The following is a 429,672-nucleotide window of genomic DNA, read 5'->3' as shown; positions in this document are numbered from 1 at the left end:
TAGCCACAAATCATCACACCATTTTCTTTCTGTCTCTGTTTAGGTATCAAGCCCTAGAGGGTTTTAGCGATTATGCTTGGCAGGGTACCTCAGTAGTTTGCCACTGCCTTCTGCATATAGCTGAGCAGAGGATGCCTACTCTACTGGCTGTCATGAGGTGTAGTGAAAGGATTTGCAGGTCAATAATCAACTTGTTTAATCATGTTATGAATGTACCGAGAGTAGGACTTAAACCTGGAGCAGGAACGCTTTCACGCAGTGCCATGACCTCCCATTATCATCTATGCACATCTATTTTAAAAATAGTGTTTAAAATATTTTGTAGAGGTAGCAGGTGAAGACGTTCTTCACCTTAACTTTAGCAAGAAATGAAAAAAATCAACGTTAGGTCAATGAAAAAGTTATGCACAGTTGTATAATTACAAGGTTAATTGTACATCATAGCTGATCTTATTTACATCAGGATAATAATAGATTCTAGTTGATGTAGCACTTAACCCACATAATTACTTATCTCCTTTTGACTAGTTTTTATGTCAAAGCAAGTCTGATTTGTCAATATTTCCTAGCAACTTCCTCGCTGTAAACCACATTGCAGAGTCTCAGATGGTCTCAAGAGGAAATACTGAAACTACCTGACGGCATATGATAGATAACAACTTTGGCTGATGTAATGTTTAAAACTAAAATAAACTTTGGCAATTTATTTATTCAGACACAATCACCCACAGATTTTTATGTCAAGTGGCAATTACTTCAGTGCAGAATCCTGCAAGGTAGTAGTACAAAGAGTTGCAGATATTGATAAAATGATTATATCTGTGTTTGGAGCTTCCTATTATTTTAGTTATGACATTGGTATACATACACCATTTAGCCGCTTCCACAGTTACTGATTCCTCAACTTGGCAGCAGTAATTGGGTTTGAAACAGGAGTGATAAAATTGAACATAGAATTAGAGACTCAACTAAGCAGAAGCACATGACTAAAAAACATGGCTATCTATTGATAAGGGAATTGTTTTCCAATGAACTCGGGGACAGTTTAAAATAAGAGATCTTACTTTTAAATTGGAGGAAGGAGAATTTTTCACAAGTTTATTAGGTTTATGGAATTCTCACTAAGAAAACAGTGGAGATTAAGTCTGAATTTATTCAGGTGAAATTAGATTTTTGATACAGGAAAACTGGAGGTTTTTGTCAGGGGGAGCAGATGGGCATTGGATTTGAGATCCATAACCAGATTCTCCACAATCTTATTGAATGGCGGAGCAGGCTTAAAGGGCCAAATTGATAAGTCCATTACAGAATAACCAAATTTTTATCAGTTTTAAAACTTTCAAATGTCTGAACTACCATTTCTTTCATCTTTAGCTGAGCAGCATCTCTTCCTCGTAAAAAGAAATACAAGGTATTCATTAAATTTCCTGATCCACGCCACTTGCCTCCATGTGTAAATCCTCATTTTGGTCTCTCATTTCCTCACTCACTCCTGTCACTAACCTTTATATGTGCCTATCAAAGATTGTTTAAATTCCTTTTTGTTAGCTGGCATTTTAATCTCATACTCGCTTTGTTTCCCTTATTTATTTTTTCAAATCCACTCTAAACCTTGCACGCAATAAAAGAACCATGGGTAAATGGTGTATGCATATCAAAGTTACACATAAAATAAATGGATGTTCTCAAATCACCTGATATCTGTCATAAGCACACTTTTTTTGTCTGAAATTTAGGATTGTTTTCTTCACCTTTTGCTTTCAAACATACCTTGATTTTACTTAAACATAGGCCCAAATGGCTGAGTCCCTTAAGCCAGCTCCACCATTCATTAAGATCATGGTGGATCTGGCTATGGTCCTAAATCCAATTCCCTGCCTGCCTTCCCTCCACCTCTCATAAACCTTGATTTCCTAGCTATTAAAAAAAATCCAACTAACTCAGCCTCGAATAAATTCGATGACCTAACCTCCACTGTTTTCTTAGCAAAAATTCCCTAAGCTTAAAATTCTGTGAAGGATTCTCATTCCTCGATTGTAAAATTAAATATCTCAAATTTGTAAACTGCTTCCCCTAGTTCATTTGGAAAGGGTTGTTGCCAAACATTTAAATAGAGGTCACATTCAAGGAAAAGTAAGATGCATTGCAGCTACAATCATGATTCCATAAAGTCCTGTTGGCAAAAAATAACACGTGTTTCAGTTTGTCACTAGCTACATGTTAGTAAAGTCCTTTTTATTTCCACCAGCAGATATTAAAAATATTGGATTTTCAGACCCAAGGTCATGTACCATAACATGGTGAATGGTGAATCAATTTTATTTCTCAGAACATGGCCAAAATCATTGGTATTGAGCCTGACCTATGCAGGCTGATAGATAGAATAGTGTCACTGGCTAGTCTTGTAGAAGAGAGACCAAAGGGTTCCAGTACATAATTCTATGAAATTTGTGTCATAGGTAGACAGGGTTGTTAAGATGTTTAGCATGCTTGTTTTCAAGGAGTTGGGACATCATGCTGAGTTTGTACAGCACAATGTTAAGGCCTGTTCTGGGGTACTGTGTGCAGTTATGGGTCCCCTACTGTCTGAACGATATTATTGAAATGGAGAGGGTTCAGAAAATATTTACCAGGATGTTGCTGGGAGCAGAGGGTTTGAGATGTGCAAATAGAATGTAGGAGGTTGAGAAGTGACCTTACTGAGGTTTATAAAATCATAAGGGGCAAAAATAAGGTGAATGTCACGGGTGTTTTCCATAGGGTGGGGGAATTCAAAACAAAGGGCACATTTTTAAGGTGAGAGGAGAAAGGTGTAAAATGGACCTGAGGGGTAACATTTTTTACAGAGTAGAATGTGTGTGGAATGAACTGCCAGAGAAAGTGGTGGACGCAGGAACATTTTACATTTAAAAGACATTTGAATAAGTTCATGAATAGAAAAGGTTTTGAGGGATATGGGCCAAGCGCAGGCAGGCGGGACTAGTTTAGCATGGGAACATGCTCAGCGTGAACTGGTTGGACTGAAAAGTCTATTTCCATGCTATATGATTCTATGATTTTGATACAAATGGCTGAGCTTGGGGCGGGGATAGAAACAACACCAAAAGCAAGCAGCACCAGGGACAGTAGAGTATCATTAGGGTCTGAGAGGAAATGGCATATTCAAAGCCTGAATTTGCAGCAGAATTCATTCTGCAACAGTTGATAGAAGACTTGGATACAGATCTTCTATCAATTTAGCCTTAATCCTTTTTCTCGTACAAGAGTAGGTGCTTTTACTAAGAGAGTGTCATTCCTTATTGTCAGCCATTCCATCTCCCTGCATAATGGGACAACTCCTTCTGGTTGTATCATCTGTGGTTTCCTGCAAAACCAATGTTAAAGAGTTGTAAGGTTCTGCAAAAAGGATGACAACTACCGATGTGGTCACTTTCAGTTCAATCAATGAAGATCTCCAGGATGGGTCCCATAAGGCAGTGTACAATTGCATCTTGTACCACCCCTGCCTCCCTACATCATTCAGGACACCTCTCCAGGTTATCTATTAGAGGTAATTTTAAAAGATTGCTTGTCACATTGGCAGATTAGTGTATATTTTATGTGTTTTATTCATTAATAACACTGTCTTCAAACAGACTTGATCCACTCATGTTGAAAAGCATGTCACTTCCACGTTCCTGTCTTGAATCCATCACCTTATCAATGTGTAGCCATGCATTTTAGTCATGTGCTTCTGCTTATTTGAGTCTCTGATTCTACATTCAATTTTAGGAATTTCTTCAATCCTGTTTCAAATCCAAACACTGCTGTTGGGTTGAGGAATCAAAGCGTAGATGCAGTAAAAGAACCATGGGTAAATGGTGTATGCATATCAAAGTTACACATAAAATAAATGAATGTGTTACAGGCCTCCTCCTTTTTGTACTACTACCTTGCAAGATTCTGCACTGAAGTAATTGCCACTTGACAAAAATCTGTGGGTGACTGTGTCTGAATAAATAAATTGCCAAAGTTTATTTTAGTTTTAAACATTACATCAGCCAAAGTTGTTATCTATCATATGCCGTCAGATGGTTGAGTCAAATATCTCAATAGAGGTTACATTCATGCAGAAGATGTAGCTGCAGTGTAATCATGATTCCACAAAGTCCAGTTATGGTAATGTTTGATTAGGCATTAGCACTGGAAGAAATGCATTCAAAGATATAGAAGAAAATGAGAATGGAAACTGTAGAAGTAATGGCTATAAAGTTCCAGAGGACTGGAAATTGCAAATGTTACATGGTTTTTAAGGAAAAATTTGTAAAGCTGAGCCCAACAACTACAGAGCACTTTGGTGATGGAGCTTTTGTGCTCCTGAGATGCTGCTTGGCCTGCTGTGTTCATCCAGCCTCACATTTTCTTACTTTGGTGATGGGGAAGCTTTTAGAATTGATAACTTGGGACAAAACAAATAGTCACTCGGGAAAATGCAGGTTAAATAAGGAAAACTAGCATTGACTTGTAAAGGCAAAGGAGTTTTTAACTAAAACAGAAATTACTAGAGAAACTCAACAGGTCTTGCAGTTTATGTGAAAAGAAGATAGAGTTAACATTTGAATCCTTTCTTCAGGAGTTCTGCCAGAATCACCAAGCATCTTCAGCAATTCTGTTCTTGTTTATTTCAGATTTACAACATCCACAGTTCTTTGTTTCATTTTCATTTTTTTTAACTGACTCTCTTGGATTTTTTGGTGTTGAAGCAAATTTAGAGCTCATGGAATAAAAGGGACAGTGGCAAAATAGATATGAAATTGGCTGAGTACCAGGAGGCAAAGAATAGTAAATAAAAAAATGAAAAGAACTGCGGAGCTGGAAATCTGAAACAGAAACAAAAATTGCTGGAAAGTCTTAGCAGGTCTGGCAGCATTTGTGGAGAGAAATTAGTTAACTTTTCAGGCCCAGTGACCCTTCAGAACTGCTGGTAGCTGGGAAAGGGTTGTTTTTTAGGGTGATAGGGTGGGGGGAGTCCAGAGAGAGGAACAGTTGGACAGACAAGAGTGGATAACGGTCAACATAGAAGAATGAATGGCTGCTAATGGTGACTAATAGTGGCTAACAATGTGTAGCGTAAAATAATGACAGAGCCTGGTTGGTGGGGTCTGGGGTGGGAGAAGGCGCCTCAACACCTAAAATTGTTAACGTCGAAATTGAGTCCAGAAAGCTGGAGAGTTCCCAAGCGATCTTAGGTCAGTTTCTAAGTTCTTGCAAACATTTGTACCTCGAGTTGTGGATGAAATTGTTGGCTTGCTTGCCAAGTTGGCTGGTTATTGTGCAGACATTTTGTTGCCATTGCAGGCCAGGCAGCATCAGTGGAGCAGGTTGGGACATTTTGAGTTGGAACTCTTCTTCAGAAATGGAGGCCAAAGAGATTACCAGAGGGTTGCAGTGGGAGAGAGGTCCACTGAGATTTTTCCGAAGGGAGGAGGATAACTTCTTCAAGGTTGGCAACCTTAGAGGAAGCTTCACAGTGGGGTTATAACTCACTCAGAGATAGTAAGAACTGCCGATGCTGGAGCCAGAGATAACACAGTATGGAGCTGGGGGTGCACAGCACGCTAGGCAGCATCAGAAGAGCAAGAACGCTGACATTTCGTGTCAGAACTCTTTTTCGTAAATGGCTGAGTACCAGGAGGCAAAGAATAGTAAATAAAAGAATCAAAAGAACTGTGGAGCTGTAAATCTGAATTTCCTCCATTTCTGACGAAGGAAAAAAAAGTCAAAATATCTTACAATGACTGCCACAAATATTACATTGGCCACACTGGAAGAAACTAGCCATCAGGATACACAAACCCCAGCTCGCAGCAAAACCACATGAACTTTCCCTCATCTCGGTGCGCTTGGACAATGAAGGCCATCAATTTAACTGGGACAACGTGACCATCCAAGCTCAAGCCAACCACAGACACATATAGGAATTCCTAAAGGCCCAGTTTTCAACCCAGAAAGCAATCAACAAACATGTGGAATTAGACCCCATATACAAACCCCTTGCAGAACAGAACCAGAAATGACACAATCCAACTTTACAGACTGGATCATATAAATATCAAGCGGAGTAGAACAACATTGCTTCATCAGAGGCCACACAGATTATGTTACCTAGCATGATGACGAAATGTCTGTATGATAACCAGCCAGCTCAGCGAGCAAGCCAATGACATCAGTTTCAAAATTTGTTGATGACACAATATTTTTGAAGTATCATAAGACATGGGCAAGCAATGCAGCACTTCAAAAGGATGTATATGTATGCATACATTGGAATTAAAGAGCCAAGAAAAAGAAAATGAATCTAAATTAAAAATGACACAACATAGGCAAATTAAACCAGATGTTTGAAAGAGACCATAAGACAAAGGTTCTAGTCATAAGCCACAGTTCAGCCAGAAGATATTCAAAGTAGTGCAGGCTTTGCTAAAATTTGCAGAGAAGGATGTGTAGCATTTTCATGTGATTTGAGAAAATAGCAACCCAGATGAGGTGGCCAAAGATAGATTCGACTTTGCCCAAGCAGAATAAATTAACTGGTAAAGCACAAGAGATTTATGCATCCCCATCGGAGGAACATTCTCGGGATTATGTTAAGTTGAAAAGAGCTATTCTAAATGCATATGAATTGGTCCTGGAACCATACATGCAGAGCTTTTGGAACATACAGAAACAGCCTGGACAAATTTATACTGAGTTTGAAAGAAAAAAAAATAATTTTGATGGGGATAGAGCATTAAAAGCTGAGATGATCTTACAACATTCTCAGAGAAATTATGCTTTTTACAGAATTTAAAACTTTCATACCTTCTGCAATTGGAAATCATATAGAAGAAGAAGGGGTAGCAATGGCAAATTGAGCAGCTATAATGGCGTTTGATTGTGAACTGATCCATAAAGCATTTTTCCATCACTGCGAGATATTTGAAAATAATTAAAAATGGGAGAGTGAAAGAAAAGCAGGTAGCCAGACTACAGAGCAGACAGTAGGAAATGCCCCAAGAATTCCTACTTAAGATCAAATAATTAAGATCAATTGCAGATGGTGGTGGTGAATTTTGAAAGTTTAAATATATCTATCATAATAAGTTGGGTCACGTGCATTTGGAGCATTGGAAATTGCAAGATAAACCGATGGGAGTTATAGAATTTTGTAAAAATGAGTCAAAGAAGGAAATGTAAAAAGATTATACCACAGGCCAGATTGTAGCTCTAACTATTACAAAAAATCCAGAGGTGAATTTTGTCATTCATAAAGACATATGATAGGTGAAAGGTATGCAGGATTTTTGTCAAAAGGAGACTCCTCTTTCTTAGGTGAGGTACCTAAACCTGTAACCATATTGAGACACACAGGCGCAAACAATCACTTTTACTGTAAAAATAACTGGTTTTCCCTCCAGAGACTTTGTTGAGTGCTAAGATATTAACAAATGGGATTGGTGGTGAATATATTCTGGTTCCATTATATGAAAATACATTTGGAATGTGTTTTGTTATCAGGAGGAGTAATTGTCTGAGTAGTCAAGTCATTACAAATTGAGGGAGTAGACTTGCTTTTAGCCCTTCCAGGTTGTTACCATGAAGTAATAGCATCACAGAATACCCAAAGGAAATTCAAGAAACAGAACAATTACAGGGAAAGGTCCTGTTTTTTTTCCCTACATGTAACCAGAACGATGATTACACAAAGTCCAAGGTTGAAATGACACCACAAACAAATGATAGCTGAAACCTTCCTGAGGGATGGAAATAATCCAGGTAGAATTTTGGTATGATTCCTCTAATTACAGCACAGAAAGCAGATCCTGAATCAAATAAATTAACAGTCAATTCATACTGAAGTAGTTGTTCAGGCATGCTGTTGGTCTAAAAAACAAGTACAGCTGAGGAAGCAGAGCATTCCTCTACTTTGTTGTTTTAGTTTGCTCTGCTGAAGTTACTATAGTGTTAATAAATTACTCAGTCATTTGGCATTGGGAATTTCCTGCTCCTAAGATGCTGCTTGGCCTGCTGTGTTCATCCAGCTCTACACCTTGTAATCTCACATTCTCCAGCATCTGCAGTTCCTATTATCTCTGGCGTTAAGAATTGATTATTTGTCAAATCTGGAATAGTTTCTTCAAAAAAAACGTCTGGTTAGGAACCCTTAGGATAAATTTTGAGGGTTTTTGAAGATTTTAATTTTACTGCATTGCAAAAACACAAGAACATAAGAACTAGGAACAGGAGTAGGCCATCTGGTCCCTCGAGCCTGCCTCGCCATTCAATAAGATCACGGCTGATCTTTTTGAGACTCAGCTCCACTTACCTGCCCGCACACCATAACCCTTAATTCCTTTACTGTTCAAAAATTTATCAGGCCTTGCCTTAAACACATTCAGCAAGGTAGCTTCAACCACTTCACTGGGCAGGGAATTCTACAGATTCACAACCCTTTGGGTGAAGAAGTTCCTCCTGACCTCAGTCCTAAATCTGCTTCCCTTTATTTTGAGGCTATGCCCTCTAGTCCTAGTTTCACCTGCTAGTGGAAACAACCTCCCTGCCTCCAGCTTATCTATTCCTTTCATAATCTTAAAGGTTTCTATAAGATCTTCCCCCATTCTTCTGAATTTCAATGAGTATAATCCCATCCTACTCAGTCGCTCCTCATAATCCAACACTCTCCAATCTGGAATCAACCAAGTGAAACTCCTTTGCATCCCCTCCAGTGCTAGTATACCTCTTCTCAAGTTAGGAAACCGAAACTGCACACAGTACTCCAGGTGTGGCCTCACCAGGACCCTATACAGCTGCAGCATAGCCTCTCTGTTTTTAAACTCCATCCGTCTAGCAATGACAGACAAAATTCCATTTGCCTTTTTAATTACCTGCTGCACCTGCAATCCTACTTTTAGCGAATCATGCACAAGAACACCCAAGTCCCACTGCACAGCAGAGTGCTGCAATTTTTTTACCATTTAAAACATAGTCCATTTTGCTGTTATTCCTACCAAAATGGATGACCTCACACTTGTCAACATTGTACTCCATCTACAGTGAAAAAGGTAGAAAGGCTGATTTGGTTCACATGTCCAATTTTGTATCACACAAGGGCTGGAGAGGAATTTGGAATGGAGTGGGATCTAGTAGTTGTTGTCTATTTTGGTACTAATGACATTGATGGCACTAGCAAGGAGGTTCTGTTGAGACTAAACATTTAGGGGCTAAGCTAAAAAGCAGAATTTACTGCTTCCAGAAGAGGTGGTAATCTCAGGATTACCACATTATTTAATCTGTGCTAGTTTGCCTATAGCTAAAGTCAAGGGGTCAAATGCATGGTTTAAAGATTAGTCTGGTAGGAACAGCTTTCAGTTTTCAGCACACTCGTCACCAATATTAGGAAAGAAAGAAACTGTTCCGGTGGGATAGACTTCATTTGAACTATGCTCGGACCATTTTTGGTGAATCAAATAAGCCACCATTTTGAAGGATAACTATTTTGATAAAGATACCCAGAGTAGGACAAGAAGGACACAGTGTACAAGCATAAAGTAGCAAATAGGGTCAAAAGAGGGAAAAGAAAATGGTAATAGTTCTGTAGGACAGAGGATAAATGAGGAGATAATGAGGGCGCATAAAGAAGGTATCACATTATTCATGGGTGGCTTTAATTTTTTATGTAGATTGCAAAATTCAAATTGACAAAGGTAGCTACAAAGAAGAATTCATTGTGGAATCTAGTATAAAACTTAGGAACCCCTTGCTGAAGGGGTAACAAGCACTAGTCAAGACTACACCAAGAATACTGTGAACAAGTTTTCTCTCCTTCTCTAAGGAAAGATATACTGGCATTGGAAGCAGTCCAAAGAAGGTTGACTAGATTAATTCGAGTTACACAGAAATTTTCTTATGAAAGATTGAGTAGGTTGGGTCTGTATTCAATGGAGTTCAGAAGAATAAAACACATAATATTCTTAGAGGGCTTGACAGGGTAGATGTGAAGAGTTGTTTCCCTTTGTGGGAAGGTCTTGGACTGGAGGGTATAATCTGAGTAAGGGATTGCCCATTGAAGGCAAAGATGAAGAGGATTTTTTTCTGTATAGTTAGTCTGCGGAATTCTTTCCTGCACAGGGCTGTCAGGTTAGGTCATTAAATAGATTCAAGGCTGAGATAGATTTTTAGTTAGTAAATGAATTAAAGGTTAAAGGAATAAAGCAGGAAAGCGGAATTGAGGATTATGAAATCAGTCATAATTGTACTGAATGGCAGAACAGACTAGATGTGCCAAATGGCCTATTTCTGCAGCTACGTCTTATGATGTAAGGATCTGGGTGTCTATACGTAAATCATTGAACACGGCAGCACAGTTGCGAGTGTGGTTAGTCAAGCACACAACATCCTGGGCTATATTTATAAGGAGCATAAGTACAAAAGCAAGGTATTAGATTAAACCTGTATAACCTGTAAATCTGGTTCTGCCTCAACTGGTGTATTGCACCAGTTCTGGGCACTACAGATGAAGATATCCAAGAGGATGCAAAAAAGATTCACAAGAATTATTCTAAGAATGAGGAACTTCAGTTACATAGATTATAAAATTGGGACTGTTCTCCTTGAAGAGGGTTGACAGAAAATTTGAGATCTGAACAGAGTGGATAGCGAGAAACCATTCACATTGTTGCATAGATTGAGAACCAGAGGGCCCAATGTTGAAGTTAAGTAACAAAATAAGCACAAAAATTATTTTTCATCGAGTGAATGTTTAGATGTATAACATGCTGCTTGAGCTTGGAGAAGTCAGGTTTGATTGAAGCTTTCAAAAGTAAGTCATGTCATTTTCTAAAAAGGCAGGGGAGTGACACAAGGTGAACTGCCCCTTCAGGGGACCAATCCAGACATGACCAACTATAGGCATTTCTCCTGTGCTGTGTATGTGTGTGTTTCTGTGTGTGTGTGTGTGTGTGTGTGTCTGCACGCTCCCAGGAGGAGCACAGACGCATAACCTAGCTGACATGGAGATGACTGAAACGGAGTTAACATCTCAAGTCCAACAACACTACTTCAGAAGATCTCTGCTTACTTTAACTATTTACCAAGTTATAACTGTCTCTTCTGAAGGGTCAGTATACAGACACTTGAAACATTAACTGTGCTTTCTCTTCACAGATGCGGCCAGACCTGCAAGATTTCTGTTTCAGATTTCCAGCATCCTCAGCTCTTCGTTACATATTCAGAAATCACACTACACCAGAATACAGTCCAAGAGGTTTTTTGAAAATACAAGCTTTCAGAGCATCACTCCTTCAGGTCACCTAGTGTGATTTCTCACCTTGTCTACACCAGCACCTCCACATCTTTGTCACATTATGTAACTGTTTTTCACCACAGTGCAATAAAGTCTTATAGTTATGGATAATAACAGGCCAGGCAGCAGAGGAGCAGGCAAGTTGATGTTTTGGGTCAGGACCCTGCTTCAGAAATGGGGGCTGAAGAAATTACCAGAGAGTTGCAGTGGGCGAGGGATCCAGTGAGGTCCTTCCAGAGGAAGGAGGATAACTTCTCCAAGGTGGACATCTGTAGAAGAGGCTTTGCAGTGGGGTTATAACTCACTCAGAGATATTGCCAATGTTGGAGTCAGAGTTAACAGCGTGGAGCTGGAGAACACAACTGGCCAGGCAGGTACCATCAGAGGAGGAAGAAAGATGGTGAGTCTGGTCACGACCTTTCTTCAGAAATGGCTGAGTACCAGCAGAAAAAGAACAGTGAATTTAAAAAAAACCCAAAAGAACTGCGGAGCTGGAAATCTGAATTTCCCCCATTTCTGAAGAATGGTCCCGACCCGAAACGTCAACTTTCCTGCTCTTCTGATGCTGCCTGGCCTGTTGTGTTGCTCCAGCTCCACACTGTGTTATCTGACTCTTGCATCGGCAATTCTTACTATCTCTTCGGTTACGGAGGCTTTAAGACTCCGGATTCTCCCTCCCTAGCTGATAGTGAAAACGGTTTTGAAATAAGATATTAAACATCCTGAAAGCCCAGATTGAACAGCTGGATTGACTGTAAACCACAAAACCCATTACGCACATCCTCCAGACGTCATCTTAGACACTCCGGGCGTTGATGCAAGTAACGGTTAGTTAAGCGCGAACCTTCCCCACACAACCGCCTTAGGGCCGCACCCCCTCGCCCTGCCGCGCGCGCACGGGCCGTTACTGAGGGTTGTCCAGTAGCTTCAAGAGCTTGGCGCACGCTGGAGTGTGGGCGCTGCGTCGGGAGTATCAGGCCGGGTTAGTGTTAGTGCCGAAACAAGAATCATGACCCGCACCCCCACACTCGTACTCGCAAGCACACATGTAGAGGAGATGAGTCAGTCGCAGTTTTGGCGTGTAAGGAAACGGTGACTTTACCGATTTGCGGTTCTCTAGGTCGGTTGAAGCTCGATTATGCAATGACGGCGGAGTTTCCACTTTGTCAATGGGATAAGAGGGGAGAAAGAGATAAGGGAGAGATGGTTTAAATATTAACTTCTGTAAACAACCTCGTTAAAGAGTAGTGGCCACTACCTGGATTGCTAAAGCCTGTTTGTTTGTCAAGTAGACCATCAGAAAATAAGAATGGTTGTAGATGAAAAAAGCGTTTCTTTACTGTTTTCATCGCTCTCGTGTTTCGTGTATGTGCACGTTTATTAAGACTTTAATCTTAACTCTGAAAGAAATATAAAAGTTGGGTATCGTCACTTCTATGATGTGATATTTTCTGCTTCGCCTGAATAAAAACATGTAACCTTAAGTACAGCATAGTAGCGCGGAACACAAACAAAATATTGGAACTAAAACAGAAGTTAGTGGAAGCTCAGCAGGTCTGGCAGCATATGTGACGAAAAAAATCAGATGTTAATATTTCGGTGTAGACCTGGATAAACCCAGCAGGCCACGCAGTATCAGAGGAGCAGGCAAGCTGACGTTTCGGGTCTCGACCCTTCTTCAGATATGGGGAAGGAAAGGGGATTCTGAAATAAAAATAGGGACCGAGGGGGAGGCGGATGGAAGATGGATTTGCAGTGGGAGAGAGATCCACTGAGGTCTTTCCGGAGGGAGGAGGGTAACTTCTTCAAGGTAGGCATCCTTTTGAAGAGGCTGATTCTCCAGCATAGGCAGTTCCTACTATCTCTTTGACATTTGGGGTTGTGATCCTGGAAGGATTCAAAGCGTGAGGGATGAAACTTCAGTTGGAATCCACAGAGGTGAATCTGAGCTCATGGCAGTCACTGAAGGATGTGCTATGACTGTGAAATGAGTTTGAGCAAATATTTGGTCAAACACCAGGAATGACAGTGAAATTAATGTCAGTGGACAAGAAGTAAGATTGGAACAGAAAACCCATCGGAAAGAGGAGTAGGACTTCTTCAAGGTGGGCACGCCTAGAAGAGATGTGCAGCCAGACCTGCTGAGCTTCCAGCAATTTCTGTTTTTGTTCCTGATTTACAGCATCTATAGTTCCTTTGGTGTTTAAAATATTGGAGCTATTCTGATCAGGCAGCATCTGTGGAGAAAAGAAGCGAGCTAACAATCTGCAGTAATATTGTTTAGTGTTGTAAGCATTATTCTGCATCTTTTCAAAATTTTAACATTTGCATTACTTTGTTTTATTATTAATATTTTAGTTTATTGCCCTAAACAATTAGTATTTATTGGAAGACTTGTTAAGTATAGATATGGTGATAGCTACAGCATCAATATTTTCTAAAGAGTTGATATTTTAACTTTGCATTTTTTTGAGGTTGTTGACTTGCTTGCTGAGCTGGCTTTTTGTTCAGACATTTCATCATCACATTAGGTGACATTATCAATGGAGCCCCCAATGAAGCGATGTTATTGGAATTGGAATTAATGTTGTCTAGTCCGTTATGGTGAACACACTCATTTCTGGTTTTCTGTAAGGGGTCCAATTCTATATGTTTGTTGATTGAAGTATGGGTGGAGAGCCATACCTCCAGGAATTCCTGTGCGTGTCTATGTATCATCGCAGAAGCAGCCATGCAAAGACTAGAACACACCACCCTCCCCCATATTTAACCTAAAGTGTGGACCCAGTATGTAGATGACACACTTGTCTTTTATTAAACACAACAAATTAGTAGAGACCCACCATCTCATCAACTGTGTATACACGGATGAATTTCACAAGGGAGGAGGCAAACAACAATCAGCTTCCCGTTCTGGAAGTTAAAGTAGAATGATTGACAAACAGGGAATTCCAAACCTCAGTATACGGAAAAGCAATCTATACAGATCAAATCCTCAACTTCCACAGCAACCATCCCAACGTCCACAAACAAAGCTACATTAGGGCACTGTTTAAACAGGCCAGGATGCACTGCAACACTCCAGAAATATGCTGGGTAGGAGAAGAACACTTATACAAGATCCTTGCTATAAACGGATTCCCTGCAACTTCATCCTCAGATGTCTACAAAACAGGCAACAGAAGGACACGATACGACCTAACACACTGACCACGCTGTCCTACGTCAAGAGCAAACTGGCACTGATAACAAGACTTCTAAGACCTTTAGGAACCATGGTGGCCCACAAGCCCACAGCCACTCTATGACAAACACTGAAGGATTAAAGACCACGTTCCCATAGCATGCAGAACTAACGTGGCTTACAAAATACCATGCAACGACTGCCACAAATGTTACCTCGGACAGACAAGAAGGAAACTCGCTATCAGATTATCCGACTATCACTAGCAGCAAAACAGCATGACAAACTCTCCTTAATATCTGTACGTTCATACAACGAAGGCCATCACTTTACCTGGGACAACATAACTCTAGTAGCCCAAGCCAAACATGGACATGCATGGGAATTCCTAGAGGCACAGTTCTCCACCTATACTTCAATCAACAAACAAATAGAATTGGTCCACAAATACCTATATAGAACAAAACTGGAAATTGACAGTATTTGCCATAAAGACCGAAGAGTATAAATTCCAAGCGGAGTAGAATAACATCGCTTCATCGGAGGCTGCACTGATGAGGCCACCTAGCACGGTGATGAAATGTCTGAACAAAAACAAGCCAGCTTGGCTAGCAATTCAACAGTCTCATCCACAACCCGAGTTATAGATTTTTGCCAAAATTTTGCATTTTTTGACAGCATGGATGTTCTCAAAATTAGGTTTAAATTGTGGAATGTACTGGAAGTCTGAAACGAAAACAGATACATGAAGTAGGTTAATCAGCTTCGAAAGAAATAACATCAATTTATTTTTGGGAAACACCCTGCACATGCAATATTGGCTTCTACAGATACTAAAATGTTGGTTGTTTTCAGTCAAGCCCACTTCCACAGTTCCAATCATTTCCGCAGTGTTGGAAAAAAAAGCTTGTTTCTTTCCTAAAATACTCTCAGTAATTTTGTTTTATTCATTCATGGGTTGAGAGTGTTGGTAGTTAGGCCAGCATTTATTGCTCATCGTTGGTTGCCCAGAGGGCAGTTATGAGTCAACCACATTGCTGTGTTCTGGAGTCACATGTAACCCAGCCCAAATAACAACAGCAGGTATCCTTCTCCAAAGGACATTATTGGTTATTTCCGACGATCGGCAATGGACTTGTGGTCATTAGACTCTTAATTCCAGATATTTACTGAATTCAAATTCCACCACTGCCATAGCAGGATTCAAACCCAGGTCCCCAGAACATTACCTGGGTCTCTGGATTAACAATCCAGTTATAATACCACTAGGCCATTGTCTCCCCCAAGCAAACTTGAGCAAACTCTTGATGGAGGACCTGAAAGTAATATAGTTAGAATCTAAGTTGGCTCTGAATTTTCCTGCTGCTGTGCAGACCTCTTGAGTCTCACAGGTGGTAGCAACTTCTGGAATCAGAAATCTATGTCCACCCAGTGATTAGTCAATATGTATGGACCTTCAAGTGTGGCTTTGCACCTTGGTTAGAATTCATAGTATATTTGGAACACTTTTGCTAAACAATATGTTGTGGATCTTACCAGGGATTAGGCTAGTTTGGACGTAGTATTGTGCATTAAGTCACATGTAATAAATATCAAGAAATATCCGTTAGGAAGCAGTGACCATAGCATGGTAGAATTTGGTAATTAGTTTGATAGTGAGAAATTTGACCTGGAAGCTAAACTTAGATTGGGTAATCACAAGGAATTGTAGGCAGATTTGTTTAGAGTATACTGGGAAAGGAGTTGGCAAAAAATGTTGTTGATTAGCAATAACAGTTGTTGGGGGTGGCGGGGTGGGGTGAAATAATGACTAGCAACAATGATACTTCCCAGTAAAGAAGGAGGAATCCAGGAAGAAATAAACTGACCATGGTTAAAATTGAAAGGTAGAAACATACAATGTGAAAAGATTAGTGATAAACTAAAGGATTAGAAAAGTTCTAAAAGCCAACAAGGTGTGGCCGCGAAAAAGGGAGAAAACAAACTTTGAATATACGAGCAATTAATATCAAAAAGGACAGTAAAAGCTTCTTTAAATATATAAAAAGGAATAGATGCCAAAATGAACGTAGCCCTATTTAGAGAATGGGGGTGGGAAAATAATAGGAATCAGGAAAAGGCAGATAAATTGAATAAATTGTTTTTGTTAGTCTTCGTGACAGACATAAATAGTATTACAAAACATAATAAATAGTAAGGGGCCAAAAGGGGGAAGGAAATAAATAACTATCCCTAGAATAAAAAGTACTAGGGAAGCTAATAGGCCCAAAGGCTGTTAAGTCCATTGGACATGATAGGTCGCATCCGAGGGTATTAAAGGAAATAGCTAGAGATAGTAGGTGCACTGATAGTAATCTAAGAATCCTTAGATTCTGGAATTGTCCTGGAAGATTGGCAAACTACCAGCATAACACCTTTATTCAAAATGAGAGGTGCCAAAAATCAAGTAACATAGGCTTAATGGCTTAAGACCCGTCTTTAGGGATGTGTTAGAGTCAAATATAAAGGATGCAATAGCAAAGCATATAGAAATATAGATACCACAATTAAGCAGAGTCAGCATAGCTTCATAAAGAAAACCATGCTTGATAAATATATTCAAACCCTTTAGCAAGGCAAATCATTAGATGTGATATATTTGGATTTCCAAAAGGCCTTTCATAAGGTCTGCACATGAAGCTATTCGACAAGATAAGCCTGTGGTAGTATATTAGCATAGATAGAGGATTGGCTAACTAATAAAAGATAGAAACAGGTTAAAGGGCCATTTTTAGCATCGCAGCCTGTAACTAATGGAGTTCCATAGGGATCAGTGCTGGGGCCCCAATTAATTATAATAAATATTAATGACTTGGGTGATAGAAGTGAATGTATTCTTGGCAATTTTGCAGATGAACCCAAAAATATCTGGAAAGTTAAGTAGTGAGGTTTACTGAGTATACAAAGGGATATAGACAAGTTAAATGAGTGGGAAAAAGCTTGGTAGACGGAATATAGTGTCTGAAAATGTGAGGTTTTGCAGTTTGACAGGAAGAATAGTGGAACTGAAAATCATTTAAATGGAGAAAGACAGAAGACAGCTACCAAACAGAGGGCTTTGGTGGTCCTCATGCATGAATCACAAAAAGCTGGTATTCAAATTCAGGCAAATGGAACAAAGAACAGTATAACATAGGCACAAGCCCTTTGGCCCACCAAGACTGCATCATTTGTCAGCACATTTCTAAACTAAAAGCCTTTAGCCTCAATGTGGTAGTTATCCTCCTTTTCCATGCGTATTCGTATATCTGTCAAAATGCCTCTTAAATGTTGATATTGCAGCTGCCTCCACCACCGCCTCTTGCTGCACATTCCAGCACTTAACACATTCTGTGTAAGTTGAAAAATCTTAACTGTCTCATCTACTTTAGATTTACCCCTTTTTGCCTCAAACTTCTGTCCCCTAGTAATTGGCATTTCTCCTGGGGAAAAGACTTGACTATCCATTACATGACTCTCATAAATTTGTAAACTCCTATCAGGTTGACCCCTCATTCTTTGTCATTCAAGTGAAAACAAACCAAGTTTGTCTAATCTCTTCACTTAGCTAATATCTTCCAAACCAGGCACATGCTGGTGAAGTGTTTCTATCCCCTTTCCGAAGCATCCACATACTTCTGGTGGTGTGCTGACTGGAACTGTACATAATGTTCCACATGTGGCCTAACTAAGGTTCTGAATAGCTGCACCATGACTTTCTAATTTTAAAACTCAGTGGCCCAATCAATGAAAGCAAGCATGCCATATGCTCCTGAGATGCTGCTTGGCCTGCTGTGTTCATCCAGCCTCACATTTTATTATCTTGGAATTCTCCAGCATCTGCAGTTCCTATTATCTCTGATGCCATATGCTTTCTTGGCCACATTACCCACATGTTAAAGGATGGAATGTTTATATTACTGACCTTACAACATAGCAGAAAGCCCTTGGGTTAGTTTATATTCAGAACAGAAGTTTCAAGACCTTAATTCAAAAGGATCAGGAGCTCAGTTCAGAAGGGAGAAAAGTTTCTCCAAGCAGGAGAATCAGATTTTTGGGTCAGGGAGCACAGACACCATAGCCAAAATGTTTTAGTTTTGTGGAACTTCAGAGTAGGAGGATTTGGATAGAATTTTCAAGTTGTTGGAACCGAGAAAATTCTGGCCATCAGAATTGTGAAAAGTTCATGCCAGTGGGCTCAAGAAGATGTCTCAAATAGTCAGTAGAATCCAAGACAGAGAAACCAGTCTTAGAGTCGAGTTTGGAGTGAAATCTCCATGGAATTGAGTATCTTTAAAAATAGTGTTGGGTAGTACATTGAAGCTTTGGTTTGATGTTTGTGTTAAGATCTTTCTCACTCTCTTCATGGCTGTATGTGTTTTGTTTCTCATGTTCTTCAACAATACAAAGTGGGTTTATTACATCTGCAGCCTCATGAGAGAACTTCACTGACTAAAGTAAGGTAAGGTTGCCATAGTCCCAAAGGACCATAGAGGTGTAATGAGAGGCAGATGACTAGTGGTGATGGTTGAACCTTCAGATGAGTACACCTAAGGTGAGGGGAGAGATTGAAAAGGAGAATTCTTAATGATAACCTCATCCAGTGTGGAAATTGAACACACGCTGTTGTCATCTCTCTGCAACACAAACCAGCTCTCCAGCCAACTGAGCTAACCAACTAATTGCTATGATAACCAACTGTGGGGGGAGAAAAAAGCAATAAATAGTCAAACTAGCTTTCATACTGGGATCTAACTTCACTAGTATTACAAACAGCCGGGATTTTTGCAGTGTATAGTTCCTTTCAATATAATAAAATATCCCAAGAGAGTTCTACATTGGAATGTTATAAAACAGACTTTGAAATTAACCCCATAAAGCAATATTAAGATGGGTGGGGAAAGTGGTAGTTTTTTTTAAAGGAACATCATAAGGAAAGAAAGAAAGGAACGTGGAAAGAATGTTAGATGTAGACAGGTGGCGGCACTACCATAAATGATGGATCAAATAAAATTAAGGGTTATCAAGAGGCTAGAAATAGAATACAAATTTCTGAGTAATTACAGTGCTGAAGGAGATGACTGAGGTAGGGAGGAGTGAGGTCGAGGCAAAACTGAAATCGAGGATGAGAATTTTAAAATCAGCATATTACTTGACCAAGTCCCAATGTAGATAAATAAGCAGCTATTAATGGATGAAGAAAACTTGATACCAGTCAGGACAGGGTTAACAGATAACAAGGTGTCGAGCTGGATGAACACAGCTGGCCGAGCAGGAGAGCTGACGTTTAGGGCCTGCACCCTCCTTCAGAAATGGGGAAGGGGAAGGGGGTTCTGAAATAAATAGGGAGCAAGGGGGAGGCAGATAGAAGATGGATAGAGGAGAAGATAGGTGGAGAGGAGACAGACCGGTCAAAGAGTTGGGGATGCAGCCAGTAAAGGTGAGTGTAGGTGGGAGGTAGGGAGGACGGACAGGTCAGGGGGGCAGGATGAGGTTAATAGGTAGGAGATGGGGGATGGGACTTGAGGTGGGAGGAGGGGATAGGTGGGAGGAAAGACAGGTTAGGGAGGCGAGGACGAGCTGGGCTGGTTTTGAGATGTGATGGGGGAGGGAAGATTTTGACGCTTGTGAAGTCCACATTGATACCATTGGCCTGCAGGGTTCCCAAGCGGAATATGAGTTGCCTATCCTGCCACCTTCGGTTAGCATCGTTGTGACACTGCAGGAGGCCCAGGATGGACATATCATCTACGGAATAGGAGGGGGAGTTGAAATAGTTCGTGTCTGGGAGGTGCACTTGCTTTGTGCGAACTGAACATAGGTGTTCTGCAAAGTGGTCCCCAAGCCTCCGCTTGGTTTCCCTGATGTAGAGGAGACCACAACGGGAACAGCGGATGCAGTATACCACATTAGCAGATGTTCAGGTGAACATTTGCTTGATGTGGAAAGTCTTCTTGGGGCCTGGGATGGGGCTAACGGGGAAGTGTAGAGGCGGGTGTAGCACTTCCTGTGGTTGCAGGGAAAAGTGCCGGGTGTGGTGGGGCTGGAAGGGAGTGTGGAGCAGACAAGGGAGTCACAGAGAGAGTGGTCTCTCTGGAAGGTAGATAAGGGTGGGGAGGGAAAAATGTCTTTGGTGGTTGGGTCGGATTGCAGATGGCAGAAGTGTCGGAGGATGATGCGTTGCATCCGGAGGTTGGGATGGCACATGAGGACTGGGGGGTTCTGTTTTGGTTTTTACTGCGGGGAGGGAGTGTGAGGGATGAGTTGCGGGAAATGCAGGAGACACGGTCGAGGGCGTTCTTGACCACTGCGTCGGGAGGAAGTTGCAGTCCTTGAAAAATGAGGACATCTGAGATGTACTGGATTGGAATGCCTCATCCTGGGAGCAGATGTGGCGGAGGCGAAGGAATTGGGAATAGGGGATGGCATTTTTGCGGGAAGGTGGGTGGGAGGAGGTGTATTCTAGATAGTTGTGGGAGTCTGTGGACTTGAAATGGAGAGCGATAATGGAAACTGCAGATGCTGGAGAATCCATTGGTTTCTAGGTGGTTGCTGGAGTTGGAGACAGAGAGGTCCAGGAAGGACAGAACTTAAGTTTGGGCTGGAAAGTGTTGGTGAAGTGGAGGAGGTCTTCAAGTTCTTTGTGGGAGCACAAGGCGGCGCTGATACAGTCATCAGTGTAATTGAGAGAGAGGTGGATTTAGGGCCAGTGTAGGTACGGAAGATGAATTGTTCCATGTAACCTGCAAAGAGACAGGCATAGCTTGGGCCCATGCGGGTACCCATGGCCACCCCCTTTGCCTGTAAGAAATGGGAGGAATTAAAAGAGAAGTTGTTGAGGGTGAGGTCGAGTTTGGCTAAGTGGATGAGGTTGTCAGTGGGGAGGGGTCTGGTCGGGCCTGCGGGACAGGAAGAAGCAAAAGGCCTTTAGGCCATCTGTATGGGGAATGATGGTGTATAGGGACTGGATGTCCATGGTAAAGATGAACTGTTGGGGACCAGGGAATTGGAAGTTCTGGAGGAGGTGGAGGGCATGGGTGGTGTCACAAGACAGGACCTTCATAGACCTAATGCGGTGCAGGAACTGAACCCATGCTGCTGGCATCATCATGTTCATATGGGAGTTTTTGTGTTGTAAATTATTAGCAGTTCTGGATTTCCATTTTTCCTTGTGTGACATGTAAAACCCTCACCTGCTCCCTTCCTATCTATCCAACATTCCTGTTTCAGCCCTCTGTTTGCTCACATTATCAGCCTCTGTTTACTTACTATTTATCCTAATTTCCCATCTTGAAAATCTTGACATGTTTTAAATTGCACTTCTGATGCACCTTGTTCAAGGTTATGTAGATAGGGAGTTCCTGGACCAAGAGGGGGAAAATGGAGTCGAGATAGGTGGAGATAAGTTCGGTGGGGCAGGAGCAGGTGGAGACAGTGGGTCGACCAGGGCAGTCAGGTTTATGTTAACAGAGTTTTGGCTGAGCTAAAATTTATGTAGTGCTGAGCAATGGAATAGATCAAGAGCTGTAGATTCAATCTGGAGCTAACAAAGGTATGGATGAGAATTTCAGCAACAATGGAGATAAGCCAAGGATAAAGTTGAGCTGTGTTGCACAGACAGAATTAGGTGGTCTTGGTGATGCCACACATAAATGGTTGGAGGCTTATATGAGACAGTCTCTATCAAACTCAGATAGTTACTAGGAGATGAATGAAGTTAGTGGCTGTGATATAATTTTATAACAAGATCTTCAAACACAGTGATTCGGCTTTGAGATTATTAGTTGGAAAAATTTCTGCTTGCTTGTAATGGATATTAGACAAGCAGTCTGACAATTAATCAAAAGTGGAACAGTCAATGAGGTAGTGTGAGGTCCAGCTAGGAATCCAAAATTATGGTAAATCATAAAAGCACAGTACTACAAATTCTGGATCTTAAGATAAAATCAGAAAATGCTTGAAATACTAGACATGTCAGATGGTATCTGTGGAATGAGAACTAAAAACCTTTTCAGTCTCTGGCCTTTTGTCAGAATGACAATGATCAAAGCAAACTTGTTTAAATATCTCCAGCTGTATCATTATGTGGCTCAGAAGCAAGAGATAGTCAGTGAATTTTTATTCTTTTATGGTATGTGAGCATCGTTTACAAGGCCAATATTGTTGCCATCCTTTATTTCTCTTCAGAAAAGTAGTTTTCTCTGCCATTTTAATGGGCATTTAATCAACTATATTCTTCTGGATCTGGAGTTACATGTAGACCAAGCTGGGATGGTAGATCTAATCCCTTAAAAGGCATCATATCAATGATATTTGTCACAGTCACTGTTATTGAGATTAGCTTTATATTTCTGATTTCTTAACTGTACAGGGGCAGGTAACAATTGATGTTCCCAGAAACACTTTTTTTACAATATTTATAAATTATTTAGATCAAGGATTAGATACCAGTGTTTCTGGGGTCTGGATAATACAAAATTAAATGTGGATAAGAGCAGAAAAATTGTAAAGGGACTTTGAAAGATCAAGTGAAAGGACAAAAATTTGTTTTGATTTTGGAAGCAGTGAAGAAGTTCATTATGGTATTATGTGTTTTTGAAAGTTTGGATGAAAACAAAAGAAACTGAACCAACTAACTAAATTTAATACTGAGTTTTCATTTATTTTCTTTCTAGTGACTTGATTTGTTTCTCTCGATGGAGACAATACAGCACAGTGAAGAGATGCTGAGGACTGCTCTAATATCTAACCATAAAGATGTGATTGACCTGTATCAGAAATTCAGCCCAAGGGTGAAAAGCCTACTGGAAGAAGCTTTTCGGCCAGTTAGCGCCCTTTTTAAACCCATTGTGTTACATTCAAAGTCTGACTGGATCCTTAGCCACCCGGAGCCAAAGCAAGATTTCTATGCATTTTACAGTAGTCCGCACAGGAAATCACCAGTTCCTGGGAGAAACATTATTTACATTCAGACCATTGGTATGATCCTGTAGTGGTCACTTAGCTCAGTTGGCTGGATGTGTGATTTCTGATGCACAATTATGCCAGCAGTGTGGGTTCAGTTCCTGCACTGCATTAGGTCTATGAAGGTCCTGTCTTGTCATCCTTGCCCCTCCCCTGACGCATAGTGAAACTCACAAATAGACATCTTGCTAATGAGAGAGCAGCCCTATGGTCCTCTGGGACTTTGGCAACTTTATGTATGGTTCTATAAAGTTGTTTCTTTCAGAATTTTGACTGAGGAATCTTCTCATTTTCTGACAACAAAAGCATTTTTTAATATATTCATAGTTGTTGCATGTTGCACCGTTTTTGTCACATCTCCATCCACCATGTAAAACCCTCACCTGCTCCCATCCTGTTTATCAAACATTCCTGTTCTCAGTTCTCTGTTTGCTCACATTATCAGCCTCTGTTTACTTACTATTTATCCTAATTTCCCATCTTGAAAATCTTGACATGTTTTAAATTGCACTTCTGATGCACCTTGTTCAAGGTTAGTATAATTTTTGTTGTACCCTCAGTGCTGAGATGTAGCAGCCCAAGACACTTAAAGAGAAACAAAAATTGAATTTTGTGGTCAAATTTATTTCTTCTTAGAAGTAACATGTCACATTGAAAATGTTAGACAGGGTTAAGCTAAGTACATGATTAGCTACCTTTTGCAAGATGACGGAAGTTTACAGACCAGAATGAAAAATTTTTTGGATGCTTTCTACCTAAAGAACTCTTCATGAAACTTGACTTGATGCTTCAAATCTGTGTTGTGCTATTATTAAATTTGTTCAGTTTGATATTTTAGACACAGCAGTTTAGACTCCAATTTGTTTCTGTGCTCCACTGTAAATGGCAATTCCAATTTGATTGATTAATATCCTGTAAACAATTGATTTAATGTCATCATTCGAGATCCAGTCTGTATTGCCTTTTGTTTCACTACCTTCAGTGTTGAATGATGCAATTTGGCTGTGTTTCTACCACAAAATGTTCAGCTTCTAGCCAGCAGAGAATCCAGTATAATTTGAAACTACAGCATATTTCACAGCTCAAAAGGACTACTACTTTAATAACTATAATTCGGGAGTGTGAGTGACCACTTTGTTTTATTAACGAAGAAAGTTGTGTGGTCTGTAATTCTTGACTAATACTGTTCATTGACTTGCTTTAAGCTATTTGACTTGAAACTTATTCCATCTGACAAAGTATATAATTCAATTCATCTTTCAAATAGAGTAAGTCACAACAACGTCATAGAAAATATGGATTCTTTTATTCTTATCCTTAGAGTTCCCTGTTATTTAGTTGGATTTGGACAAAAAAAGGCTAGATTATAGCCTGGGAGTGAGCATAAAGAATCTAAGGTAGGTAAAAGGATATGTTATAAACACAGGAGCACTACACTGTGTAGGTATTTTAAATGTGAATCTGTGGTTGGGGTAGCATGAACCTAAGATTACAGAGGGTAATTCCTATGTTGTCTATGTGCACCGAGATAATTGCTCCTTTGCAGTGTTTCAGATTAATCAAAGATCAGATTATCTTTCTTGAATTTTTCTACTTAAACATGTTTCATGTTGATATGGGAGTTTTTGTGTTGTAAATTATTAGCAGTTCTGGATTTCCATTTTTCCTTGTGTGACACATATGTATGTGTATGCATTGAAAAAATAAAACATCACCTCAGAAAATTTTCATAAATATCTACATTGATTAACTCATTTGCTTATATGCTGCAAATTTATGTCCATACCAGTATAATATTCAGATCACATGTTCATACGAACATGAGGAAAAAAAGAACAGGAGTAGGGCTTTAGCCCACTGAGTTTGCTATGCCAAACAATGCTATCAAGGCTGAACTTATTGTGGCCTTCACTACATTTTGCCTGATTATAACATTTGACTCCTTTGTGGATCATAAATCTATCTACCTCAGACTGAAATATATGCAGTGACCCAGGCTCCACTGCTACATTCGAATTCTAAAGACTTGTGACTGAGAGGGAAAAAAGCTCATCAGCGTCTTCATCGGAAATACTTTAATCTTAAAGTCTCTCCAGTTCTAGTCTCCCACCTGAGAAGAAGCAAATCTCTCAGACTCTATCATACCAGGCCGTCGAATAAGATTATTTCCTATTGTAAAGAATTCTTCGAATGAATAAAGGCTTAATATGCTCAACCTTTCCAAAGAGGACAATCTTTTCATTCCAGGAAGCAGCCTGATGAACCATGAACTGCTTCCAGTGCAGGTATGTCCCTCATTAAGGAGACTAAACCGATACACAGTGCTCCTTTTTTATTCGTTTATGGGATGTGGTGTTGCTGGCTGGCCAGCATTTTTTACCCATCCCTAGCTGCCCTTGAGAACGTGGTGGTAAGCTGCTTTCTTGAACAGCAGCAGTCCACTTGCTGTGGGTTGACCGACAATGCCATTAGGAAGGGAATTCCAGGATTTTGACGGAACAACAGTGAAGGAATGGAGATGTATTTCCACCTCACGATGGTGAGTGGCTAGGAGGGGAACTTGCAGCCGGTGGTATTCCAATGTATTTGCTGCCCGTGCCTGGATATGAGTTACTGTAAATTTAGAAAGTGCTGTCTCGGGATTTTTGAATGCAGCCCCACCAATGATATTTGTCGTTATAGCCAACCTTCTGTGTTTTTTTATATTCCATTTTCCTTGCAATAAAGGTAATATTAAACTTGTCTAATTACTTGCTGATTGGTATGGACTTGGGCTGAAGGGCATCTTTTTGTGTTGTAGTAATGTAACTCTATGAATTGTCAATTATTTGTACCCTTAGTTTTTTCCTGGTAACTTTAGTAATTATTTTAAGTTCTTTCCCTTGCCCCTGGATTTTTTGTCATTCCTGGAATATCTTTACCTTCTACTGTGAAAACAGATTAAAAAATACTTGATCAAATTTTTGTCGTATCCTTGTTTCTCATTGATTCCAGATTCTGGCTTTCCTAAGGTACCCAGGCTCATTTCTGCTGCTCTCTTTTCATACTTGGAAATTGTTACAATCTTTATATATTCTTGATTGTTTGCTCTCCAACTGTAATTTCTCCCCTCCCCATGTGTTTTACTTTACAGTAATACTTTGTTAATTTCAAAAATGTTCACAATCTTTTGGAATGCCTCTGTGTAGCTTTGTACCTTTCAAAATATCAGTTGATATCATTCTTAACCTCCTTAGCCATTCTTAGCCTCTTTCTCAAAATGTTTCTTCCTCATCTTTGCTGAGGGTTTTTGAATGCCTCTGCTTCCTTCCTATCTTACCCTTTTAAGCCTGTTTTCCCATTCAATTTTAGCCAACTTTGTCTTCAAGAAGCTTTAATAGCCCTTACTTAGAGGATTCCTTACTGTAAGGTCTATTTGCCTCTAACTACTACTTTGGTTTTACTCTTTCAGTTTTGTAACAAACACTTAAAAGTATCAGTACCTAAGTACCCTGCACCTAAGATGGTGCCAAAGCGGTAATATTACAAATTTTGCACTTTTTCGAGTGCTCATGACAATAAAGACTTTTCTATTCAGTTCAAAAGTGGCCTCTTCTTCCCTGATGCTCTCAGAATGTTATTCTCAGAAACTATCCTGACCATAGTCTCTTAACCCCAAGGCTACCTTTTTCAATTTGATTTGACAAATCTATGTGAAGATTAGAATCTCATGGTTGTGGAATACCTTTCTTAGAGATCCCATTATTTCTTGATATGATACTTTTTTGACAGTATAACTATTGTCAGCAGGACAATGAACCAGCTGTGATTTGTTTCCTATTTCTCTTCTGAAACAGATAGCACATTTTGATCCTCTGACCCAAGATCATTTCTCACTAATACTCATCCTTGATTAGCAGAGTTACTACCACCACTACCTTTTAATTCTTTTCTTACTTTTGTTCTGATGTGTAGAATATGTGCAACCGTGTCACTATAATGGCTATTAAATTGTATTTAATTTTATTTGTGTAAATAATTCATGCACCTTGTATATGGCATTTGTAACAATCAGATAAAAAGCTTTTAATTCTTTTCATCACATTTTTCTAATCTTGCCTTTAATTGCTGGTGCACTCTCAGTTTAGAATGTTCTGTCCTTCTAGTCACGCTCTGGCTGACAATGTGTGTATCATGACTTTGCACTGTCATTCTATCCTTTCTCTTTAATTTCCATATGTTCTCTCATCTAAATCCTTTACCTCCACACCCCCCCCCTCCCAAAACAACCCCACACTATTTAGTGTAAAGCCCTTTCCACAGCTGGCTAGATCTCTGGCCACAGTGCAGTTCAGGTGAATGCCATCCCAGTGGTAGGGCTCCCTCCTTCCCAGCACTGGGTACTGTATCCCATGACCTGAAAACCATTTCCCAATCTTTGAGCCATGCATTCAGTTTGCTGACTTTATTTAAACTACACTGACTTTTGTGGTTTACATTGTGATCCAGATATTATTACCTTTTGTGGTTCTGCTTGGTGAGTTAGTTTAGCTAGTGTACTTCCTTTCAGAACCTTTTTGGTTTTACCTATGGTGTTTGAAACTTGCCTGGATCATAATATTTGGGTTCTTCCCCCATACTCTTTTAGTCTTGAGGATAACCCCGCCGCAGAGAACATGGCACTGTAGCACCCCAATTTTGATTTTCCAGCTCCTCACCTTCTATTGCAGAGAGTCTACGATTTTGTGCATTGAGACTGAAATGTAACCAACAAAACATCTTTGTGTATTAAGAGAGGGATAGATAAATTGAATGACCGTAGATGACTGCTAATATATTGAACAACAATGTATGATGGATACTGAATCCAGATGTAGCTAATTGCACACTGCTGGTAATGAACAGATAATGTCAATACTCAAACTTGGATATGTAGTTTTACCTTTTTGTACATTTGTTGAAGTTATTGGGTGAAAGCCAACAGTGTGTTTTTGATGGCATGTGCTTTATTGGCACTGAAATGTGGTAAATATTTGTTAAATATAGGCGTGCAAAGTATATTTGCTTATATTGTGTGCATGTAAGATATTTTGAAATAAAATTAGTGTTTGTGCTTAAAGCAGTCAGCATAAATAATCTTTTCCAAAGATCAATTTGTCTCCCAGTTGTGGAAAAACTTTTGTTATGTTTTGTGATAAAAGTAGTAAAGATTTAAGAATCTGTTATAAATGAAGGAATGCCAGCAGAATGAAAGTAAGGCTAGTTGTGTTTGGCGAATGAGAGATTATTTTTAACGTTGGCTGCGTGGATGAAAGTAATGCAGTCAGTGATGTTCAAAGTGCAAATAATAAAGTACCTCACAAGAGACTTGTGTGATAATAAAATATTGCTGCATGAACAGAAATGATGGACAGGAAGCAAAAAATGGAGTAATGCTGTTTGGATTTGAGAGTGGTCCACAACCATGTACTGCATAGTCAATGTTAGACTCGTTTTGTTCCTGACATCTCTAGTTGATTGAATTTGGGTAGAGGGAACATAATCTTTAAATTTATTAATGAAACAGAACTCGCAGATTTTACATATAACAAGGAAAACTGAATGACGTTGGTGGAATGTCCAGACAGGTGACAAATGCAATTATTGTGGGGGGAAAAAAGTGATGGATTATGCATCTTAGCAGACCAATCAAATAATTAGATGATATATGTTGACAAAAGATAAAGGTTTCAGCTACACAGAAACCCCTATTGATTTGGAGACAAAATTCACCATAAAGTGATTTTTTTTTGTTTATCTCTCTCTCATTTCCTTTGCTTTTGCTGACAACCATTTGGGTTTCTGTCATTCATACCTTCTCTGGACACGTGACTTGTTTCTTGTCCCACTACCACTTCCTTTGGCCTTGTACCATGAAGGTTTAACTATTGAATCTTTTTCGTCATCCATCCCCCGCTTTCTTTGGCCTTGTACCATGAAGGTTAAGCTATTGAATCTGTTCCATCGCCTACCCTCACTGTAAACTTTTTTTTCAACAAAAACAGAAACTACTGGAACAGTTCAGGTCTGGCAGGATCTGCGGAGAGAAGTCAGAGTTAACGTTTTGGGTCCAGTGATCATTCTTCAGTACTGAAATTCTTTTGGTACACTTTTTTTGTTTTTACTCTGCCATTCCTGCACCCTTTCAGCGTTTAAAACGTATTACATTTCTATCTACTAATTCTGATGAGTTCTTCACAAATGGAGCTAGAACTGTCAAGGATTTCCAGAGTTCACAATATTTTTCTTTTGCTTTACAACGTCTTGCCAGTCAACAAAATAAAACTATAATTTTTGGTTTTTTGTACTGGTTGACTGGTGACTTGTTTTTTGAAATGTGTGAATGATTTCTGATGCCTTCTTAATATCTGAACCAGCCTTTTCATTAATATTGATAGCCGGTAACTTAAAATTTCCAAAATTTTTTAAACTTTTTGCTTACTATGTGCGGTATTTTCTTGTTTTCAGGTTCATTTGGTGATTCACAGACAACTACTGAGACATACATACACTGGTTAAAGGAATACTGTGAGACATTTTTCTATGGTCTGAAGATCAAATTTTTGTATCCGGTTTCAGTATCCCAAATTGGTTGTGTATTCCGTGTCAATACATATTCACACAATCTGCAGATACTTGCAGGTAATACTGCATATTAAACTATTCTCCTAAATGTTGATAAAAGTGGTGTGTGTATTAGAAATTGATCGTTAGTTATCGATTTGTTATAGTATATCCACTGTTGACAGTATATCAAGTTAAAGTACAAGATGAAGTGAATGGAGCCACTGTGTCATTGTGTCTTCTCAAGAATTCAACATTCAGACAGATGGAAGTTGTTAGACTGAAGGTTTTCAAAGTGTTTCAAACATACTACAAAAATTACTTTTATAAATTTTACTTAAAAGGTGTTAGTAATGTAGTGCAACATTTATTTCCTCTATGTTCTGAGCCTGTTTGAGATAGGTCAGCTGAAGAGTTGTGCTATCTGTAATCCCCAAGCTAGTTGCACTTGATCCGCAGAACTGAATGTGGTCCATTCCTAGGTCTGTGGACTCTGTTTGGACTGAACACCTAACTGACTATGGCTAAGCCTCTTGATTGAGCTTGGCTGTACTCCTTGACCCCACCAAAGACTGTTCCCTTTTTGTATTCCATACATGGTCACTTGGTTGAATCATGTGTAGAAACAAGTCCAGCCCCTTTTGGCTATTCAGCACCCTCAAGCAGTATGCCTCTTACCCCGTGCCAAAAAGTAATGCAAGTCATGAGGCTGGAAGCCTAAGTTAGTGGAAGGTGAGCGAGTGTTAAGATGTTAATGTATTAATGTATATGTATGTGTCCCTGCCAACAAAATGACCTGGCAAAAACATGCAAATTGTAGATATTCAAACTCCAAAGTATGACACTGAAGGGTTGCAACAGTATAAGATTTGGACCAAAAGCAGACATGATGATGTGGTGAGGCTGGTGATTTACTAATGTTGACTTCCAGAAACAAAAGGTGGAGGAGGGCTATGTACATGTAGCATTCAGGAAAGTTATGAAAACAGAGTGGATGAAAGCCTGAGATTTGGCAAGTGATGAGCTATTGAATACCAGCATCTTTCAAAGTGAGATTTATAGGTAGCATTTTTTTAAAACTGGTCTGACCATTAGTGTAAAGGGCAGGGTAAGCAAGGAAAATGGAGGTTGCTGATTAATCAGGTAGACTGGTTTGATCTAGTCCTTGCACTGTAGCAAAGTATAAATGCTTAGGTCTCCATCTAGTTTGCAAACGGAGTGCACATTTCAAGCAGAGTCAGTTTCGTTAATGGTGAGTTACGTGAAATAGGGGAGAGATTTTTTAAAAATGTCTTACTTACTACTTTTGTATCCACTGCTCAGCTCGTACTTTAGTGCAATGGAAGGATGGATCAGTGAATATCTGGTAAGATATGTCATAGGGAATGGTTAATACACTTAAAAGTTGGCTTGACAGATTAATTTTCATAGCTAGGCCAAGTGGAATATACAGCCAGTGGAATGTAGGAAGTCATGGATATATTGTGTCCAAGATGGACATATCTGTAGGTAATGTCACATACCTGAACTCCTAGTTTAGCAACCAGAGCAGCAGTTGGCGTCACTATTGTGTATTTGTGAGGTAAAGACTACGTGGATAGCACATTTACGGAGGTGGTTGCACCACAGCTTAGTAGTGTGCAGACAGATGAGAAATGGGTGAACATCAGGCAGCGTAAGAGAGCCAAGCAGGTACTGTAGAAACAAATCTGTGGCACTGTGGGTAGCAACTTGTACAAAAGAGGAGGCAGAGGAGCAGAAGAGCAGTACTGCTAGGGGAATCCTTTTGTTAGCAGGGCAGGGAGGAGGCCAGAGGTTGTAGTCCATGTTTGTTCCAATGTCTGAGCTAGGAAGGAGGGTGACGTTTGAAAACAGATTTCAGGGAGCTGGGAAGGATTTTGAAAAGCATGACATCCAAAGTAATAACGTCAAGATTACTCACAATCTCATGTGCTGGTGAGCATAGAACAGGAGAATTGAATACATTGCTAGAAAACTACTAAGAAGGAGGGCATCATATTTTTGAGACATTGGCACTAATTCTGAGGCAGTTGGGATCTGAACAAATGGATAAGTTAGTCCTAAAACTAACATCCTTATGGGGAAATTTGTTAGTGCTATGGAGAAGGTTTAAGTTAGATTGGAAGGCGGATGAGAATCTATCATGGAGATCAGATTCAAGAGAAGCAAAACTAGTAAAAAGGAACTAGAAAAGTAGCAAGCAAAAATAGAACACAGCTGAAACAATGGGAAGTATCAATTAGGATCAAGATGCAGAATATTTTTTAAAAAGTCTGAGTTATAGGCATACTCATATGAAAGTATATAGTATTCATAAAATATTAATGATTTGATGTACAAATTGAAGTAAATGAATATGATTTAATTCTGATTATAGAGATGTAGTTCCCTGGTGAATGAGCTGAATGTCCAAGACTATTCTACATTTAGAAGGGATAGAGAACAGGGAAAATGAGGTGAGGTAGAACTCCTAATGTACTGATGTAACTCATTATTAAGATGAGATAACCTTCAGTCGGAAGATCAAGGTCTAGAATTAATTTGGGTGGAGCTAAGGAGAAGCAAGGAGAAGAGTATATCTGGGGGAGTTGTTTATAGGAAACCAAACTGTAGAATTAACATTGGGCTAGACATGCATTAATGTGAGTAATGCAGTAATGATGGGAGACTTCATTTTGCACATAGACTGGTTAACAAAGTTGGTGCTAATGGTGTGATGGATGAATTCCTGAAGTGTGTACAGCAGGCTTCTTGGAACAGTTTGTTAAGGAGCTAAAAAGGGATTTGGGCTATTTTATGCTTGGCATTCTGTTTTGGGAAAGAACTCGTTGATAGGCTTGCTGTAAAGGAGCCTTTAGGAAATGGTGACCAGAACAGGATAGAATTTTAAACGAAGTTTGAAAATTGAGACTTGCATCTGAGCAAAGGAAACTAAGGCTATGAAGGGCAAGGTGGATTGGGAAAATAAGCTAAAAGATTTGATGGTAAGTGGATGCTAGCTAAAATTTAATCTTAGAGTTTACAACAGATGTACCTTCCTCTAAAGCACAAATGACCAAACAGAAAGGTAAATAAACCTTGGTTAACAAAATAAATTAAAGATTGCATTTGATCATATATAAGGATCCTAGAAAGTGGTAAGTGTTGAGAGCGTCAAAAGAGTGTCAAAAAATTTGAGGAAAGGGAAAATGAATATGAATTGAAGCTAGTGAGGAATAAAATGTTAACTGTAAATTCCTTTCATCACATGAAGGGAAAATGAGTTATAGGGATAAACTGGGCCACCTTCAGGTTGAATAGCAGAATTCCCAGAACAGGGAAAAGGAAGAGAAACTAAACAGTTTTGTGTCTTCAGAGGAAGATACAGAAAATCTGCTAGAAATAGATGTGACTAAAGGGCTTGTGTAACTGAAAAAAAAACAAACGTTAGTAATATGAGGTAGCACTTGAAAATTAGCTGGATTCAGGGTTACGAATTTCCTAGATCAGGTTGAGGTTGCAGATTTGCTCGCTGAGCCGGTGTATTTGATTGCAGACATTTCGTCACCCTGCTAGGTAACATCGTCAGTGCACCTCCAGTGAAGTGTTGGTGTTCTGTCCCACTTGTTGTTTATATCCCTCAGTTTTCTGGGGTGGTTGGCATTTCTTCAGTTCTATTTTTAGTGGTTTGTATATCAGGTCTAGTGTAGTGTGTTTGTTGAGGGAGTTCTATTTGGAATGTCAGGCTTCCAGGAATTTCCTTGCATGTCTCTGTTTGGCTTGCGCTATTATGGATGTGTTGCCCCAGTCGAATTTGTGTCTTTCTTTGTCTGTGTCAATTGAGACCAGTGAGAATTGGTCGTGTCTCTTGATGGCTAGTTGGTGTTCGTGTATCCTTTATTGTCAGTTTTCTTCCAGTTTGACCTACGTAATGTGATTGTAAGTAACATTAGGGTACAGAATTCCATCAACAAAAACATTGAACTTGATCCAATATACAACCATTGATAAATGATACTGGAAGTAATGCCAACCACCCCAGTAAACCCATAAATACACATAAATAACGAGTGGGACAGAACACCAACGCTACACCGGAGGCGCACTGATTATGCCACCTAGCAGGGTGACGAAACGTTTGCAGTTAAGCACACTGACTTGGCAAATAAGTCTACAACCTTACCCACAACATGAGCTACAAATCCTTTCAAAAACTTTCCTGGATTATTTGAGCTCCATCTCAGTATTGAAATAAGTAGCAGTAAAAATAGCGGACGCATTGATTATTTTTAAAAATTCTGTAGATTCTGGAAATGATCCTACTGATTGGAAGATAGTAGATGTAATCATACTATTAAAGAACCAAGAAAGGGAGAGTCAGGAATTCATAGACCTGCTAGTTCGAAATCTGTAGTAGGGGGGAAAATGTTAAAATCTGTTACAAAGAACGGGTAATACCTTAGGAACGAATGGCAAAATTGAGCAGAATGAACGTGGATTACTGAAAGAGAAATCATGTTTGACCAACTTGTTCTTTCAGATGGAAACTAGTGGATGTGATATATTTGGATTTTCTGAAGGCTTTTGATGAAGCCTCAGAATCTAGTAAATAAAAATAGTGTATTTGAGAATGTGGGGAAGAGGTAGGAAGGATATACTTTATACTGCATTAAAATTGATTATTAGACAGAGAAAAGATTAGGAATTAACTGATTGTTCTTGTAACTTTTCCTATTGGGATACTAGATGGTCAGTACTATGTCCACAGCTGTTCATAATCTATTCAAATTATTGGTGATCAATTATAATATTTCCAAATTTGCTGATGACAAGAAACTAGGCAGGAACGTAAGTTGTGAGGAGTGTGCTTGGTAAATTCAAGAGGACGTGGGACAGTCTAAGTGAATGGACTACAATATGGCAGATGGAACACTTTGTAAGTAAGTTTGAAGTTATTCACTTTGGTAGAAGAAACATAAAGGCAGAATATTTGTCAAGTGATGAGAGTTTGGGAAATGTGGGTGTCCAAAGGAATCTGGGTGTCCTTGTCCATGAGTCACTTTAAAGTGGACGAGCAGAGGCAGCAAGCTATTAGGCAATCTGTATGTTGTCATTTATTTCAAAGGGATTTGAATACAAAAGTAAAGATGTCTTATGCAGTTGTACACAGCCTTGGAGAGATCTCAGCTAGACTATTATGTATAGTTTGATTCTCCTTATCTAAAGAAGTGTATACTTGCCAGAGAGAGTTCAGTGGGGGCTCACCAGATTAATCCCTGGGTTAATGAGATTGTGTCAAGAGGAGAGATAAGTGGATCTGTAGTTTCCAGAGTTTGATGAATGAGAAGTGATTTAATTGAAACTACAAAATGTTTATGAAGCATGTTAGGGGAAGCACAGCTGGAACGTTTCTTTTGGCTGGTTTCAGTAGGATCAGGATACTTAAGGTCAAATGATAGACTGTTTAAGACTGAGATGAGGAATTTCTTCACTGAGAGTGGTGAGTCTTTAGAATTTTGTACTCCAGAAGCCTGTGGAAGCTCAATCACTGAGCAGGTTCAAGGCAGTCTAATTACATTAAGGAATATGGCAATAGTGCAAAACATGGTGTTGAACATTCATGACCTGGAATAGCAGGATAGGCTTGATGATTTGAATGGTCTGGATCCTGAAGTAATGAAAGTTAACTTATCAATGATCAAAATGTAATCAAAAAACAAAAGCTGTGCCATGTCGAATTTCATCAGAATGGAAGAGCAAAAACTTGCCACTAATTGCTACATTGAAGCTGTTAACCACCTACATTAGGTGGTTGTATTCCTTTTCAGCAGCTCTCAGGTTGGGAAGTATATGTTTATATTGGGAAATTTTTCCAGAAAAGGCTAAGAAAATATTTCTTTCCACACTTCTACACTGCCCCTTTGTGGCTGAATTTGTAGCATTGAAACTATTTTGTATTGTTTTGTTTTATTGAAGAGACAACTGAAGATTTGTTAATGTAAACTGAACATTCATTTTCAATGGATAAGCTTGAGCACAAGTTTCTTGTTGTAGAGTATCTAGTTCTGAGTAGTATTGGTAGTGTGTTATTTCCAAGTTTGTCATTTGAATTGCTTCTATTTAGGTAGTATTCTTAAGTACCTGAAGAAGAAGAAACCTGAAGATGCTTTCTGTATTGTTGGAATTACAATGATTGACCTTTATCCTGAAGATTCCTGGAATTTTGTGTTTGGACAGGCATCTCTTACAGAAGGTAAAGAAACGTACATACATTTAATTCCCTTGCTTCTTTTGTTTTCTTTGCATCTTTAGAAACCTTTGTACCTACTTGTATGGGAGGCTCATTTGTAAAGTGATCAATTTTGTGCACTTAACCTAGCCAAACCCCTCAACATTTACACTAATTGTATATGTTTTAGTTTCTTATCTTGGCCCTCATTCTGCCATCCTCTGGACAAGTCATGACAGAAGCACAATGAAGTAACTGAAGTTCTATTAATGAAGAGTTTACCCAATGAAAAATTGCGTAATTACACAGGGTATTAGTCACCTCCACCCTGCAGTGTGTGTGTGGTGTACCCACACCACATGGGTTGCATCGGTTCAAGAATGCACTTCCTCACCAACTTCTAAAAAGCAACTGGGATAGTCAATTAATGCTGGCCTAACCAATGATGCTCACAAACTGAATGAATTTTTTAAAAGTGTTTTCGTGGCTGGGGAATTGCAAACAATCATTAATAGCGGAATCTGGGACTGAAAGATGAAGACAAATTTCTTCACTTAGGGTTGTGAATCTTTGGAATTCTCTATGAGAACAGTGGCTGCTCAATCACTGAGTCAAGTCTGAGGTAAAAGATTTTTCATAAAGGAGAATCAAAGGACATGAAGTGTAATGTGAAAACGTGGAGTTAATGTAGTTGATAAGCCATGATCCTGTTGAAGTTGGAAGTCATTGAGCTAACTGATTTATTATAGCTTGTTTTACTTACACAAAGTCTTGATAGAAACAGCTGATTTTATCAGTAGGAAATGAAGCAGTTAGAGGTGTATTTTATTTATTGAAGCATTTAAAGTTGACTTGAGGGTTGCATCAGAAATCAAGCTATTGCAGGCTTAATCTGGAGGGAGGAGAGCTCTGTCGAAAAGTCAGATTTGTGTAAATCTATCCATGCGCTTGTAAAGGATGACAGTGCTATTCTCCTTATTACCATGAATAATGCTAACAAATCCATAGTTTCTGACATAACAAATCCATAGTTCCTGACATAAGCAGGCCAGGCAGCATCTTAGGAGCACAAAAGCTGACGTTTCGGGCCTAGAAAAGGGGGAGGGGGAGAGGGTTCTGAAATAAATAGGGAGAAGGGGGAGGCAGATTGAAGATGGATAGAGGAGAAGATAGGTGCAGAGGAAACAGACAAGTTAAAGAAGCGGGGATGGAGCCAGTAGAGGTGAGTGTAGGTGGGGAGGTAGGGAGGGGATAGGTCAGTCCGGGGAGGACGGACAGGTCAAGGGGGCGGGATGAGGTTAGTAGGTAGGAGATGGGGGTGCAGCTTGAGGTGAGAAGAGGGGATAGGTGAGAGGAAGAACAGGTTAGGGAGGCAGGGATGAGCTGGGCTGGTTTTGGGATGCAGTGGGGTGGAGGGGAGATTTTGAAGCTTGTGAAATCCACATTGATACCATTGGGCTGCAGGGCTCCCAAGCAGAATATACTGGCTCCATCCCTGCCTCTTTACCTTGTCTGTCTCCTCGCCACCTATCTTCTCCTCTGTCTGTCTTCAATCCGCCTCCCCCTCTCTCCCTATTTATTTCAGAACCCTCTCCCTTTCCCCCTTTTCTGACGAAGGGACTAGGCCCGAAACATGTGCTCCTAAGATGCTGCTTGGCCTGCTGTGTTCATCCAGCTCCACACTTTGTCATCTCAGATTCTCCAGCATCTGCAGTCCCCATTATCTCTCATAGTTTCTGACAGCCTACTTTCAAATATAACTAGTTGTCATGAATATTGTTTATCTGTGGCTCTGTGCTGATTGGTTGGAGAATTTGTGATCTCTTGCATTACTTAAGATGAATTTGGAAAGTGAACCAGATCCTGGCCAGTAATTGAATATGGTTCTAATCAACTACAGTATCCAGTTTTTGTTCACCAGAGATGGGAATTGTGATATTTTTCATACAATGTGAAAAATGTGTGAATTTTATATAATGCTCAATGTCTTAGGTATTTTTCAATATTTATACGAGTATTTTATGATTTAGCGATAAAATCCAACCTATTGATTGGTATAGTGGAATATTAACAGATTTTTGCTAGAACAAGTTTTGAGTGGTTAATTGAAGATGTTATTTCAATTTGCTCCTATAGGCCAGGAGAGAGAAAAGCACTGAAGTTATGCATCTTTTATAGGAATGGGTGTTTTTAGCTTTGCTCGATATGATGATGACTTTTACACCTCGAATTATAAGGGAAAGTTGAAGAAAAAGAAACATCTGGCTCCTGATGATTATTTTGTCTTTGATGGATACTACACACCACCTATTACAAGCAAGTTGCTGCTGCGATCATGCAAGGTGGGAATATTTGCAGAAATGAAAATGTTGTGGTTGGAAACAGTTGATTTAAAGGGGAGTAGAGTTGTGCTTTCTCATGTCCATGGCACTTTGGCCTACTTGCAACACCCTATTTCTGAATCAGATAGTTGTAGATTGAAACCATAATGTAGACCAATAAAGTCCAATATGTCAGCAGCATAAGGCTAATTGGTAATCCTTGAACATTTTTGCTTTAAGTAAAAACTGAGTAATAAATATCATGTGTGACCATGTAATAGCAATAATCCTATTTGCATATCATACGTACTTAAACATAACTTGATTATTTTATGTTGTTTCTGAGCTACTGTGTAGGGTGGACGTTCTGGATGGAGAGCTTGGTGTATCTTGTAATTGCAGTGTATATTTACCTACTTGAGTGACAATGATTTAGGAAACCATCAATGTAAGAGAAGAAATCCTATGGCATGGATGGAAGATGTTCAAAAACTATGTCCTGGTGGTTCTCCTCTGGATGGAAGGAGGCCAAGAGGTCTGACACAAGTAGATCTCAACAAATTCACAAAACTTTAGAAAACATCCTCCACATTAACTACTTAACACAACAGGAAACACTATGCCAGTTTTGTACGTTACGTTGCACTGAGCAGAAATTTAGTTACGACAATAAAGTCCCAAATATCTTGTGGATTCATCCCTGACGCACCCAGGGTGAATCTTCCAAAGTTGTTTTAAGAAGTTCTTTCACTCAATTTTCATGGTATAATCAACAGATCTATAGTAGCAAGGCACCGTTTGGTGACAACTCCTTAATTTTTAAGTTGTATTTAAGAGGACATCGAGCGCTGAATACATATTAAATATATTTTTCCTACAACCTCATGCCCTTGTTGCTGTGACTGCTTAGCTAGAGCGCACAACACCTGTTCCTTGGGTACAACCAACTGCAGAATATTTACACCTCACGTTACAGGGAAGACTTGCAAATAGTAAGCTAATACTAGATCAGTAACATCCATGGCACTTGATATATGTTTCACCAGATTGATGTATCCATGAAATTAGTAATTTGGACAAAGATTTCCACACTTCCGTAAAGGATTTCACTGTTTAGTCTTTCTGATTTTGATCTTTATCAGGTCACTTTTGCGCTGGGATAATTTTCTGCTGCGCAATTGTCATTTTCAGCCTGGTGATTGACAGCTCATTGTGTAATCTGTATTTTATTATGCATTTAGAAAAATGTATTCCATGATTAAAGAAGCTTTTAATTGCTTTTATGCATACCTCAGTAGTTTTCCCGCCAGACCCAAGCAAATTTGCTTCTGAACTTGCAACCCACCGCTGGGGAAAATCAGAAGCAGGAGTGATGGCATTAAGATCTCAGCCCGAAAACATTTTCCGCATGTTATGACCCAGCATGCTTGAGGACCTGCCCCTAGCAGCTGTTTAAAAATAATCCTGTCCAGAACGAGTATTTCCATTTGTGGGAAATAGCAAAGCTAGAGATTTGTCAACATATGATAGTCATCAAGAAGTCAAATGCTGCAGCCGTATACATTTGGGGGAGGTCATTGTCCATCTTTCTGATGCTCCCTGTCTTTGATGAATGTTATTGGCACGTAGAGGATTTTTAGCTTTGATACTCTGTAGCAATATTAACAATGCAGCTTTTTTCCCCTTTCTTCCTGTTCTGCTTTCAGTGATGGCAGAGGTTTTATCTGTTTGGCTTGCTTTTACGTGAGACCCACGTATAGCTTGATGCAGCTGCCTTTTGACTGTCTGCTTACATGATTCACTATGTGAAGGTGCTGTTGTTGGACTGGAGTGGACAAGGTCAGAAATCTCACAACACCAGGTCATAGTCCAACAGGTTTATTTGAAAACACAGGCTTTCAGAGCATATCCCAGGTGAAGATTCTGATTGTATAACCACTGTTTAGCCAGTTCCGTTTGCGTATTAATTTTGTGTCCTGTGCTTTTGAAGCACATAGGACTTCTGTACTGTTTAGAATCCTGTCTGAGACTTTTCCCATAAATTGCCTTGGAAAATCCTCTGCTGAACACGGTTGTAATTTTGTATTTACTAACATAAACTTACCAGTCTCACGTCAGAACTAGTAAATGGATGTAGATTCTATTTCTCGCTGCAGGATTGCTCAGCGGTCAAAATTGTTAAGTTCAACAACTGTTACTGGACAACTCAGTGACACTCCCTAATACTACATGCTGCAAGCTGATGATAGCAGCTGATCATATTTTCTCCATTCTGGTTACTTGCTAATTAACATGTTCCTCTTAGTGATATCATAGCAGCTGCCACAGGGAATAGCTGTTATAAATAAAACGATTTTTGTTTTAAGGAAAAGTTAAATAAGCATGTGAGGGTGGAAGGAATAAACAACAATGCTGATGCATCCAGAGGTGGAAGGATAAGAGATAGCATAGATGGTGTCTTTGTTGCTGTATGTTCTGTGCAATTAAATGTAAGACTTTTTCTGCTGTAATGTGGTTAAACTAGTGTTACCATAGTATGTTGGACAACTGTGATCAAAGCTAATTCTGTCATGCAGTACAGAGAATTGTCAGTCATGGCATCTTTCACTTTAGATATTATTGCAGACACCATTTTCCTTTGAATGCAAAAGAGTCGCAGAATAGAGTAAATCAGAAGTCTTCTCGTGCTCGAGCCATATTTTATCTTTCAGCTAACAGTACAAGGAATAGGTTATTTTATTATTTATTTTGTAGATAAAAGGCTTGAAAGACCTTGCTATAGGATGATAGGCTAAATGTTTGCCTAATAACAACAGTGGCACCACTTCTAGAATAAGTTAATTGGTTCTGTGTACGTCTGGAACATACATAGAAATATGAAGGATGAAAATAAATTGTTCTTTTTTGCAACATTTCTGACAATCACGTCTTTGTGGTGAACCTTACTTAGCTGTGATGTAACTGGGTCAAGAACCAGTAATTATATAGAAACCTTCAGTTTATCATGCTACGATGATATCTGCTCTCTTTTGATATGCTTCAAGAACTGCCTTCTGATAACTCAGCTGAGTAGCTGTTACGCACGTGAGTCTTGACATTAAGAGTCTGCAGCCTATTTGATCATAAGGGGTTTAAAAACCATCCCAAATACTGCCAAGCATGTGTGTCCACCTTTGCATAGAAATGCTGTAGCAAATTGTAATGTTCCTAACATGAACTTAGCTAAGGTAATTTGTATTGCTCAGCTGTTACTAGATAAAGTCTCAATGATGCATCATTTGAAGTTTTTTGTTATCTTAGTCAAATTGAAATCTTGATTTTAGTTACGTGAAACTGCCTGAAAATGTTTGTGTTGAGCAAAGTTTGATCATTATTTCTAGTTATCTTGGCTATTATAGTTACCTTGTTTTATGTATGTTTGGGATAGCATTATATCAAGGCCTAGGTGGACTTGAAAGGTTTTGTGGCTGGTATTCAAAGAATATGGTAATTCTTGCCCTGACCTACATTTACCTTTCACGTGATGTTGTGAAGAATAGACAAATTGGTCATTTATTTCTTGTGAACCGTCAAAACCTCTCTAACAGATTAGATTAAAAATCAATCAAAAGGTATCACACAGATAATATTCAATCAGAAATATCGTATTGTGCATTATATTTTTAGGAATTAGAAAATGGATTGAGGGCTTTCTGAATTTGGTTCTGTAAAAGTGGAAAGATATAGCTTTCAAAAAAGACTGAAAATGTTCATTATTTTTCATATTTAATGGTTGAACATAACCTTATTCAATTTTTAAAAATCTGTTTACAAATTGTCTTTGATAAAATACCTTTCAGGTTTTTATATTGAATTTTTATTTTTCAATTAATGAAATTTGCTGCGTTTTCAGACTCTAACTCATGAAATTGGACACATTTTTGGCATGCATCACTGCCAATGGTTGCAATGTGTAATGCAAGGTTCCAACCATTTAGAAGAATCTGACCGACGGCCAATTGATCTTTGCCCTATTTGCCTAAGAAAGCTGCAGTATACCATTAACTTTGACATTAAAGAGAGATATAAGGTAAGGTAAAATTTACTGATCATTTTATATTTCTCTGAATTATGGTAAGTTTGAAATAAAGCATTATTTAATTATAATAATTACATTTTCACAATGAAAGTAGTGTTTGCAGTAATTTTCTCCAAAATATTTCCTGATGGCAGAGACTGAAAGTAAAGTTCTTTTAAACTGAACAGTATCAAAAAATGAAGTGATATTCATCGATGGCGCAAGTTGCAAAATGTTTCTAAACATAAATGATGTCACCTTGTTTGAATTGTATATACAGCAGATTATGTAACAAAATTAATTCTTGCATAAGAATGAAATTGGTAGATTCACTTTCAAATTGTTTATGCAAAACAAAGGTGATAATACTGTAATAAAAATAGAAGATGCTGTGGAGAGAGAAAAGGTTCATATTTCAAATCAGATGTTTCATCAGAGCTGTGAAAGATTAAAAATGCAACAGGGGTATTGAGCAAGGGGTGGATGGAACAAAGACAAAAAGGAAGTTTAATAATTATGTGGAAGACAGAAGAAATTTGATGATAGATGAGTTAGTCTTACAGAGTCAAGGAGAGTGTTGATTGGCCTGGGAGATAAATGAAGAAACAAAGATGTGCCTACAGCAGCAGTTCTGAAAACAAAAGTAAGAGAAAAACTGAAACATGCAAAGAAAAGAAAATAAAATGGCCTAAGAGGTTACAGCCTGAAATTGTTGAATTCAGTGCATTTAGAGGCCTATAAAGTGCCTAATTGAAAGATGTGATATGGTTTTTGAAGTTTACATTGAGCTTTCTTGAATGGTGCAGCAAGCCAAAGATGCATGAGAGCAGGGTAGAGAATTAAAATTTACGCCATCAGAAGCTCAGGCTCGAGCTATAGTTTGATGAGATATTACATGAAACAGCCATTCAGTCTACATTTGACATTCTCTGTGTCGAGGAGACCCACATTTTGACCAGTGAAAAAAGTATGCGTCAGTTGCTGCTTCACCTGGAAGGATTGTTTGGGGCCTTGGTCGTTGAGGAAGAAGGAGATAATAGGACAAGTGTTGCATCTTTGTTAGCATGGACAGATGCTGTGGGGAGGGGGCATGTTTAGGGTTAACTGAGGCGAGAATCAGGTTATTGTGAAGGAAATGATCCCATTGGAATGCTGTAAGGACTGGGAAAGAAGGATATTTATGGATGTGGGAGAAATGGTGGGAAATAATCTGTTGAACACAGAGCTCGTTGGGTTGGAAGGTAAAGGCAAGGGAAGCCCTGGGAGTTTCAGCAGGGAGGGGAAAGAGATGAGTGTGGAAATGCAGGAAATGTTGAAGATATGTTTGAGTGTTATCTCTGTCCCAGTGGGTGAATCCTCATTTGATGGGAAAAAATCAACACCTCAGAACTGCTGGTGTAAAAGGTAGTAGGCATCGTCAGAATAAATGCACTGGAGACTGGAATTGAGAACTACAGGGTATAGGGTGTGAAGAGCTGCAATCGAGATAGAGCTGGGAGTCAGTGGGCTTATAGAAATTGTTAGTAGATGGCCTGTTGCCAAAAGTGGAAATAGAAGTCAAAGAAGATAAGGGAAGAATTGGAGATGGAACATGTGAAACTGGGCACAAAGTGAAACTGAAAGCAAAATAAATTATTTTTTCCAATTCAGGCTGAGAGCAGGACACTTTATCGGTATAGTAACCAATATACCAAAAAAGTTGAGGGTGTGTGCCAAGTGAGATTGGAATGAGGAATGTTCCACATATCCCATAAAAAAGCAGGCTTAGTTTGGACCCATGGAGTGTGAATAATAATATTACAAATATTATAGCACTTTGTACTGGAAAATTAGATTATGAACAGTATGGGCAACTTTCTAAAGTTTAAGCTGGTCAAAATGAATTACTGGAATGACTGGACTGCATTACTGCACCTGAAAGAAAAGAGAGACTGGATTCAAAGCTGTCATAGTTTAACATACATCAATTTTGTCAACAAACCATTTGTGTGGAATTAAAGAGGATGTGGCATCAGGTGGTTAAATAAAGAGCAAAGACAGATACATTTTGTACTGAAGGGATATAAACTGCAGTGTCCCTTGGGTCAGCAGTGAAATTGTTTCATTTCTCATTACATATAGCTCCAAAACGGAATTTCAGTTCAATTGTGCAGATGGGTGTATGTGAATTTGGAAAGCCATGTGTTGTTAAATTGGAAGCATATAGATTGAATTTCCACAGATCATGCAGGGGTGGAAAGAGGAGCAATCATTTGAGTTACAATGACTAGCTAAGACTGGGATTTTGTCACAATTAAACAGCTAAGGGGAGATCTGATAAAAGTTTTCAAAGTTATGACAAATTCTGCTAATATAAACAGAGAAAACTATTCCAATTAGTTGATAAACTGCACTCGGAAACTGGAGGAATAGTGCCTCATATTCTGCATTGGAAGCCTACAACCCAATGGTCTTAAATGTGGACTTTACTAAGCTTTAAAATATCCCCACCCCTGACCTCATCCCAAGACCAGAACCCCTCTTTCATTCCCGCCTCCTTGACCTGTCCCCCTTCTCTCCCACCTATCTACTACTCCCACCTCACTGACCAAGCCCCACACCCATTTCCTACGTACACCCACCTTTACTAGTTTCATCCACGCCTCCTTGAACTGTCTGTCTTCTCTTCCACCTATCCGCTCCACTACCTACTTGCTATCACCATACCTCCCTCACAATTTATTGCAGAGCCCACTTCCCCTCCCCCATTTCTGAAGAAGAGTCCCGACCCAAAACGTCAGCTTTCCTGCTTCTCTGATGCTGCCTAGCCTGCTGTATTCCTCCAGCTTCATGCCTTAGTAATTTAACTACCGGGATGCTCTTAGGGCATGGACAGCCTTAGCATAAACAATGTGGAAATAGAACTAGAATTGAAATAGAAATGAATGAAGATTTAAAGGATATAAGAAGATAGCCGGTGAATAGGGCGAGATTTTTTTCAGAGCCATGCAGAAATGCTGGTCAAATTTACTTTCTTTCTGTGCCATAAAGTTACAAATGTATGAAACAGGAGCAGAAGTAGTCTATTCAGATCCTTGAACTTGCTCCGTAATTCAATAATAATACTCAGTTTGTGTTTCAAATTCCACAACAACCTTTAATTCCCAAGCCTAACAAAAACCAGCGTACCTCTGCTTTGAAAATATTCAATTACCCCGCTTCCACTGCCTTCTGAAGCAGTAAATTCCAGAGTTGCACAACCCACTGAGAGAAGAATTTTCTCCTAATCTTTACCTTAAAAGAGGTGGTCCCTAGTTTAGAAATTCTTCAACTCCAGGAAATGCTGGTGTATTTTGTTTTTTGCATTTAAGTTGTGTCTGCATTTGCAGTGAATTTTATTTAATCAGGAAGTTTTTAATGTATTGTAGATAATGTAGAAAATCAACTAGAACAGAAATTACTGAAATGTAACTTGAAAAATTTGTAACAAAAGTAAAGTACAAAATGGACATATTGATAACACCATTATCTCTTTTTTAGTGGTCACAAAAATAGTCTGTCTTAATATTTTCTAATTTACCTTTATAACATGTTTTGTTTAGAGTATTCTCTTGAATAAAAGGTACAGTAATATATGAAAGACTGGAAAAAGGCTAAAACCTGGTCAGGCAGCACCTGTGCAGAGAAGGACATTTCTAGGCTATGATGATGTTAGGACATCTCTACTTTCTACTCCACAGATACTGCCTGACCTGCTGTATGTTATTTTGTTTTATTTCAGACTTACGGCACCAGCAGTGTTTTGGTTTTGACTAAAAACAGTATATTTTATCAGGAAATATGGTGCATTTTGCAAATAGTCACTATTATTAGCACAATAATCTATCTGAAGGATGAGCATTATAGACTAAGTTGGGACAGGGTAACTGGGTTGTAGAATTATTTCTTCTGTCTTCCTCCCATCATTCACCCACTGGCAGAGAAAACTCAGCTAAAGTGAATGCCCCAAATGCTTTTGAACTTTGTGAAAAGTATCCTGGATTGCTTAACAAATATGCCAAGTGAATAGAGAGAATTTTCATGATGAAGTCTAGTTGAGGAAGTGAAGCAGTTTTGCTTTGCCAGTTGATTTATTGCTGTGATCAGAAGGGTGTTCTGAGGACTAAAATTTACTGAGCTCTGTTTATGCTAAATTATGTCAACTTAGACTAGTAAATGCTGACTACTGAAAAATAGACCTGAATAATACATTTTTATTTACATTGAATATGCAGTTGGACAAAGGCCCATCATTTCCAATATATGGAATTAGCTTCCTGAAGAATAGCGGAGGAGAGGGGCATAGAATTATTTTTAAAAATAATATTAAAAGGGAAAGAGAGAGAATCATATTCTTATAGATGGTGCGAATGACATTCTTCATCTATAATTATCTTGCATAGAGCAAATTGCAGAGGTGATGCAATATTCAATCATAAGGATTTGCAAGGATGTTGTTGGGCTTGGAGGGTTTGAGCTATGGGGAGAGACTGAATAGGCTGAACCGTTTTGTCCTGCAGCGTCAGAGGTTGAGGGGTGACCTTAAAATCATGAGGGACATGGCGGGGTGAATAGCCAAGGTCTTTCCCCCAGGACTAGGAGTCCAAAACTAAAGGACATAGGTTTAAGGTGAGAGGGGAACGATTTAAAAGGGATCTAAGAGACAACATTTTCCCTCAGAGGGTGATGCATGCGTTTAATGAGCTGCCAGAGGAAGTGATGGATTTGGGTACAACTACAACATTTAAAAGCCTAGATGGTACATGAATAAGAAGGGGGTTAGAGAAATATGGGCCAAATGCTGACAAATGGACTAGATTAATTTAGGATATTTGGTCAGCTTGGTTGAGTTGGATCAAAGGGTCTGATTCCATGCTTTACAATTCTGATTCTCTTGCTGAGGGTTAAAAAAAAGTCGACATAACAATGTTTTAATATGACCAACAGATTTGTACTGTTATTTGAAGCACCTTGGCTGTGTGGGAAAGTGTTATTTAATGTTATGCTGTTCAGCTATGCCTTTGATAATTCTCCAGTTTTTCTTTTGAAATAAGAGCTGCAGGAAAAGAAAAGAGTCTAATGTTGGACACAATCAGAGTTAACAATTTGTGGCTAGACAACAATACCCTGGAGTCACTATGCTGAACTAGGTATTGCAAAAGAGGGCAATAGCACTCCATAAAAGTGAGAAGTGGGTGCCTCCAAGTATATGTTGAGACTGTATGGCACATTTTCCAGTTCTTTATAAAGTGGCATTGTTGACTGATCAAACTTCCTTATATACAGACTCTCAGATCCGAGTCCTCAGTTTATCAGAAGGAGCACTGGAATTGGTTCTCCACTCACCTTTCGGTTGTGTCTGTATATACAAGCAGCACTTGGTACAGTGTCCCCTGATCCACGGATTCTGGACCACATTAATTGTTCCTTTATCTTTTCAAAAATGCATTCCTTGATTTTTGAACCAAGCTAAAGCCAGACCTATGTCTTTAGCCATTTGCTGATCATTTTTTAAAAAAAAATGCATTGTTAGAGCAGACGAATGGAAGGATTTTTATACTTGTTTATTCATTCATAGAATGGCAAAGTTGTCATTTATTGCTCATCATTAATCATTGATCATCATCGAGTAGGTAGCTGTGAGGCATCATGGTGAAACACAATGATTTTGGTACACCCACAATGTTGTGAAGAAGGGAATTCAAAGCTTATTAAGAAATGGTAGGTACTGATCATACATTGAACTAGAAATCCGGATCCAAGCTAATACTCTGGGCCATAGGTTCAAATCCTACAATGACAACTGATGGAACTTCGAAATCAATGAATAAACAATGGTCACAAAATTCAATGTATAAAGTTAATTAGTTTAATTGCAAGTTGAAGTCAGCAGACATAGCTGAGATGGCCACTGAGAACACAGGACTTACAAGAACTCCTTATCTTCAGTATTATAGCAACATTTTTAGGTGCATACTAGGCTCTTGATTTCCTTAGAACTCAATACATGACTGACAAATGTCACATTGATGATCTTGAGGAATAATTCCATGATTCAGAGCTTCCAGCAACCTTGATAGGAGCCATGTCTTGGGAAAATTAGTGAATAGAGAAGTACTGATGGTGCTTGTGGTTTCAAAATTTTACTTTCTGATGAGAATTCCTGGTATTAGAATGAATCACGTTATTTTGCTATCAATTGATGAACAGTGATTTATTTTCTTTCGTTCTTTTATGGAATGTGAGCATTACTTAATGCCAGTATTTGTTGAGTGGCTTGCAAGACCACATCAAAGTTACATGCCATGGCTGTGAATTTGAAATAGTTTGCAGGCCAAGACCAGGTAAAGATGTCATATTTCCTTTTCTGAAGCACTTGAGTGAACCAGCAGAAATTTTATGGAAACTGACAATTATCTCAGTTTCATTTCCAGATGTAATAATCAAATGTGAATTTCACCAGTTGTCGTATTGCAATTTGAACCCACGTCCCAAGAGCATTAGTGTTGGCCTCCACCTTACTGGTCCTGTGATACTACCATTGCACCAATGTCTTTTCCTGTGTGGTGTTTAGTGATTAATTTTGATCAAACTATTCAAAAATGCATGTCTTAATTTCTGTTTTTTTATATTTCAGGCCATGTTGACGTGGATTGAGGACAATTCTGATCCTGAGATTTTGGTTAGAACGGTGCAGGCATCTCATAAACCCATGGAAGCATTCAAAGAATGGAAAGAATGGTTGCTGCGGTGTCTGCAATTTTTGGAGAAGTGAATTTTAATAAATGCAAGTTGCTGAAGGCAGTGGTGAGGTGTGGGATTCTTTTTGAGCTCTTAAAAAAAAATTGTTTTTCATGATGTGCAGGCTGCACCAAATTGTTGATGATGTGAGTAGATACTGAATAAACAATCTTGAATAGGTTGTGCATGATCTGATAAGTCTGTTGTATCCATGTTTTGTTACAGGAAGTCTCAGAATATTTAGTATCCTTTTTAATAAGAAAGTGAAGACATTTTTCACACAATTCTTGAAAATGTGCTGTGGATTATCAAAGTTTCTACTTGGGAAAATGAGTGAAGCTTATCATTTGAGTAACACTTGCTTCAGTAAGGAAGTTTTGCGGTTGTGTACACAGATTATGTATGTGTACGGGTAATGCTGAGTGATTGAAAAAACCAAGAAGTGGGTGTCGCATTTACTTATTACATTGATCTTTCAGACTGAATTATTACGAGTGTTATGTATTTACCAGTCACAAATGTCAAAAGTAGCAGCACATGGCATCAATTTAAGGCTAAGATTATGTTGATATTTAGAACTTTGTTTTCTAGGTTTTCACAGTGGGCGAGAAATTATTTTAGCTTTATGGATTGCTTTAGTTCACTTATTGGTAATTAGCTGCATTTAGTTTTAACTGTCTTTACATGTGAACAAGCAGTTCACAGTAGGATTTAAAGTGGCCCTATTACTTTGAAAGTCCGCAATGCAACTTTTTGTAAATGCTATATGGCCTCCTAAGTTTCCAAAATTGTCACAAGGAATTAATGTCCAAAGAAAAAGTATGTTACCCTCCCTGCAAGCGAACTTTAAGCCTTTTACTTTTGCAAATAAAGATCCTAATGTCAGCTCTAGGACCCTACTGCAAGATTGATTTTCTTTCCCCCAAGACAGTTGGTGTCTTTGTGGAGAACTAACCGAACAGAATTCCTGTGGGGGGTGATTTAAAAAATGAAGTTACTTATCTCTGAATGACTAAATTTGTTTCATGCCTGCTTTACCATGGCTGCAAATGAGGTGTTCCTTTTTCTGAGTGTTTTATGAGCATGTAATTGAGTGTGAAATATATCTTAGCATTTTCACTGTCAATCTTTGCCAGGCAATTCTTTTCAAGGATTTTTCATGAATTTGGGCTGCAAAATTTTTTGCTGTTTGCAATTATTATTTTAGTAATGGTGAATGTGATGTGATTACTTCTCTTTGTTTTGGAAGATAAAAAAGAAAAATAACGTTGCAAGTAAAGGTCAGAATACTAATGCCATCCTTGCTCATGGAATTACATCTAGATTATTTTCAAAAGTATACTTTCTTACCAAAAGCTTGTAAAATTAAATTTAGTAACAGTTCAAATTAAATATTATCATGTGCAAAAAAATGTCAATTTCTTTGCATGCACCATAGCACCAAGTGCTTCTGTATAATTACAGAAACTTGCTACATTTGCATGATCCATTACATGACAAGAATGCTGCCTTTGTGGAACTAATTTTAGATGGAAATATACTTCAATATTTTAAAGGAAAATCATCTTTGCTTGCTGTGCTTTACGGGATGGCACTGCCAGCCACTGCCAAGGTCATTGTAGCCCTGAATATTTAGATGCCTGGCTAATTTCAAGCTGCCACAAGGACTTCTCAGTATTAAGAAGGAGCAAGACTCCGAAAGTTTGTGTTTACAAATAAACTTGTTGGACTACAACCTGGTGTCATGTGATTTTTGATCATGTTATTGTTCATGTGTATCAAGTAGGTACAAAGACCAGTTTTAACTTTTTTGGTCTTTGAAAATTGGAAAAGATGGTGCTTTAAACTGAGGAAATTAAGATGTTTTGCAGTTTTAAAAAATAAGTGATTGGAACATATTGTGAATTGTATCTACAAGTTGTCTAATTCAAGCAGCACAGGAAAATGGCCCCATCTGCATTCATGGCAATCCTGTCCAAAGCCTGGCGTTTCATTTTTCAATTTCGACCAGTTCTTCTGGGCTTTGTGTGGTAACAGTCACTCGGTGGGAAAGTGGCTACACCCCTTAGGTGTGGACAATACAGGAGCAGGATCTCGCCTTTGAAGAAAAAGCATTCCTCTATTCCTCTCCTGTCTTGCTCTTGCTCGCATCCCCCCCCCCCCCCCGCAAAAAGAAGAACGCTATTCTGAGAAAGGCTCACGAGACCCAAAACTCTGATTTTTCTTCACAGATGCTGTCAGATCTACTGAGCTTTTCCAGCAACTTCCATTTTTCTTCCTGGTTTACAGCATTCACACTTCTTTTGGCTTTTAGTTATCAATTTCCTGTTGAGTTTCACTTTGATTTGTCTCAGAATCTGGTTGCTCTACTCTGGGGGGGATCAGTCAGGACTGGAAAGCTCTTCTAACTGGTGCTGGATGTCTTAATGTCCTCCTTTCGCATGTTCCTGGCCAGATGGAAAAATCCAGGTAGAGGGGAAGATCGTGGAAGAAAGAATGAGTGTGTGAGACAGCTGAGTAAGAGGTGACTACATTAGTGAATGAATGGCGATGCAGGGTTAGGCATGGAAAGAAAAGGACATGAGTGAGTGAGGGGTAGGCTGATTGAGAAGAAGGTAGTAGAGAGGAGCTTCACTGAATTTCCTTTCATCAGGGAATGCAGAGAACTAGGATGAACCTACATGAAACTTTTATTTTTGTCATCTCATTTAATACTTTCATTTCTTTCACCATTGGCAGCTGAATTATTAGCTCCCCAGATCCAGATCCCACTCTAAGTTTCACATCTAAACCTATCCAAATATTTCTGTCGAGTACTTCCATTCACTGTTATCTTTGATTCAGTTTTATCTGTGTTGGTTGATACCTTCCTCATTAGCTCAGTATATTTTTTTCTCCTTCTATCTCTGGATAGATCTTGACATGCTTGTGATTGTGCAAATCAAGAGAAAATGAGTCAGCAACATGTTTTGCATGTCTCTTAGTATTTCAAATTAAGCTGGTAAATCAGGTTGCCGACTCATCATCAAGTCTCTTTACTCTGATGGACAAATGTGAGATCTAACTCTGAGGGCTCTTGAGTGTTTAACTAAATTAAAGTTGCTTGAGAGGTATGTTACTCTTGTAGTATTTGCTGGCATCATTAACCGCTTTCTTTTCTTTGTCCTTCTCCCTCGCAACAACTGGCTATTCTTCTGGGTGAATGTGAATAGCCAGAGCTTGTGGTCTGAATTGGTACAAATGGCCATATGTAGGAAGGAGGTGTTCCTGTAGTCAGAATAAAGGGAATACGAGTAGGACTTTTAAAATTGTCTAGATCTTGGACCATATCTAATAACTAGATGATTAGCTGGATTAAGAAACAGGAGCAGGAGTGGGTCATTTGGCCCTTGAAGCCTGCTTCATTCAATAAGATCATGGCTGATTGGACATTCTTTGTGTCCTCTTTCCTGCCCTTTCCCTCTAACCTTTAATTGTCCTACTAATCAAGAATCTATCAATTTCAGCCTTAAGTATAATCAAGGACTCTGTCCCCTGCCACGGCTTTCTGTGGCGAGGACTCTTAACCTCCTTGTCTCAGTCTTAAATTTGCATCGTTTGCTCTGTGACAATGCCCTCTGATCCTGGACTCTCCCATGAGGGGATACATTCTCTCAGCATTTACCCTGCCATGCCCCATAAGAATCCTCTATGTTTCAATGAGGTCACCTCTCATTCTTCTAAATTTCAGTGAGTAGAATCTCAACCCGTTTCATCTTTGGTCATTAAACAAACCCACCATCAGGGGATCATCTGAGTGAATCTTTTCTGAACTGCCTCCAATTAAGTAGTTTGGAAAAGTTGGGGCTGTTCATCTTGGAGAGGAGAAGACTGAAATTTATTCTAAGTTCTCAACAGCATGAGGGGTCTGAACAGTAGATACAGATTAATTATTGCCACTCTAAAAGAATCAAGAAGCAAATGCAAGGTGAGAAACAGCGTTTTCGCAGAACTAGTAGTTAGGGTCTGGAGTGAAATTTCTGGTAGGGTAATTGAGCTGTTCTAAAGGGCATAAGATGATAATAGAAACAATGTGTAGGATTATGTGGAAAAGTCAGGAGATTGGCAATATATTAAAATAGTGGCCAATGAAGCCAAATGGCAGCCTCCTATACTATAATAATTTTGATTATGTCATCACCCCTTTTATTGCAGGGATTTTAAATTTGTGTTTCTCATTGGGTCCCTACAGTATGGAAGCAGGCCATTCAGCCCATTGAGTTCACATTGATCTTCCAAACAGCATCCCATCCAGACCCTATCCCTGTAACCCTGCAATTCCTACCTGGCCTACATATCCCAGTATACTGCGGAAAATTTAGCATGGCCAGTTCATCTAACCTGCACATATTGGGAATGTAGGAAGAAACTGCAGTACCTGGAGAAAACCCATGCAGACAAGGGGATAACAGTGGCAGGGTGGCACAGTGGCTCAGTGGTTAGCACTGCTGCCTCACAGCGCCAGGGACCCGGGTTCAGTTCCACCCGTGGGCAACTGTCTACATGGAGTTTGCACATTTTGCCCGTGTCTGCGTGAGTTTCTTCCAGGCGCTCTGGTTTCCTCACACAGCCCAAAGATGTGCAGGCTTGGTGGATTGGTAGTATTCTGGGATGTGTAGATTAGGTAGGGTATAAGGTGATGAGTCTGGGTGCGATGCTCCTGAGGGTTGGTGTGGACTTGTTAGTCCAAAGGGACTGTTACCATACTGTAGGGATTCTATGAATGTGCAAACTCCACACAGAAAAACATTTCTGAAGCAATAAAGGGATAACTTTAATTGAGTGTTTAAACAAAATGATCATTACAAAATGCCAAGCAGCAGAGCTAAGTAATAAAACATTTCAGAAATGGAATGAGAGAAGTAAAAAAAAAACTAGGCCACATGTCCTGATCACTAAAGAAAGGGTTGACAACAGAGCTGAGCTCAGCTAAGCTGAACTAACATTCCCGTATGGGCCCAAGCTATGCCTGCCTCTTTGTAGGTTACATGGAACAGTCCCTCTTCCGCACCGACACAGGCCCCAAACCCCACCTCTTCCTCCGTTACATTGATGACTGTATCGGCGCCGCCTCTTGCTCCCCAGAGAAGCTCGAACAGTTCATCCACTTTACCAACACCTTCCACCCCAACCTTCAGCTCACCTGGGCCATCTCCAACACATCCCTCACCTTCCTGGACCTCTCAGTCTCCATCTCAGGTAACCAGCTAGAAACTGATGTCCATTTCAAGCCCATTGACTCCCACAGCTACCTAGAATACACCTCCTCCCACCCACCCTCCTACAAAAATTCCATCCCCATTCCCAATTCCTCCGCCTCCGCCGCATCTGCTCCCAGGATGAGGCATTCCACTCCCGCACATCCCAGATGTCCACATTCTTCCAGGAACGCAACTTTTCCCCCCACAGTGGTCGAGAACGCCCTTGACCACGTCTCCTGCATTTCCCACAACACATCCCTCACACCCCACCCCCACCACAACCGCCCCAGAGGATCCCCCTCATCCTCACATACCACCCCACCAACCTCCGGATACAACGTATCATCCTCCGACGCTTCCGCCATCTATAATCCGACCCCACCACCCAAGCCATTTTTCCATCCCCACCCTTGTCTGCCTTCCGGAGAGACCACTCTCTCCATGACTCCCTTGTCCGCTCCATACCCAGCACCTTGCCCTGCAACCGCAGGAAGTGCTACACTTGCCCCCACATCTCCTCCCTTACCCCCATCCCAGGCCCCAAGATGACCTTCCGTATCAAACAGATGTTCACCTGCACATCTGCCAATGTGGTATACTGTATCCATTGCACCCGGTGTGGCTTCCTCTACATTGGGGAAACCAAGCGGAGGCTTGGGGACCACTTTGCAGAACCCCTCCGCTCGGTTCGCAACAAACAACTGCACCTCCCAGTCGCAGACCATTTCAACTCCCCCTCCCATTCTTTAGATGACATGTCCATCATGGGCCTCCTACAGTGCCACAATGATGCCACCCGAAGGTGGCAGGAACAGCAACTCATATTCCGTTTGGGAACCCTGCAGCCCAATGGTATCAACATGGACCTCACAAGCTTCAAAATCTCCCCTTCCCCTACTGCATCCCAAAACCAGCCCAATTCTTCCCCTCCCCCCACTGCATCACACAACCAGCCCAGCCTGTCTCTGCTTCCCTAACCTGTTCTTCCTCTCACCCATCCCTTCCTCCCACCTCAATTTCCTATCTACCACCTCATCCCGCCTCCTTGACCTGTCCATCTTCCCTGGACTGACCTATCCCGTTCCTACCTCCCCACCTATACTCTCCTCTCTACCTATCTTCTTTTCTCTCCATCTTTGGTCCATCTCTCCATCTTTGGTCCGCCTCCCCCTCTCTCCCTATTTATTCCAGTTCCCTCTCCCCATCCCCCTCTCTGATGAAGGGCCTAGGCCCGAAACATCAGCTTTTGTGCTCCTGAGATGCTGCTTGGCCTGCTGTGTTCATCCAGCTTCACACTTTGTTATCTTGGATTCTCAAGCATCTGCAGTTCCCATTATCACTGAACTAACATTGATGTGGGTTCTCTTCTGATGGAGCACATTCTGAACTGATCTTCGTAAAATCCGGAGAAAGCGGGGCGGGGACGGGGTTAGGGTCAGAAACAGGTTGTGTTTCAACCTGTTTTCTGCTCATGCTTTTTGCGTAAGAGTTTTTGTTGGGAGGAGACGGAAAACAAGTGGGTGTGGGTCAGACTTGACTCTCACTTACCCACTCACTCGCTAACTCACAAAGGTCTTGGAGGTTTGGTCATTAAAAACAATGAGGAATTGCTGAAATTACTGTCACTTACTTCTGTCTGATCTCACATTCCATTTGTCCCACGTTGTGTTCTGCTATTATAATTGCCTCTGACTCATCTCCCTAGCTCCCACCGTCCCCCCCCCCCCAATGGGGGTGAGGGGAGGCTCAACTCACCTCTCCACAATCATTCTCTGCCCAAAAGATCAACACTCATCATCCTCCTTACTCCAGCAAAACTAGTTACTTGCCTCTAATTGCACCCTCCCCACCCCGCATTCTGATTCTCATTTCCCTCCTCTTCCCCAATACTCCCACTCTCATTCATCTTTCACCTTTTGGACAAGATTGTCCAAGAGGGTCATTCTAATCTGAAAGCTGTCTCAGGTCAGCTGTTTAGTATTGCACCCTTAACTGTGCCACTGTCACTATCACTTTTGCCCCGAGTCAGAACATTGTAAATTCACGCAAATTAAGCTGACACTCAAGTGCAGTACTGAGTGCTGTGCTATCAGAGGTACCATCTTGTCAATGAGAAGTCAGATTGAGGCCCCATCTGCCCTTTCAGGTGGCACTCCTTCAAAGAAGAGCATAAACCCTGGAGTAGTTGTTAAAATGTATCCTCTAATGTCAAAAACATTACCTGGTGATTATCAGAGATAGCAAAGTGTGGAGCTGGCAGCAGGCCAAGCAGCATCTTAGGAGCACGAAAGCTGACGTTTTGGGTCTAGGCCCGAAACGTCAGCTTTTGTGCTCCTAAGATGCTGCTTGGCCTGCTGTGTTCATCCAGCTCCACACTTTGTTATCTCAGATTCTCCAGCATCTGCGGTTCCCATTATACCTGGTGATTATCACATTGTCATCTGTGGGAGATGGCTGTATGCAAATTGACTGCTGTGTACTACATCACAACAGTAGCAATCTTTCAAAAAGTGCTTGATTTGCTCATTAACTATAAAATGTTTTGGGACATTCACGATTTAAAAAGTCAGGACTGTACATAAATATATCAGAGGAGCAGCATAGTTGACGTTTTGGGTTGGGACCCCTCTTCAGAAATGTCAGCTTTCTTGCTCCTCTGATGCCTCCTCTGCTGTGTTCATCCAGCTCCACATTGTGTTATCTCTGACTCCAGCATCGGCGGTTCTTACTATCTCTGTATATAAATGTGAGCATTTAAACATTCTATTTAAATTCTTATCAAGAATGATCTGATGAAGGGTCTAGGCCCGAAACGTCAGCTTTTGTGCTCCTGAAATGCTGCTTGGCCTGCTGTGTTCATCCAGCTTCACACTTTGTTATCTATTTAAATTCTTGTTTCCTTGCCTTCAGCACCATCTCAAAATGAATCTATTTTACCTTTTACTGTTATACCTCCTAACTTGTCCATATATGCTCATTGCTTACCTTCTCTTGAATGAAATGCTTTGCAATATTTTTCTTCATTCCATGCACATTGGTTCTTTAGCAAATTCACTAAACCATTGAATTCTTGAAATTTGAGAAATAATAAATCTTAAGTATTTTAAAAATAAGTTTTATTGAAAATTACAGAAATGCAGCAATCTTAAAATGTTTTAAACAATTTTTAAATTATTGGGACTGAACAAAATGAATGTTAGAAAGCATAAGTTACAGTGACCAAAGTTTTGACACTTTGCTTGAACGTACTTTGCTGGTATTTCAAAAATTAGATTGCTGCAATTTATCATGATTTTTAAAAAAAGTTGGTGTAGTTTTGTTTAAATGTTCCTTTAGATAACCTAGTTACATTCTTCTGATTGCTGATTACCAGTATTTGTTTCATCCTAATAACTTGCATCACAAATCGTCCAAGCTTAACATTGTATCACCTGAATACTTTCAATACAATATGAAATATCTTATACAGTAAATATACAGTTTGGATTATAAACACGCTGTATCAAAACTGGAGTGCAACAAGTGTCAGAACATTTAAGACTACTACCATACATTCTGGTTTTTCTTTCTCAAGTGATAAACCTTTTAATGTTTAAGTAGAGACCTGCAATCACTACTTTGACAATGATTGCCAGTTTTTGGGAATTTAAATAGGTCTTTGATTTTGACGTTACTTCTTATCTGCCAATAAAACAGAAAAGCCTATGCCATAAATTTCTCAATAACCAGTGCAGATTTCATTGCTAGAATAAACCAATTAGGATTTAATTAATCAAACAAGTTTAATTGAATCTGAGAAAAAGGAGATCTGGAGTCATTATTTTACTCAGAATATAGCTACATCTTAAAAAAATGTTGTGTCTTCACTTATTGGGAATATTTTGATACATCCTGGAACAGATTTTAGTCCGGTTCTCTTGAGTTTCATGTATAGAATATCTCGTGAAAGTTCAAAATCAAGCCCCATTATTTTCATGGAACAACCTCTGGGTACATGGGGCAAGCCCTCTAAAGACATCATGTTATGACCAGGCAAAAGGGGAGTCCCCAGGATGAGGTCTTCATGCCTAAATAAAAGTCTGTGATTATGTTTTTGTTTTCAAAAAGTCAAATCCTATTTTTGTAATCTTATACATTTCCTGCATGATACTTACTTTGCAGTCTAGTTATTTGGAAAGTGTTCACATCACTGAGTTTAACTGCATTTTTTATTAAAGCTGAGGAAGACAGTTGTCCACTGTAGTTATTGATGCTTACTTTTGAACATGTAACATCCTATCTGTGTCTGCTTCACTTTTGTAGATCCCATAAAATGGCCTATTGCTGACAGTATATCATCCTGTACTGGCTGGATAGCCAAGATCCCCCTGCAGCTGTGTAAATGGGATTTGCTTAACGTTATTTGAGTGTAGACTTACGTGCAGCTGCACTGAGTTAGTCATTCTAGAGGACTTTTGAAAGAGGATCTTTATCTTTTAGTTCACTAGTATTCAAACTAAATCTATAGAGTTTTGGCTGATTCCTTATCCACATTATCTTACAATGCTACAACCTCAATATTGACAGCACACAGAATTCTTCTAACTAGTGCCAAATATTTACAGCATCATGCACCAATCTTACATGAGGGAGAACATGATTTAGTGGTTGATGTGAACCACTCATTTATGATTTAACTAACTGAATAACCTACATCAGAAATGACTTAAGGAAAAAGTTATAGTAATTCAAATTTATGTCATTGGCTTTTTCATTTACAGACACACACAGCGTAACATGTGTGATGAATGGCAAGAAAAGTCAGAATTTACATTACTTTGCTTTTTGGTTGCAGTGCTTTCATAATACCACAAAGGTATCAAATCCACTGCCTTTTGAAACCTAATACTATAAAAGTGATGATTAAGTGAATGTGAAGGAGCCTCTTATTCTCTGCATAAGTATTTCCAGTGTAGGTACAATTTTGTTCACCATGTACTCATTTTCTGAAATATCAAATATGTGCAATCATTAGCACTGTAAACAGTAGCTTCCAAATACAACTGACAACAGCACAGGCCCTATCCCTAATGCAGCAAAGGTCAACTTGACTTCTTTTGAGTGGAGATGAAAGGAAGGAGAAGTGCTTGTAGGATCCAATAATTAAGGCTTTAAATGCATTTTGAGTCCTAACAGAAGCACATGGAATTGATAAAGAAAGTAAAGTTGGATTGGTCGGAGAAAGTTTGTGCACCCCAAGTTTTTACAGGTCAAGGACTTTTCTTGCATCTAATCCAGGAGTTAACAAGGAGTGATAAAAAGAGTATCCTAGATATGTTACAGTGGTCAAGTTTTTGATGTAATACTGGCTTTAGAAAAAATAAGGAGCCAAGAGTTGTTTAGGGTATAAAGGGAACTATTTGAAGAATGAAAAGTCTACAACTAACATTTTACTTTTGTGTAGTAAGTTTAAATCTCTCTAAAACCCAGGAATATGGTATATGTTTTGGGTTGTAAGATTGAACTTTACCCCACCTGTATGTTAGTTCCATAATGGCTTTCAAGTTTTCATACCAATGCATCCTGCAGATAATAAATTAATTGTCCACAATTCACAATTTCTTTCCATTAATGATTACCTCTAGTAAACTGAGTTGCGCATTTCCTTTCCTCTTTCCAATACATCACCCCACCCCCAAAGGTTAAATGAAATGCTCCATTTTAAAATGTTTCACTTTGATCCATCTTGTGGTCTGAGTATGGAAAGAAGTAGTCAATAGACTCAAAAAATAAATTTTTTTTGGAACACAGTATTTGGTCAGTGGCTTGGACAATTAGGTCATCATGTCAAATGTTTGTGATCATTCTATATAAAGCAAGAGCATCAAGGCATATAATTAATTTACCTTGAGAAGAAAACACAAATGTACTCCTGCTTTCAGATTTTTTAGTTTTCTAGGCACCTTCAGTACAACTTTACTATTTAATGAAAAATACAGCTAAATATGAAACATTTGCTTCTTTACAAAATGAATAAGCAATTTTGTCGTTGAGAATAGGGCAATTTGGAGATTAAACATGTTGGCAAGTTGAGGAAATTGTGACAGGATAAATCAGGATACCTTTGAAACGGAAGGTACACTCAGTGGTGGTGTGTGATTGTTTATTCAAGCAGTGCTTTGAAACTGATCCTGTAAGCTTTCTGGTTTCTTCAGGTCTGTGTCTAGGAAGTCCTCTGGCACATCATCCGCACTTTTGACATTTTCCTGTATTGTCTGCTGTTGATCAACCACTGGAGGCTGTTTTGTCCGACAGAACCCTTTTTTAGATGGCCGAACTAATGCTAGAAAAAACGCACCCAAACTCAGACCAATTCCACAAAAGAAGAACACAGAGCCGTAATTCTGACCCGTAATATCCACAAGCCAACCTGAAAGCAAAAAAAAGTCAACATAATCTTTTACACTTACGATTTTTTCAGTAGTCTCGAGATAATTTAAAAAGTGGTAACCTAAACATTGTCACATTAAATTCAATTTATATAAAATAGAGCAGAAAAAAAGTATAAATGAAATGAAACCATGATCAGCTGAAGCATTCATGGATTTACTTCAAAATCAGTGCATTGGAGATAGAAGCACATTAAATTTTTAAAAACAACTTTTCACTTTGCTAATACTATCGGTACTCCATTTTGTGGAATTCATAAACTCCTCAAAATGTCACTTAAAAGAAGCCTTTGGTTCTAATGGTTGGTTACTTGGACATAAGATGGAAACTAAAAGCTCAGTTTTCACTAAATTTTACTTGTGCTGTTGAGCTTTCTTCCCAGAAAACCTGCCTAATTGGCATTCAAATACTTTCTTTAAAGGACCAGTAGGATAGTTACAAGTCAACAGCATGACTGAACATTTCTCAGGTCTGAGGAAGGGTTGCTTGACCAAAAACATCTCTCCACAGATGCTGCCAAATTTGCTGAGCTTTTCCAGCAATTTTTGTTTCTGAACATTTCTTACCAGGATCATTGGATTGCCTGGAAAGCTTTCAGGCTTTGACTTGTAATAACTACATATATTGGTAACTGGAGTAAAGGTTTTACATAGCTTGTAAGAATTTGATTCTGGTAGATTAATGACAACTATGCTATACAGTTTGCAGAATGTTTACTTCTAACATTGAAATGTAAAAATATTCAATTTGCAATCATTTAGATGGTTTTCACTAATTATCCAACTGAGGAAGTGAAACAAGGGAGTGTCATGATCAAAGATGTTTGCAACTAACACTAAGTTGTGTGATGGGGATGAAGAACATTAGAATATCTCAAGAATAGGGGCAGGCAGGACGTGTAAATTAGTAGACAACTAAACCAATAGCAATAGTCTACAGGATTCACTGTGGTGGGTGGGAAGAAAGAAGACAAAAAAAGTGTGGTGAGGCCATTGGTGGAGATGCCAAGGGGAAGAAGCGGTATGCCTAAGATCAGTTGTAAGATATGATGAGGAGAAACAACAGGGCTGGAAGAGGAAAAGGTATCTGACAGGATCAATGAGCACTGGTGGTATTACACACAGTGGGAGAAACCAGAAAAAAAAGTTTTCTAGTGATAATTCAAATATTTTTAAAATAAGACGTACAACATAAATTTCATGATAAACTGTAAACTTAGCCACCTGCCAAAGTAGCCTTATTTTGGGATTTAATGGCAGCATATGTTTACATAATATATATTCTAAGTTTAAGTATTCTGTCTTTTTGGAGCACTTATTTAAGGGGAAGTGCGTAGCTTCTTCCTGAAAATAAACTGTGATGGAGAAATACCTGCTTGAGATTCTAGTTAGTTACTTTTGAATTAGATTAAATATATATTCCAATCTATCTTATTTCACTCTCACTGTAGTTTAAACACTGGTGTATGGAAATTTGGGCATGATGCAATAGTGATGAAATCAAAAGCATTACCTCCAATAGGTGGCCCAGCTAGTCCCGAAAAGCTCTGAATAAAGATGTAGATTCCAACAGCAGATGGCATTTTCTCAACTCCCACGACATCATCTTCTGCTAACATTGGAATGTGAGTACTAGCCACAGTGCCAAACATGAATCCATAGAGCATGCTGCATGTAACAAGGCTCCAGAAGCATCTCGCAAAAGGAAAGCATAGCAACACAATACTTAGTAGGCTTACACAGATCAGTTCAATGTATATCTTCCGTATGGGCTGCTTATTTAGTACATAGCCAGCTGAGAACCTACCAAATACCTCTGTAATTGCCATAGCAGACAACATATAAGCTGCCCAGTCATCAATACCCAGGCTAATGCTAAGGGGAATCACATAGAGGTGAGGTGCAAAGAATCCCAAACTGGCAAATAGACCAAAAAGTGCGTAAAATATGAAGCTTTTGTTTTTTAGAATTAAAAAGTCAAACAACTTTGGTTGATTCTCTGATTTTAGCTTCCTATCTGGAAGCATTTGAAGATTTTCTTTGAGAGCATCATTTGTTGTACACTTGTTACTATGTTCCAAGTTATCACATGAGGTAGATAAAGATTCCACTCCCGAATCCACAGATTCTATAGAGATGCATGTTTCCTCATTCTCCAACATGTACTTGGTCTCCATGGCCACATCTACTGTTTTTTTCGCAGTTTTCCTGATAACAATTGGCCGAAGTAGTGCTCCACACACAACAATGTTTAGTTGCACTGCACCAATGATGAGGAGACAATTTTTCCACCCAAGATGGTTCTTCAGTAATGTAAAAGCTAGACAGAGGAAAAGACAACTTCATTATTCAACTCAGAGATAGTAGAACTGCTGATGCTGGAATCAGAGATAACACAGTGTGGAGCAGGAGGAACGTCAATGTTAACGTCAGCTTTCCTGCTCCTCTGATGCTGCCTGCCTTGCTGTGTTTCACGAGCTCCATACTATGTTAGCTTCATTATTCAACTACCTTCTTATTCAAAGCAGAGAACCATTCAGTAATATCATGACTGATCTTTACCTTAACATTACTTACACAAATTGTTTTCATATCCCCAAATATCCTCACGTTAAAAGTCCATCATTCTTTCAATTGTATTACAGTCAAATGATTATGGAGAGTATTCCAGATGTCTGGTTGAAAAATGTATTTAAATACAGCCGTTAACACTTCTACACCATGATATTTTACTGTGTTGGAAGACAATACTTGACAGCACGCCACTTATGGATATTTCAGGATGTGTGACCAAAGAGGTAGTTTTGAAGAAGCATTTTAGAAGAGAAGGTAGAAGTTTCTGCAGGGAATTATATCCTAGACCAGCAACCACCAAGGGAACAATTTGTGTAGCATTACAGGGTTGCTGAAAATCCCAGAGTTATGGTGGCTCAAAGTCCTGAAAGGTTCCAAACACAAAGGTTCGGGTTTTGAAACAATACTGGCTAGGAAAGTGACGTGAGATATGTATGAATGAGACTTGGAGACTTGGGAAATTGACAGGGAACTTTGGCTAAGCTGACATTTACAGATTATGGCCACAAGCCATTATATTTTACAAGATCAAATCTAAAGCATCTGCTTTAACTCAGGCTTTAATGATGTTTCAAGGGGAAATTTGCTAGCTTTATTGCTTAGTATTTAGTATTGACCCCTGTTTAGCGTCACAGGAGACCAATAGGTATCAGTAGATAATTCAGGTACAGGCGACTATAAATCGAATCCAATTGTGGATCCACACAAAAAAGTTTGAAATGTTGATTGGTAAGTTACTTGTCAGTGTGTACAAGTATTGGTGGTAGTACCAATAACAGAGTATATTTGATCTTTAAGTCATCCAAATGCGGTAAAGAACAATCTTTGCAGCAAACTTGCATTTTGCTCATTAGCCAACTATTCTATGAATAATCAGCCTCAATTTAACAATTATAACGTTAGTTCAGATACTTACCGTGCGCAAAAGTGAAGACTGCAAAACATTCTCCTGTGGATGCTACAGCCATAACAAGAGAACGATATTTATCAAAGTACTGGGAGAGGATTGTGACTGTCGGAAGGAAACTGAGGCAGAAACCTACGCCTGTTTTAGAAAAGAAATAAACTAATCAATGTACTAACAATGTCAGAACTTAACTAAGTGTGCAGTTAAACTTCCTTTTGTAAAGTACGCATTTAGTACTTTTGAGAAATAGAGCAAACTTTTTTTTAAATCCAGCACCCATACGACCAAGAGTGTGCCAAGTGATAAAATAGCTGGAGAATCAGGACGTCTGCAAAGTGTGCGTTTTTACATTGATTACGTAATAGAAATGAAATTCAGGGGTATACACATTGGTGTTTTACTTAATTACAGCCATTTGATTGAACAAGTATATTTACACTGAGGTAAATTTTAAAAACTACAATAGTGGCCTCCTCTACATCAGTGAGATGAAGTGGAGGCTCCGAGACCATTTTGTAGAGCATCTGCGCTCTGTTCGTGGCAACAACACCTTCCAGTCACAAACCATTTTAACTCCCCCTCCCAGGGTGACTTGTCCATCCTGGGCCGCCTCCAGTGTCACAATGACGCCACCCACAAACTGCAGCAGCAGCACCTCATATTCCACCTTGGGAGCCTACAGCCCAATGGCTTAAATGTGGATTTTACCAGTTTCAAAATCTTCCCACCCACATCCACGACCAACCCTCCCTTTCATCCCCGCCTCCTTGACCTGTCACAACCTGTCCATCTGCTCTCCCACCTATCTGTTCCTCCACTCCCTACACACTACCTGTCACCATCCCTCCTACCTTTCCAGCACCACCCCTCCTCTTTCTATTTATTTGAGCTCCCTACCCCTCCTCATTTCTGAAGAAGAGTCCCGACCTGAAATGTCAACTTTTCTGCTCCTCTGATGCCACCTGGCCTGCTGTGTTCCTCCAGCTCCACACTATTATCTATATAATGGTGAACGTTGTGGTATTTGAGGTGCATAATTTTTGTTGGTTTATCAAAAGTGACGGTTCATAAGGTGCTGGTTTAAAAAGTTTGCTGTATTCTATTCGAGTTTTTAAACTATTATTATGCTGCTAACCTTTAAAGAGAAATCTGAACACAGTCTTTAGCCAACAGAAATATGCCACAATACTTCACGTTAAAAAGAATTAATTGTTTTTGAGAATTAAACAGGAACCATTAACTTTACAATGTAGTTCATGTTATACGCTCTTACTCCTTATTTTCCTGTCGAATGTTATGATCTTACTTCTGTTGGGACTGCCTGAAAGTATGCCACAGTCTACCAGAACTCATTAATTCTTTGAGTGTTCCATCTTTTAAAAGGAAGATCTAACACACTGTACTTTGGATGACTCCCTCTTTTGTTCTGGTTACTTTCTCAATTCAAATTTAAATTAAGCCCTACTGACATTTCACTAAGTTTTTCAGCTAAGACAGTAAGTTAACTCTTTGCATGGACCTCTTTGGGGCATTGAGTACAAGAATCAGGAAGTGATGTTGCAGCTTTAAAGAAGTTTGGTTAGGCAGCACTTAACAGTATTACATTCAATTCTGGTCACCACACTATAGGAAAGTTGTGGAGCCTTTGGAAAAGGTGCTGAAGTAGTATACCAGGATGCTTCCTGGATTAGAAGGTATGGGCTATAAAGTGAGGCTGGACAAATTAGGATTGTTTTCTCTGGCGCAGCGGAGGCCTGATAATTTTATAAACTTCTAGGAGATGCAGAGAGGGTTGACAGTTATAATCTTTTTCCACTAGAGTTGAAATATCTAATACCAGAGGGCATACATTTAAGATAAGGGGGACGAAGTTCATAAGAGATGTAAAAGGCAATTTTATTTACATATAGTGTTAGGTGCCTAGAATGTGCTGCCAGGGATGGTGGTGGAGGCAGATATGATAGGGGCGTTTAAGGTACTTTTAGATAAGCACATGAATAAGCAAAGAATGGAGGAATATGGACTATGGGCAGGCAGGGATTACTTTAACTTGGCATCATGTTTGGCACAACATCTTGGTTGGTTCCTGTGCTGTACTGTTCTATGTCCTATGATCCAGTGGTCACAAAGAAAGAAATCTTTGTGCTGTAACTGGAGATAAATACACTGACAGCTATCGATCAAGTAGAGACTAAAAATTGATGGAAAATCTGAGAACAAACAGCAACTTTCATAGAAAGTATTGAGAGTAGGGCAGTAGATGGTGGTAATGAACAATGGTGGATATAAATGCTAGTGTGTTGACTCGGCTGCAGTTGCTCTTAGAGAAAACCCGAGTGCCGAAATCATCTTTCCAGTAATTCATTGTAATACTAGAAAAATGAAAGTTTTTTATTTTATTGTTATAAATAGTGAGAAGTAGTCATTTGTCAACCAGTCACACTGACTTATTTCTTGGCACGTTCTAAAATTCAGAATTTGCTAGTCTAAAAATGCTAATGGTGGATTAATGATGACCAATATTTATCAAACCAGAGTAGGAATACAGTACTATGGTATTCTAGTGCCCTTTGCTACAATGTGTTTCTAACCTTGTGTTATCCCCACCCCCACCCACCACATAGCCAAAATCAGGAATTTTGGGAAAGGGGCAGGGATGAGATAATAGGTGAGAGAAACATGAAGATTAGCAACTCCACTCTTGGTAGAGTAGAAGTTGTTCAGCTCTTACCAGCTGGTTTCAGGTTGGGATTGGCATTTGTAAATTAGCTACCAATGTTCTTGATCAGTAAAGTATTTATGTAGGAAACAAAGTAGTATATAAATAAGTAAAATTAAAGAAACCAGAGTTAAATGCATATACATGATAGGATTGATTTAGGTAGCATTTTCAATGCCTTTCTAGAAGAAAAAAGATTGGGCAACATTACTGTCAATTTAAATATGGTAATAACAGAAAATTTATCAATTTGAATATAAAGCGCTGCAAGGCTTTGTCTGCTGCAGCCTTCTGTCTAATCCATACAGTCATTTCAATTACCTGAGACTACTCCAATGGCAATGTACATTTCTACAATTGAATGTGCAAACGATGCTGCCATCATTCCCATACTAACGAGCAGTCCACCCAGCATTACTACTGGGCGGCAACCAAAGTGGTTACTTAGTATAGTGGAAAGTGGTGCTGTAAAGAAAAATAAAACAATGTAAGCACAAATATATTTAGAACTGCTTAACTGCAGTTTGGATAATTAATAGATAGTCCAAACTCCCAATGTTTCCATTATTATATGAAATGTAAATGTGGCTTTCGATTATATATGTCTGTTTGCATAAACTGATCAATGCTGATGTTTACATTGAATGTTCCTGTCAAGTTATTTGTTTGGACCCTTCCTATACTTTGGTTTTCTGTGTAACAGCAGGTTTGTTTGCTATTGTAATACAAGCACCTTTCCTGCTCAATTCCTTTGCAAGTGCTCTGCTGCAAGTAAGAAAGACTTAACCAAAAATGAAAAGTACAAGCCATTAGAAAGGGAAAAAGCCACAGGAATAAAATGCAAGAGAATTCAACAGCTCAAAGTCACAAATTTCAAAGTTTCAAAAGGAACAGAACAAGAAAGAAATGAAAATGGGTGTTTGAGAAACTCTAGATGTCATACAGGAAGAAAAAAGGAGACGTAATGGAGAAATGCTCTCCATGGAAAGTGTTGTCACTAGGATTTCAATAAAGTACCATTGTAGTTTGGTGCACAGACTGGAAGAAAAAAGAAACTGTCAGATAAAGAGCTGACATCTTTTGTATTACCAATTTGGGTTATATTTGGAATAAGCACAGTAATTTGAGCTAAATTAAGTATTACATGAAAGTGTACTAGTATAATAAAAGCAAGTTGCTTTAAGTACAATTAGTATAATCATTTATGGTCATAAATAGGCCTAGTGATAACACCAGTACCGTTTGGCAAGGTTCAATAAATGGTCCAATTGGTAGAAAATCTTCAGGCAACAATTATGTAAAAGCAATAGCACATGACAAAAGATGATGTCTGCAGTGGAAAAGGATGGAGACAAAGTCGCAGATACATAGATAAAAACAATATTTCAAGAAGAGTAGAAAAATTATTGTTCCATATAGCTGGATTATTTTACTTAGCAATCCCTGTTGCAGTTCATACAAACTGCACGTCTAGCAGTTTTCGTTTTAAATATGAAGGCAAGAGAACACTACTAATTTTACCAGAAGAGTTACAATTTTAAATTTTTGAAAGAAACATGCCCATGTCAATTCGCAGCTATAGTGCAAGAATGGGTGCTTTTCTTGGGTAAAAAGATCAGAAGAGACAATGCCACAATCTTGTGACAGAAACAGACTGACTGACACTGACCTGCATCTCCATCCTAATATCAACTGTGACTTCACAGCATCTTGATGTATTACTATAAAATTTTATAACTATGTATAAAAAAGGACCTTGCTATAAAAAAAATCAGATGAAATGGTTGGGACATATTTAGCACAGACATAAAACTGTTTAATTGCTGAATTGCCTGTATTCAATAAAAAGTTTTTGGTTAATATTCCCTAAACCACCATTCAGACTCATTTCAAGAAAGTTGTGTTCATAGTCAGCCTTGGTGACTGACTTGTAGGCATATTTGTGGAACAGAACTTGTTGCATTCACTGAACTCAGGTCACTTCCAGTTAGACTGCCACAACTGTAACACTGATAGCATTTAAAGATTGATCATTTTGATTACTAAAAGGTTTTCCAATGAGATTAAAGCTAGGACTGAGGAGACCTTGAATTTTTTTTTACATGACAATGTTATAAGAATATCGTGCAATATTGAAGTGGTGAAATGCAGGTTCTGTTCACCCACATGGCTGGTGTTGATTTCATGCCATTTTGAGAAGTGTCCAAGAGCTTCCCCACATGGTTAGAATACACAATGAAATACCATGCTGTTACTGGTAAAGATTAAAGGCTCGTAATTTTGCATAGTACAGTTGTTTGAGATTGTACGACAAAGCAATTTTCTTTTTATTAGTACACTGTACTATCAAATTTGTTCTACTTCTGCTTCATGTGTTTAAGTGACATTTATCAAAATGTACACCAAACAGTACAGCTGTAAGGATCCAACATGTAATCAGTTAGGCAAGTCTCAAATTATTTGAGAGTTCCTGTAATATAAAACGCTTGATGATAGATTTGGCAATCTCAAAATTAAATTTGTACTTTTACAGTGGAAGTGCTCCTTCAAGCCTGGAGTGAAAGTAAATTATGAGCCAAAGAAGATTTCCAGGCTATCTCTTGGCCTGCAAGTCACAATTCTTGGACAATTAGGCATGTCTGTTTTTGAGAGCAAGAGACTCACAGAGTAACCCCTGTGACTAAATGCCAGCCCCATTATGCGGTGAGACCAACTCAAAATTAAAGATTAGGCCATTTCCAGCAGTGTCTCCAAGGTAGACATGGCAGCAACAACTGACTGTGGTCAGAACCTCCTTCAACCTTGTTGATTGTGGCTCTGATGTGTGATCTCTTAAGGACACTGACTATACAACAAACCAGTTGTGCAGTTGTGTTTTCAAGCATGCAAGCCCTTTTGCTTATGGGGCTAAATCCTAGTTTCCAAGTGAAAGTGGTCCTTCTCAATCACTGGCATTGCTTGCCTTACTGCTTCCCCAACTAAGTTTTTTTTAAGAAAGTAACACTTTAGAAAATGCCCCACAGTTTGTTCTGCAGTCTTGTGTAAGATCTAGATATATAAACTTGCACTGTATGATGAATGTACACATTGTTGCATTGCATTGAACTACACAGATGTTTAATAATCAACCTGTAAGCTGTAAGTTTAACTACTTACTGTTTCTGATTAACCTAAAAATATTAAATTTGCACATACTGCACATCAATTTTTTTCCATTATAAGTTCCTAATAAGGAATTTCCTCCCTGGCCCAAATATGAAAATGCACCCTCTCTACCAATGTCAAATTTCACCCAAATGTTCTAAGAATTGCCCACTGTTGTAAATAAGACCAAAGAAAACACTATACACTTCTTATTCGAGTATTATTCAAAGATTTCCAGCTGACATGCACTTTAGATCCAACAAGTTCAATAAGCTACAACTTTTAAATGTGACTTGTATTGATGGTTATAAAAGAATGCATTTAAAGAAACAAAACAAAAATGACTTAGGTACTTCTAAAATGCTCAAAATGCCAATAATTCCCCAGAAAATGGCTATATTCCACTATGCCTGGAAATACAGCTATAATTTAAGGAGGATTGCTGAGTGACTACAATTGCAGGAAGATCACATAACAAAGGGACTTATTTAAGTAGCATACTTCATTTGTGACTTGAGCGTGTGCATGTGTGTTTCTGGGCACAAATACAGAACAAAGTCCACACAATTAAATCCACTTTTATCCATTAAATCCCTCTTTCTAAATTAGATCCTATCCAGCCAAGCTTTTGCAGTTTCTTCAAAATAAACCAAGAGCTATGGATGCTGGAAATCTTAAACAAAAACAATATGCTGGAGAGCACCATCTGTGGAGAGTAAAGCGGAGTTAACGCTTCAGTCCAGTGATCCTTCATCAGAACTAGCTCTGTCAGTTTTTTTTTGTTTGGTGTCTCGCATTCTTCAGTTAATACCAAGAGCAAAATCTTTTGCTCTGATTATCTCCTTACCTCTCCCTCCTAGATTTCTGCTTGTTTTGCTATCTAAATGCTGGCAAATCATATCAAATTAAGTGTTAAAAAAACAAGACAACAGATTCCTAAAATTAGGTTTTCTATGCTCTTGTCCAGGTATCTCTAACCCTTTAACTCTGCTTCACCTTAATTGGCCCTTAATTCCCTCACAAACAATCAACATAACATTAGTTCAATGTTAATAAATACATTTTGAACCCCACTAATAATCTCATTTTATTAGAAAGGATGACAAATTTGTTATTTACTTATAATTCAAGACAGTAAAGTATATAAGTAGATTGGGTTAACATCAAAATCCTTAAAGTGGATTTGCAACAGCCTGGGCATCTATCATTTAATATTCAAATTACAAAATCATAGAATGCCTACAGTGTGGAAACAGGCCATTCAGCCAACAAGTCCATGCTGACCCTCAGACCTATCCTCCTATAACCCATCTAATCTACATATCCTGAACACAATGGGCAATTTAGCATGGCCAATCCACCTAGCCTGCACATCTTTGGACTGTCGGAGGAAACCAGAGCATCCAGAGGGGACCCATGCAGACATGGGGAGAACATGCAAACTCCAAACAGACAGGCAGTCACCCAAGGGTGGAATTGAACCCGGGTTCCTGATGCTGTGAGGGAGCAGTGCTGACCACTGAGCCACCCTAGAATAGTAATTCCTCTACACTGCCTCTAGTACCAGGTTTATATTAAAACTGTACCCATACCTCTGTTTTTGGACAACTCCCTATTTGTATTGAACTATTTTGACTATGTGGTGTTGTTGGCTTTGTTTGTTGCTGGTGTGCACTAGTTAGGCATGATGAACATTTAGATTAAGAAAACTCCCAGGTTTTTTCTAGATTCATCCTTTCTTCTACTGTACTACTCCAGTAAGGAGTAAATCTCAGTTCAGTAATTAATGCACGCAGTCAGTGAGATCTTTTGTTCCTGTAAATGCTGATTTTCAGACTCAGCTATTCAAACTTCTGGAAAGGTTTATTCCATAACATATGGATTTAGATCAAACAGTACCAAGGTTCTGAAATAATTCCAAATGTTGTTAGGTCTTTAAACTTTCATTGCCTGAAGGAGAGTCTGTGAGCATGTAAACTTCAAAGCAGCCCCTCACTGCAACCCTCCCTCCTCCACCAAATAGTTGAGAAGAGGAGATAGTAAGAGTGGAAATAATAAATATAAAAAGGCAACAGAAGCTAGTAATTATTCAGAATAGTGCTGGGCAGTGGACCATATCTGGCTGGTTAGTAGTGGCAGATTAAGAGAGAAGACAGGGTGAGAGAATGAAGGGTAAAGTATAGATTCCTTTGTTGGAGAGGAAAGGCTTGTATTTTTTATTACTTATTTTTAAGCAGCAGAAGGTAAGTATCCAGTGCTGCTAATGCTGTCAATTGCTGTGACATCTGGATGTATTTTAGTTTGTGAGCCATAACGGCAATTTAAGTTTCCTTTGTTTAATTTTTGAGAATTATGAATGCTCATAAACAAAATCCAAGAATGTATGTGAATCACAACTGCTACTAATTCTAAATCATGGTTTGAAAAAAAAACTTAGTTACTAAATTCCTAAATTTCAGTATTGAAAAGATTACATTACAGCATCTTAATATACTGCTTCCTTTATTATAATTCTCTCCAAATAGTACTGGCAGTCAAGGACTCTCAGTAAGATAGAACTGAATCACTGAGGACCGGCCGACAAATTGATAATGTTAAGGAAAAAAAGTAGGAAAGTTGACTGTGTGGTGAATTGTGCTAGAAATTCAATGATCTCTAGATGGTCAAATATGAAGTGGAATTTAGTGGATTGAAAATTGAGATATGTGCAGTAAGGCTAATGCATTCAAACTCAGTCTGTAGAACACTGTCTTCCAGTGTGCGCAGTGTTTCATGGAAAATATGATCCTCACTCAAATTTATTTTGATGGCAGATTGAACCAAAAATGCATGGAGGCCATGTCTATTCAAGAAAATTGTGTATCTTCCACAGTATTAATTTCTCACCAAATTTAATTAGCACTACAGACTTCTGCTAAAGAATGGAGAGGACTGGAAAGAAATTAAGCTAATGTTACAGGAGCCGTTGGTGATTGTCCCACATGTCTAGGTGGGGAATGGAAGAAGGGTGAAACAAGTCAGGATCTATTTGGGTCAAGGTAAGATGGTGGGGAAAGTGATGAACACAAACCGTAGCAAGACAAACTTCTTACTTTGGAGTTCAGTGGTGAGCATGTACTTTTGCAACTTCCACATTCAGTAAATAACAATATTGTAAGAGGTGGGTTCTGGGTTCAGACCATAATGGCCGGACTGCCTCAAAAGAAGTGTTGGAGTGGATCTCAACGAGGCATTAGTCCCCTTACTTGCATGTTACAAAACACCCAAATGCTGCTTTTAAGCGGGTGAAAATATCTTCGACTACCCAATAGAGTGGATTTCATTCTCTCCTCTTGGGAGGCTTTGGGTACCAGGGCAGCACCTGAAAAACAGATATTGGTTTAAGTTCTGCTATTCCCAGTTAGGATTGGGAGGGGAATCAATATAAGGTAGCTGCAGAAATCCAGCTTCCAAACAAAAGTTTAAACTTTTTGAAAAAAATTTATTTGGAAGGCTAATATTCTTCATGAAATGATGGAAAAAAATGTAATCTTGGATTCAGCCTCAGAATAAAGTAGAAGCTACAGTAAGCAAAAATATTTTTTAACTTAAGTTTTTTGCAGTTAGATTATCACTACTGTTTCAGATGGTCATCAAACATGCCAATTTGTATGTTGACTGTGTAAATATTGTTTGAGGAGTATTAACGGTGTGCCAAATTATGCTTGGGGCTAAAGAATAAAACTGATTGTTTGCTTCTGTAGCAACATAAAATTTCTCACTGGTACTAATTATCCAGGTGACTGTGTCAGATTTATGGTGTCTAATATCAATTTTGAAGCAATACTGTATATTTGAATATTGCTGTTATCCATTGTTGTCTTTTGGAGACTGTGATTGATTGTAGTTGGTGGAACCTTAGTTCTGGAAATGGTAAAATGCAGGATTGTGTTCATAATACACACAGAACAAATTCACAAGCAGAAGCAAGGGCAAGGACAGACTGGGCGAGGAGAGAGCGGGCTAAACAACAGGGCAGGAAGAAGGAACATAAACACATTCACTCTCTCACACACACAGGGACACCACTCCCCCGGTCCACTCACGCACAACTCCTAGCAGCCAGTTACAGAGCGGCATTGTTAGAGGTCTGGGAGCAGATTGCCTGTCCACCTTCTCTTCTATAGTAGAGTGAATGGCACAGTGGACCTAAAGAAGGGAAGGAATGAAAATAACTGAGGTGGAAAAAAAATATGAGAAAAAAAACATTAGTTGATTTATCATCAAGTTTGCGTACAGAATGTTATATACATTTGTTTTAAACCAATCTGCATAGGAGTGGACAGATTACAGCATATCAAATGTGTAGCAATGGCTATGGACATTGGCACATAAGTGGAGTTAAGATACACAGCCATGACAAAATATAATGTTGAAACAGGAAGGAGAGGATAAATGGCCTGCTCCTAGTCCAATGTTCTTACAATTGGGTGAGTAAGCACTTGGTTCTGTTAAAACAAAGTACATTAATGGGGAGAAGCCTTGCGGCTTCATGCTCACCACCACACACCACAACCAAACTCACTGTGGAGTCAGAATTTAAAATTAAAATTGTGATGAAACAAAGTTAACATTCATTCACATATTGCTTATCCAAAAACACAAAGAATTTTCCACTTGCAAAGTAATAGGCACGTTCTTCACTATATATCATTTTGTTTTTTAACTCCCTATCCCCACAATCCTATCCCAGGTCAAAGACTACAGCCCAAAAAAAAAGACATTTAAAAATGTTCGATCCTAAAGCAATGAAAATTAAAAAGAAAAGGTATTTAATCAGGTAGAGAGATTACAATTGCCCTAAACTCTACAATGAATCTCAGGTGGAACAATACACAGACATAGCATTTCTAGAGCAAAGAAGCAGTAAATTAAAAATCAAAATGCTAATAGGTCTCGATACTTGTTGATTGATTTTGATTTTGTGATATTGCACAGCACAAGTCCAAGTTTCCTGCCTACTTGTCCCTTCTAATGTGAAAATTATACATCAATTACAATACTAGCACATCTTGTAATAGTAAGCAAAGAAAGACAATTAAAAGCAATTGTCTTTTATTTCTTTGCTTCTAAAATCAATGTATCTTTCTTAACCTATCTCTACAGACTTTGGAGAAGAGCACAAACTGCAGTATTTTACCATTTTAAAATAGGCAATATCCAAAACTCTGAACGCCCGTAATTTGATAGCTGCAGTGCTCCTTTCCAAGTAAGCCAAACACGAATAGCAATGTCAACTGATATTTTCCAGTTTTGGCTAATGCATTGTTAAGGTGGTGGTGAATTGGTGGGGCGTGGGAGAGGAAGCAGAGGTGGTGTGTGGGAGTGGGGTTGGGGAGAACAGGGTGTGGAAGAGAGACGGAAGGGAAACGTGCAGGGGGTGGTCTTTCCAGCATCACCAGAGTTAGTTGGTCTCCTGACATGCCACCCAGATTCATCATAGCAAAAGTCGAGATTCTTCAGTCTAAACTTCCTCCTAAACTCTCCAAGGATCTAAACAAAATACACAAAACTAAATCTACAAACATCCTTCAATTCTGTTCAACATGATCCATTTTTAAAACAAAGACATTGTTTCTTTCTTCCTGTCTCTCGCATTCCCAATAATTTGAAACAACTTTTTATAGAGGTACATGGATTGTGAAAATCCTCTATAATCAAGTTGTTCCAAACATTTGCAAACTCTACCCCATCAATCACTGCACAATAAAAAAAACTGCATCATCTCCATGCAATACGTTTGTGTCCTGATTGCTGCACTGTCCATCGATTAATAAAATTAAGGATTAGAACTTACAATAAACTCAACCCTGACTTCCATTTTATGATTTCAGCTGTCAGAATTACTGCAATGAATTTTATACTGTTCTTGATTTTTCCTAGTTTGCATGTGGTTCATTAGGTACTGTACTGGTACACAGAAGTGCTGTTCAGTCTTCTCTTTGTCTGGTAGTGTTGACGTTTGTTAACGTTTCACTTTAAACTGGATTCAGCAGATTCTTTCGTGACCTAAATTCTTGAGCCGAAGTGGAGTAAGAGAATGTTTAGCAGGCACTAGCTGAAACCTGTTTTGCTGTGGGAAAAAGATTTAAAAAGAAAAGAAAAACACAAAAATCTTATGTTTATAAATAATCTTGGCAAAGTAATGTTTAATATTTTTAATATCATTGGACAGAATTTTGATATTTTCAAATAACATTCAAATATGACACATTTTAGCCAAGTTAACCACTGCAGCCAACTATTCCGGGAGATAACAAGCATCCCTAACCATGTAACAGCTTTGATAATATTTTCCTGTACCAGATAAATTCAAGCTGCATTTCCCCACAATCTTTTCCACTGGAATCAACAATGTATATCAAAATCTGGTATATCTTATCTGGCTTTGACTCAGAACTCAGCAATCAACTTTTTTTTCTCTGTAATCCTTGGCTGTGCATTGCATAATATTTTGGGCAGTATAAAGGTAACGATTAAAAAGCACAGAGCCATACGTTATGGATAAAGTAAATTATGCATATGGTTTTCAGCATCATATCTGCTTGGTGTTACTATCTCAAATTTAACCTGGGATGACATGATGACAGTCAAAGGTTTTGTTTTGAGGACGTTGAAAAATGTTCAATGTTGAAAATGAAAAACATCAAGTAGCTCAAATTAGGTAATAGTATTGTATGTATGAATGTTAAAGTCTTTTCTTTCTTCTTTAGTTTTTTCTAAAATCAGTTACTTTGAATATTTCATTCCCTACTTGAGTGCTGTGAAAAAATACGTGCAGGAAAATATCGAGATGCATCATTGTGGTATATATTTTTACTTCTATTTTGTACCAAATGTAAGGAATCAAAATATAATTTATGCAGCATTCAACTTAAATCTACAGTACCATTTTCTTGGTTTGGTGGCCAGTGGGACTTTAACTTGCTAACTTGTACTTTAAACAAATATCTTTTAAGAAAAATAAACTTAAACATAATTTTGCAAATAACGAGATGGTGGAGTAATGAGAAACTGCAAAGGGTCACAAGAAATCAAAAAAGTGGAGGAGAAACGAAAGGAAACAGTTATGGATGCAGAAACTGAAGAGTTGTTTATTGTTTTGTTTTCCTATTTGGTAATGTTTTAAGACCAAAAGTAACTGGCCTTGGCTAGCACTAATTTTTCCAACAGGATTTTGAATTTCTTTTTTGTAGTTTATCTCCAGTGCTGTAAACTCACCAATTTAATGCAATAAGGACTAGCCGGCAAACAAACACATTGCTCCAAAGCAACCCAAGATGGACCAGTCTGCAGGAGACTATTACTGCCCAAGTTTTTTTTCTCCATCCCATTGAGAAAGCATATGGCTTCAGACTTTCAAATTAAAACTTATAACTTTGTTAGTGGATCTTCAGGCCTTGCTCTTTGTTCCACATATTTTCATGGTATATGAGTACAAAATGTCAAATAGATTGTGTTCAATAAATCTACAAAATAATTAACACCTTCAAATGTAAAAAGGTGAACCTGGTGGTTCTAGCAAACATTAGCTAGTATTAGAGACAAATGGAACAGACCAAAAATGTTCCTGTTACATTCAAAACAAAAGACAACTTGGTTTGAATGTTTGCATATAAATTGCAGTCCTTCAGGACAATACTGTGTGCGAGCACTTAACAAGCATATCAGATGGCACTCTGCATCAGTGCTCAAGTTTTTAATTCTATTACAAAATTGAGATGTGGCTGCAAATTTCTAACATTTTATAGGATATACTGTAAAGGAACAGATGACTTGGGTCAGCCAGTCAATTAGCTCTACTTGAGCTTCCTCTTATCCTTCCCCCATCTAACTCTCAGCATAATCGTTTGTTGTCCTCTTCCTCACATTGATCTAGCTTCCCCTTAAATACAACTAAACTAATTGTCCCAGTGACTGTCATTGAGATTCCAAATTCTCACTACTCTCCAGGTTAAGAGGTTTCTCTGAAATACAAATCTGATTTTCAACAACTATCATATTTTGATCTCGGGTCTACGTCACCATCATGTGGAAGCACTCTACCAAAACTTTCACAATTTGAGTTGGCGAAGATCTCCATTAGGTCCCGTCAGCTTCTCAGTTGAAAAGGAAAAGGAGACCCAGCCCATTCATCTTTTGTTGATGGTTATAGGTCTTTTAGTTGTGTTTTCTTCTTGTTTATAAAGAGTTCAAGCCAAGGATATATTGAAGATGAACCATTAGAGTGCTATTATTGGAGACAGTGTACAACAACAAAAGGTACCCTAATAACGTTCACCATTTTATGGGGAAAGTGGTGGTATGGGGAAGGGCACTTTTATTTCTTTGTTGTAATGAGATCAACACTGTACAGTACATGGTGATTCTGTTGAATTGGTATCTACTTTAGATGTAACCCAACACTTGATTTACAACAACACCAGAATAGTGTAAACTATTGAGTGCTCTGGAAATGAACACATCCAAAATTTAGGTTCAGCAATGAAAATTTTTTTTTTGGCCCATGAAAATCAATATTATGTTGCTGTACATGCTCTGCAGCCAAATGGCAAGCAAGTAACAAATTGTTGCAATTAAGTGTTGCAGCAGCTTCTCTTATTTAAGTTTACTCTATTGTTAAGCATAGCCATCATTGAATTGTTTGACTTTGACTCGGATTCCTTTCTTTATGATGGTACAAGACGTCACTTTCTATTAGGATAGAACAACTGGAATTTGTAGAGAAAGAGGAACAGACGGGCAAGGTAAGCAAACTCATTTCTCTAGAAATATTTGTGCTGATGCTACCATTGCAGTAGTTTGAGGAAATAAAAGGGACTTTTAAAAAAGGTAACAATTAACATTTACTGCCCCACTATTTCTCCCTTTTCCACACCAACCCAAAATTTCTCCAGAATTTCTCATTCTACTTCTAATCTTACACCATATATTTCCTTATGTCCTCTGAGCTGATGTGGTTCTTAAGACTGTACACCTGCACTCAGAGCCAGCAATTTGCCACTCCACCCAACTTCCTCTTTAGGTCCTCAGATACTATTTCACACTTCAAAACATCCCCCCCGCCCCCACCTGCCACTTCAAAAAAAATGCTCTCATTATTTTGTATTTGCAAACTCTCAGTTCCTACTTAAAGATGACACTTTCAAAATTGTCTTCAGTGCACTGATTGAATCTATCCAAATCAATTTTCCTGCCATGCTGTAACATTGAAGCAGCCTTACAAAAGTCACAAATGTACCTATAATGGGACTGATCACAGGGTATAACATACTCTTTACATTCCTCAACCTCTCCCTAGTTTTATGGGATTGACTGTCTCTGCTTGGTTCCCCTCTTGCCATGTGACCACAGCCACAGCATACTCAGTAAAGGCTTTCTCTTCCATCCTCACACTGTTGTTAACTTCCAAAGTTAAGGTCTCTCAAAATCCCATCAGTGATCCCCTTCTGTTTCTCACCTACAAGCTGCCTTCAGTACTTCTTTTGCAGATGTGTTTCAGTTTCTAAATTAAACTCGATCAAATCCAGATTTGCCTCAGACAGTCTGCTGAGCCAGAGTTGTCAACCCACATTACCAAAATTCAGTCTTTGAATCCCAAATTTCCTTTAGTTTAAAAAAGACTACCAAAGTCAGCAAATTAGGCCTCTGCTACATTGTCATAACTGTCCCGCCTTCCTTGCCCAACTACCACTCTCATGGTGAACCAGATTATTTGTGGTCATGGAAGCCTGGTCAATCCCTAGTGGACCTTCCACTTACTTTCACCCAATCATTTATCACAATCTGTGTCAAATCACCTGTGTATAGATGGTCATCTATTGTTGCATCACTTGCAGACTCCACTATCCCAATGCTCTTCTGTTTGGCCTGCCATTTTCTACCATGTAATCTTCAGTTCATCCAAAGCCAGCTGTCCATATCCTGTCCCACAAAGTTCCACTCACCCATATCTCAAAGCTCCTGCAGCTATGCATTTGACCACCCCCTTAATTAAAATTTCTATTTCTCTAACTCTGAACACCCCTTAAATTTGCTACACAACTTATGGACAAATCTTCAGCTACGGAGGCCCAATTGTGTAGGCTTTAGAATTTCTTTTAAAAGGCCCTTTCCAAAACCTTTGCTGTCCAATTATGAGAAAGATGCTCAAACATTTTGTTTAACAGGCCTGTTGCAGTAATGGCTGATCTCAATTTGATGGAGTTGTCAAACTTGGATTGGGTTTTGGATTTCACCTTATCTACTTAAAATGAAAAGTTATTTAATATCTCCATTGGTTCAATGAGAGAAAGTTATGGGGAGAAAGAGAGAGAAGGGGGAATTTATGCTAACACACTAATTAAAATGAAATGAGGAAATGAAAATGAATATTTTCAAAAGAAATAAAGATAGGAAGGTAACTATAGAAAACAGGAGGAATTAAATTCCTAAGTATTTTAAACTAGATACTGTTAATTTTAGAGGCAAGTGTGTCTCAAAGTAGAAATAAATATGTACATTAAAAAAGGTAAAACATAAATTGAATTCACATGCAGTGTAATTTGAAAACTGGGCAAATGGAAATTATATTAATAAGATTTTTAAGGGATAATTTTCTTCAACTGCCCAAGCTACTGCAAATTTCACATATCCTTCCTTAAAAAAACCCTTTCTATTCATTCCTGAACTTCAACAGTAGGAAAATTTACCTCCACATCTTGGAGTATACAATATATCTATCCCTCTACCACTTCATTAAAGATTATTCTATCAGCATTATAATTAGATGCTTAGCACTTGTTAAAAAAAATAGTAATTGTCTACTCAAGCTGTTGACTAAGTTACGTAATTTAAACTTGATCTATAAGCTGAAAAGGTCAGGGGTAAGTTAGGCAGCTGTAACACTCAAAGCCATGTTCAGAACTAAAGTCATAATAAATACAGAACCTTGTGCTGTTCAAAGAGAGGTAACTTCTACGTTAATTTGATGTTAGTTAATTTGTACTATTGGATAATTTGTTGCACTTGTGTGAAATTATAGCCAACTTGAAATGTTAGATTAATCCAAATTTTTCAGTCTCCATGCCAAAAATTACTTTGAATTACTTGGAATGTTCGAATAAGTTAATAACTCAAACCCTTTTCCAATCATTCAAAGTTTACATGTTTATTCTTACTGCGTTCGCTTTTGATTCTGTTCAGTGCATATTTCTTCATTTTCCTCAAGCCTCAAACAGTGGCTATAAAACAACTTTCCATAAAAGGCATTTAACAGTGGTGAAATAGACATTTAAATTTAGACTAATCTTCAGCAGATAACGATATTGAAAAGAAAGAAAATTATTTTGCATTACTGGAACTTGCGCCAAAACAGCACTTTAGAAAATTATAAACAAACCATAACAATTGTGTGGGATTGCAGCTGTAATTTCCAGTATCTTTTATTACTTTTCTTGGGTGTGCCAATTCCAATTGTATAAATATTGTCAGTGCTGTAAATGAAGTCTGCAGGATACTTGTCAAGGCTAATATTTAATAAATTCTAGCCAAAACCAGAAAAAATTCCAAATATGAAGATTGTCAAAGTACTCCTTACCTGTAAACATCATTACAAATGCAGAGATAGATAATATCCAGGACACTCTGCTGTTGGACACATTGAAATATGCCATTAGGTCATAAAAAAAAACACCTAATGACTTCATTATGCCGTACGTGAGTACTTCTACGAAGAAAAATGCGATGGCTATGATCCAGCCCCAACCTCCATCTGGAGTTTTAGTGTAAACATTGACTGTGCATCCTCTTGACCTTTCCTTGAACATGTTAATTTCTACAGTGTTTGCTGCAATAAAAAAAGGCTGTTTCAGTTCTTAGACACCAACCAGTGGTTCCACTCAAATGCTTATTGTCTTCAGAATATTAATTTTGGATTTTTCAATAATTATAATTAAGTGCACATATCATAATGCAGACCTTATAACAGCAAACCCACTTTGCTCAAAATACGGAGAACAGATTTGTTATGAAACTCTTAAATCAAATGAAGCCTAAAACTACCTTATGAATGGAAACAAAAACTCTGAAATAAAAGCAAAATACTGTGGATATTGGAAGCCTGAATTAAAAGCAAAGTGCTGGAGAAACTCAGCAGACCTGGCAACATTTGTTAAGAGGAAAACACAGGTAACACTGAGTCCCAATACAATTCCTCCTTGTGTTTTATTTTAAATAAAAACACTAAGTCACAATATTTATCTCTGTAGTTCTTCGAGAACAAAGGAAGAGATTTATTACATAGCCCCTTTTATTGTCTCGATATTAAGCCTGTACATTTAGTAATATTTATAACAGTTGCAGTCCTGAACTTTTGTGTCTAATGATGAATACAACACACGTTCAAACACTTGAAGGCCTGAATAGTTTATGAACAGAAGGGAATTGTGTTTGGAATACTGAGAAATTAAAAAGAAATGGAGTCTCTAATTATGATAAAATGAAACTAGAATTGTGCGTGTGCAGGCAGTCATCTTCAGGAATTCTACGGTAACTTGTATAGCATTCTTTTCACAGTCTTTTGATTCTTGTCTTTGTTTGAGTGGTGGAAAACAATGAGGCATTTCCATTTTACATTTTAGGCTTTCCATAGGAATTACAGCTTTCTTTGCACAAGATTTCTGAAGCAAAGCAAATATGATAAACTTTATTCTTCATATCAATGTGAAATGCAATTATTACTGCATTTATATCATTACTGTACAAAATGCAGGTGTTTTGGAAACCATTGAAATACTCCAGGTCTATAGATTATCAGTATAATAACAACACATCACCATACCCGCTGCAGATAATCCAAACTCCTGGACCATGATCAGATGACAAGAGATCACATTATATCTTGGAAGTGGGAGAATTTAAATTCAGTTAAATAGAAAAAAAAGCAGTTGGATTAAAAACCGATGACCATGAAATTATCAGATGGTCATGAAAGCAAATCTGGTTCACTAGTACCCTTCAAGGAAGGAAATCAGCCACCCCTGCTTTTTATCAGTTCTGAAACCAACATTCCAAACTTACGGCTCAAGATTGACTATTCATGAGTTGCTGTACCCGAATGAAATTATACCAATCTGCAAACTCATCTGTGGTATACCCTTTACTTTGTAATCATAAAGCTACAAAACTAATTCTGGTTCAATGAAAAGTGTAGAAGAGCGTATAAGCAGCCATTTTAGGAATGGCTGTGAGATCACAGATTGAAGGAATTAGGTGAAAACTTTACATTCCTGCAAAATGTTGGGCAATTATACAATTAACAAGTGTAAAAAGTTCTGTAAACATCCTATTACACCCACGTGAAATGCCTGCAAACTTGAGAAGATGATGGACTTATTCGACCATAAAATGCAGAAACACAAGTAGATGATTCAGCCTATTGAGTCTGCTCTGCCATTCATTTAGATCATGGTTGATCTGATAATCCTTAACTCCATTTTCTTGCCTATTCCCCATAACTCTCAATTCCCTTGCTGATTAAACATTAATCAATTTCAGTCTCGAATATACTTAATGACCTGGTCTTTAAAGTTTTAGCAAAGATTTGGTTGTGGATGAGGTTGTTGACTTGCTCATTCGGATGTTTCATCACCATGCTAGGTGACATCAATGAGGCCTCAGATGAAGTGATGTTGTTCTACTCTGCTTGGAATTTATATTGTCCAGTCTGTTATGGTGAGTACCGTCATTTCCGGTTTTGTTCTGTATAGGTTTGTATATGGGGTCCAATTCTCTCTGTTTGTTGATTGCATTACGGGTTGAGAACCATGCCTCTAGGAATTCCTGTGCCTGTCTATCTTTGGCTTGGGCTCCTACAGTTACATTTTCCTAGTTAAACTGATGGGCTTCATTGTCCGAATGTGCTGATATTAAGGAAAGTTTGTCACATCGTTTTGCTGCTAGTTGATGTTCAGATATTCTGATGGCTAGTTTCCTTCCTGTCTGTCCAATGTAATGTTTGTGGTAGTCGATGCATGGTATTTTGTAAACCATGTTTGTTCTGCATGTTGTGGGCATGGGGTCTTTAATCCTTGTGATGTTTGTCATAGAGTGGCTGTGAGCTCAAGGGCAACCATGATTCCTAGTGGTCTTAGAAGTGTTGTTGTCAGTTTTGATATGTTCTTGATGTAGGGCAGTGTGGCCATTGTGTTAGAGTGTACTATGTTGTCTGTTTAGTAGGCACCTGAGGATGAAGTTGAGGGGATGTCTGTTCATAGCGAAGATTTTGTGTAGGTGCTCTTTCTCTTTCCTGCATACTTCTGGAGTGTTGCAGTGAATTGTGGCCCATTTAAATTGTGTCCAAGTGCAGCTTTGTTTGTGGATGTTGGGTTGGTTGCTGTGGAAGTTGAGGATTTGGTCAGTATCGGTTGCTTTCCTGTATACGAAGATTTGGAATTCCCCGATCATATGCTCAACTCTGATGGCCAGAAATGGAAGCTGATTGTTGTTGTTTTCTTGATAATAAAGTTTGAAGCTGGATGAACACAGCAGGCCAAGCAGCATCTCAGGAGCACAAAAGCTGACGTTTTGGGCCTACACCCTTCATCAGAGAGGGGGATGGGGAGAGGGTTCTGGAATAAATAGGGAGAGACGGGGAAGCGGACCGAAGATGGAGAGAAAAGAAGATAGGTAGAGAGGACAGTATAGGTGGGGAGGTAGGGAGGGGATAGGTCAGTCCAGGGAAGACGGATAGGTCAAGGAGGTGGGATGAGGTTAGTAGGTAGGAAATGGAGGTGCGGCTTGGGGTGGGTGGAAGGGATGGGTGAGACGAAGAACAGGTTAGGGAGGCAGAGACAGGCTGGGCTGGTTTTGGGAAGCAGTGGGGGGAGGGTAAGAGCTGGGCTGGTTGTGTGGTGCAGTGGTGGGAGGGGACGTACTGGGCTGATTTTGGGATGCGGTGGGGGAAGGGGAAGAGCTGGGCTGCCCAGCTCTTCCCCTCCCCCCACTGCTTCCCAAAATCAGCCCAGCCTGTCTCTGCCTCCCTAACCTGTTCTTCCTCTCACCCATCCCTTCCTCCCACCCCAAGCCGCACCTCCATTTCCTACCTACTAACCTCATCCCACCTCCTTGACCTGTCTGTCTTCCCTGGACTGACCTATCCCCTCCCCACCTATACTCTCCTCTCCACCTATCTTCTTTTCTCTCCATCTTCGGTCCGCCTCCCCCTCTCTCCCTATTTATTCCAGAACCCTCTCCCCATCCCCCTCTCTGATGAAGGGTCTAGGCCCGAAACGTCAGCTTTTGTGCTCCTGAGATGCTGCTTGGCCTGCTGTGTTCATCCAGCCTCACATTTTATTATCTTGGATTCTCCAGCATCTGCAGTTCCCATTATCTCTGTTGTTGTTTTCTTCTTCTCTTGTGAATTTAAACCCTGTGAATATGTTGTTGATGTGATGGCGGTCTCTTCTAGTTTGCATTTAATAATGACAAATGTGTCATCTACGTACCAGGTTCACAGTTTAGGTCAAATATGGGGAGGGTAGTGTATTCCAGTCTTTGCATGACTGCCTCCGCTGAGTCCTGAGATGAGTGACCCCATGGGTATGCTGTTGATCTGTTTGTATACTTGACATTAAAAACGAAGTGTGTGGTGAGGCACAGGACTAGTAGTTTATGTTGTCATTGCTGATGGAGCTGCTGGACTGCATTCATACTTGCTCTAGTAATGTGGCCAGTATTTCTTTGGCTAGTGGGATGTCAATTGACATGATAAAGCTGTGACATCAAAGGATACTATAATCTCATTGTCACTGATTTTTATGTTCTTGAGGGTATTGAGGAATTCTTGGGTTGAGTGAATGGAATGGGGTGATCTGTCAACTCGGTGTATCAGTCTGTGGTGTAGGTCCTTGGCCAGTTTGTATGAAAGTGTGCCCGGTAGGGAAACAATGGGTCTGAGGGATTGTCTGGTTTGTGTACTTTAGGACGTCCATAGAAGCAAGCGGCGTACCAGCTTTCATTCTCATGTAGTTTGTCTTGGTTATTTGCCCTGCATTCTTCAGGATCACCCAGATACTAAAGAGACTATTACCTAGCTGTGGTGTTGGGTCTATCACCACCTGTTGTTAAGTGTTTGTATCTGCATTGCCTGTGCTTTCTAACATAGTTTGGTTTGTTCATAATGACAGTTGTGCGCCCTTTGTCTGCTGGTAAGATTATAATGTTCTTGTCTTTCTTGAGTTTATCTAGTGCTTTGCTCCCTGATGTGTTCAGCGTGTCCCATTTGTTCCTTTGGTAGAGACCTGGTCATTACAGCACTCCATATTAAAGAATTTCAGAGATTCACTGCATTTGTGAAGAAATTCCTCCTCATTGATCTTAAATAGGTGACCCATTATTGAAAGATTATGCCTAATGTTGGAGGGTCTACCACAAGGTAAAAATAACTTTTTGCGTTTACCTTGTCAAGTCCCCTAACAATGCTGGATATTGCAATAAAAGGTTTCTTATTCTTCTGGACTCCAGCAAATACAGGTCCAATCCATAACCTCTCATCCTAAAACAGTCCCTCCATATGTGGTACCAATCTAGTGCCCCATCTCTAGACTGCCTGTAATATACATTCCCCAACGCCCCCCCATAGAGAAGCGAACCAAACTGTTCAGTTTTCCAGCTGAGTTCTGAATTATGTAGTGTCTAGTTTGAGCAAGACTTCTTTATTTTTATACTCCATTCCCTTTGAAAAAGTCCAACATTCCATTTGTCTTCCCTCTTACCTACTGAACTTGTATGCTAGCTTTGTGAATCATGCACAAGGACACCCAAACTCTGTGCTGTAGTTTTCTGCTTCCTACCAAAGTACACAACACCTCTATTGTATTCTATCTACCAAGTTTTGCCTGCTTACTTAATCTGACTTTAAACAAGGCATGTGGATTACGGACAATTTACAATGTTAAAACAGACTATAGGTGGGAAGAGCAATAGGGTAGCTGACCATCTTTTATGTATTGTACATAGACAGGGAATATCCTTGGGAAGTAATAACAAAGTAAAATTTCCATTTCCAGATGCTGATGACTACCCTTCTTCAGTTCCATTAAAGTGGTCAAGACTTAATTGGCCTCATGGAGATAGAAAGACAATAGGGTATTGTAACAGAGGCAGTGTCCCTGCCTCTAGACCAGAACAAAGCCAAAGGTCTGTGTTCATATTCCACCAGAGGTATCATAACATATCTGAACAGGGTGGGTGTTGTGAACCTGTGGTGATCATGAGGCAGTGAGAGATAGCACACGTCAAGACTAGGAGCGAGTGCAGGTATGTGTCAGTACGCTGTAAGGGAAAGAAATCCTATTAGGAGGGAGGCACACAGAAGACCATGTTCAGGTAACAAATCTTAATGCTTCCTCTTATCATTTTGAGTAAACAACACTTTATGCAACACTTCTTACAATATCACTTTTGAGAATGTGCATGTCATTGCAATTACTTAGTTTTGAAAAAGTAAATGTTTCTTTTAACTTATACCAATGAGAAAGCATGTCTAGTGTCAGAGTCAGCATTTTTAACACCTCAGAGACCATTCAGTCCAATATGTCTGCACCAATCACAAGCATCAATCTATTCCAATCTCATTTTCTAGCACTCTGCCTGTAGCCATGTATACTAATCTGTTTCAACTGCTCATCTAATCAGGTCTTAAAATATCTTGTGTTCTTCCTTCTACCACTTTTAGGCAGTGACTTCCAGATGCCACCAACCTCCGGATGAAAAGAAACATTTCCGCTCCCCTACACCACCCCCCCCCACCCTCAAATCCCCTGTAAACTTCTCTTAGTAGCAGCATCAATAACCAGGGACAAGGTTTCTCTCTATCCAGGTCCCACAAATCTCTACAACTCAGTTAGGTTCCCCCACTAGCTTTCTCTGCTCAAAGGAGAACAACCTAGCCCATCTTATCTTTGTTGCTGAATTGCTTCAATCCAGGCAACATCCTGGTGATCTCCTGTGCATAGTCTACTGCAACCACGTTCTTCTTACATTATGGTGATTAAAATTGGACATTGTACCTCGGCTGTGACCTAACAAATGTCCTATTCAGCTCTGTGAAAATTAAATTCTGGCATCTGCAGCATCTTAAAATTGGTTAGTTTCCTCTAGGGTGGGGTAAAGCATCGGACCTCTGTAACATTGTACAAGCACCACTGAGGGACCCTATAACTGCACAGAGTACATTTTTCATTAAATGCTGCAACTTAGCAGTGTCCTTTACAAAGGAAGATCTGCTGTATGCATAATATGTCCCACTCTACTGCTGCCGTCATAACAGAAAATGTGATGCATAACACTATCACCATATCTGGCAACAACTCAAAAATTGCCATGTGGCCACCAACAGATGAATATCTAACAGGATTAGTCATCGCCTAATTTCCATTCCCTGTCCAGTGAAATTAAGTAATTTGAGCAAAATCTCTGAAAGTACTTTTAATTAGTTAAGGCACAATAGCAAATAAGATCCAGTTTGGGCAGGGATGAATTATGAATCATGGAATGTTAACATGCAAACAAGCAATTAAGAGAGGCAGATGAAATACTGACCTTTACCACAAGGGTGCTAAACTATAATATTTGGAAAATATATCTACAACTGCAGAAGGATTGAGACTGCACCTAGAGTACTATTTCAAATTTTGATGACCATACTTGAAATATATGCAGGCATTCAAAACAGTTTATGGACAGTTTACTGGGCCAACTCCTGGGGTAGAATGATTGAGCAGCTTGAAGTTTAGAAGAATGAAACATGACCTTGAAATGTAATATTCTGATGGCAGTAACTGTGAGGATGGTCATCTCCGGGAGAAACCCAGAACTGGAGATTTTCATGAAGAGGAATTTCTTAGTGTCATAAAAGATTAGTAATCTTCTAAATACTCCTCTCTAGAGTGGAGGAGACTGGGCATTGAATATATTTCAAAACCGATTTAAACAGGTTTATGATCAATAAAGGGATTGAGGAATTATTTTCAGGGGGTGCTGTCCTCAGGGAATTGGATTCAAGGTCACAACCTGGTCTCAGCCATTATCTTATTGGATAGCAGAGCATGAGGGTCTGATGTGTTACAGATAGTTATTGTGTCCGAGATATTACTTGTCACAAACCCTAGTCCCTACTCATCGGAAGCCAAGTAAAGCAAAGGTCTTTCTGATCAAGGTAAGCTTGCAGTTTACAGACAATTTTGAAACTAACAAAAACAAAAGATATGTAAACCTTAGGCGATTATATACGTCCGGTAACGGCAGTCGACACAATGTCACCATTTTACACTCTAGCGAGTCTCAAAAGTCTCACACTGCCAAAGTGCTTCGCTCGATTAACCACAGCAGTTTGGGGAATTAAGGGCAGATTCGTTTCTGACACCACCTAGCGGCCAGTCCGTTTGTCAAAGAGTACTGCACGCAGTACGTCTGAACAACTGCAGGAGCACCTTCACCAAAGCGCTTACTTCTCTGCACCCAGATGCTGGCTCCAGACCGCTGCGACAACTAAATTAGCATTTTATTTTTTTTTAAAAAAAGCATGCGGCATAAATTTTCGTTTCTTCATGGCAGAAGTGAACATAATCACGAAGATTGGATTGGAAAGTTAGTAACAGTTGCGATTGTAAACGACAGAATGTAAGACAGCTTTTAAAACACATCTCAAAAACGGATTCGGTGCCAGAGAGAGCGCCCCACTGCGATTCCCCTGATGCGAGAAATGCAGTAAATTGCTCAGACACTTCCTCTCATGGAAATCCAACTGTATATTAGCCCTGAAATTAACTGAAGCCAGTTTTAAGTGCCCTGAACCCATTTATGCTTTTTTGGGTCAATTGTTCATGTAAAAATTATACATGTAAAGTATATGATAGGATTTCGGAGAGATACAAATATCGAGTTCAATAATTTTCGGGCCCGAATGTTCCCATTCCCCTGCCCCCTTACCCCACACACTAGCCTTGTCACAGTCTGCCATTACACACGACCTATTATTAGTCACCAACACCCTCCCATTAGCAGCTATTTACTCTCCTAGCCAGATCGTTATCAACTCCTTTGTTCAACTGTTCTTCTCTCCTCTTTGGGCTCCATCCCCACCCATCGTTTACTCCTCACCCCCACCCGCTCTTCTGCATATTGTCCGTCATTGTCCCAGCTACCACCAGTTCCGAGGAAGGGTTAACGGACCCGAAACGTTAACTGATTTTTTTCCTTCACGGATGCTGCCAGACCTTTTCCAGCAACTTCTGTTTTTGTTCCTGATTTACAGCATTCGCAGTTCTTTTGGATTTTTAATTAGATATAAATGTCAGACAGATTTCTCGGGTGACATTTGCCCTGTAACTTAAGCCTTTTGACGTATTCGCACGGTTATATCACCCGTTAAGATCGCTACTGTGCTCACCAGCTGAATACTGCAGTTCTTCCCTAAATCTGGAGATGTGTGATGCCACTCAAAATTAACTTCAAGTTGTCGACCCGACTTTTGGGGCTGAAGAACAAAAATTAAAAAAAAGAGAGAAATCAACCCTCCAAACAAACCATATTATTCACAAAATGAAAACCGTTTTGAACGTGTGGGGAGGGGGGGGGGGAAGAGAGAGGTGAGAAATTAGAAATTAAACGGTAAACTCCAGGGGATCATACTTTAAGGACCAACCTGAATGATCCCAAAACAGTAGAAAGCACAAATTTAAAAACATGTCCACGGATCAGTACAGATCTGGTGTTTTAACATTTATTTCACCAAAGAAAGGGACTGTAATACCGCACGTCATTCCCTGACACAGTGCTTTTTATCGATCGGATGGGAAACACACGACGCCTTTCCTGAAGGTTTAATACCAGGTCAATATTAACAATTGGAACTGGAGAGAAAATAAAAGAAATAAAAGTGCAGCTCCTCAGTGGACAGAAGGACTTACCTTTATTGCAGCCCCAGCCAGGTAAAGCGTACCGAGTTTGCTGGTGTTTGGTCGGATACATTTGGTTACGACCCTAACTAGGTGAATTATTTCATATGTTGCTCCTCTCGGCTGAATTTTGGAAGGGCTGGTGAATGTTGCAGAGGGTCGATCCCTGTTCAGCCTGTTTCTCTCGGCTCGCTCTGACCCTGCACTCCTACTCCTGCTCCTACTCCTGCTCCTGCTCCTTTCCTTTCCTTTCCTCCCTGTCCCGGGTCTCTCCCCAGATTTTGATCGTCTCCCGTCCCCTTCTAAAATTACTTGTTATTCATCTTCCTGCTGTTTTATACCGGCTCCAGCCGGTCTTTTGCGCACACACCGGCGTGCGCGCGCCCGACCACCACCACGTGCACGCGCCCCCGCGTCCACCCGACTCTTTAGTAAGCGATGCGGCCGCGGGCACTTCCCCGCGACCACGCCGCCGGCCTCGGGAGCGCGCCTCCGTCCTCTCTCCCACCTGCGGAGGCCGGCGGCCGCGCATCTTGCCGCTTCTTGCACCCAAAATTTCCCGCAGCCTTTCTGCCCACACCACCCCCGCCGAGAGCGCGCGTGCACGAAGGCGGTTGTTGCCGGGTTCAGCAGGTTTATACCGGTCCAAAGCGAACTGAAAAAAACCGGATCGCGTTGTGGTTCCATCATCAGAGGGAGTTGTTGAAGAGGTAACTTCCACAGGAGGAGCATTTTTGCCATTTTCAGAATGCTTTGTCTCTTTCTTTCCCCTCTCCATCTCCCAAGGTAAATGTTCTCCAGGCCAGGTTGTATATATATATATATATATAAAAGTTGCAAATTTCTTTTGCAATGTCATCTGCTCACATCTGGGGTTTCTTCCCCTCCCTGTGGTTGAGGCTATCATCAGAGCTTTAATTCAAATCAAAACCTTAGCTGAAAGCTGTCCAAGTCTGAAATGTTTTGTTTCAGTGAAAACCTGCCTTAATACCCTCAGCGTAGTTGACGTTTTGTATCACCTCATTCTAGTCGAAGAAAGGTCGGTGTGAGGTTTGTAGAAAGATCGGACTGGCACAACATCCCATGTTTTGTGCTGCTCTGGCGATTCTTACTCATCCAGAAAGAATTAATGAGTTTGAAAGCATGGTATAAAGTCCACGTTTTTTTTACTGCTTAGGAGGGACATTTCAACTCTTCACCCAATTATCAAAAGAAATGAAAAAAAAAAGCACAGGATTCAGAGACAAAAATCAGAAAGTGCTGGAGAAAATCAGCAGGTCGTGGAGCCAAATAAACAGAGTTAATGTTTCGCGTCCAGTGACTCTTTGGCTGAACTGAGAGAGTTGGAGCACATTCCAAAGAGTGACAGTGGAACTTGGAAATGCAGTCACAGAATTGGCCTCATACAACACAAGGCCATTCAGCCCATCATGCCTGCAGGGCTTTGTCAAATGAGCATCATTACTTTTTGGCAGTCTCCTGCTTTTTTCCCCCCATACCCTGGCACAAATATCCATCAATGCTATCTTAAATACCTCAGTTGAACCTACCTCTTCCACATTTCCAGGCAGTGCATTCCATAACCAAGTTCTCAGTGTGAAAACATTTAAAAAAACACTCTTTTATAGCATCTCACTTTAAATCTATACCCTCTCATTCTTGTTCCTTCTATGAACAAGGCATTTACAACAACAACTGCATTTATATATCACTTTTAACATGGTTAAATGTCCCAAAGTATTTTAGAGAAATGTCCTCAAACAGGCTATTACACCAAACCAATGAGATGCCACAAATGCTCAAAACCTGAAACAAAGAGATTAGCTTCAAGGAGGAAAGAGAAGGGAGAAAGCTTTGAAAGAAACCTCTGGAATTTGGAGCGCAAACACTGAAAACATGACTGCCAGTGTTGAAACTTATAAAATCTGAATGTGTAAATGGTTGAAATTACAAAAGCACGGAGATCCTGGAGGAATAGAAGAGATTACGGAGATTACAGGGAAAAGCCAAACCATTGCCAAACATTTTCCTATTTGGCTTTGAAAATGAGTATGAAAATCTTTATAAATCAAGCCATTGCACAGTCAGCAGCCATCATGAGCTCATGGTTAATAGGTGAATGTGAGATTTGAATGGCTTGAGGTTTATGGAGGTTAGATCATTGGTTGGGAAATAATATGTTGGGAAATCCAAATCTGGAGATAATGAAGGCGCAGATGAGAGTTTTGGCAGCTGAGGCTGAGGCAGAGGCACAGTCAGGTAATGTTATAGCAGTAAAAGTAGGCAGACCTAGTGATGTGGCTGGTATATGGTTGGAGAAGTCAAATTCCAGGTTAAATAGGACACGATCAAAGCAGTCAGATTCAGCTTTAGACAGCTGTAAGGGAGAGGAATGGAGCCAGTGGTTACACAATAGAATTTCTGTCTGTCCTATATAACTCAGTGTTGTTTCAGAGACCCTCTGTGAGCTGCTAAGCATGAATTTCCTATCTCTTTCCTGTTAAGCTCTAAAGTTAATGATTAGCTTTGTGGCTGTGCTGTACACTGTACTGCCTCCAACTGTTTGAACTCCCTAGAATTTTGGTGACCAGAACTGTGTTTGTATGCTGTATTCATGATGTGGTTTCATTAAAGCACAGTACAGATGAGCAAATCTTTACTCTGGCTTCTATAAACTATTTTGAATGTGTTTTTCAACAACAACTTAGATTTGTGTCTTGCATTTAACACAGTCTGATATCCCAAGGAACTTGACAAGAAGGATATCAGTGAAACCATTAAGCACAGGAACAGGTTTGAGCACAGATGACAAGAAACTGTATCAAGTAGAGAAATTTTAAGGAAAATCTTTGAAGAAGTAGAAATGCCTAAACAGGAAACTCTGGATGAGCAGTTGAAAGCACAGCTGTCATTGGTGGAGCAACAAAAATCAAGAATGTAAAATGTGAGGCTGGATGAACACAGCAGGCCAAGCAGCATCTCAGGAGCACAAAAGCTGACGTTTCGGGCCTAGACCCTTCATCAGAGAGGGGGATGGGGGGAGGGAACTGGAATAAATAGGGAGAGAGGGGGAGGCGGACCGAAGATGGAGAGTAAAGAAGATAGGTGGAGAGAGTGTAGGTGGGGAGGTAGGGAGGGGATAGGTCAGTCCAGGGAAGACGGACAGGTCAAGGAGGTGGGATGAGGTTAGTAGGTAGCTGGGGGTGCGGCTTGGGGTGGGAGGAAGGGATGGGTGAGAGGAAGAACCGGTTAGGGAGGCAGAGACAGGTTGGACTGGTTTTGGGATGCAGTGGGTGGGGGGTAAGAGCTGGGCTGGTTGTGTGGTGCAGTGGGGGGAGGGGACGAACTGGGCTGGTTTAGGGATGCAGTAGGGGAAGGGGAGATTTTGAAACTGGTGAAGTCCACATTGATACCATATGGCTGCAGGGTTCCCAGGCGGAATATGAGTTGCTGTTCCTGCAACCTTCGGGTGGCATCATTGTGGCAGTGCAGGAGGCCCATGATGGACATGTCATCTAGAGAATGGGAGGGGGAGTGGAAATGGTTTGCGACTGGGAGGTGCAGTTGTTTGTTGCGGACTGAGCAGAGGTGTCCGCAACAAACAACTGCACCTCCCAGTCGCAAACCATTTCCACTCCCCCTCCCATTCTCTAGATGACATGTCCATCATGGGCCTCCTGCAGTGCCACAATGATGCCACCCGAAGGTTGCAGGAACAGCAACTCATATTCCGCCTGGGAACCCTGCAGCCATATGGTATCAATGTGGACTTCACCAGTTTCAAAATCTCCCCTTCCCCTACTGCATCCCTAAACCAGCCCAGTTCGTCCCCTCCCCCCACTGCACCACACAACCAGCACAGCTCTTACCCCCCACCCACTGCATCCCAAAACCAGTCCAACCTGTCTCTGCCTCCCTAACCGGTTCTTCCTCTCACCCATCCCTTCCTCCCACCCCAAGCCGCACCCCCAGCTACCTACTAACCTCATCCCACCTCCTTGACCTGTCCGTCTTCCCTGGACTGACCTATCCCCTCCCTACCTCCCCACCTACACTCTCTCCACCTATCTTCTTTACTCTCCATCTTCGGTCCGCCTCCCCCTCTCTCCCTATTTATTCCAGTTCCCTCCCCCCATCCCCCTCTCTGATGAAGGGTCTAGGCCCGAAATGTCAGCTTTTGTGCTCCTGAGATGCTGCTTGGCCTGCTGTGTTCATCCAGCCTCACATTTTATTATCTTGGCATTCTCCAGCATCTGCAGTTCCCATTATCCCCAAAAATCAAGAATGTGCAAGAGGCTAGAATTGAAAGAACAATGCGATTGTATCAGCATGTAGGTCTGGAGCTGGATAGAGAGAGGAGAAAATGCAAGACCATAGAAGGATTTGACAACAAAAGGATTTTAAAATCATTGCATTGTTGGACTAAGATCCACTAAAGGACAGCACATATAAATATGATGAATGAAACAAGATATGCCATCAGTTTTGAATAAGCACAAATATATGTCGCATTGAAGTTGAGAGGCTACCAAGAGAATAGTGGAATCGTCAAATCCAGAGACAATAAAGGTTGCCTCAGAGTTTCAATTGCCTCCATGCTGTGACAGGGTCAAAGTTGAGTGATGCTATGGTGTTAGAAATAGGGAGTTTTGTTGCTCATGTGGATCTGTGTTTGGAAATTATCTGGGGCCGAATACAGTACCAAGATTGCGAACAGCCTTACTTTGCTTCGTAAAATTGCCAGAGCTGGATGATGAGGGAAGAGAGTTTATAGCATGGACCAAGAGCCATGTCTTCAGTCTTCCCAATACCTAGTTGGAGGATAGTTTTGCTCATTTACTATTTATGTCAGACATGCAGAAGGACAAATCAGAGATAGTGAGGATGAGTCCATGAGTTGGGGGTGATATAGAGCTGAGTACCATCAGTATATGGGAAATTTGTTATATTTTTGGCTGACATTACTGAGAATTAACACATTCGTATGAAGTAAATGGGAGACAAGGTTAGACCTTTGGAGAACCTCAGATGGATCAGTGCAGGTGGGAGAGGAAACCATTTCTGCAATTTGAAAGGTGAGAATGGAACCGAATCAGGACAGTCCGCCAACGTGGATGATAGAGGAGAAGCTTTGGAGGAGAATGATATGGAGAACTCAGTCGAAGATTGCAGATTAGCTGGAAGAGGGTAAGGAGGTATATTTTATCACAATCCCAGTTGCAAGAGTATTAGTTGTGAGAATAAGGGCCTTTTCAGGTCTACAGTGGGGCTGGAAACTTGATTGGAGGGATCCAAACAGGGAATTGGAGGAAAAGATAAAGGTGGGCACGCATTTCAAAAATGACAGAGTGGTCAAGGACTTTGAAGAGGAAAAACAGTTTGAGATGGAGTGATAGTTTATGGTGACGGAGAGTGCGGATGTCTAGGGGAGGTTTTTTGATAGCTTTTTGGCCATCAATATTTTCAACCACTTCCTTACTTCCACCTTCAATGCCCAAATGCCCAACTCTTTTGCACCTTGGCCATTCTTCTTGATGTTGCCTCCATCTCTGTTCTTTTAATTATGACGTTACAAACTTGAATTGACATGGTGAGTAAATGACTTAGCATTCACCATTAGATCTGGTGGGACCGCATAGTTGAGTCCTGCTCTGGTTTGCGAAAACTAACTATTCCAGTATCATTGCTTTTAAACACAAACTTCCTTAAATGCCTCCACCCTTAGCCCCAAAATAAATAGGAGGTGTTTATAGACACCTTTGTCATAAAGATTGGCACCATTTCTAACGCTTCCTTTCTCCAGAAATCTGAGCCAGATTGTCTGTTAAAAAACTTTTCTTTTTTGTCCTAAACTTGTTTCTCTCCTGCTTCTTTTGATGCTCTCACTAAGCTCACTGTCCCTGAGACCTGACTCCTCTCTCAAACCTATTCCCACCAAACCTGTTCTGTCCTCCCACACAAAATGACTGTCATCAAAGCCACAAATGGTGGCCCTGTGTAACCATAACAATACTAAACGGTCCCTCCTGTCCTTTCCAATCCAACAGCAATATTTGTTGGTTGATCGCACCATCCTTGTCTAATCCCTTGATAATGGGATTGTATTTGTTTGGCTCTGTTCTTATCTATTTAATTGTAACCAAAGAATCATCTGCAATGGTTTTTCTTCCTACTCCTATAGAGTTATTTTGTATCTCCCTCAAGGTCCTACCCTTAATCCCGCTTATTTCTCATCTACTTGCTACCCTTCGGCAACAACAATTGAAAACACGAAATTTGTTTCCACCTGAATAGCGTCTCACTCTACCCCTCACTGCCTCTAAATTACATAGTCTGTACTATTTAAACAACATTCAGTAGTGAGATTCCTGTAAACATAGGGAAGACCAACATCGTTGTCTTTGGTCACCAATGCAGATTTTACTCCCATTGACCAACTCCATCCTTCTTCCTGATAACCATCTGATGCTGAACCACACTGTTTGCAACTTTGTTTGTTCTTGATAAATGACACAAAACCAAACATGGATATTCAGTCCAGGTACATGACTTTAAACTGAGTCAACCAAGAAACCTGCCATTTACCTGCTGCTGTAACCTTCAACCAGGAGGGCTTTTTGAAAACTGTTTCTTGCTCTTCAAACACCACAGCACATTACTGGTTTGTTACACTAATGTAGCTGTCCCAGCGGATATGGAAATCAGATGAGTATACAGACCCAATAGGTGCAACTCATGATCAGTTAGTGCAAATGTGGCACTGCTTGCTGCACTAAATTATAGTGGCATTATTTTCACATTTCCTTTAATTTACGGTTGGAAATGTGGGTGTCTAGGCTGTGAATTTTTCGTCAGCCATGAAAAGAAGGAACACGAAGATACATTCAGCATGCCTTTTACAGCCTTTTGCTTAAGTCCTCAGGTAGGTTTGCTTCATATGCCTTATCATGCTTCTGTATTAGCTTAAAGCTTGCAGCATTTTGTACTGAAATAGACATTTGTGCATTTCAGTTTCAAGTTCGAAATCTAGACTTATCTCGACTTAGCTGTTGGTTCTTTCATTTGGAATGTAAAGACAGGATTGACATGGGGAGGCACCCACATACTGGTTTTGACACTTGTGTGCTGGTAGCATTTGCCTATTTGCAGTGTTTTAATAACATTTGAAAAACTGTAAACCCAACTGAATGTTTGTGATAACAAACCAAGAAGTTTGGATCAACTTACCAGTCTGGCAGTAACTGTGGAGAGAGAAACAGAGTTTAGATTTCACAAACAGTATGACTTCTTCTGAGCTGGAAGACTTTGAAAAATGTTTCTCTTATAATTTTGCCAGAGGTGGAAGAGGACATGGGGAGGCACCCACATACTGGTTTTGACACTTGTGTGCTGGTAGCATTTGCCTATTTGGAGTGTTTTAATAGCATTTGAAAAACTGTAAACCCAACTGAATGTTTGTGATACAAACCAAGAAATTTGGAACAACTTACCAGGTCTGGCAGTAACTTTGGAGAGAGAAACAGAGTTTACATTTCACATACAGTATGACTTCTTCTAAGCTGAAAGACTATGAAAAATGTTTTTCTTATAATTTTGCCAGAGGTGGAAGAGGACCAAAGGGAACAGATGGCATAGAAGCTTAGTTCAAAAGACAAAGGCTTTGTTAATGACGGTGAAAGAGAAAAAGATGTAAAATGGGTGTAAATTAAGGCGTTTGTCTCAGATTTCAAGCATATACTGTATTTTACTTTGCTTTTAATGTGTGCAATAATACTTTTCCACTTGAGGAACAGGAAGGGAAAAGCATTCATTTTTGAAAGAAGTTTAAAAGAATCTCCATCTCTAATCCATACAGATAGAAAAGGTCTCAGTTTTGATCCATAGTTTGTGCTGAGTAAGGAGCATTTGTATACAATGGGTACATGGGTGCCGGAAATAGCTGTGGCATCCATAGGTTTAAAAAGGGACAGCAGGCCAAGATAATGCTTTCTGATTGGTATTCACTCCTTTCGGAAATATGCAGTCCACGATGAGAATAAGTTCAGGTTTGGGCAGGAAACTGTTTTATGACTGTTATACTTGAATCATGTCCCAGCAAAGACGGAATGCCTTTCAGGAAGGAGCAAAGAACATCAAAGGAAAATAAAGAAAAAAGTATGGATGGGTAGAACCACAAGGCATGCAAGTGGAACGATGAGGCACGGAGAAGGGAGAAGAATTAGAGACATGGAAGAGTGAATGTTTTTAATCCAACATTTAAAAAAAATTCCACTGAGTAAACGTTGTTTTTCCAGACTTGGGTGCCCAGAGCATTTTAACACTAATAAAAATATTTTCATAACAGTATTGCTATGGTTACTAATGTAATTTCCTAATACGAAGGAGAGAAGAGATAAGATAATTCATGCCAAGGCTACTAATTTGTGATTTCCATGGAAAATGAATGAAATTGTGGAATGCATTTTTCCTATCAAAAACATTTCCCAGATCTGTAGCTTATAATCAAAGGAGAATTTTGGTTATTCAGCCACCTAAATAATAGGCTGAAATCATATGCTGGCAGCATCATGCAGTATAATCTTCAAAATATCACTGAAGATCTTTGAATACAGTATTATTAAACCAGAATTTGGTTGATTTCATCTCAGTAACACTCAATAATGTCCCATAGCATTTGTAGTGATGGAGTTCAGAAAGAGCAGCAGTCATCTACATATTTTGTTAAAGTCCTCAGGTACGTCTGTTTCAGATCATTTATCATGTTTTTCCATTGGCATAAAGTTTACAGTACTCCATGTTGAAATAGAAGTCTGTGCACTTCAGTTTCAAGTGCTAAATTTAGACCTTCTGAAGGAAGCACAAGGAGGAGAAGGCTGCAGTGACTTTTGCATTGGAGCAGATAGAATCAGCTGTAGTAAATAAAAGTTTGGAGAGATAGGGAGTATGTTAATAAGTTTGATGCAGGTGTCACAGTAAATATTTGTGTCATTAGTAAAAAGTATGAAGGATAAAAACAAAGGCCACAAAATTTGATACATAATATGTTGTTTTTAGATTCAAAATGGTACACATATTACATACACTTTTCAGGTGTCCATTTTGGATAGATCGTTAGCATGGGAGCAGGGGATTCGAGCAGTAAGTATGTAGAAAAAGGCAGTTTGTTACAGCAGTCACTGACTTGACTCCAGCAGTGCTATTTTCATATTTAACAGTCCAGCTAATTCCCATGGGTGATTCTGTAGGAAGGACTCGCCAACCAGTGCTATTTAAAGGGCTCATCTCCTTCATTCAGGTTAGTTTGTGATTGACTTCTACCAGCTGTTGCTGAGTTAGTGGAACTGTTTGGTAATTTACTGCTAGTTGAAGTTGTGAAATGTAACACAAAGTTGTGCAGTACAGTATGCACTTCAAGCGTCTTGCTCAGACCACTAGCTCCTAATGATCTGCTTCTAGCCCTACACATACAGCCTATCAGGTAGAACGAGAAAGGAGGGCACAAAAGATGTCAGGCTGTTAAATGAGGGAAGGAGGCAAGAAGGGCTTTCAGGAAGAGGCAGTGTCCACCCAGAGGCTTTAGGAATCAATGTCTCCACTTCAGCAGCAGTGAGAAACAAAGTGTGCGATGTTTCCATGTCAAGAAGGAGGTGCTGGCTGAAAGCTGCCACTTGTCGTAGTAATAACTATTGTTTCAGAACAGGACAAAGGTGGCATTGCGCATGGCTATGAAAGGGATATTGGCCATCAGTATTTTTTAATTGTTGCATTGGACTTCTGCCAGGGGAACAGGTGATATTTCCAAAATCTTGCTATCTGCTATCTGTTAGATAAGGGAAATCACTGAGGTTGTGTAAGCAAAGAAAGCTTATACATTACATCCTGACTTGCCATAGAGAAGCAAATAGGTTGAGCTTGCAGCTTTATAGGAAAAACAGGCTTTTCTGTGGTGCAGACTGCTAATGACTTTGTGAGATAGCATGGTGTGAAGCTGGATGACTACAGCAGGCCAAACAGCATCAGAGGAGCAGGAAAGTTTGACGTTTCGGGCCAGGACCCAACTATGTGCTGTGCAAACCTTGTATACAAATCTACTGATACAGAGTGACTTGAATGGGTCCATTTCTCCAATGTCCAGCTGATGAGGGATCACACTAAACATATCATACTGCCCTAGTTTTGTAACAGTTCAGTGTACTATTTACATTTGGTCTGCCATGAGCAACTGGGGTGGGCTGGGTGAGGGGACCTGCTAGGTAACAGGTTAACTCATGATCCCACAGCGTAACCTTTGTATGTGTGGAGGAAGGTGATGTAGCAGGAATGTCATTGCACTAATAATCGAAACACCCAGGTTGAGATATTTTCTAATCAACCTGTTCAAAGAGGTTATTACACACCTCTGGAGAAAGTGAGACTTGAACCCAGAACTCCTGGCTCAGGGGTAGGGATGCTACCACCACACCACAAGTGTCTCCAAGGTGCAAACTAATGCTCTGGAGATATGGATTGAAATCCCACCGTGGCGTCTGGCAGAATTTAAATTCCATTAATAAGTCTTAAATAAAATACTAGTCTCAGTAATGATGACCATGAAACTGTCTTCAATTTTCATAAAAACCCATTTGCTTCATTGATGTCCTTTACAGAAGAAAATCTGCCATCCTTATTCTGTGTGGCTGACATGTGACTTCAGACCGGTAGCAAGATCTTGACTCATAACTGCTGTCTAAAATGGCTTACCAGCTATTCAGTTCAAGGGCAGTTAGTGATGGGAAACAGACACTGCCACATACAAAGTATGTGTTTAAGGAAGCTCCTGTAGCTAAAGGAGGTGTCATTAAGCACAACATTAAGGTGTGTAAAAAATGCTACAACCATCTCACTCTACAGTATTACCCAGTGAGTGACTCATAATTCATTGTATTTAACTGCATTTTTTAAATAATCATTTGTGGGATGTGGATGACGCTGCCTGGGCCAGCATTTATTGCCCGTCCCTAGCTGCCCTTGAGAAGGTGGTGGTGAGCTGCCTTCCTGACCTGCTGCAGTCCACCTGCTGTGAGTTGTCCCACGATGCCATCATGGAGGGAATTCCAGGATTTTGACCTGGCGACAGTGAAAGAGTGGTGATATATATCAGAGTCAGGATAGTAAGTGGTTTGGAGGGGAACTTGAAAGTGGTGGCGTTTCCATTCAGCTGCTGCCTTGTCCTTCTAGATGGAAATAGTTGTGGGTTTGGAAGGTGGTGTCTGAGGATCTTTGGTGAATTTCTGCTATGCATCTTGTAGATAGTATACACTATGCTGCTACGGAGCGTCGGTGATGGGGGCAGTGGATGCATGTGGATGTGGTGCCAATCAAGTGGGCTGCTTTGTCCTGAATGAGTGTAGTTGGAACTGCACTCATTCAGGCAATCCATAACAATGCTGACTGGTGCCTTGTAGATGGTGAACAGGCTTTGGGGAGTCAGGAGGTGAGTTACTCACTGCAGTATTCCCGGCCTCTGACCTGGTCTTGTAGCCACTGTGTTTATGTTATGAGTCCAGCTGAGTTTCTGGTCGGCGATAACCACCACGATCTTGATAGTGGGCGATTCAGTGATGGTAATAGCATTGAATATCAAGGGGCAGTGGCTAGGTTGTCTCTTATTGGTGGTGGTGATACCCTGGCATTTGTGTGGCAGGAAATCTACTTGCTGCTTTTCAGCCCAAGCCTGGATATTGTCCACACCTTGAAACAATTGAGCATGACTACATCAGTACTTGAGGAGTCGCGAATGGTGCTAAGCACTGTGCACCCATTGGCAAACATTCCCACTTCTGACTTTATGATGGAGAGAAAGTCATTGAAGAAGTAGCTGATGATGGTTTGGTCTGGGACCCTCTCCTGAGGAACTCCTGCAGAGATGTCCTGGAGCCGGGAAGACTGACCACCTACAACCACACCCGTCTTCCTATGTGCCAGGTATGACTCCAGCCACTGGAGAGTATGCCCCTTGATAACCATTGATTCCAGATTTGTTCGGGGTCTTTGATGCCACTCTTATTGATTGCAGCCTTGGTGTCAAGGGCTATCATTCTCACTACTGGAATTCAGCACTTTTGGCCATGTTTGAACCAAGGCTGTATGGTCAGGAGGTCAGGAGCTGAATGGCTCTGGCGAAACCCAAACTAGGTGTCACTCAGCAGGTTATTTCTGAGCAGGTGCTGCTTGACAGTACTGTTGATGACACTTTCCAACACTTTATTGATGATCGAGAGTAGACCGATGGAGCAGTAATTGGCAGGGTAGGATTTGTCCTGCTTTTTTAATATACAGGACATACGTGGCCAGTTTTCCACATTGTGGGGGAGACGCCAGTGTTAGAACTATACTGGAACAGCTTGTCTAGGGAAGCGACAAGTTCTGGAGTACAGGTCTTCAGTACTACTGCCAGAATATTGTCAGAGCCCATAGCCTTAGTGGTATCTAGTGTCTCCAGCCATTTCTTTATATCGTGGAGTGAATCAAATTTTCTGAAGACTGGAATCTGTAATACAGGGGACTACTGGAGGAGGCTGAGATGGATCATCCACATGGCACTTATGGCTGAAGATTGCTGTGAAAGCTTCAGCCTTATCTTGCATTCTGTAAAGTTTAATCATGGTCAGAACTCAGCCCCTGCCACTGTGTATCCGACAAATAGCTGTGGAGGAAGATAAGGGGAGAGGCAATCAACCCTTTTCCGACTGGACTGTCGTTAATTGAATTATATCACTGCAGTACCAAAAACAAAATACAAAATCCTATTCAGCAACAGGCCTGCACTTTATCATCCCACATTCATTGATTATTGCATCATCCCAATGGCCATAATGCTGAAATAAAAGCCACCACAAAACAAACATTCTAAACTAAGTTTATGAAGAAAATCATTCAACATTCCACCCAATAAATTAACCGACCATCCTTGTGAATTCTGTCCATGCCTGTCTTTCACGTTGCTTTGTTTTTCCGCATTCTCCTGTGTAGTCCTACCCCAGTCGCTGCAGCATGACTTGCAGAAAACTGCTGACTTCCAATGAAGGGAACTGCTGAAGGTTTTGCGCAAAGCCCTCAACCGTCTCTGGAGCCCACAAGGCCTGACTTTAGACTGTATCTCCTTGAGCATGTGTGGTGACAGCTTGGAGCGAGTGGCTGGCTGGCAGAGAGGCATGAGCATTGGTGGAGTGGCAGTGATGATTGGATCAACCCTCCTGAGAGGACAACAAGGTTTTGTTCCACGGAACCACTTCCACTTCCTGTGGCAGAATCTCAGTAATTATAGCAATGTCTTTCAGGATAGATTGTTGGACTGTTTCAAAATCCTGCGAACCCCTTTTAACTGCAATGATGGCAGCGGTCTGAGCCTGCCAGCCAAATGCACATGACTTTGGTGTGCAGTTCCACAGCAGCAGTCTGACACAGGGTGTCTTCTACTTGTGCCGCAATAGAAGTTGAAACATTAATGATGCATCAGAGTTGCGTGCCTCAGTGTTGTGATAGAGTTTGCTATTAGTTACACAATGGACAGGATGAGCTTCCAGGTCTTCACAAAGCAACGTGAAAGTTATTGTGGGTGCAGTGGGTCCGTGCAGCCTAGAAGGGTGAAATGGCCTTCATCTGTAATGTATGGATTCAGTGATTCGTGCCAATGCACCAAGATTTCTGTATGCAAACCACTTAACTTTTTTTAACATGTCACTCCATCAAAGTCCTCACTTTGAGTCCTCTGCAGCAAAACTTAGGAACCTCATCTTCCAGAGAGTTGGCACCTGTGCTGCCCTTTCCCCTACCAAGCCTGCTGGCTGCTCATGCCCATTGTCTTACCACATGCAGAACCCATTTCTAAGTCTCCCTCTAAAACTTAAATGCAATGTCATTATGAGATTGACTAATGGGTTTTCTTCATCATCACTCTCTCCTTCATATTCTGCTTCTTTTTTCTGTACCACTGTTTCTGTAGGTTGCAGTTACAGAGTCATAGAGTTATACAGCGTGGAAACAGACAATTCAGTCCAACTGATCTATGCTGACTAGATATCTCAAACTGACCTAGGCCCATTTGCCAGTATTTGGCCCATGTTCCTCTAAGCTCTTCCTGTTGTTGTACCTATCCAGACGCCTTCTAAATGTTGTAATTTGCACCAGCTTCCACCACCTCCTCTGGCAGCTCATTCCATACATGCACCACCCTCTGTGTGAAAACATTACCCCTCAGGTCCCTTCTAAATATTTCCCTTCTCACCATAAACCAGTGCCTTCTAATCGTGGACTCCTGTACCCTTGGAAAAAGACCTTGGCTATTCTCTCCATGTCTACATTGGTTTCCTCTCACAGTCCAAAGATATCCAGGTTAAATGGTTTGGCTATGGTAAATTGTCCATAATGTTAGAGGATGTACAGGCTAGATGGATTAGCCATAGGAAATGCAATGTTTCAGGGATAGGGTAATGGGGTTAGTCTGTGTGGATGCTGTTCGGTGTGGGCTAGATGAGCTGAATGGCCTGCTTCAGCACTGTAGGGATTCTATGCCCTTCATGATTTTATAAACCTCAATAAAGTTGCAAACCTCACCCTTCAGCCTCCAAAAAAGCCAGAGCCTATTCAGCCTGTCCTTATAACTCAAAACCTCCCATATCCTTGTAAATCTTTTCAGAGCACTTTCAAATTTAACAAAATCTTTCCTATAGGAGGGAGAACAGAATTGAGGACAGTATTCTAAAAGTGGCCTCATCAATGTCCTGTACAGCTGCAGGGTGCTGTCTTAACATGTATACTCAGTGCACTGACCATGAAGGCAAGCATGCCAGATGCCTTCTTCATCACCCTGTCTACCTGTGACTTCACTTTCAAGTCTGGGATAATCAAAAAGAGAAAGGCAGTGGTTAGAATGGTTACAGTGCTAAGGAGATTGTTCAGCCACTGTGCCTTTACTGGTACTTTTTGCAAGAGTAGAGTAACTTGGCCACCACCCTAACCCGGCTGCTCCTCGTTTTTAGACAGATGGGGTGACAGGGAAAGGAAGAAGCATAGCAAGATGTGCACATTTTGGTTGGCTATAGCTTTAAAGAAGTCAGATTTTGCATTAGATGGATGTGAGAAGGTTTCCACATTGGCATTGGCTGAGGACTCAATCATGGGCATTCTAATGAAAGTAAGCGCAGTGCATTAGTCTGAACACATGTGGCACCCCTGTGTCCTCTTTATCCTGTAAAAGACAGTGGAGTATATTGACAGGTATCATCCACTCTGTTTGGATGAAGTGCACGTCATGGTTGAGTAGCTGGCAACCTGTGGCCTGTGAGACTTGGTTGTTAGGCTCGCCACAATGTAAGGTGTGTGAGGGTAAAGTCATGGTTTATAAAGATTCATTATAAGTCAGTGAATGTGGCTGGTGGGTTTATGGAAAGTAACCTGAGGATTGTGTGAAGCTAGTGCTATTGTTGAGAGGACATGGTGCTTGAAGTTGGCCGCACTGACTGGTGTTACTCACATGGCATCATTGAGCATTTTGCAAATTGCATCCAACTCTTTTGGGACTCCAAGGCTTGCATCACCTGTGATGGTAATTTGTTGCAACTGCTTTTACAGTATCTGTCTGAGGGTGGGGCTTCCTGGTGACTTCTGAGTAGAGCAATATCTCTCCTCCTGCACCAAGGCTGCATTAGAGAAAATGAGAGCAAGTTCTTTGCTATCTTGTTGCCTTTTTGCTTTCTTATTGCCTTCTTGCATTTTTTTTAAAGATATCCAAATCACTCTTAAACTGACTTTCATTCACTTATGCATATTTAAAATCACCCCTAGGATGACCAGAGATGTCCGAGTTGCTGTAGGCAATGTGGCTGAAGAAACCAACCAGTAGGAGGGGTAGGAGAGCAGTGGGTTTACAGCAACAGAGAAAATTGTGGCACCACATGTCTGACTAAGACCACACATGAGATACGAGTAGCATGAGAAACTTTTTCTGACTTCCAGTAAACAAAGCCACATGACAGCTACTTGTTTATGTGAAGCATTGAGTACAGTAACACCTGAAAATATCTCACAATAGGAACTGAACAGCTCAAATAGTAAAATAAAGCAGCAGCAAATCTTAACCGAACAATCTTAGTTACCTCCAGATAAAGCAATCACTGTCTTTTATCCAGGATATGGTTATTTGGAGCTGTCCCCCAAAGGAAAAGTAATTGAACATTCCCGCTGACATAAAACAGCACATCTTCTGATACATTGTATGAAATATTACAGGAAAACAGCTTGCATTGTTAGAAATTTAATACACTTGTACTGACAGAACAAATAAGGATAGAAAAATTTAGCTTCACTGTACTTGTTAGGAGATGCTACATGTGCGCTATGTTCACAGGTATTGAAATAAAAACACATAGAATGGAGAAAGTCAACAGATGTGACAGCATTCGTGCAGAGAAACTTAATATTTCGAGTGTCTTCTTTAGAACTGAAAGTAAGTAGAAATGAGTTGAATTTTATAATGCTGACAAAGGAGAGGGAGGATAAGATAGATCAAGATAGGTTAAAAGACAGGAGAGATTAAAGGTCAAAGGTGACATGATAAAAGGCAATGCGAGTGGTAATGGTACGGTGTCAGTGCTAATAGAAGACAGATCTGTCTGGATTCCACAAAGATATTAAAGCAAAGTCAACGGACACTGGCATAACAAGTACTGTATCAGGGCAGAGATAATAAAATGTGAGGCTGCATGAACACAGCAGGCCCAGCAGCATCTCAGGAGCACAAAAGCTGACGTTTCGGGCCTAGACCCTTCATCAGAGAGGGGGACGGGGTGAGGGTTCTGGAATAAATAGGGAGAGAGGGGGCGGCGGACCGAAGGTGGAGAGAAAAGAAGATAGGTGGAGAGGAGAGTATAGGTGGGGAGGGGATAGGTCAGTCCAGGGAAGACGGACAGGTCAAGGAGGTGGGATGAGGTTAGTAGGCAGGAGATATCTCCTGCCTACTAACCTCATCCCACCTCCTTGACCTGTCCGTCTTCCCTGGACTGACCTATCCCCTCCCCACCTATACTCTCCTCTCCACCTATCTTCTTTTCTCTCCATCTTCGGTCCGCCTCCCCCCTCTCCCTATTTATTCCAGAACCCTCACCCCGTCCCCCTCTGATGAAAGGTCTAGGCCCGAAACGTCAGCTTCTGTGCTCCTGAGATGCTGCTGGGCCTGCTGTGTTCATCCAGCCTCACATTTTATTATCTTGGATTCTCCAGCATCTGCAGTTCCCATTATCACTGTATCTGGGCAGACTTTGGTTTAGACTCTGTTGAGTTCAGAATTCTAATATAGAATGCCTAATCAGAAGGTGAAGTACAGCTCTTCAAGCTTGCATTGGGCCAAGACAGGAAGTGTGAGAGCAAGGTAATGCATTAAAATGGCAACTTTCCAAAAAGTCGGGATCTGCCTTGACAACTGAGCAGAGGTGTTCTGTTTGCTAATGTGACCTGGGTTCAAGTTCCACCTGCGCAACAAGTGTGTAATAACGTCTCTGAACAGATCGATTAGAAAATATCCAGAGAGAGGAAACAGTTTCTGGAGAGTAGCGTTTTGAGCCCAGAGCGGTAGTATTTCAGTTTTGAATTGTGTGGTACCTAGATTCTCACTCGAAATGTCATTACTAAACTGAAAGGATATGCAACAAGACAAATAACACTGGCATCATATTCTTAATCATTCTAATCATATCATGAGGCACAATACAATGTTTTTCAGAAAGAGGAACTGTTTATGTAACAATTACTGGAAGTTGCATCAGAAGCTCAAGCTTATACATGATTTTACATGCTGACTGCATGAGAAATGCATGATGTCCTAATACAGTATTTCAGGAACCAATGAGTGGCTGTGCAATTTGCATTTTTGGAATCCATCATGCCAAATTTTGCTTAATTTTCAAGTTTAAGTTTCATGTTACAGTAAATTCCCTTGGATTCTTTAATCGTCTTCATTAACAGTGTAAACTCTCCCACCACTTCACCTCTTCCTTTTTTTGTAACACTTAAAACCTATCTCCTTGACCAATCATTCAGAATCTCATTCATTTTTTGATTACATCTTCATGAAAGACAGGATGTTTTTAAAGGTAAAATATTATATATAGTATATTCATGTATGATATATATGCATGTGATTGTTATCTTGCACTAAGCACAGGGAAAATCTCCAGATTTTCCAAATGGACAGTCTGTCCAAGTTGTTACTGATGTTATACAGTAACTGGAGGGTGCAGACTGGATCATTATGCATTACAGAAATGTAGATTGCATACAAGTTGAACCATAGGTTGTATTGATGCACAATCCTTGATCTGAGGGTAGGGGAGTCCAAAACTAGGTAGGTGTAAGGTGAACGAGGAAACATTTAAAAGGGACCTGAGGGGCAACCTTGTCATGCAGATATGGTGCCGAAGGGCCAGCTTCCATGCTATTTGATTCAATGACTATGATTGCTGGCAACATATCCATAATACAGCTGGAACAGCTGCATGGAAAGTATATCACAAATCTCATACTTTGAAATAACACTTGAGTAAATTAAGACTAAAACAGTGATCACTGATATTCAAAGTTTCTCTTGCATTGCTCATTATTCCAATTTCTTGATGCATTTGTGGTCTTTAAAGTCCAAAGTTTGGAACGTGCCACTGTCAAATGTAAGTCAAAACAACTTTAGATCAGTAAACATGCAGTGAAAATTATGCTAGAGAAGGCTTGCACTTACAAACTAATTGTGGTTTTTAGGCATTTTGTAGCTTAATAGACGGTCTCAAAGGAGATGGTTTTGAAGTATTTTTCAGACTGGTGCAAGGTCTTGCTTCGTTATAATTAGCACATTCTGCTCAATCTCAGACTCAATGATGTATATCAGTACGTCCATATTTAAAAGCCAAGACCATTTCTAGAAATAGCTGTGTTAAGCTTGAAAGTGAATCTTGATATAATTTACTTTGTAGTTACGCTCGTTCCCACTGTGGTAATTTGTCTACAATAGCCGTGTACAAATTTCATTGCAGTTTCGTGAGATCACGCAATGAGCTGTGAATTTTGCTGAGATTTTAATGTAATTAAATATATGTAATTTTGTACAGATCTTCTTCGAACTTGTAAGTGGCAGGCAGGCATCATTTTTCTGAGTTGCTCCACTCTGGCTTGTTCTGTGTTGAAGAAGTAGAGAAAACAAGAAAGAAACACTTGGTTTCCATTATCTGAACATGCCCCAAAGTACTTTGCAGCCAGTGAAGTACTTCTGAAGTGCACTCACTTTTGTAATGTAGGAAGTGCAACAACTAATTTGCACCCAGTTTCCACAAAGCAAGATGATTGTGACTTAAGTTTTTTTTAACATTGACTGAGGGATGAATATTGATCAGGCCACTGGGGATATCTGCCCTGCTGTTCTTTAAAATAGTTCACTGGGATCTTTTATATGTCTTCAAGTGTATCAAGGCATTGATTTAACATTTCAGCCAAAGCATGACACTTTTGACATTGCGGCATTTCCTCAGAACCAAACTGTAACAGGATTTTGTGGTCAAGTGGATACAATGTAGTTATTTAGACTCAGTTTCTCTGGTCCCATGCAGAACAACGCAAGCAAAACTCCAGTATCAACCCCAATCCCCCGTTGTAGCTAGGGAGCAAAGGAAGTTGGGCAGCACAGTGGCTTGGTGGTTAGCACTGCTGCACTCACAGCACCAGGGACTCAGGTTCGATTCCAGTCTTGGGTGACTGTCTGTCTGTGGGGAATTTGCACATTCTGCATGGCTTTCCTCCCACAGACCAAAGACATACAGGGTCTTTGGATTGGCCATGCCCATAATGTCCAGGAATGATTAGCCATGATAAATGCAGGGCTACAGGGATTGGGTGGGATGCTGTTTGGAGAGGCAGTGAAGACTTGAAGGGCTGAATTGCCTGCTTCCATGCTGTTGGAAACCTATGATTCCAGTGACTTCCAGCAAAAGTGATATCCTGCTCTTGAAGGACCTCCTTCATTCAATATGCCAATATCTTCTATGTCCAGCCTGTCTTTTTTTATTTGGCGGTGTCTATTCGACTGTCACTTTGGCAGTTTGCTTATCTTGGAAATGAAGTATGGGAATTGCAAGTCTCCAGTCATCTTTTCATCCTGTACCCTAAATCACTTAAGTCTTCAAGTGTGTGTGAAATTGTCTTGAGTTCTGTAAGCAGTAAAACCTGTCCCCTTGGGCACCAGTGAGATACATTGAACAGGACAAGGATGAATCAGCAATGAGATTGCCATACTTCTGTACTCTGTACAAGAGGAAGACCACATTCATGAATTTTGCCTCATATTCAGTAGATGCTGATCACAGTGTAATACTTAAGAATAAGAGGGACTGGTGAGTATGGTTAATTAGATGGTGATTTTTCACTTTCACATCTGATGGCGGTGTTGCAAATCTCTTACCTGTTCACTATAACAGAGTTTCAGTTTCAACTCTGTCTCTCAAACATTTTGTGGACCCCGATGCATGCTACTGGATTGCTTCCTGTTTGTTTCTATTTTGTTCGTCACACTCAAATAAGTGATCAACTGGTTAGAATAAAACTGAAAATGCTGGAAATATGCAGCAAATCAGTCAGAGAAAGTTCGCAAAAAGCTACAGTATAAAGAGGTTTGCATGTGTCCCATAGTTGCTTGACCTTGTAGAGCCTACTATCCTAAAGACAGAAAAGAGTATTTTCTCAGCTTTTCTAATTTTCCTGTCCCTCATTCTGTTTCATTTTTATACCAGCTGACACTTCAGAAAAGGTTTTCTCCCAGACAGTTACAGAGCAAACAACTTTTGAATACAAACAAATCACTCTTCCCTTCATTTTCTTCGAATTTTGTTTTTCCTTCTAACTGTTGTCATTTTCTCCTTTCTTTTTTGCCTTTCTGCCCTATTAAAATGGTACTGTGTGTTCCCTAGAAGAGGTACACATTCAAACGGTAACTTGCCTTTTCTAGTATATAAGGCTGCCCTGGATATTTTCAACAACAATCTTTATTAATATTATTTTTAAGAGGGAATGAGAAGAACTTTATAGGTACTTCAGTGGCTTGTAGACAGATGTTGATAAGAAAATACCAAGCTAAAAAAGAATGGTTAGAAGGATGACTAAAATCTTCATTAAGAGTGAGTTTTAGAGATGATCTTAAAGTGGGAGCATGTCGTGGAGAGATTTAGGGAGACCTCACTGAAGTTTTGTGCTGAAACAGATGGAAGCACAGTTATTCAAAATGAGGCTGAAAGAAGGGGATAATTTACAAGAACCCTTAGTTGTTTTTGATGTTTATAGAGGATACATAATATCACAAATGAAAAAGTGCATATTGGGAAAGATTGAATAGGCGTTTTTCTCTTGGGATTGGAACAAGGTTGAATAGAAGTTTTTCTCTTAGGTTTGGAACAAAGTGCATTGTTGAGGCAATGTAGAATTCACTTTGATGTACTTTTACATTATACTTGCTATGTTTCATTTACTGCACTTTGGTTATACTTCAATCAGAAGTATACCTCTCGCCTTAGTACTGTAATATTAAAAGAAAGATATTAGTGCCATTATGAAATCATCATTTGGATGTGAGATTATTTTCATTTGGTCTCCTGAATTCCAATTGCAAGGAGACATTGGAAAATTATTTTTTCCTATCTTGCCCCAGTTTTCAATAGAGTGTATTCCATGGTCATGCAATAAAAATGCTGAATTGTTAAATTGCTTATTTTGCATTCAAATGCAAGCACCCATGACACATCTAGTGACTGAGGAGTGAAAGTTCAGGAACATTGTGGAGATTTTTATAGATCCATAAAAGCTTGGAATACTGTCGAAATGATGTTTATGCTGCCCCGAATGCATGAAATAGCACTAAAATCCCTCGCTTCATTAAACAGAAGATTTACAAACATAAAGTTTAAAAATTAGAAAAAGAAAAAATGCTAATTGAGTGGATTAACATAGTTAATAGGAAACTGCAGTCAAAGCAAATAATCCATTTGTAAAATGTCGACAAATGCCATTAAATAAAAAGTGATGATCCTTTAAAACAATTTTTTAATGAAGTAATGGAGAGGGTTGATAAGGGTGCTAAGGTTAATGTGTATACTGTATATGGACTTTTAAAATGGATTTGACAAAGTGCCCAAAATTGACTTGTTGGCTCTATTAATGCCCATGAATTAAAGCAGAGTTGAGCAATCAGTTGAGCTGGCAAACCACTTAAGTTTTGACCTGTTGAAGGCTGCACACCTCAATTAACTTTCATTAACAGATACCATTAAAATCTGTTATGGCTTTTATTGTATAAAGAACCTTTAATGCCTTTTATAAACTGTTCAGAGATGTTATGAAACGCCTGTGGAACAGGTGGATTTGAATCCAGGCCCCTGGCCTTTAGATATGAACACTACTGCTGTGCCGTAAGAGCCATCTTCTAAACTTAATGAAAATAACAAACTCACTAAAATGCTAACAAACATAATCCATGTTTACCTAAATGCCACAATTAAAATTGTTTTCATAATAACTTCTGTAAAATTTTCTGAAAGAAAGTTTCAAGCAGTTAGAAACTTTCTGTAGGTATAAATTGACCAGTTGGAGAAGTGGGGGACGTGCTAGCTTAGTGGTATTATTGATCGACTGTTAATCTAGCATCCCATGTAGTGCATTGGGTCCCAGTTTCACATCCTGCCATCGCAATTTGAATTCAATAAAAATCAGTAATTAAGAGTCTAATGATGACCAGGAAACTATTGTCCATTGTCAGAAAAAAGACCTATCTGGTTCACTAATGTCTTTCAGAGAAGTAAACTGCTGTCCTTATGTGATCTGTTCTATGTGACTCCAGACCATAGGAGTGTAGTTGACTCTTAATTGTCCTCAGGGCAGTTAGGGTTGGGTAATAAATGCTGGTTTTAATAAATGCTGGCCTAACTGGTAATGCCTACATTCTGTAATGACTGTTATGCTAGGTGTTGCACTTTGGGAAATCAGATGTTAAGGAAAAGTATATTTCCAATTGCCTACATGTGTGATTGCTGATGGTGGTTAATAGTTTAAAACAAAAAAGCGGTCATGGTGATTTGGTGGAAAAGTTGTTCTCTGTGTTAACACTTCTGCATATATAAAACAAAAGCAGACCCTTGGGTAGAGTGGCACAGTGGTATTTCTCCTGCGACTAAGCCAGGAGATCTGGGTTCAAGTTCCACCTATTGCAGAGATGTGTACTAATGGCTGTAATCAGAATGATTAGAAAATCTCACTATAAAGCAAACACAATGAGCTTTTGTGGTGATTTCCTGGTGGTGGTTAGTAGTTTAAAAACAACAAAAAAATTCACAGCGATTTGTGATTGAAAAAAACGTTCTCTTTTACGTAAGAGCACTTCTGCATAGGAACAAAAGAAATATAAAAAAACCAGAGGGTTCTTGGGGGATGGTGGATGTGTCCCTGCCTTTTTTTAATTCGTTCATGGGATGAGGGAGTCACTAGCTAGGCAGTATATATTGCCCATCCCTAATTGCCCAGAGGGTGGTTAAAAGTCAACCATAATGCTGTGGGTCTGGAGTCACATGTAGGCCAGACCAGTTAAGGATGGCAGTTTCCCTCTCTAAAGGACATTAGTGAACTAGATGCATTTTTCCAACAATTGACAGTGGATTCACAGTCATCGTTAGACTGTTAATTCCAGATATTTATTGCATTCAAATTCCATTATCTGCTGTGGTGGGATTTGGAACTGGGTCCCCAGAACATTATCTGGGGTGTCTGGATTAACAGTATAGCAATAATGCCACTAGGTCATCACCTCCCCATCCACCTATGAACCAGTAGGCCTGGGTTCAAGCCCTACCTGTACCAGAGGTGTGCAAAAAAGACCCTGAACGGGTTGATTAGAAAATATCACCATAAAGCGAACAGTAGTACTGTTTCTACCTATGGGCCAGGTGACCTGTGTTTAAATCCTACCTACTCCTAATGTGCCTTATAATCCATCAGGATAGGTTGATTATAAATATGTATAAAGCAGACCCAGGTGGGGTCTACAGGACTGTCTCATTTTAGTTCCAAAGCAGAACAATCCTTCGTGAAAGATGTATTGAATTTCATTACGAAAAATACCTGTTTGCATATAAATGTTGATCGAAACAGCACAAGAACCTTCTGGACATGAGTTTGAACTTTGGAATGTTCTTTTCCTTGGAAGAGACAAAGAATCTAGGGGCAGTACTGATATTTCTTTGGCAGACAAGTGTTTATTATTTGGATGTATGTTTACATACAAACTGCAAACACAAATTGTTTCATTAAATGTTTCTACACTTCCTTTACAAAGTAAACACAACTTTTCTATCCATGTCAGTAAAAAAAAGTCAGAAGTCCATTCTTTGTTGAATATTCAGTTTTCAGTGTCTGCCTTTCTTTTTGGTGAGCTCGTTCCAAATTTGGTTTAGGTTTTGAAGATGATGTAAATGACACAATTCAAGTGGAACTATAAACAGCAATCTTAATGCCTCAGTCTTTTCCAACAGGCTTAAATTCAGCCTGTTTGGTGATGTAGCCACGTTTCCAAGACTATGCACTATTGGATTTCAGTTTTTTTCCAGGGTGGTTTATAGTGTCTTTTAAATATCAGATTTATTTTTGTTAGGAATGGCTGTTCCATGCCTTTTCAGAAATCAGTATTAAATTCCATGGAACTCAGATTAAATACTTTTCTTGTTTTTATTCAGAATAAAGTGCATCAAATTATATATTGTCATTGGATCCTGCTTGTCACTAATAAGTAATCAGTCATTGTATTTGATCTAATTTCCACATTCCCGCTCTATTGCTTCCTTGCTCAGCACTGAGTTGAACTCTGTTAACATATTCTGTGGTTCCTAGAATTGAAGTGGAAAATATCTGCAATTCACAGGCTTGAATGGCTAAGATTTGTTATATATCTCCAATAATCTTGGCCAAGCATGGCAGAAGCTAACATAAAGAGTGGAACTGTGGGAAATTTTGCTCTTTATAGATAGCAAATTCATTCTTATTGGTATTTCTAGTTAAAAAATTTATATAGCTGACAACTCAGCACCAATTCACTTTGAATATTTATTTGTAATTTTGTGTTATGCTGCCCAATTTTCCAGTAGTTTAACAAGACAATCTTTGTTGAGTATTTATTTGTAAGTCTTTGAACCACAGAGGCTGTAAACTTCAGCTGATAGTATTTCTGGTTTTTGTGCCAGGGATGTCTGACGTTGATGTAAATAACTGGGGGGGGTGGTGTTTTTTAGGGGGTGGGAGATGTATATGCTTCCAGGGTGACCCACTGTCAGAAACTGTGATAGAACAGGTTTGTGATGTACATTTCAGAATTATGCAGAGTAGACAGATGGTGACAGATGGATAATCCTGAATTGAAGCACAATTTATCATCTTTTACCTCATAGTATCTGTTAACATGTTATTCGAAAGCCAGACTGCAGAACCTGATTGCTTCAGCAGCTTTCAGGCAACTACTTAACTCAGCCCTGGCATTTGCATCACTTTTCCAGGTTTCCCGATGAGTGACAGAGTATTCCTTGCATGCAAGAGATAGTAATTTTGGTTTGCAGAAGCAACTGAACTCCTGATGTGCAAGATCTGGACACTGACTATCCATAAGAATCAGTCTAACCATTTGCTTGTGATGTTCAACCATATTAGCATGATTGAAACCCCCAGCCTTAGCATCCCGGATCACAACTGACGAGAAATTGGACTAGCTACAAGATATCATGACTTTCAGAGCTGGTTGGCACCCTAAAAAGTCCATGGGTAGAATAAAAATAACAGATTAAATTAGTTTAGGTAATTGTATACAAAAAACTCTGTTTGGATCTTTTTGTTTTCCAGATACTTAAACAATTTGGACATGCCCATTTATTTGGGATCAGGGAAATCCAGGGTTTAACGACATAAATCTTTAAAACAGGATTATATTGGTGGAAAAAAATCAAATGTGATTTTATGAAATTGAGGAAGGAACAAGAACCAAGTGCATGATGATTTATCTGCGCATTGGTGAAGCTTCATTGAAGCGTTGTGTGCATTTTTGGGCACTACATTTTGAAAGGATTTTGGAGCCTTTGAAATGATTCAAACATGGATTCACCAGAATGTTACCAGACATAAGAGAATTTGGATAACGTCAGAGGTTTGGAAAACAAGAGGTTATATTTCCTGGATCAGAAGACACTGGAACGAAATGCTGAAAAGGTTCAAGAGAATAATAGTGAAAGATTAGACCACTGTTTATGGAATTGTTATCAAAGCAGTCATAAATTTAGGATTGATACGTTGAGGACAAAGGGATGGGTTTAGAAGTAATGCTTATTTCATCGCTGCTTCTATCAATTAACCTTTGTGGTTATTGAAACCAAGTCAGTCATAGTATTTAAGGGAGAATCAGTTTAAAGAAGAAGGGTAGTTGGTAATGATAAAGATAGCTATGATGTTGATAATGCTAAAAAGCATTCTGTGCTGAAATTTTGCTTGTACTTAACTTTGCAAATTTTGCCATTGTTACAGGAAAGACTACAGTGAATGGAAAAGAAGTTTGGACTATACCAAAAAGCATGTTAATCCCAATTTATAAGAACATGGGAGTTTTCTGTATGAAGGCACCCTTCATTGCTGTATTCGTGAGTGGATTTCTTTATTTCAACATTGACTTCAATACAGCTCATGCTGGTGCATCTTCAGGAGAGCCAAACTTCATCATAATCCTGGCTGATGACATTGGATGGGGTGATCTTGGTGCAAACTGGCCATTGACTAAGGAGACTCCGAATTTGGATAAGATGGCTAAAGAGGGCATGAGGTATAGAAGTGTTTCTACCATTCACAAAACATCTTCAACCATTTAGCCTCCATTTTTGTATGTTCCTCTTTAATTTTTAATCTGATTTTCAACTCTACCTTTTTAAATCTCTAATTTCTATCTTAATTCAGTAAGGAGAGCTATTCAGTCTTCCATAACTCAAAAGTTTGAGTCTATAAGTGTGAGGCTGGAAAAAGCATCCGAGGATTAGGTAAGTCAGTGTTTCAGTCCAAAACCCTTCATCGGTCCTTACCAGTTGACTTCACTGCTTCTTGGATGCTGTCTGACCTGCTGTGCTTTTCCAGCCTCACACCTACAGACTCTGGCTTCCAGAATCTGCAGTCCTTATTGTCTCCAAGTCACTCAAGTGTTTGATATGTTTTATATTTCTGTTAGAATAATCGTAGCAATAGTGTAAGAAAGTCCTGTTTGCAGATATTTGGTATAGATAATGTCCTAGCTGGAGTGTGGGTCTGGGTATTGGAGAATCATGGATCCCTTAAGTCTATTTTATGTTGGAAATTAATGTTCATTTAGCTCTGTTAATGTGAATTTCAGTGCATGGTTTTGTACACGTTGTTGAAATGTTCATGTTAATAAACTCCCATTAACAGCTTCAAGTATTCTCTGAGACCATGCTTAGGTAGAATGTAAATATCTCCTAATCTGTTTCATAAACTTAACTCCAAAAAAGAAATAGCCTTTGTGTAATAATGTGTTGATAATGATTTTCAACAAGATTGTGTTAAAGTGTTTGAGAGATTTCCCTTTGCATTGCAATGATTTCCCTTTGCAAAAAAAATACAGTTACCTAAATGTTGACAAAAACCTCTGTACATTGAGCAAAGAGGAAAGTGAAGACAAGGTATCAGCAGCAGCGGATTTGAATTAACAACTGAGCCTTAACTCATCTCGTCTGGCCTTCAGAGATCATTCAACATGTTACTATATTATGTGACTGTTTTCATGGCAGTACCACTTCCTTTCAAACATCCCGCATCATCATCTTATGGGGGCGGCAACTCTCAGTTGAACACTTTTGGCCTTGACCGCTCCTTTGTGGATGTGCTTGAGTTTCGTGAACTGTGATTAGCTGCTTCTATTCCCTGCTGATACACCTGACCTTTGAAATATACTACTCTTTGTGCAGTTTTCCTTTTTAACTTTAGTGTCCCCCTTTAATGCCTTCGATATTCTAAATGCTGAGTTAGCACTTCTTCTCTTTCAATGATGTTATTCCTCCTAGAGGCAGGAGCCTATGAGTTGTGTTCCAAGCATATCCTGTTCAGAGAACCCCAGGACAAAGAAGTTATGTTGTAGTACTGGATTCTTGTGAGTCTCCGGCAATTCTGCCACATCACCAACATATCAGTTGAAGAAAATTGAAACAAACTCTGTTACTGTCAGATCTTGTCTTTGTGTGAATCATGTTGTCTGCATGTCTTTCCCTGCAACCATAAATATACTATTGCATTCATAAACTCTGTACTAATAATGACTGTTTTGACATCTGGTACTGATATCCTCAATGAAGTAGGGAAGGAAGATAGATGAAGCATCCATTCTGTCACAGCAAGGAGAGCATGGATAACCATGGCTTACCAGAACTGCTAGTTTTGAGGTTGAAAAATTGCAGGAATGGAAAGATTACAAAGGAAAATCCCTATACCCGCATACCTTTGCATTTTTACTGTTGCCTGAAGTGCCACTAAGAATTTGAAAGGCTGCAGTAAAGTACTGTACCAAGGATGAGTGCACAAAACCAACTGCTTCAGCCATTAGAGCTGGAGAGTCAAGTGGCCAATGGAAATATGGACCTCTCCAAATTGGAGAAACATAGTTCCAACTGAATACATGCTTAGTATTGTTTTTACCTTGATGCCAGTATGATGAATGTATTTTTAAATCCATTCTTGTGCTTCCCAGAGATGCGGTTGCAGGTGCCTAATCTCTTCACATCTACGTCCTAACGTTTGGTTGCAGGCAGCATTTGTCCATTTTGAATGATGTGCCATTTGTGGAGGGACATGGCAAAATGGGCACATATTTGCCCATAATAAAAATAACATTTCACATGCTCCTTGCAGAAGAATTTCAAGATTTGAAGAAATTGTGCTAGTATTTTAGTACAGTTAGACCACGTGGGATTCAGGGAGAGCTTGCCAATTGGATACAAAATTGGCTTTATGGTAGGTGACGGGGAGTACTGGTGGAGGATTGTTTTCAGACTGGAGGCTTGTGACCAGTTCTGTTCCACAGGGCTCGGTACTGGGTTCACTTTTGTTTGTCATTTGTATAATGATTGGATGAGATTATCGGAGGCATGGCCAAGTAAGTTTGCAGATGGCACCAAAATTGATGGTACAGTGGACAGTAAAGAAGGTTGCCTAAGATTACAAAGAGATCGTGATCAATTGGGCCAGTGAACTGAGGAGTGGCAGATGGACTTTAGTTTGGATAAATATGCATTTGGATTGCATTTTGGTAATACACACAAAGGTAGAACTTACACAGTTAATGGTAGGGCCATAGATAGTGTTGTAGAACAAAGAGACCTAGGGGTCCAAGTACATAATTCTTTGAGATTTGCGTCACAGGTAGACAAGGTGGTTAAAAAGGCATTTAGCATGCTTGCTTTCATTGTTCAGACCTTTGAATATAAGAAGTGGGATATCAGATTGAGGTTCAACAGGATGTTGATGAGGCCTCTTCTGGAGTACTGTGTGCAATTTTGGTCACCCTGTTATAGGAAGGATATTATTAAGCTGGAGTGCCTTGAGATAAGATTTACCAGGATGTTGTTGGGAATGGAGGGTTTGATGCATAAAAATAGACTGGAAAAGGTGGGACATTTTTCAGTGGAGTATATGAGGTTGAGGGGTAACTTTATTGAGGTTTATAATATTGTGAGGGGCATAGATAAGGTGAATGACAAGGGTCTTCTCCTTAGGGTTGGTGAGTTCAAAACTAGGGGTCATATTTTTAAGAGGAAAGAGATTTAAAATGGATATGGGGGCAACTTCTTCACACTGAGAGTGTTCATGTATGGAATGAACTGCCAGAGGAAGTGGTAAATGCACTAACAGTTGCAGCGTTTAAAAGACATTTAGATAAGTTCATGAATTGGAAAGGTTAGAGGGATATGGGTTCAAGCATAGGCAAGTGGGACTAGTTTAGCTTGGGCATATGGTTGGCATGGCCTGGTTGGACTGAAGCGTCTGTTGCCATGCTGTATGACTCTTTGATTCTACTATGACTATAACTGACATCGTCAGCTATGAAATTTAGCAGGTCAGTTTTGCAGCTTGCTACATGACAATATATTTGCAAAAATCCTCAGATTTTGCTCCTTTTTTTGTTTCAGATTTGAGGACTTTCATGCAGCTGCCTCTACATGTTCCCCATCTCGGGCTTCTCTGCTGACAGGGCGCCTGGGGCTACGGAATGGCGTTACTCATAATTTTGCTGTAAGCTCAGTAGCTGGCCTACCGCTGAATGAAACAACATTGGCAGAAGTTCTAAAGCAAGCCAATTATTCAACAGCAATAATTGGTATTTACAGTTTTAGTTTATATTTTTCTTTGATGTGTAATGGCTGTTCTGTTCTACTGTGCAACTGTAAATGACATCACAAAAGGAAATACCATCTTGCTGATGATCACAGAATAGACAAAGACAAATGATTGGAAGAGAGAGACAAATGTCACTTATTTTTCCCTTAGATTTAGAATGCCACCTTGATTTTTGTGATATCACTAATGTAAAATGCAGTGAACGTTTAAAGAAGAATAATGCAAGAATTCACTTCATTTACATTGCAGACAAAAACACCTACTGTCCAGTAGTTTAGCATGTGAGATCTTTAGAATCAACCAGCAATTACTGACTTTGTTAGCTAACAATCAACAATCTTCCTGGTAAGCCACCCAGCACCTTCCTTCATCAGGAAGTGCAAATAAATAATCACAATTCCTCCCAACCTTTAACACCTGTGCTTTCTTTACTTATAGTCACATAAAGAATAGTTGCTGTTTTGAGTATGCCTGTGTTAAGTATACTCTTCACATTCTTGTCTGTGATGCTGGCACATGCAAATATAACTGCCATCATCTCAGAAATCCTACTGATATATTTTACAGTAATTTTGTTTCAATGTTGAATGCTTCCTTCACTTTACCTGTAATGTGTTTTAGAAGCACGTTAATGGGAGTATCCAGCCGTTTAAAGTGTGCTAATAAATAGTCTGCACTTCACTGACATGATGTCAGTGTACAGAAACTGACTCAGCATTTTATTGGACTTTGTTGAATTCCAAAGGCTGGCACCACCAGCATCCAGCAAATAATGAGGGATGAATTTTCCAAGACCCTGAACAATGTGGGCAATGGCAAGTCAGTAAAGAAAATATAGCAAGTAATGAGATTCCCAAAGTTGAAAGAAAAATGTCAGATTCTGTAGGTAAGTGTTGACTGACAAGGTGAGAATCTCACTGGTGCTATTTGCCACTAGTAATTAATTTTGTCTCATTTATATGCAGTTCCTTTTCTTCCATGACCAGGGAGAAATTAGTGATAATTCCCAGCATGGAAGTCAGAGTGAGTACTTTGCATCTCCAACTCACCACTTGCCCTCTGGCCTCTACCTTGGACAGCAGTAACCAAGATCTGGACAACATACCAGTCTGACCACATCATCGTGGCACATCTCTAACCTACTTAGAATACAGTTCCCCACGTCAATGCAGCACTTTGGGGTTTACAGCAAAGTGCCTACCTCATGGATTGGGGAAGATGCATTTCAAAGCTCCTTGCTTAAGCTCACTCACTTTGCAGTTACTTGGATACCCACAGCATCTCAGCCCTGTCTTGCCTTGCCATCTCATGCAGGCACAAAGCTAGCTTGTCATGATTTTCAGCAGAGGAGGCAATGGCCTTCTGGTATTATTGCTGGACTGTTAAACCAGAGACCCAGCTAATGGTCTGGTGTATTGATTGTAATGAGGTCAGCGAGGTGGACCTCATGACCATGACCTTTGTTGATTTCTGGAAAAATCCATCTAGTTCACTAATGCTGCTTAGGGAAGGAAACTGCCGTCCTTACCTGGTCTGGATTACATATGACTCCAGACCCAGCAATGTGTTTGACTCTTAACTGTCCTCTGAGATGGGCAATAAATAAATAGCCAGTGACGGCCTCATCCCATGAGTGATTAAAAAAAGGCAATAGTGATTCAAAGGGGTGCACATGTAGTTACACGATTCCAACTTACAGCATTTTCCAGCAGCTTATGTGACAAACAACTGCATGCGCTTCAGCCAAATCATGATGTCTCAAAGTCTAAGGGTAGTAACCTCACATCAGTCAGGAGGTCCCATAACAGGCAGTCAAGGGCAGTTTCCCATCTAAGTCAAGAAAGCTGGACACAGTTAGTCTGCCACTTGGGGTGGTTAGGATCCAGGGGTTCTGTACCAGCAAGAGGCATTAGGAAACCTGCGGTCCAGTGCAACCAATCAGGGGATTCACTGTACATCAGTTGGTGAGCTGCAAAGAGATCGTTTAGGGGTCCATTCACTCATCAAGAAGGGTTGTCCATCCAAATCGGTCAGGAAAATGGAACACAGTCAGTCCAATGGAAGCTGAGGGGGATTATCGCGGACCATTGATGCACTAGGGAAGATGGGAAGGCCAGTTGTAGGGATTAGAGGTGGCATGCTGGGATGCAGAGTGGCCAGTAATTATGAAAGGGAGGCACAATATAGGGTGCAAGATTGTAGTGCATCCTTGACATGGTTACTGTGGAAGGGAGGGCTTTATTCACAATCACAACCACCTCAGCTTTGACAGAAGAACAGTGCAGCACAATGGCTGACATGGTTAATGTAGGACTGGGGCGTGGGGAGTAGTAATATGAGTAAATGAAGACTTAAGAGTTGTATGGGAACATGCGGAAACTTAGTACTGATGGAATTGACAGGAAGTGCAACGAAGAAAGGAGACTGGAGGTTTGGGGAATCTCTCTCTCTCTACTGATTACCATGCTGAGTCTGTGACTCACAGTGCCAGGCATTGCCTTCCAACCTCATATATATAGTAAATAGAAAAGAAAAGTGACTTCGAGCACGCCCAGAGTGGGCAGGGTAAGTTTATTTTTTTCTGTCTGTGCATATGGGCTGTACTTGTAAGTGAAGTGATGCCTTTCAAAGGGGAAATTGCATTAATAATTTCAAACATAGTTATTTCTGTGAAGCAAAAATAATCACAGATAACCTTAAAAGTCCTATTGGTGGCCCAACTGTACAGAGATGATCCAAGCTTTCCTAGACTGCTCACTTTGGACTGTAGGTATTTGTCAACATACTGCTATATGCATTGCTACTTTTCTTGAGTAATTTGGGGTTTGGAGGACAGGGTTTCAGTAATCTTGCTGCAGTTATGTTCTCCTGTTGTATTTGTGTCTCAGGGCTTGTGCAGCATTCATTAGAATAAGGTCCCCCAATCAAAGGCCCATGTCAATGCATTCAGTGCCCCTTGTTGTTGGGGTTGTCTGTATTCCACTATTTGGAAGATTGTATTAAACCATTACTCATATGATGCTGATGCTGATAGCTCACATTACTAAGAACCAGTTCTGTTTCAAATATTCCCTGCACAGATTCATTGGAACAGTGGACGTCATTGTTGCTATGGCTATTGTGCTACGAAGATGTAGAGAGATAGAGGAGGAACAAACATACCAGCAAGCCCAAGACCAATATCAGCCTCCAGCAGCTGCTGAACAGCCTCCACATGAAGTGTCTGCAGCTGATGATCCCCTCACATTGTGAAATACATGCAGGAGGCCCAGAGGCAAATGCCCTTGCGGCCATTTCCTCCGGAATTAGCAAGGCACATTACTTTCACAGACTGAGAATACTCTGGGACACTATCACAGAACTACACAAACTGCTGCAGTGGGGCCTGCAACCTGAAGGGGAGGGTAGCCATCCTCACCTAGGTGCTATCAAGCTGATAACTCCACAAACTGTTTACACTGGCTGCTTCGAAACACCCCCTGAGGATTTACAAAGGATCTCTCAATCTTCAACCCACAAATGTATCAAGACTGTAACTGACCAATTTGTGCCACACCACAAAACTGTGTGTCATGTCCCGATGACAAAGTCAGTGCTTCTTCAGCCTGGGCAGTGGGCTTTGCCACCTGAGCTGGCTTCCCCTAGATGCTGTGCATTATAGACTGTATACATATTGCGATGCGAGCACTTGTATCATAGCAGCAAATTTCACCAATGGAAATTGATTCCATTTCATCAATGTACAAGTGATCTGTGATCACCAGTACCATATTTGGAAGTCTACATTGTGTACCCTAGGAGCTGACATGATTCCTAAATCCTTTCAAGAGTCAGATGCCTTTAAAAGGATGGTTACTGGGAGAACGGCAACTCTCTGCAACCATAGCATGGATACATTGCATTCCTTGACCAGATCTATCGAATAGCAGATGATAGACCTGATGAAAATGCGGTTCCAATTTTGGATCAGTCTGGTGAGTGACAGACAGAGTGTGCCACATAATCCTAAAATGATGTGCTCTGGAGCAGGCAACGAGGGGATATGATGGATTCTGAAGAGCTGTGAGAATGACAGCAGTCTGCCGAGGAGAAAGATGGGGACATTGAGCAGGAGAAACATCATCTTCGACAAGATAGAGTGCTGCAGGGTACAAGTAGTTAGCCATGACATAATTGACACCCAGTTCCAATAGACAGGAGCTGGCACCACTGATCTTTCATTGACTATACATTTGTTGTTGTTCAAAAGATAAATGGTTTGGTTTATTCTCAGAAACAATTGCAGTTTTATCATTTGTTCTTTCTTCATTTTTTTTGTTGTTGAATAAAAGTTAACATTTTCAACTGTTTGTGGGCTGTCAATCATGCGATGCTCCCACACTGAATAGTGAGAAGATGTTACATCATGTTGTGTATTTGGGAAAGAATAGCACCCCATTAGACAGTGTTCTAAGATAGGATGGTAGTAAGGACAGGTAACCTGTATGTAAAATAGCAATACACTTCTGCACATGAACTTGCATTTGTCATGCATTTCTACCTGTACTATCTATGAGCCCTCAGAAGCTTTTCTGTACCCCTTCCACTAATACATGCACTGCACACAGCTGGGTTTTAGCTATATACTTGAGCCAGGAATCCCAGGAGGCACCAGCAGCGTAGAGCACTTCTGTCATTGCTGAGCACCCGATTATGCAAGGTGGTGCATACATAATAAGGCAAGCTGCAGAAAATTTTTTGAGAATTTGCTAGAACTCATGAAGAGAAACCTTCCAAAAACTCCTCAAGCTGAACACTCGCCAATATTTCAAAAACTCCGCCCCCATGTCGTATCCACTTACTGGGCATAGCAAATCTGACAAGTTTTCTTTGACAGTTCTGCTGACTGACCATGATTAACAAATTGCTTGTTGTGGCATACAAATAAGGCATATCAACTATTCCCAAATATGAGTTGTTCCCAGCCACTCAAAAGGAATACACATTGCAATAGTAACAGCAATATATAATTTAAGTACCTTGCAAGGAACCACAATGTTCAAATTAATCCATCTTCAAACATTCGCAATTGCAGAATGCCTGTAGTAGAAAAAACGTTTACCTTCTCTAACCCAAAAGCCTAGATATAACATATATTTGAGTACTCAGGTTAGATGAGGATACAACACAGATCAGGTCTGTATGCCTGACAGATTACATTTTTAAACTCTCATCTATTGGGCTTACCAAGCTATTTATCGTCCTTGTTTCGAAATTTGAATTTTAGGATTCGGGTCACAGGAATTTCAGAATGCAAAGAGATAAACTTTTTATCAAATGTCCCTGAATCCACTTTGTTTACAATAAGATAGTAGAGTACTTCATGTATTCCAGAGCACTAACTATTTTAATTCTTAAGGACAGCACAGTACTTATATTGATGTATTGAGTGTATGTTCATATCTTTATGATTATAAGATAGAACTTGCATGGTGTTGGTGTTACAGAAATAATTTAAAATCTACATGATTGTCCTTGGTGTAATGTTTTGCTTAATGTAAAAAAAAATAATCAGGCTTATGTTCTTTCCCCTAGTTTTGCAGCAAAGAGTTGCAGAGCATAAATGTTTCATCTGTGGAGGGATTGAGTTTACCACTGTAATCTGTAAAGTAAAATCTCAGAGGTTAGAGTGCTGCTTGTGAACCAGGGGAGTGAAGAATCCTCACCCCTGACCTTCAAACAAAGCTCATGTTGCAATTGATCACTGGCCTTGAGCTTCGAAACTGTCTTGCTGAGTCTGACCCAATTTACTCTTCTTCACCTGCCAAACCTCACATATCTTCACAATCTTTCCCAGTTCAGTACAGAGAACATGTTTCGTATGATCTCCTGGACTAGTTTCAGTCATCTATGTGATTTGGATTTCTTCCCCCTTTATTGGGCCTTGCACTAAAATACTTTGAGCAGATGATATCACTGAAGAGTTGGACATTCCGAGTCAAGATGCTGCAGCTAGGATGAATGTGAAGCAGATCTCGTGGATATGCTTGCCTGTTCCTGTCAATTTGTATCAATTGGGGATGCTAGCATGGTGATAATGATGAAATAATAATACAGGACTCAAAATCTAAGGACCTTGAGTTAGTGCTTTAGCAACAAAATTTCAAATCCCACATTTGGTGCTGGGGAAATTTAAATTTAATAAAACTAGGAAAATGATTGTCACAGTGATGGGAGCACTGTATTGTACAGGTAGAAAGGAGCGGCTGTCAGAGGTCTCACTACTGACTATATTGACTCAGGTTAACATAGGTAAGGAAATCTCCTGCTGATTACTAGTTACTGAGTCCCCTCAGCAATAGCACCACAACTGAGCATGCTGGTGAAGTCCTGAATGTTTTCCATAATGGGACTGCTGAGGGTGATAGAAGTTGTTACATGGGTGAAAACCTATTTGGCCTTGCCCTCAACAGTCTACCTACCAGAGAGATGTCTAACCAGAGAGTATTGCTAGAAATGACCATTTCGGAGCCCATAAGGCCAGGAGGCCTACGAACAGAAGTGGCCCATTCGACCCATTGCATCTGCATGCTATTCAATGAGATCATTGCGATCTGATAATCATCAACCCAACTTTATTGCTTTTTCTCCCATAACTCTTGATTCCCTCACTGATTGAAAATCTGTCCATCTCAGCCTTGAATAAACTTAATGACCCAGTTGCTACATTTTTTGTAGAAGTCCACAGATGCATCATCCTCTGAGAGAAGAATTTCATACTCAACTCTGACCTAACTGGGCAGCTGCTTGCTATGAGCTGACTCCCTCTGATCCTAGACTCTCCCACAAATGGGAAACACCCTCTCCACATCTATCAGGTCAAGCTTCCAGTGAATCTTGTAAGTTTCATTAAGATTGCCTCTCATTCTTTTAAACTCCAATGAGTACAAGCCCAACCTTCTGAGCTACTCTTCATAAAACAATCCCTCCATATCCAGGTTCAACCTATTAATCCTTTTCTGGATTACTGACAATACGAGTATATCTTTCCTTACATAAGAAAGGGAAGCAAAACTGTTCAGTCTATTCTAGGTGTAATCTGATTAGTGTCTTATATAGTTTAAGCAAAATTTCCCTATTTTTCTAATCCATTCCCTTGAGATCCTTGTGCAGTCGAAATACCCTCCATCAAGTTATCTGGTGTTACCACAATTCTAAATAGTATAGTTTCAGAATTGATCCAGCAACTCAAAACTGAACATTATGAGGCAGCAGGAGAATGTTATTCAACCACCATCTATAACGTCATGACCTGGCACATCTTTCACTGTACATTATTGTCAAGGTATGGATGAGCCCTGGTTCAACGATCTATATGGGAGAGCTTACCAGGAACAGCATCAGGCATTCCAGCCATAACACAGAACTGTATGCATTTCTTTTAAGTTCCTGGGATTGTAATCAAGGCCAACATTTGTTGGCCATCCTTAACCGGTCTTGAGAAAGTGATAATGAGTCACCATCTTGAACTGCTGCGGTCTATATGATGTCAGTACATCCATAATGATGTTGCAAAGTGAAGTGGTCCCAGGATTTTGACTCACCAGCAGTGAAAGAACAGAAATGTAGTTCACATATCAGGATAATGTGTAGCTTAGAGGAGAACTTGCAGGATTTGATATTCCCATGCATCTGCTACCCTTATTCTTCTATGTAGTAGATGGGGTGCAGATCAAGTGGATTGATCAACTGGATGTTGTGCTTCTTAAATGTTATTTGATCTGCACTCATCCAGGCACACAGAGTAAATTCCATTATACACCTCATTTGTGCCATGTAGATGATGGACAATCTTTTGGGATGTCTCGAGTTGTGTAAACTGTTGCAGAATTGTCAGCCCCTGATCTGCTGCTTTTGCTGCAGTGACAAATGTACAATATAGCTGGTCAAATCAAGTTTCAATAACTGGATGTTTTAGGTATGTAGCATTTGAAGGATATGAAGTTAGCAAATTAAAATGTAGTTAAATTTAAACTGCTGAATTTGTGCCTTGTAAATAAAACTTTCATGTACTCTTTCTTCTTTTGCTCAGGTAAATGGCATCTTGGACATCATGGCTATTACCATCCAAATTTTCGTGGTAAGGAAGCCTTCTGTCAGAAATTGAGTACAAAGCTGAGTTTTATTTAATTTTATAAACTATATGTGATTTTGATGCCATATGATTAAGTACTGTGTCCAGTTCTGGTTGCCCTATCACAGGAAGGATGTTATTAAACTGGGGATGTTTCAGAAAAGATGCACCAGGGTTTGAGTCATAAGGATAGGCTGGAACTTCTTTCATTGGAGCATATGAGTTTGAGCGGTGACCTTATTGAGGTTTATAAAATCATGCGGGGCGTGGATAGGTGAATAGCAAAGGTTTTTTCCCTCGGGTGGGGGAGTTGAAAACCAGGAGGCACATTTTTTAAGGTGAGAGGAGAAAGATTTAAAAAGGACATGAGGGACAACTTTTTTTTTGTACACAGAGTGTGGTTAGCGTATGGAATGAACTGCCAGAGAAAGTGGTGGATGCAGGTACATTTGCAATGTTTAAAAGACATTTGAATAAATTCATGATTATGAAAGGTTTGAAGAGATATAGGCCAAGTGCAGGCAGGTGAAGCTAGTTTAGATCGGGAACATGGTTGGTGTTGACTGATTGGACCCTGTTGTATGACTGACTCCATAACTGATAAGTGAACTAATGTATTATATTAAAGATCTGTGATACATAGTTTTGATGTTTTGCAGAAAATCCCCTTTTTGTAACAGGTTGCATTTCAAGTACAAGCAACTGCCTTCCATCGCAAAATAGTGAACTCAGCTTTCCGCAAATGCGGAGTAAGCAATACAAAACTCTACAACATGTAAAGGTCATTGTGTCTGTCGCCATCAGCCATTAGGGAAATGTTCTGAGATACCAAATTGCATGCAGCACAAAAAGAGTAAACCTGAGTGACATTATATTCAGAACAAGGAAGTTATTAATGACTGTTCCAGCTTACAAATATCTAGCTTTTAAAATTCTTCAGATGTGGTGCTGACGAAGAGAGCACCTCCACTAAGTATGGAAAAGTTGAATCAAGTTTACAGTTAAATTATTTTAAATTCAACCTTCCTGTCTTATGGGAAGTCATGGTGATTAATGAGAGCACTACACAGAGGACAGGAAATGCGAATCTGATGCTTATTTAACTGATGTTTCATGTGTAAAAGTAGGCAACCGGCCACTAACTTCCGGCAAAGCAATTGGAACTTCTATAAAATTTGTGACGAAACTATGACTCATCAAGTTGTTGAATAAAGCCCGGTATTATTTTTAAACAAACAATGACATTTTCATCCTTAATATTAGCAATCGCTTCCCTATGCTTAGATTAGATTAGATTCCCTACAGTGTGGAAACAGGCCCTTCAGCCCAACAAGTCCACACTGCCCTTTTGAAGCATCTCACCCAGACCCATCCCCCTATAACCCACACACTCCTGAACACTACGGGCAATTTCTCATGGCCAATCCACCTAGCCTGCACATCTTTGGACTGTGGGAGGAAACCGGAGCACCCAGAGGAAACCCACGCAGACACGGGGAGAATAAAGAACAAAGAACAAAGAAAGTTACAGCACAGGAACAGGCCCTTCGGCCCTCCAAGCCTGCGCCGATCAAGATCCTCTGTCTAACCTGTCATCTATTTTCTAATGGTCTGTGTCCATTTGCTCCCTGCCTATCCATGTACCTGTCCAAATATATCTTAAAAGACGCTAACGTGTTTGCGTCTACCACCTCCGCTGGCAACGCATTCCAGGCACCCACCAGCCTCTGTGTAAAGAACTTTCCATGCATATCTCCCTTAAACCTTCCTTCTCTCACCTTGAACTCATGACCCCTATATGTGCAAACTCCACACAGACAGTTGCCCAAGGCTGGAATCGAACCCAGGTTCCTGGTGCTGTGAGGCTGCAGTGCTAACCACTGAGCCACCGTGTTGCCCCAGTAGTGCCGTTTAGTAGTAAAAATAGTTAGATTTTCCTTGAGAAAGCTTCCTTTTTTGAGTGGAGTGGAGGTGATGTGACAAAAAGGAAATTGGGCAGTGAGATGTAGCCAAATCTGCTGTGATAGTTAGACATCACAGTTTGTTATTATGATCCGATTATGATCCTGATTTGCTTGCTTGAAGCTTTAAAATCACACTTAAATGAAGTGGGAAGATGCATATGTTCCAGGACTCACCTGTGTCCCTGCCTGTTGATTACTCTGGAAAATAACTGTCATGGTAATGCTAATGATGCTGAACCTTGATGATCCATAAATGGCAAGAGATTGGAAAGGTGATAAGTCACATTGGAAGAAGATGCTGCTCAAAAGCCCTTCATATCCCTCTTCTCCTTTCAAGGCTTCTTTAAAATCTACCTTATGGATCAGTTTGTTTTTCAGGGTGAGTTAACCTAACCCACTGACTTTTGAGGGAAGTAAAATTGGTTTGGCATCCAGTCTTTTCAGTATCTTGCAGGTTCAATTAGGTTGACATTTCCCTTTAGAAGATACAAGGCATGATAACCAATTTTCCCAGATAGTATTCATTTCATCATTTACCACCTATTATGTTTGATGTAGCATTCAGCCATGTCTGACCCATCTCCCACATTTCTGCCGTCACCCATCTCCTCCTTCCCAGAAAAATAATAGGTGTTTCCCTTGTCCTTACTTTCCATACCATCAGTCTCTGCCTTCAAAGGATCATCTGCTGCCATTTCTGCCAATTTCAGCAAGACGCCTCCAGGAAACTCGTTCTTACTTTCCCCGCCATGGTCAGCATTCTGCAGGGACCGTTTTCTCTGTGATACCCTGGTCCTCCCCTCCATCACTCCTATCACTTCCTTGCTCCTCCATGGCACCTTCCTATACAACCACACTTAACCTTCACCTTCTTTTTCATGGAGTCCAAGGCTTCACATACACCTTGCAGGTGAAGCAGTGTTTTTCTGTACTTCTTTCAGTGTAATTTACAGTATTTGTTGTTCATAGTCTTTACATTGGTGAGACCAAACACAGATTAGGTGACCACTGTCGTATGTCTCCACTCTGTCTGTAGGAATGACCCTCATCTCCCAGTTGCATATTATTTCAACAAACCATGTTGCTATCATGCTAATACTTCTGCCTTGGGCTTTTTGCGATATTCTAGTGAAATACAGTGCAAACTTGAGAAATAACACGTCATTTTTTGTAGAGGCACTTTACAGCTTTGAGCTCCCAATATTGAATTCCATAATTTCAGAAGTTGATCATGTAATGACTGTTCTCAATTTGTCTTACATTCGCTTCCCTCCTCCCTCACACAATCTTGCCTTGTTTACTTTTGCTCCTAGTATAGATATTACATTCCCTGCTTTTCACATCTTAACTTACCCATTTCATGTCTCAGTTTCTTTTTTTCCACCATTAACAACCCCTTTGTCTTTTGCACTGGGCTTCTACTTCTGTCAAAAGTGCATAGGAAAACATTTTGCAACACCTTTCAGTTCTGAAGAAGTCATGAAGGATTTGAATCATTAATTCTGTTCCTCTATCCACAGATGCTGCCAGACCTGCTGAGTTTCTCTAGCATTCTGTGTTTGTTTGAAAGATATTTCATCTGGAACATGGAGCTTATCTATAGTTCATTGTTGACAGCCTTGGTAAGTCAAATCAACCTAGTGCTTATTCAGTTTATGACTGATAATCTTCCCGTCGATGGTTTGTGTCTGCTAATTTCTGACAAAATAGAGTTAATCATACCCAGAAGTTGCTTCTAGCAACTTGATCTCTGAGCCAATTAGAACAATTCAAGGATATCAAAGCAAAATATGATGGGTGCTGGAAATCTGAAATAAAAAAAACAAAAAGTGCTGGAACACTTTCAGGTCTGGCAGTATCAATGTGGGGGTTGGGAATCCAGTAAAAGAGAAATGTTTTACCCAAGGCCATTGACTTGAAATATGAAGACAGTTTCTCCGAAGACATATTTGGTAAATATGATGTTCGTGAAAAACAAACAAAACAAATGGAACAAGTTCTAGACACCATCACTGCTGAAGCACTATAAGACATGGTTAGTTTTTAGATAACTCTGTTGTGCTTTGTTACAGGCTTTGACTACTATTTTGGAATACCATACAGTAATGATATGGGTTGCACGGATGATCCTGGGTACAATGTTCCTCCATGCCTACCTTGTCCTCGGGATTCTGATATACAAAGGTAATGTAGTTAAAAGATGGTTGTCATAACTATAGATTATTCTTTCATGCCTGTTTTTTCAATTATGCCTGGTTTGCAATTCAAGAAAATTGTGAATCACTGCTTGTTAGTTCAGTATTATTAAAACTTAGATATTTGCTGTGGAAAATACACATCTTTTTTAAGGTCTTAGCAAAAATTTGTAGCTCAGGTTGTGGATGTGGTTGTTCGTTTGCTTGCCAAGCCAATTGTTCCATAGTGTGCGGACGTTTCATTACCATTCTAAGCAACATCATCAGTGCAACTCAGGGACACTAGCACAGCATTAAAAAACCTTTTCATTAACTTATTTTGTATTAATAGTTGTTATTATTTGCATATATGACAGTGACAGGAATAAAACAATCCATAGGAATATTTTCTCCCATCTGAAGCTACTAACTGAATTTGGAATTTGGTTTAATCTGTATTCATCTTAGTTCTACTTTTCCTTTTGTGGACCTTGGTGAAAATCTTTAACAGGTAATTCAACTTTTGTGCATTGGCTACAATTCTGTTGATGAAAGTCTTGTTTCTGAGTCAGATGTTGTGGGTTTGAGTTCCAGAACTGTAGCTCAACAACCTAGGTGGGTACTTCAGTGCAGTACGAAGGAGTGCTGCACTGTCATCAGTGCTGGCTTTCAGATGAGATGTTAAGGCGAAGCTCCACCTACCCTCTCAGGTAAATCCAGAAGATCCCAGAGTACAATTCTGAAGAGAGGCAGGGAAGTTAACCCTCGTACTTTGACTTGTATTTATCTGTCAGAATCAACAGCACAAAGCCATAAACTGGTCATTGTAGTTTCTGGGAGGTTATTGTGCACAGATAAACTAACACATTTTCTACATTACAGTAGGAACTATGATTCAAAAATTGCTAAGTGGATACAAAAAGCAATGCATGATGGTCATGAAGGTGCTGTAAAAGGCAAATATTTCTCTGAGTAACTTCACAACTCTCTGACCCTTTTATTACTTAATATCTGTGCATCATATTGGATAAGTGGCAGGAACTCCATCTAATTCTTCTCCACTGAAGGGACTCTGGCCGTTTGCGTCTCTGTTGATGCCCTGACTGAGTTCTGCCTCCTGAGCAAGCAATAAGCCATAAGCTGCAAAATTCTAAAGAGGCCTTTTCAATTGGATGGAGATTTTATATCCATTGTTTATCTTCCAAAGAATCTGGATAAACAGGAGTGAGTTAAATGCTGAATAAAACCTGAAAGAACTGCAGATACTTGAAATCAGAAGCAAAAACAGAAACTTCTGGAAAACCGGCTAAATTCAGGTCCAGCGACAGCGTTCTGAGGAAGGGTCGCTGGACCTGAAATGTTAACTCTGATGCTGTACACAAATGCTGAGCTTTTCCAGAAATTTCTGTTTTTGTAATCAGTAGTGAGGTTTGAGACAAATTACAGGGCTATAATTCAGTTGAGTAATCTCCTGACATCAGAAGCTATTAAACGGAGGTTAAAATTGTTGATAAGTGACCATTTACTAAGCTCTTTGGTAGGAGCAACATTTGTTGTAAGGAATTTTCTTATAAGTAAATTTTGTTCTTCAGTAACAAGGATTGCCCATGTAAAATATTACAGCAGCGGTGAAGGAGAAGTTCTGAGGAAATTAACTTCCAGTATGATACAATAGCATGTATGGACTTATATTTGATAGTTCTGGAATCTTAATTGCAGGGATCATGATGCTCAGCTCACCTATGTCCATTGGCTGCTATGCAAACAGCATGTCAATTTCATGCTGCCTATGTTCTGAATGCTTTCAGTGTCTAGCGAAGGTAAACCACACTGTTGATTGGTTGGGAGCCAAACAGGTAGCCAGTATCAGCTGTGACTAGCACCAATTTAAGCTAATCTGCAGTGTTTAAAGCTAGCTTGCATCTAACAGGCAGATCAGAGACTGGGAATTTTGCAATGAGTAACTCACCTCCTGACTCCTCTAAGTCTCTCCACTGTCTACAAGGTACAAGTCCAGAGAGTGATGGAATGCTCTCCACTAACCCAATTGAGTGCAGCTGCAACAACACTCAAGAAACTTATTGCAACCTGAGACAAAACAACCTGCTTGATTAACAGCCCATCCGCCGACTTAAACATTCACTGTCTCCCTGCAAAGTGGCAGCAATGTGTACTGTCTCCAAGCTGCATTCGGCTACTCACCAAGGTTCCTTCAGCAGCATCTTCCAAACCTGTAACCTTTCCAACCTGGAAGGACAAAGACAGTGGAACATCACCACTTGCAGATTCACCTCCACATCAATTTGAACTTGGGTTCCCTGGTGCTTGGTCAAAACCTGGATCTCCCTGTCAGCACTTTATACAGTCCATCTGATGTAGACGCCTATATAGATACACTAAAAAGGCCCACAAGGAATGAGCAGTAAATGCTGCCTTTGCCAGCAACACTGACCTTTATTTTGATTCATTGAATGTAAGAGGAGGACAGTATTAGGTTGAAAAGGGGAGGGACCATGGTAATAGGGCAGCACGGTGGCTCAGTGTTTAGCACTGCAGCCTCACAGCGCCAGGGACCCGGGTTCGATTCCAGCCTCGGGTAACTGTCTGTGTGGAGTTTGCGCATTCTCCCCATGTCTGCGTGGGTTTCCTCCGGGTGCTTCGGTTTCCTCCCACAGTCCAAAGATGTGCAGGCTAGGTGGATTGGCCATGCTAAATTGCCCGTATTGTTCAGGGATGTGTGGGTTATAGGGGAATGGGTCTGGGTGGGATGTTCCAAGGGGCGGTGTGGACTTGTTGGGCTGCAGGGCCTGTTTCCACACTGTAGGGAATCTAGTCTAATCTAATCTAATTGAAATTAAGGTATAGTTACAAATTTAAAATCAGATATTGTCAAGAACCTGGATTAGAGGAACACAGTATCTCAGAGAGTTGTGGAGCCGGAGGAGATTACAAGGATAGGAAGGAACAAGATTAGAGGGATTAAAAACAAGATGAGGATTTTAAAATTGACGCATTTCTTTCTCAGTGTAGATCAATGGGCACAGTGGTGATGGTTGAATATATCTTGATGTAAGTTAAGACATGAGCAGTAGAGATTACGATGTCCTTAAATTTACCAAGATTAAATGACGGAGGCTGACTGAGAGTGCATTAAAGAAAACAATTCTAGAGGAAAAATTGTTTGAATAATGGTTTCAGTGGCAAATGAGTTAAGGTGGAGTTGGCAAACATTACACAGCCAAAAGTAAGTATACTTTGTGATGGCATGGGTATGTGGTTGCTAGCTCACTGGGTTGTGAATTGTCTGGATCAGCAAAATACACCTTGTCTGGGAGGGAGTTGGGGCCTGATTTTAAATCTGTATGGGATGGATTTTTAATGAGTTAAAATCTCACCTTGGAGTCAGTGGCTATGCAATAGATTATGGAAGTAGCTTCAGGCAATAGCTTAAATCTTCCAAATATTTTGTTGGAGGACATCTTGCTCATCCTGGATGTCTGGCAAGCAAACTGATAATCTCTTTTGGCAATCACTTGCTAATGAGTACGATTGTCCACCTAGGAAATTCCATGGTACTGCTCATGGGTTCTGTAGGTTCTTGTGTGGCAGGTGAATCCTCAGATGACACCAGAGATAACTGTGAGATGGGGAAGAGAAACCATTGCAGTAAATTCTCTGACTTTGATTCAAAAAAAAAGTATAACAGCAACCACAGCAGCCCCTATTCAACAGAGCAGCAGTAGAGAGGCATTGGAGGAAGAGAGCACGATCTATTCTGTTAAAGACTGTAGGCAAGTGAAGAAAGAGGAGGAGGGATAGTTTACCTTCCTCACAGTCATACAGATTAGCATTTGTGATTTTAAAACTTGTTTTAGTTCTGTGGTGGCGCAGAAACCTGTTTGAGGGGTTCATATATAGAGTTCTGGAAAATATTGACTGGGATTTTGGATGTAACATTGGATTCAAGGACTTTAGAGACAGAATGAAGGTTCAGGTTTGTGATATTTGTGTAGCTTGTGCTTGTCAGCTAAGGGTGTAATCCTAAATTCAGCATTTTGAAAATATTGCTTATAACTGTGTCAGAGTTTATATGGTAAATGTCTTTTGAATTGCAAATCTTTCTGAATGTCTTATCTGATATCAAGACTAAACCAGCATGTTTTGCTTTCTGTCTAGCTGTAGACGCAACACATGTACCACAGGTATAGCAGTGCCACTCCTTGAAAACCAAAAGATAATAGAACAACCAGTCAATCTCAGCAGCCTGGCAGAGAGATATGCAGAAAAAGCTATACAATTCATCCAGAAGGCAAGGTGAGTGGAAGTCCGTTATTTATTGAGGTGAGGGAATGATGACATCCAATGCTGTAATTCACTGAAAATAATCTGCACCCAAGTAAATCATCACCTATAGTCACTGTGAATTGATACGATGAAAACAGAAGTCACAAAACTACCCAGCACAATCTCAGGTCATGATGTTAATAATATGCTACAGGTATGTGTCGTTGAGTACACAGCATGCTGCTTTCATTTTCTTGCGGCAGGCATTGCACCTCCTTTAGCAGTGGTTGAATGTCAGGTTCAAGTCAGATATCTACCCATTAGGACTGAGGTGATAAGTGGCACAAGAAACTAGGGAATGCATTAGTACACGTTAGATCAGTTTTACTTTGATCACAAAGTTATCTTTCCTTGCAAAGCCGATTTTTAAAATATATTTTGCTCAACAGCTTATTAACCTCTTCCCCCAGAAATAGACCGCCACAGGTGAGTTGCTCCCTTATAACCCAACCAAATAATTGCTTCTGCCGACCGTGATTTAGCACAGGGACGTTGCAGAATGGGGAGCAGAGATAGCAAAGCTGAAATTAAATTTCCTTTGCCTGATGTCCAAGTTTGTCAGGCGCTGATGCTTTTAGTGTATGCTGCCTCTGAACATGTTTTTGGTTTAGAGCCTAGCAATCCTGAACACTGTGAAATTAACTATTCTGTGCAGAATTTAAGGGAGGATTGAATGATTGCAAGGGCTTGATTATTATTAATTATCAAGATATTATTAATGTGCGTAATTAAGATTGTATATAGCTTTGCAATGTAAGTAATTGTCCACATATACTTCATTAATAATTTAATCCACTTTAAAGCTATGGCCCTGGGGAAGATGAGAATTTGGAAAAGAATGGATCATGGACACTGCTGGGTGAAAAATCAGTTTTTTTGAGTCATTTGTTTCTCATTCCCCATATTCAATGGGGAGATAAGAGAGGGAACCTTTCCTAATTCAAAGATTGCTGAGGAGAATCATGGTGTTTGAAATTTGGTATCTTTTCTGCGTTGCTCAGTAATTTACACGTAGCATATATATATAAAATATAAATAAATAAATATATACACACATGTATCTTCCAGATTTAGAATGATTTGTTGATTTCTATTTTATGCCGATGAAGCAGCTTGAGGCTCCCCCAGATTCACTTATTTTACATACACTGGAGCTCATGTCCATTAAATGGTATCAGAGGCTCTTGTACCATCAGTTAGATCTTAATTTGACCTGATATTTGAAAAGTAAGAAAGCTGATCTGAACATTAGGCAAACTTTCCGTGTTATCAGATTGCTTACGTCATCAAGGCCTTAGTTGCCACATTGTCAGATTGCACTTTTTAAAAAAAAGTCTTCATTATCTCCTGATCCTGTTGACTTTCCTGCTCTGTTTTTCTCAGGGAGAGTTTACATCCATTCTTCTTGTACTTTGCCCCGGCCCACATGCATGTTCCTTTACAGTATAATTCTCGATATGCTAACACTTCCAAACGTGGTCCATATGGAGACAGTCTACGAGAGCTGGACCACGTCATTGGGCAATTACTGGAAGCAGTTAATACAGATGTTCACAAAAACACACTTGTGTGGTTTGCTGGTATGTAGCTACAGTTCTGTTACTTTGAAATCTTATAAGTAGTCGTCAGTGAAGTTGATGTCGATCTTGTTTCCGCTGAAGATACAGCGTAGCATTTCTCTGTTCTTTCTCATAGGCCCTGGGCCATTCCCCAGTAGAGTGCGAATGTTGGTGGCCTGCTTCCCCTGTCTACATCATACTCTTAACTATTCACTCAATGTTACACAAACTGCTCTCCTTTTTTTTTCTGAGGTACTTCGCAGTAAAATGCATGCACTCAGTATTTCCAGTAGTTTTACTGGAGAATGCATGGCAGTTCATTTCTAAATTGCATTCTTGGCATGTTCACTCTGTTCTTTCATTCTGTACCAGAAACACAGAAATTGGATTAAAGTAAACCTGACTTTTGTCCATTGCCAATTTATCCTTCATGACATACACATGAAAGTTTTAAAAATCACCTTGGGTTGAACAAGTCTGCATCATTCACTCACCCTTACCCAACTTTGTAAAGACAAAATACTGTAAGTGTTGAAAATCTGAGATAAGGACAGAAACTACTAGAAATACTCAGCAGAGATAATGGGAACTGCAGATGCTGGAGAATCCAAGACAACAAAATGTGAGGCTGGATAAACACAGCAGGCCAAGCAGCATCCCAGCCTAGGCCCGAAACGTCAGCTTTTGTGCTCCTGGGATGCTGCTTGGCCTGCTGTGTTCATCCAGCCTCACATTTTGTTGTCTCAGAAATACTTAGCAGGTCTGATAGCATCTGTGGAGAGAGAATAAGAGTTAATGGTTCAGGATAATGAGCTTGCACCAGGGTCATTTTTTAAATTTAATCTTGACATGAATCCTGGAGCTGAATAACTACAGCCATTTTTGTAATTAGGCAATGATGATTTTTTTTAAAAGTAGAAACACTCTTGGTGCTTTTCAGCTGTTGGATACTTTAATATTGCAATTAAATTGAACATGTTTCCAATACCAGGCTCAGTTTCTACTACAAAATAAAATGACTTCTCATGGAAATATTATCTGAAATTCAGAAAGGAATTCCAAAAGTCCAGTGAATTGCAGAACCAGCTTATGGATTGAGATAAGACCACAAAAAATAAATTTCATCCAATAGCTGAATAATAAACTAGGTCATGGCCCATCGCTTGGATACTAATTTCTCAAAAGTCTATACTGGTAGGCTATCCATGAATGCTCCTACAACGAATGGTGTCCTATTTAAGTGGAAAAAAAAACAGAATTTATGCTTACCTAAAGGAGATTAAAGTCAGATCTTGATAACTACAGATCAACAGCCCTACTGTCAGTTGTGTCAAAGCTCATGGACCTTGTCGTGGACAAGAATCTGTTGCAACATCCCATTCACAATAACCACTGTTTGTTCATTAATTTACCTTCCAAGTCAACTACTTTACTACTTGTGTTCTATTTCTTCAGTCCAAATACAAATAATGTTTATCATTATCCAACACCAAATCGGAACAGTGCCTCTCAATAATCTCACAGCCTTGATGGTCTTCACTTTTCGGCCTTGTTTATGTCCTGTGTTTGGTCCATGGCTGTTTAGTTAATTTGCTGACCAAAATGAAGGGGATAGCCCAACTTCATCAAGTTGGCTAATTAGAGTTATTGAGTCACTGTGGCACAGAATGAGACCATTCAGCCAATTAAGTATGTGATGGCTCTCTATAGAATAGCCCAATGGGCCTTATTCCCCTCACACTATTCATTTATCCCTGAAAGTTCATTATTCTCAGATACCCATCAGTTTTCTTTTAGAAATCATTGAAAGGCAGATTATTATCTGAATGGTGATAGATTGGGAATGGAGGAGATGCAGCAAGACCTGGGTGTCATTGTACACCAGCCACTGAAAGTAAGTATACAGGCACAGCAAGCAGTGAAGAGGGTAATTGGTATGATGACCTTCAAAGCTGGATGATTTGAAAACAGGAGCAGGGATGTCATGCTGCAGTTGTACAGGGCCTTGGTGAGACCATACCTAGAGTATTGTGTGTACTTTTGGTCTCCTTAACTTTGATGAAGGATGTTCCGGCTATGCAGCAGGTGCAAACTGATTCTGGGGATGACAGGACTGGTACATGAGGAGATACTGAATTGTTTCAGACAGCACAGGGGCAGCACAGTGGCTCAGTGGTTAGCACTGCTGCCTCACAGCACCAGGGCCTGGGTTTGATCCTACTCTCGGGCGACTGTCTGTGTGGAGTTTGCACATTTTCCCTGTGTCTGCGTGGGTTTCCCTGGAGTGCTCCGGTTGCTTCCCGCTGCCTAAAAATATCCTGGCTAGGTGGATTAAACGTGCTAAATTGCCTGTAGTGTTCAGAGATGTGTAGATTAAGTGAGCTAAAGGGGGACGGGTCTGGATGGGATGTTGTGAGAGTCATTATGAACTTGTTGAGCTGAAGGGCCTGTTTCCACACAGTAGGAAGTCTAAGTCAGGCCAGAGTCTAAGTCAAATATACACTGGAGTTGAGAAGAATTAGGGAGGTCATTATAGAAACGTATAAAATTCTAACAGGACTAGACAGGGTAAAGGCAGGAAGGATGTTCCCAGTGACTGGGCGGTCAGAATCAAGTGACATTGTCTAAGGATATGGAATAGGCCTGAGATGAGAATTTCTTTCACCTAGAGTGGTGAGCTTGTAGAATTCTCTGCCACAGAAAGCAGTTGAAGCCAAAATATTGAGTGTTTTCAAGAGGAGTTAGATAAAATTCTTGGAAATAAAGGAATCAAAGGGTCAGGGGAAAAGGTGGGAATAAGATACAGAGTTAGATGATCAGCCATGATAATATAGAATAGTGGAGCAGGCTTGTAGGGCTGAATGGCCTAATGCTGGTCCTGTTTTCTGTGTTTCTATTCATCATCTGGGTTTCCACCACCATCATAGACAATAAGTTCCAAGTCATTCCACTTGCTGTGTAAAAAAAAGTTCTTCATCAAATCCTGTTGCCCCTCTTCCTCAAAACCTTAAAGCTCCAGCCCCTTTACTGTCAAATGATGGGAACAGCTTTTGTTTTTCTATCTTGTCTAAACTTATCATGATCATTTACATTCCTGCCAAATCTCCCACAGTCTCCTCTGCTCCGAAGAAAACAACCCCTTCCTTTCCAAACTAACCTAAAAACTCTTGGGGCTATTTACTAAATTTCCTCTGCACTCTTACAACCAATAGGCTTCCGTCTTTCAATCTTCTCCATTTGACAATTATTTTATGTTCTTCTTACACAAGGCTGCACTTCTCTATAATATTAATGCACTTACCAAATGATTGTTGTATCAGTAAGGAACCAATTATATCATTTTTTGAGTGAAAGTAGATGCAATTTTACCATTGAAAAATAATAAAGATGCAACATCAAGCATACATTGATACAATACAAATTTAAAAGATCATAATGTCTAGTATGACAAACAGATGAAAGGAAGAGACATTTTACAGTCCTTAGGGTGTCCTTGAGGCATGTATTCTTAGCCAGAGACCACGGTTGTTTAATTTGATGTCTTGTATAATCAACAGAAGGAAATGCTTCAGTTGTATGTCAGGTTCTCTTTGTTCTGATGTTCCTTTTAACCAGCTTTATCACCAGGCAGATTTCCTTCTTGGGAGGCTGAGCAAGAACACTTTCTACACCTTGATCTGGCCCTGCCAAAAGCAGCTACCTGAAATGTAGCTGGTTTGTGATATCTAACATCCGAGTTAATTAGTTCCAAGCTTGTTAATTCCAGCCAATGCCTTTCATCCCCAAAATGTGAAACTTCTCATACAAGTGTGAATCGAACCACAAAATGAGGAGCTATTCATGGTTGACAAAATGGACTAGTTGCAGCATCTTTTGACACAAAGATTGATTTCGGTTCAGGAGATTTAATTTACTCTATGTTAGTTTCACAAAGCTTGGCTAATCTCTGTGGTCAGCAGATTTCTGTGGCCGCAGTGTTTTTCCTTTATAAATCTATTTCAGGTCCTGAAGGTACAGGGTTTAGAATCAGATGATGAAATTGGAAAAATCAATGATCTAATTTTTTTCATTATTGTGCCAATGCACTCAGGGAGCCTCACTTCATTTCTAAAGTGTAGGTTTCAATACCATGGCTATGGCCTGTCAAATCAGACACATATAAGTCATAACTAATTAAACAACAAGCATGGGAAAAGGTCAGGTCACTATTTTTGTCAATTCTAAAACTTTCTATTTATTGATAAAAAAGATACATTTTGTCAAAACTCACATTTATCAAGATATGCATGAGAAAACCAATGTAAATGGGGGAATTGTGCTTCATTCCGTGTGAACAGAACATGCTGATTGGTTGGAAAGTGGAATCCATTTGGCAGGAGCATTGCCATGAAGAATTCACTAGTCAGATAATTTCTGACAGTTAACTGCCAAGTTTTGTTTAAATTTAAACCAGGCATGTGGCTCTAACTAGTCAATGCATTGTCCTTTGGAATGAACCAGAGAGTGTCCATTTCCCCTTTAATAAGTTGAATCTATCTGCAAAGAGCAGCACCTTGGTATTAATATCTTTAGCTTCCAGTGTGCGCAAATGTATTTATGCGAGCATGGTTGATGACATTAAATTGGTTGTCAGCATAATTCTTAGTGCGGTTAGCAAATATTGTTGTGTTCTGAGTTTTGCAAAATGGTTGGTTAAGGTCTGATATAAAAGTCTTTGGGACAAACGACTTACATGCCTAGCATCATACCAACACTGAAGTTCCTAAAACACGTTGCTCATTTGTGCAATAGTATGAACATTTTCTTGGTTTGCCAGCCTCACCTTATTTGTGGAAAATATCACTTGTGTCGTTATGGCACAGTAGCAGCGTGAAATTGCCATTGCCTGTAGCTCAGATTTTTGGCTTTCCTTGATGGACTTGTTGTATAATCAGCCAGCGTGTTCCCTATCACAAACCTGTCTTTACTGATTAATCAGAGATAATGGGAACTGCAGATGCTGGAGAATCCAAGACAACAAAATGTGAGGCTGGATGAACTCAGCAGGCCAAGCAGCATCTCAGGAGCACAAAAGCTGACGTTTCGGGCCAAGACCCTTCATCAGAGAGGGGGATGGGGTGAGGGTTCTAGAATAAATAGGGAGAGAGGGGGAGGCGGACCGAAGATGGAGAGAAAAGAAGATAGGTGGAGAGAGTATAGGTGGGGAGGTAGGGAGGGGATAGATCAGTCCAGGGAAGACAGACAGGTCAAGGAGGTGGGATGAGGTTAGTAGGTAGATGGGGGTGCGGCTTGGGGTGGGAGGAAGGGATGGGTGAGAGGAAGAACAGGTTAGGGAGGCGGAGACAGGTTGGACTGGTTTTGGGATGCAGTGGGTGGAGTGGAGGAGCTGGGCTGGTTGTGTGGTGCAGTGGGGGGAGGGGATGAACTGGGCTGGTTGAGGGATGCAGTTGGGGAAGGGGAGATTTTGAAACTGGTGAAGTCCACATTGATACCATTAGGCTGCAGGGTTTCCCAGGCGGAATATGAGTTGCTGTTCCTGCAACCTTCGGGTGGCATCATTGTGGCAATGCAGGAGGCCCATGATGTACATGTCATCTAAAGAATGGGAGGGGGCGTGGAAATAGTTTGCGACTGGGAGGTGCAGTAGTTTGTTGCGAACTGAGCGGAGGTGTTCTGCAAAGCAGTCTCCAAGCCTCCGCTTGGTTTCCCCAATGTAGAGGAAGCCACACCGGGTACAGTGGTTGCAGTATACCACATTGGCAGATGTGCAGGTGAACCTCTGCTTAATGTGGAATGTCATCTTGGGGCCTGGGATGGGGGTGAGGGAGGAGGTGTGGGGGCACGTGTAGCATTTCCTGCGGTTGCAGGGGAAGGTGCCGGGTGTTTTGGGGTTGGAGGGCAGTGTGGAGCGAATAAGGGAGTCACGGAGAGAGTGGTCTCTCCGGAAAGCAGACAGGGGTGGGGATGGAAAAATGTCTTGGGTGGTGGGGTCGGATTGTAGATGGCGGAAGTGTCGGAGGATGATGCGTTGTATCCGGAGGTTGGTGGGGTGGTGTGTGAGAACGAGGGGGATCCTCTCTGGGCGGTTGTGGCGGGGGCGGGGTGTGAGAGACGTGTTGCAGGAAATACGGGAGACGCGGTCGAGGGCGTTCTCGATCACTGTGGGGGGAAAGTTGCGGTCCTTGAAGAATTTGGACATCTGGGATGTGCGGGAGTGGAATGTCTTGTCGCGGGAGCAGATGCGGCGGAGGCGGAGGAATTGGGAATAGGGGATGGAATTTTTGCAGGAGGGTGGTTGGGAGGAGGTGTATTCTAGGTAGCTGTGGGAGTTGGTGGGCTTGAAATGGACATCGGTTACAAGCTGGTTACCTGAGATGGAGACTGAGAGGTCCAGGAAGTTAAGGGATGTGCTGGAGATGGCCCAGGTGAACTGAAGGTTGGGGTGGAAGGTGTTGGTGAAGTGGATGAACTACTCGAGCTCCTCTGGGGAGCAAGAGGCGGCGCCGATACAGTCATCAATGTAACGGAGGAAGAGGTGGGGTTTGGGGCCTGTGTGGGTGCGGAAGAGGGACTGTTCCACGTAACCTACAAAGAGGCAGGCATTGCTGGAGCCCATGCGGGTGCCCATGGCCACCCCCTTAGTCCAAACCCCACCTCTTCCTCCGTTACATTGATGACTGTATCGGCGCCGCCTCTTGCTCCCCAGAGGAGCTCGAGCAGTTCATCCACTTCACCAACACCTTCCACCCCAACCTTCAGTTCACCTGGGCCATCTCCAGCACATCCCTCACCTTCCTGGACCTCTCAATCTCCATCTCAGGCAACCAGCTTGTAACCGATGTCCATTTCAAGCCCACCGACTCCCACAGCTACCTAGAATACACCTCCTCCCACCCACCCTCCTGCAAAAATTCCATCCCCTATTCCCAATTCCTCCGCATCTGCTCCCGCGACAAGACATTCCACTCCCGCACATCCCAGATGTCCAAATTCTTCAAGGACCGCAACTTTCCCCCCACAGTGATCGAGAACGCCCTCGACCGCGTCTCCCGTATTTCCCACAACACGTCTCTCACACCCCGCCCCCGCCACAACCGCCCCAAGAGGACCCCCCTCGTTCTCACACACCACCCCACCAACCTCCGGATACAACGCATCATCCTCCGACACTTCCGCCATCTACAATCCGACCCCACCACCCAAGACATTTTTCCATCCCCACCCGTGTCTGCTTTCTGGAGAGACCACTCTCTCCGTGACTCCCTTATTCGCTCCACACTGCCCTCCAACCCCACCACACCCGGCGCCTTCCCCTGCAACCGCAGGAAATGCTACACGTGCCCCCACACCTCCCCCCTCACCCCTATCCCAGGCCCCAAGATGACATTCCACATTAAGCAGAGGTTCACCTGCACATCTGCCAATGTGGTATACTGCATCCACTGTACCCGGTGTGGCTTCCTCTACATTGGGGAAACCAAGCGGAGGCTTGGAGACCGCTTTGCAGAACACCTCAGCTCAGTTCGCAACAAACTACTGCACATCCCAGTCGCAAACCATTTCCACTCCCCCTCCCATTCTTTAGATGACATGTACATCATGGGCCTCCTGCAGTGCCACAATGATGCCACCCGAAGGTTGCAGGAACAGCAACTCATATTCCGCCTGGGAACCCTGCAGCCTAATGGTATCAATGTGGACTTCACCAGTTTCAAAATCTCCCCTTCCCCAACTGCATCCCTCAACCAGCCCAGTTCGTCCCCTCCCCCCACTGCACCACACAACCAGCCCAGCTCCTCCACTCCACCCACTGCATCCCAAAACCAGTCCAACCTGTCTCCGCCTCCCTAACCTGTTCTTCCTCTCACCCATCCCTTCCTCCCACCCCAAGCCGCACCCCCATCTACCTACTCACCTCATCCCACCTCCTTGACCTGTCTGTCTTCCCTGGACTGACCTATCCCCTCCCTACCTCTCCACCTATACTCTCTCCACCTATCTTCTTTTCTCTCCATCTTCGGTCCGCCTCCCCCTCTCTCCCGATTTATTCTAGAACCCTCAACCCATCCCCCTCTCTGATGAAGGGTCTTGGCCCGAAACGTCAGCTTTTGTGCTCCTGAGATGCTGCTTGGTTTACTTATTAATGCTCATTTTTGCATACCTACAGTCCTGTGTACTATAGGATTGGCCTTTTTAGGTAACCCCAAACAAAGGCCCCAAGCTATTTGCTCACCATGCAAAATGATGCTGGAATAAGCTGTATTGAAGCTTTTCTGCAGAACAGTGACAGCACAGTATATTAAACTCAGGACTGAACTCAAAGCCATCAACTTTCAGTCCTGAGAAACACCCAAATCCAACTCAGATTACCCTTTTCTCATGAATATAAAACACATTTTCACCCTTACATTGATATTCTTGTGAATATCCTAATGAGTGCATGATATAAAGCTTCCAAAGAATTTTTACAGCAATGAGGCAGTGTGCCTTAATGATTACCACCAGGAGGCTCTGACATTATCATTATGAGGTGCTTCAAGAAGTTAGCCATGGCACACATCAACTCCAGTCTCTTAGACTGTCTTGATCCACTGCAATTCACCTACCAAGACAACAGATCCACAGTAGACACCATCTCCCTGTCCCTACACTCATCACTGGAACATCTGGGTCACAAGGACACCTATGTCAGACTCCTATTTATTGATTTTTAACTCTGCCTTCAACACCATAATTTCCAACCAAGCTCATCTCCAAACACCGAGGCCTAGGACTCTGCTCTCTCCTCTTCAAATGGATCCTCAAATTCCTGACCCCACAGACCCCAATCAGTAAGAGTAGATGACAAAACCTCCTCCATGATAATCCTCAACACTGGTTTCCTGCAAGGCTGCATACTCAGCCCCTTCCGATACTCCCTATACACTTCTGACTGTGTGGCCAAATTCTGCTCCAACTCCGTTTACAAGTTTTCTGGTGACACCAACATTCTGGGCCAGATCTTAAACAGTGGCAAAACAGAGTACAGGAAAGAGACAGAGAGCTTATCGACATGGTGTAAAGATGCCAATCTCTCCATCAATGCCAGCAAAATGAAGGAGTTGATCGTCACCTTCAGGAAGCAGAGTGGAGGACACCACCTGTCTGTATCAGTGAACTGAGATTCAAGTTCCTAGGACCAAATATCATCAACAATCTGTCCTGGTCCATCCATGTTGACACTATGGTCAAGAAAACACACCAAGCCCCTATTTCCTCAGAAGGCCAAGGAAATTTGGCGTGTCCGCAATGACTCTTATCAATTTTTATAGATGTGTGAAAGAAAACATCCTGTCTGGATGCATCACAGCTTGGTATGGCAACTGCCTGGCCCAAAACCACAAAAAATTACAAAGAGTTGTGAACGCAGCCCAGTCCATCATGCAAACCAACCTTCCATCCATTGACTCCATCTATATTTCCTGCTGCCCTAAGAAAGCAGCCAATATAATCAAAGACCCCTCTCACCCCAGGTGTACTCTCTTCCACCTTCTTCCGTAGAGTAAAATATACAAAAGTTTGAAAACACACAAGGTCAAAAATCATATGACACCAGATTATAGTCAAGGGTCATAGAACTGATGTGGACGTGTTGAACAAACCTAAGATGGCTGTTGGTTCAATACATTAGCATCAGTTCTATGACCCTTTGAACTTTTGCTTATAAATTCTGTGTCTGATGCCACCTTTCCCACTGACACCTGAAGAAGAAGTAAGACTGAAAGCTTGCATCTTCAAATAAACCTGTTGGACTATAACCTGGTCGTGTGATTTCTGACCTTTTCCACCCCAGACCAACACCAGCACTTCCAGATCATGCAAACACGTAAACACATACTGAAAGATTCAAGAACAGCCTTTTCCCTGCTGTTATCAGACTTCTAAACTGAGCTCTCATACATTAAAGTTGATCCTTCTCTGCACCTTCTCTGTAGCTACAACACTATTCTGCATTCTGTACTTCTACCCTAATGCACTTAGGTAAGGTATAATTTCCTTGGATAGCATGCAAACCAATGCTGTTCACTGTATCTTGGTACACATGACAATAATAAATCAAATCAAGTCAAATCAATCAAAACATTTTGAATTTACAAATTTTTCTTTCTTGATTCTACTTTATTTTTCTTTGTACCTCCTTGTCTAATGTACTTCGCTTTACACAGTGGAGATGGGAGCAGGTGGACCTGTGGTTGACATGCCACTGATGAGACAACCCTCTCATCTTTCGGTTCACCTGCTTGTTTCCTGCTTAAGGGTATTCTGTAAAATTCAGCCAATGAACTGGAAGCTTTACTTGTCAACAAACTATCTAATTGTCCATGGTGCAGTTCTTTAGAACAGAATGCCATGCCAATCAATGTACTGCACCATACATTTCAAACATATAATGTTGAGCTGAACTTTGAAATTTGTGAAGTTGTGAAAATGTTGGCTTTACCTAATCTGTGAATTCACATAATAACTGTTACAGCCTTTCTGAATGACAATCTAGTTATGGTGAAGCAGATGCTGCCTTTAACTTTAATGAACAGTGTTTATGTTACTTCTGTTGCATACACTTCTGGCAGTCATTTAGCCTGTTCATCACTAAAACTTCATTATCTACACAGAATTTAAACCAGAATATGAGAACAGATTTACGAGCGAATTCAAATGGAATTTTTTTAAGATGCAGAAAACATTCAGATTCTGTATCACAGTTACTACACTATGATCCAACGCTCCTATTCCATTTCAAGATTTGAAAAACTGATCAGGTATTCCTATCCTGTTTATACCAACAGGCAGCTCCATCTAAGGTCTTACTTCTTATTTTTAAATTCTGAGTCAGATTATCATTAAAACTGCATTGTGGATGAACAGTGGCAGTGGCTGGTGAAGGAAAAAAATCACATAAAATCCCAGCAAATGTCCACACTAGTGTGTACCTAAATCCACACCAGAATGTGATTCTAAAAAGGCTATTTCTCCAGCCTCCCTCTGTGTTTTCTATTGAAGGCCTGATTACAATTGGAAACTGACTATATGAAAAGCCACAGACAGTAGTTTGTGTCCGACCACTGCGTAACAATATCCAGTGTTTGTACCTGAGTCAACTTTAATATAAATACCATTTGAGGCTGAACATTTTGAATTTTACAGTCGTCTACTTCAAGGCCACTTCTTAAATCTGTTTCCCATACAGGTGATAATGGTCCGTGGACTGAGAAGTGTGAATTTGCTGGAAGTGCAGGCCCATTTGTGGGAGCATGGCAAACCAACAAAGGTAATAACTAGATAAACAGTTAACACAAGGGGAAACTGTAATTCATAAAGGTGGGGTACAGTTTTGTGAAATGTCATATTATTTTAATGTTAGTTCGGAAATATACCCACATTTGAACATGTTAGGATGTGAGTTTTGAGAAGATTTGTAGCTCAGGTTGAGGTTCTGGATGTGAGTTTGCTCGCTGAGCTGGACGGTTAGTTTTCAGACGTTTCATCGCCATTCTAGGTAACATCATCAGTGAGCCTCTGACGAAACACTGATGTTATGTCCCGCTTTCTATTTATCTGGTTAGGTTTTCTTGGGTTGGTGATGTCATTTCCTGCACTGGTGATGTCATTTCCAGTTCTTTTTCTCAGGGGATGGTAGATTGATTTGGAGCCAATGTCTTTGTTGATGGACTTCCGGTTGGAATGCCATGCTTCTAGGAATTCTCATGCGTGTCTTTGTTTGGCTTGTCCTAGGACGGATGTGTTGTCCCAATCAAAGTGGTGTCCTTCCTCATCTGTATGTAAGGATACGAGTTAGGATGTGTTTTTGTTGTTTCTTGGGGCAGGATTTTGCAGTGGGTTTTTGGGATCACCTTAAATGGAGGTTAAAAGGTTTCAACATGTAAAGGAACTTTCAGTCTTGCCTGATGTTCCCAAATTGTCCAAGTAGTATCAAGAAGGTAGATTTGTTGTCAGATTAAAGATGGCAAACGAGCCATCAAAACTGAAGGCCCAGCAGGAAGCCCAGCTATATCACAATGCCTTTCTAAACAAGTGAGAGAAAGGACTTCTGTGATGGAGGAGTTGTGCTTCAAACTTTTTAATATTTAAAATCCACATCCCTTCAGCAGCTGGAGCACCAATGTGTAAGTGGGCAGGGAAGGCCTTAACTCCTGCATGTTAAGCACTTGCCTACAGTCTGCTGCTAGCAGGCTCCCTAAAGGTTCCCTGTTCTGTACCAGTTATGGGAGACAAAGGCTGACTGGCAAGGATTCCATTCTTGTTGGTTTTTACATGTTATCCAACACAACAACAACAAAAGTCGCAGGACATACTTGAATTTTGCAATGTCTTCAAACTTTTATACCTTAAAATTAAAGCTGTGTATGCTGATGTCTAATGTTTATCAACTCAATCTTTCCGTTGAATGATATTATTTTGGAAAAATATACTTTATTCAGAAATTATCCATAAGTACTTCACAAAACAGTTTAAGTCAGATATTACAGAAAGTACAGTTAGAATGTCATATTTTGATCTGAGCATTACCCTCACAGGTGCCTCCATCCAGATGCAAAATTGGAACATTTTCGAAATATGACAATAAACTTTTACATTGCAGTACAAGCTGCGAGTGGTTCTACAAGTTAACACACACTCAGGATATTATGGTCAAAAGGCCTTAAATGATGCACATGCACTAAGATCCACTGCTCATTGGTCGTGGCTGCCCTGAATTTTAGTGTGTCCCTCAGTCCTGAACCTTCAAATGTGCCAGTTTGCAACAGTTAGTTACAGTTAAATCTATGCTCTGGATGATCAACATGTTTCAAGCAGCCTAAAGGGCATCTTTCACTGAGTTGAAAGTTTTCCAGGTGCACTTGATGCTTGTCTTTGAGCATGTGCCAAGTAACAGCCTGTATCACAAAGCTGCTCAGGATGAACCTCAACAAAAACCACTGCATCTTCGTCCTGACCTTCTTTGCAAAAGCACATTCAAGATCAAGATTTGCAACCACCTCTTCACCACCACAGCCGTCTTGAGGGCAGCTTGTGGTGGCATAGGGAGACTAGATCTCCCTGAAAGATTTGATGGTTAGTGCACTAGCGACTTTGACAGTTTGTTGGGGGAACCATCCAACAGGATTGACCCTCTCCATTCCTCACAGGGCCTCTAGAATGTTATGTGTTGACCACTGCCTGATGAACTTGTGGTCAAAGGTGTCAGACCTGTGCCTTGCACAGCAACACTGACAGCACCTCACACCTGATGTCTTGGCATTACACTTCTCTGAAGTTTAAGGGCGATAAGATTACAGATAATTTACAACTTGCTGTTACCTCTCAATGTTTACAGTGCCAGGAGAAGTTTAGGTACAACAGTGTCAATTTCATAACTTTGGTAACTGTAAGGACCACTCACAGTCAAGCTGGTGGGTATACCTGGTGGGTAACTAAGCCATACTCATCAGTAAGGTTGTAGCCCAGATTGTACAGTTGCCTGGAAAGTAGCCATTTTCAGGAAAAGAATATCAATTCTGGTAAATCTAATTTGTAGAAACATATTATTGGTGCACTGACCATAATAATGTTTAATGCAATTTTATAAATTTTGTTTAGATGGAAGTTCAGCAAAAAAGACAACATGGGAAGGTGGCCATCGAGTGCCAGCAATAGCATATTGGCCAGGAAAGATCCCAGCTAATAGTACCAGTGGCTCACTGCTTAGGTAAAGACAAGGAAACATTTTCATTTCTACAGTAGAACTTAAGAACAAGATATTTTATAACAGCAACTTGTATTAACATGTATCAAGTTTAGATTAACAAATTGTCCCAGCATGTTTCACAGGATCATTGCAAAACAATCTTTGAGTCACTTAAAGCAATATAAGGGCAGATGTACAAAGCCTTGTTTGAAATGTTGGGATCAAAGTGGGAAAGCAAGGCTTAAGGAAGTAATTTCACAGTTTAGGAACCATATTAATATAAGATATGGTCAGCATGATGGAGCTATTGAAATCAGCAGGCTCATAAAGCCAGAATTAGGTGTATCAACTGCTCTGAAAGTTGTGGGACTGAAGGACATTTCAGAAGCAGGGAGAGGCCAGGCTTCTGAGGATTCGAAACAGAGGACATATTTAAAATTAAGGCACTGCATAAACAACAGTCAGTGCAGGTCAACAAGTATACGGCTAATGGGTGAACAGGATTTGGGTGCAAGTTAGGGAATCGTTGCCAAGTTTAGAATGAGCTCAGGTTTTCAGATGATAGAAAGTGGGCTGCCAGGCAGGAGTGCATTGTAAAAGTCAGGTCTATGTGTAAAAAAGAAGTGAATGAAAGTTTTAAAGGCAGATGGGTTGAGCTCAAGGTGGATTTGGATGATGTTATTGAGATGGAAATAGACATTGTGATTGCGTACAGATCTGGTGTGGAGCTTATTTTAGTGTCACACGTTAACAGTTTGGTTAAACATCAGACAGTTGCGAAGGAAAGAGTTGAAGTCAGTAGCAAAAGAATGGAATTTGTAGTTGGAACAAAAAATATGGGCTTCATTTCCTCTGATGTTTAATTGAAAGAAATTTCTACTGATCTTGTACTGGACGCTGGACAAACAGTCTGATAATTTTGTGACAGCAGAGGAGTCAAGAGGGATGTTGTAAGGTAGTGTTAGATGTTACCTTCTTACATTTGAAAACTTAAGGTTATGTTTACAAAATTGTAAAAACTGATCTGACCAAAATTGAAGGTTGCCCGTAAGGCATGTAGTTTGGTGCACTTGCACTTACTGGTGGAAGCCACATGCATCAGTATACAGAGATAACAAGGTGTATAGCTGGATGAACACAGCAGGCCAAGCAGCATCAGAGGAGCAGGAAGGCTGATGTTTCGGGCCTAGACCCTTGGTCTTGGACCCTAGGCCCGAAACGTCAGCCTTCCTGCACCTCTGATGCTGCTTGGCCTGCTGTGTTCATCCAGCTGTACACCTTGTTACCTCAGATTCTCCAGCATCTGCAGTTCCTACTATCTCTGTATCAGTGTACAGCCCTGTTCTTTGCACTTGGTTCAATTGGTGAAAAGGCTACACCCATCTTCTAGTACCTTGACAAACAGTCAATCTGCCTGGTTTAAATTTAAATAAAGCTTGGCAGTCATCCAAAGTGCTTTCAACATGGTGATCTCATAATCGTCTTCTTTGGCCTGGTAAATGATCTCTGAACCTAGATACAGAAAGGAATTCATTTAACTTAATATTGTATTTGAATGATCCACAAATTTACTCCATAGTTTGTATGTAATGTGGTTTGATTAGTCAGTCTGCACCTCATTGCCTAACCTTGCCTACAGACAATAACTACTGAAACAAGATAATGAAAGGTGCTAGCCTCATTGAACCTTATTGCAGCAAGATCCACTGGTCTCAGGAGAAAGCTTTCAAAGCAAACCAGAGTAAATATTTGCTTGTAATTGCCACTGAATTTCTGTTTAGTTTTTGTAGCCCTTGACGTCAGAATTCTCTGAAATTTTAACTTTTTTTTAAACAGTTATATTTACACGTTCAATCCAGATTCATTCATTCAGTAAGATATGGAAGCATGGCCCTTTTATCTCTTGGACATGTTCAAATATAGTCATGATTACAGATGTAGTTAAATATACAAGCTTACCAAACAAAATAGAAAAGAAATCTGAGCATGCTGACTGCTTATCAATAGAAGGTTCCTGAACATTAGGGTCTTACAACTAGCAAAGATATGTTTTCCAAAGTCAGGATTATAAAGCCCTTTGTGGTATGCAAATTTAAAATGTCTCAACCTAAATATGTATATATTTGATTGCAGTGCTTTGGATATATTTTCTACTCTGATTTCACTGGCAAATACAAGCCTGCCTCCAAACAGACGCTATGATAGTTTGGATATAACAGAAGTGCTATTTGGCCAGTCAGACTATGGTCATAAGGTAATGTTCATTCTTTTAATATAATTCAAATAAAGAGCTTTTTAAAATATATGAGCACATCGTTGACAACTTTAAAAGAAATTGATTACTTTTATTATCATTTTGCAGTAGAGGCATTGCCATGGAGAATGAAGCATTTAGTGATAATTGACAGTTAACTGCCAGGCTTTGTTTAGATATTAAACCAGCATGTTGGCTCTAGTCAGGGCATTGCACTGTGAAATGAACCAGCTGTCACCTGTATTGTTGAGTTGAAACAAATGCAGTGCATGCACATGCTTCTGTCTGCAAATGTCAGAACCTTGTGTATTAATATACTCAGCTTTCAGTACATGCAAATGCACTATTCTTTGATCTCAGCTGACAGTACAATTCATTTCACATGCAGCATTATCCAGCACTCATTGTGCAATTCAGTATCACATTTAATACTAGACACTGTGTGTTGCGTTTTCCAAGTGTGGGCAGGTTCGGTACAGTCTGTGTATTGCTTGTTGTGAACAGCCAAAGAGGTATGCTGTTTGATACAATCTGCCAGTCTTTGGATGCGTGGCCACTGTACTTGGCACCATACTGTTACTGAAATTGATGCACCACATTATTCATTTGTGTGGTAGAATGTCTTTTTGGCTTGACAACACCATCCTGTTAGTGGCAAGCACCGCTTGTGCTGCGACTGTACAGTAAAAGTGTGAAACAGCTAGCTTTACTTCTTGCACAAACTTTGGAGATACTGTACCCTTTCACAGTGATATGACATAGATTGGGCACTTTTTCAGGACTAAGAGTGACCACCTTAGGCACTGTCATGAGTTTGTGTGATATGCATCAACAAATAGACTGATCAGGATAGACATTATGTTGCAGTATGACTGGGATGCAACCTATTTGTAACCCCAGATCTAGACTACCCAACTAGGGGAAACATCTTAACCTGCATCTTCTCCTCTATCCTGTAAGTATTTTGTAAGTTTCAGTGAGACCACCTATCATTCTTCAAAACTGCACAGAATGCAGGCCTAATTTCCCTCATGTCTCTTTATAAGACTGTCCCACCAGGCCAGGAACAAGTCTTGTGAACCACAGTAGCAACAATATCTTACCTGTGATGAGAAGATCAAACCTGTAAACCATACTCCAGGGGCAGTTTAAGCAAGCTTGAATACATTTGAAGCAAGATTTCACTATTCCTGTACTTAAATATTCATGTAATAAATACTGACATTCCATTAGTGTTTCTAATAGCTTGCTGCACTTGTGTAATAACCTTTAGTGACCTAATGTCAAGATCACCCAGGTCCTTTGCATTCTAATATTTCAAACCTCTCTCTATTTAAGAAACAGTGTGCACTTCAGTTTTTCCCACCAAAGTGGATTTCCTCATACATTTCCACATCTGCCATGTATTGCCCACTCTCTAAACCTGTCCAAATCCTCCAGAAACTGCTTTACGTTTTCTCCACAACACACATTACTGCTTAGCTTTATATTATCTGCGCATGTAGAATTATTACATTTGGTCACCGTTGACATATACTGTGAACAGCTGTAGTTGAAGTGTACATTCTGCTAGTCACAGTCAGCCAATGTGACAATGGATTATTTCTGTTATTATTTATTTCTGTTCTCTACTGGCCAATCCTTCATCTATGACAACGCATCACCCTGTATCTCAAGTATTTTATTTTTCCTTCACGACTGCCTGCTGACTTTGCCCAGTTATTTTTATCCATGTTTATCACGACTTTTATGGTAGATTCAATCATTTTCCTGGCTATTAATGTAGTCTGTAGTTGCTTGTTTTCTCTGTGGACCATTTCTTACAGGATGGGGAGACATTTAAAGTCTTCCAATCTGCAGGAATCATTCCAGAATCTATGGAATTTGGAAGATGATCAATGATGTGTTGACTATCTCTGTGGTGATCTCCTTCAACATTCTGGGATATAGAATATTAGGCCCCATGGATTTATCAGCACTCATTAATTTCTCCAGTACAACCTTCTTACTAATTTCCTCCAACTCCTCCTAAGAATAAAGAAAAACAGCCTTATCGTCTTTCCTCTGACACCTCTGATAATCCCTCACTGTGACTCCCACCCTGCGAGAAGGAAATAACAATACTTGCCTCTTGTCACTGGGTGTCCCAAGATGTAGGCCTCTACCTGTGACATTTAAGCCCCAGAAAATGTCTGCTTTTCATTGATTGGCTGCTTTTGTCCACCCAGGTCACCAGTGTCAAGACCTGCGATGGAACAATTTGCTCTCCCTCACTTACCTGTCAGCTCTTAATAAGCTGATTAGCAGGCAGCTGGGTGAGTTATTGCGCCAGTGAATTGACATTTTAGTCGTCATCTCACATGCTTACCAGCACACTTCAGTAAATTATGGCAAAATTCAGCCAAAGAGCTCTACTGTTATATTCAGGGATAAGAGATTTTCACTGTTTGATAGAATTCTGTACTTTTAACTTTATTTCTACCCTCCAACAGGCCTCACTGTGCTGTTGTTCACTTCTCTTTTGAACGTGCCATCAACCAGACTGACAGTGATTGGGAACAGCAGATGCTTTGGGGTTGGAGGCAATCGGTGGGGGACACTGGGACTGGGAAGAATGGAAACCAGGGCACAGTGTTGAACATGGTCTGGTGCGGAGGTCAATCAAGATAGTCTTAGGGCTGTTTGCTTCTTCTGGGAAAGAATGCCTGAACCAGCTCCACCCGTCACCACCATTTTACATCTGATACAGCTTGTCCTCACTTTGAACAACTTCCCGTTTAATTCCTCCACTTTCTTCAAATCAAAGCTGTGGCGTGGGTACATGCATGGGGCCTGGTTATGCCTGTCTCTTTGTGACATTCATGGAATGTTGCTCATTCCAATCCTACTCAGAACCCTCCCTACAACTCTTTCTCTGGTACTTTGATGATACTGTTGGCAGCTTTCCTTTCTCAGGAATTGGAAAAATTTGTCAACTTTGCTTCTAATTTCCACCCTGCTGTCACCTTCACCTGGTCCATCTCTGACGCTTCAGCTCCAAAACTCATTACAGCTTTGGTACAAAGACAGGCAAAAGAGCTGAACTGAAAAGAGCTGAAATAACTTGAGAGTGACTGCATCCAGGCAGTTTGAGTGACTGTATCAGTGATAATGGGAACTGCAGATGCTGGAGAATCCAAGATAATAAAATGTGAGGCTGGTTGAACACAACAGGCCCAGCAGCATCTCAGGAGCACAAAAGCTGACGTTTCGGGCCTAGACCCTTTATCAGAGAGAGGGATGGGGTGAGGGTTCTGGAATAAATAGGGAGAGAGGGGGAGGCGGACCGAAGATGGAGAGAAGAGAAGATAGGTGGAGAGGAGAGTATAGGTGGGGAGGTAGGGAGGGGATAGGTCAGTCCAGGGAAGACGGACAGGTCAAGGAGGTGGGATGAGGTTGGTAGGTAGGCGATGGGGGGGTGCGGCTTGGGGTGGGAGGAAGGGATGGGTGAGAGGAAGAACAGGTTAGGGAGGCAGAGACAGGTTGGACTGGTTTTGGGATGCAGCGGGTGGAGGGGAAGAGCTGGGCTGGTTGTGTGGTGCAGTGGGGGGAGGGGACGAACTGGGCTGGTTTTGGTTCGCAATAAACAACTGCACCTCCCAGTCGCAAACCATTTCACTCCCCCTCCCATTCTTTAGATGACATGTCCATCATGGGCCTCCTGCAGTGCCACAATGATGCCACCTGAAGGCTGCAGGAACAGCAACTCATATTCCGCTTGGGAACCCTGCAGCCCAATGGTATCAATGTGGACTTCACCAGCTTCAAAATCTCCCCTTCCCCCACCGCATCCCAAGACCAGCCCAGTTCGTCCCCTCCCCCCACTGCACCACACAACCAGCCCAGCTCTTCCCTTCCACCCACTGCGTCCCAAAACCAGTCCAACCTGTCTCTGCCTCCCTAACCTGTTCTTCCTCTCACCCATCCCTTCCTCCCACCCCAAGCCGCACTTCCATCTCCTACCTACCAACCTCATCCCACCTCCTTGACCTGTCTGTCTTCCCTGGACTGACCTATCCCCTCCCTACCTCCCCACCTATACTCTACTCTCCACCTATCTTCTTTTCTCTCCATCTTCGGTCTGCCTCCCCCTCTCTCCCTATTTATCGCAGAACCCTCACCCCATCCCCCTCTCTGATGAAGGGTCTAGGCCTGAAACGTCAGCTTTAGTGCTCCTGAGATGCTGCTGGGCCTGCTGTGTTCATCCAGCCCCACATTTTATTAGTTTGAGTGACTGATGTGTCAAGGAGCCAAGGCAAAATTAGAATCAATGGCGAGCTGGTCAAGAATAATTATCTCCTTAAAAATAAGTGCATATGCCACTGACAGAAGACACTCACACCTTGTGCCCAGAATAATTTGTTTGCCCACAGATATGTTTCTTTTTGCTCCTGGTTTATTTTCTTTGTAAGTACTTTAATTCCCAACAGCCATCTTTATCTCTCACTAGATTTGCACAGACACTTATGTTCAGACGTCAGATATTTGTGAAAAAATAAACATTTATTCAACAACAGAGCTATTATTTTATGGAGTCCATGTTGGATACTGCCAATTATCAGATTAGTAAGGCTGTATGGAAAACAGGCATTTCTCAGAAGACCAAAAGTCAGACTTTTCACACTTGATATAATTCTTGCATTTAGCAGATTTCTTTTATATAAACTAAAGTATTTAATCTTTGTTTCCATTCCTAAACCCAGGTTTATTCATATTTATTTTCCACTGATTCAGAAATAAAAATGCAGCTATTCGAAACACCAGAACACATTACAAAATAAAAATGTTGATGATTTTTTTGTGAAGTTTCACATATGGACAATTGCCACAAATAGGCAGAGTTTACATCAAAACACCTTGAAGTGTAGAATTCTAGAATAACATCCTTGTTTTCTATCATGCAATGAAGTTTTGTGACTTGAAAATGTTACAGACTAAGTGTTTAGTCTTCATGGATAACAAAGTGGTCATCAAAGAATAAAAGAAATGAGCGATTATGATTAAAGGAGACAGTACAGTCGTGGAAAGAGATGATGTCCTTGTGGGTGCAAGCACAGAGTAAAAAATTAACTTGGATCAATTTAGTTAGCCTTGGAATTGAATTAGATTTGAATAATGCGATTAAAAGCCCCTCTACCTTCTCACTACAACATGGATTTGTAAAAGGCAGATTTTGTTTGACTGATCTAACTGAATATTTTATGAAGTTACGGTTGAGTTTGATGAAGATAGTGAAGTGGCTGTTGTTAGTTCAGGTTATTAGAAAGAATTTGACCATGTTCCACTGGAAAGGGTGTTGAATAAACTTGAGGATGATGGAATAGGTGGGTCAGTAGCAGCTTGGATAAAAAAATTGGCATAAGGAAAGAAAAAGTCAAGTCAAATAGTTATTTCCTGAACAGGAAAAAGGTGGAGTTAGGACTTTTGATCAGTGCTAGGATCACTGTCGTTTTTGGTATAGAGTGAAAGAGGGATTGAGTGGGCCATTGTACACAGATGTTTGAAGGTGGAATAGTTTGAAAAAGGGATGAGAGTTTGGGTAGGGATGTTAGGCAGAAACTATAAAATTCTGATTTTACCCATAACTAGAATATTGCATCTAATTCCATACATTAGGATAGATGTGAGGGGTTTTGAGAGAGTGCAAGGCCGATTTGCCAGAAGAGTTCATGGAATTAGGGATTTTAGCTACAAAAAGAGGTTGCATTTAGAGATGTTGTTTTCCTTGAGGAAAGAATGTTTGAAAAAGATACATGGATTATGACACATATAAATAATTCTGACAAAAAAAAGCTATTCCTATTAGCTGATGGTACAAGGACTAATAAACACAGATTTAAAGCTGTGGGCTAGACATACAGATGCCAGTGAACAGGAACAATTTACACCGTGTATAGAGATAACCTGGATACACTGCTTTTGAGAGTGGCGAGGTGGAGGTAATCAATGACTTCAAAAGGAAATTGGATAGGCACTTGAGAGAAATAAATTTGCAAATCTATTCCTTAGTGCCTCAAATACATGTAAATATAGTCTTCTTTATGTGTACAGTCTTGTATATGTAAGAGATGTCTTTTTTTTGCTTGGATACAGTCAAACATGTTGTGGATACACTACAATACAAAACTGAACTGAATTTGCGACTATGTATACATATAATTTTTTTTATGAATAAGGTATATTTTTGAAATTTTAAAAATCTGGATTAAGCGTAGTGGGACTACTTTGATTGCTGTTCAGAAAGCCAGCAAGGACACAATGGACTGACTGGCCTTATTCATAATGATTCTGAATTATTAGGTCCCATCTGGGAAAGGAAAGAAACTGGGAAGGAAACAAAAATGCTACCATACCAGGAGATAATAAAGTATGGAGCTGGAGGAACGCAGCAGGCCAGGCAGCATCAGCCGACATTTCGGGTCGGGACCCTACTTCAGAAAATCCAGCATTTAAAGCTCTTGCTATCTCAGGATACCAGCATAGCTGTCTTAACATCTTACTCAATCTACTAGCCATGGCAAATAAGATGTGTACTTCCTTCCAGATACAGGCCCGGACTCAGGAATTGTCCCAATATCTGGCCTCTGCATTAATGACAAAATTGTAAACCAGATATGAAATACTGGAAAAAGCTCAGTTACTGGGTTCTTGGTGTGTGCATTTGTGCAAGTAATGACACTGTTCATGTTCAGTTGCTGATGCACATTGCCTGAAATAAAATCAATGTATATTAGAAATGTTACAGTAAGGCAATTCCAACAAAGACAGTCAGATACAATATGTTTAAGAATTCATCAAAACAACAAGCAAAGGTCGTTGAATGGGCTTTATATCAGGATTTGAGGGCCAATATTAGCTTCTTTCTTTATGTACTTTCTTTATTTGTGTGAGTACAATTCAAAATCAGCCATGTGTTTTGGCAAATGATCTCGTAAAAAAACCTACTATGGAGAACAAGTTGTCAAAACTTGATACATAGATACGTATTTATTTATTTGATTTATGTATCACTGTTCATGTACCCAGATAATTTTTGGTGAATTGTTATTCTTCCCACTCTTGCATCTGATCAATTATTCCCTAAGGAATTTCACATGGAAAAATGTTACTGCCACCCATTGGCTCTGCACTTCTGAATTAAAACTAATTAGGTTTGATGTGCTGTTTGAAATACTGTTTGAAGAACCACATTTCAAATTACCTTGCTGGAAGCAAAAATAGACAATCTAGATCTCTACATAAATTATGTAAAATATAAATTTTCAATGTACATGAGGACATCGTACCATTTTATTGTTCAAAGTGTGCATGATGATGAGCAATTGAGATGAATAATCAACCATTTTGGAGACAGATTGCGGTTGTTGTAGATGGAAAGAGTGCCAGTGAACTTTGCTGTTTTCCATCACCTCTTGGGTTCCTGCAGGAAAATGTGTTTGGGGGACAGTTTTACTCTTTGGTGTTGCAACTTTTAGTAATAGACACAACACTGAAAAAAAGATAATGTTTATTCACAAAGCACATTGATGTGCAAATATAACGAAAATATGGTCTGTCACTTGTTTTTAGACACGCACACAATGATGGATTCTCGATAACAAAGAAATCCAACGAGATTATTAACAGAATGCAAGAAACAAATCACATTCAGATAAAGACCTTAAGGTTCATGCAGTGCAGGCCTGGATTAGTTCCCTCTCTTGGTTCTTTGGAGAAGGAGGAGGTTGGAGGCCTCAGGATTTTCAGACAGGTTTGTAGCTGAGTTTCTTCAGATGAAGATGAACATAGTCCTCTTTATACTACCTTAGTTGCCAGGTTGCTAGTCAGCACCCTGGACGAATTGTCCTGTTGCTCTCAAGATGATTTGTTCCTGTTTGGTTCTTGGAATAATAAGATCTATGAATGAAAATCAGTTTCAATACTGTAACATCATGATCATATCCCTGTTATCCATATGACTGATTAATAGATGGAAACCAGTGCTACACAATGCATTTGTTCCTTTGCATTTTAGTTTGTTGAGTGTTAAACTGAAGACTGTATCACAGGGACACTGTTTTGCAGGCTTACGGTGCTGCCATCATGAAGAAAGTTTGCTTCCAATAGAGTATTTTAGCTGATATGGAAATACATATGTTATCTCTCATAATTTAAGGAATTGGATGTAGATATCATGGCACTGAAGAATCCAACAGACTTTTTTCACAGTTAACATCACATTTCCGTGGTACATAGAACATAGAACAGCATGGCACAGTACAGGCACTTCGATCCACGATGTTGTGTCAACCTATATTAGGGCAGCACGGTGGCTCAGTGGTTAGCACTGCAGCCTCACAGCGCCAGGGACCCGGGTTCGATTCCCACCTCGGGCAACTGTCTGTGTGGAGTTTGCACATTCTCCCCGTGTCTGTGTGGGTTTCAGCCGGGTGCTCCGGTTTCCTCCCACAGTCCAAAGATGTGCAGGTTAGGTGGATTGGCCGTGCTAAATTGCCTGTAGTGTTCAGGGGTGTGTGGGTTATAGGGGGATGGGTCTGGGTGGGATGCTTCAATGGGCATTGTGGACTTGTTGGGCCGAAGGGCCTGTTTCCACACTGTAGGAAATCTAATCTAATCTATTACCCTATAAAGGTCAATCTCCCCTGCATACCCTTCATTTTACTATCCTCAATGTGCCTACCCAAGAGTCGTTTAAAAGTCTCTAAAGTATCTGAGTCTACTACCACAGCGCATTCTACACCTCCACCACTCTCTATGAAAAGAACCTACCTCTGACATCTCCCCATACTGTCCTCCAGTCACCTTAAAATTATGCCCTCTTGTAATAGTCATTGCCATCATGGGAAAAAGTCTCTGACTATCCACTTTATCTATGCCTCACATTATCTTGTAAACCTCTATCAAGTCACTTCTCATCCTTCTTCACTCCAATGAGAAAAGCAGTAGCTCCCTCAACCTTTCCTCAGAAGACCTGTTCTCCAGTCCAGGCAGCATCCTGGTAAATCTCCTCTGCACCCTCTCCAAAGCTTCCATATCTTTCCTGTAATGAAGTGACCAGAAATGAACACAATATTCCAAGTATGGTCTCACCAGAGTTTTATAGAGCTGCAGCGTAACCTCACGGCTCTTAAACTCAATTTGCCTGCCAATGAAAGCCATACACCTTCTTTACAACCTTATCAACTTGAGTTGCAACTTCGAGGGATCTATGGACGTAGACCCCAAGATCCCTCTTCATCCACACTGCCAAGAATCCTGCCATTAACCCCGTATTCTGCATTCAAATTTGACCTATCAAAATGAACCACTTCACAATTTTCCGGGTTCAGTTCCCTCTGCCACTTCTTTTTCCAGTTCTGCATCCTATCAATGTCCCGTTGCAACCTACAACAGACCTCCAATGCTGTCCACAACTCCACCAACCTTCGTGTTATCAGCAAACTCACTAACCCACCCTTCCACTTTCTCATACAAGGAACATTGGGTCCAGGCTGGTATCTCCCATGTAAGTTGGAGAGAATAGTATGCTTCCAGTAACATGTCATGCTTCAATGAAGTATATGATCTTTATGCACCAAGGTCACTTTCTGTGATGCAGTGATGATGTCATGAGCATGTATCTTAAAGGTATACTGACCGTGAGAGAAAACATAACAGTAAATATAAAGATAATGGAGCTGTAAATTTCACAAGTGGCTTTGTATTTGAATATTTTTGCAAGGAAGAGCACACAGCCCATTCTTGTTTAGACTTTAAGGACATTGCAGAAGCTTGAATTAATTATTTGTAGAAATTATGAACACTAGTCACCTTCTTAGAAGCCGTTATAACGGGAAATTATTCAATTTGACTTTTTAAAATAGACAAAGACCACATATTAAAAGTTAGGAACATGTTCACTGAGCATGTCTGTAGAAATTTACTGCAGATGAAGAATTTCCTGATCTGAAACGTCAGTTTTCCTGCTCCTCTGATGCTGCCTGGCCTACTATGTTAACTTTAAGAGCTGCTCCTTTTTTTTGAGATGTTTTCAGTGTTGGAGATGATTTTTTCGAATTCTAGGAGCAGTAATTACTGTTTATAAGCTGTTGCATTGTTTTGTAACGTCGGGGTGAAAAATATCAAACCCAAGGCACTGTAAAAAGTGCAGGGACCACGTGAGCAGTGATTCAAACTGAGAAAGAAGCTGATCAGAGGTATAGATAAAGTAGACAGCCAGAGAATTTTTCCTAGAGTGGAGGTAGCTTTTACGAGAGGACGTAGTTTTAAACTGAAAGTAGATATCCGGGAAACATCAGAGCGTGGTAGGGGCATGGAATACATTGTCAGAGAGGGTAGTGGAGTTGGCCTCGTTAGGGACATTTAGGTGGCTATTAGATAGGCATAGGGATGATAGTATAACGCAGCGGTGGAGGTTAGATAGACCTTAGGATTAGGGTTAAAGTTCGGCACAACATCATGGGCCGAAGGGCCTGTACTGTTCTATGTTCTAACCCACACTGCTGTCTGACTCAGCAGTAACCTGGACAGCTGCTGCCTTTACTGTCTGTTTTCAAGTATCTCTGGACATCAGCGTTCGCTCTAAGAACAATAAATGAACAGCAAAATTCACTGCTGATCTTGGAGAAGCCTGTGTGTGGGAGCTCACAGCAGGGGAGCAGCTAAGTGGCTTTTTAAAGTGTAACCTTGCTAGTTTTGTTTTGTAAATCTACAGTAGTGAGTGGAGTGTTTTTTTTCATTTTGTATGTTGTTATTGACATCTTTCTCCTGATTAAACATTAAAAATATAAAAACAAAGGTACTAAGCTAGCCTGGAGCAGAGTTTTTAGAGCAGTAAGACTATGCTATTTTCTGAGTCTGTAGATTGTTAAGGTGCAAAGATGGCCTTTAGTAGGATGATGTGCTCATCTTGTTTGATGTGGGACATTAGGGAGAGTTTCCATGTTACTGCTGATTATGTCTGCAGGAAGTGTGTTCGCGAATCTTATCGGATCACATGGATTGATTGGAGTGGCAGTTAGAGGCAGTGAGGAATTTGGAAGAGCTAGGGTGTGTGATGAATGGCAGTTGCAGGGAGGGAGACAAAGTGAAGATACAGTCAGGTAGATGGGTGACCTCCAGGAATGGTAGGAGAGGGAAGCAGGTAGTGCAGGGGCCTCAAGTTTGCTGTTTTAGGAAAATGTAGGGGGTGATAGGCTGTCAGGGGAATGTACCACTGACAGCCAGGTTTCTAGTTGGAGGCACAGACGAATGAATCTGAGGGTGACAGCAAAACATCAGAATGGTGTGTTGCCTTCCTGGAGCCAGGATCAAAGATACCTGGGAGAGAGTGCAGAATATCCTCAAAGGGAGCGGGATCATTAGGAAATTGTTGCACACATTGGAACTAACAACATAGGAAGAGAAAAGGATGAGTTTCTGAGGAAAGAATATTGGAAGTTAGGCAAGAATTTTAAAAATAGGTCCTCAAGGGTAGTAATATCTGGATGACTCCCAGTGCCACAAGCTAGTGAGAGTAGGAATAGGAGGACAGAGCAGATTTTTTTTTTCTTCATTCATTCATGGCATGAGGGTGTCACTGCGAGGCAGCATTTATTGCCCATTCCCAATTTCCCAGAGGGGAGTTAAGAGTCAACCACATTGCTGTGGGTCTGGAGTCACATGTAGGCCGTACCAGGTAAGGATGGCAGTTCCTTCCCTAAAAGACATTAGTGAACCAGCTGGCTTTCCCCAACAATCAACAATGGATTCATGGCCATCATTCGATTCTTAAGTCCAGATATTTTATTGAATTCAAATTCCATCATCAGCCATGGTGGGATTTGAACCCGGTCCCCAGAACATTATCAGTATCTCTGGATTAACAGTCCAGCGATAATACCACTAGGCCACCACCTCCTGTTGAATGTGTGGCTGAGGAGCTGGTGCAAGGGAAACAGATTCACATTTTGCGATTATTGGTATGTCTTCTAGGGAAGAAGGGACCTACATAAGAAGGGTGGATTGCACCTGATCTTGAAGGGGGTCTAATATGTTGGCGGGGATATTTCCTGGAGCTGCTCAGGAGTATTTAAACTAGTAAAGGGATGGGACCCAGGGAAATAGTGAGGAAGGTGATCAGCCTGAATTGGGAAAAAGCAAATCAAACAGACAGGGCAGGCAGGAACAAAGTAGAGAATGAGGTACGACTGATAAATTAATTATTTCAATGCAAGGGGCCTAACAGGTAAGGCAGATGAACTCAGGTCATGGTTAGGAACATGGGACTTGGATATCACAGGAATTACAGAGACAGGACAGTGACAGCAGTGGACAGGACTGGCAGCTGAATGTTCCAGGGTATAGATGCTATAAGAAGAATTGAAGTGGGCTGACTGAGCTGTCAATAAGGGAGCACTTGGGGCCAGTGATCATAATTTTATTTGTTTTAAAATAGTGATGGAAAATGATAGGCCAGATCTAAAAGTTAAAGTTCTAAATTGCAGGAAGGCCAATTTTGATCGTATTAAGAAAGAGCTTTCAAAAGTTGATTGGGGGAAAATGTTCACTGGTAAAGTGACTACTGGAAAATAGGAATCCTTCAAAAATGAGATAGCGAGAGTCCAGAGACAATGTGTTTCTGTAGGGTGAAGGGCAAGGCTGGTAGGTGTAGGGAATGCTGGATGACCAGGGAAATTGAGGTTTTGGTCAAAACTAAGAAGGAAGTATTTGCCAGGTATAGACAGCGAATCAAGCGAATCCCTAGAAGAGCATAGGAGTATACTTAAGAGGGAGATCAGGAGAGCAAAAAGGGGACATGAGATAGCTTTGGTAAAGAGGGTTGGATTCTACAAATACATGGATGAAAGAGTCTAGGGAGAGAATAGAGCCCCTTAAAGATCAATAAGGCAGCCTATGTGTGGAACCGTAGGGGATGGGGGAAATACTAACTGAGTATTTTGCATCAGTGTTTACAGTGGAGAAGGATATGGAACATAGAGAACATAAGGAAATAAATAGCAACATCTTGAAAAATATCCATGTTACAGAGGAGGAGGTGCTGGATGTCTTAAAATGCATAAAGTTAGATAAATCCCCAGGACCTGATCAGGTGTACCGTGGAACTCTGTGGGAAGCAGGGGAAGAGATTGCTGGGCCCATGCTGAGATATTTCTATCATTGATAGCTACAGATGATGTGCCAGAAGACTGAAGATTGGTGAACGTAGTGCCAGTGTTTAAGCAGGGGAGTAAGGAAAAGCCAAGGGATTACAGAAAGGTTAGCCTGACATCAGTGGTGGGCACGTTGTTAGAGGGAATCCTGAGGGACAGAATTCATATTTATTTGGAAAGGCAAAGACTATTAGGGATAGTCAACATGGCTTTGTGCGTGAGAAATCATGTCTCACAAACTTGAGTTTGTTTTGAAGAAGTAACAAAGAGGATTGAGGAGGGCATGAGGGTGGACATGATCTATATATACTTCAGTAATGAATTCAACAAGGTTCCTCATGATAGACTGGTTAGCAAGGTTAGATCACATGGAATAGAGGGAGAACTAGTTATTTGGATATGGAACTAGCTTGAAGATAGAAGACAGAGGGTGGTGGTGGAGGGTTGCTTTTCAGACTGCAGGTCTGTTACCAGCAGTGTGCCACATGGATCGCTGCTGGGTCCACTGCTTTTTGTCATTTATATAAATGACCTGGATGTGAACATAGGATGTCTGGTTAGTAAGTTTGCAGATGACTCCAAAATTGGAGGTATAGTGGACAGCAAAGAAGATTACCTCGGAGTACAACGGAATCTTGATCAGATGGGCCAATGGACTGAGGAATGGCAGATGGAGTTTAATTTAGAAAAGTGTGAAGTGCTCCAGTTTGGAAAGGCAATCCAAGGCAGGACTTATACACTTAATGGTAAGGCCTGAGGAGTGTTGCTGAACAAAGAGATCTTGCAGTACATGGTCATAGCTCCTTGAAAGTGCAGTCAGGGGTAGATAGGATAGTGTAGAAGGTGCTTGATATGCCTTTATTGATCAGTGCATTGAGTACAGGAGTTGGGACGTCATGTTGCGGCTGTACAGGACAATGATTAGGCCACTGTTGGAATATTGTGTTAAATTCTGGTCTCCTTGCCATAGGAGGGATGTTGTAAAACTTGAAAGGATTCAGAAAAGATTTACAAGGATATTGCTAGGGTTGGAGGGTTTGAGCTACAGGGAGAGGCTGAATAGGCTGGGGCTGTTTTCCCTGGAGTGTCGGATGCTGAGGGTGACCTTATAGAGGATTATAAAATCATGAAGAGCATAGATAGGGTAAATAATCAAAATCTTTTCCAAGGGGTGGGGTAGTCCAGAACCAGAGGGCATAGGTTTAAGGTGAGAGGGGAAAGGTTTAAAAGGGACCTAAGATGCAACTTTTTCACGCAGTGGGTAGTGTGTGTAGGAATGAGCTGTCAGAGAAACATCTGGATGAGTATACGAATAGGAAGCGTTTAGAGGGATATAGACCAAATGCTGGAAAATGAGACTAGATTAATTTAGGATATCATGTTGGCATGGACAGGTTGGATTGAAGGGTCTGTTTCCATGCTGTATATCTCTATGACTGTATTAATCAACCAGGGTCTTCCTACATGGCCCAGGTTAACAAGCCCGATCAATGACCTCTTGGTCAATGAGGCCAGTCTGGTTCCACTCACTATAGGATTCAATTGCAGAATACTTGGAAGTACATGGTAAAGTATGGCTGAGTCACCACAGCTTATCAAGCTCGTGGGGGGTCACATGTTTTGCTGGTCATGCCTGACAAATCTGTTAAAATTCTTTGAGGACATAGTGAGCAAAGGAGATCCAGTGGACATGATCTATTTGGATTCCCAGAAGGCTTTGACAGGGTGTCATACAGGAGGCTGTTGAATAAGGTAAGAGTCCATAGTGTTAGGGTCAATGTATTGGCATGGCTCGACGATTACCTGACTGGCAGAAAGCAGAGGGGTCGTTATCAGGATGGTAGCCAATAACTAGTGGAATTCTGCAGGCGCCTGTGTTAGGATCACAATTATTCATACTATACATTAATAATATAGATGAAGGAACTGAGGACATTGTTGCAAAGTTTGCAGATGACACAAAGATAGGTGGGGAGTCAGGTAGTGCTGAGGAAACAGGGAGGCTGCAGAAAAACTTGAACAAGCTAGGAGCCTGGACAAAGTGGCAGATGGAATATAATGTGGAAAAGTGTGAGCTGATGCACTTTGGTCGCAAAAACAGAGGCATAGATTGTTATCTAAATGGGGAAAGACTTTGGAAATCTGAAGACCTTGGGAGTTCTAGTTCAGGATTCTCTTAAGGTTAACATGCAGTTTCAGTTGGCAGTTAGGAAAGCAAATGCAATGTTAGCATTCATTTTGAGAGGTCTAGAATGTAAGAGTATAGAGATAAACTACTGAGGCCATATAAGGCTCTAGACAGACTGCATTTGGAACATTATGAACAGTTTTTGGCTCCATATCTAAGGAAAAATGTAATGCATTGAAGAGAGTCCAGAGAAGGTTTACAAGAATAATCCTGGGGATGAACAACTTGTCATGTAAGGAACACTCGAGGATTCTGGGTTTGTCCTCGATGGAGTTTAGAAGGATAAGGAAGGGATCCAATTGAAACTTACAGAACACAGGTCATTCTGCTATAACGCGTGTTTCTTTAACACAAATTGGCTGTAACATGAATGATGAATAGTGGACACTGTTTGGATAACACAAACTTTCTGCTGTACAGGAATAATGATTTCCCTATAACATGATTTTCTACAGCATGAGGTCATGCAACTACTGTATTATAGGTGAAATACCTGCACTGAGAGGCCTGAATAGAGTAGATGTGGTGAAGATGTTTCCCCTATTAGGAGAGACGAGGACCAGAGGGCACAACCTTAGAGTGAATTGATGACCCTTTAGAACTGAGATGAAGTGGAATTTCTTCAGCTAGAGGGTGGTTGATCTGTGAAACTCATTGCCACAATGAACTGAGGAGGCCAAGTCATTATGTGTTATTTAAGACAGAGATAGATAGGTTCTTTATTGGTGAGAGGATCAAAGGTTACAGGGAGAGGGCAGGAGAATGGGGTTGAGAAACAAAGCAGCTATGATTGAATGGCAGAGCAGACTCCATGGGCTGAATAGTTTAATCCTGCTTCTATATTTTATGGTCTTATGGTAATGTCACACAATATGATGGAGTATATTCTCAATGTAAAGTCAGGACTTTGTCTCTGTAAGCACTGTGCAGTGGCCACTCCTACTCATACTATTGTAAACTGAAGTATCTGGAATAGGTAAATTAGTGAGAACAAGGTTGAGTATGTTTTTTTCCCATCTAGTTGGTTCACATAGAATCTGCCCAGGCCTCCCAGTCTACCAGCTGTGTCCCTCAGGTCACAGCCACTTGAAATTATGATGTTATCAATTCACTCTTGATGATAGATATTGAAGTCCCCCACCCAGAGTAAATTTTGTGCCTTTGCCACTCTAAATGATTCCTGAAAGTGGTGTTCAACTTGGAGGAGCACTGATTTGTCAACTGGAAATGGGAGTGTGGGGAGGAAAGAGGTTTTTTTGACAATGTGCTTTGCCCATTATTTATGTACTTAACTCCTGTAATCATCACCACCATTCCTAACAAGATGCTGAACCAGAATCACTGGTTTCTTGAAATTGTATAGCTGGCTAAACAATTGACATTTCTTCACGTAGAGATTTCTTTTCTGAAATATTCTGAATGTTTTCTTTACAAAATTATCTTTAGCTGCAGAAAATGTTGACACAATTTCAAGACACATTGAGCATGTTTCATGTTCAGCTAGCAGCAAATTTGTGAGTCTGCTTTTAATGCTTAGAACTCTTCTTTCTGGTCAAGGAAAACATTGAAACATGACTCCTATTTGTCTGTTACAGCCCTTTCCACCTTCCTCTTCTCCTTTCTGGGGATTTTATGTTTTAAAATTTGATGAGGTAAGATGCTGTACTGTAAACATAGCAGCGTTGAGAGGAGCATTCATATACACACTGCTGTCTAAACTTACCATGAAATACATTTCAGGACTGATGTTACCAAAATACGTGTTTGCTTAATCAGCCCAACCACATAACTGGAATATGTAATATACCAGAAACATTCCATAATTCTTGTACTGTTGTGTGCACACTGCACCTAATCCCATTTTGAAAACTCAAAAATCTTTTTAAAAGTCAGGATGTACGGTATCAGAATTGGCATGTACATGACCATATAGTGAGGGTTCATAAAATCATTCACAATGTAGTCAGTACAGTTTGCTCAGGAGCATGTAAATTGTACAGCCTGACGTTACTTAGCTGATCCATTTGATGTAATTCATCATTAACTGGTACACATCCCATCTGTCTAAATAAAGAAATTAATCAAAACAAAGCAAAAATAGTGCTTTGTCTTGCGTTGTCAAATGCAGCACGGAAACAGCCTCAGGTCCCATCCCATTGATATGTCAGCAAGTTATAATTAGCATCAATTTTTAGTTGTTTTCCTTAAGAAGTACATTGCATGTAGAGATCTCATTCCCAGTTCTGATTATGGTGTTGTTCACTATTTATAACAACAACATGTGAAATGTCCAAACCAGTTGTTGACATTTTCTGTTTGAATTAAGTAAATTCTTCTCCATTAAGCTGCTGGGACTGCTAATAAACATTATGCAGTTGTCATATTTGAAATGTCAACTGCTGTAACTGCATCTCAGGAATTAAACATTTCTTTAACTTCTCCACTACTAACTTTTATTAAACGCCAGAAAATCTAAATTGTTTTACTTAGAAGAGTGGCAACAATTAACCAATTTATCTTTCTTACTCAGATTCAAGAATGACTGGTTTGACAGGTTCTGAAACAGCTGCGAAGTCCATTGTGTGATCTGTCCCATTTGGGGTTTGTGGTGCTTGAACAGTTGGGTAGCTGTGTTTTTTTTTAGAGGTTTGTGAGCTCCCTTCAATTCTTCAGTGCCACCTCTGAATACACCTGACAAAGTCTCTGCATGTATTTGGTGACTTCCAAATGAACCTTTTCCATTTGATCAGTTACAAACAAGGATGTCCCATGAGTCAATGAGTATATCAGACCTCTTAATTGTAGAAACCCTACAGTGTGGAAAGAGGCCATTTGGCCCATTGATTTTGCACTAACCCACTGAAGGGCATCCCATCCAGACCCCCATTCTGTCCCTGTAACCCTGTATTTACCACGATTTATCCACATAACCCGCACATCCATGGACACTATGGGGCAATTTAGCATGGCCAATCCATCTAACCCAGACATTTTTGGATTGCGGAAGGAAACCGGAGCACCTGATGAAAACTCATACAGACACAGAGACAACATGCAGACTCCACACAGGCAGTCACCCAAGGTTGGAACCGAACTCAGGTCCCTGGTACTGTGAGGCAACAGTGCTAACCAGTGAGCCATCATGGTGCCTCTTCTGGACGCTTTGAGGACATGCCTAAAACGTTTTGGTTCACTTCCTTATAGCCCCACTCCCAACAAACCTAGCTCTGAACAGAACAATTGCTTTGGTAGTCCGCCATCAATCATCCAATTAAAATGTCCCACACAGCAGAACACATTTTGAACAACAAGTAATTAGTGCCTCAGTGCAAGGCAGGTGAACTTAGCAGAGGACACTGCAGTTTTTATCTTTCTTGTCAACAGATTTGAAGGATCTTGCAAGAGCACCTCTGGGGTGCTTCACCAGCGCTTTGAAGTGTCTGCTACAGATTGCCGAAGTCAGAGGCAGAGAGGAGCACAGAAGCCCAGTATGTCATGACTTTATAGAATCCCTACAGTGTGGAAACAGACCCTCTGGCCTAACAAGTCTACACTGACCCTCAGAGCATCCCACCCAGACCCATTCCCCCATAACCCACCTAATTACACATCCCTGAGCACTATGGGCAATTTAGTACAGCCAATCCACCTAGCCTGCACATCTTTGGACTGTGGGAGGAAACTGGAGCACTTGGAGGAAACCTACGCAGACAAGGGAGAACGTGCAAACTCCACACAGACAGTCACCCCAGAGTGGAATTGAACTCGGGTTCCTGGCACTGTGAGGCAGCAGTGCTAACCACTGAGCCACCGTGCCACCTTTAGTCTCTGATTTGTGAACTTTGTCCTCAAAATCTCTTTTCCACATTTCAGCTGGAGGCTCAAAGATGATGAAAATGGTCCACAAGGATCTTGTCATTTGTGATAGTTTTCTTGTATTGCATCATGGAGTATTTGGAGGATGGTGACAGTTTCTGAGAGCAGCAAAACTTGTTGAAAATACTCTACAAGGCTTCATAGTTGACAGTCAAAGGCTTCCTTGAGATCTATATAACAGCATTTCACAACAGTTGGCATTGTTCCTAACATTCTGTTGAATTTTCTGCATAGCCAGGTTTTATGTCTGTGCCCGTCAATGGGCAAAACTGCACTGTGAATCTGGAAGGAGGTCCTTGACCACTGGCAATAGAGTGTTGAACAGAATCCTTGCAGTGACCTTCCCGGTGACAGACAGTGGGCAGACTCCTTTGTAGCTGGCTATAGCAGATTGGTAACGTATTGTGTGTTTACAACACTGGTGAAGCTTTGTGTTTGGGGGAAGGTTTTGTAAGTGTAAGTATGGTTACTTACAATGGTTATGGAACATTTGGGAGGTGAGTGTAATGGGGCTGTGAACAGCATTAAATAGTGAGTCTGATAAAATACCAATCAATAAATTGCAAGTCCATTTAATGCACAGTGTCTTATGGTGCCCAAATGAATCAGGATAGATTCTCCAAATCATGTTTGTGGCTTTTTCTTTGTTATGAGGAAATTCTCAGCAATATTTGTTATTTTTCAAGCAAACAACCCTTGGGTAGTCTTAAGAAATAAAGTCTCATTCTGAAAACATGACTTGGTATTTTTAAAATGTAATCGGAGCAGTAACATGAAAGGCAAAATTGTCCAGCCCCATTTACTGGGGAACAAAATGATAGAGAGACTACAGAAATGTGGTTATCCTCACAGAGGAAAATGCTAAAAACCTTGAAGAAATAATGGAAAATCAGGAACTAGTACAAACAGGGAATTGCAAGACACCAGTATCAGTTAAAAAATAGTACTAGAAGAATTAATGGGATTCCAAACAGATAAATACCCTGAATCTAATGATCACAGTGTTGAAAAAGGTAGCTGTAGAGATTGTGGATGCATTGGTGGTCATTTGTCAAAGTTCTGTAAATTCTGGAATAGTTCCTGCAGTTTAAAAAGTAGCAAATTAAACTCCAATATTTACAAAAGGGGGAGAGAGAAAGCAAAGAATTAGAGACCTCGTTGCTTAATATCAGTCACAGGGAAAATGCTGGAATCCACAGTAAAGGATATGGTTAAAGGACACTTAGAAAATAATGGCAACTATTGGACTGGGCCAATGTCGCTTTATTAATGGAAAACCATGTTTAACATGACTGTTGGTATGTTTTTTGAGGGCCTAACTAGCAAAATAGTTAGTGGTAATTGGTGGGTGTGATATATTTAGCTTTTAAGAGAACCTTTGATAAGTTTTCATACAAGAGGTTAATACCGGGGAGGTGATGGCCTATTGCTATTATCGCTGGACCGTTAATCCAGAGACCCAATAATGTTCTGGGGACCTGGGTTTGAATCCGCCATGGCAGATCGAATTCGATAATTATCTGCAATTAAGAGTCTAATGATGACCATGAATCCATTGGCGATTGTCGGAAAAACCCATCTGGTTCACTCATGTCCCTTAAGAAAGGGAACTGCCATCCTTACCTGGTCTGGCCTACATGTGTCTCCAGACCCACAGCAATGTGGTTCATTCTTAACTGCCCTCTGGGCAATTAGGGATGGGCAATAAATGCTGCCTAGCCAGCGATGCCCTCATCCTGTGAATGAATAAAGAAAAACAAAATTACAGCACATTGGACTGAGGGAATACTGGCATGAATTGAAAACGCTTAATGGACAGAAAACAGACAGTGGGAATGAATGTAAAATGTGAGGCTGGATGAACACAGCAGGCCAAGCAGCATCTCAGGAGCACAAAAGCTGACGTTTCGGGCCTAGACCCTTCATCAGAGAGGGGGATGGGGGGAGGGAACTGGAATAAATAGGGAGAGAGGGGGAGGCGGACCGAAGATGGAGAGTAAAGAAGATAGGTGGAGAGGGTGTAGGTGGGGAGGTAGGGAGGGGATAGGTCAGTCCAGGGAAGACGGACAGGTCAAGGAGGTGGGATGAGGTTAGTAGGTAGCTGGGGGTGCGGCTTGGGGTGGGAGGAAGGGATGGGTGAGAGGAAGAACCGGTTAGGGAGGCAGAGACAGGTTGGACTGGTTTTGGGATGCAGTGGGTGGGGGGGAAGAGCTGGGCTGGTTGTGTGGTGCAGTGGGGGGAGGGGATGAACTGGGCTGGTTGAGGGATGCAGTGGGGGAAGGGGAGATTTTGAAACTGGTGAAGTCCACATTGATACCATATGGCTGCAGGGTTCCCAGGCGGAATATGAGTTGCTGTTCCTGCAACCTTCGGGTGGCATCATTGTGGCAGTGCAGGAGGCCCATGATGGACATGTCATCAAGAGAATGGGAGGGGGAGTGGAAATGGTTTGCGACTGGGAGGTGCAGTTGTTTGTTGCGAACTGAGCGGAGGTGTTCTGCAAAGCGGTCCCCAAGCCTCCGCTTGGTTTCCCCAATGTAGAGAAAGCCGCACCGGGTACAGTGGATGCAGTATACCACATTGGCAGATGTGCAGGTGAACCTCTGCTTAATGTGGAATGTCATCTTGGGGCCTGGGATGGGGGTGAGGGAGGAGGTGTGGGGACAAGTGTAGCATTTCCTGCGGTTGCAGGGGAAGGTGCCGGGTGTGGTGGGGTTGGAGGGCAGTGTGGAGCGAACAAGGGAGTCACGGAGAGAGTGGTCTCTCCGGAAAGCAGACAGGGGTTGGGATGGAAAAATGTCTTGGGTGGTGGGGTCGGATTGTAAATGGCGGAAGTGTCGGAGGATAATGCGTTGTATCCGGAGGTTGGTGGGGTGGTGTGTGAGAACGAGGGGGATCCTCTTGGGGCGGTTGTGGCGGGGGCGGGGTGTGAGGGATGTGTCGCGGGAAATGCGGGAGACACGGTCAAGGGCGTTCTCAATCACCGTGGGGGGGAAGTTGCGGTCCTTAAAGAACTTGGACATCTGGGATGTGCGGGAGTGGAATGTCTTATCGTGGGAGCAGATGCGGCGGAGGCGGAGGAATTGGGAATAGGGGATGGAATTTTTGCAGGAGGGTGGGTGGGAGGAGGTGTATTCTAGGTAGCTGTGGGAGTCGGTGGGCTTGTAATGGACATCAGTTACAAGCTGATTGCCTGAGATGGAGACTGAGAGGTCCAGGAAGGTGAGGGATGTGCTGGAGATGGCCCAGGTGAACTGAAGGTTGGGGTGGAAGGTGTTGGTGAAGTGGATGAACTGTTCGAGCTCCTCTGGGGAGCAAGAGGCCCCTCCCCCCACTGCACCACACAACCAGCCCAGCTCTTCCCCCCCACCCACTGCATCCCAAAACCAGTCCAACCTGTCTCTGCCTCCCTAACCGGTTCTTCCTCTCACCCATCCCTTCCTCCCACCCCAAGCCGCACCCCCAGCTACCTACTAACCTCATCCCACCTCCTTGACCTGTCCGTCTTCCCTGGACTGACCTATCCCCTCCCTACCTCCCCACCTACACCCTCTCCACCTATCTTCTTTACTCTCCATCTTCGGTCCGCCTCCCCCTCTCTCCCTATTTATTCCAGTTCCCTCCCCCCATCCCCCTCTCTGATGAAGGGTCTAGGCCCGAAACGTCAGCTTTTGTGCTCCTGAGATGCTGCTTGGCCTGCTGTGTTCATCCAGCCTCACATTTTATTATCTTGGAATCTCCAGCATCTGCAGTTCCCATTATCAGTGGGAATGAATGGATCATTTTCAGTTTGGTAGTGGCATACCGCAAGGTTGAGTACTTAGGCTCTAGCTATTCACAATCAATCTCAGTGATCTGGCTGTGGGAATTAAATGTAATATTTCCAAGTTTGCAGATGACACAGAACTAGGTAGAAATGTAAGTTGTGAGGAGGATTCAAAGAAGTTTGAAGGAGATCTAAGGAGGCCGAGTGGGCAAAATATTAGTCACTGCAAGTCTACTGGCAGTTATAGCAAGCACTTTAAAAGGCAAATGGTGTGAAGATTTGAATATCAGAGTGGAGTTTTTTTTACTTCAACTGTATATAGCCTTAGTGATTTCGAGTTTGGAATATAATATGCAAAATTGGGTTTCCTCTCCAAAGATATATTTGCTATTGAGGGAATGCAACAAAGATTCAACAACTAATTTCTGGAATGGAGAGATTTCCTATCGGGAAATATTAAACTCACTGGATTGCTATTCTTTGGAAATGGAAAGAATGAGAAGTAATCCTGATGAACATGCAAAATTCTGACAGGACTCGACAGGGTAGGTTTTTCCGTGGCCAGGTGTCTAAAACCAGCACATACAGTCTCAGAATAACGGGCAGGCTATTAGGACTGAGATGAGAGGGTATTTATTCATGTGGAAGGGGATGAATCTTTGAAATTCTCTGCTCCAGAAAGTTGTGGTGGTTCAGTCATTGAATACGTTCAAGACTGAAATCAATAGATTCTACATTTTAAAAACATCAAGGGATATTATAGCAAAATAGTGTTGAAGTGAAAGATCGGCCATGACCTCATTGGATGGTGGAGTGCATACAAAGGGCTGAATGATGTACTACTGCTCCTATTTCTTATGTTCATGTTCTGATTGCATTGTATCATTATTTGTTGCAGTTCTTCTTTTGTTTGACCTGGTACGGTAATTGACAACTAGAGCAAGCCACCTTCTCTATTTCCTAATTTAGTTTAGACAGTGAACTGCATAAATATGTAATGACCTCTTGACTCTGTAACATTCCAGGCTCTTTTCCACCCAAACAGCGGAGCAGCTGGACGATTTGGGGATTTGCAGACTATCCGTCTGAAGCAGTACAAGGCTTTCTACCTCACAGGTACAAAGAAGCCCACACATTCAGTAAATGTACCATTTTTATATTAGTTCACTACCTCAGGGATGACATTATATGGTTATAAACAGCTAAATATTATTTATTGATAATGCAATAGCACATGCAGCAGACAGGTGTGCTGGTTATAAACAAAGTTGTAGTAGATCTTTAAAATGATTAGCAATTTTTAAACATTTTTTAATATGTGCTGTCTGTTATATTTTGAATGTTTAGGTTATTTTCTGTACACAGAGCTCCTTTTGTCTAAGCATATTTTTTTAAAAATCATGAGTTCATAGTTTTGAAAACTACTAACAACAGCATTGAGATGGAAGGGAGGTACAGCCTCATTCCAACTCTTTCCTTTCAGGAATCAATAATTGCATGTCAGTAATTCCAACACTCCTATCGTTTTCCAAATTGGTTAAGGTGGTTAATCCTGATTTTCATGAAGCCTCATGGAGATTGGGACATTCATGCATCCTCATTAATTGAGAGCAAAGAAAATCAAACCATGAAGGCTCACTGTTCCAACCCCCAGTTCCATTGTGCTAACTTCTTATGTACTGCAGATTAAGGCAATGTGTCAACATCCTGCTCCACATAAGCAGCTTCAGAAATCTTCACTTGATCAACTCGTGCAATTAAATACTTGATAAGTTTGACCACTGGCTTTGAAGAAATGTTGGGACAGGGACAGCCGAAGTTGTCATCATAAGCTTCGTTCCAATGTAGTGGTTTTTGAATACATTATTAAATTCCAGCAGAACTGGAAAACAGAATAGAGGCTGAACACTCAAAATAGATTTTTTTTATGGTTTTAGGTGGTGCCAGAGCTTGTAAAGGTAAGGAAGGACCAGAACAACAACATGACCCACCTCTAATATTCAACCTGTTGAACGATACTGCTGAATCCCTGCCTCTAGACCCTGCTACTCCAGAATACCGTGCTGTGTTGCCACAGATAAAAGTGATGCTTAATAATGTCCTCTTAGACATCTCTACAGATAACATCTCCTTAGCTGATTATTCACATGACCCATCTGTGATTCCATGCTGTCAACCAAAGCATGTAGTGTGTAGGTGTCAGGACAAGGCCTGAATCCCATTTTTTAAATTTTAATTATTATTGTTTGGAATGGATAATTAATGAGGTGATTGGAACCTTTGAAGCTTAAATCGAATATGGGATATAACTGCTAGAACGTGCAAATAAAATCGTGTATGGGTAAGTATCTCTTAAATCAACATATATTGCTTCATATGCCATTAATTATAATTAAGTTAATTATATATGAATGAAATAACAAAATAGATTGTAGGGGAGGTGATGGCCTAGTGGTATTATTGCTGGAATGTTCATCCAGAGACCCAGATAATGACCTGGGGACCTGGATTCGAATCTCACCATGGCAGTCAGTGGAATTTGAATTCAATAAATATCTGGAATTAAGAGTCCAGTGATGACTGTGAATCTATTGTCGATTACTGGAAAAACCCATCTGGTTCACTAATGCCCTTTAGGGAAGGAAACTGCCATTCTTACCTGGTCTGGACTACATGTGACTCCAGATCCACAGCAACGTGGTTGACTCTTAACTGCCCTCTAGGTAATTAGGCCGGGGCAATAAATGCTGCCTCGCCAGTGACACCCTCATCCCATGAGTGAGTAAATAATAAAGGTCAATTAAAGTGCCATATCCAGCTAACATATGAACATATATCTGTGATGTACTTTCTGATTGGGCAATATGATAGGGCTCTGGAGCCTGGGCAGGAGATGTGGCACAATCCCAACTGTAAAGGGCATCTGCCAGAAATATTAGTTCTTAAAAATCTATTCATAGGACGTGGGTGGCGGCCACTGGACCAGCATTTATTGTCTCTTCCTGTTTGCCCTTCAGAAGATGGGTGAGCTGCTTTTGTGAACCATAGCAATCCATTTTCTTTAGGGTAGACCCACAATGCCATTAGGGAGGAAGTTTCAGGATCTTGACCCAGCAACACTGAAAGAACAGCGATACGTTTCCAAGTTTGGGTGATGAATGGCTTGGAGGGGTACAGTGGGAATATCACAGTCTGCTAATGGAAACACATTCCGACTGTACCTTCATGCAGATCCCATTGGACTTCTTCAATCTTTCTTTTTTTTTTAATTTTCTACCTTTAGAATCTATGTTTTGGTTTATTTTTCTGTGTTTTAAGATTGTCCTGGAGACTGGTGACACTATACAACACTTTTCACTGTATTTTGTAACAAAATGCACATGGCAATAAATAAATCAAATTAACCTTACTTGCATTCTCATACATGACTCAGTCAAGCCATGAAATGTAGGAGTTCAAAATAAGTCTGGCATTGAGGATCTGCATTCTAAAGCCCAAAATATTTTTGTGGCAAGGACAAAACAGAATTAGAATTAACTTTATGGTCACATGTACTCACATGAGTACAATGAAATGTTTGCAAGCTGCCACTTATGTCACTATCTTAGATACAAAGGTACCTAGGTATAGATTCTTCAGTACAAATTCTTCAGAAAAAAATTAGAAAAGTAAAGAAATAAAAAGTTTAGATAATAGTCCCTCCAACCCAGTCTTCATTGGCACCTAGCTTGCTGTCTGAGCCAGGTGTCACCTCCAGACTGCACCAGGCTTCACCTCAAAAAAGAAGAAATGAGCTCCAGCTGAAGAGTCCCAATCTGCTACCATCTTGAAACAAATGAGCCTCAGGTGAATAAGGAGAATGCTATTGATGGGAACCCACAGTGGAAAATTCGGAGAAACAGCTGTCCTGCCAAAAGGGGATAAAAGAAATACTGCCAGTTTCTACTACACATATTTATCTTTTATTCCTAATTATACTGTTCTACCCATCAATTCACAATGCCTTTCCTAGGACCAAGAAACCTCTAAAAATGCGTTGAATGCTAGCAGCTCACAGCGATTACTGCAGTGAGGCCTGGGGTCCAATTTCAGGCATGTCTTAGGCTACCAGCTCCTGTTGCAGGCTCAACCTGCAACATTCACTCATTATCCCCGTGCAGATTGGTCCCTGGTCAAGTGACAGTCTGATTTTGAAATTCACACCCTTGTTTTGAAATCATCTATGTCCTTCTCCTACTTGTGTAATCTCTTTGACCCCACAACCCTGACAGTTGATATTGACTGTCAAAATGCTTTTTGTTAAACTTCCACATAAAAGACTATCAATTGATAATGTTTGATGTGTAACTTTATCAAAAGTCTTTTTGATTGAGGATAAATCTTGGCAATGGATAAGAAACTGACAATGGTAGCAAGCAGCAAGATATTGCGCTCCTTTAATTCTGATCCCTTGGGCATCAATGATCTTAATTGTTCCATTTTCGGTGTTTGCATCTTCAACTGCTTCCATCCGAGGTCTTGGAATTCCTTCCTGAAAGAAGCCTTTAGACCTTTGTATCTTCCATCGGGGTGATAATTAAAATATGCCTTCTTGTCTAGTTTGTTGGCCACCTGCCTTATTATTATTTACCAAATGCAAATCCCCAAAGTTAAATGATGGCCTCCTCCTTTGCTCAATTTAAGGCAGTTTGTCTGCTACTTAATCTGTAGAAGTGCTTTTCATAAATATGCAACATTGTTTGTGTTTCTCCACAAGAGTATAAGAGGGTTGTACTCAGGTCTTGGAGGAGTCTGCACAGGGATCCTAGCTTGTCTTGGAACCTATTTCATAAGGACCACTCTCACCTTGGTAGTTCAAAACCTGGTGAGGTTTGCCACTAGGAATTTGTGAGTGACCTCCTGCATTTCAAGTTCTAATCCACAGGATAATGTCTGTCCATCTTGCTTTGGAAATGGCTGCACATTGGATGTCAAGGTGGACACTTGGCAGTAGGTGGATTGAACTGGTCATCATGGCATGGTAAATGGGATGCCGTACAAGTGGTCTAAACCAGCTTGTGAATTCCTGCCAGTGGGCAGATCTGTTGGGTAATGATATCTGTGAGGATAGGAAGCAAGGGAAGGGTTTGGCTATGATGTTCATTGTTACAATCACTTGAGTGTTAACAAAATGCATGCATGATGACCTATTGCCAGACAGGTGTACAGTTTTCAGTTATGGAGTAAATGATGGGACAAGCCCTATTTAGAGTCTCTTTCAAGTATGATGGGCTTCAATCTCTGACCATCAACGTACTAATGCAGTTCTCTTCTGACACTGACGTGGTAGTGGTGGGACACGCTGAGCATAGTTTTAAAGGATTCAGGGTGAGACACTGATTTTATGACCACCTGCCTTAGTGACACGTAATGTGTCTTGTTATCAAATTTTGCTTTCTAATACACTTGTTACAAACTTTGGAATGTTTTATTATTTTAAAGGCACTATAAATATAATTTGTTGCTTGAAAATTGCGCAGATCAATTTCTTACCTGTAGCTACAAAATATAGTGCATGGCTGAATTTTGACTCTGTGTGTTTAGGACAGCACAGCTAACAAAATATGTTTCTTGTTATTTGTGAAATAAAGTAGCACAGGTAAGATGAAAAATCACACCACTCCTAGAATATACCAGGGATACAATAATAAAGCTTAAGATGGTCTGAGAGAAAACAAATAGATTTAGGTAGGCGGCTCAAAGACATTTCAGTAAAATGCACATGAAACTGTTTTAATACAGTTTTGTATTTATTGTGTACTTTCAATATAATTAACCTTCCTAAAATGCTTCACATCAACATTATGGATCAGAATGAGGTATTGAGTCACATAAGAAGATATTACAGCAGGTGATAAAAACTTGGTCAAAGAGGAAAAGGAAAGAGAGCTGGAAGGATTTAGAGAGTGCACTTGGGGTACAGGAGGTTCATGACTGTGAATGGAACTGCACGCAGAGGCTGCAAATAGGTTAACATGATGTCCATATTAAAATAAGGTGACAAAACAAATGCCCAAATGTCAGACATAATAGTCATTTAAATCTGCATAAAGTACTGGGATTGATAATTGTGAAAATTTAAGAATCATCCGCACAATTGCAGTCTAGTAAACTGTGCTTATTATGAATTCAGAAAGGTTTCTCACTGAATAACCTCCTCCAGTTCTTTCAGGATGTGATAACCAACAGTGGGAAATTCAATGATATTGACTGTCAAAATGCTTTTTGTTAAACTTCCACATAAAAGACTATCAATTGATAATGTTTGATGTGTAACTTTATCAAAAGTCTTTTTGATTGAGGATAAATCTTGGCAATGGATAAGAAACTGACAATGGTAGCAAGCAGCAAACATTTGGTTAAGGAATTTTCTCAAAGTGGATGCAGAAGTAATAGTGAGTAGGTGGCCATGGAGATCAATTTTGGATTCAAAATTTATACATTCAGAAGTTATTATAGAAAATGGTAAGATTTGCAGATGCCTTACTGTTGTAAAACTGGAAGAGGCAGTTTGAAAGAATAATATGAAATTGTGCAGACCAATGACTAAAGAAATTTTCTGAAGGCATTTAAGATTTTGGATACAGATTAAAAATGTTCTGATATGCATACTTCATAGGTGGTGTTGAAATAGCTAAGAATGAATTTGATAAAGATTGAGGGGCCTGAATATGCTGAAAATGTCTACAAATGGAGTGCAACAATCAACAAAACCAATATGATATTGAACAATGTAGTCAAACAGCATGTTTAAGCCAGAAGAGACAGTGATCAAACATTATTGGACCTCTATTTAGACAAGGCCCATACCTCTTGATTCATGAGAAAATGACTGAAAGGATAGTCATGCTCAGCTTGTCAAGGTGCCAAAGTGATATGTGAAAGATAGTGTAAAATTGTTCAAGATGAAGTAAAATGTTGAAACTAGTAAAAGTTCAGTCTAGAATCGTCAGGAAATACTTCGCACAGAGAGTGATTGAGACAGAGTCAGTAGTAGACTTGGAGGGGTATTGGCAAGGGTTGACAGAATAAATTCAGGCCCAGGGCCTGGGTCCTGCACTTATCTTGAGAGAGTCAGGACTGAGTGGTCTGAGCAGTCTTCAAGGGGAACTACTAGAACCAGGGAAGAGAATAAATTGTGATGCAGGCTCTGGATCCATTGCTTCACAGCAACTGAGGAGTGGACCTGGTAATCTGTTTACCTACAATAGGGTGTTTTGCCTGATGTGGCAATGCTCAAGGTGGGCTGAACCATACCAGAAATCAGCTAAGTATAATTTTTGTCACGTTTTAAGGGCAGATGGGGTTTCTCTCCATGTGTTTCAGCGTGCCTTCTCAGGCTATTATCCCAAATTTCCTTCATTAGCCATCTGTAATGCTTCAATGGTGCTCCAATCATCTGATTCTCTCACTTGACATAGGTGGAAGATCTCACCATTCTCAGGATATCTTGGTGTCCTTGCAACTGGCATCATTTTTGAAACCCAGCTGCTCCCCCAGTCAAGCACTGACTCCAAGTTGCCCCTTAATGTCCACGTGGTGGGACAATAACCACAAACTAGCAGCTCTTATGACACATTGAAGACGCATGTGACTCTTCATTGCACATAAAACTGCACATTCCTCCATCTATTGCTGTTTAAGCACCAAGTCCCACAGCTTATCTGTTCTTAGCCACACCCCATCTTACAACATTATCTAAGTGACTGCTATTCTCTCCCTGATGACCAGTGAAGCTCAACATCTTCTAATTGTTCAATATGGGGTCATTACATACAAGAAAACCTTCAAAAACTACAAAGTAGTCACTTTTATTTACCAACAGCTGAAGCGAGCCAAAAATGAATTGAAGCTACATTTGCCTCTGGGAACAGAAGCAGATTGCTTGTCTTTTTAGCACCAACAATTTGACAGACAATGAGTGACAACTGCATCCTGCTGTCATCTACTGAACTGGGTGTCAAACTTGTGGTGCTTGACACTGTTGTACTCGTCTATGGAGAAAGTGATGTTCCTCTTGCTCAATGTCCTCATCTTCCTCGTTGGAAGACTGTAACCACTCTCCTAACTCATCAGCCTCTATCATATCCCCTGTTTGCCTGCTTCAGTTGTGCAGAGCACAGTATGTCAGGATAATATGGCACACTCTGTTCAGACTGTATATAAGGCCTCCTGGACTGAACCAAACAGCGGTGTCTCATCTTCAGCAGTCTAATCACCTTCTCCAGGATGGCCCCAGTCAAACAATGGGCTGCATTGTATCTGTGCGGTACCTCACTTAGTGGGTGTTTTGGAGTAGAGTCATCCGCCACTATCACACAGTATCCAGCCTTGCAAAACATTTAGCCCCTTAAAAGCAGCAGGAACATGAACATTCTCAAGGAATCTGGTACAGGTTTCAGAGGTGGAGTACTGATTTTTTTTAATGGAATCCGTACAGTGTGGAAACAGGCCCTTTGGCCCAACTAGTCCACACTGACCCTCACAGCATCCCACCCAGACCCACCCTCCTATAACCCACACATCCCTGACCAGTGTGGGCAATTTAGCATGGCCAACCCACCTAGTCTGCACATCTTGGAACTGTAGGAAGAAACTGGAGCAGCTGGAAGAAACCCATGCAGACACAAGGAGAATGTGCAGACTCCACACACACAGTCACCAGAGGGTGGAATCAAACCCGGAATCAAACCCAGGTCCTTGGTGCTGTGAGGCAGCTGTGCTAACCACTGAGCCACTATGCTGCCCATGCTGTGATGATCACAGGTGACTTCTACATTAATAGAATGGAGTCCTTTTCTATTAACTCAGCAACTTTATAATATGGGCCAGTCAGTGGGATTTGTGTGCAATCTATCAATCAAAGCGTTTGGAAGTGAATTAGACATTTGTCTGGAAAGGACAGAAATATTGTGCCAAATTTTGAGGTGCTGGAGCTCTAAGCAAATGTGTTAGCCATATAATTTCCAAATCAATGATTATATTATTTCCTCTGTACTGATCATTTGACCCCCCAAAATGAACAATAGTGAAATAAAAGATACTATAAAAAGCTTGAACAATTACAGTCTATAATTCTGAGTAGATTTCTTTCCACCTTTCCCTCGCTGCTGTTAGTCAGCCCGATACTTTAACTCTGCTTTCTCTCCACAGATTCTGCTAGACCTGCTGAGTTTCTTCAGCAATTGTGTTGTAACAAGTCAAGTCTCTTAGTTGCAATCCCTCTCACAGTTTCAAACTCACTCATTCTCTCACACGCACAATTGAGAGAGGTCAAAGGTTGAAAGGCAACATCGGAACACAAAAGCTTTAGAAGATCACACTCATAACCAAAACCTGCGCAGCTTGTGGAGCCAGTAAAGCTTGTATTAGAGGATAACATTGCTAGGAACCTTTGATAAAATCTCCATTCATTCCACCAACTGATCTAATTTTCATTCAAACTGGAAATTTTAGAAAATTCACCTGGGCTTTGGAGCAGATAAGAATCTATTTGCCAGCAGCATTGTCCCCAACACTGGAATTCCACCTCATGTTGTCAAAGTCCTAAAACCACTGCCCCAACTAGGGATAAAGCCAGAAATATTTTTTAGGAACTTGCCTCATGATATTGACAAAAGAGAACAGGAATAATCTTTTCACAGAATATGGTGATGTCATGGCACTCCATCTTAATACCAAGAGTTGGGAACTGAGGAGGCTAAGAAGAGTCACACACTGTCAAAAGTGGAAGGTTGGAAAGGGCTGGAAAGAAATGACACCAGGCTTTTTACCTCTTACAGAACCCATGCAATACTCTGCTTTTTGCTATTTTGTCTCAAAGAACAACCATACAAATACTTCCTAGGGCTTTCACAACATCTTTAAACTTTGGTAACATGCCTGTGCAACAGTTTGTGGGTTTCAGCAACCACCTGATTCCTCTTGTACATTGTAATAATAATCTTTTTCTGAAATCCTGCTGGTCTGCCCTATTTTTGAAGTTCTACTCATCTTCTTAGCCATGTCTATAGTCTTGGACATCTGCAGCTTTCTTTTGCATGCACATACCTGCGGGAGACACTGTGCCAAATTAATTTATTATTATTCAGCTGGCAGAAGAACTAGCTGTTGCAGTTTGCACATTACTGATATATCAAAATAGCAAAAGATGTGTGGTAACTGATAAGATATCAATCTGGGCTAATTCTCCAGAGATTCTTTTTTCATTCTCAGTAATTCCTTTATTAGATTATATGGTCATTTTGCAATGTTACCTTTTGCATTTGTATTGATTTTCTTTAGGATTTTTGCCTCTAAATGGATGAGATAGCCTGAGTACCAATGATTATATACATGCATATATATTAGTAAAACTTTCAACTTGGACTCTCCACACAAGATTTATCTTTCTTATTTAATTCTGATATATAAGTTTTCCATGATCTGTTCCAAAAAATGAGATAATGAAAGAACTTGAAAGGACAAAGTTGATTTTGAATGATTAAAATTTAGCAGATGCTAAAATAGGACAGGAGTTTCCAATTGAAAATCTGACAACTAATTATGAATGGAATGAATTCCAAGCATTCTCTCAGGTTGAAAGTATAGTCAAAGGGGCTGTTGTGGTACAGGGGATGAAGACCCACCTGCTCCAGAGTGTGGTCATGTGTTTAAATTGGCAAACTGACTCTTCTTCTGAAAACCTTTTCTCCTGGGTTAAATAAAATGTTTTCATTGAGATAGTGAGATAAAATGTTACCTTGAGATACTTCCCACTGCAGTTGTGTGTTGCTTGTGCTGCAGAACAAACAACTCCAAGAGAATGGTTGGAGTAGAATGCTTCCACAAATCCTCTTTTCATCACCATTACCTTGGACAACAAAAATGTTCCAGTGCACTTCAGTGAGACATTATAAAATAAAAGGGCATTGAGGAGTTTCATAGCTTAGACAGTTGAAGATATAGACACCAATTGCATAGTCATTTAAATTGTGAATGCTAAAGAAAATGATTCCAGGTGGAGAGGGTCAGGCCATGGAAGGATTTGAAAGCAAGAAGAACTTTAAAATATAAATATTGGTAAAATGTAAATGGATCATTCAGACCGATTTGTCTCTGCTAGAATTTATATATGTTTCAAGACCCCTCCCTTCTTTCTTAATCTAATTCCATAACATGATTTTATTCACTTTACCCTTACCTAAGTTCTTATTAAACACATCTGAACTATGTGTTTCAACTACTCCTGGCAGTAGGTTGTTCAAAATTCTCACTGTTCTGTTGGTATATAAGTTGTTTTTTTTTCCGAATTCCTTATTTGGTTTCCAGATGACTTTCTTGATATCCTTTAGTATTTGTCTTGCTTGTGAGTGGAAACACTTTCCCTGTCTCTATTAAAACCTTTCATAATTCTAATCTCTGTTAGACCACCCCTTAGCCTTTCCATTTTAGCGGGAGAGTCACTGCTTGAACATCATTTCCAAGTATGTATGCAATATTGCATTTCTGATACCATGCTTGCAAGTCTTTTTATCCCCTCTCTATACCCTTTATATAACATTGAAACAAGAGTTGTGATCTAACCTGCAATAAATGTAGCATAACTTCTCCATTTTTTAATCTAGAAATAATGTCTAGTTGCTTTACTTGTTTATGGCCTTATTAATACTGGCTATAATTTGTGTATCTCTACCATGAGCCGTTTTCATATTTTGTTTCCAAGTAATTTGACATCCTTCTATTTCCTACCAAAAGATAACAGTTTACATTTATTTTGAAATTAATTTGCCAAATATACATAGACAAGCACAGACTCCCAAACGTTTGTAGTGATGCAAATATATTATCCAATTATGTTTTTAATAGCAAAATTCCTAGTTATTTCAAATTTTTGAACAGAATCAAAACTTCTCACTCTGGGAAAAGTTGTATTAACCTGCCCTTATGTAAAAACAGGCTGAGAATATAAAAGCTGATTGTCAAGAATCTGCTCTTGTACCTTGTTTGTAGTTATAGTATACAAATGTCCGTTTGGAAAGTTTTCTCCTGAATTGAAAAGGCAGGTTTACATCTGAAAGACTCAATATTTTTCACGTAATAAGCATTCTTTTTCTTTCAAATCTACATGTTTAATTTCATCATCTGTCATTGAAGAAAACTACTTTGTAACCACCAATCACATTTCATGACAAAGTCCTTGTTTAGGATTAAAATTTTGAGCCAAGTTTGTAGCTGTTTCCATCTTGATTCTAGATTTGAGCAGTGTTGAAGTTAAACTGTACAGAAACTCTTGAGGGTACAGATTATAACCATCTTCTTATCCATGGAATTAGGGTTGATTCATCTGTGATAATGGGAACTGCAGATGCTGGAGAATCCAGAGAGCTCTGATGAAGGGTCTAGGCCCGAAACGTCAGCTTTTGTGCTCCTGAGATGCTGCTTGGCCTGCTGTGTTCATCCAGCTCCACACTTTGTTATCTAGGGTTGATTCATCTGCCAGCTTTTCGAAAATGTACATGTAAATCTAGTGAATCTTTTTTTCTCAGCACAAGCAATAGTATAAAAATAATAAATTGTGTCAAGTAATTATCCCTGCCATTTTGCCACACTTAACCAATTCCATTATTTCATTCATTCCTCTCAGGCTGCTCTTCCCATATCACCTCTCCTTTTCCATGCTACCTCAAGCCAATCCCCTCCATTGTTTCCATGCCATTCCCATTGTTCTCTTGCCATCCTAAACTTTCTAATCATTTCCATCCCACTCTTGATGGAACAACTTTGTTGTTGAGCTCCAATCCAAAAATCGTTGGCATCCCATGTGCCTCTCTGTATACCAAGCATCACCCACGAACAGCACCAACCAGCAGACATGACCTTTAGATTAACCAATCAAAACAGTCGGGACAGACAAAAAGTGAATATTAGTAGATTCTGCAAATGTATTAACATCATCTTGTAATTTCTTGCAGTCCTCGTTCATATTGACTACTTGTCCCAGTTAGACTTCCAGATTGAGTAATAGAAGCAAAATCCCTGGACGTTTTAAAGAAACTGTCTGATACCACAATGCAGAAATGTTTGGACCCCTGTGCTGATCCAAATGAGCTTTCTTGTCCATAATTATTATGATCCAGCTGCAGGATTGACAAGAAATGTATTCTGCTGCTAAAGTGGAGCTGTGTCCATTTCAGAACCAAAGTTAATATTGCAAAGGGTGAGTTCAAAAACAGTTTTAAATAGTGTCCGGTAAAACTTCTAAGTTTGAAAGACCATTGCAAATGCTGTGGTCGGATTCCAAGGATTCAAATTTTGTGATTGTTTGTGGATGTTAAGTGTAAGTTGCAGATGTTGTGAATCCAGCTGTGAGTAATGTGGGAAGTTCTGTAGATATTGCAATTAATTGTCTCCCTTTGAGTATTATACTTTTTTTAAAAAAAAGGAGTGTATGAAAGCTTTCATTAAAGTAATGCAGAGGAGAATTTAAGGTGAATGTATTAAGATTTATAACTATAACTATCAAAACACTGTGACACTTTAATTTGTCAACAACTAATGCTAGTTTGTTGGTGGAGCGGGTTGTTTTAATGGAAATTACGTCTTTAGTAGCAATGAGAACAGCAATGTGATATGTGATCATTTGGTACATTTTCCATACTGTGTGAAAAATTTGAGAACCGCATCCTAATAGTTTCACTTCCTCCTCTGACAAACTAACCCAGATTAACATAATATTTAAAACTGTGGTCTTTTAGTTTGGCCAAGATATTGAAAGATCTAACGTGAGAATTCGCATTTCAGGATGTAATTTTATTTTGTCTGATGGGTGTGCAACTTTGAGTTACACAAAACAGGAGAAAGGGCTTTTGAAGCAAACTAAGTATATTCACATCCCTTGCAGTTGACGTGTCTTGGCAGGAAATTGTTGTTTTACAAGGATGTGGCTTGAAGGCTATCCAGTGTGTGAAATACTCTAGAGCACACGTAGTCCATCCTTTGTATTTTCCCTTAGGCAAGACCCAATTTAAGTCTCACGCATGAAATTCTTGCACCGTTATAACAGACAACAGTAACTGGGGTTTCCCGTTGCCTTTCTTACAGCTTTTACCTCTAGATTACCAGAAAATCTAAAGAGCTCCATCTAGCCTTTACAATTTGCAGGAGAGGGTAAGTGTAAGTGCATGCCATTGTTGGACATGGGTGTCCTTTTGGACATCAGTCCAGCATTCAGAAAGGTCTTTGTTCTCCACACATCAGGGCTATTTGGAATAGACTTTGAATGTGTGCCTATTGAGTCAAAGGAGGAAAGCTTTTGTGCTCCTGAGATGCTGCTTGGCCTGCTGTGTTCATCCAGCTCCACACTTTGTTATCAATGCTTCTTTTCTTGTCACCCATGGAGATGACTGGAGTGTACAAAGTCTGACTATTTCTAGTCATATATGACAGCCAGCAATCAGGGCCGTCACTACCAGCAAGCTGGCAGCAAGGGTAAATCGCTCCATTCAGAGCTCCACTCTGCTCACCGGTTCCTGTTCCTATTCTTTTCTTCTTCTCTCTCCTCTCTGCAGTAATTCTATCCCACCCCTTCCCCAGCCCTCACCCTTCTAACTACCTAGTGATGGAGTCAGGTCACGACTGGGAGCTGATTGGCGAGAGCTGAACATGTGGGCTACGTCCTGCAGCGATGGCAGATTGAGCGTGTGCCAGAGCAATGGCGGCTCTCAAGAGTGGGCCAGTTCAACAGCGAGAGTGGGCTGGTGAGGGGGCAGTGGGTGGTGAGATCGGGACTGGTGAGGGGGTAGTGGTCATTGAGAGCAGGGCTGGTGAGGGAGCAGGGAACAGTGAGAGCAGGGCCGTTGAGGGGGCAGTTGACGGTGAGAGTGGGGCCAGTGAGGGGGCAGGGAGCAGTGAGATGGGGGCTGTTGAGGGGGCAGTGGGCAGTGAGAGTAGGGCTGTTGAGGGGGCAGTTGGGGGTTAGAGTGGGGCTGGTGAGGGGGCAGGGAGCAGTGAGAGTAGGGCCGGTGAGGGGGCAGTGGGTGGTAGGGGGGCAGTGAGTGGTGAGAGCGGGACTGATGAGAGCAGGACAGTGAGAGGGCAGTGGGCGGTGAGAGTGGGATGGTTGGGTGGTGACGTTGGCGAGAGTGGGCCTTTTGCATGGTGGCAGCAGTCTCCTGGGTGTTCTAGTGATTGTAGTGGTGGTTCTTCTAAATCTGGTTTTTGTAACTAAGTGGGCACCAGTGAATGGCAACATTGTGCACTTACACTCTACTTATGTATTGCTGTGCTTAGTACACGTGACAGATAAGTAAATCTAAACCTATATGCCAACTTGTCTGTTAACCTGGACTGACCAGTTGAAGTAAGCAGATGTTGTAATCAGTCAGCAAGATACCCATTTAAGAATAGCAACAGTCACATTCTTACAGTTACTAGACAGTAGTATTGATGCAATTTCAAGCCTATTAATGATCACAATACAAATTTAAGTTGACCCAAAAGGCTCCATCATCTTCTGATCCCCTTGCAATCATGAAAATCCTGAAAATCTAGGTAAAAAAAGAATCCGTTTTTATCTCAGGGATGCTATCATTGCCACCATCTTCAAGAAAGCAGACAAATTGGACTGTGGAAACTACCGAGGAACCTCCATACTTTCCACCACTGGCAAGTTCATTGCTGAATCCTCACTTAGGTACCTCCTCCCAGTTTCGGAGGAAGTCTTTCCTGAAAGCCAGTGTATCTTCCAACTAAACCATTGATCTATGGGTATGATTTTCCCTGCTCAGCAGTTCCAACAGAAATGCCAGAAATAGCACCAATCACTCTACATGGCCTTCATCGACATGACCAAGGCTTTTGGCTCAGTCACTGGGAAAGTGCTGTGGAAGACCCTTATCAAAGGCAGCTGTCCAGTGCACTTCGTCAACATCTTCCGTCTCCTCCATGATGGGATGTCGGTGATAGTCCTCACTGATGTTAAGATGATAGAATTTTTTGAGGTCAAGACAGGGGTCAAGCAGCGACGTCTCATTGCCCCTATCCTTTTCTCCATCTTCATTGCCACCATTCTTCATCTTGTCAAGAACAAGCTTCCCAGTGGCATCGTCATTGTCTACATGATGAATGGAAAACTTTTCATCCTCAATTGGTTGAAATCCAAGAGAAACACAATACCAAGCTCACTTAGGAAACTTCAGGATGCAAATGACAGTGTCATCTCTGCTGTCTTGGAAGAGAATCTTCAAACTTCACTTAACACCTTTGCAGAAGTATACTCAATCTCAAGAAGACTTAAGTCTTTGCCAGCACGTTCTGGGTCAAGGTTAAGTCCATCCCTCAATTAAGATCAATAGAGAAATCCTCCCAAATACAGAACATTTCCCTCACCTGGCAAGTTGCGGAGATTCAATATTGCATCTAATCATTAAGTACCGCCTTCAGGCACCTCAGGATGAAAGAGTTTAACAACTGTAATATCTTTGCTAATGCTGAGATCCTTGTGTGTGAGGCAGTCATCCTTCTAAATGGCTCTGAAACTTGGACAATTTATAGATGCCACATCAAACCCTTGAGAAGTACTATGAATGTTGCTTGAGATCAATTCACTGCACCAGCTGGGAGGACAGATGTAGGGACATCTGCATTCTTGAAACTGCCAATAGCACTTGCACAGGGCCTGATCATCTAAATCCAACTTCACTGGGCTGAGCACATGCTTATGATTCCTGAGTTCCAATGCCAAAGCAAATGTTCTTCACCCAGCTGAACAAAGGCATTCAAATGAGAGGCGGACAGAGGAAGCCTCTCTGCAGGCTTCACTCAAGAAATGCAATATACATTTCAATGCATGGAGGACTGTCGTTCAGATGAATCAACTTGGAAGAAACTCTTGAATGAGGGGACACAACTCTTTGAGAACACCCAGCAGCAAGAGAAAATATGGAAACAAAACCATAGAAAGGAATGCCAATGATCTCAAGGCCAAAGACTAATTCCATCTCACAGACATGCCTGCCAAATGTGTGGCGGGAGATGCGGTTCTAGGATCAGGCTCATCAGCCACACAAAGACCCACAGATTGATGACCAGTGACACGGAATTTCCAAGATGGACAATCATACTCATTAGCGACTGATTGCTGATGACAGATTATTAATACAGGAACTGCACTCTGCTAATGTGGTCTACTGCATCCGCTGCTCCCGATGTGGCCTCCTTTACATCGGTGATACCAAACAGAGGCTCGAAGATCGCTTTGTAAAGCACCTATGCTCTGTTTGTGACAAACAACAACGCCTTCCAGTTGCAAACCATTTCACTCCCCCTCCCACTCCTCGGACGACATGTCCATCCTGGCCCTCCTCCAGTGAAGCAAATGACATCACCCAGAAACTGGAGGAGCAGCACCACATGTTCTGCCTTGAGATCCCATAACCCAATGGTCACAAAGTGGACTTTACTAGTTTCAAAATCTCCCCATCTCCGGTCTCATCCCATGACCAACCCTCCCTCTCATCCCCGCCTCCTTGACCTGACACAAACTGTCCATCTGCTCTTCCACCTATCTGTTCCTCCCACCTCCCTGACCAATTCCCCACCACTGCCTACCTGCACTCACCTATCACCATCCCACCTACCTTCCCCAGTCCCACCCCTCTTCTGTCAGAGCTGCCTTCTTCCTCCCCCTTTTCTGTAAAAGGGCCCCATCCTGAAATGTCAGGTTCCATGCTCCTCTGATGCTGCCTGGCCTGCTGTGTTCCTCCAGCTCCTTGCTGTGTTATCTCTGACTCCAGCGTCGGCAGTTCTTACTATGTCTCAAAAATATAATCCTACCTTTGACAGAAATAAGGAATTAATTCTCCCTAACCTTTACAGATTGTATGCATGTTGAAATTATTACCCTGCACAATTTTGTGGTAGCAAAGATTCTAAAATATGTTTTATTTGTATTGCGTGTCATGGGGCGATGGTAGTGCACTTACCTCTAGGTCAGAAGGCCTGAGTTCAAGTCCCATGTGAGGATGTGATGGCCTGTCAAACAGATTGATCAATAAATAGCGTTGATTATTTTGTTACAGCTGTGGAACTAATGTGTCAGTTGTGTGGAATATTTTCTGGACTAAATGAGGAATTTGTTTAAGGGAAGCAAAGTCCAAGATGGGATTGATCATGAAGCAAAAATCATTCAACAGCTAGATGTGAAAGCAGCAAGTGAAAGAACTGGTGGATGCGGATACCAGAAGTGGACTGGCAACCTTAAATAATTCGTGTACGCATAAACACTAAAATCTTTGTACAGATGCTGCCAGACCTGTTGAATTTCTCCAGCATTCTCTGAGTTTGTTTCAGAGGTCCAGCATCTGCAGCATTTTGCTTTTATTTAGGGTAGAAAGTGTTTGGGAAAAGTAGACAGGAAAGACGGTGACATAATCTTTTGTGCCAGGGACACATTTGAAGTAAAAGAAATGTGACATGATTTGGATTTGTTAGACATTTTTGATGAGAGAAAAATAATTATAACATCGATCGAATAATTTTTGAATCTGCATTTCCAGCAGGAACCTCACCTCCCAGCAGAATGCACATGTTTTGCTGACTGTATTGTTCTATGAGAACTTGAAAATGATAAGTAGTAAAAAGGCAGATGTTTGCTGGCCACCTGGCATGTAGTTTTTTTGCCTAATACTGTTTGGCAACTTCTGCTAGATCCACCTTTTTCTGTGTATATTTCCAGATCCTGCAGGTACATTCCATGGTACTAATTTTGACTAAATACACTCTAATTACACTCTTTCAACTTTTATCATGGATTTTATTCAGCTACATGATAGGCTCTGATTCTGACACTCACCATTTGTTCAAACTCAGTGTCAGGCCAAAATGATTTCAATCGCTTAATAAAACTACTCATCCCTTGTTGTAAAGGAATGTGTGTGTCTTTTTTAAGGCCATCACTAGACACTCAGTAATACGCGGCTTTACAAACATCACATGATGTTCTCATTTCAAGCTAGCGGAGAAGGCAGCTTTCATCTTTTTGAGCAACAAATATATCTTGAAATGGTTTTGCACTTGAGTGATGACAAGGGTTAACAGAGGAGGTTAAAGGCTGATCAAATTGTTTAAAATACTGAAAGGGATAAACAACGCAAGATAGGAAATATTACTTCCTCTGCCTATTCACAAGGGCTGATCCTGCCCAGGCAAGCTGCTTGATTTCCCCGAGGAAGTGACAACGCAGATCAACTATGGTAAACGTCAATATATTTTAAGTTTTCAAAAGGCATTTGAGAAAGTGTCACATAAAAAGTTACTAATTACCAGCTGTGAAGATGCAGGCCTCACCTGACTACGGATAAGAAACTGCCTTGCAAATGGTAAACAGCAGGCTCTGGATGCAAGCGATGCTGCCAAAATGGGATATAAAGTACGAAATAGAATGACTGGTACTCAGTATCGGGAATGCGCCAGCTTCTGATTTATGTCAATGACGACTTGAAAACCCAAAGCTAACTGAGTTTGGTATAAACTGAAAATCAACCAGAGCAGCAGTGGAATCAAATGAGTCAGGTGACACATTAAAAAAAGATATAAGCAAGGAACAAAACTGAATATGAGTGGGCTGAACAATGACAGATACAAACCAATGTAAAACATCACCGCAAAAATGTGTGACACATTTAACAACTGAATGATGCTGGGACTTAAGCTAAAAGGTCTAGAATTTTCAATAGATCTGTTATAGACCAGACCAGAAGCCCTCAGAATATATTGAGAAGATAGCCTAGACTCTAACCTTCTCTTATTTGAAAGACAAGTGCCAGGCATTGCATTCCAGATGCAATTCAATTGGTCAGTTACCAATTTGAAGCAAAACACACTGTATTCATATACTGTGGATAAAATACAACAAAACAAAGAATTGAAAGAAACTCTAAAGGAAAACTTAACAGAATGGTAGATTATTTAACTGCTAAACAGTAACTGTTCCAATATAAGTAACATCCCATTAAACGCAAATGCAAATTCAGTAAAATAGATTGGCTGACAAGCAATTCCAGCAGCAGGGATAGAAACCTCCCACTCCCCAGCTTTCAGCTATAACAGAAAGAGCAAAAATAACTTCCACATTCGGCTTCATGACCTCAGCAGCAACTGCTACCAAAAAAATTAAAACTGTAAGTCCTGTATTTTTGGGAGCTTGACTGCACTCATTCAGGCTGCTTCTATTGCTCCAATTTCTAAAAAAAAACCCAGAAGGGTCCTGATCCAAAATGTCAGCTTTCCTGCTCTTCTGATGCTGCCTGGCCTGCTGCGTTCCTCCAGCTCCACACTGTGTTATCTGCAAGATCTCTCAAGCTGTCTAGGGGTTTTAAAGCAGACTGGCTTTTCTGTCTCAATATTTCTTGATTAAAAAAGGGACCAAATACACTCCTTAAAGCCATAGTATCGCCAACCACACAATTTATACACAGCAGTAATTAAAGTCTGTTCAACTTCATACATAAAATATAGGAAACCTAGATATGAATATACAGTTCTCGATTTACACTGAGGATTGAAGCACCAGGGAACATCCCATGAGAAAAGAATAAGGTATGCTCCAAATGTTCATATTGAATTAGGAGAGAGAGATAGAGAAATTTGGCCTTTTTAGTCTGGAAAGGAACATTCAGAGCAGTGATCTTACAGAGGTATATTAAAAGGTAAATTGTATACAAAAGGAGAAGTCAGACTATTTTAAATTACAGGCGTGGTAACAGTAATTATTTCAAGGGAGTAATAACCAGAGGCCTGCACATTGATTCCAAGGCATGCTTTCACCGTGGTAACTTGGGGATTTATATACAATTCATAACATAAATAAGGAACCAAAAGATTGGTTTTAATAAAGGTGAATGTGGGAAATGATATGATAGTCATTAAATACCCATCTGGGCCCGAATGCCCTTTGGAGAAATAAATCTGTTTTCTTTACTCAGCCTGGCCTAGATGTGATTTCAGTGCCCACGCTAACATAAGTTATTCCTAATCGCCACCTGAGATGGCCTAGCATTCAGCTCTGTAAAACCCACCAGGAAAAAACAAAAACACTGAAACCAGACAGATCACCTAGCTATACCTAGGCATCCTATTTTGATATGGGAAGTCAACCAGAAAAGTCATCAGCATGGACCAGCTTGGGCCAAAAGGCCTGTTCCCATGCTGTATTACTCTATGACTCTATCTTCATTAGCACCTGTGGTCAAGCTAAAATTGGGAGAGCTGACCCATCAATCAAAGAGACAGCATCATACTCACTGATACATACATTCCAGCCAAAGTATCCAAACTCCTTAGATTTGTCCTGTCCCACAGGCAGAGTGGTATCTATTTGGAAGGGTATTGCCCAGCAAATACTCAACATTGAGTTTGGATCCCAGCAAGCACCAGAAATCAAACCTAGATCCTTTTCTGGACTTTTAGGAAAACTTGCTAAGCTGTCAGCCCAGTTTAAGAGAATATTTATTAGAAATTGAACAAGCCATGCTGTTCTGAAAATACTGGCAGTTTCTAGACAAGTGGAATACGAAAACATACTGCAGACATGTGCCCTTGCCTGTCAGCATTCTATGTTCCCATTTCCTGGGTAGCGAATGTACGTTGAATGTAACATTTGCAATGGGCTTATTTGCATGTCTGCAAGGAAAGACCAGTGGATCTTATTTGTAATTGCTCATTTCTATACACAGCACAAGAAAGCCTACATACTTTTGCATGATACATTTTATGATTTTTTTCACAAGGATCACAATGATAATATATAATTTATACGTGGTAAATAAATCTTTCCATGATAAATAAACGATTTTCCTAAGGATTCCTGATAGTAAGGCTTTGTTGGATATCACTCAAAACATCTGGACCTGAAGGTCACAAGTTCGATTCTTATTCTGTGTTAAGGTGGCTGCTCTCAAGATGAAGTAAAAGAAGAATGATAGAACGAAGAAGAAGTATTCTAGATGAACAAAATATCAGCAGAGTTTTTGCATGTGAGTGAAACGTTAGCTGAGGTTGGAATTTGAATCATTAGTTTTGCCCTTGTGGTGCAGCTGCTTTCTGCCACTGACAGTTTACATGGAAAATGGGATACTGGAAAACTGCCTACTTCCATGAGATCAGACATGATCAAGTGTCCATGCTCTCAGTGTTGTGATTTTCTAAAAAGGGCTTTATGTGCAAGTATTTAATATTATGACCTTGTGGTGCAGAACACAGCTATTTTTGTAAAGAGATTGCACCTTGACTTATTTCCAGTTCCTTTATTCAATTTTTCTACATTTGGAATTTTTTACTTGGTTAAAAAAATTAGTAAATAGTGCCATCATATCATATTTAAACTTAGAACATTTTGTGGCTTTTATTTTGGCATCATAAACTTTTGTTTGTACATAGAACAGTACCGCACAGAACAGGCCCTTCAGCCCATGATGTTGTGCCGACCATTGATCCTCATGTATGCACCCTCAAATTTCTGTGACCATATGCATGTCCAGCAGTCTCTTAAATGACCCCAATGACCTAGCTTCCACAACTGCTGCTGGCAACGCATTCCATGCTCTCACAACTCTCTGTGTAAAGAACCCACCTCTGACATCCCCTCTATACTTTCCTTCAACCAGCTTAAAACTATGACCCCTTGTGTTAGCCATTTCTGCCCTGGGAAATAGTCTCTGGCTATCAGCTCTATCTATGCCTCTCATTATCTTGTATACCTCAATTAGGTCCCCTCTCCTCCTCCTTTTCTCCAATGAAAAAAGTCCGAGATCTGTCAACCTCTCTTCATAAGATAAGCCCTCCAGTCCAGGCAGCATCCTGGTAAACCTCCTCTGAACCCTCTCCAAAGCATCCACATCTTTCCTATAATAGGGCGACCAGAACTGGACGCAGTATTCCAAGTGCGGTCTAACCAAAGTTTTATAGAGCTGCAACAAGATCTCACGACTCTTAAACTCAATCCCCCTGTTAATGAAAGCCAAAACACCATATGCTTTCTTAACAACCCTGTCCACTTGCGTGGCCATTTTAAGGGATCTATGTATCTGCACACCAAGATCCCTCTGTTCCTCCACACTGCCAAGAATCCTATCCTTAATCCTGTACTCAGCTTTCAAATTCGACCTTCCAAAATGCATCACCTCGTATTTATCCTGGTTGAACTCCATCTGCCACCTCTCAGCCCATCTCTGCATCCTGTCAATGTCCCACTGCAGCCTACAACAGCCCTCTATACTGTCAACGACACCTCCAACCTTTGTGTCGTCTGCAAACTTGCTGACCCATCCTTCAATCCCCTCATCCAAGTCATTAATAAAAATTACAAACAGTGGAGGCCCAAGGACAGAGCCCTGTGGAACACCACTCACCACTGACTTCCAGGCAGAATATTTTCCTTCTACTACCACTCGCTGCCTTCTGTTGGCCAGCCAATTCTGTATCCAGACAGCTAAGTTCCCCTGTATCCCATTCCTCCTGACCTTCTGAATGGGCCTACCATGGGGAACCTTATCAAATGCCTTACTGAAGTCCATATACACCACATCCTCAGCTCGACCCTCATCAACTTTTCTAGTCACATCCTCAAAGAACCCAATAAGGTTTGTGAGGCATGACCTGCCCCTCACAAAGCCGTGTTGACTGCATTTGATCAAGCCATGCACTTCCAGATGGTCATAAATCCTATCCCTCAGAATCCTTTCTAACACCTTGCAGACGACAGACGTGAGACTTACTGGTCTGTAATTGCCGGGGATTTCCCTATTTCCTTTCTTGAAGAGAGGAATTACATTTGCCTCTCTCCAGTCCTCAGGTACGACTCCAGTGGAGAGCGAGGATGCAAAGATCTTCGCAAGTGGCAAAGCAATTGCATTTCCCGCTTCCCAAAGCAGCCGAGGACAAATCTGGTCCGGGCCTGGCGACTTGTCAATCTTAATGTTTGACAAAATTTTCAGCACATCAGCTTCCTCTATCTCTTGCCATTCCAGCATGTACACCTGCTCTTCGAAGGTTTCATTCACTACAAAGTTCGTTTCTTTCGTAAAGACAGAAGCAAAAAACTCATTTAGGGCTTCCCCTACCTCCTCAGACTCCACACACAAGTTCCCTATGCTATCCCTGATCAGCCCTACTCTTTCTTTGACCATTCTCTTATTCCTCACATAAGTGTAAAATGCCTTTGTGTTTTCCCTAATTCGTTCTGCCAAGCCTTTCTCATGCCCCCTCCTGGCTCTCCTCAGACCATTTTTGAGCTCCTTCCTTGCCTGCATGTAATCCTCTCTAGCTGAACTTGACCCTAGCCTCCTCCACCTTATGTAAGCTACCTTCTTCTTTTTCACAAGAAGCTCCACCGCTCTCGTCATCCAAGGTTCCTTTATCTTACCCCTTCTTGCCTGTCTCAGAGGGACATATTTACTCATCACTCACAACAACTATTCCTTAAACAGTCTCCACATGTCTATAGTGGCCTTACCATGGAACAATTGCTCCCAGTCCATGCTTCCTAACTCATGTCTAATCGCGTCATAGTTTCCTCTTCCCCAATTAAATATCCTCCCATTTTGCCTAATCCTCTCCTTCTCCATAGCTATGTAGAACGTGAGGCAGTTATGGTCACTATCACTAAAATGCTCTCCCACCACAAGATCTGATACCTGCCCTGGCTCGTTTCCGAGCACCAAGTCTAGAATGGCCTCTCCCCTCGTCGGCCTGTCAACGTACTGAGTTAGGAAACCCTCCTGAACACACCTTACAAAAACTGCTCCATTCAAATCTACTGCTAGAAGGAGGTCCCAATCAATATTAGGAAAGTTAAAGTCACGAATTACCACAACCCTACTACGTCCACACTTTTCCAAAATCTGTCGACCTATGCTTTCTTCAATCTCCCTGCTGCTACTGGGGGGCCTGTAGTAAACCCCTAACGAGGTGACTGCTCCCTTGCTGTTCCTAATTTCTACCCATACTGACTCGGTAGGCAGATCTTCCTCGACAATGGAAGCTTCTGTAGCTGTGATACCCTCTCTGATTAGTAGTGCTACACCCCCTCCTCTTTTTCCCCCCTCCCTATTCTTTTTAAATCCTCTAAACCCTGGAACATCCAGCAACCATTCCTGCCCATGAGAAACCCATGTCTCTGTTATGGCCACAACATCATAGCACCAGGTACTGATCCATGCTCTAAGTTCATCACTTTTATTCCTGATACTCCTTGCGTTAAAGCAAACACACTTTAACTGATCCCTTGGTTCCTTCCCAGGAAAATCCTTCCCACTAGCTGGTCTACCTCTTGCTACTGCCTCACCTGCATCAACTCTCACCTCCGGTATACAGCTCAGGTTCCCACCCCCCTGCCTTACTAGTTTAAACCCTCTCGAACTACTCAAGCAAACCTTCCACCCAGGACATTGGTCCCCTTCCAGTTCAGATGCAGCCCGTCCTTCTTGTACAGGCCCCACCTTCCCCAGAAGGCATCCCAATTATCTACATATCTGAAGCCCTCCCTCCTACACCAGGTGCGTAGCCACGTGTTAAGCTGCGCCCGCTCCCTGTTCCTCGCCTCGCTATCTCGTGGCACCGGTAGTAAACTAGAGAACACTACTCTGTTCGTCCTGCTTTGCAGCTTCCATCCTAACTCCGTGAAATAACTTTTTATATCCTCAATCCTATTTCTGGCTATAGCAAGAGGATATATTCACATCTTAGTCTCCATGTAATAATGTACAAAAGTATGCCCATTTTAGCTTCCTTTTCCATTTACACATGTTGGCACATTCCCCCTTGACTCTGGACTGTACCTTTAAAAACAGATTACATTTTGTGAATGTTGTATTACATATGCAAATTTTTGCACTCAAGCTTTTTTTATATACTTGTTCTCTTCTGTACAATCAGATGAGGCAAGGTACAGTGCTATTGTTGCTGGAGTAGTAATTCAGAAGCCAAGGTAGTATCATGGGAACCGAAGTTTGAATTCCATCATGGTAGTTCATGAAATTTGATTTTTAAAAAAGCATCTAAAATTAAAATTTTAATCATGACCATGAAACAACTGTCGTAAAAACTTATTGCATTCACTGATGTCCTTCAGGAAAGGAATACTATTGTTTGGTCTTCATGTGATTCCAGACCCCAAGCAATGTTGTTGACTTTTATTGCCCTCTGAAATAATTTGCAAAGCCATTAAAATGTGCCAAACCACTAAATTGGATCTGAAAAAGGGAATGGAATTGGACACACAATCTGGCATTATCCTAGGCATTGGAAATTACAACAGAAACCTTGCCTGTGAAAAGCCCTCCTTTCCAGTATCTGGGTGCTAATGACCAAATTGGGAGAGCTGTCTTATAGACATGCAATAGACTAGCATAATCATGCTTACAGTATTATTTCTCCCAAAGTACCAGACAACACCATCACCAACCTTTGGTATGTCTATCCCACTGATAGGACCTACTTGCCAGAGAGTGTGGTCATGTACAAGCAACAGAGAGTTGCTTAAGGAGTTCACAACTCCATGAAATCTCATGGCATCAAGTCAAACACAACCAGGAAAACTCCTATTGATTACCATAAATCCCACCTCCTCAGCTTATGAATCAGTGTTCCTCCATGTTGAACACCAGCGAATGGCAAGAACCCAGAATGTACTCTGGGGACTTCAGTGTCCACTCCCAATAGTGGCATGGCAACACCACTAAGTCCTAAAAGACATTGTTGCAAAACTGTAATGTAGCAGGTGATAGGGGTACCAATAAGAAGGACAAATATACGTGACTTCATCCTTATCAATCTACCAGCAGCAGATGCATCTATCCATGACCATATCAGTAGGAGACTCTTCATGGAGATAAAGTCCTGCCTTGACAATGAGGATACCCTCCATCATGCTGTGTGACACCTTCACCGTGCTAAGTGGAGTAGACTTTGAACAGATCTAGCAACCTGAGACTGGTCATCCATGGCTTGCTATGGGCCGGTGACTGCTGTATTGAAACACAATGATACTCACAGCACAATCTGCAATTTCATGGCCCACATATTCCCCAGTGTACCATTAACATCAAGGCAGGGGATTAACTCTGGTTTAACGAAAAGTGCAAAGGACATGCCAGGAACAACACCAGGCTTATCTAAAAATGAAATGTTAATCTGGTGAAGCTACAAGAAGGGGCTACTATTGTGTTAAACAACAAAAGAAGCAAGTGAAAGATAGGACTAAGTTATTCTACGGCCAACAGATCTAAGTTCTGCATCTTACCATATCCAATCATGAATTGGTTGTGGAAATTAAACAACTTTATCCACAATGTGGAAGTGCTGGTTTTGGACTGGGGTGGATGAAGTCAGAAATCACACAACAGCAGGTTATAGTCCAATAGGTTTATTTGAAAACAGAAGCTTTCTGAGCCTTGCTCCATCTTCAGGTGTTGGTGAGAGGGGTAGTATCAGAGACAAAATTTATAAGTAAGAGAGCAAAGTGTCACACACTTAGAACATAGAACATAGAAAAGTACAGCACAGTACAGGCCCTTCGGCCCACAATGTTGTGCCGTGGAATAATCCTAATCCAAAAATAAAATAACCTAACCTACATTTCCCTCAATTCACTGCTGTCCATGCGCATGTCCAGCAGTCGCTTAAATGTGACTAATTGACTCCGCTTCCACGACTACCACTGGTAAACTATTCCATGCGCTCACAACTCTCTGAGTGAAGAACCTCCCTCTGACGTCTCCTCTATACCTTCCTCCTAACACCTTTAAAACTATGACCCCTCGTGGCAGTCAGTCCTGCCCTGGGGGAAAGTCTCTGGCTATCGACTCTATCCATGCCTCTCGTTACCTTGTACAGCTCGATCAGGTCACCTCTCTTCCTCCTTCTCTCCAGAGAGAAAAGTCCGAGCTCAGTCAACCTCTCCTCGTAAGACAAGCCCTCCAGTCCAGGCAGCATCCTGGTAAACCTCCTTTGCACCCTCTCCAAAGCCTCCACATCTTTCCTATAATAGGACGACCAGAACTGGGCACAATATTCCAAGTTGTTTTGTCAGTGTAAGGAAGAGGTGACATTTTAGGTCAGACAATCTATATTACGTGCCAAATCGATTTGTGTTTTTATTTGAAGTCAGACCGGTTTTATTTCTAAAGTAGGAATTTATAAAATGGCTGACCGTCTATAAATTGTGTGCTTTTTGAACAGAATATAATGTATCTGCAAATAGAAATTCACCCCATAGCTTTAAGTGTGCATGTGAGAGGGAGATGGAGAGAGAGAGAGAATGTGTTTCTGTGAGGAGGGGAGAGAGAAAGTGTGTGTGTGAGGGCAGGAGGAGAGAGTGAATGTGTGTGTGTGTGTGTGTGTGTGTGTGTGTGTATGTGAGAGGAGAGAAAGTGTGTGTGGGGGGAGGTAGAGATTGAGTGTGTGTTGTGTGTGAGGGGGAGAGAGTAACGTGTGTGAGGGTAGGAGGAGAGAGAGTGAGTGTGTGTGTGTGGGGAGAGAGATTGAGTGTGTTTTGTATGTGAGGGGGAAAGTGTGTGTGTATGAGGGGGGAGAGAGAGAGTGTATGTGTGTGTTCTGTGTGAGGGGCGAGAGAGGGAGTGTGTGGGTGGGGGAAGCTGGTGTTGGGGGAGGACAGAGAGAGAGAAAATGTGTGTAAGAGAGAGATTGTATGTGTGAGGAAGGGAGTGTGTATGTGTTTGTGTGTGGAAGGGAGAGAGAGAAACTGTGTGTGTGAGGGAGAGAATGTGTGTGCTTGAGAGAAAGTGTGTCTATGAGAGAGGATCTGTGTGTGTGTGAGAGAGAGAGAGAGAGAGAGAGTGTATAGTGTGTTGGGGTCACCTGTAGTGCAACATGAACCCAAGATTCCAGTTGAGGCTACCCTCATGAGGACCAAACTTGGCTATCAGCCTCTGCTTGGTGACTCTGTTGTGTATACTGAAGTCCACCTTGGGGAACATCTACACTTTCTCTCTCTCTATCCTCTGCCACACCCCCCCCCCCCCACCCCCACCCCAACATTCACACACACACATTCTCTCTCTCCCCCACTCGCACACACATGTAAATCTATGGGTGAATTTGTATTTGCAGATACATTCTATTTTGTTCGAAAAACACACAATTTATAGACAATCAGTCAATGTGGCATTTTATAAATTCCTACTTTAGGAACAAAACTGGTCTGACTTCAAACCAAAACACAAACAAGTCCTCAAACCTAACAGGCATTGTCTGACCTAAAATGTCACCTCTTCCTTACATTGATAAATGCTTGAGTTCTCTCAGGACAGTGAATTGAAAGAAATTTGGGGATTTACATACACCTGTTAATCAATTAAAACCTAACTGATTCAAGATTTAACAGCATCTTAGGTTTGTTTAAAACACCCTCATTAGTGGTATGGCACTTTGATCTTTCACTTGTAAATTCTGTGTTTGATACTACATATCTCATCAACACCTGAAGAAGGAGCGAAACTCCGAAAGCTTGTGTTTACAACTAAGCCTATTGGACTATAACCTGGTGTCGTGCGAGTTCTAATTTTATCCACAATATCATCATCTACCTGACCATGTGGAAAATTGCCCAGGTATATCCTGTCATCAAAAAGCAGGACAAGTCCAACCTGGCCAATTATAGCCCCACCAGTCTACTCTTAATCAGCAGTAAAACAATGGAAGGTGTCATTATCAGTGATATCAAGCAGCACTTGTTCAGCAATAACCTGCTAACTGATATTCAGTTTGGATTCTGCCCGGGCATTCAGCTCCTGACCTAATTACAGCCTTGCTTCAAACATGGACAAAGGAGCTGAATTCCAGAGGTGAGGTAACTTTATCATCAAAGCCGCCTTTGACAAAGTGTGGAAAAATGAATTCTAGCAAACTAGTATCAATGGATTTTGGATGGCAAACTCTCCACTGTTTGGAGTCTTGCCTGGCACAAAGGAAGTTGATTGCGGTTTTTGGAGACCAGTTATCTCAGCTCCATAACATCTTTGCACGAGTTCCTCAGAGTAGTTTCCAAGGTCCAACCATCTTCAGCTGCTTCATCAATGACCTTTGCTCCAACACTGAGCATGTTCTCTGATGAGTATACAATGTTCAGCACCATTCACAACTCCTCAGATACTGAAGCAATCTATGTTCAAATGCAATAAAACTTTGAAAATATCCAGATTTGGGCTGATAATTAGCCAGTAACATTCATGCCTATAAATACCAGGCAGTGGCCATCTCCAACATTATCTGTTCACATTCAAAGGCATTATCATTGCTGAATACCCCACCTTAAACATCCTGGGGCTTACTATTGACCAGAAACGGAAATGTACTAACCATTTAAATACTACAAAAGCAGGCCAGAGTCAAGAAACCTGAGTAACTCACCTCTGACTTGCCAAAGCCTGTTCACGATCTATAAGGCCCAGATCACAAGTGTGTGTAGTGCTGTTGACCAGTTGCCTGGTTGAGTGCAGCTCAAAGTCAAGAAGCTTGACGAGATCGAGGACAATGCAGTCCACTTGATTAGCACCACATTCATTCTTTTCACCACTGAAGCAGTAGTGTGTACCATTTACAAAATGCACTGAAGAAGTTCACAGGCTCCTTAGCACCTTCCAAAACCATGACCAGAACCATTTAGAAGGACAAGGGCAGCCAATACAAGTGAACACCATCACCTGCAAGTTTCCCTCCAAGCTACTCATATATATTATATCGCTGTTCCTTCAGTGTCACTGGGTCAAAATTCTGGAACTCCCTCCCTAATAGCACTTTTGGAGAACTACGCCAAATGAACTGGGGTTCAACTTGAAATAAGCACAATTGCTGACGCAGCAAACAATGCTCACATCCTAGTGAAGAACAAATGAATCCATTATCTAATCTGCATCTTTATTCATCGCTAACATTCAGAACTTTGTAGAAATTGCAACTCAGCAAAGGCCATTTAGCCCAGCCAGTTTATGTTGGTGATTCAGCTTTGAATTTAGCAGAAGACCTAACCTAATGATCTTGCATGTTGCCATATCTGATTTATTTCCTGTTTACCAGTTAACCAGCCCATGGTTAATAATAGACTGTTTGTCACAACTTATCAATTAGTCTCAGAGGTAAGTATGTGTGATGCCATCCAAATATGAAAAAACAGTATATTGCTGCAGCGCTGCATAACAACTTGCAGAAACAAAAGGACATTGCAAGATATTAAAACAACATCATTAAGCACATTTATTTATCTATTAATACTGGCCCCCAAATCCCAAAGGCTGTGATCTTGGTGATTGCTTCTGCAGCAATGTAATCAAGTAATTATGACCTGCATGTATGAGTCAGTTAATATGTTTTCTCCATATTGAGAAAACATAGAATGATAATGACAGGCATTCTGCATATGCTTTGTATGTCATAAACTGCAATGAATTGTTTGTTGTTATACATGGGCATGTTTATCTGTACACCGTGGTGACAAGTTTTCCTGTACGGGCTGCCCAAAACTAATCCCCATCAGAGTTAGCAAGTAGTCAGCCAGCACCTAATTTATTCATGACCATGTCACTGTGCAAATGTTACTGTGGCACTCCAATGTCCAACTGCTCCAACTTCCTTATGGGAGAATTTGCATATGGTCAAATATTCTTTTTCTTCATTTAAGAGAAATGAGCATCATTGGCTGGGCCAGCATTTGTTGTCCATCCGTAATTGAACAGTGGGGCGTCAACAGTCAACCACATTGCTATGGGTCTGGAGTCACATGTAGGCCACGCTAGTTGAATACAGCAGACTTGCTTCCTTCAAGAGCATTAATGAACCAGATAACTTTTTACAACGATCAGTAGATGCATGGTTGCCATCAGACTAGCTTTACATTCCAGATTTTTAAGGAATTCAGGTTTCACCATATGTCATGGTGATATTCAAACCCATGTTGCCAGAACATTATCCTCAGGCTCTGGATCACTGATCCAGGGACATTATCACTGTGCCACAACGTCCTACATCTTGTTCCTCCTTATCTAACCCCTTCAAGCCCCATGACTTTTCAAGATCCCTCAACTCTTCCAATTATAGCCACTTTGATTTTGATGTTCCACACTGAAAGCTAGTGTTCCAGAATTCCCTCCATCGTCTTCTCTTACTCTTGACATCTCTTTCCTCCTTTACAATGCTGCTTGAAATCTACCTCTTTAGCCAAGATTTTGTAATGTGTCCTTGTTTCTTCTTATGTTGGCCAAAGTTAAACTTGGTTTCAAATGCTCCTTTGAAGTGCCTTGAGTTACTTTATTATGATAACATGCTAATAAATGCATGTTGTTGATAAGAGCCTTAAAATTGAATAAACATCCCAAAAATCACACTGCAATCATGCAATTGAGTGATGGAAATGTAGACTGAGTGACAAAATGTATGGCATGATTCCTTATGGAAAGCTCATTGCACAAACTAACAAAAGACAAACTATAGATCCACAGAATGTGATGATGAGAAAGCACATTCTGTTCGATGATCAAGCGATTTTGTGTCAATAATTGGGCAACTAAAATGTAACTCCTAACATTGATCTGGATAAGATGTATATCAAGGCTTTCCAGTGTAGCAAATGTTTTATTAAATGGCATCTATGGGACCAGGAGTGTGCCAGTTGATCAAATATTCCTTTTGATCATGAAGTCCACATAATCAATGTAAAAACACACCACTAAGTAATACAAATGTAATGCAGAGAGTATATTCACATAGCTGTTATACTTTATTTACAGAATAAATCACTTAAATAATAAGACTTATTGGCAGAGAACATTCTCACTCGCACCCTCTACTGACGACTTGGACATCACAGAGTTTGCGATAATATGGTAATCTTGTGGTAATTCATGAATATAATTTTGCTGGTTTATCAAGAGCTCCAGTTCAAACAAAGTTTGCTGTACTTACACAGAAACATAAAAACGTGGAGCAATAGGCCATTTAGTCTGTCACACCTGCTCTGCCTTTTAAGATTATCATGGCTGATCATCTATCTCAATATCATTTTCCCCACTTGCTCTCCACTTGATGCCTTTAATATCCAAAAATATATCTCTTTCTTGATTTTTGTCAGTGATGTAGTCTCCACTGCCCTGTGTGGTACCGAATTCCAAGGTTGATCACCCTTTGAGTGAAGAAATGTTTCTTATCTCTGTTCTAAATGGCACCCCCATGTCCTGCAACTGTAACCCCGGTTCTAGAATCATTAACCAGGCGGAAAAGTCCTCCAGGAATGTAGTCTGTCCAACCCTTTTAGAACTTTATCCCTTTCAATCAGATCCCCTCTCTTTCTTCTGAATTTTATAGAATATAGGCCCAGTCAAACCAATCTGTTCCTGTCTGACAATCCTGCCATCCCCACTATCAGCTTTGTGAACCTTTAGAAGTAGAAGTAGAACATTACAGCACAGTACAGGCCCTTTGGCCCTCGATGTTGTGCCGACCTGTCATACCGATCTCAAGCCCATCTAACCTACACTATTCCATGTACGTCCATATGCTTATCCAATGACAACTTAAATGTACCTAAAGTTGGCGAATCTACTACCTTTGCAGGCAAAGCGTTCCATTCCCTTACTACTCTCTGAGTAAAGAAACTACCTCTGACATCTGTCCTATATCTACCACCCCTCAATTTAAAGCTGTGCCCCCTCGTGCTCGCCGTCACCATCCTAGTAAAAAGGCTCTCCCTATCCACCCTATCTAACCGTCTGATTATTTTATATGTTTCTATTAAGTCACCTCTCAACCTTCTTCTCTCCAATGAAAACAGCCTCAAGTCCCTCAGCCTTTCCTCATAAGACCTTCCCTCCATACCAGGCAACATACTAGTAAATCTCCTCTGCACCCTTTCCAAAGCTTCCACATCCTTCTTATAATGCAGTGACCAGAACTATATGCAATACTCCAAATGCAGCCACACCAGAGTTTTGTACAGCTTCACCATAACCTCTTGGTTCCGGAACTCGATCCCTCTATTAATAAAAGCTAAAACACTGTATGCCTTCTTAACAGCCCTGTCAACCTGGGTGGCAATTTTCAAGGATCTGTGTACATGGACGCCGAGATCTCTCTGCTCATCTACACTACTAAGAATCTTACCATTAGCCCTGTACTTTGCCTTCTGGTTACTCCTACCAAAGTGCATCACCTCACACTTGTCCGCATTAAACTCCATTTGCCACCTCTCAGCCCAGCTCTGCAGCTTATCTATGTCTCTTTGCAACCTACAGCATCCTTTGTCACTATCCACAACTACACCGACCTTAGTGTCGTCTGCAAATTTACTAACCCATCCTTCTACGCCCTCATCCAGGTCATTTATAAAAATGACAAACAGCAGTGGACCCAACACCGACCCTTGCAGTACACCACTAGTAATTGATCTCCAGGATGAACATTTCCCATCAACTACCACCCTCTGTCTTCTTTCAGCAAGCCAATTTCTGATCCAAACTGCTATATCTCCCACAATCCCATTCCTCCGCATTTTGTACAATAGCCTATTGTGGGGAACCTAATCGAACGCCTTGCTGAAATCCATATACACATCAACCGGTTTACTCTCATCTACCTAAGATAATAAAATGTGAGGCTGGATGAACACAGCAGGCCAAGCAGCAAATTTTGTTATCTTGGATTCTCCAGCATCTGCAGTTCCCATTATCTCTGATACTCTCATCTACCTGTTTGGTCACCTTCTCAAAGAACTCAATAAGGTTTGTGAAGCACGACCTTCCCTTCACAAAACCGTGCTGACTATCCCTAATCAATTTATTCTTTTCTAGATGATTATAAATCGTATCCCTTATAACCTTTTCCAACACTTTACCAACAACTGAGGTAAGGCTCACTGGTCTATAATTACCAGGGTTGTCTCTACTCCCCTTCTTGAACAGGGGAACCACATTTGCTATCCTCCAGTCATCTGGCACTATTCCTGTAGACAATGACGAGTTACAGATCAATGCCAAAGGCTCGGCAATCTCCTCCCTGGCTTCCCAGAGGATCCGAGGATAAATCCCATCCGGCCCAGGAGACTTATCTATCTTTACTGAACTCCTTCTACAGCAGGCATATTCTCTCTGAGGTATGGGGACCAAAGCTCTCTAGAATACTCCAGGCGCAGTCTTACCAATGTTCTACGTGACTGCAATAAGGCATCATAAAGTCGTTGGAGTCATACTGCACATAGGAGGCACCTTGGCCCATTAAGTCAATGCTGACATATTGACACTAAATCATCTTTACTTCTGAACTCAAATCTTATTGCTTTGCATACATGCAAAGCAGATGGAAAACAAAATCCTACCTGTCAAACTGCAGACATTATTTCATGTGTCTGCTCATACTTTGTTATAAGACATATTGGATAGTGACCAGGAGAATGTTGGATGAATCTGCACTCACACCCCACCCCCATAACTAACCTAATGATCCAAGACCAATAACCAGGCTTTGTTTGTTATCTCAGCTGAGATCAGTCCTTGTATGGCTTGCTTGACCAGGAGACTTGAAAACATTTTCTAAGGCAATTATCAGAACTGGCTGGGCAATTTCACTCATACTTCTGTTTAGAAGTTCAAATAAAAACAAAAGCTGAATTGCACATCACCCTTAAAATACTTCAGATAGCTGCAACAAAATGATAGAAGTTTTCAACCTGTACCATCTTATTTGGTGCTACTGCAAAGTGCTTGTGGTTTGTTTTTTTAAAAATGTACTATCGAAACAGCAAATGCTTATAGATAACAAAGTGTGAATCTGGATGAACACAGCAGGTCAAGCAACATCTCAGGAGCACAAAAGCTGACATTTCAGGCCTTATAGAGACATATATATATATATATATATTCACTAAAACTCAAATAATGTAGGAATACTATGAAGATTTATTTATGGAAATTTTATTTATCATGACTTTACACATGAACATACAAATTAGAAGCCGAAATAGGCCACTCTGCCCTTCAAGCTTACTCTACCATTCAATGGCTGTTCGGTTCATGTTCCAAATTCCAGACTTCCACCAATTCTTGACATTTGATGTCCTGCCCAACAAGAATTCACTGACCTCCACCTTACAAATAAATAACTGTGCCTCAACTACCTTCTGAGGCAAAATGTTCCAATCTAGTCCACCTATCAGAGAGAGAGAGAGAGAAAAAAAATCACCTCGCCTTCATCCTAAGAAAGAGAAATAGTTCCTGATTTTAAAACAGTTCTGGACTGATGCACAGGAGTAAACATCCTTTCCACATTTGTCTTGACAAGACCATTCATACCATATACTTTTGAGAACAAACACAGCTCATCCAATCTTTCACTATAAGACAACCCACTCGTTCCAGACAGGAATCTAGTAAATCTCCTCCGAATCATCTCCAACACGTTTACATCCTTTCTCAAATAAGGAGACTGAAATATCATAGAGCATCCAAGATGTGGTCTCACTATTGCTGTATGACCAGTCTTCGAAACTCCAAATTTTATTTATTTTTATCATTCTCACTAAATTATGTTCAGTGTTTTCAGAAAATGCAAAGTAGGTTATAAAGATGTCACCAAACGGAGCGTCATTTAGGTGCAGTTTCTTCAAACGCAGCATGTCTATATCAATGGAATGATTAACTGGAGCTGTTCTTATGATCATGGATATTTTCCAGTTGTAAAGATTTATAATTGCCTCATCAAAACAGACTCGCAATAAAAAGACCATTTAAATCTCCCTCTATAATTCGAGGGGAGATTTCGAAGGAGCATGATTGACCACATAAAAGGCAGAAGAATGGGATGTGCCATGGTTATTTACAATCATGGAGGATGTCATCTGTGACTTTGATGAGGGCCATTTTTTGGTCCTGTGACCGCATTGGAAAACTAGAGAAATCTGAACAAATTCAAGGACTTTAAAGCTGGGGGCAGTCCATTTCTAAGGACAGAGAGGTCAAAAGAAGCTTTTCAGAGGATAATGTAAACGGTTTTGAAAACTGACAATACCTAAGGAAGACAACATGTTTACAATATCAGCTAGTTTGTCAGCCTAAACCAGAACATTTTGCACAAATGAATCATGAGTGAAAACAAAATTTCAGTGTCCATGACAGCATAAATACACAAATGATCTAAACACCACATGTAACATTGGTGCTCATTAAATTCTGTTCATCACAGCTACATTCTAAAATGAAAACAATGCAGTTTAATTTCCTCTAATGCTAGAGGCAAATTGATGTTGCAAAATATTTCTAAGAAGTTGTTGTTAAACGTTGAATCAGAAGTGCATCCCTCCACTTGCAATATGGCATTCTCTCCCATCATACCTTACTCTGCCACATTACCAGCATTTCTACCTTTCATCCAACAGCAATGGGTTGGGAAAATTCACTTCAACGCTTCTATTCATGGGAATTAATGGTTATTAAGAAAGTCACCAAGAAATTAAACAGGCTGTCCAGAAGAAATGTCCCTCCACATGTGGTCATCACACAGAATAGTTGAGGTGTAAAACATTAATTTCAGTTATGAGAGAACTTGGATAGCATATGAAGGAGGGGAGAATGGAGATGAGGCAGATTGAGAGAAGGTCCGTATAAAAGGTGAAGTCTCCATAATCTTGCTGTCTCACAGAGAGATGATTGGAGGTGGTTTAACCCGAGAGTCACCTACACATGAGGTGAGGGGAGAGGCTGAGGACAGTCCATAATGGTAACCTCTGCTGGTGCAGAAATTGAACCCAAATTATTGGCATCATTCTGCAGCCGGCTGAACTAACCAACCAGGTTAGGTACAGAATGTGAACACTAGCAAAGCTGGTGACTTGACTCTCTGTTGGATATCCTGTGAAAGGAACTATTCAATATGTTCCAAGCATTAACAGTAGAGCAGTTGCCCATTGATGTCAGTGCAAAAAGAAATCAGCTAGGTGTAATGCGTAAAATAGGCAACTGATTCACTACTGCTCATTGAGCTGTGGCTATAGCTAAATTTATCCTATTCTGATCATCTGAAGGATGAAAGTGGGGAAGTGGGGTAATGCAAATTTCAAAATCAGAGAAGTGTTACAAGGCAGAAGGAGGCTATTCAGCCCATTGTGCCTGCACTGGCTCATTAAATGAGCATCATTACTGAGTGCCAATCTCCTGTTTCTTCCCTATAAACCCGTGCACATTAATTTCCCCCAAATAATCCTCCAATGCCCTCCTGAATGTCTCAGTTGAATCTGCCTTCATAACCCTTGAGGCAGTGTATTCCATACCGTGTTTGCTCTGTGATTTTTTTTTCTCAGATTTTTTGCAAAAGAAGCAAGGGTGATGTATCAGAGATAGTGAGAACTGCCAATGTTGGAATCAGAGATAACACAGCGTGGAGCGGGAGGAACACAGCAGGCCAGGCAGCATTAGAGGAGCAGCAAAGCTGACGTTTCGGATCAGGCCATCCTGGTTTACAATATTATTACATCTTATGTTTCATTTGTTAGTTAACTACATTTTCCATACATTTGTATATTGATATTTTTCAGTTCCCTGTGACTAAATTGAATGTGTTACAGACACAATGCTCTGAAACTGTAGTTCCACTTGGTTGCTGTGGCTACAATAGATACAAAACATACATTGCAGAAAATATTTATTGACATCTGAAATGTAAACATTTATAAAGCATATTATTTAAAGCTAATTAAATAATTTCAGACACCATATATTGCAACATTTTATTTCCATTGCTACATTATTTGATGAACATTACAATTTTGTGCAATTTCATTCAAAACACTCTGACATTAAAATATTTGGAAAAGGCACTTCAGACAGCCTGCTTAGATGAGGACGTTGCTTGAGGTGATAAACTGGTATATTTATATATGTTTAAGATATACATATAAAATAATAAAATACATGTTGGACAACATTTTCAAGAGTAAATAATATATAATAAAACCTTTCAAAGTAATAGGATTAAATATTCATATTAAGAAAATTATTAATATTTCTATTAAATGTGGCATTGTTAATTTGATTAGTTTTGTCATGTATTTTTCCTTACAACATATTCATTTTGGTTCCGTGAAGACAACTACAGTTGGTGGCAGACAAACAAGGCTGATTACTGGGGATTTGTTTTAAAATGCCTTTTGTGAATTATAATTACTCCATCTCATGCGTACCGATTTCAGACCCTCTGTTCTTCAAATCGTGGTGTCTACAATCACTATCTTCACTCACGAGCCTAATCCTGTTTCTTTCAGTCTCACAACTTCTTCTTCTTTTCACTGTGGCTTCCTCGGCATGAATAAATCTACCAAAACCAAAACAAATCCTTAATTTCTAGAAGGGAATGACAAGATGTGTTAGAACAGGTTGTTGCACATGCACAGTAGAAGGCTACAGCATGCACTGTGCCCTGTGGTATTCGTTCATTAGGGGGTGAAAATTCTTCTCTTGCCATTTTATCACACAAGTTAACGCACTTGTGCAGAACAATTTTGTGAAACATCATATGGAAATTTGACATCAATGTGTTAAACTAATGTGCTAAAAATGGAACGCAGGAGTACTGGAATGTCCTGCTATTTGGGCTTATTACCAATGTCACAGATAAGGAAGGCCATTTTCTTCTTCCCTAAAGGGCATAAGTGAACCAGATGGGCTTTTCCGATAATCAATTCATGGTCATAATTAGACTATTACTTCTGGGTATTTACTGAATTCAAATTCTACTATCTGACGGGATTAGAATCTGGGTCCCCAGAACATTAGCCAGGGCTGTGGATTAACAGTGTAGTGATAATTCTCCTTTATTCACTAACCGGATAAGGGTGTCACTGGCCAGGCAGCATTTATTGCTCATTCCTAATTGCCCAGAGGGCAGTTAAGAGTCAACCATTTTACTGTGGGTCTGGAGTCACATGTAGGCCAAACCAGGTAAGGATGGCAGTTTCCTTCCCTAAAGGACATGAGTGAATCAGGTGGGTTTTTCGGACACTCAACATAGGATTCATTGTCATCATTAGATTCTTAATTCCACATACTTTTATTGGATTCACATTCCACCATCTGCCATGGCATTCAAAGCTGGGTCCCCGGAATGTTATCTGGGTCTCTGGATTAACAGTCCAATGATAATACCACTAGGCCACATCCTCTCCAAAGTAATGTCTGTGATATAATTCACTAAGAATGGATCTGTACCTATTAAATATTGCTCAATGAACCGCAGTGGGTGATATAATCTATGATGCTTTCAAGAAAAAGTAATTATTTTTCAATCATCTGTATCCATAGAACCAATGGAGTATGACTGTGAATATCTGGTGGCATACTGCATTACAATATTAATGCATAGAACTTGAAATGATGTCACACATTTATTACAACTGAGCTTCTGATTATCAGCTGCACCTCTAAAGGAAAGCACCAAGCAAAAGACAACTCCCCAAAGAATTTAAGAGCAAGGATTTTTCTGAGCTGACCCAAGACATCTTATAATAGGTATAGTATGCTACAAAACTCAGACCTGGGGAGCTAGCCACCCAACTGTGGTCACAAATGTACAATGTAAATGACTGATCTAGACAAGATGTGGCAAAACAGTGAAGGAAAGTTTTGTTGACGATTAATAGCGAGTCATTGTCATTCTTTCACAGTTAAAACCTCACATAACCATGAAAATTTTTGTTGCTAATTGCTTACTGCTAATGTGAACTAAAACACTGATGGTTCGTGCAAGTTCCTTGTTCAAACAAAATAGCATTTATCCAAATTATGATGAATGTCATACAAAACTGATTAAATGAATAAGTGAAGTGAAAATGCTCTGTTCACATTTCAAGTCTCAGGCCTTGCGTTCCAAAGAAAGGTCAAGTCCTGAGCAGTAACTGTGCATAGAAAGTTGCGGGCCTATCTGGAGCTTACAGAAGGACAGGTGCAGGAACACAATTGGGCAAGAGGCAAAAAACTCCATTTCTTCATGATATGTTAAAGTTTCACCATTAAGTCTCAGAACCTTCCAGGTGGGTCAGTTTCCGGACCTCCTTCGTAGAATCGTAGAATCCCTATAGAGTGGCAGCAAGCCATTCGGCCCATTGAGTCCACACAGAGCATCCCATCCAGACCCATTGCCTACCCTATCCCTGTAACCTTGCATTTCCCATGGTTAATCCACCTAGCCTGCCCATCCCTGGACACAATGGGGTAATTTAGCATGGCTAATCCATCTAACCTGCACATCTTGAACTGTGGGAGAAAACCAGAACACCTGGAGGAAACCCATGCAGAGAATTTGCATGCTCCGCACAAATACACAGTTAGCTGAGGATGGAATTGAACCCAGGTCCTTGGTGCTGTGAAGCAGCACCATTAACCACTGAGCCAATGGTAATCTGTTTTGCATTCATTATCATTGTCATGAATACTTAATAATACCCTAGTGCTCTGAAATTACATTCACAGGCACAACACTTAATCAAAGACAGGAAACCTATGTGTTTGCAAACCTGGTTATATATAGTACCGTATGTGCTTGAAGGGCTAGATTTCTTCCTCCAAGCTCCAGTGAGTACAACCTTCTTCACAGACTCAGTTCCTTCAGAAATAAACCACTTCATGGCGTAAGGAGTGAAGTTTGATCAGGTCAACTGGCTTATGAGAAGTCTTAGTCCTTTGTAGTTTATCTTCTTATAGTTAAATGTTACACTACTAGGCGTGAATGCTGACCATGTCATTCCTCATTTGCCTAAAGAAGACAGCCACACCGACTGATTCCATAAAACCTAACCAGTAAAGGCAAGGTCGGGGGGGTGGGGGGGGCATCATTATCTAAGGGGTTTAGAAGAAAACTGAATAGAGTGGTGGGCTGATGGAAGAAAGGTAGGGAATAGCCATAGAAAAACCAAAAGAACTGTGGATGCTGGAAGTCAGCGACAAAAAAAGACCTTGAACTTCCAGTTGCCTGCCATTTCAAAACACCACCCTGATACCTGGCAAACATCTCTGTCTCAGACTTGCTGCAGTGTTCCAGCAAAGCCCAGCAAAAGCTGGGAGAATAGCACCTCATTTTCCACTTGGGAACCCTGCAACCTTCTGGACTCAACATTGAGTTCAACAATTTTAGGGCTTAAGGCACCTTCTCCCATGTCCTTACCCGAAGCACAATACACCAGACCTTGTTTTCACATAGTCCGCTATTACGCACAACTCACTGTTAGCCATTAATAATCCACATTAGTGGATTAGTGGATCCACATTCAATCTCCCATGCTGACCAATTTTCTACTCCTTTGCCTGTCTAACTGTTCTCCTCACTCTTTGGGCTCTATCTCTATCTATCATTTACTCCTTAGCCCCTTCTCCCACCCTATCATTTACACAAAAAAGAACATTTTCCTAGCTGCCATCATTTATGAGGAAGGGTCACTGGACCCGAAATGTTAACTCTGATTTCTCTTCACAGACACCTCCAGACCTGCTGAGCTTTTCCGCCAATTTCTGTTTTTATTAGGAATGGCAATGCTTGTTTGACTCAAAGCTTTATTTGCAAGGGGCATCCAGTCACTGAACTATGTAGCTCCACTTCTACAGTGGAGGACAATAATGAATCAGAGTCTCAGTACTTTTCAAACTGCTGCATAGGATACACATGTGAGCACTGTCCCTCAAGATAGTCCAAAAGAAACTCATGAACAATCAAAAATCTTAAACAAATTGGAATAGATTAAAGAAATCTGGTACAAACTGCTTTATTTGCTTCAAGTTTAGAGCTTATACACAAGGTTAATGTCTGTGCATCTGACATTCTCCAGTGTTGTTCCAGCTGCTGTGCCTGGGTGACACCATAACAGCTGCTGCTGAGCTTCAGCAATCCCACTAATGGCTCTGTCACCTTGCAATGGCTGTTGCTGGCGGCGGTTCCCTGTTAGACTTGGGCCTAAAAGGCCCTGTCCTTCTGCAGTCTCCTCAGCCTGACGTGATGGAGGGCTCTGGGTGCCTCATGCAGCAATCCCACAACTGTCCTGAGATGACAGTCCCTGGCACCTTTGCCTCCTTCTTCTTGTTGGTGCACAATTGCACCCATCTCACCCCTTGAGGTGATGGAGCACCTGGAGGGAGGTCAAGGTTTCTCAGTCCCCAGCTAGTGAATGAAAGCATCCAACCACATGGAATATCTGGTAGATCCCAACTCTTCTGCTGGGTCTGCATCTCCGGGGCGTCCACCACCCAGTTCACTGGAGTTTACATGCTGGAGGCAGGTCTTGGTGGACTCCTCTGCCTCTCCTACTTCTCTACTCCAGTCCGCACATGATAGCTGGTCTACCTACCAGATGCTTTCCTCTGCATCTCCACCATTACTGATAATGACAGAGCCCAGAGGCTTATCATCATTGTGTGTGTGTGTGTGTGTGTGTGTGTGCTGCTGCTGTTCTCCAGCTATCATTCAACTGTCCCTCCTCCAAGCTGCAGGCTCATATCAGTGCTATGCTAACCAGAATGTGACACCAAGCCTAATCTAGATACTTGAGCAATGGAGAGGTGCAGCCTGTGTGCGCTGGTAGACAGGGGGTGGAAGGTGCCTCTTCTGAGATTCCCAGCTGTTCCAGCTCAGAGACAATGATGTGAGGGGCTTCTTGGTTGAGCCTAGGGCTCATGCTATTCTTTGCCCTGGCTTTTGTTTGGTGGTGGGGGAGGGGGAAATGGGGGTAAGGTGGGACCCAGAGACCACCGAGAAAAGCAAACATGTGTTAGTATTATGAGCCGTCACCTTTATTCTTTACTGAGGCGTTGGTGCTTCATGTGCAACTGGGAATCACTGCTGGTGACTTTGAAACTCAGTGTTATGGGCTGTCAGCCAAAATTGCGGTAACAACTGCAAGGCCCTTTTTAAATGTGGCTTTTTATTTTAAAAAAAAGTGGGTGTGGTCCACCTGACTGATTTTGCAGGCTTGAATCCTGTCCTTTTCTCAAATGTCTGGGTTCTCTCAAAACTTCCCGAACAACAATGGGATCACCATGAGATACATGTTTGGGTAGGAATCCAATCTCTTTTTCAGCACAGGCACCATCTCTGTCTGATTGCCACCTCAGCAGCCTACCCTCTAAAGGGGATGAGGAGCTTGATGACAGGTGCGGCCCACTGCCACACTGTCTGCGCACTCCCATTTCATAGTGCATATTCTTCTCCTCCGGAAGAGAACCATTAAGAGACATTAACTAGGGTGCATCAACACTGTGCTAGCATTGATAAAGAACAGGCAGGGATATTGAGCTCTGACTGTCTGCGTACATTGCTAGTAAGAAGAATATGGTATGGGGGGGCATTAGGAATTAATGGTTCTGATTGAAAGGTGGTTCTGCCTCTGAAAGAGGAAATCAGTAAAGCTTCATGTGTTGCATGGGCCTGATATGACTGTAAAGTGTTCAAATTAAAGAAATATTTTGTGTTTGTGACCTTGTGTCATGAAAAGCCTTGATGTAAAGCTCTCAGATGTGTAGGTTCTCCTAGTTGGTAAGCTGGTGGTACGTGAACGGCTGATTGGTCTAACTCCTTTTCATTTTGGCAGATGTCTGAGATGTAATGAAGTGACAAGTCATTGATTACATATAAAGCATGTGCTGGAGATGCTAGGCATCAAACGTCATGTGTGTGACAATCCTGTGCAGCCATAAGCTTAGACTGCTAATTTACATGAAGCAGTTTTTGTTAGATTCAGTTTGTCTTGACAGTTCCACAGGTATTGAGGTCTGTATCTACCTTGATCCAGGCTGCCTTGGTGACTCTGAATAGCCTCTTGTTGCCATCCCTCAGAAACAGTATATTCTCTCAGACATCCTACAGCAGAATCTAGAGAAATGTCACTAACGCAGGGGGTAGCCTTTTAGCGGGTCTCAAATCTTCACCTGCGTGTGGAAAAATGGACGGGCAGAGATTGAGTGATGTTCCTGAGTGGCACAAAAAGTAAAATGCTGTTGGGGGCCTTTTAAATAAGGCATCCTGATGGCATGACCTTAGTGGCCTTCAGAACTTCCTACCTGCCCGCTCATAAAATGTGGCATTTTAACCTGGTTTTCACATATAATGAGCTAAGAATAACACAGCTGCATGTCACCGAAGGGAACTCTGTCCGAGCTTTATGCCCACTCTTTAGATTAAAAAAAGAAAACTCTGCCCTCTCTTTCTTCACCTCTTTTCGCAGTTGGCAGCCCTTTTGAGTATTTGCTCCTTTTTCTGTTTTTTCTTATTTCAGATTGCCAGCTATCACAGTGCTTTGCTTTTGAAAGTATTCTGCATTAAATAAAATATCACACTCTCCAGTATAGTACATTTGACTTTGTAATTCATATTCAAAAATTACATTGATGGCTTGTTTTCTTTATAGTCTTGATGCAACGAGGTCTGATTTCTTCAGTTGGCACATTGGTTCTGTTCTAACCTGTTTAACATAAATGGGCTAATGGCCATAGAGTCATTGAGCACAGAAATGGACCCTTTGGCCTGGGCTGGTTGGACCAATCAAACTAAAGTAATCCCACCTGCCTGCACTTGGCCCATATCCTTCCAAACATTTCCTATTCATGTACTTATCTACATGTCTTTTAAACATTGTAACTACCTGTATTCACCACTTTCTCTGGAAGATCATTCTACATACAAACCACTCTGTAAAAAAATTGCACCTGATGTCTTTTTAAAATCTTTCTCCTATCACCTTAAAAATATGCCACTTAGTCTAGAAATTCCCCATCATAGGGAAAAGACACTTGCCTTTCACATTATTGAAACCCTTCATAATTTTATAAACTTCTATAAGATCACCCCTCAACCTCTTAGGGCCTAGTGAAAGAAGTCCCAGCCTATCTAATCTCTCCTCAAAACCCTCCATTCCCAGCAACATCCTGATAAATCTCTTCTGAACCCTCTCCAGCTTAATAATATCCTTTCTATAACAGGGTGACCAGAACTGGACACAGTACACCAGAAGTAGCCTCAACAACATCTTGTACAATCTCAACACAATGTTCCAACTTCCATACTCAGAGGTCTGAGCAATGAATGCAAGTGTGCTAAATGTCTGCTTAACCATCCTATCTATATGTGATACAAACTTCAAAGAATTATGTATCTGAACCCCTAGAGCTCTCTGCTCTACAACACTACACAAGGCTCTACTTTTAATTGTAATAATAATTTAATAATTAAATAGTATGAAATAATTTTCAAAAAATGGATTAATCAATTCACCAAAAGTGCAAATCAAAATCCAGCATCTTGTTTGCTACATGACATTCTGGTAACACAAAGATATTCCTACTCAAACACTCACATATCTAACAAGATGACTGTCCCATAGGCAGCAGTACAAGTAATAGGTATCTCAAATGAGCCTGAAGAAATTACTCCTTACTGAAGCAAATCACAATTGCCTTGCAAGCATCATGTCATATTTCAACATTTACCCATTAAGAGATTTTAACACTTGATTAAATCAGTCCAAATGCTTCAATGTTCTGTTTTGTGATGCTGTGCCAGTGGAGATATATTTCTTTCTATAGGTACCTATTCATGTGAGAGTTTAAATTACACAGTCAATTCTTAATTTCTTCTACATATTTCAACAGACAAATTATTAGACAAGAAAGGCCTTTGAGAAGGTGAGGTACAGATGATTTACACAACTCCTAGCCTCATGAGTATGCTCAACACTGACTCTCACCCAAACTGAAGGAGAAGTGGGCGGCACGGTGACTCAGTGGTTAGCACTGCAGCCTCACAGCATTAGGGACCTGGGTTCAATTCCAGCCTTGGGTGACTGTCTGTGTGGAGTTTGCACATTCTCCCCGTGTCTGCGTGGGTTTCCTCCGGGTGCTCTGGTTTCCTCCCACAGTCCAAAGATGTGCAGGTTAGGTGGATTGGCCATGCTAAATTGCCTGTAGTGTTCAGGGGTTTGTGGGTTATAGGGGGACAGGTCTGGGTGGGATGCTTCAAGGGGCAGTGTGGACTTGTTAGGCCAAGAGGCCTTGTTTCCACACTGTAGGGAATCTAATCTAATCTAATCTCATCATTGTCTTTCAGTAGGAGTCCAGACCATTGATACAGCCTCACAGAAAGGGGGAAATTAGGGTAAGGAGGGGGATGTGAGCTTGATGAATGATACAGAGATGGGGAAGAATGATACCATGTCAGAATCTAATGGAAGAATAAGAATTTTGAGTCGGAATATCTTGAACCAAAGTGTCAATGTTGATCAGTAAGCCACAGGTGATGGATGAGCAAGGCTTTACATAGGATGATATGGAGAGCATAAGTTTTGACTGAGATGAAGTTTCAAGGGTGAGGAATGGGAGATCAGCTGTGATAAAAGCCTGGATGAAGGTTTCAATGTGAGATAGACTAAGGGAAAGAGGGAGGAGGTTATTATGACAGAAATTGGTGGTCTTGGTGATGAGATCAGAAACCCAATAAAAAAGTAAACATGATTCTGGAATCAACAATATATTCAAGAATTTTGGAGAGTAAATGCAGTTTGGGGGCCTTTCTTCCTTTAAAAGACTTCTTAAAACCCACCTCTTCAATTAAGTTTTTGGTTTTGTGACTGAGCATCTCCCTCAGGACAGCATCATTTTTGATCCATAATGGTCTGATGAAGCATCTTGGCACAATTTATGTTAAAAGTGGAGGCATAATTAGTGTAAGATGTTGTTATGGAGATGGAAGAGTAGTTTTCAAGGTAAGCGAAATGGAGGTTGGGGGTTTGATTATATGTGAATTGATAACATAGGTGTCGGAAGAGACTTGGACAAAACCAGAACAGGGCAAGATACTCACAATGTCACTGAGCATGAGGACGGTCAGGGTGTAGTTGAGTGGGCAGTAGTTTAGTGGGAACATAGTCAAGAGATTAGAATGTGGGCCTCATAATACGCTAATTTTGGAGAGGCTATGGAGGAAATGTGGAAGAAACTAGAGAAAAATGACCTGAAATGGTAGCTTTGCTTTTTTCTCGATAATTGCTCCCAGGCCTGCTGAGGATTTCAAGCTGCAGATTTCTGGAATCCACAGTTTGTTTTTAGGGAAAAAAAAAATCTGGATTCAGGAGGGGTGAACCTGAAGGAAAATGAAGTGCTAATTTGTAAATGTGCAGGCAAGGAAAGAAATGGATAAAGTTTTGATTTGCTTCGAAGTATTGTGTGTTAGAGTATTTCCAACTGCAACCTCACTAATGTGTGATTTTCTCCTCTCTCACACAGAATTTACAGGAAGATGCATTCCGGGTACTTTTACATTTGCTGCTTCTGTACATCTATCTGTCAGCAGCACTAGAAACAAAGTCCCTAGAGTGTCCACGAAAGAGCCAGCCACCCCCACCGCCCCAGCCCCCCAGCCTATTTCTGCATTTCCCATGGCTAACCCACCCAGCTGGCACATCCAAGGACACCAAGGGGTAATTTAGCATGGCCAATCCATCTAATCTGCATACCTTTGGACTACGGAAAGAAACCAGAGCACCCAGAGGAAACTCACGCAGACACAGGGAAAATGTGCAAGCTCCTGAAGACTGGATTCAAACCTGGATCCCTATTGCTGTGAAGCAGCAGCGCTAACCACTGAGCCACTGTGATACTGTAATTCAGTCAAAAACTATTACTGATAGAAATAGTCATCTAGAAAGTATGTGTCATACACATTGCCCAGCACCCACTGAGGGATATTTAAGAAACAATTGGATGGCAGCAGGTGTAACATAGAACAACAAAAACAGAACAAAACTGACCAAACAGAAAAGGATTTTGTCTCCTTATAAAAGAAAATTAAGTTTGGAGCTGGAGAAACACAGCAGGTCATGCAGCATCAGAGGAACAGGAAAGCCAATATTTCAGGTCGGGACCATTTTTCTGAAGAAGGGTCCCAACCCGAAACATCAGCTTTCCTGTTTCTGTGATGCTGCCTGGCCTGTTATGTCCCTCCAGCTCCACACCTTGTTATGTCTATATCCAGCATGTGCAGTTCTAACCATCTCAGTAATTTTCTTTATTAATTCTTTTTGCTGAGCTCACATGCTGAAAGATCCTCTTCATAGAATCATAAAATGATTCAGCACAGAAATAGGTCAAATCATCGTCACTAAGAGGTACTCAGCCTGTCCCATTCCCCTAGCTTTTCCCTGTAGCCCTTCACATTTTTTCACTTTAGACTAATCCCTTTCTGCAATCTACCACGCTAAACATTGCTTCATTATTTTTAATGTTGGAAACCAAACTCAATACCATGCTGCACCCTTTTTTCCTTTTTGGTTCATTGAAGACAGAAATGGCCATAAGCTCTACATCGAGGTTTCATCACTTTTCTGGGACTCTCCTAAACCAGGACCGGTTCCCTATCACAGAGTTGACAATCCCTCAACTGTACATCTTCTCCATGTTACCGGAGTATTTTAGAGAAAATCCCAGTGACAAGTCGGGATTGGCTTTTAAAAAAAAAATCCATATTCCAGAATTGGAGACATAGTTAAGATTCTACTGAGACTTTACAAGGAGCCACATGTTTCTACATTCAACACTCCTGTCTGAAAGTTCCAGCGTTCAGTCATTTGTGAAAAACATTATAAATTTTGGGGATTTTGAGCACTTAAAAATGTTAATGAACTGCTGTAAATTTACTATTGCTGGTGAAAGCAGCAGATTCATGAAGAGTGAGTGAGAGAACAGGGTCAGCATCTTCTTCAAACAGCGTGAGAGTGTGCAATAACAACAGTTTCCTAAAGAAACAAATTGGACAAATGTGAGAAGGACAGTGGCAGCATGAAATAAAACCCAATGGCAGACAGCCCCTTCAATAAGTGTGCAATAACAACAGTTTCCTAAAGAAACAAATTGGACAAATGTGAGAAGGACAGTGGCAGCATGAAATAAAACCCAATGGCAGACAGCCCCTTCAATCTGTTTCCAACAATCAGAGCCAAAGTGCAATGTCACAGAAAACAGATAGGTGATCGTAGGTATTTCTTCTACACCTCTATTGATGAACCAAGTGGTTTAAATCAGGTGATGTTATTGCAGATGAACCGTACAGGTACAAAGTCCACTTTTAAAACAATAGACATGGGCAGGTGATGCGTTGCAACTGTAATATGTGGGAGCTTGTGGATGCTGATGAGATCCACAGTGTCCATGTCTGTGGCTGTTTCTGGCTCCTTGTGGAACTTCAGCTGGGAGTTGATGAGCTGGAACTTGGGCTACAAACACTGTGACCCACCAAGGGAATGAGGGTTACCTGGGCATGTGTTTCAGGAAGCAGCCACGCCTCTTAGATTAAGCATATCAAATTTGGTCTATTGTCAGGAGCCGATAGGTGTGACTCTGAGTGAGGCAAGTATGCGAACCCTGAATTTAGCTTTGGAGCAGCTTCAGTCAGTGCCCTTGCCCAAAAAGTACAAAGTTCTCGCTCCTGGTTTGCACAAGGGCACAGAATGCAGAGAGGAGGAGAAAATGACCACAGCATCACGGCCCAGAACATCATTCAAGGAGGGGAGAAAAGAAAAATGTAGCATTTGGGGAATAGATACCATTCTCTGTTACAACAACATGAGAGTCCAGGTTGCCTGCCTAGTATCAAAGTTCAGGACATAACTTTTGGTCTAGTGAAAATTTGAAGTGGGAGTGGTTCACGTAGATGCTAGCTGTACTGAGCGTGACAAGGTCAGCCAGATGGACCTCATAGTGTGGGTTCTCTGATTGGAGATGTTAATCTGATCCAATAAGGGAGCCCTGGCTAACAGATAAGAACAGGAGTTTCAGACATCCTGTGCACACTGACATAACAAGGTGTACAGCTGGATGGACACAGCAGGCCAAGCAGCATTAGAGGAGCAGGAAACCTGATGTTTCAGGCCTAGACCCTTCTTCAGAAATGGGGGAGGGGAAGGGGGTTCTCAAATAAATAGGGAGAGAGGGGGAAGTGGATAGAAAATGGAGAGAGTAGGTAGGAGATGGGGGTGAGGCTTGAGGTGGGAGGAGGGGATAGGTGGTAGGAAGGACAAGTTAGGGAGGCAGGGACAAGTTGGGCTGATTTTGGGATGCGGTAGGGGGAGGGGAGATTTTGAAGCTTGTGAAGTCCACATTGATACCTTTGGGCTGCAGGGTTCCCAAGTGGAATATGAGTTGCTTTTCTTGCAACCTTTGGGTGGCATCGTTGTGGCACTGCAGGAGGCCCAGGATGGACATGTGATCTAAGGAATGGGAGGGGGAGTTGAAATGGTTGTTGACTGGGAGGTGCAGTTGTTTAGTGCGAACCGAGCATGGGTGTTCCGCAAAGCGGTCGAGAGCTGGCTTTCAGGGAGCTGGATCAGTGTCAAGGACTCCCCACATGTAAATAACGGATGACTCTGTGATGAGTTATTTCACCAGCAACGTAGGTGGGACAAGGAAAGAGGTTCTGCTGCAGGATTATGAGCTGTTTGGGATTAAATTAAAAAGCAGAACCACAAAGGTAACAATCTCCAGATTAGTACCTGAGCCATGAGAAAATTTGCAAAGGGTAACTAAGGTTAGAGAGGTAGATGCATGGCTCAAAGATTGACGTATGAAAAGTAAATTACTATTCATGGGGCTCTGGCACTAGTACTAGGGAAAGAGAGAACCGTTCCATTGGATAAGGGGATCTTTTTTTAAATTATTATTCATTAACAGGATGAGGCAGCATTTATTGCCAATCCCTAATTGCTCAGATGGCAGTTAAGAGTCAACCATAATGCTGTGGGTCTGGAGTCACTTGTAGGCCAGACCAGATAAGGATGGCAGTTTCCCTCCCTAAAGGACATGAGTGAACCAGATGGGGTTTTCCCCCTGACATCGACAATGGGTATCATTAGATTCTTAATTCTTATTGAATTCAAATTCCACCATCTGCCAATGCGGGATTTGAATCCAGGTCCCCAGAATGTTATCTGGGTCTCTGGATTGATAGCCTAGCGATAATATCACTAGGCCATTGCCTCCCCAGCATTTAAACCATGCTGGGTCAAGTATCCTTGTGAATTTTAAAAGCATGGTTGCAGATATGGCTTTAAACTAATTAATGTGTTGGGGAAGTAGGGGGAAAGAGGTTCAGCTAAACAGAAGTTTAAAAAGTTCAAAATAAATGAGACAGCAAAGTTACAGGGTAGTGAAGAGGTCAACGATAACTAAAGCGTGACAGCAGATATTAAAGCCAGTGGTAAAAGGTCCAAACTTATGTTTCTTTGCCTGAGTGCACACAACATTTGTAACAAGATGGGTAAGTTTTGGGTACAAATAAAAATAAATGAAAGTGACTTGTTAACCATTACAGAGACGTGGTTTCAGGGTGACCGAGACTGGGAACTCCATGGTGTGGTGAGTTGTGGTGTGGGTGCAATGGATTGTGATGTGTGTACAGCTTTGGTCCTCTTATTTGACAAACGATATATTGGCACTGGAGGCATTTCAAAACACGTTCAGTAGGCTGAACTAACAGATTAGGCCTTCAGTCATTATATTTTAGAAGAATGAGGGGTGATCTTATTGAAAAATACAAGATTCTGTAGGCTCAGTAGGATAGATGTAGAAAAGATGTTTCTGTTAGTGAGGAAACATTGAACTAGGGGTCACAATTCAGAACAAAGGGACACTCATTTAAGATAGCAAGAAATTTCTTCTCCAAGAACGGTTGTGAATGTTTGGACGTCTCTACCCCAGACACTTCTGGAGACAAGATCACTGCAAGTATTTAAAGAGGAAATATAGAGACTTATGACATATTGAAAAGTTGAGGGCTATGAGGAGCTGGCACAAAAGAGGATTTGAGGCCTGGGGCTGATCAACCATGATCTTGTTGAATGACTTGCCATGCTTGAGGGGCCGCGTGGCCTACTCCTGCTCTTAGTTCTTATCTGAGCTGCTTTCTGTACAAAAAAATAGTCATCAAAGTGATAACTGGAAAGAGCACTGAAAAATGTTCAAACTTTGTTCATGACAACACAGGGTATGAATATGAGGGAGTCAGGTCAAAGGCTAAAAAAGAAGTCAGGAGTAAAAGGAAAATCCAGGAAAAAATCTTCTTTGCTCAACATTAAATTGAATATGAAATAAGTTATCAAAGTAAGAATTAGAAATACTAATAGGAAAGTGAAATTTTGCAGAGAAAGAAAATCTGAAATTAAAACAAAAAGATGCTTGAAATACTCAGAAGTTCAGACAGTATCTATGTAGAGAAACAGGGTAATGTTTTCAAGGTCAAGATAATATTTTATCACAGGCAAGTTAGGCAGCATCTGTGAAGAGAAACAGATATGCATACAGTCTAGAGATATACAGGCTAGGTGGAGTGGCCATGGTAAATGAGGGGTTACAGGAACAGGATGGGAGAGCTGGGTCTGGTTGGGATGCTCTTTGCAGGTCGGTGCACACTTAATGAGTGAAACGGCCACTGTAGGATTCGATGAGTCCAAATCCATTTTAGTCATGACGCCAAACTTCTAGCATCAACCCTGTTTTTTTCTGCAGATGCTGCCTGACCGTTGATCCTTTCAAGTATGGTTTTGTTTTTATTGTAAAGAATCAGGAATGTTTCTGAAGAGAAGAGGCTAGTCTCCCAAGAAAGGGCAGGTCTTGCTGTTTCTACAAATTCCAATGTTGTTGTCATGATACAGCCTTCTGCAGTTTTTCCCAGGCCCCACCTAGCTATGCTACAATGACTTCAGTACAAATAGACACAAAATAATTTTGACGGTTTGTGCGGGATCATGTTCAGCCACAAAGAAAATTAAATGTCCGATGGGATCCCAGCTGAATCAATATTTGCGTGCAGCTGCATGTCGTTGAATTGATTCGATGTTAGTTTGAGAGCTGTTACAGTTTAACAGGAAGCAATAGGAAGCAGTTCATCTATCAGCTGTAATTCTAAGTACAAAGAATTCAACTCAGAAAATGTGGGTCTACAAATTTTCTTCTGATCAACCCGCTTTTATAATGCGCATTATAGGAAAGCAGCCAGCCTCAAATGCATGCAATGCTTTGTAATTAGAATGCCTTATCACAACGCAGTTTATTATTCAAAGATTGAATCTATAAGTCAGGTTTGAGCAGCACTTTGGAGAGCCAGACTGAAAAAAAAAGTTGCCAGAATATCCTTATGAGTTACTGTAAAAACCTGATCAATGACAAAAATACAGCTGAAATGCATCCCCGGCCAATAGTTTTCCCTGTGAGACACTGAAAACAATGGAACACTCCTCAATCAGAGACCTGGCAGTATGCCATGGACAGCACCCATCAAGACACTACAAATCCGACCCTATCAACTCCTAATCCTTGTCAGTGGTCGTGAGCACCAAAACAGAGACTGTTTTCATAAAGCTAATAAAAAGTGCCGATATTCAATTCCAAATTGATGGCATAGGCAGAACATTAAGGTCATTAAAAATAATAAAAACTCTTATTTCCTGACCACATATATGTGTCACTCAGTGACTTTTCTATCCACTCACTGCCATTACTGTAAAACCTCTGTGCACTGAATAAATGGTGCCAGACATTGTCAACAGCTATTGAACTATTAGAGTGCATGTGATGTGAATAAACGTTCAGACATGTCCTTAGGAAATTGTACTGACAGAAGAGTGGAAATGGAGAACAAAATAAACCTCAGAAGCTAATTCCATCATTAAGAATATAAACAGTAGAGGGACCAGCAGTAAACTGACTTGTCATTTATAACATATTCACGCACATGTATCACGTGCAAGCATTCACTTTTTATTTTTAAAAGTAATGTCAAAACGATGTCAATAATATGTAAATATTGAATGTTGCAAAATCAGTGTATGTATAGCAAAACTCTTCAAAGAAATCTTGAGGTCCTACCCTTAAATGGGGAAAAAACATTTCAATCTAATTTTTAAAAAAAAATTATATCTGGGCAAAAAGTATTAGTGATTATTTCTATATTAAATTTTTAAGCTTACATCAATAGATTAAATTGCCGCGGCTTGGTTTACTTTTTCAATTTATACGGTTGGAATATTGACATTTTTTTGTAACTCACCCAGGCTACCAGGCCACATTTCCATCAAAGTGATTACTGTGAGAATGTAAGTAAAAATGTAATGTTGCTTGGCAATAGCAAACCTCAGAAATACTTTGAATAAGACTAGTTAATAATGGTGTTTTAAAACTAAATGGATTCTGGAAAAAAGATACTGTTCAGATGCTAAAACAAATCCTCAAATCTATTCACAAATAAAAATGTTCCATGTCCTTCACAGAAATATTTTCTGATCTTTTAAATTTGCTTCCCATCCAATGGTGGAGTCTAGATTATGGAAGTTTCAATTTTAAAAGATCAAATATGAGCACTGGGGTTCAGTCCTTCACTTTTAATTTGATGGTAAACATTTACTAAACTATATTATTTATGCAGAAATGTATCCTATCAATTACTGAAAGTACAAAATTAATATTTGCAGTGGCAATCAACACACTAAGTATAAGATGTTAATTATACTGTGAAAATTGCTGAACACAAGCAAAAATAAACTGTTCAAACCACTAGACAATTTGATTTTTTTTCTGTTAACATTTAAGGCTCAAAATGAACATTTCTACATTTCCTTTCAAAATGTGCAAGAACCTGACTGGGCTGAGGGTACAGACATGGTCACACTTAAATGGGGGTGGCTGATCACTCTATACCTGGAGCAAATATTGCAAAATTAAACAGAACTGTAAGATTTCCAAGATATCGGTCTACATAACAATATCGCAAAATTTGGTACTTCTATTCTAACAACAGCAACATTCTGTGCAGGTCTTGCAAAGTTGCAGACGTACGGGAAACCTATAGGCTGACGGCACATCTCAGTACTCTGGGCTTTCAGTTCTCTGGCTGCTGATGTACATACTCAGTTTATGGGAAAATATTTTTTATTTGTTTATTCCAAACTCTCCACTGATCATGCTACGTGCCACAAAATGCAAAAGAGGAATATATATGAACAAACTAAACAAAGGACAGTTATAAACTTGTGTCACTTTTTGATGCCATGCATTCCTTTAAGTGTTAATCAAAATGGTAGGGGCCAGCGTCACTGTTGAATGAACGTGTGTTTGCTACTGAGATACACTCTTCTTATCTTTCAGATTAACACTTGACCTTGAGTGACAAAGCGTTGGCTCGGGCTTTAGTTATTCTGTATGCTCACAGGAGGGAATTCAGTGTCATCATCCAGGTGCAATGGTCCAGCAGCAAACTCATGTTCAGGAATGATCTCTCCATGCAGAGTCCCCCCATCCTCAGAATATCCTGGAAGGAAATGTTAAATAACAGTGAATCTTACACACCATGTTGAGTATATTGCATTGTTTAGTCCACCCCTCAACAACTTTGTTCAACATAATATAGATGTCAGCACAAATAATTCCTTATGCAATGTATTTGATAGCCTATATTTTCCATAGGCCTTACTCTCCAGCATGCCTTGCTCCCCACTTTATAATATATTCTTTCATGAGATATAAGCATCACAACTATTTGTTGCCCATCCATAATTGCCCCAATTGATCTGAGTGGTTTGCTAGGCCATTTCAGAAGGCAGTTAAGAATCAACCACGTAATTGCAGATTTGGAGCCACATATAAACAGACTAGGAAACGAAAGCAGATTTCTCTTTAGAGATGCAATTTCTCACAACATTTGACGGCGGTTTCATGGTTACCGCAGATGGCTAGATTTCAATTCCAGATTTTATTGAATTTAAATTCCGTCAGTTGCCATGAAGTGATTTGAACCCTTGACCCCAGAGCATCATTTTGGATTATTACTGCAGTGTTATTATCATAATGTCACAATACACGGTGCAATAGATATTGTAACCTACTAAAATTCCATGCACACTAATGTACAGCTCACAGAGCTCCCTGGTGTGATGTACTTGGAACAAAGGGCATGATCATTTGGTCAGTCAATAAAAGGAATTCTGAGTGGCTGAGATTGAGTTGATACCTGGTGTTGTGGATGATGAAGGTACTAAGCTGGTTTTGGCAACAGTTGCTGCATAGGTTGGTGAGATAGAAGGCATCAAGTCAGATTTGGCAGTGTCACTGTTGTCGTCTTCATACTGCAGCCTAAATCACCCCCAAAAAATGCAGAAATCCAAAATGTCAAAATCTGAGCTTCCATACAGATGTCGCATTTTCAAAGCTAAATGGAGTATAAGTTTACCTCCTCATTTCCAACAAGTTACGAACATTACTGACACCATGAGTGTGGTTAGTCCTCAGTGGAGGATAAGAATTATTCTCTCATATCCTCCTATCAACTGCCATACAACATCAATGCAAGGAGAAATATTGTGTTTTCAGAAATAGCCCTAATCAGTAGTCCCAGTGGACCTTGCCTTGATGTTCAGGCATGCTGTGGTATCAGTGTATATCATCAAGTTATAATTCAGCAAGTTATGTTTTATTTCCCATTGATTTAGATGGAAAAAGTGCAATATTGAATCAATAATTTCAACAGTGCCAGATAAAACATTGGGTTTAACTGCTGGAATCATAATATTCTTGTTTAAAGAGGTTTCTACAGAATTGTCTCTTTAACAGTCACCAACATATTTACAACATGTGAGCTTTTCCCATTCTTGCCATTAAGTGGTAGAGAGTTTCAAAATCACTCCTGATAGCCCAAAATGTGAAGACCACAACATATTTGTTAAATGCCAGGTTGGCCTCTTGTAGATACTCATCAAGCCTGGATGTGGTGACCATGACAGTATGCCTCCTTTGATTCAATAGGGTTAGGTTCTGGTCCCATTCCAAACAGCCACAGCTAGAGGTGACTTGTGAACTGGCTCTGAATATGGTACTGAGATGCACTGGGGTTACTTGCATCTGACAGATGTAGGTGTCCCCATCCATTGTAGAAGGTAAATGGGGCTCCTTAGATTTGATTCCAGTTCAAACAGGAGAACAAACTCCAATATATATTGAGAAAACATAAGATAACAATACATCACCTCTTTTCTAGCAAGTGGCTCAACAATCTCATGTAGCAACCTCAAGATAAACCTGTCAGCAATTCTGTTTTGAAGTATTAATTCAAGCAGACTGGGAACAGTTTGTGCGATGCTATGCCTGTTTTGGCGTTGTAAAATTCTACTGCAAGTAAATTTTGAGTGGAGAATATTATGTTCCCATTCATGAGGTTATTAGACCATAACTTCGAGCGTTGTTCAAAAGATGGTAAAGTTGCTTATCCCTCTGGCTAACAATAAAAGACACACAATGTACAATTTTTCGAATTGTGATTCAGAAACAAGTGCATTTACAACCAGTTGTCTCCTTTTATAATACTTGCAATGAAGGTGTAATATAGTAGGATACAGTGCACCTTCAAAGTTTTCAAACAGCAAAACCGTGTTGTACATTTACCATTTTCTAAGTACTTCACATCAGAGTTATATTAAAAAGAACCTGGTGCATTCTGTAAATGTCAGAGTTCCTGACCAACATGCATCGTATTTTGCAATATGTGTTCTTATTGCATACGAATGATGTGAACAAAACGTGATAAAAAATGCCAAGGAACAGCATAGGCTACCTACCTTGAGGAGAATTCTTCCTGTTAAGTTCCCAGTTTTGACACACGTTGGGTAGAGCTGCTGCTGGACTTTGTACCTGAGAGAAAAGAATCAAGTGAAGGGTGACCCCTTTCTTTATGACTTAAGGTTACTATGATGTCATAAAGAAGGGTGACCCTTACAGATATTTTCTGAGCAACCTGTTCAGAGATGTTATTGTGTGCCTCTGGAGCAGGTGGAACTTTGAACACAGGCCTCCTGGCCCAGAGATAGGGACACGGCCAAAGTGACACAGAGCCTCCTGTATCTCCTTGTATTATATGGAAAAGCCGATTCCTACCGAAGGCACCAGTTCAATTAACTAGTAAGGAATAAAGAAACTACTCTGCAAAGTCAGTGGAGTCAGTTTGGAGAAGGGGAGCAGAAAGATAAAGGTGCATGCAGAATGATCATTTGAAGGCAGACAGCCAAATAATGTTCCTTGGTAAAGTTTGCAACCTCCACAACAGTTAAAAAAAAATCAAATGGAAAGGGAAATATCTAAATTTAGCTTCTATCAGTAAGAAAGGGCAGTCTAAACCACAAAAATCCTCAGTTGCCTGCTCAGCATAGTAACTATTCCAGTCAGCTACATGACAAATATTTCCATTGGAAGTGAAGACATGACTGTGGACCACATGCAGTGAGGCTTTACATGTGCTGCCTATCAGTTGACAACAATGATATAAATCAGGAGCTAGTGCGCAAATCAAAATTTACAGAATATCTTGTACTCTTTCTCAAATGTTTATCAAATAAATAATTTGAAAGATTGACCTTAAGCACAGTGGAGATATGGCACACCTATATTTTGCGCTATAGTGCTTGCAAACTCGTTCTGTTTTTGATGCTGCTTTCAGGCACTTAACTACAAAATGGTACTCTAATTAAATCATACCATGTTTAAAGTCAGATTCACTGGGCAGTCTGCAGCTTTGCCAGCAGTGTTTTCAAAATATTCAATGGTAACTGTAGAATAAGCATTTACCTGTGTTTCTTTATCAGAACACACTCTCCACCATCATGAGGGTCCAAATTGTAAATGTAGAGGTATCCATCCGAGGCAGCAACAAGAAGTCGAGGTAATTTCTGTATCCTGTTCACCAAAACAATATACTTACTAAACCTTAAACAATGCAGCAATATTTTCATCATTTTGTAACAACAAAATGTGGCTTATATTACAGCCCAGGATGGTTTTCTCAACATCCTACATCCTGTTGATCACAAACACTTTCCAAAGGACATGTTCATGATTTCAATTTAAAAATTCATGAAAGAATATCTTGTTTATGCCTATGTTTATGCCTTCCAATACATCATACTCTACCTCAGCTACAACATTTGCATTTTTCCTGTTTCTTTTGTGAAGATGCATTGATTAAAAACCACACCTGCCTCTTTCAATTCCATACACAGGTTACCTCTTCAGTCTCTAACCAGCTTAACTCCTTCCTTGAAGATAGCAGGAATTCTGAAGAAGGGCCCAGACCCGAAACATCAGCTTTCCTGCTCCTCTGATGCTGCCTGGTCCGCTGTGTTCATCCAGCTCCACACCTTGTTGACTCTTTCCTCATCATCCTTAAGATTCACACAGCAACTTCAAACAAACAGTGATGAGAAGCTAGCTGTTAGTGATGTGGCTAATACCAAGACAGCTTCCTGATTTTCAAGCACTGGCATGGTATCCTCAATGCCAATCTGAAGAACGAAACGGGGAGTTCTTGACTGAAATTCAAACCCAAAATGTGCAGTGGGGCCTAAGCCTTGACTGGACAAACCTGCATCCATACTGTCTGCAAAGATAATGGGAACTGCAGTCCCAGCATGGAAGACAGTATGCATTCACGCCTGGCAAACTTATCATCTGCTTGTTGTGGATTTCTTCAAAGCTTACTTTATAGTTTCATACCTATTGATGGTTCTCTGGTGGTTCATACATTTGAATGGCCAGAATAAAAACTTCCCTCCATGTAACTGAAGGACAGAAGAGAAAAAAAAGTCCCAAAGAGCTACGTTTAGACCAAACTATTAAAAAATGCCAACAACAGAAAAAAAAACTTAGCTCTGAAGAAGTGTCACTGGACTCGAAATGTTAACTTTGCTTTCTTTTCACAGATGTTGTCAGACTTGCTGAGTTTTCCAATAATTTTTGTTTTTGTTTCTGATTTCCAGCACCCACAGTTCTTTCATTGTTTTGTTTACTGTTTCACAAAGAAAGCTAGTCAACAGTGTCATGTCTACTTACACAGTAAGCGTACAGATGCTTCGTTGCCCAGAGAAGTTGAGACGCACTGTGGCAAATGCTCGGTCCTGGTTTATTATGCCTGATACCTGGGTAGGGAGGTAGTTAGTGGCTGCCATAAACATCTTTCCCATGTATCCACTCCAAGTAGGAGATTCCTCTTGGGGCCTGCTGTAACCAAGGATACATTTCAGAGATCAGGGACTCGACATTGAGTCTGTCAGTGTACACTACCTCAGCATTATTTTTCATTCAAACTTGATCGAAATGAATACAAGGCCAAACCTTTTTCAAACACTGTGATGGATCACAACTGTGTAATGCAGCTGCAGGTTAATGCTACTTGGCTCTTCCACAATTGTTTACACTCCTATGAGATGAAACAGCATATAACCATAAAGACACAGGATTTAATTTGTGTTTTATTGTTCAATTTGCACATTTCCCTTTGAGCTACCTTATCCTTTTTCTATATCTGATCACTTGAGAGTCAAGGGCTCAAAGAAGCTTTGTTGCAAGGAAGGTGTTTAGTTACAGGCCGAGTAATCAGCAGACTGAGAATGTGGGGAGCCCACTCAATGGTGGTGGTTAGGTCTATGCTGAGGGCACTAAAACTCCTGTTAACCGTTCACGGGTTATGGGTGTCGCTTGTAAGGTCAGCATCCATTACCCTTGAGGTGGTGCTGGTGAGCATCTTTGTTGAACCTCTAGGACAGGTGGGAGTTCCAGCATTTTGACCCAGCAACAGCGAAGAAATAATTCTATGTTTTCAAGTCAGGATGCTGTGTGACTTGCAGGTGCTTCGGTACTGTTATACATTGCACTGGTACTTCTAAGCTGTAGCACTGTTGAAGGAATCTCGTCAAAGAAGGTTCAAGTAAAAACATAAGCTGCAATATTTCTATGTCAGGGGTCCGCCAGTAGAGACTGAAAGTTACCAGGCAGCCAACTGATAACCAAACATTAATTTTCTCTGAAAAAGAAGTTCACGTGTTAATTTGTTTTCTGTAATATTTTTGCTGAAAAGGACACGTTGAGATAGGAAGTTGCTTGTCTCAGGGAGGTTCCTAATTATGCACGCAATCTATTTAAGAAAAAAACAGTTACTGAATGTATGACTCATTTTATGCTGGATCGTAGTTAAAATTAAAAGGTTATGTAGTGTCTCTGTGTGGTGGAAAAATGCACTGCAACCAAAATAGGCCTGCTGTTAGGGTGGAGGAATTCTAGTGGTTGTTTTCCTTTGAAGAATTGAAGTTTTTTTGATTAAAATCTTGTAAGCGCTGGGTCTGCAGTTAAGCATATTTGGAAAATTTAAACATTATAGCTGAGTGATATTTTTAAATGACAGAGCTTTAGTCTCCCAAAAAATGGGTGGGTTCAGATTGGCTGTGCTATTTTATATGTTAAAAATTCTAAACTTAACTCAACCCATCTATTTCTAGTTTTAAGAAGGGCGGATATTCAAGCTGAAGAGACAAGGGGATGGATGACCAATTTACTCCCAGGAAGCAGACTTCTCACTTAAAATATCGAAACAGGTCTGTAAGCCTCAGATTTTACTATGGCAATTTAAAAATAATCCTGGCTGGCCAGTTATCAAGTAAAAGGCAGGTAAGGACTCCTGGAAACAGCAGTAAGCCCCTTTCCAGCACTGCTTGTAGGTAAATAACACTCCCCAGCTCAACCTCTGCATTCCCATGTGTCCCCTGCTGATCCCTGATCTGCATCCTCCAACCTACACCCCATCCTTGCCTTCCCAATCACTCCCTCCTTACTCCCTGTTCATAAACTAGTCCAGCATCAAAACAAATGGAGACAAAACGATGACTTTCTCATACCCTGTCGTTAAATTCTGTAGGATCAGAGGAGATTCTGGATTTTTCAAATTCAAAACTGTTCTGCTGACCTCTGGTAAATATTGGCAACTGAGTCGCAGATCAACATGAGGAAAAGGTTCATTTTAACATGAAGAGGCTCCAGACGCTAGGACTTTGTCTCTCGCATGGTCAAAATCATGGAGTGTTTTGATTAAGTAGTTAGGGAGAACTGTTTACATTAGCAGGAACACAGGGCACTGAAATGGAACACTCTGAAATAGAATAAGGCTTTAGTTCAAACATGGACAAAAGAGCTGAATTCCAACACTCAAGAAGCTTAACACAATTCAGGACAAAACTGCCCACTTGATTGGCACCACATCCATAAACATCCATTTTCTCTAACATTGACGCAAAGTAACAGCAGTGAGTACTATCTACAAGATGCACTGCAGAAATTCACCAAAGCTCCTCAGACAGCACCCTCCAAACCCACGACCACTTCCATTTAGAAGGACAAGGGCAGCTAGCATATGGGAACACCACCGCCTCCAAGTTCCCCTCCAAGCCGCTCACCATCCTGACTTGGAAATAGATCATCATTCCTTAACTGTTGCTAGGTCAAAATTCTGGAATTCCCTCCCAAATGGCATTGTGGACTGCCATGTTGAGAAGGCAGCTCACCACCACATAGGGCAACTAGGGATCGACAAGCAACGCTACCCAGCCATTGATGCCCATGTTCAACAAATGAATTAATTTTAAAAAAATTCCTGCCCTTTTGTGGAGCCCCGACATCATATTTGCATGCGGCAATTTGAATCTGTGGCTCACCAACTTCAGTACTGTACCTAGCGCATTGATACACATCCATTTGCAAATTTGTCTAAAAACATCTTACATTTCCTTTTAGTTGGACACCACTTAAGATCATACAACTTCTTATTTTAATGCTGTCTCCCCAAATCCTTTTGCACCTTGTTTCCTCTAGCTAATGTTACAGCCTCGTGTCCTCAGTATTATAATTTAAACTAACTCTTACAACACTAGTGAACCCCTGCGAAGAAATTGGTTCCAGCTCTGTGGAAGCCTGCACAACTCCGAACTCCCGAAGAACTGGTCCATGCTCCAGGAATGATAGGTCACCTTCCTACACCATCAGTCTAAGCATACCTTCCTTTTCTCTAACTTCCTCTTTAAGATAATTAGCAGAAGAACCGGGAAGTAGGGAGAAAACTCAAAACAAAAGCCTCTTCAGTGATAACTTTCTAAAATGATTGGATAAATATTTGAAGAAGAAGATTGCAAAGCATCAAGATTAAGGGAGTGAGACCATTTCGATAGCTATTTCAAAGAGCCAGAAATGGTAAAATGCCTCATATAGTCATCACCCGTGTGGTCATAGCTTATGATCAATTAATTGCACCCATGTCCCGATGGTACATATATCTGATTGTTGACAGCTTTGTGGTATCTTGCCCAAATTATCAGGAATCCTGAACAAGTTTCCAGAATATCATGAACATGGAACAACACAGACAAGTTCAATTAATTCCCTAGCCATTCTCTCTTCCAAATGTCAACATCTAAGTGTTGACATCAGGAATGATGGTGGCTGTCTACCTCTATGTGTGATACAGGAGTCTGTTTTGGCATCTACAGAGATAACACAGCACCTAGCGGCCACGCAGAGAGAACCGAAATTGCTGACTTACTGGTGGGCTACTACTAGACAAATCTCCCTCACTTACACTGCCTGTGCTGAACAATATACTCAATATATGCAGTCAGTATTTGGGACAACTATTCTTGCAAGAACACAGACAGAATAACTCAAGACTCAGATGGTGTCGCCAAAAGTTCGTTTTTGCATAATCCTCCTATTAAACTAATTCCACATTAATTCCCTGAATACATATGCTAGTACTTTAGTGATTAAAGCAGCCAGATAGACAGATTGACTATTTATACAGTCAGATGCAAATCTCTGTTTTTGTACTGTTAAGATTGAGAAACGAGGAAGGTTGCTGGAATCTGTAGACATGGGGTAAACAAAATGACATAGTGCATGAGTCAGGCATAAACTATCTGAACTTGTGTAGCGGAGCCTATACTGAAAGAAAAACAACATTAGAACTCTGGACTTGGTCCTTCCTATTAGTTAAACTGTCCCGACAGAAAGTAATGTGAATGGTTAAATGTCTAGTCCAGCCTTGCTTGGGGAAATTCTGAAGGACTACTGTACCTCTGGCTGGGCTGTTCAAGTTTGAAGATGTGAATAGTTTCTGTATTACTTGATGCTGACAGGAACTGGGAGTCGCCGCTGAAAGCCAGTGAGCCAATATTTACATACCTGTTGCAGAAGAAAAATTACACTGTATCAAAATCATAACGCAGTAGAGATAAATGTAGTTCTGTGAGAAAGTACTCCCGTGTCTAATGCCAGCTTCAAAATAACCCATTCCCAAAATTCTTTGGGCAGAAAGGAGAAATTTTGTGATCCCTAAAGGAAGACAAAAATATAGTGTACAAGTTGTTATTCTGAGTTTTCACTTCATCAGTGACACTTTTTTGAATTCTGGTAGTGAAGCCTTAGTAAACCTCTCCATTCAAGGCTCGTGTGTCTGGGATTGAATTCCAGTGCAAATTTTACCCAATGCACCTTTAGAATTAGAATTCTATCTGTTTTGCCCTATACACCTTTATATACAGGTAAAAGCTAATAGATGATCTGTTGACGCACAGCACAACAGAAGCTCAGCATTAAGGCAATGATTCTAAAAGGAACTGACTTCCTTTAAACTGTCGCTAGGTTGCTCTCTCAGGAGTAAAGTTACCTCATTGTTTTTAAACAAGCATTTGTTGTTTTACAAGGCTCGAGATCACACTGCCAGACAGTAGGCTTGCATTGCTCCAGTATCTGCCAGATCTCTCAGATGTGCTCCTACAACATGAGGGTGGTGCTGGTCTGTAGATGATAATCAGGTGTGGCCCAATCCAGGGGTGTTGAGACAACTCTCATCGTATAGTGGTGCTGTTCCTACCTCTGACCCAGAAGGCCTAGATTCAAGGCCCTCCTGCTCCAGAGATGTGCATTGACATCCCCAAACCGACTGATTAGAAAATCTCTCCTGGAGTGCTGAGGTTTACAATGGTACCCCTCCTGTGATTCTCAGATGAGATGAGCTAATTCCGCACAAACCAGGGATCAAAGCTGCAACTTCCGTGGTTCACGTGCTTAAATTACTGACTAGATACATACCCTGAGCTACTGAAAGAGTCTGACATGTTGCACAGCAAACAATTACTTCCTACTTCTGCAAAATCCAACATAGGACATGGATAGTGTTCAGATGATGATTCTATTACTCCATGATTGCAGCTCCTCGAATGGCTGGGAGGAAGCACAAGGTCACAACTATTCCACATCTATTATCTCAGGGGAGCCCAGTTCAGATCATTCCCAGAAAGTGAAGGGAATCAAAGGATAAAGCTTTCACAGTTAACGCAAAGTAGTAATGTAATATGGTAGGAGCCCAATATCTGCCTGCTCTCCAGGCCAAACTTGTTGTGAGGACAATAAATGGGAACATAATATGGAAGAAAATACATTTATGAATAGAACCAAAGTAAATACAAATATAAAATCAATGTTGTCACTTCACTGGGTTTTGAATCCTTGCCTGAAATTACCTTTTCATTCCTCTCCTGAATTCGTAGAGTTTCTCTCCCTCAGGAATGGAAAAGACACGTATAACAGTCCCCTGCAGAATATTTAGTGAGTGAGTGAATCTTCACAATTTGGAATTACAGAAAAAGGGCATTAAACCTCTGATATCAGTTAAGTACTTCAAAAGGTTACAAACTTTTCATAAGAAGCTTGATTATTCCAAATCTCCTGCTATAATTAATTGTTTTCCAGCTAAACTTCAAATCTGCAATTTTCAAAGTCCAATAAATTGAACAACACACTAACAACCCTTACTGCATCATGTGATAAATCATTCTGACATTCATAGTGTCTAAAACTCAGGGTGACTATAAGTAAAAATATGCAAGCAAAAAACATGCTGAAACGGTCAAGAACGGGGAAATTTGTCTCCATGAAGCGAAATGCTAATTTAGCAAAAGCAAACAGAGTTCCTGAACTCAGTGCAGATGTTTTCACATAAAAAAGGGAAATGAGATTTAACCACCCTTTGTTGCTATAGTGCACTTTCAGCAACTTGTTCAAGAAAAATAACTATACAGGGTGCAATAGGCCCAGAAACAGAATAATACATTAAAAAAATTCTTGTAATGTCATTGTAACTCAGCCCCTAAAATACGACTGGATGGAAATGTTGATCAGCACTGATGAAATCTTTTCTCTCAGTGGGAAGTTGGGACACAGGATGAAACCTAAAAGCACATCAAATAAATTTTCGGTCACTAATGAATGAGTGGGAAGGAGTAGAATTGAGAATATATTGAGGAAAAGGGAAAATTACTTACACTCTCCCCACTTGGATTGGGAGACACCACCCCCAGGCAGACAACAGAAGACTCCCCTCACCAGTGGCTAGGAGACTCTATTTCTTCTCTCCTAAAACATTATCTCTCTTCTCCTCCTTCTCACCCACAAAGCCTGTCTGGACACTGGTCGGGAGTTCTCTCTCCCTACCCTGTCAGTCACAGGGAGACTCCCTTCCACGCTCAGAACGGGTCCTGTCTCTAGGTGTCCTTGTGGTTGATGCCCGAGAGGTATCACAGTCTAATAGGAAGCTAATCACTGAGCCCACAGTCACACATTCCACACTGAGATACGGTGACAACTGGAAAAGTCAACAATGGGAATATATTTTTGAAACCTTAGTGGGGGAAGATAACTTATTTCCTTTCAAAAAGTTACTGGCCAATAAAAATTATGAATTTGGTCTATGTTTTTGAAAGGTGATTGTTTTATATTCACCCCAGTAATCATCTGGTGGTGATTGTTATGGTAACCTTCACAACCAACTTTATCAAAAATACAAAATTGTAACAGGGTTAAGGAATATACGATTAGATAGTTGAGCAATTGAGAATAATTTTATGGAGGCAAGGAAGAGAATCGCAAACAGAATGTCACCTTTGGATTAATTGTAGTTCTACATGTTAGGGAATCGATGAAAGAGGAAGATGGAGCAGATAAATGTATGGCTGGAAAGATGGTGTGGATGGAGGGCTATAGATACTTGGTTTATCGGGCCAATTTGTGGGAATATGGTACCTGTACAAAGTGGACTGGTCGAACTTCTCAGAGCTAACAGAAACATCCTCGTGGGATGTTTGCTAATGTTTGGGCAAGTTTAAACAAATTTGGCAGGGGAATGAGTACCATGCAACAACGTAAAAGGAGGTAGAACGTACACAAATTACAGGGAGAGAGAAATAGAACTGCAATAGGAAACAGGGAGGCATTAGGTTAATTCAGGAAAAGCAGGAAGGCAGTGGGGCCTAAATTAGATTTACCCTGCATCTACATGAATGTGTGGAGCGTGATAAATAAAGGTTGTTGAACTACAGCCCCAGATTGTAACAAAGGAAGATGTTGTTGTAGCATTAACAGAGTTATGGCTCAAAAAAGGGGCAGCAGTCCTTACAAAATAATGACTGGATGCAATTGTTTGTGAAGACAGGAAAGGAGGTTTCATTGATTAAGATGTTACAGTGCTGGACAGAGAAGATGTCAGGAAGTGTTAAGGACATATAACACTTAGATAGAGCCAGGAAACAATTGAGATACACTGCTGGCTACTTTCTATAGGCCACCACATACTGAAAGCATCACAGAGGGCACAAAAACTATACAATCATGACAAACTTAGTGCAGACCTTACACTATTGCTATTCCAGATTGCATTAGAATAATCATGGGGAAGAGGGGGAGGAATCTGTGAAGTGCAGGAGAGTGTTCTTGATCAGCTTGTCCCCAACCCAATAAGAAACGAGGCATTGCTAGGTCTGGTTCTGGGGCTTGAGTAAGGTGATCCAAATCAATCAATTGTCAGTCAAGGTACATTTAGGAAAAGGTGGCCATGGTATCAAATGGTTTAGGTTAGTCACAGACCAGGGCAAGGAGTAATGTCAAAAGAAAACCACGTAATTGGAAGGGGGACATTTGCAGACAGCTGGCATGGCATAACTGGCCAAATGTCGCCCTTCTGAGCTGGAAACGTTCTAGGATTCTATAATACCTTTTCCGAGGCACTTGCCAGTTTTGAACCTGTGTAGTTGAAGGTCAGTGCAGCAAGTGGACCATCATGTGCAGGAATTACAGAAATGCTGTGCTGGTAGGATATAAGCAGACAAAAATAACAGCTAATTAAAATAATATGATTTGGGCAGTGCTGGACAGATTTTAACCAGAGAATTTAATAAACAAAGTTGTTTATTCAGATTGGATGCAAGTTTTCAGTCATGTTTATATAGCACTCAGTGAGAGCACAGGAAGCTCCAAAGCACTTTACAGGCAACAAATTACTTTTAAGACAAACCAAAACTGAATGTGCTGGAGAAGCTCAACAGGTCTTGCAGCATCTGTAGAGAGAAAAGCAATGTTAATATTCTGAGTCCAATGACCCTTGTTCAGAACAATTAGTTTTAATTGTAGGCATAGTCGCAATGTCTAAATAGATGATAGCCAACTTGTAATTTGACACATGACTAGGTAATCTATGATAGTAATGTTTGAGGATTGATTTTCTGAAATTCTACTGGTCTTCTTGGAGTCATGTTGTAGCTGCACAGGACATTGGTGAGGCAACTTTTCGAATACGGTGTACAATTCTGGTTGCCCTGCTGTAGGAAAGATGGTATTAAACAGGAAAGGGTACAGAAAAAGTTTACACTGACATTGCCAATACTGGAGGGTTCGAGAGGCTGGATAGGCTGGGGCATTTTCCCTGGAGTGTAGGAGGTTGAGGGGTGATCTTATAGAGATTTATAAAATCATGAGGGGCACAGGTTAGGTGAATAGCAAAGGTTTTTTTCCAAGAGTAGAGGAGCCCCAGACTTGAGGGCATAAGTTTAAGGTGAGAGGGGAAAGATTTAAACAGGACGTGAGAGGCAACATTTTCTATAGAGGGTGGTGTGTGTTGGAATGAGCAGCCAGAAGTGGCAGAGGCAGGTATAAGTACAACACTTAAAAGACATTTGGACAGGTACATGGATAGGAAAGGATTAGTGGGATACAGGTCAAAAGCAAGCAAATGGGACTAGCTCAGTGTGGGATACTTGAACAGCATGTTGAGTTGAACTGAAGGGCCTGTTTCCATGCTGTATAACTCTATGACTCGCTGTTGGTTTATATGCTATTACTGACACCATGTATGACGCACTACTTAAATCCATATATTCCAACAAGTTCAGGTTTAATTGAGCGTAGAAACAGGGGGTGACTGGAAGATTGTGGGGCAGAGGAAGGGAGACAGGCAAAGACAATGGAGAAGGGAAGAGAGGGTGGGAGAGGAGAAGAGGTGAGGGGAGCAGGGAAAGCAGAGGGAGTGAGAGAGGAGAGAGAGCGGGGCAGAAGAAGAGGGCATAGACTGGGGCGAGGAGAGAGTTGGGGGGGGGGGAGAGAGAGAGAGAGAGAGAGAGAGAGCGAGAGAGAGTGCCCTCACTCTCCTTTCGCCCCAACCCCGCCCACTTCATTCTCACTCCCCCTGCTGAAGCTCATTTCAGTATTGTGCTCTCCTCAGCAGGTACACAGTGTTGCCTTTGTGTATGACTTCAGCAGAAGTTTACGTGGTGACGTAGCGGGTCTGGAACTGTGCAGAGGTGCTACTGCCTACACTTACGTTTGTCACAAATATTTGCCTTTTTGATAGTCCAGCAACAGCCTCCATTTTTAATGAATTGAACTGCCAGCAACAATTGTAGAGAGCAGCTTGAAATCATATCTGATTCAGGGATGACTGTGCTACCCAGTTTGTCATACTGGATTGGTCTGTCATGCAAAAGGCTTGAATTTGGATCACTCTCTCAAAAGTCACTGGAACTTAATGGACAAAGATTTCATAATCTCACTCAGCCAGAACTTAATATGGAGCACATCTTGCTATCTTTGTTACACCTCAAAGTTAGGAGGAAGCTACCAGCCAAAGTCAACCAAGATCTGATCTTAAACCACCTCATCATGTCAACTGAAGAAAATCACAGAAAGTGAAAAGGAATACTCACTCTCTTACTCGCAACACGTTTTAAAATACTCAGTTGTCATATAACCATTATTGTCAACCACTTACCCTGTAATTACAGACTCACCAAGTTATTTGCATCATAAATCACTATCTCCCCTATTGTGGCATTCCCAGGATATGCCAGGTAGGAGTTAGAATGATTGATGGAAAGTGCACAAAGTCCTGGAAAGAACAGACAAAACAAGATGTCAGAAAGCTCAGTGTGTGATTTGCACTGGTGATGTACTCAGGAGTGAACTGAGTAAAGTGTGAGTCAAGTCCCAGCACAGAAATACTCAGGGCTCAGATAATATGGTACACAAAAAGCTCCTGAATTGTACTAAAGGGACACGGTAGACAATTTAAAATGATGGTGGAACTGAAAGAATAATCAGCATCAGATGTATCACGAATAAGGACAGCACAGTGAATAACTAAAGCCGAGCAGGGTGTGAAAAAAAACTCTTAAATCTCACTCCATTCAAATGGTGGGAATAAAACAAGAACTTGCTTCAGGATAGCATGGTTTATATCCTTGGGTTGTCATCAAATTGCTTCACTGCTAATAAATCACTTCTGAAGTTTAACAAATTGTAAGCAAACAGGGTAGTCAATTCTGGGATAGCAAGGTTCCACAAACAGAAATTTGAGAAACAGGAAGCATAGTCAATATGATAGTATTAATTGAGCAATAAATGTTTGACCCGAGCACCAGGAGAAATTCACTGAAAATGTTCAAATAGTGTCTTGGGATCTTTCACACCCACCCAGCCAGGCAAAATGGGCCAATTTCACATCTTATCTGGAAGTGCTGATCTTAACGCTGTATCCACATAGTTAAAGATCAGTTTGGATAATGGCTGGAAGTTTCCTCAGACCCTCTCCCACTTCATTGCTGTTACCTCACTGAAAATGTGGCTGAATTTGTACTCCTGCATCGTTGCTGCTAACAAAGACATTGAATTATTGACATTTCACTTGCAGACTGTGGTCATTCAAAGAACAAGGTGATGTCTCCAGTTCATCACTAACTTTGTAGGCCACATCCTACTTCTCCCATTTGTTCCCTCTTTCTTGGACAAGTGGTTACTTCTGCTTGTTGGTGTCAGTTTCTATCTCCATCTTCCCTTCTGCCTCCTTCCAAAAGATTTCTTCAAAGAGAAAATAGCTGCCAGACATATCTACGCAGAAAGGACAGCTTTAGATTCTGACAGAGCAGATACAGTGGGGACATGCATCAGGTAAAACCTAGCAGGCAAAGGGGAAAAAGGGGTACAAATTAACATTTTTGTAGCATCAGAAGAGGTCCATAAGAATGTGAATCACCTCTGTTACCTGGAAAATGGCCCTGTATTTGGATTAAACATTAACCAGATCATTTGTGATTAAAAATGCTCTTTGCTGCTCACATCCATTTTTAGGCTCCACTAGTGACATATGATTTCATCCATGTTACAAAACAACAGGCCTATTATATTTATGCATAAAGTTGTGAACTGTACTATTGCTGTGTTAAACTGAACACCACTGTGACAGTTGGAAGCTACTTTGCTTCAGACATGTTTCAGCATTATTGACTTTGACAGTATTACATTCAGGAAGCTCCAACAGGTTACTTCTTCTTTTGAGAACACAACTAAAAGTGGCAGAACTTTTTAAAAGCTGCTGCCTCTCTTCAGTGGGTTAAATAAATTGGGTAAAATAACTGAGACATAAATCAAATACAACCAGTCAAATTGATTGGATTAATTGCTTTTACTTTGTGAACCCGTGAATGATCAGAACATTTGGAGTCCGGGGGAAACAAGAGAAAACAGGTTTACCCAAAGAATGTTAAAACGAGGAACATACCAACACATAGCTGAGATGGACAGAAAAGATCCAGTCAAGGGGAGTTTGAGATCAAAATAGAAGGAGATGCTGATGAGGTTAGATTTAAGGAGTGGCGGAGGAGGTTAAGAAGATAGCTTGAATTGAACATAAACACCAGCAGAGATTGTTGGGTTGTCTGACCTGTTCTGGGGGTGTACATTTTGTAAAATTCTGTATGCTATTCTCTCATTTTCATCCTAATACGCGACAGAAAAACTGTAGTGACTCAAAGGAACCTTCTGGAATTTTTAGTCCAGATATTTAGCAACTGATTTCAAACAATTTAACCCACCTGTGCGATTTGGTGGTATATCCTGAATAGTTTTCAGTAACTTCAAATCCTTGATGTTATGAATATGGATGGACTCCTCCAAACAAACCACCAGCCTCTGTAGTGAAAAAGTAAAGTTTATGTTAAAAGTGAGTTGAACATAAGGCTAAAAGCTTTGGGAAATCTGACTGAGGTGGACAGAATTCTGAGCGACATCGACAGGACAGATAAGGGAACATTGTTCCCCTTAGCAGAGGGGTTAATAACCAGAGGGTACAGTTTTAAGGTAAGGAACGGGAGGCTCAGAGGGGATTTTTGGAAAGTTGCTTTTTACTCCAGTATCTGGAACTCTGCCTAAAAGATTGGTAGAGGGAGGAAGCTTCAAACCACTTAAGAATGACATAGATAAAACACAGCACACAACGCTACAGGCAAATGGGATTAGAATAGGCACATGTTTAATGACCAGTGTGGACATGATGGGCCGAACGACATCATTTGATGCTGTAACGATCCAATGACTCCACAACGTCAGGGTTTAGATACTATTTGGTCTTGATTAGCAATATACCTGCAACAATTGAAGAAGTGCTTTTAAGCTTGCACGTTAAAACAGAGTGTCAATAGCATCTCTGAAACAGCACACTGCACTCTGCTGGAAATACATTTCTTAACAGCACACACCTAAGGATTCAATCCCAGTACAAGCTGCCTGTGTGAGTGATAAATACCAATGCAGACTGTCTGGGCTGTTTCTCTTATGATTTACATTTAAGCCTATTAAATTTCTGATAGAAGCAGAATTACATGAAGCACAAGACAGACTGAAAAATGTAGATAACAAAGTGTGGAGCTGGATGAACACTACAGGCCAAGCAGCATCGTAGGAGCATAAAAGCTGACGTTTTGGGCCTAGACCCTTCATCAGAAAACGGGGGATGGGGAGAGGGAACTGAAATAAATAGGGAGAGAGGGGGAGGCGGACCGAAGATGGATAGAGGAGAAGACAGGTGGAGAGGAGGGTATGGGTGGGGAGGTAGGGAGGGGATAGGTCAGTCTGGGGAGGACGGACAGGTCAAGGGGGCGGGATGAGGTTAGTAGGTAGGAAATGGAGGTGCGGCTTGAGGTGGGAGGAGGGGATAGATGAGAGGAAGAACAGGTTAGGCAGGTGGGGACAAGCTGGGCTGGTTTTGGGATGCAGTGGGGGGAGGAGAGATTTTGAAGCTGGTGAAATCCACATTGATACCATTGGGCTGCAGGGTTCCCAAGCGGAATATGAGTTGCTGTTCCTGAAAACTATGGGTGGCATCATTATGACACTGCAGGAGGCCCAGGATGGACATGTCGTCTAAGGAGTGGGGGAGGGGATTGAAATGGTTCGCGACTGGGAGGTGCAGTTGTTTGTTGCAAACCGAGTGGAGGTGTTCTGCAAAGTGGTCCCCAAGCCTCCTCTTGGATTCCCCAATGTAGAGAAAGTCACACCAGGTACAGCGGATGGAGTATACCACATTGGCGGATGTGCAGGTGAACATCTGCTTGATGTGGAAAGTCATCTTGGGGCCTGGGAAGGGGGTGAGGGAGGAGGTGTGGGGGCAAGTGTAGCACTTCCTGCGGTTGCAGGGGAAGGTGCCGGGTGTGGTGGGATTGGAGGGGAGTGTGGAGCGGACGAGGGAGTTCACCTGCACATCTGCCAATGTGGTATACTGCATCCGCTGTACCTGGTGTGGCTTCCTCTACATTGGGGAAACCAAGCCGAGGCTTGGGGACTGCTTTGCAGTACACCTACGCAGTTCGCAGTAAACAACTGCACCTCCCAGTCGCGAACCATTTCAACTCCCCCTCCCACTCCTTAGGCGGCATGTCCATCCTGGGCCTCCTGCAGTGCCATAATGATGCCACCCGTAGGTTGCAGGAACAGCAAATCATTCTGCTTGGGAACCCTGCAGCCTAATGGTATCAATGTGGATTTCACCAGCTTCAAAATCTCCCCTCCCCCCACTGCATCCCAAAGCCAACCCAGCTCATCCCTGCCTTGCTAACCTGTTCTTCCTCTCACCTATCCCCTCCTCCCACCTCAAGCCACACCTCCATTTCCTACCTACTAACCTCATCCCGCCCCCTTGACCTGTTGGTCCTCCTCGGACTGATCTACCTATCCTCCCTACCTCCCCACCTATACTCTCCTCTCCAGCTATCTTCTCCTCTATCCATCTTCAGTCCGCCTCCCCCTCTCTCCCTATTTATTCCAGTTCCCTCACCCCATCCCCCTTTCTGATGAAGGGTCTAGGCCCGAAACTTCAGCTTTTGTGCTCCTCTGATGCTGCTTGGCCTGCTGTATTCATCCAGCTCCACACTTTGTTAACTTGGATTCTCCAGCATCGGCAGTTCCCATTATCCTTGAAAAATGTGGCCAGCCTTTCTTCAATCCAGATTAGCCTCGCCAACACATTTTGGATTAAAATCTCAAATTTATCCAATTACATTTAGCCAGTAAATATTATTACATTGAAAAATGACAGCTATCATACTTGACACTAAAACTGGCCCTGGACTATCAAGTAACAAATCGAGAGCAGCATATATACTACTAACAATGTACAACTGCACTAAAAGAAATATTTTGGTGGTTATCTAGAGTACAGAGTCTGTTTTAAATTTACAAAATAATGAAGTGCTGTTGGCAACTGGCGGTGGTGGAGGTTAGGCGAGAATGAAAGAGGTGACGCCTTTAAATATTACATTACAGGATTTCGTTCTAGATTAAAGTGATTCTAAACCAACAAAATACTGAAGAAACATCCCAACCCGAAACGTCAACTTCCCTGCTCCTCTGATGCTGCCTGGCCTGCTGTGTTCTTCCAGCTCCACACTGTGTTATCTCTGGCTCCAGCATTGGCATTTCTTACTATCGCTGAAATAATTTTGAAGTCTAGTTTACACACATTTTCCACAAACAGCAGAAAAATAAATGTTCGCCATCACAGGAATCCCCCATCCCCATCAAATACATCTTGTCATTCAGCTGAGTGGGCAGACAAGTCCTAAAGTCTCATCTAAAAGTGGAACCTCTGCAAACATAGCACACCTCACACTGCACTGGGGTATCAGATAGAGGAGGCAGTGGTAGACTGGTAATGTGACTGGGCTCACAATTCACAGTACCTCACATTCTGGGGACGAGTTTTAATCAAACCAAGGCAGATGATGAAATTTGACTTCAATGAAACCATCAGGAATTTTTAAAAAGGCTGGCCTAATGGTGATCAAGTAACCGCTGTCGCTTATCCTAAAAACCCATCTGGTTCACTGAGGTACTTTTGGGAAGGAAATCTACAGTCCTTATCTGATCTGGCTTACATGTGACTCCAAAGCCACAGTAATGTGGTTGATCCTTAACTGCCCTCTGAAATGCCCTAGCAAGCCACTCAGTTCAGGGGAATAAGGAACTGGCCATAAATGCTGGCCCGTCCACATCTGAGACCCACATCCTATGAACGAATAAAAACAAATATACTCAAGTTCTGGAATGAAGTTGTGACAGATGTAATGAGTGAAAAAATGATAAAAGCTTTATGATGGTGACAGGCAGAAAGAGCTTTCTACTTCCAAGAAAATAGATCTCAGTAAAATATATGTCAGAATTCACTCTGATGTCCGTCTTGCGTGGTGTAGTTACATTGTACATAATCCTGTGCACTACTGATTTTATTCCTGAACCTGAAAGCCATTTTGCTTGATCAGCAAGTACTTATTGCTTTAAAACTTGAAGTCAAGGGTACGTCTGAGGCTACAAGGTGTACAGCTGGATGAACACAGCAGGCCAAGCAGCATCTTAGGACCCTTGGTCTAGACCCGAAACGTCAGCTTTCCTGCTCCTAAAGATGCTGCTTGGCCTGCTGTGTTCATCCAATTCTACACCTTGTTATATTGGATTCTTCAGCACCTGCAGTTCCTACTATCGCTGAGTCTGAGGCTGTTGGCTCATAGGCCTTACCCCAAACTATAGCCATTGATTGGAAAGAGACAGTATGGAAATGTGAATTGGATAAAAAGAACAAAATTTTGGATTGGAGGTGTTAACACAAGGAAGGACAATGTATTGGAGGTGTTGGCAGGTTCATGGATGAATTGTGTCCTAGGCTGCTGGAGGAGGCAAGACAGGAGATTTCAGGGGCACAAACCCAAATTTTTAATTTCGTCTGGCTATGGGGTATATGCCACAGTGCTGGAGAACAGCTAGGATGGTTCCAATATTTAAAAAGGGTTGCAGAGATAGATCAGAGAATTACATACCAGTGAGTCTCATGTCAGTGTTAGGAAAACTATTGGAGAAAATTCTGAAGGAGCGCGTCTATCTCCACCTGGAAAGGTGAAACTTGATCAGGGAGTCAAACATGTCTTTGTCAGATTCAGAATTTGGCTGAATTTTTTTGAGGAGGTGACCATAGAGTCCTACAATACGGAAACAGATCCTTTAGTCCAACTTGACAATGCAGACCAGGTTTTCCTAATTAACTACATTTGGCACATATCCCTCTAAACATTTCCTATTCATGTATGAATGAGGGTAGTGCAGTTGATGTAGTTTACATGGATTTCAGCTGAGCCTTCGACAAGGTTCCATATAGAACACATATTAAGAAGGCAAATGCACAAAGGATACGCGGTAATTTGATAAAGTGGATTCAAAATTGGCGCAGTTATAGAGACAGAGGGTGCTGACAGAGGCTGCTTTAGTAACTGGAAGTCAGCGTCAAGTGGCATACCACAGAGGTCCGTGCTGGGTCGCCTATTATTCGCCATTTATATAAATAACATAGATGACCATGTGGGGAGTTGGATTATGAGTTTTGTGGATGTTACAAAGATCAGGCAGGTAGTTAAAACTGCAATTGAGATTTTTGGGCTACAAGAAGATATAAATGGGATGGTCAAATGGACAAATAAGTGGCAGGTGGAATTCGACCGTGAAAAGTGTGAGGTGATATACTTTAGAAGAAATCATTTGACACAGAAGTATTCAATAAATGGCATGACACTAGGAGGGTTCTGTGGAACAAAAGGACCTTGGCATGTTTGTCCACAGAACTCTGAAGGCAGAAGGACATGATAGTAGGGTGGTGAAAAAGGCATATAGGACATTGCCCTTTATCAACCCAGGCATAGATTACAAAAAGCAGGGAAGTTATGTTGGAGTTGCTTAGAATCTGGTGAGACCATAGCTTACAGTACAGTGTACAGTTCTGGTTGCCACATTACAAGAAGGATGTGATGCGTAGGGGGTGCAGAGGAGATTCACCGAAGTGCTGCCTGGGATGGAAAATGTAAGTTATGAGGAAAGGTTGGGTAGGCTTGGGTTGCTTTCATTGGAGTTGAGAAAACTGAATGATGATCTGATTGAACTGAAGAAGACACGGTGGCACTGTGGATAGCGCTGCTGACTCACAGCGCCAGAGACCCAAGTTCAACCCCAGCTTCGGGCAACTGTCTGTGTGGGGTTAGCACGTTCTCCTCGTGTCTGCGTGGGTTTCCTCCGGGTGCCCCGTTGCCTCCCATAGTCCAAAGATGTGCAGGTTGGGTGGATTGACCATGCTAAATTGCTTGTAGTGTTTCAGGAATGTGTAGATTAGGTGGGTTATAGGGAGATGAGTCTGGGTGGGATGCTCTGAGGTTCGGTGTGGACTCGTTGTTTCAAGGGGCTGGTTTCCCCACTGTAGGGATTTTATGATTCTGTGAAGATTATGAGGCACATAGACAGAGTGAATAAGGAGTAGCTGTTCCCTTAGTTGAAGGATCAGTCATAAAAGCACATTGGTTCAAAGTGACAGGCAGGAGGTTTCGAGGGAATGTAAGGAAACCTTTTTCACCCAGAGAGTGGCGATAGCCTGAAATATGCTGCCTCAGCGGGTTGTAGAGACAAGTTGCCTCACATTGTTTAAAAAGTATGTGAATGAGTACTTGGCACATCATAACACTCAAGGCTAAGTGCTGGTGAATGGGATGAGGTTGAAGGTCAAATGTTTCTCAAGTGTCAGTGCAGGCAGAATGGTCCAAAAGGCCTCTTCTACAATGGGCAATAATAAGAAAGCGTTGGGAAGATCAATACTCTCTCAAAATTAGTACCAAAGTATACAAAAGCTTCACTTTACTTTCCAGCATTTTGTTTGACTACCAAATACTGTTGCATATGCAAAACAACCTTATAATTGAAAAAGGCAGCTACTTAATACTGCACGCCCTTGTCTTCTAACCTGAATCTTAAAAAGTATATTCTGCATACGACTGAAAGATAACCATCATTATCTCATTCACTGATTTTTCTGTGACAGGGTGTAGATGACGTAGCTGAAGTTAGCAGTTCGCTGCCAATCTGTGACTACTCTTACCTGTCTGTTCAGCCTGACAGTAAGGATGGTATTTGAATAGCTGTAGTTGCAGATCTCAGTCCCTTTCTTGAAATGATAAACATTCATCCTCTGTGGTGTGGAGAGGCTGACAATGACCACCAGGCTGCTGGAAAACAGCCGTTCCACAATATACACATCAGGCGTGTCTGCTGTATGAGAAATACAAACAGAGAAAGAGGAATAAAACAAGTGTTCATACACATGGGCAAACAAGTCTGATACTGATCAGCTGATAAGTTGGGCAGAGCAACGGCAGATGGAATTTAATCCTGATAAGTGCAAGATGATGCACTTTGGGAGGTCTAATAAGTGAAGGAAATATATAACGAATACACAAGGTCTCCAGGGAGCACTGAGGAACAAAGGGAGCACTGATATACAAGCCCATAGATTCCTGAAGCTGTCCGCACAAGTGGACAGGGTGGTGAACAAGGCATACCGAATGCTTATATATGCGTGCTGAAGACGGGGAGTTCCAGAGGGAATGGCCCCTGCAAACTGCAGGTAAAAACAAGTAATGTGTTTTGGTGATAACAAGCTGTAGAGCTGGATGAACACAGCAGGCCAAGCAGCATCTTAGGAGCAAGAAGGCTGACATTTTGGGCCAGACCCTTCATCAGAGGTCTAGGCCTGAAACGTCAGCTTTCCTGCTCCTAAGATGCTGCTTGGCCTGCTGTGTTCATCCAGCTTCACACTTTGTTATCTCGGATTCTCCAGCATCTGCAGTTCCAATTATCTCTGATGTGTTTTGGTGAATTTGGTCGATAGATAAATAGTGGTTATAACACCAGCCGATTCTCCCCTCTGTTTCGAATTGTGTCATGATGGCAAATACGCCGACCTGAGTCAGCAGAATCATTGTGTAAAATATCACTGGGAAGACAACAGATTGCACTTCTAACAATTCAGTGCACTGAGGGAGTAATCCTGAATCTAATATCTTCAGTGTCAGGGACAAGGTTTCCATCTCTATACAGTCTGCAACTCTACTGCATTCATTACTGACAATGTGATCTCCTCTGCAGTGGGAAAATGAAGCATAGACCATTCTGCCCGCAAAAAGACCCCGAGCTACCTGTTGCCTGTCACTTTAACACACCACCCTGTTCCCTGGCCAACATCTCTGTCTCAGACTTGCTGCAGTGTTCAAGTTGGAAGAACAACGCCTCATTTTCCACTGGGGGACTGTGCAGCCTTCAGGACTCAACACTGAGTTCAACAATTTTATGGCTTGAACTCTCCCACGTCCCAGTCCCCAACACCACACAGCGGGCACTGTTATCACACAGTCTGCTATTATACACTACCTATTGTTAGCCACTAACAGAATCCACTAACAGCTATTCAGTGTCCTAGCCAGATCGTTATCCACTCCTTTCTCTGTCCAACTGTTTTTCTCTGTCTTTGGGCTCTATCCTTGTTTATCTTTTACACCTTTCGTCCCTCCGCCCCCCACACTATCTTCTGCATTTAAATGAACATTCTCCTAGCTACCATCAGTTCTATAGAAGGGTCACTGGACCCGAAATGTCAACTCTGATTTCTCTTCACAGATGCTGTCAGACCTGCTGAGCTTTCCCAGCAACTTCTGTTTTTGTTTCGAATTTACAGCATCTGTAGTTCTTTTGGTTTTTATTTAGTGTAATAACTCTCCACGTGGTTATATAAACACCTTTCCAGTGATTTTAAAATGGTTCTGCTCTCTCTCCTCCTTATAATTAATAATGTCTTATGCAATTCAGATCCCAACAGCATAATTCTTAAAAGAAAATTATGATTTGCAATTTCCTGACCAACTTCTTTTAATGCTGTTGCATAGAAAACATTGTGTTCAGGAGATCTGACACAGCTTAAGACTGTCCCCTGGACACAGTCACTTTTTGTCGCTGGTACTCTTGAAACTTATTCATAAACAGTGTCCAGTGCTGTACTAAGGCCCAGGCTGCATTTGAATTCTGGATGCTAGTTTGAGCCCGTGACTGATTAGCGGCCAGGGTCTGAATTCAGCAGTCTACGATCCAGGATTGAGTGTTGGGTAACAACATTAATATGACTGACTGTAAATGTGGCAGGAAGCTGCTGCGCTCTGTCTCAAGTTTCAGTTGTCACAGATATTTTTACATCCCACCACGTTTTAAACACACTGTAATCTGGGCAGTAAAATGAATATTTTTGGGATGTAGCTGGGTGTGGTGCCCTCGTCTGAACATATTCTGCACTTTTAAACTCATAACGTTTTGTAGTTGGTCCATTCAAGATTTTAAAAATACATTTTTGGATTGTTCTCACTTCTGCATTACAAAAGAGTTGGCGACACCTTTTAAAAATTAATATTTAAAATAAGATGAAGAAAACAAGGGGATGATGCATTGAATATAATGCAGCTTCCATGATATTTTGTTATTGCTATTGTAATGCTAACTTGATTTTCCACAAGCTGAGCTTGTCTTACCAATCTCTGAAATCTTTTAATTCCCTGTGACTTGCACATAGCCATCAAGACAAAGTGTAGTTTCTAGTTCAAGACAGGTGGATTTCAGTTCCCATTATGAGGTAGTATATTTTTCTTCTTTGTTTTTATATTTTAAATGATAAACTTGCACCATTCAGTGGCAGGAGCATGCAATTGGAGTCAGATAGGTTGACATGACAATTCCCCTTTTCTACTGCCATGCACGTTCCCAGGCACCCCATGTGCATCAGGCTCCACCGCCAAATCAACCCATTGAATAAATCAGAAAAATGCAGGCAAACAAAAGTTGTGTATCATTATAGATTACTATCACCCAGTCGTGGCTTTACATACAACATCTCAGTGTCAGTTTCCAGTAAAGTGAGGGCTGGAGAATAAAATTTTGATTTGATTTATTATTGTCGCAAGTACCTAACTACAGTGAAAAGTTCTGTTTTGTGTGCAGTGCAAAGATCATGGGGTGATTGAATAGAATGAGGAAAACAAGTTACGGCTGCAAAAAAGATGCATGAAAAGCAAGATCAACTTGAAATTTGAGGGGCCATTCAGAAGTCTAATAACAGCAGGGAAAAAGCTGTTCTCAAATCTTTGCATACATGTTTTTAAGCTTTTGTATCTTCTGCCTGATAGAAGGGTTGGAAGAGATTATCACTGGGGTGGGAGGGGTCTTTGTTGATGTTGACAGCCTTTCTGCAGCAATGAGAAGTGTAGATGTCATCAATGGTCGGAAGGTTGGCTTGATGAGGGTCTGGGCTGTGTTTGCAACTTTGTGTAGTTTCTTACAGTCCTGGAGAGAGCACTTGCCGATATAAGCCGTGATGCATTCAGACTGTATGCTTTCTATGCTGCACCTATAAACCTTATCGAAGGTTCTTATGGATATGCCAAATTTCCTTAGCCTCCTGAGGGAGTAGAGGCATGGTTGTGCTTCCTTGACCATCACATCTATGTGGGTGGTCCAGGACAGATTGTTGGTGATCATCATTCCAAAAAGTTCTGCTCATCTTCCCTATTATCAAAATTTGAAGCCAGAGAACCGAATACTGCTGATCAACAACATGCTCACTGACTGGGAATGGGATTGCATTGATCTTGGGACTGTCCAATTTGCCCACTGGTGGGGAGGCGGTGGCATAGTGGGAATGTCACTGAACTAATAACCCAGAAGCCGAGGTAAAACCTCGAGGAATAGAGGTTCAAATCCTACCGAGACAGAAATTAGATTTTAAAAAGCCCTAATGGCTACCGTGGTTAATTGCTGTAAAAGTCCGTCTGGGTCACTATTATCCTTTAGGAAAAGGAATCTACCCTCATTACCTGCTCTGGCCTACATGTAACCATGGCGATGTAGATGGCTCTTAACAACACTCTGGAAAATTAGTGATGGGCAATAAATGCTGGCCTAGCCAGTGAGTCCCTTGTCCTAACCACATCCCATGAACAAAAAAAGTATGCATGGTGCTACATCTAGTGATGGTGTTAGCCTCAAATACTGCCACCTACAAATGCAACTTACCTGACAGTGTAACTTGATGCGATTCATTCACACAGTGGCACAATTCATAGCAATAAAGAACAGTTATATCCTGATTCACAGTTAATATCATCCATGAGGCAAATTAATCATGTCCTATTAACATAATGCATACAATCAGGAATTTTGCAAGTATGAAAAAGGGGATTGTATATAAAAAAATTGAGAGAGAGCAGAGGACTTCTCAGTTGATAGGTGCATCACCTACCATGTAGCTACATATATATGGTTATAGCACTACGACGACTGCTATTTCTTATTTTACAACTGATTTTCTGGTACATCACTGTATGTGCGTGCAAGGACCCACCAATGGCACAGGGCCATGGAAAGCACCACTCTACATTTTTATACTTTAAATCATTTGCAGTATGAACGCAGTGATGATGAGGAACAAATGGCTGGCAAAATTTTAACTTTGTTTTAGATGGTTTTCTCCCTACGAGTATAACCAGCATAACCCTCTCCCAGGGTCAGGCATCTTACACGTAACACAATGGCTGTGGCTCAATTCTACAGTCACTTCACTAAGCAGGCTATTGCTGCCAGCACTGCACCCTACTTTGTGTTAAAAAGGAGAAACAATGGCAAATGAAAGGAACAGTGCTGTCCAAAACATGCGGTGCATGTTACTCCCTGCCCTTTACTTTTACAGCACAGGAGTAAGGTGCTTCCACTGCTGTATTCATGTGGTTTGTCTTGCATGATGATTATGAATGCGTTTATATTTTTCACAGGACATGAGCATCACTGGCAATGGCACAAGTTTCCATCCCGAAGTGTCTTTCACAGAGTGGAGATCAGACACCTTCTTGAACAACAGCCGTCGGTCAGGTGTAGGTACACCTAAACTCTTTCAGGTAATGAGTTTGAGGATACTCATCCGCTGATGATGATTGACAGGCCAGACATTTTGAACTCAAGAAGGATGGATGAGGAGAACTTGCAGCTGATGGTCACACACCATTGGCAATGATACCCCCCTCCCATTGTTTTATTGATAACTGAGAGTAGAGTGAAGGGTTAGCCATTGACTTGATTGATTTTCCTGTGTTTTATGGTAAAGACATAGCTGGGCAATTGTTCAAATTGATGTCGGTATTGTAACTGTTCAGAAACTACTTGGCTAGGGGGTGGGATTATGCTTGGAGCACAGGTTTTCAATAGCTTTTGGGACGCACAGTCTGCTTTATCCAGTGCTGTAAGCGATTTATTCATCTCATGTGAAGTGATTCTAATTGACTGAAGTATGGTGCCACTCAGGGTACGAACCACAGGGGGAAACTGAGATAAGATATTCAATCAATGCTTCTAGCCCAGGATGGCTCCAAAAGCTTGAATCTTGTCGTCTGCTCGGTCATCACTGAAGGTGGGATGTTATGAAGTCTCTTCCTCTTGTTGTTCAATTGTCAACACCAGTCAAGGTTGGATGTGCATGACAGCAGATGTCAGACCAGAACTGTTGGTTGTGACATTGCTTAGTGTTATTTATAACGTGCTCTCTCTGCTGTTTGACACAAATGTACATCTGCTGTAACTTCATCAAGGTGACATCCCATTTTTAGTACACCGCCTTGCATGTTCTTCTCCACCCTTCACTGAATCAGGTTGGTCTCCTAGTTAACAGATTGTTGCAGAGTGAGGGATATGCAGGCCCATGAGTTTACAAATGGGGCTTGCATTTAATTTTGCTACTGCTGATCCACAAATCCTTGTAGCTAAGTTGTCTGATGTTCTCAATCCATCTCACTTAGTTGATCTTTCACAGCAGAATTGGAGGGTATCCTCTGTGCGAAAAGGGGACTTCATCACCACATAGTGTACAGCGATCACTCATATCAATAGGCACAGATGCATCTCCAACAGGCACTTGGTGAGGAGGAAGTCAAGTTATTTTTACTTTGTGTTAGCGCTCCTACCACCGGTTGAAAGCTAATATGGTACACAGATTCTCCAAGGTTCAAGCAACTCAGTTGCTAATGGTGCGAGCGAGCTAACTTGGTGGCAGGTTTCAGCTCTCTTAGCAATGGATATTCAAGGCTCTCACTTGGAGTACATTCTCTAGCTTGGCAAACATTGCTCCCTCCAACTTGGGAATTTACTGATTCATCACTTAAATGAGGGATGTACATGGCAATCAGCATGAGGTTTTCCTGTCCAAGTTTGGCCTGATATCATGAGACTTCATGGGGTTCAGGGTTAATGATAAGGATTCCCACCTCTAATCCTTCCCAGCTGTACACAACCATCATGTCACCACCTCTGATAGATCTATCCAACAATGGGATAGGGCTTTTACAGGCATGGTGAAGGAGAAGTCTAGGGTGTTGGCAGGAAGATGTGATTCTGTGAATATCACACTGTCAGGCTGTTGTTTCAGTAGCCTGTGGGACAGCTCGCTCCATTCTAACACAAGTTCCAAAACATTAAAGAGGAAGACTTTGAAGCATTGACTGTACTTAGGTGTGTCTTTGTCTTATCTGGTGCCAATCTGTCTGTCTCACTGTATTTTTCTTACACTTTCTGTAGGAGTTTTATATGGTCATTTTAGAGGACAGTTAAGAGTCAATCACAATATTGTAGGATGGAGCCACCGTGGGCAAAGGACAGCAGATTTCCATCACCAAAGAACATTTGAGAATCTGATGAATTTTTACAACAATCCAGCATTTTATGAATAGAATTGGTTTCCATTCCAAAAAAGAGATTTCATGAATTAATTTGAACCTCCCAACTGCCACAGTAGGATGTGACACTGTATTTCTGGACCAGTAGGACTTGAAGCCCAGGAACTAAATCACTAAACTATCCTATACAGCTACTGCCATGCCCTAAAGCAGTGATATTCTAAATTAATTTAGATCCAGTTTTTAAATCGGTGTTTATAACTCCCTCTATTGTTCAGACATCCAATGTTCAAGAGGGGTGACAGAATCCCAAATTCCTTTCTGACAGTAATCCAAAAAATGCTCAGTGCTCATTCCATAACGCAAAGCTAGAAATCCCATCCCCATGACTCTTCAAGTCACAACATGCTGGCTTATAAAATGTCGAGTCACACACCGATGCCTCCAGTGTTATTTAATACCCTGATTAAAAGTCTCAGATTCCCTCTAAGCCTGTAATCCTACTCACTATTATGCTCCAGAAAGCACATAATGCCACCTCTCCAATTACGCATAAAATAATTGTCCTGAAATACAAGCTACAAAGAATGTTCCCGCAGGTGGTAAGCTGATAATACAGATGCCAGAGCACATAATCCGATTTCCAAGAACTCAGATCTCAAATCTCCAAGTCAGCTAAACTTTCCTACAACAAGAAAAGGCATGCAAAAGAATGACAAGAATATTCCCAAATCTGAAACACTGACCCTGTTAGAAATAAAATGAATTTTCTTTAAATAAAAAAAAGATTGTGGGGCAGTAGAGGCCCTCAACACCTTGAAAGAGTTTGAGAGGAAAGATGTAAATAATATACCTCCGCTGTGTGTTCACATTGTACATGTGACCTATTAATTGTAGGATCTTCAGACGGAGCTAAAGAGGGCTTTCAGTTCTGCTGAATAGGGATCTATTAATCGTAAGCAACAAGGCAAAATTGGAAGTCTGAGGGAATATGAAGGTCGCTCATTGAGAGTCTGGGACATGTTGGTCTTGGCACTGTTTATACCAAAAGAGTGACTGTACAGCTTAAGTGGATGACATAACCATAGTAACAGAAGCATTTGAAGAGATTGCTGCCACAAATCTATCTTCCTGGTTCCACATCATCTGGTCTATGTTTGGTATATTTCAATGTATTGTAATTTAGTGTCAGCACGCATGGAATGTAGAGATCCAAAAGATAAAACTGATTTTAGGTAAAATACTGCTTGTGCAGTCATGTTGCAATTGTGAAGCATGATTCCTGAGTTATTGCAGAGGACAGTGAAATGTTTAATAACGAAGCACATGAAATCACCTTTCGAGCAGACGAATCTGTCTCTAGAGGTCTCCAAACCACACAGGAAAATTCACTCAAGGTGGCAACAAATCAGACAGAAGTCACCAATACATAAATGGAAGGAAATGATGAACAGCTGCTCCTCCAAACGCAGGCTAGATCTTTGATAATAAAATGTGAGGCTGGATGAACACAGCAGGCCAAGCAGCATCTCAGGAGCACAAAAGCTGATGTTTCGGGCCTAGACCCTTCATCAGAGAGGGGGATGGGGTGAGGGTTCTGGAATAAATAGGGAGAGAGGGGGAGGTGGACCGAAGATGGAGAGAAAAGAAGATAGGTGGAGAGGAGAGTATAGGTGGGGAGGTAGGGAGGGGATAGGTCAGTCCAGGGAGTACGGACAGGTCAAGGAGGTGGGATGAGGTTAGCAGGTAGGAGATGGAGATGCGGCTTCTGCTGGGCCTGCTGTGTTCATCCAGCCTCACATTTTATTATCTTGGATTCTCCAGCATCTGCAGTTCCCATTATCACTCACACACGCAGGCTAGATCTTTGCCATGTTTGCTGCTGATTGGTCCAATGATTGGGGGGGGGAATGTGCTGGGTGGTTTAGAGATGACTTGTGATTGGAGAAACAGTGAGCAGCTCAGTAACGAAGAGGGGGGATGTGGAACTGTGTTTTTTTTGGGGGGGAAGGAGAGAAAGAGGAAGGAAAGAAGGAAAAAAACAAAGGCATGGCTGACAGCAGTATCTCTCCCCCTCCCCCTCCCCGTCTCTCTATAGCCCTTACCCAAACTTTCTCAGCGGGTTGTAATCTAATCCCACTCTGCAAGAACATCTTGAACTTCCATTCACCAGCTCAAATAACAGCATTTAGGTGGCACAATGGCTCAGTGGTTGGCACTGCTGCCTCACAGCGCCAGGGACCTGGTTCAATTCCACCCTCGGGCAACTGTTTGTGTGGAGTTTGGACATGCTGCCCATGTCTGCTTGGGTTTCCTCCCACAGTCCAAAGATGTGTAGGTTAGATGGGTTGGCCATGCTAAGTTGTCCATAGTGTCTAGGGATGTGTAGGCTGGGTAGTTTAGCCATGGGAAATGCAGGATTACAGGGAAAGACAGGGGGCAGGGGGTGACAGGCATACTGGGGACTGGGTCTGGATGAGATACTCTTTGAAGGGTTGGTGTGTTGACTTGATGGGCCAAATTGCCTGCTTCCACACTGTAGGCATTCTAATGATAACAGGCCAGGTCAGAAATTCATCACATGTTAAATAGAAGCAAGATGCTTTCTCACCATTCAGTGGCACACTATGTCACCTATGTGTCTGGGCCAGCAGGTTACAGTGCTTCCTGAGAGAAGCATGATCTTAATAAACAAGTTTGCATCTGTGATGGTGTAAGGTAGATGCAAATTCTGTGCTGTTCCCTACAACTCTACAGAGAGTCGTTTACTTTTAAACAGTGTGTGCTTTTTGCACATAAAAGGAATCATGACCACACATACAGAGTGGGAAGGAGATGACGGCAGAATACATGACGATTCATAAGAAATGCTGGGAAAACCGATAAAAGTAACAACTTCAAGTACAGCACTTGTGATAGACAAGGATGTGTTTAAGACTGGCACAGTTGATTTAGGGAGACAATCAAAACCCACAGCCAATTTCTGGGATCCAGAAGAATTTAGACGCATGCTGAAAGTCATATGAGGTGCATTAGACAGAATACTATAAGCAGTTAGAATGGACCTCATGAGCTAAGGCAAGTTGCAGAATAAGAGAATCCGTATTGTTTGTGAACTGAGCTGGCTACTCACTGATACTCAGACTGAGTTCTGCCAAGGCCACCCAGCTCCTTACCAAATTATAGCCTTGGTTCATACATTGAATTCACAGGTGAGGTGAGAGTGACTGCCCTTGACACCAAGCCTGCAGTTGATCAAGCGTGGCATCAAGGAGCATGAGCAAACCTCAAATGAATGGGAATTAGAGGAAAATCTCTGCTGGTTGGAGTTGGACCTGGCACACAGGAAGATAGTTGAGCTTACTGGAGGTCAATCATCTCAGGTCTGCGACATCTCTGCAGGAGTTCATCAGGGTAGTGCCCTACTGTCTAAACCCAACCATCTTTAGTGACTTCATCAATGATCTTCCTGCCACCACAAGGTCAGAACTAGGGATGTTTGCCAATGATTGTACAATGTATAATGAAGCAGTCCGTGTTCAAATGCACATAACCTGGAGAATACTCAGGCTTGGGCTCGAAAGTGGCAAGTAACTTTCATGCCAGACAAATGTCAAGCGATGCCCATCTCCAATAAGAGACAATCTAACCATTGACAACCGATGGCATTACCATCCCTAAATACCCCATCATTAACATCTGGGGGTTACCATAGACCAGAAACCCAACTGGACTCATGATAGATACAGTGGCTGCAACAGTAGGTCAGAGGCTAGGAATACTGCAATGAGTAACTCATCGCCTGACTCCCCAAGACCGTCCCCATGTATAAGGCACAAGTCAAGAGTGTGATGGAATACTCCCCACTTGCCTGGATGGGTGCTGCTCCAAAAGCATGCGAGAAGCTGGACTCTTTCTGGGACAAAGCAGCCTGTTTAACAGACACCATATCAACCAACATCCAGTCCCTCCACCACTGATGCTCAGAAGTGTTGTATCGACAAGACGCAGTGCAGAAATTCACCAAAGATCCTCAGACAGCACCTTCCAAATCCATGACCACTTCCATCTAGAGGGTCAAGGGCAGCAGATTTATGGGAACCGTCTGGAATTTCCCCTCCAAACCACTCATCATCCTGACCTGGAAATATATTGCCATTCCTTCACTGTTGCTGTGTCAAAATCCTGGAATTCCCTCCCTAATGGCATTGTGGATCTACCTTACAGCACAAGGACCACAGCAGTTCAAGACGGAAACTCAGAACCCCCTTCGTAAGGACAACTAGGGATGGGCAATAAATGCTGGCCCAGCCGGTGATGACCGTGTCCCATGAGTGAACAAAACAATATGGCGAACTACAATATATTGGTAATGTCTTTTCCAGCCTACAAGGATCCAGCGGTATAGAAACTGAGAGTGTTGCTGACATTGATGATCACTGGAAGTGTGGCCCTTACCCTACTCTGAAGTTGCTGGTTGAGGAAGTGACATTGCTGCCAGCTGCGGTTCGCTGCAGATGAAGGCACAGTCACCAGGCAGGCTGCTCTCAACTGAGATGCAGTTAGATACATTCTCTTTGAAGAACCCTTGGTGATTACAGCTTCCTGCTCTGAGCCTTCCTTCTCCTTCTAACTCAGAGAGTAGCTGGTCTTCTCGACTACCTCTGCTCCATTTTGCCAGGCTGCTGCCCCCCAAGAGGAGATGCAACAAAAGTCCTGTGATGGACAGCAGGTGGTAAACTGCAGGTCTTTCAAACACACTGACAGGCACCACTTCCTTCTAACATTCTCAACTCCTAACAACATCTTCATTAACTCTGCTGCAACAAGAAGACAGTATAGGGCACCCGACCTCTAAATTGAATGGTGATCTCCTTACATACAGCCAGTGTGGGAATGTCTCCAGCAGGTGAACACAAGTTACATTGTTTGTAATTAAGAAAAAGTGTCAGGAGTAAGTTCAGTTCAAAATGCCTCAAAAGGCATCAAATTTGTACTAGACACAAACTGAAGTCATGACCTGCCTACTCCATGACATACACATTAAAACCCACTTGGACAATATGCCAATCAGCCCAGACCACACAGATATTATTGGAGGAAGGTGTCAATCATTTTTTTGACTCAACGGGCTCCCTTAACACCAGAACTATCAATGCCACAGAGCTCAAATTTGCATCTCATTAGTCTATGAGTGATGAAGTGATACCGAACTTCAGATTTACAAACCCGAAAATTACAGAAGGAACGAAAAATAAAGGATATAATGAGCCCCACATTATAAAAACCCGAAAAGCTAAGAGCAGGAAGACTCCCTTAAGTCTTAATGTGAACTCTGGTTACATAACAGCAACAAGCGAGCTTCAAAAGTAGTTCAGATGGGGGGTACTTTGAAAGGTTTCCTGGGAGACATGATAAGGTACTAAATAAATACATTCTCACTGAGTTGAAAATATAAGGAAGGAAATTTAAAAAAGTACATGTGATAATAACACGGGATCTGGTGACTGTTACAGTCTGGCTCTGTGACTTGTTGGTGACGATTGGAAATGTTCCCTTTGTAAGTGCATGCTTGGCTGGATAAATTATGATACAATGGATTCCTGTACGTCTCAAGGCTTACTTGGCACTCAAATAGGCACTCACTGTTCCCTACAAGGATGCAGAGTAATACTGATTAAACAGCACTTCTCAGTCTTCAAAAAAAATGAACAAAGTATTTATTCTAAGCAGCTGGTAACTGAACATTCCTTCTCTCCACGATATCACTTCCTTTGGCACGGTGTCCATTTTGTTTTCATTGCTGTGAAGCATTTAAGGTGCTCACCATGTTAAAGATGCTTTAGAAACCCAAGGTGTTGCAGCAAACATGAGCACAGGTCACAAATAAGCATTATACTGTGGCTGCCCTGTCTTGAATCTTACTTGCATGTTAATGATGGTAAGATTTTGAATAGTACAACTTTCAAGATTTTGTTCTGGAATACCCTGGTGACGTTTTTGGTTGTTGCTCTGACTCAATTCATCTTCAACAAGAACATATGCAATTGACAGCCCAGCATTCAGCAAATGAGAGAAGTTAATTGAAATGAAACAGATATAGATTAGAGTTATTCTTTGAAGAAGCTCCAGCCTCAATAGTTCTCCGTAAGGGGGAATCCTAGTTTGAGGAAACACAGCCTGGACTGGCCCTGGAAATAGGCTCCCAGATCGGTGCCTGTGATGCTGCTGAGTTTTATTTTAAACTGATGGCTAGGCCTAAGCTGAATGCCTGAGCTGATTCCATTCCTACATATCCAGTCATAGCCAGAGAAACATCCACAGTAACTTCCCCTCAAGCTGTTACTGCTGCATTTCCCCCTGGGCTCTATCTCTGAGCCCTTCTTGTTTCTCAAATACATGCCTTGTACATCATCTAATTACATGTCGTCACTTTACATGCAAGGTCACACTTTGACAGAGAGTGTCAGGGCTTGTGTTTGGGGTCAAAACGTGGTGGGAAGCAAGCATCTGAGGGTAGTTGAGTAGTTAAGTAAGGGATAGTTTGTTTGCTAAAGATGTTTTGACTTTTAAGTTAGCACCACATTTAGTTTCATGGTGTCTGTACAAAACGGCCCTGTTTTCACAAAGGGGAATCTGTCTCAGTAGGCATTCAGGGCCTCGCTATTATACGGAGTTGCACTAGCTCTCTACATTTGCCTTATTAAACTGGTCCCCCTATCCAAGCACAAGAATTGCAGTCTTACTTAAAACTCAGATGCATTTAGAGCCACAGGTTTCCAATAACAGCTGGGATCACTAATACAGAATTTTAATTCATCCATCTGTGGTATTTTAATGCAGCCACTTTATTAGCATTTTACTTCAGAAGCAATGTGCAGCTGCAGGTTGATGACGTGTATGACATCACCTCACCTCATATTTAGTATTTGAAGGGCCACTTTAAAGATTCATCAGAAATACAAACTTAAACAAAAAGAGAAAGAAACTGGTTTCATGGTAGATTCAGGTTAGTCAAGGATTGTGTGCCAGTTTAATGCACGGAATACTGACAGGGTCTGCAAGGAACTGGACAGGGATAAACTTCACTAGCAAAATGAGGAAGAAACCAACAAGAATCCAAAAATGTTCTATGATTTGTAGCTCTTACAGCTCCAAACCTTACTACTGCACAACACTGTAGGCAATGCAACACATCACAACATTGTGAACAACCTGGTTATGTGCTGAAGGGAACCTCCAGATCCATTGAGGATACTTGAAACATGTCTTCAGCATGCTGACTACATGTTCAGTCACTGGATTATCACTGTGTTTCATTCGCGCGTTTTTGTTTTTATAGGTATTGCTGGCTTGAAGTGGGTATCTCTCATCTCCCAGCAACATCTTCAGTGAGATAAAACTGCCACAGGAAGAAAAAATCATGACAGCTCCCTAGAACTACTGTCCATGGTTGCACCAACATTTTGTGGTTACACACCAGCTACACAGTAATGGAGAGGAAGCCCATGCAAGTTGGAGGATACTGCTAGCTGTTCTAAGGGAGCATGAATTTCTGTGTGTGCAATTGACATTTCCCTGTGAGAACCTCACCAGCAATACATACTCAATTTCTTGCAAATTCTGATTGATGTCAACAAAGACGGAATTCACAATTACTGATCCTGAAAAAACAATCCATCAGTCACTTGTCACTTGCTTTGGCTGAAACTGGGAGATCCTGGATATCTAGCAGAGCCCAGGAATGGTCCAGTGGCCAAAAGGTTGAGAGCAGCAGTCATTTTAACTGTCTTTGTTAACAGTGGACATCACATCTAGTGGAGATCAGGTTTGTTTCTCAGACATCTGTCACCCATTTGGCTCTATTGCCTTGAACTCCTGAAATATAGCTGTTCAGATATGTCAAGGAAGCTCATCTTCTGGCTATACACCATGTTATTCCTCCTATGAGCTGCAGCCCGCTGCTCCTCCCCATTCTGGTATCCAGCAATAAATCTCAGAATAGCAGGCTGCTGTTCGTCCTCATGCTGATGCTTAGCTGCTGGTCACATTGTTCCTACTGAGGTCAAGTCTAAGATTGCCAACCCACCATGACGGGATTCAGAAAATCTCCAAAAAATGTAAATTCTCAGCAGAAGCACAGTGAACAAAGCCCTTCCATAATAATAGGCAAGATCAGAGCTGTGTGCACATGCCATTTTTGAAATCTCTGCATCAGTTTTAATCAGATCCTTCAATTGCCAGCGTGTCTGCCCTTGCTTTTACTAGTAGCTTTTATGACACTGAGGAAAATTATGGATGCAACTTTGAACTTGGGAAAGTATGTTGCAACATTGCTCCAATTTAAGACTTAGCATCAGTCAATTTGATGGAGGGAAATCCTGTCAGACTCATTTAGTGTATTTTTAGAAAACTTGACTAACTATCTCGATGAGTGATAGTGCAGTTGATGTGGTTTACATGGATTTCAGTCAGGCCTTTGACAAGGTCCCACATCAAAGGCAAGAGCCCATGGGATCCAAGGCAAGTTGGCAAACTGGATTCAAGCCTGGCTTACAAATAGGAAGCAAAGGGTGATTAGTGGAGGGTGGGTTTTTGTGATTGGAAGCCTGTGTTCAACCCGTGTATCACAGGAATCAGTGCTAGAATTCTTGCTGTTTGTAATGTGCATTAACGACTTGGATATGAATGCAGAAGGTATAACTAGTAAAACTGCATATGACTTGAAAATTGGTGTTGTTGAGAGTGAGGAGGAAGGTCGCAGGCAACAATCTGTTATTGATCAGCTGGTAAATTGGGCAGAGCAATGGCAAATGAAGTACAATACTGTTAAGTGTGGGGTGATGCATTTTGGGAAGTCTAATAAGAGAAGGATTTATACAATCTTTGGTAGATCCCTAGGAAATCAAGGGACCGTAGTATGCAAGTCCATTGATTCGTGAAGGCGTGAGTGCAGGTAGATAGGGTGGTGAAGAAAGCAGACAGAATGCTGGTCTTCATTAGGGATGTAGAATATAGGAGCAAGGAAGTTTTGTTGCAACTTTATAGAGCATTGTTTAGACTATAGATGGAATAATACGTACGTTTGTTGCCTGGGATGAAAAGTTTCAGTTATAAGGAGAGACTGGATAGGCCGAGTTTGATTTTGCTGGAGCAGAGGAGGTGTACAAAATTATGGGAGGTATAAATGGTGTAGATCCTGAGATTCTTTTGCTCACTGCTGGCGTGTCTTAAACCAGAGGGCATAAGTTTAAGATGAGGATAAAATAATAAAGTGTGAAGCTGGATGAACACAGCAGGCCAAGCAGCATCTCAGGAGCACAAAAGCTGACGTTTCGGGCCTAGACCTTTCATCAGAGAGGCGGATGGGGAGAGGGTTCTGGAATAAATAGGGAGAGAGGGGGAGGCGGACCGAAGATGGAGAGAAAAGAAGCTAGGTGGAGAGGAGAGTGTAGGTGGGGAGGTAGGGAGGGGATAGGTCTGTCCAGGGAAGACAGACAGGTCAAGGAGGTGGGATGAGGTAGTAGGTAGGAAATGGAGGTGCGGCTTGAGGTGGGAGGAAGGGATGGGTGAGAGGAAGAACAGGTTAGGGAGGCGGAGACAGGCTGGGCTGGTTTTGTGATGCAGTGGGGGGAGGGGACAAACTGGGCTGGTTTTGGGATGCGGTGGGGGAAGGGGAGATTTTGAAGCTTGTGAAGTCCACATTGATACCATTGGGCTGCAGGGTTCCCAAGCGGAATATGAGTTGCTGTTCCTGCAACCTTCAGGTGGCATCATTGTGGCACAGCAGGAGGCCCATGATGGACATGTAGTCTAAAGAATGGGAGGGGGAGTTGAAATGGTTCGCAACTGGGAGGTGCAGTTGTCTATTGCGAACCAAGTGGAGGCGTTCTGCAAAATGGTCCCCAAGCCTCCGCTTGGTTTCCCCAATGTAGAGGGAGCCACACTGGGTACAATGGATACAGTATACCACATTGGCAGATGTGCAGGTGAACCTCTGCTTAATATGGATAATCATCCTGGGGCCTGGGATGGGGGTGAGGGAGGAGGTGTGGGGGCAAGTGTAGCACTTCCTGCGGTTGCAGGGGAAGGTGCCGGGTGTAACGGGGTTGGAGGGGAGTGTGGAGCGGACAAGGGAGTCATGGAGAGAGTGGTCTCTCCGGAAGGCAGACAAGGGTGGGGATGGAAAAATGTCTTGGGTGGTGGCGTCAGATTGTAGACGGTGGAAGTGTCGGAGGATGATGCATTGTATCTGGAGGTTGGTGGGGTGGTGTGTGAGAATGAGGGGGATCCTCTTGGGGCAGTTGTGGCGGGGGCAGGGTGCGGGAAATGCGGGAGACGTGGTCTAGGGCGTTCTTGACCACTGCGGGGGGAAAGTTGCGGTCCTTGAAGAGCTTGGACTTCTGGGATGTGCACGAGTGGAATGCCTCATCCTGGGAGCAGATGCGGCGGAGGCAGAGGAATTTGGAATAGGGGATGGAATTTTTGCAGGAGGGGTATTCTAGGTAGCTGTGATAGTCGGTGGGCTTGAAATGGACATCAGTTTCTAGCTGGTTACCTGAGTTGGAGACTGAGAGGTCCAGGAAGGTGAGGGATGTGTTGGAGATGGCCCAGGTGAACTTGAGGTTGGGGTGGAAGGTGTTGGTGAAGTGGATGAACTGTTCGAGCTCCTCTGGGGAGCAAGAGGTGGCGCCGATACAGTCATCAATGTAACGGAGGAAGAGGTGGGGTTTGGGGCCGGTGTAGGTGCAGAAGAGGAACTGTTCCACGTGACCTACAAAGAGGCAGGCATAGCTGGGGCCCATGTGGGTACCCATGGCCAACCCTTTTGTCTGTAGGAAGTGGGAGGAATCGAAAGAGAAGTTGTTGAGGATGAGGATGAGTTCGGCTAGGCAGATGAGAGTATCGGTGGAGGGGGACTGGTCGGGCCTGCGGGACAGGAAAAAGCGGAGGGCCTTGAGGCCATCTGCATGAGGAATACAGGTGTATAGGGACTGGACGTCCATGGTGAAAATGAGGTGTTGGGGGGCCAGGGAATTGTAAGTTCTGGAGGAGGTGGAAGGCGTGGGTGGTGTCACGGACGTAGGTAGGGAGTTCCTGGACCAAAGGGGAGAAAATGGAGTGCAGTTAGGTGGAGATGAGTCTTTAGATGACACGTCCATCATAGGCCTCCTGCAGTGCCACAATGATGCCACCCGAAGGTTGCAGGAACAGCAACTCATATTCCGCTTGGGAACCCTGCAGCCCAATGGTATCAATGTGGACTTCATCAGCTTCAAAATCTCCCCTTCCCCCACCGCATCCCAAAACCAGCCCAGTTTGTCCCCTCCCCTCACTGCATCACACAACCAGCCCAGCACGTCCCCTCCCCCCACTGCATCCCAAAACCAGCCCAGCCTGTCTCTGCCTCCCTAACCTGTTCTTCCTCTCACCCATCCCTTCCTCCCACCTCAAGCCGCACGTCCATCTCCTACCTACCAACCTCATCCCACCTCCTTGACCTGTCTGTCTTCCCCGGACTGACCTATCCCCTCCCTACCTCCCCACCTATCCTCTCCTCTCCATCTATCTTCTTTTCTCTCCATCTTTGGTCTGCCTCCCCCCTCTCCCTATTTATTCCAGAACCCTCTCCCCATCCGCCTCTCTGATGAAGGGTCTAGGCCCGAAACGTCAGCTTTTGTGCTCCTGAGATGCTGCTTGGCCTGCTGTGTTCATCCAGCTTCACACTTTATTATCTTGGATTCTCCAGCATCTGCAGTTCTCATTATTTCTGTTACAATTATCTAAGATGAGGATAAGTTGTTTCAAGGAGATCTGAGAGAAAGATCTTTTTCACCCAGAGGGTGGCAGAAATATAGAACAAGCTGCCTGAGAGTGCTGGCGGCAAAGACTGTCACAACATTCAGGAAGCAACTGAATGAGCACTTAAAATGCATGGGCGTAGTGGATTATGGACCAAGAAGAAGTAAATATATTACCTCATCACCTCAGGGGACCTCCCACCCACAGCCTCCAACCTCATTGTTCCCCAACCCCGCACGGCCCGTTTCTATCTCCTTCCCAAAATCCACAAACCTGCCTGCCCTGGTCGACCCATCGTCTCAGCCTGCTCCTGCCCCACCGAACTCATCTCCACCTATCTGGACTCCATTTTCTCCCCTTTGGTCCAGGAACTCCCCACCTACGTCCGTGACACCACCCACGCCCTCCACCTCCTCCAGGACTTCCAATTCCCTGGCCCCCAACACCTCATATTCACCATGGACGTCCAGTCCCTGTACACCTGCATTCCGCATGGAGATGGCCTCAAGGCCCTCCGCTTCTTCCTGTCCCGCAGGCCCAACCAGGCCCCCTCCACCGACACACTCATCCGCCTAGCTGAACTCGTCCTCACACTCAACAACTTCTCTTTTGACTCCTCCCACTTCCTACAGACTAAGGGGGTAGCCATGGGCACCCGCATGGGCCCCAGCTATGCCTGCCTCTTTGTAGGTTACGTGGAACAGTCCCTCTTCCGCACCTACACAGGCCTCAAACCCCACCTCTTCCTCCGGTACATTGATGACTGTATCGGCGCCGCCTCTTGCTCCCCAGAGGAACTCGAACAGTTCATCCACTTCACCAACACCTTCCACCCCAACCTTCAGTTCACCTGGGCCATCTCCAGCACATCCCTCACCTTCCTGGACCTCTCAGTCTCCATCTCAGGCAACCAGCTTGTAACTGATGTCCATTTCAAGCCCACCGACTCCCACAGCTACCTAGAATACACCTCCTCCCACCCACCCTCCTGCAAAAATTCCATCCCCTATTCCCAATTCCTCCGCCTCCGCCGCATCTGCTCCCACGATAAGACATTCCACTCCCGCACATCCCAGATGTCCAAGTTCTTTAAGGACCGCAACTTTACCCCCACGGTGATCGAGAACGCCCTTGACCGCGTCTCCCGCATTTCCCGCGACACATCCCTCACACCCCGCCCCCGTCACAACCGCCCCAAGAGGATCCCCCTCGTTCTCACACACCACCCTACCAACCTCCGGATACAACGCATTATCCTCCGACACTTCCGCCATTTACAATCCAACCCCACCACCCAAGACATTTTTCCATCCCCTCCCCTGTCTGCTTTCCGGAGAGACCACTCTCTCCGTGACTCCCTTGTTCGCTCCACACTGCCCTCCAACCCCACCACACCCGGCACCTTCCCCTGCAACCGCAGGAAATGCTACACTTGTCCCCACACCTCCTCCCTCACCCCCATCCCAGGCCCGAAGATGACATTCCACATTAAGCAGAGGTTCACCTGCACATCTGCCAATGTGGTATACTGCATCCACTGTACCCGGTGCGGCTTCCTCTACATTGGGGAAACCAAGCGGAGGCTTGGGGACCGCTTTGCAGAACACCTCCGCTCAGTTCGCAACAAACAACTGCACCTCCCAGTCGCAAACCATTTCCACTCCCCCTCCCATTCTCTTGATGACATGTCCATCATGGGCCTCCTGCACTGCCACAATGATGCCACCCGAAGGTTGCAGGAACAGCAACTCATATTCCGCCTGGGAACCCTGCAGCCATATGGTATCAATGTGGACTTCACCAGTTTCAAAATCTCCCCTTCCCCTACTGCATCCCTAAACCAGCCCAGTTCATCCCCTCCCCCCACTGCACCACACAACCAGCCCAGCTCTTCCCCCCCACCCACTGCATCCCAAAACCAGTCCAACCTGTCTCTGCCTCCCTAACCGGTTCTTCCTCTCACCCATCCCTTCCTCCCACCCCAAGCCGCACCCCCAGCTACCTACTAACCTCATCCCACCTCCTTGACCTGTCCGTCTTCCCCGGACTGACCTATCCCCTCCCTACCTCCCCACCTACACTCTCTCCACCTATCTTGTTTACTCTCCATCTTCGGTCCGCCTCCCCCTCTCTCCCTATTTATTCCAGTTCCCTCCCACCATCCCCGTCTCTGATGAAGGGTCTAGGCCCGAAACGTCAGCTTTTGTGCTCCTGAGATGCTGCTTGGCCTGCTGTGTTCATCCAGCCTCACATTTTATTATCTTGCTATCTCCAGCATCTGCAGTTCCCATTATCTCTGAATATATTAGTGTAGTTTGGCATTTGTTGGTTGAAATATATATGGTGAGCCGAAGACCATGTTTCTATGCTGTATGACTATGATCCTATTTGGTAACATCTCTCCCAATAACCATTCTAACGTTCTGAATCAAAATCTGAAAGTCAGTAAATGCAGTGAGCTTCCTGCGTGCTCACATTTTCTTCAGTATGTGTTCCAACCTGCGCTCAAACCCATTTACAAGTTGAAAACTTTCCCCACAGAGCAAGGTTTTGATGGCCTACAATGTCATCAGGCTAAGGGAACTGGGTTTATTTACACTATCAGCTGCGTGCAGCTTAACCTCACTCATACTGTGTAAAAATGCTGTTTAGTTGAGCCACGTCTCACTGAGAACAGGAGAGATAAACGGGACTCTTTATCTCTCAGCAAAAAAAGCCAGAGTTTGCAGGTTAAATTTTGTCAGCATTTCAATACTTTTCTGCTTTCATTTTCAATAGCTCCATAAAACACTCCTGTCATTTCCCTTTTTTATTCTAACCTCAAAAAACAGCAACTTTGGAATTTAGATGTTCGGTGTATAAATACTAAGTTAAGTTCAGCTCCAAGCTTTTGCAACAGCAAATATTGTCCTGTACTTTTCAACACTGCTCAGGATTATTTGATTTTAATGCATTTTCTTCATCTGTCTGGTGAAGGAGCTAGCTGGGACGGCACGGTGGCTCACAGTGCCAGTGACCTGGGATCGGTTCTGCCCTCAGGCAACTGTGCAGATTTTGCACATTCCTACCATGTCTACATGAGTTTCCTTTGGTCATCTGGTTTCCTTCCACAGTCCAAAGATGTACAGATTAGATGGACTGGCCATGCTAAATTGCAGGGCAAGAGATAATGGGAACTGCAGATGCTGGAGAATCCAAGATAATAAAGTGTGGAGCTGGATGAACACAGCAGGCCAAGCAGCATCTCAGGAGCACAAAAGCTGACGTTTCGGGCCTAGACCCTTCATCAGAGAGGGGGATGGGGAGAGGGTTCTGAAATAAATAGGGAGAGAGGAGAAGATAGGTGGAGAGGAGAGTATAGGTGGGGAGGTGGGGAGGGGATAGGTCAGTCCGGGGAGGACGGACAGGTCAAGGAGGTGAGATGAGGTCGGTAGGTGGGAAATGGAGGTGCGGCTTGAGGTGGGAGGAGGGGATAGGTGAGAGGAAGAACAGCTTAGGGAGGTGGGGACGAGCTCGGCTGGTTTTGTGATGCAGTGGGGGAAGGCGGCAAACTGGGCTGGTTTTGGGATGCAGTGGGGGAGGGGGAGATTTACCACGTCAAGCTGCACCTCCATTTCCCACCTACCAACCTCATCCCGCCTCCTTGATCAGTCTGTCCTCCCTGGACTGACCTATCCCCTCCCCATCTCCCCACCTATACTCTCCTCTCCACCTATCTTCTCCTCTATCCATCTTCAGTCCGCTTCCCCCTCTCTCCCTATTCATTTCAGAATCCTCTCCCCATCCCCCGCTCTGATGAAGGGTCTAGGCCCAAAATGTCAGCTTTTGTGCTCTTGAGATGCTGCTTGGCTTGCTGTGTTAATTCAGCTGCACACTTTGTTATTTAAATTGCAAGGTAGTTAGATTAGCCACGGGAGATTAAGGGTTACAGGGATAGTTTTGGTGAGTAGGTAGGTCTGGGTGGGATGCTCCTTGGAGGGTCAGTGTAGACTCAATGGGCCAAATGGCTTGCTTCCACACTGCAGGGATTCTATGATGACTAGGGGCTTGGGGAGGATCAAACGTTCCTGTCAAATGAGATGTTGGCTAGTATTAAAATACTGAGGTTGCCGGTGCAAAATTTTTACAAGAGTGCTGCTGATCTTTTAATATTTGCAATTCAATGTATTTTAGAAGCTGAATGGTAAAGTGTGTGTTGTACACGTGGGCATCTTTCAGATTGCTTCATCCGATCTGCTTTTGTGGTTCTGAAAACAGAAACAGTTCCATTCCATTGGTCATGACCACAATGAAATGCACTAAGTAAATTAAAACACAATGCTCTCTCCTTCATTCTGGTTAACAGGCACTTTGCTGTTTTTCTGGCTTTCATTGTACAATATATTTACATTCCTGTAGAAACAATTTTTTTTAACCTGTTTGTCACCTGAATCTGAATATGCATAAAATGCTGCTGTGCCACAAATGTATCTAAAATTGCTATTTTATGTACTATAAAGATTTGACATTTACAGGAGATTCCTCAAAAGCAGCAATAGTATTTCATTGTCAAAGGTTCAAAATTTTAAAAGAACTGTGACTCACTGCATTTGTAGATTTCCTCCAACCTGTCCACCGACGTCAATGAGAAAAGCTTATAACCAGAGTTAGTACCAACTGCCAGAGATCTGCAGAACAAACAACAAAATAAGAATCAATATAATCCATAACTTGAGCCTGACATCTCATTTTCTGTCCTGACTTCATTACTGAACGGAAATATTGACTTTTCCATTGTTACCTTCAAAAAAAGGCCAAGCATTCTTTCTGGCCAAGAATGCAGGTAACAAGTGGGGAGATCCTCATTCACCTTCCTTATAGCATTTTAGCGACAGAGTGGGAGCTTACACTCTTATATCACCTGGTATTGATATTCTTGTGTAAACCATATCTGGTGCTAATACTCTTCATGATCAATGATGAATCAGTAACACTCTCAAAGTCAACATTAATGCATATTTGACAATGATACAACTTGTATCAGGTTTCTTACAGATCCAGTACTGGTACTCTTCATACCATGGTTGATACAGATTTAATTAAAGAATCCCTACAGTGAGGAAGCAGACCATTCGGCCCATCAAGTCCACATTGACCCTTTGAACAGCTTTCCACCCAGATCCACCCCCTACCCTGTCTCTGTAACCCTGCATTTCCCATGGCCAATCCACCTGACCTTTACATCTTTGGACTGTCAGTGGAAACCCATGCAGACAAAGGGACAAAGTGCAAATTCCACCCAGACAGTTGTCTGAGGGTGGAATCAAATTGGATCTCTGACGCTGTGAGGCAGCAGTAAACATTCAGCCATCATACCACCCCAGATATTGCCACAGATTATTGTTGTTATAGATCTAATATTGGTATAACGTGACATTTTTAAAACAAAAATGTCTTGGATTTGCTTGATGTTCTCTGCATCTAGGCATTCCATTCTGGACAATGGAATGAATTTTACATAACAACCAGAGTGTTTACAACAGCAAATGCCTTTCTAACTCTAAATAAAAAACTGAAAGAACTGCTTATGGTGGAAATCAGAAACCAAAACAGAAATTGCTGGAAAAACTCAGCAAGTTTGCTGAGTCCAGCAGGTCACTAGACCTGAAGCATTAACTCTGATCTCTCTCCACAGATGCTGCCAAACCTGCTGAGTCTTTTCCAGCAATTTCTGCCTTTCTGACTCTTCTGTTCTCCCTTGAACAGTTATTGTATAGTGAGGGATGCAATTGGTGAAACACCCAACCTTATAATAAATTAAATGCATTAACTTGCACTGCACTTCTGAGTCATTAAAGATGATTCTTCAACTACATGCCATTGGGAATATGTGGTCAGGAGTTTACGCAAATTGAAGCATTTTGGCTAGTTTCAGCCACAAGTTCAAAAGCAATATGGAATGTAGCAAAGCTATGAATGAAAATTCAGATGTGACATCTGAAATGTCCTGTCTTTGAATGCTGAGGCAGAATATGCGAATTGATCCTTGTGGCTTTGCACAAGAGAGTCACGAACATATATAGTTATGAGGTGAAGAATGATTAGCAGGTGTGGGATGTAATGAAAAAGACTGACATGAAAGTAAGGAAAAATGTGACGAGAAGAAGGTGTTGCATGAAAAAAATGAAAGCAGCTACTAGTTATTAATATATCATTTTCAAGGATGTCACGGGAGGATTTCTCGTCATCATGCAAAATTTCCTTCAACTAAGCATTATAAAAGCAAAGGCACTGCTTTCAGGGTTTGCCACAAACTCCATCCCTCTTTTGTGCCTGGGATTGAACAAAACCAATCACATCCTTGGCATCCTGACTGACATCCAGACATAAGTTTCAGACCAGACAGTCACATCATCACCAAAACTGTTTGCTTTCAGCTCTGTACCATCACCTGTCTCTGCCCTTACCTTGGCTTGTGTATTGCTGAAATCCTCATCCATGCATTTGTTATGGATAGACTAGACTATTGCAATTCATTCCTGACTAGCTTTCTGTCTTGCTTACTCCCAAAATTGAACTTATCCAAAGTGCTGCTGCCCACATCCTACCTTGCACGGATTTATAGTAGCGGTGTCAAGTAAATCTTCAATCTTAAAATGCTCATCCCTGTTTACAAATCCTTTCCAAAGCTCTTCCATTTGTCAAGTCCCAAAATTCTGTAATTCTGCTTGTTCTTAAATTTATCCACTCCACCTTGGTCATGCCTTCAACTGCCTAGGTTTCAGGCTGTTTCTCTCCCTAAGCCTCCCCACTCCTTTAAGATATTCCTTAAAATCTGTATTGATGACCCATTTTACCTTTCATAAAATCAATTTGTGTTTGCTAATGCTCCACTGAATTATTTCAGGATAAGTTATTACTTTGGAAGTCTTATGTAAATATAGGGTCTGGCTACAATGGGTAACGATGAAAAGAAAGAGATGCTAAAGCTTTTGACTTACATGCATCAGGACAAATGCAAGAATGTAAAATTTCAAATAATCACAACAATTTATACTTTACGAGAAATAGTTGCTGGTTGGCAAGCAAATTTGATTGAGCAAGGCACTGCCAATGAAAAAGCAACAAGTAATCATCTGCTCTACCAGCTTCCAGGCCATTCACAAAATGTGCAAGGCTTGAACATATTCCTTTTGTTTGCAGAAAATGGGTCCTTGCATGTATATCTCTTATAGGAAGTGTAAATGAAAAAGTTACACGCTCAAGTGATCACCTTAAATTGTTTCTTATAGGGAGAATGAAGCACTCAGGGTTATACTGCCAGTGTGGGCTAATCATGGAATCATATACACCAATAAATGCTTTGTTTTGTGCTTTGAAAGCAGAGGCTGGTTTGATTATAGATGATCATTGTCCTGTAGAATGGCTTTGATATGTCCTATTTGAGTGACAGAGTGACACATTGATTAACACTGCTGCCTCACAGCACCAGGGACTCAGCTTTGATTCCAATCTTGGGTGATCGTGTGAAGTTTGCACATTGTCCCTGTGCCTGTGTGGGTTTCCAGCAGGTATTCCAGTTTTCTCCCAAAGTCTAATGATGCGCACGTTAAATGGTTGGCCTTGCTAAATTGTCCTGTAGTGTCCAGGGGCAGGTAGGCTAGGTAGATTAGCCATGGTAAACGCAGGGTTATGGGGAAATGGTAGGGGATGGGTCTGGATGGGATGCTCTTCGGTGGAATGGCTTCTTCCACACTGTAGGGATTCTAAGATCCTGGGAATTGTTGATTATCAACATCCTGGTGGTCACCATTGAGAAGAAAAGGAACTGGACCAATGATATGAATACTACAGGTGCAAAGGTGGACTAGAGGATAAAAGCCGTGTGGAGATTAGCTCACCCACTGTTGCCCTAAAGTTTGAAACCATCTACGAAGCACAAGTTGGGAATGTGCTATGCCTGGACGTGTGCAGCTTCAGTGATTCAAGAAGCTTTACATCATTGAGGGCACTGCAAACCATATGAGTGGTACCCCATCCACCAGTTTCAACATTCATTCTCTTCACCACCTACACAGAATGACAGTGATGTGTACCATCTACAAATACACTGTGGTAACTCAGTCAGGCTCCTTTGAAAGTATCTTCCAAATCCACGACCACTTCCATCTAGAAGGACCCTTGCAGCAAATACATATCATCACTTGCAAGTTCTCCTCCAAGTCATATACTTTCCTAATGTGGAGCTACAGTGATGTTCCTTTACTCTCACTAGGTCAAAACCTTAGAAGTCCCATCTTATCAGTACTCTGGATATATCTAGCCCTCAAGGACTGCAGCAGTTCAAGAAGGCAACCTACCTTCTAAAAGGTAATTAGGGATTGGCAATAAGTGCTGGCTTAGCCAGCAATGCTCACATACGAAGTTATAATAACATAGATTATGCTAGGAATATTTGGGCAGTGGTTGTTAAGCGGGAGGTCAATTTAACAACTAAATATTACAATTGTCCACAAGCTGCGTCACAGAAGATCCATTTGAACATTGAAATAACCTCTATTCATGCTGGCATTGCCAAATTTAATACAGATGCAGAATCTGCAATAAAATTATAGCTTAGTCAAAACTACATACATGTATCACCTATCATTATGGAGTCTGTGTTACTATTATGCAGTTGAACATGTCAGTGTGGTTGCTAAGGCATCCAAATATTTTGATTAAAGATAAACTCTTATTATACATTTACAGCAAAATAACTGTAATCACATGCCATAAACTCATCTGGTTCTGGCTTAAAGAAAACTGCTATTTTCCAGACAGGCTAGTCAGTGTGCACAATAAAAAACTGAACTAAGCTAGCCCCTTGTGGTTTTTAGTAACGGCAGAAAATGTTTGAAACCAATAATAAACGCTGACAACAACTGTCTGGTTTGGGATGTTCTTCACCATGAGTGAAAGAAAGAAATCTGAGAGCTAATTTGTTACATCGCCAGATTCTAAATACCTATTAACTTTAATAATACGGCTTTACCACATACTTGGGAGCCTGGATCCTGCCAAAAATTATGGTCAAATAATTACTTAAGTAGTAACAGTAACTGTTATTCAGTAAGGGAACATAGTCACTAGTTTGCACAGTGTTATGATCACAGCTGATGAAATTACTGGGCAAGTCAGATCCCAGACTGAAATGTGTCTTTAAAGTTTTTTTTTGAAATTTATGAACCATAGTTACACAAGATTGCACAGGTTTTCTAACAACAGGACTGAAGTTTATGATTCAAAAGCCAAAATAAAATTACCAAGCTGTCAAAATACAGAAGGCAATTTAGAAAAATTTTAAAACACATTCAAAACAAAGTTATCAACCTGTTTCCCAATGCTATCTATTATAGAAACTCAAAGTCCTGAAGAATTACACACATCAATACATTAGGGATCTACTTAATGAATAGTTTTGTAGTGGGATAATTTGATGAGTCCTTTTCAAGTCTGCCAACATGAACACTTCCACAATTCAAAACTTAAACTTTCTCCATTCTAATAACAGGCAGATTTCTAAGCAACTGTCTCGAATTTGAAAGTTTCACAGACTAAACTTTTTTTTTACTGAGGTGACTGTATTTTCCCCTGGTCTGTTCTATACTCCTGTACAGACAGAAAATTAAATTTGTCTTTAACCTTAATTACATTACTTCCTAACTGCCCAAAAAAAATCAATCTCTGGTATTGAAACTGAAAACAAGCTAATGGTCTTCAATGTTTACCCACCCATCATAAACAAGTAGCATAACGAATTTTCCATTACCACCACAGGGGTCTACAAGGTACTGACTTTCTAAGTAATGCTAAATTAAATTACTGTTCCAGAAAGACTCACTGATCTGTTTATTTCTGTTCAATAAACCTTCATAGGGGTAACCAATGCCTGTGTGCCACTACTTTGTAATCCAAATCCAATAATTGTATTAATACATACTTTAAAATGTTTTTAGATTAGATTCCCTTCGGCCCAATAAGTCCACACTGCCCCTTGGAACATCCCACCCAGGCCCATCCCCCTATAACCCACACACCCCTGAACATTACGGGCAATTTAGCATGGCTGATCCACCTAGCCTGCACATCTTTGGACAGTGGGAGGAAACCGGAGCACCCAGAGGAAACCCATACAGACATGGGGAGAACGTGCAAACTCCGCACAGACATTTGCCCAAGGCTGGAATCGAACTCGGGTGTCTAGCGCTGTGAGGCTGCAGGGCTAACCACAGAGCCAGTGTGTCACCCAATAGCAGAATTTTATACATAAGAAATAAATAAATTACCAGGTAATCTGTTTATGATAGTGCTGGGACGTGAAGAGAGAAATGCTGGTCCGAGTCCTAAATAGTACAACAGAAAATATCAAATGTTTTGGAACATATAGATGGTGTCTTCCAAAAAGCCACATCGCTGACAATGTAACACTTCATCAGTACCACGTTGAAATGGTAGTCTGGATTGCATGCTCAATAAGCAATGCACAACTTTCAGAATCAGAGAGTATTATTAGCTGGCTAGTGTATTAGCTGATGTCTTCCTTCAGTGTTGCTAATTAGACAATATTATACATTTGTATTATTATGGCTTTAATTTCTGTTGAACTCCAAACTCAGTGCTGAACAACAATTGAGGAAACTATGTGACACCAATTTTTAGAAGACATGTAGTTGCTAGAAGTTGTTGGTAATTATTATTTTTGTCACTTTTAACAATAGTAAGTTGTTTGATTTTAGGTATTAAAAACTACAGATATTCTGAGAGCTAACCAGCGAATCTCAGAAAAAAAGTTCTAGTTATAAATTGACCAGGAAGACAGGGCTTGACATGGGTCTCAATTCTCTTTTTATGGGATATGAGACAGTTCTCAAAATACATGGTGGGTGAAATACGCCTGAAAACCCAAAGACACCCAGGATGGGCAGGGAGAGAGAAAGAACCTCCATTTGCAGGGGGGTGTGTAAAAAGAGACTCCAAATGGAAGAGAGGGGTATGGTGGGGGGGAAAAGGCTCCAAGATGATAAAGGGGGAAGAAGGAGGCTCAAAGGAGGAGTGTGGGGAAGAATATGGTGGTAAAGGTTGGTGAGGAGAGAGGGAGACGCCGTATGGCGTTGTGGCAGAGCTTATGCAGGTGTAGGATGGACACTACGAGGGGCAGGCAAATAAGGCAGGCTTAAGGGCTTAGAGAAGGAACCTGCAAGGGCACGGGGAAAGGGAGACTGCAAAGGAAATAGTTATAAACTTGACAAGAATGCCCAGCTAATTTGGAGATAGCAAAACTTGAAAACACAGAAGTAACAAATTCCTTGTACATTAATGTGAAAGCCTCAGCTCAATGCTGCATACATTCAGGAAATATAATGTGAGAGGAGATGGAGTGGTTTCATTTGGAATTAATAATGTCAATTGATAAAGTAAAATCTGAGATTGAGATACAGTAATAGCCTCGCTAAAATCTTCAAGCTTTGTGCCATGGAGCTTATTAGCCTTGATCCTTCCACTCTGTGGAAGCTGTGTTTAGAGCGATGGCTTTTTGTGTGTAGAAGCACGTGTCAGTTACTTTGAACAATAACTTTGTTGCTAACTTACGTCAGTTAATTTTGTCCATTTAAATACAGTGGTGTCTAAGAAAGTAATGTTTTCTTTTGTGTTGTGGCTTTAAGTTTCGTGGAAGGTTGACAATTATTGAGGATATCGAGAAACTCTTCTAACTCTGATTCTACAGGAGTTCAAATCCAGCAAAGTTAACACAGGTACAGAAGTTACTGTTTCTACGTGGCTGCATCACTTAATAAATACATTAGTGACAATGGAAAAAGGAGACATAGAAAACCAAAAAGTTACTTTTGAGAAAATCTCAGGCACAGCCCTCGAAAAAATGTTTCTACCTCGAGGTGGTGTTGTGTTAAGGCAGGCATTGTTGCCCATCCTAATTGCCTTTCCAAACTGATAGATTTCTAGGTCATTTCAGAGGGCAATTCAGAGACAACCACATTGTTATGACTCTGAAGTTACATGTAGGCCAGACCTGGCAAAAACAGTGGGTTTCCTTACTTAAAGCACAGTAGATGGGTTTTCATAACAATAGATGGTAGTTGTCAGTCCAACTGAGGTGAGCTTTCAATTCAAGATTTATTATTTGAAGTTTAATACCTCCAGTTACCCTGGTGATATGTGACCTTATGTTGCCAGGGAACTGTCTTTGGCCTATGGATTATGAATCCATTAACATTAGCAATGCAATGTTATCTTCCCCCAATTTTTTTTTAAGAAACTGCTCTTGTTGATTTTCATCAATCTGTGATCTGGGCAAAGAATAAAATAGAATTTTAAAAAAGATGCAGGACCAGACATAGGCCATTCAGTCAATTGCGTCAGTTCTGCTCTTCAGTGAGATCACGTCTAGTCTAATAATCCTCAGCTTCACTTTCCTGCCTTTTCCCCATGACCCTTGCTCGCCTTTGAATAAAACCCTATCTCAGCCTTGGATATACTTAAAGGCCCAACCTCATCAGTCCTCTGTGGTAAAGTATTTCATAGATTCACCAGCATCAGAAGAAATTTCACTTTATCTCTCTTAAATGAGCAACTTTTTTCTCTGAGATTGTGCCTTTTGGTCCTAGAGTCTCCCATTAGGGGAAACAACCTCTCAGCATCTACCCTGTCAAGCCCCCTATGAATCATATATGTTTCAACAGGGCTGCTGCTCATTCTTCAAATTCCAATGCATGACCATAAGACATAAGACATAGGAGCAGAAATTAGGCCATTCGCCCAATCAAGTCTTCTCTGCCATTCAATCATGGCTGATAAGTTCCTCAATCCTATTCTCCTACTTTCTCCCCGTAACCCTTGATCCCCTTGATAATCAAGAAACTATTTATCTCTGTCTTAAATATACTCAATGACCTGGCCTCCACAGCCTTCTGTGGCTGTGGCAGTGAATTCCATAGATTCACCATGCTCTGGCTGAAGAGGTGTCTCCTTATCTCCATTTTAAAAGGTCTTCCCTTTACTCTAAGGCTGCACCCTCAGATCCTAGACTCTCCGACTAATGGAATCATCTTCCCAAAATCCACTTTATCCAGGCCATTCAGTATTTTGAAAGTTTCAATTAGATTCCCCCCCATCCTTCTAAACTCCAGTGAGTATAGTCCCAGAGTCCTAAAACATTCCTCATATGTTAAGCAATAACATTTTAATATAATACTGAACTCAACATCAGATGCTTGAAATGGAACCACTTGCTGTTTCCTCCACACCCACTCTAAGTGGCATACATATGGCACATAGCTTGTGCTCAGTTAGCTTTCTTAAAGTCTCTATACCGTCTTCCTTCAAAAATCACCACATATCTCACTCTTCCCAAACTAACAGGCTGGATGCTTCTTGTCTGTTTTTCCAAGATGTACACAAGACTGACACCTCTTACACCATTTGAATCGGGAGGAGCAAGACTGCAGAATCAGTAGCAATGAAGAGTTACAATAAAGCCAGAAGTTGCATGACGCTAGGTTATAGTCTAACAGGTTTATTTGAAATCACAGGCTTTTGTAGCACTGCTTCTTCATCAGGTCACTTTACCTGACAAAGAATTAGTGCTCTGAAAGCTTGTGATTTCAAATGAATTTGTTAGACTACAATCTGGTGTTGTGTGACTTCTGACCTTGTCCACCCCAGTCCAACACCGGCACCTCCACATCATGGCAATAAAGCAGAAGAGCAACAAAACTATCAGAAAAGGTAGGTTAGCAGGGGGAGGATAAATGCTGCTGCGTACAACTGAAATGCATGCTCCTAGATTGCTACAGCATTCAGTAGGTTAAAATAATGCTTTCATTCGTAAACGGGGTCGAGGGAGTATGGAGGAGATGGATCATCTGGTATACCATCAAAATGTCCATTTGTGTCAAACTGACCAGACACCTGACTGCCCTGCAGTGACAATGGGAGCAGCTTTAACTGATCAACACATCCCTAGCTGGAAGGACATCCCATGCTATAGGCCTACTGACTAAACTGATTGATCAATAGCTCTGTACTAGCAGCACCAGTGATTACTGATGGGGCTACACAACGTCTCTGCAGCGGTGTGACAGGTGCTGCACTTCTGCCAAGTCTAGGGGTTCTGCTTGACTGACCCAAGCAAGGACAAGGGAGCCCAGGAGTCTCAGGTGTAGAGGCTGAGGGACGGCCTTATATTGAGGGTATGGCCTTGGGGCAGGGCATCTGATAGACAGCAAATGCCCTCCAACAAAACTGAGATACATCACCAACCTTAGCCTTCCTAACCGCCATTCGCCCATGCAGTGAAAGCTGCCAGGCCATTCAACTTTCCTCTGCTTCCCTTGCCACACAAGTTATAGCAGTGCAGGTCGAATAAAGTCTTTAAGTAGCCATTAGTTCATAATCTAAAGGCAATACCGGGTTCAAGTGTTTGTGTAATGACAGGGCAGACCAATGAGGAGGGATTGAGTGAAATAAGCCTATTTGTCTGTAATCTAGCAGAATAAGGGGTGATCTTATTGAAATACGTGAAATGTTTTGAGGTTTTGAGGGTAGACATTGAAAAGTTCATTCCTTCTCTGGCTGGGACAGTCTGGATTCGGACTTATAGTCAAGGAGTAAGTGATTGACTATTTCAGACAGTTAGTGAGCAAATTCTTCATTTAGAGGATTGTAACATGTGAAATTCCCTGTTCAAGAACGCTGTAGTTATTCATGGAGGATATTCAGGAATAAGATTGATACAGTCATGAGCAAAAGCAGCCACGATCTTTTGGAATAGTGTAGCAAGCATGTGGAGCCTATTGACCAACTCCTACTCCTGTTTCTTAAGTATTTATAAAGTGCAGGAAGGTGCAAGGTTCAATCTACGGTTTGCAGTTTAGCCATTTTCAGCAGTGTCCATGAGAAAAAGTTTACAACTATTTCTATGCCTAGAAAGAGGGAGACTATGTCAGCCTGGATCCCTTTCCTGATCATCATTTTATGACTCCTGCCAGAAAGTACACATGTGGCTATTTGGCTAGCCTAGGCCGAGCCTATAATATCCATGTTTGAATAGTTCACGGGCTCTCTTATAGCTTACAGATAAAATATAATTGTTATCCTGTAATGGGTACCAAATGAACATGGACTGTACTCAACAAGAATTTACACCTGTATATCTCCGAACAGGGAAGGCATGAGGTACTGAACACAAGAATGCCCGCAAAACTGCAGATATATTAACTCTGACATCATCAACGTTGCTTTGCAGAGCACAATTAGCATGGTAATATCATAATTGCATGAAGAAACAATGTGTTCGGATCTCTTTCACGAATACATGCATTGTGGGCAAACCAAATGCTTATTTTGAGGTATTTATTGGAATATGTCATTTTTTATGCGAAGCTTTAGCACTGAAACACTGCCAGTCTCCAGTTTCCGGGCTGAAATGTCAAGTTTCGTATAACGTGGATCCAACTAAAAAGTTGCTCTGGCAATACAAAAGTTACAATTATTGCCATGCATGGGATACCTTTCTATTATCTGTGAAGTTATGGCACTAACTTCAGATAAAGGGGTCACTTGTGCTTCATAACCTGGAAGTTTTTGTAACAGTAAACGGACGCTCCACGTTGAAAATAAAGAAAATCCCTGCAGGAAAAATGAAAAAAAAACCCCACGACCATTGGAGGTATAGCGCACTCATTTCCTTGCTTCTGATAAATAAACCCAGATGCAGCTTTAATGCCAGCGGGTGATGGGCACACTGAGAAGTCCTCTGATCAAGCTGTTTGTAAAAACATTCCGAAAACAAAAGCCGCGATCAGCGCTGGAGGAGGAGGCGGCCGCTTTCTTACGTGCAGTCCTGATTGAAGGAGGCGCAGAGAGGGGCGATACGGGCTCCCTCTCCCCCGGGATCACTCTGGCTCATTGTCAGCCCCTCCGCATCCGAGCCTCGGGGGGCGCCGCGCCCGCTCTAAGCGGCGACTCCGTACAGCCGCTCCGTGGCCATTCAGCCCAGCTCGCCAATCAGGGCAACCAGCAGCTGTCAAAAGCTGACGTCATCTTCAACTTCCCATTGGCCAAGGACGTGTCTCACGTTGTCATAGAGCCACGCCCCCTCCAGCAGGGCCGCACACTATTGGCTGGAAACCCATGGTCCATGCCGTCACCCTTTGGTTTCCCTATGAGGCAAGTTCCATCTCTGCATCCCATCAACTCTATGCGTGAAGTGTGTGCTGGCAACGTTTCATTGACGTGGTTCGTGGGTTCAGTGGAGTCGAACAAGATTTCGTGGCTGCTTTCAGATATTAGAATTAGCTTTTATTGTCACATGTACTCTCTCGCATGAGTACAGTGAAAACTTTGCAAGCTGTCACTTACCGTGCCATCTCAGGTACACGTGTACCTAGGCACAGAACCTTAGTACAAAGCAGAAAACTAAAGAATGGAAGACTAGATGTTAAACATTTCAGTTTTTCCCACTAAAGCATGGAAAAACAAAGAAACACAGTTAATATTTTAACCTCACAGTCCCTAAGCACTGGCTTGCACTCCTCACAAGGGCTTGACCTCACCTTTGCCACGGCCTCAGGGCTGCCTGTTCCCATTCTCGCCCTTTCGGGGCTGCCTGTTCCTGCTCTCACTGCCTCAGGGCTGCCTGTTCCCACTCTTGCCCCTTCGGGGCTGCCTGTTCCCACTCTCACTGCCTCAGGGCTGCCTGTTCCCACTCTCACTGCCTCAGGGCTGCCTGTTCCCATTCTCGCCCTTTCGGGGCTGCCTGTTCCTGCTCTCACTGCCTCAGGGCTGCCTGTTCCCACTCTTGCCCCTTCAGGGCTGCCTGTTCCCACTCTCACTGCCTCAGGGCTGCCTGTTCCCACTCTCGCCCCTTCGGGGCTGCCTGTCCCTGCTCTCACTGCCTCAGGGCTGCCTGTTCCCACTCTTGCCCCCTCAGGGCTGCCTGTTCCTGCTTTCTCCACCTCAGGGCTGCCTGTTCCCTCTCCCACTGCCTCAGGCCTGCCTGTTGCAGTTCTCACCACCTCAGGGCTGCCTGTTCCCTCTCCCACCACCTCAGGGCTGCCTGTTCCCGCTGTCACTGCCTTGGAGTTACAATAGTCAAACGTAACATATTTACTGCCCTTCCCCCAATCCAAACACCCTATCCTGTGGGATACTTAATCAATCATGAACACTTCTATGGACAGCCCCAGAGTCCCATGATCTTATGATATTAGCTAACCATTGTAATCTGTAGGCCTTGGGATCTTTCTATGCATCCTATTCATTTGCACTCCAAAAGTTTAATGGCTGTATTCATTTGGGTCCTTCTCAGGCTTGTTTATCTGTAAGGACAGCTCAAATTCTCACATCACATTGAGTTACTCCTTTTATTTTCCCACTGCCCCAATTACATGATGTATACAAAAAGACAGTTAGTTTTAACTAATTGCTATACATAAAAAATATATAACTGCTATGCATAGAAACCGGCATAGACCTAGGTACAGGAAATGACAACAGGAAATTCAGCACTGCAAAGTCCTTATTAGTAACATCAGAGGGCACATGCCAAAACTAGGAGAACTGTCTCAAAGACTAGACATGCAGCAACCAGACACAGTCATAATCACAGAATCATGCCTTACAGATAACATCCCAGACAACACCATCACTGTTGCTGTATATGTCCTATCCCATTAGCAGAGGTATCAGGAGTGAGTTCTCAACATTGACTCTGGACCTCAAGAGGTTATCATGGCATCAAATTAAATATGGACAAGGAAGCCTCCTTTACTGATTACCACATACCAGCAACCCCTCACTCCACCCCAGCCTTGGCCAATGGTTCAATATTCCTTCATGTCGAACCACTTGGAAGAAGAAACACAAATGCGGCAAAGGTGCAGAATGTGCCCTGGGTGAATGATTTCTATGTTTCATCACCAAGATCAGTTCAGCTGCTGGGTGTGTGGATAGTGCTGAGAGGACCAACAAGAGGGACAAACATACCTGTCTTCACCCTCACCAATTTGTCTGCTGCAGATACAGCTGTCAATGACCATATCGGTAGATGTGACCATTGCACACTTCTTGATGAAACAAAGTCCTGTCTTCAAATTGAAGTTGCCCAATATTGTGTGGTGGCGTTACCACTGATCTAAATGGGATTGAAATAGAATGACTCAAGGCTTTGCATCCATGAAACACTAACAGGCTATCAGCAGCAGCAGAATTGCACTCAAACATAATTTGCAACCTCATGGCCTGGTATATCCCCCGCTCAAACCAACAAATTAATCCTGTTTAATGAAGGGCAATCCAGGAGCAATATCAGCTGTGCTTGAAAATGAGGCATCAACGATAACACATGCATGCCTAACAACATTATCAGCAAGCAACAAATAAGGCTAGGCGATTCCAAAGCCAGTAGATCTGGCGTTCTGTTTAATCAAGCCGTGAATTGTGGTGGATAATTAAACAAGCAACAAAAGAAGGTTTCACAACTATCCCCATCCTCAATGATGGGGGAGCCCAGAATTTCAGGATAAAAGAGAAAGGCTGAAGCATTTACTTTTGCCGGAAGCTCTGAATGGATGATCCATCTCAGACTCATCTGAAGATGCATGGACCACAGATGCCAACCTTCAGCCAATTTGGGTCACTCCATGTGATATCAAGAAACAGCTAAAAACATTGGTTACCGCAAAGACTGTGGGCTCCTACAATACTCGACAATAGTATGGAAGACTACAACACTGGCATTTACTTTGCAATGTCCAAAATCACCAAGATATGTCCAGTACACAAAAATCAGGAAAAATCTAACCTGGCCAATTATCATCCCACCAGTCTACTTGTTAAAGTGATAAATTTATTAAAGTGATAAATTAATAGTTCCATCAAGCAGCGCTTACTTAACAAAAACTTACTCACAGCTGCTAAATTTAAGTTTAACCAGGTCACGTAGCTCCTGACTGTATTATAGCCTTGATTGAAACATGGACAAAATAATGGGACTTCGGAAGTGAGGTGAGAGTGACAGCCCTTGATATTGAAACTGCAATCCTTTGAGTATTGCATCAAAGTCTCAAGCAAAACTGGTAAGCAGGGACAAACTGTCTCTGTGTGTGGTTTTTGGAGGTCAGTCATCTCATCTGCAGAATATCTCTGCAGGAGTTCCTCAGTGTAATGTCGTAAGCCCAACCAATTTCAGCTGCTTCATCAACGACCTTCCCTCCATCAGAAGAAGAGATGTAGGTATGTTCATGAATGTTCAGCGCCATTTGTGACTCTTCAGACACGAAAACAGATGGTATCCAAATGCAGCCAGCATTATGGGTCTATCTACATCAAATGGACTACAGTGGTTCAAGAAGGCAGTTCACCAGCACCATCTCAAGGGCAGTTAAGAACGGGCAACAGATTATGGCTGGTCCAGACTTAAAAGACCACCTCTCTGAATGAATGCATCTTTCCCAGAAAATACATCTACAACCAGCTGTAAACTTGCCTGTTAGTCGTAACAATCTTTAAAATCTTACCTAGAGTTTTTCCAGTATGCCAGTAGCTTTTTGAGTGATCAGTACCAGCACTACACACAGTACATGTAATCTAATTATACAATCTATATGATTAATATTATCATCCTTTCTTTATTCCACTATTCTAAAAGTGAACTCCAGTATTTTGCAATGTTTAACAGACAAACACATGAACAAGAAGCAGAAGTGGGCAAAATGATCATGCATACAGACAAATTTATGAATTAAATACAGGAACAAACTCATTAGGCCCTCATGCCTGCCCCACCATTCAATGGCTGATCTGACTGTAAACTCAATTGCGCATCCCCACCTTCCCTTGATAACTATTCATATGAATCTTAGGTGAACACATTTGCTAGGATGCTCAGATTCTTCTGCATCTCCGAAATCTGCAACCTCTCACCATTGAGATTCTGCCAGAATGGACAATTTCACCAATTTGGTTCTCACCATGTGATATCAAGAAACAGCTAAAAGCATTGGTTACCGCAAAGACTGTGGGGTCCTACAATACTTGACAATAGTATGGAAGACTACAACACTTTTCATCATTATATTCCATTTATCAGATCTTTATCCACTTGTCTATAAATTTCTGCACTCCTTGTGTCCTTTTCACAACTTACTTTCCTATTTGTCTTGCGGTCATCAATAAATTTTGCAGCCATCCTCCATGTCCCTTCATCGAAGTTATGTATATAAATTATAAACAGTTGAGGCTCTAGCTCTCAATCTTGTGACATAGCACTATTACATCTTACCAATCTGAAAAAGATCCATTTACGCCTACTGCCCACATCCAGTGGGCCAGCTGATCTTCAATCTGTGACAGTATGTTTTCCCTACACCATGAGCTCTAATTTTCCACAATAACTTTTGATGTGGCTTCTTAGCAAATACATCCTGGAAATGTAAGTACAGTACATCTCCTGGTTCCTTTTTATCTACAGCGCATGCTACTTCCTCATAGAACACCAAAAGATTGGTTAAACATAATTTCCCTCATACAAAACCATGTTAACTCTGCCTGATCACCTTGAACTTATCCAAGTGCCTTCCCATAACTTTAACAATAGTTTCTAAAATTTTCACTGTGACAGATGCTAAGCTAGTTGGTCCTGCTTCTGTCTCCCTCCATTTTGAATAGAGGAGATATATTGCTATCTTCCAATCTAATGGTACCTTCCTCAAATTTCTGCACTGCTGGAAAATTAAAACAAATGCATAAACCATTACACTGCCACTTCTTTTAAGACCCCGCAATGAAATCCATCAGGATCCAATCATTTATTAGCCCACAGCTCCAACAATTTACTCAGTACCACTTCTCTGGTGATTGTGCTTTTCTTGAGATCTGGCTGCTCTCCCATGTCTATTTTAAAGCTGTTTCTAGGATGTTACTTGTGTTCTCTACAGTGAAGATTGATGTGGAATACCTGTTCAATTCACCTGCCATCTGCTTATTTTCCATTATCCTTTCTCAGGTCATAATTTCAAAGGTTCAATGCTCACTTTGTTAACATTTTTTTCTTTATAAATATTTACAGAAGGTCTTACTATCTACTTTTACATTCAGATAGCTTTCTCTCATTCTCTTTTTTTTTTAACTTCCTTATTAACTATTTCCTGGGTTTTTTTCTGTCTAATCTTCAGACCTGGCACCTGCCTTTGCACAAATATATGCATTTTCGTTAAGTTTGGTGCTATTTTTTAATTCTTTCTAATTAAGGATGGATAGTGAGTCTGATGGGTGCAGCTCCAACAACACTCAAAGAGTTTGACACCATCCAGAACAAAGCAGCCTGCTTGATTGACACCACATCCACAAGCATTCACTCCCTCCACCAGTGATGCTCGGTGGCTGCACTGCCGACAAGACGCTCTGCAGAAATTCACCAAACATCATTAGACAGCACCTTCCAAGCCCTTGACCACTTCCATCCAGAAGGACAAGGGCAGCAGTCATATGGGAACACACCACCTGCGATTTCCCTCCAAGCTACTCACCATCCTGACTTGGAAATATATTGTATCCCTTCATTGTTGCTGGGTTAAAATCCTGGAATTTCCTCCCTAAGGGCATTGTTGGTCTATCTACAGCACACGGATTTCAATGGTTCAAGAAATTTTTCTTACTTGTTGAAATGTATCTTTTCTGCGTGGTTTGAAATATCGCCTTAAATGTCAGCCACTGCATTCATATTGACTTCCCCTTTAAGCTAAAATGCTAACGCACTTTGGGCAGCTCTGCTAATATACCCTCGTGATTTCACTTAGTTATGATTTTAAAAAATAGTCTTTGTCTCACTTATTTCTTACTCAAACTTCTGGTAAGGTGGCATTTGAAGATGTTGGCCCCATATCTCTAATTCAGTTTTACATATAGTAAACAATGGGAAAATACTATTTTCAACAAATTTGACAACATTTTCTCAAACACCTATCATGTGTTTTTGTTCTGTAGCCACCTCTCAGTATATTTTGCTATTCAGCTAATTGCTCATGTCCTGATCACTGTCTGAACTCTCTTATACACTTTCCTACTGAAGGCATTCTTATAGCCCATGTGTTCCACATTGACTGTATTGCCTTTGTCTGCTCTTTTGGTAACTTATTCAATAATTCAATCAAATGTGTAAACATAATCTTCTTTGTGGAAATTCATATTAACAGCAACATCAATCACTGTATTCAGAAGAGAAGAAATGATTAAAAAAGGATTTTCAATTTGGGCCACAAGCAATTTTATATCTGTCTACAGCCAGGCAGAATATTTTATAAAATCGCATGTAAATCACAATGCCTCAAACAAAGAAGCATTTCCCTAATATTGCAGTAAAGTGCTCAAATCTTGGAGTGAGGTTTCTGCATCCAACTGTTCATTTTGATGAGAGTGTTATTGATTGAACAAAGCTGCCAGTTTAACCAAACATTTTTCAATAAAATACGTTTTCTTCACCTGCTCCAACTATTATGTGATACTCAAGTCCTGTGAGATACAAAACATGTATTTGCAATTTCCAAAGACAGTGATTCATAGCGAGATTTACATTTATATATATACTCACGGGATGTGGGCATTTCTGGCTAGTCCAGCATTTATAGCCTGTCCCTAGCTGCCCTTCAGGGCATGGAGGCGAGTCAACTTCTTGAGCCACTGAAATCCGTGTGCTGTAGATAGACCAACAATGCCCTTAGGGAGGAAATTCCAGGATTTTTACCCAGCAACAATGAAGGGATGACAATATATTTCCAAGTCAGGATGGTGAGTGGCCGGAAGGGGAAATTGCAGGCGGTGTGTTCCCATATGCCTGCTGCCCTTGTCCTTCTGGATGGAAGTGGTCAAGGGCTTGGAAGGTGCTGTCCAATGATGTTTGGTGAATTTCTGCAGTGCATCTTGTCGGCAGTGCAGCCACCGAGCATCACTGGTGGAGGGAGTGGATGCTTGTGGATGTGGTGTCAATCAAGCAGGCTGCTTTGTTCTGGATGGTGTCAAGCTTCTTGAGTGTTGTCGGAGCTGCACCCATCAGACTCACTATCCATCCTTAATTAGAAAGAATTAAAAAATAGCACCAAACTTAAAGAAAATGCATATATTTGTGATGACTTGTGCCTTGTAGATGGTAGGCAGAAGTTTTGGAGTCAGGAGATGAGTTACTTGCCAGAGTATTCCTAGCCTCCTCTTTTAGCCATTGTGCTGAAACATATAGCTCTACAAGCCATGTAGAAGTTGCTCTGGGAATCCTCACCATTGACTCTGGGTGCCATGGAGTCTCATGGTATCAGATCAAGTGCAAGCAAGGAAACTTCTTGCTGATTGTCTTCTACCATCTTCCATGAACTGATAAAATCAGCTCCATATTGAACATCACTTGGAAGAAGCACGGAGTAGCAAAAGCATAAAATGTGCTCTGGGTGTGGAACCTTAATGTTCATCACTGTGAATGGCTTAATGACACTACTATTTACTGATTGGCCGAGTCTGGAAGGGTGCAACAGCCGTACTAGATTTTTGGCAGATGGTGAGGGAACCAATAGGAGAGAAGAACCTAACCTTACCCTTATAAGCCAACCTGATGCCTTTTCATCTACCCATCACAGTGTTGTTAGAGTGACCATCACAGAGCTCTTGTGGAGATAAAGGTCACAGTTCACACTAAGGATACATCCACGTGTGTTACTACCATCGTTCTGAATGGGGTCGATTTATAACACATACTCAGTTAAATTCTGGACGTCTATGAGGTGTTCTGGCTGTGATGAGACTGCAGCAGAACTGTATTTAACCGCAATCTGTAACATCTGGGTCTGCCACATCCTCACTCTACCATTATGATTAAGTTGGAAAATCTGTTGAAAGCATGCTCAAAGATGAATATGGATGGATGTTTGCAGCCAATACCTTTATTGAAACCATCTACATTATATACAGCACAACTAGAGATCTCTTTTTGACTGCCTTAGTGTAAGACCATCCCCACACTGAATATCACAAGAGCTGACATCACCATTGGTGATGTGATCAGCTACACTCTAGATAACTGTTTCCCTTAAATGACAGGATCAACCTTGGTTTAACGAGGCGAGCAGAGATTCATGCCGAGATCAGCACCACATATTGCAAAAATGGTGGGCCAATCTTATGAACATAGAGCTACATGCATACTAGGTGGTAAGACATATTTGGAAAACAAAGTTAAGAGATCCCATAAACAACAGATATTAAAGGCCTGCAGTCCTGCCACACTCAGACATGAATAGTGATGGAGAATTAAACAATTAACTGTAGGAGAAGTCTCAATAAATATTCTCTGTCTCAGTTTTAAGGGAGCAGTGAAGAAGACAAGGCTGAAAAATTTGCAACAATCTTCAGCTGGACATGCCAAGTAGCTAATCCACCTCATTTGCTCCTCAGGTACCCAGGATCACAGACATCAATTTTTAGCCATGGAGTTGTATCTTGCTTGGTTTCTGAAGACACCAGTCAATTGAGATAGCTTCCAGTAGGCTCTGAGGAATATTAACTTAACACTAATAACTGAAAATCTGTTCTCCAAACATTAATAAGTTAATAATGGGAGGATAACGAGGAAGCAATTAAGCCTATGTCCTGTAGCTTTGGGAGCCACAATGCTTCTGACAAAAAATACACCTCAAAATCAATTCACACTTTGATTTCTGTTGCGATGCCCCCATTAACATTCAAACATCTGCCATCTGTGTGAGTACAATGCCTCTCCAGTGTCGAAATATCTAGAACATTCTTTGAACAAGAAGCCACATACAATTACCTTGCAGTCCCGGCCTCATCAAACAAATATCAAATAACTTTTTTAAAAAAACAACCTGCTACTCACTGCTCAAAGGATACCTTCAGCTCTTAACTCCAAACCAAAAATGATAAAAATAAAAATAATGAAGGTTGCAACATACTGAAGAAGCCCCTTTCTAAATGTAGCAAGGAGTGACTAACTTTCAGGCTTGGACAGATATGTGGTAAGCAACATTTGCACTACACAAGTAGCTGGCAATGACTATCTCCAACAACAAAACTTTTAACTATCTCCATCTGAGCGGATTTTTTCCAGTGCGTTCAGGATTCTATGAGAAGCGAGGGAAGAGATTGCAGGTCCTTTGGCGATGATCTTTTTATCCTCACTGTCCACGGGTATATTGCTGGAAGATGGAGAGAGGCAAACATCATTCTCTTGTTCAAAAAAGGGAACAGGGATAACAGGAAATTACAGGCCAGTTAGTCTTACTTCAGTGGTAGGCAAATTATTGGAAAGGACTCTGAGAGATAGGATTAATGATCGCTTGGATAGGCACAGTTTGATTTGTGATAGTCATCATGGATTTGTGAGGGGTAGATCATGCCTCACAAACCTTATTGAATTCTTTGAAGAGGTGACCAAACACGTGGATGAAGGTAGAGCAGTGGATGTGGTATACATGGATTTAAGGAAGGCATTTGTTAAGGTTCCCCATGGTAGGCTCATGCAGAAAGTAAAGGAGGCATGAGATAGGGGGAAATGTGGCAGATTGGATTCGGAATTGGCTGACCTTTAGAAGACAAAGGGTGTAGTAGAGGGGAAATATTCAACATGGTGCTCAGTTATGAGTGGTGTACCACAAGGATGAATTCTGGGTCCTCTTCTATTTGTGATTTTTGTAAATGATTTGGATGTAGGAGTGGAAGGGTGGATTAGTAAGTTCGCGGATGATACGAGGGCGGGTTGGGTTATGAATAGTTACAGGCAGCTGTTCTAGGTTACAAAGGGACATTGATAGGATGCAGAGCTGGGCTGAGAAGTGGCAGATGGAGTTTAATCCTGAAAAGTGTGAAGTGATTCATTTTGGAAGGACAAATTTGAAAGCAGAATACAGGGTTAACAGAAAGATTCTTGGCAGTAAGGAAGAGCAGAGGGATCTTGGGGTTCATGTCCAGAGTTCCCACAAAGCTGCTAGCCAGGTGGATCGAGCTGTCAAGAAGGCGTATGGTGTGTTAGCTTTCATAATAGAGGGATTGAGTTCAAGAGCCGTGAAGTTATGCTCCAGCTATGCAAAAGCCTAGTTCAGCAGCATCTGGAGTATTGTTTCCAGTTCTGGTTTCCTCATTACAGGAAAGGTGTGGAAGCATTGGAAAAGGTGCAGAAGAGATTTACCAAGATGTTGCCTGGAATGGAGGGAAGGTCTTACGAGGAAAAATTGAGAGACCTAGGGATTTTCTCTTTAGAATGACGAAGGATGAGAGGTGACCTGATAGAGGTGTACAAAATGATCAGAGGTATAGATAGCGTAGACAGCCAGAGACTTTTTCCTAGTTAGGAGGTAGTTATTACGTGGGGGCATAGTTTTAAAGTGAGGGGAGGTAGATATAGGGTAGGCGTCAGAGGTAGGCTCTTTAATCAGAGAGTGGTAGTGACGTGGAAGGCATTGCCGGAAAGGGTAATGGAGTCAGTCTCATTAGGGGCATTTAAGCAGCAATTAGATAGGTATATGGGTGATAGTATAAGGTAGGGTGGAGGTTAGATAGACCTTAGGTTTAGGGTAAAAGTTTGGCACAACATTGTGGGCCAAAGGGTCTGTACTGTGCTGTACTGTTGTGTGTTCTAATGCGCAGTGATATCAATAAAGGACGTACTGTGGTAACTATCGAATAGCCCTTCAAAGGCGTCTATAAAACTCGTGATCTGTAGTCTTACGAAGTGTATCAGACACATGGGGATTACCACCCGCAAATTCCCCTTCAAATCACGTACAATCATGGCGTGAAACTATATCACCATTTCTTCGCAGAGACTTAGGTTAAAAATTTGCAACCCTTACTGACAGCATCATGGATACATCTGCACTGGATGGACTGCAGCAGCTCAGAATACATCTTGCTGTTTTCTCAAATGCAATTAAAGATGCCAAGAAGTACTGATCCTGTCAGGAATGCTTGTGTCCCGTGAAAGAGTGAGAACAAAGTGCTAAGTGAACAGGTGCCTTACGTGGATGTATCTGCCAGTCATCATTGGCATCTGCTAGTGTATTTTATTGAGGTGATTTGTCCCATTGGCCCTGTTGATACTGTAACCGAATGTTATGACTTGTGAGTATAAACTGTTGCATTGGTGCTGCTTCTGATTCCACACAACTTAACTATGTTTACTAAGTCAACTGTAAGCAAAGGGTTTTAACTCATCTGCTTCTTTGGCTCAGAAGATCTTTGTGAGCAGGTTATTCATTTTATATTTTAATTGAAACCAGATATCAAAAGTCTAACTTTCTTGGCTTTTCATCTGCTTCCTGCGTACAAACAGTCAGTCTTTGCTGCCAAAATCAGCACGTAATTTAAACTTGCTGCACTGGTTCAAGGATGCAACAAATCAGATGTCTCCTGTTGTTAGTTCATAACTTATTCATTAGGCAATGGGCGCTGTCCTATTGTTTTCCAATAGAGAGGCTTTCTACCCCACAACTGTACAACTGCAAACATCTGTGTAACTCTCTCTAATAGGCAGAATGCCAGTGTTCTGGCCGGTTGCCATTAACGATGTTTTGTTATATGGCGCCTTTAACTAAACAATCTTACCACACAGATGCAAAAGATGCAAAAGACATGGTGAGTAATAACCTGAAAGTAATGATGACCAAAAGTATGGTTGAAGAACTAGACTTTGGGGGTAGTTTACACATGGGAACAGCAGAAACAATGCAGAGGGCTTTAAGAGTAGAAATTCAAAGCATTGTGGCTGAGCCAGCTGCTGTGGGTAGTGGATGAGAGTTTGGAGATGTACAGGAACACAGAGTTAGTAGACAAATGATCTTCAACAGGGGCACTGCTGGAGGAAGTCGGCAGTTTAGAACAAAAGAGAGAAGTGTATTTTTAAACATGAAAAAGGATTTTAAATCCATTGCATTCCAGAATGCAACCAATGCAGAGTGGCAAGAATAGGAATAATTTTTTTCAGTTGTTCTTGAGATTAGACTTTACTGGAATAGTCAGCATTCACAGCACATCCACAGCATTGCTCTTTAGAAGGTGATGGAGATCCATGAACTGCTGCAGTCCCCGTTGTGTAGGTACACCCACCAGGTACAGAGTTCCAGTTATGACCCAGGCAGAATGTGAGCAAAATAGGTTTCAGGTCATTTGAAGTTTGGGATGCTGGTGCTTAGCATTGGCAATTTTGGAGAAACTCTAACATCTAAAATTGACACTAGGTAACTATGAGTTTACAGGTGAGCCAGTGCTGAACACACCAGACAGCACATTAAATGGCTGACATAACCAAGGCAGGTTCCATGTCTTTGTCAGCAACACTTTCAAAAAGTAATAATCAATATGACTCACAAACTCTCATCAACACTGACAATCTCCTGAAGGATTTCAATTCTTTATAGCTGAAAATTCTGCACAACCCCTTTAGCCACTCAGGACAGAACATTACTACTTAAGATGGTTACATTTGCCCCACCAGCAGAGCCAAAAACCTCCTGTTGCCTTCTCAGCTCCTGGTGAATTCATCTGCATCTCAACTGTACTGAACAACTCTCTGCATTTCCCCTGAGGAGTATCCCCAACTCTTGGCTGTGTCTGACTGTTCCTTGTGCTTCTCTGAGCCTGGGATACCCGTGTCCTGTGAATAGCAGCTTTTCAATGGTATAACGCCTTTTCTTCTGGTCTCCCAATGATTTCCCTGCTGTGGTTTCTCTCAGTGGTCTCAGTCGGTATTCTCTCTCAGTCAGTGACATGGGGCTCAGTTTTTATCCTGCCATACCAGGGCCTCTGGCCTTTGTTATCTTGTGTCACTCAACCACACAGGTGCACCGTTACCCTTACATGGTTGGGTCTTTCAGATGTTAAAACAAAATGGGCGCAGATGATACATAGCCCATCATATTTTTGGGCTGTGCCTTAGTCCAGAACTTGCAGCTTATGACGAAATTGAGTCCTTGCTGGAGGCTGGAGCAAGGTGAGATCACATTGCACAACAGGTACTAAACTTCAAATTACTCTTGGTGCTGCATATAAATGACTATCGAAGAAGAAAGACAGAACAGATGAATTTATGGCTAGAGAGATAATGCAGGAGGGAGTGTTTGAGATTTCAAGGACTTTGGGACCAGTTCTGGACGTAATGGAGCCAAATGGTTGGCCCCTGAACAGTCAGGGACCAGTGCCCTTTTGGGTTGGTTTGTTAATGCTGTTGAGAAGAGTTTTGACAGAAAAAAAAAACACATCTGAGAGGAAAAACATGGTGAGCAAAAAATTTGGAAGAGAAATATGGCATGAAAATAAGAAACAGTAAAGTATTATGTGGGGTCCATTTAAGAGAAGTTCAAGTTTACTGCATCTGTGTGAATGCACAAGGCATGGATGGTGGCCTATAGGTACCATGGGAATATGATGTGGTAATATTGGAGACCAGGCTGAAAGAAATGTCAGATGAGTTACTGACTATTCCTGGATACACTGCCCTATATTTTACAGTTAGTAGAAAGGTGGTGGTAATTTCTGTTTACCATGTTTAGAGATGCAAAGTTTTCCGAGCTGGTTGCGGTGAGATTTTCAAATTGTTCCCGCAGTATGACCACCAATAAGGGCATCACTGAGGCACTGCAACAAGGTGCAATCCCAGCAAGGCCAATGACCCCTTAAAATCAGGCTCCAACTCAAAGGCAGATGAATGTTTGTTATGATTTTAAATATTTGTAGGCAATTTAAATAGTTGCTTTTACAAAAACTTTCATAATTATTTAAACACTTCTAAATGCTTAAAATGTTTATCAACTTTTAATTATTGTTAAACACTTTAACAAACATTGACTAATCAGTACATTCCTGTGAAAGCATTTGAACTGCCTTTGTTTTAAAGGAACTGCATTGTCCACAGTGAACCTTAAAACAATCAGCAAAAAGTGCACGTGGCATTACTATTAAATACATTCTGAACCGCATCTCATACTAATAATACAAAAATCATGTCCCCTATCTTTGCTACTCTGAAACAAAATGAAAACTAGCCAAAGTGGTTCAAAACTTTCTTTCTGGTCTCCCTACTCTTCAAACCTTCATAGAGAAAGGATGTGCAAAAACTAGGATTTACAATCCTTATTCTATGTGAACACACAGTGCTTTCAGAAAACAAGGGCCTCATTTCCTTTGATTTGAAATTTGCGTCAGACTTCACTGTTCGAGTTGAATGTCTTGTTCTCAAACATGAATAAATCAAGTGACCATTCAGACTCACATAATGAATCCTCTTCATTCATTATAGATTGATCTTTGTATTTGTCTTTTGTTTGTTGTACTGGGCAAGGAGTTTCTTGAATTATATCTTGAGTGAGTGCACCAATAATTAATAATTTACTTGTCCTGACTGAAAATGTAAAATGATTTCTTAGAAATCAACTCTTCTGCCTGAGCTCACATATCTTTTAAATGTGATTAAGATTTCAATCTTGCTACTTACATTTAACAGCTATGAATCATTTGTCTGTATTTCTTGGTGTTTGAGTGACCGCAATGAGGCAGAGCAGACATAATGAAAAGGAAATCATTTGTTTATGTTTTGTACGGTTATTTTAACTGCAGACTGGTAGCCGCTTACAAAAATGTAACAACCTCAGTTTGTCACTTAGTATTTTCTTACATATCTGTACATTCGGAAACAGCAAAATAAAAATTTGACTATTGAACAGATTGATTAATTTTGTTAATATGATATTTCATAGTGACCACGAGTGCAAAATCTATCTAATTGATATATTCATTTAAAAGCAAATATCAGTTACCGATGAGGCGATGCAATACAGGGTATATCATGCTGTGCTACGGTCAGCATGGCAGTGGGCTGTCAGATGGTGCAATGCTGTGTAGCGAGTCTAGATTATTAATTACAAATGCATATTTGTAATGAATCGTATGATGTCAAAATGCCCCAGAAATATTTTAAATACATGTTTGGTTAATGAACTGAGAGATGGAGGCCTTAGTGTTGAAAAACATTGTTGTTTTACTGAATTTTGGTACATTTTGGGCATTGTAGAGAGGTTATGTGCAGTTTGACTGTTTATCGTCGCTCCTACACTACCCCCACTACAATAGCCAACAATGATCCAGTTCCACTGATGTAATAAATTATAGCGTCATATTGTTTCTTCCCCTCCCAAAACATACACATATACAAAGGAAGAGAGTTATTATTATTTTGACTACAATGGGCATTGTCAATCAACATAGAATATTTGAATCTTAGATGTATGACTAATATCCTGTATCTATTTTCAGAGAACTTGTAAACATAATTGAGTTTGTGAGGTTTTTGAAAGATTCAAACTTCCTTCATAAACCTTTTTGGGAGATGGCGAGGGACTGGGCAAACTTAGTTTGAGAATCAGAAAGTAACCTGCAGATCCTGTAATGGCTAATCCACTTCCATTAGCTGTATAGTAAATCCAGCATTACATGGAGGCCCAAACTCCTCCAGTACAGATCCCTGACTCTTTATACAGTGCCTCATCAGTTTTATCATCCAAGTGGTCCTTCTGAGTTCACAATTGAACTTCCTGATTTCAATACAGGTGTAGGCCAGAAGCTGCCTTACCATTCTGACCCTCAGTGGAGGTAAATATTTCAGCATTTACCACTATTGGGGCAGCAACATTCAGCCCAAGGTGTTCTGGAAAGATAGGAATGGGAAAAAAAAAGTGTGGCAGTATTGTGTAAGCAAAATCTTACAGTGTTGGAGTGGGAGAAAGTGAATATCCCATGGTGTCAGAGGCAAGATTTATTTGGTTAAACAAAGGAATCTAAGAAACAACAGAAGTACACAATTGGGTGTTATGTAAAGGCTACCAACTACTGGAAAAACATTGAGGAATAAAGTTGCAAGGAAATTGTTATGAGGTGCGCCATTATTAATGGTGTAAGGGGCTTATAGTATTGGTAAAAATCTGTAGCTTGGGTTGTGGATGAGTTTGTTGACTTAATCGCTGAGCTGGCTTGTTTTTGTTCAGATGTTTTATCACCGCGCTAGGTAACATCACCAGTGGAGCCTCCGATGAAGCGATGTTATTCTACTGAGCTTGGAATTTATACTGTCTGGCCTGTTATGGTGAGTACTGTCATTTCCAGTTTTGATCGGTATGGGTTTGTATATGGGGTCCAATTCTATATGTTTGTTGATTGAAGTATGGGTGGAGAACCATATCTCTAGAAATTCCTGTGTGTGTCTATGTTTGACTTGGGTTACTATGGTTACTTTGTCCCAGTTAAACTGATGGCCTTCATTGTCTGAGTACATCAATGTTAAGGAGAGTTCATCATGCCATTTTGCTGCTCGCTGATGTTCATGCATTCTGAATGCTAGTTTCCTTCTTGTCTGCCTGATGTTATATTTGTGGCAGTCATTGCATGGTATTTTGTAAACCATGTTAGTTCTGCAAGCTTTGGGAATGGGCCTTTAATCTTTTTAAGTGTTTGTCATAGAGTGGCTGTGGGCTTGTGGGCCACTATGATTCCTAGTGGACTTGGGAGTTTTGGTGTCAGTTCTGATGTGTTGCTGATGTAGGGAAGTGTGATAAATGTGTTATGTCATGCAGTGTCATCCTGTTATTGTGTAATGTAGGCAACTGTGGATGACGTTGTGGGGATATCCGTTTAAGGCAAAGATCTTGTATAAGTGTTCTTCCTCTTCCCAGCATAGTTCTGGAGTGTTGCAGTATGTCCTGGCCCGTTTAAACAGTGTCCTAATGCAGCTTTGTTTGTGGATGTTGGGGGGTTTGCTGTGGAAGTTGAGGATTTGATCTGTCTGGGTTGCTTTTCAGTTTACTGAGGTTTGGAATTCCCCATTTGTCAGTCGTTCTACCTTAACATCCAGAAACAGAAGGTGGTTGTTGGTTTCTTCTTCCCTTGTGAATTTAATCCCTGTGAATTTGCTATTAATGAGGTGGTGAAAGGTTTTTTCTTAGTCTGGTAGGACATGTACAGTGGGCTTCCCAGGGGCTGGTGTTAATATTTATTTGAACAATGTTGATGACCTAGGATGGTAGCTTTCTGCAATGTGGGCTATGGTGAGATGAATCGTAGAATTGGACCTGATGTTCAGCAAAGCCAATCTCAAAGTTGAGATCATCTCACTGCATCTTGTTCGATTGGCAAGCTTTGTCTGTGGTGAGATTCTTGCTAGGCAGCTGTGAATACCCAACCAGTTATTGCTTGCTAAATACCTGATTAGCAGTCCAAGCAGTTGTCTCTTTCTGCCTGAATGGGGCATCTTACTCCTCAAATGAGAGAGTGGAAGTTGTTATGGAAGGTGGAAGTGACTGGTATTGCTGTCACTGTTGGTGCAGGAGGAGAAGTTTTCTGAGTGAGTGAGTGAGTAGGTCACCCAGTGGCAATGCAGGATTATGAGAATCAAGGGTGTGGGGTGGATGAGGGCAAGTTGGAAAGATTTTGCAGGCAATAGTGAGATTGGTAGAGCTTGAGCCTGGGTGGAATGTGGGTCCAGTAGCAGAGATAGAGTGAGTGACAGGTTTTAGAAAGAAGATGGTGGAAATGGACCCTGACTGTCTTTCTATAATGCTGCACATTCCTCCTGAGGCTGGAAACTGTGCTAAACCTCGGACCAAACTTCCTCCTGCTATACAACCATCAGTGGAGGCCACAATAGCAGACAATGCCAGGCTGGGCTGAGGTTGCCACGCAGTTTAGGAAAGCATCCAGCCTCAGGAAGAATGCCCAGTATTATAGGAAGAAGATCAGTGTTGTTTTCCCACATCTTCTTTCCAATACTTCGCGCTCTCTTATCACAGTCTATAAGTTTAATAAGGTGGCTTAAAGGAAATTGGTGATGCTCAATCAATTCTATCGTTCCATTTGCAAACCATGAAAAAATAGTTTGGCTTCATTCTCACAGTGGAAAAGAGTTGAAAAAGACTTCAGTCTAAATTAGCTTTAAAGTTTAATATGTTTTATATTGATCTGAAATTTGCTGAAGTTAATTTTTACTTTTCAAACTAAGCAGCTGTTCCAGCCATTGCGTGTGTTCGTTTGGCTGCAGAGCACACTTGCCATGTGGATTTATCCCTTGTGTTTTCTTCCCCTCCCCTACCTCACAAGAATTCTGTTTGCAATTCACTCTGTTGGCAAGGCTCAGTGCAACCACATTTGATTTGGAGAGAGAATACTGTTTGCACTAGGCAGTTATGTACGGTACCATTAAATAAATGCTACATTACACAATTGATGTGATGAATGTGACTGATGGTGAGTCATCACTTCAACATTGATAGACACCATGAAAGTCAGCTCAAGAATAACAAAATACACCAGGGCAAACAGATGTTTCTGTTTCAATAGCAAAAGAAGAAAGTTACCAAAAACAAAGTAAGAGCATTTTTAACTTAATGATTTGAAACATAGTAAAGTCAAAATTTACATATTCATTATGAGCCAATAATTTAGCCATGACTTTTCATTTGTTCAATCTCAGGATGTGGGTAACACTCGGTACGCCAACATTTACTGTTCATCTTTAATGGCTCTAGAGAAGGTGGTGATGAGCTTCCTTCATGAACCACTGCAGCCTTGGTGTAATAGCCACAGTACTGTAGGGAAAGGGCATCCAGGATAATGGTCCAGTGAGAGTGAAGGAATAATAATATAGTTCCAAGTCAAGACTGTATGTGGCTTGGAGGGGAACTTACAAGGAGTGGTTTTCCCATGTGGCTTGTACCCTTTTGATTCTAGGCTGGAGAGGTCACCGTTTGGAAAGTACTGATTCTCCAGCTGAGGATGAGGCAGAATGCACTTGGTAGGTGATAGTGTTTACATGCATATGTTTGATCTATGAACATGCAAATTAGGAGCAGAAGTAGGCCATTCAATCTTGCCCCGTCATTCAATAAGATCATGGCCAAACTCTGTATTCTAAATTCCATACTCCCATCTTTCTCTGACAACTTTTGACTCCCTTCCCTATCAATTACCTATCTACCTCCAGCTTTAAAATATTCAAAGGCCATCCAGTATGGCCTTCTGAGTTCCCAGGAGTTACAATTCTCTGAGAGAAATCTTTCCCTTTATTTCTGGCCCATCCACTGTACCCGTTGTGGCTTCCTCTACACTGAGGAAACCAAGCGGAGGCTTGAGGACCATTTTGCAGAACACCTCTGCTCAGTTCGCAATAAACAACTGCACCTCCCAGTTGCAACCCATTTTAATCCCCCCTCCCATTCCTTAGACGACATGTCCATCCTGGGCCTCCTGCAGTGCCATAATGATGCCACCTGAAGGTTGCAGGAACAGCAACTCATATTCCGCTTGGGAACCCTGCAGCCCAATAGTATCAATGTGGGCTTCACAAGCTTCAAAATCTCCCCTTCCCCCACTGCATCCCAAAACCAGCCCAGCTCATCCCCTCCCCCCACTGCATCCCAAAACCAGCCCAGCTCTTCCCTGCCTCCCTAACCTGTTCTTCCTCTCACCCATCCCTTCCTCCCACCTCAAGCCGCACCTCCATTTCCTACCTATTAACCTCACTCCTTGACCTGTCCATCCTCCCCGGACTGAACTATCCCCTCCCTACCTCCCCACCTATACTCTCCTCTCCACCTATCTTCTTTTCTCTCCATCTTCGGTCCGCCTCCCCCTCTCTCTCCCTATTTATTCCAGAACCCTCACCCCATCCCCCTCTCTGATGAAGGGTCTAGGCCCAAAAGGTCAGCTTTTGTGCTCCTGAGATGCTGCTTGGCCTGCTGTGTTCATCCAGCTCCACACTTTGTTATCTTGTGACCTCTGATTTTGTCCTGTTGTTCAGGGCTAAGGAAACATCCTTTCCATGTCCATCTTGTCAAGACCATTCACAATCTTATATGCTGCAATCAAATCACCCCTTGCTCTGCTGAACTCTAATGAAAATAAATCCAGCCCTTTCAAGTCTTTCTTCAGAAAACAACCTGTTCAGCTCAAATAGCAATCTAACAAGCCCCTTGTGAACTGCCTCCAATGTGCAGAGATGTGTCCTCATCAATGCGCTGAATAACTGAAGCATAACCTTGCAGCTTGTGGCGGGGGCGTTGATGGCTTGGTGATATTATTGCTGGACTGTTAAACCAGAGACCCGATAGCGTTCTGGGGACCCAGGTTCAAACCCCGCCATGGAAGATGGTGGAATTTGAATTCAGTAAATATATCTGGAATTAAAAGTCTAATGAAGACTGTAAATCTATTCTTGATTGTCGGAAAAACTCATCTGCTTCACTAATGTCCTTTAGGGAAGGAAACTGCCATCCTTACCTGGTCTGGCCTACAAGTCACGCCAGGCCCACAGCAATGTGGTTGACCGTTGACTGCCCTCTGGGCAATTAGGGATGAGCAATAAATGCTGCTTAGCCAGCAATACCCTCATCCCATGAAAGAAAAGAGAAAAAAACTTGGTATATTCAATTCCTCTCATAATAAAGGCTACCATTCCATTAGCCTTCCTGATTACATGATGTAGCTGCAAACTAACCTTCTGTGATTCATGCACTAGAGAATCTAGATCCCTCTGTACCTTGGAATTCTGCAGTTGTTCTTCATTAAATAATCCTCTGCCTTTTCATTTTGTTGCCAAAGTGAACAATCTTTACATTTTCCCACATTCTGCTCTATCTGCCAGATATTTACTTATGCATTAGGCCTATCTATATTGATCTGCATCCTTGTTATGTCACCTTCACAACAAATTTTCCCACTTAATTTTGCGTCATCTCAACATTTAGCCACCATATCTTTGATCCCCCTCAACAAGTCACTGATATAAAAGATTGATCTAAAAAATTGAAGACCAAGCCCAGACTCAAGTGGGATTCCACTCGTCACATACTGCCAATCTAAAACTGACCTATTTATGCATAATCTCTGTTTTCTGTCAGCCAGCAACTTATTTTCATGCTATTTTCTTATCTCCTATTCATTGAGCTTCTACTTTACGCAATAACCTTTTATAAGGAACCTTGACAAATCAGACCAGTACATCAATGGTAACAAAGTGTGAAGCTGGATGAACACAGCAGGCCAAGCAACATCTCAGGAGCATCTCCTGAGATGCTGCTGGGTCTGCTGTGTTCATCCAGCTTCACACTTTATTATCTTGGATTCTCCAACATCTGCAGTTCCCATTATCACAGTACATCAATGGGCTCCTATTTATTGTTACTGCATGTTACTTCCTCAAAGAATCCCAATGAACTATTTATTCATAATTTCCCTTCCACAAATCTATGCTGACTCTTCCTGACTACCTTGTGTTTACCCAAGTGCCCCCTTATAACCTTCATAATGATCAGTTCTGATAGTTTCCTGTGACAGATGTCAAGCTAACTTGCCTATAGTTTTCTGTTTTCTGCCTTTCTCCCTTTGCAAATAGAAGGTTTACCTTTGATACTTTCTGGTCTAAACGAATCCTTCCAGAACCTGTTAAATTTTGGAAAATCAATGCAAGGTATATGCTACCTCTTTTAAGATGCTAGAATGTAGTCTGTCAGGAGGTGGAGACCAATTAACCTGCAGACCAATCAGTTTGGTGAGTATGATTTTCCAAGTGATTGTCATCTGATCTCATGAGACTTCATGAGGCTTGAGGTCAAAATTAAGGGCCTCCATGGCAATTCTGTCCTGTTTCACTGTGCCTCCACTTAAGATTGGCCAGACTTGCTGATGATACAGGACATACCCAATGATAGTAATGCTGGTGACTGTGAAATATCTATGAAGTAGAATTCAACAGGTGTGATCATATCAGCCTGTTGCTTGATTAGACAGTGGAGCACTCCTACGGTTTTGGCACATAATTGTTGGTGAGGAAGAGTTTGCAGAGTAAATAGGGTTGGGTTTGCTTTGGTCTTTCCTGGTTGATGCTTGGAGGTTCATCCAGTTTCATTAGTTTTCTCATTCTTCAAATGACTAAGGTGTGAAGCAATTTCATAGATTAGATTAATTAATAATAATATGACTAAAGAGTTTCCAAACTTTTGAGGACTCTGGTGAGAGAAATGTGAGAAATTCTTCACAGTACATTTGTGGTCAAGTGTGAAATAATTGACGCACACTTCTACACACAAAAAAACACACTCTAAATTCACCTTAATAAACATATTAAACACGACCCCATATACATTCCACTACGAAGGAAAACTGGAAGTGAGGCAATTCATCTCAACCGACTCCACAGTCTAAAAACCAGGCGGGAAAACACACCGACACTTCATCAGAGGCCGCACTGAGGATGTTACCCAGCAGCGTAACGAAACGTCTGCAAAACAACAAACCAGCTCAGCAATCCAACCAACCTCAACACCCATAACCCGAGCTACAAATCTACTCCAAAACCTTAGAAATGCACCTTCCCACAGAATGGTGAGGTCACAATTATTGCATTTCTATCATGAAGGTGGACAATATTAATCAGGTGGTTACTTACCTATTTTTGCTGCATTTTGGATCTCACTCTAAGAGTTAAATTTAACAATTTTATTACAATAACAATCAATAACATTTTCTCCTATAATGTCTCTTGAATATATGCTCTATAAAGACCATGAGAAATGGGAACAGGAATATGTTGCTTGGCTCCTCAAGCCTGCCCTGCCATTCATAAGATCATGGCAGATCCAACATTCTTCATATCCATCCCTTGCCCTTTCCCCATAACCTTTAATTCCCCTTCTACTCATCTCAACTTAAATGTACACAAGGGCTCTGCCCTCACAACTGACACTCTATGGTGAGGAGTTCCAAAGATTCACAACCCTCTGAGAGAAGAAATTCCTTCTTATCTCAGTCTTAAATTGGTGCCCCTTAATTCTAAGACTGTGCCCTCTTTTCCTAGACTTTCCTGCGAGGGGAAACATACTCCCAACATTTGCTCTGTCTAGCTCCTTAAGAATCCTTTGTTTCAATGAAATCACCTCTTAAACCTTCAAATTTCAGGAGGTGGAGTTCTGACCTGTTTAACCTTTACTCCTAAGACAATCCCTCCATAACAGGGATCATCCTAGTGAGCCTTCTCTGAACTGTCTCCAATTAAATAATATCTTTCTTTAAATGAGGGGACCAAAATTGCTCACAGTATTCCAGATGTGGTTTTACAGTTACGGCAAGACTTCCCTACACTTATAGTCCAAACCGCTTGAAATAAGGGCCAACATTCCATTAGCCTTCCTGCTTACCTGCTGCACCTGTGTGCTTGCTTTTTACATTTCATAGACAATCACCTCCAAATCCCTTTAAGCTAGAGATTTCACATTCATTTACAAGAAACTCATTACCTCAGTCAGTTCAAGTTGACCTGGATCTTAGTTGGCTGAATATTCTTTTATTGACAGGTTTGTAACTGTTCTCACCACTTTACAGATTCCCTCTTTACCCCCAATCCTTACAACCTCCCTTTCTTCTCCTTTTCAGTTGTCCTCTTCCCAGCTCTTGTAGCCTTTCCCTTTCCCCACCTTCCCGCTGCCTCCCCATCTCTCCCTATACTCTTCAAACCTCCCTTCTTGCTATTCCCCCATTTCAACCTCCCTGCTCCCCACACCAGACTCCCCATCTTTATCTACTTCAGCCTTGGAGCCGTTTTCTTCTCCTCAATCCCTGAAGGAACTCCATATTCTCTGCAAACAACCTGGGACTACTTTGTTCTTCCCCACAAACTGTTGGTTCCTCACTCCCCAAGCCCATTGAAAGTCCTGATAGATGATCACGGAAAAAAATTATTGATCACTTTGATACGAGTCTTTATGTTTCACGGAAGAGGAAGACTGAAGGGATGAAAACCAGAAACCTTGGAGGAGTAGACACAAAGCTGGATGATGAGGGCATTACGGATTTTGGCGAGGGGAGTGGGGCTGCAAGGTGAGTTTAACTTGACATACAGTTTAAGATTTTTGTTGACATAGGAATATTAAGAATCTCTTTTTACATTCATAGCATTCAAAAGAATATGAATTTTGATAGGTTTATGGTCTGTTCTTGTCTAACTTAATACATTGAGGTAAATTTTGGACTGCTTAACCTTTTGGACGAATACCTTGGAATGTTTACCCAAGGTGCATTTACAAGCCTTTGAGAGTAACTAAAATCAATCTGCCCACTGGAAGGACGCTCGATTCAAATGACGTCAGTGTTCAGATCAGTGTTTTATTCAAAGGCGTGCTGTTCTTGTGGTCAAGTCCCTACATCACTCTGCATTCTTTTGGAATATCACATTGGTGAACTGAGCAGAGGAAACATTTGATGGCTATATTCATCCTGTTTACTCAGAGAGATCAGAAATAAAATCATTTGTGCACAGTTCAAAAAGATAGCTTGGACCTTGCAGCATGATTCAATGTTCATTGTTTTGTCGAGAATTGTTCCACCCATTAAAAAAGCAAATTATTGAAGGTATATTGTGGGGTGTGTGGAGAGGGTGCAGAAAAAATTAATAAGTATATTATCAAGACTGGGGAGTTTCACGTATAAGGACAGTTTGAATAAGCTGGGATTTTATTTCCTGGAGTTTAGGAGATTGAGGAGTGACCATATGGGGGTTTATAAAATCATGAGGGACGTAGATAAGATGAATAGCCTGTAGTGATTGTAATGAGGTCAGCCAGGTGGACCTCATAGAATATGAGTTCCCCGAACTGGACTGTTAACGTGGTCTAATCAGGGAACCTTGGCTGACAGATATAAACAGGAATGTCAGAGGTTGTGTTCACCCTGAGAGCTGGCTCTGAGGAAGCTGGATCAATGTCAAGGACTCTCTGTATGTAAATAAAAGGTGACTTGGTGGTGGGGCATGGGCCTTTATGGGATTATTTCATTGCCAAAGCCTTTTGGCCGGGTAGGGAAGTCTAAAACTGGAGGGTATAGGTTTAAGGAAAGAGGGGAAAGATTTAAAAGGGATCTGAGAGGCAGCCTTTTCACACAGAGAGTGATGTGCAAATGGAATGAGCTGCCAGAGGAAGTGTAGAGACAAATACAATTACAACTACATTTACAATTACATTTAAATGACATTTGAAGAGGTACGTGACAAGGTAAAGTTTAGAGGGATATGGGCCAATACAGGCAAATGGGACTAGTTCACTTGTGGAAACCAGGTTGGCATGGGAGAGTTGGATCAAAGGGATTGTTACTGTGCTGTATGACTCTATTTGTGCATTTTGTCAAGAATATGGCCAAGGTGCTTTTCTTTGGTGTGTTGTTCATCAAGGAGAACTTTCATCTGTCCTTTCAAATCCAACTAAGTCCAACACATTTCCAAGGTCTGTCGTATCTGGGTAGGGTGATAGAGGGTGTGGCCATCAGAAATTCACAAGCTTAATTTTGAGATAACTCTCCCAGGCATGAGACAAAACCACACATCATTTTTCCTGCCCCAGCAACGCAAATTGCAATGAGCCACTGCACAAGGCAGCCAGGGTTGGGGATTGGGGGATAGATATTAAAGGAATATAAGTAACCTAAAGGCTGGAGTTCATATCCAGAGCCTAGAGTGAAGATATACTGAGGACCAAAAGAGAGAAATAGAAGGATTCTATGAGCACCTGTCTCTCCACAGGGAGATCCCTTGGCTGAAATCATCATTTTCCAGGCAGTGTTAGTGTCAGAATAAACCATACACAGACTGAAACAGATGCTTGGGTGACATGATTTCCTGCCTTGTCATTTTATGTTTCTAAAGTAGGAATGAGTCATGCATTTCAATGATTTTGACTGTCTAAAAGTTATTTCAGGCGCTTTGTGCTTTCCAAGTCCTGGAACAGATTTTTAAGTATGAATTTAGCAAATGACTTTAGAAGTGTTACCATGTTGGTTTTCCTTCCATGAGCCAATGCTGTTTTCAATGCATAGCTGAGCAGCGGGAACAGAAAATCCAATTTTCAATATTCTTCACATCCTGAATGACCAAAACTCAGCCAAGGCAACAGACAGGCACTTTTCAAATACTGCTGGGTTAGAGAGGAATAACTGACATGATTTCAACATCTGACCTCAAAGCAACGACTGACAACATGATCAGTTTTGGATATGATACCCCTTCATGTAGAAGAGAGTAGACTGCTGACACTACTGTTTGAACCAATGAAGCATGAGCATTTGCAACAGGTGTTCAGAGGCTGTTGCTGTACATGGAAGTTTTGTACCATCTTACATCATTTGTGCTTCTACATACATAAAGTAGGGATTGAGAAGCAGGTGACTGAGGAGCAGAGTGGGTTGGGGGTTGTAGTTGATTCAGGATACACACTACATAGTCATTCACTATTGGCAATGGTACATTATGTTGTCACATAAAACATCAAATAGACAATTACGTTAAAGCACTAAAACAGAGTTCATTCATATTAACAATGTTCAGTTGTCTAAAGGGTTATAGATTACATATTAAGATAAATTCTATTCCTGCTTCTGCTTCGGTTGCATTAGCATCACAAAATAACATCCATATGGAGCTAAAACATATACTTGTGGTTAGTGCAGCAGAACTGTGGAAATAATAGTAGCTGTGATAATCAAAGCTTATATAGACTTTCTAAATATGGGCTTCAAGCAATGGGACTGTGGCAGCTTGTTCCACTGTGGGATTATCTTAAAAAGAAAAGTTGTGGATGCATCATCTTAGAAACACATGGTTTTGTACTTGTTTGCGTGACTGTCTGATACTTTGTCATCACCAGAGGGTCCAAAGTACTTGTATCTGTCTTGTATCATCAACAGTATATTCCATATTTTATAGAACATGGTCACTCGCACTTCTATTCCACATCTTTGATCAGGATGTGACACTAGTGTATCCCCCATTCTGATATGTGCAGAATGAGCAGCAAGTCTCTGGATTGCTAGAGACACTGGATACTGTGAAGGTTTTGGGCCCTGACACCATTCTGGCAATAGGACTGAAGACTCATGCTCAAAAACTTGCCTCCAATCAGGATGCTCAAGTACAGCAACAACACCAGCTTCTATCCATGCGGAAAATGGCCCAACTATGTTCTGTACACCAAAAAACAGGAAAAGTGCCACCCAAAACAATTATCAGTCTACTCTCAATCATCAGTAACTTGATGGAAGCTACTATCAACAATACTTTCAAACAGCACTTTCTTAGTAATGAGTCACCTGCTCAGTGGCATCCAGTTTGGGTTCCACTAGGACCACTGAGCCCCTGACCTCATGACAGCCTTGGTTCAACAATGGACAAAAGAGCTGAATTCCAGAGCTGGGGTGAGAGGGATTGCCCTTGACACTAAGGCTGCATTTGACTGAGTGTGGCTTCAAGTAGCTTGAGAAAAACTAGTCACTGGGTGGAGTCATACCAAGCTCATAGGAAGATGGTTGTGGCTGTTAGAGGTCAATCCACAGTCCCAAGCCGAACTGCAGGAGTTTCTCAGTCTAATGTCCCAGGTCCAAATATCTTCAGCTGCTTCATCATTGATCTTCCCTCCATCATAAGGGCAGAAATGAGGATGTTCACCAATGGTTGCAGAGTGTTCAACACTATTCACAACTCCTCGAATACTGGAGCAGTCCATGTATTGTGCCTCAGTGGTTAACGCCACAACCTCAGCGCCAAGCAACTGAGTTACATAGAACATAGAACATTGCAGCACAGTACAGGCCCTTCGGCCCTCGATGTTGTTCAATTCTAGCCTTGGGCGACTTTCTATGTGGAGTGCGCACATTCTCCCTGCGTCTCTGTGGGCTTCCTCCAGGTGCTCCAGTTTCCTCCCACAGTCCAAAGATGTGTAGATTGGGTGGATTGACCATCTAAATTGCCTATAATGTCCACAGATATGTAGATTAGGTGGATTAGCCATAGGAAATGCAGGGTCACAGTGATAGGGCAGGAAGGGTGAGTCTGTGTGAGATGCTTTTCAGAGAGTCAGTGTGGACTGTTTCCACACTGTAGGGATTCAATGTTCAAATGCAACAAGCTTTGGACTGACAAGTATAAAGTGACATTAGTGGCAGTCCTGTGCCAGGAGATGACCATATCTGACAAGAGAGAATCTAATCATCATCCCCTGATATTTAACACTAAACCCAGTAACAACATCCTTGGCGTTACTGTTGACCACAAATTCATTTGGACTAGTCAGATAAATACTTTGACTACAAAAGCAGGTCAGAGGCTTGGAATTCTACCGCAGTTAACCCACCTCTGACGGCTCAAAGCCTGTCCACTATTGAAAGGCACAAGTCAGGAGTGTGATGGAATACTCACTACTTGCCCGGATGGGTGCAGCTCCAACAACACTCAAGAAGCTTGACACCATCCAGGATAAAGCAGCCTGCTTGACTGGTACCACATGAACTAACATCCCCTCTCTCCACCACCGACGCTCAGTACCAACATGTTCACCATCTACAAGATGCACTGTCAAAATTCATCATGGCTCTAAGACAGTACCCAACCCCACAACCACTTCCATCTAGAAAGACAAAGACAACAGATTCACGGGAACACGTCTACCTGCAAGCCCCCCTCAAAGACACACACCATCCTGACTTGGAAATATATCACCATTCCTTCACTGTGTTGGATCAAAACGCTATACTTCTCTCTCAAGTGGCAGTGAGGTTCTACCTGCACAAAACCTACAGTGGTTCAGGAAGGCAACTCACCATCGCCTTCTCAAGGGCAAGTAGTGATGAGCAATAAAAGCTGGCTCAGCCTGTATTGTCCACATTCCATGAGAGAATAAGTTACTAAAAAGGGCAGATCCAAGTTTATAATGTGCCCCGATTTCATATTGTGACACTTTAACAAGAATTTTCCAGTGAGCAACTTTGTTAAAGGCTTCTGAGTAATTGCCATGTGATACTAAATAAACAGCTGGTTATAAGTAGATAACAGAGTTAGGCCCTTGTATCTGTGGTATTTTCACAGCTTTGCTCCTCCCTGATTCTAGAATCAGTCCCTAAATGATAACAACTTGATCATGTATATTCAGCATTCATCTGCTAGTGTTGTGTTAAATTGGAACTATGACTTGCATTTACTGTTCAGATCTGGTCATTTAAAGGTCACATTTAAATGAAAAAAAAATTCAACTGCCCAATCATCAGGAAAAGTAATATAAATTGTATGACAAAGTGAAAAAATTAGTGATTATCTTTTGTACGTAGTTTGAACAAATCAATTTTGAATTAAGAGACGATAGGTCTTATGGAAGTCTTGTATGGTGGATTATGTCCCTGTCTCTCAGCCTGAAGACCTGGGTTTGAATCCTGCTCCAGAACTTGATAGTCAGATAGGTTGGCTTTCAACCTGTCAGTTCTTTCATTACACTTGATCACAGACAGTACACACAAGGAGGCTCCCTAATCAGCTACTTTGCAGAAAACAACAACAAGCCCGACAGTAGTTTCCCAAGCTTAACTAAGGGTTGGTAGTAAATGCCGTCTTTGGGCACAGTATATGGAAAAAACAGGAGAGTATACAATAACTTGAAAATATTAAGACAACTAAGGAATGGAGAGACAGAAATAGCAGATTAGGATAGATGACAAGAAATATTAACGGAAATAGATTATTGAGAAGACTTTTGAAGTGGAGGAGTGAGTTAGAAAGAGTGTAAGAAAGGAGTTCCAGACAACAAGATCAATACAACTGGGGTTCAGATTCTGATTGAGTAGAGGGATGGGTGAGGAACACTTTGTACCAGTTAACCCTCAAGCTTATGAAAACATTTAATAGTAATTTAATATTGGCCAGGATCGGGCAAGGGCAAAGAAACTATTTATGTGGAAATCGAAATAATAAACAGTCTTAGTTTTAGAAAGAATATTGCAAACTTGACCATCATTATCCAAAGCTTCAGACTATAACATGAACATTAAACAGCAATTCAAACTCCTGAAAGTGCTGTAGGAAGGATGTTGCAAAACTTGATAGGGTTCAGAAAATATTTGCAAGGTTGTTGCCAGGGTTGGAGGATTTGAGCTAAAGGGAGAGGCTGAATAGACTAGGGCTATTTTCCCTGGAGCATCAGAGGCTGTGGAGTGACCTAATTGAAGTTGATGAATCATGATGGGCTTGGATAGGGTGAACAACCAAGGTCTTTCCCCCAGGGTAGGGGAGTTCAAAACGAGAGGACATAGGTTTAAGGTGCGAGGGGAAAGATTTAAAAGGGACCTAAGGGGCAACGTTTTCACACAGAGGGTGGTGCATGTATGAAACGAGCTGCCAGAGGAAGTGGTGGAAGCTGGTACAATTACAACATTTAAAAGGCATCTGGATTGGTACGTGAATAGGAAGGATTTAGAGGGATATGGAAAATGGGGCTCGATTAATTTAGAATACCTGGTCGGCATGAATGAGTTGGACTGAAGGGTCTGTTTCCTTGTTGTGCAGCTCTATGACTCTATGACTGTATAAATGCACCCCTCTACTACAATATACTTCACCAGACCAGCAACATACTGTCTTTGCCAAATATGCCAAGGTACTTTCCAAAGAAATGCTAGAAAAGCAGCACTGAATCTAGAAAGGAGAATTGAGTTGTGAGAACTGAAAGGTCTGTTGAGAAGGTAGGTTTTGATGAGAATTTTAAAAGGGAAAAGACAGATAGCAAATGGTGTGATTAGGGAAGAAGGGAACTGGCAAAGATCAGAATCAAATTCAAAAAGCATCAAGAAATAGAGTACGTAGGTCAGAAGTAGAGCACTCAAGGAGATCTGAAATGTTGCCACCTTCCAAATTTATTTACATTTTCTGCACAACTCTGAGTTTAAAGCTATCCAGTCCAGTTTCCTCCTTTGTCCCAGTAATGAAATAGCCTACGTAACTATAACAAAGGCAGGGTATTCTTTCACATTTCTCTCAACCTGGCTGCAGACTTTGACACTGCTGAGCACATGGTCCTCCTCCTGTCCCTTGGGTGGGATGGTACTTGTCTTCTTACATTCTAATTACTTATAGATAAAGGCTTGCCCCAATAGCTTCTCTTTCCATTACAGTTATATCTGATATCACCCTTCAAACCTATCTTTTGACCCCTTGTGTTTCTCTGCTAAATGCTGGCCTTCAGTTACATCAATTATCAATGTTAGTTTCCTACACTAATGATGTCCAGATTTACCTCGCCCTCACCATGCTTGGCTCCTTCAGTGTCTCTGCAATATCAGGCCATTTGTCCTGCATCCACTATCAGATGAGCCATCATTCTCTCCAACTGAATATTGGGATGACTTGACACTATTGTTGTTTTAACTCCAGTACAAAATCCATTTCCTAAACATCAACTCCATCTACTGGCAAATGTATGAAGTTGAACAATACTGTTCACAATTTTGGTGTCATATTTGATCACGTGATGAGTTTCTGACCACGTATGCATCATCGCTGACTCCACTTATTTCCATCTTGATAATATGATCTGACTTGACTGCTGCCACAGCACGCCTGCTGCTGAAACCCTCACTCATGCCTCTGTCACTGCTAGAATTGAACACTGCAACTGACATCTGTCTGGCATTTCACATCGACCTTCTATAAGGTTAAGGGCATCTGGATTTTTGCTGTCTATTTCCTAACCACGACTAAGGCCTGTTCTTGCTGACCTAAATGCCATGGTTAAGCAACTCCTCAATTTTACAGTTCTCATCCTAATTTCCCAGTCTCATAATGGCCCTGACTATCCTCATTTCTGTCACTCAGCCCTCCCCAATAATATCCATTCTGGCCTATTGAGCATACTGGATTTTAATTACTCCACCATTAGACCGCATGCCTTAAGATGCTGGGTCCAAAGCCTCTAGAATTCTCTTCCGAACTGAAGAACTTATTTTATACATACCTCTGTGACTCAGCTCTTACAGATTCATATAAGTGTCTCTTACATTTTGTTTGATAATGCTCTGTGAAACACCTCAGGCTAGTTTACTGTGTTAGAGAGGTTGTATCATTGTTGTTGACTCTGGAGACAATTGGCACAGGGAAGGCAAGAGAAGCTGATGATGGAGATGCCAGCCGTCTTTTGATCATGAAGGGAACTATTTAAAAGCCACCTCCTGGATCTGGAGATTGAGGCATTCAAGAGGGCAAGGGCTGGTTCTTTGAATAGAAATAGTGTGCGGGGGCATGGGGTAAAGGCAGGAGATTGGCACTTGATAATAGAACCAGTACAGGCACAGTGAGCCAAAGGGCTGCCTCTTGCACAATAATAATTCTGTAATTCTGTGGCAATGTTAAGAATTGACATCAACCAAGTCAAATGAATAACTCACTCGGGTTACACAATTAATGCTTGTGGTTTACAGCTTTCCTGGGGCCCTTCTAGTGCAATGAGAAAGCTGGAAGCTGGATTGCAGGGCCTCACTTTCTCTGATAGCAAGTGACGACATGAAAGATCTTTTAGACAAGGATCTTACAAGTTATTTTAGTTGTAACCATTTACTGTGACCACAAGGTGGGGATCATTGATGAAAAATACATGCAATGGGAGGAGGAAGTGAAGAGCTGATTTGTTGATTGAACATTACTGCAGAGAATTACTGTTGCAGGAATTGCCTGGTTCGGAGATCACAGGCCCATGGTCGGGTCATACATTTCACACTACTCAAATTAATTGAGGAAAATCTAGACTCTGTTGTCCTCATTTTCGAAGCAGTATTCTGTGTGAACACTATTGGACAGAGAAATCAGCTGGTGTTGAGTGTTCCTGTCTCAGAGAAAGTGTCCTGGGGCAATATGGTCCCAGAAAACCAGCATGTTAATTAAACTAATGATAATGGGAACTGCAGATGCTGGACAATCCATGATAATAAAGTGTGAAGCTGGATGAACACAGCAGGCCAAGCAGCATCTCAGGAGCACAAAGGCTGACGTTTCGGGCCTAGACCCTTCATCTTGAAGGGTCTAGGCCCGAAACATCAGCTTTTGTGCTCCTGAGATGCTGCTTGGCCTGCTGTGTTCATTCAGCTTCACACTTTATTATCTGTTAATTAAACTACATGATCCAGCTCTATATTGAAGCAAAATGTCTACCCTCTCTCTCTCTCCACTGCCAGACTCATATCAAGAATTACCCAAGATTACATGAAAGGACAAGGACAGCAGATACATGAGAACACAACCACCTACAAATTCTCCTCCAACCTGACTTGGCAATATATCACCACTAATTCACACCTATCTCTGGGTCAAAATCCTGGAACTCCCTCCCTGTGGGCAGTGGGTATAACTACATTCAAATGGAGTGCATGTGGTTCAAGAAGATATTCATCACTGCCTTTTCAAAGGCAAAATAGAACAGACAATACATGCTGGCCAACCCAACAACACCCATATCCCATGAAGAATGAGAAAAACAGGCATCCCAGGGTTTTTAGCTTGTTCTTTGGTTGACTATTTAACATTATTGCTTTAAATACTTTCACATTGCCACCAAGTTTTTTCTTGTATGTTCTTGCAGAGCAGGCAATGCTAGAAAGTCCATTTATCTTTCTTTAAGATAACGAGGTGTGGTGCTAGATGAACACAGCAGGCCAGGCAGCATCAGAAGAGCAGGAAAGCTAACATTCAGGTCTGGACCCTTTTTCAGAAAAATTTCTCAGAAAGGACCCAGACCCAAAACATCAGCTTTCCTGCTCCTCTGATGCTACCTGGCCTGCTGTGTACATCCAGCTCTATACCTTGTTATCTCAGATTCTCCAGCATCTGCAGCTCCTACTATCTCTTACTGAGCTTTTACCTTTTATTTAGTTTTGTTGAGAAGATGGTGGAAGCTCTTATTTTGAATGGCTTGTGAGTGTCTTTCATTGTTGGTGTTGTAGTGGTTACAATGAGGTCAGCCAGGTGGACCTCATAGAATATGAGTTCTCTGATTGGGGCCATTAATCTGATCCAATCGGGAAGTGCTGACTGACATAAAAAAGGATGAGGGTCAGAGATACTGACAGTCTGCTACCTGACTCTGAATGAGGCAGTACTAAAGTCAAGGATCATTCACGTGTAAATGAAGGGTGATTTGATGACAGATAATCTGTGAAGTTATTTTCGGTGTTACATGGGAAGCTGCCTTCACCATTAGACATTTAAGACTCTGATGATTTTGTGTTGCATCAGCATTCCAATTACTACTTTTTCTTTCTTTGTATTCTGAAGGAGTGGATGGGGTTGCTTTCCTTTCCTGCGTTAGACTATTGTAGTGGGAATGGATTGAGTGCTAGTGAGTCAATCCTTGTTGAGCATGCAATCATACAATTCTATTTTAATTAACTTGTGGTGGTATTTTAATCATTGCATCACATTCAGTGATTGGAGCCATTATGTTATTGCCACAAAGTCCCTTGTAAAATTATACTCTGAAATGGCCAATCCTGGGTATTCATAACAGGGGCACAAACCAGCCTGTGTTGTCTATTGGAAAGAGTCCACAGTCCAAAGGTCTTGTAAATTTTTCTCTTCCAATTAATGAGCCAACATTTTAAGTCACTTACTGAAATAATTCCGCAGAGGTTGGTATCCTATCATCAAGTCGCCTTTATTTAAATATGCGCTGTAGTTGACTCTGGCCTGGCCTCCTCAGAGCCATATCCAAGAGTCAATAAAAATTCTGATATGCCCCTTTTCTCCTTTTCCTTCTTTTTTATTCACCTGTGGCTGTGTGTGAATGTGGAGTGACACAGTAAAAAGGTGCCATTGTGCTAAAACTTTATATTTTCGGCCATCAGGAAAATCCATGTGGCTAGTGAAACATTAACAAGCAAAGCATGATAAGGGCAATGCTTACATGAAAAAGGTGAAGGGCGAGGGTCAAGATTAAATCTAAACAGAGTTTGACGGGAAAATTAATAATTCCATTCCAGTCAGCGCCCACATCTCCCTAAAGGCATTGGTGAAAAACACTCCTGTTTATATCTGTCAGCCAGGGCTCCCCAATTGGGCCAAATTACCAGCCCCAATCAGGGAACTCACATTCTATGAGGTCAACATGGCTGACCTTATTACAATGATTATACTTACCTTTTTCTGAAGCTGACCCTCTCCCTTCATGTCAGGTGCCTTCTGAGGAAGGGTCACTGGACCTGAAATGTTAACTCATTTTTTTTTAACAGATGCTGCCAGATCTGCTGAATTTTTCCAGCAACTTCTGTTTTGTGCCTGGAGAACCTGGCTACCCACTGTCAAAACTCTGAAGCAGGACATTAAAGGCTACCAGCCTCATTAAGTTATTTTGGTTTCCCATCCCAATTCCTGGGTTTACCATTTGTAGTTTGACTTCCAAAACAGACAAGTGGGTGGATTTGGGGCCATTTGTGGTTAGGACTCAAATCTTTAAAATTTTAACATTGAACTTGAACACAACCCAACCATTGTTGAGACCAAAAGATCCCACCAGGCCTCTATTAATAAAGCTAAGAATCGTATTTTTCTAATCAGCCTGTACAGAGACATTATTACACATGTGGAACTCAAGGTTGGGTCTCATCTGAGCTCTGATAAAGAGTCACTTGGACTCAAAACGTTAGCTTACTCTCTCTCAGTGAATGCTGTCTAAGTTTCTGTGATTGCCAATATTTGTTATTTTTGAATGTAAGAACACAGAGATTATTCTGGTATTCTATCATTGAGGCATAGCTAGAGAACTACATATTGTCTTGGCTGCCACATTCTCAGAAGTCTGTAACTGTACAACTAAGTACAGAGAAGAGACATGTGCATGTTGCCAGGAATGGATAATTTTATTTATGATGAGAAATTGGATAGGCAGAATGGCTAGGAAGGCTGGGTTTTCTTTGGCAGATAGGTCAATACCCAGTGGTCATTGAGGTAATTTAAATATTAGAAGGAGCTTAGAATGGAGTTGAGGAAAAATTTCTCATCCAGTGGATGGTGGGAGCCTGGAACAGATGTTTGAAGTGGTGGTAGAGACAGAAACACTGAAAACCTTTGGTATTGTATGCAGTTCTGGTCACCACATTATAGGAAGGATGTGTTTGCACTGGAGGAAGTGCAGAGGTGGTTCACCAATATCTTTCCTTGGTTAGAGTATTTTAGCTATGAAGAGAGACTGAATAGACTTGGTCTGTTTTCTTTAGAGCTGGGAAGACTCAGGGGAGGGGGAATTGATTGAAGTAGATAAGATTGAGAGGGGCATGGACAGGGTGAATGGAGAGCAGCTGTTTCCCTCTGTTGAAGGGCCAATAACAAGGGGGCATAATTTTAAGGTAAAGTGCTAGAGATTTTGAGGGGATTTGATGAAACGCCTTTTCATTCAGAGGGGAGTGGGAATCTACCTGGGAAGGTAGCTGAGGTTGGTAACCTCACCACCTTTAAAATACTTGAATGACCACTTGAAATGTCATAACAATCGAGGCTATGGGTCAAGTGTTGGAAAGTGGGATTAGTACCGATGGGTCAATGCAGACTCAAAGGGATGAAGAGCCTCTTCCAGGCTGTGTGATTAATGACATTTATTAAGTATTTGAGTATGCATTTGAGCCTCTGTAATCCAAGGGCCATGGAACAAAGGACGCCAAGTGAAATAGTCTGCATGGCTCTTTTATGGCCGACATGGTCACAATGAGTGGAAAGACCTCCCTCTGTGCTGCAAATTTCTGTGAGTTTATAGCTCAATTCTTTGTAAACCCAAGTTCTGGTTATTAATATACATCAAAAGAGCTGTGCTTTCAAAACTGGCCCCAGAGGGATATCACCACACGCTTCCCTTCAGTCTGAAAAACAACTATTTGCCACTAATCCTGATAGGAAACCTTGGACCCTCTGGGATAAGAAGCATTCTTCCTTTGGCATGTTCCCTTCCAAATCCTTGACCCTTATAGCTGATTATTCTGTTTGATTTGTGTTTCCTCTTCCTTTCTATACTCCAAATTCCTTTTCCACGTTACTTTTTCAAGATTAAACATATTGTTGTGATTCAAAAGCTTCCTGACCTTCATGAATTCAGGTCACATTTTTTAAAGTGTATGTAATCACTGCTTATACAAAATGTTAGCCCTTTTTACCGTCCTGGATATTCAAAGTTGCACCAGGTCTGTATAATGTTCTACCCAAGCAACTTACTCGGAGTGCTTAGCTCATGTCTTGAAATTAATTCAAAGTAACATGAGAGATCTGTTTCAGTTGGATGTAGTGCTGAGACTACTCTCACTCAAAGTTAGTAAAGGATGGTCTTTTCTTTCTCCATTTAACATAGTTTCATCATTCTTCCAGAAATCTTCTGGCACAGAGGCAGCATCTGCACTGCTAGTTAAGAAGCTTTGGATCTGAGCCCTATTCTAGGAATTGTTGATCATGGAATGTGTAGTCATATCATGGGGATGGGTCAGGCAGACAGTCATTCTTGACTCAAACACTGTTACCCATTTCGCTCATAGGGGATGGGATTAAACTTTAAGGTTCGGAATGATGGAATTAGTACTTTTGGGTCATTGAAACAGAACAAAATGCTGATGTATTGGAAATGTGGTTTCTGTTTGGAGAGAGGCAGGATAACGCACGGGACAGGTACAGCTAGCCACCTGCATGGGTAGTTGCAAGCTTGGTGATAGCAGTGCTGGATCTGATGGCACCCTTCAGGATGTACCAACAGAGTAATGGCAACCACCAAATGATAATAGTCTGCCGTCTTGGACAATATTGGATTACGTAAAGTTCTGGAGCTGCAGGAGCCGGAGGTAAAGGCTGCTCTGCAACCTCAAAGAAGATGGAGAGCAATTGGCAGGGGGAAGAAAAGCCAGGGTGGTCAGGGGGCCTGCAAACATTCAGTTGGCTGCCAAAGGTACCTATTCTGTGAAGGCCACAAGGCATATCAATGTTGAACAAACTGATCCATGCTGTGTCATCCCAATATAAAGCACTACACAGTAACCCTGCCATCTGATCCGTATCTATTACTCATTTTCCATTCTGATTATAGGTTTCATACCAAGGGTGATGGCCATTTAACAGACAAGAGGCATGGTTATTTAAAATATCTATTAACGTTGACACTATTATTGATGTGTACAGGCACAGAAGGAGTGGCTTAAACATCACTCACCACGATGATGTCACATGGACCAGCGGGAGAAACAGTGTACAACCTCCAAGGAGTGAGAACTAACACACAGGCCCTCCTCCTTGTCTCTGTAACAATGTCAAACATAGCAATGTAAGCTGTCATTAGCTGTTAACATGCTATAAACTGCTTTTTGATCAATCCAAGTGTATCTTTCCTTTCCTATCCAGACAGACCCTGGAATTTCCTACACTTTTACAGGATGATGACTGATTTCTTGCCCCGCGGTGAGATACAGATTCATGTTTAACTACACATTCAAAACGGTGACCAGGGCTGCTCAGATAGAAGTCACATACTTGTAAATACCCAATGGCCCCTTTTGTGAAACTACAGAATCATTCTCCTCTCCTTCTCATTACTGCTACATGGCAGTTTCCCTATGACTTCAGCAGGGCAAGAGATAGTTGCACAATTCTTTGTAGAAGCCAATGCATGATGTCCTCTAGATTTTGGGCTCATGAATATTGTCACAAAGGCAAGTGTTACTACACCCGCCTGACATAGACTCAACCAACAGGACACAAGGTCACAGACAGAGTTCTGACTGAGGGGATAGACAACAGGGTAAGAGTCAAAGGAGTTGCAGGGAAGAAAATGCAGTAGTAATGTCACCAGGCTAGAATTCCAGAGTGCCTGGCTGATAGGATGGTAAAATCCCTTTAGTATGGAATCAGGCCATTCGGCCCAATAAATTCACACAGACTCTCCAAAGAACATCTTATCCAGACCCACACCCTATCCTATCACTACAACCCTGCAGTTCCCATGGCTAATTCACCTAGTCTGCACATTCCTGGTTACTATGGGCAATTTAGCAAGGCCAATCCATCTAACATGCACAGGGAGTCATAGAGTCATTGAGATGAGTCGCATGGAAGCAGATCCTTTGGTCCAACTCATTAAAGACATTAAAGAGACTATCTCATAAAGAGAGGCTGAGTTGATTGGGCTTGTACTCATTAGAGTTTAGAAAAGTGAGAGGAAATCTTATTGAATTGTAAAGTTCTGAGGGGGATTAATGTGGTAGAGGGCAGAGAGGTTGCTTCTCCTTAATGGAAAGTCTAATACAAGAGGACATAATCTCAATGTAGGGGGTCATCTAGTTAGGACAGAGTTGAAATCATACCACTGCAATGGGTGGAATTACAATCTAATTAATACATTCTGGAATTGAAAGCTAGTCATGATGGCCGTGAAACTGGAATTGATCGTTGTAAAAGCCCATCTGCTTCACTAATGTCCTTTAATGAAGGAAACCTACACTCCTCACCTGGTATGACCTAAGTGTGACGCTTAACTCTGAACAACCCTCTGAAATGGCCTACCAAGCCATTCAGTTCAAGGATGGGTAGGGATGGGCAACAAATGCTGGCCTTGTCACAAACTTGCCCATCTCCAAGGAAAGAATACATTTTTTAAAAGTTCCTTGAGCAGGGTTCCCACTTGCATGTGCCCTTTCTGCACCATCCTTTTTATGGGTACCATGATGCCACTCTGCCAGCCACGAGTGAGTGAGAAGCTTTACTGTGCTTTAGTGAGGTATTGTGTGGCCCATGAAGGCTTTCTTTCACAATATTTAATCAGGCAGACTGAGTAACCCGGACATTGTGTGAGCCAGACTGCACTTTGTTGCCTGTCATTTTTAATGCTTTATCAGGGAGATAGAAATCTGCTCCAGAACAAGTACCTTGGCTGATCACCACACCTCTTTCTTGCTCAGCATTTGTGCCAGGGTCTAGGCCCGAAACATCAGCTTTTGTGCTCCTGAGATGCTGCTTGGCCTGCTGTGTTCATCCAGCTTCACACTTTATTATCTTAGGTTGATCTGCAACCTCCTTTTCTGTCCTTGTTTCCAGTACCTAGTAGGAGATGCACATGTTTCATGTGATGGTGCTTCCTCAGAGTGCACAACCTTATCTGAGGACTCCTCAGACTTCTTGTGCATAACCTCCTGCGAATAAGCTGGGGAAACTGGAAGGCATTAAGTTAGATGTGACAAGTGAAAAATATTCCAAGTCATTATCGTACAGATGACCATATTTCAGTCACTGGTGACATGAGGGACTACTGTGTGTCATATGGCTTTGTAGTATCCAGGCCAGGTGTGTGGGAGAGCACAATCTTCAATCTCCAATGGTGTTGTGCATGGTCACTCTGCAGTTTCAGTGGATACATCATGGTAGTTAAGCAGCAATGACTGGAAAGTCATCCTTCCTTGTTGTGTCTCCCCGAAGTTTTATGTTCTCTCCCCCTGCAAGGAGGAAAGGAGATTGTATGAAGTGGAGTGTTTTGACAAGATGGAGGAACAACATTTCCAGAGAGCAACAGCAAGAGACAGATGCGAGATAGCAGTAAGAAGAAGGTCAGATTCAGGAACTGCTGTTCAGGTGACAATGTGAGCAGATGCCCTGAGAGAGCAGAATAAGTTAACCTGTAAGCTGTGTTGACCAGTGGAATTCTGTGCAGGGGAATAGTGGAGAATTGTGTGGGGTTTTGACTTGAACATAAGATGTTATTTACCTTTTTCAGTCCTGAAGAGATCATTGAAGTTCTTTTATTATTGTATCTATGAGTAAGGGTTCACACTGCTGCAGCTCCCCATTTTCAGCCATCCCCGTTTTGTTTCACAAACCTCTTCCTCCTGTGTTTCTCTGCTGGGCCCTGGGGATTCAGTAGGTGGTAGTGAGGCAATATTCCCACAGTGAGCCTTGTGCTTGCTCTGTCGTTTCTGATTCTTCAGTCATGAAGATATTTTGTCCTCACTGTATATTTTAAAACAGACAGGCTTAACTACTTGAAGTGAATCATCTTCATGTCCTTTCACTCCAATAGGCCAGGGAAACACAGAAAAATCACACACTAATGCCATGTCCGAGTTAAAAGGCAAAACAAAACACTTTCCAGCAAGATTTATTCCTGCTTCCAACACGCAAGGCCAAATTCTGCCCATAGCCCTGTATTTTTCTCCCCACAACAAAAAGGCAGAGGTTACTTATCAGTGAAAGGCAAATCAAAGAAACCCTACAGGGTGGAAACAGGCCCTTTGGCCCAACAAGTCCACACCAACCCACAGAGCATCCCACCCAGACCCAACCAACCTAATCAACCCATCACTGAACACTCCAGGCAATTTATAATGTCCAATCCACCTACCCTGCACATCTTTGGACTGTGGGAGGAAACTAGAACAAACCCACATAGACATAGGCAGAACATGCAAACTCCACACAGGCAGTCATCCGAGGGTGGAATCGAACGCGGGTCCCTGGTGCTGTGAGGCTGCAGTGCTAACCACTGAGCCATTGTGCCACCATTCATAACATCAAATAATCCTTTTTCACAATTAGCAACCCATGGAACAGATATGCAAATAGATTTTGTCTTAAATTCTCTTTAATTTTATTTTGTATACTATCATGGAAGCACTATTATTCTGAACTTTTTATTTCTTTAATTTTTCTAATTTATTACTATGATTTTGTCCTTTTGAAGGTCTGTGGGGCTGGACTTCTATTTCTTTATTTTTCTAATTATTTTTCCCTAAGAACTTATACTGAAGTATCTGTACCTAGGTACCTTTCTGCTGAAGATGGTGCCATAAGTGGCAACTTGCAAAATTTTCACTGTACTCATGTGAGTACAACTAACAATAAAGATAATTCAATTACTTCTGGTTGGGCTGAAAAATCTTTATGATCTCAATCAAGTAATCTTGCTTTGACCCCATCAAATACAGTGAACTGTATATTCCTTTCCAATTCAGCAAAAAGGACATTCTTTGGTAGACTGAGCAGGAAACCTTTGAATCTCTTTAGCCCATGATCCCCGCCAATACTTTGAGGCTTAGACAAATAAAGGCAGGACCAAGATGCTGAAGGCTTGTCCCTAGAATAGACGATTCTGTCTTCTGGATGGACAGCACAAGGTTGTGAGAAGGATGTGGACTTTAAAATAAATTTTTAGATTTAAAACAAATCCAAAAGAGAAGAACAAGTTGCACATATATTCCTTTTTTTTCAAGCTTTATTGGATTTATGAGAGAACAATCCAATCTCCAGATGACAACGTTTCAGTTTAAACACGCTACAACCCGTCAAGGTTTTTGTTAAGAATCCCCAAGCTGCGCTGTTGATCTTTCCTGAACATACCTCCTTCTATTGGTTTTAGCCCAGAATTAGAAACAAATAGAAAATACCAAAACTGATCAGAAATAAGACTCAACGAAGTGAAGGAAGAAATGATGAAATGTGTTGGTCTTAGTAATTTTTAAATGATAAATTTATAAAAATCTTGAAATTAAAATTGCAAGGAAAAGTTCAATCAAAAGTGAAATTCAAAACAAAAGTCAAAGCAGGATGAGGTTAGAAATGGAAAACATAGCAGAACTTTATAGTCAATGAATAAAACAAAGTAAACGATGATGATAAACAATTGAAGAAATATCAAACATGCAAACTTTGAAAAATGGAAATTGGACCTTTCTCTTTGCATAGATGACAGTAGCTTTATGGCAATAAATTTACACAAGATAAAGTAAATTTCAGAGGTTGTAATTCAGAAAAGAAGAAGCAACATCTAACAAGATGAGGAAAAGGTTTAACTGCCATATTACAGAAGAGATCAAGGAGGATTTTGAATTCAGTAAGCTAAAACCAAGCAGAGCAATCGACAAAGATATAAAAATGGAACAATTTGGTCCAAGTTATAAAAAATTAGATATAAAAGTTAACATTTGATTTGCAATCAATGAGGATAAAATGAAAATGTTCATGAGTAACAATGAAAAAACAACCAATATAAATGAATTATTGAAAACAGATAGGTGAATGAATGTGAGTAACTTAAATAACGGCAGTCACTTCATAACAAAATAATTCATCCACACATTAAACAAATCACCAGCAATCTCTTATTACAAGTTTTTAACAAACTTAAATTTCTAAGAGTCCCTGAGTAGTTCACTTTGGGGAGGGGGGGGGGAAACAAAGTTCAAGGATTTAACTGTTTAATGCTTAAATGTTGCAACAAATCATAGAGAAAATGTGATTTGACTGATGGATACTAATATTAATGCAGTGCTGTTTTGTGTCACTCTCTCATTCAGAAGGAGGTATGTGTTAGCAATTTTGGGGATTTCTGAACTCCACCTTGGACATTCACAGAATCACAAACATACATAGTTCTCCTACAAAGTTCAATACTTAAAGAATCACAATGATCAAAATGGATTTGCATATGCGTCATCATGATGTTTCCACAGAGGTGCATTTTAAAAAAGCATAATAGTTCTTGTTAGTATGTCCATGATACAAAGAGTTTTTAGCTAACATAGTTGGAAACTGGATGAAAGAAGGTCAGTTGAGAAATGATCAGCTTTGGTAATAACAAGAGACAAGAATTCTGTGTGTTGCATTTCAGGAAAACACCTTCATGTTTTAAACATAATATGAGTTCAAAGGAAACGTGAGTCTGGAAAGGAGAGTTTGTTTTTACTAGTATGCTTTTCTTTGCAGTTGTGTCTGCAACCTTGAGGCTTGGCCTCTTTTCTGCTTTTGAAGCCACTGGTGAAATAGAAGGGAGAGGGCAGGGTGGTATTGGAAAGTCTTCCGAGGAGCACAGTAAAAATGCAGAGTTCCATCGCCACTTCAGATGATACCATATTGTGCTAGTTCGTGTAGTTCCAGATGATTGAAGGCCTCCCAGGGACATATGACAGTGATATCTGTAAACCAAAGAAGGACAATTGCATCAATAGTGCAGTTGGCACTGTGTTGACTCCATTATTGAAGTGCTTAGCTCTTTATTTTCTTCAGCCTTTATACCCATGTAGACAATTGATATCTCTTCTAGGCAAGGAAATGGCATAAGTCAGAATAATGGACTCCTCTGTCACCTTCAGTGTGATTCTTGCAAGGTACGTGTTAATTATAATTTCTGACGTAATAAATAATATCCTTGGAATGTACAAACATCTATTATATGACTGTATTAGTAGCTTGATACGGAAAATTTGGTTTAGTTTATTTGGATAACTGTCGAAGTGGTATCAAAATGTCACAGAGGCATTATTTTACAAGATATACCCGTAATGATCTCTAATTAGTTTTCAGGAAAAGAGCTATCATTAAACATTTTCAACCTATTGTTATTGACTAACAAGGTGCACAGCAGATCAAATGAAGAATACTAATAAACAACAGAGGTTGTGATGAATGGAATTATTGAAAGGCTGACTAACACAAGTTCCATATAGTGAAAGGCTTTCCTGATATAATATCTTTATTGCTATTTCCATTTGGTGCCAATTTAAACTGTCACATTGGCATAATGTAATTGGCATAATTACAGTGAGAATGCAATAAAACTATGTCAATGACCATCCTGAATAGCATTCTATGCTCACTGTTATTAGACTCCTAAATGGACCCCTCAAATTTCAAATCTAATGTTAATCTTGCTTTTTATGCACCCTCTCTGCAGCTGTAACTTTGTATTCCTTGCTAAATTTGATCACCCTGTCACCTCTGTATGGTATAATCTGCCTGTACTGCACACAAAACAAGACTTTTCGCTGTACTTAGGTACATGTGACAATAATAAATCAAATCAAATCAAATGCTATGAAAAGTTGCTTTTTTCAATAATAATGTGCAACATGAGGCCAGAAAAATGAAGAACAGCAATTTTGAATAAGAAATCGTACCTGTGCCTAATCCTTCCATTCCAGGAATGTCATCACCAAACCTGTAGGAGAGGTAGAAACAATATTTAGCAACTCATATTAAATCATCCTACAGGTCACAATCTGCCTTATGTTTACAGACATCAAAGTTTTAAAAGGCTATTTGACTGTTGTGAGCATTATAGTTGCAATTGATTCTGTCTTTGTCCAATGTCCACACACGTGCACTTTGATTGACTGGATAATGGTCAGGATTGAGAACCTTGGTTGATATTTCTCTCGCTGTAATGCAGTTTCGCTGTTGAGACAGACCCTGATAGCTGATCAGCTGGTTCATTTAAGGTGAACTACCTGAGTTGAATTCAATGACTTATTGTCACTTGTATTTAATAAAGAAATACAGTGAAATGTATAATATGTCACCATCCTCCAGCATCATTTTGAGTAGAGACTAGATATCCAAATTGGTTGATCCTGCATTTTATTATTAATAAACATAATTTATGCTTTGTATAAAGAAATTGCAAGCCTCAACTTGCAATACCATTCCACAGTTACTCTACTGGAAGTAACGTAAGTATGGAAAGTTCTGTGGAGGGAATACTGACCAAATTAAACATTGTTTTCAGCATTTTGATTTAATTAGCTCCTTTCTCTTTCAGTGCATTTGTGCTGAAACACCACTACCGATGTCAAAGCAGCTAGTCGGGAATTTGGGCAGTCCATGGTCATAATTGAAAGGTCATTGGATTGGATATGAATTGAACATCCCATCAGACCTTCCAATATCACCAGTCATGACTGTCAATTAAAGTTGCTGATTCCAAAAATGTTGGAAGGTTGTTCTTTCATGTGAAAAAAACAAATAATTGTTTGGCAGCGTAGTCCATATTTTTATCCATCGAACAATATTGTAACTCAGTTTAGGTTCAATTCCACCTGTCTACTTTCACCCAATGATTCTACTTAGCTACACCCCTCTGAATTAAATTGATTGTGCAATTATATTTCCTCTTACCCTTGTACTCCTTTCTTTGGCGGCTTGCTCTTAAACTGTCTTGTTTGCCTTTGTTTGAACTTTGGTGGTCCTTTTCTAGGAGTTGCTGGTCCTCCAGTTACCCTTGTGGCTGATTTAATTTCTCCCAAAGGTTTCGGTGGTTCTAAGGAGAGAGCCATCTCTTGTGCTTTCAAGTTTGGTTGAATTTCCAGGGGGTTTGCTGCCATGGTTACTGTTGTTGTGCCACACTTCACGAGGGTACTATATTTCAAAAAGACAAAACTTTTGCCAGTTAATGTAATGTTGTAAATATGATGTTACTTTACCTCCTAGACTATCAGAGTCAATGCAACCCTGCTTAGTCTAATCTTAATCCTCAGAATGAGCCACAAGGACAGGTAGAATGGGATTGGTTTTCAACAGTTCTGCTTGTAATAGGATTGTGAATACTCAAGTGTAGCAAGAAGAGGGAGATGGCAAAGGATTTAAGTTTGAAAGAATTAACCCTTTCCTCTTTCTTTCCTTCTCTTTTGATGTATGTTTAAATAAATAGCTGCTAATGAAATAAAAATAGTGTGATCTAGGATTCGAGGGATGATAACCCTGATTACATAAATTGGCTGCAAATAACCTATTAAGCAAGTAAGTATATATGAAAGGTGAGAAATACAATGTAATGCTAGATTTTTGTGATTTTCAGAACTAATTTAAAGACTGCCCCATTCAGATGGGACTATGCATTATTTTTTATTAAAATGTCCGTGCATGTATGCTGAAGCAAATGGCCTCTTTGTGTGTGTGTGTCTCAGTCTCTATGATTGGTGAAAATTTCCTGTAAAGTAATTCAAAACATTCCAATCTGAATAGAAAATTAGCCACATGTTCAGACACAAAGCTGAGCTATGATTTTGCATTTGGTCCTGAAAAGTGAATCATCTTACTGACGGCTTTAAAGGCCTTAACTTCAATCATGTTTCAACTCTACATAACACTCACTACTGTACACATTTATAACCAAACCAGACCAACTATTCACCTGAATCAGACCGTGCAATTCAGAGTTATTGGAACTGGATGACTGAATCAATATTATGTCTAGATTTGGAAGGCAATGCCAAGCAATAAGATTTTTTGTTATAATCACACAGTTTCCAGATGTTTTTATCAAGTTCCCTTTTGGGTTTTTGTCCATATGTTTGTTTTTCCTGCTACGTTTGTCTTTGTGACCAATGTGGTAACCGCACCGTACTAATCATTTTGATTAATTATTTACTGATAGGAAAACTTTAAGGTAAAGAGTTAAGAATCAAGTTATCAATGAATTCAAAACTATTTTCATGCAAATTCATATGGAAAAGAAAACTAATTAACATAAGTAGTTTTAAGCTTCTGACAAATATTCTCATTTAGAACTGGATGGTTTATTGCAAATAAACCCAAGTATACTACAGAAGTATCCTTTTGAACCAAAGCATGACCTGAAATTAGGTTTCGAGGTCAAATTATTCCTAATGTACTTACGCTGCATTTTCGTTAATTAGGTCAGTTAAGTTTTTGCTGATACAGGAGTACAGATGAGTAAGAGGCTTATTTACACAAATCCCTGACACACAGCCACCTGTTCTTCAGTAGCTGCATTTGTCAAGTGATCATTCAAATGAATACAGGTCAGATGCACCTCTCTTAAAGGTCCCCATCATCCATAAGACTAGTAATACTTATTTTCCTTCACTTCTGCAGCTCGCACGAATATTTAAGCTCTTCTCCTCAGCATGTTTAACATAGGTTGAGATGCTATTTTCAAGTAGTGGGACCTTCATGTTTGTACTTCAGTAATCTTGAATATATGTGACCAATGCATTCAATGTGCTTTTTTTAGAAAGCTTCTGTATAACAACAAACAGGTTGTGAAAAAAATGAGTGGTTTAAATGCATAATTAATTCAGCATACTTTACCAAATCCATTTAAGATCATAAATTGCTTCCTAGGACCAGCCACTTACCCAATAGGAACCTGTTGAGTCTAGACTGGGATATGATATAATGTACAAAAGACTAATCAGTCCCCAAAAAAACTCATCTCGTTTCAATACACACTGAGGAAGTTCAGCAGTGCTATACTTTGGAAGAATCAATCAATAGAAGGTGCTAATAGGAAGACAAAGCCATGATACAAATATTTGACATGCTGACGTTATTATTTCCTGTCCCACTGCGCTAGCTCCATAAAGGAAAACATTGCTGTCATTTCCTCATGTAAAATCATTATAAGAATTTTACACAATGATCTTGACATTAAAAATGCATAGTATCAAACCAACAAGGCTAAGAAAAAAACTAAATACAGCTTCCTGATTATTAGAGCACATTTTATAAATGAAGGCATTTTTAAACAGAGTGGAGTTTGACAAAATTTCGTATTAAGATGCCCAACATGAGTATAAGCCAGTTAAGATTACATTCCTTTAAGTATAGATATTTTGAAAGATAAACTTATTTCTTCAAATTTGTTCTAAGAGAAGCCTGGTAAGTTGTTAATTGTACAGATAAGCAACCTTTGAATGTCAAGCTTGATATTCAAATAGGCAATATTTCTGTAGTGAATAGTAGTCCCTGAGGTTTTCTGTGCAACTACTAATTTTAATTAGTTCAAAGATATGCCTGTAACATTTTACATAAATATTGACTCAACTAACTTAAATATTCTTAAAATTTCCCACTGGATATTTTATTCATTGCATATATCTTAAAACCCATCCTAATTATGTGAAATGCATTCTATATTTGACAGGTATGCACAGAATTGTTGAGAAATAAAACTATCACGTACTTACCACTATGTGGAGGCAAAGGGGAACATTCGCCAACTGAAAGGTGAGAGCCCTAACTAGCTCTCTTCAATGCTTCTGTCTTTCTATCTACGTAGTTCTGGGTCTTTGCCACTCTGAATCCACCTTTTATCAATCCATGAATAGGATACTGACATCACACATACACACATATTAATCTGATGGCGTAACTGATGGAGTAAAAGCTGATATGAAGAGGATAAGCTGAGCCTCAATTGAGATGTCACCTTTTAGTGTACTGTAATGCAGAGCTGAATTTATTTTACAATCCCCTGTTTTGTTCTGAAACCAAGAATGTTGAATACTTTATGTACTTGCGTTTTCAATTATGGTCTCAAGCAATTTTTATTTAGTTTAAAAAATATGACATATACAGAAACAGACGTGTATAGAAAACAAGTCAGTGTTCATAACATGTGAGCTGCCAACAATGGAAAACTATAAGATTGGAAATTGTTATCAGAAAACTTAAATAAAGGTTGTGGATTCATTTAAACATATGGAACATTGTCCCAGGTTTTGTTTTCAGTTTAAAGGTATTGATAATAGTATTCATTATTAATTGTTGCCCATTATTCATTAACAAATTATGCAACTTCAGTAGAGGAACAGATCTGTGCTAAATTTAAATGTTCAAAGGTCACTGTCTGAGTGGTGCCACTCTACTGTTGGCTTCATTGTCTTCCTCAGCTTTGATGTACATTGAATACTGTAAATGCGCTGCATTTGCAGAGTTGATAAAAACTAAACTCATCATTAAAGACTAAATCCTGTCTGTTCAAGGCTAAGTATCTTGTTCTTTAGTATGACATGATAAATTGATTACTGTCAGTCAACTTTTCTGGTTCTGAAAATAAACTAATCTTATTCAGATGTCTCAATTTTTAAACCATGCATATCAAGCCTTAAATAGTTTAAAACTGTAAATTTTATTCTCATTTACTAATTCTTCCTTCTCTCTTAATTCAATCTGCCTTTCCTTCTCATTGTCTTTCCTATTGTCACTGATTTGACAGTGAATTCAGTCACTGTGGTTTACAATGCTTTGAGATTGATTGAAGAGACAGCTTATTGCTTGTCTTGTCCATTTGCATTCCCGTTGCCTTGTTTCCCTCATTGCACCAAATACCAAATTACATTGGTGATAAGGGGAACTGCAGATGCTAGAGAATCCAAGATAATAAAATGTGAGGCTGGATGAACACAGCACGCCCAGCAGCATCTCAGGAGCACAAAAGCTGACGTTTCGGACCTAGACCCTTCATCAGAGAGGGGGCTGGGGTGAGAGTTCTGGAATAAATAGGGAGAGAGGGGCAGGCGGACTGAAGATGGAGAGAAAAGAAGATAGGTGGAGAGGAGAGTGTAGGTGGGGAGGTAGGGAGGGGATAGGTCAGTCCAGGAAAGACGGACAGGTCAAGGAGGTGGGATGAGGTTAGTAGGTAGGAGATGGAGGTGCAGCTTGGGGTGGGAGGAAGGGATGGGTGAGAGGAAGAACAGGTTAGGGAGGCAGAGACAGATTGGGCTGGTTTTGGGATGCAGTGGGTGGAGGGGAAGAGCGGGGCTGGTTGTGTGGTGCAGTGGGGGGAGGGGACGAACTGGTCTGGTTTTGGGTTTTGCCTTCCCCTGCAACCGCAGGAAATGCTACACTTGCCCCCACACCTCCTCCCTCACCCCTATCCCAGGCCCCAAGATGACTTTCCATATTAAGCAGAGGTTCACCTGCACATCTGCCAATGTGGTATACTGCATCCATTGTACCCGGTGTGGCTTCCTCTACATTGGGGAAACCAAGCGGAGGCTTGGGGACCGCTTTGCAGAACACCTCCGCTCAGTTCGCAATAAGCAACTGCACCTCCCAGTCGCAAACCATTTCTACTCCCCTTCCCATTCTTTAGATGACATGTCCATCATGGGCCTCCTGCAGTGCCACAATGATGCCACCCAAATGTTGCAGGAACAGCAACTCATATTCCGCTTGGGAACGCTGCAGCCCAATGGCATCAATGTGGACTTCACCAGCTTCAAACTCTCCCCTTCCCCCACTGCATCCCAAAACCAGCCCAGTTCGTCCCCTCTCCCCACTGCACCACACAACCAGCCCAGCTCTTACCCTCCACCCACTGCATCCCAAAACCAGTCCAACCTGTCTCTGTCTCCCTAACCTGTTCTTCCTCTCACCCATCCCTTCCTCCCACCCCAAGCCGCACCTCCATCTCCTACCTACTAACTTCATCCCACCTCCTTGACCTGTCCATCTTCCCTGGATTGACCTATCCTCTCCCTACCTCCCCACCTATACTCTCCTCTCCACCTATCTTCTTTTCTCTCCATCTTCGGTACGCCTCCCCCTCTCTCCCTATTTATTCCAGAACCCTCACCCCAGCCCCGTCTCTGATGAAGGGTCTAGGCCCAAAACGTCAGCTTTTGTGCTCCTGAGATGCCGCTTGGCCTGCTGTGTTCATCCAGCCTCACATTTTATTACCAAATTACATTGCTCAGGAACCTACCATGCAAAAGTGTTTAAAACCTTTACATACTAATGAATAAGATGCGCTAAGCAACAAAAATTGGGGTCAAAATTTATTGTCTATAATGGGACATACATCATTCACAGCATCTCGACAGTGCAGAAGCAGGCAATTTGGTCCATCGAGTCCACACCTACTGTCCGAAGGGCATTCCTCCCAGATCCATCCCATACCCTACCCTGTAACCTTGCACTTCCCATGGCTAATCCACCTAGCCTGCCTATCCCTGGGCACAATGGAGCAATTTAACATGGCCAGTCCTCCTAATCCACACATTTTTGGACTATGGGAGGAAACCAGAGCACCTGGAGGAAATGCAATCAGATGCAGTGAGAATCTGTAAACTCCACACAGACAGTTGCCTGAGGGTGAAATCAAACCTGGGTCCCTGGTGCTGTGAGGCAGCAGTGCTAACCACTGAGCTGTCAGGCCCCAGGGTTGAGTTAGATCTTTAAATGAAATTTATTGAATGTGAATGAGCAATTTGTGTAATAATGAAGTCTTGAGTGGGTTCTCCAATTAGCCATCTTTTTACAACTAAATTTTGAAAGGTTTTGAGTTATGAGGCCTTGTAAATGAGGAAAGGAACATAAATTGGCATTATGAGGAACAGTTCTTGATCTGTTAACCAAGAACTAACATTTTAATAATTCTCAAGAGTTGCATATTGCTGGCATGGTTGGCATTAAGGTACTCAATCTAAGCCATCCTGAGAATAGGAAATCTTCCTTAATAGATTCAGTACAATTTTACAGTGCATAATTGTGTGGGAATACAAAACTTAACTATTGCCAAGTGGAAATAGGAAGTTGAATTTTGTTTTTATCTTGCTCTAATCTGAACTAGAATTTGATGAACAGACTTGAATAAAGGAACACTATTTTATTCTGCATGAGAAGACGGTGCTGACTGGTTGGTCATCATTGGCATGGAGGAAGAGTTAACTCTCAATCTTTGTTATCAGATCAGGAAGGTAGATTCTGATTGGTCAAGGATGTTGCCATGGGGGATTCAACAGAGATTTGTTATCTGCATGATCCTTTCTTTATGAAAATGGTTCAATGGATGTGCAAGTTCACATAAAACAGGATCCTGTGTGCTTACTAACTTGGTTGTGGCATTTGCAAACACATCAAACTGCAAATCTGACTTACCTTCACTGAGACCTACATACTCAGAGCAATAATACGTCCATGTGCAATTCTGACTTTGCTAGCTTTTTTCCCAAATTGCTCAAAGATGCCATTGATATTTGATCTATGCCACGATATTATTGCAATCTAGTTGTCCCACCAGTGTCTGAATCTGTGTTCATCAAACTCATGAACATAGCAACTCATGTACTTGAGCACAATTTCAATTCAACTGGGTACACCCCAAATAGATGGTATTGCCAAGGGATCCACTCTAGGCTCAGCTTTTGTAATATTGTTGGCTACCAACAGAAATATATTTTTGATGGATCACTAACTGCAATGCCTTGTTTATTTCCAATATGTTGATAATTAAATCTGCAGCTACATTAAAGGATTTCTTTACTGAACTTAATAAGCTCTGTCCTGCACTCAAATTTACTGTTGAAGTGGAGAAACTAAATGAGTTCCTTTTCTTCGACACATTCGTTGAGAACTCTTTCAATAGGTTCTCAACTGTCACCAACCAAAAGCCTATGTTTACTGGTCAATAAACAGCTCAGGATTCTTACAAACCCAAATGATCAATCTGATTGGTAACCTCATGAATAAGGCCTCAAAGTGTTCCCTAATATGTAAACTTGACCCTGAGGGCATATCAAAACTGACCTGTGTAAGGACAGACACACTGATGAAATCACCATTTGCTGCAGTGCAAAAACTTTGAAAAGGCCCATGTCAACCACTCCTGGCCCTGAGCATTGCCTAATTTACCTCCAATTACCCTGGCTGGGGGAAGTGTCTCTAAAATTTGAATAGTTGAAGCTGGTTGTCTCACACTGCTACAATATAGTGAACACACAAGTAGTTTTCTCCACGAACAGGATGCCACCATCAAAGCATTTGCCTACCACATAAATGACTATTCTTAAATATGAGTTTCACCATCAACATGATGCCAGATTTGTAGGCCGTAAGTCTTACTGTATCAAACAACATACTCTGTTGACCAGTTGCATTGGGAAGCATGGTCATCATGCACAGCCAGCCTATGCTTGCAAATCCCAGAAAAGTACATCCACCAGTAGATGTGGTTTTGTGATTGGAAATAATTTTTAAATAAGCCATACTTTGCTACAAGTTGCACTGGAAACCAATTTAACTTCATCAGTCAAGCTCGCAACGTAATGCCTTGGCTAAGAGCTGCATGTGTAAATACATGGGATCCTGTTTTATTTCCTTTTGTGCAAAGATGTTATTCTACATTTACCACCACCAGGAAAACACTTACATGCCTAGTGAAATATTAACAAGCAAAGCCTGATAAGGACAATGCTTACGTCAAAAAGTGAAGGGGAGCATATGGAGAGAAGGAGAGAGCACCTTTTTTTTGTGTGGTTGTGTGTGCAGTGGGACTCAGTAAAAGACACCATTGTGTAAGAACTTTATTTTCCATCACCAGGAAAAATACCCGTGTGGCGTGTGAACCATTAACAAGCAAAGCCCGATAAGGTAATGTATACATGAAGGAAGTGAAGGGGGTGTGGGGAGCAGGGAGAGAAGGAAGAGGACTCTATTTTGTTTGGTCAAAACAAATTTTGAACTGCATTGTATCTATTTCATTCAAAAAGTGATTGTTGAGACAATCAGCCCTTGCTACTCCCGCATGACAAGACTCTGACCTCCCAGCTCAGCGAGCAAACTCATATCCAGAAGACTCTGACCAATCAGAATCTACAAATCTGGTCTGAGAATTAAGATTGACAGTTAAATGATCTGGCTATGCTGCTATGCCAATGCTGACCCAACCAATCAGTATCCTCTTCTCATGCTGTATACAATGGCGTCCTTTTATTCAAAGATAGTAAGATCTGCAGATGCTGGAGTCAGCTCCACACTGTGTTATGTCCTTTTATTTGAATCTGTTTGTTGTTTCCTAGTCTTGATAAGATAGAAAGCTCTGACATTTTGTCTCCACTTAGCAATATTTATGTTTGATATTACTTACTAGCTTGGCCAGCAGTTCAAAGATCACTTAAGATGCATCTAGGTTGTTTTTGGACTAGAGTCACTTACAGGGAAAACCAGATATAGCTGGTCATTCCTTTCCTCTGAACGATGTCATTGATCCAGGTGGATTTTTAATTAATCGAGGAAAAGAAAATTAGGCACATTATAAAAGGCATTCCTGAGTTGCACCAAGTACTTTTTAATCTAATAGATATAAGAAATTTCACGCTCTGTATGCCTAAGCAACTGCTAATTAGAGTGCAAATAAATAGCAAAAATATCCCATAGCATCTGGAACTATAAGTCTACTCTTTCAACCCATTTATTGCACTGCATACTAACTTAATGCTGAGGTGCAAAATGACAACAGGCAGCAAAAGGTTACCAACACTCTTGCTCGTCCTCTTAATAAAGAGTGTATTTTTCTGGGACGCACTATTAAATAAAGCCATTTTTGGGTGGAGCACTTGGTGCAAAAAAGGCAGTTTCCTCTTTTAAGATGACTTTGGAATTCATTCTTACTAGAAACTATGCCCTGTCACACTAGTTGGGGCAACAATTACCTTGATTTGCAGCAAAGAACTGCAGATGCTGGAAATCTGAAATAAAAACTGAAATTGCTGGGGAAATTCAACAGGCCTGGCAGCATCTGTGGAGGGAAAACAGAATTAACATTTCAAATCCAGTGACCCTTTTTTAGATATTCATGTTGCTTTAGATTGTCCGTCGGTGACATATTTGAAATCAGTGCAGACCGCAATATATTCTGAATATTACATTTCTTTAAACAGGAAATTGTAAAAGAACATATATGGGGCTTTTATTCTGTGTACCATTCAGTTTTTCCTTTTGTTTGGAAGACTGAATAGATTGTCTTCTTGTCAGATCTTTCCTTTAATGTTCTCACAATCACTTTGAAACTAGTTAAAAGATACATCCAAACAACTGTCCCAAGTGTCTGATGATCAACAAAAGTGACACCTATCTGTTCAACGGAAGGTTTGTTCTTCCTATCTATCTCTGAACAATAGCAAAAGGAGTGGTGATTTCAGTAAAGTGTGCCAGCAGCACAAAGCTGAAAACATACCCATATCAGTAATTTGCATTCATGTTTCGCCTTTACGTGAATGAATTTTCTGGAAAATGTGGCTGCTGAAAAAAATTACAAGTACAAACACACATATTGCTAGACATTTTAGTGACACATCAATAAGACCAAACTGAAAGGAAACCAAGCATTGGAGTTTATTTCTGCAGAGATAGAGTTGCCATATAAAAAGGTTTGCTATTAAATCTTAGTTCAGTCACGTTTGGATGACAGTGTACAATTCCGGTCTGTGGATCATAGTAAGGAAACAGAAGGATTAGAGAGGGCGGAAGGAAGATTAACAATGATGATTCTAGAACAACGAGGCCATAATGAACAGGAAAGAACAAAGAGACTTGAAAAGAGAAAGCTGAGGGCTAAATAGAGGTGGTAGGAACTGCCGATGTTGGAGAATCTGAGATAATAAGGTGTAGAGCTGGATGAACACAGCAGGCCAAGCAGCATCAGAGGACCAGAAAAGTCTAGGCCCGAAATGTCAGCTTTCCTGCTCCTCTGATGCTGCTTGGCCTGCTGTGTTCATCCAGTTCTACAACTTGTTATCTTAGGCTAAATGGAGATGTTTAAATTCTGAAAGATTTTGATACAGTCAACACAGAGATTGTATTTTCCTATTCATTGTAGACAGGTTGACAGGTGAGAAGACTGGCTATGTTTCAGGTCTTTCCATAAGCATATCACTTTGACAGTGATGGAAACACGGCAGTTTAGCCATCCAATGGGCATCCAGTTGAACCGTCGTCTTCAAATTATGTGTCAGCATTGCCTCCTGACATTTTTGATGCTGCATTGACATATTACGGACATCAGCAAGGTCCCCTACAACATGGGCAGGATGCCATGTAAACCCTGGTGGCCTCTGGTGGGTTCCAACTGTGGGGGAAAGGGGAACCTTTGATAGGTGCTTGGTAGTGCAAAGATGATCACCCTGGCAACAATGGTCACCATTGATGTAACAATAACCCCAGGCCCCTCGTCAAAGGCAGGGGCCAGGTACTCCCAACCACATGAATGGCCACTGCTGGGGGCATCCTGCTAAGCTGCCAATCCTCAGATCGGCAGACCTTTTGGTGGTCTTATAGTTAATCACAGCTGGAAAATTGGTGCCTGTAGGTCCTAGCATCAAAGAAAACAAGGGCAGTGCCAGATTTTGGTCCTGGTGCCAGGATATTAGCAGTACTAAGAGAGGGTTTGGCTGCTGGACCTAGATGAAGTAGGATGGGAGAACATTGAAATGAAGGCCAAAGCAAGAATGGACTCTGTTGCACAATAGAATCCTGAAAGAAGCAATGATGGGGGCTGCATTAAGCTCCACCCAATTTGTTGAATCCACCTTGATATTTCAATGGAGACAGATGTGTCATCATTACCTCCTTAGTTATTATTCCTTGCTAATTAATTTAATTTGTCCCTACTGCGATTATGCAATAAACTTCATTTTATGATGACAACTAACTCTTCTCATTGTAACTCACTAGTTGTCAATCCCCTATCATTGCTAAGCAAATAGACCATTATATCCAATATAGAAAGGGATTTGGACTGTTGTGGAACATGGTAATATCTCTACCTCAGGGTCAGATGGTCTGATTTGAAGTCCCATCTGCCACAGGGCTGGGCCATAGCACATTCACTCAGGTGATTAAAAATAATGAGAAAGAAAATTGCTGGTAATATTCTAAACTAACCACAAGTTGGTGGTTGGTTCCCCAACAGATACAACCAACTCGTTGGACCAGTTAGTGATAATGGGAAGTACAGATGCTGGAGAATCCAAGATAATAAACTGTGAGGCTGGATGAACACAGCAGGCCCAGCAGCATCTCAGGAGCACAAAAGCTGATGTTTCGGGCCTAGACCCTTCATCAGAGAGGGGGATGGGGTGAGGGTTCTGGAATAAATAGGGAGAGAGGGGGAGGTGGACCGAGGATGGAGAGAAAAAAAGATAGATAGAGAGGAGAGTATAGGTGAGAAGTTAGGGAGGGGATAGGCCAGTCCAGGGAAGACGGACAGGTCAAGGAGGCGGGATGAGGTGGTAGGTAGGAAATGGAGGTGCGGCTTGAGGTGGGAGGAAGGGCTGGGTGAGAGGAAGAACAGGTGAGGGAAGCGGAGACAGGCTGGGCTGTTTTTGGCATGCAGTGGCGGGAGGGGACGAGCTGGGCTGGTTTTGTGATGCAGTGGGGGGAGAGGAAGAACTGGGCTGGTTTTGAGATGCAGTGGGGGAAGGAGAGATTTTGAAGCTTGTGAAGTCCACATTGATGCCATGGGGCTGCAGGGTTCCCAAGCGGAATATGAGTTGCTGTGTAGGTGGGAGATCCCCTGAGGTGATGAGAAGAGACCACTCTGTCCGCAACTCCCTTGTCCGCTCCACAGTCCCCTCCAACCCCACCACACCCGGCACCTTCCCCTGCAACCGCAGGAAGTGCTACACTTGACCCCACACCTCCTCCCTCACACCTATCCCAGGCCCCAAGATGACCTTCCATATTAAGCAGATGTTCACCTGCACATCTGCCAATGTGGTATACTGTATCCATTGTACCCGGTGTGGCTTCCTCTACATTGGGGAAACCAAGCGGAGGTTTGGGGATCGCTTTGCAGAACACCCCCGCTCGTTTCGCAACAAACAACTGCATCTCCCAGTCGCAAACCATTTTAATTCCCCCTCCCATTCCTCAGACGACATGTCCATCATGGGCCTCCTGCAGTGCCACAATGATGCCACCTGAAGGTTGCAGGAACAGCAACTCATATTCCGCTTGGGAACCCTGCAGCCCAATGGTATCAATGTGGACTTCACAAGCTTCAAAATCTCCCCACCCCCCACTGCACCCCAAAACCAGCCCAGTTCTTTCATAACTGCGCAGTAATCTTGGTATGTTACATGCCCTCAATGAGTGCAGAATGAAAATATAGTTGTTGCAATACATTAAATCATATGGAATACTTTCATTTAAAACACTGTGAGGATCTTCCAGGCTTGAACACCAGCATCCATACCATTTGTTTTGATAGCTTCACTGGTATATGTGTATGGTAGTCTTAAATAGACAAAGTGCACAATGCAATTCTTAGTGAACTAAATGTTTCCCAAATACATCATCAGGTTGTCTTATGAATGTTGCGCATAGAACATATCACATCCAATCAGCACATTTCTTTCTTTTGTTGCTTCTGCCAGCACATGGTAAAATAGAAAGAGCATCCATACAATATTAGTTCTCTTGCTGGCAGCTATGTAAATGTAAGATGAATCGGTATGAAGGAGGGGCAGAAATAAATGGGAAAAATATTCATGCTTCAACAACATGACCTTGAACAACAAATATTTTCTCATAGATTTTATCATTGTCATAAGCTATCAAAAATGTTGTGGTATTACTATTTAAGATATTTTTGTAGTTCTTTATGTTTTTGCCTACAAATGCATGGTAATAAGAGAGGGTCTCATGATGCAGTGTATGTGTCCCTACCTCTGGGCCAGGAGGTCTGGGTTTAAACCCAAAGGTGTGTCAAAGACAGATTGATTAATAAAAACTAAGAACATAGGAAAGGAGTAGTCCTTTGGACTTGGCCCATTTTCTTTCACAATAATGGTTAATAGAAGTCTACATATCGCAGTTTTAAAATGTACTATTGACTAGACTTTACTATATCCAAGATATGGTTTTCTAATGCTATTGACTTGCAAGCTATTTCAAGAATCCATTTTGAAATTAACCTTAACAATTCACGACAATCTCCAATAATGAAGAAGAAAAGAATCAAGGATTACGGTGTTTGATGAAGAAGGATAGGCGGTGCTCCAAGCCAGCCTGAACTAGTTGGGCTGGATGGTCAGCTCCAAACTGTAAATTTTAAATGATTCTCTGCTCCTCTAAAGAATGAAAACAAAACAAACATGTGACTGGAGAATTTAAATCCAACACTAATCTTCTTTCAGCATGGTAATCGCCAGTGTTGTTACCTTGGTGAAATCTGATTGAAACCACAAGTAGAATTAATTCAAAATGATGGGCTACGTAAATCAAATTCAGTTGACTAATAAACTCAGTCATTGATTAAGCCAGTTAATGTTTTGGCAATGTTGTACGGCCGTACCCACATGCTTCGATATTGAATGCATATCAAAATAAGATTGCTTTGAGGCAAAATAATAATTTTCTCCAAAATATCTTGCCATTTTCTTAAAGGCTGAAGCATTTGCAACCAACTCTAGCCAGAGGTGCCAAGTGGATGATCAACATTATCTTTCTCCAGAAGTTTCCAGCCTCACAGATGCTAGACTGCCACCAACTCAATTCACTCATGTGATATCAAGAAACAGTCAAAGGCATTGGATATTGCAAATCCTCCAGCTCTGACAAAATCCCGACAATAATACTGAAGACTTGCACTCCCGAACTAGCTGTGTCTCCAGCTAAATTATTCCAATACAGCTATAACACTGGCATCCACCCAACAATGTGGAAAATTGCCCAGCTATGGTATGCCTGCAAAAACAGGGCAAATCTAAGCCGACCAATTACTGCCCCATCAGCCCACTCTTGATTATTAGTACTATGATAGAAAATATCACCAACAGTGCTATCAAGTGGCACTTACTCAATGATATGTTGTGCGCTGCCATTTGTTTTAAGTTCTGCATTGAGCTCCTCACCTCAAAAGTTGTCACATTTGATAGAGTGTGGCATCAAGGTGTCTTAGCAAAAGTAGGATCAATGGAAATCAGAGGAAATCTCTCCACAGGTTGGAGTGACACCAAGCTCAAAGGAAAATTCTTGTGGTTGTTGGAGATCAATAAACTCAGTCCCAAGATGTTAATGTTGCATTTCTTCAGGGTTGTGTCTTTAACCCAACCCTCACCAACTGCTTGATTAATGAATATATTTCCAGCATTATGTCAAAAGTGGGAATGAACGCTCATGATTACAAAAGGTTCAGAACCATTCATGGTTCCTCAGATACTGAGGCAGTCCATGTCCAAATGCAGCAAGACTTGAACTATATCCATGTTTGGGTTGATAAGTGGCAAGTAAAATTCATGCCACAGAAATGTGGAACAGATCGATGAGTTGGTCCAGAAAAAAGAGAAAACAACGCATACAAAATAGGTAACTAAGGTGTTATTCAGGGATTAGTGAATATAATTTAATAAAGTCACCATAATACCACTTTCTCATTAGAAAAAGACAACTAGTAACGCTTTAACCTGAGGGTCATCCACGTCTCAGGCGAGGGGTGAGGTTGAGAAGGAGATATTCTTGTGATAACCTCAGCTGGTGTGGGAATACAACCCACACAGTTAGCGCCACTCTGACTCGCAAAGCAATGACCTAGCCAACTGAGGTAAAAGTCTTGTGAATGATGTCAATGAGCTGACGGCACAGGGCAGTTGTGTGAAAGTGTGACGATAAAGCTGAAACAAGGTTTAAAGGCATATGAATGGGTGCATGGGAGCTTTACACTCATGGTTACAAGGTTTTCAGACAGTGTAGTGGGATTAAAAAAGGAAATACTGGATGAAAAACAGTAATGTGGGCTGGCATGGTGGCTTAGTGGTTCACACTGCTGCCTGACAGCACCAGGGACCTGGGTGTGATCCCAGCCTTGGGTGACTGTGTGGAGTTTGCACATTCTCTGCCTGGGTTTCTGCTGGCTGCCCTGGTTTCCTCCTACAGTCCAAAGAAGTGCAGGCTCGGTGAATCAGCCATGGGAAATGCAGGTCTATAGGGATAGGGATAGGGTAAGGGGTTGGGTCTCTTTGGGATGCCCTTTGGAGAGTCATTATGGCCTGTCCTTACACTGTAGGGATTGTATGCTACCAAATGAAACCTTGTACGCAGAACTTAGGACGCCAATAATCATATTGCTGGGAGCATACTACAGACTACCAAATTGTCAGAACTACAATGGAAGAGAAACATTGGGAAAACCCAGGTAAAAAGAATAAACAGTAATACATGGCAATTAGCTTATAAATCCTCCATTCTGAAATACAGAAGACAGGAATACAGAAATACAGTTAGATCAATGGGTATCATTCCCCAGTTTTACTGGTTTTTCCTTCTCTGTGTAAATTGTTGATACGCGTAAAGGTAAAGTTGCCAGAGTCTTACCAGACTATTGGGCTACTCTTTTATTACAGAGTGCCAACTAATGGTGGTTTAATGTAAGGGCCTTCATGCCATAGGTAAGGGGAAGAGGTTGTGAAGGAGAATCCTTCATAGTAACCTCAGCTGGTGCAACAATTGAACCCACGGTCTGGGTTCACTCTGCATCATAAACCAGCTGTCCAACCAATTGAGCTAGTCAGTTTCCAGTGGAAACACACAGGTGTCAGTATTAGGACATTACAGTGAATGCATATATCCCTAAAGGCAGCACAACAGTTAGATAAGATAATAGAATGTGAGGCTGGATGAACACAGCAGGCCCAGCAGCATCTCAGGAGCACAAAAGCTGACGTTTCGGGCCTAGACCCTTCATCATGTCCTCCTGAGATGCTGCTGGGCCTGCTGTGTTCATCCAGCCTCACATTTTATTATCTTGGATTCTCCAGCATCTGCAGTTCCCATTATCACTCACACAACAGTTAGATAATATCATCAAGAAGGCATATGGTATTCTTTCCTTTCTTTTCTGAATGATCAATTTTAAGAACAAGGTGAGTATGCTAGAACTGTATAAAATATGAGATAGGCCACAATACGATGTAGTCTGCTGTGCCAGAGCTGCTTGGCGTTGGTGGGGCAAGAGATACAGGCGAACGTACCTACAATAGATTCCCAACATCCTGAAAACTGCAAAATAAAACAAAGAATTGTGGATCCACGAAATCTGAAACAAGTACAGAAATTGCTGGAAAAACTCAGCTGACCTGACAGCATCTGCGGAGAGAAAGCAGACTTAATGTTCATGCCCAGTGACCTTTCATCACAATTTGTTCAGTTTTGAAAACGGGTCACTGTGCTCAAAATAGTCACAGCCACCTGATGAAGGAGCAGCGTTATGAAAGCTTGTGATTTCAAATAAACCTGTTGGGATATAACCTGGCATCGTGTGACTTTTGTCCAGCAGGTTTTGCCTTTGGTTCTGAAAACTGTCCTCAGTTACAATGGGAAAGTACCATTTCACCTGCAGGCAGCAGAAAGGCAACTAACGGAGCAGTTACCGTCAATTATCCCTGAGTTCACCACAACTTATTAGTGGCTCATGGGTTCTCCTAAAGTACAATTAGCTTTCCTACATAACCCAAAAGCCCCCAGCAACCCCAGCCAGGTTTCCCTTTGGTTTACCTTTGGCTCAGAGATGGAATTCCTCATTGACAAACACGCTCCGTATCAGATCAAAGGTCTTACTGTCAGGGAGGATTGTGGTGCTGAAAGCCAGCCCTGTACCCTTGGCTCTGAGCCCCTACTGCCTTTTACAACTCCATGGCTCCCCTCTACAAACTGGCACCCTCACTCACCTGTGTCCCGGCATCCAGTGCTGAGCTTGGGACTGGGTCTCCATTCTCCAGGACCCCTGCTAGAAATCAGGAGAGGGATTGCCACAGTCCAGGGCACACAATCAAATGGGAGGCCAGGCCTCGGTCAGCTCTGTGTCTGATGGGCAGTTACTTGTGCTGGGAAGAGAGGGTGGGCTCCCTGCCAGTTCTCCAACTGGTGCCAGGCAAAGGGGGATGTGAAGAGTAGGAGAACGATGTCCAGCCTGCCTTATTTGATGGATGTGATTAAAGCAGAGAGGTCACTGAGAGGATATGCAAACGTTTCAGCAGCAGGAAAGAATTTTCAGAGAAGATTGGATAGACTGGGTTTGTTTTACTATTGGAGGAGGTTGAGGGAACGTTTATTCAGAGTTAAAATTATGAGTGGCCCAAATAGCAATGGTAGGAAGGACCTATTTCCTGTTGCAGGAAGGTCAATAATCAGGGAACATATTGCACTAAACCATGACTTAGATAAGGTAATTAAACAGTGAAGGGGGAAGAAAACTGTTGTAACTGCGGTATCTAGCCCTTTGATGAAATAGAAAATTACAAACAGTTGTCACGGCTGTGATAAACAAAATAATTTGTATGAAATATTTGGCAGTGAGGTTTGGAGGGGACTTGAGAAAAACCTTTACACTCAGAGGGTTTGGAGGTTTAGGACTCATTGTCTGAAAAGGTGGTGCATGCAGAATCCTTCATCTAATTTAAAAAAACACTTGTATGTGCACTTGAAGAGACAAATACAGGCTTATGGTCGAAGAGGGAACGACTTGCGTAAATTGTCATTCCCCTGCCCTGCGAATCCCTCTTATCCTGGCAGCTGCTGGTGAGCTGCCTGGAAGTCTATTTTCAATTGTCATTGATATATAGGGCTGAATGGCCTCCTTCTACATGGTAAATGTTCTCTTCCTTTCCTCTCAGGCATTTCCTCAGGCTGAGGATGATTTGCTTCCATTCCAAATTAGTTTGTCCAAGATCACTGACAAGTTCAATGCACAATCTGTAGACTCTACACCATTAGGCAGGTGGTGCTTGAAGGGCTGTGTGAATGGACTGTTTGGAAATGTATATAGCAATTCTTATGCCTTGACTTTGCTTCTGCACATTCCCGACAAAGTCTCTTGAATTGTTTGAGGTGTCTTCCCAAATAAGCTTTTCCCACTTTGGTTTATCGTAAGCCAATCATCAGTCATGCTTGACCTCTTCAAGAATGCTTTAAGGACATCCTGTGGTCTTGGGAGTTTCCCGAATTCCAAATAAAGCAGTTGCTTTGTGTTTGGTGCCAGAAATATGAAATATAAACTTTCTGTCTTGCTCCAAGAGATAAGGCAGCTTAGTGCAGGAAACATGATGATCCTCAGCTATTTCTGAAAAGAACAGTATGCGATTTCAGACAAACTCTTCAGTCGATCTTGAGGAACAGTGATTCTGAAAGCCCGCTTGTGATTATGATGCTTCATGCTGGACTGTATCACAATCGATGGGGTCGATGGTGGATGTTTACACATGCCACTTAGACTGTTTCTTTCTGCCTGTCAAACTGATGCATCTTGAGACTGGAATCCACGAAGTGTGTCGTGACTCGTAGTCAGCAAAGTGTGGAGCTGGAGGAACACAACAGGTCAGGCAGCATCAGAGGAGTAGGAAAGTCAATGTTTTGGGTCGGGATCCTTCTTCTAAACCAAAACGTTGACTTTCCAGTTTCTCTGATGCTGCCCGACCTGCTGTGTTCCTCCAGCTCCACACTGTTGACTCTGATTCCAGTATCTGCAGTTCTTGCTATTTTCATGTGGCATGACTCATGTTAGACTGAACAAGCAGATGGTTATGTCCACACTCGGATGCCCCTGGAGCAGGAGCACACAGTGCTCACTGATACATTGTGGCCTTTTGTGATCAATGACGCTGCAGGGGCTGGAAGACATCATAAACCTGAACAATAACATTGTTGATTCTTTTTTGTTGTAGTATAGGTTTCTGTTTTGCCTTTTAAGTTGTGCTTGTTTTTGGGTTGGTGCCCCAGGAAAAAGACTCTTATTTTCTACTTGTTTCGATTTTTGACCCCCAGGACGAGCCACAGAGGCTGTTATTTTATCAAGAAATATTTATTCCACATTTTGACCCCTTTTTGTCCCCACGCTAAGAGTGGGGTTGAGAAAAAACATTTTTTGTTTGTTTGTTGTTTTTCGTTTTCCAAAGTTATTGGAGTTTCATTTTGGTTCAAAAAGTTGGGGTAACTTTTACTTTTCTGTTTCAAAACTGCAGAGTGAACTTTGCTCTGGACTTCACCCAGTGCTGTCCTCAACCCAGGGGTATGTCATGGGGGCAGTGTTGTGGGAGTGGGGAGCTTGAACTTTTTGTTTAAAAGAGTGGAAGGTTGCTTTTCAGACTGGAGGGCCATTACCAACGATGCCCTCTTTTTGTTTGTCATTTATATAAATGATTTGAATGAGAATACAGAAGGCATGGTTATTAAGTTTACAAATAACTCCAAAATTGGCGAAATACCAGACAGTGAAGAAGTTTTCTAAGATTACAAAGGGATCATGATCAAATGGGTCAATGGGTTGAAAATGGCAGATGGAGTTCAATTTGGATAAATGCGAGATATGGAATTTTGGCAAATCAAACGGGTGGCCTAGCGGTAATATCACTGGACTGTTAATCCAGAGATCTGGATAATGTTCTGGGGATCTAGGTTTGAATCCTGCCATGGTAGATGGTGGAATTTGAATTCAATAAGTATCTAGAATTAAGAATCTAATGATGACCATGAATCCATTGTCGATTGTCAGAAAAAAAAACACATCTGGATACAGATAGGGTTAGTGATAGATGTCTTTCATTAGGATGGCGGATTTTAAGACTATGGGGCATACTTTTAAGGTGAGAGGAAAGAGGCTTAAAAAAGACATGAGATGAAATTTTTTTATGTAGAGGGTCATTCGCATGTGGAATGATCTTCTTGAGAAAGTGGTGTATGTGGGTACAGTTACAACATTTAACAGATGCTTAGATGAGTACAGATTATTTTTGGCATGGACTGGTTGGACTGAAGGTTCTGTTTCTGTGCTGTATGACTCAATGCCTCTATAAGACCAAGTGAGGCTTTTAAAAAATTGCCATTTTTAGTGCCCATAAAGTAGCCAATATGAGTTCATGCAAGGCAGTTAACATCATCTTTCTTTTGGCAGGTCAGCTACCACTGAATTGCTATGTTTCCATGCTGGGTCATTACCACAAAGCCCCAGAGCAGGAAATCTCCAGCTCTAATCTCACCACAGCTCCTCAATTCTACTGTTTGTTAATCTGTACTGGCAGAAATGACAGCGACCCAATGTTATTAATTTCCTTCAAGGTTGATTGATAAATTCCTACAGAATTTCATGGTTATGGCATAAGAATAGGGCATTAACTCCAACTGTGTGGGAGTCAATCTGATTATTTTAACCCCTTAAGGCAGGGAATAATCTTTCTCTTTAATTCACTCAATTCTAAGATGAACCCTTTTGCTAACTAGTACTAGTCTTAGATTTGATACAAAATGAAGGTGATGCAACAAACATGTTGTGTGAATGAGCACTTTCAGTGCAAATAAATTGGCCAGTTCCCAACCTTCCTGATCCGATCAAGGTGTATCAAGCAGTTCTACTTTTTCATGTGTCAAGATCCAATTAAATGGTTCATGCACAATAAAGGTCAGATCATCAACAGTCTTACTTGTCTCTATTACGCCAGAAGGTGCTTAATGCTACTTTAATCAGCTCTTGTTAACGTAATATATAGTCCTGCAACTTTGTTAAACACAGATGGGATTACAATTTCAGTGTGGAGGACAAGTACTGACGGAGATGGGAAAAAAAATTACAGCAGTTAGTTGCTGCATGAATCAGCCTTGGTTTGGAATTATTGATAGAGAATAAAACGTTATCTGACAACTAACCCCCTGGTTGAGCAAAAGTATTTGAATTCATTTTTCATCGATGATGGCTTAGTGCATAGGTCACCAGTTGATGAGGTTCTGAACCAAAAATATGGGAAAACAGCAGTTCGGTGTTCTGAAATGCCTTTTTGTTTGCTGAAATCTTGTTCAAGGGAAGAAATGTCACTTAATCTTGAATAGACCTCATTTGTCCTTGGAAAAGGATGCCTGCTAGCAAAGTGTACAGATAACACTGAAGGGCTGAGGACCTCACCACCAGCCATGAGGGAGAATTGGTGTAATTGATCTGTTATTCGAACCCAGACCTCAGAGGAAGTTTGCTGATTCAATGCATCTGCCACATGTTGAGAAGGATATAAAGCAGGAAACAATGAAGTGATTTTAACTGAATGGAAAATCATGGATTTGATGATATACAAATTCCCCACATGTTTTTTTAGGATGCACTAAAGGAAACTAAAGCAGAATTTGACCTCCAGGACCTTAACACTTATTCCTTCCCAAGGTTTTTCATTCAAACTTAATTTTGTTCCATGTAATTTTACAGTTGTCAGATTTTCTTTTTGCTGAAGTCGCTATGTGACCATACCTTCCCCGTCTAAATCACTCCCATTTCACCTAGTTCAAAGTCCTTAAAATCTACCACTTTCACTCGTGCTTTAGTTTCTTGATCTCCCAGTTTTTGGCTTAGTTTCCTACTTTCCTCACATCTTTTGGCTTAGTTCCCTGCTTTCTGTGTAAGGGCATTATATAAATTTGTGTTAATTTTATTGTTGTCAACTTGTCAGGACAGTTTTCTGTTTCTGAATTCTGCTTTCATTAGTGGTCAGAAATCTGGAGGTGAGCATGATTGCAAGCTCCTGATGTGTGCTGCTCATGAGCCTGGGCGGTGAAATTCTTTATTAATTTTCACAAGTTCACGTCTTTAAAAGTGTTTCCTGTTGTGTTTGAACTTAAAAAGGTTAAAACTGATGAGTGCTGTAAATCATGCCTACTATAAGGATGTTAGAGAAACTGCTGAGCACAATCTTTTGGGAGTGAGGGTCTAATATCTGACCTTCCTTAAGGTCTATCATAGCAAAGTAACCTGTAATTAATTGCTAACATGTAATGAACTACATCATGTTAACTAAAAGAAACTCTTCCATTTAGACCAGAAATCTCCCCATTAAAGGTAGGTTGTCATTTTCCCACATTACCTTCGTATCTATTGATCTCCGTGTTGAACATGCTCAACAATTGAATTTTCACAGCCCTCTGCAGTAGACAATTCCAAAGATTCAACGTACTGAGTGAAGAAAATCTTTTCTATCTCCATTTCTAATGGTCTTCTCTTTAATATGTCCCCTGGTTCTAGAGTCACCAGTTTGGGGACTTCATCCACCCTGTCACGTTCCATAAATGTTGTGTAAATTTAGGGGGCACGGGTTCAAGGTGAGAGGGCAAAAGTTCAAGAAGGTGTGTGAGGAAAGTTTTTTTACACAGGAAATGATAGGAACCTAGAATGCACTGCCAGAGGAGGTGGTGGAAGCAGGCACATTGGCAACATGTAAGAGGCATCGGATGGTTACACGAACAGGGAGAGAATAGGTGGATACGGATTGAATAAGGGCAGCAGAGCATGATGATCAACACAGGCTTGGAGTGCCGAAGGGCCTGTTCTTATGCTGTGTTTCTCTTTTGTTCTTCTTTTGTTCTTTGATATTACCTCATATCCCTCAAAACTAGCAAGAATACAGGCCTAATTTCCTCAATCTCTCCTTATAAGACAATTTCACCATTCCAGGGATTAATCTGATAACCCTCCACTATATTCCTTCTATGGTAATTAGATTCCTTACAATCCTTTCTTTGATAAGGTGCCAAAGCTGTTCATAATACTCCAGGTATTTAACTGCAGTGAGGCCTCTTTATTTCTGTGCTGAAATTCCCTTGAAACAAATGCCAACATGCCACTTGCCTTTCTAATTGTTTGTTGCACGTGTAGTCTAGCTTTTAGTGACTCATGGAAAAAGCCATCCAGATTCATTTGGACAGCTACACTTCCCAAACTCTCCCCTTTTAAGAATTTTCTTCCTTTTTGTTTGTCTCAACCAAAGTTAATAACTTATTCACATTATATTCCATCTGACATATTCTAGTTCATTCACAGAGTTTGTCCAAGTCCTTGGGAAACCTCTTTATATCTTCTTTACAATTTATAGTCTCACTTAGTTCATGCCATTAGCAAATCAGGAAATGCTACATTTGGTCCCTGCATGTAATACCATTTATATAGAATGTGAACAGGTGTGGGCCTACCACCAACCCTTATGATACATCAACTAGTAACAGTCTGATAATAATCTATTTATTCCTGCTCTCTGCTTTCTGTCTGTTAACACATTCCCAAACTTACTAGTACATTACTCCTAATCTATTACACTTTAATTTTATTTCTAAACCTCCTGTGTGGGACTTTATCAAAAGCCTTTTGAAAATCCAAATACACCACGTCCATAGGTTCTTCTTTGTTTATGCTACAAGTAACATCCTCAAAAAACTCTAAACTGTTCGTTTAAAGTGATTTCTCTTTCATAAATCAGTGCTGATTCTGACCAGTTTACCATTCTTTTCTAGATGTGTGGTTTTCACATCCTTTTTAATAGATTCTAACTATTTCTCTGTTACTGATGTCAACTTTCATGACTATGGGCCAGAACCTCAAAGTTCTATGGAGTTTTCTAACTTATAATTCCAAACCATGTTTTTAAAAGAGAACAGATGCAGCCAACAGTGGCTGCAGATGTGAATCAAGTCTGGAGAGAGAGAGAGAGAGAGAGAGAGAGAGAGAGAGAGAGAGAGAGAGAAAGAGAGAGCACAGAATGTCACATCCACGGGTGCTAAGGGAATTGCAAACACAACCCCTTCAAAGGTTGAGTGTGAGGAAGAACAAGTCAAAACAGAATAGATGGTGATATCTTACAGCCACAAAGATCCCAAAGGGCTGACAACTGACCTTTTCCTCTATGTGAAGAGTACACATGAGGATATTAGTGGTTTAAAAGCCAGTTTCAACTCCAACAGAGGGTACTGGTGGGACTAAATGTTCTCATGTGTATCAGCTAGATACAAGTGTAAGATTACTGTAAAAGTCAATCGAAGAACTATTCCCCAGTCACCCCTGAATTGCAGCTAAAAGAAAGACCATGTCTCCCTCCAAGTGCTGCAAACCAGACAAAAGCCAACAGGACAATGAAATGACACTGTCTCATCTTGACTGCCAGAATTCAATTGTGGTCAAAAAGAATCAGAACTACATAACCTCAAACAATCTACATAACTGATGATTGTGAAAACCACTGATCAACTGCTAGCATCAACACTACCATTTACCTCCATGGCCACACCATTCAACTATCCCCTTTACATGAATAATTCAGAAACTGATCCACACGTCTTTTTATAAACATTTATCCATTTAGACTCATTTCTTATTCCCAATCTTGGTGCCTGTATTGAATTATCATGTATTTATGTGTTTAGCAAAATGAATAAACTCATTCGTTTTGTTAATCCAATGAAGTCTATTTGAATTGGTTCCTTTTAAAATATAAATTTAGTTGAGTGTGGGAGATGTCTTAAATAGTTCTCCATTTCAATCAGCAGGAACCTTTCCAGAATTTAAAGGACTATGACCATTATCTCAACAGCTATTTCCATCAATCAGGCTTTGTAGTTTCCTGTACTCTAAGGGTAGCAGCATTCTTTATCTTAAGCAGAAACACATAGGGCATAGTGACCTGGCACACACGTTCAACACTTGCCAGCCAAATGAAATCATAAAATGCAATCACTGCTACCAATACAGGGAACTGCAGCAATGTTCAGATTAACATCACTGAGACGGAACCTGATGACGGTTTGGGAATAAGCCTTGACAATGATAACAGGAAAACCCTGCTCTGCTTTGAAACTTATCAGGCCTGTCAAGGAAATCGACTTTATAATTGTGCTCAGTGTGAACATTGCTTACTAGAGAAAAGCTGGCTGTGCCTTTTTACAATATTTTCAAATCCTCAATGAAGTTTGCACATACTAAAAGCCTGAGCCTTGAGCACCTAGATATCCAATCAAAAATCAGTGCATTTATGCACAATCTTGCGGCACAATGTTTCTTTAAGTTACTTGATTTTTCCATACCAAACTCATACATGCACCATAGGCACCAAGCAGTTGAAAATCTTTTTTCATCCATTGATCAAGATTTTACAAAGTCCAGTGGTTTTATTAACTGTAGCAGGCCATCTATGTAATATTTATTCATCTGAATAATGGTTTCAACACTGGAACATCTGCTAAGGATATTAATTCCTTGAGTTTAAATCAATTGGTCAGTGGAAAATAGGATTGGAATTTATTAATGACTTGCAACACCATGCTTTATTGTCAAGATCTAATTGCATGAAATGAGGCCGAACAATTTTGGCAGATATGATGCAAGGATGTAATTACAATCTTCCATTCATATATTTTAACTCCTAAAAATGAGCGAAGAGGATAAAAGAGCATTACAACAATACCATTTCTATATGCAGTGGATAAAAAAAGCATTACAACAGTATCATTTTTATGTTTCAGTATGTTCAGCATTATAACAAAGGTATATATCAGAATGTGTTTTTACATAATCTGTGGGAAAAACTTACATTATCACAGCACTTTGCAACATTATGTATGGGTTGTAAGAATGTTAATTTTAAAATTTAATAAAAACATTATCCAAGAACTGGAAATTAGTTTACAAATAGAAAAAAAGGAATGTTGCAGTCTAAATTAAAATTTATGTTTTTATTTTTTATTGGAGAACTTGAACACAGCACATTTACAAACTTCATTTGTTGGCAATTTTATCCATTAAATTATAATGGTTCAACAACCTAAATTGCTTATCATAGCATATCTAGATCCATGAAAGATTAAGTGAGCCAATAGATCATGTATGACAGGTAATATTTTAGAATAATTCGATATAAACTTTTAACTGATCTTGGATGGCCTTCACTCTAATGTGGGAAATGAAAAAAAAACTCACTGCCAGGGAAAACTAGAAAATAAATTGTATTTGTAACGAGAACATGAGAAAGCTCTGATGAATGGCCGAGTACAGAGAAAAGAATGCTGAATTGAACATTGTCGCATTTCCTCTGTGGCTTTTCTTAGTCCTTCATTTTGCCATCCTTTATTTTTGCTGCTTTGCTCTAAATGCATGCCACAGTGTAAGAAAAGTGCCCTAACTAACTGCATGTGTGTAGAATAGAGAAACTAACACGAACACTACTTCTGTGGTCAAAGCCTGGCCTTTATCATATGGGGCCATCTGTTTGCCTTTGCAGCTACAATCAAGCAATCCAATCCCACGTCATAAAAATACGGGGATGGACAGCAGAAAGTCTTTGAAGTGGTGCATCACTGCTGTCCTCTGCTGCCCATAAATACACACCACAGGTAGCACAGCAAATGAGAATTGTTTTTAATTAGTCTGTACAGACATATTATGACACATGGTCTGGGTAATTGGGAATTGAACCCATACCTTCTAGCAGAGGGAATACCTTCTAGCATTGGGAATAACACCTGCATTAAAGTAGATAGAAGAGTTGATATTATTTTAAAAAAGCAACAAGGTATAATTTGTTAATTTTAGAAAGTAGTTTTCATCCAGTATGTGATTGAAAATAAATTGCATGTCACAGAAAGTTGAGGTACATTTTACAAAAAGAAAGGTCAGCTTAAAAGACATATACATTTAAGAAGTTGAAACTATATTTTATCAAAGGGATGTTTTATAAAATTTCTGTGCTACAAGTGTGAAATGTCTCTATGTAATTACCAATTGCTGATAAATGTTAAAAAAGTTCACAAATACCAGGTATTTCAAAGATAGTGACACAACACCTTTTAGTGGTATTTCAAGTGAATGATTGTCACTATAACATCTTAGGCTAATCTTGAATTCTGTCTCTCATATTTTCTAATAATGAACACTGTGGCCTTTTTAAATACAGCCTCACATATACAGAGAGCAAATAAGCTGAAATTATTTTTGTAGGATCCAGTATCAAAGTACATTTAGTCTAATAGCATCAAGATAATTCACAATCTTTCTGACACTGCTGAATTCTACCTATTTTGAAAGTGATGTAACAGCCCTGCTTAAAAAATTACAAAAACAAATGCTTTATGTAGTCGTGCCAGTTTACATCACCATTGCAACAAATAGGTAGGAAACCTCCTTCAGTGATTGGAGACATAGCATCGAAGGCGAGGTCTTTTCCAATATAAAAACAGCTTTTGTAACAAAACATTTGACTGTAACATGTTAAATGGTTTTAATGGCAGATAACCGATCCTGAGCAAACTAATGTGGAATGAGACCATAAGACCTAGGAGCAGAAAGTAGACCATTCGGCCCATTGAATGGCAGAGCAGACTCAATCAGGGCTGATAAGTTCCTCCACCCCATTATCCCGTTTTCTCCCCCTAAGCCTTGATCCCCATTGACAATCAAGAACCTATCTATCTCCTTCTTAAATGTACTCAATGACCTGGCCTTCTGTGGCAGTGAATTCCATAGATTCACCCCTCTTTGGCTGAAGAGGTTTCTCCTTATCTCTATTCTTACAGGTCTTCCCATAACTCTAAGGCTGTGCCCTCGGGCCCTAGCCTCTCCTACAAATGAAAACATCTTCCCAACATCCACTCAGTCCAGGCCATTCAGTATTCTCTAAGTTTCTCAGCACAATAGAGCTGCATTCTTACCATTTTTGGCATGAGCAGCAAGTGAATTCCCTGGGGATCACGCATCTACCTGCTTCCTAACCGTCTGCTATGAATAGGACAAAAAAAATGTTGCCACTGCAGTGAATGTCTATCCAGATGCAACTACATTACTGCTTCAACTTTGGCTAAATGAGATGAAAATCAGCATGATAACAGTTCTAACCCAAAATAGGAAAAACCATGCTAAAAAAATTGGAACCAATTATTTTTTCTTGTCGTTATAACTTAATGTTTAACTCTAAAGGACAATCTAAAACTAAAGCCAAATATAAATCCAAAAACAGAATAAACCCCAAATGCATCCTTTAGGATTTACAAACTCTTTCTCCACATTACAAAGCTCAGAAGGCTCTTTGCTTTACATTTTTTAAAAATCATAATTGAATAAAAATAGATGTTAATTTCTAAATTATAGAATTGTAGAATATTATGGCATAGAAGATAAACATTTGACCTATACGCCTATGCCAGATATACTTTATTCACAAGGTTTTAATATTAAACGTGTAAAATTAAATGATATACTGTACTGGTGTGTTTTCCAAGCATTTTCCTCATTATGTTCCTTCTTCATACCTTATTTTGCCTTTGTGATCCTAACCTGCTTTTCCTGTAGCTCAGTTTATGTTTTATTCAAAAACTTAAAAGTTACTCCAAACATACACAGTTTGAAGTATAATTGGCATGTTGGGGGGATAACTTGATTAATTTCTTTTCAAGTTTCTTCAATTAATCTTAAGTTGTTGAATGCAAATATTGGAAAGCAGACTCACGAGAAGACTTTGTGCTCCTTTGGATATATAACATTATGGAGGAATACCAGGAAATGAATGCTGGTGAATTCTAAAGCATTATCTTACAGCTGACTGTTGGCGATGTTTAATATCTGAAAGCTTAAAGTACAACCTTACACCTCTGCAAAATGAATACAACTTCTTTAAATAATTTAGCATCGTGATGCAGGATTAGGATTCAAGACCATTATTTTTTGAGTTCACATTCCAGCCTTGATTGTTGCCCGAGAAGGGCTTCAGTGGATTTTCACCAAGACTTCTTGATAAAGCTTCAAGGAGTTGATTGATCAGCCTCTGAGGAAGAACAGAGTTATCAAGAAGCAGGCTCTGTTTCATCAAGGCCCACGCTGTCTGGCAGTATCAATGAGGTATTGACCATGATGGTGATATTGTTTCCTAGATCAGATTGCCTGCCAAATGAAGACAATATTATCAGAAATTTATGGCAGAACCAGGTCCTCATGATTTAGTTGATGCTGCATCTGTGGGCTAAAAGAAAAGATTTTTGAAGAAACATTGTTAACAGAGCCTCCATAACTAAAAATTTCAGATTTACTTACACAGTGAGAATCTCTTAAAGAAAATTAATCCTTTCAAGGAAATAATGATTTTTCATGAAATAGGCCACAGTATGTTACATTTCTTCAAATTTAATATTCTTCTGAGATATAAGAACCCTTTATTTTTCCCATGAAATGTAGGAGAAATTGCAAAACAAAAATTACAAAATAAAAGTTCCTGACAATGGGGTCTGGAATTAAAATGGAAATGTTGCCAAATAATGATCATCCTTGGTTTGAACCTACTAAAGGTAAAGTTTTGATCAGAGTGTTGAGGAAATGTGATCACATAATGCTCACGAAATGGGCGTTGAGTTTCCCTGGAACTATGTACAAAATCGGAGATAGAAAAGCCACAGCAGGAGTGAGAAAGGTATTTAAAATAGCGAGTCACAGGACATACAAGATCACACTATCAGTCGAAACAGAGGTATTTAACTTGATTTGTTGTCGATTTCTCCAAAGCAGTGATTTACTTGTCCACAGATAAGTTTCATTGATATTTTCTGTTATAAGTTATCTGCTATAAAGTTGCTTTATGGTGAACAAATTTCATAGTGGAATTCTAATACAGGTATTAGATTCCTTGTTTATCTGCAAAGGATCCAACACCTATTTTAGGTGCAAGCAATTTCAAGTCAGAGGCTAGAACAAAATGTAAAATATGGATATCTGAAATTAAACAAAACAAAGTGCTGCAGAAACTCAACACATCTTGCAGCATCTTTTTTGGTCTGCGGGATGTGGGCATGAGTCCATGGGATCTGGAGTCAATGTTGAGGACTCCCAGGGTGACTCACTCCCAACCCTATCCCATCATGCAGCCGGCTCTGGTGTGTCTATCCTGCCAGTGGGACACACCCAGGAATGGCAATGGTTGTGTTTAGGACAATGTCTGCAAGGTATGATTCTAAGAGCATGACTATTTCAGGCTGTTGCTTGACTAGTGTGTGGGACAGCTCTCCCAATTTTGGCACAAGCTCCCAGATGTTGGTGAGTAGGACTTTGTAAGGGTTAACAAGGGCTGTGTTTACAGTAATCTTTCCTAATGCCCAGATCAATGCCAAATGATCTCTTTAGCTTCTTTCCTGTTCTTAGACTTTGTCACTGTTTGATTAAAAATAAAGTGGTTTGCTGTGCTGTTTGAGGGAGCATTGAAGAGTCAACGACACTACTGTGGGTTTGGAGTCAAATGTAGCTTACACCAGGGGATGGTAGGTTTCCTTCCCTAAACAAACGTTAATCAAATTGTTAGGATTTTACAACAATCCATATTTGTTTCGTGGTCAACACTGGAATAGCTTTTAATTCCAAACTTATTAATTGAATTCACATTTATGGAAAGAGAAAGTGAGTTAATGTTTAGATCCATTAAAAACTCTTCAGTTTTAAAGACTTAACACTGTTTCTGTCTTCACCAACGCTGTCAGCACAGTTGAGTTTCTCTAGCACTTTGTTTCCATTTCATTTCAGGCTCTCACTGGAAGGAACATACAGACCCCTGAAATTGAACCTGACTGTTTTCATATCTGTATTACGGCAGAAGATCAAAGAAATCAGATAAGGAAAAGTTACAACTACATTCTGAACAGAATTAGTCTCAACTAGGTAGTACTAGGTAGTTTGACTATAGAAAATGTTGAGCGTAGGGTGGTCTGAAATAAAGTTTCAGGGAAGCAGGATGGCACCGGCAAGCAAGAAGTTGGATTGAAGTGTGTCTACTTCAATGCTAGGAACGTCTGGAATAAGGTGGGTGAACTTACAGCATGGGTTCGTACCTGGGGCTTCGATGTTGTGGCCATTTCGGAGACATGGATAGAGCAGGGGCAGGAATGGTTGTTGCAGGTTCCGGGATTTAGATGTTTCAGTAAGAACAGAGAAGATGGTAAAAGGGGCGGAGGTGTGGCATTGTTGGTCAAGGATAGTATTACAGTTGCAGAAAGGATGTTTGGGGACTCGTCAACTGAGGTAGTATGGGCTGAGCTTAGAAACAGGAAAGGAGAGGTCACCCTGTTGGGAGTTTTCTTTAGGCCTCCGAATAGTTCCAGAGAAGTAGAGGAAAGGATAGCAAAGATGATTCTCGTTAGGAGTGAGAGAGACAGGGTAGTTGTCATGGGGGACTTCAACTTTCCAAATATTGACTGGGAACACTATAGTTCGAGTACCATAGATGGGTCAGTTTTTGTCCAGAGTGTGCAGAAGGGCTTCCTGACACAGTATGTAGATAGGCCAACAAGGGGCGAAGCCACATTAGATTTGGTACTGGGTAATGAGCCTGGTCAGGTGTTAGATTTGGAAGTAGGTGAGCACTTTGGTGGTAGCGATCACAATTCTGTTATGTTTACTTTAGTGATGGAAAGGGATAGGTGTATACCACTGAGCAAGAGTTATAGCTGGGGGAAAGGCAATTATGATTAGATTAGGCAAGATTTAGGGAGCATAGAATGGGGAAGGAAACTGCAGGGGATGGGCACATTAGAAATGTGGAGCTTATTCAAGGAAAAGCTCCTGTGTGTCCTAGATAAATATGTACCTGTCAGGCAGGGAGGAAGCTGTAGAATGCGGGAGCCGTGGTTTACGAAGGAGGTGGAATCTCTGGTCAAGAGGAAGAAGAAGGCTTATGTTAGGATGAGATGTGAAGGCTCAGTTAGGGCACTTGTGGGCTACGAGGTAGCCAGGAAAGACCTAAAGAGAGAGCTCAGAAGAGCCAGGAGGAGACATGAGAATTTGTTGGCAGAAAGGATCAGGGTAAACCCTAAGGCTTTCTATAGGTATTTAAGGAATAAAAGAATGACGAAAGTAAGATTAGGCCCAATCACGGATAGTAGTGGTAAGTTGTGTGTGGAGTCTGATGAGATAGGGGAAGTGCTAAATGAATATTTGTCATAGTATTCACTCTAGAAAACGACAATGTTGTCGAGGAGAATACTGAGATACAGGCTACTAGACTAGGTGGGATTGAGGTTCACAAGAAAGAGGTATTAGAAATCCTTCAGAAGGTGAATATAGATAAGTCCCCTGGCTGGATGGGATTTATCCTCGGATCCTCTGGGAAGCCAGGGATGAGATTGCCGAGCCTTTGGCATTGATCTTTAACTCGTCATTGTCTACAGGAATAGTGCCAGATGACTGGAGGAGAGCAAATGTGGTTCCCCTGTTCAAGAAGTGGAGTAGAGACAACCCTGGTAATTATAGACCAGTGAGCCTTACCTCAGTTGTTGGTAAAGTGTTGGAAAAGGTTATAAGGGATACGATTTATAATCATCTAGAAAAGAATAAATTGATTAGGGATAGTCAGCACGGTTTTGTGAAGGAAAGGTCGTGCCTCACAAACCTTATTGAATTCTTTGAGAAGGTGACCAAACAGGTAGATGAGAGGAAACCGGTTGATGTGTATATGGATTTCAACAAGGCGTTCGATAAGATTCCCCACAATAGGCTATTGTACAAAATGCGGAGGAATGGAATTGTGGGAGATATAGCAGTTTGGATCAGAAATTGGCTTGCTGAAAGAAGACAGAGGGTGGTAGTTGATGGGAAATGTTCATCCTGGAGACCAGTTACTAGTGGTGTACCGCAAGGGTCAGTGTTGGGTCCACTGCTGTTTGTTATTTTTATAAATGACCTGGATGAGGGCGTAGAAGGATGGGTTAGTAAATTTGCAGACGACACGAAGGTCGGTGGAGTTGTGGATAGTGACAAAGGATGCTGTAGGTTGCAGAGAGACATAGACAAGCTGCAGAGCTGGGCTGAGAGGTGGCAAATGGAGTTTAATGCAGACAAGTGTGAGGTGATGCACTTTGGCAGGAGTAACCAGAAGGCAAAGTACAGGGCTAATGGTAAGATTCTTAGCAGTGTAGATGAGCAGAGAGATCTCGGTGTCCATGTACACAGATCCTTGAAAGTTGCCACCCAGATTGACAGGTCTGTTAAGAAGGCATACCGTGTTTTAGCTTTTATTAATAGAGGGATCGAGTTCCGGAACCAAGAGGTTATGCTGCAGCTGGACAAAGGTCTGGTGCGGCCGCACTTGGAGTATTGTGTACAGTTCTGGTCACCGCATTATAGGAAGGATGTGAAAGCTTTGGAAAGTGTGCAGAGGAGATTTACTGGGATGTTGCCTGGTATGGAGGGAGGGTCTTACGAGGAAAGGCTGAGGGACTTGAGGCTGTTTTCATTAGAGAGAAGAAGGTTGAGAGGTGACTTAATTGAAACATATAAAATAATCAGAGGGTTAGATAGGGTGGATAGGGAGAGTCTTTTTCCGAGGATGGTGACGGCGAGCATGAGGGGGCATAGCTTTAAATTGAGGGGTGAAAGATATAGGACAGATGTCAGAGGTAGTTTCTTTACTCAGAGAGTAGTAAGAGAATGGAACACTTTGCCTGCAATGGTAGTAGATTCACCAACTTTAGGTACATTTAAGTCGTCATTGGATAAGCATATGGACGTACATGGAATAGTGTAGGTTAGATGGGCTTGAGATCGGTATGACAGGTCGGCACAACATCGAGGGCCGAAGGGCCTGTACTGTGCTGTAATGTTCTATGTTCTATGTTCTATGTTCTAGAACCGCATTTGGATTTGAGCGGGTAGGTTCATAGGACACAGATCACGGGTTTTAAGACCTTATGCCTTTCCAGTTTCCTGGCCAATTTAAAATAAACAAAATTTAACATAAAATAATAGATGAGAAGTAATTTCACAGGAAAAAAAGTAAAAGATCAATATCTGGATCAAGTGAATCTTGTTGTTTTTGCTTTTCAGTGGAAGTGCTTGCAATAATGTTTTGGGAATGCTTCAGTACATATGCAAATTGTTTTGCTTTTATGTTAAGTGCAATTCCAATACCACTATACAATTAGTGGAGAAAAATTGACCAGAATTTTCAGTTGCATGCATTTACTAGGATGTGACAAAGAATTTTCCAGAAATTGTTCTCCGTCAATCCAGTATTCCAGCTGAAGAAACCAGTGGCAACATACTATTCTTCAGGAAGTGGATGGAATTTCCACTGCATAACAAGACCTAAAGAATCTAGCAGATACACCAAATAACAATCATAATGGTCTTTTTTTGCTGGGATTTGCCATTGTCTCACTCCCTATATTCAGTTCTTGGAGTCACTTTAGGTCCATATATCCTGTTTCCACTATGAGGAAGTATCTGTCAACATTGGTGAATTGATGTCTTCAAAATCACTGTTACTGGGATTCCAGGTGGTGTCTTTGGTAGGTTTATTTTTTTCTTTCATGAGATGTTGCATATCACTATTTGCCCTTGAAAGGAATGGCTTGCCAGGCCATCTCAGAGGCCAGTTAAGAGTCAACTGTATTGCTGTGCCTCTGGAGCCATACGTAGGCCAGACTAGGGAGAGATGGCAGATTTTATTCCTTAAAGAACAATGGTGAACCAAACAAGTAATGATGGTTTCATGGTCACTATTACATAGACTAGTTTTCATTCCAGAATTATTAACTGAATTTAAATTCCACCAGTTTCTGTGGTAGGATTTGAATTCATATCCCAAGAAGATTAATGCTGAGTTTCTTGATTACAACACCAATACACCATCACTGCCCCAAAGTGCAGCTCTAAAAGTGTAAGTCATTGTTAGATTCCACTGTCATTGAGGCATTTCCTTATTAATTACTTCCATTCTAATGAACAGCTGTAACGAGAAACCAAACATTAGCAGATTAAAGTGCAAAACAGTGCAGAAACCCACATGTATACTTTCAGATTGAGATAGAGAGAGCGGGTGCACAGCTTTATTTAATTTGCAACAGTACTGTTGTATGAGATTAAAATATTAGGAGATGAGCATTTTATTTTGTTAGATCATATTGAACTGGAATCTGGGTCTTTAGGGTTCCAAACAACATGTCCTCCCTTTTATCATCCTCTCTATATAGACATGTCAAATAAAGCCTGTTGCTATTCACTTATTAAAATGCAGACCTTACATTTCTACACCCTTGAAGGGGCAAGAGACCATTTTTCAAGATAATAAAATGTGAGGCTGGATGAACACAGCAGGCCCGGCAGCATCTCGGGAGCACAAAAGCTGACGTTTCGGGCCTAGACCCTCCATCAGAGAGCTCTCTGATGAAGGGTCTAGGCTCGAAACGTCAGCTTTTGTGCTCCCGAGATGCTGCTGGGCCTGCTGTGTTCATCTAGCCTCACATTTTATTATCTTGGATTCTCCAGCATCTGCAGTTCCCATTATCACTGAGACCATTTTTCAACCTTGATTGTTCTTAAAATGCAGATTAATAATTTTAAAATGAAAATAAATTTGAGGCTACAGCTAAATTAATCTATCCTTCTGAGTGGAACTAAAATTAACCATAATTAAAACCAGTGACTATTTTGCTCTTACTACATACCTTTCTGAAAAATGCAATAGCAAATCAATCCAAGAACCAAAATCAGCAGCACTGTGACTGCTACACTGATAGCAATTGTCACTGGTTGGAGACTGGAATCTGGAAAATTAGAATGTCAACAATTACCATTGTCCTTCTGCAGCAAAAGATAATATATATCGTACTGCAATAAAATTAATAAATTCACTTTATTCACTTGTTCTGTCTCAATGCTCATGGAAGTTACATTATGTGAGAATCAGCATATGAACCTTAGTGCATATGTATGCAATACAACATTGTTTGGTATATGAATGCATCTGTTAATGAATATTGCAGCCGTGCACTGACAAAGTAAAATCAGGCAGGGAAGATTATATAATGGTTCCCTCCACCGCCATATTCCCCAAGGCTCCACCACAGGACAGTAGGTGTATTTGTCTGAGTCAAGTTTTTAAGATGCAAAGTGGGATTCTCTCACATAAATAGTACCCAGTATGAGTGAAACACTCATTTTCTGGCAATGTAGTTCTAAATTTACTATTTTTCTGTCACCTTGATGCTGAGAAACATACTGAAAACTTCCAATACTTTCTAAGTTGCTATTGTTAGCTGGCAAATGATTGATAATGAGAATGTAGGAAACACTGAATTTCACAGCATCATTATCTCTTGCCCTTTGCTATCAAAAAAATGCAGTTGTGAATCTTTTTGTAACAAACATTGATGACATTGTTGATGATAACACTGCAAAAAGCACCTTACCTTGACTCAGTACTTCAATCCAGTTGCTAGTTTGTCCATTAATTGAGCAGTAATATCTTCCAGGATGGTTTGCAACATGAGTGAATTGATTCTGTTTGGTACTTTCCGTTGAATTCTCTTTTGAATGCACAAAGTACCAGGTATATTTTGCATTGGTTTGATAAGTTACATTGCAATTCAATGTGACTTGGTGGCCCTGAATTGGGGGATCTGGCTTTGATGTCAACTTAACAGACAAATCTGAAGAGAAATTCAGAACAGAAGTTTCTGAATGCAGCATGACCAACGAAATTGGTTTTTAGATATAGAAAAAGAATCTGCATATTGAGCAAATTTTCACAGGCTTTGTTGCGGTTTTGCAGCAAACACAACTGCTACCCACAGTATAATAACAGAACTGTGTGTCCATGTATACACCAATAGAGTTGTTAAGTGTTTTCTAGCATACATATCTCCACATGTAAATATTGCTTTCTGGTGTAGACAGCAAGGAAGCAGCGGCTGACAGAACTATATTGCAGTAATTGGCTAAGGTGTGCACCAAGAACCAAGGGAAACTCACTCACTGTTTCCCATAACCTCCCCCATACAAAAATAGTTGACTTTATTCAGTTTGACTTTTATTGTAAACAAGTTCAAGAATAGGAATGTCTTGCTACATTTATATAGGGATTTGGTGATACCACATTTGGGAGTGCTGTGCAGAGTTTTGCATAATATATTCCTGGATGGATATACATGCTCTGGAGGTGATACAGCCTAGGTTCACTCCATTGATTCCTGGAAGGACAGGGTTAACCTATGTTGTGAATATTGTGCCTTTATTCCCTGGAGGTTGGAAGGATGAGAGGTGGCCTCATTAAAATATACATGATTGTGAAGGGGCTTGACAGGATAGACACAGAGATTAATTCATGGCCGAGGAAAGCTAGATCACAGAGAGGGCCATAATCTCAGGCTAAATGGTCATTCATTTAGGGCCAAGATGAGAAGAAGTTTCTTCATTCAGATACTTGTGAACCTTTAGAATTTTCTGTCCCACGAGCTTCAGATGCTCAATCCTTGAGCATATTTAAAGTTGAGGATAAAGAGATATTTGATCTCTTGGGGGAATCAGGGATTTGGTGTTGTATATGGCAGCTAGTACCTGAAAGGGTTAACTGATATCAAGATAAACAGGACCCATTGGGATGTAAAGGGTTGCTCCTTGAGAGAGGAGCTAACTCATCGTGCATTCAGGGTTCAGTTATGTATTTGTAATCAAGTCATTTTAACAATGTTTCAGTAGTGGTAATGTATACTTATTTTAAATATAACCTGATAAGCTCTCCAGAAACTATTATTTATCCCAAATAAAATGAAACAAAGAACTGTGAATTCTGGATATCTAAAACAACAAAAAAAACAAAGTGCTGGAGAAACTCAGCAGGTCTGGCAGCATCTGTGAAAAGAAATAATTATCATGGAGTCCTGTGACCTGTCTGCTAACTTTTCTTCCACTTCACAGTGGTATTTTAGGACAGAGGACTTGTCCAGTCAGGGCAAGTAGTAACAGCAACATTCATTCCACAATCACTCAGGGTTTGGGTAGGACTGGGTAGCACTGAAGGAGGAAGGAAGAAAACAGAAACAAAAGAACATTGGAGAGGAAAAGCAGCTGTCAGCAGTGCTTTGTAAAGCGAGAAAAGGGCAGCTGCAAGCAATCTTTTGGATCTGCTTCTTTTTTCTTCCTTCCACTTCATGTAAAGGCATATTGAGTATTTCCTGTTATCTTCTAAAATGGTGAGAACGAATGTATGAGACCTAATGGAACAAGGCAATTGGTAATAGATGTGTTAATGTGTTAGACTATCAACAATATTTCTCACTGATAACTGTAAAGAGTTAGAGATAGGTGTGTGAATATGAACATTTTAGTTATGAATATAGAGCAGGAAACCATTTCAGTATTGAATGTGTAAAAGGAACCACTCAGTAATCAACTAAATGGTTCATAAACTTTTGGCAGATCAGCGAAGCTATAAATTATTGTCTGCACAAGCACAGGTTGTACATGCTAAGAATTTGTTGCAAATAGTTAATGTATATAGGCCATATCAGTTAGGTTGTACTATGATTTCTAAAGTTCCATTAGTAATAAGTGATCAACCTCCAGCTTGGGAAAGGACTACAATTAATACTACTTTCTCAGTGCATCTAAATGCACTGTCTGTAGAAAGAAAGGCTTTCGTGGAAGCTAAAGTCTCAAAGAAATTGATGTGGCTTAAGATAGAAGGAAAAGCCATTGTGAAAACCATTTTCACTCAGAGATATATGGTTTATTATATGAGACAGTGCCTTAGTAAAGACAAAAATAATAATTGTACAGAACATGACCCTGTTGTGCAGTTACATGCTCTAAGTATTGCTTGGTATAGATTATAAATTTGCAGATTCTGAAGGGGTTACGGGAAATAATGAGGAACTCTCATATCCAAATGTTGCACAGTTATTAACATCACATTGCTACAACTGACAGATCAGTTCTACTGGTCAACAGGAGGCCACTGGTCCTTAAGGACAACGGTTAAAACTGAGTACTAAAGTCAAAGATTTACCAGTAGGGGCTAACCAGTGGAGAAGTTCAACTGCAGTAAATACAGCAGGGAAGGCCACTAGAAAATATCAAAGCTGGGTGAATGTACAAGATGAGAGGCAGGGATCAGGCCCATGGATTAAGAAGATGAAGTAGAAAGACAGAGGGCAGGAAAGCGCAGTATAAACTCAAACAGTGCGTCTGGGAGTGAATATGCAATACAAAAAATACTACAAACTGTTGAAAGGAATCCCATTAATAGAAGGGGGAATGTCAAACAGTAACAGTCCAGAAAGAGGTAGGAAGCAAGATAAAGGAGTAGTTTAACAAGGACAAGAAATATAGCATAAACCAGGAGAACAGTCCTGTGTCATAGAGAGGTTTTAGTGACCCCATGAATGAGCTAAATGGCAAGTTAATGAAAGATACCAACAACAGAAGCCACAAAGCTGGAGAGAATTTAGATGTTCACGGAGGTGCCAGCATTATCACAAGATGGAGATGTCTGGATCAAGGTATCGTCTGATGGAACTTACATGGCTAAAGCAAGGCAATGTGGCAACTTCTTCATGCAGAGGGTGATTCGTATATAGAATGAATTGCCAGAGGAAGTGGTAGGTGTAAGTACAGTTACAACATTTAAAGACATGTGGAAAGGTATGTGAATAGGAGAGGTTTAGGAGGGATATGGACCAAACGTAAACCTTGGGGAAATTTGGTTGGTATGGACAAGTTGGACTGAAGGGTCCGTTTCTGTGCTCTATGACTCGAGCGACACAAGGTTTTGATGAAAAGGTATGAGTCCAAGATACAAAGAGTAGATTCACTGATGACAGGAAAATCAACTTTGAAAATTTTCTTGGCTTTGTTAACAAGAAATGCTTGGGAGGCTAAATCAACTGATATTAAAGCTGCTTTCTGCCGGGAGATCAACTCAAGAAGGAAGTGCTTCTTCTCTAATGGATGGACAAAATACAGTGGGGACACTCTGGAGGTTAAATAAGTGCATATATGGCCTAAGTAATAATTCTAGAGTTTGATCATTCTCTATGTGATGATACTATTGCCTTAAGAGGCGCATTTTGTCCATTTTTTTAAAATGAGGAAATGTTGGGACAGAGGCGATGAATGATCTGTTCAAAGCCAATAAACAGCTTGTGAGGCCTTGAATTTTTTTTAAGTTGGAGCAATAGAAGCAGCCTGAATGGGTGGGGGTCAAGCTCCAACAGAGCCAGGATTTTTATTTCTAGTTTTCTGCAGTTGAAGGGGTCTTGAAGCTGGATGTGGAAGCTCTTATTCCTCTCCCTGTTGCACCTAAAAGCTGTGGTTCTCTTAATGCTACTAGAATTACATATAAGACAATCTATCTTACTGAATTTACCTTTGCCAAGGATGTGTTTATGGCATGTTACTATATTGGAACCGTTAATTAGTAATAGTTAATATGTTATTTCGCTAAGCATTTTGACACTGTTGCAGTTAAACCATTCTTTTTTATTTTGCTTCTATTTTTAGGCAACTGTTAAAATAAAGTGTGTTTTGCTCAAAGTTGAGTAGATTGGCCAATCGAATTGGAATGCAATGCCTTGCACATACCTTTAAAATAAGAAAACGTTAGGGTCTAGGCTCTCTTAATATATTTTGAGGGGATTTGGTCTGGCCCATAAGAACAGTAAGGTCTGTCTGATTAAAATTAGGATATCTTTACTTAAAAGTAGATCCCCATGTTTTACTGGCCTGATGAGGGGCACTTTGAGACACTTCAAGATGTGCAAAGATGACTTTCTGTCGGGTGGGTGCAGTGAATTTTAACCATTGTCATTAATGGACTTTAAACAGAATTCAACATTGGAAGTCAGACTTATGAAGCTTTTAAATATACTGGATCAGAAATCAGGCAGAATGGATTAACTATCATTTTGCAACAGCAATCCTATTTGGAAAATGTTATCCCCATTGCTGTTAGTGAAAGTAAGCCCTCACAGAAAATGGTAGCAGCTTCTGAAACTGATATGAAAGAACTGTGAAGACTAATTGGATAGCTGAATTAGCCGTGCACCCAAACAAGGCCAGATGCCCTTTTTGAAACATTAGTCTTGAGTGCAACTACAACAAATTCTAAGGTAAAATATATTAAGTGAGTGGATACATTTTTTTGTTAAAAATGGAGCATCAAGTTTTGAAATGTCCATCACTGGGAGATGCCAGGCATATGAAACATGTTTTAATGATGCTCCTTATACAGATCTTTGTCATGGGCTCTCAAATGCAGGATGGTTTATAATTTTTCTTGTGAGAAAGGAGGGTAAAATTTGTCTTGTAGCTTGGGAAACTAAAAAGATCAGCAGAGTATTCAAAATACTTTAACAGCGCAAACTCCTGCTCTCGGTGAAATGGTAGATATGGCACTTTTCTGAGTGAAAATTTTGTGGAGATTCTTAAGAGAGAGTCAGCAGCAATACTACTTAGTGCAACATTAGTCACTATGAGATAACATACATATAACAAAACATGAGAATGAGAAAAGGCTTGGGATCAACACTGTAGATGAGACAGATGCTGGAGAATGGAGAAATATCCAATTTGAAATGGATGAGTATAGAACATAGAACAGTACAGGCATATGGCCCACGATGTTGTGGTGACCTTTTACCCTAAACCTACGGTCTATCTAACCTCCACCCCTACCTTATACTATCATCCATATGCCTATCTAATAGCTGCTTAAACGCCCCGATGAGGCCAATTCCAATACCCTCTCCTTCAATGCATTCCATGTTGCTACCACTCTCTGAGTAAAGAACCTACCTCTGACAACACCCCTATATCTACCTCCACTCACTTTAAAACTATAACCCTGCATAATAGCTACCTCCACCTGAGGAAAAATTCTCCGGTGGTCCACTCTATCTGTACCTCTAATCATTTTGCACACTTCTATCAAGTCACCTCTCATCCTTCGTCGTTCTAATGAGAAAAGCCCTAGCCCTCTGAACCTATCCTCGTAAGACCTTCCCTCCATTCCAGGCAACATCCTGATAAATCTCTTATGCATCTTTTCCTATGCTTCCACGTCTTTCCTGCAATGAGGCGACTAGAACGGGACACAATACTCCAGATGTGGCCGAACCAGGATTTTGTATAGCTGGAGCATAACTTCATGGTTCTTGAAATCAATCCCTCAATTACTGAATATCGAGTCAGCTATCTGATAGTTGTCACTTTCTACGTAAAACATCAAAGTATGTTGTACATACTGAAAAGGATTTGAGGAACTTTAATGTGCAAAGATAAGATACACAATATATTGTCATTTTGCATGTTTTACATAGAACATAGAACAGTACAGCACAGAACAGGCCCTTTGGCCCTCAATGTTGCGCCGACCTGTGAACTCATCTAAGCCCATCCCCCTACACTATCTCGTCATCATCCCTATGCTTATCCAAGGACTGTTTAAATGCCCCAAATGTGGCTGAGTTAACTACATTGGCAGGCAGGGCATTCCACGCCTTTACAATTCTCTGAGTAAAGAACCTGCCTTTGACATCTGTCTTAAATCTATCGCCCCTCAGTTTGCAGCTATGCCCCCTCGTATGAGCCGACGTCATTATCCTAGGGAAAAGACTCTCACTGTCCACCCTATCTAATCCTCTGATCATCTTGTATGTCTCTATAAATCCCCTCTTAGCCTTCTTCTCTCTAATGAAAACAGACCCAAGTCCCTCAGCCTTTCCTCATAAGACCTTCGCTCCTCTGCACCTTTTCCAATGCTTCCACATCCTTCCTGTAATGGGACAACCAGAACTGCATGCAATACTCCAAGTGAGGCTGCACTAGCGTTTTGTACAGTTGCAGCATGACGCCATCGTGGTTCCGGAACTCAATCCCCCTACCAATAAAACCTAACACACCGTAAGCCTTCTTAACAGCACTTTCAACCTGGGTGGCAACTTTCAGGGATCTATGTACATGGACACCGAGACCCCTCTGCACAGCCACACTGCCAAGGAACTTTCCATTGACCCAGCATTCTGCCTTCCTATTATTCTTCCCAAAGTGAATCACCACACATGTACCTGCATTGAACTCCATTGTTCGTGTTTTCTTTACCACTATGTATTTATTGATTTACTTAAACAAGAGAAGGAGAATCTGCTAAAATCTACTATGGTCTGAAGGAATGCTGAAACTTAACAGAATGAAGGTGCATGTGATGGAAATACTAATGAAGGATTAATTGTTGGTCATTTGGTTGTACAACTATAGGTAATTAGTAATTAGTGGGGTGTGCATTTTAAGGAGTGTGACTACCTGAAATAAAGCTGTAAGTAAAAGTGCGGACATGGACTCTAAATACAGTTATCCTCTCATACAGAATAGTTCCCACTGCGCATTTAGTGTAATAAATTTGTGATGACGTTACATTCAGGGCTCTTTGATCTGTAAGCTTCTTTGGATGATATCATTGTTTTTAAGCTGGCAAATAAATTGAGTAAAACGTATTCTATGAGCCTCCCATTTTAAAATAACTGGAGAATGAAATAAGCTATAACAGAATTAATTAGATTGAAACATTAATTTTGTTCATACCTACATCCAGCCCATTACTGTATTTTGAATCAAATCCATTCGTAGCTTTGCATTTGAAGGTTCCCAGTTTGTCAGTGTAAGGTACGGGTACAATAAATTGACCTTCTCTCCGACTTTGTGCATCGTAGTCCTTCACAAAACTTGTGTTTATATACAATGTGTACGTTATTGGTAGGGTTCCTTCATGCGATAAACATTTAACAGTTATGAACATGGTATCCTTCCTCACAAAGTTTACATCCACAAAAATGTCAGGATTCGATGCTGGAACTTGAAAAAGAAAATGAGGAGCATGAATACCACGCAGAAATGAAAGTCTAATTTCCTTTCAAAAATACATCTCACATATCTTAAGTGAACCAACCTTGAACAATGCCAAGATCTGAATGCAGTAAACAGTCCTATTGGTGTCAAAAACCACACTCAGCTTTTTAAGAACTGAAACAGTTGCAGATGAATGCAGAAGAAGATGCAGAGATGTGCCATCATCATATTTGAATTTCGTTATAAACACCAGGAGTGAAAACAAATAATTTTTCAAAGCAGTTGTTATGTTTTTGTATTATAATTGCATGTGGGGCATTGAATGAAAATTATGCACACAATTGTTAGCAAGACAGAAAATTAACTGAAGTAAACAAGGCTGACGAAAGATCACTGACCTGAAACACTAGCTCTGTTGCTCTCTGCACAGATAGTAACCTGCCCGGTTGAGTATTACTGACATTTTCTCTATTTTATTTCCAATTTCCACCATGTACAGTACTTTACCTTTGGCTACATGCTCAAATTAACATAGTGGTGGTAGTGGGGGCTTATGACTGAAAAGTATGAAGTGCCACAGGCTGACATTTTGCAAGAATGAGGTTATTCCAAAAGCCTAGGGGTAATTGTAACATTCACCTCCTGAAGTAATGACCCAACTGTGCAATATTGTTGGCACAACTGCTTTTCCTATTGATTTTCACAGAAATGTGTTTAACAGCAATGTAAGTTAGAATCCACAGAAGATACAGTTTTCATATTTTCTTAAATGTAACTTACTAGCTTTGAGGCATCCACTGTCACTGTCACTTCATTCATTAATTTTTATCATTACCTTCTTCCAATTCTCACCACAGCATTCATCCACTGAGTCCCATGATGGAAACTTAAGTAGTACATGGTTCACGTGTAATATCACAAAATAAATGAATAACAAAACATAAAAATCACTTACCTTTAACAATTACTTCTGTGGAATTGCTGACAACTTTGAATGTTGTCTCACTGAATTGATTGCTTGCTTGACATTGATAATGACCAGTATTGTTGGAAAGGGCATGATTAATAACCAGACTGGATTGGTTTATTTTGATTGAAGAGGTTGACAATAGTTCTTGTTCATTAAAGTACCATTGGTATGTCACACTAGAGCCTTGTTTTACGATGCAGTTGAGAGTTAGTTTGTCATGTACTTTTAGGACAGGTGGATCCGGTACTGAAGTTATGCTAACTCCCAACACTGGAGCTAAAAATAAATGAACGTGAATTTGTTAGTTTTATCTTCTTGTACATGGAAGTCCTCATTTAAAAATAGTCACAATTAGAAATCAGGTCATGAGGACGATCTGGATGTTCTGTGCCATTGAGCAATTACACCAACTACAGATTTATTTGTAAAGCAACTCTTAACATAGAGAAAACATCCTAGAGTCTTTTTCAAAGTGTGAAGAAAGAAACAGATATTAAGTCAATGAGAAGAGTTTAGGAAGGGTGATCAAATGCTTGATCAACTGGGAGAGTTTTAAAGAAACTCTTAAATAAGACGCAACGTTAGAGAGATAGAAATTTATAGAGAAAGAATCAGAAGGAAGCAGGCAAGGTAGATGAGAGTGCACCTGTCAGCGTTGCAACGATGGAATGTACAAGGGACTAGAGTCAGATGAACAGTGACTCCAAGAAGTCATGAAGAGCTAGAGGAGCTGGGAAGTGTTTGAACACAAGCATCAGAATCTTAATTCAGAAGTTTTATGGGAATCTTACGTAGGCAGTGAATGGCAAATGGAACTTAACATAGGAAAGGATACTAGCGGCAGAATTTGGGAAAAGCTGGTTTATAAGGGGGTGAGGATGAGAGGTCAGCCAGTGCAGTTATAGAATGATTGAGTCTATTGATAACAAAGGCATGGGCACAGTCAAAGATATAGCAGAACAGGTAGGTTGGAAATATATCAGGGCCAAACAGATTGCAGAAGCTGAGATCAGCTTGGTTGAGCCTAAAACAGTGACCAGGTAGGGGGGTGGAAACAATGGCTTCAAACTTCCCAATGTTCAGCTGCATGCCTTAGGTTCCAGCTGTTGCAGCATTGGAAGTTAAACAAGCAGTAATTCTTTGTGGATAAGTAAAATCTGAGGTGCTGATTTTCACTCAATTGTAATGCTCGGGCAGACCATTAAAAATGGAAGGAGGGGACTGGATCGAGAATTCCAAACCCTATTTCTCATAGATTCCATTTTTGCTGACAAAGTAGTCGGGTAGAGATTGATACAAACAAGGAAAAAAACATTAATCTCTTGGACCATTTGAAACTGCTGATGAATTCAACCAAAGCCTGTTTTGTTCTGTTCCAGCAGCCTTAACTGAAGTGTGGGACATTCAATTTTATGGATAAAGTTTAAAGAATTGAAAAAGACACACTTACGATCTCTTAAAGTGCCATGATCTGAAGTGACTTAGATCCCCAGCCTATTAAAATTGAAAAATGTTGTTAAATGTACACTGGCAGCCTCTTGTGAATAGTTTATTTCAACAATGTCTGGTCTGAGCATTGAGTTGTAAAGTGGCAATGCTGATATGAGCAGTGGGCCAGGGACTGTGGGAGAAGAAAGGTGACTGGCTGAGAATTTGATGCAAAATCTCAGTCCCTGTTCATTAATCTGGTCTGCATTTTATTTTAGGTTTTAGATTAATTTTTTGATGTATGTTTTATTCATTTATTATTTCAAAATATATGCTCAATGGGATATTTAATGTTTGAAATTTTCTCATGATTCAGGGAAATTAATGTTTGGATATATGGACTAAATATTAATCCCTCATCTCTCCTCCACAGGAAGGGTTCCACACTGTTACATTTCAATGATACCTAGTACAATAATGTTGATGCTGTTACTGTATTTTCTTTGCACGGCATCATCACTTTCAACTTTGCATTTGTAAGTCCCTCCATCATTCTGACTGTAAAATGATACTGAGAAGTTAGCTGGCTCAGATGTTGATATATTCTGTGCTTCAACAAGTGTTTTGTCTCGGTATAAACTATACAGCATGGAAGGCTTTTCACTCGATGCAAAACAGGAAATTGTTTTCGTGTCATTTAAATGAACTCTTTCCGGACCTTGGATAGTTGGATTTGATAACTGGCCTAAGAAAAAAATACAGATAAAAATTAGTCCTTTAGCTTAATGTGATAACTTGAATGACAATATATCAAATCTATAATTACACTCTGCTTGGGTCATAATAGTTACAGGAAGGAAAAAAATGGAAGTGAGCCAGAAGATTTTAAACTAATTTTAAGTTACATCGAATGGAATCCCTACAGTGTGGAAGCAGGCCATTCAGTCCATCAAGTCCACACTGACCCTCCAAAGAACACACCACCCAGATCCACACCCCCTGGCCTGCAAACTCCTGGACATTATGGGCAATTTAGCATCGCCAAACCATCTAAACTGCTCATCTTTGGACTGCTGGAGGAACCCTGTGCAGACTCCACACTGACAGTCACCAGAGGGTGGAACTGAATCCAGGTCTCGAGCACTGTGAAGCAACAGTGCTAACCAATGAGTCACTGTGTCACCCCTTTCCTTATGGTGCCCTCTTTTACCACTAAAGATATCAAAGAATATTGCCCGCTCTCTGGTATGTTATCTACTAGTTACTACTATTTGATCCAAGTCTGAAACGGATACTACTGGGTACTCGTCTTTAAGAACATATACTTTTCAACTGTTCAGTGTTTGGGTATGTGTTTCTCTTTTATGTGATGATAGTCAAAACTGGGTGTGAGGTGATGTTACAGAAAGATAGAGAAACCAAACTAAAAGCTGTAAGCATGAGAGGGCAGACAGTTTAAAAAGCATTCTAAGTAAACTCCTGTCCAGACATATAAACCATATATTCCCTGCATAGAACACCGGTAATGACATGGGGAATAGTTTAAATTTACCAGGCCCAGCACCTGTACTATCTTCACTGCGAGATTTGCTTGTGTAGAGGGATTTCCAGGCTCAGGACCTACTTGCTCACTGGCAGGATGGGCAGTCCAGATGTAGCAGTGACACACAAAGTGGCAAAAACAATACATTGTTTAAGAGTGGAAGGCTGGTGAGCCGCTGACATAAGACATGTCCATACGTGATAAAATGGTAAGTATTGTAGAAGGAAATTCTTCCGCTCAAAGAAGGTGTAATGATTGAACAATATATGTTTATTTAGAAATGCCAGAACCCATCAGCCATTTACTTTCAAAGATGCATATATAAAGAAAAGCATGTATTATTTCACAACCACTTATCCATCTGGAATTGATGCCTAAAGCAACACCACCTTGTGAAAATGTGGTGTTCAATGAAAAACAGGACTTCATTCATTTGACACATTGATGAGTCTCTTCTTTGTCATGAGGCTCACTATGTGCACGCAATATGGATTGTTGAGCACCTTGTCATTTTAGAGTCAGAACCATACAGGCTGGCAAGGCCCTTTAACCCATCAAATCTACACCAACCTACTTACACTAATCCTACTTTCCCAGCGCTTGACCCATAGCTCAGAAGGTTATGCCATTTCAATTGCATATCCACATACATTTTACAATTTGGGAGGTTTCCTTCTACTGCCCTCCCAGGCGGTGCTCTCCAGATTTCCACCACCCTCTGAAATTGTCCCATATCCTATTCATTTTGCTGGCTTGGTCCAAAATGCATAATAGGTTTCAAGCAGAATTCCCACCAACAGCAAAGTCTTGAGCTACTGAAGCAGCGACAGAAGTTGAAAGATGTTAAAGTGGCAGGAGAGCTCCAATGGTGATCAAAAAACTCCCAAAGAATAATGAGACCAAGGGCATTAGCAAGGCAGACTTGAGAGAAATTCTTCAGGTATCAGGTGCTACTCTACCCACAATTACTTACAATAGATTGTCACAGGTTGCTGACTGCAGCCCTGGCAGAGCTGGAGTGGTGGGAATGGCAGAGGAAATCCTGCTTCAGACAAGAGGCTACAGTAGTTCCTGCTGCCTGAATTATTACACTCTGTCTGATTTCAGACACAATTGCAATGGAAATTTCCAATCGTGATAGTGCACGATCTCAATTACAGTCACTGAATTACAGAGTTACACAGCACAGAAACAAACCTTTTGGTCTGACTTGTCCAGCTATTTTAAATTGATCCAGTCCCATTTGTCAGCATTTGGCCCATATCCCTGTAAACCCTTCTTATTCATGTGCCCATCGAGATGTCTTTTAAATGTGGTAATTGCACCCCCACCCCCCCCCCCAACTCTTCTGACAGTTCATTCCACACACGCACTACCTTCTTTGTGAAAAAGTTGCCCCTCAGGTCCTTTTTATATCTTTTCCCTCTCACCACAAACCTGTGCCCTCTAGTTCTAGGCTCCCCTAAATTGGGGAAAAGCCCTCGGCTATTCACCCTATCCATGCCCCCCCATGATTTTACAAATCTCAAAAAGGTCACTCCTCAGCCTCCAATGCTTCAGGAAAATAAGTCCCAGACTATTCAGTCTCTCCCTATAGCTCAATCCCTCCAATCACAGCAAAATCCTTGTAAATCTTTACTGAACCTTTTCAGGTTTAACAACATCTTTCCAATAGCAGGGGGACCCGAACTGCATGCGGTATTCTAAAAGAGTCCTCACCAAATGAAAGTCACACAATCAAGTAGTCATACAGCACAGAAACAGGCCCTTCACCTGAACTCGTCCCTGTGACACGGTTTCCTACACTGAACTAGTCCCATGCGCCTGTGTTCGGCCCCTATACCTCTAAACCTTTCCTATCCATGTATCCATCCAGATGCATTTTGTATGTTGTAATTGAATCCACTTCTTCTGGCAGCTTATTCCATATACTCACCACTCTGCATGATAAAGTTGCCTGTCAGGCCCCTTTTAAATATTTTCCCTCACCTTAAACCAATGCCCTCTAGTTTTGGACTCATCTACTCCAAGGTGACAACTCACCTTATCTATGCCCCTTATGATTTTATAAACCTCTATAAGGTCACCCCTCAACCTCTTATGCCCCAGGGAAAGATGTCCCAGCCTATCCAGCCTCTCTTTATAACTCAAACTTTCCAGTAGTTCTAGCTAATTTTCAGATGAAATGACCATGCTATTTTATTAACATGAAAAGAGAGGAACATGTTGTGTAATTTGGTGCACTTGTTATGTTGCCTGAACTGTTGTGTTATTATCTGGTTCTGAATTTATATGAGTTGCAGATGTTGCATGTTTCTTTCATTAATGGTGTTTCGTTCATTGGAGAAACTTAAATATCAGAGTTAGCTTGAATACTGTCCATTGACTAATGGACCTGAACTTACACAAACAGAGGAAGTTAAGCCTTTTTTTTGAAGTTTGGCAAATGTTTCAATTTTTATTGGGGCTGCGTGTGCAGAATAAAATGATCTACTATCTCGTACGTAAAGCCACTGACAATAGATTTTGCTGCTCTATTTCCTGCATAACAATCAGAGAGAGGACACCTTCTTGCCATTAGATAACATAGTTTTCACCACATTTCCATCCAAGGATATGGCTGCACACGTAGAGGAATGGTTCAGGAAACTGGAATTTATATTACCAGAGCTATTTTTAACTACTGCAGGAAACTGTTAACAATGTGGTATTCTCTTTCTGTTAGATGAATAGCTTAAATGAAAAACATGATGGAAGAAATTTACATTTAAAATCTCGTAGGGTCACGTTAAACAATTATCAATCTGTGCTAAACATGGCTGTTGAATATAATGGAAATAAACATATTTGACATTTTCACAGATTAATATTTGCACATCAATAATAATGGTTAACCAAATTTAGAAGTGTGCAAAGGACCAATGGATTTCTTACTGAAGTTATGTACTGAAGTTAATTTAAATGATAATCATCAAGAAGTTCTGTTCTTTGTGATGCTGGCTTCCTTGCTGAGCTTTAAACCACATACACCCCACATTGAGACAAACCTATTGTAAAATATAAACAAATATTTCTCACAACTGGACTGACCAGCCATACTGAATCATGGCAGCAGCTAAAAACAATGGAAACAATATCAGGAGTCCACCAACAAATCTTACTGAATCAGATCAACAGAAGGGAGTACGAATGTTACAGATTCAGTGGGATTTCTGTCAGATTGGAAATTCAAAATCATTTACTTTTATTTACGTTGCTTCCACTTGCATAACATAATGGGGGAACGTTTATGGATTGAAGGTCGGAAGTGTATTTTTAACTATACCTGGGTAATTCATCCTATGCTGTTTTGAAATTGTTAATCAGACTCTCCAAAAAAATCCAGTTCTGATAAGGGGTCACTGGACCCGAAACGTTAACTGATTTTTTTTCCCTGCAGATGCTGCCAGACCTGCTGAGCCTTTCCAGCAACTGCTTTTGCACCTTGGTTAATAACCCACATCTTTATAGGCACTAAGCGTGAGATCATCAGAAGCTGTGCTGCATGAGTCTTAACATGCATCAATTCCCATTCACATCTTCAGTCCTGTAGTTGACCAACATTTGTTTGGAGTCTCGCAAAGTTTTGATTTTTAAAATTTTCATCCTTTTCTGAGATCCTCCGGATCTCTGTGGTTTCCCCAAATTCCACAGTCCTTCCAAGCTATCTGTGCTTCTCTAGCACTGGCCCCTTCAGAAATCCAATTGCTGGTTGCCGCAGCAGTAGTTATCCAGGTCCTAAACATTGGAATCTCCTCCCTACACCACTCTGCATCATTTTTTTCCCTTAAGACATTCTTTAAATCCTACCCCTTTGACGGTTATCTCCTCAACTAGTTCAGTGTTATTCAGTTCTCAAATGCTCCTGTGAAGCGCCTTTGAACATTTTATTATGTTACAGTTCCCATAAAAATATAAGTTGTTGTTGTTTTTGAACATAGCACTGAGTTTTCTGAATTCTATTGCCAATTTAGTGGTGTCAGGTGAGGGACTCAGGGATAATAATAAGCAACAACTGTCAGATTCCAAGAGCCATCTTTAATCTCAATTTTTAATGTTAATCTGTCAATGAGTCATTCACAGGATGCCCATACATTAACTTTTACTTCCAAGTTTATTTGAAAGTCTTTATCAGCCGTTTTAAAATTCTTGTTCTTTATTTCTCACAATGTAACGCTACCTTTTCTGACCTGAATAATATTCACATTTACATTCATTATGTTGCTAATATATTAAAAATAACTTAATAGTTTAATTTATTTACTACATCACACATTGATTCACAATAATTTTAAATTATCCTTCAAGATTTTCTTGTTCAATGTTGCTGGTGTCGCTTTGATACATATAATTGGGAAATTTCACACCCCTACCATTAAAAATAAATGGTCATAAAGTTATGGATGAAGAGTGTGGAATTTTGTCCCAGAATGTACTAGAAGGCTGAAACAGAAAGCTGTGATCATTGTATCTTGGTCTTGCACATTTTTGTATACCTGTTTCTTTGAGGTTTGTACCATCTCAAACTGTTCTGCCTTTCTTTCTATTATTTTCATTTTCAGGACTGCACCTTCAATTTAACTGATCAAGGATGATTATTCTTCGATGCATGCTATATATGTTCAATTATCATTGTGTTCTGCAAAGATCCTTACAGACCACTGATGTCTGTGGACAACACATACTATGGTGCTTTTTATTCATTACTGCAAGTGAAAAGATAGCCAGTACTTCGCTCTTATCTGCTTTCCACAATGCTGTCTAATAGCCCAGATGACGTCTATAGTGATTTAATTAAGTTGGCTTCTTAGTCAGCACATTTGTACGAAGCCAGAAAATATTGCTCTGCTACAGATGTGAATAAATAAGTTAGAACTTTACAATTTTGTTTTTACCCATTGTCACCCACATCAAGGTCTGAAAATTGTCACTACAACTCAGTAAGAACGATGAGTATGGGGTACAGTGGCTGGGAGAGCAGGGTTTTTTTTAGAATGGGAGCACTTTTTTAAAAAAATAACTTGTAACATCTAAGGCCAATGGGGCCTCAGGGCTCAGGAACCTGAAACTTCAGCTTGCAATCCCACTTAGCTCCCCAGTTCCCTCTTTGTAAAGCCCTGATTTAAGTGTAAATCCTTCCATGGCAGGTAATGCAGTTTAAAAATTTGGAATTAAGAATCTAATGTTACCATGGAAATATTGTTGATTGTTGTAAAAACTCACTGTTCATTAATGTCGTTTATGTAAGGGAAATCGACCGTCTTTACCTAGTCTGAGCCTAAACGTGACTCCAGACCTACAACGATGTGGCTGACTCTTAACTTCTGGGCAAGTAGGGATAGGCAACAAATGATCCCAGCCAGTGACGCCCACGTCCCATTTAGGATTAAATATAAAATTAATAGAATTAAGAATGTCTTTTTTACTGGAGTCTTCGTAATGGTAGTTTTAACAAGCTACTGCTGTAGTGTTCTTGAGACTCCAATCAGTTTTAGGCTCCGTTAACAAGCACTAAGGTTTGAGGCTTTTCAATTCGTTAGACTTTGGGCGCACAACATGTCCTGTATATTTGTTTATAAGATAAACCAAGAGTCACATGATGAGCCGAATAGCTTCCTTATGCTCTACAACCCATTGTGATCCATGTGTGTCACCAAGCAAGATATAGCTATCATAAAGGCATTAAACAATTATGGCGATAAACTTAAACTGAAATATTTCAATGGCATAATTACACTGCGAGTTACGAACAAAGCTGAATGTAACAGTAGTACTTACCAGCGAGTTTCTGACATGTAGCATACTGAGTCAAAGCTGTAAAATGAGAATATTATTTTTAAACATTTGTGGAGTTTGCGCTAATATTGGTTTCTTGGTGTTTGATGGTTATATTTTTGCTGATCTTCAACCATAACGCTCGACAATTTCCGGATAAAGATAAACACAATAAACCTGAACAAGTTAAAGTTAGGTGTAGAAAACGATTTATTTACATCTCATGTCAAAGACAACGGCGAAAACTCAGCCGTTTAACGACAGAATAACATTGGGTGCGGGAGAAGATGCTACTGGTACTAATAAACTCTCCAGCATTATATTTTTGCGAGAACAGTTGTAAATATAGTTATCATTCCTAAGTATGGTATTTATCCCTTTCAAAATGGTCTGGTCGATTATATCCAAAATTTCAGTTTGCGCCCACTCTGTTTTATGTGTGTCCTGGAACGGAATGAATCTGCTCAGAATTAATTTCACCAAATACGGAGACAGGCATTCAGAAAACGAAACGCCCGAACTATTCCAGAGCTAAGCTATTTCACGCTCAGTGCAACTCGCCCTTGCAAAAAGATCTTTGCTTAAAGAATCATTATTTTCCAGTTTGCAACCCTATGGATCCTCCAGTGACCCTGAACTGTTACTGAACCATATGAAATTGCCACGTCCGGTATGACTGCAGAATTTTAATTGCTGCAGATATTTGATAGAACTTTAAAACATACTTGTAAATCGATGCTGACTTGCCGTCATAATTTGAGGTTAAAGAATTTAATGATAAAGCTCTTATCAGAACTTTTGCGTTTTATATCACATGAGAAGTAGTTAGTGTTAACTAGTACGGCCTGAACACACTAAAATGTAACAGTTCTGTTATGAAAGTCTCCAAATAAATAAGTTCTTCTATTTGAGAAAACCTGAAATGCTACGATTCTTCATAGTAAAGCAACTTAACTTGAATATATCCTACTTAAATCAACATGGTATTTTCAAAAAGTACAACTACTGTAAAACTCTATTATGTTCATACTTGACTGCTTTCTCACCTCATTGAAAATTGACAACAGTAAACCTGTTACTCACTGAACAAAAGTAGTAAATCGGAATAGATTCCCATCATCTGGAGCAAGTTATCCTTTTTTTTCTGTGTTGTCATTCGCTGTTGATCAATAAGCATTAAATGTACAGAGTGAAGTCAAACTCCTTCACCTGCACTTGAGAGACACAGCAGTAACAATGGGACAAGTTTCCCCTCCTTTTCCAGGCTGCTTGGTGGTAGAGTGACTCAAAGCCCTAACTGGGAGGTTCCAGTACACTCTCGGACCTATAATTGCATGAGAGTGATAAAAACAAAGAAGTGAGAATTGATGTGGCTATCCTGCAAAATGATTGGTAATGGTAAACTCATTTAACAGGCAATCCAGTGTGAGGATAAATAACCGGAGAGAGCAGAATTCTGTGGGAACAAGTGATAGGCCAGTTATATGGGAACAAAATGTTGAAAATAAAAATGAAGACATGGTTCCCAGTAATTGAGATATATTTCCTTAAAAAGCAAAGGGAGAGCAAACAATTCAAGATATCTCTAGAAGAAGGAAAGATAAAGAAACTAAAATTTTTAAAAAGTGGACATCACAGAGCTGCATAAGGAGACCATTTGGCCCATTGTGCTTGGAATGATACTATTAACTTATGCCAATCTCCTACCTTTCCCCAAATTGCTGAATACAATTACTAATAAACTAATCATTCAATGCCCTCTTGAGTGTTTCAGTTTAATCTGCCTCCACCACATTTCCAGGCTTTACCTGTTTTTACCAAGGAGGATGTAGTCCAGGGCACTGTGACAGAGGGAGATTGGCTGAATAATAAGAAACAGAGAGTAGTGTCAATGGATATTTTTTGGGCTGGAGGAAGATTTGCCATGGAGTTCCTAGAGGTTAGTACTGGGACCCTTTCTTTGCTTGATATGTATTAATGATCTAGACCTTAGTGTGCAAGAGATAATTTCAAAATTTGTGAATGACTTGAAACTTGGAAGCATTGTAAACTGTGACGAAAACAATGTAGAACTTGAAAAAGGGCATAGACAGTTTGATGGAATGGACAGTTAGGTGGCAATTGAGGTTCAATGTGGAGAAATGAGAGGTGATGCATTTTGGTAGGAAGAACATAGGCAGACAATATAAGATTGGAGATCTTAAGTGGATGTAGGAGCAGTGAGATCTGGATGTATCAGTGCACAGAACACACAAGATGACAGGACATGTTGAAATAGCAGTCAATACAGTATCCCATCGTTTATTCTTAGGGACATAGCTTATAAGAGCAAGGACGGTATACTGAACTTCACAAGGTAATATTTATCCCTCAGCTGTAGTGTTGTGTATCTTCTGGATGCCATAGTCTATGGAGGATGTAAAGCATTGGAGACAGTGCTGACAAGATTTACAAAAATGGTTCCAGTGATGATAGACATCATTCATGAGGATAAAGCAGAGAAATAGGGATCATTTTCCTTGGAGAGAAGAAAGCACAGAGGAGATCTAACAGAGGTTTGCAAAATCATGGGAGGTATGGGAAGGGTAGATAGGGAGAACTGCTCCAGTTCATAAAAGGATCAAGAATGAGAAGGCACAGATTTAAAGTGATTTCTAAATATAACAAATGTAATGTAAGAAAATGCTTTTTCACATAATGAGAAGTTCAGGTCTGGAATATACTGCCTGGAAATAGCAGAGGTAGACTTAATTAGGACATTTGAGAGAGCATTGGATGATTATTCGAATAGAAACAATATGCAGGGGTATGGGAAAATAAAGACAGGTGAGTCATAATGCTTGAAGTGGTGCAGTGATGATGGGCTGAACGGCCTCCTTCCACAACAAAATAAATCTGTGCTTAGTTTTATTTAAGCGCAGCTGTAATTTTAAGAACAAATCTGAGAGAACTGCAATGCATCTTTTAAGAGAAATTATACACAGTGCCTCTTGGGTCATTGTCTCAATTTTGCAAACGGTAAACATATATCACCAGTATGACACAAGAAATCCTTATTACTACCTCAACTCTCTGGAGGCACAGAGGAAACCAACCTCAGATGGAAATCCTGTGGCTGATTATTGTTTATAGCTGCATTAGCTATGCTCTTGGAAAGGCAAGATCTTAATGGCTTGGTTACTAGAGGAGTAATCGGTCAACCAAGGTAATATTCAGGGATTCTGAAATTCAAATCCAATCATGACAGATAGTAGAATTAGAATTCAGTGAAAAAGATATGGAATTAAAAGTCTAATGGAACCATGAAACCATTGTCAATAGTCATAAAGATCCAGCCGGTTCATTATCTCTTACTTAACAAAGGAAACTGTCATTATTACCTGATTCGGCCTACATTTGACTCCAGACCCACAGCAATATGAGTAACTCTTAAAGTGCCTCTCAAATAGCTGAGCACACCATTAAGCCATATCAATCAGCAGAAAGCCTTAAGAAAGAAATTTGGCAGCATCTCACGTAGACCAAGTCATTACAAATTACAGTTACACATACTCATGGAATTATAACTGAGAAACAACGCCCAAGACAAAACCAGCAACATCCATGGATAATAAAATGTGAGGCTGGATGAACACAGCAGGCCAAGCAGCATCTCAGGAGCACAAAAGCTGACGTTTCGGGCCTAGACCCTTCATCAGAGAGGGGGATGGGGGGAGGGAACTGGAATAAATAGGGAGAGAGGGGGAGGCGGACCGAAGATGGAGAGTAAAGAAGATAGGTGGAGAAGGTGTGGGTGGGGAGGTAGGGAGGGGATAGGTCAGTCCAGGGAAGACGGACAGGTCAAGGAGGTGGGATGAGGTTAGTAGGTAGCGGGGGGTGCGGCTTGGGGTGGGAGGAAGGGATGGGTGAGAGGAAGAACCGGTTAGGGAGGCAGAGACAGGTTGGACTGGTTTTGGGATGCAGTGGGTGGGGGGGAAGAGCTGGGCTGGTTGTGTGGTGCAGTGGGGGGAGGGGATGAACTGGGCTGGTTTAGGGATGCAGTGGGGGAAGGGGAGATTTTGAAACTGGTGAAGTCCACATTGATACCATATGGCTGCAGGGTTCCCAGGCGGAATATGAGTTGCTGTTCCTGCAACCTTCGGGTGGCATCATTGTGGCAGTGCAGGAGGCCCATGATGGACATGTCATCAAGAGAATGGGAGGGGGAGTGGAAATGGTTTGCGACTGGGAGGTGCAGTTGTTTGTTGCGAACTGAGCGGAGGTGTTCTGCAAAGCGGTCCCCAAGCCTCCGCTTGGTTACGTGTAGTCCATGGATACGTGTAGTCCCTCCAGCTGGATCATCCCAGTGCTGGGTCAAAGATGAACAGCTGATTATCATGGATTGCTCGCTCATTCACCATTCACCCGATCCCTCTCACATAAACACACACACACGCACACGCCTCCAGATCTCCCACTCCCTAAATAAAAAGCGAAAGAACCGTGGATGCTGTAAATTGGGAACAAAAACAGTCGCTGGAAAAGCTCAGCCAGTCTGGCAGCATCTGTGAAGGAGAAAACAGAGTTAACATTTCGGATCTGGTGACCCTTCCTCAGAAGGGTTAACTCTGTTTTTTGCTTTATATGTGCTGCCAGATCTGCTGAGCTTTTCCAGCAACTTTGTTTTTGTTCCCACTCCCTGTTGGCTGATGAATCAGGACTCCTCCAAAGCAAGTGACTGAAGTGTCAGTGGAATAGCACATTGCAGCAAGGCATCATAATTCTGTTACAATAGCAAAGTTGTTGGAAAAGCTCAGCGGATCTGGCAGCATCTGTGAAGGAGAAAGCAGAGTTAACATTTTGGGTCTGGCGACCCTTCCTCAGAACTGTTGATTCTGTTAGTTTTAAAATAATTGTGGAAAAGGATAAAAATGATCCAAAAGGTAAAGTTCTAAATTGGGGTTGTAAGACAAGAACTTTCAAAAAGTTAGAAGGCTATTTGCAGGTTAAGGAAGTGGGGAACCTTAAAAAATAAAATAACAAGAGTTCACAAACAGATGTTTGTATCTGTTAGTGTGAAGGGCAAGGCTGAGAGGTGTAGGGAATGCTGGATGACTTCAGAAATTGAGGATCTGATTAAGAAAAAGAAGGAAGAATTTTTTAGGTATATGCAGCTGGGACTGCTCTCTAGAGGAGCATAAGGGCAGTAGGAGTACTCTTTAAAGAGAAATCAAGAGGGCAAAAAGGGGACATGAGACAGCTTTGGCAGATGAAGTTAAGGAGAATCCAAAGGGATTCAATTAGTACATTGAAGGTAAAGGAGTAAGTAGGCAGAAAATAAGGCCTCATAAAGAGCAAAGTGGCCACTAATGTATGGAACCACAGAAGATGTATGAGATACTATATGAATATTTTGCACCTGTATTTACTGTGAAGAAGGACATGGAAGCTAGGGAACTTGGGGAAATAAATAGTGATGTCTTGAAAGGAGTTCATATTACTCAAGAGGAGGTGCTGGAGGTCTTGAAACTTATAAAGGTAGATAAATCCCTAGGATCTGATCAAGTGTATTCCAGAAATTAATGGGAAGCTAGAGAAGAGATTGCAGGGCTCCTTGCTGACATATTTGTATCATCGACAGCCACAGGTGACGTGCCAGAAGACCGGAGGTTGGCCAACATGTTGCCATTACTTAAGAAAGCCTATAAGGAAAAGCCCGGGAGCTATAGACTGATAAGACTTACTTTACTGGGAAGGTAAACTGTTGCCAGGGATTCTGAGGGACAGGATTTACATGCATTTAGGAAGATTAGGACTGATCAGGGATAGTCAAGAGATAGTAGGAACTGCAGATGCTGGAGAATCTGAGATAACACGGTGTAGAGCTGGATGAACACAGCAGGCCAAGCAGCATCAGAGGAGCAGGAAAGCTGACAATTTGGGCCTAGGCCCTTCTTCAGAAAACATGGCTTTGTGCATGGGAAGTCATGTCTTGCTAACTTGATTCAGCTTGTTTGAAGAGGTGAGAAAGAAGATTGATGACAACAGAGTAGTAGACATAGTCTACATGGACTTCAGCAAAGCGTTCAACAAGGTTCTGTATTGAAGACTGGTTAGTAAGATTACATCACATGGGATCCAAGAGAGAGCTAGCCAACTGGATACAAACGTGGCTTGAAAGTCCGGAACAGTGGGAGGTGGTAAAGGGTTGCTTTTTAGGATTGGAAGCCTGTTTCTAGCAGTGTCCCACAAGGATTCGTGCTGGGGCCACTGCTTTTTATCATTTATATAAATGATCTGGACGTGAATACAGGAGATACAGTTAGTAAGTGTGCAAATGACACCAAAAATAGATTGTGTAATGGACAATGGAGAAGATTATCTCAGAGTACAATGGGACCTTGATCAGATAGGTCAATGGGCCGAAGAGTGCCAAATGGAGTTTAATTTAGATAAATGTAAGGTGTCGCATTTTGATAAGGCAAACCAGGGCAGGACTAACACAGTTAGTGGTATGCCCTGGAGAGTGTTGCTGAACATAAGACCTAACGTTACGAAGGGGAAAAGGTCAAAGCCATTTGATAATTAAACTGAAACACCAGCCCAAATCTGTTATGGTGAGAGTAGAGGTTACCTTCTAATAGTTAAACACAAAACGCACATAGAAGCTCGCCTTGCTCCTCATAATCTGTTAAAAGAGTGGTTTAATGAAAGCAATCCCTGACATTCACACTATAAGTAACAAGTAACTATTTATTTTTTCAACCCTAACAATGAACAAATTAACAGAATTACTAATAAACCAAACAATTCCCCCCTAACTACTAACTATTCTCGAACTGAACTAAATTGTACTGGTATGCTTTACCCATAAACACTGGTCCCACTTATACAAATCCAAGTAATAAGAAAACAATAAAGTAAAACTTGGTCTATCAAAGTTCACACAGAATGAGTCTTCCACAATGCTCTGCCTTCTCCACTGTCTCGCTAGCATTTCTTCTGCTGGTCCTGCTGTCAGGGATGGTTTCTTGGTAATTTATTCTGTGACAACTCTTAGACAGAAGTGCTGTGGTACCGCTTTTTTTTTAAGAAAAAAAGAGAACTCAATGATTTTGTGTTGGAGCTAGGTATTTATTCCTCAGATGGCAGGTTTTCTCTCACCCCTTCAGTTGGCTGTTAGCTCTCTGCTGACTTTTCACATGCTTTTTTTTATACCCTGGATGGCCCATCCATTTCTTACACTAGGATTTGTCCCCGGTTGTCAAGACCATCAGATTTAAGTTCAATTAGCTTTCAGTTTCTAAGTGCTTGGTTTAAATTAATTGGCAAGTTCAAGCCAGTTGCCAAAACATCAAAACAAGCGTAAGCTTTTCAACCACACATTCAATTAACATATATTTTAATTTTTAGAACTGCCTGTAACCTGCAGCTGCATATAGATCCATTTTCTATATAAATCTCTAAGGTTAGCACAGCACTTTATCTCTTAAAGGCACCATGCACTTTTTCCTCATCATTTTTACAAACAAATTCTGGCCTCCTGCCTTCCACTTTACGAGCACTCTACAAGCCTTCACAACACCTAGGGTGCATGTGCATGGTTCCTTGAAAGTGAAGTCACAGGTAGACCAGGTGGTGAAGAAGGCATTTGGCATGCTTACCTTCATTGGTCAGAATATTTGAGTATAGGAGTTGGGATGTTATGTTGCAGCTGTACAGGACATTGTTAAGTGATAATGGGAACTGCAGATGCTGGAGAATCCAAGGTAATAAAATGTGAGGTTGGATGAACACAGCAGGCCCAGCAGCATCTCAGGAGCACAAAAGCTGACGTTTCGGGCCTCGACCCTTCATCAGAGAGGGGGATGGGGTGAGGGTTCTGGTACAAATAGGGAGAGAGGGGGAGGTGGACCGAAGATGGAGAGAAAAGAAGATAGGTGGAGAGGCAAGTATAGGTGGGGAGGTAGGGAGGGGATAGGTCAATCCAGGGAAGACGGACAGGTCAAGGAGGTGGGATGAGGTTAGTAGGTAGGAGATGGAGGTGCGGCTTGGGGTGGGAGGAAGGGATGGGTGAGAGGAAGAACAGGTTAGGGAGGCAGAGACGGGTTGGACTGGTTTTGGGATGTAGTGGGTGGAGGGGAAGAGCTGAGCTGGTTGTGTGGTGCAGTGGGGGGAGGGGGCGAACTGGACTGGTTTTGGGATGCGGTGGGGGAAGGGGAGATTTTGAAGCTGGTGAAGTCCACATTGATGCCATTGGGCTGCAGGATTCCCAAGCGGAATATGAGTTGCTGTTCCTGCAATCTTCGGGTTGTTCAGGACATTGTTAAAGCCAGTTTTAGAATACTCCGCACAATCTTGGTTACCCTTCTAGAGGAAAAATATTAAACTTGAGAGGGTGCCGAAAAGAATTCCAAGGATGCTGCCAGGACAGGAGGGTTTGAGTTATAGGGAGAGGCTGAATAGGCTGAGGCCTTTCTCTTGAGCATCAGAAGCTGAGGGGTGACCTTGTAGAGGTTTATAAAACATTTTCTTGCAGAGTGTGATGCGTGTATGGAACGAGCTGCCAGAGGAAGTAGTGGAGGCTGGTGTAATTACACCATTTAAAAGGCATCTGGATGTGTATATGAATAGGAAGAGTTTAGAGGGATGTTGGCCAAATGCTGGCAAATGAGGCTAGGTCAGATTGGGATGTCTGGTCATTCTGTATGAGTTGGATTGAGGGGTCTGTTCCCCTGCTTTTTAACTCTATGACTCTATGTTGAAAACTGTGAGGAAGCACTGAGAGTGGCAAGTGTGCAAAAACATACTCTGTGTGGGGGAGCATCCAGTGTTGGCAAAATAGCCACTGAACAGTCCTCATGGAGAAGATGTCCCTTCTTCATATCGCATTTACTTGGCATCATGTTGTGCGGCACTATCAGTATGCAATTGATGAGGTGTTATTGTGGTGAAAAAAAAATGCCATCTATGGCCAGGGTTTGTCTGATCTATGTTGGAAAAGGAGAAAACAAACAAACAACGTTGGCAACATAAATCCACCGTACCATTAAAATTGGGTATTTGTGCTTTTAAAATACTTTAATTTCTGATATCAATTGAATGCTTTATTTCCACATGTGCAAATTGTAAACATGTGCAAAGAAGTGTTACAATGTTGAGTGGAGTACTTGTGGATTGAAAGACAGGACATTAATATTTTACAAGCAGCAAATTCTGATGAACATAAAATGATAGGAGGAATGGCAATGCATGGTCCCTTTAAAAGATGATGTTCTTTTAAAAGATGGAGATTAAAAAAAATCTGTGGACAGCTTGTAGGTTTGCAGGTGCACACAGCACCTGAATTGTAACATCTGTATCCGAAAGGCTGGATGGTTAACAGGTCAAGCCACACAGTTTTGTTTTGTTGTCAAGTAAAGCTTAAATTTGGCCAATTAATTTAAGCCATGCACTTAGACATTAAAAACTAATTAAATTTAAATCTGATGGTTTTGACAACATAGGACCAATCCTATTGTAAGAAATTGATATGTCATCAAGGGTATAAAGGACGGGGACAGTTGCAAAATTGGCAGAGAGAAAACTGCCATCTGCAAAGAGGTCAGCTCTCACAGCCCCTAGAGGAAGCATCACCTAAATACAGATACCACAGCACTCTTAGTTATTATTCCTGACAAAAGAATTCAATGAAGAAGCAGTTCATGATGGAAGATCAATGGAGAAGACACAGAATATTCTGGAAGACAGAACCTGGCTTTAATTTCGAGAGACTAAGTTCTAATTTTTTTAAATTTTAGTTTATAAAAGTGAGGCTTCAAACAAGACTTCTAGCAAATTAAGACCTCTATAATGGACTGTAGGCTATCAACAGTGGCAGAATCATACTCCAAAACAATTTGCAACTTCACGGGCCAGCATATCCCCTACTTTAACATTATCCAAACCTTCTCAGTGACAATTAGTATAGGCAATAAATGCTTGGCCTGTCAGTGATGCCCATAACCCATGAAAGAATAAGACATTCTGTTCACTCTCATCTGCCAATGCAGAATATTCGTGCAAAATCTTAAACATGAAATTCACAAAAAAAGTCAAATAGAACTTAATACTTTATCATGAAAAGTGCCTCATACTTTAAATTCAATCTACAGAAGAACTGCAGAGCCTCCACTGGCAGAGAGGTGTATCTACATAGTGACAAGTTTATGTAGATAATTTCCAATATGGACATAGGAATATGTCATGTAAATCTATTAATAAGAACGTAATGTATGACCTTGAAATAGAGAGAGCAAGTTTGCAAGCCCCATTTAATTCAGCCCTCGCCTCTGACCCGCTTCACCTGAAGATTACACTTGGCCTTGACTCTGTGCAAATCCATGACAAAATGGTTAGTCTATGTAGAATAATATTTCATTGTGTAGCTCACATATCTGTTAATCTGTCTATTTGTACAGGAATATATGTGCATATGTTTCTTGCTGTGGAATTATGTGGTTTCTTTGACAATGCAGATTCGTCAATTCAACAACTTGAGAAGCCAACAGCTTTATATTTCACTCACTGCAGGGCTGGGATAGGGGCATACTGCTGCCATGAAAAAATGTTAGGCCTCTATCTCAGAGTGTGAGGAGTCCTGCCCTCAAGAACTCAAGAGTTGAGGATGCTCATGAAGATCAAAGATGGATTCCAGAGCCAGCTAAATCCAGGATTTTCAGGTAAAGGATATCAGCAATCCCAGAGTTGTGGTGGAGGTAAGATGGTGGGAGTAGGTTTTGGTGCCCAGATGAGATGGCATGGGGGTAGGATCTTGAGCATTGGGCAGGTGGAATTCCCCTACTGTGAAGAGGGCACTTCCTAAAGAACATAATCCCTCAGCTTTTCAACCATTTAATAAATGTGGTTAAAAGAAGGATTTTGCTGGAAATTGAGGTCCCCTTTAAAAATGAATTCTTTTAGTATTTCATGTATTTCTATGTAGTCTAAGGCCTCATTTAATTGTGTTATAGCAGTAACTAGCCTTCTATTTATCAGGCGCCACCACCACCTTATTATTAATGCAACATTTGGTCTTAGAAAGAACAACAGATAATCTTCAAATGGAGGTGCACATGGGGCTATTGGTCATCCTAAGGTCATGAGTGTCTGCCTGTGGTCACTGGCCAAAAAGGTTCAGTGAAGTAATTGGCACAGAATGCCAGCCTCCAAAATAACATCAACAGAGGGAAGTGAGTGTGGGAGAGGGACGATTCATGGGAACAAGCCACCACCTTCTTGGCAGAAGACTAGGCATTGCCCTACAGCACACAGCTTCCACTGAAGACTTCATCAAAGACTACGAAACATCAGGGATGAATATCTCACCACTCCAAAACTGTAGAAGAATAATACCTCTGTTTCTCCATTCTATAGAACAACTTTGGGATCGGTTGGAAGTGAGGAGTGACAAGGTGTCCGTGAATTAGTGATGGGAAGATGTTAGAAAGATATTTCTGTGAAAGGAGGATGACAAGATTTATACCTTTTGAGTGAATAGGAAGACGCTTATGACAGGAAGAGTAAAAATGTTGAAAAAATTGTTTTCACAGCAGCACGTAACTTTCTAAGTTTTATAACTAAGATATAAAAGCCAATGATATTACTAAAATATGTCATTGGTTAAGCCAGAGCTCTTATATCGCACCTTGTTTTATACATCTAACTTTACTAAAGGTTTTCCTCCTCCCATCAATGGAAATAGTTTCTCCCTATTTATCAAAAACCCTCAACATTTTTGAACACTCTATCAACTATCCCCTTGACCATCTCAGCTCTAAAGTGAAGAACCCCAACTTAATTAAGAGATAATGGGAACTGCAGATGCTGGAGAATTCCAAGATAATAAAATGTGAGGCTGGATGAACACAGCAGGCCAAGCAGCATCTCAGGAGCACAAAAGCTGACGTTTCGGGCCTAGACCCTTCATCAGAGAGTGGGATGGGGAGAGGGAACTGGAATAAATAGGGAGAGAGGGGGAGGCGGACCGAAGATGGAGAGTAAAGAAGATAGGTGGAGAGAGTATAGGTGGGGAGGTAGGGAGGGGATAGGTCAGTCCAGGGAAGACGGGGGTGCGGCTTGGGGTGGGAGGAAGGGATGGGTGAGAGGAAGAACCGGTTAGGGAGGCAGAGACAGGTTGGACTGGTTTTGGGATGCAGTGGGTCGGGGGGAAGAGCTGGGCTGGTTGTGTGGTGCAGTGGGGGGAGGGGACGAACTGGGCTGGTTTAGGGATGCAGTAGGGGAAGGGGAGATTTTGAAACTGGTGAAGTCCACATTGATGCCATTAGGCTGCAGGGTTCCCAGGCGGAATATGAGTTGCTGTTCCTGCAACCTTCGGGTGGCATCATTGTGGCACTGCAGGAGGCCCATGATGGACATGTCATCTAAAGAATGGGAGGGGGAGTGGAAATGGTTTGCGACTGGGAGGTGCAGTTGTTTGTTGCGAACTGAGCGGAGGTGTTCTGCAAAGCGGTCTCCAAGCCTCCGCTTGGTTTCCCCAATGTAGAAGAAGCCACACCGGGTACAGTGGATGCAGTATACCACATTGGCAGATGTGCAGGTGAACCTCTGCTTAATGTGGAATGTCATCTTGGGGCCTGGGATAGGGGTGAGGGAGGAGGCGTGGGGGCAAGTGTAGCATTTCCTGCGGTTGCAGGGGAAGGTGCCGGGTGTTGTGAAGGGTCTATGCCCGAAACGTCAGCTTTTGTGCTCCTGAGATGCTGCTTGGCCTGCTGTGTTCATTCAGCCTCACATTTTATTATCCCAACTTAATTAACTTCTCCACAAGGATAGAATTCTGTTATATCCCTGGTATAGTAAATCTTCTCCATATCCTCTTGGCATTTTCCCAAAAACGTGGCCTCCAGAATTGACATAATACTTCAGCTGAGGCCGAACATAATTTGTAAAGGTTTGGCATAGCTCTTCTGATTTTGCATAGTATTCCTCTATTTATAAAGCTAACAACAATATCATATTCTTCTCAATTTGTTCTGCTACCTTCAAAGATTGGTGAAAGTAAAAGGAGATCTCTCTAGTTCTCTACTCTTTATAAAGTTGTAAATTTTTGCTTATTGTGGCCTTGCCTCATTTTTTTTTCCAAAACACATCCCTTAACAGGACCTTGAATTAAATTGTCTATGACATGCCTATTTCACCACTTTATGTTCATTGATTAATCAAAGTATAATTAAACATTAATTACAGCCATTGCTAATACTTTAGAATGCCAATTTCAATCTATATCTATTTATTTGGATCATTAATATTTTTAGTGAACAGACATCAGTTTAATTGGGTGACAATGCACTAAACAATAAGCGATACACCTGTGCTGTCTTACTTCTTGCAGAGAATTACAGAAAATGCTTTAATTGAGCATAGCTTGGTTTATTAGAACAGTTTCACAATCTTTGTCAATGATTTAGATGTAGGCCCACTATTTCAAAGTTTTCTGGTGATATAGGACTGACTAGGTGAGGATGAGTTTTGTTGAAAATACAGAGGCTTCTAGAGGATTAGATAGGCTACATGAGTGAACAAAAACATGGCAGATGGAATATAGCATGGAAATTGTGACATTATCCATTTTGGTAAAACAAGCAGAATTGCAGTGTTTTTTTAAGCAGTGAGATATCGAAAAGTTTTGATGTTCAAAGTGACCTGGAGTGTGCAAAATTATTTTAAGAAAAGAATGAAAAAGGGTGAAAGAGATGGGATCTAGTCATTTCAAAATGCCGAGATGTATATTGTGGATTTAGTTACTGGAGTTGGCATCACAGAATTGGAGGGATCACAAGTTCTAGTTTAAACTTCAAGTGCAAAGAAAGCTTGAAGAGTAATGGCCATGGGAAAAGCATCTGATGCTCCATTCCTTGTCTATCTTTTCTTTTGTCTTCTTTTCAGAAAGATGGGCATGAAATTCCATTGGGCTGGTCCATGGTTCCAGATGAAAAAAGGCACTGCAGTGATTTGCCATTGACTTCTGTGGATTCGCTGACCAGGAGACCCCTCACTCTTACCAGTTACTAGTAGGTGAACTGGAAGGGTTTATAGACAGATAATCAACCTGTTTGGCCAGGTTACAAGCCTACCTTCCATGGTCAACGAGCCCAGAGTTGGGACGTGAGCCTGGAGCTTCTGGCCCAGAAGTAGTGGCAATACCATTGCACCCAAAGGCTTCCCGCTTAGGACAAAACACTGACTGGGAATGAGATATAAATGAAAGGAATAAGTAGATGCTTAATCAATCAAATACTTCTCAGGCTGTCAGGAGCTAAGTTACTCACATCTGAATTCCTAGCCTGTGTGTGTGCTTTTATCCTTAAATGATTGGTCCTGTTCAGCTTCTGGTAAATTATATCACCAGGATAGTGTGATGGTACTGCCAATGAAGGTCACCTGGAAATTTTTTCTTGGAGATACACACTGCTTAGTGGTTACGTGGCATTAATATCACATACTACTTATCTCAAATCTAATTTTGACATATCTTGATGCTGGAGGGCATGGATTCCTTCAGAATCTTAGGAACCATAAGCGGTACAGAACATTGTTCAATTAACAACAAACATCACTACCTCTGACTTTTTTTCACAAAAATGGGGGAGAAGGGCATTGATGAAACGGCTGACAATGGCGCCAACCTTCATTTTTGATGGTGATTTTTCCAGCATTTCCTCCAATTAATTGCAATTGTACACACCTATTCCTAGCTGAATTTCTGCAAAAGATTTGATCTTGTTTAATTTGGGATCATTTAGCTCACGTGCTTTATTTGATGTATCATAGGCAGATTGTTTGGTGTTATAGGTTAATTGGTTTGGCAAGTGAGTTTTAAAATGGACCTGATGCTGCTCTTAGTGTGGTGTCTTGTACCTCTCATTGAAACAGGCTTTGTGCGTAGCTTGATAATAATGCTAGGGTGGGAGATATGCATTTCCATTAGGTAATGGACCATGTTTGAAAATAATTCTTCTGCCTTGATAGCCCTTATGGATGCCCAATTCCAGGTTCTAGATGCATTCTGACACTATCCTATTTAGCACAGCAGTAGTGTCACACAAGATGGAGGGTGTTCTCTGTGAAAGCAGGACTTCACACCCACTTGCACTATTTAGTGGTCAGACTTATCAACACGGTCATAGACACATGCATCTGTGACATGTAGATTGGGGAGGAAAAGGTCAAGTAGGATTTTTTTTTGTATTGGATCATTCAACACCTGCTGCATGTCCAGTCTAGCAAACATGCCCTACAGGAATCAAGCTTAGTGCTACCAGGCTATACTAGTGACAGGATTTGAGGCTTCTCCAGACTACATATTCTCTGCCTTGCTACCATCAATGCTTCTAGCAAGTGTTAAAAGAGCTCTGAATCATCACCTAAGGGAAGATGATAGATGGTAACCAGAGATTTCATTCTCCCTCCTGTTTAGTCTGAAGCCATAAGACAATCTCGTGTGTTATGACCAGTTAAGGAAGGCTGGAATTGCTCCCATTTCCTCCCACCTCTCAACTCTGCAACAGTTTTAAGAACATATTTGCCAATTCAGGAGTGCCTGGTTAAATGCTGCAACAGCAAAAACACATACTGTAAGCACTATTTCATATGTTAAATGCCCAATCTTATTAAAATAATAAATGCACATTTGCATTCAAGAGTTCATTCACATATAATGTATGAAGTGGGAGGATAGATAAAGCAGATTTTAACATCTATAAAGGTCAGTTCTACATAGATCCCAAGGTTTAGCTGTTGATAAAAAAATTTCTTCTGGAGCCAGCAATTGTGCTAATTGTTAAAACTCACTGCCAAACACAAGCAGGGTTCAAGCTTGCAGGATGGATGTGAAAGCAGAGGCATGCCCACTCAGGGTCCTGCTTCTCCTCTTGACCTCTTCAGCCCTTGCCAGGAGAAAACAAATTTCTTAAAATACAAAAGAGGGTTAGTTGACTTTGGTCATGATCTCACTCATCAACTGACCAGTTATCCAAACAGAGTTATAACAATTTGTTTCTAGGCTTATAATTTAGTCAAATTTGGTAATGGCCAGGCAGTTCTCATGGTCAGACTGCAGAGGGATTGGACACGATGGCTTGCTTCACACCCACTTGGATCCACAGGTTTGCTGGATGTGTTGTAAATGGATTAAGTGATGGGCAATTTACATTCCCCCAAACTGATTGAATTATTCTAGACCAAGACAATTTCTATCCATTACGTGGTTTTGTAATTTTCCAAGTACAGCTATCCTAGAAACTGCTGTTATAAATACTAAAATGGTGCAATTCACTTAAAATTTCAAACTGTGGTTTCAGCCCCGTAAATACATAAAAAAAACTTTTGATCATTATAATTCAATCTTTTTATCAATGATGAGGTCTATTCAGGCTACTCCCTTCTGAATGAATAAAACAGTGCCATTACTCGACGTGGGTCTGCCCTTCCAGCAGTACAAGCCATACCCAGTGGTGGTACTGGAGGTGATAATGGGAACTGCAGATGCTGGAGAATTCCAAGATAATAAAATGTGAGGCTGGATGAACACAGCAGGCCAAGCAGCATCTCAGGAGCACAAAGGCTGACATTTCGGGCCTAGACCCTTCATCAGAGAGGGGGATGGGGAGAGGGAACTGGAATAAATAGGGAGAGAGGGGGAGGCGGACCAAAGATGGAGAGTAAAGAAGATAGGTGGAGAGAGTATAGGTGGGGAGGTAGGGAGGGGATAGGTCAGTCCAGGGAAGACGGACAGGTCAAGGAGGTGGGATGAGGTTAGTAGGTAGATGGGGGTGCGGCTTGGGGTGGGAGGAAGGGATGGGTGAGAGGAAGAACCGGTTAGGGAGGCAGAGACAGGTTGGACTGGTTTTGGGATGCAGTGCGTGGGGGCGGGGGGAAGAGCTGGGCTGGTTGTGTGGTGCAGTGGGGGGAGGGGACGAACTGGGCTGGTTTAGGGATGCAGTAGGGGAAGGGGAGATTTTGAAACTGGTGAAGTCCACATTGATACCATTAGGCTGCAGGGCTCCCAGGCGGAATATGAGTTGCTGTTCCTGCAACCTTCGGGTGGCATCATTGTGGCACTGCAGGAGGCCCATGATGGACATGTCATCTAGAGAATGGGAGGGGGAGTGGAAATGGTTTGCGACTGGGAGGTGCAGTTGTTTGTTGCAAACTGAGCGGAGGTGTTCTGCAAAGCGGTCCCCAAGCCTCCGCTTGGTCTCCCCAATGTAGAGGAAGCCGCACCGGGTACAGTGGATGCAGTATACCACATTGGCAGATGTGCAGGTGAACCTCTGCTTAATGTGGAATGTCATCTTGGGGCCTGGGATAGGGGTGAGGGAGGAGGTGTGGGGGCAAGTGTAGCATTTCCTGCGGTTGCAGGGGAAGGTGCCGGGTGTGGTGGGGTTGGAGGGCAGTGTGGAGCGGCCGGGTGTGGTGGTACTGGAGGAATGTGCGGAGTGTTGGCCAAGGGTGAGCACACCTACATAAAGCCGTTTGGCTGAACAAGACTGCTCTCCCAGACTTTTAGCAAATGTCAAGGTGTTAGGAAGGAGGAACCGACAGGGTTGACTGTAAACGCTGCATCTTTGCCATTTCCAATGGCTAGGTTTTGTTTTGATTCAATGTTTTCTTTAGCAGTTTCATGCAACTGAGTTGCTTGCTTGGACGGTCATTTCAGAAAGAGGTGAAAGAACCAATTGCATTGTTATAGGTCAATGGGTAAGAACGTCAAATTTCCTCCTGCAGGATATAAGTGAACTAGGCTTTTAAAAAATTCCAGTAGTTTCACGGTTGTTAATGAGACTAATATTTGATTGCAGTTATTAACTGAATTTAAATTCCCCCTAGTTGTCAAGGAGAGATATGAACTCCTGTCTCCAGAGCATTCATCCAGTTTAGGATCAAACTTTCTCTGCTGACATCTACAATTGACAGCTAAATGATAGAAATTTGCTGCACAACTCTTTCTGATTTCCGGTGGAGATCATCAAGCTGCATCTTTAAAATAAGTTACATTCAAAAGTCAAACGAGTAAAATTCATTAGAGTCAACAGTGCAAGGTTCTCAAACAGCAAGCTACATGGATCAAATTGTGGTTTTTCAGTCCAGATGGTTTATTCTCCCTGAAGCTTCTTGCTTACAGTACAAACTATTTACTATAATTTAACATTCCAGACCTAAAGAACATTTTTCAATAAACACCTTGTCTTCTCTCGATTGGCATGAATAATTTATTTTCTATTACCACATTGCCTATGGTTCTACATCTTAGTCTTATACTGACACACAGGTCAATATTCATTGTCATCTTTAAGGCTACAGTCAATTATTAGTTATGGTGATTTGTTAATTGGGACAATCTAAAGCATTGATACCTGTTAGGAACTCTGACAATCTTATCAGAGAGCACAAGAACAAATCCCTTCACAGATGCTGCTGGACCTGCTGAGTTTTTCCAGCAACATTTGTTTTTAATCCACATTTACAGCATCCGTAGTTCTTTCCGTTTGTAATGAAAAAATCCCATTCTAAGGGGCAATTAATCAAACCTACTATCTCTGAAAAATATTCGCATCAGTATGCAAAGAGATACAAAATATCATTAATCGGACGGATTCCACTGTTTGATTAGATTCTTTGTTGGTAATAACATCAATCAAAATGCAGGGTCTCCATTTAGGACTGTTTATTTAAAAAATAATTACAGCTCTGTTGTAATACAATTGACAAGTTATATCAAATAAAGTGCAATCACAGATGGGTTGTTCCGTACTAGTGACTCAATGCCCATTAATTTTCCAGTATTATGAAGATGAATTCTGGCTTCTGAAATGTGAAATGTCATTATGTAATTCCATTATGTAAAGTTTTGTTTGGACCTTCACAGGCACACAACACTCCAAAAATGTAATTCCCTGACAATCACATGACCAGTAACACAGGTAGAGAACAACCCAGGTGTTAAATTTACAACCACATTTTTGAACCTCACTTTTTCACGTTTAAAAGCATAAGCTGATGTTTCTAGAAAGCTGAACAATTTCAAGTTTAAATCATACAACATTACAAAACAAGAAGAATATTTGGAAGCAAGCATGAGTGCGCTCAGGATTGTTTAAAAATATTATATTATAAGTCCAAGCCCTGTGCTCACATATCGTCAAAACATTTTTTTTCTAATCTTCACCCTGAAAAGTCATCATTGGGCTTAATTAAGTCAGCACTATTAGATGCCAGAATGATTTTAGTGACTGCAGGATGTTTTAACTTAAAAGGAGAAAAGAAAAATCCCAGACACAAAAATCAGATATAAACAGCAGCATCTTTTAACAAAATACACATTTTCTCTTCTCACTTGCTGCCAGGAATCTGTCACTTAATCTGATACTGACACTCAATGCATTCACCTACTGTCAGGATACCAACATTGAATCCACTGCTTTATTTCACATTTCCAGTATTTTGCTTTTGTTTTACCACTTAATCCATTCATTCTCTTTCAGAACACTGACACCCAATTCATTCATTACCTGTCAAGATATCAACACACAAGCAGTTTTACAACTAAAAACAAAGAAAATACCCGTTTTTATAGGTGTCTTACATGGTTTGATGTTAAAACTGATTTAAGTTGTATTAAAAACAAGCCACAAGATTCAGCACTGTCCGATGGCTAAGGAATTGATCCTGAAACAACACTTGATTCATTCTTTGATCTAGAAGGCTGAGAAGAAAAAGTCTTCTGGAAATAGACTCAATTAATGACACCTGTCTCCAGACAAACACACGTTGTCCTCTATCACAGAATCATGGAATTTCTATCGTGTGGAAACAGGTTATTTGGCTCATCAAGATTATACTGACCTCTGAAGAGCATCTCACCCAGACCCACCCTCTATCCTATCTCTGTAAACTTGCATTTCCCCTGGCTAATTCACCTAGCCTGCACAGCCTGGCCGCTACGGGCAATTTAGCATGGCCAATCCACCTAAGCTGGACATCTTTGGGCTGTGGGAGGAAGCCAGTGCACCCAGCGGAAATCCACGCAGATACAGGTAGAATGTGAAAACTCCACACAGGCAGTCACCTGAGGGTGGAATCAAACCCAGTTCTCGGGCCCTGTGAGGCAGCAGTGTTAACCACTGAGACACCATGCCACTCTAGGATATATATCAGGACATCTACAACAACTGTCATCTCATCCTAGAACAGATAAATTATTTCACCAAACAGCCTATCTTTGCACATTCAGAACCCTGGTCTAATTATCATCAGATTGTATACTGGCAGAATTTTTTTTAACATTTATCCAGGGACTATACACTCCCTGCATCCCAACCCATACCAGAGGGTCTTATTTACATTTAGAATTATTTTAAGAATTCTACTCATTAAGAATTTGGCTGTATGAAGAAAGTACAATCCAGATTGTTTGCAGCCAGTGTGATTTGGGTACTTTAGGTAACTGAAGTGAGAAATGTCAAGGATTATATTGGGGCAGAGCCATCTCCCTGATAAGTAGCAAGCAAGTGTGTGAGTAATAGAGAGATTATTTCAAGATCAATCCATCGGTTGGTCTACCTTGCAGTATTATAATAAACTGTAAAACAACACATTAAAAAGTTTCCAACAAACAAGAATAGTAAATCTAGAAAAGCAACCAATTTAGAAAAATCCCTGGTATTGAAAAGGTGGTTTTGAAAATTCTTCAAGAAGTAGTCAAAATATGTAATAAGTAAACAAAGACATACACATGGTATTGTAAATTGAAATACCTCCTAGTGCAAAATATATTCCAAGTTATATTTTCTGCGGTTTCTCTAACTTTTTCAAAATTTCAGTTAGCAACATAAATTTGGAGCACCACCAGAGCTACAGACAGGTTTGCTGCTTTATCTGCTTGATGCCATTACTTAAGATGGGAAGTGGCTGAGAAATACGCTGGTCTGCAGACAAATTGAAATTTACTTTAAAAATTGAAATTTAACACAAGGGAATGCATTTACAAGGGCTGTTGTTTCAGCAGACAGCTACCATTTTGGTGTTTGATGTCACTGACATCATTCCATTGACAAGAATTTGACTTGCACTGGTTCTTGGGGTGTCATCTGGGTGGAGGCCACTGGTAAGTTATTTACAAATCTCACTGGCTATGCACTTGGATCCAACACTTCTATTGGACATTGAACAAAAGCGATTTTCAACTTCAGAGTGAATGGAAAACTGCTGTTAACTGCTTATTTCATTATCTTGTGCTCACATTGCCGCGAATTTTGGGGAGAGTGAATTTATGAAGTATATCCAGGACTTTGCCTTGAAATTAAACTTTTCTGCAAACAGAGGATGAAAGATCAATTGTTTTAACCAGACACAATGCTTCACTTCCTTTAATGCAATAAACACAAGGTGCTTCAGGAAGACTTTACTTTTGCTACTGATTATCAGTGGACCCAGATCTTATTTGGTTGTCTATCAATGCCTCTTGGCCAAAGACAATTAAATGGTCCCCAATGTAAATGCTACTAAAGTTACTTATCTCGAAGATTTTAACTGGACTTTATTCTGAACATTGAGCAGACAAATCTCAAAATGTCACATTATGTTCTACCATTTTGCCCATCATGTTTCAAGCGCTTGAAATTTAGTAGTCCAACAGTGTAGTACACCAAGGCCTCTAATTACTTGACTAATTCAAATCATAAACCAATGGGAAAAAAGATGACATTCCGGACCAGCCTAATATGCAACAAGGAACTTCTAGTCATGCAGGCAGCACACAGCCTCCTGAATCAGTACTGGCATCAGGGTTTGCAGAAATCTTCCAGTTGCTCTGCTCCCTCCCCAAAGTAACAGTGTTTGCATGGGGAAGGACGGAAAAATAAAAATCGGAAAAATGGAAATCAATGTAAATCAGCATTCCTAGTTTAGATTTTTTTCTTCCTTCTGCCTTTTGCACAACCTTTTCCATACCAACCACCACAGACAGTAGAAGCTACCCCTCCTGGGCTCTCCTTGGTTAGTAATTTACGACTATGACTGTCTTCTTCCCCCGGTCTTAGCTGAGTAGCTAGACTGAAAATTGGATCTTTGGACCTTGAAGAAAATCAGGCATTGCAGTGAAAATCATTGAGATATTAATGGATAAAGCTTTTGTAATTTATTCTCAGCAGCTACAATTTACCAACATAAAAATCATCTGTTCCTTGATGGTTCAACTAGCAAAGACAGAGTGCAAATGGGTTATAATGCTCAATTCTACGTTAACTCTCTATTCTGTACAGTTTAGTTGACTGCAAGCAGGGGAGATTGTTCCCACAAATGAAAAAAATTTAGCTTTTCCATTTTAATTCCCTTTCCCTAAAACAAGGGTTTCAGTCAAAAATGTGGCTGATGCAAAGGAGATGAAGCAGATGCTACAAACTCAAACATGGAGAGATTGAAAAGAGTCCGCTTTAACTAGAGACAGTGGCTGAGAAGGGTACAGAGATACGGATAAAAGAATACTGATAGAGCCAAGGGTTGGCAATATTTATATGCAAAATTAATCCATGCTGTTAGAAGATATCACCAAGCAGCATAATTCAAGGATGATGATGTGGAAATCAAAAATAAACCGTTGGGAATTCTATTGCAGAGATGGAACCCATTGCTAGTTACACTATTTACAACTCAGTAGGTAAGAGTTTAACCAAGAAAGGCTAGTTTCATTCAGCTTGGAGTGTAATGGAGGAAAAGGTTGTGGAGGAAGATAATTTGATTGATTATCAAAGGGTATAGACAAATGACTAGTTAGAAATGTGGCCAATGCAGATTGGAACCAATCAGACACGGAGTTGCAAGGAAGGTGGTAATTGATTAAGCCGAAGTATTTTGGAGAAGAAAATTTGGTTGGAAATCCAAAGTTTGTTTCCAAAGACACAGGTATTGAGTGGAGGCTTTCAGTTACAATTAAGGGTGATGGTGTTGATTTTGAAAGTATGAAGGTCAACAGGACCTGAGAAACAGGATCCATATATAGTGTAAATGCAAGAAATGAGGTTAGGTCATCAGCAATATAACGTGAATGGACTCAAGAGAATAGGGGATTAACCTTGCAACAAGTGGACACAAGTAGTGGTAAAGAAACTAGAGAGAGAAAGACAGTGAGGGAACTTTGGAGAAGGTCTGGGTTGATGAAAAAAGTGATAGACTTTGTAAAAAGGTAGTGAACAGATGTTCTTAAGCTTATTGGTAAGATTCTCACATTTCTAATCTGCGAATTAATCATTTTTGCAGGGGAGAACAAGATCTTGTCCCGATTTAATGTGATTGCATGCAATAAATGGAAAGAACTGATGGAAGAAAATTAAGAGGGTTTTGGGAACATAAGGGAAGGAGCAAGTGCAAAAGGCATTAAAAGGTGAAGGTTATATATTGGTTGACTGGATGGAAAGCCACAAGAGGTTTATGCTAAGTGGTGGACCGAGACTCAGCAGTTTGGGGCCTGAATGTGTAGTTGTAAGTTACTTTGATGAAGAGGTTATTCCAGAGAAAGCAAAAGGTAAACAGTGTTCAAAAATGGTTGTGTGAGCAGAGCAGATGTGGAAGTGATTTGAGATGGCTTTAGCTGTGTTTGATTCAATGAGGAGAGAGACTTTTGTTGAGGGAGTGTTCAAGGAATTTGGTGGAAAATTTTAAAAATGAAGGAAGAGGTGAAAGAAGGACAAGAGAGCACGAGAGAAGCATCAAGATGAAATACCTGATACCTGTCATAATGTGGAATTTCAAGACAAAGTTCTTTCAATAGCAATCGCATGACATCATCACATTTTGCATGGATCTTCAGCGTAGCAATATCATCCTTTGGTGTCCACTGTTAAAGAAAAGGAAAGCATAACAAATTACAACTTACAGTGATTTACTGTCTTTAAAAATGTCTAAAGATGCTTCAAAGTTAATCAGCCTGGATGAAATAGGAAAACATTACGAAGGCAAAAAATGGCGCTGTTTGAGAAAAAGAAATAAGATACAGCAAAGCAAATAATCTTAGAAGGAATATCTGGAGTATGATACTGGAAATGAGTAGGCAAGGTGGAAAGCAGCGAATGACACTGTTACCAAAGATCAAATAGATGGCGATTGCAACATGCAGTGGACCAGAGTTGGAAGAATGGGAAGCATAATCTTAGACTTAGGCAAAGGATCTCAAAAAGATTACAAGGAAATGAGCGGGACTGTGGAAGATTGTGAAGATTTTGAAATGGAAGCCACTGGTTATTGACAGAAGCTAGGGTAATAGGTAATTTTTAAAATCTGAACAGGATGCAGGTGCTAGAATTCAGATGAGTGGTATTTTTGTGGGGTTGGAGTCAAAAAGTGAGGGTGTATTTAGAGACGGATAGTGACAAAAGATTTTGGTAAGGGATGCAGGATTTGAAATTTACCTCAGCACAGCATGGCAGAAACTTACAGATCATTTAATTTAAGATAAATGAGCATTCAAGATTGTTAAAATTAGGGAAATCAGGCCATAAGATTACAGCTCAAAATGAGTACAATGGTTTCAGTCTTACTGATGTCCTGACTCATCCACAACACAATGCCAGACACTCAGTCCAAAGGCACAATGAAGGGCGAGGTACAGGGCCAAATCAAGGATTAAGTTTTGTGCACAAAGAATAGTACACAATTAGTACAACTGTGCATGCCAATTTGGAAGTGGTAAAAGCATTCAAACATAAATCAACAAAATTAATCTTGCTGGTGTACAAACAAAACAGGGTGGGTTCAAACATAAATATACTCTACTGTTTTAAGTTACTATACTTAATTTAAACAAAAGAAGATCAATCACAAGCCACAGAATTTTATTTCACCTCAACACAAAAAAAAAAACACCATCTTTAAAAGGATATTAGATTCACCATGAATTAAAGTCAAAATCTGAACTAATTCTTAGGCCATAGAGTTGATATTACACACATTAATAAAATGCCAACAGATCATGTAATTTATTACTGAATGGATTAATTTCACTTGTATGACTTGAGGGAGCTAAATTTACAATTTTAGCTATGGGTCAGCATATAATCAGTCTTAATAACAAAGACATTACTACACAAGCCTGTTATTGAAAGATCAAATTTTGAAATCACTAACTCAACTAATTTAACAGGCACTTAGAAAAAAGGAGATAATACTGCGTGATACACAGAGTAGGATATGACACAAATGGAAAATGCTGAAAACACTCAGCAGGTCTAGTAGCATCTGTAGAGAGAAGCAGAGTGATCATTTAATTTCTGTGACTGATTTCAAAAATCTGATGAAATACTGAAGAGCAGAAATGTTAACTTTGCTTCTGCTAATATTAACTGATGCTGACAAGCTTGCTAAGTATTGGCAGCATCCATTGTATTTAGCTTTTGTGTTGATGTCAGATATGATTCATTGAATTACTTAGCGAGTAGCACAAGACTTCCAGATTAATTGCAGACAAAATGACTGTACAAATTCCTCCATGATTGTTAAAACTGAATTCAATCCTCAAAGTGAGTCAGAAATTTTTTTAAAAAACTGGTTTCGGTAAACAAAAAGAAGAAATCAAAGCTTTGGTTTGCTAACTTTTTTTATAGAGCTGAAAACCTGTTGTTCTCATCTGGTCTGATAAGTGAGACCAGTTCCACACCAATGTAATCAAAATCCACTTTATGCAGAAAGCTCTAAATCACAAGAATGAATAAACTAGTGCTTACCTGTAGATTTACTATATACAGCTTTGGCCTTTTATGAGGTACCCTGCTCATGCACCAAAGACATGCATATTTTTTAAGAACCTGTAAAAAGGAAAGTGTAGTTTTCAAAACAAAAAGAAAAATAGCTTGATATAACTCACTCACATTTTAATGCAGATTTTAGGCATAATATTCAGATTGGACATAAGAGAAATGTGAAGACATTTCTCTAACAAAGAAGCAATTTCAAACAACAGGAGTCAGCATTGTGATTGGCAGTATGCCTTATCTGCCAAAATCTAAATGTGCTCAGCAGACACCAATGTATCTGCTCTTCTCAATCACATTGTTGAACCAAAACACTAAAAGGGTACTATATTTGATGTCTGGTATTGCCCCACTTGGAGGGTTTGTGTACGCTGGAAGTTGCTGTCCGCAAGAACCACAAGGAAAGGCAGTGTTAAAGCATGAAACATGGTACAGTACATGGCACTATCCTCATATTCTTGTTGAGCATACTGTTGAAACAAAATAGAAAGTTACAAGCTGCAACAAGTCTAATCTGGAAATGGGTAGTGCCAAAAATAGGGGCACATAAGCAATTCTTTTCAGTGATAGCTATTTTCAATGCAATTCCTTCCCTGAAGTAAGGGAACCAAAACTGTATGCAATATTCCAGCTGCAGTCTCACTAATGCCTTTTACAGTTTTGGTAATACTTTCTTACTTTTAGTCTCTATTCCTTTAGCAATAAATGCCAACATTTATTTGCCTTATTAGCTGCATGTAACTGCATATCAACTTTCTGCAATTCACGTGCATTTGGACACCCAGATCCCTCTGCTCCAAAGCACTCTGAAGCTTCTCTGCAATTGATAATTTGTTTTCTATTCCGTTGACCAAAATGGATAACCTGACACCTATCAACATTGGACATCAGCCAAATTTTTGCCCATTCACCCAACTTGTCTATATCCACGTATAAAATTATTTGTTTAATACATCTAATCTTCCTACCTATTTTGCAGTCATCTGCAAGTTTGGCTTTAGTACTTTCTATCACAGCCAAGTCTGTTAATACACATTGCAAATAGTTGAGAGCCAAGGATCAAACACTATGGCAGCCCACTACTTCCATCTTGCCAACTGGAAAAAGACCCATTTATCCAGACTTTTTGCTTTCTGATGATTAGCCAATCCTCTATTCAAGCTGATAAATTACCCTTAAGCGATATGTCAACTTACCATGTGTATTCACCTTTTGTGCAGCATTGTACAAATGCCTTGTGGAAATCCAAATAAATCATCTACAGGATTCCCACTACCCAAATTTCATGTTACATCTTTGAAGAATTCTAGCAACTTAATCAAACATGATTCAGCCCTCACAAAACCATGCTGTGGCAAACTGCATTCTGACTTTCCAAATGTCCTGTTATTTCTTCCTTATAGATGGATTCTGACAATTTCCCAATGGCATGTTAAACCAACTGGTCTGGGGTTTTGTACTTTATGCTTCCATCCCTTTTTGAATAAGGATGCCTATATTGGCATATCTCCAATCCACTGGAACCGTTCCTGCATCCACGGAATTTTGGGCTATTATAACCAAAGGAGTTTAGTGGAGGTGATGGTTTAGTGGCATTATTACTATGCTGTTAATCTAGAGATCCATGTGACATCCTGGGGATTTAGGTTCAAATCCCATCACAGCAGATGGTGGAATTTGAATTCAGTTTTTAAAAAAAAAATCTGGATTTCATGAGTCTAGTGACAACAATTAATCCATTGTCAATTGCCAGAAATACCCATCTTGTTCACGAAGGTCCTTTGGGGAAGGAAACTGCCATCATTACCTGGTCTTGACTACAGACCCATAGCAATGTGGTTGACTCTTAACTGCCCTCTAAGCAATGAGGGATGTGCAATAGCTGCCTAGTCAATGATGCCCTCATCCCATGAATAAAGAGAAAAATTAATAAAAAATTATGAAAGCTACTGTTCCCAGTTAGATCTTTTAACATGGTATTTGTTCATTATTATTTTAGAAGCCAAATAATTAAGACATATGGCGATTACTATGGATTCTATAATCCGTTTTTGTATTTTTACTTATCTTCTCTAACCTACGTAAAAGTTGCTAGAAATTCTTATTTACACAAAAATATACGAGGTGTGGCATGACTATTTCAAATACAACTAAAAGTCCATTCATTATCTGAAGTGACAAAAGGAAGTTTCTGGGAAACATTGTTTAACCTTTAAACTGGATCCAAGACAAATGATGACATCAGCTTTCTTGGCTGCTTCAGCTGCTCCTTTCCAATTAAGTGGCTGCTCCAGTGTTCCCTTTTCCCCAAAGTGCACAATTGTGTCTCGCAGCTCACCGTTACATTTGTGGCACTTTCTTCCAGTATTGTGTTTGTGCAGTGATGTGCGTTCCGTGACATCGAATAAACGAATATATTCTCTGTTAGGAGAGCAATATGTGCATACCTGCGAAAATCACATCAACATAATCAAGACAAATGTTAACAGTAATCAATAGTGTCTGTAATTACATCAGGGAGTACAGAAACTAAACATAAAGAAGATAACAAAGTGCACGCAAGGCTATTGTGCAAGGTAGGACGTCCAGGTACAGCAGTGACACAGTAGCAGAGATACAATTGGCAGGTTAGTAGAAGATAGTTATGTATAAATGAATCGGTTTCTGATTAGCAGGTCTGACAAGTGGAGTCCCACAGAGGTCTGTGCTGGGCTCTCAATTTTTTACAATGTTACATTAATAAGACAGATGAGGGTTCTGAAGGCATGGAGTCTAATTTTGCGAATTACACAAAGATTGGTAGGAACATTTGTTACACATGCAACATAAAGAGGATGCAGATAAGTACTGTTAAAGTGAATAGGCACAAATCTTGCAGATAGGAGCGTAATGTGGGAAAATGGGAAGTTCACTTTGGCAGGAAGAATAAAAGAGCACTGTATGACTAAAATGGAGAATGATTGCAAAATTCTGTGGCGTAGACAGATCTAGATGTCCTCGTGCACAAGTTAAAAAGGATTACATGCTGTACCTAGCTGCGTATTAATCAGGGAGGTTAATGGGATGGCCACCTTTATGATGAGAGTACTGGAATATAAAAGTAAGGAAGTTATGCTTTATACAGGGCATTGATGAGACCGCAGAATAAAGAATGTATACAGTTTGTTCTCCTAGTTTAGAGAAAGATGTAAATGCACTGACGGTGATTCAGAGATCGCTTACTGCATTGTTACCTGGAGAGAGTGAATTGTATTTATGAGGAAAGATTTAATAGGCTGGGTTTGTTTTCACTAGAGTTTGGAACAGCAAGGGATGATTTGATTGAAAATTAAAAGGTCTTGAATTGCCTTCACAAGATGGATATGAACAGGATGTTTAATGTTATGGAAGAAGGGGACACTGTTTTTAAATTAGTAACTGTCCTTTTCAGCCAGAAATGAGGGGAATATTTTATCCCTCAGAGAAATGTGCAACTTCTAACCCTCTGTCTCAGGAGGTGGTGCAGGTGGGGAGCCATTGAATATTTATAACTTGGAAGTAGGTAAATTCTTGCTAGGCAAGGGAATCAAACATTACTGGGAACAGGTGGGAATATGGGATATTGGAACACCAACAGTTGAATAGAAGAGCACTTTTAATGGGCTGAACAGCCCTCTTTTGCCAAATTTGTATGTTCATCTGACAGCCATTTTAACTTTACAGCCCACAGCTCTTAAAAGAATCTGGCCACTAATTTACAAAATGATAGACAGTTGTGAGAAAACCTTAGTGAGGAGTGCAAGTTAAGATTCTGTACCTAGGTAACCTTGTATCTAAGATAGTGCCATTAAGCAGCAACTTGAAAATTTTTCACTATACTCATGTAGGTAACAATAAAGCTAATTGAATTTAATGGTCAGAGTCATGTCTTATTAACTATTCATCAGACTTCGCCACTTACCCATATTCCATTATTTCGTGTTTCTTGAAACATGACCAATAGCCCTCCCTGGCAAAAATGTTGGCCGTTGTAACATCTATTAATTTTACACTAACTTTTTATATTGATAAATCAAAAAACAAGTGCACTTCTAATATGTAGAAACCTCCAGCAAGGAAAGACCCATCCAGCCCAAGAGACTAAACCAGTATTTATCCACCATAAAAGCTTCCTTACATATTGCAGTTAATATTCTTCTTTTCCTCTCCCACTATGAATTAAGTCCTTCCTTAAATGAGTTACTGCATTGTAAAGCTTTTTGTCTCAACCTTCCCATGTCACATGAATTCAACACAATACTCATCCTATTTTCAAAGGATTTCCTCCTACATCAATATAATCTGACTATCATGTATGTATCTCTCTGTTCTGTGTTCTCTCACAACAGGAAATAGTTCCTCCACAGCCATTCTACTAAAGTCTTTAAAACAATTAACACAATGTCTCAGTTTTCACCTTCACAAAGCTACAGCCTTCTCAATTGGTGTTTGCTATGTAGAAAACTCGATGTTAGAAATTGTAGGTAGTTGAGTCAATTGTATAACTCAGTTATGAATCTTTTCTTGCATTTGTTCTTTGAGTTACGCCCAGGACATTTTTGCCTGTAATTTCCTCTTCTGAGAAAAACAGCAAACAAAATAAGGAAGGCAGAATATTTCAAACTTATACACTGCAGTATTTTAATTGTGCCTCAAAGGCAAAAATCATTCATATCAGTAAACAGCTGAGCTATATAGGTCAGAAAGGACCCGGAGTTCAATCCCAGTTTGCTGAATTATTTGATGTGAAATCACATCAATTACAACACAACAACTGGCTTCAGGTCTTGGGTTACAAAACGTAAAAATCTGCCCTAGTATCCATTCAGAAACTATATTGGGAGTATATAGAGATGAACAAATGGACAAATATATGTTTTGGGAAAAAGATAATTCTACTCATTTTTCCCCTTTTGATTCCTTACTGCAGTGTTGTCACAGGCTTACAGGCCATCTTGTACTGCTCCGTCAAGTGGTCATTATATATGTATGAATCATAACAGTACAGAGGTAATGTGCTCAGGAGAAGGAAAATCTTGACTGAAAAATAAATTACAAAGACATTGTTGTAAGATATTTTAATTTTAAAACATTTAAACATGATTACAAAAAGGGAAACAAAAACAATTAGTGTGTGACATTACCAACTATCTATAAGTGACAAAAGACAAGCAAATTGTCAAAGACAGGTTCACATGATAAATTATGGGTGCCTCCTGAAATTCCAACAATGAGATTAATATTGGTATAACATACTCATGCAACGTGCCAGTTTCTCAATCATCTTACCTCTATGTACATATTTCCATGTAGCTCAGAAAGTGCCTTCCTGGGTAAACTGCTACGTAAATGTAATCCATCACAATTCTGAGACACTACATGGCGCACCTAGAGGGAGAAATATAACAAGGATACTTCTAAAGATGGATTTCTGAATTCACTACATTCTGATTTGGCCACGAAAAGCCTCGAGAAAGACACAAAGTCTGATGCTAACCTGAGTTCTTCCTATTTTAATAAAAAAAATCAATTTGTAGAAGGCAGGATGTAACCAACTGCTTTAAAGTGACTAGTGACCCAAGAGGCATTTCCTCTCAACTATATCTCAGGATTTCCCAAAGATAGAGATGGCACAGGTGAGGAGGATAATGAACCATTGTCTTATACACGTCCCTTCTTTAAGTTGGATTTGAGTTCACAAATAAATTTCTACCTTGTCAAAAGAGAGGGAACAGTGATTTAGTAAACTAAAAGCACTGCAAATACAAAATAGCAATTTAACTGAGAAAAAGCAGAAAATTTTTCCTTTGGAAACTTTTGGCATTATGGAGTCATTTCATCCTGTGAGGAAGTGAATATTACACCACAGAACCAATTAATTTTAATGATGCAGTTAAACTACAATTATAATTAACTGTTCTTTATTAAAAGGAGCCATGTTGAAAGAAAGGGACTGTAGATCATAGCAAGATAAGCAGTGCACATTAGCAGTGATCAAGAACTCAACTGCTAAGCTTCTAAACAGGGATAAACGGGACAAACATACAGAAGTCCATAATTGCGTCTTTCCACAAAGGCATTATTTGACGTGGCTCCATTAACTCTTTTATATTTAATGGCTTTCTTGCAAAAGAAAAGAGAAGGAAAAGCCTAAACTGTATAACACATTACTGAAATTCTGTGCATTGAAAATTAGGGATTTAACAATTGTCGAATCCATGAAACCAAGGGTTTACTAGTTTAACGTCTGCAGTTTTCAATACTTAATAGTAAGTCTTCACCAACATTTTGACACTAATTATTGGCCAGAAAGGGGCATGCTTATTTTAAGTCATCTAATTCCTATTTCAGTGTTAATCTCAGCCAGTCCACATGGTTGTCTCATGTTTTTACATTTTCAACACAGAAATTTTCATGTATTTGATTTCTGTCCAGCCATAATCAAGGAAGTTTCTTTATTCTGTTCTAGTTCTACATATGCCAGCAAGGAAAGTTTTACAGTGGGCTCAAGGGAATTTTAATTGCATTATTTGAATTTCATCCAGAGTTGTCCCTGAACACACAAATGATTAGGGTTTTCCATAGTCAAGGAATTCAAAACTTGTTGACATTTATTCTACACAAGTCAATTTTTTATTGAGAACTTAATTTCAGAAAACACTTCTTTTCATGGCGCCTGCAAGAATTCATGATTATTAAAATGATATGCAAATATTTACAAAAGGGTTCCCAAATGATTTTCTCTATGACAGCACAGATTTACAAGACAGTATCCTTAAATTGCATCTAATACCAACCTGTGTGTACAAGTGAATTTTGTTGCTTAGATTTAGGATAAAGAAGTGCAAATAGCCCACTCCAAATCTCTGGTCTGACCTATGCTTGTAGGTCTAGGTCAATGAGTAAAAAGTGCACATTTTATTGAATTAACAGAGCTTGTAGAACTGATTGACAGAGCATGGAGCAATAACAATATTGGTTAATGTGCCCAAGTTCTACAGTAAAAATAGGGAAAGGTTGAGCAAATGGGTTTTCAGATAAGTAAAGCGGTAGGTGGCTGAGGGGACCGGAAAAATAACTCAGGATCAGAAAACAAAGATGAGTGGCACATCATTATTTTCAAACTGCCAGGAAGCATGCAGTGGTGCCCTCTCAAGGTCAATGCTGGAATCAATCTTCTTTTGAACATGTATCAATGACCTGAACGCAGGAATGCTGTACTGAACAAAATCTGAAAGTTTCAGGGAAGACAGAAAGCAAGGAGATGTACCAATAATTGATGGAGGGTTGCAAATGAATTCAGAAAGACATACTGGTGAAATGGAGAAATGGCGGACACAACTTAAAGTTTTAAGTAGTCTGGGGAGTAATTTATTTTGTTAGGAAGAAAGAGTGGAAGCACTTGGGATGGTAAAACAATGGTTGTTACTGAACTAGAAATTTGGAGGTCTGGACTAATTAATTCAAAACTACTTAATTAAAAAGATTTGGAATAAAAAAAAACTAGGTCAGTAATGATGACCCTGAACTAACAGATTGCTGAAAAGCCCTAAACTAAAACAAAGAAATGTAGATTTGGAGATCTGAACCAAAACAGAAATTGCTGAAGAAACTCAGCATGTCTGGCTGCATCATAAGGGAGAAAGCAGAGTTAACATTTCAAATCTGGCAATCTTCAACAGAATGCTAGATTCTGCCAGCCCGAGTCTCTCCAGTGATTTCTGTTTTTGTTGCTGAAAAGCCCACTTTGTTTACTGGTGTCCTTTAGCAAAGGAAAGTACTTCAGATAGGAATCTTAACTGCTCCTGGGATAGGTTAGCAAGCCACTCAATTGTCGAAAAAGACAGGTCACCACGCTCTTGTTGTCAATTAGTGTTGAGCAATAAATGCCAGCTTTGCTAGTGATGTCCATATCCTATGAACAAGCAAAAGAAGCAAGCAAAACTTAAAATGGTTCAATTTTAAAGGGGGTACAAGAGCAGAGAAACCTGGGATTCTGGAGTAATCAAATGGTGATATTGGCCAATTCTTGCCACCAGACTTTAAAGGTTTCAGAGGAGATTTACCAGGAATAAAAGGCTTCAGTTACCTAGGAAAAGCTAAGCTCGAGACTAAAAGGAATTAATGGGAGATTTAATATTGATACTTAGGAGTATTCAGATGTAGTGAATAGGGTGAAACTACTTTCTATGACAAAGTGCTGGTAACGGAAGCAGACAGCATACCTGCCAGTTATTGTACATAGAACTGCAGGGATTCTATGTAAAGACATTTTCTTTCCTTGCAGTAGGTTACTGTGATGCAGACTGCACTTTTGAAGGCGTGATGGAAGCAGATTCAATAATAACTTTCAATAGGGAATTGGATGAAAATTGCTGGGCCTTAGGGAAGGCATGGAGGGAGCGGAAGAAGAGGTGCAACTAATTGGATAACTCTTAAATTGACAGAAAAAAGACATTTAGGATCAAATGGCTTCCTTCTGTGTGGTATTATGGCAATCATCTCACCATGAGCTTCTCCGACCTGAAATACATTTATAGTTACCAATATTTCTTCATTTTTTTTGCTGTAGTTAACAAGAGATCTTATTGTTACTTACACTGTTTCTCCTTAAATCCAATATTTTCCCCAAAATAAAGCAAAGAACTACAGAAGCCAGAGATGTGAAACAAAGCAGAAATTTCCGGTGAAATTCAGCTGGTCTGGCGGCATCTGTGTGGAACTGCCAGATGCTACCAGCATTTTCTGATGAAGAGTCACCAGACTCAAAAAGTTAACTCTGCTTTCTCCCCACAGATGCCGCCAGACCTGCTGAGTTCCGTCAGGAATGTGTGTTTATTTTCCCCAACTACGTATCGAGTGAGGATGAGTCATTATAATACAATAAAAGAAAACAAAATTATATATAGTTCTTACCAGCTTTTCTTTATAAAGTTGCATGATGCACATATGAGTCAGGGTGGGCTCTGCCTCACTGAGATCTGCTGTGCTTTATCAGAAAAGATAACACATACTTCAGCAGAATAATAAGGCAGTTACATATTCAGCCTGTTGTGTCTAAGCTCTCTCTGAAGGAAATATCACCTAGTGTCGTCCCTTTGCCTTTTCCCCAACACCCTGCATTTTGGTTTTCTCCTTCTTTAGATAATAACCTTCTTCCCTTCAGAAAACTTAGCTGGTCCTACCTCCACCACATTCTGAGGGCCATTCCATATCCTAATCATTAGCCGTGTGCAAAATATTTTAACTCATATCACCATTGCTTCTGACGGTGTCCTGTGGTTCGCAATCCTTCCACCAATGGGAATTGGTATCCCCATCTACTCTGGCCAGATCTCTTATAAATTATAAATACTTCTATTGAAACTCCTCTCAACCGTTCCTCCCCACCATCACACCCTACCTGAAGAAGAACAACTCCAACTTCTCCAATTCCTGAAAAAAAAACTTACTTACAAAAAAAACCTTTCTGGACCCTCTAACATCTTTCTTCAAGTGCAATGCCCAGCATTGAACACAATACTCTACTTGAGGGTGAAACAGCATTTCATACAGGTTTAGCACAATGCCCCTGCTTTTGCAATTTGTGTCTCTAAGTCGAGGATTCAGTATGCTCTGTTAACCAAGACCAATCTTGTCACCTTTGATGACTAATGATTATACATGTTCAGGTCTCTCTGCTCTTGCAACTCCATCAGAACAGTACTGTTTCTTATTATCTCTCTATATTCTTCCGTCCAAAATGAATCACTCCACCCTTTTCTATGTTAAAACTTAAAGCCACTTGCTTACCTAGTTCACAAATCTATCTACATCCTTTTGTGTGCTAGGCGATCCTCGTGGTTTGCCATACTTCCAAATGTCATATCATCTATAAATTCAAAATCAACAAAAACACAAGATACAGTACTATACTCTTGCCCCTTCAAAACATAAGTGTATGGATTAGACAACTGGCTGGAAACTTGAAACATTCAGTATCACCCATGGGTAAATAACACTGACAAATAACCTCTAATTACTGCTGATCAGGCAATATGCTAATTCATTACAATGCACAAACACCAGTATCTATTTTATAAGTGCTTTATTTTACAACCACCAAAAATTCTTATGAACAGAATCACACGAAGGAATATTTTACAATGTGGGTGTAAGGACTCAGACTGACCTTGCTCAATGACATCATCTCTTAAATTTTCCAGCTTTCCACCGGTGAGAGTGGGAAAATGACACCGCTGTTTGCCAACTTCAATTGCTGCATGGTCATGCTACAAGTGGCTTAATTGGGGGGCTATACTCTTATAGGCAGTGAAAGAACATTATTATTTTAAAAGTATAATAGATCTTGGCAGGAGGGCTGGCAGCAGTTATGATAAATTACTGCAAACTCAACTGTACCACTGCCAACATTAAATTGTGTCAGACTGAAACTTTGCAAAGATTGGAATAAATCAAATAGACTGGGTATGGTTTTACTTTGACTAGTCTGAACATTTTCTTTGTTTAAGTTAATTTCTACTTGGCACCATAAATAAAGCACTATTTTGCTTTTTGATTATTTAAATTGCATTTATGGCAATCTCTAAAATTTTGGAGCTCTCTACAGCAGTCATTTCCCCAGGTTATTGTAGTTATGTCTTCCAACTATTTAAAATAAAAAGTCTGATATTTTTAGCCCAAAAATAACAGCTATTTCATTTGGTGTACTAGTTCAAAGATTTTTCTTACCTCACTTCCCTACCACTTTGCAATAACGTCCACACCCCATTGGGACCTCTGTAATCTGGGATAGATGCAGCCTGCACTAAGCAAAAACAAGGGTAACATTTAAAAATTCCAAGAAAGCAAAAATGACAAAGGTCTATTTGTAAAAAAAAGATATAAATGCAAATGTTATAGTGCCTTTAACATTGTGTTGAGACAGTCTACAATGCTCAGGAATTGTCACTGAACTACATTAGAAGATGCCAGAACAAGTGATCAAAAACTTGGCTGAAAAGGTAGGTTTTAAGGAATATCTTGCATCAAGCAAAGGAAAGAAACAAAGATGCAGAGAAGTTTATGGTGAGAATTCTAGACTTTGGGGCCTACGTAACTGAAGCCAACAGTGGAACAATGAAACCGTGAATTTTGGTTAGCACAGTCAATCCACCAGCTTAATGTCTAACATTTCCTCAGTGGCAGTGGCAATACTGACAATAAGCGGTCCTGTTGATACTCATACTACTTGTAAAAAAAAACAGGATATAAAGAATTGATAAACAAAAACGCTTTGAACGTAATGTTTATCAGATTGTTTGTTGTAGGTCATTGAATTGGATGATTTAGAATAATATTTTCATTTTAAAATGCAATTGATGTAAAGTAATAAAATTTCATTCTTGTACCTCAATTGATATGCAAGGAGTTACAACTTGTGTTTCGAATGTTTCACTTGATGAGTGTATCAAAATCTCCACTGACAAACATCAAGAATTGTAGGTGAAATAAACGGATGCACAATCAGACTT

General features: G+C 40.8%; 7 protein-coding genes across 35 annotated transcripts in view; 2 read left to right on the top strand and 5 right to left on the bottom strand.

Moving 5' to 3' along the window:
• The first annotated feature begins 11,894 nt into the window (after positions 1-11,894).
• Positions 11,895-51,169, top strand: LOC125463636 (archaemetzincin-2). Of its 4 annotated transcripts, none has more exons than XM_048555170.2 (7): positions 11,895-12,147; positions 23,198-23,501; positions 29,973-30,146; positions 36,193-36,321; positions 38,476-38,639; positions 42,511-42,687; positions 49,331-51,169. In XM_048555170.2, the coding sequence occupies exons 2-7, from the start codon at positions 23,219-23,221 to the stop codon at positions 49,466-49,468; spliced, it is 1,065 nt and encodes a 354-aa protein (XP_048411127.2). In that variant the 5' UTR covers positions 11,895-12,147; positions 23,198-23,218; the 3' UTR covers positions 49,469-51,169. The 4 variants fall into 4 exon arrangements, with proteins under 4 accessions (XP_048411127.2, XP_048411128.2, XP_048411125.2 ...); XM_048555171.2 differs by lacking the exon at positions 11,895-12,147 and adding an exon at positions 12,241-12,302; XM_048555168.2 differs by lacking the exon at positions 11,895-12,147 and adding an exon at positions 12,286-12,401.
• A 6,604-nt stretch (positions 51,170-57,773) lies between these two features.
• Positions 57,774-91,976, bottom strand: LOC125463587 (monocarboxylate transporter 7-like). 8 transcript variants are annotated; one of them, XM_048555019.2, is made up of 7 exons: positions 91,437-91,976; positions 90,917-91,003; positions 82,064-82,312; positions 67,624-67,767; positions 64,593-64,721; positions 62,616-63,422; positions 57,774-61,083 (listed from the first exon to the last, which is right to left on the bottom strand). In XM_048555019.2, exons 3-7 carry the CDS (start codon positions 82,290-82,292, stop codon positions 60,821-60,823), a joined length of 1,572 nt encoding a protein of 523 aa, XP_048410976.1. In that variant the 5' UTR covers positions 82,293-82,312; positions 90,917-91,003; positions 91,437-91,976; the 3' UTR covers positions 57,774-60,820. The 8 variants fall into 8 exon arrangements, with proteins under 8 accessions (XP_048410976.1, XP_048410978.1, XP_048410980.1 ...); XM_048555021.2 differs by lacking the exons at positions 90,917-91,003; positions 91,437-91,976 and adding exons at positions 73,539-73,807; positions 74,532-76,558 and having other exon boundaries at positions 82,064-82,181; XM_048555023.2 differs by lacking the exons at positions 90,917-91,003; positions 91,437-91,976 and adding exons at positions 74,532-74,660; positions 76,283-76,558 and having other exon boundaries at positions 82,064-82,181.
• arsg (arylsulfatase G) lies at positions 89,976-219,636 on the top strand. Of its 5 annotated transcripts, none has more exons than XM_059653691.1 (13): positions 89,976-90,114; positions 118,038-118,329; positions 121,694-121,881; positions 129,973-130,020; positions 134,051-134,162; positions 138,329-138,466; positions 139,880-140,076; positions 151,283-151,363; positions 153,694-153,802; positions 155,915-156,035; positions 180,081-180,171; positions 180,993-181,013; positions 219,423-219,636. In XM_059653691.1, the coding sequence occupies exons 1-13, from the start codon at positions 90,075-90,077 to the stop codon at positions 219,488-219,490; spliced, it is 1,506 nt and encodes a 501-aa protein (XP_059509674.1). In that variant the 5' UTR covers positions 89,976-90,074; the 3' UTR covers positions 219,491-219,636. The 5 variants fall into 5 exon arrangements, with proteins under 5 accessions (XP_059509674.1, XP_059509675.1, XP_048410973.1 ...); XM_059653692.1 differs by lacking the exon at positions 219,423-219,636 and adding an exon at positions 217,427-217,526 and having other exon boundaries at positions 89,977-90,114; XM_048555016.2 differs by lacking the exon at positions 219,423-219,636 and having other exon boundaries at positions 89,982-90,114; positions 180,993-182,560.
• Positions 217,844-321,837, bottom strand: wipi1 (WD repeat domain, phosphoinositide interacting 1). Of its 7 annotated transcripts, none has more exons than XM_048554856.2 (13): positions 292,885-293,099; positions 281,597-281,679; positions 258,556-258,725; positions 252,191-252,287; positions 250,112-250,209; positions 248,044-248,136; positions 245,519-245,589; positions 244,071-244,178; positions 240,009-240,173; positions 238,749-238,856; positions 236,146-236,267; positions 235,346-235,446; positions 217,844-218,436 (listed from the first exon to the last, which is right to left on the bottom strand). In XM_048554856.2, the coding sequence occupies exons 1-13, from the start codon at positions 292,956-292,958 to the stop codon at positions 218,389-218,391; spliced, it is 1,338 nt and encodes a 445-aa protein (XP_048410813.1). In that variant the 5' UTR covers positions 292,959-293,099; the 3' UTR covers positions 217,844-218,388. The 7 variants fall into 7 exon arrangements, 6 of the variants coding, with proteins under 6 accessions (XP_048410813.1, XP_048410815.1, XP_048410817.1 ...); XM_048554860.2 differs by lacking the exon at positions 292,885-293,099 and adding an exon at positions 321,719-321,837 and having other exon boundaries at positions 217,845-218,436; positions 240,009-240,176; XM_048554855.2 differs by having other exon boundaries at positions 217,845-218,436; positions 240,009-240,176.
• A 13,293-nt stretch (positions 321,838-335,130) lies between these two features.
• Positions 335,131-341,763, bottom strand: pde6gb (phosphodiesterase 6G, cGMP-specific, rod, gamma, paralog b). Its single transcript, XM_048554812.1, has 4 exons — positions 341,639-341,763; positions 338,826-339,065; positions 337,829-337,869; positions 335,131-336,847 (listed from the first exon to the last, which is right to left on the bottom strand). The coding sequence occupies exons 2-4, from the start codon at positions 339,029-339,031 to the stop codon at positions 336,771-336,773; spliced, it is 324 nt and encodes a 107-aa protein (XP_048410769.1). The 5' UTR covers positions 339,032-339,065; positions 341,639-341,763; the 3' UTR covers positions 335,131-336,770.
• A 22,552-nt stretch (positions 341,764-364,315) lies between these two features.
• LOC125463618 (carcinoembryonic antigen-related cell adhesion molecule 1-like) lies at positions 364,316-393,684 on the bottom strand. Of its 7 annotated transcripts, none has more exons than XM_048555123.2 (8): positions 393,447-393,681; positions 392,367-392,402; positions 385,473-385,751; positions 383,564-383,854; positions 382,345-382,614; positions 375,177-375,416; positions 374,433-374,531; positions 364,316-367,893 (listed from the first exon to the last, which is right to left on the bottom strand). In XM_048555123.2, the coding sequence occupies exons 1-8, from the start codon at positions 393,538-393,540 to the stop codon at positions 367,880-367,882; spliced, it is 1,323 nt and encodes a 440-aa protein (XP_048411080.1). In that variant the 5' UTR covers positions 393,541-393,681; the 3' UTR covers positions 364,316-367,879. The 7 variants fall into 7 exon arrangements, with proteins under 7 accessions (XP_048411080.1, XP_048411082.1, XP_048411079.1 ...); XM_048555125.2 differs by having other exon boundaries at positions 367,867-367,972; positions 385,500-385,751; positions 393,447-393,684; XM_048555122.2 differs by having other exon boundaries at positions 367,867-367,972; positions 393,447-393,683.
• A 17,367-nt stretch (positions 393,685-411,051) lies between these two features.
• The window catches only part of sirt7 (sirtuin 7), a 50,054-nt gene continuing 31,433 nt past the window's right edge, over positions 411,052-429,672 (bottom strand). Inside the window, exons 4-10 of one of the 3 annotated variants that reach the window (XM_048555349.2) lie at positions 428,891-428,961; positions 427,076-427,148; positions 423,449-423,547; positions 420,352-420,588; positions 418,115-418,195; positions 416,119-416,232; positions 411,052-414,473 (exon numbers count right to left, since the gene is read on the bottom strand). In XM_048555349.2, coding sequence (XP_048411306.1) covers positions 414,411-414,473; positions 416,119-416,232; positions 418,115-418,195; positions 420,352-420,588; positions 423,449-423,547; positions 427,076-427,148; positions 428,891-428,961 — 738 coding nt within the window. In that variant the 3' untranslated portion in view covers positions 411,052-414,410. The remainder of the gene's footprint in view (positions 414,474-416,118; positions 416,233-418,114; positions 418,196-420,351; positions 420,589-423,448; positions 423,548-427,075; positions 427,149-428,890; positions 428,962-429,672) is intronic. The other 2 variants (XM_048555347.2, XM_048555350.2) reach the window with 2 other exon arrangements.

The sequence above is a fragment of the Stegostoma tigrinum genome, chromosome 22, assembly GCF_030684315.1.
Source record: "Stegostoma tigrinum isolate sSteTig4 chromosome 22, sSteTig4.hap1, whole genome shotgun sequence".
Classification (NCBI taxonomy): Eukaryota; Metazoa; Chordata; class Chondrichthyes; order Orectolobiformes; family Stegostomatidae; genus Stegostoma; species Stegostoma tigrinum.
Note: the sequence above shows the minus strand (reverse complement) of the source record. Positions and strands in the feature narration are given on the sequence as shown.

Coding starts and splice junctions, on each gene's coding strand:
- wipi1 (XM_048554855.2), bottom strand. CDS start 292,958: ATGAGCCAGAGTGATCCCGGGGGAGAGGGAGCCCGTATCGCCCCTCTC. Junction 252,288..258,555: donor CTGTCAGGCTGAACAGACAG/GTAAGAGTAGTC, acceptor TTTTCACTACAG/AGGCTGGTGGTTTGTTTGGA. Junction 244,179..245,518: donor TTCAGGAGAGGAATGAAAAG/GTAATTTCAGGC, acceptor CTTCTGCAACAG/GTATGTAAATATTGGCTCAC.
- LOC125463587 (XM_048555019.2), bottom strand. CDS start 82,292: ATGTTCAAGGAAAGGTCAAGAGGATGCACAGTCAATGTTTACACTAAA. Junction 67,768..82,063: donor ATTTGTAATGATGTTTACAG/GTAAGGAGTACT, acceptor TTTTCTTTACAG/CACCACTTTCCACTATACTA. Junction 63,423..64,592: donor AGTCTTCACTTTTGCGCACG/GTAAGTATCTGA, acceptor TCCTCTGTCTAG/CTTTTACATTACTGAAGAAC.
- LOC125463618 (XM_048555122.2), bottom strand. CDS start 393,540: ATGCTTATTGATCAACAGCGAATGACAACACAGAAAAAAAAGGATAAC. Junction 382,615..383,563: donor CACAGAAGTAATTGTTAAAG/GTAAGTGATTTT, acceptor TTCTTTTTCAAG/TTCCAGCATCGAATCCTGAC. Junction 367,973..374,432: donor CTATTGCATTTTTCAGAAAG/GTATGTAGTAAG, acceptor CTTTTCTTTTAG/CCCACAGATGCAGCATCAAC.
- arsg (XM_048555016.2), top strand. CDS start 90,075: ATGGCAGAAGTGAACATAATCACGAAGATTGGATTGGAAA. Junction 138,467..139,879: donor CAATTCATCCAGAAGGCAAG/GTGAGTGGAAGT, acceptor TGTTTTTCTCAG/GGAGAGTTTACATCCATTCT. Junction 153,803..155,914: donor ACCAGTGGCTCACTGCTTAG/GTAAAGACAAGG, acceptor ATTTGATTGCAG/TGCTTTGGATATATTTTCTA.
- LOC125463636 (XM_048555170.2), top strand. CDS start 23,219: ATGGAGACAATACAGCACAGTGAAGAGATGCTGAGGACTGCTCTAATA. Junction 30,147..36,192: donor CAATCTGCAGATACTTGCAG/GTAATACTGCAT, acceptor GCTTCTATTTAG/GTAGTATTCTTAAGTACCTG. Junction 42,688..49,330: donor ACATTAAAGAGAGATATAAG/GTAAGGTAAAAT, acceptor TTTATATTTCAG/GCCATGTTGACGTGGATTGA.
- pde6gb (XM_048554812.1), bottom strand. CDS start 339,031: ATGGCAGCAAACCCCCTGGAAATTCAACCAAACTTGAAAGCACAAGAG. Junction 337,870..338,825: donor CCAAAGAAAGGAGTACAAGG/GTAAGAGGAAAT, acceptor CCTCTCCTACAG/GTTTGGTGATGACATTCCTG. Junction 336,848..337,828: donor AATGGAAGGATTAGGCACAG/GTACGATTTCTT, acceptor TTTGGTTTACAG/ATATCACTGTCATATGTCCC.